The sequence below is a fragment of the Heterodontus francisci genome, unplaced genomic scaffold, assembly GCF_036365525.1.
Source record: "Heterodontus francisci isolate sHetFra1 unplaced genomic scaffold, sHetFra1.hap1 HAP1_SCAFFOLD_596, whole genome shotgun sequence".
Lineage (NCBI taxonomy): Eukaryota > Metazoa > Chordata > Chondrichthyes > Heterodontiformes > Heterodontidae > Heterodontus > Heterodontus francisci.
In genome coordinates this window covers 337,725-831,797 of record NW_027140726.1, presented here as the reverse complement: position 1 = coordinate 831,797, position 494,073 = coordinate 337,725, and the positions used below count along the sequence as shown (strand labels likewise).

The 494,073-nt window shown below is 50.4% G+C and overlaps 2 protein-coding genes across 2 annotated transcripts in view; one reads left to right on the top strand and one right to left on the bottom strand.

Moving 5' to 3' along the window:
- Positions 1-18,268: 18,268 nt before the first annotated feature.
- Positions 18,269-282,061, top strand: mapk15 (mitogen-activated protein kinase 15; the record flags this gene model as incomplete). The annotated part of the gene is given in 14 exon segments (XM_068025957.1): positions 18,269-18,367; positions 18,516-18,545; positions 19,081-19,171; positions 21,867-21,890; positions 21,893-21,996; positions 41,564-41,727; positions 83,852-83,991; positions 85,039-85,096; positions 85,189-85,326; positions 215,121-215,226; positions 238,415-238,667; positions 257,363-257,511; positions 257,669-257,833; positions 280,834-282,061. Coding segments are annotated over 14 exon segments (1,707 nt in total), but the record flags the coding sequence as incomplete, so codon positions are not given.
- A 207,892-nt stretch (positions 282,062-489,953) lies between these two features.
- Positions 489,954-494,073, bottom strand: part of LOC137360554 (uncharacterized protein DKFZp434B061-like) — a 23,845-nt gene continuing 19,725 nt past the window's right edge. The window contains exon 3 of the mRNA XM_068025956.1: positions 489,954-490,111. Coding sequence (XP_067882057.1) covers positions 489,954-490,111 — 158 coding nt within the window. The remainder of the gene's footprint in view (positions 490,112-494,073) is intronic.

The window sequence follows — 494,073 nt, the reverse complement described above, 5'->3', positions numbered from 1 at the left end:
TGGGGGGGAAAGGGTGAGAGCGGGGGGGGGGAAGGGTGAGAGCGGGGGGGGGAAAGGGTGAGAGCGGGGGGGTAGAGGGGGGAAAAGGGTGAGAGCGGGGGGGGGAAAGGGTGAGAGCGGGGGGGGGAAAGGGTGAGAGCGGGGGGGGAAGGGTGAGAGCGGGGGAGGGAAAGGGTGAGAGCGGGGGGGGGAAAGGGTGAGAGCGGTGGGGGGAAGGGTGAGAGCGGGGGGGGAAAGGGTGAGAGCGGGGGGGGGAAAGGGTGAGAGCGGGGGGGGGAAAGGGTGAGAGCGGGGGGGTAGAGGGGGGAAAAGGGTGAGAGCGGGGGGGGGAAAGGGTGAGAGCGGGGGGGGGGAAAGGGTGAGAGCGGGGGGGGAAAAGTGAGAGCGGGGGGGGGAAAGGGTGAGAGCGGGGGGGGCGAAGGGTGAGAGCGGGGGGGGGGAAAGGGTGAGAGCGGGGGGGGGGAAAGGGTGAGAGCGGGGAGGGTAAGGGTGAGAGCGGGGGGGGAAAGGGTGAGAGCGGGGGGGTAGAGGGGGGGAAAAGGGTGAGAGCGGGGGGGGGAAAGGGTGAGAGCGGGGGGGGTAGATGGGGGAAAGGGTGAGAGCGGGGGGGGTAGAGGGGGGAAAGGGTGAGAGCGGGGGGGGGTAGAGGGGGGAAAAGGGTGAGAGCGGGGGGGTAGAGGGGGGAAAAGGGTGAGAGCGGGGGGGGAAAAGGGTGAGAGCGGGGGGGGAAAAGGGTGAGAGCGGGGGGGAAAAGGGTGAGAGCGGGGGGGGAAAAGGGTGAGAGCGGGGGGGGAAGGGTGAGAGCGGGGGGGGAAAGGGTGAGAGCGGGGGTGTAGAGGGGGGAAAAGGGTGAGAGCGGGGGGGGGGAAAGGGTGAGAGCGGGGGGGCAGAGGGGGGAAAAGGGTGAGAGCGGGGGGGGTAGAGGGGGGAAAAGGGTGAGAGCGGGGGGGGGTAGAGGGGGGGAAAAGGGTGAGAGCGGAGGGGTAGAGGGGGGAAAAGGGTGAGAGCGGAGGGGTAGAGGGGGGAATAGGGTGAGAGCGGGGGGGTAGAGGGGGGAAAGGGGTGAGAGCGGGGGGGTAGAGGGGGAAAGGGGTGAGAGCGGGGGGGTAGAGGGGGAAAAGGGTGAGAGCGGGGGGGTAGAGGGGGAAAGGGGTGAGAGCGGGGGGGTAGAGGGGGAAATGGGTGAGAGCGGGGGGGTAGAGGGGGGAAAGGGGTGAGAGCGGGGGGGGGTAGAGGGGGGAAAAGGGTGAGAGCGGGGGGGTAGAGGGGGGAAAAGGGTGAGAGCGGGGGGGTAGAGGGGGGAAAAGGGTGAGAGCGGGGGGGTAGAGGGGGGAAAAGGGTGAGAGCGGGGGGGGTAGAGGGGGGAAAAGGGTGAGAGCGGGGGGGTAGAGGGAGGAAAAGGGTGAGAGCGGGGGGGTAGAGGGGGGAAAAGGGTGAGAGCGGGGGGGGTAGAGGGGGAAAAGGGTGAGAGCGGGGGGGGTAGAGGGGGAAAGGGGTGAGAGCGGGGGGATAGAGGGGGGAAAAGGGTGAGAGCGGGGGGGTAGAGGGGGGAAAAGGGTGAGAGCGGGGGGGGTAGAGGGGGGAAAAGGGTGAGAGCGGGGGGGTAGAGGGGGGAAAAGGGTTAGAGCGGGGGGGGTAGAGGGGGGAAAAGGGTGAGAGCGGGGGGGGGTAGAGGGGGGCAGAGGGGGGAAAAGGGTGAGAGCGGGGGGGCAGAGGGGGGAAAAGGGTGAGAGCGGGGGGGTAGAGGGGGGAAAAGGGTGAGAGCGGGGGGGGAGAGGGGGAAAAGGGTGAGAGCGGGGGGGGTAGAGGGGGAAAAGGGTGAGAGCGGGGGGGTAGAGGGGGGAAAAGGGTGAGAGCGGGGGGGTAGAGGGGGGAAAAGGGTGAGAGCGGGGGGGTAGAGGGGGAAAAGGGTGAGAGCGGGGGGGGTAGAGGGGGGAAAAGGGTGAGAGCGGGGGGGGTAGAGGGGGGAAAAGGGTGAGAGCCGGGGGTAGAGGGGGGAAAAGGGTGAGAGCGGGGGGGTAGAGGGGGGAAAAGGGTGAGAGCGGGGGGGGGGTAGAGGGGGGAAAAGGGTGAGAGCAGTGGGGTAGAGGGGGGAAAAGGGTGAGAGCGGGGGGGTAGAGGGGGAAAAGGGTGAGAGCGGGGGGGTAGAGGGGGAAAAGGGTGAGAGCGGGGGGGTAGAGGGGGAAAAGGGTGAGAGCGGGGGGGCTGGAGGGAGAAAAGGGTGAGAGTGGGGGGGGCAGAGGGGGGAAAAGGGTGAGAGCGGGGGGGTAGAGGGGGAAAAGGGTGAGAGCGGGGGGGCTGGAGGGAGAAAAGGGTGAGAGTGGGGGGGGTAGAGGGGGGTAGAGGGGGGAAAAGGGTGAGAGCGGGGGGGTAGAGGGGGGAAAAGGGTGAGAGCGGGGTGGTAGAGGGGGGAAAGCGTGAGAGCGGGGGGGGTAGAGGGGGAAAAGGGTGAGAGCGGGGGGGGTAGAGGGGGAAAATGGTGAGTGCGGGGGGGGGTAGAGGGGGAAAGGGGTGAGAGCGGGGGGGTAGAGGGGGAAAGGGGTGAGAGCGGGGGGGTAGAGGGGGAAAGGGGTGAGAGCGGGGGGGTAGAGGGGGAAAGGGGTGAGAGCGGGGGGGGTAGAGGGGGAAAGGGGTGAGAGCGGGGATGGTAGAGGGGGAAAGGGGTGAGAGCGGGGGGGGTAGAGGGGGGAAAAGGGTGAGAGCGGAGGGGTAGGGGGGGAAAAGGGTGAGAGCGGGGGGGTAGAGGGGGAAAAGGGTGAGAGCGGGGGGTTTAGAGGGGGATAAGGGTGAGAGCGGGGGGGGTAGAGGGGGGAAAGGGTGAGAGCGGGGGGGTAGAGGGGCAAAGGGGTGAGAGCGGGGGGGGGAAAGGGTGAGGGGGGGGGGTAGAGTGGCAAAGGGGTGAGAGCGGGGGGGTAGAGGGGGAATGGGGTGAGAACGGGGGGGGTAGAGGGGGGGAAAGGGTGAGAGCGGGGGGGTAGAGGGGGGAAAAGGGTGAGAGCGGGGGAGTGAGTAGAGGGGGGAAAAGGGTGAGAGCGGGGGGGTAGAGGGGGGAAAAGGGTGAGAGCGGGGGGGTAGAGGGGGGAAAAGGGTGAGAGCGGGGGGGGAAGAGGGGGAAAGGGGTGAGAGCGGGGGGGGTAGATGGGGAAAGGGGTGAGAGCGGGGGGGTAGAGGGGGAAAAGGGTGAGAGCGGGGTGGTAGAGGGGGGGAAAGGGTGACAGCGGGGGGGGTAGATGGGGAAAAGGGTGAGAGCGGGGGGGTAGAGGGGGGAAAAGGGTGAGAGCGGGGGGGTAGGGGGGGAAAAGGGTGAGAGCGGGGTGGTAGAGGGGGAAAAGTGTGAGAGCAGTGGGGTAGAGGGGGAAAAGGGTGAGAGCGGGGGGGGGGTAGAGGGGGAAAAGGGTGAGAGCGGGGGGGTAGAGGGGGGAAAAGGGTGAGAGCGGGGGGGTAGAGGGGGAAAAGGGTGAGAGCGGGGGGGTAGAGGGGGAAAAGGGTGAGAGCGGGGGTGGGTTGAGGGGGAAAGGGTGAGAGCGGGGGGGTTAGAGGGGGGAAAGGGTGAGAGCGGGGGGGGGTAGAGGGGCAAAGGGCTGAGAGCGGGGAGGGGGATAGGGTGAGAGCGCGGGGGGGTAGAGGGGCAAAGGGGTGAGAGCGGGGCGGGTAGAGGGGCAAAGGGCTGAGAGCGGGGAGGGGGAAAGGGTGAGAGCGGGGGGGGTGTAGAGGGGCAAAGGGGTGAGAGCGGGGGTGGGAAAGGGGTGAGAGCGGGGGGGTAGAGGGGGAAAGGGGTGAGAGCGGGGTGGGTAGGGGGGAAAAGGGTGAGAGCGGGGGGGTAGAGGGGGGAAAAGGGTGAGAGCGGGGGGTAGAGGGGGAAAAGGGTGAGAGCGGGGGGTAGAGGGGGAAAGGGGTGAGAGCGGGGGGGGGTAGAGGGGGAAAGGGGTGAGAGCGGGGGGGGTAGAGGGGGGAAAAGGGTGAGACGGGGGGGTAGAGGGGGGAAAAGGGTGAGAGCGGGGGGTAGAGGGGGAAAGGGGTGAGAGCGGGGGGGTAGAGGGGGGAAAAGGGTGAGAGCGGGGGGGTATAGGGGGGAAAAGGGTGAGAGCGGGGGGGCAGAGGGGGGAAAAGGGTGAGAGCGGGGGGGTAGAGGGGGAAAAGGGTGAGAGCGGGGGGGTAGAGGGGGGAAAAGGGTGAGAGCGGGAGGGTAGAGGGGGGAAAAGGGTGAGAGCGGGGGGGTAGAGGGTGAAAAGGGTGAGAGCGGGGGGGTAGAGGGGGGAAAAGGGTGAGAGCGGGGGGGTAGACGGGGAAAAGGGTGAGAGCGGGGGGGTAGAGGGGGGAAAAGGGTGAGAGCGGGGGGGTAGAGGGGGGAAAAGGGTGAGAGCGGGGGGGTAGAGGGGGAAAAGGGTGAGAGCGGGGGGGTAGAGGGGGAAAAGGGTAAGAGCGGGGTGGGTAGAGGGGAAAAGGGTGAGAGCGGGGGGGTAGAGGGGGAAAGGGGTGAGAGCGGGGGGGGGTAGAGGGGGGAAAAGGGTGAGAGCGGGGGGGTAGAGGGGGGAAAAGGGTGAGAGCGGGGGGGCAGAGGGGGGAAAAGGGTGAGAGCGGGGGGGTAGAGGGGGAAAAGGGTGAGAGCGGGGGGTAGAGGGGGAAAAGGGTGAGAGCGGAGGGGGTAGAGGGGGAAAAGGGTGAGAGCGGGGGTGTTAGAGGGGGGAAAGGGTGAGAGCGGGGGGGGTAGAGGGGCAAAGGGGTGAGAGCGAGGAGGGGGAAAGGGTGAGAGCGGGGGGGGGGTAGAGGGGCAAAGGGGTGAGAGCCGGGGGGAAGGGGTGAGAGCGGGGGGGGGTAGATGGGGAAAGGGGTGAGAGCGGGGTGGGTAGAGGGGGAAAGGGGTGAGAGCGGGGGGGGGGGGGGGGGAGGGGGGGGGGGAAAAGGGTGAGAGCGGGGGGGTAGAGGGGGGAAAAGGGTGAGAGCGGGGGGTAGAGGGGGAAAGGGGTGAGAGCGGGGGGTAGAGGGGGAAAGGGGTGAGAGCGGGGGGGTAGAGGGGGAAAGGGGTGAGAGCGGGGGGGGGTAGAGGGGGGAAAAGGGTGAGACGGGGGGGTAGAGGGGGGAAAAGGGTGAGAGCGGTGGGGTAGAGGGGGAAAGGGGTGAGAGCGGGGGGGGTAGAGGGGGGAAAAGGGTGAGAGCGGGGGGGTAGAGGGGGGAAAAGGGTGAGAGCGGGGGGGCAGAGGGGGGAAAAGGGTGAGAGCGGGGTGGTAGAGGGGGCAAAAGGGTGAGAGCGGGGGGGTAGAGGGGGAAAAGGGTGAGAGCGGGGGGGGGTAGAGGGGGAAAAGGGTGAGAGCGGGGGGGGTAGAGGGGGGAAAAGGGTGAGACGGGGGGGTAGAGGGGGGAAAAGGGTGAGACGGGGGGGTAGAGGGGGGAAAAGGGTGAGAGCGGGGGGGTAGAGGGGGAAAGGGGTGAGAGCGGGGGAGGTAGAGGGGGGAAAAGGGTGAGAGCGGGGGGGTAGATGGGGGAAAAGGGTGAGAGCGGGGGGGGCAGAGGGGGGAAAAGGGTGAGAGCGGGAGGGTAGAGGGGGGAAAAGGGTGAGAGCGGGGGGGTAGAGGGTGAAAAGGGTGAGAGCGGGGGGGTAGAGGGGGGAAAAGGGTGAGAGCGGGGGGGTAGACGGGGGAAAAGGGTGAGAGCGGGGGGGTAGATGGGGGAAAAGGGTGAGAGCGGGGGGGTAGAGGGGGGAAAAGGGTGAGAGCGGGGGGGGTAGAGGGGGAAAAGGGTGAGAGCGGGGGGGTAGAGGGGGAAAAGGGTGAGAGCGGGGTGGGTAGAGGGGAAAAGGGTGAGAGCGGGGGGGTAGAGGGGGAAAGGGGTGAGAGCGGGGGGGGTAGAGGGGGGAAAGGGTGAGAGCGGGGGGGTAGAGGGGGGAAAAGGGTGAGAGCGGGGGGGCAGAGGGGGGAAAAGGGTGAGAGCGGGGGGGTAGAGGGGGAAAAGGGTGAGAGCGGGGGGTAGAGGGGGAAAAGGGTGAGAGCGGGGGGGGTAGAGGGGGAAAAGGGTGAGAGCGGGGGTGTTAGAGGGGGGAAAGGGTGAGAGCGGGGGGGGTAGAGGGGCAAAGGGGTGAGAGCGAGGAGGGGGAAAGGGTGAGAGCGGGGGGGGTAGAGGGGCAAAGGGGTGAGAGCGGGGGGGGAAGGGGTGAGAGCGGGTGGGGGTAGAGGGGGAAAGGGGTGAGAGCGGGGTGGGTAGAGGGGGAAAGGGGTGAGAGCGGGGGGGGGGTAGGGGGGAAAAGGGTGAGAGCGGGGGGTAGAGGGGGGAAAAGGGTGAGAGCGGGGGGTAGAGGGGGAAAAGGGTGACAGCGGGGGGTAGAGGGGGAAAGGGGTGAGAGCGGGGGGGGTAGAGGGGGAAAGGGGTGAGAGCGGGGGGGGTGGAGGGGCGAAAAGGGTGAGACGGGGGGGTAGAGGGGGGAAAAGGGTGAGAGCGGTGGGGTAGAGGGGGAAAGGGGTGAGAGCGGGGGGGGTAGAGGGGGGAAAAGGGTGAGAGCGGGGGGGTAGAGGGGGGAAAAGGGTGAGAGCGGGGGGGCAGAGGGGGGAAAAGGGTGAGAGCGGGGTGGTAGAGGGGGGAAAAGGGTGAGAGCGGGGGGGTAGAGGGGGGAAACGGGTGAGAGCGGGTGGGGGTAGAGGGGGAAAAGGGTGAGAGCGGGGGGGGTAGAGGGGGGAAAAGGGTGAGAGCGGGGGGGGTAGAGGGGGGAAAAGGGTGAGACGGGGGGGTAGAGGGGGGAAAAGGGTGAGACGGGGGGTAGAGGGGGGAAAAGGGTGAGAGCGGGGGGGTAGAGGGGGAAAGGGGTGAGAGCGGGGGGGGGTAGAGGGGGGAAAAGGGTGAGAGCGGGGGGGTAGATGGGGGAAAAGGGTGAGAGCGGGGGGGGCAGAGGGGGGAAAAGGGTGAGAGCGGGGGGGTAGAGGGGGGAAAAGGGTGAGAGCGGGGGGGTAGAGGGGGGAAAAGGGTGAGAGCGGGGGGGTAGAGGGGGAAAAGGGTGAGAGCGGGGGGGTAGAGGGGGAAAAGGGTGAGAGCGGGGGGGTAGAGGGGGAAAAGGGTGAGAGCGGGGGGGTAGAGGGGGGAAAAGGGTGAGAGCGGGGGGGCAGAGGGGGAAAAGGGTGAGAGCGGGGGGGTAGAGGGGGAAAAGGGTGAGAGCGGGGGGGTAGAGGGGGAAAAGGGTGAGAGCGGGGGGGGTAGAGGGGGAAAAGGGTGAGAGCGGGGGGGTAGAGGGGGGGAAAGGGTGAGAGCGGGGGGGGTAGAGGGGGAAAAGGGTGAGAGCGGGGGGGGTAGAGGGGGAAAAGGGTGAGAGCGGGGGGGTAGAGGGGGGGAAAAGGGTGAGAGCGGGGGGGTATAGGGGGGAAAAGGGTGAGAGCGGGGGGGGTAGAGGGGGGAAAAGGGTGAGAGCAGGGGCGTAGAGGGGGGAAAAGGGTGAGAGCGGGGGGGTAGAGGGGGAAAAGGGTGAGAGCGGGGGGGGTAGAGGGGGAAAAGGCTGAGAGCGGGGGGGTAGAGGGGGAAAAGGGTGAGTGCGGGGGAGGGTAGAGGGGGAAAGGGGTGAGAGCGGGGGGGTAGAGGGGGGAAAGGGTGAGAGCGGGGGGGGGTAGAGGGGGAAAAGGGTGAGAGCGGGGGGGTAGAGGGGGAAAAGGGTGAGTGCGGGGGGGGGTAGAGGGGGAAAGGGGTGAGAGCGGGGGGGTAGAGGGGGAAAGGGGTGAGAGCGGGGGGGGTAGAGGGGGAAAGGGGTGAGAGCGGGGGGGTAGAGGGGGAAAGGGGTGAGAGCGGGGGGGGTAGAGGGGGAAAGGGGTGAGAGCGGGGGGGTAGAGGGGGAAAGAGGTGACAGCGGGGGGCAGGGGGGGTAGAGGGGGAAAGGGGTGAGAGCGGGGGGGGTAGAGGGGGAAAGGGGTGAGAGCGGGGGGGTAGAGGGGGAAAGGGGGAAAGGGGTGAGAGCGGGGGGGTAGAGGGGGAAAGGGTTGAGAGCGGGGGGGTAGAGGGGGAAAGGGGTGAGAGCGGGGGGGTAGAGGGGGAAAGGGGTGAGAGCGGGGGGGTAGAGGGGGAAAGGGGTGAGAGGGGGGGGTAGAGGGGGAAAGGGGTGAGAGCGGGGGGGAAGGGGGAAAGGGGTGAGAGCGTGGGGGGGTAGAAGGGGAAAGGGGTGAGAGCGGGGGGGTAGAGGGGGAAAAGGGTGAGACCGGGGGGGGGTAGAGGGGGAAAAGGGTGAGAGCGGGGGGGTAGAGGGGGGAAAAGGGTGAGAGCGGGGGGGTAGAGGGGGGAAAAGGGTGAGAGCGGGGGGGTAGAGGGGGGGGAAAGGGTGAGAGCGGGGGGGTAGAGGGGGAAAAGGGTGAGAGCGGGGGGGGTCGAGGGGGAAAAGGGTGAGAGCGGGGAGGGTAGAGGGTGGAAAAGGGTGAGAGCGGGGGGTAGAGGGGGGAAAAGGGTGAGAGCGGGGGGGGTTGAGGCGGGAAAAGGGTGAGAGCAGGGGGGTAGAGGGGGGAAAAGGGTGAGAGCGGGGGGGTAGAGGGGGAAAAGGGTGAGAGCGGGAGCGTAGAGGGGGAAAAGGGTGAGAGCGGGGGGGTAGAGGGGGAAAAGGGTGAGAGCGGGGGGGGGTAGAGGGAGAAAAGGGTGAGAGTGGGGGGGGTAGAGGGGGGTAGAGGGGGGAAAAGGGTGAGAGCGGGGGGGGTAGTGGGGGGAAAAGGGTGAGAGCGGTGGGGTAGAGGGGGAAAGGGGTGAGGGGGGGTAGAGGGGGAAAGGGGTGAGCGCGGAGGGGGTAGAGGGGGAAAGGGGTGAGAGCGGGGGGGCAGGGGGGGTAGAGGGGGAAAGGGGTGAGAGCGGGGGGGTAGAGGGGGAAAGGGGTGAGAGCGGGGGGGTAGAGGGGGAAAGGGGTGAGAGCGGGGAGGGTAGAGGGGGGAAAAGGGTGAGAGCGGGGGGGAAGGGGGGGAAAAGGGTGAGAGCGGGGGGGTAGACGGGGAAAAGGGTGAGAGCGGGGGGGGGGAGTAGAGGGGGAAAGGGTGAGAGCGGGGGGGGTAGAGGGGGGAAAGGGTGAGAGCGGGGGGGGTAGAGGGGCAAAGGGGTGAGATCGGGGGGGGGAAAGGGTGAGAGCCGGGGGGGTAGAGGGGCAAAGGGGTGAGAGCGGGGGGGGGAAAGGGCTGGGAGCGGGGGGGGTAGAGGGGGAAAGGGGTGAGAGCGGGGGGGGTAGAGGGGGAAAGGGGTGAGAGCGGGGGGGGTAGAGGGGGGAAAAGGGTGAGAGCGGGGGGGTAGAGGGGGGAAAAGGGTGATAGCGGGGGGGTAGAGGGGGAAAGGGGTGAGAGCGGGGGGGGTAGAGGGGGAAAGGGGTGAGAGCGGGGGGGGTAGAGGGGGGAAAAGGGTGAGAGCGGGGGGGTAGAGGGGGGAAAAGGGTGAGAGCGGGGGGGTAGAGGGGGAAAGGGGTGAGAGCGGGGGGGTAGAGGGGGGAAAAGGGTGAGAGCGGGGGAGTAGAGGGGGGAAAAGGGTGCGAGCGGGGGGGTAGAGGGGGGAAAGGGTGAGAGCGGGGGGGTAGAGGGGGGAAAAGGGTGAGAGCGGGGGTGTAGAGGGGGAAAAGGGTGAGAGCGGGGGGGTAGAGGGGGGAAAAGGGTGAGAGCGGGGGGGTAGAGGGGGAAAAGGGTGAGAGCGGGGGGGTAGAGGGGGAAAAGGGTGAGAGCGGGGGGGGTAGAGGGGGAAAAGGGTGAGGGGGGGGTAGAGGGGGGAAAAGGGTGAGAGCGGGGATGTAGAGGGGGGAAAAGGGTGAGAGCGGGGGGGGTAGAGGGGGAAAAGGGTGAGAGCGGGGGGGGTAGAGGGGGAAAAGGGTGAGAGCGGGGGGGTAGAGGGGGAAAAGGGTGAGAGCGGGGGGGGTAGAGGGGGAAAAGGGTGAGAGCGGGGGGGTAGAGGGGGAAAAGGGTGAGAGCGGGGGGGTAGAGGGGGAAAAGGGTGAGAGCGGGGGGGGGTAGAGGGAGAAAAGGGTGAGAGTGGGGGGGTAGAGGGGGGTAGAGGGGGGAAAAGGGTGAGAGCGGGGGGGTAGAGGGGGGAAAAGGGTGAGAGGGGGGAAAGGGTGAGAGCGGGGGGGGTAGAGGGGGAAAAGGGTGAGAGCGGAGGGGGGTAGAGGAGGGAAAGGGTGAGAGCGGGGGGGGTAGAGGGGGAAAGGGGTGAGAGCGGGGGGGTAGAGGGGGAAAGGGGTGAGAGCGGGGGGGGTAGAGGGGGAAAGGGGTGAGAGCGGGGGGGTAGAGGGGGAAAGGGGTGAGAGCGGGGGGGTAGAGGGGGAAAGGGGTGAGAGCGGGGGGGGTAGAGGGGGAAAGGGGGAAAGCGGTGAGAGCGGGGGGGTAGAGGGGGAAAGGGGTGTGAGCGGGGGGGTAGAGGGGGAAAGGGGTGAGAGCGGGGGGGTAGAGGGGGAAAGGGGTGAGAGCGGGGGGTGTAGAGGGGGAAAGGGGGAAAGGGGTGAGAGCGGGGGGGGGTAGAGGGGGAAAGTGGTGAGAGCGGGGGGGGTAGAAGGGGAAAGGGGTGAGAGCGGGGGGGGTAGAGGGGGAAAGGGGTGAGAGCGGGGGGGTGTAGAGGGGGAAAGGGGTGAGAGCGGGGGGGGGAAAGGGGTGAGAGCGGGGGGGGTAGGGGGGAAAGGGGTGAGAGCGGGGGGGGTAGAGGGGGAAAGGGGTGAGAGCGGGGGGGTAGCGGGGGAAAGGGGTGAGAGCGGGGCGGGTAGAGGGGGAAAGGGGTGAGAGTGGGGGGGGTAGAGGGGGAAAGGGGTGAGAGTGGGGGTGTAGAGGGGGAAAGGGGTGAGAGCGGGGGGGTTGAGGGGGAAAGGGGTGAGAGCGGGGGGGGTAGAGGGGGAAAGGGGTGAGAGCGGGGGGGTGGTAGAGGGGGAAAGGGGTGAGAGCGGGGGGGTAGGGGGGAAAGGGGTGAGAGCGGGGGGGGAAAGGGGTGAGAGCGGGTGGGGTAGAGGGGGAAAGGGGTGAGAGCGGGGGGGTGGTAGAGGGGGAAAGGGGTGAGAGCGGGGGTGGTAGAGGGGGAAAAGGTGAGAGCGGGGAAAGGGGTGAGAGCGGGGGGGTAGAGGGGGAAAGGGGTGAGAGCGGGGGGGGTAGAGGGGGAAAGGGGTGAGAGCGGTGGGGGTAGAGGGGGAAAGGGGTGAGAGCGGGGGGTAGAGGGGGGAAAAGGGTGAGAGCGGGGCGGTAGAGGGGGAAAAGGGTGAGAGCGGGGGGGGTAGAGGGGGAAAAGGGTGAGAGCGGGGGGGTAGAGGGGGAAAGTAGTGAGAGTGGGGGGGTAGAGGGGGAAAGTACTGAGAGCGGGGGGGTAGAGGGGGAAAAGGGTGAGAGCGGGGGGGTAGAGGGGGAAAGTAGTGAGAGCGGGGGGGTAGAGGGGGGAAAAGGGTGACAGCGGGGGGGGTAGAAGGGGAAAAGGGTGAGAGCGGGGGGGGGGTAGAGGGGGAAAAGGGTGACAGCGGGGGGGGTAGAGGGGGAAAAAGGTGAGAGTGGGGGGGTAGAGGGGGAAAAGGGTGAGAGCGGGGGGGGGTAGAGGGGGAAATCAGTGAGAGCGGGGGGGTAGAGGGGGGAAAAGGGTGAGAGCGGGGGGGGTAGAGGGGGAAAAGGGTGAGAGCGGGGGTGGGTAGAGGGGGAAAAGGGTGAGAGCGGTGGGGGGTAGAGGGGGAAAAGGGTGAGAGCGGGGGGGGTAGAGGGGGAAAGTAGTGAGAGCGGGGGGGTAGAGGGGGGAAAAGGGTGAGAGCGGGGGGGGTAGAGGGGGAAAAGGGTGAGAGCGGGGTGGGTAGAGGGGGAAAAGGGTGAGTGCGGGGGGGTAGAGGGTGAAAAGGGTGAGTGCGGGGGGGTAGAGGGGGAAAAGGGTGAGTGCGGGGGGGGTAGAGGGGGAAAGGGGTGAGAGCGGGGGGGGGGGTAGAGGGGGAAAGGGGTGAGAGCGGGGGGGGGGTAGAGGGGGAAAGGGGTGAGAGCGGGGGGGGTAGAGGGGGAAAGGGGTGAGAGCGGGGGGGGTAGAGGGGGAAAGGGGTGAGAGCGGGGGGGGTAGAGGGGGAAAAGGGTGAGAGCGGGGGGGTAGAGGGGGAAAAGGGTGAGAGCGGGGGGGTAGAGGGGGAAAGGGGTGAGAGCGGGGGGGTAGAGGGGGAAAAGGGTGAGTGCGGGGGGGGGTAGAGGGGGAAAAGGGTGAGTGTGGGGGGGGGTAGAGGGGGAAAAGGGTGAGAGCGGGGGGGGGAAAGGGATGAGAGCGGGGGGGGTAGGGGGGAAAGGGGTGAGAGCGGGGGGGGTAGAGGGGGAAAGGGGTGAGAGCGGGGGGGTAGAAGGGGAAAGGGGTGAGAGCGGGGGGGGTAGAGGGGGAAAGGGGTGAGAGCGGGGGGGGTGTAGAGGGGGAAAGGGGTGAGAGCAGGGGGGGGAAAGGGGTGAGAGCGGGGGGGGTAGGGGGGAAAGGGGTGAGAGCGGGGGGGGTAGAGGGGGAAAGGGGTGAGAGCGGGGGGGGTAGAGGGGGAAAGGGGTGAGAGCGGGGGGGGTAGAGGGGGAAAGGGGTGAGAGCGGGGGGGTAGAGGGGGAAAGGGGCGAGAGCGGGGGGGTGTAGAGGGGTAAAGGGGTGAGAGCGGGGGGGGGAAAGGGGTGAGAGCGGGGGGGGGTAGGGGGGAAAGGGGTGAGAGCGGGGGGGGTAGAGGGGGAAAGGGGTGAGAGCGGGGGGGGGTAGAGGGGGAAAGGGGTGAGAGCGGGGGGGTGTAGAGGGGGAAAGGGGTGAGAGCGGGGGGGGGGAAGGGGTGAGAGCGGTGGGGGTATGGGGGAAAGGGGTGAGAGCGGGGGGGGTAGAGGGGGAAAGGGGTGAGAGCGGGGGGGTAGAAGGGGAAAGGGGTGAGAGCGGGGGGGGGGTAGAGGGGGAAAGGGGTGAGAGCGGGGGGGTGTAGAGGGGGAAAGGGGTGAGAGCGGGGGGGGGAAAGGGGTGAGAGCGGGGGGGTTAGGGGGAAAGGGGTGAGAGCGGGGGGGGTGAGAGCGGGGGGGTAGAGGGGGAAAGGGGTGAGAGCGGGGGGGTAGAGGGGGAAAGGGGTGAGAGCGGGGGGGGTAGAGGGGGAAAGGGGTGAGAGTGGGGGGGTTGATGGGGAAAGGGGTGAGAGCGGGGGGGTTGAGGGGGAAAGGGGTGAGAGCGGGGGGGGTAGAGGGGGAAAGGGGTGAGAGCGGGCGGGGTAGAGGGGGAAAGGGGTGAGAGCGGGGGGGGGTAGAGGGGGAAAGGGGTGAGAGCGAGTGGGGTAGAGGGGGAAAGGGGTGAGAGCGGGGGGGTGGTAGAGGGGGAAAGGGGTGAGAGCGGGGGTGGTAGAGGGGGAAAAGGTGAGAGCGGGGAAAGGGGTGAGAGCGGGGGGGTAGAGGGGGAAAGGGGTGAGAGCGGGGGGGGTAGAGGGGGAAAGGGGTGAGAGCGGGGGGGGGTAGAGGGGGAAAGGGGTGAGAGCGGGGGGGTAGAGGGGGAAAGGGGTGAGAGCGGGGGGGTAGAGGGGGAAAGGGGTGAGAGCGGGGGGGTAGAGGGGGAAAGGGGTGAGAGCGGGGGGGTAAAGGGGTGAGAGCTGGTTGGGGTAAAGGGGGAAAGGGGTGAGAGCTGGGGGGGTAAAGGGGGAAAGGGGTGAGAGCTGGGGAGGGTAAGGGGGAAAGGGGTGAGAGTAGAGGGGGAAAGGGGTGAGAGCGGGGGGGTAGAGGGGGAAAAGGGTGAGAGCTGGGGGGGTAAAGGTGGAAAGGGGTGAGAGCTGGGGGGGTAAAGGGGGAAAGGGGTGAGAGCGGGGGGGGTTGAGGGGGAAAGCGGTGAGAGCGGGGGGGGTAAAGGGGTAAAGGGGTGAGAGCTGGGGGGTAAAGGGGGAAAGGGGTGAGAGAGCGGGGGGTAGAGGGGTAAAGGGGTGAGAGCGGGGGGGTAGAGGTAGAAAGGGGTGAGAGCGGGGGGGGTAGAGGGGGAAAGGGGTGAGAGCGGGGGGGGGTAGAGGGGGAAAGGGGTGAGAGCGGGGGGGTAAAGGGGTGAGAGCAGGGGGGGTAGAGGGGGAAAGGGGTGAGAGCGGGGGGTGTAGAGGGGGAAAGGGGTGAGAGCGGGGGGTAGAGGGGGAAAGGGGTGAGAGCGGGTGGTTAGAGGGGGAAAGGGGTGAGAGCGGGGGGGTAGAGAGGGAAAGGGGTGAGAGGGGGAAAGGGGTGAGAGCGGGGGGGGAAAGGGGTGAGAGGGGGAAAGGGGTGAGAGCGGGGGAGGGAAAGGGGTGAGAGCGGGGGGGGGAAGGGTGAGAGGGGGAAAGGGGTGAGAGCGGGGGTGAGAGGGGGAAAGGGGTGAGAGCGGGGGGGGTAGAGGGGGAAAGGGGTGAGAGCGGGGGGGGTAGAGGGGGAAAGGGGTGAGAGCGGGGGGGGTAAAGGGGTGAGAGCAGGGGGATAGAGGGGGAAAGGGGTGAGAGCGGGGGGTGTAGAGGGGGAAAGGGGTGAGAGCGGGAGGTAGAGGGGGAAAGGGGTGAGAGCGGGGGGGGGTAAAGGGGTGAGAGCAGGGGGGGTAGAGGGGGAAAGGGGTGAGAGAGCGGGGGGTAGAGGGGTAAAGGGGTGAGAGCGGGGGGGTAGAGGGGGAAAGGGGTGAGAGCGGGGGGGGGTAGAGGGGGAAAGGGGTGAGAGCGGGGGGGGGGTAGAGGGGGAAAGGGGTGAGAGCGGGGGGGTAAAGGGGTGAGAGCAGGGGGGGTAGAGGGGGAAAGGGGTGAGAGCGGGGGGTGTAGAGGGGGAAAGGGGTGAGAGCGGGGGGTAGAGGGGGAAAGGGGTGAGAGCGGGTGGTTAGAGGGGAAAGGGGTGAGCGGGGGAAAGGGGTGAGAGCGGGGGGGTAGAGAGGGAAAGGGGTGAGAGCGGGAGGGTAGAGGGGGAAAGGGGTGAGAGCGGGGGGGTAGCGGGGGAAAGGGGTGAGAGGGGGAAAGGGGTGAGAGCGGGGGGGGAAAGGGGTGAGAGGGGGAAAGGGGTGAGAGCGGGGGAGGGAAAGGGGTGAGAGCGGGGGGGGGAAGGGTGAGAGGGGGAAAGGGGTGAGAGCGGGGGTGAGAGGGGGAAAGGGGTGAGAGGGGGAAAGGGGTGAGAGCGGGGGGGTAGAGGGGGAAAGGGGTGAGAGCGGAAGGGTAGCGGGGGAAAGGGGTGAGAGCGGGGGGGAAAGGGGTGAGAGCGGGGTGGGTAGAGGGGGAAAGGGGTGAGAGCGGGGGGTTGGAGGAGGAAAGGGGTGAAAGCGGGGGGGTAGAGGGTGAGAGCGGGGGGGGAAAGGGGTGAGAGGGGGGGGCAAAGGGGTGGGTAGAGGGGGAAAGGGGTGGGTAGAGGGGGAAAGGGTGAGAGCTGGGGGGAAAGGGGTGAGAGCGGGGGGGGGAAGGGGTGAGAGCGGTGGGGGGTAGAGGGGGAAAGGGGTGAGAGCGGGGGGGTGGAGGGGGAAAGGGGTGAGAGCGGGGGGGTAGAGGGGGAAAGGGGTGAGAGCGGGGGGGGAAAGGGGTGAGAGCGGGGGGGGAAAAGAGGTGAGAGCGGGGGGGTAAAGGGTGAGAGGGGGGGGGTGGTAGAGAGGGAAAGGGGTGAGAGGGGGAAAGGGGTGAGAGCAGGGGGGGGTAGAAGGGGAAAGGGGTGAGAGCGTGGGGTGGAAAGGGGTGAGAGCGGGGGGGTGGTAGAGGGTGAAAGGGGTGAGAGCGGGGGGGTGAAAGGGGTGAGAGGGGGAAGGGGGGGTGGTAGAGGGGGAAAGGGGTGAGAGTGGGGGGGTGTGGGGGGGAAAGGGGTGAGAGCGGTGAGAGCGAGGGGGGTAGAGGGGGAAAGGGGTGAGAGCGGGGGGGGGTAGAGGGGGAAAGGGGTGAGAGCGGGGGGGTGAGAGGGGGAAAGGGGTGAGAGCGGGAGGGAAAGGGGTGAGAGCGGGGGGGGTAGAGGGGGAAAGGGGTGAGAGCGGGGGGGTAAGGGGTGAGAGCGGGGGGGAAAGGGGTGAGAGGGGGAAAGGGGTGAGAGCGGGGGTGGGAAAGGGGTGAGAGCGGGGGGGAAAGGGGTGAGAGGGGGAAAGGGGTGAGAGCGGGGGGGGAAAGGGGTGAGAGCGGGGGGGGAAAAGAGGTGAGAGCGGGGGGGTAAAGTGTGAGAGGGGGAAAGGGGTGAGAGCGGGGGGTGGTAGAGAGGGAAAGGGGTGAGAGGGGGAAAGGGGTGAGAGCAGGGGGGGGTAGAAGGGGAAAGGGGTGAGAGCGTGGGGGGGAAAGGGGTGAGAGCGGGGGGGTGGTAGAGGGTGAGAGCGGGGGGGTGAAAGGGGTGAGAGGGGGAAGGGGGGGTGGTAGAGGGGGAAAGGGGTGAGAGTGGGGGGGTGTGGGGGGGAAAGGGGTGAGAACGGTGAGAGCGAGGGGGGTAGAGGGGGAAAGGGGTGAGAGCGGGGGGGGGTAGAGGGGGAAAGGGGTGAGAGCGGGGGGGTGAGAGGGGGAAAGGGGTGAGAGCGGGAGGGAAAGGGGTGAGAGCGGGGGGGGTAGAGGGGGAAAGGGGTGAGAGCGGGGGGGAAAGGGGTGAGAGGGGGAAAGGGGTGAGAGCGGGGGTGGGAAAGGGGTGAGAGCGGGGGGGAAAGGGGTGAGAGGGGGAAAGGGGTGAGAGCGGGGGGGGAAAGGGGTGAGAGCGGGGGGGGGAAAGGGTGAGAGGGTGAAAGGGGTGAGAGCGCGAAAGGGGTGAGAGCGGAGGGGAAAAGGGGTGAGAGCGGGGGGGAAAGGGGTGAGAGGGGGAAAGGGGTGAGAGCGGGGGGTGGTCGAGGGGGAAAGTGGTGAGAGCGGGGGGGGGTAGAGGGGGAAAGGGGTGAGAGCGGGGGGGGGAAAGGGGTGAGAGCGGGGGGGTGGTAGAGGGGGAAAGGGGTGAGAGCGGTGGGGGGAAAGGGGTGAAAGGGGTGAGAGCAGGGGGGGAAAGGGGTGAGAGCGGGGGGTGGTAGAGGGGGAAAGGGGTGAGAGCGGGGGGGGGGTGTAGAGGGGGAAAGGGGTGAGAGCGGGAAAGGGTTGAGAGCGGGGGGGAAAGGGGTGAGAGGGGGAAAGGGGTGAGAGCGGGGGGGTTGGAGGGGGAAAGGGGTGAGAGGGTGACAGGGGTGAGAGCGGGGGGGTGGAGGGGGAAAGGGGTGAAAGCGGGGGCGGGTAGGGGGGGAAAGGCGTGAGAGCGGGGGCAGAGGGGGAAAGGGATGAGAGTGGGGGGAGAGAGGGAAAGGGGTGAGAGCGGGGGGAGAGAGGGAAAGGGGTGAGAGCGGGGGGGAGAGAGGTGAGAGCAGAGGGGGAAAGGGGTGAGAGCGGGGAGGAAGAGAGGTGAGAGCAGGGGGGGAAGGGGTGAGAGCTGGGTGGGAAAGGGGTGAGAGCGGGCGGGAAGAGAGGTGAGAGCAGAGGGGGGAAAGGGGTGGTAGCGGGGGGGGAGAGGGGAGAGGGGTGAGAGCGGGGGAGGGGAGAGGGGAGAGGGGTGGGAGCGGGGGGGAAAGGGGTGAGAGCGGGGTGGGGAGAGGGGTGAGAGCGGTGGGGGGGAGAGGGGAAAGGGGTGAGAGTGGGGGGAGAGAGGGAAAGGGGTGAGAGCGGGGGGGAGAGAGGTGAGAGCAGAGGGGAAAGGGGTGAGAGGGGGAAAGGGATAAGAGTGGGGGGAGAGAGGGAAAGGGGTGAGAGCGGGGGGGAGAGAGGTGAGAGCGGGGGGGAGACGGGGAAAGAGATGAGAGTGGGGGGGGAGAGAGGGAAAGGGGTGAGAGTGCGGGGAGAGGGGAAAGTGGAAAATGGTGAGGGCAGGGGGGGAGAGAGGGAAAGGGGTGGGGAGGGGTGAGAGCTGGGGGAAAGCTGTCCTGGTGCGATTTGAATTCATGTCTGCAGATCATTCGTTCAGGCCTCTGCATTGCTGTCCAGTAACAGAACCACCCTGCTACTGTATCCCTACAGCCTCTAAGTCAATGTGGTGCCCCAATTTGAACATAATTCTCCAGCTGAAATCTAACCAATGATTTATAAAGGTTTAGCATAATTTCCATGTTTTTTGGACTCTCTTCCTCTCTTTCTAAAGTTAAGGATCCCATATGCCTTTTTAACAGCCTTCTCAACTTGTCCTGCCATTTTCATAAGATTGTGAACGTACACCCCCAGGTCTCTCTGTTCGTGCACCCCCTTAAAAATTGTACCATTTATTTTGTGTTACCTCTCCTCATTCTACCTACCAGAATGTATCACTTAACATGTCACTGTTTATCTGTAGTATTAATCAATAATTTGAGCAGTCTTTGTATCATCCCATTAATGGGAAGATGATGAGGGGGTGCGGGAGAAGTGAGAAATAGTGGATACATGATATAATAGGTTATCGTGTCCTGTCTAACCCATCCTCAAATATCATTTTAGGCTTATGGAATAGTGTGGAAAGCAATTGATCGACAGACCGGAGAGGTGGTGGCTGTGAAGAAAATATTCGATGCATTCAGAAATCAAACGGATGCACAGGTATCCATGGGGTAGTGTGTTGTCGGGGTGGTGGTTACAGAGCGTGGTGATATCCCAGTGTTGTCTGCTCTCCATTCCCCTGCCCTGGTATCCATTGGTATTTATCCACTACCCGGGAGCTCACTGATATATTTCTGTTATTTTTCAGAGGACGTTTCGTGAAATTTTGTTCCTTCAGGTGAGTTTTGTGTAAAACTCCTTTTATATATTGCTTTTCATATTGCTTGAGAAGATGGACGGCAATGGGGGGAGGGGCGGCGATGGGCGGCTGGGGGGAGGGGTGATGATGTCCCCCAGTAAATGTTAGGACCAAAACAGCCCAGCACTTTAACAGCCCCCCTTCGCTGAACCCCAACCCCACCTACCCGCCCTCTCGCTCAACAACTTGCCTTTTTCCCTGTAACCTTCTCTGGAACCACATGGCATTACCCATTTATATAGTCTGCTCCAACTCCCATCCTTTGTATTTTATTCTCCCTCTCGATTTCCCCTGTGGCAGTTTCCCATTTTACATCCGACTTCCTCATACTTTCTCCTATTCCCTGGGAACAGAACTTCTCCTCAAGGACCCCAGGAATGTGTCCCCTTAAGCAGAGCGTTCCAGCCACTAGCCTATGCCTATATAACCCTCGCTGAGTTGCTGTTCAGATTGCTAGCAGTATTTGCAGTCTCTCTGTAACTGTCCTGCACTAAACTCTCTTTTTACCTCCTAGGAATTTGGACATCACCCCAATATAATTAAACTGCTCAACGTGATCCGAGCAGCAAACGACAGAGACATCTACCTGGTCTTCGAGTACATGGGTAAGGTACAGTACCACAGGCTGTCTCAAGTCAGACTGGGAAAGGGTGAGAGCGGGGCCGGATCAGAGACGGGGAAAGGGTGAGAGCGGGGCCGGATCAGAGACGGGGAAAGAGTGGGAGCTGGGCCGGATCAGAGACTGGGAATGGGTGGGAGCGGGGCCGGATCAGAGACTGGGAAAGGGTGAGAGCTGGGCCGGATCAGAGACAGGGAAAGGGTGGGAGCGGAGCCGGATCAGAGACGGGGAAAGGGTGAGAGCGGGGCCGGATCAGAGACAGGGAAAGGGTGAGAGCGGGGCCGGATCAGAGACAGGGAAAGGGTGAGCTGGGCCGGATCAGAGACAGGGAAAGGGTGAGAGCTGGGCCGGATCAGAGACTGGGAAAGGGTGAGAGCGGGGCTGGATCAGAGACAGGGAAAGGGTGGGAGCTGGGCCGGATCAGAGACTGGGAAAGGGTGAGAGCGGGGCCGGATCAGAGACTGGGAAAGGATGGGAGCTGGGCCGGATCAGAGACTGGGAAAGGGTGAGAGCGGGGCCGGATCAGAGACTGGGAAAGGGTGGGAGCTGGGCCGGATCAGAGACGGGGCAAGGGTGAGAGCGGGGCCGTATCAGAGACGTGGAAAGGGTGAGAGCGGGGCCGTATCAGAGACGTGGAAAGGGTGAGAGCGGGGCCGGATCAGAGACTGGGAAAGGGTGGGAGCTGGGCCGGATCAGAGACTGGGAAAGGGTGGGAGCTGGGCCGGATCAGAGACGGGGCAAGGGTGAGAGCGGGGCCGTATCAGAGACGTGGAAAGGGTGAGAGCGGGGCCGGATCAGAGACTGGGAAAGGGTGGGAGCTGGGCCGGATCAGAGACTGGGAAAGGGTGAGAGCGGGGCCGATCAGAGACTGGGAAAGGGTGAGAGCGGGGCCGGATCAGAGACTGGGAAAGGGTGAGAGCGGGGCTGGATCAGAGACGGGGAAAGGGTGAGAGCGGGGCTGGATCAGAGACTGGGAAAGGGTGTGAGCGGGGCCGGATCAGAGGCAGGGAAAGGGTGGGAGCGGGGCTGGATCAGAAACAGGGAAAGGGTGGGAGCTGGGCTGGATCAGAGACAGGGAAAGGGTGGGAGCTGGGCCGGATCAGAGACAGGGAAAGGGTGGGAGCTGGACCGGATCAGAGGCAGAGAAAGGGTGAGAGCGGGGCCGGATCAGAGACTGGGAAAGGGTGGGAGCGGGGCCGGATCAGAAACAGGGAAAGGGTGGGAGCTGGGCTGGATCAGAGACAGGGAAAGGGTGGGAGCTGGGCCGTATCAGAGACGTGGAAAGGGTGAGAGCGGGGCTGGATCAGAGACGTGGAAAGGGTGAGAGCGGGGCTGGATCAGAGACGTGGAAAGGGTGAGAGCGGGCTGGATCAGAGACGTGGAAAGGGTGAGAGCGGGGCTGGATCAGAGACTGGGAAAGGGTGAGAGCGGGGCTGGATCAGAGACGGGGAAAGGGTGGGAGCGGGGCCGGATCAGAGACAGGGAAAGGGTGAGAGCGGGGCCGGATCAGAGACTGGGAAAGGGTGAGAGCGGGGCTGGATCAGAGACTGGGAAAGGGTGAGAGCGGGGCCGGATCAGAGACTGGGAAAGGGTGAGAGCGAGGCTGGATCAGAGACTGGGAAAGAGTGAGAGCGGGGCAGGATCAGAGACTGGGAAAGGGTGAGAGCGGGGCTGGATCAGAGACTAGGAAAGGTTGAGAGCGGGGCCAGATCTGAGACTGGGAAAGGGTGAGAGCGGGGCCGGATCAGAGACTGGGAAAGGGTGAGAGCGGGGCCAGATCTGAGACCGGGAAAGGGTGAGAGCGGGGCCGGATCAGAGACTGGGAAAGGGTGAGAGCGGGGCCGGATCTGAGACTGGGAAAGGGTGAGAGCGGGGCCGGATCAGAGACTGGGAAAGGGTGAGAGCGGGGCCGGATCAGAGACTGGGAAAGGGTGAGAGCGGGGCCGGATCTGAGACTGGGAAAGGGTGAGAGCGGGGCTGGATCAGAGACTGGGAAAGGGTGAGAGCGGGGCCAGATCTGAGACTGGGAAAGGGTGAGAGCGGGCGGATCAGAGACTGGGAAAGGGTGAGAGCGGGGCCAGATCTGAGACTGGGAAAGGGTGAGAGCGGGGCGGATCAGAGACTGGGAAAGGGTGAGAGCGGGGCCGGATCTGAGACTGGGAAAGGGTGAGAGCGGGGCCGGATCTGAGACTGGGAAAGGGTGAGAGCGGGGCCGGATCTGAGACTGGGAAAGGGTGAGAGCGGGGGCCGGATCAGAGACTGGGAAAGGGTGAGAGCGGGGCCGGATCAGAGACTGGGAAAGGGTGAGAGCGGGGCCGGATCTGAGACTGGGAAAGGGTGAGAGCGGGGCTGGATCAGAGACTGGGAAAGGGTGAGAGCGGGGCTGGATCAGAGACGGGGAAAGGGTGAGAGCGGGGCTGGATCAGAGACTGGGAAAGGGTGAGAGCAGGGATGTAGGTGAGTTGGAGGGGAGCAGGGAGAGCTCTGGTGAGGAGCGGAGGCGGGATAAGTTGGGAGGGATGGTGGAGCTCGGAGGGGAGTGGGCTGGAACGGGGGGGTGGGGCTGAGTGGGGACGGGAGCGGCAGGGGGCGGTGTGGGGTGAATTTGTATGGGATGGGGTGAAGGGTTGGGCTGTAGTATCTGAGAGCTGATGACCCACTCTCTGTGCTGTGTATTGCAGAGACTGATTTACACGCGGTCATAAAGAAGGAAACCTGTTGAAGGATATTCACATCCGCTACATCCTCTATCAACTATTGAAAGCCACCAAGTTTATCCACTCAGGAAATGTCATTCATCGGGATCAGAAGGTAGGATTGTGGAACTCTCAGCTCTTCACACACATGGAACTGGCTCCCTCCCCTCATCTGCCAGTGTGCAGGCTGAGGAGCAGGCCTCTGCTGAACCTCCGTCCCCGTTACACAAATCTACAGGGATTTCCATCAAGTTTACACGACAGAAACAGGCCATTTAGTCCAGCTGCTCCACATGAGCCTCCGCCCATCCTACTTCATCTCACCTTACAACATATCTGTGGTGAATAAGGGTCAGCTACAAGCCCACATAGCCATGTGGGAATATGGAGTGGCTTAATGATGAGGACAGGGCAGTTCATATTCAAGGATACAAAGTGCTCAGAAAAGATAGGGAAGGAAAAAAGGGATGTGGGGTGGCAGTACTGATTAGGGAAGATATTGCTGTGTTGGAAAGAGCGAATGTCCTTGAGGGGGCAGGGACAGAATTAATTTGCTTAGAGTTGCGAAGCAAAAAGGGTATGATCACACTACTGGGGGTATTCTATAAGCCTCCAAAAGTGTGAGAGAGAGAGATAGAGGAGCAAATCTACAGGGAAAGCATGTGCAAGAACTATAGAGTGATGGACTTTAATTAGCCAAATTTAATTACCCAAATTTGGGTAGAAATTAAAAACAAAAAAGGGGGCAATCACTTGGCTGGGAGTGTTCTACAACCCTCCAAACAGTCAGGGAGAGATAGAGGAGCAGATATGGAGGCAAATCTCAGAGAGTGTAAAAATAATAGGGGAATAATAGTAGGAGATTTCAACTTCCCCAATATCTACTGGGATAATCTTAGTGCAAAAGGCTTAAAGGGGGTGGAATTCTTAAAATGCATACAGGAGAGATTTTTGAGCCAGTACGTAGAAAGTCCTACAAGAGAAGGGGCAGTACTGGACCTAATTCTAGGGAATGAAGCTGGACAAGTGGTAGAAGTGTCAGTGGGGAAGCATTTCGGGGATAGTGACTATGACTCTGTAAGATGTAAGGTAGTTATGGAAAAGGACAAAGATGGACCAGAAATAAAGGTACTGAATTGGGGGAAGGCCGATTTCAATATGATAAAACAGGATCTGGCCAAAGTGGACTGGGAGCAGCTACTTGTAGGAAAGTTGACATCAGACCAGTGGGAGTCATTCAAAGAGGAACTAGTTAGGGTTCAGAGCCAACATGTTCCTGTTAAGGTGAAGGGTAGGACCAACAAGTCCAGGGAACCCTGGATATCAAGGGATATAGAGGATTGGATCAGGAAAAAATAGGAGGCTTATGGCAGATCCCAAGCGCTGAAAACAGCGGAGGCACTAGAGGAGTATAGAAAGTGTACTTAAAGTAATTAGGAGAGCGAAGAGGGGGCATGAAAAAACACTGGTGGGCAAGATAAAGGAAAATCCTAAGGCGTTTTATAAGTATATTAAGGGTAAGAGGATAACCAGGGAAAGAGTAGGGCCCATTAGGGACCAACGTGGCAATCTTTGTGTGGAGCCGGAGGACATAGGTGAGGTTTTAAATGATTTATTTTCATCTGTGTTCACTATGGAGAAGGATGAGGGAGGTGTAGACATCAGGGAGGGGGATTGTGATATGCTTGAACAAATTAGCATTGAAAAGGAGGAGGTATTAGCTGTTTTCTTCTTTGGCCTCCTTGTCTCGAGAGACAATGGGTAAGTGCCTAGAGGTGGTTTGTGGAGCAGCGCCTGGAGTGGCTATAAAGGCCAATTCTAGAGTGACAGACTCTTCCACAGGCGCTGCAGATAAAATTGGTTGTCGGGGCTGTTACACTGTTAACACTCTCCTTGTGCTTCTGTCTTTTTTCCTGCCAACTGCTTAGTCTCTTCGACACCCCATCTTTACGGCTGTCTGCCAGCTCTGGCGATCACTGGCAACTGACTCCCACGACTTGTGATCAATGTCACAGGACTTCATGTCGAGTTTGCAGACGTCTTTAAAGCGGAGACATGGACGGCCGGTGGGTCTGATACCAGTGACGAACTCACTGTACAATGTGTCCTCGGGGACCCTGCCATCTTCCATGCGGCTCACATGGCCAAGCCATTTCAAGCGCCACTGGCTCAGTAGGGTGTATATGCTGGGGATGTTGGCCGCCTGGAGAATTTCTGTGTTTGAGATACTGTCCTGCCACCTGATGCCAAGGATTCTCCGGAGGCAGCAAAGATGGAATGAATTGAGACGTCACTCTTGGCTGACATACATTGTCCAGGCCTCGCTGCCGTAGAGCAAGGTACTGAGGACACAGGATTGATACACTCGGACTTTTATGTTCCGTGTCAGTGCGCCATTTTCCCACACTCTCTTGGCCAGTCTGGACACAGCAGTGGAAGCCTTTCCCATGCGCTTGTTGATTTCTGCATCGAGAGACAGTTTACTGGTGATAGTTGAGCCTCGGTAGATGAACTCTTGAACCACTTCCAGAGCGTGGTCGCCGATATTGATGGATGGAGCATTTCTGACGTCCTGTCCCATGGGCGGCATAGTGGCGCAGTGATTAGCACCGCAGCCTCACAGCTCCAGGGACCCGGGTTCGATTCCGGGTACTGCCTGTGTGGAGTTTGCAAGTTCTCCCTGTGTCTGCGTGGGTTTTCTCCGGGTGCTCCGATTTCCTCCCACAAGCCAAAAGACTTGCAGGTTGATAGGTAAATTGGCCATTATAAATTGTCACTAGTATAGGTAGGTGGTAGGGAAATATAGGGACAGGTGGGGATGTTTGGTAGGAATATGGGATTAGTGTAGGATTAGTATAAATGGGTGGTTGATGTTCGGCACAGACTCGGTGGGCCGAAGGGCCTGTTTCAGTGCTGTATCTCTAATCTAATCATAATCATGTTCATTTTCCTGAGGCTGATGGTCAGGCCAAATTCATTGCAGGCAGCTGCAATCCTGTCGATGAGTCTCTGCAGACGCACTTCTGTGTGGGATGTTAATGCAGCATCGTCAGCAAAGAGGAGTTCCCTGATGAGGACCTTCCGTACTTTGGTCTTCGTTCTAAGACGGGCAAGGTTGAACAACCTGCCATCTGATCTTGTGTGGAGGAAAATTCCTTCTTCTGAAGACTTGAACGCATGTGAGAGCAGCAGGAAGAAGAAGATCCCAAACAGTGTAGGTGTGAGAACACAGCCCTGTTTCACGCCACTCAGGATAGGAAAGGGGTCTGATGAGGCGCCGCTATGCTGAATTGTGCCTTTCATATTGTCATGGAATGAGGTGATGATACTCAGTAGCTTTGGTGGACATCCGATCTTTTCTAGTAGTCTGAAGAGACCACGTCTGCTGACGAGGTCAAAGGCTTTGGTGAGATCAATGAAAGCAACGTAGAGGGGCATCTGTTGTTTGCGGCATTATTCCTGTAGCTGGCAAAGGGAGAACAGCATGTCAATGGTGGATCTCTCTGCTCGAAAGCCACACTGTGCCTCAGGGTAGACACGCTCAGCCAGCTTCTGCAGTCTGTTTAAAATGACTCAAGCAAAGACTTTCCCCACGATGCTGAGCAGGGAGATTCCACGGTAGTTGTTGCGGTCACCTTGTTCTTACAGAGGATGATGATATTGGCATTGCGCATGTCCTGGGGTACTGCTCCCTCATCCGAGCACAGGCAAAGCAGTTCATGGAGTGCTGAGCGTATGGCAGGCTTGGCACTCTTGATTATTTCAGGGGTAATGCCGTCCTTCCCAGGGGCTTTTCCGCTGGCTACAGAATCAATGGCATCACTGAGTTCTGATTTTGTTGTCTGTTCGTCCAGCTCATCCATGACTGGCAAAGACTGGACTACATTGAGGGCGGTATCAGTGACAGCATTTTCCCTGGAGTACAGTTCTAGGTAGTGTTCCACCCGGCGGTCCATTTGCTTGCGTTGGTCAGTGATTGTTTCCTCTGATTTAGACTTGAGGGGGGCGATCTTCTTGATGGTTGGCCCAAAAGCTCTCCTAATGCCATCATACATTCCTCTGATGTTTCCGGTGTCAGAGGCCAGCTGAATATGACTGCATAGGTGTTGCCAGTAGTCATTTGCACAGCACCTGGCTGTTCTTTGTGCAGCGCTTCTGACTACTTTAAGTGCTACGGAAAGGGAGTTATCTGTTTTAGCGGGCTTAAAAGTGGATAAATCCTCAGGCCCAGATGAGATGTATCCCAGGCTGTTATGTGAGGCAAGGGAGGAGATAGCAGGGGCTCTGACACAAATTTTCAAATCCTCTCTGGCCACAGGAGAGGTACCAGAGGATTGAAAGACAGCGAATGTGGTATCATTATTCAAGAAGGGTAGCAGGGAATAAACCAGGTAATTACAGGCCGGTGAGTCTAACACCAGTGGTTGGGAAAATATTGGAAAAAATTCTGAGGGACAGGATTAATCTCCGCCTGGAGAGGCAGGGATTAATCAGGGATAGTCAGCATGGCTTTGTCAGGGGGAGATCGTGTCTAACTAACTTGATTGAATTTTTCAAGGAGGTGACTAGATGTGTCGATGAGGGTAAAGCAGTTGATGTAGTCTACATGGATTTCAGTAAAGCTTTTGATAAGGTCCCGCTTGGGAGATTGGTTAAGAAGGTAAGAGCCCATGGGATCCAGGGCAATTTGGCAAATTGGATCCAAAATTGGCTTAGTGGCAGGAGGCAGAGGGTGATGGTCAAGGGTTGTTTTTGTGAGTGGAAGCCTGTGACCAGTGGTGTACCACAGGGATTGGTGCTGGGACCCTTGCTGTTTGTAGTGTACATTAAGGATTTAGACGTGAATGTAGGAGGTATGATCAGTAAGTTCGCAGATGACGCGAAAATTGGTGGTGTCGTAAATAGTGAGGAGGAAAGCCTCAGATTACAGGGAGATATAGATGGGCTGGTAAGATGGGCGGAGCTGTGGCAAATGAAATTTAATCCTGAAAAGTGTGAGGTAATGCATTTCGGGAGGACTAACAGGCCAAGGGAATATACAGTGGATGATTGGACCCTAGGAAGTACAGAAGGTCAGAGGGACCTTGGTGTACTTGTCCATAGATCACTGAAGGCAGCAGCACAGGTAGATAAGGTGGTTAGGAAGGCATATGGGATACTTGCCTTTATTAGCCAAGGCATAGAATATAAGAGCAGGGAGGTTATGGTGGAACTGTATAAAACGCTAGTTAGGCCACAGCTGGAGTACTGTGTACAGTTTTGGTCACCACACTATAGGAAGGATGTGATTGCACTGGAGAGGGTGCAGAGGAGATTCACCAGGATGTTACCTGGGCTGGAGCATTTCAGCTATGAAGAGAGACTGAAAAGGCTAGGGTTGTTTTCCTTGGAGCAGAGAAGGCTGAGGGGGGACATGATTGAGGTATACAAAATTATGAGGGCATTGATAGATTAGATAGGAAGAAACTTTTTCCCTTAGAGGAGGGGTCAAGAACCAGGGGGCATAGATTTAGGATAAGGGGCAGGAGGTTTACAGGGGATTTGAGGAAAAAAAATTTCACCCAGAGGGTGGTTGGAATCTGGAACACACTGCCTGAATGGGTGGTAGAGGCAGGAACCCTCACAACATTTAAGAAGTATTTAGATGAGCACTTGAAACGCCATAGCATACAAGGTTACGCGCCAAGTGCAGGTATACGGGATGAGAATAGTTGGGTGCCGGATGGCCGGCACAGACATGATGGGCCGAAGGGCCTGTTTCTGTGCTGTATAACTCTGACTCTAAATATTGTTTGGGATAGAAAGAATCATAGAAAGTTTAAGACACAGAAAGAGACTACTTGGCCCATCGTATCTGTGCTGGCCGAGAAACGATCCACGTATTCTCATCCCACCTTCCAGCATTTTGTCCGTAGCCCTGCAGATTAAGACACTTGAGGTGCATATCCAGACTCCTTTTGAATGAGTTGAGGGTTTCTGCCTTAACTACCCTTTCAGGCAGTGAGTTCCAGACCCCCACCACCCTCTGGGTGAAAATGTTTTTTCTCATCTCCCCTCTAATTTCTCTACCAATCACTTTGAATCTATGCCCCCTCGTCACTGACCTCTCTGCTAAGGTGAATAGACCCTTCACCTCCACTCTATCCAGGCCCCTCAAGATTTTGTACATTTCAATCAGATCTCCCCTCAGCCTGCTCTGTTCCAAGGAGAACAACCCCAGCGTATCCAATCTTTCCTCATAGCTGTATTTTTCCAGTCCTGGCAACATCCTCGTAAATCTTCTATGTACCCTCTCTGTAATTGTAGAGGTTACAGGATGGGAGAGTAACTAGTCTGAACTAGAATCTGGGCCCAAACTTGTCAAAAGCATGAGGTGTTAGCCAAAGTTCTAATTTTTGCATTCCGTACACCATCAACATTCTATGTTAGCAATCTGTTGAGATTGTAATTATGCTGAAGTTTTTACTTTTCAATTTTGCAATTACATCCTTTCTGTAATGAGGTGACCAGAACTGCACACAGTACTCAAGTTGTGGCCTAACCAATGAGTTATACAGTTCCAGCATAACCCCCCTGCTCTTATATTCTATACCTCGGCTAATAAAGGAAAGGATTCCATATGCCTTCTTAACCACCTTATTGACCTGTCCTGCTACCTTCAGGGATCTGTGGACATTCACTCCAAGGTTCCTCACTTCCTCTACACTTCTCAGTATTTTCCCATTTATCGTGTATTCCTTTGCCTTGTTTGACCTCCCCAAATGCATCACCTCTAACTTCTCCAAGTCGAATTCCATTTGCCACTTTTCTACCCATCTGACCAGACCATCAGTATCATCCTGGAGCCTACAGCTATCCTCCTCCCTATCGAGTTTGTGTCGTCTGCAAACTTCTTGATCATGCCCCCTACATTTACATCCACATTGTTAATACATATCACAAAAAGCAGGGGACCCAGTACTGAGCCCTGCAGAACGCCACTGGAAACAGCACTCCAGTCGCTAAAACACCCATCAACAATTACCCTTTGTTTCCTGCCACTGAGCCAGTTTTGTATCCACCTTGCTGCATTTCCCTGAATCCCGTGAACAAACAAAGAACAGTACAGCACAGGAACAGGCTATTCGGCCCTCCAAGCCTGCGCCGATCTTGATGCCTGCCGAAACTAAAACCTTCTGCACTTCCGGGGACCGTATCCCTCTGTTCCCATCCTATTCATGTATTTGTCAAGATGCCTCTTAAACGTCGCTATCGTATCTGTTTCCACCACCTCCCCCGGCAGCAAGTTCCAGGCACTCACCACCCTCTGTGTAGAAAACTTGCCTCGCACATCCCCTCTAAACTTTGCCCCTCGCACCTTAAACCTATGTACCCTGGGAAAAAGCTTCTGACTATCCACTCTGTCCATGCCACTCATAACTTTGTAAACCTCTATCATGTCGCCCCGCCACCTCCGTCGTTCCAGTGAAAACAATCCGAGTTTTTCCAACCTCTCCTCATAGCTAATACCCTCCAGACCAGGCAACATCCTGGTAAACCTCCTCTGTACCCTCTCCAAAGCCTCCACGTCCTTCTGGTAGTGTGGCGACCAGAATTGCACGCAATATTCTAAGTGTGGCCTAACTAAGGTTCTGTATGCAACATGACTTGCCAATTTTTATACTCTATGCCCCGACCGATGAAGGCAAGCATGCCGTATGCCTTCTTGACTACCTTATCCACCTGCGTTGCCACTTTCAGTGACCTGTGGACCTGTACGCCCAGATCTCTCTGCCTGTCAATACTCCTAAGGGTTCTGCCATTTACTGTATACCTCCCACCTGCATTAGACCTTCAAAAATGCATTACCTCACATTTAGTTTTTTTTAGTTTTTAGTTTTAGAGATACAGCACTGAAACAGGCCCTTCGGCCCACCGTGTCTGTGCCGAACATCAACCACCCATTTATACTAATCCTACACTAATCCCATATTCCTACCAAACATCCCCACCTGTCCCTATATTTCCCTACCACCTACCTATACTAGTGACAATTTATAATGGCCAATTTACCTATCAACCTGCAAGTCTTTTGGCTTGTGGGAGGAAACCGGAGCACCCGGAGAAAACCCACGCAGACACAGGGAGAATTTGCAAACTCCACACAGGCAGTACCCGGAATCGAACCCGGGTCCCTGGAGCTGTGAGGCTGCGGTGCTAACCACTGCACCACTGTGCTGTGTCCAGATTAAACTCCATCTGCCATTTCTCTGCCCAAGTCTGCAACCGATCTATATCCTGCTGTATCCTCTGACAATCCTCATCACTATCCGCAACTCCAGCAACCTTTGTGTCATCCGCAAACTTACCAATCAGACCAGTTACATTTTCCCCCAAATCATTTATATATACTACAAACAGCAAAGGTCCCAGCACTGACCCCTGCGGAACACCACTAGTCACATCCCTCCATTCAGAAAAACACCCATTCACTGATACCCTCTGTCTTCTATGACCGAGCCAGTTCTGTATCCATCTTGCCAGCTCACCTCTGATCCCGTGTGACTTCACCTTTTGTACCAGTCTGCCATGCGGGACCTTGTCAAAGGCTTTACTAAAGTCCATATAGACAACATCCACTGCCCTTCCTTCATCAATCATCTTCGTCACTTCCTCAAAAAACTCAATCAAATTAGTAAGACACGACCTCCCCTTCACAAAACCATGCTGTCTCTCGCTAATAAGTTCGTTTGTTTCCAAATGGGAGTAAATCCTGTCCCGAATAATCCTCTCTAATAATTTCCCTACCACTGACCGAAGGCTCACCGGCCTATAATTTCCTGGATTATCCTTGCCACCCTTCTTAAACAAAGGAACAACATTGGCTATTCTCCAGTCCTCTGGGACCTCACCTGTAGCCAATGAGGATGCAAAGATTTCTGTCAAGGCCCCAGCAATTTCTTCCCTTGCCTCCCTCAGTATTCTAGGTTAGATCCCATCAGGCCCTGGGGACTTAACTACCTTAATGCTTTGCAAGACACCCAACACCTCCTCCTTTTTGATAATGAGATGACTGAGACTATCTACACTCCCTTCCCTAGGCTCATCATCCACCAAGGCCTTCTCTTTGGTGAATACTGATGCAAAGTACTCATTTAGCACCTCGCCCATTTCCTCTGGCTCCACACATAGATTCCCATCTCAGTCCTTGAGTGGGCCAACCCTTTCCCTGGTTACCCTCTTGCTCTTTATATACGTATAAAAAGCCTTGGGATTTTCCTTAATCCTGTTTGCCAATGACTTCTCATGACCCCTTTTAGCCCTCCTAACTCTTTGCTTAAGTTCCTTCCTACTGTCTTTATATTCCTCCAGTGCTTCATCTGTTCCCAGCCTTCCAGCCCTTACGAATGCTTCCTTTTTCTTTTTGACGAGGCTCACAATATCCCGTGTTATCCTAGCTTCCCGAAACTTGCCAAACTTGTCTTTCTTCCTGGTCCTGGATTCTAATCAGCTGACATTTGAAAGACTCCCACATGTCAGATGTTGATTTACCCTCAAATAGCCGCCCCCAATCTAAATTCTTCAGTTCCTGCCTTCTTCTTTCTTTCTTTTGGGCCTCCTTATCTCGAGAGACAATGGATACGCGCCTGGAGGTGGTCAGTGGTTTGTGAAGCAGCGCCTGGAGTGGCTATTAGGCCAATTCTGGAGTGACAGGCTCTTCCACAGGTGCTGCAGAGAAATTTGTTTGTTGGGGCTGTTGCACAGTTGGCTCTCCCCTTGCGCCTCTGTCTTTTTTCCTGCCAACTACTAAGTCTCTTCGACTCGCCACAATTTAGCCCTGTCTTTATGGCTGCCCGCCAGCTCTGGCGAATGCTGGCAACTGACTCCCACGACTTGTGATCAATGTCACACGATTTCATGTCGCGTTTGCAGACGTCTTTATAACGGAGACATGGACGGCCGGTGGGTCTGATACCAGTGGCGAGCTCGCTGTACAATGTGTCTTTGGGGATCCTGCCATCTTCCATGCGGCTCACATGGCCAAGCCATCTCAAGCGCCGCTGACTCAGTAGTGTGTATAAGCTGGGGGTGTTGGCCGCTTCAAGGACTTCTGTGTTGGAGATATAGTCCTGCCACCTGATGCCAAGTATTCTCCGAAGGCAGCGAAGATGGAATGAATTGAGACGTCGCTCTTGGCTGGCATACGTTGTCCAGGCCTCGCTGCCGTAGAGCAAGGTACTGAGGACACAGGCCTGATACACTCGGACTTTTGTGTTCCGTGTCAGTGCGCCATTTTCCCACACTCTCTTGGCCAGTCTGGACATAGCAGTGGAAGCCTTACCCATGCGCTTGTTGATTTCTGCATCTAGAGACAGTTTACTGGTGATAGTTGAGCCTAGGTAGGTGAACTCTTGAACCACTTCCAGAGCGTGGTCGCCAATATTGATGGATGGAGCATTTCTGACATCCTGCCCCATGATGTTCGTTTTCTTGAGGCTGATGGTTAGGCCAAATTCATTGCAGGCAGACGCAAACCTGTCGATGAGACTCTGCAGGCATTCTTCAGTGTGAGATGTTAAAGCAGCATCGTCAGCAAAGAGGAGTTCTCTGATGAGGACTTTCCGTACTTTGGACTTCGCTCTTAGACGGGCAAGGTTGAACAACCTGCCCCCTGATCTTGTGTGGAGGAAAATTCCTTCTTCAGAGGATTTGAACGCATGTGAAAGCAGCAGGGAGAAGAAAATCCCAAAAAGTGTGGGTGCGAGAACACAGCCCTGTTTCACACCACTCAGGATAGGAAAGGGCTCTGATGAGGAGCCACCATGTTGAATTGTGCCTTTCATATTGTCATGGAATGAGGTGATGATACTTAGTAGCTTTGGTGGACATCCGATCTTTTCTAGTAGTCTGAAGAGACCACGTCTGCTGACGAGGTCAAAGGCTTTGGTGAGATCAATGAAAGCAATGTAGAGGGGCATCTGTTGTTCACGGCATTTCTCCTGTATCTGACGAAGGGAGAACAGCATGTCAATAGTCGATCTCTCTGCACGAAAGCCACACTGTGCCTCAGGGTAGACGCGCTCGGCCAGCTTCTGGAGCCTGTTCAGAGCGACTCGAGCAAAGACTTTCCCCACTATGCTGAGCAGGGAGATTCCACGGTAGTTGTTGCAGTCACCGCGGTCACCTTTGTTTTTATAGAGGGTGATGATGTTGGCATCGCGCATGTCCTGGGGTACTGCTCCCTCGTCCCAGCACAGGCATAGCAGTTCATGTAGTGCTGAGAGTATAGCAGGCTTGGCACTCTTGATTACTTCAGGGGTAATGCTGTCCTTCCCAGGGGCTTTTCCACTGGGTAGAGAATCAATGGCATCACTGAGTTCCGATTTGGTTGGCTGTATGTCCAGCTCATCCATGACTGGTAGAGGCTGGGCTGCATTGAGGGCAGTCTCAGTGACAGCATTCTCCCTGGAGTACAGTTCTAGGTAGTGCTCAACCCAGCGGTCCATCTGTTTGCGTTGGTCAGTGATTATGTCCCCTGATTTAGATTTGAGGGGGGTGATCTTCTTGATGGTTGGCCCAAGAGCTCTCTTCATGCCATCATACATTCCTCTGATGTTTCCGGTGTCTGAGGCCAGCTGAATATGACTGCATAGGTGTTGCCAGTAGTCGTTTGCGCAACGCCTAGCTGTTCTTTGTGCAGTACTTCTGGCTGCTTTAAGTGCTGCGGATGTTAAATCGCTGGGGGCTTTCTTGTAGTTCAAAAGTGCAAGTTCCTGCCTAATATTGTTATAATTAGCCTTCCCCCAATTTAGCACCTTCACCCGAGGACTACTCTTATCCTTATCCACAAGTACCTTAAAACTTATGGAATTATGGTCACTGCTCCCGAAATGCTCCCCCACTGAAACTTCGACCATCTGGCCGGGCTCATTCCCCAATACCAGGTCCAGAATGGCTCCATCCCTAGTTGGACTATCTACATACTGTTTCAAGAAGCCCTCCTGGATGCTCCTTACAAATGTTGCCCCATCCAAGCCCCTAGCCCTAAGTGAGTCCCAGTCAATATAGGGGAAGTTAAAATCACCCACCACTACAACCCTGTTACCTTTACATCTTTCCAAAATCTGTCTACATATCTGCTCCTCTACCTCCTGCTGGCTGTTGGGAGGCCTGTAGTAAACCCCCAACATTGTGACTGCACCCTTCCTATTCCTGAGCTCCACCCATATTGCCTCGCTGCATGACCCCTCTGAGGTGTCCTCCCGCAGCACAGCTGTGATATTCTCCTTAACCAGTAATGGATTTTATTTTTTTAACCAGTCTGCCATGTGGGACCTTGTCAAAAGTCTTGCTAAAATCCATGTAGACCACATCAACTGCACTACCCTCATCTATCTTCCTTGTTACTTCTTCAAAAAATTCGACCAAGTTGGTCAAACAAGATTTTCCCTTAACAAATCCATGCTGACTATCCTTGATTAACCTGTGCCTTTCTAAGTGACAGTTTATCCTGTCTCTCAGAATAGATTCCAATAATTGGCCCACTACTGAGGTTAGACTGACTGGTCTGTAATTATTCGGTCTATCCCTCGCTCCCTTTTTAAACAGAGGTACAACATTAGCAGTTCTCCAATCCTCCGGTACCATACTTGTATCTCGTGAAGACTGGAAAATAATGGTCAGACCTTCTGTTATTTCTTCTCTTGCTTCTTTTAACAGCCTAGGATACATTTCATCTGGCCCTGGTGATTTATCAACTTTCAAGGATGCTAATCCCATTAATACATCCTCTCTCCCTATGTTTATTACATCCAATATTTCACATTCCTGCTCCTTAACTACAATAGCTGCATCGTCCCCCTCTTTTGTGAAGACAGACGCAAAGTATTCTTTCAGAACAATACCAACATCTTCCATCCCTACGCATAGGTTACCTTTTTGGTCTTTTATAGGCCCTACTCTCTCCTTAGTTATCCTCTTACTCTTAATGTATTGATAAAACATCTTTGGGTTCACCTTGAATTTGCTTGCCAACATTCTTTCATGCCCTCTCTTTGCTTTCCTAATTTCCTTTTTGATTTCACCCCTCCACTTTAGAGTCATAGAGCCGTACAGCATAGAAACAGGCCCATTGTCCCACCATGTCCTTACCAACCATAATGCCTAACTATACTAATCCCATCTGCCTGCGTTAATTCGATATTACTTTCTATACTGCTCTCAGCCATCTGTAGTATTGAGTTCTCGGTGTCAGACTTAAGCTTCTGTATCTTACCCTGTAGGCTCCTTGACATCCATGTGGCTCCAGATTTGGCCATCTCGCCCTTTTTCTTTGTGGGAACATGTTTATCCTGAACCCCTTGAATCTCCCCTTTGAATGCCTCCCACTGTTCTGACACTGATTTGCTTTCAAGTAGCTGTTTCCAGTCCACTTTCACTAAATCACTCCTCAGTTTAGTAAAATTGGCCTTTCCCCAATTGAGAACTCTAATTCCTGTTTATCTCTGTCCTTTTCCATAATTATGTTAAAACTGACTGAATTATGATCACTATCACCAAAATGCTCTCCCACTGCCACTCCTTCCACCTGCCCATCTTCATTTCCCAAAACTGCTCCCTCTGTTGTTGGACTTCCTACACACTGGGCAAAAAATTTCGCCTGAATACACCTCAAGAATTCTGCTCCTTCAATTCCTTTCACACTAAACTATCCCAGTTAATATTGGGGTAGTTAAAATCCCTTAATATTACTGACCTACTGTTCTTGCACTTCTCAGAGATTTGCCTACATATCTGCTCTTCTATCTCCCTCTGACTATTTGGGAGTGTATAGTACACTCCCAGCAGTGTGAATGCCCCTTTTTGTTCCTTAGCTCAATCCCTATGGCCTCATTTGATGAACCTTCCAACGTATCATCCCTCCTCACAGCTGTAATAGTTTCCTTGACCAAAATTCCGCCTGCCCCTCCTTTCTTCTTCTCCCCCCCTCCTTTTTTCTCCCCCCCCTTCTTTCTTCTTCTTCCCCCACCCCCGAAAACCTTGTAACCAGGAACGTTGGACTGCCATTCCTGTCCCTACTTAAGTCATGTTTCTGTAATAGCTCTGATATCATACTGCCACGTGTCTATCTGTGCCCTCAGCTCTTTTTTTACTATATTTCAATGCAAGGAGTAGATACCCTTGAGCACTGCCAAACTGTTTTTTTTATTTTCTAATCTTTGTTTCCTCTGTGTTCCAGACTCATCCATTAACTTTCTGCCTTCTATTTTCATTTCTTTTGTCCCAGCTGAGTCTACCCTCAGGTCCCCATCCCCCTGCCAAACTAGTTTAAACCCTCCCCAACAGCACTCGTAAAACGTCTCGCAAGGAACTCAGTCCCGGCTCTGTTCAGGTGCAACCCATCCGGCCTCTAGAGGTCCCATCTCCCCCAATGTCGCAGGAATCTAAAGCCCTCTCTCCAGCCATGCATTCATCTGTCTTATCCTTCTATTTGTATACTCGCTTGCGCGTAGCATTGGGAGTATTCCGGAGATGAGGTCCTGCTTGCTAATTTCTTACTTAGCTCCTAAATTCTGACCGCAGGACCACATCTCTCTTTCTGTCTATCTCGTTTGTTCCGATGTGGACCACGACTGCTGGCTATTCACCCTCCCCCTTCAGGATGCTCTGCAGCCGCTCAGTGACATCCTTGACCCTGGCACCAGGGAGGCAACACACCACCCTGGATTCGTGTCTGCGGCCACAGAAATGTCTGTCTGTTCCCCTGACTATTGAATCACCTATCACTATGGCTCTGCCAGTCTTCCCTGTACTCCCCTGTGCAGCTGTGCCACCCGTGGTGCCATGGACTTGGCTCTGGCTGCACTCCCCAGGTGAAGCATCACTTACCTCAGTATTCAGAACTGAATACCTGTTGGAGAGTGAGATGCTCTCAGGGGTCTCCTGCACTATTTGCCTGTTTCTTTTTGACTGCCTGGTGGTCACCCATTCCCTCTCTCCCTGCATACTCTTAATCTGTGGAATGATCACATCTATAAATGCAATCCACTGTAGCTCTCATCCTCATGAATGCACCGCAGTGTCGCCAGCTGCCGCTCAAGTTCCAAAACCCGGAGCTCAAGCTGCTGCAATTGACGACACTTCCTGCACGAATAATGTTAGAGCAGAGGGTAAGGAAGGGGAGGAATTTCTGAAAAGTGTTCTGGAGAACTTCTTTGATCAGTATGTTCTCAGTCCAACTAGAAAGGAAGTATTGCTGGGGAATGAATGGGCCAAGTGTCTGGGGTAATATTTGGGTAAGAGTGATCATCGTAATATAAGGTTTAGGCAAGTAATGCCGAAAAGCAAGGAACTATAGAAGGTAGAACAACTAGATTGGAAAAGGGCTAATTTCATTGGGAGGAGAGAGGATCTAGCCGGGGTAAAATACAGTAAGTTCAAAGGGGAAGTGAAGAGGAAAATAAGACTGGCAAAGCAAGAATATGAGAATAGAATGGCAGTTAACATAAAATTGAACCCAAAAACCACCTTCTGGCATGCTATTACTAAGTGGGTAGTAAGAGGTGGAGTGGGGCCTATTAGGGACAAAGAGGTTGTTATATGCTTAGAGGCACAGGCACATATCAGTATACTTGATGAGTACTTTGTATCGGTGTTTACTGAGGAAGAGGGTGCTGATAAAATATCGGTAGAAGCAGAAATGGCAGAGGTAATGGATGGGGTGAAAATTGATGGGAAGGAGTAACTAGAAAGGCTGGCTATGCTGAGAGCGGCTAAGTCACTTGGCTTGCATCCCAGGTTGCTAAAGGAAATGGGGTGGAGATAGCGGAAGGGCTTGCCATAATCTTTCAATCTTCCCTGGATACTGGGAAAGGTGCCAGAGGATTGGAGAGTGGCAAATGTGACACCCTTATTCAAGAAAGGGTGTAAGGACATTCCTGGCAACCACAGTTTAACATCAGTGGTGGGTAAGGTTTTAGAAACAATAATCAAGGAAAAAAATCAACAGGCACTTGGAACTGTTCAAATTAATTAGGATAGCCAGCACAGATTTGAACAATAATCAAGGGAAGAGTTACTGGACACTTGGAGAGGTTTGAATTAACCAAGGAGAACCAGCACGGATTTGTAAACGGCAGATCGTGCTTGAATAATCTAATTGAATTTTTGGATGAAGTAACAGCGAAGGTTGATGAAGGAAATGCAATGCATGTTGTCCAAATGGATTTTAAGAAAGCGTTTGACAAAGTACCACTTAAAAGGTTGGTTAACAAAATTGACGCTCATGGAATAGGAGGGTCAGTGTCAGCTTGGTTAAAAAATTGGCTTAAGGGCAGAAAACAGCGAGTCATGGTAAATGATTGTTTTTCAGACTGGAGAATGGTGGACAGTGGTATTCCCCAAGGTTCAGTGCCAGGATCACTACTTTTTTGATACATAAATGACTTGAATATTGGAATACAGAGTAAAGTTTCAAAATTTGCCCATGATACCAAACTTGGAGGTGTAACAAATAATGATATAAATCGACTGCAACAAGGCATAGGCTTGCAGAATGGGCAGACAAGTGGCAGATGGAATTTAATACAGAGAAGTCTGACATGATTCATTTTGGCAGCAGGGAAAGGGAGAGGCAATATAGACTTAATGGCACGGTTCTAAAGAGTGTGCATGGACAGAGGGACCTGGGGGCGCATGTGCACAGATCTTTGAAGGAGGCCAGAATAACTGAGAGTGGTTAGTAAAGCATATGGGATCTTGGGATTCATAAATAAAGGTATTGCGTGCAAAAGCAGGGAGGTTATGCTGAACCTTTATAAAGCTCTGGTTAGACCATAACTGGAGTATTGCATCCAGTTCTGGTCACCACACTTTAGGAAGGATGTGAGGGTCCTTGACAGGGTGCAGAGGAGATTTACCAGAATGGTTCAGGGATGGAAGATTTTAATTACAAGGTTAGGTTGGAAAAGCTGGGTTTGTTCTCCCTAGAGCAAAGAAGATTGAGGGGAGATTTAATAGAAATGTACAAGATTATGACAGGTTTAGTTAAGGTAGTGTTACGACCAAGGTGGGAGTAATACACTGTTAATTCAGTCGCACTACTCCACAGGTCACAGCATATTAGTACAGTTTCCCACCTACTGTAAAATAGCCAAATTAATCACTTTATTTATCTGCCAAAAAGGTTTTATAACTCCTTATTCTTCCTTACCCTCATGCACACATACATTCAAAAACCAACGGTTAACCGGTTTTAAAAGGTTGTTTAAGTTGCAACGGTGTCTTAGGAATAATAAAATAATTAGTTGTCACAGTCTGGTAGGATATTTCTGGATTGGTGAGGTGTCCCAGAGTCTCAGTCTCTCCAGGTGAGATTAATGAACAATCTGTGATGAGTAGGCTTTCAAGGCAATTCGTCTGCAGCAGGTGTCACACCGATCTTTCAGCAAAAGGTGTAGCAACGTTTCTACTTAAATTTTAAAGTAGCAGTCGAACAGCAGAAACTTTCTTGAGATTTCAGGATCACCCAAAAACGTACAAGGCAACAGGAATCATTCTTGAGGCAGAGATTTTCCAGAGACTGGAGACAATAGGAATTTTGCTACCTTTTAACATTGCAGGGCTTCCTCTCAGCAAAGGAGCCTTTCTCCACAGAGAGCAACAACTCCACTTTCTCTGGGTCTTTTTCTCTCTCCAGGTAGAACACAGACACAACTCAAATGTAGGATTCCTTTTTTTACTAGAGAGATAAGCCACCTTTTCAGGGAGAGGTCTTTTTCTGGTCTGCAAACACAGGTCTCCAGCAGCAACTGGCTTTTCAACCCAAAAGTGAAACTAAACTTTCAACAACCAAGTCACAAGACAGTCATAAATCTTTCTGGGTGCTTGGATACAAGTTTTACAGCCTGCACTTCAAACACCAAGTGTCAGCATTCAGTGCTCACAGAAAACCCCCTTCTCCTAGTTTTGAAAGGCAAACAGACCTCTTAGTTTTAAATAAAAAACTCTTGTGACAGTAGACAAGAAAAACTGTTCCCATTAGCTGATTGTACAAGGACTAAGGACACAGATTTAAGGTTTTGGGCAAGAAATGCAGGGGGAATGTGAGGAAGAACTTTGTCATGCAGTGAGTGATAATGACCTGGATCCCGCTGCCTATGATGGTGTTGGAAGCGGAGACGACGAATGATTTCAAAAGGAAACTGAATGACAGTTGAGAGAAATATATTTGCAGGGCTACAGGGATAGACTGGAGGAGTGGGAGTGACTCTGGCATGGACTTGATGGGCTGAATGGCCTCCTGTGCTGTAATGACTCTATTTGCTCCAGCCCTCTGTGCTGCTGGACTCCTCACTGCCTGGCGCTGTCGTCTCCCCCGGCCCAGGAGAAACCCCAGAACTGTAGGTGAAAGGATATACAGAGCGGCACAGGCCTCAGGAATTGGTGTTCATAGGAACAGGTGCATAGCATTCAGCCCCTTGGGCCTGTTCCTCCATTCAATCATAGGAATGGTTTTCCACTTGAACCGTGGGGCTATGGGTGGTAGCTTTATGGTTGTCTTACTGGAATAGTAATGCAGAGGCCTAGATAATGATCGTTCAAATCCCACCATGGCAGCTGGACAATTTAAATTCAGTTAATTAAATCTTGATTAAAAAAACAATATCGGCAATGGTGACCATGAAACTACAGGATTGTTGTAAAAGCCCATCTGGTTCACTAATATCCTTTAGGGAAGGAAATCTGCCATCCTTACCTAGTCTGGCCTACATGTGACTCCAGACCAACAGCAATGTGGTTGACTCGACTTCCCTAGCAAGCACTCAGTTGTATTCAAGAAGGCAGCTCACCACCACCTTTTCGAGGGTAATTAGGAATTAGGCAATAAATGCAGGCCTTGCCAGTGACGCCCACATCCCATGAATGAACAATTTTTAAAAAAGGGAGGAAACCATTCAACTGCTTGAGCCTGCTCCACCACTCAATCACACATTTACTGATCGGTATCTCAACTCCAACTACTTGTCTTGGTTTAATAGCCCTTAATACCCTTGACCAACAATAATCTACCAATCTCAGTTTTCAAATTTACATTGACCCCAGCATTTTGGTGGGGGGTTGAAGAGGGTGTGATCCACTACCCTTTGTGTGAAGAACATCAGCCTTGAACATCCGAGCTCTAGTTTACTTGTGGACTCTTTCCCCACCACCAGAGGAAATAGTTTCTCTCTATAAAGACTGGCAACGAGACCCGACTACTTGTCGGATTCGGGTCGGGTCTGTATTCCGAGTCCAGCATTCAGGCTCTGGTCGGGTCGGGCTAGACAGTGCTACTTCTGGGAAGTCATGGGATCAGGCTCACCCATGATTCCCCACAACTCCATCTGCAGGAATAGCCTGCTGCCGGAACAGATGAATGGTATTCAGGTTGGGTTGGGTGCGAAAGAAAAATTAAAGGACTCGGGGCCCGGGTTGCGTTCGGGTTGGCTGTGGTCGGGTCTGGTCCGGGTCAGGATTTATCTCTCTATCTATCCTATGAATTCCTTTAATCCTCTTAAACACCTCGATTAGGTCACCCTTAAATTTTCTAAACTCTATGAAATACTGACGGTGTATATTTCCATGTACAGAGACACTTCTAGAGGTTGCCAACATAATCCCTACTCTGACCCTCTGACTCTAGCTCTGTTCTCACTCTCCAGCCCTCAAACATCCTACTGGACGCGGACTGTTTTGTCAAACTCTGTGACTTTGGTCTGGCTCGCTGCATAAATCAGATCCAAGAGGAGCAGGGGAATGCGGCATTAACAGAGTATGTGGCTACTCGCTGGTATCGAGCACCAGAAATCCTCCTCGCATCTCCCAGGTCAGAGCTTGCAATATTACAGCTGTTGCTAATTAACTGGTGCTGCTTAGTAAAGGATTAGAGAGATGACTGTGGGAGCTCCCAGCAACTAAGGTTTGAGGCTGGAGCATTTCATCTGAACAGGATTAAAAAGAATGGCAGACTCCCATTTCTATATAAAACAAAATACTGCAGTTGCTGGAAATCTGAAATGTAAACCAAAAATACTGAAAATACTCAGCAGGTCAGGCAGCATCTGTGTCGTCAACCTCAACATTAACTCTGTTTCTCTCTCCACAGATGCTGCCAGAGCTGCTGTGTATTTCCAGCATTTTCTGTTTTTATCTCCCATTTTTATAGTGTCTTTCATGTCCTCAGGATGTTCCAAAGTGTTTCACAGCCAAAAAACGTTTTTTGAAGTGTTGTCACTGTTGCAATGTTGAAAATCCGGCAACTAATTTGCATACAGCAAGTTCCAAAAACAGCAGTGTGATAAATGACTATTATCAGTTTTGGTGACACAAAAACAAGAAATGCTGGAAATACTCAGCAGGTCTGGCAGCATCTGTGGAAAGAGAAGCAGAGTTAACGTTTCGGGTCAGTGACCCTTCTTCGGAAATCAGTTTTGGTGATGTTGATTGAGGGATAAATATTGGCCAGGACACTGGGGAGAACTCCCCTGCACTTCTTCGAATAGCACCATGTGTTCTTTTACATCCACCTGAGAGGCCAGACGGGGCCTCGGTTTAATGTCTCAGCCAAAAGACGGCACGTCTGACAGTGTCACACAGGAGGCTGTGTTCCATCCCAGTCTGTGCTGTTAACTGATTTGAACCCCAGAAGTGATACTGCAGTGAGATTCAGTATCCCCAGGTTCCAGCTGGTTGAAGCCAGTGACTGAGTGTGTGAGTGCACGACCAAGGTGGGAGGAGTGCACTGTCTTTCTCCAGTTCCACTTCTCCATGGCTCACAACATTTATTTAAATGTTTACCCAATTCCGATGCGGCCAATTATATACTCTATTTTTATTTTAGAATAAAATACCCCAACCAGGTTTCTTCAATAAACAACAAAATTATTAATTTATTATAAAACAAGGTGCCACATAAAAGGTTATTGCACAAAGTAGGAGCTCATGGTGTAGGGGGTAACATATTAGCGTGGTAGAAGATTGGTTGGCTGGCAGAAAACAAAGAGTACGCATAAATGAGTCCTTTTCTGATTGTTAGGAAGTGACGAGTGGAATCCCACAGGGGTCTGTGCTGGGGCCTCAACATTTTACAATTTATATCAATGACTTAGATGAGGGGAGCAATGGCATGGTAGCTAAATTTGCAGATGACCCAAAGAGAGATGGGATAGTATGTTGCGAAGAGGGCTTAAGGAGGTTACAGACCAACATAGATAGTTCGAGTGAGTGGACATAAATCTGGCAGATGGAGTAAAATGTGGGAAAATGTGAAGTTGTCCAATTTGGCAGGAAGAATAAAAATGCAGAGTATTACTTAAACGGAGAACGACTGCAGAATTCCGAGGTGCAGAGGGATCTAGGTGTTCTAGTGCATGAGTCACAAAAAAGTTAGTATACAGGTAGAGCAGGTAATAAAGAAGGTGAATGAAATGCTATCCTTTATTCGAACAGGACTTGAAAGGGTAGATGCAGGAAGGATGTTCCCGATGGAGGGGAGTCCAGAACCAGGCGTCATAGTCTAAGGATACGGGATAAACCTTTCAAGACTGAGATGAGGAGAAATTTCTTCACCCAGAGAGTGGTGAGCCTGTGGAATTCACTACCACAGAAAGCAGTTGAGGCCAAAACATTGTATGTTTTCAAGAAGGAGTTAGATATAGCTCTTGGGTCTGAAGGGTTCAAAGAATATGGGGGGAAAGTGGGAACAGGTTACTGAGTTGGATGATCAGCCATGATCATAATGAATGGCGGAGCAGGCTCGAAGGTCGAATGGCCTACTCCTGCTCCTATTTTCTATGTTTCTATTACGAGAGGAATTGAAAATAAAAGTAAGGATGTTATGCTTCAGTTATACAGGGCATTAGTGAGATCACATCTCGAATACTGTGTGCAGTTGTAGATGGTACACACTGCTGCCACAGTGCGTCGGTGGTGGAGGGAGTGAATGTTGTAGATGGGGTGCCAATCAGGCGGGCTGCTTTGTCCTGGATGGTGTCGAGCTTCTTGAGTGTTGTTGGAGCTGCACCCATCCAGGCAAGTGGAGAGTATTCCATCACACTCCTGACTTGTGCCTTGTGGACAGGCTTTGGGGAGTCAGGAGGTGAGTTACTCACCTCAGGATTCCTAGCCTCTGACCTGTTCTTGTAGCCACGGTATTTATATGGCTACTCCAGTTCAGTATCTGGTCAATGGTAGCCCCTAGGATGCTGATAGTGGGGGATTCAGTGATGGAAATGCCGTTGAATGTCATGGGGAGATAGTTTGATTCTCTCTTGTTGGAGATGGTCATTGCCTGGCACTTGTGTGGCGCGAATGTTACTTGCCACTTATCAGCCCAAGCCTGGATATTGTCCAGGTCTTGCTGCTTTTCTACACGGACTGCTTCAGTATCTGAGGAGTCACGAATGGTGCTGAACATTGTGCAATCATCAGCGAACATCCCCACTTCTGACCTTATGATTGAAGGAAGGTCATTGATGAAGCAGCTGAAGATGGTTGGGCCCAGGACACGACCCTGAGGAACTCCTGCAGTGCTGTCCTGAAGCTCAGATGATTGACCTCCAACAACCACAACCATCTTCTTTTGTGCTAGGTATGACTCCAACCAGCGGAGTCTTTTCCCCGATTCCCATTGACTCCAGTTTTACTAGGGCTCGTTGAAGTCATACTCGGTCAAATGCTGCCTTGATGTCAAAGGCACTCACTCTCACCTCATCTCTTGAGTTCAGCTCTTTTGTCCATGTTTGAACCAAGGTTGCAACGAGGTCAGGAGCGTCACTGATCAGGTTATTGCTAAGCAGATTAGTCCTGCTTTTTGTGTACAGGACATACCTGGGCAATTTTCCACATTGCCGGGTAGATGCCAGTGTTGTAGCTATACAGGAACAGCTTGGTTAGGGGAGCGGCAAATTCTGGAGCACAGATCTTCAGTATTATTGCCGGTATGTTGTCAGGGTCCATAGTCTTTGCAGTGTCCAGTGCCTTCATAGAGTCATAGAGTTATACAGCACAGAAATAGGCCCTTCGGCCCATCGTGTCCATGCTGGCCATCAAGCAGCTATCTATTCTAATCCCATTTTCCAGCACTTGGCCCGGAGCCTTGTATGCTATGAAATTTCAAACGCTCATCTAATTACTTCTTAAATGTTATGAGGGTTCCTGCCTCCACCACCCCTTCAGACAGTGTGTTCCAGAATCCAACCACCCATTGGGTGAAAACATTTTTTTAAAAAATTTCTTTCATGGGATGTGGGCGACGCTGGCCAGGCCAGCATTTATTGCCCATCCCTAATTGCCCTTGAGAAGGTGGTGGTGAGCTGCGTTCTTGAACCGCTGCAGTCCATGTGGTGTAGGTACACTCACAGTGCTGTTAGGATGGGAGTTCCAGGATTTTGACCCAGTGACAGTGAAGGAACGACGATATAGTTCCAAGTCAGGATGGTGTGTGACTTGGAGGGGAACTTGCAGGTGGTGGTGTTCCCATGTATTTGCTGCCCTTGTCCTTCTAGTTGGTAGAGGTCGCGGGTTTGGAAGGTGCTGTCGAAGGAGCCTTGGTGCATTGCTGCAGTGCATCTTGTAGATGGTACACACTGCTGTCACTGTGCGTCGGTGGTGGAGGGAGTGAATGTTTGTAGATGGGATGCCAATCAAGCAGGCTGCTTTGTCCTGGATGGGGTCGAGCTTCTTGAGTGTTGTTGAAACTGCACCCATCCAGGCAAGTGGAGAGTATTCCATCACACTCCTGACTTGTGCCTTGTACATGGTGGACAGGCTTTGGGGAGTCAGGAGGTGAGTTACTCGCCTCAGGATTCCTAGCCTCTGACCTGCTCTTGTAGCCACGGTATTTATATGGCTATTCCAGTTCAGTTTCTGGTCAATGGTAACCCCAAGGATGTTGATAGTGGGGGATTCAGCGATGGTAATGCTGCTGAATGTCAAAACAGCCTATTAGATACTCTGTCCCCAGAATAAATCACACCAACCAGGTTTTTTTAATAAACAACAAAATTATCCGTTATTATAAACCAAGCCTTTACCATTAATTAAGTAAATATATGTGCGTATTGAAATATTAAAGCCTCATATTATTATCCTAGCCCTCTTGCACATGCACATATATCCAAAAACTGGTTAACCATGAAAAAAAGAGATTTATGTTTACAGCTGTTACAAAGGATCATCGTTTTGAGGGTCTGATGGTACCTTTCTAAAGCCCCTTGTGTCTGTGGATGGTATGCTGAAGACTTTAACTGTATTATCCCCAGATTACTCATAACTTACTGGAAAAATTTTAGACATAAAATTGGAACCTTGACCCGACTGAATCTCAATCGGTAATCCATATCTAGTGAACAACTGGGTTAACTTCTCTACCACTACCTTAGCAGAAATTGTTCTCAAGGTAATGGCTTCTAGGAACCGAGTAGCCATATCCATGATAGTGAGTAACTCTGGATCGACTTGCCGAGCCTTGTTCAGAGAAGACTTATTTAACATTTCATTCAGATTATGCAAATCCCCAAAGAAAGTTTCAGATATTCAGCTGTTTGTGGTGTCCAGTGGAACTTGTTTAGCTGTTGCTCGGGTCACTACACATGAAGGAAAAAAATTCTGGAATATTTTCCTGCAACTGCTGTGTTCTTTGACTTAACTTGGCCTCTCCATGACTACTGGAGAAGCTACTACCTTCACTCTGGCCAAATCATTCCCCAGGAGTAGGACAACTCCGGCTACAGGCAAACTATGGACAACTCCTCTGGTTACCGTTCCAGACATTAGGCCACACTACAGGTGCTGATACAGAGGTAGGGGTATGTACACCCGCTGATACCGTTCTAAAACCTTGGCATTCAGTGCACTCTCTGGTGGAAATGTTATGCCTTTCCCCATCGAAAGAGTTTGGGTTGCTCCTGTATCACTAAGTATAACTGTAGGTTTACCTGCATAACTTGAGGGATAAAGAGTTACTTTTCCTTTTGACAAGAATTCCCTATAACCGTCCGGTATCTTGTTCACATCCCCCGCACTCACAGCGGTTTTTCAACTTGGCCTAACAGCTGCAGTCAGAGCTACAGCCTGATCTGGCGTACTCTCTGTCAGGGCCCCTTTCTCTGCAATGGCCTTGTGCACACCAATGAGTCCCATGGGTTTACCCCGCAACTTCCAGAATTTTGCATGAAGGTGCCCCACCTTGTGACAATGGTAACATTTAGGCTTGTGGACTTCACTTCAACCCTCAGCATCTTCCTTTCTGGCATGAGGAGGAGATCCCGGGATGTTCCCAGCTACGCCTTTCTTTCACCCTCCTACTTTCTATCCTTCTCAGGTTTGTGACAGGGACAGACAAAGGGTTTGGGCTTGTAAACAAGCTCATAATCCTCAGCGATCTCAGCTGCCTGTCTGGCTGTTGAAAGCTTTACACGGGTTCTTACTAACGGAAGGAGTGAAATTTTAAATTCTTCCTGGAGAATTATTTCCCTAAGGGTCTCATACGTGACCTCGACCTTTAGTGCTCGTATCCAGCGATCAAAATTCATTTGCTTTGCCCTTTCAAATTCTGACCAGGCTGATACTGGAGGTTCCGAAAGTTCTGTCAGTAAGCTTCAGGGACTAACTCATAAGCAGTGGGAATAGCCTTCTTTGCCATCTCTTCTTCTCCCTGCTGCTCTCACATACGTTTAAGTCTTCAGAAGAAGGAATTTTCCTCCACATGAGATAAGGTGGCAGGTTGTTTAACCTTGCCCGTCTAAGAGCGAAGACCAAAGTACGGAAGGTCCTCATCAGGGAACTCCTCTTTGCTGATGATGCTGCATTAACATCCCACTCAGAATAGTGTCTGCAGAGACTCATCGACAGGTTTGCGGCTGCCTGCAATGAATTTGGCCTAACCATCAGCCTCAAGAAAACGAACATCATGGGACAGGACGTCAGAAATGCTCCATCCATCAAATTCGGCGACCAGACTCTGGAAGTGGTTCAAGAGTTCACCTACCTAAGCTCAACTATCACCAGTAACCTGTCTCTCGATGCAAAAATCAACAAGTGCATGGGAAAGGCTTCCACTGCTATGTCCAGACTGGCCAAGAGAGTTTGGGAAAATGGTGCACTGACACGGAACACAAAATTCCGAGTGTTTCAAGCTTGTGTCCTCAGTACCTTGCTCTACGGCAGCGAGGCCTGGACAACGTATGTCAGCCAAGAGCGACGTTTCAATTCATTCCATCTTCGCTGCCTCCGGAGAATCCTTGGCATCAGGTGGCAGGACCATCTCTCCAACGCAGAAGTCCTCGAGGCGGCCAACACCCCCAGCATATACACCCTACTGAGCCAGCGGCGCTTGAGATGGCTTGGCCACGTGAGCCACATGGAAGATGGCAGGATCCCCAAGGACACATTGCACAACGAGCTCATCACTGGTATCATGCCTCCACTTTAAAGACATCTGCAAACGCGACATGAAGTCCTGTGACATTGACCACAAGTCATGGGAGTTGCCAGTGATCGCCAGAGCTGGCGGACAGCCATAAAGGCGCGGCTAAAGTGACGAGTCGAAGAGACTTAGCAGTTGGCAGGAAAAAAGACAGAAGTACAAAGAGAGAGCCAACTGTGTAACAGCCCCGACAACCAATTTTTTCTGCAGCGCCTGTAGAAGAGTCTGTCACTCTAGAATTGGCCTTTCTAGCCACTCCAGAATTGGCCTTTCTAGCCACTCCAGGCACTGCTCCACAAACCATTGACCACCTCTAGGCGCTTACCCACTGTCTCTCGAGACAAGGAGGCCAAAGAAGAAGAAATCTGCAGAAGTCTCCTCAGGAAGCATGGCATAAGCTTCATGAGCTCTGCCCATCAACTTGCTTTGCATAAACAGTGTCCAGCTTTCCTTTGGCCACTTCATCTGTCTGGTCATCTTTTCAAAAGAAACTAAATTGCGTCCCTTTCCTCTAACCTTGGGAGGGCTTGCACAAATTTAAACAGCTCTCCACTGGGTCCTGGGCTGCTGTCTGCTCTTTCCTCACCAGAATTTTCACCGGAATCAAGGCCACCCTTTTGTTTTGGTTCCAGCTTTTTAAATTCGAATTCCCTTTCTCGCTCCCTTTCTCTCTTCTGCCTCACTTCTCTTTCCCTTTAAAAATGCTCTCTTTTGCACTTTCCTCACTTTCAAGTTCAAGTTTCTTCATTGCCGATTCTCTTTCCTGTTCAAGCTGCTTCATCTGCAACTGAATTCAAGCTAATTCAACTGAATTATCATCTGAATTGCCTTTTCCTTCTTCCAATTTCAAATGCTGTGCTATTACTTCAAATAGGTCTACTTTCGTAGCCCCTGGTTTTAACTCTAGCTCCAAATTTTCTGCCAATTCCTTTAGCCTAGTCTTGGTTAAGTTTTTCAAATCTCTCAGGGATAAGTCCTCCCTCTCCAGAAAGTTCGTAGCAACTGACAAAGCCATTCCAGTAGTGTAAACTTCACTCTAATGCACAAGAAACCTAGTGTTTTACTTTTCTCCTTTTCATTTCTCATTATCCTTCGAATTGTACATCACTGGCTTTGGGTTATCCAGCACAGAGCTCCCAATTATATGTTATGACCGAGGCGGGAAGAGTGCATTGTCTTTCTCTAATTCCACTTCTCCACGGGTCACAACATATATTTAAATGTTTACTCAGTTACCTGTACGGCCAATTATATGTCCTATTTTTATTTCAGAAATAAAATACACCAACCAGGTTCTTCAATAAACAAAATTATTAATTTATTATAAAGCAAGACACAGAAACAGTAAAAATGCAAAACATTAACACAGCTTGAAATATGAAAGTTCCTTTTTAAAATTAGCCAAGCATAAACACACACACGCACATACACACCGGTTCAAGAGAAAATAAACAAGTTTTCTCTGCAAAGATATTTATACAAACAAGACAAAAACAAACTTTTGCCAAATACTTGTTAATTATTGAAGGAAAAGGAGAAGATATGGAATTATGACAGTTGTCCCTTTATTCTGGCGTCCCAAATACGGGTAGATGGCTGTCACTATGATCTTTTTGGAGCAGTTCTCTTCAGGTGACGTTGAGGATTAGTCTGGCAGGCTTTCCAGGAGAAATGCGGCTTCAGGGGTTTCAGCTATCACACACTGGATTTTGTAGGGTTTCTCAGAGGTGGAGAAAAGATGAGCTGGGTGTTTGAGCAGGCTACAAACCCAACTGACACTAAACAATATTCCAAATCAAAACCCACTCTTGACCACCATAAATCTTGACATGTCACTTCTCTGTAAACCACTCACCCAAGTCACCAAAACTTCTGGTGTTTATTTAACTTAAGACATGTGACATCCAGTAAATGTTGTTTCTAAATAAAGAACTCAAGTCCTTCCAGTGACCTTTTTAAACAAAAAACAAAGTCCAGCATCTATGGAATCACTTCAGTCCCAAATGAATTCATCTCCACAACCTTCAAACATGAGTCCTCAAAAAAAATTTTTTTTAAATAGAAGCTCTTTCATAACAGCACATTGAGTTAACCATGTGATTCGACCTTTGACCCTGGACCTGCCCCACGAGAGACACTAGCTGTCGAGATTAGAACAATCTTTAAACCAATAAAGAGGGCGAGGGTTCAGGCAGAAATCAAAAGAGCCGAAAGTTTAAAGAACGTGAAAAGAGCAAAGTCCAGCTAGTACTAGCGGTGATCAGAAACAAATATAGGAAGTAAGAACAAGATAACTGCTGAAAGTACACTGGAAATGATTAATAAAAACAAGGCGTGCATTAAAAACATCAGGCATAAAGCAGGATTGGGGCGATTGTCCAATTAAAGGTTCTGTACTCTTATTCACCTGACATAAGGATGAAAACAGATTTTTTTAATTTGAGGTGCAGATTCAACTTAAAGGGTATGATGTACTGGCCATCACTCAGACCTGGCTACAGTGGGGTTTTTTTTATTATTTGTTCACGGGATGTGGGCGTCGCTGTCCAGGACAACATTTATTGCCCATCCCTAATTGCCCTTGAGGAAGTGGTGGTGAGCTGCCTTCTTGAACCACTGCAGTCCGTGTGGGGTAGGTACACCCACAGTGCTGTTAGGAAGGGAGTTCTAGGATTTTGACCCAGTGACAGTGAAGGAACAGCAATGTAATAACAAGTTAGGATGGTGTGTGACTTGGAGGGGAACTTGCAGGTGGTGGTGTTCCCATGCATTTGCTGCCCTTGTCCTTCTAGGTGGTAGAGGTTGCAGGTTTGGAAGGTGCTGTTTAAGGAGCCTTGGTGCGTTGCTGCAGTGCATCTTGTAGATGGTACACACTGCTGCCACTGTGCGTCGGTGGTGGAGGGAGTGAATGTTTGTAGATGGGGTGCCAATCAAGCAGGCTGCTTTGCCCTGGATGGTGTTGAGCTTCTTGAGTGTTGTTGGAGCTGCACCCATCCAGGCAAATGGAGAGTATTTCATCACACTCCTGACTTGTGCATTGTAGATGGTGGACAGGCTATAGCAATTCAGGAGGTGAGTTACTTGCCGCAGGATTCGTAGCCTTTGACTTGCTCTTGTAGCCATGGGATTTAGTTACTGGTCAATGGTAACCCCTAGGATGTTGATATTGGGGGAATTCAGTGATCGTAATGCCATTGAATGTCAAGGGGAGATGGTTAGATTCTCTCGTTGAAGATGGTCATTGCCTGGCACTTAGGTGGCAAGTAATATTTGTGCCACACATCAACCCAAGCCTGGATATTGTCCAGGTCTTGCTGCATTTCTACACGGACTGCTTCAGTATCTGAGGAGTCGCGAATGGTGCTGAAGGTTGTGCCATCATCAGCGAACATTCCCACTTCTGACCTTATGATTGAAGGAAGGTCATTGATGAAGCAGCTGAAGATGGTTGGGCCTAGGACACTACCCTGAGGAACTCCTGCAGTGATGTCCTGGAGCTGAGATGATTGATCTCCAACAACCACAACCATCTTCCTTTGTGCTAGGTATGACTCCAGCCAACGGAGGGTTTACCCCCTTATTCCCATTGTCTCCAGTTTTGCTAGGGCTCCTTGATGCCATACTGGGTTAAATGCTGCCTTGATGTCAAGGGCAGTCACTCTCACCTCACCTCTTGAATTCAACTCTTTTGTCCATGTTTGAACCAAGGCTGTAATGAGGTCAGGAGCTGAGTGGCCCTGGCGGAACCCAAACTGAGTGTCAGAGAGCAGGTTTTTGCTCATCAAGTGCCGCTTGATAGCACTGTAGATGACATCTTCCATCACTTTACTGATGATGGAGAGTAGACTGATGGGGCGGTAATTGGCCAGGTTGGATTTGTCCTGCTTTTTGTGTACAGGACATACCTGGGCAATTTTCCACATTGCCGGGTAGATGCCAGTTTTGTAGCTGTACTGGAACAGCTTGGCTAGGGGCGTGGCAAGTTCTGGAGCACAGGTCTTCAGTACTATTGCCGGAATGTTGTCAGGGCCCATAGCCTTCACAGTATCCAGTGCCTTCAGTCGTTTCTTGATATCATGCGGAGTGAATCGAATTGGCTGAAGTCTGGCATCTGTGATGCTGGGGACGTCAGGTGGAGGCCAAGATGGATCATCCACTCAGCACTTCTGGCTGAAGATTGCTGCAAATGCTTCAGCCTCATCTTTTGCACTGCTGTGCTGGGCTCCTCCATCATTGAGGATGGGGATATTTATGGAGCCTCCTCTAGTTAGTTGTTTAATCGTACACCATTATTCACAACTGGACGTGGCAGGACTGCAGAGCTTAGATCTGATCCGTGTGGGATCGCTTAGCTCTGTCTATCGCATGCTGCTTACGCTGTTTGGCATGCACGTAGTCCTGTATTGTAGCTTCACCAGGTTGACGCCTCATTTTGAGGTTTGCCTGGTGCTGCTCCTGGCATGCCCTCCTGCACTCTTCATTGAACCAGGGTTGGTCTGTTGTCTGGATGGTAATAGTAGAGTGGGGGATATGCCGGGCCATGAGATTACAGATTGTGGTTGAGTACAATTCTGCTGCTGCTGATGGCCCACAGCGCCTCATGGATGCCCAGTTTTGCATTGCTAGATCTGTTTGAAATCTATCCCATTTAGCACGGTGATAGTGTCACACAACACGATGGAGGGTATCCTCAATGTTAAGGCGGAACTTTGTCTCTACAAGGACTGTGCGGTGGTCACTCCTACCAATACAGTCATGGACAGATGCATCTGTGGCAGGCAGATTGATGAGGACAAGGGCAAGTACATTTTTCCCTCTTGTTGGTTCCCTTACCACCTGCCGCAGAGCCAGTCTAGCAGCTATGTCCTTTAGGACTCGGAAAGCTTGGTTAGTAGTGGTGCTACCCAGCCACTCTTGGTGATGGACACTGAAGTGTCCCACCCAGAGTATATTCTAATCCCTTGCCACCTCAGTGCTTCCTCCAAGTGGTGTTCAATATGGAGGATTACTTATCAGCTGGGGGTGGGGTGGGGTGGCGGGGGGGCGAGCTGCGTGGGGGTGGGGGGGGGTCAGCAGTCGGCGGTAATCAGTAGGAGGTTCCCTTGCCCATGTTTGACCTGGTGACATGAGATTTCATGGGATCCAGAGACGATATTGAGGACTTCCAGGGTAACTCACTACCAACTGTATACCACTGTGACACAGCCGCCACCCCTGCTGGGCCTGTGTGTCAGTAGGACAGGACATACCCAGGAATGGTGATGGCAGTGTCTGGGATATTGACTAAGGTATGGTTCCGTGATTATGACTATGTCAGGCTGTTGCTTGACTCGTCTGTGGGACAGCTCTCCCAACATTCGCACAGGTCCACAGATGTTAGTAAGGAGGACTTTGCAGGGTCCACAGGGCTCGGTTTGCAGTTGTCGTTTCTGGTGCCTAGGTCGATGCCGGGTGGGCCGTCCGGTTTCATTCCTTATTGACTCAGGGCTCAGAACTGGGTCCCCTGCGTTTTGTGGTAAATATTAACGATTTGGACATAAATGGCGCAGGCATGATCAAGTAGTATGCAGACCACACAAAGATTGGCTGTGTGGTAGATAGTGAGGAGGATAGCTGTAGGAAGATATTGATGGTCTGGTCAGATGGGCAGAAAAGTGGCAAATGGAATTTAACCCGGAGAAGTGTGAGGTGATGCATTTGGGGAGGTCAAACAAGGCAAAGGAATACACAATTAATGGGAAAATACTGAGAAGTGTCGAGGTAGTGAGGGACCTTGGAGTGAATGTCCACAGATCCCTGAAGGTAGCAGGACAGGTCGATAAGGTGGTTAAGAAGGCATATGGAATCCTTTCCTTTATTAGCTGAGGTATAGAATACGAGAGCAGGGAGGTTATGCTGGAACTGTATAAATCATTGGTTAGGCCACAACTTGAGTATTGTGTGCCGTTCTGGTCACCTCGTTACAGAAAGGATGTAATTACACTAGAGAGGGTACAGAGGAGATTTACGAAGATGTTGTCGGGACTGGAAAAATGCAGCTATGAGGAAAGATTGGATAGGCTGGGGTTGTTCTCCTTGGAACATAGAAGGCTGAGGGGAGGTCTGATTGAAATGTGCAAAATTTTCAGGGGTCTCTTTGCCTTAGCAGAGAGGTCAGTGACGAAGGGGCATAGATTTAAAGTGATTGGTCGAAAGATTAGAGGGGAGATGAGGAAAAATGTTTCACCCAGAGGGTGGTGGGGGTCTGGAACTCACTGCCTGAAAGGGTCGTTGAGGCAGAAACCCACAACTCATTCAAAAGGAGTCTGGATATTCACCTCTGGTGCTGTAATCTCAGGGCTATGGACCAAATGCTGGAAGGTGGGATTAGAGTGGGTGGATCATTCTTCGGCTGGCGCAGAGACAATGGGCCAAGTGGCCTCTTTCTGTGCCATAAACCATCTATGATTCTATGACTTTGTAGCAGTTTGATACTGAGTGGTTTGTTAGGCCATTTCAGAGGACATTTAAGAGTCAATCACATTACTGTGAGTCTGGAGTCACCTGTAGGCCAGGCTGGATAAGGACAGCAGATTTCCTTCCCTGAAGGACATTAGTGAACCAGATGGGTTTTTGCAACAATCGACAATGGTTTCATGGCCATCATTAGACTAGCTTTTAATTGCAGATTTTTTTTATTAATTGAATTAAAATTGCACCTTCTGCTGTGGTGGGATTTGAACCCATATCCCCAGAACAATACAGTGGGTCTCTGGGTTACTGGTCAAGTGACAATACCACTGTACCACTGCCTGCCTGATTGAAGAAGGCAGCTCACCATCACCTGTTCAAGGGCAATTTGGGATGGGCAAGAAATTCTGGCCTTGAAAGTGACGCTCACATCCCACGAAAAATGTTTCAAAAGATGGAATTTAATGCTGACAAAGTATGAGGTGATACATTTTGGCAGAAGGAAAAGGGAGAGGCAATATATACTTAATGGCACAGATCTAAAGAGTGTCCAGGAACAGAGGGACCTGGGGGTGCATGTGCATTAATCTTTGAAGGTGGCCGGACATATTGAGAGAGTGTTTAGTGAAGTGTTTGGGGTCTTGGACTTCATAAACAGAGGCATTGAGTAGAAAAGCAGGGAAGTTATGCTGAACTTTTATGAAGCTCTGGTTAGGCCTCAACTGGAGTATTGCATCCAGTTCTGGTCACCACACTTTAGGAAGGATGTGAGGGTCCTTGAGAGACTGCAGAGGAGATTTACCAGAATGGTTCTAAGGATGACAAATTTTAGTTACAAGGTAAGATTGGAAAAACTGTGTTTCTTATTCGAACAAAGGAGAATGAGGGGAGATTTGATAGAAATGTACAAGATTATGACAGGCTTGGATAAGTTAGTCGAAGAAAAACTGTTCCCATTAACTAGTGGTACAAGGACTAAGGGACACAGATTGAAGGTTTTAGGCAAGAGACGCAGGTGGGATGTGAGGAAGAACTTTTTTACGCAACGGGTGGTAATGACCTGGAACTCGCTGCCCACAATGACTTCAAAAGGAAATTGGATGGCCACTTGAAGGAAATAGACTTGCAGGCTATGGGGATCGATTGAGGGAGTGGGACTGACTGAGTAGCTGCATGGAGAGCCATGGACTCAATGGGCTGAATGGTCTCCTCTGCTGTAAATGACTATGACTATATCAGTAAGGATAATCAGGCAGTAGAAACACTATGGATAGAACGGAGGAATAGAAAAGACTGTAAGATTCCAGTGGGATTTTTTGCAGACATCCTGATAGCAGTGATAAAGTAGCAGAATGCATAAACACAGAAAGCTTGTTGCAAAAATAGAGTGTTGTTAATAATGGGAGACTTCAATTTACACATCGATTGTGGGAAGCAGAACAGCTCGAATCTCAAAGGCAGTGAATTTCTTAGAGTGTATTCAGGACAGTTGCTTATTTTCTTGAACCAATAAGAAAACGGGCCATATTAAGATTTAGTAATCTAAATCAGTAAGCACGTGCCATAAATTTGATATTGGGTTGGAGAGGCTTTGAGAGGGAGAAGGGCGAGTCAAGAGCCAAGGTTTTCAATTTAGTTAAGGATGACTTGGAGGATAGGAACATAGGAAATAGGAGCAGGAATAGACCATTCGGCCCCTCAAGCCTGCTCCACCATTCAACGAGATCATGGCTGATCTACCTCAATGCCATTTTCCTTCACTATCCCCATAACCCTTGATATCTTTAATATCTAGAAATCTCTTTCTTGAACATACTCAATGACTGAGCCTCCACAGCCCTTTGGGGTAGAGAATTCCAAAGATTCACCACCCTCCGAGTGGAGACATTTCTCCTCTTCTCAGCCCTAAATAGCCTACCTCTTACTCTGAGACTGTGTCCTCTGTTTCTAGACCTTTGCACCACCCTCCCCCCCCCCCACCCCCACCAGCCAAGGGAAACATCCTTCCTGCATCAACCTTGTCGAGCCCTGTAAGAATCTGGTATGCTTCAATGAGATCACCTATCATTCTTTTTAACTCTGGAGAATATAAGCCCAGTCTCCTCAATCTCTCCTCAGAGGACAATCTTGCCATCCCAGGGATCAGTCTGATGAACATTCATCGCTCTCCCTCTATGGAAGTATACCGTACCTTAGGTAAGGAGACCAAAACTGGGCACACTACTCCAGGTGCAGTCTCACTAAGGCTCTATACAATTGCAGCAAAATTTCTTTATTCCTGTACTCAAATCCTCTTGCAATAAAGGCCAACATGCCATTTGCCTTTCTAATTGAGAGTTGTAGATGCTCCATCGTTGAATACATTTAAGGCTGGGATAGACAGATTTTTGCTCTCAGGGAATCAAGGAATATGGCGAGTAGGTGGGAAAGTGGAATTGAAGCCTAAGATCAGTCATGATCGTATTGAATGGCGGAGCAGGCTCGATGGGCCATATGGTCTACTTCTGCTCCTATTTCTTGTGTTCTTGTGTTAACTTTCAGTGATCTGGAACCAGTGTTCTAGCGAAACGGATAAATAGGGTGGTCTCCAGGACTTTAAACTAGTGAGTCGGGGGGAAGGGAAAGGGAAAACGACAGGGAGTATGATGGTAAATAAAAAGGTAAGCAGCAGGTTAACGTGTGCAGGAGGGTTTAAGTTCAAGGCAGACTATGAAAGAAGCAGAAAGGAAGGATAACTCAGGAGTTATTATTAGAGATGTTGGAAATCATGAGGGTAAGAAAGCTAGCATAAAGGCACTTTACCTGAATGCTCATAGCATTCGTAACAAGGTTGATGAGTTAACGGCACAAATCATCGTGAATGAATATGATTTGGTAGCCATTACGGAGACATGGTTACAGGTTGGTCACGACTGGGAGTTAAATATCCAGGGGTACCCGACTATTCGGAAGGACAGACAGGAAGGTAAGGGAGGTGGTGTAGCTCTGATATTCAAGGACGACATCAGGGCAGTGCTGAGAGATTATATAGGTTCTATGGAGAATGAGGTTGAATCCATTTGGGTGGAAATTAGAAACTCTAAGAAGAAAAAGTAATTGATAGGCGTAGTCTATAGGCCACCAAATAATAACATCACATTGGGGTGGGCAATAAACAAAGAAATAACTAATGCTTGTAAAAATGGTACGGCAATTATCATGGGGGATTTTAATCTACATGTAGATTGGTCGAACCAGCTCAGTCAGGGTAGCCTTGAGGAGGAGTTCGTTGAGTGTATCCGTGATAGTTTTCTTGAACAGTATGTAATGGAACCGACGAGGGAGCAAGCTATCCTAGATCTAGTCCTGTGTAGTGAGACAGGAATAATTAATGACCTCATAGTTAGGGATCCTCTTGGAAGGAGTGATCACAGTATGGTTGAATTTAGAATACAGATGGAGAGTGTGAAGATAAAATCCAATACCAGGGTCCTGCGCTTGAACAAGGGGGACTACAATAGAATGAGGGAGGACTTGGCTAAAGTAGACTGGAAACAAAGATTTTATGGTGGGACAGTTGACGAGCAGTGGAGGACTTTCAAAGCAATTTTTCAAAGTGCTCAGCAAAAGTATATTCCAGTGAAAAGGAAGGACTGGAAGAAAAGGGGTAATCTGCCATGGGTGTCTAAGGAAATAAGGGAGGCTATCAAATTGAAAGAGAAGGCATATAAAGTGGCCAAAAACAGCATGAAACTAGAAGATTGGGAAAACTTTAAAGGTGAACAGAAAGCCACAAAAAGAGCTATAAAGAAAAGTAAGATAGAACATGAGAAAAAACTAGCACAGAATATAAAGACTGATAGCAAAAGTTTCTATAAATATATAAAACGAAAAAGAGTGGCTAAAGTAAACGTTGGTCCTTTAGAGGATGAGAAGGGGAATTTAGTTATGGGATATGATGAAATGGCCGAGGCATTGAACAGGTATTTTGTATCGGTCTTCACAGTGGAGGACATTAATAACATGCCAGTAATTGACAAAGAGACAAACGTAGGTGAGGACCTGGAAACAATCATTATTACGGAAGAGGTAGTGTTGGGCAAGCTAATGGAGCTAAGGATTGATAAGTCTCCTGGCCCTGATGGAATGCATCCCAGGGTACTAAAAGAGATGGCGGGAGAAATAGCAGGTGCACTGGCGGTAATTTTCCAAAATTCGCTGGACTCTGGGGTAGTCCCAGCAGATTGGAAAACAGCAGATGTGACGCCACTGTTTAAAAAGGGAGGTAGACAAAAGATGGGGAATTATAGACCGGTTAGCTTAACCTCTGTAGTGGGGAAGATGCTTGAGTCTATTATCAAGGAAGAAATAGCAGGGCATCTCGATAGAAATTGTCCCGTTGGGCAGACGCAGCATGGGTTCATGAAGGGCAGGTCATGCTTGACAAATCTTTTGGAATTCTATGATGACATTACGAGCAAGGTGGACAATGGGGACCCAGTGGATGTGGTGTACCTAGATTTCCAAAAGACCTTCGACAAGGTGCCGCATAAGAGGCTGCTTCATAAGATAAGGATGCATGGCGTTAGGGGTAAAGTATTAGCATGGATAGAGGATTGGTTGACTAACAGGAAGCAGAGAGTGGGGATAAATGAGTGCTATTCTGGTTGGCAATCAGTCACTAGTGGTGTGCCTCAGGGATCGGTGTTGGGACCGCAATTATTTACAATTTATATAGATGATTTGGAGTTGGGGACTACGTGTAGGGTGTCAAAGTTTGCAGATGGCACTAAGATGAGTGGCAGAGCTAAGTGTGCAGATGACTGTGAAACTTTGCAGAGGAACACAGATACATTGAGTGAGTGGGCAAAGGTCTGGCAGATGGAATACAATGTTAGTAAATGTGAAGTCATTCATTTCGGTAGGAGTAACAGTAAAAAGGATTATTACTTGAATGGTAAAAAGTTGCAGCATGCTGCAATGCAGAGGGACCTGGGTGTCCTTGTGCATGAATCGCAGCAAGTAATTAGGAAGGCAAATGGAATTTTGTCCTTCATTGCTAAAGGGATTGAGTTTAAAAGCAGAGAGGTTATGTTGCAGCTGTATAAGGTACTGGTGAGGCCGCACCTGGAGTACTGTGTGCAGTTTTGGTCTCCTTACTTGAGAAAGGATGTACTGGCACTGGAGAGGGTGCAGAGGAGGTTCACTAGGTTGATTCCGGAGTTGAGGGGGTTGGCTTATGAGGAGAGACTGAGTAGATTGCGATTATATTCATTGGAATTCAGAAGAATGAGGGGGGATCTTATAGAAACATATAAAATTATGAAGGGAATAGATAAGATACAAGTAGAGAGGATGTTTCCACTGGCAGGTGAAGCTAGGACAAGAGGGCATAGCCTCAAGATTAGAGGGAGCAGATTTAGGACTTAATTAAGAAGGAACTTCTTCACCCAGAGGGTTGTTAATCTATGGAATTCCTTGCCCAGTGAAGTAGTTGACGCTTCTTCAGTAAACGTTTTTAAAGCTAAGGTAGATATCTTTTTGAACAATAAAGGAATTAAGGGATACGGTGAGAGCACGGGTAAGTAGATCTGAGTCCACGAAAAGATCAGCCATGATCTTATTGAATGGCGGAGCAGGCTCGAGGGGCTGGACGGCCTACTCCTGCTGCTAGTTCTTATGATCTTATGAATAAGGCCACCCAGGTTCCTTTGGGACATCAACGCTTCCCAATCTCTCATCATTTAAGAAATACTCTGCTTTTCTATTTTACCTACCAAAGTGGATAACTTCACATTTTTCCACATTATATTCCATCTGCCATGTTCTTGCCCACCCACTTAGCCTGTCTAAATCCCCTTGAAGCTTCTTTGCATCCTCCGCACAGCACACATTCCCACCTAATTTTGTGTCATCAGCAAACTTGGAAATATTACATTTGGTCTCCAGATCCAAATCATTGATATAGATGGTGAATAGCTGGGGCCCAAGCACTGATCCTTGCAGTACCCCACTAGTCACAGCCTGTCAACCTCAGAATGGCCTGTTTATTCCTGCTCTCTGTTTTAGAGAGAGAAAGTAACCATAATGGACTGGGCAGAGCTGTGAATGGGTAAAACAACAGAAATCAGAGGGAGGTGTTTAACGAATTTAATAGAATACTAGACCTGTACGTACCCCTAAAGGACAAGAGATCTACTTGTGGAATTAAACCAACTTGACCAACAAGGGAAGTGAGAGAGAGTATCAAACTGAAAGAAAAGGCTTCTACAAAGGCAAAGAATAGTGGAGATTCCACAGACTGGGAGAGATAGAAGGAAGAGCAAAGGGATACAAAGAAAATGGTATAAAGGGAGGATGAGAAAAAGCTTGCAAGGGATATTGAGGCCAAAACTAAAGGTTTTTACAAGTATATAAAAGACCGAGAATGGCTAAGGTGTCGCGGTCCTGTAGTTTTTTTTCTGGAATATGTAGTTTGCCTTTAGGGGTTGCAAGGGATCTGTATTGCTTTAAGAAGCAGCAAGCCTCAGGAGTTATAGGAAGGTGCATTTTCGTTGCTTTAGAAACAGCCATTTGGAGACTGCAATACAAAGGGTGCATTCTCGTTACCATAGATACAGCCACTGGGAGTGAGTCTCATGTGATACATTTGTTACAATTCAATTTTGAACTAGCTTTTAGTTGAAGACAGTTTGTTCTAACAAAACACACAGACAGAGGACACAGCTGTGGTGTCAGCACCTGGAAAAAGAGCTCTCATCCATTTAAACTGAAGAAAGAGGATTTTAGTCTGTTTAGTTATTATCTCTCAAAATTCTAAAAAGAAAATGTCAAGCCAAAACACATCTCTGGTAATTTAAACTGAAGGGAGGGAAGTTAGACTGTGATGATCGTTTATCCCTCAAAAACTCTAAAGTCAGATTGATTCTGCTGAAAGTGTTTGCAAGTCGTTAATTGTTGAAATTCACTGGAGAAGGAAAGCAACAGTCTGTGAGGACTTCAAGCAACATTGGACTGGAAATTTGCAAGGACTCTAATTTTTTCTATTTTAAATGTTGCTTATATCTTCATCGTGTTTAAAAATTTAGTTCTTCTAATTAAAGAGTTAATTTGTTGACTTAAAGACACCTGGTTTGGTTAGCCTCATTTGGGGGTTAATAGATGGTACAATTTGGCTGGGTCTTTCTTTAATTTGGAAAGTTTTAAATGAGTGGAGCGACAGGTTTGAATTATCAGTGCGTTTCTCCCACCACAATCAGAATCGTATATTTTGGTTGGGGGCTTTGACCGGAGCGATCGGTCGTAACAAAGGGTAATCTGGGTCCGTAAAGATGGACACAGGTGATATCGTAATTGGAATTCATTGTATTGTAGACTTAATAAGTAAGTACTTAGTATCAGTCTTCACAGTAGAGAATGAGGATAAAATACCAGAGATACAAGGAAAACTAAAAACAAATCAAGAGGAGGAACTGACTAAATTCAATATATATATTCCATTATCAAAGATTTTATTATAGCAGAGCACTTGGAGAACAGTGGTAGAATTGGACAGAGTCAGCATGGATTTACGAAAGGGAAATCATGCTTCACAAATCTACTAGAATTCTTTGAGGATGTAACTAGTAGAGTTGATGAGGGGGAGCCAGTGGATTTCGTTTATTTGGATTTTCAGAAGGCTTTCGACAAAGTCCCACATAAGAGATTAGCGTGTAAAATTAAAGCGCATGGGATTAGGGGTAGTGTATTGCGATGGATGGATAGAAAATTAGTTGGCAGACAGGAAACAGAGAGTAGGGATAAATGGGTCTTTTTCCGAATGGCAGGCAGTGACTAGTGGGGTACCACAGGGATCGGTGCTAGGACCCCAGCTATTCACAATATACGCTAATGATTCAGATGAGGGAACTAAATGTAATATCTCCAAATTTGCAGATGACAAAAAGTGGGAGGGTGAGTTGTGAGGAGGATGCAGAGAGGCTTCAGGGTGATTTGGACGAGTTGAGTGAGAGGATTAATGCATGACAGATGCTGTATAATGGAGGTTATCCACTTTGGTGGCAAAAACAGGAAGGCAGATTATTATCTGAACAGCTATAAACTGAGAGAGGGGAAGATGCAGCGAGACCTGGGTATGTTGGCCTTCAAAGCGAGAGGATTTGAGTACAGAAACAGGGATGTCTTGCTGTAATTATATGGGGCCTTGGTGAGGCCACACCTGGAATATTGTGTGCAGTTTTGGTCTCCTTATCTGAGTAAGGATGTTGTGGCTATAGAGGGAGTGCAGCGAAGGTTTACCAGACTGATTCCTGGGATGGCGGGACTGACGTATGAGGAGAGATTGAGTTGGTTAGGATTATATTCGCTGGAGTTCAGAAGAGTGAGGGGGGAATCTCATAGAAACCTATAAAATTCTAACAGGACTTGACAGGGTAGATGCAGGAAGGATGTTCCCGATGGTGGTGGCGTCCAGAACCAGGGGTCATAGTCTCAGGATACGGGGTAAACCTTTCAGGACTGAGATGAGGAGAAATTTTTTCACCCAGAGAGTGGTGAGCCTGTGGAACTCCCTACCACAGAAAGCAGTTGAGGTCAAAACATTGTATGTTTTCAAGAAGGAGTTAGATATAGCTCTTGGGTCTAAAGGGATCAAAGGGTATGAGGCGAAAGCGGGAACAGGCTACTGAGTTGGATGATCAGCCATGATCATAATAAATGGTGGAGCAGGCTCGAAGGGCCGAATGGCCGACTCCTGCTCCTAGTTTCTATGTTTCTTAAAAAAAGTGATACAGAAACTGAAGAAACTAATACTTTTAATGCTCGACAAGTCTCCAGGACCAGATGGTCACCACCCCAGAGAATTAAAAGAAGTGGGTGAGGAATGTGTTAGTCATGATCTTCCAAAACACATTCAAGATGCTCCTCAGATACTGAAGCAGTCCGTGTAGAAATGCAGCAAGACAAGGACAATATCCAGGCTTGGGCTGATAAGTGGCAAGTAACATTCGCCTCACACAAGTGCCAGGCAATGACCATCTCCAACAAGAGAGAATCTAACCATCTCCCCTTGACATTCAACGGCATTACCATCGCTGAATCCCCCACTAGCAACATCCTAGGGGCTACCATTGACCAGAAACTGAACTGGAGTAGCCATATAAATACCATGGCTAAAAGAGCATGTCAGAGGCCAGTAATCCTGAGGCGAGTAACTCACCTCCTGACTCCCCAAAGCCTGTCCACCCTCTACAAAGCACAAGTCAGGAGTGTGATGGAATACTCTCCACTTGCCTGGATGGGTGCAGCTCCAACAACACTCAAGAAGCTCGACACCATCCAGAACAAAGCAGCCCGCTTGATTGGCATCCCATCCACAAACATTCACTCCCTTCACCACCGACACACAGTGACAGCAGTGTGTACCATCTACAAGATGCACTGCAGCAATGCACCAAGGCTCCTTAAACAGCACCTTCCAAACCCGCGACCTCTACCAACTAGAATGACAAGGGCAGCAAATACATGGGAACACCACCACCTGCAAATTCCTCTCCAAGTCACACACCATCCTGACTTGGAACTATATCGGCCGTTCCTTCACTGTCACTGGGTCAAAATCCTGGAACTCCCTTCCTAACAGCACTGTGGGTGTACCTACCCCACATGGACTGCAGTGGTTCAAGAAGGCAGCTCATCACCACCTTCTGGAGGGCAATTAGGGATGGGCAATAAATGCTGGCCTGGCCAGTGACACCCACATCCCATGAATGAATTTTAAAAAAATTAGTCTAAGGTCAGTTGTGGGGAAGATTGTTCTGATTGTTCCTGGGATGTGAGCATCATTGGCAAGGCCAGCATTTGTTGCCCATCCCTAATTGCCTTTGAGAAGGTGGTGGTGAGCCACTGCCTTGAACTGGTGCGGGTAGACCCACAGTGCTGTTAGGAAGGGAGTTCCAGGATTTTGATCCAGAAACAGTGAAGGAACAATGATATAGCTCCAAGTCAGGATGTTGTGTGACTTGGAGGGGAACTTGCAGGTGGTGGTGTTCCCATGCATCTGCTGCCCTTGTTCTTCTAGGTGGTGGGTTTGGAAGGTGCTTGGTGAGTTGCTGCAGTGCATCTAGTAGATGGTACACACTGTGCACCAGTGATGGAGGGAGTGAATGTTGAAGGTGGTGGATGGCTTGCCAATCAACAGGGCTGCTTTGTCTCGGATGGTGTCAAGCTTCTTGTGTGTTGTTGAAGCTGCACTCATAGAATCATAGAAAGTTTAAGGCACAGAAAGAGGCCACTTGGCCCATCGTGTCTGAGCAGGTCGAGAAACGAACCCCCAATTCTAATCACACCTTCCAGCTTTTGGTCCTTCGCCTTAAGATTACGGCACTGGAGGTGCATATCCAGACTCCTTTTGAATGAGTTGAGGGTTTCTGCCTCAACTATCCTTTCAGGCAGTGAGTTCCAGACCCCCACCACCCTCTGGGTGAAAAAAATCTTTTCTCATCTTCCCACCAATCACTTTAAATCTATGCTCCCTCGTCACTGACCTCACTGCTAATTTGAATAGGTAATGAGGTGACCAGAACTGTACACAGTATTCAAGTTGTGGCCTAACCAATGAGTTGTACAGTTCCAGCATAACCCCCCTGCTCTTGTATTCTATACCTCGGCTAATAAAGGAAAGGATTCCATATGCCTTCTTAACCACCTTATCGACCTGCCCTGCTACCTTCAGGGATCTGTGGACATTCACTCCCAGGTCCCTCACTCCCTCTACACTTCTCAGTATTTTCCCATTAATCGTGTATTCCTTTGCCTTGTTTGACCTCCGCAAATGCATCACCTCACACTTCTCCGAGTTGTATTCCATTTGCCACTTTTCACCCCATCTGACCAGACCATCAATATAATAAAAGCAAAATACTGCGGATGCTGGAAATCTGAAATAAAAACAAGAAATGCTGGAACCACTCAGCAGGTCTGGCAGCATCTGTGGAAAGAGAAGCAGAGTTAACGCCTCGGGTCAGTGACCCTTCATCGGAACCTGCCGTGGTGGGATTGGAGCCCACGTCCTCAGAGCATTAGCCTGGGATTATTCATCCAGTGACATTACCACTACGCCACCATCTGTCTTCCTTGTAAGTATTTAAAAAAATTTGATCAAGTTGCTCAAACAAGATCTTCCATTAACAAATCCATGCTGACTATCCTTGATTAACCTGTGCCTTTCTAAGCGACCGTTTATCCTGTCTCTCAGAATAGATTCCAATAATTTGCCCACTATTAAGGTTAGACTGACTGGTGTGTAATTATTCAGTCTATCCCTCACTCCCTCTTTGAACAGAGGTACACTTTTTGCAGTTCTCCAATGCTCTGGCACCACGCCTGTATCCAGTCAGAACTGGAAAGTGATGGTCAGACCTTCTGCTATTGCCTTTCTTCCTTCTTTTAACAGCTTAGGGGACATTTCATCCGGCCCTGGTGTTTTATCAGCTTTCAAGGATGCTAATCCCATTAATACTTCCTCTCTCCCTATGTTTATCACATCCAATACTTCACACTCCTCATCCTTACCTACAATATCTGCATTGTCCACCTCCTTTGTGAAGACAGACGCAAAGTATTCATTGAGAACCATACCAACATCTTATTGCCCTACACATAGGTTACCTTTTTAGTCTTTTATGGGCCCTACTCTCCCCTTAGTTGTCCTGTTACTCTTCATGAATTCGTAAAACATCTTTGGGTTCACCTTGATTCTGCTTGAAAAATATTCTTTCATGCCCTTTCTTTGCTCATCCAAGCAAATGGAAAGTATTCCATCACACTCCTGACTTGTGCCTGGTAGATGATGGATAAGCATTGGGAAGTCAGGAGGTGAGTTACTCACCGCAGAATTTGCAGCCACTGACCTACTCTTGTAGCCACAGTATTTATATGGCTGGTCCAGTTCAGTTGCTGCTCAATGGTAACCCCCAGGATGTTGATAGTGGGGGAATTCAGTAATGGTAATGCCATTGAATGTCAAGGGGAGATGATTAGATGGTCATTGCCTGGCACTTATGTGGCGTGATTGTTACTTGCCGCTTTTTTTTTATTCATTCATGAGATGCGGGTGTCACTGGCTAGGTCAGCATTTATTGCCCAACCCTAATTGCCCTCCAGAAGGTGGTGGTGAGCTGCCTTCTTGACCCACTGCAGTCCATGTGGGGTAGGTACACCCACAGTGCTGTTAGGAAGGGAGTTCCAGGATTTTGACCCAGCGACAGTGAAGCAACGGCGATATAGTTCCAAGTCAGGATGGTGTGTGACTTGGATGGGAACTTGCAGGTGGTGATATTCCCATGCATCTGCTGCTCTTGTCATTCAAGGTGGTAGAGGTCGCGGGTTTAGAAGGTGCTGTCGAAGGAGTCTTGGTGAGTTACTGCAGTGCATCTTGTAGATGTTACACACTGCTGCCACTGTGCGTTGGTGGTGGAGGGAGTGAATGTTTACGGATGGTGTGCCAATCAAGCGGGCTGCTTTGTCCTGGATGTTGTCGAGCTTCTTGAGTGTTGTTGGAGCTGCACCAATCTAGGCAAGTGGAGAGTATTCCATCACACTCCTGACTTGTGCCTTGTACAGGGTGGACAGGCTTTGGGGAGTCAGGAGGTGAGTTACCTGCCTCAGGATTCCTAGTCTCTGACCTGCTCTTGTAGCCATGGTATTTATATGGCTACTCCAGTTCAGTTTCTGATCAATGGTAGCCCCTAGGATGTCGATGGTGGTGGATTCAGCGATGGTAATGCCATTGAATGTCAAGGGGAGATGGTTAGATTCTCTGTTGTTGGAGATGGTCATTGCCTGGCACTTGTGTGGCGCAAATGTTACTTGTCATTTATCAGACCAAGCCTGGATATTGTCCAGGTCTTGCTGCATTTCTACACGGACTGCTTCAGTACCTGAGGAGTCGCGAATGGTGCTGAACATTGTGCAATCATCAGCGAACATCCCCACTTCTGACCTTATGGTCGAAGGAAGGTCATTGATGAAGCAGCTGAAGATGTTTGGTCCTAGGACACTACCCTGAGGAACTCCTGCAGTGATGTCTTGGAGCTCAGATGATTGACGTCCAACAACCACAGCCATCTTCCTTTGCGCTAGATATGACTCTACCCAGCAGAGAGTTTTCCCCCTGATTCCCATTGACTCCAGTTTTGCTAGGGCTCCTTGATGCCATACTCGGTCAAATGCTGCCTTGATGTCAAGGGCAGTCACTCTCACCTCACCTCGAGTTCAGCTCTTTTGTCCATGTTTGGACCAAGGCTGTAATGAGGAGCTGAGTGGCCCTGGCAGAACCCAAACTGAGCGTCACTGAGCAGGTTATTGCTAAGCAAGTGCTGCTTGATGGCACTGTTGATGACACCTTCCATCACTTTACTGATGATTGAGAGTAGACTGATGGGGCGGTAATTGGCCGGGTTGGACTTGCCCTGCTTTTTGTGTACAGGACATACCTGGGCAATTTTCCACATTGCCGGGTAGATGCCAGTGTTGTAGCTCTACTGGAACATCTTGGCTAGGGGTGCGGCAAATTCTGGAGCACAGGTCTTCAGTACTATTGCCGGAATATTGTCAGGGCCCATAGATTTTGCAGTATCCAGTGCCTTCAGTCGTTTCTTCATATCTTGTGCAGTGAAACGAATTGGCTGAAGTCTGGCAACTTTGATGCTGGGGACTTCAGGAGGGGACCAAGATGGATCATCAACTTGGCACTTCTGGCTGATGATTGTTGCAAATGCTTCTGCGTTATATTTCGCACTGATGTGCTGGGCTCCCCCATCATTGAGGATGGGGATATTTGTGGAGCCACCTCCTGTAGTTAGTTGTTTAATTGTCCATCACCATTCACGTCTGGATGTGGCAGGACTGCAGAGCTTAGATCTGATCCGTTGGTTATGGGATCGCTTAGCTCTGTCTGTTGCATGCTGCTTTTGCAGTTTGGCACGCAGATAGTCCTGTGTTGTAGCTTCACCAGGTTGTCAGACGAAGCCTGGATCTTGTCCAGGTCTTGCTGCATGCAAGCATGGACTGCTTCAGTGTCTGAGGAGTTGCGAATGGTACGGAACACTGTGCAATCATCAGCGAACATCTAGTTACTAGAATATGTTATTCAGGACAGAGTGGCTGTGCATTTGGACAAATATAAACTGATCAGAATAAGGTAAGGCAGCTTATGTTTTTAAAGGGTAGAACATGTATAACAAACCAAGTTGAATAGTTTAAGGAGGTAACAAATATGGTAGATAAGGGGGTATCTATGGATGTTATTTATATGGACTTCCAGAAGGCATTTCACAGAATCACTGAATAATACAGTGCAGAAGAGGCCTTTCGGCCCATCGAGTCTGCACCGATGCATTAAAACACCTGACCTGTCTACCGAATCCCATTTGCCAGCACTTGGCCCATAGCCTTGAATTTTATGACGTGCCAAGTGCTCATCCAGGTACTATTTAAAGGATGTGAGGCAACCCGCCTCTACCACCCTCCCAGGCAGGGCATTTCAGACCGTCACCACCCTCTGGGTAAAAAAGTTCTTCCTCAAATCCCCCACAGCCAAAAGACTTGCAGGTTGATAGGTAAATTGGCCATTATAAATTGCCCCTAGTATAGGTAGGTGGTAGGGGAATATAGGGACAGGTGAGGATGTGGTAGGAATATGAGATTAGTGTAGGATTAGTATAAATGGGTGGTTAATGGTCGGCACAGACTCGGTGGGCCGAAGGGCCTGTTTCAGTGCTGTATCTCTAAATCAAAAAAAAAATCAAATAAACCTCCTGCCCCTCACTTTAAACTTGTGACCCCTCGTAACTGACCCTTCAACGAAGGGGAACAGCTGCTCCCCATCCACCCTGTCCATGTCCCTCATAATCTTGTACACCTCGATCAGGTCACCCCTCAGTCTTCTCTGCTCCAGCGATAACAACCCAAGCCTTTCCAACCTCACTTCATAGCTTAAATGTTCCATCCCAGGCAACATCCTGGTGAATCGCCTCGGCACCCCCTCCGGTGCAATTACATCCTTTCTATAATGTGGTGACCAGAATTGCACACAGTACTCCAGCTGTGACCTTACCAAAGTTTGATACAACTCCAACATGACCTCTCTGCTTTTGTAATCTATGCCTCGATTGATAAAGGCAAGTGTCCCATATGCCTTTTTCACCACCCTATTAACCTGCCCTTCTGCCTTCAGAGATCTATGGACAAACACGCCAAGGTCCCTTTGTTCCTCGGAACTTCCCAGTGTTAGGCCATTCATTGAATACTTCCGTGTCACATTTCTCCTTCCAAAGTGTATCTCTTCCTTCTTTGGCCTCCTTATCTCGAGAGACAATGGATATGCACCTGGAGGTGGTCAGTGGTTTGTGAAGCCGCGCATGGAGTGGTTATAAAGGCCAATTCTAGAGTGACAGGCTCTTCCACAGGTGCTGCAGAGAAATTTGTTTGTCGGGGCTGTTGCACAGTTGGCTCTCCCCTTGCGCTTCTGTCTTTTTTCCTGCCAACTACTAAGTCTCTTCGACTCGCCACATTTTAGCCCCGTCTTTATGGCTGCCCGCCAGCTCTGGCGAACGCTGGCAACTGACTCCCACGACTTGTGATCAGTGTCACAGGATTTCATGTCGCATTTGCAGACGTCTTTAAAGCGGAGACATGGACGGCCGGTGGGTCTGATACCAGTGGCGAGCTCGCTGTACAATGTGTCTTTGGGGATCCTGCCATCTTCCATGCGGCTCACATGGCCAAGCCATCTCAAGCGCCGCTGACTCAGTAGTGTGTACAAGCTGGGGATGTTGGCCGCCTCGAGGACTTCTGTGTTGGAGATACGGTCCTGCCACCTGATGCCAAGTATTCTCCGGAGGCAGCGAAGATGGAATGAATTGAGACGTCGCTCTTGGCTGACATACGTTGTCCAGGCCTCGCTGCCATAGAGCAAGGTACTGAGGACACAGGCCTGATACACTCGGACTTTTGTGTTCCTTGTCAGTGCGCCATTTTCCCACACTCTTGGCCAGTCTGGACATAGCAGTGGAAGCCTTTCCCATGCGCTTGTTGATTTCTGCATCTAGAGACAGGTTACTGGTGATAGTTGAGCCTAGGTAGGTGAACTCTTGAACCACTTCCAGAGCGTGGTCGCCAATATTGATGGATGGAGCATTTCTGACATCCTGCCCCATGATGTTCGTTTTCTTGAGGCTAATGGTTAGGCCAAATTCATTGCAGGCAGCCGCAAACTTGTCGATGAGACTCTGCAGGCACTCTTCAGTGTGAGATGTAAAAGCAGCATCGTCAGCAAAGAGGAGTTCCCTGATGAGGACTTTCCGTACTTTGGTCTTCGCTCTTAGACGAGCAAGGTTGAACAACCTGCCCCCTGATCTTGTGTGGAGGAAAATTCCTTCTTCAGAGGACTTGAACGCATGTGAAAGCAGCAGGGAGAAGAAAATCCCAAAAAGTGTGGGTGCGAGAACACAGCCCTGTTTCACGCCACTCAGGATAGGAAAGGGCTCTGATGAGGAGCCACCATGTTGAATTGTGTCTTTCATATTGTCCTGGAATGAGGTGATGATACTTAGTAGCTTTGGTGGGCATCCAATCTTTTCTAGTAGTCTGAAGAGACCACGTCTGCTGACGAGGTCAAAGGCTTTGGTGAGATCAATGAAAGCAATGTAGAGGGGCATCTGTTGTTCACGGCATTTCTCCTGTATTTGACGAAGGGAGAACAGCATGTCAACGGTCGATCTCTCTGCACGAAAGCCACACTGTGCCTCAGGGTAGACGCGCTCGGCCAGCTTCTGGAGCCTGTTCAGAGCGACTCGAGCAAAGACATTCCCCACTCTACTGAGCAGGGAGATTCCACGGTAGTTGTTGCAGTCAACGCGGTCATCTTTATTTTTATAGAGGGTGATGATATTGGCATCGCGCATGTCCTGGGGTACTGCTCCCTCGTCCCAACACAGGCATAGCAGTTCATGTAGTGCTGAGAGTATAGCAGGCTTGGCACTCTTGATTATTTCAGGGGTAATGCTGTCCTTCCCAGGGGCTTTTCCACTGGGTAGAGAATCAATGGCATCACTGAGTTCCGATTTTGTTGGCTGTATGTCCAGCTCATCCATGACTGGTAGAGGCTGGGCTGCATTGAGGGCAGTCTCAGTGACAGCATTCTCCATGGAGTACAGTTCTAGGTAGTGCTCAACCCAGCGGTCCATTTGTTTGTGTTGGTCAGTGATTATGTCCCCTGATTTAGATTTGAGGGGGACGATCTTCTTGATGGTTGGCCCAAGAGCTCTCTTCATGCCATCATACGTTCCTCTGATGTTTCCAGTGTCTGAGGCCAGCTGAATATGTCTGCATAGGTGTTGCCAGTAGTCGTTTGCGCAGCGCCTGGCTGTTCTTTGTGCAGTGCTTCTGGCTGCTTTAAGTGCTGCGGATGTTAAATCGCTGGGGCTTTCTTGTAGTTCAACAGTGCAATGCGCTTAGCGGCTATGACAGGTTCCAGCTCTTCATTATGAGATTGAAACCAGTCTGCATTTCTCTTCGCACTTTTGCCGTAGGTGGTCAAAGCTGATTCATAGATGGCGTCTCTGATGTGGGCCCACTTCACGATCACCTCACACTTTTCAGCGTTAAATTCCATCTGCCACTTTTCTGCCCATTTGACCATCCCGTCTATATCTTCCTGTACCCCAAGACACTCAACCTCACTGTTAACCACTCGGCCAATCTTTGTGTCATCTGCGAACTTACTGATCCTACCCCCCACATAGTCATCTGTCATTTATATAAATGACAAACATTAGGGGACCCAGCACAGATCCCTGTGGTACGCCACTGGACACTGGCTTCCAGTCACTAAAACAGCCGTCTGTCATCACTCTCTGTCTCCTACAGCTAAGCCAATTTTGAATCCACCTTGTCAAGTTACCTTGTATCCCATGTGCATTTGCTTTCTTGATAAGTCTCCCATGTGGGATCTTGTCAAAGGCTTTGCTGAAATCCATGTAAACTACATCAACTGCACTCCCCTCGTCTACACACCTGGTCACATGCTCAAAAAATTCAATCAAATTTGTTAGGCATGACCTCCCTCTGACAAAGCCATGCTGACTATTCCGAATCAAATTTTGCCTCTCCAAGTGGAGATAGATTCTCTCCTTCAGAATTTTCTCCAATAGTTTCCCTACCACTGACGCGAGATTCACTGGTCTGTAGTTCCCTGGCTTATCTCTATAACCTTTCTTAAATAGTGGGATCACATTAGCTGTTCTCCAGTCCTCCGGCACCTCCCCCGTGGCCAGAGAGGAATTAAAAATTTGGTTCAGAGCCCCTGCAATCTCCACCTTCACCTCCCACAGCATCCTGGGACACAAATCGTCCGGACCTGGAGATTTGTCCACTTTTAAGCCTGCCAAAACCTCCAATACCTTGTCACTCCCTCTGACAATTTGCTCAAGAACCTCACAGTCTCTCTCTCTAAGTTCCATATCTACATCCTCATTCTCTTGGGTGAAGACAGATGTGAAGTATTCGTTCAACACCCTACCAATGTCCTCTGGCTCCACTCACAGATTTCCCCCTGGGTCCCTAATGGGTCCTACTCTTTCCCTGGTTATCCTCTTCCCATTGATATACTTATAGAATATCTTGGGATTTTCCCTACTTTTACCAGCCAGAGCTTTCTCATATCCCCGCTTTGCTCTCCCAATTGCTTTCTTCAGCTCCATCCTACACTTTCTGTACTCCACTAATGCTTCCATTGATTTGCTCTCCTTGTCTTTGCTAAAAGCTTCTCTTTTCCTTCTCATCGTACCCTGAATGTTTCTGGTCATCCATGGTTCTCTGGACGTGTTGCTCCTACCTGTTACCCGAGAGGGAACATGTTGGGCCTGTACCCTCCCCATTTCCTTTTTGAATGCCCCCCACTGCTCTTCTGTAGATTTCCAGGCAAGTAACTCTTTCCAGTCTACCTTGGCCAGATCCTGCCTTATTTGACTAAAATTCACTCTCCCCCAATCCAAAACCTTTTTTTGCAGTTTGTCTATTTCTTTCTTCATAACAAGCTTAAATTGTACCATGTTGTGGTCGCTATCACCAAAATGCACTCCCACCAACACATCAACCACCTGTCCGGCTTCATTCCCCAGAATTAGGTCCATCACTGCACCCTCCCTTGTTGGATCCTCTACATCTTGAGCTAAAAAGTTCTCCTGTATACATTTTAAGAACTCCACTCCAACTCAGCCCTTAACATGATGACTATCCCAATTAATGTTGGGAAAGTTGAAATCACCTAATATAATTACCCTATTATTTTTACACACCTCTGCGAATTGTGCACATATTTGCTCCTCAATTTTCCGCTGACAATCTGGTGGTCTATAATAAACACCTAGCAAGGTGGCTGTCCCTTTTTTATACCTAAACTCTACCCATAAAGCTTCATTTGATGCCCCCTCCAAGATATCATCTCTCCTTACTGCAGTAACTGACACCTTAAGTAATATTGCAATGCCCCCTCCTCTTTTACCCCCTCCTCTGTCTCGCCTGAAGATTCTGTATCCCGGGATATTGAGCTGCCAATCACCATGTCTCCTTGATGGCTACTATATCACAATTCCATGTGTCAATCCTTGCCCTTAACTCATCCGTTTTACCTGTAATACTCCTGGCATTAAAGTTGAGGCCATCCATCCTGGTCTTACTCCCTTGAAACTTACTTCCGCTGTATTCCCTCTCACTTGTTTGCTTTCCTGTGTTTAGCTGTGTCCCTATTCTGCTAGGAGTCTGCATCCCCTCCCCCTGCCAAATTAGTTTAAACTCCTCCCAACAGCACTAGCAAACCCGCCAGCAAGGATGTTAGTCCCCCTCTGGTTCAGATGTAGACGCTTGTACAGGTCCCACCTTCCCCAGAAATGGTCCCAGTGATCCAGGAATCTAAAACCCTCCCTCCTGCACCAACTCTTAAGCCACGTATTCATCTGTGCTCTTCTCCTATTTCTAAACTCGCTAGCACATGGCACTGGGAGTAATCCAGAGATTACAATCCGAGAGGTCCTGCTTTTTAGTCTACTGCCTAACTCCCTGAATTCTTGTTGCAAGACCTCATCCCTCTTTCTACCTTTGTTATTGGTACCAACATGTACCATGACATCTGCCTTATCACCCTCCCCCTTCAGGATGCCCTGCAGCCGTTCAGTGACATCCTGGACCCTGGCACCAGGGAGGCAACACACCATCCGGGAGTCACGTTGATGGCCACAGTAGCGCCTATCTGTTCCTCTGACTATGGAATCCCCTCTTACTATTGCTCTTCCTCTCTTTCCCTCTTCCTGTGCAGACAGGCTGCTTGTGGTGCCAGAGCTTGGCTCTGTCCACACTCCCTGGAGGAAGCAGACTCATCAGCCTCCAAAATGGAATACCGATTTGCAAGCGGGACCCCAGGGGACTCCCTGAACTACCTGCCTGTTTCTCTTGGACTGCCTGGTGGTCACCCATTCCCTTCCTTCCTCAAGTCCCTTCAGCTGTGGTGTGACCACCTCTCTATATGTGCTATCCACAATGCTCTCAGACTCGCGGATGCTCCACAGTGTTTCCAGCCCCCGTTCCAGCTCTGAAACCCGAGCTTCCAGGAGCTGCAGCTGGACACACTTCCTGCACACATGCTGGTCCCGGGGACTGGAAATGTTCCCGGATTCCCACATGCAGCAAGAGGATCAAACCACGGCTTTAAGCTCTCCTGCCATGACTAAACCCTTTAAATTTAAAACTTTAGAAGACTATTAGGATAAAAAATAAATCAACGAAGTCTTCCTAAAACAATGACTTAGAATTCAACCCAGTTTGAAAAATACCCACCAGGACTTACTCACCAGTCAGCTGTGCTCTGTGGAAATTCTCAGCTCCCCTCACGCTCTTTGAGGGCAGGTAGGAAATGAAAGGAGCTCCTCGCTTCCTCCTCACCGAACTCCCTCAGTCACAAAACTCCCACTTTAGCACTCTAATGCAACCCAAGTCAGCAAACCAGTGCAAGCGAAGTCAGCACTGTAAGATGGCCCACTTTTATACTGACAGACTCTAGCCCCTGAAAACTAGTTTAAGCTAATTCTCTAATTAACAAGGTGCAGCTGCAAGCAGAGCTTGAGTGAACTCTGTTTAAAGCTGGCCGAAAACTCACCTTCTCCAACCCAAACAGCAACAGTTAAGTTAATTTGCTACTTAAAAGACTAGACTTTAGATACAACTAAACCTTTTTTACCCTCAGTCACAAAACTCACACTTCAGCACTCTAATGCAACCCAAGTCAGCACTCCAGTGCAAAACAAAACGTTTGACAAGGTTCCACGTAAGAGACCGGTCACAAAGAATGAGAGCACATGGAACCTATTAGCTTGGGTATGGAATTGGTGAGGAGATAGGAGACAGAGGAATAAGAGGTATGTACTCAAATAGGCAGGATGTGACAAGTGCTGTTCCGCCCTCCCCAGGATCTGTACTCGAGCCACAACTGTTCACTATATTGATAAATGACTTATATCAAGGAATAGAGAGCTGGAGATCCAAGTTCGCTGATGGCACCAAGTTAACGTAGATAAGAGCAGATAGTTGCAAAGGATCATTGATACTGGGCAGGTACAAAAAAAATTAAAAACGCTAATGGAATGTTAGTCTCCATCTGGAGGGCTGCAATACAAAGTGGGTGAAAGTTGCACTTCAGTTGTATATGACTCTGGTTAAACCCCACCTGGAGTAACTGTGTTCAGTTGTACTCAACTCCCCACCTGGAGTAACTGTGTTCAGTTGCACACAGCTCTGGTTAAACCCCACCTGGAGTAACTGTGTTCAGTTGTATATGACTCTGGTTAAACCCCACCTGGAGTAACTGTGTTCAGTTGTAAACAGCTCTGGTTAAACCCCACCTGGAGTAACTGTGTTCAGTTGTACACAGCTCTGGTTAAACCCCACCTGGAGTAACTGTGTTCAGTTGTAAACAGCTCTGGTTAAACCCCACCTGGAGTAACTGTGTTCAGTTGTATACAACTCTGGTTAAACCCCACCTGGAGTCGCTGTGTTCAGTTGTACACAACTCTGGTTAAACCCCACCTGGAGTAACTGTGTTCAGTTGTATACAGCTCTGGTTAAACCCCACCTGGAGTAACTGTGTTCAGTTGTACACAGCACTGGTTAAACCCCACCTGGAGTAACTGTGTTCAGTTGTACACAACTCTGGTTAAACCCCACCTGGAGTCGCTGTGTTCAGTTGTACACAACTCTGGTTAAACCCCACCTGGAGTAACTGTGTTCAGTTGTACACAGCTCTGGTTAAACCCCACCTGGAGTAACTGTGTTCAGTTGTACACAACTCTGGTTAAACCCCACCTGGAGTGACTGTGTTCAGTTGTACACAGCTCTGGTTAAACCCCACCTGGAGTAACTGTGTTCAGTTGTACACAACTCTGGTTAAACCCCACCTGGAGTCGCTGTGTTCAGTTGTACACAACTCTGGTTAAACCCCACCTGGAGTAACTGTGTTCAGTTGTACACAGCTCTGGTTAAACCCCACCTGGAGTAACTGTGTTCAGTTGTACACAACTCTGGTTAAACCCCACCTGGAGTAACTGTGTTCAGTTGTACACAGCTCTGGTTAAACCCCACCTGGAGTAACTGTGTTCAGTTGTACACAACTCTGGTTAAACCCCACCTGGAGTAACTGTGTTCAGTTGTACACAACTCTGGTTAAACCCCACCTGGAGTAACTGTGTTCAGTTGTAAACAGCTCTGGTTAAACCCCACCTGGAGTAACTGTGTTCAGTTGCACACAGCTCTGGTTAAACCCCACCTGGAGTAACTGTGTTCAGTTGTACACAACTCTGGTTAAACCCCACCTGGAGTCGCTGTGTTCAGTTGTACACAACTCTGGTTAAACCCCACCTGGAGTCGCTGTGTTCAGTTGTACACAACTCTGGTTAAACCCCACCTGGAGTAACTGTGTTCAGTTGTACACAACTCTGATTAAACCCCACCTGGAGTAACTGTGTTCAGTTGTACACAACTCTGGTTAAACCCCACCTGGAGTCGCTGTGTTCAGTTGTACACAACTCTGGTTAAACCCCACCTGGAGTAACTGTGTTCAGTTGTAAACAGCTCTGGTTAAACCCCACCTGGAGTCGCTGTGTTCAGTTGTACACAGCTCTGGTTAAACCCCACCTGGAGTAACTGTGTTCAGTTGTACACAACTCTGGTTAAACCCCACCTGGAGTCGCTGTGTTCAGTTGTACACAACTCTGGTTAAACCCCACCTGGAGTAACTGTGTTCAGTTGTAAACAGCTCTGGTTAAACCCCACCTGGAGTCGCTGTGTTCAGTTGTACACAGCTCTGGTTAAACCCCACCTGGAGTGACTGTGTTCAGTTGTACACAACTCTGATTAAACCCCACCTGGAGTCGCTGTGTTCAGTTGTACACAACTCTGGTTGAACCCCACCTGGAGTAACTGTGTTTAGTTGTACACAACTCTGGTTAAACCCCACCTGGAGTAACTGTGTTCAGTTGTAAACAGCTCTGGTTAAACCCCACCAGGAGTGACTGTGTTCAGTTGTAAACAGCTCTGGTTAAACCCCACCTGGAGTAACTGTGTTCAGTTGTATACAGCTCTGGTTAAACCCCACCTGGAGTGACTGTGTTCAGTTGTAAACAGCTCTGGTTAAACCCCACCTGGAGTAACTGTGTTCAGTTGTATACAGCTCTGGTTAAACCCCACCTGGAGTAACTGTGTTCAGTTGTAAACAGCTCTGGTTAAACCCCACCTGGAGTAACTGTGTTCAGTTGTAAACAGCTCTGGTTGAACCCCACCTGGAGTAACTGTGTTCAGTTGTATACAACTCTGGTTAAACCCCACCTGGAGTCGCTGTGTTCAGTTGTAAACAGCTCTGGTTGAACCCCACCTGGAGTAACTGTGTTCAGTTGTACACAACTCTGGTTAAACCCCACCTGGAGTAACTGTGTTCAGTTGTAAACAGCTCTGGTTAAACCCCACCTGGAGTAACTGTGTTCAGTTGTATACAGCTCTGCTTAAACCCCATCTGGAGTAACTGTGTTCAGTTGTACACAACTCTGGTTAAACCCCACCTGGAGTAACTGTGTTCAGTTGTAAACAGCTCTGGTTAAACCCCATCTGGAGTAACTGTGTTCAGTTGTACACAACTCTGGTTAAACCCCACCTGGAGTAACTGTGTTCAGTTGTAAACAGCTCTGGTTAAACCCCACCTGGAGTAACTGTGTTCAGTTGTAAACAGCTCTGGTTAAACCCCACCTGGAGTAACTGTGTTCAGTTGTATACAGCTCTGCTTAAACCCCATCTGGAGTAACTGTGTTCAGTTGTACACAGCTCTGGTTAAACCCCACCTGGAGTAACTGTGTTCAGTTGTACACAACTCTGGTTAAACCCCACCTGGAGTCGCTGTGTTCAGTTGTACACAACTCTGGTTAAACCCCACCTGGAGTAACTGTGTTCAGTTGTAAACAGCTCTGGTTAAACCCCACCTGGAGTCGCTGTGTTCAGTTGTACACAGCTCTGGTTAAACCCCACCTGGAGTGACTGTGTTCAGTTGTACACAACTCTGATTAAACCCCACCTGGAGTCGCTGTGTTCAGTTGTACACAACTCTGGTTGAACCCCACCTGGAGTAACTGTGTTTAGTTGTACACAACTCTGGTTAAACCCCACCTGGAGTAACTGTGTTCAGTTGTAAACAGCTCTGGTTAAACCCCACCAGGAGTGACTGTGTTCAGTTGTAAACAGCTCTGGTTAAACCCCACCTGGAGTAACTGTGTTCAGTTGTATACAGCTCTGGTTAAACCCCACCTGGAGTGACTGTGTTCAGTTGTAAACAGCTCTGGTTAAACCCCACCTGGAGTAACTGTGTTCAGTTGTATACAGCTCTGGTTAAACCCCACCTGGAGTAACTGTGTTCAGTTGTAAACAGCTCTGGTTAAACCCCACCTGGAGTAACTGTGTTCAGTTGTAAACAGCTCTGGTTGAACCCCACCTGGAGTAACTGTGTTCAGTTGTATACAACTCTGGTTAAACCCCACCTGGAGTCGCTGTGTTCAGTTGTAAACAGCTCTGGTTGAACCCCACCTGGAGTAACTGTGTTCAGTTGTACACAACTCTGGTTAAACCCCACCTGGAGTAACTGTGTTCAGTTGTAAACAGCTCTGGTTAAACCCCACCTGGAGTAACTGTGTTCAGTTGTATACAGCTCTGCTTAAACCCCATCTGGAGTAACTGTGTTCAGTTGTACACAACTCTGGTTAAACCCCACCTGGAGTAACTGTGTTCAGTTGTAAACAGCTCTGGTTAAACCCCACCTGGAGTAACTGTGTTCAGTTGTACACAACTCTGGTTAAACCCCACCTGGAGTAACTGTGTTCAGTTGTAAACAGCTCTGGTTAAACCCCACCTGGAGTAACTGTGTTCAGTTGTAAACAGCTCTGGTTAAACCCCACCTGGAGTAACTGTGTTCAGTTGTATACAGCTCTGCTTAAACCCCATCTGGAGTAACTGTGTTCAGTTGTACACAACTCTGGTTAAACCCCACCTGGAGTAACTGTGTTCAGTTGTAAACAGCTCTGGTTAAACCCCACCTGGAGTAACTGTGTTCAGTTGTACACAACTCTGGTTAAACCTCACCTGGAGTAACTGTGTTCAGTTGTGCACAGCTCTGGTTAAACCCCACCTGGAGTAACTGTGTTCAGTTGTAAACAGCTCTGGTTAAACCCCACCTGGAGTAACTGTGTTCAGTTGTACACAACTCTGGTTAAACCCCACCTGGAGTAACTGTGTTCAGTTGTAAACAGCTCTGGTTAAACCCCACCTGGAGTAACTGTGTTCAGTTGTAAACAGCTCTGGTTAAACCCCACCTGGAGTGACTGTGTTCAGTTGTAAACAGCTCTGGTTAAACCCCACCTGGAGTCGCTGTGTTCAGTTGTACACAGCTCTGGTTAAACCCCACCTGGAGTAACTGTGTTCAGTTGTAAACAGCTCTGGTTAAACCCCACCTGGAGTCGCTGTGTTCAGTTGTACACAACTCTGGTTAAACCCCACCTGGAGTAACTGTGTTCAGTTGTACACAACTCAGATTAAACCCCACCTGGAGTAGCTGTGTTCAGTTGTACACAACTCTGGTTAAACCCCACCTGGAGTAACTGTGTTCAGTTGTACACAACTCAGATTAAACCCCACCTGGAGTAGCTGTGTTCAGTTGTACACAGCTCTGGTTAAACCCCACCTGGAGTAACTGTGTTCAGTTTTAAACAGCTCTGGTTAAACCCCACCTGGAGTAGCTGTGTTTAGTTGTACACAACTCTGGTTAAACCCCACCTGGTGTAACTGTGTTCAGTTGGATCAGAAATTTGGCTAGCTGAAAGAAGACAGAGGGTGGTGGTTGATGGCAAATGTTCATCCTGGAGTTTAGTTACTAGTGGTGTACCGCAAGGATCTGTTTTGGGGCCACTGCTGTTTGTCATTTTTGTAAATGCCCTGGAAGAGGGTGTCGAAGGGTGGGTTAGTAAATTTGCGGATGACACTAAGGTCGGTGGCGTTGTGGATAGTGCCGAAGGATGTTGTAGGGTACAGAGGAACATAGATAGGCTGCAGAGCTGGGCTGAGAGATGGCAAATGGAGTTTAATGCGGAGAAGTGTGAGGTGATTCACTTTGGAAGGAGTAACAGGAATGCAGAGTACTGGGCTAATGGGAAGATTCTTGGTAGTGTAGATGAACAGAGAGATCTTGATGTCCAGGTGCATAAATCCCTGAAAGTTGCTACCCAGGTTAATAGGGCTGTTAAGAAGGCATATGGTGTGTTAGCTTTTATTAGTAGGGGGATTGAGTTTCGGAGCCACGAGGTCATGCTGCAGCTGTACAAAACTCTGGTGAGACCGCACCTGGAGTATTGCGTGCAGTTCTGGTCACCACATTATAGGAAGGATGTGGAAGCTTTGGAAAGTGTGCAGAGGAGATTTACTAGGATGTTGCCTGGTATGGAGGGAAGGTCTTACGAGGAAAGGCTGAGGGACTTGAGGTTGTTTTCGTTGGAGAGAAGGAGGAGGAGAGGTGACTTAATAGAGACATATAAGATAATCAGAGGGTTCGATAGGGTGGATAGTGAGAGTCTTTTTCCTCGGATGGTGATGGCAAACACGAGGGGACATAGCTTCAAGTTGAGGGGTGATAGATATCGGACAGATATCAGAGGTAGTTTCTTTACTCAGAGAGTAGTAGGGGCGTGGAACGCCCTGCCTGCAGCAGTAGTAGACTCGCCAACTTTAAGGGCATTTAAGTGGTCATTGGATAGACATATGGATGAAAATGGAATAGTGTAGGTCAGATGGTTTCACAGGTCGGCGCAACATCGAGGGCCGAAGGGCCTGCACTGCGCTGTAATGTTCTAATTCTAATTCTTGTACACAACTCTGGTTAAACCCCACCTGGAGTAACTGTGTTCAGTTGTATACAGCTCTGGTTAAACCCCACCTGGAGTAACTGTGCTCAGTTGTACACAACTCTGGTTAAACCCCACCTGGAGTAACTGTGTTCAGTTGTACACAGCTCTGGTTAAACCCCACCTGGAGTAACTGTGTTCAGTTGTACACAACTCTGGTTAAACCCCACCTGGAGTAACTGTGTTCAGTTGCACACAACTCTGGTTAAACCCCACCTGGAGTAACTGTGTTCAGTTGTACACAGCTCTGGTTAAACCCCATCTGGAGTAACTGTGTTCAGTTGTATACAGCTCTGGTTAAACCCCACCTGGAGTAACTGTGTTCAGTTGTACACAACTCTGGTTAAACCCCACCTGGAGTAACTGTGTTCAGTTGTACACAGCTCTGGTTAAACCCCACCTGGAGTAACTGTGTTCAGTTCTGGAGATCGCACCTCAGGAAGGATATTTTGGCCTTGGAGGGGGAGCTGCACAGATTCACCAGAATGGCAGTTAAATTATCAAGTCAGGTTGAATAAACTAGGCTTGTGTTCCCTTGAGTCTAAATGCCTGCTACCCTACCTGACCCGAACCCAACATGTGTCGGGTTGCTCTTCCGTGTCCGGCTTTTGGGCTCGGATCGGGCCGGGTCTGGGTCGGACCCACACAGTACATATTGCATTTTACTCTGCTGCTAAGTGTCAGAAGTTGAAAAGCCTACCTGAGCTGGGAGTCCAGGACGTCAAGGAGGGAAACTCTGAGTCTACACAGTGAGCATCTCTTTGACATCATTGCGCTCATGCTGCAGCTTCCTGTAGATTTGGAGTAGGAAGGTAGGTAAAGGGTTGGGTTGGGCACGGGAAAAAAATGGAGAGGCTCGGGTCCGATGCGGTCCTGTCGGGTTCGGGTCGGGTTTTTTTTTCCTGATCTGAACAGGCCTTTACTTGAGTCTGGAAGATTAAGGGGTGATCTACTTGAGGTGTTTAACCTGTTTAAAGCATTTGTAAGGGTGGATAAAGAGAAACTATTTCCTCTGGGAGGTGTTGGGGGTTGGGGATGTCCAGAACAAAGGGGCATAGCCTTAAAATTAGAGCTTGGCTATTCAGGGATGTTGTCAGGAAGTACATAACACAAAGGGGAGTGGAAATCTGGAACTCTCTTTCCCCAAAAGCTGTTGATGCTGAGGATCAGTTGAAAATTTCGAAACTGAGATGAGGGTTAGGGTAGGTGGAATTAAGAGACAAATATGCTGTGATCTAATTAAGTGGAAGATTAGACTCAAGGGGCTGATTGGCCTCCTTTTTTAATTCATTCACAAGATGGAAGCATCACTGTCAAGGCCAGCATTTGTTCCCCATCTCCACTTGCCATTGAGAAAGTGTTGGTGAGCTGCCACGTTAAATACAACTGTATAGCTTGCTGGTTCATGTCAGAGGGCAGTTTAAAGTGAACCAGGTTGTTTTGGGTCTGTGATGTGGACATTTATCTGCTGTGTGCTGGTTGCTTTTGGTTTCCATCTATTAAAGATATTCAGACATTCAATGTAACCTGACCTAAGTTAAATGTGTCTTTTTGTACAGATATACCAAAGGCGTAGACATGTGGAGTGTTGGCTGTATTTTAGGAGAGATGCTGCTCGGGAAACCTCTTTTTCCAGGAACTTCCTCGATAAATCAAATTGAAAGAATCATGAGTGTAATTCCAGCACCCTCCAAGGAAGGTACATTCACCATTCAACTGCCTCCTGCCATAATAATAATAGTAATAATAATAGTAGTAATAGTAATAATAATAATAGTAATAATAATAGTAGTAATAGTAATAATAATAATAGTAATAATAATAGTAGTAATAGTAATAATAATAATAGTAATAGTAATACTCAGGGGTTTTGGGGTTAATAGAATCAGAGAAAGTTTGTGGCAGAGAAAGAGGCCGCTTGGCCCATCGTGTCTGGGTGTCAAGGGGGGGCAGTGTCTGGGTGTGGGGGCGGGGTGCAGTGTCTGGGTGTGGGGGGGAGGCGGTGTCTGGGTGTGGGGGCGGGGTGCAGTGTCTGGGTGTGGGGGGGAGGCGGTGTCTGGGTGTGGGGGCGGGGTGCAGTGTCTGGGTGTGGGGGGGGGGCAGTGTCTGGGTGTGGGGGGGGGCAGTGTCTGGGTGTGGGGGGGAGGCGGTGTCTGGGTGTGGGGGCGGGGTGCAGTGTCTGGGTGTGGGGGGGGCAGTGTCTGGGTGCGGGGGATCAGTGTCTGGGTGTGGGGGTGTGGGGGTCAGTGTCTGGGTGTGGGGGTGTGGGGGTCAGTGTCTGGGTGTGGGGACGGGGTGCAGTGTCTGGGTGTGGAGGTGTGGGGGGCAGTGTCTGGGTGTGGGGGGGGGCGGTGTCTGGGTGTGGGGGGGGGCGGTGTCTGGGTGCGGGGGATCAGTGTCTGGGTGTGGGGGTGTGGGGGTCAGTGTCTGGGTGTGGGGGTCAGTGTCTGGGTGTGGGGACGGGGTGCAGTGTCTGGGTGTGGGGGTGTGGGGGGCAGTGTCTGGGTGTGGGGGGGGGGCGGTGTCTGGGTGTGGGGGGGGGCGGTGTCTGGGTGTGGGGGCGGGGTGCAGTGTCTGGGTGTGGGTGGGGCAGTGTCTGGGTGCGGGGGATCAGTGTCTGGGTGCGGTGGGGGTGGGGGGTGCAGTGTCTGGGGGGGTGCCGGTTTCTTATGCTGCCCTATTATTAAGTGTCAGAGGCTGTGGTGGGTACTCTGTGGGTAACTGTGCTTCTTCACTCTCCCCTCAGACGTCCTGTCCATTAACTCTGATTATGGGGCCTCTGTTGTTCAGAAGATATTGACCAGGTGAGTCAGCTGTTCACACACAAGCAATCATCGTAAAAACATGTCATTCAACTACCAGATTTCGTCCAGTGATCTGATCTTTTTGCTCCCAGGCCCAGATCCTCGGTCGATCAGCTGTTGCCCAGTACCACACCACCAGATGCTCTGGACATGCTGAAAAAACTGCTTGTTTTCAACCCAGACCATCGGCTGACTGCTGAGGAGGGCCTCAGACACCCCTACATCAGCAGGTATAAAACAGGGGTCACTGGGACCAAGAATAAACTGCCACAGAATAAACTGAGGGAAGGACCGAGATTTTGGATGCACCGGTTGTAAACTTCCCTAGACTCTGGAAAGGTCCCAGCAGATTGGAAAACCTCAAATTATTCAGGAAAGGAGGGAGACAGAAAACAGGAAACTATAGGCCAGTTAGCCTAAGGCCTGTCATTGGGAAGATGCTGGAATTCATTATTCAGGAAGTAGTAGCAGGACATTTAGAAAATGACAGAACAATCAGGCAGAGTCAACATGGTTTTATAAAAGGGAAATCGTGTTTGACTAATTTATTAGAGTTCTTTGAAGATGTAACAAGCAGGGAGGATAAAGGGGAACCAGTAGATGTAGTGTATTTGGATTTCCAAACGGCATTCAGTAAGGTGCCACATAAAAGGTTAAGACACAAGATATGACCTCATGTTGCAGGTAATATATTAGCATTGATAGAGGATTGGTTAGCTAACAGGAAGCAGAGAATAGGGATAAATTTTCAGGTAGGTAAGCTGTAACTAGTGAAGTTCCGCATGGATCAGTGCTGGGACCTCACCTATTTACAATCTGTATTAATAACTTGGATGAAGGGATCGAGTGTAATGTAGCCAAATTTGCTTATGATACAAAGATAGGTAGGAAAGCAAGTTCTGAGGAGGACACAGTGTCTGCAAAGGGCTATTGATTGGTTGAGTGAGTGGGCAAAAATTTGGCAGGTAGAGTATAATGTGGGAAAATGTCAGGCTGTCCACTTTGGCAGGAAGAGTAGAAAAGCAGAATATTATTTACATAGAGTCGTTTATGGCACAGAAGGAGGCCATTTGGCTCATCGAGTCCATGTTGGCTCTCCACAGAACTACGCAGTCAGTCTCACTCCCTGGTTCGAGCCCTGTAGTCCTGCCATTCTATTTCTCTCAAGTGGCCATCCAACTTCCTCTTGAAGCCAGTGATTGTCTCTGCTTCCACCATACTCGTGGGCAGTAAGTTCCAGGTCATTTCCACCCACTGCTTCCTCATATTCCCTCTGTGTCTTTTGCCCAAAAGTTTCAACTTATGTCCCCCAGTCCTTCTACCATTCCTTAATGGGAACAGTTTTTCCTTGTCTAAGTTATCTAAAGCTGTCATAATCTTGTACACTTCTATTAAATCTCCCCTCAATCTCCTTTGTTCTTAGGAGAACAACCCCAGCTATTCCAACCTAACCTTGAAACTAAAATCCTTAATACCTGGAACATAGCGAGAGGATTCGAGTACAGGAGTAGGGATGTCTTGCTGCAATTATACAAGGCCTTGATGAGACCACGTCTGGAATATTGTGTGCAGTTTTGGTCTCCTGATTTGAGGAAGGATGTTCTTGCTATGGAGGGAGTGCAGCAAAGGTTCACCAGACTGATTCCTGGGATGGCAGGACTGACGTCTGAAGAGAGATTGGGTTGATTAGGTTTGTATTCGCTAGAGTTTAGAAGAATGAGAGGTGATCTCATAGAAACCTATAAAATTCTAACAGGACTGGACAGACGAGATGCAGGAAGGATGTTCCCGATGGCGGTAGAGTCCAGGACCAGGGGTCACAATCTAAGGATAAGGGGTAGGCCATTTAGGACTGAGATGAGAGATTTCTTCACCCAGAGAGTGGTGAACCTGTGGAATTCTCTACCACAGAAAGCAGTTGAGGCCAAATCATTAAATATATTCAAGAAAGAGTTAGATATAGTTCTCAGGGCTAAAGGGATCAAGGGATACGGGGAGAAAGCGGGAACAGGTTACTGAGTTTGGATGATCAGCCATGATCATATTGAATAGCGGAGCAGGCTCGAAGGGCAAAATGGCCTACTCCTGCTCCTGTTTTTCTATGTTTCTATTCTGGTAAATCTCCTCTGCACCCTATCAAGACCCTCACGTTCTTCCTAAAGTGTGGTGAGCAGAACTGCACGCAATACTGTGGTCTAACCAGAGCTTTATAAAGATTTAGCATAACTTCCCTACTTTTGTACTCAATACCCCTACTTATGAATCCCAAGATCCCGTATGGTTTACTAACCACTCTCAATATGTCCTGCCACCTTCAAAAGTGCACGTGCACCCCCAGGTCCCTCTGTTCCTGCACACTCATCGGCACTGTGCCATTAAGTTATATATTGCCTCCCCCTATTATCTTCCACCTCTCTGCCCGTTCTGCTAGCCTATCTATGTCCTGTTGCAGGCAGTTCATATCATCTTCACATACGGAGTAGGCCATTCGGCCCCTCGAGCCTGCTGTGCCATTCCATAAGATCATGGCTGACCTGATTGTGACTCAAGTCCACTTTCCTGCCTACCCCTGATAACCTTTGACTCCCTTGTTTGTCAAGAATCTGTCTACCTTTGCCTTAAAAGTATTCAATGACCCTGCCTCCACTGCTGTCCGGGGAAGAGAGTTCCCCTGACTCACGACCCTCGGCGAAAAAATTTCTGCTCGCTTCTGTTCTAAATGGGAGACCCCTTATTTTTAAACTGTGCCCCCTAGTCAACATCCATGCTGTCAAATCCCCTCAGAATCTTGTATGTTTTAATAAGATCACCTCTCATCCTTCTAAACTTTAATGAATACAGCCCCAACCCGTCCAACCTTTCATAGAACATAGAACATTACAGCGCAGTACAGGCCCTTCGGCCCTCGATGTTGTGCCGACCTGTGAAACCATCTGACCTACACTATTCCATTTTCATCCATATGTCTATCCAATGACCACTTAAATGCCCTTAAAGTTGGTGAGTCTACTACTGTTGCAGGCAGGGCGTTCCACGCCCCTACTACTCTCTGAGTAAAGAAACTACCTCTGACATCTGTCCTATATCTATCACCCCTCAACTTAAAGCTATGTCCCCTCGTGTTTGCCATCACCATCCAAGGAAAAAGACTCTCACTATCCACCCTATCTAACCCTCTGATTATCTTCTATGTCTCTATTAAGTCACCTCTCCTCCTCCTTCTCTCTAACAAAAACAACCTCAAGTCCCTCAGCCTTTCCTCGTAAGACCTTCCCTCCATACCAGGCAACATCCTAGTAAATCTGCTCTGCACCCTTTCCAAAGCTTCCACATCCTTCCTATAATGCGGTGACCAGAACTGCACGCAATACTCCAGGTGCGGCCGCACCAGAGTTTTGTACAGCTGCAGCATGACCTCGTGGCTCCGAAACTCGATCCCCCTACTAATAAAAGCTAACACACCATATGCCTTCTTAACAGCCCTATTAACCTGGGTGGCAACTTTCAGGGATTTATGTACCTGGACACCAAGATCTCTCTGCTCATCTACACTACCAAGAATCTTCCCATTAGCCCAGTACTCTGCATTCCTGTTACTCCTTCCAAAGTGAATCACCTCGCACTTTTCCGCATTAAACTCCATTTGCCATCTCTCAGCCCAGCTCTGCAGCCTACCTATGTCCCTCTGTACCCTACAACATCCTTCGGCACTATCCACAACTCCACCGACCTTCGTGTTATCCACAAATTTACTAACCCACCCTTCTACACCTTCATCCAGGTCATTTATAAAAATGACAAACAGCAGTGGCCCCAAAATAGATCCTTGCGGTACACCACGAGTAACTAAACTCCAGGATGAACATTTGCCATCAACCACTTTCCTCATAAGATAACCCCCTCATCCCAGGAATCAGTCGAGTGAACCTTCTCTGAACTGTTTTTAGTGCAATTAGTGCCTTTCTTAAGTAAGGAGACTGTAGGAATTAATTTGAGGAATTAAGAGGGCTAAAAGGGGTCATGAAATATCTTTAGCAAACAGGGTTAAGGAAAATCCCAAAGCCTTTCATTCATATATAAGGAGCAAGAGGGTAACTAGAGAAAGGATTGGCCCACTCAAGGACAAAGGAGGAAAGTTATGCGTGGAGTCAGAGAAAATGGGTGAGATTCTAAATGAGTACTTTGCATCGGTATTCACCGAGGAGAGGGACATGACGGATGTTGAGGTTAGGGACAGATGTTTAATTACTCTAGGTCAAGTCGGCATAAGGAGGGAGGAAGTGTTGGGTATTCTAAAAGGCATTAAGGTGGACAAGTCCCCAGGTCCGGATGGGATCTATCCCAGGTTACTGAGGGAAGCGAGAGAGGAAATGGCTGGGGCCTTAACAGATATCTTTGCAGCATCCTTAAACACGGGTGAGGTCCCGGAGGACTGGAGAATTGCTAATGTTGTCCCCTTGTTTAAGAAGGGTAGCAGGGAAAATCCAGGTAATTATAGACCGGTGAGCCTGACGTCAGTGTTAGGGATGCTGCTGGAGAAGATACTGAGGGATAGGATCTATTCCCATTTGGAAGAAAATGGGCTTATCAGTGATGGGCAACATGGTTTTGTGTAGGGAAGGTCGTGTCTTACCAACTTAATAGAATTCTTTGAGGAAGTGACAAAGTTGATTGATGAGGGAAGGGCTGTAGATGTCATATACATGGACTTCAGTAAGGCGTTTGATAAGGTTCCCCATGGTAGGCTGATGGAGAAAGTGAAGTCGCATGGTGTCCAGGGTGTACTAGCTAGATGGATAAAGAACTGGCTGGGCAGCAGGAGACAGAGAGTAACAGTGGAAGGGTGTTTCTCAAAATGGAGACGTGTGACCAGTGGTGTTCCACAGGGATCCGTGCTGGGACCACTGTTGTTTGTGATATACATAAATGATTTGGAGGAAAGTATAGGTGGTCTGATTAGCAAGTTTGCAGACGACACTAAGATTGGTGGAGTAGCAGATAGTGAAGGGGACTGTCAGAGAATACAGCAGAATATAGATAGATTGGAGAGTTGGGCAGAGAAATGGCAGATGGAGTTCAATCAGGGCAAATGCGAGGTGATGCATTTTGGAAGATCCAATTCAAGAGTGAACTATACAGTAAATGGAAAAGTCCTGGGGAAAATTGATGTACAGAGAGATTTGGATGTTCAGGTCCATTGTTCCCTGAAGGTGGCAACGCAGGTCAATAGAGTGGTCAAGAAGACATACGGCATGCTTTCCTTCATCGGACGGGGTATTGAGTACAAGGGTTGGCAGGTCATGTTACAGTTGTATAAGACTTTGGTTCGGCCGCATTTGGAATACTGCGTGCAGTTCTGGTCGCCACATTACCAAAAGGATGTGGATGCTTTGGAGAGGGTGCAGAGGAGGTTCACCAGGATGTTGCCTGGTATGGAGGGCGCTAGCTATGAAGAGAGGTTGAGCAGATTAGGATTATTTTCATTAGAAAGACGGAGGTTGAGCGGGGACCTGATTGAGGTGTACAAAATCATGAGAGGTATAGACAGGGTGGATAGCAAGAAGCTTTTTCCCAGAGTGGGGGATTCAATTACTAGGGGTCACGAGTTCAAAGTGAGAGGGGAAAAGTTTAGGGGGTATATGCGTGGAAAGTTCTTTACGCAGAGGGTGGTGGGTGCCTGGACCGCGTTGCCAGCGGAGGTGGTAGACGCGGGCACGATAGCGTCTTTTAAGACGTATCTAGACAGATACATGAATGGGCAGGAAGCAAAGAGATACAGACCCTTAGAAAATAGGCGACATGTTTAGATAGAGGATCTGGATCGGCGCAGGCTTGGAGGGCCGAAGGGCCTGTTCCTGTGCTGTAATTTTCTTTGTTCTTTTGTTCTTTGTACACAATACTCTAGATGTGGTCTCACCAATGCCCTTTACAACTGTAGCAAAGCATCTCCATTTCCATATTCCATTCCCCTTGCAATAAACGATAGCATTGCATTTGCCTTCTTAATCACTTGCTGTACCTGCAGGCTAACTTTTTGTGTTTTGTGTACGAGGACACCCAGATTCCTCTGTGTCTGAGTTCTGCAATCTCTCTCCATTTAAATAATAGTCATGGAGTCGTACAGCATAGAAACAGGCCCTTCGGCCCACCTCGTCCATGCCGACCATAATGCCTATCTATACTAATCCCACCTGCCTGCATTAATTCCATATCCCTCTATGCCTTGCTCATTCAAGTACCTGTCCAGATGCCTCTTTAATGTTGCTACTGTTCCTGCCTCCACCACCTCCTCAGGCAGCTCATTCCAGATACCCACTATTCTTTGTGTGAAATATTTACCCCTTTGATCCCCTTTAAACCTCCTCCCTCTCACCTTAAATCTATGCCCTCTAGTTTTAGTCACCCCTACCATGGGAAACAGACTCTGGCTATCTACCCTTTCTATGCCTCTCATAATTTTATATACTTTTATCATGTCCCCTCTCAGCCTCCTTCGCTCCAGGGAAAACAGACCCAGCCTATCCAATCTCTTTTTATAACTCAAGCCCTCCAAACCAGGCAACATCCTTGTGAATCTTTTCTGCACCCTCTCTTGCTTAATATGTTCTTTTTCTATTCTTCCGGCCAAAGTGGACAAGTTCACACTTTCCCATGTTATACTCCATCTGCCAAATCTTTGCCTACTCACTTAACCTATCTATCTCCCTTTGCAGACACCCTATGTCCTCTTCACAACTTACTCTCCTACCTATCTTTGTGTCATCAGCAAATTTAGCAACCATACATTCTGTCCCTTCATCCAACTGATTGATATAGATTGTAAATAGTTGAGGTCCCTGCAGTGATCCCTGTGGCACTCCACTAGTTACAGCTTGCCAGTCTGAAAACGACTCTCTGTTTCCTTTTAGCTAACCAATCCTCTATCCATGCTAATATGTTACCGCCTATACCATGGGCTCTTACTTTGTTCAGTAACCTTTGATGTGGCACCTTGTCAGATGCCTTCTGGAAATCCAAGTACACCACATCCACAGGTTCACCTTTATCCACGTTGCTTGTTTCACAAAACTATGTTGGCTTTGCCTGATTGCATTGAGGTTTTCTAAATGACCTGCTATAACCTCCTTCATAATAGGTTCCAGCATTTTCCCTATGACAAATGTTAAGCTAACTGGCCTGTAGTTTCCTGCTTTCTGTTTTTCTCCTTTCTTGAATAGTGGAATTATATGGAGAATTGAGGGAAGGTGGGGATGTGGTAGGGAATATGGGATTAATATCGGATTAGTATAAATGGGTGGTTGATGGTCGGCACAGACTCGGTGGGCCGAAGGGCCTGTTTCAGTGCTGTATGCCTCTATAACTCTATATTTGCTATTTTCCAATCTGATGGGACCTTTCCAGAATCTAGTGAGTTTTGGAAAACGAAAACCAATGCATCCACTATCTCGGCAGCAACCTCTTTTAAGATCCTAGGATGAAGTCCATCAGAACCTGGGGACTTGTCAGCTTTTAGTTCTAATAATTTTCTCAGTACCCTTTCTCTGGTGGTAGTAATTGTTTGAAGTTCCTCACACCCTTTCAACTCTTGAATCACAATTATTTCTGGGATGTTATTTGTATCCTCTACAGTTTAGTTTAGTTTAGTTTAGAGATACAGCACTGAAACAGGCCCTTCGGCCCACCGAGTCTATGCCGACCATCAACCACCCATTTATACTAATCCCACACTAATCCCATATTCCTACCACATCCCCACCTGACCCTATATTTCCCTACCACCTACCTATACTAGGGGCAATTTATAATGGCCAATTTACCTACCAACCTGCAAGTCTTTTGGCTTGTGGGAGGAAACCGGAGCACCCGGAGAAAACCCACGCAGACACAGGGAAAACTTGCAAACTCCACACAGGCAGTACCCAGAATTGAACCCGGGTTGCTGGAGCTGTGAGGCTGCGGTGCTAACCACTGCGCCACTGTGTCGCCCACATCAGTGAAGACAGATGTAAAAAATCTGTTCAATTCCTCCGCCATTTCCTTATTTTCCATTATTAATTCCCCAGACTCACTCTCCAGAGCACCAACACTCACTTTACTTACTCTTTTCCTTTTTAAATACCTGTAGAAACTCTTAATATCTATTTTTATATTTCTAGCTAGCTTTCTCTTGAACTCTAATTTCTCTCTCATTACTCTTTTAGTCATTCTTTGCTGTTTTTTTATATTCTGTCCAATCTTCTGACCTGTCACTACTCTTCGCTGAATTGTATGCTTTTTCTTTCAATTTGATACTATCCTTAACATCCTTAGTTAGCCACGGATGGTGTGTCCTTCCCCTAGAGTCTTTCTTTCTCACTAGAATGTAATTTTGCTGAGTGTTATGAAATATCTCCTAAATGTCTGCCACTGCATCTCCACTGACCTATCCTTTAACCTAATTTCCCAGTATACTTTAGCCAGCTCTGTCTTCAAACCCTCATAATTACCCTTATTTGAGTTTAAAACACTAGTCTTAGATTCACTCTCCTCACCCTGAATGTGAGATTCAGTCATGTTGTGATCACTGCTATCTTGGGGTGCCTTTACTCTGAAGTCATTGATTAATCCTGTCTCGTTACACATTACCAGCTCTAGAATAGCCTGCTTCTCTAGTTGGCTCTAGAACTGTCCTGAAAACACTTTATGAACTCATCAATATAAAAACAAAGTGCTGGAATTACTCAGCAGGTCAGGCAGCATCTGTGGAGAGAGAAACAGAGTTAACATTTCAGGTCTGTGACTTTTCATCAGAACTGGCAAAGGTTAGAAAAGAATTAGGTTTTAAGCAAGTGAGGAGGTGGGGGAGGGAGCGCATGGGAAAGAGAACAAAGGGAATGGTGTTTGATAGGGCAGAGGGCAGGAGAGATTAAATAACAAAGCTGTCCTGGGACAAAGGCAAAGAGTGCTAATGCTTGTTGTAAAAGACAAAGCATTAGTCCAGAGAGAGTGTTAATGGCAGAATAATGAGCGGCTCTGACTACATGAAAAACAGGCAGATGGTTAAAAAATAAAATATTAAAAAAGACCAGTCATGTTCTGAGGTTATTGAACTCAATGTTCAGTCCACAAGGTTGTAGGGTGCCGAACTGAAAGATCAGGTGCTGCTCCTCGAGCTTGCATTGATGTTCACTGGAACACTGGAGCAGGCCCAGGATAGCAATATTGGCATGAGAGCAGGGGCGGATGTTGAAATGGCAAACGAACAGAAGCTCGGGGTCAAGCTTACGGACTGAGCGGAGGTGTTCTGCAAAGCGGTCACCCAATCTGCATTTGATCTCCCCAATGTAGAGGGGACCACATTGTGAGCAGTGAATACGGTATACTAACTTTACTACACTTCCTCACACCCTGTTTCCTGCAAGGACTCCATCCCATTCTCCCAGTTTCTCCATCTCCGACGCATCTGTTCTGATGATGTAACCTTCTACAACAGCACTTCTGACATGTCTTCCTTTTTCCTCAACCAAGGAATCCCCCCCACTGTTGTTGACAGGGCGCTCAACCGTGTCCGGCCCAATTCCCGCACCTCTACCCTCACCCCTTCCTCTCCCTCCCAGAACCAAGACAGGGTTCCCCTTGTCCTTGCTTTCCACCACACCAGCCTCCACATCCAAAGGATCATCCTCCACCATTTCCACCACCTCCAGCATGATGTCGCCACCAAACGCATCTTCCCCTCCCTTCCCCTGTCAGCATTCTAAAGGGATTGTTCCCTTCGCGACACCCTGGTCCACTCCTCCATTACCCCTGACACCTTGTCCCCTTCTCACGACACCTTCCCCTGCAATCGCAGGAGGTGTAATACCTGCCCTTTTACCTCCTCTCTCCTCATTATCCAAGGCCCCAAATACTCCTTTCAGGTGAAGCAGCGATTTACTTGTACTTCTTTCAATGTACTTTATTGTATTCACTGCTCACAATGTGATCTCCTCTACATTGGGGAGACCAAATGCAGACTGGGTGACCGCTTTGCGGAACGCCTCTGCTCAGTCCGTTAGCAGGACCTTGAGCTTCCGGTTGCTTGCCATTTCAACACAGCCCCCCACCCCCAACCCCGCTCTCATGCCAACATTTCTGTCTTTGGCCTGCTCCAGTGTTCCAGCGAACATCAACGCAAGCTCGGGGAACAGCAGCTGATCTTTCGATTAGGCACTCTACAGCCTTGCGGACTGAACATTGAGTTCAATAACTTCAGAGCATGACTGGCCTTTTTCCATATTTTAATTTCTTTTAAACATCTGCATGTTTTTCATGTAGTGAGAGCTGTTCATTATTCTGTTATTAACAGAGAGAGGAGCAGATAAATAGAGCCGAAGATTGCGGCCTATCCACTTACCTGCCGGGAGCGGAGAGCCCAGTCCGGGCGTGCCGGAGTTTTGAAAGAAAGAAGAAAAAGTCAACAGTAACGTCACAGGAAAGCTGCAAGGTGATTGATTTGTGAGTAACTGCTGTTAGGGAATAACTCTAAATAGCTGGGTAAGTAAATAAAAGCAAAGAGAAAGGTCTACAGTTTTTTTAAATATAGTAGGTAGTTTTTTTTTAGGGAATCAAGATCCCTACTATAAATAATCTAGCTGTTGGGTAATTTAAGGGGATAAATTAAGGGTCAGTCATGGCAGGGCAGCTCGGCAGCGTGGAGTGCTCCTCCTGTGCAATGTGGGAAGTCAGGATCACTTCCAGTGTCCAGGGTGAACACGTGTGCAGGAAGTGTCTCCAGCTGCAGCTACTCGAAATCCGCGTTTCAGATCTGGAGTGATGGCTGGAAACACTGTGGAGCATCCGTGAGGCTGAGATCATCGTGGATAACACGATAGTACAGGGAGGTGGTCACACCGCAGGTAAAGACTGTTCAGGCAGAAAGGGAATGGGTGACTGCCAGGCAGAGTAGAAGAATTAGGCAGGTAGTGCAGGAGTCTCCTGGGTCCATCTTCCTTTCCAACAAATTTTCTGCTTTGAATACTGTTGGGGGAGTTAGCTTCTCAGGGGAATGCAGCAAGAGCCAAGTCTGTGCACCACAGGTGGCTCAGCTGCACAGGAGGGGGGAAAAGGAGTGGGAGAGCTATAGTGATAGGGGATTCTATCATAAGGGGTACAGATAGGTGTTTCTGCAGCCACAAACGAGACTCCAGGATGGTATGTTGCCTCCCTGGTGCTCGGGTCAAGGATGTCACAGAGCGGCTGCAGGACATTCTGAAAGTGGAGGGTGAACAGTCAGAGGTTGTTCTACACGTTGGTACCAACGACAGAGGTAGAAAGAGGGATGAGGTCTTGCAACAAGAATTTAGGGAGCTAGGTAGCAGATTAAAAAGCAGGACCTCAAAGGTTATAATCTCTGGATTACTCCCGCTGCCACGTGCTAGTGAGTCTAGGAATAGGAGGATAGAGCAGATGAATGCGTGGCTGAGGAGGTGGTGCAGCTTTAGTTGCTTGGATCACTGTTTTTGGCGAAGGTGGGACTGATACAAGTTGGACGGGTTGCACCTGAACCGGAATGGGACCAACATCCATGCTGGGAGGTTTGCTAGTGCTGTTGGGGGAAGTTTAAACTAATTTGGCAGGGGGATGGGATACAGAGTGGAGTTACAGTAGTGGGTGATGCACAGTCAAATATAGAAGAGAAACTGTGTCAGTCTGGAAGGCAGAGCAAATATAGACCTGTTAAGGCACAAGTGAATAATGCAAGGCTGGATTGCATCTATTTTAACGCAAGGATTCTTACTAGTAAGACAGATGAATTGAGGGCATTAACACATGGGAATATGATATTATTGCCATCACAGAAACATGGTTGAGGGAGGGGCAGGACTGGCAGCTCAATATTTCAGGGTATAAAATCTTCAGGTGTGACAGGGGAGGGTGTAAAAGAGGAGATGGTATTGCACTGTTGATCAAGGAGTCAATTACTGCGGTAAGGAGGGACGATATCTTAGAAGGTTCCTCAAATGAGGCCAAATGGGTAGAACTTAAAAACAAAAGGGAGCAATCACTTGGCTGGGAGTGTACTGCAGGCCTCCAAACAGTCAGGGAGAGATAGAGGAGCAGATATGTAGGCAAATCTCAGAGGTGTAAAAATAATAGGGTTATAATAGTAGGAGATTTCAACTTACCGAACATCAACTGGGATAGTCTTAGTGCAAAAGGCTTAAAGGGGGCGGAATTCTTAAAATGCATTTTAATGCTTTTTGAGCCAGTACGTAGAAAGTCCTACAAGAGAAGGGGCAGTACTGGACCTAATCCTAGGGAATGAAGCTGGACAAGTGGTAGAAATGTCAGTGGGGAAGCATTTCGGGGATAGTGACCATAACTCTAAGATTTAAGGTAGTTATGGAAAAGGACAAAGATGGACTGGAAATAAAGGTACTGAATTGGGGGAGGGCTGATGTCAATATGATAAAACAGGATCTGGCCAGAGTGGACTGGGAGCAGCTATTTGTAGGAAAGTCAACATCAGACCAGTGGGAGTCATTCAAAGAGGAAATAGTGAGAGTTCAGAGCCAACATGTTCCCGTTAAGGTGAAGGGTCGGACTAACAAGTTCAGGGAACCGTGGATGTCAAGGGATATGGAGGATTGGATAAGACAAAAAAAGGAGGCTTTTGGCAGATTCGGAGCACTGAAAACAGAGGAGGCACTAGAGGAGTATAGAAAGTGTGGGGGGGGGGGGGGGTACTTAAAAAAAAAGTAATTAGGAGAGCGAAGAGGGGAACATGAAAAAACACTGGCGGGCAAGATAAAGGAAAATCCTAAGGCGTTTTATAAATATATTAAGGGCAAGAGGATAACAAGGAAAGAGTAGGGCCCATTAGGGACCAGAGTGGCAATGTGTGTGTGGAGCCGGAGGACATAGGTGAGGTTTTAAATGATTACTTTTCATCTGTTTTCACTATGGAGAAGGACGATGTAGGTGTAGAGATCAGGGAGGGGGATTGTGATATACTTGAACATATTAGCATTGAAAGGGAGGATGTATTAGCTGTTTTAATGGGCTTAAAAGTAGATAAATCCCCAGGCCCAGCTGAGATGTATCCCAGGCTGTTTGGTGAAACAAGGGAGGAGATAGCAGGAGAGGTACCAGAGGACTGGAGGACAGCAAATGTGGTACCATTAGTCAAGAAGGGTAGCAGGGATAAACCAGGTAATTACAGGCCGGTGAGTCTAACGTCAGTGGTAGGGAAACTATTGGAAAACTTTCTGAGGGACAGGATTCATCTCCACTTGGAGAGGCAGGGATTAATCAGGGATAGTCAGCATGGCTTTGTCAGGGGGAGATCGTGTCTAACTAACTTGATTGAATTTTTCGAGGAGGTGACTAGATGTGTAGATGAGGGTAAAGCAGTTGATGTAGTCTACATGGACTTCAGTAAGGCTTTTGATAAGGACCCGCATGGGAGATTGGTCAAGAAGGTAAGAGCCCAAAGGATCCAGGGAAATTTGGCAAATTGGATCAAAAATTGTCTTAGTGGCAGGAGGCAGAGGGTAATGGTCGAGGATTGTTTTTGCAAGTGGTAGCCTGTGACCAGTGGTGTACCACAGGGATCGGTGCTGGGACCCTTGCTGTTTGCAGTGTACATTAATGATTTAGACGTGAATATAGGAGGTATGATCAATACGTTCGCAGATGACATGCAAATGTGTGGCGTCGTAAATAATAAGGAGGAAAGCCTTAGATTACAGGATGATAAAGATGGGCAGAGCAGTGCCAAATGGAATTTAATCCTGAGAAGTGTGAGGTGATGCATTTTGGGAGGACTAACAAAGCAAGCGAATATACAATGGATGGTAGGACCCTGGGAAGTACAAAGGGTCAGAGGGACCTTGGTGTACTTGTCCATAGATCACTGAAGACAGCAGCACAGGTAGATAAGGTGGATAGGAAGGCAGATGGGATACTTGCCTTTATTAGCTGAGGCTAATATACAACACTCTGGGATGTAGATCACCAGGTCCAGAGGATTTATCCACTTTCAGTCCCATTAATTTCTCCAGTACTACTTTTTAACTAATACTAATTTCTTTCAGTTCTGCATTCTCGCTGATCTCTTGGTTCACTCGTATTCCTGGGAGGTTTTTTGTATCTTCCTCTGTGAAGACAGATGCAAAGTATTTGTTTCGTTTCTCTGCCATTTCCTTATTCCCCATTATAAAGTCTCCTGACACTATTTGTAATGGGCCCACATTTGTCTTTACTAGTCTTTTCCTTTTTACATACCTATAGAAGCGTTTGCAGTCTGTTTTTATGTTTCTCACTAGTTTACTTTTATATTCTATTTTCTGTTTATCAGTTTCTTGTTCCTCCTTTGCTGAATTCTAAAATGCTGCCAATCCTCAAGTTACTACTTTTTTGGAAACTTTCTAAGCCACTTTCTTTGATCTGATACAATCTTTAACTTCTCTTGTTAGCCATGATTAGATCACCTTTCCTGCTAGATTTTTGAACCTTAAAGGAATGTAAATTTGTTGTAAACCATGTATTAATTCTTTAAATTCTAAACATTGCTTGTCTACTGTCATACCTTTTACTGTAGTTAGTTAGAACATTACAGCGCAGTACAGACCCTTCGGCCCTCGATGTTGCGCCGACCTGTGAAACCATCTGACCTACACTATTCCATTTTCATCCATATGTCTATCCAATGACCACTTAAATGCCCTTAAAGTTGGCGAGTCTACTACTGTTGCAGGCAGGGCGTTCCACGCCCCTACTACTCTCTGAGTAAAGAAACTACCTCTGACATCTGTCCTATATCTATCACCCCTCAACTTAAAGCTATGTCCCCTTGTGTTTGCCATCATCATCCAAGGAAAAAGACTCTCACTATCCACCCTATCTAACCCTCTGATTATCTAATATGTCTCTATTAAGTCACCTCTCCTCCTCCTTCTCTCTAACGAAAACAACCTCAAGTCCCTCAGCCTTTCCTCGTAAGACATTCCCTCCATACCAGGCAACATCCTAGTAAATCTCCTCTGCACCCTTTCCAAAGCTTCCACATCCTTCCTATAATGCGGTGACCAGAACTGCACGCAATACTCAAGGTGCGGTCTCACCAGAGTTTTGTAAAGCTGCAGCATGACCTCATGGCTCCGAAACTCGATCCCCCTACTAATAAAAGCTAACACACCATATGCCTTCTTAACAGCCCTATTAACCTGGGTGGCAACTTTCAGGGATTTATGTACCTGGACACCAAGATCTCTCTGCTCATCTACACTACCAAGAATCTTCCCATTAGCCCAGTACTCTGCATTGCTGTTACTCCTTCCAAAGTGAATCACCTCACACTTCTCCGCATTAAACTCCATTTGCCATCTCTCAGCCCAGCTCTGCAGCCTATCTATGTCCCTCTGTACCCTACAACACCCTTCAACACTATCCACAACTCCACCGACCTTCGTGTCATCCGCAAATTTACTAACCCACCCTTCTGCACCCTCTTCCAGGTCATTTATAAAAATGACAAACAGCAGTGGCCCCAAAACAGAACCTTGCGGTACACCACTAGTAACTAAACTCCAGGATGAACATTTGCCATCAACCACCACCCTCTGTCTTCTTTCAGCTAGCCAATTTCTGATCCAAAGCTCTAAATCACCTTCAACCCCATACTTCCGTATTTTCTGCAATAGCCGACCATGGGGAACCTTATCAAACGCCTTACTGAAATCCATATACACCACATCCACGGCTTTACCCTCATCCACCTGTTTGGTCACCTTCTCGAAAAACTCAATAAGGTTTGTGAGGCACGACCTACCTTTCACAAAACCGTGCTGACTATCGCAAATGAACTTATTCTTTTCAAGATGATTATAAATCCTATCTCTTATAACCTTTTCCAACATTTTACCCACAACCGAAGTAAGGCTCACAGGTCTATAATTACCAGGGCTGTCTCTACTCCCCTTCTTGAACAAGGGGACAACATTTGCTATCCTCCAGTCTTCCGGCACTACTCCTGTCAACAATGACGACATAAAGATCAACAACAACGGCTCTGCAATCTCCTCCCTGGCTTCCCAGAGAATCCTAGGATAAATCCCATCTGGCCCAGGGGACTTATCTATTTTCACACTTTCCAAAATTGCTAACACCTCCTCCTTGTGAATCTCAATCCCATCTAGCCTAGTAGGCTGTATCTCAGTAATCTCCTCGACAACATTTTCTTTCTCTACTGTAAATACTGACGAAAAATATTCATTTAACGCTTCCCCTATCTCCTCTGATTCCACACACAACTTCCCACTACTATCCTTGATTGGCCCTAATCTAACTCTAGTCATTATTTTATTCCTGATATACCTATAGAAAGCCTTAGGGTTTTCTTTGATCCTATCCGCCAATGACTTCTCGTGTCCTCTCCTTGCTCTTCTTAGCTCTCCCTTTAGATCCTTCCTGGCTAGCTTGTAACTCTCAAGCGCCCTAACTGAGCCTTCACGTCTCATCCTAACATAAGCCGCCTTCTTCCTCTTGACAAGCGCTTCAACTTCTTTAGTAAACCACGGCTCCCTCGCTCGACAACTTCCTCCCTGCCTGACAGGTACATACTTATCAAGGACACGCATTAGCTGCTCCTTGAATAAGCTCCACATTTCGTTTGTGCCCATCCCCTGCAGTTTCCTTCCCCATCCTACACATCCTAAATCTTGCCTAATCACGTCATAATTTCCTTTCCCCCAGCTATAATTCTTGCCCTGCGGTATATACCTGTCCCTGCCCATCGCTAAGGTAAACCTAACCGAATTGTGATCACTATCACCAAAGTGCTCACCTACATCTAAATCGAACACCTGGCCGGGTTCATTACCCAGTACCAAATCCAATGTGGCATCGCCCCTGGTTGGCCTGTCTACATACTGTGTCAGAAAACCCTCCTGCACACACTGGACAAAAACTGACCCATCTAAAGTACTCGAACTATAGTATTTCCAGTCAATATTTGGAAAGTTAAAGTCCCCCATAACCACTACCCTGTTACTCTCGCTCCTGTCGAGAATCATCTTCGCTATCCTTTCCTCTACATCTCTGGAACTATTCGGAGGTCTATAGAAAACTCCCAACAGGGTGACCTCTCCTCTCCTGTTTCTAACCTCGGCCCATACTACCTCAGTAGACGAGTCCTCAAACGTCCTTTCTGCCGCTGTAATACTTTCCTTGATTAACAATGCCACACCCCCCCCTCTTTTACCCTCTTCTCTGTTCTTACTGAAACATCTAAATCCCGGAACCTGCTACATCCATTCCTGCCCCTGCTCTACCCATGTCTCCGAAATGGCAACTACATCGAGATCCCAGGTACCAACCCATGCTGCAAGCTCACCCACCTTATTCCGGATGCTCCTGGCGTTGAAGTAGACACACTTTAAACCAAGTTCTTGCTTGCCAGTGCCCTCTTGCGTCCCTGTAACCTTATCCCCTACCTCACTACTCTCAACAGCCTGTACACTGGAACTACAATTTAGGTTCCCATTCCCCTGATGATTTAGTTTAAACCCCCCCGAAGAGCAATAACAAATCTCCCCCCCCAGGATATTGGTACCCCTCTGGTTCAGGTGAAGACCATCCTGTTTGTAGAGGTCCCACCTACCCCAGAAAGAGCCCCAATTACCCAGGAAACCAAAACCCTCCCTCCAACACCATCCCTGCAGCCACGTGTTCAACTCCTCTCTCTCCCTATTCCTCTCTTCGCTAGCACGTGGCACGGGCAACAACCCAGAGATAACAACTCTGGTTGTTCTCGCTCTAAGCTTCCACCCTAGCTCCCTGAATCTCTGCCTTAAATCCCCATCTCTCTTCCTACCTATGTCGTTGGTGCCTATGTGGACCACGACTTGGGGGTGCTCCCCCTCCCCCTTAAGGATCCCAAAAACACGATCTACCACAGCCAATTTGCACCTCATACCTTCATAGCTTTTATTCAGATTTAAGACCCTAGTTTCCGATTGAACTGCATCACTTTCAAAATTAATATCAAGTTCTATCATATTATGGTCATTCTTGACGAGAGACTCCTTTACAACGAGATTATTAATTAAACCTTTCTCATCGCACAATCCTACATCTAAAATAGCCCTTTAGTTGGTTCCTCAACAGATGGTTGTCGAAAACCATCTCGTATACAATCCAGGAATTTGTCCTCCACAGCAATAGTGCTAATTAGGTTTACCCAGTCTATATGTAGATTGAGATCCCCCATGATTATTGTATTACCCATGTTACATGCACCTCTAATTTCCTGATGTTTACTGCGCCCTACATTACCACTACTGTTTGGTGGCCAATGAATAAATCCCGCCAATATTTACTGCCCCTTGCTGTTTCTTAACTCCACCCAAGCATTCTACATCTTGATCTTCTGATCTAAGATCCCCTATCACTAATGTACTGATCTCATCCTTTACTAACAGCGCGACCCCACCTCCTTTTCCTTTTTGCATATTCTTCCTAAATGTCGAATACCCTTGAACATTCAGTTCCCAGCCTTTGTCACCCTTCAGCCACATCTCCGTAATAGCAATTAGATCCTACCTGTTTACTTCCATTTGTGCTATCAATTCATGTACTTTGTCGTGAGTGCTGTGTACATTCAGATAGAGTGCCTTTAATTCTGTCTTTTTATTATTTTTGCAAACTCTAGCCTTATCTGCTAGTGTACTGTTAAGTTTGTACACTAGACCCTCCTGCCACACTCAGATTATCAATTCCCTTATTTCTACCTTGCTGTCTTGCCTTGGCCTCTCGCTTCAATTTTTCACATCTTCCCTCACTTGATCCCTCGGCCCTCATTTAAAGCCCTCTCTACCGCCCTAGTTATATGACTCGCCAGAACACTGGTCCTAACATAGGAAGATCTTTGGGTTCCCGTTTATGTTGACTGCCATTTTTATATCCTCTAATTGCCAGCCTTATTTTCTTCTTCACCTCGTCTTTCAACTTATTGTATTCGGCCTGATTCTCACTTGATGAATTCACCTGACATTCATCATACACCCTCTTTTTTTTTTGTTTCATAATAACCTCTATCTCCCTCGCCATCCAAGGAGCCCTGATCTTGGTTCCCTTACCTTTTGCCCTTGTTGGAATGTCCTTGGCCTGCACTTGAAGCATCTCTTCCGATACAGCTCTTCCTGTCAGTCTGGTTCCATTCTATCCAGGCTATATTGCTTCTCATCACATTGAAAATAGCCCTTTTCCATTCTGGACATTCTACCTGATTTTGTTCCTTGCTCTTCTCCATTATGAATCTAAACCTTATGATACAAAGAACAAAGAACAGTGCAGCACAGGAACAGGCCATTCGGCCCTCCAAGCCTGCGCCGGTCTTGATGCCTGCCTAAACTAAAACCTTCTGCACTTCCGGGGACCGTATCCCTCTATTCCCTTCCTATTCATGTATTTGTCAAGATGCCTCTTAAACGTCATTATCATACCTGCTTCCACCACCTCCCCCGGCAACAAGTTCCAGGCACTCACCACCCTCTGTGTAAAGAAGTTGCCTCGCACATCCCCTCTAAACTTTGCCCCTCTCACCTTAAACCTATGTCCCCTAGTAACTGACTCTTCCACCCTGGGAAAAAGCTTCTGACTATCCACTCTGTCCATGCCGCTCATAACTTTGTAAACCTCTATCATGTCGCCCCTCCACCTCCGACGTTCCAGTGAAAACAATCCGAGTTTTTCCAAACTCTCCTCATAGCGAATGCCCTCCAGACCAGGCAACATCCTGGTAAACCTCTTCTGTACCTTCTCCAAAGCCTCCACGTCCTTCTGGTAGGACGATGATCACTCTTACCCAAGTGCTCCTCCACAGACACTTGGTTCACTCGGCCCACCTTATTTCCCAGGACCAGAACCAGCAATGCCTCCTTTCTATTTAGGCTTAGAATATATTGATCATGACGTTCTCCTGAAGACATTTCAGAAATTCCACCCCCTCTTTAGGATTTACTCTAGAATTATCCCAATCGATATTTGGGTCATTAAAGTTCCCCAATATCATCACTCTATAGTTCTTGCACATCTCTCTGATTTCCCTGCAAATTTGCAAATCGGGAGACCTCAGTGTGTGTTCCTGTAATCAGCGGGAGAGCTCAGTGTGTGTTACTATAATCAGTGGGAGAGCTCAGTGTCTGTTACTGTAATCAGCGGGAGAGCTCAGTGTGTGTTACTATAATCAGTGGCAGAGCTCAGTGTCTGTTACTGTAATCAGCGGGAGAGCTCAGTGTCTGTTACTAAAATCAGCGGGAGAGCTCAGTGTGTGTTCCTGTAATCAGCGGGAGAGCTCAGTGTGTGTTACTGTAATCAGCGGGAGAGCTCAGTGTGTGTTACTGTAATCAGTGGGAGAGCTCAGTGTGTGTTACTGTAATCAGTGGAAGAGCTCAGTGTGTGTTACTGTAATCAGTGGGAGAGCTCAGGGTGTGTTACTGTAATCAGCGGGAGAACTCAGTGTGTGTTACTACAATCAGTGGGAGAGCTCAGTGTCTGTTACTGTAATCAGCGGGAGAGCTCAGTGTGTGTTACTATAATCAGCGGGAGAGCTCAGTGTGTGTTACTATAATCAGTGGGAGAGCTCAGTGTGTGTTACTGTAATCAGCGGGAGAGCTCAGTGTCTGTTACTAAAATCAGCGGGAGAGCTCAGTGTGTGTTACTGTAATCAGCGGGAGAGCTCAGTGTGTGTTCCTGTAATCAGCGGGAGAGCTCAGTGTGTGTTACTGTAATCAGCGGGAGAGCTCAGTGTGTGTTCCTGTAATCAGTGGGAGAGCTCAGTGTGTGTTACTGTAATCAGCGGGAGAGCTCAGTGTCTGTTACTGTAATCAGCGGGAGAACTCAGTGTGTGTTACTACAATCAGCGGGAGAGCTCAGTGTGTGTTACTATAATCAGCGGGAGAGTCAGTGTGTGTGACTGTAATCGGGAGAGCTCAGTGTGTGTTACTGTAATCAGTGGGAGAGCTCAGTGTGTGTTACTGTAATCAGTGGGAGAGCTCATGTGTGTGTTACTGTAATCAGTGGAAGAGCTCAGTGTGTGTGACTGTAATCGGGAGACCTCAGTGTGTGTTACTGTAATCAGTGGGAGAGTCAGTGTGTGTTACTGTAATCGGGAGACCTCAGTGTGTGTTACTGTAATCAGTGGGAGAGCTCAGTGTGTGTTACTGTAATCAGCGGGAGAGCTCAGTGTGTATGTTACTGTAATCAGTGGGAGAGCTCAGTGTGTGTTACTGTAATCAGCGGGAGAGCTCAGTGTGTATGTTACTGTAATCGGGAGACCTCAGTGTGTGTTACTGTAATCAGTGGGAGAGCTCAGTGTGTGTTACTGTAATCGGGAGACCTCAGTGTGTGTTACTGTAATCAGTGGGAGAGCTCAGTGTGTGTTAGTGTAATCAGTGGGAGAGCTCAGTGTGTGTTAGTGTAATCAGTGGGAGAGCTCAGTGTGTGTTACTGTAATCAGTGGAAGAGCTCAGTGTCTGTTACTGTAATCAGCGGGAGAGCTCAGTGTGTATGTTACTGTAATCAGTGGGAGAGCTCAGTGTGTGTTACTGTAATCAGCGGGAGAGCTCAGTGTGTGTTACTGTAATCAGCGGGAGAGCTCAGTGTGTGTTACTGTAATCAGCGGGAGAGCTCAGTGTGTGTTACTGTAATCAGCGGGAGAGCTCAGTATATGTTACTGTAATCAGTGGGAGAACTCCGTGTCTGTTACTGTAATCAGTGGGAGAGCTCAGTGTGTGTTACTGTAATCGGGAGAACTCAGTGTGTGTTACTGTAATCAGTGGGAGAGCTCAGTGTCTGTTACTGTAATCAGCGGGAGAGCTCCGTGTCTGTTACTGTAATCAGTGGGAGAGCTCAGTGTGTGTTACTGTAATCAGTGGCAGAGCTCAGTGTCTGTTACAGTAATCGGGAGAGCTCAGTGTATGTTACTGTAATCAGTGGGAGAGCTCAGTGTGTGTTACTGTAATCACCGGGAGAGCTCAGTGTGTGTTACTGTAATCAGCGGGAGAGCTCAGTGTATGTTACTGTAATCAGTGGGAGAGCTCAGTGTCTGTTACTGTAATCAGCGGGAGAGCTCTGTCTGTTAAAGTAATCAGTGGGAGAACTCAGTGTCTGTTACTGTAATCAGTGGGAGTGCTCAGTGTCTGTTACTGTAATCAGCGGGAGAGCTCAGTGTGTGGTACTGTAATCAGCGGGAGAGCTCAGTGTGTGTTAGTGTAATCAGCGGGAGAGCTCAGTGTGTGTTACTGTAATCAGCGGGAGAGCTCAGTGTGTGTTACTGTAATCAGTGGGAGAGCTCAGTGTGTGTTACTGTAATCAGCGGGAGAGCTCAGTGTGTGTTACTGTAATCAGTGGGAGAGCTCAGTGTGTGTTACTGTAATCGGGAGACCTCAGTGTCTGTTACTGTAATCAGTGGGAGAGCTCAGTGTCTGTTACTGTAATCAGTGGGAGAGCTCAGTGTCTCTTACTGTAATCAGTGGGAGAGCTCAGTGTGTGTTCCTGTAATCAGTGGGAGAGCTCAGTGTGTGTTCCTGTAATCAGCGGGAGAGCTTAGTGTGTGTTACTGTAATCGGGAGAGCTCAGTGTCTGTTATTGTAATCAGTGGGAGAGCTCAGTATGTGTTACTGTAATCAGTGGGAGAGCTCAGTGTCTGTTACTGTAATCAGTGGGTGAGCTCAGTGTTACTGTAATCAGTGGGAGAGCTCAGTGTTACTGTAATCAGTGGGAGAGCTCAGTGTTACTGTAATCAGTGGGAGAGCTCAGTGTTACTGTAATCAGTGGGAGAGCTCTGTGTGTTACTGTAATCAGCGGGAGAGCTCAGTGTCTGTTAAAGTAATCAGTTGGAGAGCTCAGTGTCTGTTAAAGTAATCAGTGGGAGAGCTCAGTATGTGTTACTGTAATCAGTGGGAGAGCTCAGTGTCTGTTACTGTAATCAGTGGGAGAGCTCAGTGTTACTGTAATCAGTGGGAGAGCTCAGTGTTACTGTAATCAGTGGGAGAGCTCTGTGTGTTACTGTAATCAGCGGGAGAGCTCAGTGTCTGTTAAAGTAATCAGTTGGAGAGCTCAGTGTCTGTTAAAGTAATCAGTGGGAGAGCTCAGTGTGTGTTACTGTAATCAGCGGGAGAGCTCAGTGTGTGTTACTGTAATCAGTGGGAGAGCTCAGTGTCTGTTACTGTAATCAGTGGGAGAGCTCAGTGTCTGTTACTGTAATCAGTGGGAGAGCTCAGTGTGTGTTACTGTAATCGGGAGAGCTCAGTGTGTGTTACTGTAATCGGGAGAGCTCAGTGTGTGTTACTGTAATCAGCGGGAGAGCTCAATGTGTGTTCCTGTAATCAGCGGGAGAGCTCAGTGTGTGTTACTGTAATCAGTGGGAGAGCTCATGTGTGTGTTACTGTAATCGGGAGAGCTCAGTGTGTGTTACTGTAATCGGGAGAGCTCAGTGTGTGTTACTGTAATCAGCGGGAGAGCTCAGTGTGTGTTACTGTAATCGGGTGAGCTCAGTGTGTTACTGTAATCAGCGGGAGAGCTCAGTGTGTGTTACTGTAATCGGGAGAGCTCAGTGTGTGTTACTGTAATCAGTGGGAGAGCTCTGTGTGTTACTGTAATCAGTGGGAGAGCTCAGTGTCTGTTACTGTCATCAGCGGGAGAGCTCAGTGTATGTTACTGTAATCAGCGGGAGAACTCAGTGTGTGTTACTGTAATCAGTGGGAGAGCTCAGTGTGTGTTACTGTAATCAGTGGGAGAGCTCAGTGTGTGTTACTGTAATCAGTGGGAGAGCTCGTGTGTGTTACTGTAATCAGTGGAAGAGCTCAGTGTGTGTTACTGTAATCAGTGGGAGAGCTCAGTGTGTGTTACTGTAATCAGTGGGAGAGCTCAGTGTGTGTTACTGTAATCAGTGGGAGAGCTCAGTGTCTGTTACTATAATCAGCGGGAGAGCTCAGTGTGTGTGTTACTGTAATCAGCGGGAGAGCTCAGTGTGTATGTTACTGTAATCGGGAGACCTCAGTGTGTGTTACTGTAATCAGTGGGAGAGCTCAGTGTGTGTTACTGTAATCGGGAGACCTCAGTGTGTGTTACTGTAATCAGTGGGAGAGTCAGTGTGTGTTACTGTAATCGGGAGAGCTCAGTGTGTGTTACTGTAATCAGCGGGAGAGCTCAGTGTGTGGTACTGTAATCAGCGGGAGAGCTCAGTGTGTGTTAGTGTAATCAGCGGGAGAGCTCAGTGTGTGTTACTGTAATCAGCGGGAGAGCTCAGTGTGTGTTACTGTAATCAGTGGGAGAGCTCAGTGTGTGTTACTGTAATCAGCGGGAGAGCTCAGTGTGTGTTACTGTAATCAGTGGGAGAGCTCAGTGTGTGTTACTGTAATCGGGAGACCTCAGTGTCTGTTACTGTAATCAGTGGGAGAGCTCAGTGTCTGTTACTGTAATCAGTGGGAGAGCTCAGTGTCTCTTACTGTAATCAGTGGGAGAGCTCAGTGTGTGTTCCTGTAATCAGTGGGAGAGCTCAGTGTGTGTTCCTGTAATCAGCGGGAGAGCTTAGTGTGTGTTACTGTAATCGGGAGAGCTCAGTGTCTGTTATTGTAATCAGTGGGAGAGCTCAGTATGTGTTACTGTAATCAGTGGGAGAGCTCAGTGTCTGTTACTGTAATCAGTGGGTGAGCTCAGTGTTACTGTAATCAGTGGGAGAGCTCAGTGTTACTGTAATCAGTGGGAGAGCTCAGTGTTACTGTAATCAGTGGGAGAGCTCTGTGTGTTACTGTAATCAGCGGGAGAGCTCAGTGTCTGTTAAAGTAATCAGTTGGAGAGCTCAGTGTCTGTTAAAGTAATCAGTGGGAGAGCTCAGTATGTGTTACTGTAATCAGTGGGAGAGCTCAGTGTCTGTTACTGTAATCAGTGGGAGAGCTCAGTGTTACTGTAATCAGTGGGAGAGCTCAGTGTTACTGTAATCAGTGGGAGAGCTCTGTGTGTTACTGTAATCAGCGGGAGAGCTCAGTGTCTGTTAAAGTAATCAGTTGGAGAGCTCAGTGTCTGTTAAAGTAATCAGTGGGAGAGCTCAGTGTGTGTTACTGTAATCAGCGGGAGAGCTCAGTGTGTGTTACTGTAATCAGTGGGAGAGCTCAGTGTCTGTTACTGTAATCAGTGGGAGAGCTCAGTGTCTGTTACTGTAATCAGTGGGAGAGCTCAGTGTGTGTTACTGTAATCGGGAGAGCTCAGTGTGTGTTACTGTAATCGGGAGAGCTCAGTGTGTGTTACTGTAATCAGCGGGAGAGCTCAATGTGTGTTCCTGTAATCAGCGGGAGAGCTCAGTGTGTGTTACTGTAATCAGTGGGAGAGCTCATGTGTGTGTTACTGTAATCGGGAGAGCTCAGTGTGTGTTACTGTAATCGGGAGAGTTCAGTGTGTGTTACTGTAATCAGCGGGAGAGCTCAGTGTGTGTTACTGTAATCGGGTGAGCTCAGTGTGTTACTGTAATCAGCGGGAGAGCTCAGTGTGTGTTACTGTAATCGGGAGAGCTCAGTGTGTGTTACTGTAATCAGTGGGAGAGCTCTGTGTGTTACTGTAATCAGTGGGAGAGCTCAGTGTCTGTTACTGTCATCAGCGGGAGAGCTCAGTGTATGTTACTGTAATCAGTGGGAGAGCTCAGTGTGTGTTACTGTAATCAGTGGGAGAGCTCAGTGTGTGTTACTGTAATCAGTGGGAGAGCTCGTGTGTGTTACTGTAATCAGTGGAAGAGCTCAGTGTGTGTTACTGTAATCAGTGGGAGAGCTCAGTGTGTGTTACTGTAATCAGTGGGAGAGCTCAGTGTGTGTTACTGTAATCAGTGGGAGAGCTCAGTGTCTGTTACTATAATCAGCGGGAGAGTTCAGTGTGTGTTACTGTAATCAGCGGGAGAGCTCAGTGTGTGTTACTGTAATCGGGTGAGCTCAGTGTGTTACTGTAATCAGCGGGAGAGCTCAGTGTGTGTTACTGTAATCGGGAGAGCTCAGTGTGTGTTACTGTAATCAGTGGGAGAGCTCTGTGTGTTACTGTAATCAGTGGGAGAGCTCAGTGTCTGTTACTGTCATCAGCGGGAGAACTCAGTGTGTGTTACTGTAATCAGTGGGAGAGCTCAGTGTGTGTTACTGTAATCAGTGGGAGAGCTCAGTGTGTGTTACTGTAATCAGTGGGAGAGCTCGTGTGTGTTACTGTAATCAGTGGAAGAGCTCAGTGTGTGTTACTGTAATCAGTGGGAGAGCTCAGTGTGTGTTACTGTAATCAGTGGGAGAGCTCAGTGTGTGTTACTGTAATCAGTGGGAGAGCTCAGTGTCTGTTACTATAATCAGCGGGAGAGCTCAGTGTGTGTGTTACTGTAATCAGCGGGAGAGCTCAGTGTGTATGTTACTGTAATCGGGAGACCTCAGTGTGTGTTACTGTAATCAGTGGGAGAGCTCAGTGTGTGTTACTGTAATCGGGAGACCTCAGTGTGTGTTACTGTAATCAGTGGGAGAGTCAGTGTGTGTTACTGTAATCGGGAGAGCTCAGTGTGTGTTACTGTAATCAGTGGGAGAGCTCAGTGTGTGTTACTGTAATCAGTGGGAGAGCTCATGTGTGTGTTACTGTAATCAGTGGAAGAGCTCAGTGTCTGTTACTGTAATCAGTGGGAGAGCTCAGTGTGTGTTACTGTAATCAGTGGGAGAGTCAGTGTGTGTTACTGTAATCAGTGGGAGAGCTCAGTGTGTGTTACTGTAATCGGGAGAGCTCAGTGTGTGTTACTGTAATCAGCGGGAGAGCTCAGTGTGTGTTACTGTAATCAGTGGGAGAGCTCAGTGTGTGTTATTGTAATCGGGAGAGCTCAGTGTGTGTTACTGTAATCAGTGGGAGAGCTCAGTGTGTGTTACTGTAATCGGGAGAGCTCAGTGTGTGTTACTGTAATCAGCGGGAGAGCTCAGTGTGTGTTACTGTAATCAGTGGGAGAGCTCAGTGTGTGTTACTGTAATCAGCGGGAGAGCTCAGTGTGTATGTTACTGTAATCAGTGGGAGAGCTCAGTGTGTGTTACTGTAATCAGCGGGAGAGCTCAGTGTGTATGTTACTGTAATCAGTGGGAGACCTCAGTGTGTGTTACTGTAATCAGTGGGAGAGCTCAGTGTGTGTTACTGTAATCGGGAGACCTCAGTGTGTGTTACTGTAATCAGTGGGAGAGCTCAGTGTGTGTTAGTGTAATCAGTGGGAGAGCTCATGTGTGTGTTACTGTAATCAGTGGAAGAGCTCAGTGTCTGTTACTGTAATCAGCGGGAGAGCTCAGTGTGTATGTTACTGTAATCAGTGGGAGAGCTCAGTGTGTGTTACTGTAATCAGCGGGAGAGCTCAGTGTGTGTTACTGTAATCAGCGGGAGAGCTCAGTGTGTGTTACTGTAATCAGCGGGAGAGCTCAGTGTGTGTTACTGTAATCAGCGGGAGAGCTCAGTATATGTTACTGTAATCAGTGGGAGAACTCAGTGTCTGTTACTGTAATCAGTGGGAGAGCTCAGTGTGTGTTACTGTAATCGGGAGAACTCAGTGTGTGTTACTGTAATCAGTGGGAGAGCTCAGTGTCTGTTACTGTAATCAGCGGGAGAGCTCCGTGTCTGTTACTGTAATCAGTGGGAGAGCTCAGTGTGTGTTACTGTAATCAGTGGCAGAGCTCAGTGTCTGTTACAGTAATCGGGAGAGCTCAGTGTATGTTACTGTAATCAGTGGGAGAGCTCAGTGTGTGTTACTGTAATCAGCGGGAGAGCTCAGTGTGTGTTACTGTAATCAGCGGGAGAGCTCAGTGTATGTTACTGTAATCAGTGGGAGAGCTCAGTGTCTGTTAAAGTAATCAGTGGGAGAACTCAGTGTCTGTTACTGTAATCAGTGGGAGTGCTCAGTGTCTGTTACTGTAATCAGATGGAGAGCTCTGTGTGTTACTGTAATCAGCGGGAGAGCTCAGTGTGTGTTAGTGTAATCAGCGGGAGAGCTCAGTGTGTGTTACTGTAATCAGCGGGAGAGCTCAGTGTGTGTTACTGTAATCAGTGGGAGAGCTCAGTGTGTGTTACTGTAATCAGCGGGAGAGCTCAGTGTGTGTTACTGTAATCAGTGGGAGAGCTCAGTGTGTGTTACTGTAATCGGGAGACCTCAGTGTCTGTTACTGTAATCAGCGGGAGAGCTCAGTGTTTGTTACTGTAATCAGTGGGAGAGCTCAGTGTCTCTTACTGTAATCAGTGGGAGAGCTCAGTGTGTGTTCCTGTAATCAGTGGGAGAGCTCAGTGTGTGTTCCTGTAATCAGCGGGAGAGCTCAGTGTGTGTTACTGTAATCGGGAGAGCTCAGTGTCTGTTATTGTAATCAGTGGGAGAGCTCAGTATGTGTTACTGTAATCAGTGGGAGAGCTCAGTGTCTGTTACTGTAATCAGTGGGAGAGCTCAGTGTTACTGTAATCAGTGGGAGAGCTCAGTGTTACTGTAATCAGTGGGAGAGCTCTGTGTGTTACTGTAATCAGCGGGAGAGCTCAGTGTCTGTTAAAGTAATCAGTGGGAGAGCTCAGTATGTGTTACTGTAATCAGTGGGAGAGCTCAGTGTTACTGTAATCAGTGGGAGAGCTCAGTGTTACTGTAATCAGTGGGAGAGCTCAGTGTTACTGTAATCAGTGGGAGAGCTCTGTGTGTTACTGTAATCAGCGGGAGAGCTCAGTGTCTGTTAAAGTAATCAGTTGGAGAGCTCAGTGTCTGTTAAAGTAATCAGTGGGAGAGCTCAGTGTGTGTTACTATAATCAGTGGGAGAGCTCAGTGTGTGTTACTGTAATCGGGAGAGCTCAGTGTGTGTTACTGTAATCAGCGGGAGAGCTCAGTGTGTGTTACTGTAATCGGGAGAGCTCAGTGTGTGTTACTGTAATCGGGAGAGCTCAGTGTGTGTTACTGTAATCAGTGGGAGAGCTCACTGTGTGTTACTGTAATCGGGAGAGCTCAGTGTGTGTTACTGTAATCAGTGGGAGAGCTCAGTGTGTGTTACTGTAATCGGGAGAGCTCAGTGTGTGTTACTGTAATCGGGAGAGCTCAGTGTGTGTTACTGTAATCAGCGGGAGAGCTCAGTGTGTGTTACTGTAATCAGTGGGAGAGCTCGTGTGTGTTACTGTAATCGGGAGAGCTCAGTGTGTGTTACTGTAATCAGCGGGAGAGCTCAGTGTGTGTTACTGTAATCGGGTGAGCTCAGTGTGTGTTACTGTAATCAGCGGGAGAGCTCAGTGTGTGTTACTGTAATCAGCGGGAGAGCTCAGTGTGTGTTACTGTAATCAGTGGGAGAACTCAGTGTGTGTTACTGTAATCGGGAGAGCTCAGTGTGTGTTACTGTAATCAGTGGGAGAGCTCTGTGTGTTACTGTCATCAGCGGGAGAGCTCAGTGTCTGTTACTGTCATCAGCGGGAGAGCTCAGTGTATGTTACTGTAATCAGCGGGAGAACTCAGTGTGTGTTACTGTAATCAGTGGGAGAGCTCAGTGTGTGTTACTGTAATCAGTGGGAGAGCTCAGTGTGTGTTACTGTAATCAGCGGGAGAGCTCAGTGTGTATGTTACTGTAATCGGGAGACCTCAGTGTGTGTTACTGTAATCAGTGGGAGAGCTCAGTGTGTGTTACTGTAATCGGGAGACCTCAGTGTGTGTTACTGTAATCAGTGGGAGAGTCAGTGTGTGTTACTGTAATCGGGAGACCTCAGTGTGTGTTACTGTAATCAGTGGGAGAGCTCAGTGTGTGTTACTGTAATCAGTGGGAGAGCTCGTGTGTGTTACTGTAATCAGTGGAAGAGCTGTGTCTGTTACTGTAATCAGTGGGAGAGCTCAGTGTGTGTTACTGTAATCAGTGGGAGAGTCAGTGTGTGTTACTGTAATCAGTGGGAGAGCTCAGTGTGTGTTACTGTAATCGGGAGAGCTCAGTGTGTGTTACTGTAATCAGCGGGAGAGCTCAGTGTGTGTTACTGTAATCAGTGGGAGAGCTCAGTGTGTGTTATTGTAATCGGGAGAGCTCAGTGTGTGTTACTGTAATCAGTGGGAGAGCTCAGTGTGTGTTACTGTAATCGGGAGAGCTCAGTGTGTGTTACTGTAATCAGCGGGAGAGCTCAGTGTGTGTTACTGTAATCAGTGGGAGAGCTCATGTGTGTGTTACTGTAATCGGGCGAGCTCAGTGTGTGTTACTGTAATCGGGAGAGCTCAGTGTGTGTTACTGTAATCAGGTGAGCTCAGTGTGTGTTACTGTAATCAGCGGGAGAGCTCAGTGTGTGTTACTGTAATCGGGAGAGCTCAGTGTGTGTTACTGTAATCAGCGGGAGAGCTCAGTGTGTGTTACTGTAATCAGTGGGAGAACTCAGTGTGTGTTACTGTAATCGGGAGAGCTCAGTGTGTGTTACTGTAATCAGTGGGAGAGCTCTGTGTGTTACTGTAATCAGTGGGAGAGCTCAGTGTCTGTTACTGTCATCAGCGGGAGAGCTCAGTGTGTGTTACTGTAATCAGTGGGAGAGCTCAGTGTGTGTTACTGTAATCAGTGGGAGAGCTCAGTGTGTGTTACTGTAATCAGTGGGAGAGCTCATGTGTGTGTTACTGTAATCAGTGGAAGAGCTCAGTGTCTGTTACTGTAATCAGTGGGAGAGCTCAGTGTGTGTTACTGGAATCAGCGGGAGAGCTCAGTGTGTATGTTACTGTAATCAGTGGGAGAGCTCAGTGTGTGTTACTGTAATCAGCGGGAGAGCTCAGTGTGTATGTTACTCTAATCGGGAGACCTCAGTGTGTGTTACTGTAATCGGGAGACCTCAGTGTGTGTTACTGTAATCAGTGGGAGAGTCAGTGTGTGTTACTGTAATCGGGAGACCTCAGTGTGTGTTACTGTAATCAGTGGGAGAGCTCAGTGTGTGTTACTGTAATCAGTGGGAGAGCTCATGTGTGTGTTACTGTAATCAGTGGAAGAGCTCAGTGTCTGTTACTGTAATCAGTGGGAGAGCTCAGTGTGTTACTGTAATCAGTGGGAGAGCTCAGTGTGTGTTACTGTAATCAGCGGGAGAGCTCAGTGTGTATGTTACTGTAATCAGTGGGAGAGCTCAGTGTGTGTTACTGTAATCAGCGGGAGAGCTCAGTGTGTATGTTACTGTAATCGGGAGACCTCAGTGTGTGTTACTGTAATCAGTGGGAGAGCTCAGTGTGTGTTACTGTAATCGGGAGACCTCAGTGTGTGTTACTGTAATCAGTGGGAGAGCTCAGTGTGTGTTAGTGTAATCAGTGGGAGAGCTCAGTGTGTGTTACTGTAATCAGTGGAAGAGCTCAGTGTCTGTTACTGTAATCAGCGGGAGAGCTCAGTGTGTATGTTACTGTAATCAGTGGGAGAGCTCAGTGTGTGTTACTGTAATCAGCGGGAGAGCTCAGTGTGTGTTACTGTAATCAGCGGGAGAGCTCAGTGTGTTACTGTAATCAGCGGGAGAGCTCAGTATATGTTACTGTAATCAGTGGGAGAACTCAGTGTCTGTTACTGTAATCAGTGGGAGAGCTCAGTGTGTGTTACTGTAATAGGGAGAACTCAGTGTGTGTTACTGTAATCAGTGGGAGAGCTCAGTGTCTGTTACTGTAATCAGCGGGAGAGCTCCGTGTCTGTTACTGTAATCAGTGGGAGAGCTCAGTGTGTGTTACTGTAATCAGTGGCAGAGCTCAGTGTCTGTTACAGAAATCGGGAGAGCTCAGTGTATGTTACTGTAATCAGTGGGAGAGCTCAGTGTGTGTTACTGTAATCAGCGGGAGAGCTCAGTGTGTGTTACTGTAATCAGCGGGAGAGCTCAGTGTATGTTACTGTAATCAGTGGGAGAGCTCAGTGTCTGTTACTGTAATCAGCGGGAGAGCTCAGTGTCTGTTAAAGTAATCAGTGGGAGTGCTCAGTGTCTGTTAGTGTAATCAGCGGGGAGCTCAGTGTGTGTTACTGTAATCAGCGGGAGAGCTCAGTGTGTGTTAGTGTAATCAGCGGGAGAGCTCAGTGTGTGTTACTGTAATCAGCGGGAGAGCTCAGTGTGTGTTACTGTAATCAGTGGGAGAGCTCAGTGTGTGTTACTGTAATCAGCGGGAGAGCTCAGTGTGTGTTACTGTAATCAGTGGGAGAGCTCAGTGTGTGTTACTGTAATCGGGAGACCTCAGTGTCTGTTACTGTAATCAGCGGGAGAGCTCAGTGTCTGTTACTGTAATCAGTGGGAGAGCTCAGTGTCTCTTACTGTAATCAGTGGGATAGCTCAGTGTGTGTTCCTGTAATCAGTGGGAGAGCTCAGTGTGTGTTCCTGTAATCAGTGGGAGAGCTCAGTGTGTGTTCCTGTAATCAGCGGGAGAGCTCAGTGTGTGTTACTGTAATCGGGAGAGCTCAGTGTCTGTTATTGTAATCAGTGGGAGAGCTCAGAATGTGTTACTGTAATCAGTGGGAGAGCTCAGTGTCTGTTACTGTAATCAGTGGGAGAGCTCAGTGTTACTGTAATCAGTGGGAGAGCTCAGTGTTACTGTAATCAGTGGGAGAGCTCTGTGTGTTACTGTAATCAGCGGGAGAGCTCAGTGTCTGTTAAAGTAATCAGTTGGAGAGCTCAGTGTCTGTTAAAGTAATCAGTGGGAGAGCTCAGTATGTGTTACTGTAATCAGTGGGAGAGCTCAGTGTCTGTTACTGTAATCTGTGGGAGAGCTCAGTGTTACTGTAATCAGTGGGAGAGCTCAGTGTTACTGTAATCAGTGGGAGAGCTCTGTGTGTTACTGTAATCAGCGGGAGATCTCAGTGTCTGTTAAAGTAATCAGTTGGAGAGCTCAGTGTGTGTTACTATAATCAGTGGGAGAGCTCAGTGTGTGTTACTGTAATCAGTGGGAGAGCTCTGTGTCTGTTACTGTAATCAGTGGGAGAGCTCAGTGTGTGTTACTGTAATCGGGAGAGCTCAGTGTGTGTTACTGTAATCGGGAGAGCTCAGTGTGTGTTACTGTAATCAGCGGGAGAGCTCAGTGTGTGTTACTGTAATCGGGAGAGCTCAGTGTGTGTTACTGTAATCAGTGGGAGAGCTCAGTGTGTGTTACTGTAATCGGGAGAGCTCAGTGTGTGTTACTGTAATCAGCGGGAGAGCTCAGTGTGTGTTACTGTAATCAGTGGGAGAGCTCATGTGTGTGTTACTGTAATCGGGAGAGCTCAGTGTGTGTTACTGTAATCGGGAGAGCTCAGTGTGTGTTACTGTAATCAGCGGGAGAGCTCAGTGTGTGTTACTGTAATCGGGTGAGCTCAGTGTGTGTTACTGTAATCAGCGGGAGAGCTCAGTGTGTGTTACTGTAATCAGCGGGAGAGCTCAGTGTGTGTTACTGTAATCAGTGGGAGAGCTCATGTGTGTGTTACTGTAATCGGGAGAGCTCAGTGTGTGTTACTGTAATCGGGAGAGCTCAGTGTGTGTTACTGTAATCAGCGGGAGAGCTCAGTGTGTGTTACTGTAATCGGGTGAGCTCAGTGTGTGTTACTGTAATCAGCGGGAGAGCTCAGTGTGTGTTACTGTAATCAGTGGGAGAACTCAGTGTGTGTTACTGTAATCGGGAGAGCTCAGTGTGCGTTACTGTAATCAGTGGGAGAGCTCAGTGTCTGTTACTGTAATCAGTGGGAGAGCTCAGTGTTACTGTAATCAGTGGGAGAGCTCAGTGTTACTGTAATCAGTGGGAGAGCTCTGTGTGTTACTGTAATCAGCGGGAGAGCTCAGTGTCTGTTAAAGTAATCAGTTGGAGAGCTCAGTGTCTGTTAAAGTAATCAGTGGGAGAGCTCAGTATGTGTTACTGTAATCAGTGGGAGAGCTCAGTGTCTGTTACTGTAATCTGTGGGAGAGCTCAGTGTTACTGTAATCAGTGGGAGAGCTCAGTGTTACTGTAATCAGTGGGAGAGCTCTGTGTGTTACTGTAATCAGCGGGAGATCTCAGTGTCTGTTAAAGTAATCAGTGGGAGAGCTCAGTGTGTGTTACTGTAATCAGTGGGAGAGCTCAGTGTGTGTTACTGTAATCAGTGGGAGAGCTCTGTGTCTGTTACTGTAATCAGTGGGAGAGCTCAGTGTGTGTTACTGTAATCGGGAGAGCTCAGTGTGTGTTACTGTAATCGGGAGAGCTCAGTGTGTGTTACTGTAATCAGCGGGAGAGCTCAGTGTGTGTTACTGTAATCGGGAGAGCTCAGTGTGTGTTACTGTAATCAGTGGGAGAGCTCAGTGTGTGTTACTGTAATCGGGAGAGCTCAGTGTGTGTTACTGTAATCAGCGGGAGAGCTCAGTGTGTGTTACTGTAATCAGTGGGAGAGCTCATGTATGTGTTACTGTAATCGGGAGAGCTCAGTGTGTGTTACTGTAATCGGGAGAGCTCAGTGTGTGTTACTGTAATCAGCGGGAGAGCTCAGTGTGTGTTACTGTAATCGGGTGAGCTCAGTGTGTGTTACTGTAATCAGCGGGAGAGCTCAGTGTGTGTTACTGTAATCAGCGGGAGAGCTCAGTGTGTGTTACTGTAATCAGTGGGAGAGCTCATGTGTGTGTTACTGTAATCGGGAGAGCTCAGTGTGTGTTACTGTAATCGGGAGAGCTCAGTGTGTGTTACTGTAATCAGCGGGAGAGCTCAGTGTGTGTTACTGTAATCGGGTGAGCTCAGTGTGTGTTACTGTAATCAGCGGGAGAGCTCAGTGTGTGTTACTGTAATCAGTGGGAGAACTCAGTGTGTGTTACTGTAATCGGGAGAGCTCAGTGTGCGTTACTGTAATCAGTGGGAGAGCTCTGTGTGTTACTGTAATCAGTGGGAGAGCTCAGTGTCTGTTACTGTCATCAGCGGGAGAGCTCAGTGTATGTTACTGTAATCAGCGGGAGAACTCAGTGTGTGTTACTGTAATCAGTGGGAGAGCTCAGTGTGTGTTACTGTAATCAGTGGGAGAGCTCATGTGTGTGTTACTGTAATCAGTGGAAGAGCTCAGTGTCTGTTACTGTAATCAGTGGGAGAGCTCAGTGTGTGTTACTGTAATCAGTGGGAGAGCTCAGTGTCTGTTACTATAATCAGCGGGAGAGCTCAGTGTGTATGTTACTGTAATCAGTGGGAGAGCTCAGTGTGTGTTACTGTAATCAGCGGGAGAGCTCAGTGTGTATGTTACTGTAATCGGGAGACCTCAGTGTGTGTTACTGTAATCAGTGGGAGAGCTCAGTGTGTGTTACTGTAATCGGGAGACCTCAGTGTGTGTTACTGTAATCAGTGGGAGAGTCAGTGTGTGTTACTGTAATCGGGAGACCTCAGTGTGTGTTACTGTAATCAGTGGGAGAGCTCAGTGTGTGTTACTGTAATCAGTGGGAGAGCTCATGTGTGTGTTACTGTAATCAGTGGAAGAGCTCAGTGTCTGTTACTGTAATCAGTGGGAGAGCTCAGTGTGTGTTACTGTAATCAGTGGGAGAGTCAGTGTGTGTTACTGTAATCAGTGGGAGAGCTCAGTGTGTGTTACTGTAATCGGGAGAGCTCACTGTGTGTTACTGTAATCAGCGGGAGAGCTCAGTGTGTGTTACTGTAATCAGTGGGAGAGCTCAGTGTGTGTTATTGTAATCGGGAGAGCTCAGTGTGTGTTACTGTAATCAGTGGGAGAGCTCAGTGTGTGTTACTGTAATCAGCGGGAGAGCTCAGTGTGTGTTACTGTAATCAGTGGGAGAGCTCAGTGTGTGTTACTGTAATCAGTGGGAGAGCTCAGTGTGTGTTACTGTAATCAGCGGGAGAGCTCAGTGTGTGTTACTGTAATCAGTGGGAGAGCTCAGTGTGTGTTACTGTAATCGGGAGACCTCAGTGTCTGTTACTGTAATCAGCGGGAGAGCTCAGTGTCTGTTACTGTAATCAGTGGGAGAGCTCAGTGTCTCTTACTGTAATCAGTGGGATAGCTCAGTGTGTGTTCCTGTAATCAGTGGGAGAGCTCAGTGTGTGTTCCTGTAATCAGTGGGAGAGCTCAGTGTGTGTTCCTGTAATCAGCGGGAGAGCTCAGTGTGTGTTACTGTAATCGGGAGAGCTCAGTGTCTGTTATTGTAATCAGTGGGAGAGCTCAGAATGTGTTACTGTAATCAGTGGGAGAGCTCAGTGTCTGTTACTGTAATCAGTGGGAGAGCTCAGTGTTACTGTAATCAGTGGGAGAGCTCAGTGTTACTGTAATCAGTGGGAGAGCTCTGTGTGTTACTGTAATCAGCGGGAGAGCTCAGTGTCTGTTAAAGTAATCAGTTGGAGAGCTCAGTGTCTGTTAAAGTAATCAGTGGGAGAGCTCAGTATGTGTTACTGTAATCAGTGGGAGAGCTCAGTGTCTGTTACTGTAATCTGTGGGAGAGCTCAGTGTTACTGTAATCAGTGGGAGAGCTCAGTGTTACTGTAATCAGTGGGAGAGCTCTGTGTGTTACTGTAATCAGCGGGAGATCTCAGTGTCTGTTAAAGTAATCAGTTGGAGAGCTCAGTGTGTGTTACTATAATCAGTGGGAGAGCTCAGTGTGTGTTACTGTAATCAGTGGGAGAGCTCTGTGTCTGTTACTGTAATCAGTGGGAGAGCTCAGTGTGTGTTACTGTAATCGGGAGAGCTCAGTGTGTGTTACTGTAATCGGGAGAGCTCAGTGTGTGTTACTGTAATCAGCGGGAGAGCTCAGTGTGTGTTACTGTAATCGGGAGAGCTCAGTGTGTGTTACTGTAATCAGTGGGAGAGCTCAGTGTGTGTTACTGTAATCGGGAGAGCTCAGTGTGTGTTACTGTAATCAGCGGGAGAGCTCAGTGTGTGTTACTGTAATCAGTGGGAGAGCTCATGTGTGTGTTACTGTAATCGGGAGAGCTCAGTGTGTGTTACTGTAATCGGGAGAGCTCAGTGTGTGTTACTGTAATCAGCGGGAGAGCTCAGTGTGTGTTACTGTAATCGGGTGAGCTCAGTGTGTGTTACTGTAATCAGCGGGAGAGCTCAGTGTGTGTTACTGTAATCAGCGGGAGAGCTCAGTGTGTGTTACTGTAATCAGTGGGAGAGCTCATGTGTGTGTTACTGTAATCGGGAGAGCTCAGTGTGTGTTACTGTAATCGGGAGAGCTCAGTGTGTGTTACTGTAATCAGCGGGAGAGCTCAGTGTGTGTTACTGTAATCGGGTGAGCTCAGTGTGTGTTACTGTAATCAGCGGGAGAGCTCAGTGTGTGTTACTGTAATCAGTGGGAGAACTCAGTGTGTGTTACTGTAATCGGGAGAGCTCAGTGTGCGTTACTGTAATCAGTGGGAGAGCTCAGTGTCTGTTACTGTAATCAGTGGGAGAGCTCAGTGTTACTGTAATCAGTGGGAGAGCTCAGTGTTACTGTAATCAGTGGGAGAGCTCTGTGTGTTACTGTAATCAGCGGGAGAGCTCAGTGTCTGTTAAAGTAATCAGTTGGAGAGCTCAGTGTCTGTTAAAGTAATCAGTGGGAGAGCTCAGTATGTGTTACTGTAATCAGTGGGAGAGCTCAGTGTCTGTTACTGTAATCTGTGGGAGAGCTCAGTGTTACTGTAATCAGTGGGAGAGCTCAGTGTTACTGTAATCAGTGGGAGAGCTCTGTGTGTTACTGTAATCAGCGGGAGATCTCAGTGTCTGTTAAAGTAATCAGTGGGAGAGCTCAGTGTGTGTTACTGTAATCAGTGGGAGAGCTCAGTGTGTGTTACTGTAATCAGTGGGAGAGCTCTGTGTCTGTTACTGTAATCAGTGGGAGAGCTCAGTGTGTGTTACTGTAATCGGGAGAGCTCAGTGTGTGTTACTGTAATCGGGAGAGCTCAGTGTGTGTTACTGTAATCAGCGGGAGAGCTCAGTGTGTGTTACTGTAATCGGGAGAGCTCAGTGTGTGTTACTGTAATCAGTGGGAGAGCTCAGTGTGTGTTACTGTAATCGGGAGAGCTCAGTGTGTGTTACTGTAATCAGCGGGAGAGCTCAGTGTGTGTTACTGTAATCAGTGGGAGAGCTCATGTATGTGTTACTGTAATCGGGAGAGCTCAGTGTGTGTTACTGTAATCGGGAGAGCTCAGTGTGTGTTACTGTAATCAGCGGGAGAGCTCAGTGTGTGTTACTGTAATCGGGTGAGCTCAGTGTGTGTTACTGTAATCAGCGGGAGAGCTCAGTGTGTGTTACTGTAATCAGCGGGAGAGCTCAGTGTGTGTTACTGTAATCAGTGGGAGAGCTCATGTGTGTGTTACTGTAATCGGGAGAGCTCAGTGTGTGTTACTGTAATCGGGAGAGCTCAGTGTGTGTTACTGTAATCAGCGGGAGAGCTCAGTGTGTGTTACTGTAATCGGGTGAGCTCAGTGTGTGTTACTGTAATCAGCGGGAGAGCTCAGTGTGTGTTACTGTAATCAGTGGGAGAACTCAGTGTGTGTTACTGTAATCGGGAGAGCTCAGTGTGCGTTACTGTAATCAGTGGGAGAGCTCTGTGTGTTACTGTAATCAGTGGGAGAGCTCAGTGTCTGTTACTGTCATCAGCGGGAGAGCTCAGTGTATGTTACTGTAATCAGCGGGAGAACTCAGTGTGTGTTACTGTAATCAGTGGGAGAGCTCAGTGTGTGTTACTGTAATCAGTGGGAGAGCTCATGTGTGTGTTACTGTAATCAGTGGAAGAGCTCAGTGTCTGTTACTGTAATCAGTGGGAGAGCTCAGTGTGTGTTACTGTAATCAGTGGGAGAGCTCAGTGTCTGTTACTATAATCAGCGGGAGAGCTCAGTGTGTATGTTACTGTAATCAGTGGGAGAGCTCAGTGTGTGTTACTGTAATCAGCGGGAGAGCTCAGTGTGTATGTTACTGTAATCGGGAGACCTCAGTGTGTGTTACTGTAATCAGTGGGAGAGCTCAGTGTGTGTTACTGTAATCGGGAGACCTCAGTGTGTGTTACTGTAATCAGTGGGAGAGTCAGTGTGTGTTACTGTAATCGGGAGACCTCAGTGTGTGTTACTGTAATCAGTGGGAGAGCTCAGTGTGTGTTACTGTAATCAGTGGGAGAGCTCATGTGTGTGTTACTGTAATCAGTGGAAGAGCTCAGTGTCTGTTACTGTAATCAGTGGGAGAGCTCAGTGTGTGTTACTGTAATCAGTGGGAGAGTCAGTGTGTGTTACTGTAATCAGTGGGAGAGCTCAGTGTGTGTTACTGTAATCGGGAGAGCTCACTGTGTGTTACTGTAATCAGCGGGAGAGCTCAGTGTGTGTTACTGTAATCAGTGGGAGAGCTCAGTGTGTGTTATTGTAATCGGGAGAGCTCAGTGTGTGTTACTGTAATCAGTGGGAGAGCTCAGTGTGTGTTACTGTAATCAGCGGGAGAGCTCAGTGTGTGTTACTGTAATCAGTGGGAGAGCTCATGTGTGTGTTACTGTAATCGGGCGAGCTCAGTGTGTGTTACTGTAATCGGGAGAGCTCAGTGTGTGTTACTGTAATCAGCGGGAGAGCTCAGTGTGTGTTACTGTAATCAGGTGAGCTCAGTGTGTGTTAGTGTAATCAGCGGGAGAGCTCAGTGTGTGTTACTGTAATCAGCGGGAGAGCTCAGTGTGTGTTACTGTAATCAGTGGGAGAACTCAGTGTGTGTTACTGTAATCGGGAGAGCTCAGTGTGTGTTACTGTAATCAGTGGGAGAGCTCTGTGTGTTACTGTAATCAGTGGGAGAGCTCAGTGTCTGTTACTGTCATCAGCGGGAGAGCTCAGTGTGTGTTACTGTAATCAGTGGGAGAGCTCAGTGTGTGTTACTGTAATCAGTGGGAGAGCTCAGTGTGTGTTACTGTAATCAGTGGGAGAGCTCATGTGTGTGTTACTGTAATCAGTGGAAGAGCTCAGTGTCTGTTACTGTAATCAGTGGGAGAGCTCAGTGTGTGTTACTGTAATCAGCGGGAGAGCTCAGTGTGTATGTTACTGTAATCAGTGGGAGAGCTCAGTGTGTGTTACTGTAATCAGCGGGAGAGCTCAGTGTGTATGTTACTCTAATCGGGAGACCTCAGTGTGTGTTACTGTAATCGGGAGACCTCAGTGTGTGTTACTGTAATCGGGAGACCTCAGTGTGTGTTACTGTAATCAGTGGGAGAGCTCAGTGTGTGTTACTGTAATCAGTGGGAGAGCTCATGTGTGTGTTACTGTAATCAGTGGGAGAGCTCAGTGTCTGTTACTATAATCAGCGGGAGAGCTCAGTGTGTATGTTACTGTAATCAGTGGGAGAGCTCAGTGTGTGTTACTGTAATCAGCGGGAGAGCTCAGTGTGTATGTTACTGTAATCGGGAGACCTCAGTGTGTGTTACTGTAATCAGTGGGAGAGCTCAGTGTGTGTTACTGTAATCGGGAGACCTCAGTGTGTGTTACTGTAATCAGTGGGAGAGCTCAGTGTGTGTTAGTGTAATCAGTGGGAGAGCTCAGTGTGTGTTACTGTAATCAGTGAAAGAGCTCAGTGTCTGTTACTGTAATCAGCGGGAGAGCTCAGTGTGTATGTTACTGTAATCAGTGGGAGAGCTCAGTGTGTGTTACTGTAATCAGCGGGAGAGCTCAGTGTGTGTTACTGTAATCAGCGGGAGAGCTCAGTGTGTGTTACTGTAATCGGGAGAACTCAGTGTGTGTTACTGTAATCAGTGGGAGAGCTCAGTGTCTGTTACTGTAATCAGCGGGAGAGCTCCGTGTCTGTTACTGTAATCAGTGGGAGAGCTCAGTGTGTGTTACTGTAATCAGTGGCAGAGCTCAGTGTCTGTTACAGTAATCGGGAGAGCTCAGTGTATGTTACTGTAATCAGTGGGAGAGCTCAGTGTGTGTTACTGTAATCAGCGGGAGAGCTCAGTGTGTGTTACTGTAATCAGCGGGAGAGCTCAGTGTATGTTACTGTAATCAGTGGGAGAGCTCAGTGTCTGTTACTGTAATCAGCGGGAGAGCTCAGTGTCTGTTAAAGTAATCAGTGGGAGAACTCAGTGTCTGTTACTGTAATCAGTGGGAGTGCTCAGTGTGTGTTACTGTAATCAGCGGGAGAGCTCAGTGTGTGTTACTGTAATCAGCGGGAGAGCTCAGTGTGTGTTAGTGTAATCAGCGGGAGAGCTCAGTGTGTGTTACTGTAATCAGCGGGAGAGCTCAGTGTGTGTTACTGTAATCAGTGGGAGAGTCAGTGTGTGTTACTGTAATCGGGAGACCTCAGTGTGTGTTACTGTAATCAGTGGGAGAGCTCAGTGTGTGTTACTGTAATCAGTGGGAGAGCTCAGTGTGTGTTACTCTAATCGGGAGACCTCAGTGTGTGTTACTGTAATCAGTGGGAGAGCTCAGTGTGTGTTACTGTAATCGGGAGACCTCAGTGTGTGTTACTGTAATCAGTGGGAGAGTCAGTGTGTGTTACTGTAATCGGGAGACCTCAGTGTGTGTTACTGTAATCAGTGGGAGAGCTCAGTGTGTGTTACTGTAATCAGTGGGAGAGCTCATGTGTGTGTTACTGTAATCAGTGGAAGTGCTCAGTGTCTGTTACTGTAATCAGTGGGAGAGCTCAGTGTGTGTTACTGTAATCAGTGGGAGAGCTCAGTGTCTGTTACTATAATCAGCGGGAGAGCTCAGTGTGTATGTTACTGTAATCAGCGGGAGAGCTCAGTGTGTGTTACTGTAATCAGCGGGAGAGCTCAGTGTGTATGTTATTGTAATCGGGAGACCTCAGTGTGTGTTACTGTAATCAGTGGGAGAGCTCAGTGTGTGTTACTGTAATCGGGAGACCTCAGTGTGTGTTACTGTAATCAGTGGAAGAGCTCAGTGTCTGTTACTGTAATCAGCGGGAGAGCTCAGTGTGTATGTTACTGTAATCAGTGGGAGAGCTCAGTGTGTGTTACTGTAATCAGCGGGAGAGCTCAGTGTGTGTTACTGTAATCAGCGGGAGAGCTCAGTGTGTGTTACTGTAATCAGCGGGAGAGCTCAGTGTCTGTTACTGTAATCAGCGGGAGAGCTCAGTATATGTTACTGTAATCAGTGGGAGAACTCAGTGTCTGTTACTGTAATCAGTGGGAGAGCTCAGTGTGTGTTACTGTAATCGGGAGAACTCAGTGTGTGTTACTGTAATCAGTGGGAGAGCTCAGTGTCTGTTACTGTAATCAGCGGGAGAGCTCCGTGTCTGTTACTGTAATCAGTGGGAGAGCTCAGTGTGTGTTACTGTAATCAGCGGGAGAGCTCAGTGTGTGTTACTGTAATCGGGAGAACTCAGTGTGTGTTACTGTAATCAGTGGGAGAGCTCAGTGTCTGTTACTGTAATCAGCGGGAGAGCTCCGTGTCTGTTACTGTAATCAGTGGGAGAGCTCAGTGTGTGTTACTGTAATCAGTGGCAGAGCTCAGTGTCTGTTACAGTAATCGGGAGAGCTCAGTGTATGTTACTGTAATCAGTGGGAGAGCTCAGTGTGTGTTACTGTAATCAGCGGGAGAGCTCAGTGTGTGTTACTGTAATCAGCGGGAGAGCTCAGTGTATGTTACTGTAATCAGTGGGAGAGCTCAGTGTCTGTTACTGTAATCAGCGGGAGAGCTCAGTGTCTGTTAAAGTAATCAGTGGGAGAGCTCAGTGTGTGTTACTGTAATCAGTGGGAGAGCTCAGTGTATGTTACTGTAATCAGTGGGAGAGCTCAGTGTGTGTTACTGTAATCAGCGGGAGAGCTCAGTGTGTGTTACTGTAATCAGCGGGAGAGCTCAGTGTATGTTACTGTAATCAGTGGGAGAGCTCAGTGTCTGTTACTGTAATCAGCGGGAGAGCTCAGTGTCTGTTAAAGTAATCAGTGGGAGAGCTCAGTGTGTGTTACTGTAATCAGCGGGAGAGCTCAGTGTATGTTACTGTAATCAGTGGGAGTGCTCAGTGTCTGTTACTGTAATCAGCGGGAGAGCTCAGTGTGTGTTACTGTAATCAGCGGGAGAGCTCAGTGTGTGTTAGTGTAATCAGCGGGAGAGCTCAGTGTGTGTTACTGTAATCAGCGGGAGAGCTCAGTGTGTGTTACTGTAATCAGTGGGAGAGCTCAGTGTGTGTTACTGTAATCGGGAGACCTCAGTGTGTGTTACTGTAATCAGTGGGAGAGCTCAGTGTGTGTTACTGTAATCAGTGGGAGAGCTCAGTGTGTGTTACTCTAATCGGGAGACCTCAGTGTGTGTTACTGTAATCAGTGGGAGAGCTCAGTGTGTGTTACTGTAATCGGGAGACCTCAGTGTGTGTTACTGTAATCAGTGGGAGAGTCAGTGTGTGTTACTGTAATCGGGAGACCTCAGTGTGTGTTACTGTAATCAGTGGGAGAGCTCAGTGTGTGTTACTGTAATCAGTGGGAGAGCTCATGTGTGTGTTACTGTAATCAGTGGAAGTGCTCAGTGTCTGTTACTGTAATCAGTGGGAGAGCTCAGTGTGTGTTACTGTAATCAGTGGGAGAGCTCAGTGTGTGTTACTGTAATCAGTGGGAGAGCTCATGTGTGTGTTACTGTAATCAGTGGAAGTGCTCAGTGTCTGTTACTGTAATCAGCGGGAGAGCTCAGTGTGTATGTTACTGTAATCGGGAGACCTCAGTGTGTGTTACTGTAATCAGTGGGAGAGCTCAGTGTGTGTTACTGTAATCGGGAGACCTCAGTGTGTGTTACTGTAATCAGTGGGAGAGTCAGTGTGTGTTACTGTAATCGGGAGACCTCAGTGTGTGTTACTGTAATCAGTGGGAGAGCTCAGTGTGTGTTACTGTAATCAGTGGGAGAGCTCATGTGTGTGTTACTGTAATCAGTGGAAGAGCTCAGTGTCTGTTACTGTAATCAGTGGGAGAGCTCAGTGTGTGTTACTGTAATCAGTGGGAGAGTCAGTGTGTGTTACTGTAATCAGTGGGAGAGCTCAGTGTGTGTTACTGTAATCGGGAGAGCTCACTATGTGTTACTGTAATCAGTGGGAGAGCTCAGTGTGTGTTACTGTAATCAGTGGGAGAGCTCAGTGTGTGTTATTGTAATCGGGAGAGCTCAGTGTGTGTTACTGTAATCAGTGGGAGAGCTCAGTGTGTGTTACTGTAATCAGCGGGAGAGCTCAGTGTGTGTTACTGTAATCAGTGGGAGAGCTCATGTGTGTGTTACTGTAATCGGGCGAGCTCAGTGTGTGTTACTGTAATCGGGAGAGCTCAGTGTGTGTTACTGTAATCAGCGGGAGAGCTCAGTGTGTGTTACTGTAATCAGGTGAGCTCAGTGTGTGTTACTGTAATCAGCGGGAGAGCTCAGTGTGTGTTACTGTAATCAGCGGGAGAGCTCAGTGTGTGTTACTGTAATCAGTGGGAGAACTCAGTGTGTGTTACTGTAATCGGGAGAGCTCAGTGTGTGTTACTGTAATCAGTGGGAGAGCTCTGTGTGTTACTGTAATCAGTGGGAGAGCTCAGTGTCTGTTACTGTCATCAGCGGGAGAGCTCAGTGTGTGTTACTGTAATCAGTGGGAGAGCTCAGTGTGTGTTACTGTAATCAGTGGGAGAGCTCAGTGTGTGTTACTGTAATCGGGAGACCTCAGTGTGTGTTACTGTAATCAGTGGGAGAGTCAGTGTGTGTTACTGTAATCGGGAGACCTCAGTGTGTGTTACTGTAATCAGTGGGAGAGCTCAGTGTGTGTTACTGTAATCAGTGGGAGAGCTCATGTGTGTGTTACTGTAATCAGTGGAAGTGCTCAGTGTCTGTTACTGTAATCAGTGGGAGAGCTCAGTGTGTGTTACTGTAATCAGTGGGAGAGCTCAGTGTCTGTTACTATAATCAGCGGGAGAGCTCAGTGTGTATGTTACTGTAATCAGCGGGAGAGCTCAGTGTGTGTTACTGTAATCAGCGGGAGAGCTCAGTGTGTATGTTATTGTAATCGGGAGACCTCAGTGTGTGTTACTGTAATCAGTGGGAGAGCTCAGTGTGTGTTACTGTAATCGGGAGACCTCAGTGTGTGTTACTGTAATCAGTGGAAGAGCTCAGTGTCTGTTACTGTAATCAGCGGGAGAGCTCAGTGTGTATGTTACTGTAATCAGTGGGAGAGCTCAGTGTGTGTTACTGTAATCAGCGGGAGAGCTCAGTGTGTGTTACTGTAATCAGCGGGAGAGCTCAGTGTGTGTTACTGTAATCAGCGGGAGAGCTCAGTGTCTGTTACTGTAATCAGCGGGAGAGCTCAGTATATGTTACTGTAATCAGTGGGAGAACTCAGTGTCTGTTACTGTAATCAGTGGGAGAGCTCAGTGTGTGTTACTGTAATCGGGAGAACTCAGTGTGTGTTACTGTAATCAGTGGGAGAGCTCAGTGTCTGTTACTGTAATCAGCGGGAGAGCTCCGTGTCTGTTACTGTAATCAGTGGGAGAGCTCAGTGTGTGTTACTGTAATCAGCGGGAGAGCTCAGTGTGTGTTACTGTAATCGGGAGAACTCAGTGTGTGTTACTGTAATCAGTGGGAGAGCTCAGTGTCTGTTACTGTAATCAGCGGGAGAGCTCCGTGTCTGTTACTGTAATCAGTGGGAGAGCTCAGTGTGTGTTACTGTAATCAGTGGCAGAGCTCAGTGTCTGTTACAGTAATCGGGAGAGCTCAGTGTATGTTACTGTAATCAGTGGGAGAGCTCAGTGTGTGTTACTGTAATCAGCGGGAGAGCTCAGTGTGTGTTACTGTAATCAGCGGGAGAGCTCAGTGTATGTTACTGTAATCAGTGGGAGAGCTCAGTGTCTGTTACTGTAATCAGCGGGAGAGCTCAGTGTCTGTTAAAGTAATCAGTGGGAGAACTCAGTGTCTGTTACTGTAATCAGCGGGAGAGCTCAGTGTGTGTTACTGTAATCAGCGGGAGAGCTCAGTGTGTGTTAGTGTAATCAGCGGGAGAGCTCAGTGTGTGTTACTGTAATCAGCGGGAGAGCTCAGTGTGTGTTACTGTAATCAGTGGGAGAGTCAGTGTGTGTTACTGTAATCGGGAGACCTCAGTGTGTGTTACTGTAATCAGTGGGAGAGCTCAGTGTGTGTTACTGTAATCAGTGGGAGAGCTCAGTGTGTGTTACTCTAATCGGGAGACCTCAGTGTGTGTTACTGTAATCAGTGGGAGAGCTCAGTGTGTGTTACTGTAATCGGGAGACCTCAGTGTGTGTTACTGTAATCAGTGGGAGAGTCAGTGTGTGTTACTGTAATCGGGAGACCTCAGTGTGTGTTACTGTAATCAGTGGGAGAGCTCAGTGTGTGTTACTGTAATCAGTGGGAGAGCTCATGTGTGTGTTACTGTAATCAGTGGAAGTGCTCAGTGTCTGTTACTGTAATCAGTGGGAGAGCTCAGTGTGTGTTACTGTAATCAGTGGGAGAGCTCAGTGTGTGTTACTGTAATCAGTGGGAGAGCTCATGTGTGTGTTACTGTAATCAGTGGAAGTGCTCAGTGTCTGTTACTGTAATCAGCGGGAGAGCTCAGTGTGTATGTTACTGTAATCGGGAGACCTCAGTGTGTGTTACTGTAATCAGTGGGAGAGCTCAGTGTGTGTTACTGTAATCGGGAGACCTCAGTGTGTGTTACTGTAATCAGTGGGAGAGTCAGTGTGTGTTACTGTAATCGGGAGACCTCAGTGTGTGTTACTGTAATCAGTGGGAGAGCTCAGTGTGTGTTACTGTAATCAGTGGGAGAGCTCATGTGTGTGTTACTGTAATCAGTGGAAGAGCTCAGTGTCTGTTACTGTAATCAGTGGGAGAGCTCAGTGTGTGTTACTGTAATCAGTGGGAGAGTCAGTGTGTGTTACTGTAATCAGTGGGAGAGCTCAGTGTGTGTTACTGTAATCGGGAGAGCTCACTATGTGTTACTGTAATCAGCGGGAGAGCTCAGTGTGTGTTACTGTAATCAGTGGGAGAGCTCAGTGTGTGTTATTGTAATCGGGAGAGCTCAGTGTGTGTTACTGTAATCAGTGGGAGAGCTCAGTGTGTGTTACTGTAATCAGCGGGAGAGCTCAGTGTGTGTTACTGTAATCAGTGGGAGAGCTCATGTGTGTGTTACTGTAATCGGGCGAGCTCAGTGTGTGTTACTGTAATCGGGAGAGCTCAGTGTGTGTTACTGTAATCAGCGGGAGAGCTCAGTGTGTGTTACTGTAATCAGGTGAGCTCAGTGTGTGTTACTGTAATCAGCGGGAGAGCTCAGTGTGTGTTACTGTAATCAGCGGGAGAGCTCAGTGTGTGTTACTGTAATCAGTGGGAGAACTCAGTGTGTGTTACTGTAATCGGGAGAGCTCAGTGTGTGTTACTGTAATCAGTGGGAGAGCTCTGTGTGTTACTGTAATCAGTGGGAGAGCTCAGTGTCTGTTACTGTCATCAGCGGGAGAGCTCAGTGTGTGTTACTGTAATCAGTGGGAGAGCTCAGTGTGTGTTACTGTAATCAGTGGGAGAGCTCAGTGTGTGTTACTGTAATCAGTGGGAGAGCTCATGTGTGTGTTACTGTAATCAGTGGAAGAGCTCAGTGTCTGTTACTGTAATCAGTGGGAGAGCTCAGTGTGTGTTACTGTAATCAGCGGGAGAGCTCAGTGTGTATGTTACTGTAATCAGTGGGAGAGCTCAGTGTGTGTTACTGTAATCAGCGGGAGAGCTCAGTGTGTATGTTACTCTAATCGGGAGACCTCAGTGTGTGTTACTGTAATCGGGAGACCTCAGTGTGTGTTACTGTAATCGGGAGACCTCAGTGTGTGTTACTGTAATCGGGAGACCTCAGTGTGTGTTACTGTAATCAGTGGGAGAGCTCAGTGTGTGTTACTGTAATCAGTGGGAGAGCTCAGTGTGTATGTTACTGTAATCAGTGGGAGAGCTCAGTGTGTGTTACTGTAATCAGCGGGAGAGCTCAGTGTGTATGTTACTGTAATCGGGAGACCTCAGTGTGTGTTACTGTAATCAGTGGGAGAGCTCAGTGAGTGTTACTGTAATCGGGAGACCTCAGTGTGTGTTACTGTAATCAGTGGGAGAGCTCAGTGTGTGTTAGTGTAATCAGTGGGAGAGCTCAGTGTGTGTTACTGTAATCAGTGGAAGAGCTCAGTGTCTGTTACTGTAATCAGCGGGAGAGCTCAGTGTGTATGTTACTGTAATCAGTGGGAGAGCTCAGTGTGTGTTACTGTAATCAGCGGGAGAGCTCAGTGTGTGTTACTGTAATCAGCGGGAGAGCTCAGTGTGTGTTACTGTAATCGGGAGAACTCAGTGTGTGTTACTGTAATCAGTGGGAGAGCTCAGTGTCTGTTACTGTAATCAGCGGGAGAGCTCCGTGTCTGTTACTGTAATCAGTGGGAGAGCTCAGTGTGTGTTACTGTAATCAGTGGCAGAGCTCAGTGTCTGTTACAGTAATCGGGAGAGCTCAGTGTATGTTACTGTAATCAGTGGGAGAGCTCAGTGTGTGTTACTGTAATCAGCGGGAGAGCTCAGTGTGTGTTACTGTAATCAGCGGGAGAGCTCAGTGTATGTTACTGTAATCAGTGGGAGAGCTCAGTGTCTGTTACTGTAATCAGCGGGAGAGCTCAGTGTCTGTTAAAGTAATCAGTGGGAGAACTCAGTGTCTGTTACTGTAATCAGTGGGAGTGCTCAGTGTCTGTTACTGTAATCAGCGGGAGAGCTCAGTGTGTGTTACTGTAATCAGCGGGAGAGCTCAGTGTGTGTTAGTGTAATCAGCGGGAGAGCTCAGTGTGTGTTACTGTAATCAGCGGGAGAGCTCAGTGTGTGTTACTGTAATCAGTGGGAGAGTCAGTGTGTGTTACTGTAATCGGGAGACCTCAGTGTGTGTTACTGTAATCAGTGGGAGAGCTCAGTGTGTGTTACTGTAATCAGTGGGAGAGCTCAGTGTGTGTTACTCTAATCGGGAGACCTCAGTGTGTGTTACTGTAATCAGTGGGAGAGCTCAGTGTGTGTTACTGTAATCGGGAGACCTCAGTGTGTGTTACTGTAATCAGTGGGAGAGTCAGTGTGTGTTACTGTAATCGGGAGACCTCAGTGTGTGTTACTGTAATCAGTGGGAGAGCTCAGTGTGTGTTACTGTAATCAGTGGGAGAGCTCATGTGTGTGTTACTGTAATCAGTGGAAGTGCTCAGTGTCTGTTACTGTAATCAGTGGGAGAGCTCAGTGTGTGTTACTGTAATCAGTGGGAGAGCTCAGTGTCTGTTACTATAATCAGCGGGAGAGCTCAGTGTGTATGTTACTGTAATCAGCGGGAGAGCTCAGTGTGTGTTACTGTAATCAGCGGGAGAGCTCAGTGTGTATGTTATTGTAATCGGGAGACCTCAGTGTGTGTTACTGTAATCAGTGGGAGAGCTCAGTGTGTGTTACTGTAATCGGGAGACCTCAGTGTGTGTTACTGTAATCAGTGGAAGAGCTCAGTGTCTGTTACTGTAATCAGCGGGAGAGCTCAGTGTGTATGTTACTGTAATCAGTGGGAGAGCTCAGTGTGTGTTACTGTAATCAGCGGGAGAGCTCAGTGTGTGTTACTGTAATCAGCGGGAGAGCTCAGTGTGTGTTACTGTAATCAGCGGGAGAGCTCAGTGTCTGTTACTGTAATCAGCGGGAGAGCTCAGTATATGTTACTGTAATCAGTGGGAGAACTCAGTGTCTGTTACTGTAATCAGTGGGAGAGCTCAGTGTGTGTTACTGTAATCGGGAGAACTCAGTGTGTGTTACTGTAATCAGTGGGAGAGCTCAGTGTCTGTTACTGTAATCAGCGGGAGAGCTCCGTGTCTGTTACTGTAATCAGTGGGAGAGCTCAGTGTGTGTTACTGTAATCAGCGGGAGAGCTCAGTGTGTGTTACTGTAATCGGGAGAACTCAGTGTGTGTTACTGTAATCAGTGGGAGAGCTCAGTGTCTGTTACTGTAATCAGCGGGAGAGCTCCGTGTCTGTTACTGTAATCAGTGGGAGAGCTCAGTGTGTGTTACTGTAATCAGTGGCAGAGCTCAGTGTCTGTTACAGTAATCGGGAGAGCTCAGTGTATGTTACTGTAATCAGTGGGAGAGCTCAGTGTGTGTTACTATAATCAGCGGGAGAGCTCAGTGTGTGTTACTGTAATCAGCGGGAGAGCTCAGTGTATGTTACTGTAATCAGTGGGAGAGCTCAGTGTGTGTTACTGTAATCAGCGGGAGAGCTCAGTGTGTATGTTACTCTAATCGGGAGACCTCAGTGTGTGTTACTGTAATCGGGAGACCTCAGTGTGTGTTACTGTAATCGGGAGACCTCAGTGTGTGTTACTGTAATCGGGAGACCTCAGTGTGTGTTACTGTAATCAGTGGGAGAGCTCAGTGTGTGTTACTGTAATCAGTGGGAGAGCTCATGTGTGTGTTACTGTAATCAGTGGGAGAGCTCAGTGTCTGTTACTATAATCAGCGGGAGAGCTCAGTGTGTATGTTACTGTAATCAGTGGGAGAGCTCAGTGTGTGTTACTGTAATCAGCGAGAGAGCTCAGTGTGTATGTTACTGTAATCGGGAGACCTCAGTGTGTGTTACTGTAATCAGTGGGAGAGCTCAGTGAGTGTTACTGTAATCGGGAGACCTCAGTGTGTGTTACTGTAATCAGTGGGAGAGCTCAGTGTGTGTTAGTGTAATCAGTGGGAGAGCTCAGTGTGTGTTACTGTAATCAGTGGAAGAGCTCAGTGTCTGTTACTGTAATCAGCGGGAGAGCTCAGTGTGTATGTTACTGTAATCAGTGGGAGAGCTCAGTGTGTGTTACTGTAATCAGCGGGAGAGCTCAGTGTGTGTTACTGTAATCAGCGGGAGAGCTCTGTGTGTTACTGTAATCGGGAGAACTCAGTGTGTGTTACTGTAATCAGTGGGAGAGCTCAGTGTCTGTTACTGTAATCAGCGGGAGAGCTCCGTGTCTGTTACTGTAATCAGTGGGAGAGCTCAGTGTGTGTTACTGTAATCAGTGGCAGAGCTCAGTGTCTGTTACAGTAATCGGGAGAGCTCAGTGTATGTTACTGTAATCAGTGGGAGAGCTCAGTGTGTGTTACTGTAATCAGCGGGAGAGCTCAGTGTGTGTTACTGTAATCAGCGGGAGAGCTCAGTGTATGTTACTGTAATCAGTGGGAGAGCTCAGTGTCTGTTACTGTAATCAGCGGGAGAGCTCAGTGTCTGTTAAAGTAATCAGTGGGAGAACTCAGTGTCTGTTACTGTAATCAGTGGGAGTGCTCAGTGTCTGTTACTGTAATCAGCGGGAGAGCTCAGTGTGTGTTACTGTAATCAGCGGGAGAGCTCAGTGTGTGTTACTGTAATCAGCGGGAGAGCTCAGTGTGTGTTAGTGTAATCAGCGGGAGAGCTCAGTGTGTGTTACTGTAATCAGCGGGAGAGCTCAGTGTGTGTTACTGTAATCAGTGGGAGAGTCAGTGTGTGTTACTGTAATCGGGAGACCTCAGTGTGTGTTACTGTAATCAGTGGGAGAGCTCAGTGTGTGTTACTGTAATCAGTGGGAGAGCTCAGTGTGTGTTACTCTAATCGGGAGACCTCAGTGTGTGTTACTGTAATCAGTGGGAGAGTCAGTGTGTGTTACTGTAATCGGGAGACCTCAGTGTGTGTTACTGTAATCAGTGGGAGAGCTCAGTGTGTGTTACTGTAATCAGTGGGAGAGCTCATGTGTGTGTTACTGTAATCAGTGGAAGTGCTCAGTGTCTGTTACTGTAATCAGTGGGAGAGCTCAGTGTGTGTTACTGTAATCAGTGGGAGAGCTCAGTGTCTGTTACTATAATCAGCGGGAGAGCTCAGTGTGTATGTTACTGTAATCAGCGGGAGAGCTCAGTGTGTGTTACTGTAATCAGCGGGAGAGCTCAGTGTGTATGTTATTGTAATCGGGAGACCTCAGTGTGTGTTACTGTAATCAGTGGGAGAGCTCAGTGTGTGTTACTGTAATCGGGAGACCTCAGTGTGTGTTACTGTAATCAGTGGAAGAGCTCAGTGTCTGTTACTGTAATCAGCGGGAGAGCTCAGTGTGTATGTTACTGTAATCAGTGGGAGAGCTCAGTGTGTGTTACTGTAATCAGCGGGAGAGCTCAGTGTGTGTTACTGTAATCAGCGGGAGAGCTCAGTGTGTGTTACTGTAATCAGCGGGAGAGCTCAGTGTCTGTTACTGTAATCAGCGGGAGAGCTCAGTATATGTTACTGTAATCAGTGGGAGAACTCAGTGTCTGTTACTGTAATCAGTGGGAGAGCTCAGTGTGTGTTACTGTAATCGGGAGAACTCAGTGTGTGTTACTGTAATCAGTGGGAGAGCTCAGTGTCTGTTACTGTAATCAGCGGGAGAGCTCCGTGTCTGTTACTGTAATCAGTGGGAGAGCTCAGTGTGTGTTACTGTAATCAGCGGGAGAGCTCAGTGTGTGTTACTGTAATCGGGAGAACTCAGTGTGTGTTACTGTAATCAGTGGGAGAGCTCAGTGTCTGTTACTGTAATCAGCGGGAGAGCTCCGTGTCTGTTACTGTAATCAGTGGGAGAGCTCAGTGTGTGTTACTGTAATCAGTGGCAGAGCTCAGTGTCTGTTACAGTAATCGGGAGAGCTCAGTGTATGTTACTGTAATCAGTGGGAGAGCTCAGTGTGTGTTACTATAATCAGCGGGAGAGCTCAGTGTGTGTTACTGTAATCAGCGGGAGAGCTCAGTGTATGTTACTGTAATCAGTGGGAGAGCTCAGTGTCTGTTACTGTAATCAGCGGGAGAGCTCAGTGTCTGTTACTGTAATCAGTGGGAGTGCTCAGTGTGTGTTACTGTAATCAGTGGGAGAGCTCAGTGTGTGTTACTGTAATCAGTGGGAGAGCTCAGTGTCTGTTAAAGTAATCAGTGGGAGAACTCAGTGTGTGTTACTGTAATCAGCGGGAGAGCTCAGTGTGTGTTACTGTAATCAGCGGGAGAGCTCAGTGTGTGTTACTGTAATCAGCGGGAGAGCTCAGTGTGTGTTAGTGTAATCAGCGGGAGAGCTCAGTGTGTGTTACTGTAATCAGCGGGAGAGCTCAGTGTGTGTTACTGTAATCAGTGGGAGAGTCAGTGTGTGTTACTGTAATCGGGAGACCTCAGTGTGTGTTACTGTAATCAGTGGGAGAGCTCAGTGTGTGTTACTGTAATCAGTGGGAGAGCTCAGTGTGTGTTACTCTAATCGGGAGACCTCAGTGTGTGTTACTGTAATCAGTGGGAGAGCTCAGTGTGTGTTACTGTAATCGGGAGACCTCAGTGTGTGTTACTGTAATCAGTGGGAGAGTCAGTGTGTGTTACTGTAATCGGGAGACCTCAGTGTGTGTTACTGTAATCAGTGGGAGAGCTCAGTGTGTGTTACTGTAATCAGTGGGAGAGCTCATGTGTGTGTTACTGTAATCAGTGGAAGTGCTCAGTGTCTGTTACTGTAATCAGTGGGAGAGCTCAGTGTGTGTTACTGTAATCAGTGGGAGAGCTCAGTGTCTGTTACTATAATCAGCGGGAGAGCTCAGTGTGTATGTTACTGTAATCAGCGGGAGAGCTCAGTGTGTGTTACTGTAATCAGCGGGAGAGCTCAGTGTGTATGTTATTGTAATCGGGAGACCTCAGTGTGTGTTACTGTAATCAGTGGGAGAGCTCAGTGTGTGTTACTGTAATCGGGAGACCTCAGTGTGTGTTACTGTAATCAGTGGAAGAGCTCAGTGTCTGTTACTGTAATCAGCGGGAGAGCTCAGTGTGTATGTTACTGTAATCAGCGGGAGAGCTCAGTGTGTGTTACTGTAATCAGCGGGAGAGCTCAGTGTGTGTTACTGTAATCAGCGGGAGAGCTCAGTGTCTGTTACTGTAATCAGCGGGAGAGCTCAGTATATGTTACTGTAATCAGTGGGAGAACTCAGTGTCTGTTACTGTAATCAGTGGGAGAGCTCAGTGTGTGTTACTGTAATCGGGAGAACTCAGTGTGTGTTACTGTAATCAGTGGGAGAGCTCCGTGTCTGTTACTGTAATCAGCGGGAGAGCTCCGTGTCTGTTACTGTAATCAGCGGGAGAGCTCAGTGTGTGTTACTGTAATCAGCGGGAGAGCTCAGTGTGTGTTACTGTAATCGGGAGAACTCAGTGTGTGTTACTGTAATCAGTGGGAGAGCTCAGTGTCTGTTACTGTAATCAGCGGGAGAGCTCCGTGTCTGTTACTGTAATCAGTGGGAGAGCTCAGTGTGTGTTACTGTAATCAGTGGCAGAGCTCAGTGTCTGTTACAGTAATCGGGAGAGCTCAGTGTATGTTACTGTAATCAGTGGGAGAGCTCAGTGTGTGTTACTGTAATCAGCGGGAGAGCTCAGTGTGTGTTACTGTAATCAGCGGGAGAGCTCAGTGTATGTTACTGTAATCAGTGGGAGAGCTCAGTGTCTGTTACTGTAATCAGCGGGAGAGCTCAGTGTCTGTTAAAGTAATCAGTGGGAGAACTCAGTGTCTGTTACTGTAATCAGTGGGAGTGCTCAGTGTCTGTTACTGTAATCAGCGGGAGAGCTCAGTGTGTGTTACTGTAATCAGCGGGAGAGCTCAGTGTGTGTTAGTGTAATCAGCGGGAGAGCTCAGTGTGTGTTAGTGTAATCAGCGGGAGAGCTCAGTGTGTGTTACTGTAATCAGCGGGAGAGCTCAGTGTGTGTTACTGTAATCAGTGGGAGAGTCAGTGTGTGTTACTGTAATCAGTGGGAGAGCTCAGTGTGTGTTACTGTAATCGGGAGAACTCAGTGTGTGTTACTGTAATCAGTGGGAGAGCTCAGTGTCTGTTACTGTAATCAGCGGGAGAGCTCCGTGTGTGTTACTGTAATCAGTGGGAGAGCTCAGTGTGTGTTACTGTAATCAGTGGCAGAGCTCAGTGTCTGTTACAGTAATCGGGAGAGCTCAGTGTATGTTACTGTAATCAGTGGGAGAGCTCAGTGTGTGTTACTGTAATCAGCGGGAGAGCTCAGTGTGTGTTACTGTAATCAGCGGGAGAGCTCAGTGTATGTTACTGTAATCAGTGGGAGAGCTCAGTGTCTGTTACTGTAATCAGCGGGAGAGCTCAGTGTCTGTTAAAGTAATCAGTGGGAGAACTCAGTGTCTGTTACTGTAATCAGTGGGAGTGCTCAGTGTCTGTTACTGTAATCAGCGGGAGAGCTCAGTGTGTGTTACTGTAATCAGCGGGAGAGCTCAGTGTGTGTTACTGTAATCAGTGGGAGAGCTCAGTGTGTGTTACTGTAATCGGGAGACCTCAGTGTCTGTTACTGTAATCAGCGGGAGAGCTCAGTGTCTGTTACTGTAATCAGTGGGAGAGCTCAGTGTCTCTTACTGTAATCAGTGGGAGAGCTCAGTGTGTGTTCCTGTAATCAGCGGGAGAGCTCAGTGTGTGTTACTGTAATCGGGAGAGCTCAGTGTCTGTTATTGTAATCAGTGGGAGAGCTCAGTATGTGTTACTGTAATCAGTGGGAGAGCTCAGTGTCTGTTACTGTAATCAGTGGGAGAGCTCAGTGTCTGTTACTGTAATCAGCGGGAGAGCTCAGTGTCTGTTAAAGTAATCAGTGGGAGAACTCAGTGTCTGTTACTGTAATCAGTGGGAGTGCTCAGTGTCTGTTACTGTAATCAGCGGGAGAGCTCAGTGTGTGTTACTGTAATCGGGAGAGCTCAGTGTCTGTTGTTGTAATCAGTGGGAGAGCTCAGTATGTGTTACTGTAATCAGTGGGAGAGCTCAGTGTCTGTTACTGTAATCAGTGGGAGAGCTCAGTGTTACTGTAATCAGTGGGAGAGCTCAGTATGTGTTACTGTAATCAGTGGGAGAGCTCTGTGTGTTACTGTAATCAGCGGGAGAGCTCAGTGTCTGTTAAAGTAATCAGTTGGAGAGCTCAGTGTCTGTTAAAGTAATCAGTGGGAGAGCTCAGTGTGTGTTACTATAATCAGTGGGAGAGCTCAGTGTGTGTTACTGTAATCAGTGGGAGAGCTCAGTGTCTGTTACTGTAATCAGTGGGAGAGCTCAGTGTCTGTTACTGTAATCAGTGGGAGAGCTCAGTGTGTGTTACTGTAATCAGTGGGAGAGCTCAGTGTGTGTTACTGTAATCAGTGGGAGAGCTCAGTGTGTGTTACTGTAATCGGGAGAGCTCAGTGTGTGTTACTGTAATCAGCGGGAGAGCTCAGTGTGTGTTACTGTAATCAGTGGGAGAGCTCATGTGTGTGTTACTGTAATCGGGAGAGCTCAGTGTGTGCTCCTGTAATCGGGAGAGCTCAGTGTGTGTTACTGTAATCAGTGGGAGAGCTCAGTGTGTGTTACTGTAATCGGGTGAGCTCAGTGTGTGTTACTGTAATCAGCGGGAGAGCTCAGTGTGTGTTACTGTAATCAGTGGGAGAACTCAGTGTGTGTTACTGTAATCGGGAGAGCTCAGTGTGTGTTACTGTAATCAGTGGGAGAGCTCTGTGTGTTACTGTAATCAGTGGGAGAGCTCAGTGTCTGTTACTGTCATCAGCGGGAGAGCTCAGTGTATGTTACTGTAATCAGCGGGAGAGCTCAGTGTGTGTTACTGTAATCAGCGGGAGAGCTCAGTGTCTGTTACTATAATCAGCGGGAGAGCTCAGTGTGTGTTACTGTAATCAGTGGGAGAGCTCAGTGTGTGTTACTGTAATCAGTGGGAGAGCTCAGTGTCTGTTACTGTAATCAGCGGGAGAGCTCAGTGTCTGTTACTGTAATCAGCGGGAGAGCTCAGTGTGTGTTACTGTAATCGGGAGACCTCAGTGTATGTTACTGTAATCAGTGGGAGAGCTCAGTGTGTGTTACTGTAATCAGTGGGAGAGCTCAGTGTGTGTTACTGTAATCAGTGGGAGAGCTCAGTGTGTGTTACTGTATTCAGTGGGAGAGCTCAGTGTGTGTTACTGTAATCAGTGGGAGAGCTCAGTGTGTGTTACTGTAATCAGCGGGAGAGCTCAGTGTGTGTTACTGTAATCAGCGGGAGAGCTCTGTGTATGTTACTGTAATCGGTGGGAGAGCTCAGAGTGTGTTACTGTAATCAGCGGGAGAGCTCAGTGTGTGTTACTGTAATCAGTGGGAGAGCTCAGTGTGTGTTACTGTAATCGGGAGAGCTCAGTGTGTGTTACTGTAATCAGTGGGAGAGCTCTGTGTGTTACTGTAATCAGCGGGAGAGCTCAGTGTATGTTACTGTAATCGGGAGAGCTCAGTGTGTGTTACTGTAATCAGTGGGAGAGCTCTGTGTTACTGTAATCAGTGGGAGAGCTCTGTGTGTTACTGCAATCAGCGGGAGAGCTCAGTGTCTGTTACTGTAATCGGTGGGAGAGCTCAGTGTATGTTACTGTAATCAGTGGGAGAACTCAATGTCTGTTATTGTAATCAGTGGGAGAGCTCAGTGTGTGTTACTGTAATCAGTGGGAGAGCTCAGTGTCTGTTACTGTAATCAGTGGGAGAGCTCAGTGTTACTGTAATCAGTGGGAGAGCTCAGTATGTGTTACTGTAATCAGTGGGAGAGCTCTGTGTGTTACTGTAATCAGCGGGAGAGCTCAGTGTCTGTTAAAGTAATCAGTTGGAGAGCTCAGTGTCTGTTAAAGTAATCAGTGGGAGAGCTCAGTGTGTGTTACTATAATCAGTGGGAGAGCTCAGTGTGTGTTACTGTAATCAGTGGGAGAGCTCAGTGTCTGTTACTGTAATCAGTGGGAGAGCTCAGTGTCTGTTACTGTAATCAGTGGGAGAGCTCAGTGTGTGTTACTGTAATCAGTGGGAGAGCTCAGTGTGTGTTACTGTAATCGGGAGAGCTCAGTGTGTGTTACTGTAATCAGTGGGAGAGCTCAGTGTGTGTTACTGTAATCGGGAGAGCTCAGTGTGTGTTACTGTAATCAGCGGGAGAGCTCAGTGTGTGTTACTGTAATCAGTGGGAGAGCTCATGTGTGTGTTACTGTAATCGGGAGAGCTCAGTGTGTGCTCCTGTAATCGGGAGAGCTCAGTGTGTGTTACTGTAATCAGTGGGAGAGCTCAGTGTGTGTTACTGTAATCGGGTGAGCTCAGTGTGTGTTACTGTAATCAGCGGGAGAGCTCAGTGTGTGTTACTGTAATCAGTGGGAGAACTCAGTGTGTGTTACTGTAATCGGGAGAGCTCAGTGTGTGTTACTGTAATCAGTGGGAGAGCTCTGTGTGTTACTGTAATCAGTGGGAGAGCTCAGTGTCTGTTACTGTCATCAGCGGGAGAGCTCAGTGTATGTTACTGTAATCAGCGGGAGAGCTCAGTGTGTGTTACTGTAATCAGCGGGAGAGCTCAGTGTCTGTTACTATAATCAGCGGGAGAGCTCAGTGTGTGTTACTGTAATCAGTGGGAGAGCTCAGTGTGTGTTACTGTAATCAGTGGGAGAGCTCAGTGTCTGTTACTGTAATCAGCGGGAGAGCTCAGTGTCTGTTACTGTAATCAGCGGGAGAGCTCAGTGTGTGTTACTGTAATCGGGAGACCTCAGTGTATGTTACTGTAATCAGTGGGAGAGCTCAGTGTGTGTTACTGTAATCAGTGGGAGAGCTCAGTGTGTGTTACTGTAATCAGTGGGAGAGCTCAGTGTGTGTTACTGTAATCAGTGGGAGAGCTCAGTGTGTGTTACTGTAATCAGTGGGAGAGCTCAGTGTGTGTTACTGTAATCAGCGGGAGAGCTCAGTGTGTGTTACTGTAATCAGCGGGAGAGCTCTGTGTATGTTACTGTAATCGGTGGGAGAGCTCAGAGTGTGTTACTGTAATCAGCGGGAGAGCTCAGTGTGTGTTACTGTAATCAGTGGGAGAGCTCTGTGTGTTACTGTAATCAGCGGGAGAGCTCAGTGTATGTTACTGTAATCGGGAGAGCTCAGTGTGTGTTACTGTAATCAGTGGGAGAGCTCTGTGTTACTGTAATCAGTGGGAGAGCTCTGTGTGTTACTGCAATCAGCGGGAGAGCTCAGTGTCTGTTACTGTAATCGGTGGGAGAGCTCAGTGTATGTTACTGTAATCAGTGGGAGAACTCAATGTCTGTTATTGTAATCAGTGGGAGAGCTCAGTGTGTGTTACTGTAATCGGGAGAGCTCACTGTGTGTTACTGTAATCAGCGGGAGAGCTCAGTGTGTGTTACTGTAATCAGTTGGAGAGCTCAGTGTGTGTTATTGTAATCGGGAGAGCTCAGTGTGTGTTACTGTAATCAGTGGGAGAGCTCAGTGTGTGTTACTGTAATCAGCGGGAGAGCTCAGTGTGTGTTACTGTAATCAGTGGGAGAGCTCATGTGTGTGTTACTGTAATCGGGCGAGCTCAGTGTGTTACTGTAATCGGGAGAGCTCAGTGTGTGTTACTGTAATCGGGAGACCTCAGTGTGTGTTACTGTAATCAGTGGGAGAGCTCAGTGTGTGTTAGTGTAATCAGTGGGAGAGCTCAGTGTGTGTTACTGTAATCAGTGGAAGAGCTCAGTGTCTGTTACTGTAATCAGCGGGAGAGCTCAGTGTGTATGTTACTGTAATCAGTGGGAGAGCTCAGTGTGTGTTACTGTAATCAGCGGGAGAGCTCAGTGTGTGTTACTGTAATCAGCGGGAGAGCTCAGTGTGTGTTACTGTAATCGGGAGAACTCAGTGTGTGTTACTGTAATCAGTGGGAGAGCTCAGTGTCTGTTACTGTAATCAGCGGGAGAGCTCCGTGTCTGTTACTGTAATCAGTGGGAGAGCTCAGTGTGTGTTACTGTAATCAGTGGCAGAGCTCAGTGTCTGTTACAGTAATCGGGAGAGCTCAGTGTATGTTACTGTAATCAGTGGGAGAGCTCAGTGTGTGTTACTGTAATCAGTGGGAGAGCTCAGTGTCTGTTACTGTAATCAGTGGGAGAGCTCAGTGTCTGTTACTGTAATCAGCGGGAGAGCTCAGTGTCTGTTAAAGTAATCAGTGGGAGAACTCAGTGTCTGTTACTGTAATCAGTGGGAGTGCTCAGTGTCTGTTACTGTAATCAGCGGGAGAGCTCAGTGTGTGTTACTGTAATCAGCGGGAGAGCTCAGTGTGTGTTAGTGTAATCAGCGGGAGAGCTCAGTGTGTGTTACTGTAATCAGCGGGAGAGCTCAGTGTGTGTTACTGTAATCAGTGGGAGAGTCAGTGTGTGTTACTGTAATCGGGAGACCTCAGTGTGTGTTACTGTAATCAGTGGGAGAGCTCAGTGTGTGTTACTGTAATCAGTGGGAGAGCTCAGTGTGTGTTACTCTAATCGGGAGACCTCAGTGTGTGTTACTGTAATCAGTGGGAGAGCTCAGTGTGTGTTACTGTAATCGGGAGACCTCAGTGTGTGTTACTGTAATCAGTGGGAGAGTCAGTGTGTGTTACTGTAATCGGGAGACCTCAGTGTGTGTTACTGTAATCAGTGGGAGAGCTCAGTGTGTGTTACTGTAATCAGTGGGAGAGCTCATGTGTGTGTTACTGTAATCAGTGGAAGTGCTCAGTGTCTGTTACTGTAATCAGTGGGAGAGCTCAGTGTGTGTTACTGTAATCAGTGGGAGAGCTCAGTGTCTGTTACTATAATCAGCGGGAGAGCTCAGTGTGTATGTTACTGTAATCAGCGGGAGAGCTCAGTGTGTGTTACTGTAATCAGCGGGAGAGCTCAGTGTGTATGTTATTGTAATCGGGAGACCTCAGTGTGTGTTACTGTAATCAGTGGGAGAGCTCAGTGTGTGTTACTGTAATCGGGAGACCTCAGTGTGTGTTACTGTAATCAGTGGAAGAGCTCAGTGTCTGTTACTGTAATCAGCGGGAGAGCTCAGTGTGTATGTTACTGTAATCAGTGGGAGAGCTCAGTGTGTGTTACTGTAATCAGCGGGAGAGCTCAGTGTGTGTTACTGTAATCAGCGGGAGAGCTCAGTGTGTGTTACTGTAATCAGCGGGAGAGCTCAGTGTCTGTTACTGTAATCAGCGGGAGAGCTCAGTATATGTTACTGTAATCAGTGGGAGAACTCAGTGTCTGTTACTGTAATCAGCGGGAGAGCTCAGTGTGTGTTACTGTAATCGGGAGAACTCAGTGTGTGTTACTGTAATCAGTGGGAGAGCTCAGTGTCTGTTACTGTAATCAGCGGGAGAGCTCCGTGTCTGTTACTGTAATCAGTGGGAGAGCTCAGTGTGTGTTACTGTAATCAGTGGCAGAGCTCAGTGTCTGTTACAGTAATCGGGAGAGCTCAGTGTATGTTACTGTAATCAGTGGGAGAGCTCAGTGTGTGTTACTGTAATCAGCGGGAGAGCTCAGTGTGTGTTACTGTAATCAGCGGGAGAGCTCAGTGTATGTTACTGTAATCAGTGGGAGAGCTCTGTGTCTGTTACTGTAATCAGCGGGAGAGCTCAGTGTCTGTTAAAGTAATCAGTGGGAGAACTCAGTGTCTGTTACTGTAATCAGTGGGAGTGCTCAGTGTCTGTTACTGTAATCAGCGGGAGAGCTCAGTGTGTGTTACTGTAATCAGCGGGAGAGCTCAGTGTGTGTTACTGTAATCAGTGGGAGAGCTCAGTGTGTGTTACTGTAATCGGGAGACCTCAGTGTCTGTTACTGTAATCAGCGGGAGAGCTCAGTGTCTGTTACTGTAATCAGTGGGAGAGCTCAGTGTCTCTTACTGTAATCAGTGGGAGAGCTCAGTGTGTGTTCCTGTAATCAGCGGGAGAGCTCAGTGTGTGTTACTGTAATCGGGAGAGCTCAGTGTCTGTTATTGTAATCAGTGGGAGAGCTCAGTATGTGTTACTGTAATCAGTGGGAGAGCTCAGTGTCTGTTACTGTAATCAGTGGGAGAGCTCAGTGTTACTGTAATCAGTGGGAGAGCTCAGTATGTGTTACTGTAATCAGTGGGAGAGCTCTGTGTGTTACTGTAATCAGCGGGAGAGCTCAGTGTCTGTTAAAGTAATCAGTTGGAGAGCTCAGTGTCTGTTAAAGTAATCAGTGGGAGAGCTCAGTGTGTGTTACTATAATCAGTGGGAGAGCTCAGTGTGTGTTACTGTAATCAGTGGGAGAGCTCAGTGTCTGTTACTGTAATCAGTGGGAGAGCTCAGTGTCTGTTACTGTAATCAGTGGGAGAGCTCAGTGTGTGTTACTGTAATCAGTGGGAGAGCTCAGTGTGTGTTACTGTAATCGGGAGAGCTCAGTGTGTGTTACTGTAATCAGTGGGAGAGCTCAGTGTGTGTTACTGTAATCGGGAGAGCTCAGTGTGTGTTACTGTAATCAGCGGGAGAGCTCAGTGTGTGTTACTGTAATCAGTGGGAGAGCTCATGTGTGTGTTACTGTAATCGGGAGAGCTCAGTGTGTGCTCCTGTAATCGGGAGAGCTCAGTGTGTGTTACTGTAATCAGTGGGAGAGCTCAGTGTGTGTTACTGTAATCGGGTGAGCTCAGTGTGTGTTACTGTAATCAGCGGGAGAGCTCAGTGTGTGTTACTGTAATCAGTGGGAGAACTCAGTGTGTGTTACTGTAATCGGGAGAGCTCAGTGTGTGTTACTGTAATCAGTGGGAGAGCTCTGTGTGTTACTGTAATCAGTGGGAGAGCTCAGTGTCTGTTACTGTCATCAGCGGGAGAGCTCAGTGTATGTTACTGTAATCAGCGGGAGAGCTCAGTGTGTGTTACTGTAATCAGCGGGAGAGCTCAGTGTCTGTTACTATAATCAGCGGGAGAGCTCAGTGTGTGTTACTGTAATCAGTGGGAGAGCTCAGTGTGTGTTACTGTAATCAGTGGGAGAGCTCAGTGTCTGTTACTGTAATCAGCGGGAGAGCTCAGTGTCTGTTACTGTAATCAGCGGGAGAGCTCAGTGTGTGTTACTGTAATCGGGAGACCTCAGTGTATGTTACTGTAATCAGTGGGAGAGCTCAGTGTGTGTTACTGTAATCAGTGGGAGAGCTCAGTGTGTGTTACTGTAATCAGTGGGAGAGCTCAGTGTGTGTTACTGTATTCAGTGGGAGAGCTCAGTGTGTGTTACTGTAATCAGTGGGAGAGCTCAGTGTGTGTTACTGTAATCAGCGGGAGAGCTCAGTGTGTGTTACTGTAATCAGCGGGAGAGCTCTGTGTATGTTACTGTAATCGGTGGGAGAGCTCAGAGTGTGTTACTGTAATCAGCGGGAGAGCTCAGTGTGTGTTACTGTAATCAGTGGGAGAGCTCAGTGTGTGTTACTGTAATCGGGAGAGCTCAGTGTGTGTTACTGTAATCAGTGGGAGAGCTCTGTGTGTTACTGTAATCAGCGGGAGAGCTCAGTGTATGTTACTGTAATCGGGAGAGCTCAGTGTGTGTTACTGTAATCAGTGGGAGAGCTCTGTGTTACTGTAATCAGTGGGAGAGCTCTGTGTGTTACTGCAATCAGCGGGAGAGCTCAGTGTCTGTTACTGTAATCGGTGGGAGAGCTCAGTGTATGTTACTGTAATCAGTGGGAGAACTCAATGTCTGTTATTGTAATCAGTGGGAGAGCTCAGTGTGTGTTACTGTAATCAGTGGGAGAGCTCAGTGTCTGTTACTGTAATCAGTGGGAGAGCTCAGTGTTACTGTAATCAGTGGGAGAGCTCAGTATGTGTTACTGTAATCAGTGGGAGAGCTCTGTGTGTTACTGTAATCAGCGGGAGAGCTCAGTGTCTGTTAAAGTAATCAGTTGGAGAGCTCAGTGTCTGTTAAAGTAATCAGTGGGAGAGCTCAGTGTGTGTTACTATAATCAGTGGGAGAGCTCAGTGTGTGTTACTGTAATCAGTGGGAGAGCTCAGTGTCTGTTACTGTAATCAGTGGGAGAGCTCAGTGTCTGTTACTGTAATCAGTGGGAGAGCTCAGTGTGTGTTACTGTAATCAGTGGGAGAGCTCAGTGTGTGTTACTGTAATCGGGAGAGCTCAGTGTGTGTTACTGTAATCAGTGGGAGAGCTCAGTGTGTGTTACTGTAATCGGGAGAGCTCAGTGTGTGTTACTGTAATCAGCGGGAGAGCTCAGTGTGTGTTACTGTAATCAGTGGGAGAGCTCATGTGTGTGTTACTGTAATCGGGAGAGCTCAGTGTGTGCTCCTGTAATCGGGAGAGCTCAGTGTGTGTTACTGTAATCAGTGGGAGAGCTGTGTGTGTTACTGTAATCAGTGGGAGAGCTCAGTGTCTGTTACTGTCATCAGCGGGAGACCTCAGTGTGTGTTACTGTAATCAGTGGGGGAGCTCAGTGTGTGTTACTGTAATCGGGAGACCTCAGTGTGTGTTACTGTAATCAGTGGAAGAGCTCAGTGTCTGTTACTGTAATCAGCGGGAGAGCTCAGTGTGTATGTTACTGTAATCAGTGGGAGAGCTCAGTGTGTGTTACTGTAATCAGCGGGAGAGCTCAGTGTGTGTTACTGTAATCAGCGGGAGAGCTCAGTGTGTGTTACTGTAATCAGCGGGAGAGCTCAGTATATGTTACTGTAATCAGTGGGAGAACTCAGTGTCTGTTACTGTAATCAGTGGGAGAGCTCAGTGTGTGTTACTGTAATCGGGAGAACTCAGTGTGTGTTACTGTAATCAGTGGGAGAGCTCAGTGTCTGTTACTGTAATCAGCGGGAGAGCTCCGTGTCTGTTACTGTAATCAGTGGGAGAGCTCAGTGTGTGTTACTGTAATCAGCGGGAGAGCTCAGTGTGTGTTACTGTAATCGGGAGAACTCAGTGTGTGTTACTGTAATCAGTGGGAGAGCTCAGTGTCTGTTACTGTAATCAGCGGGAGAGCTCCGTGTCTGTTACTGTAATCAGTGGGAGAGCTCAGTGTGTGTTACTGTAATCAGTGGCAGAGCTCAGTGTCTGTTACAGTAATCGGGAGAGCTCAGTGTATGTTACTGTAATCAGTGGGAGAGCTCAGTGTGTGTTACTGTAATCAGCGGGAGAGCTCAGTGTGTGTTACTGTAATCAGCGGGAGAGCTCAGTGTATGTTACTGTAATCAGTGGGAGAGCTCAGTGTCTGTTACTGTAATCAGCGGGAGAGCTCAGTGTCTGTTAAAGTAATCAGTGGGAGAACTCAGTGTCTGTTACTGTAATCAGTGGGAGTGCTCAGTGTCTGTTACTGTAATCAGCGGGAGAGCTCAGTGTGTGTTAGTGTAATCAGCGGGAGAGCTCAGTGTGTGTTACTGTAATCAGCGGGAGAGCTCAGTGTGTGTTACTGTAATCAGTGGGAGAGTCAGTGTGTGTTACTGTAATCGGGAGACCTCAGTGTGTGTTACTGTAATCAGCGGGAGAGCTCAGTGTGTGTTACTGTAATCAGCGGGAGAGCTCAGTGTGTGTTAGTGTAATCAGCGGGAGAGCTCAGTGTGTGTTACTGTAATCAGTGGGAGAGCTCAGTGTGTGTTACTGTAATCGGGAGAACTCAGTGTGTGTTACTGTAATCAGTGGGAGAGCTCAGTGTCTGTTACTGTAATCAGCGGGAGAGCTCCGTGTGTGTTACTGTAATCAGTGGGAGAGCTCAGTGTGTGTTACTGTAATCAGTGGCAGAGCTCAGTGTCTGTTACAGTAATCGGGAGAGCTCAGTGTATGTTACTGTAATCAGTGGGAGAGCTCAGTGTGTGTTACTGTAATCAGCGGGAGAGCTCAGTGTGTGTTACTGTAATCAGCGGGAGAGCTCAGTGTATGTTACTGTAATCAGTGGGAGAGCTCAGTGTCTGTTACTGTAATCAGCGGGAGAGCTCAGTGTCTGTTAAAGTAATCAGTGGGAGAACTCAGTGTCTGTTACTGTAATCAGTGGGAGTGCTCAGTGTCTGTTACTGTAATCAGCGGGAGAGCTCAGTGTGTGTTACTGTAATCAGCGGGAGAGCTCAGTGTGTGTTACTGTAATCGGGAGACCTCAGTGTCTGTTACTGTAATCAGCGGGAGAGCTCAGTGTCTGTTACTGTAATCAGCGGGAGAGCTCAGTGTCTCTTACTGTAATCAGTGGGAGAGCTCAGTGTGTGTTCCTGTAATCAGCGGGAGAGCTCAGTGTGTGTTACTGTAATCGGGAGAGATCAGTGTCTGTTATTGTAATCAGTGGGAGAGCTCAGTATGTGTTACTGTAATCAGTGGGAGAGCTCAGTGTCTGTTACTGTAATCAGTGGGAGAGCTCAGTGTTACTGTAATCAGTGGGAGAGCTCAGTATGTGTTACTGTAATCAGTGGGAGAGCTCTGTGTGTTACTGTAATCAGCGGGAGAGCTCAGTGTCTGTTAAAGTAATCAGTTGGAGAGCTCAGTGTCTGTTAAAGTAATCAGTGGGAGAGCTCAGTGTGTGTTACTGTAATCAGTGGGAGAGCTCTGTGTGTTACTGTAATCAGTGGGAGAGCTCAGTGTCTGTTACTGTCATCAGCGGGAGAGCTCAGTGTATGTTACTGTAATCAGCGGGAGAGCTCAGTGTGTGTTACTGTAATCAGCGGGAGAGCTCAGTGTCTGTTACTATAATCAGCGGGAGAGCTCAGTGTGTGTTACTGTAATCAGTGGGAGAGCTCAGTGTGTGTTACTGTAATCAGTGGGAGAGCTCAGTGTCTGTTACTGTAATCAGCGGGAGAGCTCAGTGTCTGTTACTGTAATCAGTGGGAGAGCTCAGTGTGTGTTACTGTAATCAGTGGGAGAGCTCAGTGTGTGTTACTGTAATCAGCGGGAGAGCTCAGTGTGTGTTACTGTAATCGGCGGGAGAGCTCTGTGTATGTTACTGTAATCGGTGGGAGAGCTCAGTGTGTGTTACTGTAATCAGCGGGAGAGCTCAGTGTGTGTTACTGTAATCAGTGGGAGAGCTCAGTGTGTGTTACTGTAATCGGGAGAGCTCAGTGTGTGTTACTGTAATCAGTGGGAGAGCTCTGTGTGTTACTGTAATCAGCGGGAGAGCTCAGTGTATGTTACTGTAATCGGGAGAGCTCAGTGTGTGTTACTGTAATCAGTGGGAGAGCTCTGTGTTACTGTAATCAGTGGGAGAGCTCTGTGTGTTACTGCAATCAGCGGGAGAGCTCAGTGTCTGTTACTGTAATCGGTGGGAGAGCTCAGTGTATGTTACTGTAATCAGTGGGAGAACTCAATGTCTGTTATTGTAATCAGTGGGAGAGCTCAGTGTGTGTTACTGTAATCGGGAGAGCTCACTGTGTGTTACTGTAATCAGCGGGAGAGCTCAGTGTGTGTTACTGTAATCAGTGGGAGAGCTCAGTGTGTGTTACTGTAATCAGTGGGAGAGCTCAGTGTGTGTTACTGTAATCAGTGGGAGAGCTCAGTGTGTGTTACTGTAATCAGCGGGAGAGCTCAGTGTGTGTTACTGTAATCAGTGGGAGAGCTCATGTGTGTGTTACTGTAATCGGGCGAGCTCAGTGTGTTACTGTAATCGGGAGAGCTCAGTGTGTGTTACTGTAATCAGCGGGAGAGCTCAGTGTGTGTTACTGTAATCAGGTGAGCTCAGTGTGTGTTACTGTAATCAGCGGGAGAGCTCAGTGTGTGTTACTGTAATCAGCGGGAGAGCTCAGTGTGTGTTACTGTAATCAGTGGGAGAACTCAGTGTGTGTTACTGTAATCGGGAGAGCTCAGTGTGTGTTACTGTAATCAGTGGGAGAGCTCTGTGTGTTACTGTAATCAGTGGGAGAGCTCAGTGTCTGTTACTGTCATCAGCGGGAGAGCTCAGTGTATGTTACTGTAATCAGCGGGAGAGCTCAGTGTGTGTTACTGTAATCAGTGGGAGAGCTCAGTGTGTGTTACTGTAATCAGTGGGAGAGCTCATGTGTGTGTTACTGTAATCAGTGGAAGAGCTCAGTGTCTGTTACTGTAATCAGTGGGAGAGCTCAGTGTGTGTTACTGTAATCAGCGGGAGAGCTCAGTGTGTATGTTACTGTAATCAGTGGGAGAGCTCAGTGTGTGTTACTGTAATCAGCGGGAGAGCTCAGTGTGTATGTTACTCTAATCGGGAGACCTCAGTGTGTGTTACTGTAAACGGGAGACCTCAGTGTGTGTTACTGTAATCGGGAGACCTCAGTGTGTGTTACTGTAATCAGTGGGAGAGCTCAGTGTGTGTTACTGTAATCAGTGGGAGAGCTCATGTGTGTGTTACTGTAATCAGTGGGAGAGCTCAGTGTCTGTTACTATAATCAGCGGGAGAGCTCAGTGTGTATGTTACTGTAATCAGTGGGAGAGCTCAGTGTGTGTTACTGTAATCAGCGGGAGAGCTCAGTGTGTATGTTACTGTAATCGGGAGACCTCAGTGTGTGTTACTGTAATCAGTGGGAGAGCTCAGTGTGTGTTACTGTAATCGGGAGACCTCAGTGTGTGTTACTGTAATCAGTGGGAGAGCTCAGTGTGTGTTAGTGTAATCAGTGGGAGAGCTCAGTGTGTGTTACTGTAATCAGTGGAAGAGCTCAGTGTCTGTTACTGTAATCAGCGGGAGAGCTCAGTGTGTATGTTACTGTAATCAGTGGGAGAGCTCAGTGTGTGTTACTGTAATCAGCGGGAGAGCTCAGTGTGTGTTACTGTAATCAGCGGGAGAGCTCAGTGTGTGTTACTGTAATCGGGAGAACTCAGTGTGTGTTACTGTAATCAGTGGGAGAGCTCAGTGTCTGTTACTGTAATCAGCGGGAGAGTTCCGTGTCTGTTACTGTAATCAGTGGGAGAGCTCAGTGTGTGTTACTGTAATCAGTGGCAGAGCTCAGTGTCTGTTACAGTAATCGGGAGAGCTCAGTGTATGTTACTGTAATCAGTGGGAGAGCTCAGTGTGTGTTACTGTAATCAGCGGGAGAGCTCAGTGTGTGTTACTGTAATCAGCGGGAGAGCTCAGTGTATGTTACTGTAATCAGTGGGAGAGCTCAGTGTCTGTTACTGTAATCAGCGGGAGAGCTCAGTGTCTGTTAAAGTAATCAGTGGGAGAACTCAGTGTCTGTTACTGTAATCAGTGGGAGTGCTCAGTGTGTGTTACTGTAATCAGCGGGAGAGCTCAGTGTGTGTTACTGTAATCAGCGGGAGAGCTCAGTGTGTGTTAGTGTAATCAGCGGGAGAGCTCAGTGTGTGTTACTGTAATCAGCGGGAGAGCTCAGTGTGTGTTACTGTAATCAGTGGGAGAGTCAGTGTGTGTTACTGTAATCGGGAGACCTCAGTGTGTGTTACTGTAATCAGTGGGAGAGCTCAGTGTGTGTTACTGTAATCAGTGGGAGAGCTCAGTGTGTGTTACTCTAATCGGGAGACCTCAGTGTGTGTTACTGTAATCAGTGGGAGAGCTCAGTGTGTGTTACTGTAATCGGGAGACCTCAGTGTGTGTTACTGTAATCAGTGGGAGAGTCAGTGTGTGTTACTGTAATCGGGAGACCTCAGTGTGTGTTACTGTAATCAGTGGGAGAGCTCAGTGTGTGTTACTGTAATCAGTGGGAGAGCTCATGTGTGTGTTACTGTAATCAGTGGAAGTGCTCAGTGTCTGTTACTGTAATCAGCGGGAGAGCTCAGTGTGTATGTTACTGTAATCAGCGGGAGAGCTCAGTGTGTGTTACTGTAATCAGCGGGAGAGCTCAGTGTGTATGTTATTGTAATCGGGAGACCTCAGTGTGTGTTACTGTAATCAGTGGGAGAGCTCAGTGTGTGTTACTGTAATCGGGAGACCTCAGTGTGTGTTACTGTAATCAGTGGAAGAGCTCAGTGTCTGTTACTGTAATCAGCGGGAGAGCTCAGTGTGTATGTTGCTGTAATCAGTGGGAGAGCTCAGTGTGTGTTACTGTAATCAGCGGGAGAGCTCAGTGTGTGTTACTGTAATCAGCGGGAGAGCTCAGTGTGTGTTACTGTAATCAGCGGGAGAGCTCAGTGTCTGTTACTGTAATCAGCGGGAGAGCTCAGTATATGTTACTGTAATCAGTGGGAGAGCTCAGTATATGTTACTGTAATCAGTGGGAGAACTCAGTGTCTGTTACTGTAATCAGTGGGAGAGCTCAGTGTGTGTTACTGTAATCGGGAGAACTCAGTGTGTGTTACTATAATCAGTGGGAGAGCTCAGTGTCTGTTACTGTAATCAGCGGGAGAGCTCCGTGTCTGTTACTGTAATCAGTGGGAGAGCTCAGTGTGTGTTACTGTAATCAGTGGCAGAGCTCAGTGTCTGTTACAGTAATCGGGAGAGCTCAGTGTATGTTACTGTAATCAGTGGGAGAGCTCAGTGTGTGTTACTGTAATCAGCGGGAGAGCTCAGTGTGTGTTACTGTAATCAGCGGGAGAGCTCAGTGTATGTTACTGTAATCAGTGGGAGAGCTCAGTGTCTGTTACTGTAATCAGCGGGAGAGCTCAGTGTCTGTGAAAGTAATCAGTGGGAGAACTCAGTGTCTGTTACTGTAATCAGTGGGAGTGCTCAGTGTCTGTTACTGTAATCAGCGGGAGAGCTCAGTGTGTGTTACTGTAATCAGCGGGAGAGCTCAGTGTGTGTTAGTGTAATCAGTGGGAGAGCTCAGTGTGTGTTACTGTAATCAGTGGAAGAGCTCAGTGTCTGTTACTGTAATCAGCGGGAGAGCTCAGTGTGTATGTTACTGTAATCAGTGGGAGAGCTCAGTGTGTGTTACTGTAATCAGCGGGAGAGCTCAGTGTGTGTTACTGTAATCAGCGGGAGAGCTCAGTGTGTGTTACTGTAATCGGGAGAACTCAGTGTGTGTTACTGTAATCAGTGGGAGAGCTCAGTGTCTGTTACTGTAATCAGCGGGAGAGTTCCGTGTCTGTTACTGTAATCAGTGGGAGAGCTCAGTGTGTGTTACTGTAATCAGTGGCAGAGCTCAGTGTCTGTTACAGTAATCGGGAGAGCTCAGTGTATGTTACTGTAATCAGTGGGAGAGCTCAGTGTGTGTTACTGTAATCAGCGGGAGAGCTCAGTGTGTGTTACTGTAATCAGCGGGAGAGCTCAGTGTATGTTACTGTAATCAGTGGGAGAGCTCAGTGTCTGTTACTGTAATCAGCGGGAGAGCTCAGTGTCTGTTAAAGTAATCAGTGGGAGAACTCAGTGTCTGTTACTGTAATCAGTGGGAGTGCTCAGTGTGTGTTACTGTAATCAGCGGGAGAGCTCAGTGTGTGTTACTGTAATCAGCGGGAGAGCTCAGTGTGTGTTAGTGTAATCAGCGGGAGAGCTCAGTGTGTGTTACTGTAATCAGCGGGAGAGCTCAGTGTGTGTTACTGTAATCAGTGGGAGAGTCAGTGTGTGTTACTGTAATCGGGAGACCTCAGTGTGTGTTACTGTAATCAGTGGGAGAGCTCAGTGTGTGTTACTGTAATCAGTGGGAGAGCTCAGTGTGTGTTACTCTAATCGGGAGACCTCAGTGTGTGTTACTGTAATCAGTGGGAGAGCTCAGTGTGTGTTACTGTAATCGGGAGACCTCAGTGTGTGTTACTGTAATCAGTGGGAGAGTCAGTGTGTGTTACTGTAATCGGGAGACCTCAGTGTGTGTTACTGTAATCAGTGGGAGAGCTCAGTGTGTGTTACTGTAATCAGTGGGAGAGCTCATGTGTGTGTTACTGTAATCAGTGGAAGTGCTCAGTGTCTGTTACTGTAATCAGCGGGAGAGCTCAGTGTGTATGTTACTGTAATCAGCGGGAGAGCTCAGTGTGTGTTACTGTAATCAGCGGGAGAGCTCAGTGTGTATGTTATTGTAATCGGGAGACCTCAGTGTGTGTTACTGTAATCAGTGGGAGAGCTCAGTGTGTGTTACTGTAATCGGGAGACCTCAGTGTGTGTTACTGTAATCAGTGGAAGAGCTCAGTGTCTGTTACTGTAATCAGCGGGAGAGCTCAGTGTGTATGTTGCTGTAATCAGTGGGAGAGCTCAGTGTGTGTTACTGTAATCAGCGGGAGAGCTCAGTGTGTGTTACTGTAATCAGCGGGAGAGCTCAGTGTGTGTTACTGTAATCAGCGGGAGAGCTCAGTGTCTGTTACTGTAATCAGCGGGAGAGCTCAGTATATGTTACTGTAATCAGTGGGAGAGCTCAGTATATGTTACTGTAATCAGTGGGAGAACTCAGTGTCTGTTACTGTAATCAGTGGGAGAGCTCAGTGTGTGTTACTGTAATCGGGAGAACTCAGTGTGTGTTACTATAATCAGTGGGAGAGCTCAGTGTCTGTTACTGTAATCAGCGGGAGAGCTCCGTGTCTGTTACTGTAATCAGTGGGAGAGCTCAGTGTGTGTTACTGTAATCAGTGGCAGAGCTCAGTGTCTGTTACAGTAATCGGGAGAGCTCAGTGTATGTTACTGTAATCAGTGGGAGAGCTCAGTGTGTGTTACTGTAATCAGCGGGAGAGCTCAGTGTGTGTTACTGTAATCAGCGGGAGAGCTCAGTGTATGTTACTGTAATCAGTGGGAGAGCTCAGTGTCTGTTACTGTAATCAGCGGGAGAGCTCAGTGTCTGTGAAAGTAATCAGTGGGAGAACTCAGTGTCTGTTACTGTAATCAGTGGGAGTGCTCAGTGTCTGTTACTGTAATCAGCGGGAGAGCTCAGTGTGTGTTACTGTAATCAGCGGGAGAGCTCAGTGTGTGTTACTGTAATCAGTGGGAGAGCTCAGTGTGTGTTACTGTAATCGGGAGACCTCAGTGTCTGTTACTGTAATCAGCGGGAGAGCTCAGTGTCTGTTACTGTAATCAGTGGGAGAGCTCAGTGTCTCTTACTGTAATCAGTGGGAGAGCTCAGTGTGTGTTCCTGTAATCAGCGGGAGAGCTCAGTGTGTGTTACTGTAATCGGGAGAGCTCAGTGTCTGTTATTGTAATCAGTGGGAGAGCTCAGTATGTGTTACTGTAATCAGTGGGAGAGCTCAGTGTCTGTTACTGTAATCAGTGGGAGAGCTCAGTGTTACTGTAATCAGTGGGAGAGCTCAGTATGTGTTACTGTAATCAGTGGGAGAGCTCTGTGTGTTACTGTAATCAGCGGGAGAGCTCAGTGTCTGTTAAAGTAATCAGTTGGAGAGCTCAGTGTCTGTTAAAGTAATCAGTGGGAGAGCTCAGTGTGTGTTACTATAATCAGTGGGAGAGCTCAGTGTGTGTTACTGTAATCAGTGGGAGAGCTCAGTGTCTGTTACTGTAATCAGTGGGAGAGCTCAGTGTCTGTTACTGTAATCAGTGGGAGAGCTCAGTGTGTGTTACTGTAATCAGTGGGAGAGCTCAGTGTGTGTTACTGTAATCGGGAGAGCTCAGTGTGTGTTACTGTAATCAGTGGGAGAGCTCAGTGTGTGTTACTGTAATCGGGAGAGCTCAGTGTGTGTTACTGTAATCAGCGGGAGAGCTCAGTGTGTGTTACTGTAATCAGTGGGAGAGCTCATGTGTGTGTTACTGTAATCGGGAGAGCTCAGTGTGTGCTCCTGTAATCGGGAGAGCTCAGTGTGTGTTACTGTAATCAGTGGGAGAGCTCAGTGTGTGTTACTGTAATCGGGTGAGCTCAGTGTGTGTTACTGTAATCAGTGGGAGAACTCAGTGTGTGTTACTGTAATCGGGAGAGCTCAGTGTGTGTTACTGTAATCAGTGGGTGAGCTCTGTGTGTTACTGTCATCAGCGGGAGAGCTCAGTGTATGTTACTGTAATCAGCGGGAGAGCTCAGTGTGTATTACTGTAATCAGCGGGAGAGCTCAGTGTGTGTTACTGTAATCGGGAGACCTCAGTGTATGTTACTGTAATCAGTGGGAGAGCTCAGTGTGTGTTACTGTAATCAGTGGGAGAGCTCAGTGTGTGTTACTGTAATCAGTGGGAGAGCTCAGTGTGTGTTACTGTAATCAGTGGGAGAGCTCAGTGTGTGTTACTGTAATCAGCGGGAGAGCTCAGTGTGTGTTACTGTAATCAGCGGGAGAGCTCTGTGTATGTTACTGTAATCGGCGGGAGAGCTCAGAGTGTGTTACTGTAATCAGCGGGAGAGCTCAGAGTGTGTTACTGTAATCAGCGGGAGAGCTCAGTGTGTGTTACTGTAATCAGTGGGAGAGCTCAGTGTGTGTTACTGTAATCGGGAGAGCTCAGTGTGTGTTACTGTAATCAGTGGGAGAGCTCTGTGTGTTACTGTAATCAGCGGGAGAGCTCAGTGTATGTTACTGTAATCGGGAGAGCTCAGTGTGTGTTACTGTAATCAGTGGGAGAGCTCTGTGTTACTGTAATCAGCGGGAGAGCTCAGTGTCTGTTACTGTAATCAGTGGGAGAGCTCTGTGTGTTACTGCAATCAGCGGGAGAGCTCAGTGTCTGTTACTGTAATCGGTGGGAGAGCTCAGTGTATGTTACTGTAATCAGTGGGAGAACTCAATGTCTGTTATTGTAATCAGTGGGAGAGCTCAGTGTGTGTTACTGTAATCGGGAGACCTCAGTGTGTGTTACTGTAATCAGTGGGAGAACTCAGTGTCTGTTACTGTCATCAGCGGGAGAGCTCAGTGTGTGTTACTGTAATCGGGAGAGCTCAGTGTGTGTTAGTGTAATCAGTGGGAGAGCTCAGTGTGTGTTAGTGTAATCAGTGGGAGACCTCAGTGTGTGTTACTGTAATCAGTGGGAGAGCTCAGTGTCTGATACTGTAATGAGCGGGAGAACTCAGTGTCTGTTACTGTAATCAGTGAGAGAGCTCAGTGTCTGTTACTGTAATCAGCGGGAGAGCTCAGTGTCTGTTACTGTAATCAGTGGGAGAGCTCAGTGTCTGTTACTGTAATCAGCGGGAGAGCTCAGTGTGTGTTACTGTAATCAGTGGGAGAGCTCAGTGTGTGTTACTGTAATCGGGAGACCTCAGTGTGTGTTACTGTAATCAGTGGGAGAGCTCAGTGTGTGTTACTGTAATCAGTGGAAGAGCTCAGTGTGTGTTACTGTAATCATTGGGAGAGCTCAGTGTGTGTTACTGTAATCAGTGGGAGAGCTCAGTGTGTGTTACTGTAATTAGCGGGAGAGCTCAGTGTGTGTTACTGTAATCAGCGAGAGAACTCAGTGTGTGTTACTACAATCAGCGGGAGAGCTCAGTGTGTGTTACTATAATCAGCGGGAGAGTCAGTGTGTGTGACTGTAATCGGGAGACCTCAGTGTGTGTTACTGTAATCAGTGGGAGAGTCAGTGTGTGTTACTGTAATCGGGAGACCTCAGTGTGTGTTACTGTAATCAGTGGGAGAGCTCAGTGTGTGTTACTGTAATCAGTGGGAGAGCTCATGTGTGTGTTACTGTAATCAGTGGGAGAGCTCAGTGTGTGTTACTGTAATCAGCGGGAGAGCTCAGTGTGTATGTTACTGTAATCGGGAGACCTCAGTGTGTGTTAGTGTAATCAGTGGGAGAGCTCAGTGTGTGTTACTGTAATCAGTGGAAGAGCTCAGTGTGTGTTACTGTAATCAGCGGGAGAGCTCAGTGTGTATGTTACTGTAATCAGTGGGAGAACACAGTGTCTGTTACTGTAATCAGTGGGAGAGCTCAGTGTGTGTTACTGTAATCGGGAGAGCTCAGTGTATGTTACTGTAATCAGTGGGAGAGCTCAGTGTCTGTTACTGTAATCAGCGGGAGAGCTCAGTGTGTGTTACTGTAATCAGTGGGAGAGCTCAGTGTGTGTTCCTGTAATCAGCGGGAGAGCTCAGTGTGTGTTACTGTAATCGGGAGAGCTCAGTGTCTGTTATTGTAATCAGTGGGAGAGCTCAGTATGTGTTACTGTAATCAGTGGGAGAGCTCAGTGTCTGTTACTGTAATCAGTGGGAGAGCTCAGTGTTACTGTAATCAGTGGGAGAGCTCAGTGTTACTGTAATCAGTGGGAGAGCTCTGTGTGTTACTGTAATCAGCGGGAGAGCTCAGTGTCTGTTAAAGTAATCAGTTGGAGAGCTCAGTGTCTGTTAAAGTAATCAGTGGGAGAGCTCAGTATGTGTTACTGTAATCAGTGGGAGAGCTCAGTATGTGTTACTGTAATCAGTGGGAGAGCTCAGTGTCTGTTACTGTAATCAGTGGGAGAGCTCAGTGTTACTGTAATCAGTGGGAGAGCTCAGTGTTACTGTAATCAGCGGGAGAGCTCAGTGTCTGTTAAAGTAATCAGTTGGAGAGCTCAGTGTGTGTTACTATAATCAGTGGGAGAGCTCAGTGTGTGTTACTGTAATCAGTGGGAGAGCTCAGTGTCTGTTACTGTAATCAGTGGGAGAGCTCAGTGTGTGTTACTGTAATCGGGAGAGCTCAGTGTGTGTTACTGTAATCGGGAGAGCTCAGTGTGTGTTACTGTAATCAGTGGGAGAGCTCAGTGTGTGTTACTGTAATCAGTGGGAGAGCTCAGTGTGTGTTACTGTAATCAGTGGGAGAGCTCAGTGTGTGTTACTGTAATCGGGAGAGCTCAGTGTGTGTTACTGTAATCAGTGGGAGAGCTCAGTGTGTGTTACTGTAATCGGGAGAGCTCAGTGTGTGTTACTCTAATCAGCGTGAGAGCTCAGTGTGTGTTACTGTAATCAGCGGGAGAGCTCATGTGTGTGTTACTGTAATCGGGAGAGCTCAGTGTGTGTTACTGTAATCAGCGGGAGAGCTCAGTGTGTGTTACTGTAATCGGGTGAGCTCAGTGTGTGTTACTGTAATCAGCGGGAGAGCTCAGTGTGTGTTACTGTAATCGGGAGAGCTCAGTGTGTGTTACTGTAATCAGCGGGAGAGCTCAGTGTCTGTTACTGTAATCAGCGGGAGAACTCAGTGTGTGTTACTGTAATCGGGAGAGCTCAGTGTGTGTTACTGTAATCGGGAGAGCTCAGTGTGTGTTACTGTAATCAGCGGGAGAGCTCAGTGTGTGTTACTGTAATCAGTGGGAGAGCTCAGTGTGTGTTACTGTAATCAGTGGGAGAGCTCAGTGTGTGTTACTGTAATCAGTGGGAGAGCTCATGTGTGTGTTACTGTAATCAGTGGAAGAGCTCAGTGTCTGTTACTGTAATCAGTGGGAGAGCTCAGTGTCTGTTACTGTAATCAGTGGGAGAGCTCAGTGTGTGTTACTGTAATCAGTGGGAGAGCTCAGTGTCTGTTACTATAATCAGCGGGAGAGCTCAGTGTGTATGTTACTGTAATCAGTGGGAGAGCTCAGTGTGTGTTACTGTAATCAGCGGGAGAGCTCAGTGTGTATGTTACTGTAATCGGGAGACCTCAGTGTGTGTTACTGTAATCAGTGGGAGAGCTCAGTGTGTGTTACTGTAATCGGGAGACCTCAGTGTGTGTTACTGTAATCAGTGGGAGAGTCAGTGTGTGTTACTGTAATCGGGAGACCTCAGTGTGTGTTACTGTAATCAGTGGGAGAGCTCAGTGTGTGTTACTGTAATCAGTGGGAGAGCTCATGTGTGTGTTACTGTAATCAGTGGAAGAGCTCAGTGTCTGTTACTGTAATCAGTGGGAGAGCTCAGTGTGTGTTACTGTAATCAGTGGGAGAGTCAGTGTGTGTTACTGTAATCAGTGGGAGAGCTCAGTGTGTGTTATTGTAATCGGGAGAGCTCAGTGTGTGTTACTGTAATCAGCGGGAGAGCTCAGTGTGTGTTACTGTAATCAGTGGGAGAGCTCAGTGTGTGTTATTGTAATCGGGAGAGCTCAGTGTGTGTTACTGTAATCAGTGGGAGAGCTCAGTGTGTGTTACTGTAATCGGGAGAGCTCAGTGTGTGTTACTGTAATCAGCGGGAGAGCTCAGTGTGTGTTACTGTAATCAGTGGGCGAGCTCATGTGTGTGTTACTGTAATTGGGCGAGCTCAGTGTGTGTTACTGTAATCGGGAGAGCTCAGTGTGTGTTACTGTAATCAGCGGGAGAGCTCAGTGTGTGTTACTGTAATCGGGTGAGCTCAGTGTGTGTTACTGTAATCAGCGGGAGAGCTCAGTGTGTGTTACTGTAATCTGGAGAGCTCAGTGTGTGTTACTGTAATCAGCGGGAGAGCTCAGTGTGTGTTACTGTAATCAGTGGGAGAACTCAGTATATGTTACTGTAATCAGTGGGAGAACTCAGTGTCTGTTACTGTAATCAGTGGGAGAGCTCAGTGTGTGTTACTGTAATCGGGAGAACTCAGTGTGTTACTGTAATCAGTGGGAGAGCTCAGTGTCTGTTACTGTAATCAGCGGGAGAGCTCCGTGTCTGTTACTGTAATCAGTGGGAGAGCTCAGTGTGTGTTACTGTAATCAGTGGCAGAGCTCAGTGTGTGTTACTGTAATCAGCGGGAGAGCTCAGTGTGTGTTACTGTAATCAGCGGGAGAGCTCAGTGTATGTTACTGTAATCAGTGGGAGAGCTCAGTGTCTGTTACTGTAATCAGCGGGAGAGCTCAGTGTCTGTTAAAGTAATCAGTGGGAGAACTCAGTGTCTGTTACTGTAATCAGTGGGAGTGCTCAGTGTCTGTTACTGTAATCAGCGGGGAGCTCAGTGTGTGTTACTGTAATCAGCGGGAGAGCACAGTGTGTGTTAGTGTAATCAGCGGGAGAGCTCAGTGTGTGTTACTGTAATCAGCGGGAGAGCTCAGTGTGTGTTACTGTAATCAGTGGGAGAGCTCAGTGTGTGTTACTGTAATCAGCGGGAGAGCTCAGTGTGTGTTACTGTAATCAGTGGGAGAGCTCAGTGTGTGTTACTGTAATCGGGAGAGCTCAGTGTCTGTTACTGTAATCAGCGGGAGAGCTCAGTGTCTGTTACTGTAATCAGTGGGAGAGCTCAGTGTCTCTTACTGTAATCAGTGGGAGAGCTCAGTGTGTGTTCCTGTAATCAGCGGGAGAGCTCAGTGTGTGTTACTGTAATCGGGAGAGCTCAGTGTCTGTTATTGTAATCAGTGGGAGAGCTCAGTATGTGTTACTGTAATCAGTGGGAGAGCTCAGTGTCTGTTACTGTAATCAGTGGGAGAGCTCAGTGTCTGTTACTGTAATCAGTGGGAGAGCTCAGTGTTACTGTAATCAGTGGGAGAGCTCAGTGTTACTGTAATCAGCGGGAGAGCTCAGTGTCTGTTAAAGTAATCAGTTGGAGAGCTCAGTGTCTGTTAAAGTAATCAGTGGGAGAGCTCAGTATGTGTTACTGTAATCAGTGGGAGAGCTCAGTGTCTGTTACTGTAATCAGTGGGAGAGCTCAGTGTTCCTGTAATCAGTGGGAGAGCTCTGTGTGTTACTGTAATCAGCGGGAGATCTCAGTGTCTGTTAAAGTAATCAGTTGGAGAGCTCAGTGTGTGTTACTATAATCAGTGGGAGAGCTCAGTGTGTGTTACTGTAATCAGTGGGAGAGCTCCGTGTCTGTTACTGTAATCAGTGGGAGAGCTCAGTGTGTGTTACTGTAATCGGGAGAGCTCAGTGTGTGTTACTGTAATCGGGAGAGCTCAGTGTGTGTTACTGTAATCAGCGGGAGAGCTCAGTGTGTGTTACTGTAATCAGCGGGAGAGCTCAGTGTGTGTTACTGTAATCGGGAGAGCTCAGTGTGTGTTACTGTAATCAGTGGGAGAGCTCAGTGTGTGTTACTGTAATCGGGAGAGCTCAGTGTGTGTTACTGTAATCGGGAGAGCTCAGTGTGTGTTACTGTAATCAGCGGGAGAGCTCAGTGTGTGTTACTGTAATCAGTGGGAGAGCTCATGTGTGTGTTACTGTAATCGGGAGAGCTCAGTGTGTGTTACTGTAATCGGGAGAGCTCAGTGTGTGTTACTGTAATCAGCGGGAGAGCTCAGTGTGTGTTACTGTAATTGGGTGAGCTCAGTGTGTGATACTGTAATCAGCGGGAGAGCTCAGTGTGTGTTACTGTAATCAGCGGGAGAGCTCAGTGTGTGTTACTGTAATCAGTGGGAGAGCTCATGTGTGTGTTACTGTAATCGGGAGAGCTCAGTGTGTGTTACTGTAATCGGGAGAGCTCAGTGTGTGTTACTGTAATCAGCGGGAGAGCTCAGTGTGTGTTACTGTAATCGGGAGAGCTCAGTGTGTGTTACTGTAATCAGCGGGAGAGCTCAGTGTGTGTTACTGTAATCAGCGGGAGAGCTCAGTGTGTGTTACTGTAATCAGTGGGAGAACTCAGTGTGTGTTACTGTAATCGGGAGAGCTCAGTGTGTGTTACTGTAATTAGCGGGAGAGCTCAGTGTGTGTTACTGTAATCAGCGAGAGAACTCAGTGTGTGTTACTACAATCAGCGGGAGAGCTCAGTGTGTGTTACTATAATCAGCGGGAGAGTCAGTGTGTGTGACTGTAATCGGGAGACCTCAGTGTGTGTTACTGTAATCAGTGGGAGAGTCAGTGTGTGTTACTGTAATCGGGAGACCTCAGTGTGTGTTACTGTAATCAGTGGGAGAGCTCAGTGTGTGTTACTGTAATCAGTGGGAGAGCTCATGTGTGTGTTACTGTAATCAGTGGGAGAGCTCAGTGTGTGTTACTGTAATCAGCGGGAGAGCTCAGTGTGTATGTTACTGTAATCGGGAGACCTCAGTGTGTGTTAGTGTAATCAGTGGGAGAGCTCAGTGTGTGTTACTGTAATCAGTGGAAGAGCTCAGTGTGTGTTACTGTAATCAGCGGGAGAGCTCAGTGTGTATGTTACTGTAATCAGTGGGAGAACACAGTGTCTGTTACTGTAATCAGTGGGAGAGCTCAGTGTGTGTTACTGTAATCGGGAGAGCTCAGTGTATGTTACTGTAATCAGTGGGAGAGCTCAGTGTGTGTTACTGTAATCAGTGGGAGAGCTCAGTGTGTGTTCCTGTAATCAGCGGGAGAGCTCAGTGTGTGTTACTGTAATCGGGAGAGCTCAGTGTCTGTTATTGTAATCAGTGGGAGAGCTCAGTATGTGTTACTGTAATCAGTGGGAGAGCTCAGTGTCTGTTACTGTAATCAGTGGGAGAGCTCAGTGTTACTGTAATCAGTGGGAGAGCTCAGTGTTACTGTAATCAGTGGGAGAGCTCTGTGTGTTACTGTAATCAGCGGGAGAGCTCAGTGTCTGTTAAAGTAATCAGTTGGAGAGCTCAGTGTCTGTTAAAGTAATCAGTGGGAGAGCTCAGTATGTGTTACTGTAATCAGTGGGAGAGCTCAGTATGTGTTACTGTAATCAGTGGGAGAGCTCAGTGTCTGTTACTGTAATCAGTGGGAGAGCTCAGTGTTACTGTAATCAGTGGGAGAGCTCAGTGTTACTGTAATCAGCGGGAGAGCTCAGTGTCTGTTAAAGTAATCAGTTGGAGAGCTCAGTGTGTGTTACTATAATCAGTGGGAGAGCTCAGTGTGTGTTACTGTAATCAGTGGGAGAGCTCAGTGTCTGTTACTGTAATCAGTGGGAGAGCTCAGTGTGTGTTACTGTAATCGGGAGAGCTCAGTGTGTGTTACTGTAATCGGGAGAGCTCAGTGTGTGTTACTGTAATCAGCGGGAGAGCTCAGTGTGTGTTACTGTAATCAGTGGGAGAGCTCAGTGTGTGTTACTGTAATCGGGAGAGCTCAGTGTGTGTTACTCTAATCAGCGTGAGAGCTCAGTGTGTGTTACTGTAATCAGCGGGAGAGCTCATGTGTGTGTTACTGTAATCGGGAGAGCTCAGTGTGTGTTACTGTAATCAGCGGGAGAGCTCAGTGTGTGTTACTGTAATCGGGTGAGCTCAGTGTGTGTTACTGTAATCAGCGGGAGAGCTCAGTGTGTGTTACTGTAATCGGGCGAGCTCAGTGTGTGTTACTGTAATCAGCGGGAGAGCTCAGTGTCTGTTACTGTAATCAGCGGGAGAACTCAGTGTGTGTTACTGTAATCGGGAGAGCTCAGTGTGTGTTACTGTAATCAGCGGGAGAGCTCAGTGTGTGTTACTGTAATCAGTGGGAGAGCTCAGTGTGTGTTACTGTAATCAGTGGGAGAGCTCAGTGTGTGTTACTGTAATCAGTGGGAGAGCTCATGTGTGTGTTACTGTAATCAGTGGAAGAGCTCAGTGTCTGTTACTGTAATCAGTGGGAGAGCTCAGTGTCTGTTACTGTAATCAGTGGGAGAGCTCAGTGTGTGTTACTGTAATCAGTGGGAGAGCTCAGTGTCTGTTACTATAATCAGCGGGAGAGCTCAGTGTGTATGTTACTGTAATCAGTGGGAGAGCTCAGTGTGTGTTACTGTAATCAGCGGGAGAGCTCAGTGTGTATGTTACTGTAATCGGGAGACCTCAGTGTGTGTTACTGTAATCAGTGGGAGAGCTCAGTGTGTGTTACTGTAATCGGGAGACCTCAGTGTGTGTTACTGTAATCAGTGGGAGAGTCAGTGTGTGTTACTGTAATCGGGAGACCTCAGTGTGTGTTACTGTAATCAGTGGGAGAGCTCAGTGTGTGTTACTGTAATCAGTGGGAGAGCTCATGTGTGTGTTACTGTAATCAGTGGAAGAGCTCAGTGTCTGTTACTGTAATCAGTGGGAGAGCTCAGTGTGTGTTACTGTAATCAGTGGGAGAGTCAGTGTGTGTTACTGTAATCAGTGGGAGAGCTCAGTGTGTGTTATTGTAATCGGGAGAGCTCAGTGTGTGTTACTGTAATCAGCGGGAGAGCTCAGTGTGTGTTACTGTAATCAGTGGGAGAGCTCAGTGTGTGTTATTGTAATCGGGAGAGCTCAGTGTGTGTTACTGTAATCAGTGGGAGAGCTCAGTGTGTGTTACTGTAATCGGGAGAGCTCAGTGTGTGTTACTGTAATCAGCGGGAGAGCTCAGTGTGTGTTACTGTAATCAGTGGGCGAGCTCATGTGTGTGTTACTGTAATTGGGCGAGCTCAGTGTGTGTTACTGTAATCGGGAGAGCTCAGTGTGTGTTACTGTAATCAGCGGGAGAGCTCAGTGTGTGTTACTGTAATCGGGTGAGCTCAGTGTGTGTTACTGTAATCAGCGGGAGAGCTCAGTGTGTGTTACTGTAATCTGGAGAGCTCAGTGTGTGTTACTGTAATCAGCGGGAGAGCTCAGTGTGTGTTACTGTAATCAGTGGGAGAACTCAGTATATGTTACTGTAATCAGTGGGAGAACTCAGTGTCTGTTACTGTAATCAGTGGGAGAGCTCAGTGTGTGTTACTGTAATCGGGAGAACTCAGTGTGTTACTGTAATCAGTGGGAGAGCTCAGTGTCTGTTACTGTAATCAGCGGGAGAGCTCCGTGTCTGTTACTGTAATCAGTGGGAGAGCTCAGTGTGTGTTACTGTAATCAGTGGCAGAGCTCAGTGTGTGTTACTGTAATCAGCGGGAGAGCTCAGTGTGTGTTACTGTAATCAGCGGGAGAGCTCAGTGTATGTTACTGTAATCAGTGGGAGAGCTCAGTGTCTGTTACTGTAATCAGCGGGAGAGCTCAGTGTCTGTTAAAGTAATCAGTGGGAGAACTCAGTGTCTGTTACTGTAATCAGTGGGAGTGCTCAGTGTCTGTTACTGTAATCAGCGGGGAGCTCAGTGTGTGTTACTGTAATCAGCGGGAGAGCACAGTGTGTGTTAGTGTAATCAGCGGGAGAGCTCAGTGTGTGTTACTGTAATCAGCGGGAGAGCTCAGTGTGTGTTACTGTAATCAGTGGGAGAGCTCAGTGTGTGTTACTGTAATCAGCGGGAGAGCTCAGTGTGTGTTACTGTAATCAGTGGGAGAGCTCAGTGTGTGTTACTGTAATCGGGAGAGCTCAGTGTCTGTTACTGTAATCAGCGGGAGAGCTCAGTGTCTGTTACTGTAATCAGTGGGAGAGCTCAGTGTCTCTTACTGTAATCAGTGGGAGAGCTCAGTGTGTGTTCCTGTAATCAGCGGGAGAGCTCAGTGTGTGTTACTGTAATCGGGAGAGCTCAGTGTCTGTTATTGTAATCAGTGGGAGAGCTCAGTATGTGTTACTGTAATCAGTGGGAGAGCTCAGTGTCTGTTACTGTAATCAGTGGGAGAGCTCAGTGTCTGTTACTGTAATCAGTGGGAGAGCTCAGTGTTACTGTAATCAGTGGGAGAGCTCAGTGTTACTGTAATCAGCGGGAGAGCTCAGTGTCTGTTAAAGTAATCAGTTGGAGAGCTCAGTGTCTGTTAAAGTAATCAGTGGGAGAGCTCAGTATGTGTTACTGTAATCAGTGGGAGAGCTCAGTGTCTGTTACTGTAATCAGTGGGAGAGCTCAGTGTTCCTGTAATCAGTGGGAGAGCTCTGTGTGTTACTGTAATCAGCGGGAGATCTCAGTGTCTGTTAAAGTAATCAGTTGGAGAGCTCAGTGTGTGTTACTATAATCAGTGGGAGAGCTCAGTGTGTGTTACTGTAATCAGTGGGAGAGCTCCGTGTCTGTTACTGTAATCAGTGGGAGAGCTCAGTGTGTGTTACTGTAATCGGGAGAGCTCAGTGTGTGTTACTGTAATCGGGAGAGCTCAGTGTGTGTTACTGTAATCAGCGGGAGAGCTCAGTGTGTGTTACTGTAATCAGCGGGAGAGCTCAGTGTGTGTTACTGTAATCGGGAGAGCTCAGTGTGTGTTACTGTAATCAGTGGGAGAGCTCAGTGTGTGTTACTGTAATCGGGAGAGCTCGGTGTGTGTTACTGTAATCGGGAGAGCTCAGTGTGTGTTACTGTAATCAGCGGGAGAGCTCAGTGTGTGTTACTGTAATCAGTGGGAGAGCTCATGTGTGTGTTACTGTAATCGGGAGAGCTCAGTGTGTGTTACTGTAATCGGGAGAGCTCAGTGTGTGTTACTGTAATCAGCGGGAGAGCTCAGTGTGTGTTACTGTAATTGGGTGAGCTCAGTGTGTGATACTGTAATCAGCGGGAGAGCTCAGTGTGTGTTACTGTAATCAGCGGGAGAGCTCAGTGTGTGTTACTGTAATCAGTGGGAGAGCTCATGTGTGTGTTACTGTAATCGGGAGAGCTCAGTGTGTGTTACTGTAATCGGGAGAGCTCAGTGTGTGTTACTGTAATCAGCGGGAGAGCTCAGTGTGTGTTACTGTAATCGGGAGAGCTCAGTGTGTGTTACTGTAATCAGCGGGAGAGCTCAGTGTGTGTTACTGTAATCAGCGGGAGAGCTCAGTGTGTGTTACTGTAATCAGTGGGAGAACTCAGTGTGTGTTACTGTAATCGGGAGAGCTCAGTGTGTGTTACTGTAATCAGTGGGAGAGCTCTGTGTGTTACTGTAATCAGTGGGAGAGCTCAGTGTCTGTTACTGTCATCAGCGGGAGAGCTCAGTGTATGTTACTGTAATCAGCGGGAGAACTCAGTGTGTGTTACTGTAATCAGTGGGAGAGCTCAGTGTGTGTTACTGTAATCAGTGGGAGAGCTCATGTGTGTGTTACTGTAATCAGTGGAACAGCTCAGTGTCTGTTACTGTAATCAGTGGGAGAGCTCAGTGTGTGTTACTGTAATCAGTGGGAGAGCTCAGTGTCTGTTACTATAATCAGCGGGAGAGCTCAGTGTGTATGTTACTGTAATCAGTGGGAGAGCTCAGTGTGTGTTACTGTAATCAGCGGGAGAGCTCAGTGTGTATGTTACTGTAATCGGGAGACCTCAGTGTGTGTTACTGTAATCAGTGGGAGAGCTCAGTGTGTGTTACTGTAATCGGGAGACCTCAGTGTGTGTTACTGTAATCAGTGGGAGAGTCAGTGTGTGTTACTGTAATCGGGAGAGCTCAGTGTGTGTTACTGTAATCAGTGGGAGAGCTCATGTGTGTGTTACTGTAATCAGTGGAAGAGCTCAGTGTCTGTTACTGTAATCAGTGGGAGAGCTCAGTGTGTGTTACTGTAATCAGTGGGAGAGTCAGTGTGTGTTACTGTAATCAGTGGGAGAGCTCAGTGTGTGTTACTGTAATCGGGAGAGCTCACTGTGTTACTGTAATCAGCGGGAGAGCTCAGTGTGTGTTACTGTAATCAGTGGGAGAGCTCAGTGTGTGTTATTGTAATCGGGAGAGCTCAGTGTGTGTTACTGTAATCAGTGGGAGAGCTCAGTGTGTGTTACTGTAATCAGCGGGAGAGCTCAGTGTGTGTTACTGTAATGAGTGGGAGAGCTCATGTGTGTGTTACTGTAATCGGGCGAGCTCAGTGTGTGTTACTGTAATCGGGAGAGCTCAGTGTGTGTTACTGTAATCAGCGGGAGAGCTCAGTGTGTGTTACTGTAATCGGGTGAGCTCAGTGTGTGTTACTGTAATCAGCGGGAGAGCTCAGTGTGTGTTACTGTAATCGGGAGAGCTCAGTGTGTGTTACTGTAATCAGCGGGAGAGCTCAGTGTCTGTTACTGTAATCAGCGGGAGAACTCAGTGTGTGTTACTGTAATCGGGAGAGCTCAGTGTGTGTTACTGTAATCAGTGGGAGAGCTCTGTGTGTTACTGTAATCAGTGGGAGAGCTCAGTGTCTGTTACTGTCATCAGCGGGAGAGCTCAGTGTATGTTACTGTAATCAGCGGGAGAGCTCAGTGTGTGTTACTGTAATCAGTGGGAGAGCTCAGTGTGTGTTACTGTAATCAGTGGGAGAGCTCAGTGTGTGTTACTGTAATCAGTGGGAGAGCTCATGTGTGTGTTACTGTAATCAGTGGAAGAGCTCAGTGTCTGTTACTGTAATCAGTGGGAGCGCTCAGTGTGTGTTACTGTAATCAGTGGGAGAGCTCAGTGTCTGTTACTATAATCAGCGGGAGAGCTCAGTGTGTATGTTACTGTAATCAGTGGGAGAGCTCAGTGTGTGTTACTGTAATCGGGAGACCTCTGTGTGTTACTGTAATCAGTGGGAGAGCTCAGTGTGTGTTACTGTAATCGGGAGACCTCAGTGTGTGTTACTGTAATCAGTGGGAGAGTCAGTGTGTGTTACTGTAATCGGGAGACCTCAGTGTGTGTTACTGTAATCAGTGGGAGAGCTCAGTGTGTGTTACTGTAATCAGTGGGAGAGCTCAGTGTGTGTTACTGTAATCAGTGGGAGAGCTCATGTGTGTGTTACTGTAATCAGTGGAAGAGCTCAGTGTCTGTTACTGTAATCAGTGGGAGAGCTCAGTGTGTGTTACTGTAATCAGTGGGAGAGCTCAGTGTGTGTTACTGTAATCAGTGGGAGAGTCAGTGTGTGTTACTGTAATCAGTGGGAGAGCTCAGTGTGTGTTATTGTAATCGGGAGAGCTCAGTGTGTGTTACTGTAATCAGTGGGAGAGCTCAGTGTGTGTTACTGTAATCGGGAGAGCTCAGTGTGTGTTACTGTAATCAGCGGGAGAGCTCAGTGTGTGTTACTGTAATCAGTGGGCGAGCTCATGTGTGTGTTACTGTAATCGGGCGAGCTCAGTGTGTGTTACTGTAATCAGCGGGAGAGCTCAGTGTGTGTTACTGTAATCGGGTGAGCTCAGTGTGTGTTACTGTAATCAGCGGGAGAGCTCAGTGTGTGTTACTGTAATCGGGAGAGCTCAGTGTGTGTTACTGTAATCAGCGGGAGAGCTCAGTGTGTGTTACTGTAATCAGTGGGAGAACTCAGTATATGTTACTGTAATCAGTGGGAGAACTCAGTGTCTGTTACTGTAATCAGTGGGAGAGCTCAGTGTGTGTTACTGTAATCGGGAGAACTCAGTGTGTTACTGTAATCAGTGGGAGAGCTCAGTGTGTGTTACTGTAATCAGCGGGAGAGCTCAGTGTGTGTTACTGTAATCGGGAGAGCTCAGTGTGTGTTACTGTAATCAGCGGGAGAGCTCAGTGTCTGTTAGTGTAATCAGCGGGAGAACTCAGTGTGTGTTACTGTAATCGGGAGAGCTCAGTGTGTGTTACTGTAATCAGCGGGAGAGCTCAGTGTGTGTTACTGTAATCAGTGGGAGAGCTCAGTGTGTGTTACTGTAATCAGTGGGAGAGCTCAGTGTGTGTTACTGTAATCAGTGGGAGAGCTCATGTGTGTGTTACTGTAATCAGTGGAAGAGCTCAGTGTCTGTTACTGTAATCAGTGGGAGAGCTCAGTGTGTGTTACTGTAATCAGTGGGAGAGCTCAGTGTCTGTTACTATAATCAGCGGGAGAGCTCAGTGTGTATGTTACTGTAATCAGTGGGAGAGCTCAGTGTGTGTTACTGTAATCAGCGGGAGAGCTCAGTGTGTATGTTACTGTAATCGGGAGACCTCAGTGTGTGTTACTGTAATCAGTGGGAGAGCTCAGTGTGTGTTACTGTAATCGGGAGACCTCAGTGTGTGTTACTGTAATCAGTGGGAGAGTCAGTGTGTGTTACTGTAATCGGGAGACCTCAGTGTGTGTTACTGTAATCAGTGGGAGAGCTCAGTGTGTGTTACTGTAATCAGTGGGAGAGCTCATGTGTGTGTTACTGTAATCAGTGGAAGAGCTCAGTGTCTGTTACTGTAATCAGTGGGAGAGCTCAGTGTGTGTTACTGTAATCAGTGGGAGAGTCAGTGTGTGTTACTGTAATCAGTGGGAGAGCTCAGTGTGTGTTATTGTAATCGGGAGAGCTCAGTGTGTGTTACTGTAATCAGCGGGAGAGCTCAGTGTGTGTTACTGTAATCAGTGGGAGAGCTCAGTGTGTGTTATTGTAATCGGGAGAGCTCAGTGTGTGTTACTGTAATCAGTGGGAGAGCTCAGTGTGTGTTACTGTAATCGGGAGAGCTCAGTGTGTGTTACTGTAATCAGCGGGAGAGCTCAGTGTGTGTTACTGTAATCAGTGGGCGAGCTCATGTGTGTGTTACTGTAATTGGGCGAGCTCAGTGTGTGTTACTGTAATCGGGAGAGCTCAGTGTGTGTTACTGTAATCAGCGGGAGAGCTCAGTGTGTGTTACTGTAATCGGGTGAGCTCAGTGTGTGTTACTGTAATCAGCGGGAGAGCTCAGTGTGTGTTACTGTAATCTGGAGAGCTCAGTGTGTGTTACTGTAATCAGCGGGAGAGCTCAGTGTGTGTTACTGTAATCAGTGGGAGAACTCAGTATATGTTACTGTAATCAGTGGGAGAACTCAGTGTCTGTTACTGTAATCAGTGGGAGAGCTCAGTGTGTGTTACTGTAATCGGGAGAACTCAGTGTGTTACTGTAATCAGTGGGAGAGCTCAGTGTCTGTTACTGTAATCAGCGGGAGAGCTCCGTGTCTGTTACTGTAATCAGTGGGAGAGCTCAGTGTGTGTTACTGTAATCAGTGGCAGAGCTCAGTGTGTGTTACTGTAATCAGCGGGAGAGCTCAGTGTGTGTTACTGTAATCAGCGGGAGAGCTCAGTGTATGTTACTGTAATCAGTGGGAGAGCTCAGTGTCTGTTACTGTAATCAGCGGGAGAGCTCAGTGTCTGTTAAAGTAATCAGTGGGAGAACTCAGTGTCTGTTACTGTAATCAGTGGGAGTGCTCAGTGTCTGTTACTGTAATCAGCGGGGAGCTCAGTGTGTGTTACTGTAATCAGCGGGAGAGCACAGTGTGTGTTAGTGTAATCAGCGGGAGAGCTCAGTGTGTGTTACTGTAATCAGCGGGAGAGCTCAGTGTGTGTTACTGTAATCAGTGGGAGAGCTCAGTGTGTGTTACTGTAATCAGCGGGAGAGCTCAGTGTGTGTTACTGTAATCAGTGGGAGAGCTCAGTGTGTGTTACTGTAATCGGGAGAGCTCAGTGTCTGTTACTGTAATCAGCGGGAGAGCTCAGTGTCTGTTACTGTAATCAGTGGTAGAGCTCAGTGTCTCTTACTGTAATCAGTGGGAGAGCTCAGTGTGTGTTCCTGTAATCAGCGGGAGAGCTCAGTGTGTGTTACTGTAATCGGGAGAGCTCAGTGTCTGTTATTGTAATCAGTGGGAGAGCTCAGTATGTGTTACTGTAATCAGTGGGAGAGCTCAGTGTCTGTTACTGTAATCAGTGGGAGAGCTCAGTGTCTGTTACTGTAATCAGTGGGAGAGCTCAGTGTTACTGTAATCAGTGGGAGAGCTCAGTGTTACTGTAATCAGCGGGAGAGCTCAGTGTCTGTTAAAGTAATCAGTTGGAGAGCTCAGTGTCTGTTAAAGTAATCAGTGGGAGAGCTCAGTATGTGTTACTGTAATCAGTGGGAGAGCTCAGTGTCTGTTACTGTAATCAGTGGGAGAGCTCAGTGTTCCTGTAATCAGTGGGAGAGCTCTGTGTGTTACTGTAATCAGCGGGAGATCTCAGTGTCTGTTAAAGTAATCAGTTGGAGAGCTCAGTGTGTGTTACTATAATCAGTGGGAGAGCTCAGTGTGTGTTACTGTAATCAGTGGGAGAGCTCCGTGTCTGTTACTGTAATCAGTGGGAGAGCTCAGTGTGTGTTACTGTAATCGGGAGAGCTCAGTGTGTGTTACTGTAATCGGGAGAGCTCAGTGTGTGTTACTGTAATCAGCGGGAGAGCTCAGTGTGTGTTACTGTAATCAGCGGGAGAGCTCAGTGTGTGTTACTGTAATCGGGAGAGCTCAGTGTGTGTTACTGTAATCAGTGGGAGAGCTCAGTGTGTGTTACTGTAATCGGGAGAGCTCAGTGTGTGTTACTGTAATCGGGAGAGCTCAGTGTGTGTTACTGTAATCAGCGGGAGAGCTCAGTGTGTGTTACTGTAATCAGTGGGAGAGCTCATGTGTGTGTTACTGTAATCGGGAGAGCTCAGTGTGTGTTACTGTAATCGGGAGAGCTCAGTGTGTGTTACTGTAATCAGCGGGAGAGCTCAGTGTGTGTTACTGTAATTGGGTGAGCTCAGTGTGTGATACTGTAATCAGCGGGAGAGCTCAGTGTGTGTTACTGTAATCAGCGGGAGAGCTCAGTGTGTGTTACTGTAATCAGTGGGAGAGCTCATGTGTGTGTTACTGTAATCGGGAGAGCTCAGTGTGTGTTACTGTAATCGGGAGAGCTCAGTGTGTGTTACTGTAATCAGCGGGAGAGCTCAGTGTGTGTTACTGTAATCGGGAGAGCTCAGTGTGTGTTACTGTAATCAGCGGGAGAGCTCAGTGTGTGTTACTGTAATCAGCGGGAGAGCTCAGTGTGTGTTACTGTAATCAGTGGGAGAACTCAGTGTGTGTTACTGTAATCGGGAGAGCTCAGTGTGTGTTACTGTAATCAGTGGGAGAGCTCTGTGTGTTACTGTAATCAGTGGGAGAGCTCAGTGTCTGTTACTGTCATCAGCGGGAGAGCTCAGTGTATGTTACTGTAATCAGCGGGAGAACTCAGTGTGTGTTACTGTAATCAGTGGGAGAGCTCAGTGTGTGTTACTGTAATCAGTGGGAGAGCTCATGTGTGTGTTACTGTAATCAGTGGAAGAGCTCAGTGTCTGTTACTGTAATCAGTGGGAGAGCTCAGTGTGTGTTACTGTAATCAGTGGGAGAGCTCAGTGTCTGTTACTATAATCAGCGGGAGAGCTCAGTGTGTATGTTACTGTAATCAGTGGGAGAGCTCAGTGTGTGTTACTGTAATCAGCGGGAGAGCTCAGTGTGTATGTTACTGTAATCGGGAGACCTCAGTGTGTGTTACTGTAATCAGTGGGAGAGCTCAGTGTGTGTTAGTGTAATCGGGAGACCTCAGTGTGTGTTACTGTAATCAGTGGGAGAGTCAGTGTGTGTTACTGTAATCGGGAGACCTCAGTGTGTGTTACTGTAATCAGTGGGAGAGCTCAGTGTGTGTTACTGTAATCAGTGGGAGAGCTCATGTGTGTGTTACTGTAATCAGTGGAAGAGCTCAGTGTCTGTTACTGTAATCAGTGGGAGAGCTCAGTGTGTGTTACTGTAATCAGTGGGAGAGTCAGTGTGTGTTACTGTAATCAGTGGGAGAGCTCAGTGTGTGTTACTGTAATCGGGAGAGCTCACTGTGTTACTGTAATCAGCGGGAGAGCTCAGTGTGTGTTACTGTAATCAGTGGGAGAGCTCAGTGTGTGTTATTGTAATCGGGAGAGCTCAGTGTGTGTTACTGTAATCAGTGGGAGAGCTCAGTGTGTGTTACTGTAATCAGCGGGAGAGCTCAGTGTGTGTTACTGTAATGAGTGGGAGAGCTCATGTGTGTGTTACTGTAATCGGGCGAGCTCAGTGTGTGTTACTGTAATCGGGAGAGCTCAGTGTGTGTTACTGTAATCAGCGGGAGAGCTCAGTGTGTGTTACTGTAATCGGGTGAGCTCAGTGTGTGTTACTGTAATCAGCGGGAGAGCTCAGTGTGTGTTACTGTAATCGGGAGAGCTCAGTGTGTGTTACTGTAATCAGCGGGAGAGCTCAGTGTCTGTTACTGTAATCAGCGGGAGAACTCAGTGTGTGTTACTGTAATCGGGAGAGCTCAGTGTGTGTTACTGTAATCAGTGGGAGAGCTCTGTGTGTTACTGTAATCAGTGGGAGAGCTCAGTGTCTGTTACTGTCATCAGCGGGAGAGCTCAGTGTATGTTACTGTAATCAGTGGGAGAGCTCAGTGTGTGTTACTGTAATCAGTGGGAGAGCTCAGTGTGTGTTACTGTAATCAGTGGGAGAGCTCATGTGTGTGTTACTGTAATCAGTGGAAGAGCTCAGTGTCTGTTACTGTAATCAGTGGGAGAGCTCAGTGTGTGTTACTGTAATCAGTGGGAGAGCTCAGTGTCTGTTACTATAATCAGCGGGAGAGCTCAGTGTGTATGTTACTGTAATCAGTGGGAGAGCTCAGTGTGTGTTACTGTAATCGGGAGACCTCAGTGTGTGTTACTGTAATCAGTGGGAGAGCTCAGTGTGTGTTACTGTAATCGGGAGACCTCAGTGTGTGTTACTGTAATCAGTGGGAGAGTCAGTGTGTGTTACTGTAATCGGGAGACCTCAGTGTGTGTTACTGTAATCAGTGGGAGAGCTCAGTGTGTGTTACTGTAATCAGTGGGAGAGCTCAGTGTGTGTTACTGTAATCAGTGGGAGAGCTCATGTGTGTGTTACTGTAATCAGTGGAAGAGCTCAGTGTCTGTTACTGTAATCAGTGGGAGAGCTCAGTGTGTGTTACTGTAATCAGTGGGAGAGTCAGTGTGTGTTACTGTAATCAGTGGGAGAGCTCAGTGTGTGTTATTGTAATCGGGAGAGCTCAGTGTGTGTTACTGTAATCAGTGGGAGAGCTCAGTGTGTGTTACTGTAATCGGGAGAGCTCAGTGTGTGTTACTGTAATCAGCGGGAGAGCTCAGTGTGTGTTACTGTAATCAGTGGGCGAGCTCATGTGTGTGTTACTGTAATCGGGCGAGCTCAGTGTGTGTTACTGTAATCAGCGGGAGAGCTCAGTGTGTGTTACTGTAATCGGGTGAGCTCAGTGTGTGTTACTGTAATCAGCGGGAGAGCTCAGTGTGTGTTACTGTAATCGGGAGAGCTCAGTGTGTGTTACTGTAATCAGCGGGAGAGCTCAGTGTGTGTTACTGTAATCAGTGGGAGAACTCAGTATATGTTACTGTAATCAGTGGGAGAACTCAGTGTCTGTTACTGTAATCAGTGGGAGAGCTCAGTGTGTGTTACTGTAATCGGGAGAACTCAGTGTGTTACTGTAATCAGTGGGAGAGCTCAGTGTCTGTTACTGTAATCAGCGGGAGAGCTCCGTGTCTGTTACTGTAATCAGTGGGAGAGCTCAGTGTGTGTTACTGTAATCAGTGGCAGAGCTCAGTGTGTGTTACTGTAATCAGCGGGAGAGCTCAGTGTGTGTTACTGTAATCAGCGGGAGAGCTCAGTGTATGTTACTGTAATCAGTGGGAGAGCTCAGTGTCTGTTACTGTAATCAGCGGGAGAGCTCAGTGTCTGTTAAAGTAATCAGTGGGAGAACTCAGTGTCTGTTACTGTAATCAGTGGGAGTGCTCAGTGTCTGTTACTGTAATCAGCGGGGAGCTCAGTGTGTGTTACTGTAATCAGCGGGAGAGCTCAGTGTGTGTTAGTGTAATCAGCGGGAGAGCTCAGTGTGTGTTACTGTAATCAGCGGGAGAGCTCAGTGTGTGTTACTGTAATCAGTGGGAGAGCTCAGTGTGTGTTACTGTAATCAGCGGGAGAGCTCAGTGTGTGTTACTGTAATCAGTGGGAGAGCTCAGTGTGTGTTACTGTAATCGGGAGAGCTCAGTGTCTGTTACTGTAATCAGCGGGAGAGCTCAGTGTCTGTTACTGTAATCAGTGGGAGAGCTCAGTGTCTCTTACTGTAATCAGTGGGAGAGCTCAGTGTGTGTTCCTGTAATCAGTGGGAGAGCTCAGTGTGTGTTCCTGTAATCAGTGGGAGAGCTCAGTGTGTGTTCCTGTAATCAGCGGGAGAGCTCAGTGTGTGTTACTGTAATCGGGAGAGCTCAGTGTCTGTTATTGTAATCAGTGGGAGAGCTCAGTATGTGTTACTGTAATCAGTGGGAGAGCTCAGTGTCTGTTACTGTAATCAGTGGGAGAGCTCAGTGTTACTGTAATCAGTGGGAGAGCTCAGTGTTACTGTAATCAGTGGGAGAGCTCTGTGTGTTACTGTAATCAGCGGGAGAGCTCAGTGTCTGTTAAAGTAATCAGTTGGAGAGCTCAGTGTCTGTTAAAGTAATCAGTGGGAGAGCTCAGTATGTGTTACTGTAATCAGTGGGAGAGCTCAGTGTCTGTTACTGTAATCAGTGGGAGAGCTCAGTGTCTGTTACTGTAATCAGTGGGAGAGCTCAGTGTTACTGTAATCAGTGGTAGAGCTCAGTGTTACTGTAATCAGTGGGAGAGCTCTGTGTGTTACTGTAATCAGCGGGAGATCTCAGTGTCTGTTAAAGTAATCAGTTGGAGAGCTCAGTGTGTGTTACTATAATCAGTGGGAGAGCTCAGTGTGTGTTACTGTAATCAGTGGGAGAGCTCCGTGTCTGTTACTGTAATCAGTGGGAGAGCTCAGTGTGTGTTACTGTAATCGGGAGAGCTCAGTGTGTGTTACTGTAATCGGGAGAGCTCAGTGTGTGTTACTGTAATCAGCGGGAGAGCTCGGTGTGTGTTACTGTAATCGGGAGAGCTCAGTGTGTGTTACTGTAATCAGTGGGAGAGCTCAGTGTGTGTTACTGTAATCGGGAGAGCTCAGTGTGTGTTACTGTAATCAGTGGGAGAGCTCAGTGTGTGTTACTGTAATCGGGAGAGCTCAGTGTGTGTTACTGTAATCAGCGGGAGAGCTCAGTGTGTGTTACTGTAATCAGTGGGAGAGCTCATGTGTGTGTTACTGTAATCGGGAGAGCTCAGTGTGTGTTACTGTAATCGGGAGAGCTCAGTGTGTGTTACTGTAATCTGCGGGAGAGCTCAGTGTGTGTTACTGTAATTGGGTGAGCTCAGTGTGTGTTACTGTAATCAGCGGGAGAGCTCAGTGTGTGTTACTGTAATCAGCGGGAGAGCTCAGTGTGTGTTACTGTAATCAGTGGGAGAGCTCATGTGTGTGTTACTGTAATCGGGAGAGCTCAGTGTGTGTTACTGTAATCGGGAGAGCTCAGTGTGTGTTACTGTAATTGGGTGAGCTCAGTGTGTGTTACTGTAATCAGCGGGAGAGCTCAGTGTGTGTTACTGTAATCAGTGGGAGAACTCAGTGTGTGTTACTGTAATCGGGAGAGCTCAGTGTGTGTTACTGTAATCAGTGGGAGAGCTCAGTGTCTGTTACTGTAATCAGTGGGAGAGCTCAGTGTCTGTTACTATAATCAGCGGGAGAGCTCAGTGTGTATGTTACTGTAATCAGTGGGAGAGCTCAGTGTGTGTTACTGTAATCAGCGGGAGAGCTCAGTGTGTATGTTACTGTAATCGGGAGACCTCAGTGTGTGTTACTGTAATCAGTGGGAGAGCTCAGTGTGTGTTACTGTAATCGGGAGACCTCAGTGTGTGTTACTGTAATCAGTGGGAGAGTCAGTGTGTGTTACTGTAATCGGGAGACCTCAGTGTGTGTTACTGTAATCAGTGGGAGAGCTCAGTGTGTGTTACTGTAATCAGTGGGAGAGCTCATGTGTGTGTTACTGTAATCAGTGGAAGAGCTCAGTGTCTGTTACTGTAATCAGTGGGAGAGCTCAGTGTGTGTTACTGTAATCAGTGGGAGAGTCAGTGTGTGTTACTGTAATCAGTGGGAGAGCTCAGTGTGTGTTACTGTAATCAGCGGGAGAGCTCACTGTGTGTTACTGTAATCAGCGGGAGAGCTCAGTGTGTGTTACTGTAATCAGCGGGAGAGCTCAGTGTGTGTTACTGTAATCAGTGGGAGAACTCTGTGTGTTACTGTAATCGGGAGAGCTCAGTGTGTGTTACTGTAATCAGTGGGAGAGCTCAGTGTCTGTTACTGTAATCAGTGGGAGAGCTCAGTGTCTGTTACTATAATCAGCGGGAGAGCTCAGTGTGTATGTTACTGTAATCAGTGGGAGAGCTCAGTGTGTGTTACTGTAATCAGCGGGAGAGCTCAGTGTGTATGTTACTGTAATCGGGAGACCTCAGTGTGTGTTACTGTAATCAGTGGGAGAGCTCAGTGTGTGTTACTGTAATCGGGAGACCTCAGTGTGTGTTACTGTAATCAGTGGGAGAGTCAGTGTGTGTTACTGTAATCGGGAGACCTCAGTGTGTGTTACTGTAATCAGTGGGAGAGCTCAGTGTGTGTTACTGTAATCAGTGGGAGAGCTCATGTGTGTGTTACTGTAATCAGTGGAAGAGCTCAGTGTCTGTTACTGTAATCAGTGGGAGAGCTCAGTGTGTGTTACTGTAATCAGTGGGAGAGTCAGTGTGTGTTACTGTAATCAGTGGGAGAGCTCAGTGTGTGTTACTGTAATCGGGAGAGCTCACTGTGTGTTACTGTAATCAGCGGGAGAGCTCAGTGTGTGTTACTGTAATCAGCGGGAGAGCTCTGTGTGTTATTGTAATCGGGAGAGCTCAGTGTGTGTTACTGTAATCAGTGGGAGAGCTCAGTGTGTGTTACTGTAATCAGCGGGAGAGCTCAGTGTGTGTTACTGTAATCAGTGGGAGAGCTCATGTGTGTGTTACTGTAATCGGTCGAGCTCAGTGTGTGTTACTGTAATCGGGAGAGCTCAGTGTGTGTTACTGTAATCAGCGGGAGAGCTCAGTGTGTGTTACTGTAATCGGGTGAGCTCAGTGTGTGTTACTGTAATCAGCGGGAGAGCTCAGTGTGTGTTACTGTAATCAGCGGGAGAGCTCAGTGTGTGTTACTGTAATCAGTGGGAGAACTCAGTGTGTGTTACTGTAATCGGGAGAGCTCAGTGTGTGTTACTGTAATCAGTGGGAGAGCTCTGTGTGTTACTGTAATCAGTGGGAGAGCTCAGTGTCTGTTACTGTCATCAGCGGGAGAGCTCAGTGTATGTTACTGTAATCAGCGGGAGAGCTCAGTGTGTGTTACTGTAATCAGTGGGAGAGCTCATGTGTGTGTTACTGTAATCAGTGGAAGAGCTCAGTGTCTGTTACTGTAATCAGTGGGAGAGCTCAGTGTGTGTTACTGTAATCAGCGGGAGAGCTCAGTGTGTATGTTACTGTAATCAGTGGGAGAGCTCAGTGTGTGTTACTGTAATCAGCGGGAGAGCTCAGTGTGTATGTTACTCTAATCGGGAGACCTCAGTGTGTGTTACTGTAATCAGTGGGAGAGCTCAGTGTGTGTTACTGTAATCGGGAGACCTCAGTGTGTGTTACTGTAATCAGTGGGAGAGTCAGTGTGTGTTACTGTAATCGGGAGACCTCAGTGTGTGTTACTGTAATCGGGAGACCTCAGTGTGTGTTACTGTAATCAGTGGGAGAGCTCAGTGTGTGTTACTGTAATCAGTGGGAGAGCTCATGTGTGTGTTACTGTAATCAGTGGGAGAGCTCAGTGTCTGTTACTTTTATCAGCGGGAGAGCTCAGTGTGTATGTTACTGTAATCAGTGGGAGAGCTCAGTGTGTGTTACTGTAATCAGCGGGAGAGCTCAGTGTGTATGTTACTGTAATCGGGAGACCTCAGTGTGTGTTACTGTAATCAGTGGGAGAGCTCAGTGTGTGTTACTGTAATCGGGAGACCTCAGTGTGTGTTAGTGTAATCAGTGGGAGAGCTCAGTGTGTGTTAGTGTAATCAGTGGGAGAGCTCAGTGTGTGTTACTGTAATCAGTGGAAGAGCTCAGTGTCTGTTACTGTAATCAGCGGGAGAGCTCAGTGTGTATGTTACTGTAATCAGTGGGAGAGCTCAGTGTGTGTTACTGTAATCAGCGGGAGAGCTCAGTGTGTGTTACTGTAATCAGCGGGAGAGCTCAGTGTGTGTTACTGTAATCGGGAGAACTCAGTGTGTGTTACTGTAATCAGTGGGAGAGCTCTGTGTGTTACTGTAATCAGTGGCAGAGCTCAGTGTCTGTTACAGTAATCGGGAGAGCTCAGTGTATGTTACTGTAATCAGTGGGAGAGCTCAGTGTGTGTTACTGTAATCAGCGGGAGAGCTCAGTGTGTGTTACTGTAATCAGCGGGAGAGCTCAGTGTATGTTACTGTAATCAGTGGGAGAGCTCAGTGTCTGTTACTGTAATCAGCGGGAGAGCTCAGTGTCTGTTAAAGTAATCAGTGGGAGAACTCAGTGTCTGTTACTGTAATCAGTGGGAGTGCTCAGTGTCTGTTACTGTAATCAGCGGGAGAGCTCAGTGTGTGTTAGTGTAATCAGCGGGAGAGCTCAGTGTGTGTTACTGTAATCAGCGGGAGAGCTCAGTGTGTGTTACTGTAATCAGCGGGAGAGCTCAGTGTGTGTTACTGTAATCAGCGGGAGAGCTCAGTGTGTGTTACTGTAATCAGTGGGAGAGCTCAGTGTGTGTTACTGTAATCGGGAGACCTCAGTGTCTGTTACTGTAATCAGCGGGAGAGCTCAGTGTCTGTTACTGTAATCAGTGGGAGAGCTCAGTGTCTCTTACTGTAATCAGTGGGAGAGCTCAGTGTGTGTTCCTGTAATCAGTGGGAGAGCTCAGTGTGTGTTCCTGTAATCAGCGGGAGAGCTCAGTGTGTGTTACTGTAATCGGGAGAGCTCAGTGTCTGTTATTGTAATCAGTGGGAGAGCTCAGTATGTGTTACTGTAATCAGTGGGGGAGCTCAGTGTCTGTTACTGTAATCAGTGGGAGAGCTCAGTGTTACTGTAATCAGTGGGAGAGCTCAGTGTTACTGTAATCAGTGGGAGAGCTCAGTGTTACTGTAATCAGTGGGAGAGCTCTGTGTGTTACTGTAATCAGCGGGAGAGCTCAGTGTCTGTTAAAGTAATCAGTTGGAGAGCTCAGTGTCTGTTAAAGTAATCAGTGGGAGAGCTCAGTATGTGTTACTGTAATCAGTGGGAGAGCTCAGTGTCTGTTACTGTAATCAGTGGGAGAGCTCAGTGTTACTGTAATCAGTGGGAGAGCTCAGTGTTACTGTAATCAGTGGGAGAGCTCAGTGTTACTGTAATCAGTGGGAGAGCTCTGTGTGTTACTGTAATCAGCGGGAGAGCTCAGTGTCTGTTAAAGTAATCAGTGGGAGAGCTCAGTGTGTGTTACTATAATCAGTGGGAGAGCTCAGTGTGTGTTACTGTAATCAGCGGGAGAGCTCAGTGTGTGTTACTGTAATCAGCGGGAGAGCTCAGTGTGTGTTACTGTAATAGGGAGAGCTCAGTGTGTGTTACTGTAATCAGTGGGAGAGCTCAGTGTGTGTTACTGTAATCGGGAGAGCTCAGTGTGTGTTACTGTAATCAGTGGGAGAGCTCAGTGTGTGTTACTGTAATCAGTGGGAGAGCTCAGTGTGTGTTACTGTAATCGGGAGAGCTCAGTGTGTGTTACTGTAATCAGCGGGAGAGCTCAGTGTGTGTTACTGTAATCAGTGGGAGAGCTCATGTGTGTGTTACTGTAATCGGGAGAGCTCAGTGTGTGTTACTGTAATCGGGAGAGCTCAGTGTGTGTTACTGTAATCAGCGGGAGAGCTCAGTGTGTGTTACTGTAATCGGGTGAGCTCAGTGTGTGTTACTGTAATCAGCGGGAGAGCTCAGTGTGTGTTACTGTAATCAGCGGGAGAGCTCAGTGTGTGTTACTGTAATCAGTGGGAGAGCTCTGTGTTACTGTAATCAGTGGGAGAGCTCAGTGTCTGTTACTGTCATCAGCGGGAGAGCTCAGTGTATGTTACTGTAATCAGCGGGAGAACTCAGTGTGTGTTACTGTAATCAGTGGGAGAGCTCAGTGTGTGTTACTGTAATCAGTGGGAGAGCTCAGTGTGTGTTACTGTAATCAGTGGGAGAGCTCATGTGTGTGTTACTGTAATCAGTGGAAGAGCTCAGTGTCTGTTACTGTAATCAGTGGGAGAGCTCAGTGTGTGTTACTGTAATCAGTGGGAGAGCTCAGTGTCTGTTACTATAATCAGCGGGAGAGCTCAGTGTGTATGTTACTGTAATCAGTGGGAGAGCTCAGTGTGTGTTACTGTAATCAGCGGGAGAGCTCAGTGTGTATGTTACTGTAATCGGGAGACCTCAGTGTGTGTTACTGTAATCAGTGGGAGAGCTCAGTGTGTGTTACTGTAATCGGGAGACCTCAGTGTGTGTTACTGTAATCAGTGGGAGAGTCAGTGTGTGTTACTGTAATCGGGAGACCTCAGTGTGTGTTACTGTAATCAGTGGGAGAGCTCAGTGTGTGTTACTGTAATCAGTGGGAGAGCTCATGTGTGTGTTACTGTAATCAGTGGAAGAGCTCAGTGTCTGTTACTGTAATCAGTGGGAGAGCTCAGTGTGTGTTACTGTAATCAGTGGGAGAGTCAGTGTGTGTTACTGTAATCAGTGGGAGAGCTCAGTGTGTGTTACTGTAATCGGGAGAGCTCAGTGTGTGTTACTGTAATCAGCGGGAGAGCTCAGTGTGTGTTACTGTAATCAGTGGGAGAGCTCAGTGTGTGTTATTGTAATCGGGAGAGCTCAGTGTGTGTTACTGTAATCAGTGGGAGAGCTCAGTGTGTGTTACTGTAATCAGCGGGAGAGCTCAGTGTGTGTTACTGTAATCAGCGGGAGAGCTCAGTGTGTGTTACTGTAATCAGTGGGAGAGCTCATGTGTGTGTTACTGTAATCAGCGGGAGAGCTCAGTGTGTGTTACTGTAATCGGGAGAGCTCTGTGTGTTACTGTAATCAGCGGGAGAGCTCAGTGTGTGTTACTGTAATCAGTGGGAGAACTCAGTGTGTGTTACTGTAATCGGGAGAGCTCAGTGTGTGTTACTGTAATCAGTGGGAGAGCTCTGTGTGTTACTGTAATCAGTGGGAGAGCTCAGTGTCTGTTACTGTCATCAGCGGGAGAGCTCAGTGTATGTTACTGTAATCAGCGGGAGAGCTCAGTGTGTGTTACTGTAATCAGTGGGAGAGTTCAGTGTGTGTTACTGTAATCAGTGGGAGAGCTCATGTGTGTGTTACTGTAATCAGTGGAAGAGCTCAGTGTCTGTTACTGTAATCAGTGGGAGAGCTCAGTGTGTGTTACTGTAATCAGCGGGAGAGCTCAGTGTGTATGTTACTGTAATCAGTGGGAGAGCTCAGTGTGTGTTACTGTAATCAGCGGGAGAGCTCAGTGTGTATGTTACTCTAATCGGGAGACCTCAGTGTGTGTTACTGTAATCAGTGGGAGAGTCAGTGTGTGTTACTGTAATCGGGAGACCTCAGTGTGTGTTACTGTAATCAGTGGGAGAGCTCAGTGTGTGTTACTGTAATCAGTGGGAGAGCTCATGTGTGTGTTACTGTAATCAGTGGGAGAGCTCAGTGTGTGTTACTGTAATCAGTGGGAGAGCTCAGTGTCTGTTACTATAATCAGCGGGAGAGCTCAGTGTGTATGTTACTGTAATCAGTGGGAGAGCTCAGTGTGTGTTACTGTAATCAGCGGGAGAGCTCAGTGTGTATGTTACTGTAATCGGGAGACCTCAGTGTGTGTTACTGTAATCAGTGGGAGAGCTCAGTGTGTGTTACTGTAATCGGGAGACCTCAGTGTGTGTTACTGTAATCAGTGGGAGAGCTCAGTGTGTGTTAGTGTAATCAGTGGGAGAGCTCAGTGTGTGTTACTGTAATCAGTGGAAGAGCTCAGTGTCTGTTACTGTAATCAGCGGGAGAGCTCAGTGTGTATGTTACTGTAATCAGTGGGAGAGCTCAGTGTGTGTTACTGTAATCAGCGGGAGAGCTCAGTGTGTGTTACTGTAATCAGCGGGAGAGCTCAGTGTGTGTTACTGTAATCAGCGGGAGAGCTCAGTGTCTGTTACTGTAATCAGTGGGAGAGCTCAGTGTGTGTTACTGTAATCGGGAGAACTCAGTGTGTGTTACTGTAATCAGCGGGAGAGCTCAGTGTGTGTTACTGTAATCAGCGGGAGAGCTCAGTATATGTTACTGTAATCAGTGGGAGAGCTCAGTGTGTGTTACTGTAATCGGGAGAACTCAGTGTGTGTTACTGTAATCAGTGGGAGAGCTCAGTGTCTGTTACTGTAATCAGCGGGAGAGCTCCGTGTCTGTTACTGTAATCAGTGGGAGAGCTCAGTGTGTGTTACTGTAATCAGTGGCAGATCTCAGTGTCTGTTACAGTAATCGGGAGAGCTCAGTGTATGTTACTGTAATCAGTGGGAGAGCTCAGTGTGTGTTACTGTAATCAGCGGGAGAGCTCAGTGTGTGTTACTGTAATCAGCGGGAGAGCTCAGTGTATGTTACTGTAATCAGTGGGAGAGCTCAGTGTCTGTTACTGTAATCAGCGGGAGAGCTCAGTGTCTGTTAAAGTAATCAGTGGGAGAACTCAGTGTCTGTTACTGTAATCAGTGGGAGTGCTCAGTGTCTGTTACTGTAATCAGCGGGAGAGCTCAGTGTGTGTTACTGTAATCAGCGGGAGAGCTCAGTGTGTGTTACTGTAATCAGTGGGAGAGCTCAGTGTGTGTTACTGTAATCGGGAGACCTCAGTGTCTGTTACTGTAATCAGCGGGAGAGCTCAGTGTCTGTTACTGTAATCAGTGGGAGAGCTCAGTGTCTCTTACTGTAATCAGTGGGAGAGCTCAGTGTGTGTTCCTGTAATCAGCGGGAGAGCTCAGTGTGTGTTACTGTAATCGGGAGAGCTCAGTGTCTGTTATTGTAATCAGTGGGAGAGCTCAGTATGTGTTACTGTAATCAGTGGGAGAGCTCAGTGTCTGTTACTGTAATCAGTGGGAGAGCTCAGTGTTACTGTAATCAGTGGGAGAGCTCAGTATGTGTTATTGTAATCAGTGGGAGAGCTCTGTGTGTTACTGTAATCAGCGGGAGAGCTCAGTGTCTGTTAAAGTAATCAGTTGGAGAGCTCAGTGTCTGTTAAAGTAATCAGTGGGAGAGCTCAGTGTGTGTTACTATAATCAGTGGGAGAGCTCAGTGTGTGTTACTGTAATCAGTGGGAGAGCTCAGTGTCTGTTACTGTAATCAGTGGGAGAGCTCAGTGTCTGTTACTGTAATCAGTGGGAGAGCTCAGTGTCTGTTACTGGAATCAGTGGGAGAGCTCAGTGTGTGTTACTGTAATCGGGAGAGCTCAGTGTGTGTTACTGTAATCAGCGGGAGAGCTCAGTGTGTGTTACTGTAATCAGTGGGAGAGCTCAGTGTGTGTTACTGTAATCGGGAGAGCTCAGTGTGTGTTACTGTAATCAGTGGGAGAGCTCAGTGTGTGTTACTGTAATCGGGAGAGCTCAGTGTGTGTTACTGTAATCAGCGGGAGAGCTCAGTGTGTGTTACTGTAATCAGTGGGAGAGCTCATGTGTGTGTTACTGTAATCGGGAGAGCTCAGTGTGTGTTCCTGTAATCGGGAGAGCTCAGTGTGTGTTACTGTAATCAGTGGGAGAGCTCAGTGTGTGTTACTGTAATCGGGTGAGCTCAGTGTGTGTTACTGTAATCAGCGGGAGAGCTCAGTGTGTGTTACTGTAATCAGTGGGAGAACTCTGTGTGTTACTGTAATCAGTGGGAGAGCTCAGTGTCTGTTACTGTCATCAGCGGGAGAGCTCAGTGTATGTTACTGTAATCAGCGGGAGAGCTCAGTGTGTGTTACTGTAATCAGCGGGAGAGCTCAGTGTCTGTTACTATAATCAGCGGGAGAGCTCAGTGTGTGTTACTGTAATCAGTGGGAGAGCTCAGTGTGTGTTACTGTAATCAGTGGGAGAGCTCAGTGTCTGTTACTGTAATCAGCGGGAGAGCTCAGTGTCTGTTACTGTAATCAGCGGGAGAGCTCAGTGTGTGTTACTGTAATCGGGAGACCTCAGTGTATGTTACTGTAATCAGTGGGAGAGCTCAGTGTGTGTTACTGTAATCAGTGGGAGAGCTCAGTGTGTGTTACTGTATTCAGTGGGAGAGCTCAGTGTGTGTTACTGTAATCAGTGGGAGAGCTCAGTGTGTGTTACTGTAATCGGCGGGAGAGCTCAGAGTGTGTTACTGTAATCAGCGGGAGAGCTCAGTGTGTGTTACTGTAATCAGTGGGAGAGCTCAGTGTGTGTTACTGTAATCGGGAGAGCTCAGTGTGTGTTACTGTAATCAGTGGGAGAGCTCTGTGTGTTACTGTAATCAGCGGGAGAGCTCAGTGTATGTTACTGTAATCGGGAGAGCTCAGTGTGTGTTACTGTAATCAGTGGGAGAGCTCTGTTACTGTAATCAGCGGGAGAGCTCAGTGTCTGTTACTGTAATCAGTGGGAGAGCTCTGTGTGTTACTGTAATCAGCGGGAGAGCTCAGTGTCTGTTACTGTAATCGGTGGGAGAGCTCAGTGTATGTTACTGTAATCAGTGGGAGAACTCAATGTCTGTTATTGTAATCAGTGGGAGAGCTCAGTGTGTGTTACTGTAATCAGTGGGAGAGCTCAGTGTGTGTTACTGTAATCAGTGGGAGAGCTCAGTGTGTGTTACTGTAATCGGGAGACCTCAGTGTGTGTTACTGTAATCAGTGGGAGAACTCAGTGTCTGTTACTGTAATCAGCGGGAGAGCTCAGTGTGTGTTACTGTAATCGGGAGACCTCAGTGTGTGTTACTGTAATCAGTGGAAGAGCTCAGTGTGTGTTAGTGTAATCAGTGGGAGACCTCAGTGTGTGTTACTGTAATCAGTGGGAGAGCTCAGTGTCTGATACTGTAATGAGCGGGAGAACTCAGTGTCTGTTACTGTAATCAGTGGGAGAGCTCAGTGTCTGTTACTGTAATCAGCGGGAGAGCTCAGTGTCTGTTACTGTAATCAGTGGGAGAGCTCAGTGTCTGTTACTGTAATCAGCGGGAGAGCTCAGTGTGTGTTACTGTAATCGGGAGACCTCAGTGTCTGTTACTGTAATCAGCGGGAGAGCTCAGTGTGTGTTACTGTAATCAGTGGGAGAGCTCAGTGTGTGTTACTGTAATCGGGAGACCTCAGTGTGTGTTACTGTAATCAGTGGGAGAGCTCAGTGTGTCTTACTGTAATCAGTGGAAGAGCTCAATGTGTGTTACTGTAATCAGTGGGAGAGCTCAGTGTGTGTTACTGTAATCAGCGGGAGAGCTCAGTGTGTGTTACTGTAATCAGCGGGAGAGCTCAGTGTGTATGTTACTGTAATCGGTGGGAGAGCTCAGAGTGTGTTACTGTAACCAGCGGGAGAGCTCAGTGTGTGTTACTGTAATCAGTGGGAGAGCTCAGTGTGTGTTACTGTAATCGGGAGAGCTCAGTGTGTGTTACTGTAATCAGTGGGAGAGCTCTGTGTGTTACTGTAATCAGCGGGAGAGCTCAGTGTATGTTACTGTAATCGGGAGAGCTCAGTGTGTGTTACTGTAATCAGTGGGAGAGCTCTGTTACTGTAATCAGCGGGAGAGCTCAGTGTCTGTTACTGTAATCAGTGGGAGAGCTCTGTGTGTTACTGTAATCAGCGGGAGAGCTCAGTGTCTGTTACTGTAATCGGTGGGAGAGCTCAGTGTCTGTTACTGTAATCGGTGGGAGAGCTCAGTGTATGTTACTGTAATCAGTGGGAGAACTCAATGTCTGTTATTGTAATCAGTGGGAGAGCTCAGTGTGTGTTACTGTAATCGGGAGACCTCAGTGTGTGTTTCTGTAATCAGTGGGAGAACTCAGTGTCTGTTACTGTAATCAGCGGGAGAGCTCAGTGTGTGTTACTGTAATCGGGAGACCTCAGTGTGTGTTACTGTAATCAGTGGGAGAGCTCAGTGTCTGTTACTGTAATCAGCGGGAGAGCTCCGTGTGTGTTACTGTAATCAGTGGAAGAGCTCACTGTCTGTTACTGTTATCAGCGGGAGAGCTCAGTGTGTGTTACTGTAATCGGGAGAGCTCAGTGTGTGTTAGTGTAATCAGTGGGAGAGCTCAGTGTGTGTTAGTGTAATCAGTGGGAGACCTCAGTGTGTGTTACTGGAATCAGTGGGAGAGCTCAGTGTCTGTTACTGTAATGAGCGGGAGAACTCAGTGTCTGTTACTGTAATCAGTGGGAGAGCTCAGTGTCTGTTACTGTAATCAGCGGGAGAGCTCAGTGTCTGTTACTGTAATCAGTGGGAGAGCTCAGTGTGTGTTACTGTAATCGGGAGAGCTCAGTGTGTGTTACTGTAATCAGTGGGAGAGCTCTGTGTGTTACTGTAATCAGTGGGAGAGCTCAGTGTCTGTTACTGTCATCAGCGGGAGAGCTCAGTGTATGTTACTGTCATCAGCGGGAGAGCTCAGTGTATGTTACTGTAATCAGCGGGAGAGCTCAGTGTGTGTTACTGTAATCAGTGGGAGAGCTCAGTGTGTGTTACTGTAATCAGTGGGAGAGCTCAGTGTGTGTTACTGTAATCAGTGGGAGAGCTCAGTGTGTGTTACTGTAATCAGTGGGAGAGCTCATGTGTGTGTTACTGTAATCAGTGGAAGAGCTCAGTGTCTGTTACTGTAATCAGTGGGAGAGCTCAGTGTGTGTTACTGTAATCAGCGGGAGAGCTCAGTGTGTATGTTACTGTAATCAGTGGGAGAGCTAAGTGTGTGTTACTGTAATCAGCGGGAGAGCTCAGTGTGTATGTTACTCTAATCGGGAGACCTCAGTGTGTGTTACTGTAATCAGTGGGAGAGCTCAGTGTGTGTTACTGTAATCGGGAGACCTCAGTGTGTGTTACTGTAATCAGTGGGAGAGTCAGTGTGTGTTACTGTAATCGGGAGACCTCAGTGTGTGTTACTGTAATCAGTGGGAGAGCTCAGTGTGTGTTACTGTAATCAGTGGGAGAGCTCATGTGTGTGTTACTGTAATCAGTGGAAGAGCTCAGTGTCTGTTACTGTAATCAGTGGGAGAGCTCAGTGTGTGTTACTGTAATAAGTGGGAGAGCTCAGTGTTTGTTACTATAATCAGCGGGAGAGCTCAGTGTGTATGTTACTGTAATCAGCGGGAGAGCTCAGTGTGTGTTACTGTAATCAGCGGGAGAGCTCAGTGTGTATGTTACTGTAATCGGGAGACCTCAGTGTGTGTTACTGTAATCAGTGGGAGAGCTCAGTGTGTGTTACTGTAATCAGTGGGAGAGCTCAGTGTGTGTTACTGTAATCGGGAGACCTCAGTGTGTGTTACTGTAATCAGTGGGAGAGCTCAGTGTGTGTTAGTGTAATCAGTGGGAGAGCTCAGTGTGTGTTTCTGTAATCAGTGGAAGAGCTCAGTGTCTGTTACTGTAATCAGCGGGAGAGCTCAGTGTGTATGTTACTGTAATCAGTGGGAGAGCTCAGTGTGTGTTACTGTAATCAGCGGGAGAGCTCAGTGTGTGTTACTGTAATCAGCGGGAGAGCTCAGTGTGTGTTACTGTAATCAGCGGGAGAGCTCAGTGTCTGTTACTGTAATCAGCGGGAGAGCTCAGTATATGTTACTGTAATCAGTGGGAGAACTCAGTGTCTGTTACTGTAATCAGTGGGAGAGCTCAGTGTGTGTTACTGTAATCGGGAGAACTCAGTGTGTGTTACTGTAATCAGTGGGAGAGCTCAGTGTCTGTTACTGTAATCAGCGGGAGAGCTCAGTGTGTGTGACTGTAATCAGCGGGAGATTTCAGTGTGTGTTACTGTAATCAGTGGGAGAGCTCGTGTGTGTTACTGTAATCGGGAGAGCTCAGTGTGTGCTCCTGTAATCGGGAGAGCTCAGTGTGTGTTACTGTAATCAGCGGGAGAGCTCAGTGTGTGTTACTGTAATCGGGTGAGCTCAGTGTGTGTTACTGTAATCAGTGGGAGAGCTCGTGTGTGTTACTGTAATCGGGAGAGCTCAGTGTGTGCTCCTGTAATCGGGAGAGCTCAGTGTCTGTTACTGTCATCAGCGGGAGAGCTCAGTGTATGTTACTGTAATCAGCGGGAGAGCTCAGTGTCTGTTACTATAATTAGCGGGAGAGCTCAGTGTGTGTTACTGTAATCAGTGGGAGAGCTCAGTGTGTGTTACTGTAATCAGTGGGAGAGCTCAGTGTCTGTTACTGTAATCAGCGCGAGAGCTCAGTGTGTGTTACTGTAATCAGCGGGAGAGCTCAGTGTGTGTTACTGTAATCGGGAGACCTCAGTGTATGTTACTGTAATCAGTGGGAGAGCTCAGTGTGTGTTACTGTAATCAGTGGGAGAGCTCAGTGTGTGTTACTGTAATCAGTGGGAGAGCTCAGTGTGTGTTACTGTAATCAGTGGGAGAGCTCAGTGTGTTACTGTAATCAGTGGGAGAGCTCAGTGTGTGTTACTGTAATCAGCGGGAGAGTTCAGTGTGTGTTACTGTAATCAGCGGGAGAGCTCAGTGTGTATGTTACTGTAATCGGTGGGAGAGCTCAGAGTGTGTTACTGTAATCAGCGGGAGAGCTCAGTGTGTGTTACTGTAATCAGTGGGAGAGCTCAGTGTGTGTTACTGTAATCGGGAGAGCTCAGTGTGTGTTACTGTAATCAGTGGGAGAGCTCTGTGTGTTACTGTAATCAGCGGGAGAGCTCAGTGTATGTTACTGTAATCGGGAGAGCTCAGTGTGTGTTACTGTAATCAGTGGGAGAGCTCTGTTACTGTAATCAGCGGGAGAGCTCAGTGTCTGTTACTGTAATCAGTGGGAGAGCTCTGTGTGTTACTGTAATCAGCGGGAGAGCTCAGTGTCTGTTACTGTAATCGGTGGGAGAGCTCAGTGTCTGTTACTGTAATCGGTGGGAGAGCTCAGTGTATGTTACTGTAATCAGTGGGAGAACTCAGTGTGTGTTACTGTAATCGGGAGACCTCAGTGTGTGTTACTGTAATCAGTGGGAGAACTCAGTGTCTGTTACTGTAATCAGCGGGAGAGCTCAGTGTGTGTTACTGTAATCGGGAGACCTCAGTGTGTGTTACTGTAATCAGTGGGAGAGCTCAGTGTCTGTTACTGTAATCAGCGGGAGAGCTCCGTGTGTGTTACTGTAATCAGTGGAAGAGCTCACTGTCTGTTACTGTAATCAGCGGGAGAGCTCAGTGTGTGTTACTGTAATCGGGAGAGCTCAGTGTGTGTTAGTGTAATCAGTGGGAGAGCTCAGTGTGTGTTAGTGTAATCAGTGGGAGACCTCAGTGTGTGTTACTGTAATCAGTGGGAGAGCTCAGTGTCTGTTACTGTAATGAGCGGGAGAACTCAGTGTCTGTTACTGTAATCAGTGGGAGAGCTCAGTGTCTGTTACTGTAATCAGCGGGAGAGCTCAGTGTCTGTTACTGTAATCAGTGGGAGAGCTCAGTGTCTGTTACTGTAATCAGCGGGAGAGCTCAGTGTGTGTTACTGTAATCAGTGGGAGAGCTCAGTGTGTGTTACTGTAATCGGGAGACCTCAGTGTGTGTTACTGTAATCAGTGGGAGAGCTCAGTGTGTGTTACTGTAATCAGTGGAAGAGCTCAGTGTGTGTTACTGTAATCATTGGGAGAGCTCAGTGTGTGTTACTGTAATCAGTGGGAGAGCTCAGTGTGTGTTACTGTAATCAGCGGGAGAGCTCAGTGTGTGTTACTGTAATCAGCGGGAGAACTCAGTGTGTGTTACTACAATCAGCGGGAGAGCTCAGTGTGTGTTACTATAATCAGCGGGAGAGTCAGTGTGTGTGACTGTAATCGGGAGACCTCAGTGTGTGTTACTGTAATCAGTGGGAGAGTCAGTGTGTGTTACTGTAATCGGGAGACCTCAGTGTGTGTTACTGTAATCAGTGGGAGAGCTCAGTGTGTGTTACTGTAATCAGTGGGAGAGCTCATGTGTGTGTTACTGTAATCAGTGGAAGAGCTCAGTGTCTGTTACTGTAATCAGCGGGAGATCTCAGTGTGTATGTTAGTGTAATCAGTGGGAGAACTCAGTGTCTGTTACTGTAATCAGTGGGAGAGCTCAGTGTGTGTTACTGTAATCAGCGGGAGAGCTCAGTGTGTGTTACTGTAAACAGCGGGAGAGCTCAGTGTATGTTACTGTAATCAGTGGGAGAGCTCAGTGTCTGTTACTGTAATCAGCGGGAGAGCTCAGTGTCTGTTAAAGTAATCAGTGGGAGTGCTCAGTGTCTGTTAGTGTAATCAGCGGGAGAGCTCAGTGTCTGTTAGTGTAATCAGCGGGAGAGCTCAGTGTGTGTTACTGTAATCAGCGGGAGAGCTCAGTGTGTGTTAGTGTAATCAGCGGGAGAGCTCAGTGTGTGTTACTGTAATCAGCGGGAGAGCTCAGTGTGTGTTACTGTCATCAGTGGGAGAGCTCAGTGTGTGTTACTGTAATCAGCGGGAGAGCTCAGTGTGTGTTACTGTAATCAGTGGGAGAGCTCAGTGTCTGTTACTGTAATCGGGAGACCTCAGTGTCTGTTACTGTAATCAGCGGGAGAGCTCAGTGTCTGTTACTGTAATCAGTGGGAGAGCTCAGTGTCTCTTACTGTAATCAGTGGGAGAGCTCAGTGTGTGTTCCTGTAATCAGCGGGAGAGCTCAGTGTGTGTTACTGTAATCGGGAGAGCTCAGTGTCTGTTATTGTAATCAGTGGGAGAGCTCAGTATGTGTTACTGTAATCAGTGGGAGAGCTCAGTGTCTGTTACTGTAATCAGTGGGAGAGCTCAGTGTTACTGTAATCAGTGGGAGAGCTCAGTGTTACTGTAATCAGTGGGAGAGCTCTGTGTGTTACTGTAATCAGCGGGAGAGCTCAGTGTCTGTTAAAGTAATCAGTTGGAGAGCTCAGTGTCTGTTAAAGTAATCAGTGGGAGAGCTCAGTGTGTGTTACTATAATCAGTGGGAGAGCTCAGTGTGTGTTACTGTAATCAGTGGGAGAGCTCAGTGTCTGTTACTGTAATCAGTGGGAGAGCTCAGTGTCTGTTACTGTAATCAGTGGGAGAGCTCAGTGTGTGTTACTGTAATCGGGAGAGCTCAGTGTGTGTTACTGTAATCAGCGGGAGAGCTCAGTGTGTGTTACTGTAATCAGTGGGAGAGCTCAGTGTGTGTTACTGTAATCAGCGGGAGAGCTCAGTGTGTGTTACTGTAATCAGTGGGAGAGCTCAGTGTGTGTTACTGTAATCGGGAGAGCTCAGTGTGTGTTACTGTAATCAGTGGGAGAGCTCAGTGTGTGTTACTGTAATCGGGAGAGCTCTGTCTGTGTTAATGTAATCAGCGGGAGAGCTCAGTGTGTGTCACTGTAATCAGTGGGAGAGCTCATGTGTGTGTTACTGTAATCGGGAGAGCTCATGTGTGTGTTACTGTAATCGGGAGAGCTCAGTGTGTGTTACTGTAATCGGGAGAGCTCAGTGTGTGTTACTGTAATCAGCGGGAGAGCTCAGTGTGTGTTACTGTAATCGGGTGAGCTCAGTGTGTGTTACTGTAATCAGCGGGAGAGCTCAGTGTGTGTTACTGTAATCGGGAGAGCTCAGTGTGTGTTACTGTAATCGGGAGAGCTCAGTGTGTGTTACTGTAATAAGTGGGAGAGCTCTGTGTGTTACTGTAATCAGTGGGAGAGCTCAGTGTCTGTTACTGTCATCAGCGGGAGAGCTCAGTGTATGTTACTGTAATCAGCGGGAGAGCTCAGTGTGTGTTACTGTAATCAGCGGGAGAGCTCAGTGTCTGTTACTATAATCAGCGGGAGAGCTCAGTGTGTGTTACTGTAATCAGTGGGAGAGCTCAGTGTGTGTTACTGTAATCAGTGGGAGAGCTCAGTGTCTGTTACTGTAATCAGCTGGAGAGCTCAGTGTCTGTTACTGTAATCAGCGGGAGAGCTCAGTGTGTGTTACTGGAATCGGGAGACCTCAGTGTATGTTACTGTAATCAGTGGGAGAGCTCTGTGTGTTACTGTAATCAGTGGGAGAGCTCAGTGTGTGTTACTGTAATCAGTGGGAGAGCTCAGTGTGTGTTACTGTAATCAGTGGGAGAGCTCTGTGTGTTACTGTAATCAGCGGGAGAGCTCAGTGTATGTTACTGTAATCGGGAGAGCTCAGTGTGTGTTACTGTAATCAGTGGGAGAGCTCTGTGTTCCTGTAATCAGCGGGAGAGCTCAGTGTCTGTTACTGTAATCGGTGGGAGAGCTCAGTCTGTTACTGTAATCGGTGGGAGAGCTCAGTGTGTGTTACTGTAATCGGGAGACCTCAGTGTGTGTTACTGTAATCAGTGGGAGAACTCAGTGTCTGTTACTGTAATCAGCGGGAGAGCTCAGTGTGTGTTACTGTAATCGGGAGACCTCAGTGTGTGTTACTGTAATCAGTGGGAGAGCTCAGTGTCTGTTACTGTAATCAGCGGGAGAGCTCCGTGTGTGTTACTGTAATCAGTGGAAGAGCTCACTGTCTGTTACTGTAATCAGCGGGAGAGCTCAGTGTGTGTTACTGTAATCGGGAGAGCTCAGTGTGTGTTAGTGTAATCAGTGGGAGAGCTCAGTGTGTGTTAGTGTAATCAGTGGGAGAGCTCAGTGTGTGTTAGTGTAATCAGTGGGAGACCTCAGTGTGTGTTACTGTAATCAGCGGGAGAGCTCAGTGTGTGTTTCTGTAATCAGCGGGAGAACTCAGTGTCTGTTACTGTAATCAGTGGGAGAGCTCAGTGTCTGTTACTGTAATGAGCGGGAGAACTCAGTGTCTGTTAATGTAATCAGTGGGAGAGCTCAGTGTCTGTTACTGTAATCAGCGGGAGAGCTCAGTGTCTGTTACTGTAATCAGTGGGAGAGCTCAGTGTCTGTTACTGTAATCAGCGGGAGAGCTCAGTGTGTGTTACTGTAATCAGTGGGAGAGCTCAGTGTGTGTTACTGTAATCGGGAGAGCTCAGTGTCTGTTACTGTAATCAGTGGGAGAGCTCAGTGTCTGTTACTGTAATCCGTGGGAGAGCTCAGTGTGTGTTCCTGTAATCAGCGGGAGAGCTCAGTGTGTGTTACTGTAATCGGGAGAGCTCAGTGTCTGTTATTGTAATCAGTGGGAGAGCTCAGTATGTGTTACTGTAATCAGTGGGATTGCTCAGTGTCTGTTACTGTAATCAGTGGGAGAGCTCAGTGTTACTGTAATCAGTGGGAGAGCTCTGTGTGTGTTCCTGTAATCAGCGGGAGAGCTCAGTGTGTGTTACTGTAATCGGGAGAGCTCAGTGTCTGTTATTGTAATCAGTGGGAGAGCTCAGTGTCTGTTACTGTAATCAGTGGGATTGCTCAGTGTCTGTTACTGTAATCAGTGGGAGAGCTCAGTGTTACTGTAATCAATGGGAGAGCTCTGTGTGTTACTGTAATCAGCGGGAGAGCTCAGTGTCTGTTAAAGTAATCAGTTGGAGAGCTCAGTGTCTGTTACTGTAATCAGTGGGAGAGCTCAGTGTGTGTTACTGTAATCAGTGGGAGAACTCAGTGTCTGTTACTGTAATCAGTGGGAGAGCTCAGTGTGTGTTACTGTAATCGGGAGAACTCAGTGTGTGTTACTGTAATCAGTGGGAGAGCTCAGTGTGTGTTACTGTAATCAGCGGGAGAGCTCAGTGTGTGTTACTGTAAACAGCGGGAGAGCTCAGTGTATGTTACTGTAATCAGTGGGAGAGCTCAGTGTCTGTTACTGTAATCAGCGGGAGAGCTCAGTGTCTGTTAAAGTAATCAGTGGGAGTGCTCAGTGTCTGTTAGTGTAATCAGCGGGAGAGCTCAGTGTGTGTTACTGTAATCAGCGGGAGAGCTCAGTGTGTGTTAGTGTAATCAGCGGGAGAGCTCAGTGTGTGTTACTGTAATCAGCGGGAGAGCTCAGTGTGTGTTACTGTCATCAGTGGGAGAGCTCAGTGTGTGTTACTGTAATCAGCGGGAGAGCTCAGTGTGTGTTACTGTAATCAGTGGGAGAGCTCAGTGTCTGTTACTGTAATCGGGAGACCTCAGTGTCTGTTACTGTAATCAGCGGGAGAGCTCAGTGTCTGTTACTGTAATCAGTGGGAGAGCTCAGTGTCTCTTACTGTAATCAGTGGGAGAGCTCAGTGTGTGTTCCTGTAATCAGCGGGAGAGCTCAGTGTGTGTTACTGTAATCGGGAGAGCTCAGTGTCTGTTATTGTAATCAGTGGGAGAGCTCAGTATGTGTTACTGTAATCAGTGGGAGTGCTCAGTGTCTGTTACTGTAATCAGTGGGAGAGCTCAGTGTTACTGTAATCAGTGGGAGAGCTCAGTGTTACTGTAATCAGTGGGAGAGCTCTGTGTGTTACTGTAATCAGCGGGAGAGCTCAGTGTCTGTTAAAGTAATCAGTTGGAGAGCTCAGTGTCTGTTAAAGTAATCAGTGGGAGAGCTCAGTGTGTGTTACTATAATCAGTGGGAGAGCTCAGTGTGTGTTACTGTAATCAGTGGGAGAGCTCAGTGTCTGTTACTGTAATCAGTGGGAGAGCTCAGTGTCTGTTACTGTAATCAGTGGGAGAGCTCAGTGTGTGTTACTGTAATCGGGAGAGCTCAGTGTGTGTTACTGTAATCAGCGGGAGAGCTCAGTGTGTGTTACTGTAATCAGCGGGAGAGCTCAGTGTGTGTTACTGTAATCAGTGGGAGAGCTCAGTGTGTGTTACTGTAATCGGGAGAGCTCAGTGTGTGTTACTGTAATCAGTGGGAGAGCTCAGTGTGTGTTACTGTAATCGGGAGAGCTCAGTCTGTGTTAATGTAATCAGCGGGAGAGCTCAGTGTGTGTCACTGTAATCAGTGGGAGAGCTCATGTGTGTGTTACTGTAATCGGGAGAGCTCATGTGTGTGTTACTGTAATCGGGAGAGCTCAGTGTGTGTTACTGTAATCGGGAGAGCTCAGTGTGTGTTACTGTAATCAGCGGGAGAGCTCAGTGTGTGTTACTGTAATCGGGTGAGCTCAGTGTGTGTTACTGTAATCAGCGGGAGAGCTCAGTGTGTGTTACTGTAATCGGGAGAGCTCAGTGTGTGTTACTGTAATCGGGAGAGCTCAGTGTGTGTTACTGTAATAAGTGGGAGAGCTCTGTGTGTTACTGTAATCAGTGGGAGAGCTCAGTGTCTGTTACTGTCATCAGCGGGAGAGCTCAGTGTATGTTACTGTAATCAGCGGGAGAGCTCAGTGTGTGTTACTGTAATCAGCGGGAGAGCTCAGTGTCTGTTACTATAATCAGCGGGAGAGCTCAGTGTGTGTTACTGTAATCAGTGGGAGAGCTCAGTGTGTGTTACTGTAATCAGTGGGAGAGCTCAGTGTCTGTTACTGTAATCAGCTGGAGAGCTCAGTGTCTGTTACTGTAATCAGCGGGAGAGCTCAGTGTGTGTTACTGGAATCGGGAGACCTCAGTGTATGTTACTGTAATCAGTGGGAGAGCTCTGTGTGTTACTGTAATCAGTGGGAGAGCTCAGTGTGTGTTACTGTAATCAGTGGGAGAGCTCAGTGTGTGTTACTGTAATCAGTGGGAGAGCTCTGTGTGTTACTGTAATCAGCGGGAGAGCTCAGTGTATGTTACTGTAATCGGGAGAGCTCAGTGTGTGTTACTGTAATCAGTGGGAGAGCTCTGTGTTCCTGTAATCAGCGGGAGAGCTCAGTGTCTGTTACTGTAATCGGTGGGAGAGCTCAGTCTGTTACTGTAATCGGTGGGAGAGCTCAGTGTGTGTTACTGTAATCGGGAGACCTCAGTGTGTGTTACTGTAATCAGTGGGAGAACTCAGTGTCTGTTACTGTAATCAGCGGGAGAGCTCAGTGTGTGTTACTGTAATCGGGAGACCTCAGTGTGTGTTACTGTAATCAGTGGGAGAGCTCAGTGTCTGTTACTGTAATCAGCGGGAGAGCTCCGTGTGTGTTACTGTAATCAGTGGAAGAGCTCACTGTCTGTTACTGTAATCAGCGGGAGAGCTCAGTGTGTGTTACTGTAATCGGGAGAGCTCAGTGTGTGTTAGTGTAATCAGTGGGAGAGCTCAGTGTGTGTTAGTGTAATCAGTGGGAGAGCTCAGTGTGTGTTAGTGTAATCAGTGGGAGACCTCAGTGTGTGTTACTGTAATCAGCGGGAGAGCTCAGTGTGTGTTACTGTAATCAGCGGGAGAACTCAGTGTCTGTTACTGTAATCAGTGGGAGAGCTCAGTGTCTGTTACTGTAATGAGCGGGAGAACTCAGTGTCTGTTAATGTAATCAGTGGGAGAGCTCAGTGTCTGTTACTGTAATCAGCGGGAGAGCTCAGTGTCTGTTACTGTAATCAGTGGGAGAGCTCAGTGTCTGTTACTGTAATCAGCGGGAGAGCTCAGTGTGTGTTACTGTAATCAGTGGGAGAGCTCAGTGTGTGTTACTGTAATCGGGAGAGCTCAGTGTCTGTTACTGTAATCAGTGGGAGAGCTCAGTGTCTGTTACTGTAATCCGTGGGAGAGCTCAGTGTGTGTTCCTGTAATCAGCGGGAGAGCTCAGTGTGTGTTACTGTAATCGGGAGAGCTCAGTGTCTGTTATTGTAATCAGTGGGAGAGCTCAGTATGTGTTACTGTAATCAGTGGGATTGCTCAGTGTCTGTTACTGTAATCAGTGGGAGAGCTCAGTGTTACTGTAATCAGTGGGAGAGCTCTGTGTGTGTTCCTGTAATCAGCGGGAGAGCTCAGTGTGTGTTACTGTAATCGGGAGAGCTCAGTGTCTGTTATTGTAATCAGTGGGAGAGCTCAGTGTCTGTTACTGTAATCAGTGGGATTGCTCAGTGTCTGTTACTGTAATCAGTGGGAGAGCTCAGTGTTACTGTAATCAATGGGAGAGCTCTGTGTGTTACTGTAATCAGCGGGAGAGCTCAGTGTCTGTTAAAGTAATCAGTTGGAGAGCTCAGTGTCTGTTACTGTAATCAGTGGGAGAGCTCAGTGTGTGTTACTGTAATCAGTGGGAGAGCTCAGTGTGTGTTACTGTAATCAGTGGGAGAGCTCAGTGTGTGTTACTGTAATCAGTGGGAGAGCTCAGTGTGTGTTACTGCAATCAGTGGGAGAGCTCAGTGTCTGTTACTGTAATCAGTGGGAGAGATCAATGTGTGTTACTGTAATCAGCGGGAGAGCTCAGTGTGTGTTACTGTAATCAGCGGGACAGCTCAGTGTGTGTTACTGTAATCAGTGGGACAGCTCAGTGTGTGTTACTGTAATCAGTGGGACAGCTCAGTGTGTGTTACTGTAATCAGTGGGACAGCTCAGTGTGTGTTACTGTAATTAGCGGGAGAGCTCAGTGTGTGTTACTGTCATCAGCGGGAGAGCTCAGTGTGTGTTACTGTAATCAGTGGGACAGCTCAGTGTGTGTTACTGTAATCAGCGGGAGAGCTCAGTGTGTGTTAGTGTAATCAGTGGGAGAGCTCAGTGTGTGTTACTGTAATCAGTGGGAGAGCTCAGTGTCTGTTACTGTAATCAGTGGGAGAGCTCAGTGTGTGTTACTGTAATCAGTGGGAGAGCTCAGTGTGTGTTACTGTAATCAGTGGGAGAGCTCAGTGTCTGTTACTGTAATCAGTGGGAGAGCTCAGTGTGTGTTACTGTAATCAGTGGGAGAGCTGTGTCTGATACTGTAATCAGTGGGAGAGCTCAGTGTGTGTTACTGTAATCAGTGGGAGAGCTCAGTGTGTGTTACTGCAATCAGTGGGAGAGCTCAATGTGTGTTACTGTAATCAGCGGGAGAGCTCAGTGTGTGTGACTGTAATCTGTGGGAGAGCTCAGTGTGTGTTACTGTAATCAGTGGGAGAGCTCAGTGTGTGTGACTGTAATCTGTGGGAGAGCTCAGTGTGTGTTACTGTAATCAGCGGGAGAGCTCAGTGTGTGTTACTGTAATCAGCGGGAGAGCTCAGTGTGTGTTACTGTAATCAGTGGGAGAGCTCAATGTGTGTTACTGTAATCAGCGGGAGAGCTCTGTGTGTTTTACTGTAATCAGTGGGAGAGCTCAGTGTGTGTTACTGTAATCAGTGGGAGAGCTCAGTGTGTGTTAGTGTAATCAGTGGGAGAGCTCAGTGTGTGTTACTGTAATCAGTGGGAGAGCTCAGTGTCTGATACTGTAATCAGTGGGAGAGCTCAGTGTCTGATACTGTAATCAGTGGGAGAGCTCAGTGTCTGTTACTGTAATCAGTGGGAGAGCTCTGTTACTGTAATCAGCGGGAGAGCTCAGTGTCTGTTACTGTAGTCAGCGGGAGAGCTCAGTGTCTGTTACTGTAATCAGCGGGAGAGCTCAGTGTCTGTTACTGTAATCAGCTGGAGAGCTCAGTGTGTGTGTTAATGTAATGATGAGAGCTCAGTGTGTGTGTTAATGTAATGATGAGAGCTCAGTGTGTGTGTTAATGTAATGATGAGAGCTCAGTGTGTGTGTTAGTGTAATGAGGAGAGCTCAGTGTGTGTGTTAGTGTAATGAGGAGAGCTCAGTGTGTGTTACTATAATCAGCGGGAGAGCTCAGTGTGTGTGTTCGTGTAATGAGGAGAGCTCAGTGTGTGTGTTAATGTAATGATGAGAGCTCAGTGTGTGTGTTAGTGTAATGAGGAGAGCTCAGTGTGTGTGTTAGTGTAATGAGGAGAGCTCTGTGTGTGTTCCTGTAATCAGCGGGAGAGCTCAGTGTGTGTTACTGTAATCGGGAGAGCTCAGTGTCTGTTATTGTAATCAGTGGGAGAGCTCAGTGTCTGTTACTGTAATCAGTGGGAGAGCTCAGTGTGTGTTACTGTAATCAGTGGGAGAGCTCAGTGTGTGTTACTGTAATCAGCGGGAGAGCTCAGTGTGTGTTACTGCAATCAGTGGGAGAGCTCAGTGTCTGTTACTGTAATCAGTGGGAGAGATCAATGTGTGTTACTGTAATCAGCGGGAGAGCTCAGTGTGTGTTACTGTAATCAGCGGGACAGCTCAGTGTGTGTTACTGTAATCAGTGGGACAGCTCAGTGTGTGTTACTGTAATCAGTGGGACAGCTCAGTGTGTGTTACTGTAATCAGTGGGACAGCTCAGTGTGTGTTACTGTAATCAGCGGGAGAGCTCAGTGTGTGTTACTGTCATCAGCGGGAGAGCTCAGTGTGTGTTACTGTAATCAGTGGGACAGCTCAGTGTGTGTTACTGTAATCAGCGGGAGAGCTCAGTGTGTGTTAGTGTAATCAGTGGGAGAGCTCAGTGTGTGTTACTGTAATCAGTGGGAGAGCTCAGTGTGTGTTACTGTAATCAGTGGGAGAGCTCAGTGTCTGTTACTGTAATCAGTGGGAGAGCTCAGTGTGTGTTACTGTAATCAGTGGGAGAGCTCAGTGTCTGATACTGTAATCAGTGGGAGAGCTCAGTGTCTGTTACTGTAATCAGTGGGAGAGCTCAGTGTCTGTTACTGTAATCAGCGGGAGAGCTCAGTGTGTGTTACTATAATCAGCGGGAGAGCTCAGTGTGTGTGTTCGTGTAATGAGGAGAGCTCAGTGTGTGTGTTAATGTAATGATGAGAGCTCAGTGTGTGTGTTAGTGTAATGAGGAGAGCTCAGTGTGTGTGTTAGTGTAATGAGGAGAGCTCAGTGTCTGTTACTGTAATCAGTGGGAGAGCTCAGTGTTACTGTAATCAATGGGAGAGCTCTGTGTGTGTTCCTGTAATCAGCGGGAGAGCTCAGTGTGTGTTACTGTAATCGGGAGAGCTCAGTGTCTGTTATTGTAATCAGTGGGAGAGCTCAGTGTCTGTTACTGTAATCAGTGGGAGAGCTCAGTGTGTGTTACTGTAATCAGTGGGAGAGCTCAGTGTGTGTTACTGTAATCAGCGGGAGAGCTCAGTGTGTGTTACTGCAATCAGTGGGAGAGCTCAGTGTCTGTTACTGTAATCAGTGGGAGAGATCAATGTGTGTTACTGTAATCAGCGGGAGAGCTCAGTGTGTGTTACTGTAATCAGCGGGACAGCTCAGTGTGTGTTACTGTAATCAGTGGGACAGCTCAGTGTGTGTTACTGTAATCAGTGGGACAGCTCAGTGTGTGTTACTGTAATCAGCGGGAGAGCTCAGTGTGTGTTACTGTCATCAGCGGGAGAGCTCAGTGTGTGTTACTGTAATCAGTGGGACAGCTCAGTGTGTGTTACTGTAATCAGCGGGAGAGCTCAGTGTGTGTTAGTGTAATCAGTGGGAGAGCTCAGTGTGTGTTACTGTAATCAGTGGGAGAGCTCAGTGTCTGTTACTGTAATCAGTGGGAGAGCTCAGTGTGTGTTACTGTAATCAGTGGGAGAGCTCAGTGTGTGTTACTGTAATCAGCGGGAGAGCTCAGTGTGTGTGACTGTAATCTGTGGGAGAGCTCAGTGTGTGTTACTGTAATCAGTGGGAGAGCTCAGTGTGTGTGACTGTAATCTGTGGGAGAGCTCTGTGTGTTACTGTAATCAGCGGGAGCGCTCAGTGTGTGTTACTGTAATCAGCGGGAGAGCTCAGTGTGTGTTACTGTAATCAGCGGGAGAGCTCAATGTGTGTTACTGTAATCAGCGGGAGAGCTCTGTGTGTTTTACTGTAATCAGTGGGAGAGCTCAGTGTGTGTTACTGTAATCAGTGGGAGAGCTCAGTGTGTGTTACTGTAATCAGTGGGAGAGCTCAGTGTCTGATACTGTAATCAGTGGGAGAGCTCAGTGTCTGATACTGTAATCAGTGGGAGAGCTCAGTGTCTGTTACTGTAATCAGTGGGAGAGCTCTGTGTTACTGTAATCAGCGGGAGAGCTCAGTGTCTGTTACTGTAGTCAGCGGGAGAGCTCAGTGTCTGTTACTGTAATCAGCGGGAGAGCTCAGTGTCTGTTACTGTAATCAGCAGTAGAGCTCAGTGTCTGTTACTGTAATCAGCTGGAGAGCTCAGTGTCTGTTACTGTAATCAGCGGGAGAGCTCAGTGTCTGTTACTGTAATCAGCGGGAGAGCTCAGTGTGTGTTCCTGTAATCAGCGGGAGAGCTCAGTGTGTGTGTTAGTGTAATGAGGAGAGCTCAGTGTGTGTGTTAATGTAATGATGAGAGCTCAGTGTGTGTGTTAGTGTAATGAGGAGAGCTCAGTGTGTGTGTTAGTGTAATGAGGAGAGCTCAGTGTGTGTTACTATAATCAGCGGGAGAGCTCAGTGTGTGTGTTCGTGTAATGAGGAGAGCTCAGTGTGTGTGTTCGTGTAATGAGTAGAGCTCAGTGTGTGTGATCATGTAATGAGGAGAGCTCAGCGTGTGTGTTCGTGTAATGAGGAGAGCTCAGTGTGTGTGTTCATGTAATGAGGAGAGCTCAGTGTGTGCGTTAGTGTAATGAGGAGAGCTCAGAGAGCTCAGTGTGTGTGTTCGTGTAATGAGTAGAGCTCAGTGTGTGTGTTCATGTAATGAGGAGAGCTCAGTGTGTGTGTTAGTGTAATGAGGAGAGCTCAGAGAGCTCAGTGTGTGTGTTCGTGTAATGAGGAGAGCTCAGTGTGTGTGTTCGTGTAATGAGGAGAGCTCAGTGTGTGTGTTAGTGTAATGAGGAGAGCTCAGTGTGTGTGTTTGTGTAATGAGGAGAGCTCAGTGTGTGTGTTCGTGTAATGAGGAGAGCTCAGTGTGTGTGTTAGTGTAATGAGGAGAGCTCAGTGTGTGCATTAGTGTAATGAGGAGAGCTCAGTGTGTGTGTTAGTGTAATGAGGAGAGCTCAGTGTGTGTGTTAGTGTAATGAGGAGAGCTCAGTGTGTGTGTTAGTGTAATGAGGAGAGCTCAGTGTGTGTGTTAGTGTAATGAGGAGAGCTCAGTGTGTGTGTTAGTGTAATGAGGAGAGCTCAGTGTGTGTGTTAGTGTAATGAGGAGAGCTCAGTGTGTGTGTTAGTGTAATGAGGAGAGCTCAGTGTGTGTGTTAGTGTAATGAGGAGAGCTCAGTGTGTGTGTTAGTGTAATGAGGAGAGCTCAGTGTGTGTGTTAGTGTAATGAGGAGAGCTCAGTGTGTGTGTTAGTGTAATGAGGAGAGCTCAGTGTGTGTGTTAGTGTAATGAGGAGAGCTCAGTGTGTGTGTTAGTGTAATGAGGAGAGCTCAGTGTGTGTGTTAGTGTAATGAGGAGAGCTCAGTGTGTGTGTTAGTGTAATGAGGAGAGCTCAGTGTGTGTGTTAGTGTAATGAGGAGAGCTCAGTGTGTGCGTTAGTGTAATGAGGAGAGCTCAGAGAGCTCAGTGTGTGTGTTCGTGTAATGAGGAGAGCTCAGTGTGTGTGTTCGTGTAATGAGTGGAGCTCAGTGTGTGTGTTCATGTAATGAGGAGAGCTCAGTGTGTGCGTTAGTGTAATGAGGAGAGCTCAGAGAGCTCAGTGTGTGTGTTCGTGTAATGAGCAGAGCTCAGTGTGTGTGTTCATGTAATGAGGAGAGCTCAGTGTGTGTGTTAGTGTAATGAGGAGAGCTCAAAGAACAAAGAACAAAGATAATTACAGCACAGGAACAGGCCCTTCGGCCCTCCAAGCTTGCGCCGATCCAGATCCTCTCTCTAAACATGTCGCCTATTTTCTAAGGTTCTGTATCTCTTTTCTTCCTGCCCATTCATGTATCTGTCTAGATACATCTTAAAAGACTCCATCGTGCCCGCATCTACCACCTCCGCTGGCAATGCGTTCCAGGTGCCCACCACCCTCTGCGTAAAGAACTTTCCACGCATATCCCCCCTAAACTTTTCCCCTTTCACTTTGAACTCGTGTCCTCTAGTAATTGAAACCCCCACTCTGGGAAAAAGCCTCTTGCTATCCACCCTGTCTATACCTCTCATGATTTTGTACACCTCAATCAGGTCCCCCCTCAACCTCCGTCTTTCTAATGAAAATAATCCTAATCTGCTCAACCTCTCTTCATAGCTAGCGCCCTCCATACCAGGCAACATCCTGGTGAACCTCCTCTGCACCCTCTCCAAAGCATCCACATCCTTTTGATAATGTGGCGACCAGAACTGTACGCAGTATTCCAAATGTGGCCGAACCAAAGTCCTATACAACTGTAACATGACCTGCCAACTCTTGTACTCAATGCCCCGTCCGATGAAGGAAAGCATGCCGTATGCCTTCTTGACCACTCTATTTACCTGCGTTGCCACCTTCAGGGAACAGTGGACCTGAACACCCAAATCTCTCTGGACATCAATTTTCCCCAGGACTTTTCCATTTACTGTATAGTTCACTCTTGAATTGGATCTTCCAAAATGCATCACCTCGCATTTGCCCTGATTGAACTCCATCTGCCATTTCTCTGCCCAACTCTCCAATCTATCTATATTCTGCTGTATTCTCTGACAGTCCCCTTCACTATCTGCTACTCCACCAATCTTAGTGTCGTCTGCAAATTTGCTAATCAGTCCACCTATACTTTCCTCCAAATCATTTATGTATATCACAAACAACAGTGGTCCCAGCACGGATCCCTGTGGAACACCACTGGTCACACGTCTCCATTTTGAGAAACTCCCTTCTACTGCTACTCTCTGTCTCCTGTTGCCCAGCCAGTTCTTTATCCATCTAGCTAGTACACCTTGGACCCCAAGCGCCTTCACTTTCTCCATCAGCCTGCCATGGGGAACCTTATCAAACGCCTTACTGAAGTCCATGTATATGACATCGACAGCCCTTCCCTCATCAATCAACTTTGTCACTTCCTCAAAGAATTCTATTAAGTTGGTAAGACATGACCTTCCCTGCACAAAACCATGTTGCCTATCACTGATGAGCCCATTTTCTTCCAAATGGGAATAGATCCTATCCCTCAGTATCTTCTCCAGCAGCTTCCCTACCACTGACGTCAGGCTCACCGGTCTATAATTACCTGGATTATCCCTGCTACCCTTCTTAAACAAGGGGACAACATTAGCAATTCTCCAGTCCTCCGGGACCTCACCCGTGTTTAAGGATGCTGCAAAGATATCTGTTAAGGCCCCAGCTATTTCCTCTCTCGCTTCCCTCAGTAACCTGGGATAGATCCCATCCGGACCTGGGGACTTGTCCACCTTAATGCCCGTTAGAATACCCAACACTTCCTCCCTCCTTATGCCGACTTGACCTAGAGTAATCAAACATCTGTTCCTAACCTCAACATCCGTCATGTCCCTCTCCTCGGTGAATACCGATGCAAAGTACTCGTTTAGAATCTCACCCATTTTCTCTGAGTCCAAGCATAACATTCCTCCTTTGTCCTTTAGTGGGCCAATCCTTTCTCTAGTTACCCTCTTTCTCCTTATATATGAATAAAAGGCTTTGGGATTTTCCTTAACCCTGTTTGCTGAAGATATTTCATGACCCCTTTTAGCCCTCTTAATTCCTCGTTTCAGATTGGTCCTACATTCCCGATATTCTTTCAAAGCTTCGTCTTTCATCAGCCGCCTAGACCTTATGTATGCTTCCTTTTTCCTCTTAGCTAGTGTCACAATTTCACCTGTCATCCATGGTTCCCTAATCTTGCCATTTCTATCCCTCATTTTCACAGGAACATGTCTCTCCTGCACGCTAATCAACCTCTCTTTAAAAGCCTCCCACATATCACATGTGGATTTACCTTCAAACAGCTGCTCCCAATCTACATTTCCCAGCTCCTGCCGAATTTTGGTGTAGTTGGCCTTCCCCCAATTTAGCACTCTCCCTTTTGGACCACTCTCGTCTTTGTCCATGAGTATTTTAAAGCTTACGGAATTGTGATCACTATTCCCAAAGTAGTCCCCTACTGAAACTTCAACAACCTGGCCGGACTCATTCCCCAACACCAGGTCCAGTATGGCCCCTTCCCGAGTTGGACTATTTACATACTGCTCTAGATAACCCTCCTGGATGCTCCTTACAAATTCTGCTCCATCTGGACCTCTAACACTAAGTGAATCCCAGTCAATGTTGGGAAAATTAAAATCTCCTATCACCACCACCCTGTTGCTCCTACATCTTTCCATAATCTGTTTACATATTTGTACCTCTATCTCACGCTCGCTGTTGGGAGGCCTGTAGTACAGCCCCAACATTGTTACCGCACCCTTCCTATTTCTGAGTTCTGTCCATATTGCCTCACTGCTCGAGTCCTCCATAGTGCCCTCCTTCAGCACAGCTGTGATATCCTCTTTGACCAGTAATGCAACTCCTCCACCCCTTTTACCTCCCTCTCTATCCCGCCTGAAGCATCGATATCCTGGGATATTTAGTTGCCAATCATGCCCTTCCCTCAACCAAGTCTCAGTAATAGCAATAACATCATACTCCCAGGTACTAATCCAAGCCCTAAGTTCATCTGCCTTACCTACTACACTTCTTGCATTAAAACAAATGCACCTCAGACCACCAGTCCCTTTATATTCATCATCTGCTCCCTGCCTGCTCTTCCCCTTAGTCACACTGACTTCATTATCTAGTTCCTTACAGGCTTTTGTTACTACCTCCTTACTGTCAACTGACCTCAATTTGTTCCCATCCCCCTGCCACATTAGTTTAAACCCTCCCCAACAGCGTTAGCAAAAGCACCTCCAAGGACATTGGTTCCAGTCCGGCCCAGGTGTAGACCGTCCAATTTGTAATAGTCCCACCTCCCCCAGAACCGGTCCCAATGTCCCAAAAATCTGAACCCCTCCTTCCTGCACCATCTCTCAAGCCACGCATTCATCCTGACTATTCTTTCATTTTTACTCTGACTATCACGTGGCACTGGTAGTAATCCTGAGATTACTACCTTTGAGGTCCTACTTTTTAACTTGGCTCCTAACTCCCTAAACTCTGCATGTAGGACCTCATCCCGTTTTTTACCTATATCATTAGTGCCTATGTGCACAATGACAACTGGCTGTTCACCCTCCCCCTTTAGAATGTTCTGCAGCCGATCTGAGACGTCCCTGACCCGTGCACCTGGGAGGCAACATACCATTCGGGAGCCTCGTTTTCGACCACAGAACCGCCTATCTACTCCCCTTACAATTGAATCCCCTACGACTATAGCCCTTCCACTCTTTTTCCCGCCCTTCGGAACAGCAGAGCCAGCCACGGTGCCATGGACCTGGCTACTGCTGCCTTCCCCTGGTGAGCCATCTCCCTCAACAGTATCCAAAACGGTATACTTGTTTTGGAGGGAGATGACCGCAGGGGACTCCTGCGCTGCCTTCCTGCTCTTTCTCTGCCTTTTGGTCACCCATTCCCTTTCTCCCTCAGCAATCCTAATCTGCGGTGTGACCAATTCACTAAACGTGCTATCCACGACCTCCTCAGCATCGCGCATGCTCCAAAGTGAGTCCATCCGCAGCTCGAGAGCCGTCATGCGGTCTAACAAGAGCTGCAGCTGGACACACTTCCTGCACGTGAAGGAGCCAGGGTCATCAGCCATGTCCCTGAGCTCCCACATTGAGCAAGAGGAGCATGATACGGGTCTGAGATCTCCTGCCATTTTTAATCTTAAGTTTAAACTTAGTTAAATGAAAAAGGAACGAAAAGTTTTTACCAATCACAATAAAACCAGAGAAATCGAAAAAGCCTTACCTTATCAACACCCCACCGAGTCCTTTTTTTTGGTTAGAGGAGGAGGGCGGGTGGGAGACACTACAAGTGTGGTGTCTCGGGTTCAGAAACCGCCCAAATATATAGTGTTTTACTTACCCAGCAGCCCCCTGGCCTCCGCCGAAAAACAAAAGGAAATTAAATTTACTTTCAAACGGACTTTCCCAGCTGCTCACTCGCTCACACGCTGCTCCCGAAAAAGCTGCTGCACTGAAAGGCTCAGTGAGTGTTACTATAATCAGCGGGAGAGCTCAGTGTGTGTGTTAGTGTAATGAGGAGAGCTCAGTGTGTGTGTTACTATAATCAGCGGGAGAGCTCAGTGTGTGTGTTAGTGTAATGAGGAGAGCTCAGTGTGTGTGTTCGTGTAATGAGGAGAGCTCAGTGTGTGTGTTCGTGTAATGAGGAGAGCTCAGTGTGTGTGTTCGTGTAATGAGGAGAGCTCAGTGTGTGTGTTAGTGTAATGAGGAGAGCTCAGTGTGTGTGTCAGTGTAATGAGGAGAGCTCAGTGTGTGTGTCAGTGTAATGAGGAGAGCTCAGTGTGTGTGTCAGTGTAATGAGGAGAGCTCAGTGTGTGCATTAGTGTAATGAGGAGAGCTCAGTGTGTGTGTTAGCGTAATCAAGAGAGCTCAGTGTGTGTGTTAGTGTAACGAGGAGAGCTCAGTGTGTGTGTTAGTGTAATGAGGAGAGCTCAGTGTGTGTGTTAGTGTAATGAGGAGAGCTCAGTGTGTGTGTTAGTGTAATGAGGAGAGCTCAGTGTGTGTGTTACTATAATCAGCGGGAGAGCTCAGTGTGTGTGTTAGTGTAATGAGGAGAGCTCAGTGTGTGTGTTCGTGTAATGAGGAGAGCTCAGTGTGTGTGTTCGTGTAATGAGGAGAGCTCAGTGTGTGTGTTAGTGTAATGAGGAGAGCTCAGTGTGTGTGTCAGTGTAATGAGGAGAGCTCAGTGTGTGTGTTAGTGTAATGAGGAGAGCTCAGTGTGTGCATTAGTGTAATGAGGAGAGCTCAGTGTGTGTGTTAGCGTAATCAAGAGAGCTCAGTGTGTGTGTTAGTGTAACGAGGAGAGCTCAGTGTGTGTGTTAGTGTAATGAGGAGAGCTCAGTGTGTGTGTTAGTGTAATGAGGAGAGCTCAGTGTGTGTGTTAGTGTAATGAGGAGAGCTCAGTGTGTGTGTTAGTGTAATGAGGAGAGCTCAGTGTGTGTGTTAGTGTAATGAGGAGAGCTCAGTGTGTGTGTTAGTGTAATGAGGAGAGCTCAGTGTGTGTGTTAGTGTAATGAGGAGAGCTCAGTGTGTGTGTTAGTGTAATGAGGAGAGCTCAGTTTGTGGGTTAGTGCAATGAGGAGAGCTCAGTGTGTGGGTTAGTGCAATGAGGAGAGCTCAGTGTGTGGGTTAGTGTAATCAGGAGAGCTCAGTGTGTGCGTTAGTGTAATCAGGAGAGCTCAGTGTGTGTGTTAGTGGAATGAGGAGAGCTCAGTGTGTGCGTTAGTGTAATGAGGAGAGCTCAGTTTGTGGGTTAGTGCAATGAGGAGAGCTCAGTGTGTGGGTTAGTGCAATGAGGAGAGCTCAGTGTGTGTGTTAGTGTAATGAGGAGACCTCAGTGTGTGTGTTAGTGGAATGAGGAGAGCTCAGTGTGTGTGTTAGTGGAATGAGGAGAGCTCAGTGTGTGCGTTAGTGTAATGAGGAGAGCTCAGTGTGTGTTACTATAATCAGCGGGAGAGCTCAGTGTGTGTGTTAGTGTAATGAGGAGAGCTCAGTGTGTGTGTTAGTGTAATGAGGAGAGCTCAGTGTGTGTGTTAGTGGAATGAGGAGAGCTCAGTGTGTGTGTTAGTGTAATGAGGAGAGCTCAGTGTGTGTGTTAGTGTAATGAGGAGAGCTCAGTTTGTGGGTTAGTGCAATGAGGAGAGCTCAGTGTGTGGGTTAGTGCAATGAGGAGAGCTCAGTGTGTGGGTTAGTGTAATCAGGAGAGCTCAGTGTGTGCGTTAGTGTAATCAGGAGAGCTCAGTGTGTGTGTTAGTGGAATGAGGAGAGCTCAGTGTGTGCGTTAGTGTAATGAGGAGAGCTCAGTTTGTGGGTTAGTGCAATGAGGAGAGCTCAGTGTGTGGGTTAGTGCAATGAGGAGAGCTCAGTGTGTGTGTTAGTGTAATGAGGAGACCTCAGTGTGTGTGTTAGTGGAATGAGGAGAGCTCAGTGTGTGTGTTAGTGGAATGAGGAGAGCTCAGTGTGTGCGTTAGTGTAATGAGGAGAGCTCAGTGTGTGTTACTATAATCAGCGGGAGAGCTCAGTGTGTGTGTTAGTGTAATGAGGAGAGCTCAGTGTGTGTGTTAGTGGAATGAGGAGAGCTCAGTGTGTGTGTTCGTGTAATGAGGAGAGCTCAGTGTGTGTTAGTGTAATGAGGAGAGCTCAGTGTGTGTGTTAGTGTAATGAGGAGAGCTCAGTGTGTGTGTTAGTGTAATGAGGAGAGCTCAGTGTGTGTGTTAGTGTAATGAGGAGAGCTCAGTGTGTGTGTTAGTGTAATGAGGAGAGCTCAGTGTGTGTGTTAGTGTAATGAGGAGAGCTCAGTGTGTGTGTTAGTGTAATGAGGAGAGCTCAGTGTGTGTGTTAGTGGAATGAGGAGAGCTCAGTGTGTGTGTTAGTGTAATGAGGAGAGCTCAGTGTGTGTGTTAGTGTAATGAGGAGAGCTCAGTGTGTGTGTTAGTGTAATGAGGAGAGCTCAGTGTGTGTGTTAGTGTAATGAGGAGAGCTCAGTGTGTGTGTTAGTGTAATGAGGAGAGCTCAGTGTGTGTTAGTGTAATGAGGAGAGCTCAGTGTGTGTGTTAGTGTAATGAGGAGAGCTCAGTGTGTGTGTTAGTGTAATGAGGAGAGCTCAGTGTGTGTGTTAGTGTAATGAGGAGAGCTCAGTGTGTGTGTTAGTGTAATGAGGAGAGCTCAGTGTGTGTGTTAGTGTAATGAGGAGAGCTCAGTGTGTGTGTTCGTGTAATGAGGAGAGCTCAGTGTGTGTGTTAGTGTAATGAGGAGAGCTCAGTGTGTGTGTTAGTGTAATGAGGAGAGCTCAGTGTGTGTGTTAGTGTAATGAGGAGAGCTCAGTGTGTGTGTTAGTGTAATGAGGAGAGCTCAGTGTGTGTGTTAGTGTAATGAGGAGAGCTCAGTGTGTGTGTTAGTGTAATGAGGAGAGCTCAGTGTGTGTGTTAGTGTAATGAGGAGAGCTCAGTGTGTGTGTTAGTGTAATGAGGAGAGCTCAGTGTGTGTTACTATAATCAGCGGGAGAGCTCAGTGTGTGTGTTAGTGTAATGAGGAGAGCTCAGTGTGTGTGTTAGTGTAATGAGGAGAGCTCAGTGTGTGTGTTAGTGGAATGAGGAGAGCTCAGTGTGTGTTACTATAATCAGCGGGAGAGCTCAGTGTGTGTGTTAGTGGAATGAGGAGAGCTCAGTGTGTGTTACTATAATCAGCGGGAGAGCTCAGTGTGTGTGTTAGTGTAATGAGGAGAGCTGTGTGTGTGTTAGTGGAATGAGGAGAGCTCAGTGTGTGTTACTATAATCAGCGGGAGAGCTCAGTGTGTGTGTTAGTGTAATGAGGAGAGCTCAGTGTGTGTGTTAGTGTAATGAGGAGAGCTCAGTGTGTGTTACTATAATCAGCGGGAGAGCTCAGTGTGTGTGTTAGTGTAATGAGGAGAGCTCAGTGTGTGTTACTATAATCAGCGGGAGAGCTCAGTGTGTGTGTTAGTGTAATGAGGAGAGCTCAGTGTGTGTGTTAGTGTAATGAGGAGAGCTGTGTGTGTGTTAGTGGAATGAGGAGAGCTCAGTGTGTGTTACTATAATCAGCGGGAGAGCTCAGTGTGTGTGTTAGTGTAATGAGGAGAGCTCAGTGTGTGTGTTAGTGTAATGAGGAGAGCTCAGTGTGTGTGTTAGTGGAATGAGGAGAGCTCAGTGTGTGTTACTATAATCAGCGGGAGAGCTCAGTGTGTGTGTGTTACTTTAATGTAGGTTCCACAATCCAACGAAGGAACCCGGGCTGGATTATGACATTATCCTTCCTGTGAATGATGACACACAGCTCTCTGTGGGAGAGTATCGGAACAAGCTGTATAAGGTGATGTACGGGCATCATGCCCTCTCCATTACATAATTCAACATTGATGCCTGATCTCACTTCTGGTTCTTTTGACTCTGCCTTAAATCTGTGTCCTGTAGTTATTGTTCCATCTGATAGTTGCTCCTGATTAACTCTGTCAAATTACTTCATGATTTTGAACACTTTTATCAAGTCTTCCTTAACCTTCTCTGCTCCAAGGGGAACAACCCCACCTTCTCTACTCTATCCCGAGAACTGAAGTTCCTCATCCTTGGTACCATTCTAGTAAATCTTCTCTGCACCCTCTCAAATGTCTGAACATCCTTCCTAAAGTATGCTGCTCAGAACTGAACACAATACTCCAGCTGGGACTGAACCTATGATTTATAAAGGGTTTAGCAAAACTTCCTTGCTTTTGTACTCTATTCCTCTATTTATGAATCCCAGGATCCCTGTATGCCTTTTAATAGTCTTCTCAACCTGTCTTGCCACCTTCAAGGATTTGTGTACATAGACCCCCAGGTCCCACGGCTCCTGCACCTGTCTGAAATTATACCATTTATATTGCCTCTCATTCTCCTACCAGAATGCATCTAATCACATTTCTCAGCGTTAAATTTCATCTGCTGTGTCTCTGGCTACGTCCTCAAGACATTTCTAAGTATCCTCCTCACTGTTTATGACATTTCTGAGTTTGGCGTCATCTGCAAACTCTGATGTTATGCTTTGCTTACCCAAGTCTAGATCATTAATATATCAAGAAGAGCAGTGATTCTAACATTGCCCTCAGGGGAACCCCACTGTATACTTTGCTCCAGTCTTATTCACTACTACTCTCTGATATCTATCCCTTAACCAAATATGTATCCATGCTTCCTCTGTACGTTTAATCCAATTGGCTTTAATTTTGCCAAATGCTCTGTTGTTTGGTAATTTATGTGGCCAGAACTGCCACAATTTATACCCTTAGTATCCTCAGCAACCTAGGATGGATCCCATCTGGAACAGGACTTTTCTACTTTGAGCGTTCCCAACCTTTGTACCTCTGTGCTGAGGCCCCAACTTTTTACAATTTATATCAGTGACTTAAAGGAGGGGGGCAATGGCTTGGTAGCTAAATTTGCAGATGACACAAAGGTCGGTAGGAAAGTATGTTGTGAGGAGGGCATAAGGAGGTTGCAGACTGATATAGATATGTTGAGTGAATGGGCAAAAATCTGGCAGATGGAGTATAATGTGGGAAAATGTGAAGTTATTCACTTTGGAAGGAAGAATGAAAAAGCAGAGTATTACTTAAAATGGGAACGACTGCAGAATTCCAAGGTGCAGAGGGATCTAGGTGTTCTAGTGCAGGAGTCACAAAAGGTTAGTATGCAGTTACAGCAAGTAATAAAGAGGGCTAATGGAATGCTATCCTTTATTACCAGAGGACTTGGAAATAAAAGGAAGGATGTTATGCTTCAGTTATACAGGGCATTAGTGAGATCACAACTCGAATACCGTGTGCAGTTTTGGTCTCCTTATTTAAGGAAGGATGTTATTAGCGAGAGGCAGCATGGTTTTGTGAAGGGGAGGTCATGTCTCACTAATTTGATTGAGTTTTTTGAGGAAGTGTCGAAGATGATTGATGAAGGAAGGGCAGTGGATGTTATCTATATGGACTTCAGTAAAGCCTTTGACAAGGTCCCTCATGGCAGACTGATACAAAAGGTGAAGTCACACAGGATCAGAGGTGAGCTGGCAAGATGGATACAGAACTGGCTCTGTCATAGAAGACAGAGGGTAGCAGTGGAAGGGTGCTTTTCTGAATGCAGGGATGTGACTAGTGGTGTTCCGCAGGGATCAGTGCTGGGACCTTTGCTGTTTGTAGTATATATAAATGATTTGGAGGAAAATGTAGCTGGTCTGATTAGTAAGTTTGCGGACGACACAAAGGTTGGTGGAGTTGCGGATAGTGATGAGGATTGTCAGAGGATACAGCAGGATATAGATCGGTTGGAGACTTGGGCGGAGAAATGGCAGATGGAGTTTAATTCGGACAAATGTGAGGTAATGCATTTTGGAAGGTCTAATGCAGGTGGGAAGTATACAGTAAATGGCAGAACCCTTAGGAGTATTGACAGGCAGAGAGATCTGGGCGTACAGGTCCACAGGTCACTGAAAGTGGCAACGCAGGTGGATAAGGTCGTCAAGAAACATATGGCCTGCTTGCTTCATCGGTCGGGGCATAGAATATAAAAATTGGCAAGTCATGATGCAGCTGTACAGAACTTTAGTTAGGCCACACTTAGAATATTGTGTGCAATTCTGGTCGCCACACTAACAGAAGGACGTGGAGGCTTTGGAGAGGGTACAGAGGAGGTTTACCAGGATGTTGCCTGGTCTGGAGGGCATTAGCTATGAGGAGAGGTTGGATAAACTCGGATTGTTTTCACTGGAACGACGGAGGTGGAGGGGCAACATGATAGAGGTTTACAAAGTTATGGGCAGCATGGACAGAGTGGATAGTCAGAAGCTTTTTCCCAGGGTGGAAGAGTCAGTTACTAGGGGACATAGGTTTAAGGTGAGAGGGGCAAAGTTTAGAGGGGATGTGCGAGGCAAGTTCTTTGCACAGAGGGTGGTGAGTGCCTGGAACTTGTTGCCGGGGGAGGTGGTGGAAGCAGGTACCATAGAGACGTTTAAGAGGCATCTTGACAAATACATGAATAGGATGGGAATAGAGGGATACGGACCCCGGAAGTGCAGAAGGTTTTAGTTTAGGCAGGCATCAAGATCGGCGCAGACTTGGAGGACCGAATGGCCTGTTCCTGTGCTGTACTGTTCTTTGTTCTTTGATGTAAATGCGTTGGAGGCGGTTCAGAGGAGATTTACTAGATTGATACCTGGAATGAACAGGTTGTCTTATGAGGAAAGGTTGGACAGACTGGGTTTGTTTTCACTGGAGTTTAGAAGAGTGAGGGGAGACTTGATTGAAGTTTATAAGATCCTGAACGGTCTTGACAAGGTGGATGTGGAGAGGATGTTTCCTCTTGTGGGTGAGTCCAGAACTAGGGGACACTGTTTTAAAATTAGGGGTCGCCCTTTTCGGACAGAGATGAGGAGAAATTTTTTCTCTGAGGGTCGTGCGACTTTGGAACTCTCTGCCTCAGAAGGTGGTGGAGGCGGGGTTTTTGAATATTTTTAAGGCGGAGGTAGATAGATTCTTAAATAAAAGCAAAATACTGCGGATGCTGGAAATCTGAAATAAAAACAAGAAATGCTGGAACCACTCAGCAGGTCTGGCAGCATCTGTGAAAAGAGAAGCAGAGTTAACGTTTCGGGTCAGTGACCCTTCTTCGGAACTGACAAATATTAGAAATGTCACAGGTTATAAGCAAGTGAGGTGGGGGTGGGGCAAGAGAAAGCAAAGGAGAAGGTGTAGATTGGACAAGGCCACATAGCTGACTAAAAGGTCACAGAGCAAAGGCAAACAATATGTTAACGGTGTGTTGAAAGACAAAGCATTAGTACAGATTAGGTGTTAACGGACTGAATATTGAACAGCAGCGAGTGCAAACCTGAAAAAAAACAGTGGATAAGCAAACTGAACAAACTAAGATGAAATAAAATAAATGCAAAAAAAAAGATAGATAGATTCTTGTTAGGCAAGGGAATCAAAGGTTATCGGGAGTAGATGGGAGTGTGGCATTCGAAACACAAACTGATCAGCCATGATCTTATTGAATGATGGAGCAGGCTCAAGGGGCTGAATGGCCTACTCCTGCTCCTAATTCATATGTTTGTATGTTTATAGAATCATTTACAGCACAGAAGGAGGCCATTCGGCCTATTGAGTCCATGCTGACTCTCCGCGGACCAATCTAGTCAGTCCCATTCCCTCACTCGATCCCCAGAGCCCTGTAAATTTATTTCCCTTAAGTACCTATCCAATTTCCTTTTGAAATCATTGATCGTCTTTGCTTCCACTACCCTCATGGGCAGCGAGTTCCAGGTCATTACCACTCACTGTGTAAAAAAAAAAAGTTCTTCCTCGTATTCTCCCTGCATCTCTTGCCCAAAATCTTCAATCTGTGTCCCCTAGTCCTTGTACCATCAGTTAATGGAAACAGTCTTTCCTTGTCTAACTTATCTAAGCCTATCATAATCTTGTACACCTCTATTAAATCTCCCCTCAATCTCCTTTGATCCAAGGAGAACAAACCCAGCTTTTCCAACCTAATCTGGTAACTAAAATCCCTCAAATCATCTCTGCATCTTATCAAGGACCTTCACATCTTTTGTACATGACTGGACTTGAATGGGGCTTAACCAGAGCTTTATAAAGGTTCAACTTAACTTCCCTGCTTTTGTACTCTTTGCCTCTATTTATGAAGCCCAAAATCCCATATGCTTTATGAACCACTCTCTCTATGTCCTGCCACATTCAAAGATGGATGCACAAGCACCCCCAGGTCCTCTGTTCCTCTACACTCTCTAGAATTGTGCCATTAAGTATATATTGCCCCTCCCTATTCTTTCTGCCAAACTGCATCACCTCACACTTGTCAGTATTAAATTCCATCTACCACTTATCTGCCCATTCTGTCCTGTTGCAGGCAGTTTGTATCATCCTCACTGTTTGTCACACCTCCAAGTTTGGTGGTATTGGCAAATTTTGAATTTTTACTCTGTATTCAGAGATCCAAGTCGTTTAAAAAAATAGTGGTACCAGGACGGAACCTTGGGGAACACCACTGACTACCATCTGCCAATCTGAAAGATAACCATTTGCCATAACTCGCTGTTCTCTGTCCTTCAGCCAACTTTGTTACCTAATTGGACAATGACTCTCCGATTCCATGAGCCTCACTGTTGTGAACCAGCATTTTAGGTGGTAATTTATCAAACGTTTTCTTAAAATCCAGATGGACAACATCCACTGCATTCCCTTCATCAACTTCTCTGTTACTTTATCAAAAAATTCAATTAGAATAGTCAAGCACAATCTGCCTTTTACAAATCTGTAAATTAAAAGCAAAATACTGCAGATGCTGGAAATCTGAACTAAAAACAAGAAATGCTGGAAACACTCAACAGGTCTGGCAGCATCTGTGGAGAGAGAAGCAGAGTTAACGTTTCAGGTCGGCATCCACAGATGCTGCCAGACCTGCTGAGTGTTTCAAAGAACAAAGAACAAAGAAAATTACAGCACAGGAACAGGCCCTTCGGCCCTCCAAGCCTGCGCCGATCCAGATCCTCTATCAAAACCTGTCGCCTATTTTTTAAGGGTCTGTATCTCTTTGCTTCCTGCCCATTCATGTATCTGTCTAGATACATCTTAAAAGACGCTATCGTGCCCGCGTCTACCACCTCCGCTGGAAATGCGTTCCAGGCACCCACCACCCTCTGCGTAAAGAACTTTCCACGCATATCCCCCCTAAACTTTTCCCCTCTCACTTTGAACTCGTGACGCCTAGTAATTGAATCCCCCACTCTGGGGAAAAAGCTTCTTGCTATCCACCCTGTCTATACCTCTCATGATTTTGTACACCTCAATCAGGTCCCCCCTCAACCTCCGTCTTTCTAATGAAAATAATCCTAATCTACTCAACCTCTCTTCATAGCTAGCGCCCTCCAAACCAGGCAACATCCTGGTGAACCTCCTCTGCACCCTCTCCAAAGCATCCACATCCTTTTGGTAATGTGGCGACCAGAACTGCACGCAGTATTCCAAATGTGGCCGAACCAAAGTCCTATACAACTGTAACATGACCTGCCAACTCTTGTACTCAATACCCCGTCCGATGAAGTAAAGCATGCCGTATGCCTTCTTGAACACTCTATTGACCTGCGTTGCCACCTTCAGGAAACAATGGACCTGAACACCCAAATCTCTCTGTACATCAATTTTCCCCAGGACTTTTCCATTTACTGTATAGTTCACTCTTGAATTGAATCTTCCAAAATGCATCACCTCGCATTTGCCCTGATTGAACTCCATCTGCCATTTCTCTGCCCAACTCTCCAATCTATCTATATTCTGCTGTATTCTCTGACAGTCCCCTTCACTATCTGCTACTCCACCAATCTTAGTGTCGTCTGCAAACCTGCTGATCAGACCACCTATATTTTCCTCCAAATCATTTATGTATATCACAAACAACAGTGGTCCCAGCCCGGATCCCTGTGGAACACCACTGGTCACACGTCTCCATTTTGAGAAACTCCCTTCCACTACTACTCTCTGACTCCTGTTGCCCAGCCAGTTCTTTATCCATCTAGCTAGTACACCCTGGACCCCATGCGACTTCACTTTCTCCACCAGCCTACCATGGGGAACCTTATCAAACGCCTTACTGAAGTCCATGTATATGACATCTACAGCCCTTCCCTCATCAATCAACTTTGTCACTTCCTCAAAGAATTCTATTAAGTTGGTAAGACATGACCTTCCCTGCACAAAACCATGTTGCCTATCACTGATAAGCTCATTTTCTTCCAAATGGGAATAGATCCTATCCCTCAGTATCTTCTCCAGCAGCTTCCCTACCACTGACGTCAGGCTCACCGGTCTATAATTACCTGGATTTTCCCTGCTACCCTTCTTAAACAAGGGGACAACATTAGCAATTCTCCAGTCCTCCGGGACCTCACCCGTGTTTAAGGATGCTGCAAAGGTATCTGTCAAGGCCCCAGCTATTTCCTCTCTCGCTTCCCTCAGAAACCTGGGATAGATCCCATCCGGACCTGGGGACTTGTCCACCTTAATGCCTTTTAGAATACCCAACACTTCCTCCCTCCTTATGCCGACTTGACCTAGAGTAATCAAACATCTGTCCCTAACCTCAACATCCGTCATGTCCCTCTCCTCGGTGAATACCGATGCAAAGTACTCGTTTAGAATCTCACCCATTTTCTCTGACTCCAAGCATAACATTCCTCCTTTGTCCTTTAGTGGGCCAATCCTTTCTCTAGTTACCCTCTTTCTCCTTATATATGAATAAAAGGCTTTGGGATTTTCCTTAACCCTGTTTGCTAAAGATATTTCATGACCCCTTTTCGCCCTCTTGATTCCTCGTTTTAGATTGGTCCTACATTCCCGATATTCTTTCAAAGCTTCGTCTTTCTTCAGCCTCTTAGACCTTATTTTTATTACAAATCCGTGCTGGCTCTCCTTAGTTAACTTAAACATCATCAAGTGCCTGTTGATTTTCTTTCCTGATTATTGTTTCTAAAACCTTACCCACGGTGATGTTAAACTAATTGGCCTGTAGTTGCCTGTAGATCTAGCAATGTAAAACTGGGCATCCAGGAGGCGCTGTGGGCCATCAATAGCAGCAGTATTCAACCACATTGACCCGGCATATTCCCCACTCTACCAGTACCATCAAGCTGGGGAACCAACCCTTCAATGAAGAGTGCAGGAGAGCATGCCAGGAGCAGCACCAGGCATACCTCAAAATGAGGTGTCAACCTGGTGAAGCTACAACCCAGGACTTACTTGCATGCCAAACTGCAAAAGCAGTATGTGATAGACAGAGCTCAGCGATCCCATAATCAATGGATCAGATCTAAACTCTGCAGTCCTGCCACATCCAGCCATGAATGGTGGTGGACAATTAGACAACTAACTGGAGGAGGTGGCTCCACAAATATCCCCATCCTCAATGATGGGGGAGCCCAGCACATCAGTGCGAAAGATAAGGCTGAAGCATTTGCAACAATCTTCAGCCAGAAGTGCTGAGTGGATGATTCATCTCAGCCTCCTCCTGAAGTCCCCAGCATCACAGATGCCAGATTTCAGCCAATTCGATTCACTCCACGAAACGACTGAAGGCACTGGATACTGCAAAGGCTATGGGCCCTGATAATATTCCGGCAATAGTACTGAAGACTTGTGCTCCAGAACTTGCCACGCCCCTAGCCAAGCTGTTCCAGTACAGCTACAACACTGGCATCTACCCTGCAATGTGGAAAATTGCCCAGGTATATCCTATACACAAAAAGCAGGACAAGTCCAACCCAGCCAATTACCGCCCCATCAGTCTACTTGATCGTCAGTAAAGCGATGGAAGGTGTCATCGACAGTGCCATCAAGCGACACTTGCTTAGCAATAACCTGCTTAGTGACGTTCAGTTTGGGTTCCGCCAGGGCCACTCAGCTCCTGACCTCATTACAGCCTTGGTTTAAACATGGACAAAAGAGCTGAATTCAAGAGGTGAGGTGAGAGTGACTGCCCTTGACATCAAGGCAGCATTTGACCGAGTATGGCATCAAGGAGCCCTAGCAAAACCGGAGTCAATGGGAATCAGGAGGAAAACTCTTTGCTGGTTGGAGTCGTACCTAGTACAAACGAAATGGTTGTGGTTGTTGGAGGTCAATCTTCTGAGCTCCAGGACATCACTGCAGGAGTTCCTCAGGGTAGTGTCCTAGGCCCAACCATCTTCAGCTACTTCGTCAGTGACCTTCCTTCAATCATAAGGTCAGAAGTGGGGATGTTCACTGATGATTGCACAATGTTCAGCACCATTCGTGACTCCTCAAATACTGAAGCAGTCCGTGTAGAAATGCAGCAAGACCTGGACAATATCCAGGCTTGGGCTGATAAGTGGCAAGTAACGTTCACACCACACAAGTGCCAGTCAATGACCATCTCCAACAAGAGAGAATCTAACCATCTCCCCTTGACATTCAATGGAATTACGATCACTGAATCCCCCACTATCAACATCCTGGGGTTACCATTGACCAGAAACTGAACTGGAGTAGCCATATGAATACCATGGCTACAAGAACAGGTCAGAAGCAAGGAATCCTGTGATGAGTCACTCACCTCCTGACTCCCCAAAGCCTGTCCACCATCTATTAGGCACATATCAGGGGTGTGTTGGAATACTGTCCACTTGCCTGGATGGGTGGAGCTCCAACAACACTCGAGAAGCTCAATGCCATCCAGGACAAAGCAGCCCGCTTGATTGGCACCCCATCCACAAACATTCACTCCCTCCACCACCGACGCACAGTGGCAGCAGTGTGTACCATCTACAAGATGCACTGCAGCAATGCACCAAGGCTCCTCAGACAGCACCTTCCAAACCCGGGACCTCTACCACCGAGAAGAACAAGAGCAGCAAATGCATGGGAACACCACCACGTGCAAGTTCCCCTCAAAGTCACACACCATCCTGACTTGGAACTATATCGCCGTTCCTTCACTGTCACTGGGCCAAAATCCTGCAACTCCCTTCCTAACATCACTGTGGGTGTTCCTACCCCACATGGACTGCAGCGGTTCAAGAAGGCAGCTCACCACCACCTTCTCAAGGGCAATTCAGGATGGGCAATAAATGCTGGCCTGGCCAGTGACGCCCACATCCCATGAATGAATTTTTTAAAAATGTTGTGAGGACTTACCTTTCACCTTTTCTTGAATAAGGGTGTCACATTTACCACTCTCCAATCCTCTGGCACCTCCTCGTATCCAGGGAAGATTATGGCAATCCCTTCTGCTATCGCCGTCCCTACTTCTGTTCGCAACCTGGGATGCACGTTATCCGGACCAGGTGATTTATCCAGTCTAAAGCATAGCCTTTCCAGTACCTCCCCACTCTCAATTGTTACCCTATCCATTGCCTATGTTTTCTCCACTTCTACCGATATTTTGTCCAAGTACTCATTATATATTCTAGCCTTGCCCTGCGCCTCTCAGCATATATTACCCTCTTTATCCCTAATAGGCCCCACTCCACCTCCTACTACCCGCTTACTATTTACATGCCAGTAGAAAATCTTTGAATTTACTTTTATTTTGATTGCCATTCTATTTTCGTATTCTCTCTTTGTCAGTCCAATTTTCCTCTTCACCTTCTCTCTCAACTTCTTTCTGAGGGAGAAAGGGAATGGGTGACCAAAAGGCAGAGAAAGAGCAGGAAGGCAGCGCAGGAGTCCCCTGCGGTCATCTCCCTCCAAAACAAGTATACCGTTTTGGATACTGTTGAGGGAGTTGGCTCACCAGGGGAAGGCAGCAGTAGCCAGGTTCATGGCACCGTGGCTGGCTCTGCTGTTCAGAAGGGCGGGAAAAAGAGTGGAAGGGCTATAGTCGTAGGGGATTCGATTGTAAGGGGAGTAGATAGGCGGTTCTGTGGTCGAAAACGAGACTCCCGAATGGTATGTTGCCTCCCAGGTGCACGGGTCAGGGATGTCTCAGATCGGCTGCAGAACATTCTGAAGGGGGAGCATGAACAGCCAGTTGTCGTTGTGCACATAGGCACCAATGATATAGGTAAAAAACGGGATGAGGTCCTACAAGCAGAATTTAGGGAGTTCGGAGCCAAGTTTAAAAAGTAGGACCTCAGAGGTAGTAATCTCAGGATTGCTACCAGTGCCACGTGATAGTCAGAGTAAAAATGAAAGAATAGTCAGGATGAATGCGTGGCTTGAGAGATGGTGCAGGAAGGAGGGGTTCAGATTTTTGGGACATTGGGACCGGTTCTGGGGGAGGTGGGACTATTACAAATTGGACGGTCTACACCTGGGCCGGACTGGAACCAATGTCCTTGGGGGTGCTTTTGCTAACGCTGTTGGGGAGGGTTTAAACTAATGTGGCAGGGGGATGGGAACCAATTGAGGAGGTCAGTTGACAGTGAGGAGGTAGTAACAAAAGCCTGTAAGGAACTAGATAATGAAGTCAGTGTGACTAAGGGGAAGAGCAGGCAGGGAGCAGATGATGAATGTAAAGGGACTGGTGGTCTGAGGTGCATTTGTTTTAATGCAAGAAGTGTAGTAGGTAAGGCAGATGAACTTAGGGCTTGGATTAGTGCCTGGGAGTATGATGCTATTGCTATTACTGAGACTTGCTTGAGGGAAGGGCATGATTGGCAACTAAATATCCCAGGATATCGATGCTTCAGGCGGGATAGAGAGGGAGGTAAAAGGGGTGGAGGAGTTGCATTACTGGTCAAAGAGGATTTAACAGCTGTGCTGAAGGAGGGCACTATGGAGGACTCGAGCAGTGAGGCAATATGGGCAGAACTCAGAAATAGGAAGGGTGCGGTAACAATGTTGGGGCTGTACTACAGGCCTCCAACAGCGAGCGTGAGATAGAGGTACAAATATGTAAACAGATTATGGAAAGATGTAGGAGCAACAGGGTGGTGGTGATAGGAGATTTTAATTTTCCCAACATTGACTGGGATTCACTTAGTGTTAGAGGTCTAGATGGAGCAGAATTTGTAAGGAGCATCCAGGAGGGTTTTCTAGAGCAGTATGTAAATAGTCCAACTCGGGAAGGGGCCATACTGGACCTGGTGTTGGGGAATGAGCCCGGCCAGGTGGTTGAAGTTTCAGTAGGGGACTACTTTGGGAATAGTGATCACAATTCCGTAAGCTTTAAAATACTCATGGACAAAGACGAGAGTGGTCCTCAAGGACGAGTGCTAAATTGGGGGAAGGCCAACTATACCAAAATTCGGCAGGAGCTGGGGAACGTAGATTGGGAGCAGCTGTTTGAAGGTAAATCCACATGTGATATGTGGGAGGCTTTTAAAGAGAGGTTGATTAGCGTGCAGGAGAGACATGTTCCTGTGAAAATGAGGGATAGAAATGGCATGATTAGGGAACCATGGATGACAGGTGAAATTGTGATACTAGCTAAGAGGAAAAAGGAAGCATACATAAGTTCTAGGCGGCTGATGAAAGACGAAGCTTTGAAAGAATATCGGGAATGTAGGACCAATCTGAAACGAGGAATTAAGAGGGCTAAAGGGGGTCATGAAATATCTTTAGCAAACAGGGTTAAAGAAAATCCCAAATCCTTTTATTCATATATAAGGAGAAAGAGGGTAACTAGAGAAAGGATTGGCCCACTAAAGGACAAAGGAGGAATGTTATGCTTGGAGTCAGAGAAAATGGGTGAGATTCTAAACGAGTACTTTGCATCGGTATTCACCGAGGAGAGGGACATGACGGATGTTGAGGTTAGGAACAGATGTTTGATTACTCTAGGTCAAGTCGGCATAAGGAGGGAGGAAGTGTTGGGTATTCTAAAGGGCATTAAGGTGGACAAGTCCCCAGGTCCGGATGGGATCTATCCCAGGTTACTGAGGGAAGCGAGAGAGGAAATAGCTGGGGCCTTAACAGATATCTTTGCAGCATCCTTAAACACGGGTGAGGTCCCGGAGGACTGGAGAATTGCTAATGTTGTCCCCTTGTTTAAGAAGGGTAGCAGGGATAATCCAGGTAATTATAGACCGGTGAGCCTGACGTCAGTGGTAGGGAAGCTGCTGGAGAAGATACTGAGGGATAGGATCTATTCCCATTTGGAAGAAAATGGGCTTATCAGTGATAGGCAACATGGTTTTGTGCAGGGAAGGTCATGTCTTACCAACTTAATAGAATTCTTTGAGGAAGTGACAAAGTTGATTGATGAGGGAAGGGCTGTAGATGTCATATACATGGACTTCAGTAAGGCGTTTGATAAGGTTCCCCATGGCAGGCTGATGGAGAAAGTGAAGGCACATGGGGTCCAAGGTGTACTAGCTGGATGGATAAAGAACTGGCTGGGCAACAGGAGACAGAGAGTAGCAGTAGAAGGGAGTTTCTCAAAATGGAGACGTGTGACCAGTGGTGTTCCACAGGGATCCGTGCTGGGACCACTGTTTGTGATATACATTAATGATTTGGAGGAAAGTATAGGTGGACTGATTAGCAAGTTTGCAGATGACACTGAGATTGGTGGAGTAGCAGATAGTGAAGGGGACTGTCAGAGAATACAGCAGAATATAGATAGATTGGAGAGTTGGGCAGAGAAATGGCAGATGGAGTTCAATCAGGGCAAATGCGAGGTGATGCATTTTGGAAGATCCAATTCAAGAGTGAACTATACAGTAAATGGAAAAGTCCTGGGGAAAATTGATGTCCAGAGAGATTTGGGTGTTCAGGTCCACTGTTCCCTGAAGGTGGCAACGCAGGTCAATAGAGTGGTCAAGAAGGCATACGGCATGCTTTCCTTCATCGGACGGGGTATTGAGTACAAGAGTTGGCAGGTCATGTTACAGTTGTATAGGACTTTGGTTCGGCCACATTTGGAATACTGCGTGCAGTTCTGGTCGCCACATTACCAAAAGGATGTGGATGCTTTGGAGAGGGTGCAGAGGAGGTTCACCAGGATGTTGCCTGGTATGGAGGACGCTAGCTATGAAGAGAGGTTGAGTAGATTAGGATTATTTTCATTAGAAAGACGGAGGTTGAGGGGGGACCTGATTGAGGTGTACAAAATCATGAGAGGTATAGACAGGGTGGATAGCAAGAGGCTTTTTCCCAGAGTGGGGGATTCAATTACTAGAGGACACGAGTTCAAAGTGAAAGGGGAAAAGTTTAGGGGGGATATGCGTGGAAAGTTCTTTATGCAGAGGGTGGTGGGTGCCTGGAACGCGTTGCCAGCGGAGGTGGTAGATGCGGGCACGATGGCGTCTTTTAAGATGTATCTGGACAGATACATGAATGGGCAGGAAGAAAAGAGATACAGACCCTTAGAAAATAGGCGACATGTTTAGATAGAGGATCTGGATCGGTGCAGGCTTGGAGGGCCGAAGGGCCTGTTCCTGTGCTGTAATTTTCTTTGTTCTTTGTTCTTGTATTTGGCCTGGTTCTCACTTGAAGAATTCACCTGGCATGTCATTTATTTCATCATAATCTCTATCTCCCTAGTCCTCTAAGGAGCCCAGTTTTTGGTTCCATTACCTTTCACCCTTGTTGGAATGTGCATAGCTTGTACCTGAAGCGTCTCTTCCTTAAAGAAGAGATTGTTCCATTACATTTTTTTCCTCAGTCTTCTGTTCCGTTCTATCCTGGCTCCCCAAACTCTTTTGCTGGGGAAGCGTCATAGAGTTATACAGCACAGAAACAGGCCCTTTGGCCCATCGTGTCCATGCCGACCATCAAGCACCTATGTATTCTAATCCCATTTTCCAGCACTTGGCCCGTAACCTTGTATGCTATGGCGTTTCAAGTGCTTATCTAAATACTTCTTAAATGTTATGAGGGTTCCTGCCTCTACCACCTCCTTGGGCAGTGTGTTCCAGATTCCAACCACCTCTGGGTGAAAACATTTTTCCTCAAATCCCCTCTAAACCTCCTGCCCCTTAAATCTATGCCCCCTGGTTATTGACCCCTCCGCTAAGGGAAAATGTTTCTTCCCATCTACTCTATCTATGCCTCTCATAATTTTGTATACCTCTATCAGGTCTTCCCTCAGCCTTTCTGCTCTAAGGAAAACAACCCGAGCCTTTTCAGTCTCTCTTCATAGCTGAAATGCCCCAGCCCTGGTGAATCTTCTCTGCATCCTCTCCAGGGCAATCACACCCTTCCTATCGTGTGGTGCCCAGAACTGTACACAGTACTCTAGCTGTGGCCTAACTAGTGTAAACTAGGCATGACTTTTCCACCAGAGAGCACACTGAATGCCAAGGTTTTAGTGATTGGTATTGGTGGGTGTACATACCCGTGCCTGTGTATCGGGTACACCTAGAGTGTGACCTAATGTCTGGAACAGTAACTGTAGGAGTTGTCCAGTTTGCCTGTAGATGGAGTTGACCTACCCCGGCGAATGATTTGGCCGGAGTGAAGTCACGGAAAAACCAAGTGAAGTCAAAGAACACAGCAGTTGCAGGAAAAGGTTCCAGGAACTTTTCCTTCATGTGCAGTGACCTGAGCAACGGCTAAATTAGTTCCACTGTCGAAGCTAAAATTGGCATCACAGACAGATAGCCGAATATCTGAAACTTTCTTTGGGGATTTGGATAATCCGAAGGAAATGTTCAGTAAGTCTTCTCTGATCATGGTTCAGCAAGCAGATCCAAAGTTAAATAAAGTGGCACAGTCAGCTATAACTGAAGCTGAGGCAAAGGGAGTTCCAAAAGGCTACGATATTAAAAAGAGGATTCTGATGAAGTGGAAACCCCCTCACAGACCTGTGAACGTAGACTGGACGGTTGTTCACCAGATAGTGATACCACCCAAGTATCACTGGGAAATATTAACGATCGCCCAGAAATTCCTATGGCGGGACATGCGGGGAGACGGAAGACCCAATCTCTATCAAGTCGACCTTTTTTTTTTTTAGGGCTAGGTCTTTTCAAGGACGTGGTGCAGTTTTGTAAAATGTGCCAGATTGTTCGAAAACTGCAACCTGCCATAAAACTGGTACCTCTAATTCTCATACCAGTTTTTGGGGAGCCATTTAGTCGGGTGTTGGTAGACTGTGTAGGACCTTTACTGAAAACAAAAGCAGAACACCAATATATACTCACGATCATGGATATGGCTACTCAGTTCCCAGAGGCCATTCCCTTGAGAACAATTTCTGCTCGGGTAGTGGGAGAGAAGTTAACCCAGTTCTTCACGAGATATGGATTAACAATTGAGGTTCAGTCAGATCAAGGTTCCAATTTTATGTCTAAAAATTTTCAGCATGTTATGGGTAATTTGGGTATAACACAGTTAAAGTCTCCAGCAAACAAGTATACCATTTTGGATACTGTTGGGGGGGATGGCCTCTCAGGGGAAAGCAACAGCCAGAGCAGTGGCACCATGGCTGGCACTGTTGTTCAGCAGGGAGGGACAAAGCGCAGAAGAGCAATAGTTATAGGGGACTCTATAGTCAGGGGCACAGATAGGCGCTTCTGTGGACATGAAAGAGACTCCAGGATGGTATGTTGCCTCCCTGGTGCCAGGGTCAAGGATGTCTCTGAACGGACAGGGGGCTTTCTGAAGGGGGAGGGTGAACAGCCAGAGGTTGTGGTACACATCAGTACGAACGACATAGGCAGGAAGAGTGACAAGGTCCTGCAGGGAGAGTTTAGGGCGTTAGGTAGAAAGTTAAAAGACAGGACCTCTAGGGTTGTAATCTCGGGATTATTCCCTGTGCCACGTGCCAGTGAGGCTAGAAATAGGAAGATAGTGCAGCTAAACATGTGGCTGAACAGCTGGTGGAGAAGGGAGGGTTTCAGAAATCTGGACCATTGGGATCTCTTCAGGGACAGATGGGACCTGCACAAGAAAGACGGATTGCATCTAAACTGAAGGGGCACAAATATCCTGGCTGCGAGGTTTGCTCGCGTTACTCGGGAGGGTTTAAACTAGTGTGGCAGGGGGGTGGGAACCAGAGCAGTAGAACAGCAAGTGAAATAAATGAGGGAGAACTAGTAAATAAGGCCAGTAAGACTAAGAGGAAGAGCAGGCAGGGAGATGTTGCGGAGCACAGCGGGACTGGTGGTCTGAAGTGCATTTGTTTCAATGCGAGAAGTATAACAGGTAAGGCAGATGAACTTAGAGCTTGGATTAGTACTTGGAACTATGAAGTTGTTGCGATCACAGAGAGTTGGTTGAGAGAAGGACAGGATTGGCAGCTAAATGTTCCGGGATTTAGATGCTTCAGGTGGGACAGAGGGGGATGTAAATGGGGTGGGGGAGTTGCATTCCTGGTTAAGGAGAATATCACAGCTGTACTGCGGGAGGACACCTCAGAGGAGTCATGCAGCGAGGAAATATGGGTGGAGCTGAGGAATAGGAAGGGTGCAGTCATGATATTGGGGGTTTACTACAGGCCTCCCAACAGCCAGCGGGAGGTAGAGGAGCAGATATGTAGACAGATTTTGGAAAGATGTAACGGTAACAGGGTTGTGGTGGTGGGTGATTTTAACTTCCCCAATATTGACTGGGACTCACTTAGTGCTAGGGGCTTGGATGGGGCAGAATTTGTGAGGAGCATCCAGGAGGGCTTCTTGAAACAATATGTAGATAGTCCAACTAGGGACGGGGCCGTACTGGACCTGGTATTGGGGAATGAGTCCGGCCAGGTGGTCGGAGTTTCATTGGGGGAGCATTTCGGGAACAATGACCATAATTCCGTAAGTTTTAAGGTACTTGTGGATAAGGATAAGAGTAGTCCTCGGGTGAAGGTGCTAAATTGGGGGAAGGCTAATTATAACAATATTCGGCAAGAACTGAAGAATTTAGATTGGGGGCAGCTGTTTAAGGGTAAATCAACATCTGACATGTGGGAGTCTTTCAAACATCAGTTGATTAGAATCCAGGACCAGCATGTTCCTGTGAGGAAGAAGGATAAGTTTGGCAAGTTTCGGGAACCTTAGATAACGCGGCATATTGTGAGCCTAGTCAAAAAGAAAAAGGAAGCATTCGTAAGGGCTGGAAGGCTGGGAACAGACGAATCCCTTGAGGAATATAAAGACAGTAGGAAGGAACCTAAGCAAGGATTCAGGAGGGCTAAAAGGGGTCATGAAAAGTCATTGGCAAACAGGATTATGGAGAATCCCAAGGCGTTTTACACGTATATAAAGAGCAAGAGGGTAACCAGGGAAAGGGTTGGCCCACTCAAGGAGAGAGGAAGGAATCTATGTGTGGAGCCAGAGGAAATGGGCGAGGTACTAAATGAGTACTTTGCATCAGTATTCACCAAAGAGAAGGACTTGGTGGATGATGAGCCTAGGGAAGGGAGTGTAGATAGTCTGGGTCATGTTGTTATCAAAAAGGAGGAGGTGTTGGGTGTCTTGCAAAGCATTAAGGTAGATAAGTCCCCAGGGTCTGATGGGATCTACCCCAGAACACTGAGGGAGGCAAGGGAAAAAACTGCTGGGGCCTTGACAGAAATCTTTGTATCCTCATTGTGTCTCACGAACTTGATTGAGTTTTTTGAGGAAGTGATGAAGATGATTGATGAAGGAAGGGCAGTGGATGTTGTCTATATGGACTTCAGTAAAGCCTTTGACAAGGTCCCTCATGGCATACTGGTACAAAAGGTGAAGTCACACGGGATCGGAGGTGAGCTGGCAAGATGGATACAGAACTGGCTCTGTCACAGAAGACAGAGGGTAGCAGTGGAAGGGTGCTTTTCTGAATGGAGGGATGTGACTAGTGGTGTTCCGCAGGGATCAGTGCTGGGACCTTTGCTGTTTGCAGTATATATAAATGATTTGGAGGAAAATGTAGCTGGTCTGATTAGTAAGTTTGCGGACGACACAAAGGTTGGTGGAGTTGCGGATAGTGATGTGGATTGTCAGAGGATACAGCAGGATATAGATCGGTTGGAGACTTGGGCGGAGAAATGGCAGATGGAGTTTAATCCGGACAAATGTGAGGTAATGCATTTTGGAAGGTCTAATGCAGGTGGGAAGTATACAGTAAATGGCAGAACCCTTAGGAGTATTTGACAGGCAGAGAGATCTGGGCGTACAGGTCCACAGGTCACTGAAAGTGGCAACGCTGGTGGATAAGGTAGTCAAAAAGGCATATGGCCTGCTTGCTTCATCGGTCGGGGCATAGAATATAAAAATTGGCAAGTCATGATGCAGCTGTACAGAACCTTAGTTAGGCCACACTTAGAATATTGCGTGCAATTCTGGTCGCCACACTGCCAGAATGACATGGAGGCTTTGGAGAGGGTACAGAAGAGGTTTACCAGGATGTTGCCTGGTCTGGAGGGCATTAGCTATGAGGAGAGGTTGGATAAACTCGGATTGTTTTCACTGGAACGACGGAGGTGGAGGGGCGACATGATAGAGGTTTACAAAGTTATGAGCGGCATGGACAGAGTGGATAGTCAGAAGCTTTTTCCCAGGGTGGAAGAGTCAGTTACTAGGGGACATAGGTTTAAGGTGAGAGGGGCAAAGTTTAGAGGGGGTGTGCGAGGCAAGTTCTTTCCACAGAGGATGGTGAGTGCCTGGAACTTGTTGCCGGGGGAGGTGGTGGAAGCAGGTACGATAGCGACGTTTAAGAGGCATCTTGACAAATACATGAATAGGATGGGAATAGAGGGATTCGGTCCCCGGAAGTGCAGAAGGTTTTAGTTTAGGCAGGCATCAAGATCGGCGCAGGCTTGGAGGGCCGAATGGCCTGTTCCTGTGCTGTACTGTTCTTTGTTCTTTGTTCAAATCACCCACAGACACAAGGAACTTTAAAAAGGTACCATCTGACCCTAAAAACAATGATCAGGGTATACTGTCATGAATAACCCCTGATTGGAAGAAAGGGTTGGAATTTCTTTTGTTTGCCACTGGGGATTCACCTAATCAATCTATTGGTGTTCGTCCTTTTAAATTCGTTTACGGACATGAGATAAGAGGTCCTCTAAAATTAAGTAAAGAAAGGTTTTTAGAACAGAGGGACGAAACTTCTGTGTTAGATTATTTTTCCTTGTTCCGGGAGCTACTCATGAGAGCCTTCAAAGTGGCTCAGGAACATCTTGAAGCTTCCCAAACAACCATGAAGAAATGGGCAGACAAGCATGCCAAGACCCGAACATTTCAACCAGGGTATGAAGTGTTAATATTACTGCCTTCACTGGGTGAACCAGCATGGTTCAGTGGACTATATAGAGTAGTCAAAAGAATTGGTATGGTAAATTACACCCAAGGTCGTTGGAAAAAGAATCGGCTGTGTCATATCAATATGGGATTAGAATAGTTGGGTGCTGGATGGCCGGCACAGACACAATGGGCCGAAGGGCCTGTTTCTGTGCTGTATGACTCTATATCAATATGTTGAAACAATATCACCGGGAGGAGGATAAGCAAGCACGGGTATGTTTTGTATTCATTCATGGGATGTGGGCGTCACTGGCTAGGCCAGCATTTATTACCCATCCCTAATTGACCTTGAGAAGGTGGTGGTGAGCTGCCGTCTTCAACCGCTGCAGTCCATTTGGGGTAGGTAGACCCACAGTGCTGTTAGGAAGGGAGTTCCAGTGACCCGTCTCTGTATACCCGGATGCCAGACCAAAAGGGACAACTGACCTTCTATATCTTTTTTTTTCATCAAGCATTAGCAAGTAATTGGCCAAAGTATTCTTTTTCTGTAACAGACCTCTGCAGAGAGAATTTCTGTATTTTTTTCTGTGTGCGCGCGAATTTAAAAAGGTAACTTTCATATTTCAATTGTGTTAATGCTTTGCTTCATTACTGGATAAGTCTTGTTTGATAATAAATTGATAATTTTGTTGTTTATTAAAGAAACCAGGTTGGCGTATTTTATTCTGGAATAAAGAGTAGAATTTATGATCGACTTCATCGGTAACTGGGTAAACATTTAAATATATGTTGCGCCCTATGGCGAAGTAGAACTAGAGAAAAACAGTGCACTCCTCCCACCTTGGTCGTAACACTACAGAATACCCCCAGTAGTGTGATCATACTCTTTTTGCTCCTCAACTCTAACCAAATGGATTCTGTCTTTGCCCCTTCAAGGACATCCCCTCTTTCCAACACGACAATGTCTTCCCTAATCACTACTGACACCCCACCTCCCTTTTTTCCTTCTCTATCTTTTCTGAACACTTTATATCCTGGTATATTAAGTGCCCAGTCCTCAGCTTTTTTAAGCCACGTTTCTGTTATTGCTTCTGCATCACAGTCCCGTGCAGTTATTGTGTTTGTAGCTCACCAACCTTATTCACCATACTTTGTGCGTTCCTCATAGTCCTTCTTAGTTTGCTCCTATCTAATATGGTATTACTTCCTTCTCTCGTACTCTCTTACACAAGAGTGGTCCTAAAGGAAGAGTGCTAAATTGGGGGAAGGCCAACTATACCAGAATTCGGCAGGAGCTGGGGAATGTAGATTGGGAGCAGCTGTTTGAAGGTAAATCCACATTTGATATGTGGGAGGCTTTTAAAGAGAGGTTGATTAGCGTGCAGGAGAGACATGTTCCTGTGAAAATGAGGGATAGAAATGGCAAGATTAGGGAACCATGGATGACAGGTGAAATTGTGAGACTAGCTAAGAGGAAAAAGGAAGCATACATAAGGTCGAGGAGGCTGATGAAAGACGAAGCTTTGAAAGAATATCGGGAATGTAGGACCAATCTGAAACGAGGAATTAAGAGGGCTAAAAGAGGTCATGAAATATCGTTAGCAAACAGGGTTAAGGAAAATCCCAAAGCCTTTTATTCATATACAAGGAGCAAGAGGGTAACTAGAGAAAGGATTGGCCCACTCAAGGACAAAGGAGGAAAGTTATGTGTGGAGTCAGAGAAAATGGGTGAGATTCTAAACGAGTACTTTGCATCTGTATTCACTGAGGAGAGGGACATGACGGATGTTGAGGTTAAGGACAGATGTTTGATTACTCTAGGTCAAGTCGGCATAAGGAGGGAGGAAGTGTTGGGTATTCTAAAGGGCATTAAGGTGGACAAGTCCCCAGGTCCGGATGGGATCTATCCCAGGTTACTGAGGGAAGCGAGAGAGGAAATAGCTGGGGCCTTAACAGATATCTTTGCAGCATCCTTAAACACGGGTGAGGTCCCGGAGGACTGGAGAATTGCTAATGTTGTCCCCTTGTTTAAGAAGGGTAGCAGGGATAATCCAGGTAATTATAGACCGGTGAGCCTGACGTCAGTGGTAGGGAAGCTGCTGGAGAAGATACTGAGGGATAGGATCTATTCCCATTTGGAAGAAAATGAGCTTATCAGTGATGGGCAACATGGCTTTGTGCAGGGAAGGTCATGTCTTACCAACTTAATAGAATTCTTTGAGGAAGTGACAAAGTTGATTGATGAGGGAAGGGCTGTGGATGTAATATACATGGACTTCAGTAAGGCGTTTGATAAGGTTCCCCATGGTAGGCTGATGGAGCAAGTGAAGTCGCATGGGGTCCAGGGTGTACTAGCAAGATGGATAAAGAACTGGCTGGGCAACAGGAGACAGAGAGTAGCAATGGAAGGGAATTTCTCAAAATGGAGACGTGTGACCAGTGGTGTTCCACAGGGATCCGTGCTGGGACCACTGTTGTTTGTGATATACATAAATGATTTGGAGGAAAGTATAGGTGGTCTGATTAGCAAGTTTGCAGACGACACTAAGATTGGTGGAGTAGCAGATAGTGAAGGGGACTGTCAGAGAATACAGCAGAATATAGATAGATTGGAGAGTTGGGCAGAGAAATGGCAGATGGAGTTCAATCAGGGCAAATGCGAGGTGATGCATTTTGGAAGATCCAATTCAAGAGTGAACTATACAGTAAATGGAAAAGTCCTGGGGAAAATTGATGTACAGAGAGATTTGGGTGTTCAGGTCCATTGTTCCCTGAAGGTGGTAACGCAGGTCAATAGAGTGGTCAAGAAGGCATACGGCATGCTTTACTTCATCGGACGGGGTATTGAGTACAAGGGTTGGCAGGTCATGTTACAGTTGTATAAGACTTTGGTTCGGCCACATTTGGAATACTGCGTGCAGTTCTGGTCGCCACATTACCAAAAGGATGTAGATGCTTTGCAGAGGGTGCAGAGGAGGTTCACCAGGATGTTGCCTGGTATGGAGGGCGCTAGCTATGAAGAGAGGTTGAGTAGATTAGGATTATTTTCATTAGAAAGACGGAGGTTGAGGGGGGACCTGATTGAGGTGTACAAAATCATGAGAGGTATAGACAGGGTGGATAGCAAGAAGCTTTTTCCCAGAGTGGGGAATTCAATTACTAGGGGTCACGAGTTCAAAGTGAGAGGGGAAAAGTTTAGGGGGGATATGCGTGGAAAGTTCTTTACGCAGAGGGTGGTGGGTGCCTGGAACGCGTTGCCAGCGGAGGTGGTAGACGCGGGCACGATAGCGTCTTTTAAGATGTTTCTAGACAGATCCATGAATGGGCAGGAAGCAAAGAGATACAGACCCTTAGAAAATAGGCGACATGTTTAGATAGAAGATCTGGATCGGCGCCGGCTTGGAGGGCCGAAGGGCCTGTTCCTGTGCTGTAATTTTCTTTGTTCTTTGGTTTTTTTATGCCGCTTATTCCATCACTTCTAGATAAAGGTGCCCATCCTCCTGCCAATTTAGTTTAAACCCTCATCTCCACCCACACTTGTGAATCTCCCCGTGAGGACATTGGTCCCAGTCCTGTTGCGGTGTAACCTGTCCGTTTAGAATAGGTGCCTCCTGCCCCAGAACTGGTCCCAATGCTGGAAGCATTTATTTTTATCTGATCCAATATCTGTTGCCTCCTCTGTTATTGCAACATTGGCAACATTCTCTTCTTCAGTGAAATCAGATGCAAGATAGCTATTTCATTACCTCAGCCCTGCCCTCTGCCTCCACAGGAAGATCCATTTCGCACTCCACGCTCTGGACTCTTGGCCGGCGGCTGGGCTGGGCTGGGATGGTGGGTCCGTCTATGGAGACCGCGAGTGCACTGTACAGATGATTAATTTTTTTTGCTTTCTCTTGTTCAGATGATTCTGGAGCGAAAGATGAATGGTCGACTCCAGAGGCGTTTGCTGAAGGGACCAGAGCCAATGGACCCGTCGACAGACCCTGAGCAGAAAGGAGCAACTCCAGCCAGTCCCAAGACTCCAAGCATATCTGTCACAGAGGGAGCTGTTCAGCCTGTTCTACACGGGGAAAGAGTGCTCAGCCGACACACTGCAAATCTCAGCTCGTATAACCCAATAACTCACAACACACTATCATATGGAGCCCCCCAGCGTGAGTACCAGGGGTCAAAGGCTTCTCCCAGCCTTAGCTATTACTCTTATGCTGTATAAACTACCATGGCACTCTCCTGCACACTTACACTTGAATCAATCCTGCTACTTGTTCAGCCTGGCCAGTGCTTTCTCGTTGCATCAGAAATGGGAGGGATCAGACACGGGTGAAATATGAGACAGACTAAGATAGGATTGGAGTGTATGTGCAGAAATCACAAAACGTGGTACATAAAACACAAGTCGCTGCATGGGATTTTAGTGCAGAACAAGCTGAAAGAAAGAGGAATTTATTCTTCATTTCATGGGATGTCGGTGTCGCTGGGAGAACCATTGTATTGCTCATTTATTGCCCATCCCTAATTGCCATTGCACTGAGTGGCTTGCTAGGCCATTTCAGAGGGCAGTTAAGAGTCGACCACATTGCTGTGGGTCTGGAGTTACATGTCGGCCAGACCAGGTAGGGACAGCAGATTTCCTTCCCTAAAGGACATAAGTGAACCAGATGGGTTTTTACAACAATCGATGGTTTCATGGCACCATTCCTGAGACTAGCTTTCAATTCCAGATCTTTATTGATTAATTGAATTTATTAATTAATTGTATTTAAATTCCACCAGCTGCCTTGGTGGTATTTGAACCAATGTCCTCAAACCATTAACCTAGGCCTCTGGATTACTAGTCCAGTGACATTACCACTCTGCCATTGTTTCTTAATATTACTGAATACATTGTATTCAGGAAAGGTAGGGAAGAAAGTAAAGGAGCGCTGAGCAAAGATGCTGTTCAAGTACTGGAAAGAGGTGGTATAATTCAGGGTTCAAAGAACAGCAGCAACTAAGATTCATGTGGTATCTTTAACCTCGTTAAATATCCCAAGGTGCTTCACAGGATCAAACATTTGGCACTGAGCCCACATAGGGAGATAATAAGGCAGATGACCAAAGCTTTTTTTTATACGTTCTTGGGATGTGGGCGTTGCTGGCTAGGCCAGCATTTATTTACCATCCCTAATTGCCCTTGAGAAGGTGGTGAGCTGCCTTCTTGAACCACTGTAGTCTTTGTGGTGTCAGTAAACCCACAGTGCTGTTAAGAAGGGAGTTCCAGTATTATGACCCAGTGACAGTGAAGGAACAGCAATATAGTTCCAAGTCAGGATTGTGTGTGACTTGGAGGGGAACTTGCAGGTGGTGATGTTACCATGCATGGTACGCACTGCTGCCACTGTGCCTCAGTGGTGGCGTGAATGTTGAAGGTGGTGAATGGGGTGCCAATGAAGTGGGCTGCTTTGTCCTGGATGGTGTCGAGCTTCTTGAATGTTGTTGGAACTGCACCCATCCAGGCAAGTGGAGAGTATTCCATCACACTCCTGACTTGTTCCTTATAGATCGTGGACAGGCATTTGGGAGTCAGGTGAGTTACTCGCTGCAGAATTCCCTGCCTCTGACCTACTCTTGTAGCCACATTAGTTATGTGGCTGCTCCAGTTCAGCTTCTGGTCAATGGTAACCCCCAGGACGTTTATAGTGGAGGATTCAGCGATGGTAACACCATTCAATGTCAACGGGAGATGGTTAGATTCTCTTTTGTTGAAGGTGGTCATTGCCTGGCATTTGTGTGCATGAGGGGAGATAGTAGAGAAACTAGAAAAGATGCAAATTTCAAAAGATACAAGAACTATGATCATGGGCTTTCAATTATCCTCCTATTAAACTGAGATAGTTACACTATAAAGGGAAACCTGGAGAGAAAATTCCTGAAATGTGTACAGAGAACTTTCTTGATCAGTATGTTTCCAGCCCAATCAGGAAGGAAGCACTGCTGGGTCTAGTTATGGGAAATGAACTGGGGAAAGTGGAGCATTTTGGAAACAGTGAGGCGGCACAGTGGATAGCACCGCAGCCTCACAGCTCCAGCGACCCGGGTTCAATTCTGGGTACTGCCTGTGCGGAATTTACAAGTTCTCCCTGTGACTGCGTGGGTTTTTGCCGGGTGCTCCGGTTTCCTCCCACAGCCAAAGACTTGCAGGTTGATAGGTAAATTGGCCATTATAAATTGCCCCTAGTATAGGTAGGTGGTAGGGGAATTGAGGGAAGGTGGGGATGTTTGGTAGGAATATGGGATTAATGTAGGATTAGTATAAATGGGTGGTTGATGGTCAGCACAGACTCGGTTGGCCGACGGGCCTGTTTCAGTGCTGTATCTCTAAAAAAAAAATTGAATTATAGAATGGCTGACTACTGTGCTGTAACCACTTGGCCCATCATGTCCATGATGCCACCTCCCGTGATCCCCGCCCTTGCCTTTTTCCCCCCCGCCCTTGCCTTTTTCCCCCCCGCCCTTGCCTTTTTCCCCCCCGCCCTTGCCTTTTTCCCCCCCGCCCTTGCCTTTTTCCCCCCCGCCCTTGCCTTTTTCCCCCCCCGCCCTTGCCTTTTTCCCCCCCGCCCTTGCCTTTTTCCCCCCCCGCCCTTGCCTTTTTCCCCCCCCGCCCTTGCCTTTTTCCCCCCCCGCCCTTGCCTTTTCCCCCCCCCGCCCTTGCCTTTTTCCCCCCCCGCCCTTGCCTTTTTCCCCCCCCGCCCTTGCCTTTTTCCCCCCCCGCCCTTGCCTTTTTCCCCCCCCGCCCTTGCCTTTTTCCCCCCCCGCCCTTGCCTTTTTCCCCCCCCGCCCTTGCCTTTTTCCCCCCCCGCCCTTGCCTTTTTCCCCCCCCGCCCTTGCCTTTTTCCCCCCCGCCCTTGCCTTTTCCCCCTTCTAATTACACTAGAGAGGGTACAGAAGAGATTTACGAGGATGTTGCCAGGACTGGAAAAATACAGCTATGAGTAAAGATTGGATAGGCTGGGGTTGTTCTCCTTGGAACAGAGAAGGCTGAGGGGAGATCTGATTGAAATATACAAAATTGCGAGGGGCCTGGATAGAGTGGAGGTGAAGGGTCTGTTCACCTTAGCAGAGAGGTCAGGGATGAGGGGGCATAGATTTAAAGTGATTGGTAGAAAGATTAGTGGGGGGATGAGGAAAGGTTTTTTCACCCAGAGTGTGGTGGGGTCTGGAACTCACTATCTGAGAAAATAATAGAGGCAGAAACCCTCAACTCCTTTAAAAGGTATCTGGATATGCACCTCAAGTGCAGTAACCTGTAGGGCTGTGCACCAAATGCTGGAAGGTGGGATTAGAATGGGTGGCTAGTTTCTCGGCTGGAGCAGACACAATGGGCTAAGTGGCCTCTTTTTGTGGCGTGAGCTTTCTATGATTCTATGGTAACTTATCAACTTTAAGTATTGCCAGCCTTTCTAGTACTTGCTCTATTAATTTTTAGCCCATCCAGTGTCTCAACTACCTCCTCTTTCACCATCATCTGGGCAGCATCTTCTTCCTTGGTAAGGAGAGATGCAAAGTGCTCATTTAGTACCTCAGCCATGCCGCTGCCTCCAAGCCTAAATCCCCTTTTAGGTCCCTAATTGGCCTCATTCCTGCTTTTACCAGCCTTTTACTATTTAATGCCTATGGAAGACTTTTGGATTTCCTTTTATGTTTGCTATTAGTCTCCTCTTGTACTCTCTCTTTGCTTCTCTTATTATATTTTTCACTTCCCATCTGAACTTTCTATATTCAGCCTGGTTCTCATTTGTATTATCAACCTGACATCTGTCATATGCACCCTTTTTCTGCTTTATCTTACTCTTTCTTTCATCATCCTGGGAGCTCTGGCTTTGTTTGCCCTACTTTTTCCCCCCATCATGGCAATGTACCTCAACTGTACCCAAACTATCTCTTCTTTAAAAGCAACCCATTGTCTCATTACAGTTTGCCTGCCAATCTTTGGATCTGGCTCAGCTAAATGGAATCATTCTCCCCTCATTGAAGATGGCACCCCCCCACCCCCAATTAACTAATCTTTCTCTGGATTACACCTTGACCTTTTCCATAGCGAACCTAAGCCTTATGATACTATGATCACTGTCCCCTAAATGACACTTAAATCACTTGACCCACCTCATTCCCCAGAACCAGTTTTATGGCTCCTGAGATGATGAGGGAGAAAGCGAATACACCCTCTTTTTTTGCTTCATTATGGTGAATTCTTCAAGTGAGAAGCAGGCCAAATACAATAAGTTGAGAAGGGAAGTAAAGAGGAAAATAAGACTGGCAAAGAGAGAATATGAGAGTAGAGTAGCAGTCAACATAAAAGGGAACCCAAAACTCAGCATGTAAATAGTAAGCGGTTAGTAAGAGATGGAGTGGAGCCTGTTAGGGACAAAGATAAATGCTCAGAAGCACAAGGCAAGGCGAGAATATTTAATGAGTACTTTATCGTTGTTTACTAAGGAAGAGGATGCTGACAAAATATCGGCAGAAGTGGAGATGGTAGAGGTAATGGATGGGGTGAAAATTGATAGGAACGCTGTACTGGAAAGGCTGGCTATGCTCAGAGTGAATAATAAAAGCAAAATACTGAGGATGCTGGAAATCTGAAATAAAAACAAAGTGCTGGAAATACTCAGCAGGTCTGGCATCATCTGTGGAGAGAGAAACAGCGTTAAGGTTTCAGGTCTGTGAAACTTAACTGGCAAAGGTGAGAAATGTAATAGGTTTTAAGCAAGTAAAACAGGGGTGGGGGGAAGGAGAACAAAAAGGAAGGTGTGTGATAGGCAGAGGGCAGGAAATATTAACTGACAAGGCGGTCATGGGGCAAAGGCAAATGGTGTGGTGAAAGACAGTGCATTAGTGCAGAGAGAGGGTTCTTTTCTTTTGGGCCTCCTTATCTCGAGAGACAATGGATACGCGCCTGGAGGTGGTCAGTGGTTTGTGAAGCAGCGCCTGGAGTGGCTATAAAGGCCAATTCTGGAGTAACAGGCTCTTCCACAGGTGCTGCAGAGAAATTTGTTTGTTGGGGCTGTTGCACAGTTGGCTCTCCCCTTGCGCCTCTGTCTTTTTTCCTGCCAACTACTAAGTCTCTTCGACTCGCCACAATTTAGCCCTGTCTTTATGGCTGCCCGCCAGCTCTGGCGAATGCCAGCAGAGAGAGGGTTAATGACAGAATAATGACCAGCTCTGTCCAAAAGCACAAACCTGTAAAAAAAAAAGTTTAAGGCAGGCACATGGGAAAAAAAAAGGTAAAATAAAATAATAATAAAAAAGGGCCAGTCATGCTCTGAAATTATTGAACTCAATGTTCAGTCCGGAAGGGTGCAGAGTGCCTAATCGGAAGATCAGGTGCTGCTCCTCGAGCTTATGTTGATGTTCACTGGAACACTGCAGCAGGCCGAGGACAGAAATGTGGGCATGGGAGCAGGTTGGTGAATTGAAATGGCAAACAACCGGAAGCTCGGGGCCTTTCTTACGGACTGAGCAGAGGCGTTCCACAAAGCTGTGTTTGGTCACCCCAGTGTAGAGGCATTGTGAGCAGCGAATATAGTATACTAAATTGAAAAAAGTACAAGTAAATCGCTGCTTCACCTGGAAGGAGTGTTTGGGACATTGGATAGTGAGGAGAGAGGAGGTAAAAGGGCAGGTATTACACCTCCTGCGATTGAGTGCATAAGTCACCTGGTCGGGATGGCTTGCAGCCAGGTTGCTGAAGGAAGTGGGGATGGAGATCGTGGAAGGGCTTTCCATAATCTTTCAATCTTCCCTGGAGATGGGGGAGGTGCCAGAGGATTGGAGAGTGGGAAATGTGATAACCTTATTCAGACATTTCTAGCAACTACAAGCCAGTCAGTTTAACATCAGTGGTGGGTAAGGTTTTAGAAACAATAATCAGGAAAAAAAAGCTACAGGGTCTTGGACAGGGTACAGCTACAGGGTCCTGAAGAAGGGTCACTGTCCTAAAACGTTAACTCTGCTTCTCTCTCTACAGAAGGGGTGGCACAGTGGTTAGCACTGCAGCCTCACAGCTCCAGGGACCCGGGTTCAGTTCTGGGTACTGCCTGTGCGGAGTTTGCAAGTTCTCCCTGTGACCGCGTGGGTTTTCGCCGGGTGCTCCGGTTTCCTCCCACAGCCAAAGACTTGCAGGTTGATAGGTAAATTGGCTATTATAAAATTGCCCTGAGTGTAGGTAGGTGGTAGGGAATATGGGATTACTGTAGGGTTAGTATAAAATGGGTGGTTGTTGGTCGGCACGGACATCGGTGGGCCGAAGGGCCTGTTTCAGGGCTGTATCTCCAAATAAATAAAAGATGCTGCCAGCCCTGCTGAGTATTTCCAGCATTTCTTGTTTTTATTTCCGATTTACAGCATCTGCAGTATTTTGCTTTTATTATAAAATTAATTAAGGATAGCCAGCACGGATTTATAAAAAGTAGATCATGCTTGACTAACCTAATTGAATTTTTTGGTGAAGTAGCAGAGAAGGTTGATGAAGGGAAAACAATAGATGTTGTCTGTATGGATTTTATAAGAACATAGGAACAGGAGTAGGCCATTCAGCCCCTCGAGCCTGTCCCACCATTCAATGAGATCATGGCTGATCCGCGGCCTAACTCCATATACCTGCCTTTGGCCCATATCCCTTAATGTCTTTGCTTAACAAAAATCTATCTCAGATTTAAAATTAACAACTGTTCTAGCTTCAACTGCTGTTTGTGGGAGAGTGTTCCAAACCTCTACCACCCTTTGTGTGAAGAAGTGCTTCCTAACATCTCTCCTGAACGGTCTGGTCCTAATTTTTAGACTATGCCCCCTAGTTTTAGAATGTCCAACCAGTGGAAATAGTTTATCTTTATCTAGCCTGTCCTTTCCTGTTAATATCTTGAAGACTTCGATCAGATCACCCCTTAACCTTCTAAATTCCAGCGAAAACAGGCCTAATTTGTGTAATCTCTCCTCGTAACTTAACCCCTGTAGTCCAGGTATCATTCTTGTAAACCTACGTTGCACTCCCTCCAAGGCCAATATATCCTTCCTAAGGTGTGGTGCCCAGAACTGCTCACAGTACTCCAAGTGGGGTCTAACCAGGGTTTTGTACAGCTGCAGCATAACCTCTGTGTCTTTATACTCCAATCCTCTAGATATAAAGGCCAGCATTCCATTAGTCTTTTTGATTATTTTCTGCACTTGCTCGTGGCATTTTAAAGATCTATGCACCTGAACCCCCAAGTCTCCTTGGTCATCCACTGTACTTAACCTCTTCCCATTTAGAAAGTATCCTGCTCTATCCTCTTTTGGTCCAAAATGGATAACCTCACACTTGCCCGCATTGAAATCCATCTGCCACAGTTTTGCCCATTCACCTGGTCTGGCAATATCTCCTTGCAATTTTATGCTATCATCTAGACTGTCTACAATGCCGCCTAACTTTGTATCATCAGCAAATTTGGATATATGATTTACTATGCCATCATCCAAGTCGTTAATGAATAATGTGAATAATTGAGGCCCCAACACAGATCCCTGCGGGTCACCACTAGTTACATCCTGCCAATCAGAGTACTTACCCATTATCCCCACTCTCTGTCACCTACTACTCAACCAACTTTCTAACCATGTCAATAATTTGCCCTCAACTCCATGGGCTTCTACCTTAGTTAACAGTCTCTTATGTGGGACTTTATCAAATGCCTTCTGGAAGTCCATATAAATAACATCTATAGCCATTCCCCTGTCCACTACCTTAGTCACCTCTTCAAAAAATTCAATGAGATTTGTCAGGCATGACCTTCCCGTCATGAATCCATGCTGGCTGTCCCTGATTAACTGAATTTTTTCTCGGTGTTCAGTCACCCTATCCTTGATTATAGACTCCAGCAACTTGCCCACCACAGATGTCAGGCTAACTGGTCTGTAATTTCCTTGGTTCCCCCTTTCACCCTTCTTAAAAAGTGGAGTGACATGTGCAACTTTCCAATCCAGAGGGACCACTCCTGAATCAAGGGAACTCGGAAAGACTATAGTTAGGGCATCTACAATGTGCTCCCCTACTTCCTTCAACACCCTCGGATGGAAACCATCAGGTCCTGGGGATTTCTCACTCTTTAATTCCATTAATTTCCTTGTCACTGATGTTTTTATTTATTTATTCGTTTGTTTTACTTACAAAGAACAGTACAGCACAGGAACAGACCATTTGGCCCTCCAAGCCTGCGCCGATCTTGATGCCTGCCTAAACTAAAACCTTCTGCACTTCCGGGGCCCGTATCCCTCTATTCCCTTCCTTTTCATGTATTTGTCAAGATGTGTCTTAAACGTAGCTATCGTATCTGCTTCCACCACCTCCCCCGGCAGCAAGTTCCAGGCACTCACCACCCTCTGTGTAAAAAAACTTGCCTCGCACATCCCCTCTAAACTTGGCCCCTCGCACCTTAAACCTATGTCCCCTAGTAACTGACTCTTCCACCCTGGGGAAAAGCTTCTGACTATCCACTCTGTCCATGCCACTCATAACTTTGTAAACCTCTATCATGTCGCCCCTCCACCTCCGTCGTTCCAGTGAAAACAATACGAGTTTTTCCAACCTATCCTCATAGCTAATGCCCTCCAGACCAGGCAACATCCTGGTAAACCTCCTCTGTACCCTCTCCAAAGCCTCCACGTCCTTCTGGTAGTGTGGCGACCAGAATTGCACGCAATATTCTAAGTGTGGCCTAACTAAGGTTCTGTACAGCTGCAACATGACTTGCCAATTTTTATACTCTATGCCTCGACCGATGAAGGCAAGCATGCCGTATGCTTTCTTGACTACCTTATCCACCTGCGTTACCACTTTCAGTGACCTGTGGACCTGTACGCCCAGATCTCTCTGCCTGTCAATCCTCCTAAGGGTTCTGCCATTTATTGTATACTTCCCACCTGCATTAGACCTTCCAAAATGCATTACCTTACATTTGTCCAGATTAAACTCCATCTGCCATTTCTCCGCCCAAGTCTCCAACCGATCTATATCCTGCTGTATCCTCTGACAATCCTCATCATTATCCGCAACTCCACCAACCTTTGTGTCATCCGCAAACTTACTAATCAGACCAGCTACATTTCCTCCAAATCATTTATATATACTACAAACAGCAAAGGTCCCAGCACTGATCCCTGTGGAACACCACTAGTCACATCCCTCCATTCAGAAAAACACCCATCCACTGATACCCTCTGTCTTCTATGACTGAGCCAGTTCTGTATCCATCTTGCCAGCTCACCTCCGATCCCGTGTGACTTCACCTTTTGTATCGGTCTGCCATGCGGGACCTTGTCAAAGGCTTTACTAAAGTCCATATAGATAACATCCACTGCCCTTCCTTCATCAATCATCTTCATCACTTCCTCAAAAAACTCAATCAAATTAGTAATACACGACCTCCCCTTCACAAAACCATGCTGTCTCTCGCTAATAAGTTCGTTTGATTCCAAATGGAAGTAAATCCTGTCCCGAATAATCCTCTCTAATAATTTCCCTACCACTGACCGAAGGCTCACCGGCCTATAATTTCCTGGATTATCCTTGCCACCCTTCTTAAACAAAGGAACAACATTGGCTATTCTCCAGTCCTCTGGGACCTCACCTGTAGCCAATGAGGATGCAAAGATTTCTGTCAAGGCCCCAGCAATTTCTTCCCTTGCCTCCCTCAGTATTCTAGGGTAGATCCCATCAGGCCCTGGGGACTTATCTACCTTAATGCTTTGCAAGACACCCAACACCTCCTCCTTTTTGATAATGAGATGACTGAGACTATCTGCACTCCCTTCTCTCGGCTCATCCACTAAGTCCTTCTCTTTGGTGAATAATATAATTTGGGCGGCACAGTGGTTAGCACCACAGCCTCACAGCTCCAGCGACCTGGATTCAATTCTGGGTACTGCCTGTGTGGAGTTTGCAAGTTCTCCCTGTGAACCGTGTGGGTTTTCGCCGGATGCTCCGGTTTCCTCCCACAACCAAAGCCTTGAAGGTTGATAGGTAAATTGGCCGTTATAAATTGCCCCCAGTATAGGGTAGGTGGGGATGTGGTAGGAATATGGGATTAGTGCAAGATTATTATAAATGGGTGGTTGATGGTCGGCACAGACTCGGTGGGCCGAAGGGCCTGTTTCAGTGCTGTATCTCTGAATAAATAAAAAAATAAATACTGATGCAAAGTACTCATTTAGTACCTCGCCCATTTCCTCTGGCTCCACACATAGATTCCCTCCTCTGTCCTTGAGTGGGCCAACCCTTTCCCTGGTTACCCTCTTGCTCTTTATATATGTATAAAAAGCCTTGGGATTCTCCTTAATCCTGTTTGCCAATGACTTTTCATGACCCCTTTTCACCCTCCTGACTCCTTGCCTAAGTTCCATCCTACTTTCTTTATATTTCTCAAGGGCTTCGTCTGTTCCCAGCCTTCCAGCCGTTACGAATGCTTCCTTTTTCTTTTTGACTAGACTCACCATCCAGCTCTCCTGGATGCTCCTCACAAATTCTGCCCCATCCAAGCCCCTAGCACTAAGTGAGTCCCAGTCAATATCGGGGAAGTTAAAATCACCCACCACTACAACCCTGTTACCTTTACATCTTTCCAAAATCTGTCTACATATCTGCTCCTCTACCTCCCGCTGGCTGTTGGGAGGCCTGTAGTAAACACCCAATATCGTGACTGCACCCTTCCTATTCCTGAGCTCTACCCATATTGCCTCGCTGCATGACCCCTCCGAGGTGTCCTCCCGCAGTTCAGCTGTGATAATCTCCTTAACCAGGAATGCAACTCCCCCACCCCTTTTACATCCCCCTCTATCCCGCCTGAAGCTTCTAAAGCCTGGAACATTTAGCTGCCAATCCTCCTTCCCTCAACCAAGTCTCTGTAATAGCAACAACATCATAGTTCCAAGTACTAATCCAAGCTCTAAGTTCATCTGCCTTACCTGTTATCTTTCTCGCATTGAAACAAATGCACTTCAGACCACCAGTCCCGCTGTGCTCAGCAACATCTCCCTGCCTCCTCTCAGTCTTACTGGCCTTATTTACTAATTCCCCCTCAGTCATTTCACCTGCTGTCCTACTGCTCTGGTTCCCACCCCACTGCCACACTAGTTTAAACCCTCCCGAGTGACGCTAGCAAATCTCAGCCAGGATATTAGTGCCCCTCCAGTTTAGTTGCAACCCATCCTTCTTGTACAGGTCCCATCTGTCCCTGAAGAGATTCCAATGGTCCAGATATCTGAAACCCTCCCTCCTACACCAGCTGTTCAGCCACGCGTTTAGCTGCACTATCTTCCTATTTCTAGCCTCACTGGCACGTGGCACAGGGAGTAATCCCGAGATTACAACCCTAGAGGTCCTGTCTTTTAACTTTCTACCTAACTCCCTAAACTCCTCCTGCAGGATCTCATCACTCTTCCTGCCTATGTCGTTGGTACAGATGTGTACCACAACCTCTGGCTGTTCACCCTCCCCCTTCAGAATGCTCCCTGTCCGTTCAGAGACATCTTTGACCCTGGTACCAGGGAGGCAACATACCATCCTGGAGTCTCTTTCACGTCCACAGAAGCGCCTATTTGTGCCCCTGACTATAGAGTCCCCTATAACTATTGCTCTTCTGCGCTTTGTCCCTCCCTGCTGAACAACAGTGCCAGCCGTGGTGCCACTGCTCTGGCTGCTGCTGTTTTCCCCTGATAGGCCATCCCCCCCAACAGTATCCAAAACGGTATACTTGTTAGAGAGGGGGATAGCCACAGGGGATTCCTGCACTGACTGCCTGCCCCTTCTAGCAGTCACCCATCTATCTGCCTGCACCTTGGGTGTAACCACGTCTCTAAAACTCCTGTCTATGACACTCTCTGCCACCTGCATGCTCCTAAGTGCATCCAGTTGCTGCTCCAACTGATCCATGCGGTCTGTGAGGAGCTGCAACTGGATACACTTCCTGCAGATGTAGTCGTCCGGAACGCTGGAAGCATCACGGACCTCCCACATCTCACAGGTGAAGCACTTTACCCCTCTAACTGACATTTCTAGCACTAATTAATAAATGAATTTATAATAAATGCTTATGAAATCCTTACTAAGTTAAGGTACAATTAACTATATCGTCCCTAGTGCCAGATTTCTGCTATAAATATTAAAAGCTAAATACAGTAATCTCCTCCCTCCGATTTAGTTACTCCACTACTTATTAGTTAATTAGGGTTAATTAGTTTATCTGTTCTTTATTTTTTCTCCTGCTCTTTTCTGTCTGTATTTACATTTACGTATCGTGTATGCATGCTAGCGTGGGCGCAGCTTGTATCCATAGGCGTTAACCAAATTAGAGTTTAAGTTTTAATAAATTTCACTTTTCTTCTTTAAACCTGAAAAACTTGGTGTGCTCATTTCTTTGCCATATAATTGGAAAGCGGTGAACAAGGATTCACCAAGGGGGAGCTCAAAACACAGTGTGTTTAAAAATTAAATCCTGCTACAATAAGACCAGGTGAAGGCTGAGGGGGAATCCTCGACACATTTCTCACCTGGTTGTAACAGAAATTTGGGTGCCGGCGTCTGGAATTTTATCCACAGACAAACGAGACAAATTGGAAGTGGGAAGCCAAATTGTTCCCAGTCTAAAAAGAGCAAGATTAATACAGATTTTCTTGTGGTTGTGTGTGATTGAATACTAACATGTCTGCAACTAAAACTAGTCGCTCTCCAAGCCAGCGTGAAGTAACTTGGGATAAGTTAGAAGCACTGTCTGGGGAGGAGTTGAGGAAAATGGCTGAGCAGTGTGGGAACACTGTATGTGGCAAGGTGAGGAAGTCTGAACTCCTCAGGGAGGCGGCCCACCATTTTTCCTTTGAATCTGAAGAAGCGGAAGCAGTGTTAGAAGCAGACCCAGACAGGGTATTGCTAGCAAAGATACAATTGGAACAGAGGAAACGTGAAGAAAATGAAAGGCAGGAGAGAGAAAGAGAAAGACAGGAGAATGAACGAGAGAGAGAGAGGAGAGAGAGAAAGAATATTCCAGAAAGAATGCGAAGAGCTAGCGTTGAAGCAGCTTGAGTTAACTAGGAGACGACAGAGTAACCCCAGTGAAAGCATGGCCAATATGGAGGAGCAGAATTCAGAGCTGAATACAAAATTGCTTAAGCTCGCTCAATTAGTTCCAAAATTCAATGAGTGAAATGTGGAAGTGTTTTTTGTGTCTTTTGAGAAACTGGCAAGGCAACTAAAATGGCCAGCTGAGACCTGGTCTCTTTTACTACAAAGCAAGCTAACTGGAAAAGCCCATGAGGTTTATTCCCTGTTGCCAGATGGGAGTTCATCAAATTATGAACTGACCAAAAATGCTATCCTTGGGGCATATGAATTCGTACCCGAAGCCTATCGCCAAAAGTTTAGAACCCTCAAAAAGCAAGCCAATCAAACTTATCTGGAGTTTAAAAGAAGTAAGCAGCTGGCTTTTGACCAGAGGCTGAGGGCTTTAAAAATACAGCTCAGCTATGAGACTCTCACAGAAGTAATCCTGTTAGAGGAATTTAAAAACACTCTCCCACTCTCAATAAAAACCCAAGTAGAGGAGCAGCGGGTTCAGGGAGCCCAGCAAGCGACCATTCTGGCCAATGAATTTGCTTTAATTTATAAGTTGTTTCCCAGGGGAGAACCTTTCTCAATCACCCTCACAAATCCGAAAAGGACAAAGGGTGGGAAGGTGATCTCCGCCCTGGCAGCCTGGGAGAGAAAGGAAAGCAGGAGACACAGGGGGCACTTCTCCGGCCAAAGCGTGAGCAAGCGTGAGACCTGGAGACCTGTGTGCTTCCATTGTAATAAAGCAGGGCATTTAAAAGCTGACTGCTGGAAATTAAAGGGGAAACCGCTAGAGTTAATCAGGGCACACCCGCTCAGTGAAGACGGGGACCTAATGCAAAGCACAGCAGAACAAGCTGTGGCTTTAACTGCAGTAAGTGTGCAACCCAGGAAGCTTACTACGGCCAGTACAGGAAAAGTTAATAGGATTCCTGAAGGTTATCAGGGTTTTGTTTCTGAAGGGAAAGTAACCCCATATCCCTCAAGTGGGGCAAGCAAGCCCATAGTAAAAAGGGACACAGGGGCCACTAGATCCCTTTTACTGGAAAAAGGCCTGACCTTTCCCGCAGAGAGTGCAGTGAACACCAGAATGGTGGTGAATGGTATTGGAGGGCAGTGTATACCTGTACCTGTACACCGGGTGCACCTGGAGTGCAATCTAGTTTCGGGACTGGTGACTGTAGGGATTGTCCCTAGTTTGCCTGTGGACGGAGTTGACCTGCTCCTAGGTAATGATCTGGCGACGGTGAAGGTGGTAGCACCTCCCCCACCACCACCCCCCCCCCCAGTGTAGTGAAAGAAAGACCGCAGATGGTCAGAGAGACAGGGCAGTGCCAGGAGACGGTCCCCTGTAGAGTCCCTGAATGTGTAGTGGATCAGGCTATGATCAAACCAGCTTCCCCAGAGGAGACTGCATTGGCACTGCAGGCAGATGACCATGAGGTCTGACTGTCTGAGACTTTCTTCGGAAAGTTAGGAGACCCAGGGAATTAATTAAATGGATTTTCCCTAGCTGAGGCTCAGTGAGCTGACCCAGTATTGTGAGAGTTAGCACAGGCTGCCCAGTCTGAAAGTGAATCAGAGGGAGTCCCTGATTGCTACTATTTAAAGAATGAGGTACTGATGAGGAAATGGAGTTCTCCTCACAGACCTGACAGCAAGGAGTGGACAGTAATTCACCAGTTAGTGGTGCCACAGAGGTACCGGAGAGAAATATTAAGAAGGGCCCATGAGACTACAGTGACTGTACATGCCGATATACGAAAGACCAGAGCCCGCATAAGACAGCAGTTTGACTGGCCAAAACTCCACAAAGATGTGGTGCAGTACTGCAGGAGTTGCCACATGTGCCAGGTTGAGGGGAAACCCCAACCTACAGGGAAATCTGCACCCCTCAAGTCCTGTATCGGTGTTAGGAGGACCCTCCAGCAGAGGGCTGGTGAACTGTAAGGGACCCCTGCTGAGAACAAAAGGGGACAGACAGGCATACATCTGGCAAAGGTTTGGAAAGAGAAGGGGAAAAAGTGACCTAGAGGGCAGGTTAAAGGAATCCCATCTGGTCAGCCAACCCCAAAAAACTTGAAAAGTTAGACCCCACATCCTCCTAAGTAAATGCAGACTCTAGAAGCACCCAACCAGAGTTCTAACAGCATTTACAGGAACCTTCAGAGACAAAGAGAGCCCTCTAGGGGGCACAGAAACCGTGCCTCACCTAGTCGAAGTGCCACAGAAGAGGCCAGTCAAGTCTGCACACATACCTGCAGGTAGGAGTGTTCCAGAGAACAAAGGAGAGATTAACAAAGACTGCTCCCGCACAGTCAGTGGAAAAGGGAACTACCCATCCCCTGAAGTCAAAAGTCTTTGCATGACTCAGAGTTCAGAACAGACCCGTCCACTCTTAACTCTCCTGGAAAAAAAATGACCTCAACAGGAACAAAACCCTCGGCAGTCATGGCAATGGGCAAACTGAAGAAAAGCTTCCCCAAAGAACCACATGGCTATTGGGATTAAAGCAGCATTGGCAGCCAGAAAAGATCATTTTAATGGGCTTTAAGATTGATGGATGAATGGAGATGAATGAGAGAAATGCATGGTTTTTATTTCCGTATCTTTTATTTCTCTCAAACCTTATAATGCAATGCACAGTTTTTTTTAAAATCGCATTTCATTTCCCTGGGTGTGGAAGTGTCATGCAGGCCCCCACCTAGTCATAGAGTTATACAGCACAGAAGCAGGCCCTTTGGCCCATCGTGTCCATGTCGGCCATCAAGCACCTATCCTAATCCCATTTTCCAGCACTTGGCCCGTAACCTTGTATGCTATGGCGTTTCAAGTGCTCACCTGACAAGAATGAGACACACATTTTGCCACATGAACATTAAAACTTAAAATTGCTGCTAGGAAGAAAAGAGGGCCAATTATAAGGAATTGCCAGGCCCGTGGCAGGAAAGACCTTCTTTGCGTAGTTACAGACGGTGTTGGAACAAAGGACCCAGTCCCTGCTTCTCCAATACACAGAAGACCTGGTCAGACCAGTTTAGTCACATGACTAACTCGCTGTTTGAATTTGAACTTGCCACAGAGTTTTAAAACTCAAAGCTCTTTGCTCCTGGACTGAGAACATCTCTCTCCTGTCTGCTCCCATCTCTTTCTCACTGAAGTAAAGATGCATTGAACACACATGAAACCCAAGAGAGAAAAGTCTCCACAGTGAACAAGGTTTAAGAACAATACTGGGCCCCAAGGAAAAGCAAGAATTACCTACAATAGGACTACAGTGAGTTCAAAGCACAGTAACAAGAAACTCTTCTGATATTGTCTCAAACCTCTCTATTTTTTCTCCTCTTTTCTGTCTCTATTTACATTTACGTATCACGTATGCATGCTAGCGTGGGCGCAGCTTGTATCCGCAGACGTTAACCGAATTAGAGTTTAAGTTTAATAAATTTCACTTTTCTTCTTTAAACCTAAGAAAACCTGGTGTGCTCATTTCTTTGCCTTATAATTGGAAAGCGGTGAACAAGGATTCACCAAGGGGGAGCTCAAAACACACTATGTTTAAAAATTAAATCCTGTTACAATAAGACCAGGTGAAGGCTGAGAGGGAACCCTAGACACCTTTCTCACCTGGTTATAACAAGAGCCATTGAGTACAAAAGCAGAGAGGTTATGCTGAACCTTTATAAAGCTCTGGTTAGGCCCCAACTGGAGTATTGCATCCAGCTTTAATCATCACACTTTAGGAAGGATGTGAGGGTCCTTGAGAGGGTGCAGAGGAGATTTACCAGAATGGTTCCAGGGATGATGGAACTTAGCTACAAGGTTAGGTTGGAGAAACTGTGGTTGTTCTCCTTAGAGCAAGGGAGATTTGATAGAGGTGTGGAAATTTCTGACAGGTTTAGATAGGGTAGACAAAGAAAAGCTGTTCCCACAAGGACTAGGGGACACAGATTGAAGGTTTTGGGAAAGAGATGCAGAGGGAATATGAGGAAGAACTTGCAGTGGGTGGTAATGACTTGGAACTCTCTGCCTTCAAGAGTTGTGAAACAGAGACAATGAGTTATTTCAAACGGAAATTGATGGGCATTTGAGGGAAAGAAACTTGCAGGTCTAAGGGGATAGAGCAGGGAATGGGACTGACTGGATTGCTTGAAGGACAGCCAGCATGGACTCAATGGGCCAAATGGCGGCCTTGTGTGCCATAATGACTCTCTGAGTCGAAGAAATTAGTTAAACATGATTTGCCATAAACAAATCCGTGCTGCCTTTCTTTAATTAGTCCACATTTGTCCAAGTGACTGTTGATTTTTGTCCCCGGAATATTGCTTCCAAAAGCTTTCTCATCACCAAAGTTAAACTGATTGGCCTGCAGTTTCTGGGTTTATCTTTACACCCTTTTTTGAACAAAGGTGTAATAATTGCAATTCTCCAGTCCTCTGACACCACCCCTGTATCTAAGGAGGATTGGAAGATTATGGCCAATGCCTCCGCAATTTCCACCCTTATTTCCCTCAGTATTCCCTGATGTATCTTATCTGGTCCAGGTGACTTATCAACCTTTAAGTGGAGACAGTCTTTCCAGCACTTCCTCGCTCAATTTTTAGTCCGACTACCTCCTCTTTCACTATGACTTTGAACAAAGAACAAAGAAAATTACAGCACAGGAACAGGCCCTTCGGCCCTCCAAGCCTACGCCGATCCAAATCCTCTATCTAAACCTGTCGCCTATTTTCTAAGGGTCTGTATCTCTTTACTTCCTGCCCATTCATGTATCTGTCTAGATGCATCTTAAAAGACGCTATCGTGCCCGCGTCTACCACCTCCGCTGGCAACGCGTTCCAGGCACCCACCACCCTCTGCGTAAAGAACTTTCCACGGATATCCCCCCCTAAACTTTTCCCCTTTCACTTTGAACTCGTGTCCCCTTGTAATTGAATCCCCCACTCTGGGAAAAAGCTTCTTGCTATCCACCCTGTCTATACCTCTCATGATTTTGTACACCTCAATCAGGTCCCCCCTCAACCTCCGTCTTTCTAATGAAAATAATCCTAATCTACTCAACCTCTCTTCATAGCTAGCGCCCTCCATACCATTGGCACATCTTCCTTAGTAAAGACAAATGCAAAGTAGTCGCTTAGTACCTCAGAAATGCCTCCTGGCTCCATGCATAAATTGCTATTTGGCCCCACTCCTCCTTTTACTACCCTTTTACTATTTGTATGCCTGTAAAAAAAACTTTTGGATTCCCTTTTGCATTGGCTGCCAGTCTCTTTGCTTCTCATCTTTTTTCACTTCCCCTTTATCCTGGTTCTCACTTGCATTATTAACCTGATATTTGTCAAATGTACTTATTTTCTGATTCATCTTACTTTCAATCTCGTTTGTCATCCGTGGAGCTCTGGCTTTGTTTGTCCTACCTTTCCCCCCTCGTGGGAATGTACCATCTCCTCTTTACAGGCAGCCCATTGTTCAATTACAATTTTGCCTGCCAATCCTTGATTCCAATTTACCAGGGCCAGATCCATTCTCACCCCATTGAAATTGGCTATCTCTCTCTCTGTCACACGCGCTCACTCTCTCTTGCACGCTCACTCTGTCACACTCTCTCGTTCGCTGTTGCATGCTTGCTTGCTTTTGCACTGCCATGTAGTCTCACTCGCTCCCTCAGTCTCGCCCACACGCTGCTTTGCTCTCCTGTGCTCATTCTTGCACGTTCACTCTCCGTTTCAATCTCTACAGATGATGTGATCAGGAAGAGACAGATCTACATTCCCAGTGCGTTCCATCACCACCGGGGATTCCCAGTAAACAGAGTGGATGAAGCTCAAGAAGCACAGGATCTTTTAAGTACCCAGCAGCAGAGTGTTGAGGCTCAGCAGACAACGACCGTGAGTATCTGTCCCCCCACTTCCTCCTCATCCTCCACTCTCCATTTCCTGCTTTGCTCCCCTTCTCCATGTGCCTACACTACCCTCTCTGTTCCCAATATAGTTAGCAGAGTTGGAGTTGAGGCCATTTACCTTGTATTCTGCTCTGCCATGCCAGGATCCACAGGCACTACGAAACCCAGAGACACATGACATCAAGTCAGCACCTGTCAGCAGGGCCCGTCTTGTTTCCCACCATCACCAGACCACCCTCAACAACATCCTGACCAGGAAGGAAACTGGACATCGAGGAATGGGAATGACCATCTCCTGTGCTCCGTTGGTGAGTATCGCAGGACATGAAAGCAGGCAATTGCAGGACAGGGTCAATTGTCTACCAATCCAAAACTGATCCCACTGCCCCACTCTCTCCCCATAGCCCTGTATCAATCCTCAAACTAATCCCACTGCCCCGCTCTCTCCCCATAGCCCTGTATCAATCCCCAAACTAATCCCAATGCCCCACTCTCTCCCCATAGCCCTGTATCAGTCCCCAAACTAATCCCACTGCCCCACTCTCTCCCCACATAGCCCTGTATCAATCCCAAATTAATCCCAATGCTCTGCTCTCTCCCCACATAGCCCTGTATCAATCCCAAATTAATCCCAATGCTCTGCTCTCTCCCCACATAGCCCTGTATCAATCCCCAAACTAATCCCACTGCCCCGCTCTCTCCCCGTAGCCCTGTATCAATCCCCAAACTAATCCCAATGCCCCACTCTCTCCCCATATAGCCCTGTATCAATCCCCAAACTAATCCCAATGCCCCACTCTCTCCCCACATAGCCCTGTATCAATCCTCAAACTAATCCCAATGCCCCACTCTCTCCACATAGCCCTGTATCAATCCCCAAACTAATCCCAATGCGACACTCTCTCCCCATAGTCCTGCATCAATCTCAAACTAATCCCACTGCCCCGCTCTCTCCCCACATAGCCCTGTATCAATTCCCAAACTAATCCCACTGCCCCACTCTCTCCCCATATAGCCCTGTATCAATCCCCAAACTAATCCCAATGCCCCACTCTCTCTCCACATAGCCCTGTATCAATCCTCAAACTAATCCCAATGCCCCACTCTCTCCACATAGCCCTGTATCAATCCCCAAACTAATCCCAATGCGACACTCTCTCCCCATAGCCCTGCATCAATCTCAAACTAATCCCACTGCCCCGCTCTCTCCCCACATAGCCCTGTATCAATTCCCAAACTAATCCCACTGCTCCCCTCTCTCCCCATAGCCTTGTATCAAACCCAAACTAACCCCACTGCCTCTCCCTAGCCCTGTATCTATCCCAACTAATCCCATTGCCTAACTCAACTGAGAGGCAATCTGGCGAAAGTAGACTGGATACAGCTATTGGAAGGAAAATCTGTGGCAAATCAGTGGGAGGCATTCAAAAGCGAGATTCTACAGGCACAGTGTAGGCATGTCCCCACAAAGATAAAGGGTGGTACTGCCAAATCTAAAGCCCCCTGGCTATCTGGAGGCTTACAGGCTGTGCTGAAGCAGAAAAAGAAAGCTTATGATGATCACAAAATTCTTAATACTTTAGAAAGCTTAGAGAAGTATAGAACGTGCAAAGACGAGAGTGGTCCTAAAGGAAGAGTGCTAAATTGGGGGAAGGCCAACTATACCAAAATTCGGCAGGAGCTGGGAAATGTAGATTGGGAGCAGCTGTTTGAAGGTAAATCCACATGTGATATGTGGGAGGCTTTTAAAGAGAGGTTGATTAGCGTGCAGGAGAGACATGTTCCTGTGAAAATGAGGGATAGAAATGGCAAGATTAGGGAACCATGGATGACAGGTGAAATTGTGAGACTAGCTAAGAGGAAAAAGGAAGCATACATAAGGTCTAGGCGGCTGATGAAAGACGAAGCTTTGAAAGAATATCGGGAATGTAGGACCAATCTGAAACGAGGAATTAAGAGGGCTAAAAGGGGTCATGAAATATCTTTAGCAAACAGGGTTAAGGAAAATCCCAAAGCCTTTTATTCATATATAAGGAGAAAGAGGGTAACTAGAGAAAGGATTGACCCACTAAAGGACAAAGGAGGAATGTTATGCTTGGACTCAGAGAAAATGGGTGAGATTCTAAACGAGTACTTTGCATCGGTATTCACCGAGGAGAGGGACATGACGGATGTTGAGGTTAGGAACAGATGTTTGATTACTCTAGGTCAAGTCGGCATAAGGAGGGAGGAAGTGTTGGGTATTCTAAAGGGCATTAAGGTGGACAAGTCCCCAGGTCCGGATGGGATCTATCCCAGGTTACTGAGGGAAGCGAGAGAGGAAATAGCTGGGGCCTTAACAGATATCTTTGCAGCATCCTTAAACACGGGTGAGGTCCCGGAGGACTGGAGAATTGCTAATGTTGTCCCCTTGTTTAAGAAGGGTAGCAGGGATAATCCAGGTAATTATAGACCGGTGAGCCTGACGTCAGTGGTAGGGAAGCTGCTGGAGAAGATACTGAGGGATAGGATCTATTCCCATTTGGAAGAAAATGGGCTCATCAGTGATAGGCAACATGGTTTTGTGCAGGGAAGGTCATGTCTTACCAACTTAATAGAATTCTTTGAGGAAGTGACAAAGTTGATTGATGAGGGAAGGGCTGTCGATGTCATATACATGGACTTCAGTAAGGCGTTTGATAAGGTTCCCCATGGCAGGCTGATGGAGAAAGTGAAGGCGCTTGGGGTCCAAGGTGTACTAGCTCGATGGATAAAGAACTGGCTGGGCAACAGGAGACAGAGAGTAGCAGTAGAAGGGAGTTTCTCAAAATGGAGACGTGTGACCAGTGGTGTTCCACAGGGATCCGTGCTGGGACCACTGTTGTTTGTGATATACATTAGTGATTTGGAGGAAAGTATAGGTGGACTGATTAGCAAGTTTGCAGACGACACTAAGATTGGTGGAGTAGCAGATAGTGAAGGGGACTGTCAGAGAATACAGCAGAATATAGATAGATTGGAGAGTTGGGCAGAGAAATGGCAGATGGAGTTCAATCAGGGCAAATGCGAGGTGATGCATTTTGGAAGATCCAATTCAAGAGTGAACTATACAGTAAATGGAAAAGTCCTGGGGAAAATTGATGTCCAGAGAGATTTGGGTGTTCAGGTCCACTGTTCCCTGAAGGTGGCAACACAGGTAAATAGAGTGGTCAAGAAGGCATACGGCATGCTTTCCTTCATCGGACGGGACATTGAGTACAAGAGTTGGCAGGTCATGTTACAGTTGTATAGGACTTTGGTTCGGCCACATTTGGAATACTGCGTACAGTTCTGGTCGCCACATTATCAAAAGGATGTGGATGCTTTGGAGAGGGTGCAGAGGAGGTTCACCAGGATGTTGCCTGGTATGGAGGGTGCTAGCTATGAAGAGAGGTTGAGTAGATTAGGATTATTTTCATTAGAAAGACGGAGGTTGAGGGGGGACCTGATTGAGGTGTACAAAATCATGAGAGGTATAGACAGGGTGGATAGCAAGAGGCTTTTTCCCAGAGTGGGGGTTTCAATTACTAGAGGACACGAGTTCAAAGTGAAAGGGGAAAAGTTTAGGGGGGATATGCGTGGAAAGTTCTTTACGCAGAGGGTGGTGGGCACCTGGAACGCATTGCCAGCGGAGGTGGTAGATGCGGGCACGATGGCGTCTTTTAAGATGTATCTAGACAGATACATGAATGGGCAGGAAGAAAAGAGATACAGAACCTTAGAAAATAGGCGACATGTTTAGAGAGAGGATCTGGATCGGCGCAGGCTTGGAGGGCCGAAGGGCCTGTTCCTGTGCTGTAATTATCTTTGTTCTTTGTTCTTTGTGCAGGGGTGAAGTAAAATAGGAAATTAGAAAAGCAAAGAGAGGACATGAAAAATTATTGGCAGGTAAAATCAAGGAAAACCCAAAGATGTTTTATCAGTACATTAGGAGCAAGAGGATAACTAAGGAAAGGGTAGGGCCTATCAAGATGTACAACGGAACTTGCACGTGGATGCAGATGATGTGGACAGGGTTCTTGATGAGTTTTTTGCCTCTGTCTTCACCAAGGAGAGGGATGATGCAGACATTGTAGTAAAGGAGGAGTGTGAAATATTAGATCCAATAAGCATAATGAGAGAGGAATTACTAGAGGGTCTGACATCCTTGAAAGTGGATAAATCACCAGGGCCGGATGGATTGTATCCCAGGTTGTTAAAGGAAGCCAGGGAGGAAATAGTGGATGCTCTGAGGATCATCTTCAAATCCTCACTGGATATGGGCGAGGTACCAGAGGATTGGAGGTCTACGAAAGTTATACCATTGTTTAAAAAGGGTGCGAGGGATAGGCCAAATAGTTATAGGCTGGTCAGTCTGACCTCGGTGGTGGGTAAATTATTAGAATCTATTCTGAGGGGCAGGATAAACTGTCACTTAGAAAGGCAAGGATTAATCAGGGATAGTCAGCATGGATTTGTTAAGGGAAGGTCGTGTCTTACTAACTTAATTGAATTTTTTGAGGAAGTAACAGGGAGGATTGTTGAGGGTAGTGCAGTGGATGTGGTCTACATGGATTTTAGTAAGGCATTTGACAAGGTCCCACATGACAGACTGGTCAGTAAAATGAAAGTCCTTGGGATACAGGGGAATGTGCAGATGGGTTTCAAAATTGGCTCAGGGACAGGAAACAAAGGGTAATGGGCGACAGGTGTTTTTGTGAATGGAAAGCTGTTTCCAGTGGTGTTCTACAGGGCTCAGTGTTGGATCCCTTGCTGTTGGCGGTATATATTAATGATTTAGACTTAAATGTGGGAGGCATGATTGGGAAATGTGCTGATGACACAAAAATTGGCCGTTTAGTTGACAGTGAAGAGGATAGCTGTAGACTCCAGAATGATATCAATGGTTTGGTTGAGTGGGCAGAAAAGTGGCAAATGGAATTCAATCCAGAGAAGGGTGAGGTAATGCACTTGGGGAGGGCAGATAAAGCGAGGGAATACACAATAAACAGGAGGATATTGAGAGGGATAGAAGAAGTGAGAGACCTTGGAGTGCATGTCCACAGGTCCCTAAAGGTGGCAGGACAGGTAGATAGAGTGGGGAAGAAGGCACATGGAATGCTTTCCTTTATTGGCCGAGGTATAGAATACAAAAGCAGGGATGTAATGCTGGAACTGTATAAAACACTGGTTAGGCCACAGCTGGAGTATTGTGTACAGTTCTGGTCACCACACAGAGGAGATTTACAAGAATGTTGCCAGGGCTTGAAAGTTGCAGATATGAGGAAAGATTGGATCAGCTAGGGTTGTTTTCTTAGAACAGAGGAGGCTGAGGGGTGATTTAATTGAGGTGTACAAAATTATGAGGGGCCTAGATAGAATAGACAAGAAGGACCTGTTTCCCCGAGCAGAGAGGTCAATTACGAGGGAGCACAGATTTAAGGTGATGGGTAGAAGGATTAGAGGGGACATGAGGAAAAACTTTTTCACCCAGAGGGTGGTGGGTGTCTGGAATTCACTGCCAGGAATGATGGAGGCAGAAACCCTCAATTCATTTAAAAGGTACCTGGACATGCACCTGAAGTGCTGTAACCGGCAAGGCTACGGACCAGTTGCTGGAAGATGGGATTAGATAGGGCAGCTAGTTTTTTTTTTCAGCCAGCACGGACACGATGGGCTGAATGGCCTCCTTCGGTGCTGCAATTTTTCAATGGTTCCATTGGTCTACTTTCTCCCACTAGCCCAGTATCTATCCCAAACTAATCCTACTGCTGCGCTCTCTCCCCATATTAAAATTCTAAAATGAAAGTTCAGGACTATGGGGAGAGAACAGGGTAGTGTGGTTAAAATTCTATCATATTATAGCCACTCTTTCCTGAAGGCTTCTTTACAACAAGATTATTAGTTAGCCCTTTTTCATTGTACAATACTCGATCTAAAATAGCCTGTTCCCTAGTTGGTTCCTCAACGTGCTGCTCTAGAAAACCACCTCGCATACATTCTAAGAATTCGTCCTCCATAACATTAGTACGAATTAGATTTACCCAGTATATACGTAGATTGAATTCCCCCATGATTACTGTATTACCCTTGTTACACCACCTCTAATTTCCAGATTTATATTGTAATTTACATTACCACTGCTGTTTGGCCTATAAACAACTCCCACCAATGTTTTCTGCCCCTTGCTGTTTCTTAGTTCCGTCTATCAAAATTCTGTAGACTCTGGAATGGTTCCTGCAGATTGGAAAGTGGTAATTGTAACCCCACTATTTAAGAAGAGTGGAAGAGAGAAAACGGAGAACTACAGACCTGTTAGTCTCGTATCACTCGTAGGGAAAATGCTACAATCTATAATAAATGATCTATAATAAATAACAGGACTCTTAGAAAATAATGGCAGGATTGGGCAGAGGCAATATGGATTTCTATAAAGAAAATCATGTTTAACAAACCTATTGGAGTTTTTGAGGATGTAACTAACAGAATAGATGATGGAGAACCAGTGGATGTGGTATATTTAGATTTTCAGAAAGCTTTTGATAAGGTCCCACACAAGCGGTTAGTAAACAGAATTAGAGCGCATGGGATTAGGGGGAATATACTGGCATGGATTGAGAATTGGTTAATGGACAGAAAACAGAGAGTTGGAATAAATGGGTCCTTTTCAGATTGGTAGGCTGTGACTAGTGGGGTAGTGATCAGTGCTTGGGCCCCAGCTATTCACAATCTATATTAATGATTTGGATGTGGGGATTAAATGTAATATTTCCAAGTTTGCAGATGACACAAAACGAGGTTGAGTTGTGAGGAGGATGCAAAGCCACTTCAAGGGAATTTGGAGAGGCTGAGCAAGTGGGTAAAAATTTGGCAGATGGAATACAATTTGGAGAAATGTGAGGTTGTCCACTTTGGTTGGAAAAACAGAAATACAGAGCATTTCTTAAATGGTGAGAGGCTGGGAAATGTTGAATTTCAAAGGGACTTGGGTGTCCTTGTTCATGTAATATGCTGGTACAACAAGCAATTAAGAAGGCAAATGATATGTTGGCTTTATTACAAGAGAATTTGAATATAGGAATAAAGATGTCTTAGTGCAATTATAGAGAGCCTTGGTGAGTATTGTGTGCAGTTTTGGTCTCCTTACCTAAGGAAAGATATACTTGCAATAGAAGGAGTGCAACAAAGGTTCATCAAACTAATTCCTGGGATGAGAGGATCGTCCTGTGAGGAAAGATTAAACAGACTGGGCCTTTATTCTCTGGAGTTTAGAAGAATGAAAAGTGATCTCATTCAAGCATACAACATTCTTACAGGGCTGGTCAGGGTAGATGCAGGAAGGATGTTTCCAGGGTAGTCCAGAACCAGGTACACAGTCTCAGAATAAGGGGCAGCCCATTTCAGACTGAGTTGACGGGGAATTCTTCACTCAGCGGGTGGTTAATCTTTGGAATTCTCTGCCCTAGAGGGCTTTGGAGGCTCAGTCGTTGAATATGTTCAGGACTGAGATCGATAGATTTTTATTTAGAGATACAGCACTGAAACAGGCCCACCGAGACTGTGCCCACCAACAACCACCCATTTATACGAATCCTACATTAATCCCATATTCCTACCACATCCCCACAATTCTCCAACCACCAACCTACACGAGGGGCAATTTATAATGGCCAATTTACCTATCAACCTGCAAGTCTTTGGCTGTGGGAGGAAACTGGAGCACCCAGCGAAAACCCACGCGGTCACAGGGAGAACTTGCAAACTCCGAACAGGCAGCACCCAGAACTGAACCCAGGTCGCTGTGAGGCTGCAGTGCTAACCACTGCGCCGCCCGTATTAAAAACATCAAGGGATACGGGGATAGTGCAGGAAAATGGTGTTGAAGTTGAAGATCAGTCAGGATCTCATTGAATGCTGAGGCGGGGTCGAAGGGCTGAATGGCCTACTCCTGCTCCTATTTCGTATGTTCTTATAGACTTATGTTCTGACATTTATGCCCTTATGTATCAATCCCAAACTAATCCCACTGCCCCACTCTCTCCCCATAGCCCTGTATCAATCCCAAACTAATCCTACTGCCCTGCTCTCTCCCCATAGCCCTGTATCAATCCCAAACTAATCCTACTGCCCCGCTCTCTCCCCATAGCCCTGTATCAATCCCAAACTAATCCCACTGCCCCACTCTCTCCCCATAGCCCTGTATCAATCCCAAACTAATCCCACTGCCCCACTCTCTCCCCATAGCCCTGTATCAATCCCAAACTAATCCTACTGCCCCGCTCTCTCCCCATAGTCCTGTATCAATCTCAAACTAATCCCACTGCCCCACTCTCTCCCCATAGCCCTGTATCAATCCCAAACTAATCCCAATGCCCCAATCTCTCCCCATAGCCCTGTATCAATCCCAAACTAATCCCACTGCCCCACTGTCTCCTCATGGCCCTGTATCAATCCCCAAACTAATCCCACTGCCCCGCTCTCTCCCCATAGCCCTGTATTAATCCCAAACTAATCTCACTGCCCCGCTCTCTCCTCATGGCCCTCTATCAATCCCCAAACTAATCCCACTGCCCCACTCTCTCCCCATAGCCCTGTATCAATCCCAAACTAATCTCACTGCCCCGCGCTCTCCCCATAGCCCTGTATCAATCCCAAACTAATCTCACTGCCCCGCTCTCTCCTCATGGCCCTGTATCAATCCCCAAACTAATCCCACTGCCCCACTCTCTCCCCATAGCCCTGTATCAATCCCAAACTAATCTCACTGCCCCGCGCTCTCCCCATAGCCCTGTATCAATCCCAAACTAATCTCACTGCCCCGCGCTCTCCCCATAGCCCTGTATCAATCCCAAACTAATCTCACTGCCCCACTCTCTCCCCATAGCCCTGTATCAATCCCCAAACTAATCCCACTGCCCCACTCTCTCCCCATAGCCCTGTATCAATCCCCAAACTAATCCCACTGCCCCGCTCTCTCCTCATTGCTCTTATCAATCCCAAACTAATCGCACTACCCGCTCTCTCCCCATAGCCCTGTATCAATCCCCAAACTAATCCCACTGCCCCGCTCTCTCCCCATAGCCCTGTATTAATCCCCAAACTAATCCCAATGCCCCAATCTCTCCCCATAGCCCTGTATCAATTCCAAACTAATCCCACTGCCCCGCTCTCTCCCCATAGCCCTGTATCAATCCCAAACTAATCCCACTGCCCCGCTCTCTCCCCATAGCCCTGTATCAATCCCAAACTAATCCCAATGCCCCAATCTCTCCCCATAGCCCTGTATCAATTCCAAACTAATCCCACTGCCCCGCTCTCTCCCCATAGCCCTGTATTAATCCCCAAACTAATCCCAATGCCCCAATCTCTCCCCATAGCCCTGTATCAATCCCAAACTAATCCCACTGCCCCACTCTCTCCCCATAGCCCTGTATCAATCCCAAACTAATCCCACTGCCCCACTCTCTCCCCATAGCCCTGTATCAATCCCAAACTAATCCTACTGCCCCGCTCTCTCCCCATAGTCCTGTATCAATCTCAAACTAATCCCACTGCCCCACTCTCTCCCCATAGCCCTTTATCAATCCCAAACTAATCCCACTGCCCCACTCTCTCCCCAACGCCCTGTATCAATCCCCAAACTAATCCCACTGTCCCGCTCTATCCCCATAGCCCTGTATCAATCCCAAAGTAATCCCACTGCCCCACTCTCTCCCCATAGCCCGGTATCAATCCCAAACTAATCCCAATGCCCCAATCTCTCCCCATAGCCCTGTATCAATCCCAAACTAATCCCACTGCCCCACTGTCTCCTCATGGCCCTGTATCAATCCCCAAACTAATCCCACTGTCCCGCTCTATCCCCATAGCCCTGTATCAATCCCAAAGTAATCCCACTGCCCCACTCTCTCCCCATAGCCCTGTATCAATCCCAAACTAATCCCAATGCCCCAATTTCTCCCCATAGCCCTGTATCAATCCCAAACTAATCTCACTGACCCGCTCTCTCCTCATGGCCCTGTATCAATCCCAAACTAATCCCAATGCCCCAATCTCTCCCCATAGCCCTGTATCAATCCCAAACTAATCCTACTGCCCCACTCTCTCCCCTTCATCATGTGGTTGACTCTTAAAATGCCCTCTGAAATGGCCTAGCAAGCCACTCAGTTCAAGGGCAAATTAGGATGGGCAATAAATGCTGGCTTAGCCGGCGTCGCCCGCAACCAGTGAAAGAATATTTTTTAAAATCCCAAACTAATCTCACTGCCCCGCTCTCTCCCCATATCCCTATATCAAACCCAAACTAATTCTGTACTTCAGAGGGAACAGTCCCAGTGTCTCCAGTCCCTCCTCATAACTTTCCTATCCCTGACATCACCCTGGTGAATCTACACTGTCTGCTCTCTGTGGATTTAATATTCTTTAAAGAATGGATCTAAGTCTCTAACTTTTGCTGATGGATATCGATGAATCTGTGTTTTAACTGCATTCAGAGAACAATGTTAAAAGACTTCCTACCACAGGTTTATGAGGTTTGCTGAAGTTGCTTAGGGTCCTTAATAACTGTCTAATAATTAGACAAGCCAAAACATTTAAATCATTCCACACAACATCAAAAAAAGAAATGAAAGCACTGGAGACAGCAAAGGTTACAGACAGCAACAACATCCGGGTTTTGTCGGTGAAGGCCTCTGTTCCAGAACTAGCCGGCTTCCTAGCAAGCTGTTCCAGTACACTACAAGTTTAGTTTTAGTTTAGAGATACAGCACTGAAACAGGCCCTTCGGCCCACCGAGTCTGTGCCAACCATCAACCACCCATTTATACTAATCCTACACTAATTCCATATTCTTACCACATCCCAACCTGTCCCTATATTTCCCTACCACCTACCTATACTAGTGGCAATTTGTAATGGCCAATTTACCTATCAACCTGCAAGTCTTTGGCATGTAGAAGGAAACCGGAGCACCCGGAGGAAACCCATGCAGACACAGGGAGAGCTTGCAAACTCCACACAGGCAGTACCCAGAATTGAACCCAGGTCGCTGGAGCTGTGAGGCTGCGGTGCTAACCACTGCGCCACTGTGCCGCCCCTAACACTAACATCTACCCATCATTGTGGAAAATTGGCCAGGTATGTACTGTCCACAAAAGCAGGGCAAATTCAATCTGGCCAATTACCACCCCATCCGTCTATTCTTGAATATCAGCAAAATAATGGAAGGAGTCATCAAGCACTTGCTCAACAATAACCCACTCACTGACGCTCAGTTTGGATCCCGTCAAGGCTACTCAGCTCCTGACCTCATTACAGCCTTGGTCCAAATGTGGACAAAAGAACTGAATTCAAGAGGTGAGTTGAGAATGACTGTCCTTGACATCAAGGCAGCATTTGACCGAGTATGGCATCAAGGAGCCCTAGCAAAACTGAGGTCAATGAGAATCAGGGGGAAAACCCTCTGCTGGTTGGATTCATACCAAGCGCAAAGGAAGATGGTTGTGGTTGTTGGACGTCAATCATCTCAGCTCCAGGACATCACTGCAGGAGTTCCTCAGGGTAGTGTCCTAGGCCCAACCATCTTCAGCTGCTTCATCAATGACCTTCCCTCCATCATAAGGTCAGAAGTGGGGATGTTCGCTGATGATTGCACAATGTTCAGCACCATTCGCAGCTCCTCAGATACTGAAGCAGTCCGTGCCCACATTTAGCAAGACCTGGACAACATTCAGCTTGGGCTGCTAAGTGGCAAGTAAGATAGGTTAAGTGAGTGGGCAAAGATCTGGTAAATGGAGTACAATGTAGGAAAATGTAAAATTATCCATTTGGCAGGAAGAATAAAAAATGCATATTATCGAAATGGTGAGAGATTGCAGAGCTCTGAGATGCAGAGGGATCTGGGTGACCTCGTACATGAATCACAAAAGGTTAGTATGCAGGTAGAGCAAGTAATTAGGAAAGCTGATAGAATGTAATCGTTTATTGCGAGGGGAACTGAATACAAAAGTAGGGAGGTTATGCTTCAGTTATACAGGGTATTGGTGAGACAACATCTGGGGTACTGTGGACAGGACTGGTCTCATTTAAGGAAGGATATAAATGAGTTGGAAGCAGTTCAGAGAAGGTTTACTAGACTAATACCTGGAATGGGTGGGTTATCTTATGAGGAAAGGTTGGACAGGCTAGGCTTGTATCCGCTGGAGTTTAGAAGAATAATTGTGGGTGGCGCAGTGGTTAGCACCGTAGCCTCACAGCTCCAGCGACCCGGGTTCAATTCTGGGTACTGCCTGTGTGGAGTTTGCAAGTTCTCCCTGTGTCTGCGTGGGTTTCCGCCGGGTGCTCCGGTTTCCTCCCACAGCCAAAAGACTTGCAGGTTGATAGGTGAATTGGCCATTATAAATTGCCACTAGTATAGGTAGGTGGTAGGGGAATATAGGGACAGGTGAGGATGTGGTAGGAATATGGGGTTAGTATAAATGGGTGGTTAATGGTCGGCACAGACTCGGTGGGCCGAAAGGCCTGTTTCAGTGCTGTATCTCTAAATCTAAATCTAAATAAGAGGCAACTTGATTGAAACATATAAGATTCTGAGGAACTTGACAGGACGAACATACAAATTAGGAGCAGAGGTAGGCCATTCGGCCCCTCGAGCCTTCTCCGCCATTTAATAAGATCATGGCTGATCTGTTTGTGTCTCGAATTCCACACTCCCATCTACCCCTGATAACCTTTGATTCCCTTGCCCACCTATCTATCTCCACCTTAAATATATTCAATGATCCCACCTCCACCACCTTCTGAGGCAGAGAGTTCCAAAGTCACACAACCCTCTGAGAAAACATTTCTCCTCATCTCTGTCCTAAAAGGGTGCCCCCTAGTTCTGGACTCACCCACAAGAGGAAACATCCTTTCCATATCCACCTTGTCAAGACGGTTCAGGATCTTATAAACTTCAATCAAGTCTCCCCTCACTCTTCTAAACTCCAGTGAAAACAAGTGCAGTCTTTTCTCATAAGACATCCTGCTCATTCCATGTATCAATCTAGTAAATATCTTCTGAACCACCTCCAAAGCTTTTACATTCTTCCTTAAATAAGGAGACCAAAACTGCACACAGTATTCGAGATGTGGTCTCACCAATGTCCTGTATAACTGAAGCATAACATCCTTTTATTTTCAATTCCCCTGGTAATAAAGGATAGCATTCCATTAGCCGCCTTTATTACTTTACTAACTTATACTAACTTTTTGTGATTCATGCATAAGAACGCCTAGATCCCTCTGCACCTCGGATTCTGCAGTTGTTCTCCGTTTTTATTCTTCCTGCCAAAGAACAAAGAACAGTACAGCACAGGAACAGGCCATTTGGCCCTCCAAGCCTGCGCCAATCTTGATGCCTGTCTAAACTAAAGTGAACAACTTCACATTTTCCCACATTATACTCCATCTGCCAGATTTTTGCCCACTCACTCAACCTATCTATATCGGTCTGCAACCTCCTTATGTCCTCTTCACAACATACTTTCCTACTGATCTTTGTGTCATCTGTAAATTTAGCTACCATGCTATCACTCCCCTCATCTAAGTCATTGATATAAATTGTAAAAAGTAAAGGCCCCAGCACAGACCCCTGCGGGACTCCAGTCGTCACATCCTGCCAATCAGAAAAGGACCCATTTTTGCATACTCTCTGTTTTCTGCCAGCCAGCCAATCTTCTGTCCATGCTAATATGTTACCCCCTACACCATGAGCTCCTACTTTGCGCAATAACCTTTTATGTGGCACCTTGTCAAATGCCTTCTGGAAATCCAAGTACAGTATGTCAACGGGCTTCCTTTTATCCACAGCGCATGTGACTCCTTCAAAGAACTCCAGTGATAGGCAACATGGTTTTGTGCAGGGAAGGTCATGTCTTACCAACTTAATAGAATTCTTTGAGGAAGTGACAAAGTTGATTGATGAGGGAAGGGCTGTCGATGTCATATTCTTGGACTTCAGTAAGGCGTTTGATAAGGTTCCCCATGGCAGGCTGATGGAGAAAGTGAAGGCGCTTGGGGTCCAAGGTGTACTAGCTAGATGGATAAAGAACTGGCTGGGCAACAGGAGACAGAGAGTAGCAGTAGAAGGGAGTTTCTCAAAATGGAGACGTGTGACCAGTGGTGTTCCACAGGGATCCGTGCTGGGACCACTGTTGTTTGTGATATACATTAATGATTTGGAGGAAAGTATAGGTGGACTGATTAGCAAATTTGCAGACGACACTAAGATTGGTGGAGTAGCAGATAGTGAAGGGGACTGTCAGAGAATACAGCAGAATATAGATAGATTGGAGAGTTGGGCAGAGAAATGGCAGATGGAGTTCAATCAGGGCAAATGCGAGGTGATGCATTTTGGAAGATCCAATTCAAGAGTGAACTATACAGTAAATGGAAAAGTCCTGGGGAAAATTGATGTCCAGAGAGATTTGGGTGTTCAGGTCCACTGTTCCCTGAAGGTGGCAACGCAGGTAAATAGAGTGGTCAAGAAGGCATACGGCATGCTTTCCTTCATCGGATGGGGCATTGAGTACAAGAGTTGGCAGGTCATGTTACAGTTGTATAGGACTTTGGTTCGGCCACATTTGGAATACTGCGTACAGTTCTGGTCGCCACATTATCAAAAGGATGTGGATGCTTTGGAGAGGGTGCAGAGGAGGTTCACCAGGATGTTGCCTGGTATGGAGGGCGCTAGCTATGAAGAGAGGTTGAGCAGATTAGGATTATTTTCATTAGAAAGACGGAGGTTGAGGGGGGACCTGATTGAGGTGTACAAAATCATGAGAGGTATAGACAGGGTGGATAGCAAGAGGCTTTTTCCCAGAGTGGGGGTTTCAATTACTAGAGGACACGAGTTCAAAGTGAAAGGGGAAAAGTTTAGGGGGGATATGCGTGGAAAGTTCTTTACGCAGAGGGTGGTGGGCACCTGGAACGCATTGCCAGCGGAGGTGGTAGATGCGGGCACGATGGAGTCTTTTAAGATGTATCTAGACAGATACATGAATGGGCAGGAAGAAAAGAGATACAGAACCTTAGAAAATAGGCGACATGTTTAGAGAGAGGATCTGGATCGGCGCAGGTTTGGAGGGCCGAAGGGCCTGTTCCTGTGCTGTAATTATCTTTGTTCTTTGTTCTTTTTCCAATAAATTGGTTAAACATGATTTCCCTTTCACAAAACCATGCTGACTATTCCCGATAACCTTGAGTTTTTCTAAGTGCCCAGCTATAGCCTCCTTAATGATCGATTCTAACACCTTCCCCATGACAGACGTCAAGCTAACTGGCCTATAGTTACCTGTTTTATGCCTCCCCCCTTCTTGAATAGAGGGGTTATATTTGCTACTTTCCAGTCTAATGGAACCTTTCCAGAATATAGAGAATTCTGAAAAATTAACACCAACACATCTACTACCTCATTAGACATCTCTTTTAAGACCCTAGGATGAAGTCCCAGGCTGGATGTGGAAAGGATGTTTCCCCTTGTGGGAGAATCTAGAACTAGGGGTCACTGTTCAAAAATAAGGAGTCACCTATTTAAGACAGAGATGAGGAGAAATGTTTTCTTTCATTCGTTTGTGGAATGTGGGTGTCACTGGCTAGACCAGCATTTATTTCCCATCCCTAATTGCCCTTGAACTGCGTGGCTTGCTAGGTAACTTCAGAGGGCAGTTAAGAGTCAACCACATTGCTGTGGGTCTGGAGTCACATGTGGGCAGCAGATTTCAAAGAACAGTACAGCACAGGAACAGGCCATTCGGTCCTCCATGCCTGCCTAAACTAAAACCTTGTGCACTTCCGGGGACCGTATAGCCTCACAGCTCCAGGGACCCAGGTTCAATTCTGGGTACTGCCTGTGCGGAGTTCGCAAGTTGATTAGATTAGAGATACAGCACTGAAACAGGCCCTTCGGCCCACCGAGTCTGTGCCGAACATCAACCACCCATTTATACTAATCCTACACTAATCCCATATTTCTACCAAACATCCCCACCTGTCCCTATATTTCCCTACCACCTACCTATACTAGTGACAATTTATAATGGCCAATTTACCTATGACTGCGTGGGTTTTCGCCGGGTGCTCCGGTTTCGTCCCACAGCCAAAGACTTGCAGGTGATAGGTAAATTGGCCGTTGTAAATTGCCCCTAGTGTAGGTAGGTGGTAGGGAATATGGGGTGAGTATAAATGGGTGGTTGTTGGTCGGCACAGACTCGGTGGGCCGAAGGGCCTGTTTCAGTGCTGTATCTCTAAATAAAATAAATAAAAATAAAATATTCCCATCCTATTCATGTATTTGTCAAGATGCCTCTTAAATGTCGCTATCGTACCTGCTTCCACCACCTCCCCCGGCAGCAAGTTCCAGGCACTCACCACCCTCTGTGTAAAGAATTTGCCTCGCACATCCCCTCTAAACTTTGCCCCTCTCACCTTAAACCTATGTCACCTAGTAACTGACTCTTCCACCCTGGGAAAAAGCTTCTGACTATCCACTCTGTCCATGCCGCTCATAACTTTGTAAATCTCTATCAAGTCGCCCCTCCACCTCCGTCGTTCCAGTGAAAACAATCCGAGTTTATCCAACCTCTCCTCATAGCTAATGCCCTCCAGACCAGGCAACATCCTGGTAAACCTCTTCTGTACCCTCTCCAAAGCCTCCATGTCATTCTGGCAGTGTGGCGACCAGAATTGCACGCAATATTCTAAGTGTGGCCTAACTAAGGTTCGGTACAGCTGCAGCATGACTTGCCAATTTTTATACTCTATGACCCGACCGATAAAGGCAAGCATGCTGTATGCCTTCTTGACTACCTTATCCACCTGCGTTGCCACTTTCAGTGACCTGTGGACCTGTACGCCCAGATCTCTCTGCCTGTCAATACTCCTAAAGGTCCTGCCATTTACTGTATACTTCCCACCTGCATTAGACCTTCCAAAATGCATTACCTCACATTTGTCCATTTTAAACTCCATCTGCCATTTCTCCGCCCAAGTCTCCAACCGATCTATATCCTGCTGTATCCTCTGACAATCCTCATCACTATCCGCAACTCCACCAACCTTTGTGTTGTCCGCAAACTTACTAATCAGACCAGCTACATTTTCCTCCAAATCATTTATATATACTACAAACAGCAAAGGTCCCAGCACTGATCCCTGCGGAACACCACTAGTCACATCCCTCCATTCAGAAAAGCACCCTTCCACTGCTACCCTCTGTCTTCTATGACAGAGCCAGTTCTGTATATATTTTGCCAGCTCACCTCTGATCCCGTGTGACTTTACCTTTTGTATCAATCTGCCATGAGGGACCTTGTCAAAGGCTTTACTAAAGTCCATACAGACAACATCCACTGCCCTTCCTTCATCAATCATCTTTGTCACTTCCTCAAAAAACTCAATCAAATTAGTGAGACATGACCTCCCCTTCACAAAACCATGCTGCCTCTCGCTAATAAGTTCATTTGTTTCCAAATGGGAGTAAATCCTGTCCCGAAGAATCCTCTCTAATAATTTCCCTACCACTGACGTTAGGCTCACCGGCCTATAATTTCCTGGATTATCCTTGCTACCCTTCTTAAACAAAGGAACAACATTAGCTATTCTCCAGTCCTCTGGGACCTCACCTGTAGCCAATGAGGATGCAAAGATTTCTGTCAAGGCCCCAGCAATTTCTTCCCTTGCCTCGCTCAGTATTCTGGGGTAGATCCCATCAGGCCCTGGGGACTTATCTACCTTAATGCTTTGCAAGACACCCAACACCTCCTCCTTTTTGATAATTAGATGGCTGAGACTATCTACACTCCCTTCCCTAGGCTCATCATCCACCAAGTCCTTCTCTTTGGTAAATACTGATGCAAAGTACTCATTTAGTACCTCGTCCATTTCCTCTGGCTCCACACGTAGATTCCCTTCTCTGTCCTTGAGTGGGCCAACCCTTTCCCTAGTTACCCTTTTGCTCTTTATATACATATAAAAAGCCTTGGGATTTTATTTAATCCTGTTTGCCAATGACTTTTCATGACCCCTTTTATCCCTCCTGACTCCTTGCTTAAGTTCCTTCCTACTGTCTTTATATTCCTCAAGGGATTCGTCTGTTCCTAGCCTTCCAGCCCTTATGAATGCTTCCTTTTTCTTTTTGACTAGGCTCACAATATCCCGCGTTATCCAAGATTCCCGAAACTTTCCAAACTTATCCTTCTTCCTCACAGGAACATGCTGGCCCTGGATTCTAATCAACTGACGTTTGAAAGACTCCCACATGTCAGATGTTGATTTACCCTCAAACAGCCGCCCCCAATCTAAATTCTTCAGTTCCTGCCTAATATTGTTATAATTAGCCTTCCCCCAATTTAGCACCTTCACCCGAGGACTACTCTTATCCTTATCCACAAGTACCTTAAAACTTATGGAATTATGGTCACTGTTCCCAAAATGCTCCCCTACTGAAACTTCGACCACCTGGCCGGGCTCATTCCCCAATACCAGGTCCAGTACGGCCTCATCCCTAGTTGGACTATCTACATATTGTTTCAAGAAGCCCTCCTGGATGCTCCTTACAAATTCTGCCCCATCCAAGCCCCTAGCACTAAGTGAGTCCCAGTCAATATTGGGGAAGTTAAAATCACCCACCACTACAACCCTGTTACCTTTACATCTTTCCAAAATCTGTCTACATATCTGCTCCTCTACCTCCCGCTGGCTGTTGGGAGGCCTGTAGTAAACCCCCAACATCGTGACTGCGCCCTTCCTATTCCTGAGCTCTACCCATATTGCCTCGCTGCTCGACCCCTCCGAGGTGTCCTCCCGCAGTACAGCTGTGATATTCTCCTTAACAAGTAATGCAACTCCCCCACCCCTTTTACATTCCCCTCAATCCCGCCTGAAGCTTCTAATGCCTGGAACATTTAGCTGCCAATCCTGTCCTTCCCTCAACCAAGTCTCTGTAATAGCAACAACATCATAGTTCCAAGTACTAATCCAAGCTCTAAGTTCATCTGCCTTACCTGTTATACTTCTCGCATTGAAACAAATGCACTTCAGACCACCAGTCCCGCTGTGCTCCGCAACATCTCCCTGCCTGCTCTGCCTCTCAGTCTTACTGACCTTATTTACTAATTCCCCCTCATTTATTTCACTTGCTGTCCTACTGCTCTGGTTCCCACCCCCCTGCCACACTAGTTTAAACCCTCCCGAGTGACGCTAGCAAACCTCGCAGCCAGGATATTTGTGCCCCTCCAGTTTAGATGCAACCCGTCCTTCTTGTACAGGTCCCATCTGTCCCTGAAGAGATCCCAATGGTCCAAATATCTGAAACCCTCCCTTCTACACCAGCTGTTCAGCCACGGTTTAAACTGCACTGTCCTCCTGTTTCTAGCCTCACTGGCACGTGGCACAGGGAGTAATCCCGAGATTACAACCCTAGAGGTCCTGTCTTTTAACTTTCTACCTAACTCCCTAAACTCCCCCTGCAGGACCTCGTCACTCTTCCTGCCTATTTCCTTCCCTAAAAGACATCAGTGAACCAGATGGGTTTTTGCAACAATTGACAATGGTTTCATGGCCACTATTAGACTCGCTTTTTAATTCCAGATTTGTTAATTGAATTCAAATTCCACCATCTGCCGTGGTGGGATTTGAACCCTTTTCCCCAGAGCATTAGCCTGGGCCTCTGGATTACTCATCCAGTGACATTATCGCTATGCCCGCCTCCCCCATAAAGGGTCGTGAGTCTTTGGAACTCACTTCCTGAAAAGGTGGTGGAAGCAGAGTCTTTGTATATTTTTAAGGCAGAAGTAGATAAATTCTTGATAAGCAAGCGGGTGGCGGCATGGAAGGAATGTGGAGTTGAGGTTACAATTCGATCAGCCATGATTTTGTTGAGTGGCGGAGCAGGCTCGAGGGGCCGAGTGGCCTACTCCTGCTCCTAATTCGTATGTTCATACGTTTCGATGCTCTGTCCCTTCCTGTCACACTCTTGTTCTCATTACCCATATCAGCACTGTGCACAATTGTCTTGTCCTTACTCTTTAACTTTCTAAATTGCCCCTCACTTGAACCTTCCCCCACACCACCCAATTATTTAGTTTAAAGCCCTCTCTACAGCCTGAGATATTTGATGTGGTCCTAGTGTGGTTCAAGTGAAGTTGTCCTAACAGAACATCTCCCTCTTTCCCCAGTACTGGTGCCAGTGCCCCATTTCTCCCACAACAATCTTTGAGCCATGTATTCAACTTTGATCTTACTGACTCTGTGCCAATTTGCTTGTGGCTCATGTAGTAATCCAGAGATTATTTTCTTTGTGGTTCTGCTTTTTAATTTCGCCCCTAACTGCTCATAATCCCAAAGCAGAACCTCTTTCTTAGTCCTACCTATGTTTTGGTACCCACATGCACCACGACAACTGAATTTTTTCCCCTTTCACTCCAAGTTTCTCTCCAGCCCCAAGGAGATTTCCTTAAGCCTGGCACTGGGCAGGCTGCACAGCCTCTGGGACTCACGCTCTCAGCTGCAGAGAACAGCATCTATCCCCCTAACTATACTGTCCCCTACTTACTACTACATTCCTTTTCACTCCCCCCACTTGAATGGCCCCCTGTACCACGGTGTTGTGGTCAGTTTGCTCTTTCACCCTGCAGTCCCTGTTCTCGCCCAACAGGCTGCAAGAACCTCTCACCTGTTAACAATTGCAGGGGCTGAGGCTCTTCCATTGCTACCGTTTGGATTCCCATACCTGCCTCACTTATACTTACATCCGCCTATCCAAATCTGAAATACTTCATCTAAGGGGTGTGACTGCCTCCTGGAACAAAGTGTCCAGGTAACTTTCCCCTCCCTGATCATTGCAGTGTCTGAAGCTCGGACTCCAGCTCATCAACTCTGAGCTGAAGTTCCTCAAGCTGAACACAGCTGAGAGTCTGTGGCATTCACTGCTAGGGATTGTGGTTGAATGTGATAGATTGGGGGAACGTTACTTAAAGGATTGACAGTGGATAGGCAATGACGAGCATTTAAAGAGCGTATGGATGAATTACAACAATTGTTCATTCCTGTCTGGCGCAAAAATAAAACAGGAAGGGTGGCTCAACCATGGCTTACAAAAGAAATTAGGGATAGTATTAGATCCAAGGAGGAGAAATATAAAATGGCCAGAACAAGCAGCAAACCTGAGGATTGGGAGCAGTTTAGAATTCAGCAAAGGAGGACAAAGGGATTGATTAAGAAGAGGAAACTAGAGTATGAGAGTAAGCTTGCAGAGAACATAAAAACTGACTGTAAAAGCTTCTACAGATATGTGAAGAGAAAAAGATTAGTGAAAACAAATGTGGGTCCCTTACAATCAGAAACGGGGAAATTTATAACGGGGAACGAAGAAATGGCAGACCAATTAAATACATACTTTGGTTCTGTCTTCACAAAGGAGAACACAAATAACCTCCCAGAAATGTTGGGGAACATACGAAGAAGGAGGAACTATATGAAATCAGAATTAGTAGGGAAATGGTATTAGGGAAATTGATGGGATTGAAGGCCGATAAATCCCCAGGGCCTGATAATCTACATCCCAGAGTACTGAAGGAAGTGGCCCGAGAAATAGTAGATGCATTGCTGGTCATTTTTCAAAATTCTATAGACTCTGGAACAGTTCCAATGGATTGGAGGGTAGTTAATGTAACCCCAATATTTAAAAAGGAGGTAGAGAGAGCACAGGGAATTATAGACCAGTTAACCTGACATCCGTCAAGGGGAAAATGCTAGAGTCCATTATAAAAGATGTAATAGAGCACTTGGAAAACAGTGACAGGATCGGACAAAGTCAACATGGATTTACGAAAGGGAAATCATGCTCGACAAATCTACTGGAATTTTTTGAGGATGTAACTAGTAGAATAAATAAGGGAGAACCAGTGAATGTGGTATATTTGGACTTTCAGAAGTCTTTCGATAAGGTCCCACCTAAGAGATGAGCATGCAAAATTAAAGCACATGGGATTGGGGGTCAGTTACTGACATGGATAGAGAACTGGTTGGCAGACAGGAAACAAAGAGTAGGAATAAACAGGTCTTTCTCCGAGTGGCAGGCAGTGACTAGTGGGGTACTGCAGGGATCAGTGCTGGGACCCCAGATATTCACAATTTATATTAATGATGTAGACGAGGGAATTAAATGTAATATATAAAAGTTTGCAGATGACACAAAGCTGTGAGGAGTATGCAGAGAAGCTCCAGTGTGATTTGGACAGGTTGAGTGAGTGGGAAAATACATGGCAGATGCAGTATAATGTGGATAAATGTGAGGTTATCCACTTTGGTGGCAAAAACAGAAAGGCAGATTATTATCTGAACGGCAATAGATTAGAAAGGGGGAGGTGCAGCGAGACCTGGGTGTTCTCGTACACCAGTCGCTGAAAGTAAGAATGCAGGTGCAGCAGGCAGTTAAGAAGGCAAACGATATGTAGGCCTTCATAGCGAGAGGATTCGAGTACAGGAGCAAGGATGTCTTGCTGCAATTATACAGGGCCTTGGTGAGACCACATCTGGAATATTGTGTGCAGTTTTGGTCTCCTTATCAGAGGAAGGATGTTCTTGCTATGGAGGGAGTGCAGCGAAAGTTCACCAGACTGATTCCTGGGATGGTAGGACTGACGTATGAAGAGAGATTGGGTTGATTAGGCTTGTATTTGCTCGAGTTCAGAAGAATGAGAGGTGATCTCATAGAAACCTATAAAATTCTAACAGGACTGAACAGACTAGATGCAGGAAGGATGTTCCCGATGGCGGGGGAGTCCAGGACTAGGGGTCACAGTCTAAGGATAAAGGGGTAAGGCATTTAGGACGGAGATGAGAGATTTCTTCACCCAGAGAGTGGTGAGCCTGTGGAATTCACTACCACAGAAAGCAGCTGAGGCCAAATCATTAAATATATTCAAGAGAGAGTTAGATATAGTTCATAGGGCTAATTGGATCAAGTGATACGGGGAGAAAGCGGGAACAGGGTACTGAGTTTGGATGATCAGCCATGATCATATTGAATAGCGGAGCATGCTCGAAGGGCTGAGCGACCAGGGTCAGTGATAATTAAAGGTCATTAAACTGAAGCATTAACTCTGTTTCTCTCTCCACAGATGCTGCCTGGCCTGCTGAGTATTTCCAACACTTTTGTTTTTATTATGGGTCTGTCCTGTATTATTGTGGAGTGAACAGCATGGATTGATGGGTCCTGGGTCTGTACTGTGTCTTGTCCTTGGAAGGTTTCACTTGTTTTCCTGTTTTCTAGAACCCGAGGCCACAGTCACAAGCCCGAGAGATACGTCCCGTTAAGAAAATGTTCCAGACAACATCAAACATGGAAGGAGCAGGGAATCCGAAAGCTGCCTGGGGCAGCTACTCTCAGACCTACGGGGTCATCAGTCAAACTGGGCTGGAAAACCTACGCCACCTTCAAATACAAAACAAGCCGTAGCTGCATGTGACAGTGCAGGAATTCTATGAGGACATACAGAGCCTGTGCAGGAATTGCACAGGACTGCTTTCAAATACCATCCACTCTGTTACCTATGGCTGTACAATTTGATCTGTGGTACTTGGGAAAGTGCCAAAATGTTTTGTACGTCGGTATCTAATATGTGAAAAATTATTTTTTAATGTGATCTATTAATTCTATGCAATCAACTCTGTAGACAAACTGTTAACTTGCTCCCCTGATGCATGTCCTACACAGACCGAGCCTAACTGGTGCCCTCTCTCCACCGCACCCCCCTCCTGTTGTAAACTGCAGACTTTGATGCACATACTGCACAGTTCCACTCTGACTGGTGCCATCTGGTAAAGACTGGCTACCCGACCCGAACCCGACCAAACCCGACTCCGTGTCGGGTTCGAGCCCGGTCGGGTCTGTGTTCTGCATCCAGCATTCGTGCTTGAGTCGGGTCGGGCTGGATTGCACTGTTTTGTTTCGTATTGTTTTCGTTTTAATCTACGATTTTTTAAATGTTTCAACAAGATGTTTGTTATTTTCGGGTCGGGTCGGGCATTTAAAAAAGTTAAAGGACTCGGGCTCGGATTGGGTTCAGGTTTGCTGTTGTTGGGTCAGGTTGGGCCCGGGTCAGGTTTGAATTTTATACCTGAGCCAGGCTTTACCCTTTGGCACGTGCTGTATTTTGATTTCTCCTGTGACAGTGCCCTCGGGATGGGAGCTGGGCCTTCCACCCCAGGGGGTCCTGCTGTCAGCACGGGGGCTGTGGATTTATTGGGAATCTCCTGCTTCCCAGAGTTCATGTGTTGCTGAGTTCAGTTCTTACCTTGGATCATTCATGATCTGTCCATTCCGTCTCTCCCAGATCCTTACTCACTGTTTCCTGTTTGAAATTCCCTTGTTCCTTGTAAACATTTGTTGTTTGTGGAATGTTTGATTCGTGAGGACCAATCACTTGTCAAAATGAAGTTCTGCGTGTGTGCCTGAACATTGCACGGCTGATGTGTTATTTTCCAAATGTTTACCAAAAGAGATGACAAATTTACCTACTCCGTGTTTGATTGAATGCAGACACTCAGTGATTCGCTTCTTACACATGGCTACACAGATCCTGCACCATCCAGGTCAGAGCACTATGGTATAACAGCCCCCTGATGCATTTATCACGTCACCGAGACAGCATCAGGGTGGGGAGTAGGGAGCACCCGACAGTACTGCCACACTGACACTGCAGCACTCCCTCAGTACTGCCACACTGACACTGCAGCACTCCCTCAGTACTACCACACTGACACTGCAGCGCTCCCTCAGTACTGCCACACTAACACTGCAGCACTCAGTCAGTACTGTCACACTGACACTGCAGCACTCCTTCAGTACGACCACACTGCCACTGCAGCGCTCCCTCAGTACTGCCACACTAACACTGCAGCACTCACTCAGTACTGCCACACTGACACTGCAGCACTCCCTCAGTACTGTCACACTGACACTGCAGCACTCCCTCAGCACTGCCACACTGACACTGCAGCACTCACTCAGTACTGTCACACTGACACTGCAGCACTCCCTCAGTACTGACACTGCAGCACTCACTCAGTACTGTCACACTGACACTGCAGCACTCCCTCAGTACTGCCACACTGACACTGCACCACTCACTCAGTACCTCCACACTGACACTGCAGCACTCCCTCAGTACTGTCACACTGACACTGCAGCACTCCCTCAGTACTGTCACACTGACACTGCAGCACTCCCTCAGTACTGCCACACTGACACTGCAGCACTCACTCAGTACTGTCACACTGACACTGCAGCACTCCCTCAGTACTGCCACACTGACACTGCAGCACTCACTCAGTACTGCCACACTGACACTGCAGCACTCACTCAGTACTGCCACACTGACACTGCAGCACTCACTCTACTGCCACACTGACACTGCAGCACTCCCTCAGTACTGTCACACTGACACTGCAGCACTCCCTCAGTACTGCCACACTGACACTGCAGCACTCCCTCAGTACTGCCACACTGACACTGCAGCACTCCCTCAGTACTGCCACACTGACACTGCAGCACTCACTCAGTACTGCCACACTGACACTGCAGCACTCCCTCAGTACTGTCACACTGACACTGCAGCACTCCCTCAGTACTGCCACACTGACACTGCAGCACTCCCTCAGTACTGTCACACTGACACTGCAGCACTCACTCAGTACTGCCACACTGACACTGCAGCGCTCCCTCAGTACTGTCACACTGACACTGCAGCACTCCCTCAGTACCTCCACACTGACACTACAGCACTCACTCTACTGCCACACTGACACTGCAGCACTCACTCAGTACTGTCACACTGACACTGCAGCACTCACTCAGTACTGCCACACTGACACTGCAGCACTCACTCAGTACTGCCACACTGACACTGCAGCACTCACTCAGTACTGTCACACTGACACTGCAGCACTCCCTCAGTACTGCCACACTGACACTGCAGCACTCCCTCAGTACTGTCACACTGACACTGCAGCACTCACTCAGTACTGCCACACTGACACTGCAGCGCTCCCTCAGTACTGTCACACTGACACTGCAGCACTCCCTCAGTACCTCCACACTGACACTGCAGCACTCACTCTACTGCCAGACTGACACTGCAGCACTCCCTCAGTACTGTCACACTGACACTGCAGCACTCCCTCAGTACTGCCACACTGACACTGCAGCACTCACTCAGTACTGCAACACTGACACTGCAGCACTCACTCAGTACTGCCACACTGACACTGCAGCACTTACTCAGTACTGCCACACTGACACTGCAGCACTCACTCAGTACTGCCACACTGACACTGCAGCACTCACTCAGTATTGCCACACTGACACTGCAGCACTCACTCAGTATTGCCACACTGACACTGCAGCACTCCCTCAGTACTGCCACACTGACACTGCAGCACTCCCTCAGTACTGCCACACTGACACTGCAGCACTCCCTCAGTACTGCCAGACTGACACTGCAGCACTCACTCAGTACTGTCACACTGACACTGCAGCACTCACTCACTACTGTCAAACTGACACTGCAGCACTCACCCAGTACTGTCACACTGACACTGCAACACTCACTCAGTACTGCCACACTGACACTGCAGCACTCCCTCAGTATTGCCACACTGACACTGCAGCACTCACTCAGTACTGTCACACTGACACTGCAGCACTCACCCAGTACTGTCACACTGACACTGCAACACTCACTCAGTACCTCCACACTGACACTGCAGCACTCACTCAGTACTGTCACACTGACACTGCAGCACTCACTCAGTACTGCCACACTGACACTGCAGCACTCACTCAGTACTGCCACACTGACACTGCAGCACTCCCTCAGTACTGCCACACTGACACTGCAGCACTCACTCAGTACTGCCACACTGACACTGCAGCACTCACTCAGTACTGCCACACTGACACTGCAGCACTCCCTCAGTACTGCCACACTGACACTGCAGCACTCACTCAGTACTGTCACACTGACACTGCAGCACTCACTCAGTACCTCCACACTGACACTGCAGCACTCCCTCAGTACTGTCACACTGACACTGCAGCACTCACTCAGTACTGCCACACTGACACTGCAGCACTCAGTCAGTACTGCCACACTGACACTGCAGCACTCACTCAGTACTGCCACACTGACACTGCAACACTCACTCAGTACCTCCACACTGACACTGCAGCACTCACTCAGTACCTCCACACTGACACTGCAGCACTCACTCAGTCCCTCCACACTGACACTGCAGCACTCACTCAGTACCTCCACACTGACACTGCAGCACTCACTCAGTACTGCCACACTGACACTGCAGCACTCACTCAGTACCTCCACACTGACACTGCAGCACTCACTCAGTACTGCCACACTGACACTGCAGCACTCACTCAGTACTGTCACACTGACACTGCAGCACTCACTCAGTACTGCCACACTGACACTGCAACACTCACTCAGTACTGCCACACTGACACTGCAGCACTCACTCAGTACTGCCACACTGACACTGCAGCACTCCCTCAGTACTGCCACACTGACACTGCAGCACTCACTCAGTACCTCCACACTGACACTGCAGCACACACTCAGTACCTCCACACTGACACTGCAGCACTCACTCAGTACCTCCACACTGACACTGCAGCACACACTCAGTACCTCCACACTGACACTGCAGCACTCACTCAGTACCTCCACACTGACACTGCAGCACTCACTCAGTACTGCCACACTGACACTGCAGCACACACTCAGTACCTCCACACTGACACTGCAGCACTCACTCAGTACCTCCACACTGACACTGCAGCACTCACTCAGTAGCTCGACACTGACACTGCAGCACTCACTCAGTACCTCCACACTGACACTGCAGCACTCACTCAGTACTGCCACACTGACACTGCAGCACTCACTCAGTACTGTCACACTGACACTGCAGCACTCACTCAGTATTGCCACACTGACACTGCAGCACTCACTCAGCACCTCCACACTGACACTGCAACACTCACTCAGTACTTCCACACTGACACTGCAGCACTCACTCAGTACTGTCACACTGACACTGCAGCACTCCCTCAGCACTGCCACACTGACACTGCAGCGCTCCCTCAGTACTGTCACACTGACACTGCAGCACTCCCTCAGCACTGCCACACTGACACTGCAGCACTCCCTCAGTACTGCCACACTGACACTGCAGCACTCACTCAGTACTGTCACACTGACACTGCAGCACTCACTCAGTACTGTCACACTGACACTGCAGCGCTCCCTCAGTACTGCCACACTGACACTGCAGCACTCACTCAGTACTGTCACACTGACACTGCAGCGCTCCCTCAGTACTGCCACACGGACACTGCAGCACTCACCCAGTACTGTCACACTGACACTGCAACACTCACTCAGTACTGCCACACTGACACTGCAGCACTCCCTCAGTATTGCCACACTGGCACTGCAGCACTCACTCAGTACTGTCACACTGACACTGCAGCACTCACCCAGTACTGTCACACTGACACTGCAACACTCACTCAGTACCTCCACACTGACACTGCAGCACTCACTCAGTACTGTCACACTGACACTGCAGCACTCACTCAGTACTGCCACACTGACACTGCAGCACTCACTCAGTACTGCCACACTGACACTGCAGCACTCCCTCAGTACTGCCACACTGACACTGCAGCACTCACTCAGTACTGCCACACTGACACTGCAGCACTCACTCAGTACTGCCACACTGACACTGCAGCACTCCCTCAGTACTGCCACACTGACACTGCAGCACTCACTCAGTACTGTCACACTGACACTGCAGCACTCCCTCAGTACTGCCACACTGACACTGCAGCACTCACTCAGTACCTCCACACTGACACTGCAGCACTCCCTCAGTACTGTCACACTGACACTGCAGCACTCACTCAGTACTGCCACACTGACACTGCAGCACTCAGTCAGTACTGCCACACTGACACTGCAGCACTCACTCAGTACTGCCACACTGACACTGCAACACTCACTCAGTACCTCCACACTGACACTGCAGCACTCACTCAGTACCTCCACACTGACACTGCAGCACTCAGTCCCTCCACACTGACACTGCAGCACTCACTCAGTACCTCCACACTGACACTGCAGCACTCACTCAGTACTGCCACACTGACACTGCAGCACTCACTCAGTACCTCCACACTGACACTGCAGCACTCACTCAGTACTGCCACACTGACACTGCAGCACTCACTCAGTACTGTCACACTGACACTGCAGCACTCACTCAGTACTGCCACACTGACACTGCAACACTCACTCAGTACTGCCACACTGACACTGCAGCACTCACTCAGGACTGCCACACTGACACTGCAGCACTACCTCAGTACTGCCACACTGACACTGCAGCACTCACTCAGTACCTCCACACTGACACTGCAGCACACACTCAGTACCTCCACACTGACACTGCAGCACTCACTCAGTACCTCCACACTGACACTGCAGCACACACTCAGTACCTCCACACTGACACTGCAGCACTCACTCAGTACCTCCACACTGACACTGCAGCACTCACTCAGTACTGCCACACTGACACTGCAGCACACACTCAGTACCTCCACACTGACACTGCAGCACTCACTCAGTACCTCCACACTGACACTGCAGCACTCACTCAGTAGCTCGACACTGACACTGCAGCACTCACTCAGTACCTCCACACTGACACTGCAGCACTCACTCAGTACTGCCACACTGACACTGCAGCACTCACTCAGTACTGCCACACTGACACTGCAGCACTCCCTCAGTACTGCCACACTGACACAGCAGCACTCACTCAGTACTGTCACACTGACACTGCAGCACTCCCTCAGTACTGCCACACTGACACTGCAGCACTCACTCAGTACCTCCACACTGACACTGCAGCACTCCCTCAGTACTGTCACACTGACACTGCAGCACTCACTCAGTACTGCCACACTGACACTGCAGCACTCAGTCAGTACTGCCACACTGACACTGCAGCACTCACTCAGTACTGCCACACTGACACTGCAACACTCACTCAGTACCTCCACACTGACACTGCAGCACTCACTCAGTACCTCCACACTGACACTGCAGCACTCACTCAGTCCCTCCACACTGACACTGCAGCACTCACTCAGTACCTCCACACTGACACTGCAGCACTCACTCAGTACTGCCACACTGACACTGCAGCACTCACTCAGTACCTCCACACTGACACTGCAGCACTCACTCAGTACTGCCACACTGACACTGCAGCACTCACTCAGTACTGTCACACTGACACTGCAGCACTCACTCAGTACTGCCACACTGACACTGCAACACTCACTCAGTACTGCCACACTGACACTGCAGCACTCACTCAGTACTGCCACACTGACACTGCAGCACTACCTCAGTACTGCCACACTGACACTGCAGCACTCACTCAGTACCTCCACACTGACACTGCAGCACACACTCAGTACCTCCACACTGACACTGCAGCACTCACTCAGTACCTCCACACTGACACTGCAGCACACACTCAGTACCTCCACACTGACACTGCAGCACTCACTCAGTACCTCCACACTGACACTGCAGCACTCACTCAGTACTGCCACACTGACACTGCAGCACTCACTCAGTACCTCCACACTGACACTGCAGCACTCACTCAGTACCTCCACACTGACACTGCAGCACTCACTCAGTAGCTCGACACTGACACTGCAGCACTCACTCAGTACCTCCACACTGACACTGCAGCACTCACTCAGTACTGCCACACTGACACTACAGCACTCACTCAGTACTGTCACACTGACACTGCAGCACTCACTCAGTATTGCCACACTGACACTGCAGCACTCACTCAGCACCTCCACACTGACACTGCAACACTCACTCAGTACTGCCACACTGACACTGCAGCACTCACTCAGTACTGTCACACTGACACTGCAGCACTCCCTCAGCACTGCCACACTGACACTGCAGCGCTCCCTCAGTACTGTCACACTGACACTGCAGCACTCCCTCAGCACTGCCACACTGACACTGCAGCACTCCCTGAGTACCTCCACACTGACACTGCAGCACTCACTCAGTACCTCCACACTGACACTGCAGCACTCACTCAGTCCCTCCACACTGACACTGCAGCACTCACTCAGTACCTCCACACTGACACTGCAGCACTCACTCAGTACTGCCACACTGACACTGCAGCACTCACTCAGTACCTCCACACTGACACTGCAGCACTCACTCAGTACTGCCACACTGACACTGCAGCACTCACTCAGTACTGTCACACTGACACTGCAGCACTCACTCAGTACTGCCACACTGACACTGCAACACTCACTCAGTACTGCCACACTGACACTGCAGCACTCACTCAGTACTGCCACACTGACACTGCAGCACTACCTCAGTACTGCCACACTGACACTGCAGCACTCACTCAGTACCTCCACACTGACACTGCAGCACACACTCAGTACCTCCACACTGACACTGCAGCACTCACTCAGTCCCTCCACACTGACACTGCAGCACACACTCAGTACCTCCACACTGACACTGCAGCACTCACTCAGTACCTCCACACTGACACTGCAGCACTCACTCAGTACTGCCACACTGACACTGCAGCACACACTCAGTACCTCCACACTGACACTGCAGCACTCACTCAGTACCTCCACACTGACACTGCAGCACTCACTCAGTAGCTCGACACTGACACTGCAGCACTCACTCAGTACCTCCACACTGACACTGCAGCACTCACTCAGTACTGCCACACTGACACTGCAGCACTCACTCAGTACTGCCACACTGACACTGCAGCACTCCCTCAGTACTGCCACACTGACACTGCAGCACTCACTCAGTACTGTCACACTGACACTGCAGCACTCCCTCAGTACTGCCACACTGACACTGCAGCACTCACTCAGTACCTCCACACTGACACTGCAGCACTCCCTCAGTACTGTCACACTGACACTGCAGCACTCACTCAGTACTGCCACACTGACACTGCAGCACTCAGTCAGTACTGCCACACTGACACTGCAGCACTCACTCAGTACTGCCACACTGACACTGCAACACTCACTCAGTCCCTCCACACTGACACTGCAGCACTCACTCAGTACCTCCACACTGACACTGCAGCACTCACTCAGTACTGCCACACTGACACTGCAGCACTCACTCAGTACCTCCACACTGACACTGCAGCACTCACTCAGTACTGCCACACTGACACTGCAGCACTCACTCAGTACCTCCACACTGACACTGCAGCACTCACTCAGTACTGCCACACTGACACTGCAGCACTCACTCAGTACTGTCACACTGACACTGCAGCACTCACTCAGTACTGCCACACTGACACTGCAACACTCACTCAGTACTGCCACACTGACACTGCAGCACTCACTCAGTACTGCCACACTGACACTGCAGCACTACCTCAGTACTGCCACACTGACACTGCAGCACTCACTCAGTACCTCCACACTGACACTGCAGCACACACTCAGTACCTCCACACTGACACTGCAGCACTCACTCAGTACCTCCACACTGACACTGCAGCACACACTCAGTACCTCCACACTGACACTGCAGCACTCACTCAGTACCTCCACACTGACACTGCAGCACTCACTCAGTACTGCCACACTGACACTGCAGCACACACTCAGTACCTCCACACTGACACTGCAGCACTCACTCAGTACCTCCACACTGACACTGCAGCACTCACTCAGTAGCTCGACACTGACACTGCAGCACTCACTCAGTACCTCCACACTGACACTGCAGCACTCACTCAGTACTGCCACACTGACACTGCAGCACTCACTCAGTACTGTCACACTGACACTGCAGCACTCACTCAGTATTGCCACACTGACACTGCAGCACTCACTCAGCACCTCCACACTGACACTGCAACACTCACTCAGTACTGCCACACTGACACTGCAGCACTCACTCAGTACTGTCACACTGACACTGCAGCACTCCCTCAGCACTGCCACACTGACACTGCAGCGCTCCCTCAGTACTGTCACACTGACACTGCAGCACTCCCTCAGCACTGCCACACTGACACTGCAGCACTCCCTCAGTACTGCCACACTGACACTGCAGCACTCACTCAGTACTGTCACACTGACACTGCAGCACTCACTAAGTACTGTCACACTGACACTGCAGCGCTCCCTCAGTACTGCCACACTGACACTGCAGCACTCACTCAGTACTGTCACACTGACACTGCAGCGCTCCCTCAGTACTGCCACACTGACACTGCAGCGCTCACTCAGTACTGCCACACTGACACTGCAGCACTCCCTCAGTACTGCCACACTGACACTGCAGCACTCACTCAGTACTGCCACACTGACACTGCAGCGCTCCCTCAGTACTGCCACACTGACACTGCAGCACTCACTCAGTACCTCCACACTGACACTGCTGCACTCACTCAGTACCTCCACACTGACACTGCAACACTCACTCAGCACCTCCACACTGACACTGCAGCACTCACTCAGTACCTCCACAATGACACTGCAGCACTCACTCAGTACCTCCACACTGACACTGCAGCACTCACTCAGTACTGCCACACTGCCACTGCAGCACTCACTCAGTACCTCCACACTGACACTGCAGCACACACTCAGTACTGCCACACTGACACTGCAGCACTCACTCAGTACTGCCATACTGACACTGCAGCAAACACTCAGTACCTCCACACTGACACTGCAGCACTCACTCAGTACCTCCACACTGACACTGCAGCACTCACTCAGTACCTCCACACTGACACTGCAGCACACACTCAGTACCTCCACACTGACACTGCAGCACACACTCAGTACCTCCACACTGACACTGCAGCACTCACTCAGTACCTCCACACTGACACTGCAGCACTCACTCAGTACCTCCACACTGACACTGCAGCACTCACTCAGTACCTCCACACTGACACTGCAGCACTCACTCAGTACCTCCACACTGACACTGCAACACTCACTCAGTATTGCCACACTGACACTGCAGCACTCACTCAGTACCTCCACACTGACACTGCAACACTCACTCAGTACTGCCACACTGACACTGCAGCACTCACTCAGTACTGTCACACTGACACTGCAGCACTCACTCAGTACTGTCACACTGACACTGCAGCGCTCCCTCAGTACTGCCACACTGACACTGCAGCACTCACTCACTACTGCCACACTGACACTGCAGCACTCCCTCAGTACTGCCACTCTGACACTGCAGCACTCCCTCAGTACTGCCACACTGACACTGCAGCGCTCCCTCAGTACTGCCACACTGACACTGCAGCACTCACTCAGTACTGCCACACTGACACTGCAGCACTCACTCAGTACTGCCACACTGACACTGCAGCACTCACTCAGTACTGCCACACTGACACTGCAGCACTCACTCAGTACTGCCACACTGACACTGCAGCACTCCCTCAGTACTGTCACACTGACACTGCAGCACTCACTCAGTACTGCCACACTGACACTGCAGCACTCCCTCAGTACTGCCACTCTGACACTGCAGCACTCCCTCAGTACTGCCACACTGACACTGCAGCACTCACTCACTACTGCCACACTGACACTGCAGCACTCCCTCAGTATTGCCACACTGACACTGCAGCACTCACACAGTACTGCCACACTGACACTGCAGCACTCACTCAGTACTGTCACACTGACACTGCAACACTCCCTCAGTATTGCCACACTGACACTGCAGCACTCACTCAGTACTGTCACACTGACACTGCAGCACTCACCCAGTACTGTCACACTGACACTGCAACACTCACTCAGTACCTCCACACTGACACTGCAGCACTCACTCAGTACTGTCACACTGACACTGCAGCACTCACTCAGTACTGCCACACTGACACTGCAACACTCACTCAGTACTGCCACACTGACACTGCAGCACTCCCTCAGTACTGCCACACTGACACTGCAGCACTCACTCAGTACTGCAACACTGACACTGCAGCACTCCCTCAGTACTGCCACACTGACACGGCAGCACTCACTCAGTACTGCCTTACTGACACTGCAGCACTCACTCAGTACTGCCACACTGACACTGCAGCACTCACTCAGTACTGTCACACTGACACTGCAGCACTCCCTCAGTACTGCCACACTGACACTGCAGCACTCACTCAGTACCTCCACACTGACACTGCAGCACTCCCTCAGTACTGTCACACTGACACTGCAGCACTCACTCAGTACTGCCACACTGACACTGCAGCACTCCCTCAGTACTGTCACACTGACACTGCAGCACTCACTCAGTACTGCCACACTGACACTGCAGCACTCCCTCAGTACTGCCACTCTGACACTGCAGCACTCCCTCAGTACTGCCACACTGACACTGCAGCGCTCCCTCAGTACTGCCACACTGACACTGCAGCACTCACTCACTACTGCCACACTGACACTGCAGCACTCCCTCAGTATTGCCACACTGACACTGCAGCACTCACACAGTACTGCCACACTGACACTGCAGCACTCACTCAGTACTGCCACACTGACACTGCAGCACTCCCTCAGTACTGCCACTCTGACACTGCAGCACTCCCTCAGTACTGCCACACTGACACTGCAGCGCTCCCTCAGTACTGCCACACTGACACTGCAGCACTCACTCACTACTGCCACACTGACACTGCAGCACTCCCTCAGTATTGCCACACTGACACTGCAGCACTCACACAGTACTGCCACACTGACACTGCAGCACTCACTCAGTACTGTCACACTGACACTGCAACACTCCCTCAGTATTGCCACACTGACACTGCAGCACTCACTCAGTACTGTCACACTGACACTGCAGCACTCACCCAGTACTGTCACACTGACACTGCAACACTCACTCAGTACCTCCACACTGACACTGCAGCACTCACTCAGTACCGTCACACTGACACTGCAGCACTCACTCAGTACTGCCACACTGACACTGCAACACTCACTCAGTACTGCCACACTGACACTGCAGCACTCCCTCAGTACTGCCACACTGACACTGCAGCACTCACTCAGTACTGCAACACTGACACTGCAGCACTCCCTCAGTACTGCCACACTGACACGGCAGCACTCACTCAGTACTGCCTTACTGACACTGCAGCACTCACTCAGTACTGCCACACTGACACTGCAGCACTCACTCAGTACTGTCACACTGACACTGCAGCACTCCCTCAGTACTGCCACACTGACACTGCAGCACTCACTCAGTACCTCCACACTGACACTGCAGCACTCCCTCAGTACTGTCACACTGACACTGCAGCACTCACTCAGTACTGCCACACTGACACTGCAGCACTCCCTCAGTACTGTCACACTGACACTGCAGCACTCACTCAGTACTGCCACACTGACACTGCAGCACTCCCTCAGTACTGCCACTCTGACACTGCAGCACTCCCTCAGTACTGCCACACTGACACTGCAGCGCTCCCTCAGTACTGCCACACTGACACTGCAGCACTCACTCACTACTGCCACACTGACACTGCAGCACTCCCTCAGTATTGCCACACTGACACTGCAGCACTCACACAGTACTGCCACACTGACACTGCAGCACTCACTCAGTACTGTCACACTGACACTGCAACACTCCCTCAGTATTGCCACACTGACACTGCAGCACTCACTCAGTACTGTCACACTGACACTGCAGCACTCACCCAGTACTGTCACACTGACACTGCAACACTCACTCAGTACCTCCACATTGACACTGCAGCACTCACTCAGTACTGTCACACTGACACTGCAGCACTCACTCAGTACTGCCACACTGACACTGCAACACTCACTCAGTACTGCCACACTGACACTGCAGCACTCCCTCAGTACTGCCACACTGACACTGCAGCACTCACTCAGTACTGCAACACTGACACTGCAGCACTCCCTCAGTACTGCCACACTGACACTGCAGCACTCACTCAGTACTGCCTTACTGACACTGCAGCACTCACTCAGTACTGCCACACTGACACTGCAGCGCTCACTCAGTACTGTCACACTGACACTGCAGCACTCACTCAGTACTGCCACACTGACACTGCAGCGCTCACTCAGTACTGTCACACTGACACGGCAGCACTCACTCAGTACTGCCACACTGACACTGCAGCACTCCCTCAGTACTGTCACACTGACACTGCAGCACTCCCTCAGCACTGCCACACTGACACTGCCGCGCTCCCTCAGCACTGCCACACTGACACTGCAGCGCTCCCTCAGTACTGTCACACTGACACTGCAGCACTCCCTCAGCACTGCCACACTGACACTGCAGCACTCCCTCAGTACTGCCACACTGACACTGCAACACTCACTCAGTACTGCCACACTGACACTGCAGCACTCCCTCAGCACTGCCACACTGACACTGCAGCACTCCCTCAGTACTGCCACACTGACACTGCAGCACTCCCTCAGTACTGCCACACTGACACTGCAGCACTCACTCCGTACTGCCACACTGACACTGCATCACTCCCTCAGTACTGCCACACTGACACTGCAGCACTCCCTCTGTACTGCCACACTGACACTGCAACACTCCTTCAGTACTGCCAACCTGACACTGCAGCACTCCCTCAGTACTGCCACACTGACACTGCAGCACTCACTCAGTACTCACACTGACACTGCAGCACTCCCTCAGTACTGCCACACTGACACTGCAGCACTCACTCAGTACTGCCTTACTGACAATGCAGCACTCACTCAGTACTGCCACACTGACACTGCAGCGCTCACTCAGTACTGTCACACTGACACTGCAGCACTCACTCAGTACTGCCACACTGACACTGCAGCGCTCACTCAGTCCTGTCACACTGACACTGCAGCACTCACTCAGTACTGCCACACTGACACTGCAGCACTCCCTCAGTACTGTCACACTGACACTGCAGCACTCACTCACTACTGCCAGACTGACACTGCAGCACTCCCTCAGTATTGCCACACTGACACTGCAACACTCCCTCAGTATTGCCACACTGACACTGCAGCGCTCACTCAGTACTGTCACACTGACACTGCAACACTCCCTCAGTATTGCCACACTGACACTGCAGCGCTCACTCAGTCCTGTCACACTGACACTGCAACACTCCCTCAGTATTGCCACACTGACACTGCAGCACTCACTCAGTACTGTCACACTGACACTGCAGCACTCACCCAGTACTGTCACACTGACACTGCAACACTCACTCAGTACCTCCACACTGACACTGCAGCACTCACTCAGTACTGTCACTCTGACACTGCAGCACTCACACAGTACTGCCACACTGACACTGCAGCACTCACTCAGTACTGTCACACTGACACTGCAACACTCCCTCAGTATTGCCACACTGACACTGCAGCACTCACTCAGTACTGTCACACTGACACTGCAGCACTCACCCAGTACTGTCACACTGACACTGCAACACTCACTCAGTACCTCCACACTGACACTGCAGCACTCACTCAGTACTGTCACACTGACACTGCAGCACTCACTCAGTACTGCCACACTGACACTGCAACATTCACTCAGTACTGCCACACTGACACTGCAGCACTCCCTCAGTACTGCCACACTGACACTGCAGCACTCACTCAGTACTGCAACACTGACACTGCAGCACTCCCTCAGTACTGTCACACTGACACTGCAGCACTCACTCAGTACTGCCACACAGACACTGCAACACTCACTCAGTACTGCCACACTGACACTGCAGCACTCCCTCAGTACTGCCACACTGACACTGCAGCACTCACTCAGTACTGCCACACTGACACTGCAGCACTCACTCAGTACTGTCACACTGACACTGCAGCACTCACTCAGTACTGCCACACTGACACTGCAGCACTCACTCAGTACTGCCACACTGACACTGCAGCACTCACTCAGTACTGCCACACTGACACTGCAGCACTCCCTCAGTACTGTCACACTGACACTGCAGCACTCCCTCAGCACTGCCACACTGACACTGCAGCGCTCCCTCAGCACTGCCACACTGACACTGCAGCGCTCCCTCTGTACTGTCACACTGACACTGCAGCACTCACTCAGTACTGCCACACTGACACTGCAGCACTCACTCAGTACTGTCACACTGACACTGCAGCACTCACTCAGTACTGTCACACTGACACTGCAGCGCTCCCTCAGCACTGCCACACTGACACTGCAGCGCTCCCTCAGTACTGTCACACTGACACTGCAGCGCTCCCTCAGCACTGCCACACTGACACTGCAGCGCTCCCTCAGTACTGCCACACTGACACTGCAACACTCACTCAGTACTGTCACACGGACACTGCAGCACTCACTCAGTACTGCCACACTGACACTGCAGCACTCCCTCAGTACTGCCACACTGACACTGCAACACTCACTCAGTACTGCCACACTGACACTGCAGCATTCACTCAGTACTGCCACACTGACACTGCAGCACTCCCTCAGTACTGCCACACTGACACTGCAGCACTCACTCAGTACTGCCACACTGACAGTGCAGCACTCACTCAGTACTGCCACACTGACAGTGCAGCACTCACTCAGTACTGACACACTGACACTGCAGCACTCACTCAGTACTGCCACACTGACACTGCAGCACTCACTCAGTACTGCCACGCTGACAGTGCAGCACTCACTCAGTACTGCCACACTGACACTGCAGCACTCACTCAGTACCTCCACACTGACACTGCAGCACTCACTCAGTACCTCCACACTGACACTGCAACACTCACTCAGTACCTCCACACTGACACTGCAGCACTCACTCAGTACCTCCACACTGACACTGCAGCACTCACTCAGTACCTCCACACTGACACTGCAGCACTCACTCAGTACCTCCACACTGACACTGCAGCACTCACTCAGTCCCTCCACACTGACACTGCAGCACTCACTCAGTACCTCCACACTGACACTGCAGCAATCACTCTACCTCCACACTGACACTGCAGCACTCCCTCAGTACCTCCACACTGACACTGCAGCACTCACTCAGTACTGCCACACTGACACTGCAACACTCACTCAGTACTGCCACACTGACACTGCAGCACTCCCTCAGTACTGCCACACTGACACTGCAGCACTCACTCAGTACTGCAACACTGACACTGCAGCACTCCCTCAGTACTGTCACACTGACACTGCAGCACTCACTCAGTACTGCCACACTGACACTGCAACACTTACTCAGTACTGCCACACTGACACTGCAGCACTCCCTCAGTACTGCCACACTGACACTGCAGCACTCACTCAGTACTGCCACACTGACACTGCAGCACTCACTCAGTACTGTCACACTGACACTGCAGCACTCACTCAGTACTGCCACACTGACACTGCAGCACTCACTCAGTATTGCCACACTGACACTGCAGCACTCACTCAGTACCTCCACACTGACACTGCAGCACTCACTCAGTACTGCCACACTGACACTGCAGCACTCCCTCAGTACTGTCACACTGACACTGCAGCACTCCCTCAGCACTGCCACACTGACACTGCAGCGCTCCCTCAGCACTGCCACACTGACACTGCAGCGCTCCCTCAGTGCTGTCACACTGACACTGCAGCACTCACTCAGTACTGCCACACTGACACTGCAGCACTCACTCAGTACTGTCACACTGACACTGCAGCACTCACTCAGTACTGCCACACTGACACTGCAGCACTCACTCAGTACTGCCACACTGACACTGCAGCACTCCCTCAGTACTGTCACACTGACACTGCAGCACTCCCTCAGCACTGCCACACTGACACTGCAGCGCTCCCTCAGCACTGCCACATTGACACTGCAGCGCTCCCTCAGTACTGTCACACTGACACTGCAGCACTCACTCAGTACTGTCACACTGACACTGCAGCACTCACTCAGTACTGTCACACTGACACTGCAGCACTCACTCAGTACTGCCACACTGACACTGCAACACTCACTCAGTACTGCCACACTGACACTGCAGGACTCCCTCAGCACTGCCACACTGACACTGCAGCGCTCCCTCAGCACTGCCACACTGACACTGCAGCGCTCCCTCAGTACTGTCACACTGACACTGCAGCACTCACTCAGTACTGCCACATTGACACTGCAGCACTCACTCAGTACTGTCACACTGACACTGCAGCACTCACTCAGTACTGTCACACTGACACTGCAGCACTCACTCAGTACTGCCACACTGACACTGCAACACTCACTCAGTACTGCCACACTGACACTGCAGGACTCCCTCAGTACTGCCACACTGACACTGCAGCACTCACTCAGTACTGTCACACTGACACTGCAGCACTCACTCAGTACTGCCACACTGACACTGCAGCACTCACTCAGTACTGCCACACTGACACTGCAGCACTCCCTCAGTACTGTCACACTGACACTGCAGCACTCCCTCAGCACTGCCACACTGACACTGCAGCGCACCCTCAGCACTGCCACACTGACACTGCAGTGCTCCCTCAGTACTGTCACACTGACACTGCAGCACTCCCTCAGCACTGCCACACTGACACTGCAGCACTCCCTCAGTACTGCCACACTGACACTGCAACACTCACTCAGTACTGTCACACTGACACTGCAGCACACACTCAGTACTGCCACACTGACACTGCAGCACTCCCTCAGTACTGCCACACTGACACTGCAACACTCACTCAGTACTGCCACACTGACACTGCAGCACTCACTCAGTACTGCCACACTGACACTGCAGCACTCCCTCAGTACTGCCACACTGACACTGCAGCACTCACTCAGTACTGCCACACTGACAGTGCAGCACTCACTCAGTACTGCCACACTGACAGTGCAGCACTCACTCAGTACTGACACACTGACACTGCAGCACTCACTCAGTACTGCCACACTGACACTGCAGCACTCACTCAGTACTGCCACGCTGACAGTGCAGCACTCACTCAGTACTGCCACACTGACATTGCAACACTTCTTCAGTACTGCCAACCTGACACTGCAGCACTCCCTCAGTACTGCCACACTGACACTGCAGCACTCACTCAGTACTGTCACACTGACACTGCAGCACTCCCTCAGTACTGCGACACTGACACTGCAGCACTCACTCAGTACCTCCACACTGACACTGCAGCACTCACTCAGTACCTCCACACTGACACTGCAACACTCACTCAGTACCTCCACACTGACACTGCAGCACTCACTCAGTACCTCCACACTGACACTGCAGCACTCACTCAGTACCTCCACACTGACACTGCAGCACTCACTCAGTACCTCCACACTGACACTGCAGCACTCACTCAGTACCTCCACACTGACACTGCAACACTCACTCAGTACCTCCACACTGACACTGCAGCACTCACTCAGTACCTCCACACTGACACTGCAACACTCACTCAGTACCTCCACACTGACACTGCAGCACTCACTCAGTACCTCCACACTGACACTGCAGCACTCACTCAGTACCTCCACACTGACACTGCAGCACTCACTCAGTACCTCCACACTGACACTGCAGCACTCACTCAGTCCCTCCACACTGACACTGCAGCACTCACTCAGTACTGCCACACTGACACTGCAGCACTCACTCAGTACTGCCACACTGACACTGCAGCACTCCCTCAGTACTGCCACACTGACACTGCAGCACTCCCTCAGTACTGCCACACTGACACTGCAGCACTCCCTCAGTACTGTCACACTGACACTGCAGCACTCACTCAGTACCTCCACACTGACACTGCAGCACTCACTCAGTCCCTCCACACTGACACTGCAGCACTCACTCAGTACTGCCACACTGACACTGCAGCACTCACTCAGTACTGCCACACTGACACTGCAGCACTCACTCAGTACTGCCACACTGACACTGCAGCACTCCCTCAGTACTGTCACACTGACACTGCAGCACTCCCTCAGCACTGCCACACTGACACTGCAGCGCTCCCTCAGCACTGCCACACTGACACTGCAGCGCTCCCTCAGTACTGTCACACTGACACTGCAGCACTCACTCAGTACTGCCACACTGACACTGTAGCACTCACTCAGTACTGTCACACTGACACTGCAGCACTCACTCAGTACTGTCACACTGACACTGCAGCACTCACTCAGTACTGCCACACTGACACTGCAACACTCACTCAGTACTGCCACACTGACACTGCAGCACTCCCTCAGTACTGCCACACTGACACTGCAGCACTCACTCAGTACTGTCACACTGACACTGCAGCACTCACTCAGTACTGCCACACTGACACTGCAGCACTCACTCAGTACTGCCACACTGACACTGCAGCACTCCCTCAGTACTGTCACACTGACACTGCAGCACTCCCTCAGCACTGCCACACTGACACTGCAGCGCACCCTCAGCACTGCCACACTGACACTGCAGTGCTCCCTCAGTACTGTCACACTGACACTGCAGCACTCCCTCAGCACTGCCACACTGACACTGCAGCACTCCCTCAGTACTGCCACACTGACACTGCAGCACTCACTCAGTACTGTCACACTGACACTGCAGCACACACTCAGTACTGCCACACTGACACTGCAGCACTCCCTCAGTACTGCCACACTGACACTGCAACACTCACTCAGTACTGCCACACTGACACTGCAGCACTCACTCAGTACTGCCACACTGACACTGCAGCACTCCCTCAGTACTGCCACACTGACACTGCAGCACTCACTCAGTACTGCCACACTGACAGTGCAGCACTCACTCAGTACTGCCACACTGACAGTGCAGCACTCACTCAGTACTGACACACTGACACTGCAGCACTCACTCAGTACTGCCACACTGACACTGCAGCACTCACTCAGTACTGCCACGCTGACAGTGCAGCACTCACTCAGTACTGCCACACTGACACTGCAGCACTCACTCAGTACCTCCACACTGACACTGCAGCACTCACTCAGTACCTCCACACTGACACTGCAACACTCACTCAGTACCTCCACACTGACACTGCAGCACTCACTCAGTACCACCACACTGACACTGCAGCACTCACTCAGTACCTCCACACTGACACTGCAGCACTCACTCAGTCCCTCCACACTGACACTGCAGCACTCACTCAGTACTGCCACACTGACACTGCAGCACTCACTCAGTACTGCCACACTGACACTGCAGCACTCACTCAGTACTGCCACACTGACACTGCAGCACTCCCTCAGTACTGCCACACTGACACTGCAGCACTCCCTCAGTACTGTCACACTGACACTGCAGCACTCACTCAGTACCTCCACACTGACACTGCAGCACTCACTCAGTCCCTCCACACTGACACTGCAGCACTCACTCAGTACTGCCACACTGACACTGCAGCACTCACTCAGTACTGCCACACTGACACTGCAGCACTCACTCAGTACTGCCACACTGACACTGCAGCACTCACTCAGTACTGCCACACTGACACTGCAGCACTCCCTCAGTACTGTCACACTGACACTGCAGCACTCACTCAGTACTGCCACTCTGACACTGCAGCACTCACTCACTACTGCCACACTGACACTGCAGCACTCACTCACTACTGCCACACTGACACTGCAGCACTCCCTCAGTATTGCCACACTGACACTGCAGCACTCACACAGTACTGCCACACTGACACTGCAGCACTCACTCAGTACTGTCACACTGACACTGCAGCACTCACTCAGTACTGCCACACTGACACTGCAACACTCACTCAGTACTGCCACACTGACACTGCAGCACTCACTCAGTACTGTCACACTGACACTGCAGCACTCACCCATTACTGTCACACTGACACTGCAACACTCACTCAGTATCTCCAGACTGACACTGCAGCACTCACTCAGTACTGTCACACTGACACTGCAGCACTCACTCAGTACTGCCACACTGACACTGCAACACTCACTCAGTACAGCCACACTGACACTGCAGCACTCCCTCAGTACTGCCACACTGACACTGCAGCACTCACTCAGTACTGCAACACTGACACTGCAGCACTCCCTCAGTACTGTCACACTGACACTGCAGCACTCACTCAGTACTGCCACACAGACACTGCAACACTCACTCAGTACTGCCACACTGACACTGCAGCACTCCCTCAGTACTGCCACACTGACACTGCAGCACTCACTCAGTACTGCCACACTGACACTGCAGCACTCACTCAGTACTGTCACACTGACACTGCAGCACTCACTCAGTACTGCCACACTGACACTGCAGCACTCACTCAGTACTGCCACACTGACACTGCAGCACTCCCTCAGTACTGTCACACTGACACTGCAGCACTCCCTCAGCACTGCCATACTGACACTGCAGCGCTCCCTCAGCACTGCCACACTGACACTGCAGCGCTCCCTCAGCACTGCCACACTGACACTGCAGCGCTCCCTCAGTGCTGTCACACTGACACTGCAGCACTCACTCAGTACTGCCACACTGACACTGCAGCACTCACTCAGTACTGTCACACTGACACTGCAGCACTCACTCAGTACTGCCACACTGACACTGCAGCACTCACTCAGTACTGCCACACTGACACTGCAGCACTCCCTCAGTACTGTCACATTGACACTGCAGCACTCCCTCAGCACTGCCACACTGACACTGCAGCGCTCCCTCAGCACTGCCACACTGACACTGCAGCGCTCCCTCAGTACTGTCACACTGACACTGCAGCACTCACTCAGTACTGCCACACTGACACTGCAGCACTCACTCAGTACTGTCACACTGACACTGCAGCACTCACTCAGTACTGTCACACTGACACTGCAACACTCACTCAGTACTGCCACACTGACACTGCAGCACTCCCTCAGTACTGCCACACTGACACTGCAGCACTCCCTCAGTACTGCCACACTGACACTGCAGCACTCACTCAGTACTGTCACACTGACACTGCAGCACTCACTCAGTACTGCCACACTGACACTGCAGCACTCCCTCAGTACTGCCACACTGACACTGCAACACTCACTCAGTACTGTCACACTGACACTGCAGCACACACTCAGTACTGCCACACTGACACTGCAACACTCACTCAGTACTGCCACACTGACACTGCAGCACTCACTCAGTACTGCCACACTGACACTGCAGCACTCCCTCAGTACTGCCACACTGACACTGCAGCACTCACTCAGTACTGCCACACTGACAGTGCAGCACTCACTCAGTACTGCCACACTGACACTGCAACACTCACTCAGTACTGCCACACTGACACTGCAGCACTCACTCAGTACTGCCACACTGACACTGCAGCACTCCCTCAGTACTGCCACACTGACACTGCAACACTCACTCAGTACTGCCACACTGACACTGCAGCACTCACTCAGTACTGCCACACTGACACTGCAGCACTCCCTCAGTACTGCCACACTGACACTGCAGCACTCACTCAGTACTGCCACACTGACAGTGCAGCACTCACTCAGTACTGCCACACTGACAGTGCAGCACTCACTCAGTACTGACACACTGACACTGCAGCACTCACTCAGTACTGCCACACTGACACTGCAGCACTCACTCAGTACTGCCACGCTGACAGTGCAGCACTCACTCAGTACTGCCACACTGACACTGCAGCACTCACTCAGTACCTCCACACTGACACTGCAGCACTCACTCAGTACCTCCACACTGACACTGCAACACTCACTCAGTACCTCCACACTGACACTGCAGCACTCACTCAGTACCTCCACACTGACACTGCAGCACTCACTCAGTCCCTCCACACTGACACTGCAGCACTCACTCAGTACTGCCACACTGACACTGCAGCACTCACTCAGTACTGCCACACTGACACTGCAGCACTCCCTCAGTACTGCCACACTGACACTGCAGCACTCCCTCAGTACTGTCACACTGACACTGCAGCACTCACTCAGTACCTCCACACTGACACTGCAGCACTCACTCAGTCCCTCCACACTGACACTGCAGCACTCACTCAGTACTGCCACACTGACACTGCAGCACTCACTCAGTACTGCCACACTGACACTGCAGCACTCCCTCAGTACTGCCACACTGACACTGCAGCACTCCCTCAGTACTGTCACACTGACACTGCAGCACTCACTCAGTACCTCCACACTGACACTGCAGCACTCACTCAGTCCCTCCACACTGACACTGCAGCACTCACTCAGTACTGCCACACTGACACTGCAGCACTCACTCAGTACTGCCACACTGACACTGCAGCACTCCCTCAGTACTGTCACACTGACACTGCAGCACTCACTCAGTACTGCCACTCTGACACTGCAGCACTCCCTCAGTACTGCCACACTGACACTGCAGCGCTCCCTCAGTACTGCCACACTGACACTGCAGCACTCACTCACTACTGCCACACTGACACTGCAGCACTCCCTCAGTATTGCCACACTGACACTGCAGCACTCACACAGTACTGCCACACTGACACTGCAGCACTCCCTCAGTACTGCCACACTGACACTGCAGCACTCACTCAGTACTGTCACACTGACACTGCAGCACTCACTCAGTACTGCCACACTGACACTGCAGCACTCCCTCAGTACTGCCACACTGACACTGCAACACTCACTCAGTACTGTCACACTGACACTGCAGCACACACTCAGTACTGCCACACTGACACTGCAGCACTCCCTCAGTACTGTCACACTGACACTGCAGCACTCACTCAGTACTGCCACTCTGACACTGCAGCACTCCCTCAGTACTGCCACACTGACACTGCAGCGCTCCCTCAGTACTGCCACACTGACACTGCAGCACTCACTCACTACTGCCACACTGACACTGCAGCACTCCCTCAGTATTGCCACACTGACACTGCAGCACTCACACAGTACTGCCACACTGACACTGCAGCTCTCACTCAGTACTGTCACACTGACACTGCAACACTCCCTCAGTATTGCCACACTGACACTGCAGCACTCACTCAGTACTGTCACACTGACACTGCAGCACTCACCCAGTACTGTCACACTGACACTGCAATACTCACTCAGTACCTCCACACTGACACTGCAGCGCTCACTCAGTACTGTCACACTGACACTGCAGCACTCACTCTGGACTGCCACACTGACACTGCAACACTCACTCAGTACTGCCACACTGACACTGCAGCACTCCCTCAGTACTGCCACACTGAAACTGCAGCACTCACTCAGTACTGCAACACTGACACTGCAGCACTCCCTCAGTACTGTCACACTGACACTGCAGCACTCACTCAGTACTGCCACACAGACACTGCAACACTCACTCAGTACTGCCACACTGACACTGCAGCACTCCCTCAGTACTGCCACACTGACACTGCAGCACTCACTCAGTACTGCCACACTGACACTGCAGCACTCACTCAGTACTGTCACACTGACACTGCAGCACTCACTCAGTACTGCCACACTGACACTGCAGCACTCACTCAGTACTGCCACACTGACACTGCAGCACTCCCTCAGTACTGTCACACTGACACTGCAGCACTCCCTCAGCACTGCCACACTGACACTGCAGCGCTCCCTCAGCACTGCCACACTGACACTGCAGCGCTCCCTCAGTACTGTCACACTGACACTGCAGCACTCACTCAGTACTGCCACACTGACACTGCAGCACTCACTCAGTACTGTCACACTGACACTGCAGCACTCACTCAGTACTGCCACACTGACACTGCAACACTCACTCAGTACTGCCACACTGACACTGCAGCACTCCCTCAGTACTGCCACACTGACACTGCAGCACTCCCTCAGCACTGCCACACTGACACTGCAGCGCTCCCTCAGTACTGTCACACTGACACTGCAGCACTCACTCAGTACTGCCACACTGACACTGCAGCACTCACTCAGTACTGTCACACTGACACTGCAGCACTCACTCAGTACTGCCACACTGACACTGCAACACTCACTCAGTACTGCCACACTGACACTGCAGCACTCCCTCAGTACTGCCACACTGACACTGCAGCACTCACTCAGTACTGCCACACTGACACTGCAGCACTCACTCAGTACTGCCACACTGACACTGCAGCACTCACTCAGTACTGCCACACTGACACTGCAGCACTCCCTCAGTACTGTCACACTGACACTGCAGCACTCACTCAGTACTGCCACACTGACACTGCAGCACTCCCTCAGTACTGCCACTCTGACACTGCAGCACTCCCTCAGTACTGCCACACTGACACTGCAGCGCTCCCTCAGTACTGCCACACTGACACTGCAGCACTCACTCACTACTGCCACACTGACACTGCAGCACTCCCTCAGTATTGCCACACTGACACTGCAGCACTCACACAGTACTGCCACACTGACACTGCAGCACTCACTCAGTACTGTCACACTGACACTGCAGCACTCCCTCAGTACTGTCACACTGACACTGCAGCACTCACTCAGTACTGCCACACAGACACTGCAACACTCACTCAGTACTGCCACACTGACACTTCAGCACTCCCTCAGTACTGCCACACTGACACTGCAGCACTCACTCAGTACTGCCACAATGACACTGCAGCACTCACTCAGTACTGTCACACTGACACTGCAGCACTCACTCAGTACTGCCACACTGACACTGCAGCACTCACTCAGTACTGCCACACTGACACTGCAGCACTCCCTCAGTACTGTCACACTGACACTGCAGCACTCCCTCAGCACTGCCACACTGACACTGCAGCGCTCCCTCAGCACTGCCACACTGACACTGCAGCGCTCCCTCAGTACTGTCACACTGACACTGCAGCACTCACTCAGTACTGCCACACTGACACTGCAGCACTCACTCAGTACTGTCACACTGACACTGCAGCACTCACTCAGTACTGCCACACTGACACTGCAACACTCACTCAGTACTGCCACACTGACACTGCAGCACTCCCTCAGTACTGCCACACTGACACTGCAGCACTCACTCAGTACTGTCACACTGACACTGCAGCACTCACTCAGTACTGCCACACTGACAATGCAGCACTCACTCAGTACTGCCACACTGACACTGCAGCACTCACTCAGTACTGTCACACTGACACTGCAGCACTCCCTCAGCACTGCCACACTGACACTGCAGCGCTCCCTCAGCACTGCCACACTGACACTGCAGTGCTCCCTCAGTACTGTCACACTGACACTGCAGCACTCCCTCAGCACTGCCACACTGACACTGCAGCACTCCCTCAGTACTGCCACACTGACACTGCAACACTCACTCAGTACTGTCACACTGACACTGCAGCACTCCCTCAGTACTGCCACACTGAAACTGCAGCACTCACTCAGTACTGCAACACTGACACTGCAGCACTCCCTCAGTACTGTCACACTGACACTGCAGCACTCACTCAGTACTGCCACACAGACACTGCAACACTCACTCAGTACTGCCACACTGACACTGCAGCACTCCCTCAGTACTGCCACACTGACACTGCAGCACTCACTCAGTACTGCCACACTGACACTGCAGCACTCACTCAGTACTGTCACACTGACACTGCAGCACTCACTCAGTACTGCCACACTGACACTGCAGCACTCACTCAGTACTGCCACACTGACACTGCAGCACTCCCTCAGTACTGTCACACTGACACTGCAGCACTCCCTCAGCACTGCCACACTGACACTGCAGCGCTCCCTCAGCACTGCCACACTGACACTGCAGCGCTCCCTCAGTACTGTCACACTGACACTGCAGCACTCACTCAGTACTGCCACACTGACACTGCAGCACTCACTCAGTACTGTCACACTGACACTGCAGCACTCACTCAGTACTGCCACACTGACACTGCAACACTCACTCAGTACTGCCACACTGACACTGCAGCACTCCCTCAGTACTGCCACACTGACACTGCAGCACTCCCTCAGCACTGCCACACTGACACTGCAGCGCTCCCTCAGTACTGTCACACTGACACTGCAGCACTCACTCAGTACTGCCACACTGACACTGCAGCACTCACTCAGTACTGTCACACTGACACTGCAGCACTCACTCAGTACTGCCACACTGACACTGCAACACTCACTCAGTACTGCCACACTGACACTGCAGCACTCCCTCAGTACTGCCACACTGACACTGCAGCACTCACTCAGTACTGCCACACTGACACTGCAGCACTCACTCAGTACTGCCACACTGACACTGCAGCACTCACTCAGTACTGCCACACTGACACTGCAGCACTCCCTCAGTACTGTCACACTGACACTGCAGCACTCACTCAGTACTGCCACACTGACACTGCAGCACTCCCTCAGTACTGCCACTCTGACACTGCAGCACTCCCTCAGTACTGCCACACTGACACTGCAGCGCTCCCTCAGTACTGCCACACTGACACTGCAGCACTCACTCACTACTGCCACACTGACACTGCAGCACTCCCTCAGTATTGCCACACTGACACTGCAGCACTCACACAGTACTGCCACACTGACACTGCAGCACTCACTCAGTACTGTCACACTGACACTGCAGCACTCCCTCAGTACTGTCACACTGACACTGCAGCACTCACTCAGTACTGCCACACAGACACTGCAACACTCACTCAGTACTGCCACACTGACACTTCAGCACTCCCTCAGTACTGCCACACTGACACTGCAGCACTCACTCAGTACTGCCACACTGACACTGCAGCACTCACTCAGTACTGTCACACTGACACTGCAGCACTCACTCAGTACTGCCACACTGACACTGCAGCACTCACTCAGTACTGCCACACTGACACTGCAGCACTCCCTCAGTACTGTCACACTGACACTGCAGCACTCCCTCAGCACTGCCACACTGACACTGCAGCGCTCCCTCAGCACTGCCACACTGACACTGCAGCGCTCCCTCAGTACTGTCACACTGACACTGCAGCACTCACTCAGTACTGCCACACTGACACTGCAGCACTCACTCAGTACTGTCACACTGACACTGCAGCACTCACTCAGTACTGCCACACTGACACTGCAACACTCACTCAGTACTGCCACACTGACACTGCAGCACTCCCTCAGTACTGCCACACTGACACTGCAGCACTCACTCAGTACTGTCACACTGACACTGCAGCACTCACTCAGTACTGCCACACTGACAATGCAGCACTCACTCAGTACTGCCACACTGACACTGCAGCACTCACTCAGTACTGTCACACTGACACTGCAGCACTCCCTCAGCACTGCCACACTGACACTGCAGCGCTCCCTCAGCACTGCCACACTGACACTGCAGTGCTCCCTCAGTACTGTCACACTGACACTGCAGCACTCCCTCAGCACTGCCACACTGACACTGCAGCACTCCCTCAGTACTGCCACACTGACACTGCAACACTCACTCAGTACTGTCACACTGACACTGCAGCACTCCCTCAGTACTGCCACACTGACACTGCAACACTCACTCAGTACTGCCACACTGACACTGCAGCACTCACTCAGTACTGCCACACTGACACTGCAGCACTCCCTCAGTACTGCCACACTGACACTGCAGCACTCACTCAGTACTGTCACACTGACACTGCAACACTCACTCAGTACTGCCACACTGACAGTGCAGCACTCACTCAGTACTGACACACTGACACTGCAGCACTCACTCAGTACTGCCACACTGACACTGCAGCACTCACTCAGTACTGCCACGCTGACAGTGCAGCACTCACTCAGTACTGCCACACTGACACTGCAGCACTCCCTCAGTACTGTCACACTGACACTGCAGCACTCCCTCAGCACTGCCACACTGACACTGCAGCGCTCCCTCAGCACTGCCACACTGACACTGCAGCGCTCCCTCAGTACTGTCACACTGACACTGCAGCACTCACTCAGTACTGCCACACTGACACTGCAGCACTCACTCAGTACTGTCACACTGACACTGCAGCACTCACTCAGTACTGCCACACTGACACTGCAACACTCACTCAGTACTGCCACACTGACACTGCAGCACTCCCTCAGTACTGCCACACTGACACTGCAGCACTCCCTCAGCACTGCCACACTGACACTGCAGCGCTCCCTCAGTACTGTCACACTGACACTGCAGCACTCACTCAGTACTGCCACACTGACACTGCAGCACTCACTCAGTACTGTCACACTGACACTGCAGCACTCACTCAGTACTGCCACACTGACACTGCAACACTCACTCAGTACTGCCACACTGACACTGCAGCACTCCCTCAGTACTGCCACACTGACACTGCAGCACTCACTCAGTACTGCCACACTGACACTGCAGCACTCACTCAGTACTGCCACACTGACACTGCAGCACTCACTCAGTACTGCCACACTGACACTGCAGCACTCCCTCAGTACTGTCACACTGACACTGCAGCACTCACTCAGTACTGCCACACTGACACTGCAGCACTCCCTCAGTACTGCCACTCTGACACTGCAGCACTCCCTCAGTACTGCCACACTGACACTGCAGCGCTCCCTCAGTACTGCCACACTGACACTGCAGCACTCACTCACTACTGCCACACTGACACTGCAGCACTCCCTCAGTATTGCCACACTGACACTGCAGCACTCACACAGTACTGCCACACTGACACTGCAGCACTCACTCAGTACTGTCACACTGACACTGCAGCACTCCCTCAGTACTGTCACACTGACACTGCAGCACTCACTCAGTACTGCCACACAGACACTGCAACACACACTCAGTACTGCCACACTGACACTTCAGCACTCCCTCAGTACTGCCACACTGACACTGCAGCACTCACTCAGTACTGCCACACTGACACTGCAGCACTCACTCAGTACTGTCACACTGACACTGCAGCACTCACTCAGTACTGCCACACTGACACTGCAGCACTCACTCAGTACTGCCACACTGACACTGCAGCACTCCCTCAGTACTGTCACACTGACACTGCAGCACTCCCTCAGCACTGCCACACTGACACTGCAGCGCTCCCTCAGCACTGCCACACTGACACTGCAGCGCTCCCTCAGTACTGTCACACTGACACTGCAGCACTCACTCAGTACTGCCACACTGACACTGCAGCACTCACTCAGTACTGTCACACTGACACTGCAGCACTCACTCAGTACTGCCACACTGACACTGCAACACTCACTCAGTACTGCCACACTGACACTGCAGCACTCCCTCAGTACTGCCACACTGACACTGCAGCACTCACTCAGCACTGTCACACTGACACTGCAGCACTCACTCAGTACTGCCACACTGACAATGCAGCACTCACTCAGTACTGCCACACTGACACTGCAGCACTCACTCAGTACTGTCACACTGACACTGCAGCACTCCCTCAGCACTGCCACACTGACACTGCAGCGCTCCCTCAGCACTGCCACACTGACACTGCAGTGCTCCCTCAGTACTGTCACACTGACACTGCAGCACTCCCTCAGCACTGCCACACTGACACTGCAGCACTCCCTCAGTACTGCCACACTGACACTGCAACACTCACTCAGTACTGTCACACTGACACTGCAGCACTCCCTCAGTACTGCCACACTGAAACTGCAGCACTCACTCAGTACTGCAACACTGACACTGCAGCACTCCCTCAGTACTGTCACACTGACACTGCAGCACTCACTCAGTACTGCCACACAGACACTGCAACACTCACTCAGTACTGCCACACTGACACTGCAGCACTCCCTCAGTACTGCCACACTGACACTGCAGCACTCACTCAGTACTGCCACACTGACACTGCAGCACTCACTCAGTACTGTCACACTGACACTGCAGCACTCACTCAGTACTGCCACACTGACACTGCAGCACTCACTCAGTACTGCCACACTGACACTGCAGCACTCCCTCAGTACTGTCACACTGACACTGCAGCACTCCCTCAGCACTGCCACACTGACACTGCAGCGCTCCCTCAGCACTGCCACACTGACACTGCAGCGCTCCCTCAGTACTGTCACACTGACACTGCAGCACTCACTCAGTACTGCCACACTGACACTGCAGCACTCACTCAGTACTGTCACACTGACACTGCAGCACTCACTCAGTACTGCCACACTGACACTGCAACACTCACTCAGTACTGCCACACTGACACTGCAGCACTCCCTCAGTACTGCCACACTGACACTGCAGCACTCCCTCAGCACTGCCACACTGACACTGCAGCGCTCCCTCAGTACTGTCACACTGACACTGCAGCACTCACTCAGTACTGCCACACTGACACTGCAGCACTCACTCAGTACTGTCACACTGACACTGCAGCACTCACTCAGTACTGCCACACTGACACTGCAACACTCACTCAGTACTGCCACACTGACACTGCAGCACTCCCTCAGTACTGCCACACTGACACTGCAGCACTCACTCAGTACTGCCACACTGACACTGCAGCACTCACTCAGTACTGCCACACTGACACTGCAGCACTCACTCAGTACTGCCACACTGACACTGCAGCACTCCCTCAGTACTGTCACACTGACACTGCAGCACTCACTCAGTACTGCCACACTGACACTGCAGCACTCCCTCAGTACTGCCACACTGACACTGCAGCACTCACACAGTACTGCCACACTGACACTGCAGCACTCACTCAGTACTGTCACACTGACACTGCAGCACTCCCTCAGTACTGTCACACTGACACTGCAGCACTCACTCAGTACTGCCACACAGACACTGCAACACTCACTCAGTACTGCCACACTGACACTTCAGCACTCCCTCAGTACTGCCACACTGACACTGCAGCACTCACTCAGTACTGCCACACTGACACTGCAGCACTCACTCAGTACTGTCACACTGACACTGCAGCACTCACTCAGTACTGCCACACTGACACTGCAGCACTCACTCAGTACTGCCACACTGACACTGCAGCACTCCCTCAGTACTGTCACACTGACACTGCAGCACTCCCTCAGCACTGCCACACTGACACTGCAGCGCTCCCTCAGCACTGCCACACTGACACTGCAGCGCTCCCTCAGTACTGTCACACTGACACTGCAGCACTCACTCAGTACTGCCACACTGACACTGCAGCACTCACTCAGTACTGTCACACTGACACTGCAGCACTCACTCAGTACTGCCACACTGACACTGCAACACTCACTCAGTACTGCCACACTGACACTGCAGCACTCCCTCAGTACTGCCACACTGACACTGCAGCACTCACTCAGTACTGTCACACTGACACTGCAGCACTCACTCAGTACTGCCACACTGACAATGCAGCACTCACTCAGTACTGCCACACTGACACTGCAGCACTCACTCAGTACTGTCACACTGACACTGCAGCACTCCCTCAGCACTGCCACACTGACACTGCAGCGCTCCCTCAGCACTGCCACACTGACACTGCAGTGCTCCCTCAGTACTGTCACACTGACACTGCAGCACTCCCTCAGCACTGCCACACTGACACTGCAGCACTCCCTCAGTACTGCCACACTGACACTGCAACACTCACTCAGTACTGTCACACTGACACTGCAGCACTCCCTCAGTACTGCCACACTGACACTGCAACACTCACTCAGTACTGCCACACTGACACTGCAGCACTCACTCAGTACTGCCACACTGACACTGCAGCACTCCCTCAGTACTGCCACACTGACACTGCAGCACTCACTCAGTACTGTCACACTGACACTGCAACACTCACAGTACTGCCACACTGACAGTGCAGCACTCACTCAGTACTGACACACTGACACTGCAGCACTCACTCAGTACTGCCACACTGACACTGCAGCACTCACTCAGTACTGCCACGCTGACAGTGCAGCACTCACTCAGTACTGCCACACTGACACTGCAGCACTCCCTCAGTACTGTCACACTGACACTGCAGCACTCCCTCAGCACTGCCACACTGACACTGCAGCGCTCCCTCAGCACTGCCACACTGACACTGCAGCGCTCCCTCAGTACTGTCACACTGACACTGCAGCACTCACTCAGTACTGCCACACTGACACTGCAGCACTCACTCAGTACTGTCACACTGACACTGCAGCACTCACTCAGTACTGCCACACTGACACTGCAACACTCACTCAGTACTGCCACACTGACACTGCAGCACTCCCTCAGTACTGCCACACTGACACTGCAGCACTCCCTCAGCACTGCCACACTGACACTGCAGCGCTCCCTCAGTACTGTCACACTGACACTGCAGCACTCACTCAGTACTGCCACACTGACACTGCAGCACTCACTCAGTACTGTCACACTGACACTGCAGCACTCACTCAGTACTGCCACACTGACACTGCAACACTCACTCAGTACTGCCACACTGACACTGCAGCACTCCCTCAGTACTGCCACACTGACACTGCAGCACTCACTCAGTACTGCCACACTGACACTGCAGCACACACTCAGTACTGCCACACTGACACTGCAGCACTCACTCAGTACTGCCACACTGACACTGCAGCACTCCCTCAGTACTGTCACACTGACACTGCAGCACTCACTCAGTACTGCCACACTGACACTGCAGCACTCCCTCAGTACTGCCACTCTGACACTGCAGCACTCCCTCAGTACTGCCACACTGACACTGCAGCGCTCCCTCAGTACTGCCACACTGACACTGCAGCACTCACTCACTACTGCCACACTGACACTGCAGCACTCCCTCAGTATTGCCACACTGACACTGCAGCACTCACACAGTACTGCCACACTGACACTGCAGCACTCACTCAGTACTGTCACACTGACACTGCAGCACTCCCTCAGTACTGTCACACTGACACTGCAGCACTCACTCAGTACTGCCACACAGACACTGCAACACTCACTCAGTACTGCCACACTGACACTTCAGCACTCCCTCAGTACTGCCACACTGACACTGCAGCACTCACTCAGTACTGCCACACTGACACTGCAGCACTCACTCAGTACTGTCACACTGACACTGCAGCACTCACTCAGTACTGCCACACTGACACTGCAGCACTCTCTCAGTACTGCCACACTGACACTGCAGCACTCCCTCAGTACTGTCACACTGACACTGCAGCACTCCCTCAGCACTGCCACACTGACACTGCAGCGCTCCCTCAGCACTGCCACACTGACACTGCAGCGCTCCCTCAGTACTGTCACACTGACACTGCAGCACTCACTCAGTACTGCCACACTGACACTGCAGCACTCACTCAGTACTGTCACACTGACACTGCAGCACTCATTCAGTACTGCCACACTGACACTGCAACACTCACTCAGTACTGCCACACTGACACTGCAGCACTCCCTCAGTACTGCCACACTGACACTGCAGCGCTCACTCAGTACTGTCACACTGACACTGCAGCACTCACTCAGTACTGCCACACTGACACTGCAGCACTCACTCAGTACTGCCACACTGACACTGCAGCACTCACTCAGTACTGTCACACTGACACTGCAGCACTCCCTCAGCACTGCCACACTGACACTGCAGCGCTCCCTCAGCACTGCCACACTGACACTGCAGTGCTCCCTCAGTACTGTCACACTGACACTGCAGCACTCCCTCAGCACTGCCACACTGACACTGCAGCACTCCCTCAGTACTGCCACACTGACACTGCAACACTCACTCAGTACTGTCACACTGACACTGCAGCACTCACTCAGTACTGCCACACTGACACTGCAGCACTCCCTCAGTACTGCCACACTGACACTGCAACACTCACTCAGTACTGCCACACTGACACTGCAGCACTCACTCAGTACTGCCACACTGACACTGCAGCACTCCCTCAGTACTGCCACACTGACACTGCAGCACTCACTCAGTACTGCCACACTGACAGTGCAGCACTCACTCAGTACTGCCACACTGACAGTGCAGCACTCACTCAGTACTGACACACTGACACTGCAGCACTCACTCAGTACTGCCACACAGACACTGCAGCACTCACTCAGTACTGCCACGCTGACAGTGCAGCACTCACTCAGTACTGCCACATTGACACTGCAGCACTCACTCAGTACCTCCACACTGACACTGCAGCACTCACTCAGTACCTCCACACTGACACTGCAACACTCACTCAGTACCTCCACACTGACACTGCAGCACTCACTCAGTACCTCCACACTGACACTGCAGCACTCACTCAGTACCTCCACACTGACACTGCAGCACTCACTCAGTACCTCCACACTGACACTGCAGCACTCACTCAGTCCCTCCACACTGACACTGCAGCACTCACTCAGTACCTCCACACTGACACTGCAGCAATCAATCAGTACCTCCACACTGACACTGCAGCACTCACTCAGTACCTCCACACTGACACTGCAGCACAGACTCAGTACTGCCACACTGACACTGCAACACTCACTCAGTACTGCCACACTGACACTGCAACACTCACTCAGTACTGCCACACTGACACTGCAGCACTCCCTCAGTACTGCCACACTGACACTGCAGCACTCACTCAGTACTGCAACACTGACACTGCAGCACTCCCTCAGTACTATCACACTGACACTGCAGCACTCACTCAGTACTGCCACACTGACACTGCAGCACTCACTCAGTACTGTCACACTGACACTGCAGCACTCACTCAGTACTGCCACACTGACACTGCAACACTTACTCAGTACTGCCACACTGACACTGCAGCACTCACTCAGTACTGCCACACTGACACTGCAGCACTCCCTCAGTACTGTCACACTGACACTGCAGCACTCACTCAGTACTGCCACACTGACACTGCAACACTAACTCAGTACTGCCACACTGACACTGCAGCACTCACTCAGTACTGCCACACTGACACTGCAGCACTCCCTCAGTACTGCCACACTGACACTGCAGCACTCACTCAGTACTGCCACACTGACACTGCAGCACTCCCTCAGTACTGCCACACTGACACTGCAGCACTCACTCAGTACTGCCACACTGACACTGCAGCACTCACTCAGTACTGTCACACTGACACTGCAGCACTCACTCAGTATTGCCACACTGACACTGCAGCACTCACTCAGTACCTCCACACTGAAACTGCAGCACTCACTCAGTACTGCCACACTGACACTGCAGCACTCCCTCAGTACTGTCACACTGACACTGCAGCACTCCCTCAGCACTGCCACACTGACACTGCAGCGCTCCCTCAGCACTGCCACACTGACACTGCAGCGCTCCCTCAGTGCAGTCACACTGACACTGCAGCACTCACTCAGTACTGCCACATTGACACTGCAGCACTCACTCAGTACTGTCACACTGACACTGCAGCACTCACTCAGTACTGCCACACTGACACTGCAGCACTCACTCAGTACTGCCACACTGACACTGCAACACTCCCTCAGTACTGTCACACTGACACTGCAGCACTCCCTCAGCACTGCCACACTGACACTGCAGCGCTCCCTCAGCACTGCCACACTGACACTGCAGCGCTCCCTCAGTACTGTCACACTGACACTGCAGCACTCACTCAGTACTGCCACACTGACACTGCAGCACTCACTCAGTACTGTCACACTGACACTGCAGCACTCACTCAGTACTGTCACACTGACAATGCAGCACTCACTCAGTACTGCCACACTGACACTGCAACACTCACTCAGTACTGCCACACTGACACTGCAGCACTCCCTCAGTACTGCCACACTGACACTGCAGCACTCACTCAGTACTGTCACACTGACACTGCAGCACTCACTCAGTACTGCCACACTGACACTGCAGCACTCACTCAGTACTGCCACACTGACACTGCAGCTCTCCCTCAGTACTGTCACACTGACACTGCAGCACTCCCTCAGCACTGCCACACTGACACTGCAGCGCACCCTCAGCACTGCCACACTGACACTGCAGTGCTCCCTCAGTACTGTCACACTGACACTGCAGCACTCCCTCAGCACTGCCACACTGACACTGCAGCACTCCCTCAGTACTGCCACACTGACACTGCAACACTCACTCAGTACTGTCACACTGACACTGCAGCACACACTCAGTACTGCCACACTGACACTGCAGCACTCCCTCAGTACTGCCACACTGACACTGCAACACTCACTCAGTACTGCCACACTGACACTGCAGCACTCACTCAGTACTGCCACACTGACACTGCAGCACTCCCTCAGTACTGCCACACTGACACTGCAGCACTCACTCAGTACTGCCACACTGACAGTGCAGCACTCACTCAGTACTGCCACACTGACAGTGCAGCACTCACTCAGTACTGCCACACTGACAGTGCAGCACTCACTCAGTACTGCCACACTGACACTGCAGCACTCACTCAGTACTGCCACGCTGACAGTGCAGCACTCACTCAGTACTGCCACACTGACACTGCAGCACTCACTCAGTACCTCCACACTGACACTGCAGCACTCACTCAGTACCTCCACACTGACACTGCAACACTCACTCAGTACCTCCACACTGACACTGCAGCACTCACTCAGTACCTCCACACTGACACTGCAGCACTCACTCAGTACTGCCACACTGACACTGCAGCACTCCCTCAGCACTGCCACGCTGACACTGCAGCACTCACTCAGTACCTCCACACTGACACTGCAGCACTCACTCAGTCCCTCCACACTGACACTGCAGCACTCACTCAGTACTGCCACACTGACACTGCAGCACTCACTCAGTACTGCCACACTGACACTGCAGCACTCACTCAGTACTGCCACACTGACACTGCAGCACTCCCTCAGTACTGCCACACTGACACTGCAGCACTCCCTCAGTACTGTCACACTGACACTGCAGCACTCACTCAGTACCTCCACACTGACACTGCAGCGCTCCCTCAGTACTGCCACACTGACACTGCAGCACTCACTCACTACTGCCACACTGACACTGCAGCACTCCCTCAGTATTGCCACACTGACACTGCAGCACTCACACAGTACTGCCACACTGACACTGCAGCACTCACTCAGTACTGTCACACTGACACTGCAACACTCCCTCAGTATTGCCACACTGACACTGCAGCACTCACTCAGTACAGTCACACTGACACTGCAGCACTCACCCAGTACTGTCACACTGACACTGCAACACTCACTCAGTACCTCCACACTGACACTGCAGCACTCACTCAGTACTGTCACACTGACACTGCAGCACTCACTCAGTACTGCCACACTGACACTGCAACACTCACTCAGTACTGCCACACTGACACTGCAGCACTCCCTCAGTACTGCCACACTGACACTGCAGCACTCACTCAGTACTGCAACACTGACACTGCAGCACTCCCTCAGTACTGTCACACTGACACTGCAGCACTCACTCAGTACTGCCACACAGACACTGCAACACTCACTCAGTACTGCCACACTGACACTGCAGCACTCCCTCAGTACTGCCACACTGACACTGCAGCACTCACTCAGTACTGCCACACTGACACTGCAGCACTCACTCAGTACTGTCACACTGACACTGCAGCACTCACTCAGTACTGCCACACTGACACTGCAGCACTCACTCAGTACTGCCACACTGACACTGCAGCACTCCCTCAGTACTGTCACACTGACACTGCAGCACTCCCTCAGCACTGCCACACTGACACTGCAGCGCTCCCTCAGCACTGCCACACTGACACTGCAGCGCTCCCTCAGCACTGCCACACTGACACTGCAGCGCTCCCTCAGTGCTGTCACACTGACACTGCAGCACTCACTCAGTACTGCCACACTGACACTGCAGCACTCACTCAGTAGTGTCACACTGACACTGCAGCACTCACTCAGTACTGCCACACTGACACTGCAGCACTCCCTCAGTACTGTCACACTGACACTGCAGCACTCCCTCAGCACTGCCACACTGACACTGCAGCGCTCCCTCAGCACTGCCACACTGACACTGCAGCGCTCCCTCAGTACTGTCACACTGACACTGCAGCACTCACTCAGTACTGCCACACTGACACTGCAGCACTCACTCAGTACTGTCACACTGACACTGCAGCACTCACTCAGTACTGTCACACTGACACTGCAGCACTCACTCAGTACCTCCAAACTGACACTGCAACACTCACTCAGTACCTCCACACTGACACTGCAGCACTCACTCAGTACCTCCACACTGACACTGCAGCACTCACTCAGTACCTCCACACTGACACTGCAGCACTCACTCAGTCCCTCCACACTGACACTGCAGCACTCACTCAGTACTGTCACACTGACACTGCAGCACTCACTCAGTACTGCCACACTGACACTGCAGCACTCCCTCAGTACTGCCACACTGACACTGCAGCACTCCCTCAGTACTGTCACACTGACACTGCAGCACTCACTCAGTACCTCCACACTGACACTGCAGCACTCACTCAGTCCCTCCACACTGACACTGCAGCACTCACTCAGTACCTCCACACTGACACTGCAGCACTCACTCAGTACCTCCACACTGACACTGCAGCACTCACTCAGTCCCTCCACACTGACACTGCAGCACTCACTCAGTACTGCCACACTGACACTGCAGCACTCACTCAGTACTGCCACACTGACACTGCAGCACTCACTCAGTACTGCCACACTGACACTGCAGCACTCCCTCAGTACTGCCACACTGACACTGCAGCACTCCCTCAGCACTGCCACACTGACACTGCAGCACTCACTCAGTACTGCCACTCTGACACTGCAGCACTCCCTCAGTACTGTCACACTGACACTGCAGCACTCACTCAGTACCTCCACACTGACACTGCAGCACTCACTCAGTCCCTCCACACTGACACTGCAGCACTCACTCAGTACTGCCACACTGACACTGCAGCACTCACTCAGTACTGCCACACTGACACTGCAGCACTCCCTCAGTACTGTCACACTGACACTGCAGCACTCACTCAGTACTGCCACTCTGACACTGCAGCACTCCCTCAGTACTGCCACACTGACACTGCAGCGCTCCCTCAGTACTGCCACACTGACACTGCAGCACTCAGTCACTACTGCCACACTGACACTGCAGCACTCCCTCAGTATTGCCACACTGACACTGCAGCACTCACACAGTACTGCCACACTGACACTGCAGCACTCACTCAGTACTGTCACACTGACACTGCAACACTCCCTCAGTATTGCCACACTGACACTGCAGCACTCACTCAGTACTGTCACACTGACACTGCAGCACTCACCCAGTACTGTCACACTGACACTGCAACACTCACTCAGTACCTCCACACTGACACTGCAGCACTCACTCAGTACTGTCACACTGACACTGCTGCACTCACTCAGTACTGCCAGACTGACACTGCAACACTCACTCAGTACTGCCACACTGACACTGCAGCACTCCCTCAGTACTGCCACACTGACACTGCAGCACTCACTCAGTACTGCAACACTGACACTGCAGCACTCCCTCAGTACTGTCACACTGACACTGCAGCACTCACTCAGTACTGCCACACAGACACTGCAACACTCACTCAGTACTGCCACACTGACACTGCAGCACTCCCTCAGTACTGCCACACTGACACTGCAGCACTCACTCAGTACTGCCACACTGACACTGCAGCACTCACTCAGTACTGTCACACTGACACTGCAGCACTCACTCAGTACTGCCACACTGACACTGCAGCACTCACTCAGTACTGCCACACTGACACTGCAGCAGTCACTCAGTACTGCCACACTGACACTGCAGCACTCCCTCAGTACTGTCACACTGACACTGCAGCACTCCCTCAGCACTGCCACACTGACACTGCAGCGCTCCCTCAGCACTGCCACACTGACACTGCAGCGCTCCCTCAGCACTGCCACACTGACACTGCAGCGCTCCCTCAGTGCTGTCACACTGACACTGCAGCACTCACTCAGTACTGCCACACTGACACTGCAGCACTCACTCAGTAGTGTCACACTGACACTGCAGCACTCACTCAGTACTGCCACACTGACACTGCAGCACTCACTCAGTACTGCCACACTGACACTGCAGCACTCCCTCAGTACTGTCACACTGACACTGCAGCACTCCCTCAGCACTGCCACACTGACACTGCAGCGCTCCCTCAGCACTGCCACACTGACACTGCAGCGCTCCCTCAGTACTGTCACACTGACACTGCAGCACTCACTCAGTACTGCCACACTGACACTGCAGCACTCACTCAGTACTGTCACACTGACACTGCAGCACTCACTCAGTACTGTCACACTGACACTGCAGCACTCACTCAGTACTGCCACACAGACACTGCAACACTCACTCAGTACTGCCACACTGACACTGCAGCACTCCCTCAGTACTGCCACACTGACACTGCAGCACTCACTCAGTACTGTCACACTGACACTGCAGCACTCACTCAGTACTGCCACACTGACACTGCAGCACTCACTCAGTACTGCCACACTGACACTGCAGCACTCCCTCAGTACTGTCACACTGACACTGCAGCACTCCCTCAGCACTGCCACACTGACACTGCAGCGCACCCTCAGCACTGCCACACTGACACTGCAGCACTCCCTCAGTACTGTCACACTGACACTGCAGCACTCATTCAGTACTGTCACACTGACACTGCAGCACTCACTCAGTACTGCCACACTGACACTGCAACACTCACTCAGTACTGCCACACTGACACTGCAGCACTCCCTCAGTACTGCCACACTGACACTGCAGCACTCACTCAGTACTGTCACACTGACACTGCAGCACTCACTCAGTCCCTCCACACTGACACTGCAGCAGTCACTCAGTACCTCCACACTGACACTGCAGCACTCACTCAGTACCTCCACACTGACACTGCAGCACTCACTCAGTCCCTCCACACTGACACTGCAGCACTCACTCAGTACTGCCACACTGACACTGCAGCACTCACTCAGTACTGCCACACTGACACTGCAGCACTCACTCAGTACTGCCACACTGACACTGCAGCACTCCCTCAGTACTGCCACACTGACACTGCAGCACTCCCTCAGCACTGCCACACTGACACTGCAGCACTCACTCAGTACTGCCACTCTGACACTGCAGCACTCCCTCAGTACTGTCACACTGACACTGCAGCACTCACTCAGTACCTCCACACTGACACTGCAGCACTCACTCAGTCCCTCCACACTGACACTGCAGCACTCACTCAGTACTGCCACACTGACACTGCAGCACTCACTCAGTACTGCCACACTGACACTGCAGCACTCCCTCAGTACTGCCACACTGACACTGCAGCGCTCACTCAGTACTGTCACACTGACACTGCAGCACTCCCTCAGTATTGCCACACTGACACTGCAGCACTCACACAGTACTGCCACACTGACACTGCAGCACTCACTCAGTACTGTCACACTGACACTGCAACACTCCCTCAGTATTGCCACACTGACACTGCAGCACTCACTCAGTACTGTCACACTGACACTGCAACACTCCCTCAGTATTGCCACACTGACACTGCAGCACTCACTCAGTACTGTCACACTGACACTGCAGCACTCACTCAGTACTGCCAGACTGACACTGCAACACTCACTCAGTACTGCCACACTGACACTGCAGCACTCCCTCAGTACTGCCACACTGACACTGCAGCACTCACTCAGTACTGCAACACTGACACTGCAGCACTCCCTCAGTACTGTCACACTGACACTGCAGCACTCACTCAGTACTGCCACACAGACACTGCAACACTCACTCAGTACTGCCACACTGACACTGCAGCACTCCCTCAGTACTGCCACACTGACACTGCAGCACTCACTCAGTACTGCCACACTGACACTGCAGCACTCACTCAGTACTGTCACACTGACACTGCAGCACTCACTCAGTACTGCCACACTGACACTGCAGCACTCACTCAGTACTGCCACACTGACACTGCAGCAGTCACTCAGTACTGCCACACTGACACTGCAGCACTCCCTCAGTACTGCCACACTGACACTGCAGCACTCCCTCAGTACTGTCACACTGACACTGCAGCACTCACTCAGTACCTCCACACTGACACTGCAGCACTCACTCAGTCCCTCCACACTGACACTGCAGCACTCACTCAGTACCTCCACACTGACACTGCAGCACTCACTCAGTACCTCCACACTGACACTGCAGCACTCACTCAGTCCCTCCACACTGACACTGCAGCACTCACTCAGTACTGCCACACTGACACTGCAGCACTCACTCAGTACTGCCACACTGACACTGCAGCACTCACTCAGTACTGCCACACTGACACTGCAGCACTCCCTCAGTACTGCCACACTGACACTGCAGCACTCCCTCAGCACTGCCACACTGACACTGCAGCACTCACTCAGTACTGCCACTCTGACACTGCAGCACTCCCTCAGTACTGTCACACTGACACTGCAGCACTCACTCAGTACCTCCACACTGACACTGCAGCACTCACTCAGTCCCTCCACACTGACACTGCAGCACTCACTCAGTACTGCCACACTGACACTGCAGCACTCACTCAGTACTGCCACACTGACACTGCAGCACTCCCTCAGTACTGTCACACTGACACTGCAGCACTCACTCAGTACTGCCACTCTGACACTGCAGCACTCCCTCAGTACTGCCACACTGACACTGCAGCGCTCCCTCAGTACTGCCACACTGACACTGCAGCACTCAGTCACTACTGCCACACTGACACTGCAGCACTCCCTCAGTATTGCCACACTGACACTGCAGCACTCACACAGTACTGCCACACTGACACTGCAGCACTCACTCAGTACTGTCACACTGACACTGCAACACTCCCTCAGTATTGCCACACTGACACTGCAGCACTCACTCAGTACTGTCACACTGACACTGCAGCACTCACCCAGTACTGTCACACTGACACTGCAACACTCACTCAGTACCTCCACACTGACACTGCAGCACTCACTCAGTACTGTCACACTGACACTGCTGCACTCACTCAGTACTGCCAGACTGACACTGCAACACTCACTCAGTACTGCCACACTGACACTGCAGCACTCCCTCAGTACTGCCACACTGACACTGCAGCACTCACTCAGTACTGCAACACTGACACTGCAGCACTCCCTCAGTACTGTCACACTGACACTGCAGCACTCACTCAGTACTGCCACACAGACACTGCAACACTCACTCAGTACTGCCACACTGACACTGCAGCACTCCCTCAGTACTGCCACACTGACACTGCAGCACTCACTCAGTACTGCCACACTGACACTGCAGCACTCACTCAGTACTGTCACACTGACACTGCAGCACTCACTCAGTACTGCCACACTGACACTGCAGCACTCACTCAGTACTGCCACACTGACACTGCAGCAGTCACTCAGTACTGCCACACTGACACTGCAGCACTCCCTCAGTACTGTCACACTGACACTGCAGCACTCCCTCAGCACTGCCACACTGACACTGCAGCGCTCCCTCAGCACTGCCACACTGACACTGCAGCGCTCCCTCAGCACTGCCACACTGACACTGCAGCGCTCCCTCAGTGCTGTCACACTGACACTGCAGCACTCACTCAGTACTGCCACACTGACACTGCAGCACTCACTCAGTAGTGTCACACTGACACTGCAGCACTCACTCAGTACTGCCACACTGACACTGCAGCACTCACTCAGTACTGCCACACTGACACTGCAGCACTCCCTCAGTACTGTCACACTGACACTGCAGCACTCCCTCAGCACTGCCACACTGACACTGCAGCGCTCCCTCAGCACTGCCACACTGACACTGCAGCGCTCCCTCAGTACTGTCACACTGACACTGCAGCACTCACTCAGTACTGCCACACTGACACTGCAGCACTCACTCAGTACTGTCACACTGACACTGCAGCACTCACTCAGTACTGTCACACTGACACTGCAGCACTCACTCAGTACTGCCACACAGACACTGCAACACTCACTCAGTACTGCCACACTGACACTGCAGCACTCCCTCAGTACTGCCACACTGACACTGCAGCACTCACTCAGTACTGTCACACTGACACTGCAGCACTCACTCAGTACTGCCACACTGACACTGCAGCACTCACTCAGTACTGCCACACTGACACTGCAGCACTCCCTCAGTACTGTCACACTGACACTGCAGCACTCCCTCAGCACTGCCACACTGACACTGCAGCGCACCCTCAGCACTGCCACACTGACACTGCAGCACTCCCTCAGTACTGTCACACTGACACTGCAGCACTCATTCAGTACTGTCACACTGACACTGCAGCACTCACTCAGTACTGCCACACTGACACTGCAACACTCACTCAGTACTGCCACACTGACACTGCAGCACTCCCTCAGTACTGCCACACTGACACTGCAGCACTCACTCAGTACTGTCACACTGACACTGCAGCACTCACTCAGTCCCTCCACACTGACACTGCAGCACTCACTCAGTACCTCCACACTGACACTGCAGCACTCACTCAGTACTGTCACACTGACACTGCAGCACTCACTCAGTACTGCCAGACTGACACTGCAGCACTCACTCAGTCCCTCCACACTGACACTGCAGCACTCACTCAGTACTGCCACACTGACACTGCAGCACTCACTCAGTACTGCCACACTGACACTGCAGCACTCACTCAGTACTGCCACACTGACACTGCAGCACTCCCTCAGTACTGCCACACTGACACTGCAGCACTCCCTCAGCACTGCCACACTGACACTGCAGCACTCACTCAGTACTGCCACTCTGACACTGCAGCACTCCCTCAGTACTGTCACACTGACACTGCAGCACTCACTCAGTACCTCCACACTGACACTGCAGCACTCACTCAGTCCCTCCACACTGACACTGCAGCACTCACTCAGTACTGCCACACTGACACTGCAGCACTCACTCAGTACTGCCACACTGACACTGCAGCACTCCCTCAGTACTGCCACACTGACACTGCAGCGCTCACTCAGTACTGTCACACTGACACTGCAGCACTCCCTCAGTATTGCCACACTGACACTGCAGCACTCACACAGTACTGCCACACTGACACTGCAGCACTCACTCAGTACTGTCACACTGACACTGCAACACTCCCTCAGTATTGCCACACTGACACTGCAGCACTCACTCAGTACTGTCACACTGACACTGCAGCACTCACCCAGTACTGTCACACTGACACTGCAACACTCACTCAGTACCTCCACACTGACACTGCAGCACTCACTCAGTACTGTCACACTGACACTGCAGCACTCACTCAGTACTGCCAGACTGACACTGCAACACTCACTCAGTACTGCCACACTGACACTGCAGCACTCCCTCAGTACTGCCACACTGACACTGCAGCACTCACTCAGTACTGCAACACTGACACTGCAGCACTCCCTCAGTACTGTCACACTGACACTGCAGCACTCACTCAGTACTGCCACACAGACACTGCAACACTCACTCAGTACTGCCACACTGACACTGCAGCACTCCCTCAGTACTGCCACACTGACACTGCAGCACTCACTCAGTACTGCCACACTGACACTGCAGCACTCACTCAGTACTGTCACACTGACACTGCAGCACTCACTCAGTACTGCCACACTGACACTGCAGCACTCACTCAGTACTGCCACACTGACACTGCAGCAGTCACTCAGTACTGCCACACTGACACTGCAGCACTCCCTCAGTACTGTCACACTGACACTGCAGCACTCCCTCAGCACTGCCACACTGACACTGCAGCGCTCCCTCAGCACTGCCACACTGACACTGCAGCGCTCCCTCAGCACTGCCACACTGACACTGCAGCGCTCCCTCAGTGCTGTCACACTGACACTGCAGCACTCACTCAGTACTGCCACACTGACACTGCAGCACTCACTCAGTAGTGTCACACTGACACTGCAGCACTCACTCAGTACTGCCACACTGACACTGCAGCACTCACTCAGTACTGCCACACTGACACTGCAGCACTCCCTCAGTACTGTCACACTGACACTGCAGCACTCCCTCAGCACTGCCACACTGACACTGCAGCGCTCCCTCAGCACTGCCACACTGACACTGCAGCGCTCCCTCAGTACTGTCACACTGACACTGCAGCACTCACTCAGTACTGCCACACTGACACTGCAGCACTCACTCAGTACTGTCACACTGACACTGCAGCACTCACTCAGTACTGTCACACTGACACTGCAGCACTCACTCAGTACTGCCACACAGACACTGCAACACTCACTCAGTACTGCCACACTGACACTGCAGCACTCCCTCAGTACTGCCACACTGACACTGCAGCACTCACTCAGTACTGTCACACTGACACTGCAGCACTCACTCAGTACTGCCACACTGACACTGCAGCACTCACTCAGAACTGCCACACTGACACTGCAGCACTCCCTCAGTACTGTCACACTGACACTGCAGCACTCCCTCAGCACTGCCACACTGACACTGCAGCGCACCCTCAGCACTGCCACACTGACACTGCAGCACTCCCTCAGTACTGTCACACTGACACTGCAGCACTCATTCAGTACTGTCACACTGACACTGCAGCACTCACTCAGTACTGCCACACTGACACTGCAACACTCACTCAGTACTGCCACACTGACACTGCAGCACTCCCTCAGTACTGCCACACTGACACTGCAGCACTCACTCAGTACTGTCACACTGACACTGCAGCACTCACTCAGTACTGTCACACTGACACTGCAGCACTCACTCAGTACTGCCACACTGACAGTGCAGCACTCACTCAGTACTGACACACTGACACTGCAGCACTCACTCAGTACTGCCACACTGACACTGCAGCACTCACTCAGTACTGCCACACTGACACTGCAGCACTCCCTCAGTACTGCCACACTGACACTGCAGCACTCACTCAGTACTGCCACACTGACAGTGCAGCACTCACTCAGTACTGCCACACTGACAGTGCAGCACTCACTCAGTACTGACACACTGACACTGCAGCACTCACTCAGTACTGCCACACTGACACTGCAGCACTCACTCAGTACTGCCACGCTGACAGTGCAGCACTCACTCAGTACTGCCACACTGACACTGCAGCACTCACTCAGTACCTCCACACTGACACTGCAGCACTCACTCAGTACCGCCACACTGACACTGCAACACTCACTCAGTACCTCCACACTGACACTGCAGCACTCACTCAGTACCTCCACACTCGCACTGCAGCACTCACTCAGTCCCTCCACACTGACACTGCAGCACTCACTCAGTACTGCCACACTGACACTGCAGCACTCACTCAGTACTGCCACACTGACACTGCAGCACTCACTCAGTACTGCCACACTGACACTGCAGCACTCCCTCAGTACTGCCACACTGACACTGCAGCACTCCCTCAGTACTGTCACACTGACACTGCAGCACTCACTCAGTACCTCCACACTGACACTGCAGCACTCACTCAGTCCCTCCACACTGACACTGCAGCACTCACTCAGTACTGCCACACTGACACTGCAGCACTCACTCAGTACTGCCACACTGACACTGCAGCACTCACTCAGTACTGCCACACTGACACTGCAGCACTCCCTCAGTACTGTCACACTGACACTGCAGCACTCACTCAGTACTGCCACTCTGACACTGCAGCACTCCCTCAGTACTGCCACACTGACACTGCAGTGCTCCCTCAGTACTGCCACACTGACACTGCAGCACTCACTCACTACTGCCACACTGACACTGCAGCACTCCCTCAGTATTGCCACACTGACACTGCAGCACTCACACAGTACTGCCACACTGACACTGCAGCACTCACTCAGTACTGTCACACTGACACTGCAACACTCCCTCAGTATTGCCACACTGACACTGCAGCACTCACTCAGTACTGTCACACTGACACTGCAGCACTCACCCAGTACTGTCACACTGACACTGCAACACTCACTCAGTACCTCCACACTGACACTGCAGCACTCACTCAGTACTGTCACACTGACACTGCAGCACTCACTCAGTACTGCCACACTGACACTGCAGCACTCCCTCAGTACTGCCACACTGACACTGCAGCACTCACTCAGTACTGCAACACTGACACTGCAGCACTCCCTCAGTACTGTCACACTGACACTGCAGCACTCACTCAGTACTGCCACACAGACACTGCAACACTCACTCAGTACTGCCACACTGACACTGCAGCACTCCCTCAGGACTGCCACACTGACACTGCAGCACTCACTCAGTACTGCCACACTGACACTGCAGCACTCACTCAGTACTGTCACACTGACACTGCAGCACTCACTCAGTACTGCCACACTGAAACTGCAGCACTCACTCAGTACTGCCACACTGACACTGCAGCACTCCCTCAGTACTGTCACACTGACACTGCAGCACTCCCTCAGCACTGCCACACTGACACTGCAGCGCTCCCTCAGCACTGCCACACTGACACTGCAGCGCTCCCTCAGTACTGTCACACTGACACTGCATCACTCACTCAGTACTGCCACACTGACACTGCAGCACTCACTCAGTACTGTCACACTGACACTGCAGCACTCACTCAGTACTGCCACACTGACACTGCAGCACTCCCTCAGTACTGCCACACTGACACTGCAGCACTCACTCAGTACTGCCACACTGACACTGCAGCACTCACTCAGTACTGCCACACTGACACTGCAGCACTCACTCAGTACTGTCACACTGACACTGCAGCACTCACTCAGTACTGCCACACTGACACTGCAGCACTCACTCAGTACTGCCACACTGACACTGCAGCAGTCACTCAGTACTGCCACACTGACACTGCAGCACTCACTCAGTACTGCCACACTGACACTGCAACACTCACTCAGTACTGCCACACTGACACTGCAGCACTCCCTCAGTACTGCCACACTGACACTGCAGCACTCCCTCAGTACTGCCACACTGACACTGCAGCACTCACTCAGTACTGTCACACTGACACTGCAGCACTCACTCAGTCCCTCCACACTGACACTGCAGCACTCACTCAGTACCTCCACACTGACACTGCAGCACTCACTCAGTCCCTCCACACTGACACTGCAGCACTCACTCAGTCCCTCCACACTGACACTGCAGCACTCACTCAGTACTGCCACACTGACACTGCAGCACTCACTCAGTACTGCCACACTGACACTGCAGCACTCACTCAGTACTGCCACACTGACACTGCAGCACTCCCTCAGTACTGCCACACTGACACTGCAGCACTCCCTCAGCACTGCCACACTGACACTGCAGCACTCACTCAGTACTGCCACTCTGACACTGCAGCACTCCCTCAGTACTGTCACACTGACACTGCAGCACTCACTCAGTACCTCCACACTGACACTGCAGCACTCACTCAGTCCCTCCACACTGACACTGCAGCACTCACTCAGTACTGCCACACTGACACTGCAGCACTCACTCAGTACTGCCACACTGACACTGCAGCACTCCCTCAGTACTGCCACACTGACACTGCAGCGCTCACTCAGTACTGTCACACTGACACTGCAGCACTCCCTCAGTATTGCCACACTGACACTGCAGCACTCACACAGTACTGCCACACTGACACTGCAGCACTCACTCAGTACTGTCACACTGACACTGCAACACTCCCTCAGTATTGCCACACTGACACTGCAGCACTCACTCAGTACTGTCACACTGACACTGCAGCACTCACCCAGTACTGTCACACTGACACTGCAACACTCACTCAGTACCTCCACACTGACACTGCAGCACTCACTCAGTACTGTCACACTGACACTGCAGCACTCACTCAGTACTGCCAGACTGACACTGCAACACTCACTCAGTACTGCCACACTGACACTGCAGCACTCCCTCAGTACTGCCACACTGACACTGCAGCACTCACTCAGTACTGCAACACTGACACTGCAGCACTCCCTCAGTACTGTCACACTGACACTGCAGCACTCACTCAGTACTGCCACACAGACACTGCAACACTCACTCAGTACTGCCACACTGACACTGCAGCACTCCCTCAGTACTGCCACACTGACACTGCAGCACTCACTCAGTACTGCCACACTGACACTGCAGCACTCACTCAGTACTGTCACACTGACACTGCAGCACTCACTCAGTACTGCCACACTGACACTGCAGCACTCACTCAGTACTGCCACACTGACACTGCAGCAGTCACTCAGTACTGCCACACTGACACTGCAGCACTCCCTCAGTACTGTCACACTGACACTGCAGCACTCCCTCAGCACTGCCACACTGACACTGCAGCGCTCCCTCAGCACTGCCACACTGACACTGCAGCGCTCCCTCAGCACTGCCACACTGGACACTGCAGCGCTCCCTCAGTGCTGTCACACTGACACTGCAGCACTCACTCAGTACTGCCACACTGACACTGCAGCACTCACTCAGTAGTGTCACACTGACACTGCAGCACTCACTCAGTACTGCCACACTGACACTGCAGCACTCACTCAGTACTGCCACACTGACACTGCAGCACTCCCTCAGTACTGTCACACTGACACTGCAGCACTCCCTCAGCACTGCCACACTGACACTGCAGCGCTCCCTCAGCACTGCCACACTGACACTGCAGCGCTCCCTCAGTACTGTCACACTGACACTGCAGCACTCACTCAGTACTGCCACACTGACACTGCAGCACTCACTCAGTACTGTCACACTGACACTGCAGCACTCACTCAGTACTGTCACACTGACACTGCAGCACTCACTCAGTACTGCCACACAGACACTGCAACACTCACTCAGTACTGCCACACTGACACTGCAGCACTCCCTCAGTACTGCCACACTGACACTGCAGCACTCACTCAGTACTGTCACACTGACACTGCAGCACTCACTCAGTACTGCCACACTGACACTGCAGCACTCACTCAGAACTGCCACACTGACACTGCAGCACTCCCTCAGTACTGTCACACTGACACTGCAGCACTCCCTCAGCACTGCCACACTGACACTGCAGCGCACCCTCAGCACTGCCACACTGACACTGCAGCACTCCCTCAGTACTGTCACACTGACACTGCAGCACTCATTCAGTACTGTCACACTGACACTGCAGCACTCACTCAGTACTGCCACACTGACACTGCAACACTCACTCAGTACTGCCACACTGACACTGCAGCACTCCCTCAGTACTGCCACACTGACACTGCAACACTCACTCAGTACTGCCACACTGACACTGCAGCACTCCCTCAGTACTGCCACACTGACACTGCAGCACTCACTCAGTACTGTCACACTGACACTGCAGCACTCACTCAGTACTGTCACACTGACACTGCAGCACTCACTCAGTACTGCCACACTGACAGTGCAGCACTCACTCAGTACTGACACACTGACACTGCAGCACTCACTCAGTACTGCCACACTGACACTGCAGCACTCACTCAGTACTGCCACACTGACACTGCAGCACTCCCTCAGTACTGCCACACTGACACTGCAGCACTCACTCAGTACTGCCACACTGACAGTGCAGCACTCACTCAGTACTGCCACACTGACAGTGCAGCACTCACTCAGTACTGACACACTGACACTGCAGCACTCACTCAGTACTGCCACACTGACACTGCAGCACTCACTCAGTACTGCCACGCTGACAGTGCAGCACTCACTCAGTACTGCCACACTGACACTGCAGCACTCACTCAGTACCTCCACACTGACACTGCAGCACTCACTCAGTACCGCCACACTGACACTGCAACACTCACTCAGTACCTCCACACTGACACTGCAGCACTCACTCAGTACCTCCACACTCGCACTGCAGCACTCACTCAGTCCCTCCACACTGACACTGCAGCACTCACTCAGTACTGCCACACTGACACTGCAGCACTCACTCAGTACTGCCACACTGACACTGCAGCACTCACTCAGTACTGCCACACTGACACTGCAGCACTCCCTCAGTACTGCCACACTGACACTGCAGCACTCCCTCAGTACTGTCACACTGACACTGCAGCACTCACTCAGTACCTCCACACTGACACTGCAGCACTCACTCAGTCCCTCCACACTGACACTGCAGCACTCACTCAGTACTGCCACACTGACACTGCAGCACTCACTCAGTACTGCCACACTGACACTGCAGCACTCACTCAGTACTGCCACACTGACACTGCAGCACTCCCTCAGTACTGTCACACTGACACTGCAGCACTCACTCAGTACTGCCACTCTGACACTGCAGCACTCCCTCAGTACTGCCACACTGACACTGCAGTGCTCCCTCAGTACTGCCACACTGACACTGCAGCACTCACTCACTACTGCCACACTGACACTGCAGCACTCCCTCAGTATTGCCACACTGACACTGCAGCACTCACACAGTACTGCCACACTGACACTGCAGCACTCACTCAGTACTGTCACACTGACACTGCAACACTCCCTCAGTATTGCCACACTGACACTGCAGCACTCACTCAGTACTGTCACACTGACACTGCAGCACTCACCCAGTACTGTCACACTGACACTGCAACACTCACTCAGTACCTCCACACTGACACTGCAGCACTCACTCAGTACTGTCACACTGACACTGCAGCACTCACTCAGTACTGCCACACTGACACTGCAACACTCACTCAGTACTGCCACACTGACACTGCAGCACTCCCTCAGTACTGCCACACTGACACTGCAGCACTCACTCAGTACTGCAACACTGACACTGCAGCACTCCCTCAGTACTGTCACACTGACACTGCAGCACTCACTCAGTACTGCCACACAGACACTGCAACACTCACTCAGTACTGCCACACTGACACTGCAGCACTCCCTCAGGACTGCCACACTGACACTGCAGCACTCACTCAGTACTGCCACACTGACACTGCAGCACTCACTCAGTACTGTCACACTGACACTGCAGCACTCACTCAGTACTGCCACACTGACACTGCAGCACTCACTCAGTACTGCCACACTGACACTGCAGCACTCCCTCAGTACTGTCACACTGACACTGCAGCACTCCCTCAGCACTGCCACACTGACACTGCAGCGCTCCCTCAGCACTGCCACACTGACACTGCAGCGCTCCCTCAGTACTGTCACACTGACACTGCATCACTCACTCAGTACTGCCACACTGACACTGCAGCACTCACTCAGTACTGTCACACTGACACTGCAGCACTCACTCAGTACTGCCACACTGACACTGCAGCACTCCCTCAGTACTGCCACACTGACACTGCAGCACTCACTCAGTACTGCCACACTGACACTGCAGCACTCACTCAGTACTGTCACACTGACACTGCAGCACTCACTCAGTACTGCCACACTGACACTGCAGCACTCACTCAGTACTGCCACACTGACACTGCAGCAGTCACTCAGTACTGCCACACTGACACTGCAGCACTCCCTCAGTACTGTCACACTGACACTGCAGCACTCCCTCAGCACTGCCACACTGACACTGCAGCGCTCCCTCAGCACTGCCACACTGACACTGCAGCGCTCCCTCAGCACTGCCACACTGACACTGCAGCGCTCCCTCAGCGCTGTCACACTGACACTGCAGCACTCACTCAGTACTGCCACACTGACACTGCAGCACTCACTCAGTAGTGTCACACTGACACTGCAGCACTCACTCAGTACTGCCACACTGACACTGCAGCACTCACTCAGTACTGCCACACTGACACTGCAGCACTCCCTCAGTACTGTCACACTGACACTGCAGCACTCCCTCAGCACTGCCACACTGACACTGCAGCGCTCCCTCAGCACTGCCACACTGACACTGCAGCGCTCCCTCAGTACTGTCACACTGACACTGCAGCACTCACTCAGTACTGCCACACTGACACTGCAGCACTCACTCAGTACTGTCACACTGACACTGCAGCACTCACTCAGTACTGTCACACTGACACTGCAGCACTCACTCAGTACTGCCACACAGACACTGCAACACTCACTCAGTACTGCCACACTGACACTGCATCACTCACTCAGTACTGCCACACTGACACTGCAGCACTCACTCAGTACTGTCACACTGACACTGCAGCACTCACTCAGTACTGCCACACTGACACTGCAGCACTCCCTCAGTACTGCCACACTGACACTGCAGCACTCACTCAGTACTGCCACACTGACACTGCAGCACTCACTCAGTACTGTCACACTGACACTGCAGCACGCACTCAGTGCTGCCACACTGACACTGCAGCACTCACTCAGTACTGCCACACTGACACTGCAGCAGTCACTCAGCACTGCCACACTGACACTGCAGCACTCCCTCAGTACTGTCACACTGACACTGCAGCACTCCCTCAGCACTGCCACACTGACACTGCAGCGCTCCCTCAGCACTGCCACACTGACACTGCAGCGCTCCCTCAGCGCTGCCACACTGACACTGCAGCGCTCCCTCAGCGCTGTCACACTGACACTGCAGCACTCACTCAGTACTGCCACACTGACACTGCAGCACTCACTCAGTAGTGTCACACTGACACTGCAGCACTCACTCAGTACTGCCACACTGACACTGCAGCACTCACTCAGTACTGCCACACTGACACTGCAGCACTCCCTCAGTACTGTCACACTGACACTGCAGCACTCCCTCAGCACTGCCACACTGACACTGCAGCGCTCCCTCAGCACTGCCACACTGACACTGCAGCGCTCCCTCAGTACTGTCACACTGACACTGCAGCACTCACTCAGTACTGCCACACTGACACTGCAGCAATCACTCAGTACTGTCACACTGACACTGCAGCACTCACTCAGTACTGTCACACTGACACTGCAGCACTCACTCAGTACTGCCACACAGACACTGCAACACTCACTCAGTACTGCCACACTGACACTGCAGCACTCCCTCAGTACTGCCACACTGACACTGCAGCACTCACTCAGTACTGTCACACTGACACTGCAGCACTCACTCAGTACTGCCACACTGACACTGCAGCACTCACTCAGTACTGCCACACTGACACTGCAGCACTCCCTCAGTACTGTCACACTGACACTGCAGCACTCCCTCAGCACTGCCACACTGACACTGCAGCGCACCCTCACCACTGCCACACTGACACTGCAGCACTCCCTCAGTACTGTCACACTGACACTGCAGCACTCACTCAGTACTGTCACACTGACACTGCAGCACTCACTCAGTACTGCCACACTGACACTGCAACACTCACTCAGTACTGCCACACTGACACTGCAGCACTCCCTCAGTACTGCCACACTGACACTGCAGCACTCACTCAGTACTGTCACACTGACACTGCAGCACTCACTCAGTACTGTCACACTGACACTGCAGCACTCACTCAGTACTGCCACACTGACAGTGCAGCACTCACTCAGTACTGACACACTGACACTGCAGCACTCACTCAGTACTGCCACACTGACACTGCAGCACTCACTCAGGACTGCCACACTGACACTGCAGCACTCACTCAGTACTGCCACACTGACACTGCAGCACTCACTCAGTACTGCCACACTGACAGTGCAGCACTCACTCAGTACTGCCACACTGACAGTGCAGCACTCACTCAGTACTGACACACTGACACTGCAGCACTCACTCAGTACTGCCACACTGACACTGCAGCACTCACTCAGTACTGCCACGCTGACAGTGCAGCACTCACTCAGTACTGCCACACTGACACTGCAGCACTCACTCAGTACCTCCACACTGACACTGCAGCACTCACTCAGTACCTCCACACTGACACTGCAACACTCACTCAGTACCTCCACACTGACACTGCAGCACTCACTCAGTACCTCCACACTGACACTGCAGCACTCACTCAGTCCCTCCACACTGACACTGCAGCACTCACTCAGTACTGCCACACTGACACTGCAGCACTCACTCAGTACTGCCACACTGACACTGCAGCACTCCCTCAGTACTGCCACACTGACACTGCAGCACTCCCTCAGTACTGCCACACTGACACTGCAGCACTCCCTCAGTACTGTCACACTGACACTGCAGCACTCACTCAGTACCTCCACACTGACACTGCAGCACTCACTCAGTCCCTCCACACTGACACTGCAGCACTCACTCAGTACTGCCACACTGACACTGCAGCACTCACTCAGTACTGCCACACTGACACTGCAGCACTCACTCAGTACTGCCACACTGACACTGCAGCACTCCCTCAGTACTGTCACACTGACACTGCAGCACTCACTCAGTACTGCCACTCTGACACTGCAGCACTCCCTCAGTACTGCCACACTGACACTGCAGCGCTCCCTCAGTACTGCCACACTGACACTGCAGCACTCACTCACTACTGCCACACTGACACTGCAGCACTCCCTCAGTATTGCCACACTGACACTGCAGCACTCACACAGTACTGCCACACTGACACTGCAGCACTCACTCAGTACTGTCACACTGACACTGCAACACTCCCTCAGTATTGCCACACTGACACTGCAGCACTCACTCAGTACTGTCACACTGACACTGCAGCACTCACCCAGTACTGTCACACTGACACTGCAACACTCACTCAGTACCTCCACACTGACACTGCAGCACTCACTCAGTACTGTCACACTGACACTGCAGCACTCACTCAGTACTGCCACACTGACACTGCAACACTCACTCAGTACTGCCACACTGACACTGCAGCACTCCCTCAGTACTGCCACACTGACACTGCAGCACTCACTCAGTACTGCAACACTGACACTGCAGCACTCCCTCAGTACTGTCACACTGACACTGCAGCACTCACTCAGTACTGCCACACAGACACTGCAACACTCACTCAGTACTGCCACACTGACACTGCAGCACTCCCTCAGGACTGCCACACTGACACTGCAGCACTCACTCAGTACTGCCACACTGACACTGCAGCACTCACTCAGTACTGTCACACTGACACTGCAGCACTCACTCAGTACTGCCACACTGACACTGCAGCACTCACTCAGTACTGCCACACTGACACTGCAGCACTCCCTCAGTACTGTCACACTGACACTGCAGCACTCCCTCAGCACTGCCACACTGACACTGCAGCGCTCCCTCAGCACTGCCACACTGACACTGCAGCGCTCCCTCAGTACTGTCACACTGACACTGCAGCACTCACTCAGTACTGCCACACTGACACTGCAGCACTCACTCAGTACTGTCACACTGACACTGCAGCACTCACTCAGTACTGCCACACTGACACTGCAACACTCACTCAGTCCCTCCACACTGACACTGCAGCACTCCCTCAGTACTGCCACACTGACACTGCAGCACTCACTCAGTACTGTCACACTGACACTGCAGCACTCACTCAGTACTGTCACACTGACACTGCAGCACTCACTCAGTACTGCCACACTGACACTGCAGCACTCACTCAGTACTGCCACACTGACAATGCAGCACTACCTCCGTACTGACACACTGACACTGCAGCGCTCCCTCAGCACTGCCACACTGACACTGCAGTGCTCCCTCAGTACTGTCACACTGACACTGCAGCACTCCCTCAGCACTGCCACACTGACACTGCAGCACTCCCTCAGTTCTGCCACACTGACACTGCAACACTCACTCAGTACTGTCACACTGACACTGCAGCACTCCCTCAGTACTGCCACACTGACACTGCAACACTCACTCAGTACTGCCACACTGACACTGCAGCACTCACTCAGTACTGCCACACTGACACTGCAGCACTCCCTCAGTACTGCCACACTGACACTGCAGCACTCACTCAGTACTGCCACACTGACAGTGCAGCACTCACTCAGTACTGCCACACTGACAGTGCAGCACTCACTCAGTACTGACACACTGACACTGCAGCACTCACTCAGTACTGCCACACTGACACTGCAGCACTCACTCAGTACTGCCACGCTGACAGTGCAGCACTCACTCAGTACTGCCACACTGACACTGCAGCACTCACTCAGTACCTCCACACTGACACTGCAGCACTCACTCAGTACCTCCACACTGACACTGCAACACTCACTCAGTACCTCCACACTGACACTGCAGCACTCACTCAGTACCTCCACACTGACACTGCAGCACTCACTCAGTACCTCCACACTGACACTGCAGCACTCACTCAGTACCTCCACACTGACACTGCAACACTCAATCAGTCCCTCCACACTGACACTGCAGCACTCACTCAGTATTGCCACACTGACACTGCAGCACTCACTCAGTACCTCCACACTGACACTGCAGCAATCACTCAGTACCTCCACACTGACACTGCAGCACTCACTCAGTACCTCCACACTGACACTGCAGCACTCACTCAGTACTGCCACACTGACACTGCAACACTCACTCAGTACTGCCACACTGACACTGCAGCACTCCCTCAGTACTGCCACACTGACACTGCAGCACTCACTCAGTACTGCAACACTGACACTGCAGCACTCCCTCAGTACTGTCACACTGACACTGCAGCACTCACTCAGTACTGCCACACTGACACTGCAACACTTACTCAGTACTGCCACACTGACACTGCAGCACTCCCTCAGTACTGCCACACTGACACTGCAGCACTCACTCAGTACTGCCACACTGACACTGCAGCACTCACTCAGTACTGTCACACTGACACTGCAGCACTCACTCAGTACTGCCACACTGACACTGCAGCACTCACTCAGTATTGCCACACTGACACTGCAGCACTCACTCAGTACCTCCACACTGACACTGCAGCACTCACTCAGTACTGCCACACTGACACTGCAGCACTCCCTCAGTACTGTCACACTGACACTGCAGCACTCCCTCAGCACTGCCACACTGACACTGCAGCGCTCCCTCAGCACTGCCACACTGACACTGCAGCGCTCCCTCAGTGCTGTCACACTGACACTGCAGCGCTCACTCAGTACTGCCACACTGACACTGCAGCACTCACACAGTACTGTCACACTGACACTGCAGCACTCACTCAGTACTGCCACACTGACACTGCAGCACTCACTCAGTACTGCCACACTGACACTGCAGCACTCACTCAGTACTGTCACACTGACACTGCAGCACTCCCTCAGCACTGCCACACTGACACTGCAGCACTCACTCAGTACTGTCACACTGACACTGCAGCACTCACTCAGTACTGCCACACTGACACTGCAGCACTCACTCAGTACTGCCACACTGACACTGCAGCACTCCCTCAGTACTGCCACACTGACACTGCAGCACTCACTCAGTACTGCCACACTGACAGTGCAGCACTCACTCAGTACTGCCACACTGACAGTGCAGCACTCACTCAGTACTGCCACACTGACACTGCAGCACTCACTCAGTACTGCCACACTGACACTGCAGCACTCCCTCAGTACTGTCACACTGACACTGCAGCACTCCCTCAGCACTGCCACACTGACACTGCAGCGCTCCCTCAGCACTGCCACACTGACACTGCAGCGCTCCCTCAGTACTGTCACACTGACACTGCAGCACTCACTCAGTACTGCCACACTGACACTGCAGCACTCACTCAGTACTGTCACACTGACACTGCAGCACTCACTCAGTACTGTCACACTGACACTGCAGCACTCACTCAGTACTGCCACACAGACACTGCAACACTCACTCAGTACTGCCACACTGACACTGCATCACTCACTCAGTACTGCCACACTGACACTGCAGCACTCACTCAGTACTGTCACACTGACACTGCAGCACTCACTCAGTACTGCCACACTGACACTGCAGCACTCCCTCAGTACTGCCACACTGACACTGCAGCACTCACTCAGTACTGCCACACTGACACTGCAGCACTCACTCAGTACTGTCACACTGACACTGCAGCACGCACTCAGTGCTGCCACACTGACACTGCAGCACTCACTCAGTACTGCCACACTGACACTGCAGCAGTCACTCAGCACTGCCACACTGACACTGCAGCACTCCCTCAGTACTGTCACACTGACACTGCAGCACTCCCTCAGCACTGCCACACTGACACTGCAGCGCTCCCTCAGCACTGCCACACTGACACTGCAGCGCTCCCTCAGCGCTGCCACACTGACACTGCAGCGCTCCCTCAGCGCTGTCACACTGACACTGCAGCACTCACTCAGTACTGCCACACTGACACTGCAGCACTCACTCAGTAGTGTCACACTGACACTGCAGCACTCACTCAGTACTGCCACACTGACACTGCAGCACTCACTCAGTACTGCCACACTGACACTGCAGCACTCCCTCAGTACTGTCACACTGACACTGCAGCACTCCCTCAGCACTGCCACACTGACACTGCAGCGCTCCCTCAGCACTGCCACACTGACACTGCAGCGCTCCCTCAGTACTGTCACACTGACACTGCAGCACTCACTCAGTACTGCCACACTGACACTGCAGCAATCACTCAGTACTGTCACACTGACACTGCAGCACTCACTCAGTACTGTCACACTGACACTGCAGCACTCACTCAGTACTGCCACACAGACACTGCAACACTCACTCAGTACTGCCACACTGACACTGCAGCACTCCCTCAGTACTGCCACACTGACACTGCAGCACTCACTCAGTACTGTCACACTGACACTGCAGCACTCACTCAGTACTGCCACACTGACACTGCAGCACTCACTCAGTACTGCCACACTGACACTGCAGCACTCCCTCAGTACTGTCACACTGACACTGCAGCACTCCCTCAGCACTGCCACACTGACACTGCAGCGCACCCTCACCACTGCCACACTGACACTGCAGCACTCCCTCAGTACTGTCACACTGACACTGCAGCACTCACTCAGTACTGTCACACTGACACTGCAGCACTCACTCAGTACTGCCACACTGACACTGCAACACTCACTCAGTACTGCCACACTGACACTGCAGCACTCCCTCAGTACTGCCACACTGACACTGCAGCACTCACTCAGTACTGTCACACTGACACTGCAGCACTCACTCAGTACTGTCACACTGACACTGCAGCACTCACTCAGTACTGCCACACTGACAGTGCAGCACTCACTCAGTACTGACACACTGACACTGCAGCACTCACTCAGTACTGCCACACTGACACTGCAGCACTCACTCAGGACTGCCACACTGACACTGCAGCACTCACTCAGTACTGCCACACTGACACTGCAGCACTCACTCAGTACTGCCACACTGACAGTGCAGCACTCACTCAGTACTGCCACACTGACAGTGCAGCACTCACTCAGTACTGACACACTGACACTGCAGCACTCACTCAGTACTGCCACACTGACACTGCAGCACTCACTCAGTACTGCCACGATGACAGTGCAGCACTCACTCAGTACTGCCACACTGACACTGCAGCACTCACTCAGTACCTCCACACTGACACTGCAGCACTCACTCAGTACCTCCACACTGACACTGCAACACTCACTCAGTACCTCCACACTGACACTGCAGCACTCACTCAGTACCTCCACACTGACACTGCAGCACTCACTCAGTCCCTCCACACTGACACTGCAGCACTCACTCAGTACTGCCACACTGACACTGCAGCACTCACTCAGTACTGCCACACTGACACTGCAGCACTCCCTCAGTACTGCCACACTGACACTGCAGCACTCCCTCAGTACTGCCACACTGACACTGCAGCACTCCCTCAGTACTGTCACACTGACACTGCAGCACTCACTCAGTACCTCCACACTGACACTGCAGCACTCACTCAGTCCCTCCACACTGACACTGCAGCACTCACTCAGTACTGCCACACTGACACTGCAGCACTCACTCAGTACTGCCACACTGACACTGCAGCACTCACTCAGTACTGCCACACTGACACTGCAGCACTCCCTCAGTACTGTCACACTGACACTGCAGCACTCACTCAGTACTGCCACTCTGACACTGCAGCACTCCCTCAGTACTGCCACACTGACACTGCAGCGCTCCCTCAGTACTGCCACACTGACACTGCAGCACTCACTCACTACTGCCACACTGACACTGCAGCACTCCCTCAGTATTGCCACACTGACACTGCAGCACTCACACAGTACTGTCACACTGACACTGCAGCACTCACTCAGTACTGTCACACTGACACTGCAACACTCCCTCAGTATTGCCACACTGACACTGCAGCACTCACTCAGTACTGTCACACTGACACTGCAGCACTCACCCAGTACTGTCACACTGACACTGCAACACTCACTCAGTACCTCCACACTGACACTGCAGCACTCACTCAGTACTGTCACACTGACACTGCAGCACTCACTCAGTACTGCCACACTGACACTGCAACACTCACTCAGTACTGCCACACTGACACTGCAGCACTCCCTCAGTACTGCCACACTGACACTGCAGCACTCACTCAGTACTGCAACACTGACACTGCAGCACTCCCTCAGTACTGTCACACTGACACTGCAGCACTCACTCAGTACTGCCACACAGACACTGCAACACTCACTCAGTACTGCCACACTGACACTGCAGCACTCCCTCAGGACTGCCACACTGACACTGCAGCACTCACTCAGTACTGCCACACTGACACTGCAGCACTCACTCAGTACTGTCACACTGACACTGCAGCACTCACTCAGTACTGCCACACTGACACTGCAGCACTCACTCAGTACTGCCACACTGACACTGCAGCACTCCCTCAGTACTGTCACACTGACACTGCAGCACTCCCTCAGCACTGCCACACTGACACTGCAGCGCTCCCTCAGCACTGCCACACTGACACTGCAGCGCTCCCTCAGTACTGTCACACTGACACTGCAGCACTCACTCAGTACTGCCACACTGACACTGCAGCACTCACTCAGTACTGTCACACTGACACTGCAGCACTCACTCAGTACTGCCACACTGACACTGCAACACTCACTCAGTCCCTCCACACTGACACTGCAGCACTCCCTCAGAACTGCCACACTGACACTGCAGCACTCACTCAGTACTGTCACACTGACACTGCAGCACTCACTCAGTACTGTCACATTGACACTGCAGCACTCACTCAGTACTGCCACACTGACACTGCAGCACTCACTCAGTACTGCCACACTGACAATGCAGCACTACCTCCGTACTGACACACTGACACTGCAGCGCTCCCTCAGCACTGCCACACTGACACTGCAGTGCTCCCTCAGTACTGTCACACTGACACTGCAGCACTCCCTCAGCACTGCCACACTGACACTGCAGCACTCCCTCAGTTCTGCCACACTGACACTGCAACACTCACTCAGTACTGTCACACTGACACTGCAGCACTCCCTCAGTACTGCCACACTGACACTGCAACACTCACTCAGTACTGCCACACTGACACTGCAGCACTCACTCAGTACTGCCACACTGACACTGCAGCACTCCCTCAGTACTGCCACACTGACACTGCAGCACTCACTCAGTACTGCCACACTGACAGTGCAGCACTCACTCAGTACTGCCACACTGACAGTGCAGCACTCACTCAGTACTGACACACTGACACTGCAGCACTCACTCAGTACTGCCACACTGACACTGCAGCACTCACTCAGTACTGCCACGCTGACAGTGCAGCACTCACTCAGTACTGCCACACTGACACTGCAGCACTCACTCAGTACCTCCACACTGACACTGCAGCACTCACTCAGTACCTCCACACTGACACTGCAACACTCACTCAGTACCTCCACACTGACACTGCAGCACTCACTCAGTACCTCCACACTGACACTGCAGCACTCACTCAGTACCTCCACACTGACACTGCAGCACTCACTCAGTACCTCCACACTGACACTGCAACACTCAATCAGTCCCTCCACACTGACACTGCAGCACTCACTCAGTATTGCCACACTGACACTGCAGCACTCACTCAGTACCTCCACACTGACACTGCAGCAATCACTCAGTACCTCCACACTGACACTGCAGCACTCACTCAGTACCTCCACACTGACACTGCAGCACTCACTCAGTACTGCCACACTGACACTGCAACACTCACTCAGTACTGCCACACTGACACTGCAGCACTCCCTCAGTACTGCCACACTGACACTGCAGCACTCACTCAGTACTGCAACACTGACACTGCAGCACTCCCTCAGTACTGTCACACTGACACTGCAGCACTCACTCAGTACTGCCACACTGACACTGCAACACTTACTCAGTACTGCCACACTGACACTGCAGCACTCCCTCAGTACTGCCACACTGACACTGCAGCACTCACTCAGTACTGCCACACTGACACTGCAGCACTCACTCAGTACTGTCACACTGACACTGCAGCACTCACTCAGTACTGCCACACTGACACTGCAGCACTCACTCAGTATTGCCACACTGACACTGCAGCACTCACTCAGTACCTCCACACTGACACTGCAGCACTCACTCAGTACTGCCACACTGACACTGCAGCACTCCCTCAGTACTGTCACACTGACACTGCAGCACTCCCTCAGCACTGCCACACTGACACTGCAGCGCTCCCTCAGCACTGCCACACTGACACTGCAGCGCTCCCTCAGTGCTGTCACACTGACACTGCAGCGCTCACTCAGTACTGCCACACTGACACTGCAGCACTCACTCAGTACTGTCACACTGACACTGCAGCACTCACTCAGTACTGCCACACTGACACTGCAGCACTCACTCAGTACTGCCACACTGACACTGCAGCACTCACTCAGTACTGTCACACTGACACTGCAGCACTCCCTCAGCACTGCCACACTGACACTGCAGCACTCACTCAGTACTGTCACACTGACACTGCAGCACTCACTCAGTACTGCCACACTGACACTGCAGCACTCACTCAGTACTGCCACACTGACACTGCAGCACTCCCTCAGTACTGTCACACTGACACTGCAGCACTCCCTCAGTACTGCCACACTGACACTGCAGCACTCACTCAGTACTGTCACACTGACACTGCAGCACTCACTCAGTACTGTCACACTGACACTGCAGCACTCACTCAGTACTGCCACACTGACACTGCAACACTCACTCAGTACATGCCACACTGACACTGCAGCACTCCCTCAGTACTGCCACACTGACACTGCAGCACTCACTCAGTACTGTCACACTGACACTGCAGCACTCACTCAGTACTGCCACACTGACACTGCAGCACTCACTCAGTACTGCCACACTGACACTGCAGCACTCCCTCAGTACTGTCACACTGACACTGCAGCACTCCCTCAGCACTGCCACACTGACACTGCAGCGCACCCTCAGCACTGCCACACTGACACTGCAGCACTCCCTCAGTACTGTCACACTGACACTGCAGCACTCACTCAGTACTGTCACACTGACACTGCAGCACTCACTCAGTACTGCCACACTGACACTGCAACACTTACTCAGTACTGCCACACTGACACTGCAGCACTCCCTCAGTACTGCCACACTGACACTGCAGCACTCCCTCAGTACTGCCACACTGACACTGCAGCACTCACTCAGTACTGTCACACTGACACTGCAGCACTCACTCAGTACTGCCACACTGACACTGCAGCACTCACTCAGTACTGCCACACTGACACTGCAGCACTCCCTCAGTACTGTCACACTGACACTGCAGCACTCCCTCAGCACTGCCACACTGACACTGCAGCGCACCCTCAGCACTGCCACACTGACACTGCAGCACTCCCTCAGTACTGTCACACTGACACTGCAGCACTCACTCAGTACTGTCACACTGACACTGCAGCAATCACTCAGTACTGCCACACTGACACTGCAGCACTCACTCAGTACTGCCACACTGACACTGCAGCACTCCCTCAGTACTGTCACACTGACACTGCAGCACTCCCTCAGCACTGCCACACTGACACTGCAGCGCACCCTCAGCACTGCCACACTGACACTGCAGCACTCCCTCAGTACTGCCACACTGACACTGCAACACTCACTCAGTACTGTCACACTGACACTGCAGCACACACTCAGTACTGCCACACTGACACTGCAGCACTCCCTCAGTACTGCCACACTGACACTGCAACACTCACTCAGTACTGCCACACTGACACTGCAGCACTCACTCAGTACTGCCACACTGACACTGCAGCACTCCCTCAGTACTGCCACACTGACACTGCAGCACTCACTCAGTACTGCCACACTGACAGTGCAGCACTCACTCAGTACTGCCACACTGACAGTGCAGCACTCACTCAGTACTGACACACTGACACTGCAGCACTCACTCAGTACTGCCACACTGACACTGCAGCACTCCCTCAGTACTGCCACACTGACACTGCAACACTCACTCAGTACTGCCACACTGACACTGCAGCACTCACTCAGTACTGCCACACTGACACTGCAGCACTCCCTCAGTACTGCCACACTGACACTGCAGCACTCACTCAGTAAAACCACACTGACAGTGCAGCACTCACTCAGTACTGCCACACTGACAGTGCAGCACTCACTCAGTACTGACACACTGACACTGCAGCACTCACTCAGTACTGCCACACTGACACTGCAGCACTCACTCAGTACTGCCACACTGACACTGCAGCACTCCCTCAGTACTGCCACACTGACACTGCAGCACTCACTCAGTACTGCCACACTGACAGTGCAGCACTCACTCAGTACTGCCACACTGACAGTGCAGCACTCACTCAGTACTGACACACTGACACTGCAGCACTCACTCAGTACTGCCACACTGACACTGCAGCACTCACTCAGTACTGCCACGCTGACACTGCAGCACTCACTCAGTACCTCCACACTGACACTGCAGCACTCCCTCAGCACTGCCACACTGACACTGCAGCACTCCCTCAGTTCTGCCACACTGACACTGCAACACTCACTCAGTACTGTCACACTGACACTGCAGCACTCCCTCAGTACTGCCACACTGACACTGCAACACTCACTCAGTACTGCCACACTGACACTGCAGCACTCACTCAGTACTGCCACACTGACACTGCAGCACTCCCTCAGTACTGCCACACTGACACTGCAGCACTCACTCAGTACTGCCACACTGACAGTGCAGCACTCACTCAGTACTGCCACACTGACAGTGCAGCACTCACTCAGTACTGACACACTGACACTGCAGCACTCACTCAGTACTGCCACACTGACACTGCAGCACTCACTCAGTACTGCCACGCTGACAGTGCAGCACTCACTCAGTACTGCCACACTGACACTGCAGCACTCACTCAGTACCTCCACACTGACACTGCAGCACTCACTCAGTACCTCCACACTGACACTGCAACACTCACTCAGTACCTCCACACTGACACTGCAGCACTCACTCAGTACCTCCACACTGACACTGCAGCACTCACTCAGTACCTCCACACTGACACTGCAGCACTCACTCAGTACCTCCACACTGACACTGCAACACTCAATCAGTCCCTCCACACTGACACTGCAGCACTCACTCAGTATTGCCACACTGACACTGCAGCACTCACTCAGTACCTCCACACTGACACTGCAGCAATCACTCAGTACCTCCACACTGACACTGCAGCACTCACTCAGTACCTCCACACTGACACTGCAGCACTCACTCAGTACTGCCACACTGACACTGCAACACTCACTCAGTACTGCCACACTGACACTGCAGCACTCCCTCAGTACTGCCACACTGACACTGCAGCACTCACTCAGTACTGCAACACTGACACTGCAGCACTCCCTCAGTACTGTCACACTGACACTGCAGCACTCACTCAGTACTGCCACACTGACACTGCAACACTTACTCAGTACTGCCACACTGACACTGCAGCACTCCCTCAGTACTGCCACACTGACACTGCAGCACTCACTCAGTACTGCCACACTGACACTGCAGCACTCACTCAGTACTGTCACACTGACACTGCAGCACTCACTCAGTACTGCCACACTGACACTGCAGCACTCACTCAGTATTGCCACACTGACACTGCAGCACTCACTCAGTACCTCCACACTGACACTGCAGCACTCACTCAGTACTGCCACACTGACACTGCAGCACTCCCTCAGTACTGTCACACTGACACTGCAGCACTCCCTCAGCACTGCCACACTGACACTGCAGCGCTCCCTCAGCACTGCCACACTGACACTGCAGCGCTCCCTCAGTGCTGTCACACTGACACTGCAGCGCTCACTCAGTACTGCCACACTGACACTGCAGCACTCACTCAGTACTGTCACACTGACACTGCAGCACTCACTCAGTACTGCCACACTGACACTGCAGCACTCACTCAGTACTGCCACACTGACACTGCAGCACTCACTCAGTACTGTCACACTGACACTGCAGCACTCCCTCAGCACTGCCACACTGACACTGCAGCACTCACTCAGTACTGTCACACTGACACTGCAGCACTCACTCAGTACTGCCACACTGACACTGCAGCACTCACTCAGTACTGCCACACTGACACTGCAGCACTCCCTCAGTACTGTCACACTGACACTGCAGCACTCCCTCAGTACTGCCACACTGACACTGCAGCACTCACTCAGTACTGTCACACTGACACTGCAGCACTCACTCAGTACTGTCACACTGACACTGCAGCACTCACTCAGTACTGCCACACTGACACTGCAACACTCACTCAGTACATGCCACACTGACACTGCAGCACTCCCTCAGTACTGCCACACTGACACTGCAGCACTCACTCAGTACTGTCACACTGACACTGCAGCACTCACTCAGTACTGCCACACTGACACTGCAGCACTCACTCAGTACTGCCACACTGACACTGCAGCACTCCCTCAGTACTGTCACACTGACACTGCAGCACTCCCTCAGCACTGCCACACTGACACTGCAGCGCACCCTCAGCACTGCCACACTGACACTGCAGCACTCCCTCAGTACTGTCACACTGACACTGCAGCACTCACTCAGTACTGTCACACTGACACTGCAGCACTCACTCAGTACTGCCACACTGACACTGCAACACTTACTCAGTACTGCCACACTGACACTGCAGCACTCCCTCAGTACTGCCACACTGACACTGCAGCACTCCCTCAGTACTGCCACACTGACACTGCAGCACTCACTCAGTACTGTCACACTGACACTGCAGCACTCACTCAGTACTGCCACACTGACACTGCAGCACTCACTCAGTACTGCCACACTGACACTGCAGCACTCCCTCAGTACTGTCACACTGACACTGCAGCACTCCCTCAGCACTGCCACACTGACACTGCAGCGCACCCTCAGCACTGCCACACTGACACTGCAGCACTCCCTCAGTACTGTCACACTGACACTGCAGCACTCACTCAGTACTGTCACACTGACACTGCAGCAATCACTCAGTACTGCCACACTGACACTGCAGCACTCACTCAGTACTGCCACACTGACACTGCAGCACTCCCTCAGTACTGTCACACTGACACTGCAGCACTCCCTCAGCACTGCCACACTGACACTGCAGCGCACCCTCAGCACTGCCACACTGACACTGCAGCACTCCCTCAGTACTGCCACACTGACACTGCAACACTCACTCAGTACTGTCACACTGACACTGCAGCACACACTCAGTACTGCCACACTGACACTGCAGCACTCCCTCAGTACTGCCACACTGACACTGCAACACTCACTCAGTACTGCCACACTGACACTGCAGCACTCACTCAGTACTGCCACACTGACACTGCAGCACTCCCTCAGTACTGCCACACTGACACTGCAGCACTCACTCAGTACTGCCACACTGACAGTGCAGCACTCACTCAGTACTGCCACACTGACAGTGCAGCACTCACTCAGTACTGACACACTGACACTGCAGCACTCACTCAGTACTGCCACACTGACACTGCAGCACTCCCTCAGTACTGCCACACTGACACTGCAACACTCACTCAGTACTGCCACACTGACACTGCAGCACTCACTCAGTACTGCCACACTGACACTGCAGCACTCCCTCAGTACTGCCACACTGACACTGCAGCACTCACTCAGTAAAACCACACTGACAGTGCAGCACTCACTCAGTACTGCCACACTGACAGTGCAGCACTCACTCAGTACTGACACACTGACACTGCAGCACTCACTCAGTACTGCCACACTGACACTGCAGCACTCACTCAGTACTGCCACACTGACACTGCAGCACTCCCTCAGTACTGCCACACTGACACTGCAGCACTCACTCAGTACTGCCACACTGACAGTGCAGCACTCACTCAGTACTGCCACACTGACAGTGCAGCACTCACTCAGTACTGACACACTGACACTGCAGCACTCACTCAGTACTGCCACACTGACACTGCAGCACTCACTCAGTACTGCCACGCTGACACTGCAGCACTCACTCAGTACCTCCACACTGACACTGCAGCACTCACTCAGTACCTCCACACTGACACTGCAACACTCACTCAGTACCTCCACACTGACACTGCAGCACTCACTCAGTACCTCCACACTGACACTGCAGCACTCACTCAGTCCCTCCACACTGACACTGCAGCACTCACTCAGTACTGCCACACTGACACTGCAGCACTCACTCAGTACTGCCACACTGACACTGCAGCACTCACTCAGTACTGCCACACTGACACTGCAGCACTCCCTCAGTACTGCCACACTGACACTGCAGCACTCCCTCAGTACCGTCACACTGACACTGCAGCACTCACTCAGTACCTCCACACTGACACTGCAGCACTCACTCAGTCCCTCCACACTGACACTGCAGCACTCACTCAGTACTGCCACACTGACACTGCAGCACTCACTCAGTACTGCCACACTGACACTGCAGCACTCACTCAGTACTGCCACACTGACACTGCAGCACTCACTCAGTACTGCCACACTGACACTGCAGCACTCCCTCAGTACTGTCACACTGACACTGCAGCACTCACTCAGTACTGCCACTCTGACACTGCAGCACTCCCTCAGTACTGCCACACTGACACTGCAGCGCTCCCTCAGTACTGCCACACTGACACTGCAGCACTCACTCACTACTGCCACACTGACACTGCAGCACTCCCTCAGTATTGCCACACTGACACTGCAGCACTCACACAGTACTGCCACACTGACACTGCAGCACTCACTCAGTACTGTCACACTGACACTGCAACACTCACTCAGTATTGCCACACTGACACTGCAGCACTCACTCAGTACTGTCACACTGACACTGCAGCACTCACCCAGTACTGTCACACTGACACTGCAACACTCACTCAGTACCTCCACACTGACACTGCAGCACTCACTCAGTACTGTCACACTGACACTGCAGCACTCACTCAGTACTGCCACACTGACACTGCAACACTCACTCAGTACTGCCACACTGACACTGCAGCACTCCCTCAGTACTGCCACACTGACACTGCAGCACTCACTCAGTACTGCAACACTGACACTGCAGCACTCCCTCAGTACTGCCACACTGACACTGCAGCACTCACTCAGTACTGTCACACTGACACTGCAGCACTCACTCAGTACTGCCACACTGACACTGCAGCACTCACTCAGTACTGCCACACTGACACAGCAGCACTCCCTCAGTACTGTCACACTGACACTGCAGCACTCCCTCAGCACTGCCACACTGACACTGCAGCGCTCCCTCAGCACTGCCACACTGACACTGCAGTGCTCCCTCAGTACTGTCACACTGACACTGCAGCACTCCCTCAGCACTGCCACACTGACACTGCAGCACTCCCTCAGTACTGCCACACTGACACTGCAACACTCACTCAGTACTGTCACACTGACACTGCAGCACTCCCTCAGTACTGCCACACTGACACTGCAACACTCACTCAGAACTGCCACACTGACACTGCAGCACTCACTCAGTACTGCCACACTGACACTGCAGCACTCACTCAGTACTGCCACACTGACAGTGCAGCACTCACTCAGTACCTCCACACTGACACTGCAGCACTCACTCAGTACCTCCACACTGACACTGCAGCACTCACTCAGTACCTCCACACTGACACTGCAACACTCACTCAGTCCCTCCACACTGACACTGCAGCACTCACTCAGTATTGCCACACTGACACTGCAGCACTCACTCAGTACCTCCACACTGACACTGCAGCAATCACTCAGTACCTCCACACTGACACTGCAGCACTCACTCAGTACCTCCACACTGACACTGCAGCACTCACTCAGTACTGCCACACTGACACTGCAACACTCACTCAGTACTGCCACACTGACACTGCAGCACTCCCTCAGTACTGCCACACTGACACTGCAGCACTCACTCAGTACTGCAACACTGACACTGCAGCACTCCCTCAGTACTGTCACACTGACACTGCAGCACTCACTCAGTACTGCCACACTGACACTGCAGCACTCCCTCAGTACTGCCACACTGACACTGCAGCACTCACTCAGTACTGCCACACTGACACTGCAGCACTCACTCAGTACTGTCACACTGACACTGCAGCACTCACTCAGTACTGCCACACTGACACTGCAGCACTCACTCAGTACTGCCACGCTGACAGTGCAGCACTCACTCAGTACTGCCACACTGACACTGCAGCACTCACTCAGTACCTCCACACTGACACTGCAGCACTCACTCAGTACCTCCACACTGACACTGCAACACTCACTCAGTACCTCCACACTGACACTGCAGCACTCACTCAGTACTGCCACACTGACACTGCAGCACTCCCTCAGTACTGTCACACTGACACTGCAGCACTCCCTCAGCACTGCCACACTGACACTGCAGCGCACCCTCAGCACTGCCACACTGACACTGCAGCACTCCCTCAGTACTGTCACACTGACACTGCAGCACTCACTCAGTACTGTCACACTGACACTGCAGCACTCACTCAGTACTGCCACACTGACACTGCAGCACTCACTCAGTACTGCCACACTGACACTGCAGCACTCCCTCAGTACTGTCACACTGACACTGCAGCACTCCCTCAGCACTGCCACACTGACACTGCAGCGCACCCTCAGCACTGCCACACTGACACTGCAGCACTCCCTCAGTACTGCCACACTGACACTGCAACACTCACTCAGTACTGTCACACTGACACTGCAGCACACACTCAGTACTGCCACACTGACACTGCAGCACTCCCTCAGTACTGCCACACTGACACTGCAACACTCACTCAGTACTGCCACACTGACACTGCAGCACTCACTCAGTACTGCCACACTGACACTGCAGCACTCCCTCAGTACTGCCACACTGACACTGCAGCACTCACTCAGTGCTGCCACACTGACAGTGCAGCACTCACTCAGTACTGCCACACTGACAGTGCAGCACTCACTCAGTACTGACACACTGACACTGCAGCACTCACTCAGTACTGCCACACTGACACTGCAGCACTCACTCAGTACTGCCACGCTGACAGTGCAGCACTCACTCAGTACTGCCACACTGACACTGCAGCACTCACTCAGTACCTCCACACTGACACTGCAGCACTCACTCAGTACCTCCACACTGACACTGCAACACTCACTCAGTACCTCCACACTGACACTGCAGCACTCACTCAGTACCTCCACACTGACACTGCAGCACTCACTCAGTACCTCCACACTGACACTGCAGCACTCACTCAGTACCTCCACACTGACACTGCAACACTCACTCAGTCCCTCCACACTGACACTGCAGCACTCACTCAGTATTGCCACACTGACACTGCAGCACTCACTCAGTACCTCCACACTGACACTGCAGCAATCACTCAGTACCTCCACACTGACACTGCAGCACTCACTCAGTACTGCCACACTGACACTGCAACACTCACTCAGTACTGCCACACTGACACTGCAGCACTCCCTCAGTACTGCCACACTGACACTGCAGCACTCACTCAGTACTGCAACACTGACACTGCAGCACTCCCTCAGTACTGTCACACTGACACTGCAGCACTCTCTCAGTACTGCCACACTGACACTGCAACACTTACTCAGTACTGCCACACTGACACTGCAGCACTCCCTCAGTACTGCCACACTGACACTGCAGCACTCACTCAGTACTGCCACACTGACACTGCAGCACTCACTCAGTACTGTCACACTGACACTGCAGCACTCACTCAGTACTGCCACACTGACACTGCAGCACTCACTCAGTATTGCCACACTGACACTGCAGCACTCACTCAGTACCTCCACACTGACACTGCAGCACTCACTCAGTACTGCCACACTGACACTGCAGCACTCCCTCAGCACTGTCACACTGACACTGCAGCACTCCCTCAGCACTGCCACACTGACACTGCAGCGCTCCATCAGCACTGCCACACTGACACTGCAGCGCTCCCTCAGTACTGCCACACTGACACTGCAACACTTACTCAGTACTGCCACACTGACACTGCAGCACTCCCTCAGTACTGCCACACTGACACTGCAGCACTCACTCAGTACTGCCACACTGACACTGCAGCACTCACTCAGTACTGTCACACTGACACTGCAGCACTCACTCAGTACTGCCACACTGACACTGCAGCACTCACTCAGTATTGCCACACTGACACTGCAGCACTCACTCAGTACCTCCACACTGACACTGCAGCACTCACTCAGTACTGCCACACTGACACTGCAGCACTCCCTCAGTACTGTCACACTGACACTGCAGCACTCCCTCAGCACTGCCACACTGACACTGCAGCGCTCCATCAGCACTGCCACACTGACACTGCAGCGCTCCCTCAGTGCTGTCACACTGACACTGCAGCGCTCACTCAGTACTGCCACACTGACACTGCAGCACTCACTCAGTACTGTCACACTGACACTGCAGCACTCACTCAGTACTGCCACACTGACACTGCAGCACTCACTCAGTACTGCCACACTGACACTGCAGCACTCCCTCAGTACTGTCACACTGACACTGCAGCACTCCCTCAGCACTGCCACACTGACACTGCAGCGCTCCATCAGCACTGCCACACTGACACTGCAGCACTCCCTCAGTACTGTCACACTGACACTGCAGCACTCCCTCAGCACTGCCACACTGACACTGCAGCACTCACTCAGTACTGTCACACTGACACTGCAGCACTCACTCAGTACTGCCACACTGACACTGCAGCACTCACTCAGTACTGCCACACTGACACTGCAGCACTCCCTCAGTACTGTCAGACTGACACTGCAGCACTCCCTCAGCACTGCCACACTGACACTGCAGCGTTCCCTCAGCACTGCCACAATGACACTGCAGTGCTCCCTCAGTACTGTCACACTGACACTGCAGCACTCCCTCAGCACTGCCACACTGACACTGCAGCACTCCCTCAGTACTGCCACACTGACACTGCAACACTCACTCAGTACTGCCACACTGACACTGCAGCACTCACTCAGTACTGCCACACTGACACTGCAACACTCACTCAGTACTGTCACACTGACACTGCAGCACTCACTCAGTACTGTCACACTGACACTGCACCACTCACTCAGTACTGTCACACTGACACGGCAGCACTCACTCAGTATTGCCACACTGACACTGCAGCACTCACTCAGTACTGCCACACTGACAGTGCAACACTCACTCAGTACTGTCACACTGACAGTGCAGCACTCCCTCAGTACTGCCACACTGACACTGCAGCACTCACTCAGTACCTCCACACTGACACTGCAGCACTCACTCAGTACTGCCACACTGACACTGCAGCACTCACTCAGTACTGCCACGCTGACAGTGCAGCACTCACTCAGTACTGCCACACTGACACTGCAGCACTCACTCAGTACCTCCACACTGACACTGCAACACTCACTCAGTACCTCCACACTGACACTGCAGCACTCACTCAGTACCTCCACACTGACACTGCAGCACTCACTCAGTACCTCCACACTGACACTGCAACACTCACTCAGTCCCTCCACACTGACACTGCAGCACTCACTCAGTATTGCCACACTGACACTGCAGCACTCACTCAGTACCTCCACACTGACACTGCAGCAATCACTCAGTACCTCCACATTGACACTGCAGCACTCACTCAGTACCTCCACACTGACACTGCAGCACTCACTCAGTACTGCCACACTGACACTGCAACACTCACTCAGTACTGCCACACTGACACTGCAGCACTCCCTCAGTACTGCCACACTGACACTGCAGCACTCACTCAGTACTGCAACACTGACACTGCAGCACTCCCTCAGTACTGTCACACTGACACTGCAGCACTCACTCAGTACTGCCACACTGACACTGCAACACTTACTCAGTACTGCCACACTGACACTGCAGCACTCCCTCAGTACTGCCACACTGACACTGCAGCACTCACTCAGTACTGCCACACTGACACTGCAGCACTCACTCAGTACTGTCACACTGACACTGCAGCACTCACTCAGTACTGCCACACTGACACTGCAGCACTCACTCAGTATTGCCACACTGACACTGCAGCACTCACTCAGTACCTCCACACTGACACTGCAGCACTCACTCAGTACTGCCACACTGACACTGCAGCACTCCCTCAGTACTGTCCACACTGACACTGCAGCACTCCCTCAGCACTGCCACACTGACACTGCAGCGCTCCCTCAGCACTGCCACACTGACACTGCAGCGCTCCCTCAGTGCTGTCACACTGACACTGCAGCGCTCACTCAGTACTGCCACACTGACACTGCAGCACTCACTCAGTACTGTCACACTGACACTGCAGCACTCACTCAGTACTGCCACACTGACACTGCAGCACTCACTCAGTACTGCCACACTGACACCGCAGCACTCCCTCAGTACTGTCACACTGACACTGCAGCACTCCCTCAGCACTGCCACACTGACACTGCAGCACTCACTCAGTACTGTCACATTGACACTGCAGCACACACTCAGTACTGCCACACTGACACTGCAGCACTCACTCAGTACTGCCACACTGACACTGCAGCACTCCCTCAGTACTGTCACACTGACACTGCAGCACTCCCTCAGCACTGCCACACTGACACTGCAGCGTTCCCTCAGCACTGCCACAATGACACTGCAGTGCTCCCTCAGTACTGTCACACTGACACTGCAGCACTCCCTCAGCACTGCCACACTGACACTGCAGCACTCCCTCAGTACTGCCACACTGACACTGCAACACTCACTCAGTACTGCCACACTGACACTGCAGCACTCACTCAGTACTGCCACACTGACACTGCAGCACTCACTCAGTACTGCCACACTGACACTGCAGCACTCACTCAGTACTGCCACACTGACAGTGCAGCACTCACTCAGTACTGCCACACTGACAGTGCAGCACTCACTCAGTACTGACACACTGACACTGCAGCACTCACTCAGTACCTCCACACTGACACTGCAGCACTCACTCAGTACCTCCACACTGAAACTGCAACACTCACTCAGTACCTCCACACTGACACTGCAGCACTCACTCAGTACCTCCACACTGACACTGCAGCACTCACTCAGTACCTCCACACTGACACTGCAGCACTCACTCAGTCCCTCCACACTGACACTGCAGCACTCACTCAGTATTGCCACACTGACACTGCAGCACTCACTCAGTACCTCCACACTGACACTGCAGCAATCACTCAGTACCTCCACACTGACACTGCAGCACTCACTCAGTACCTCCACACTGACACTGCAACACTCACTCAGTCCCTCCACACTGACACTGCAGCACTCACTCAGTATTGCCACACTGACACTGCAGCACTCACTCAGTACCTCCACACTGACACTGCAGCAATCACTCAGTACCTCCACACTGACACTGCAGCACTCACTCAGTACCTCCACACTGACACTGCAGCACTCACTCAGTACTGCCACACTGACACTGCAACACTCCCTCAGTACTGTCACACTGACACTGCAGCACTCACTCAGTACTGCCACACTGACACTGCAACACTTACTCAGTACTGCCACACTGACACTGCAGCACTCCCTCAGTACTGCCACACTGACACTGCAGCACTCACTCAGTACTGCCACACTGACACTGCAGCACTCACTCAGTACTGTCACACTGACACTGCAGCACTCACTCAGTACTGCCACACTGACACTGCAGCACTCACTCAGTATTGCCACACTGACACTGCAGCACTCACTCAGTACCTCCACACTGACACTGCAGCTCTCACTCAGTACTGCCACACTGACACTGCAGCACTCACTCAGTACCTCCACACTGACACTGCAGCACTCACTCAGTACTGCCACACTGACACTGCAGCACTCCCTCAGTACTGTCACACTGACACTGCAGCACTCCCTCAGCACTGCCACACTGACACTGCAGCGCTCCCTCAGCACTGCCACACTGACACTGCAGCGCTCCCTCAGTGCTGTCACACTGACACTGCAGCGCTCACTCAGTACTGCCACACTGACACTGCAGCACTCACTCAGTACTGTCACACTGACACTGCAGCACTCACTCAGTACTGCCACACTGACACTGCAGCACTCACTCAGTACTGCCACACTGACACTGCAGCACTCCCTCAGTACTGTCACACTGACACTGCAGCACTCCCTCAGCACTGCCACACTGACACTGCAGCACTCACTCAGTACTGTCACACTGACACTGCAGCACTCACTCAGTACTGCCACACTGACACTGCAGCACTCACTCAGTACTGCCACACTGACACTGCAGCACTCCCTCAGTACTGTCACACTGACACTGCAGCACTCCCTCAGCACTGCCACACTGACACTGCAGCGTTCCCTCAGCACTGCCACAATGACACTGCAGTGCTCCCTCAGTACTGTCACACTGACACTGCAGCACTCCCTCAGCACTGCCACACTGACACTGCAGCACTCCCTCAGTACTGCCACACTGACACTGCAACACTCACTCAGTACTGCCACACTGACACTGCAGCACTCACTCAGTACTGCCACACTGACACTGCAACACTCACTCAGTACCTCCACACTGACACTGCAGCACTCACTCAGTACTGCCACACTGACACTGCAGCACTCACTCAGTACTGCCACGCTGACAGTGCAGCACTCACTCAGTACTGCCACACTGACACTGCAGCACTCACTCAGTACTGCCACACTGACACTGCAGCGCTCCCTCAGTACTGCCACACTGACACTGCAGCACTCACTCAGTACTGCCACACTGACACTGCAGCACTCCCTCAGTACTGCCACACTGACACTGCAGCACTCACTCAGTACTGCCACACTGACACTGCAGCACTCCCTCAGTACTGCCACACTGACATTGCAACACTTCTTCAGTACTGCCAACCTGACACTGCAGCACTCCCTCAGTACTGCCACACTGACACTGCAGCACTCACTCAGTACTGTCACACTGACACTGCAGCACTCCCTCAGTACTGCCACACTGACACTGCAGCACTCACTCAGTACGGCCTTACTGACACTGCAGCACTCACTCAGTACTGCCACACTGACACTGCAGCGCTCACTCAGCACTGTCACACTGACACTGCAGCGCTCACTCAGTACTGTCACACTGACACTGCAGCACTCACTCAGTACTGTCACACTGACACTGCAGCACTCCCTCAGCACTGCCACACTGACACTGCAGCACTCCCTCAGTACTGCCACACTGACACTGCAGCACTCACTCAGTACTGCCACACTGACACTGCAGCGCTCACTCAGCACTGTCACACTGACACTGCAGCACTCACTCAGTACTGCCACACTGACACTGCAGCGCTCACTCAGTACTGTCACACTGACACTGCAGCACTCACTCAGTACTGCCACACTGACACTGCAGCACTCCCTCAGTACTGTCACACTGACACTGCAGCACTCCCTCAGCACTGCCACACTGACACTGCAGCACTCCCTCAGTACTGCCACACTGACACTGCAGCACTCACTCAGTACTGCCACACTGACACTGCAGCACTCCCTCAGTACTGCCACACTGACACTGCAGCACTCACTCAGAACTGTCACACTGACACTGCAGCACTCCCTCAGTACTGTCACACTGACACTGCAGCACTCCCTCAGCACTGCCACACTGACACTGCAGCACTCCCTCAGTACTGCCACACTGACACTGCCGCGCTCCCTCAGCACTGCCACACTGACACTGCAGCGCTCCCTCAGTACTGTCACACTGACACTGCAGCACTCCTTCAGCACTGCCACACTGACACTGCAGCACTCCCTCAGTACTGCCACACTGACACTGCAACACTCACTCAGTACTGCCACACTGACACTGCAGCACTCACTCAGTACTGTCACACTGACACTGCAGCACTCACTCAGTACCGCCACACTGACACTGCAGCACTCCCTCAGTACTGCCACACTGACACTGCAACACTCACTCAGTACTGCCACACTGACACTGCAGCACTCACTCAGTACTGCCACACTGACACTGCAGCACTCCCTCAGTACTGCCACACTGACACTGCAGCACTCACTCAGTATGGCCACACTGACACTGCAGCACTCACTCAGTACTGTCACACTGACACTGCAGCACTCACTCAGTACCTCCACAATGACACTGCAGCACACACTCAGTACTGCCACACTGACACTGCAGCAAACACTCAGTACCTCCACACTGACACTGCAGCACACACTCAGGACCTCCACACTGACACTGCAGCACTCACTCAGTACCTCCACACTGACACTGCAGCACTCACTCAGGACCTCCACACTGACACTGCAGCACTCACTCAGTACCTCCACACTGACACTGCAGCACTCACTCAGTACCTCCACACTGACACTGCAACACTCACTCAGTATTGCCACACTGACACTGCAGCACTCACTCAGTACCTCCACACTGACACTGCAACACTCCCTCAGTACTGTCACACTGACACTGCAGCACTCACTCAGTACTGTCACACTGACACTGCAGCGCTCCCTCAGTACTGCCACACTGACACTGCAGCACTCACTCAGTACTGCCACACTGACACTGCAGCGCTCCCTCAGTACTGCCACACTGACACTGCAGCACTCACTCAGTACTGCCACACTGACACTGCAGCACTCACTCAGTACCTCCACACTGACACTGCAGCACTCACTCAGTACCTCCACACTGACACTGCAGCACACACTCAGGACCTCCACACTGACACTGCAGCACTCACTCAGTACCTCCACACTGACACTGCAGCACTCACTCAGTACCTCCACACTGACACTGCAGCACTCACTCAGTACCTCCACACTGACACTGCAGCACTCACTCAGTACCTCCACACTGACACTGCAGCACTCACTCAGTCCCTCCACACTGACACTGCAGCACTCACTCAGTATTGCCACACTGACACTGCAGCACTCACTCAGTACCTCCACACTGACACTGCAGCAATCACTCAGTACCTCCACACTGACACTGCAGCACTCACTCAGTACCTCCACACTGACACTGCAACACTCACTCAGTCCCTCCACACTGACACTGCAGCACTCACTCAGTATTGCCACACTGACACTGCAGCACTCACTCAGTACCTCCACACTGACACTGCAGCAATGACTCAGTACCTCCACACTGACACTGCAGCACTCACTCAGTACCTCCACACTGACACTGCAGCACTCACTCAGTACTGCCACACTGACACTGCAACACTCACTCAGTACTGCCACACTGACACTGCAGCACTCCCTCAGCACTGCCACACTGACACTGCAGCACTCACTCAGTACTGCAACACTGACACTGCAGCACTCCCTCAGTACTGTCACACTGACACTGCAGCACTCACTCAGTACTGCCACACTGACACTGCAACACTTACTCAGTACTGCCACACTGACACTGCAGCACTCCCTCAGTACTGCCACACTGACACTGCAGCACTCACTCAGTACTGCCACACTGACACTGCAGCACTCACTCAGTACTGTCACACTGACACTGCAGCACTCACTCAGTACTGCCACACTGACACTGCAGCACTCACTCAGTATTGCCACACTGACACTGCAGCACTCACTCAGTACCTCCACACTGACACTGCAGCACTCACTCAGTACTGCCACACTGACACTGCAGCACTCCCTCAGTACTGTCACACTGACACTGCAGCACTCCTTCAGCACTGCCACACTGACACTGCAGCGCTCCCTCAGTGCTGTCACACTGACACTGCAGCGCTCACTCAGTACTGCCACACTGACACTGCAGCACTCACTCAGTACTGTCACACTGACACTGCAGCACTCACTCAGTACTGCCACACTGACACTGCAGCACTCACTCAGTACTGCCACACTGACACTGCAGCACTCCCTCAGTACTGTCACACTGACACTGCAGCACTCCCTCAGCACTGCCACACTGACACTGCAGCACTCACTCAGTACTGTCACACTGACACTGCAGCACTCACTCAGTACTGCCACACTGACACTGCAGCACTCACTCAGTACTGCCACACTGACACTTCAGCACTCCCTCAGTACTGTCACACTGACACTGCAGCACTCCCTCAGCACTGCCACACTGACACTGCAGCGTTCCCTCAGCACTGCCACAATGACACTGCAGTGCTCCCTCAGTACTGTCACACTGACACTGCAGCACTCCCTCAGCACTGCCACACTGACACTGCAGCACTCCCTCAGTACTGCCACACTGACACTGCAACACTCACTCAGTACTGCCACACTGACACTGCAGCACTCACTCAGTACTGCCACACTGACAGTGCAGCACTCACTCAGTACTGCCACACTGACAGTGCAGCACTCACTCAGTACTGACACACTGACACTGCAGCACTCACTCAGTACCTCCACACTGACACTGCAGCACTCACTCAGTACCTCCACACTGAAACTGCAACACTCACTCAGTACCTCCACACTGACACTGCAGCACTCACTCAGTACCTCCACACTGACACTGCAGCACTCACTCAGTACCTCCACACTGACACTGCAGCACTCACTCAGTCCCTCCACACTGACACTGCAGCACTCACTCAGTACCTCCACACTGACACTGCAGCACTCACTCAGTACTGCCACACTGACACTGCAGCACTCCCTCAGTACTGCCACACTGACACTGCAGCACTCACTCAGTACTGCAACACTGACACTGCAGCACTCCCTCAGTACTGTCACACTGACACTGCAGCACTCACTCAGTACTGCCACACTGACACTGCAACACTTACTCAGTACTGCCACACTGACACTGCAGCACTCCCTCAGTACTGCCACACTGACACTGCAGCACTCACTCAGTCCTGCCACACTGACACTGCAGCACTCACTCAGTACTGTCACACTGACACTGCAGCACTCAATCAGTACTGCCACACTGACACTGCAGCACTCACTCAGTATTGCCACACTGACACTGCAGCACTCACTCAGTACCTCCACACTGACACTGCAGCACTCACTCAGTACTGCCACACTGACACTGCAGCACTCCCTCAGTACTGTCACACTGACACTGCAGCACTCCCTCAGCACTGCCACACTGACACTGCAGCGCTCCCTCAGCACTGCCACACTGACACTGCAGCGCTCCCTCAGTGCTGTCACACTGACACTGCAGCACTCACTCAGTACTGCCACACTGACACTGCAGCACTCACTCAGTACTGTCACACTGACACTGCAGCACTCACTCAGTACTGCCACACTGACACTGCAGCACTCACTCAGTACTGCCACACTGACACTGCAGCACTCCCTCAGTACTGTCACACTGACACTGCAGCACTCCCTCAGCACTGCCACACTGACACTGCAGCGCACCCTCAACACTGCCACACTGACACTGCAGCGCTCCCTCAGTACTGTCACACTGACACTGCAGCACTACCTCAGCACTGCCACACTGACACTGCAACACTCACTCAGTACTGTCACACTGACACTGCAGCACTCACTCAGTACTGCCACACTGACACTGCAGCACTCACTCAGTACTGCCACACTGACACTGCAGCACTCACTCAGTACTGCCACACTGACACTGCAGCACTCACTCAGTACTGCCACACTGACACTGCAGCACTCCCTCAGTACTGCCACACTGACACTGCAGCACTCACTCAGTACTGCCACACTGACAGTGCAGCACTGACTCAGTACTGACACACTGACACTGCAGCACTCACTCAGTACTGCCACACTGACACTGCAGCACTCACTCAGTACCTCCACACTGACACTGCAGCACTCACTCAGTAGCTCGACACTGACACTGCAGCACTCACTCAGTACCTCCACACTGACACTGCAGCACTCACTCAGTACTGCCACACTGACACTGCAGCACTCACTCAGTACCGTCACACTGACACTGCCGCACTCACTCAGTATTGCCACACTGACACTGCAGCACTCACTCAGCACCTCCACACTGACACTGCAACACTCACTCAGTACTGCCACACTGACACTGCAGCACTCACTCAGTACTGTCACACTGACACTGCAGCACTCACTCAGTACTGTCACACTGACACTGCAGCACTCACTCAGTATTGCCACACTGACACTGCAGCACTCACTCAGCACCTCCACACTGACACTGCAACACTCACTCAGTACTGCCACACTGACACTGCAGCACTCACTCAGAACTGTCACACTGACACTGCAGCGCTCCCTCAGCACTGCCACACTGACACTGCAGCGCTCCCTCAGTACTGTCACACTGACACTGCAGCACTCCCTCAGCACTGCCACACTGACAATGCAGCGCTCCCTCAGTACTGTCACACTGACACTGCAGCACTCCCTCAGTACTGCCACACTGACACTGCAGCACTCCCTCAGTACTGCCACACTGACACTGCAGCACTCGCTCAGTACTGTCACACTGACACTGCAGCGCTCCCTCAGTACTGCCACACTGACACTGCAGCACTCACTCAGTACTGCCACACTGAAACAGCAGCACTCACTCAGTACTGCCACACTGACACTGCAGCACTCCCTCAGTACTGCCACACTGACACTGCAGCACTCACTCAGTACTGCCACACTGACACTGCAGCGCTCCCTCAGTACTGCCACACTGACACTGCAGCACTCACTCAGTACTGCCACACTGACACTGCAGCACTCCCTCAGTACTGCCACACTGACACTGCAGCACTCACTCAGTACTGCCACACTGACACTGCAGCACTCCCTCAGTACTGCCACACTGACATTGCAGCACTCACTCAGTACTGCCACACTGACACTGCAGCACTCCCTCAGTACTGCCACACTGACATTGCAACACTTCTTCAGTACTGCCAACCTGACACTGCAGCACTCCCTCAGTACTGCCACACTGACACTGCAGCACTCACTCAGTACTGTCACACTGACACTGCAGCACTCCCTCAGTACTGCCACACTGACACTGCAGCACTCACTCAGTACGGCCTTACTGACACTGCAGCACTCACTCAGTACTGCCACACTGACACTGCAGCGCTCACTCAGCACTGTCACATTGACACTGCAGCACTCACTCAGTACTGCCACACTGACACTGCAGCGCTCACTCAGTACTGTCACACTGACACTGCAGCACTCACTCAGTACTGCCACACTGACACTGCAGCACTCCCTCAGTACTGTCACACTGACACTGCAGCACTCCCTCAGCACTGCCACACTGACACTGCAGCACTCCCTCAGTACTGCCACACTGACACTGCAGCACTCACTCAGTACTGCCACACTGACACTGCAGCCCTCACTCAGCACTGTCACACTGACACTGCAGCACTCACTCAGTACTGCCACACTGACACTGCAGCGCTCACTCAGTACTGTCACACTGACACTGCAGCACTCACTCAGTACTGCCACACTGACACTGCAGCACTCCCTCAGTACTGTCACACTGACACTGCAGCACTCCCTCAGCACTGCCACACTGACACTGCAGCACTCCCTCAGTACTGCCACACTGACACTGCAGCACTCACTCAGTACTGCCACACTGACACTGCAGCACTCCCTCAGTACTGCCACACTGACACTGCAGCACTCACTCAGAACTGTCACACTGACACTGCAGCACTCCCTCAGTACTGTCACACTGACACTGCAGCACTCCCTCAGCACTGCCACACTGACACTGCAGCACTCCCTCAGTACTGCCACACTGACACTGCCGCGCTCCCTCAGCACTGCCACACTGACACTGCAGCGCTCCCTCAGTACTGTCACACTGACACTGCAGCACTCCCTCAGCACTGCCACACTGACACTGCAGCACTCCCTCAGTACTGCCACACTGACACTGCAACACTCACTCAGTACTGCCACACTGACACTGCAGCACTCACTCAGTACTGTCACACTGACACTGCAGCACTCACTCAGTACCGCCACACTGACACTGCAGCACTCCCTCAGTACTGCCACACTGACACTGCAACACTCACTCAGTACTGCCACACTGACACTGCAGCACTCACTCAGTACTGCCACACTGACACTGCAGCACTCCCTCAGTACTGCCACACTGACACTGCAGCACTCACTCAGTACCTCCACACTGACACTGCAGCACACACTCAGGACCTCCACACTGACACTGCAGCACTCACTCAGTACCTCCACACTGACACTGCAGCACTCACTCAGGACCTCCACACTGACACTGCAGCACTCACTCAGTACCTCCACACTGACACTGCAGCACTCACTCAGTACCTCCACACTGACACTGCAACACTCACTCAGTATTGCCACACTGACACTGCAGCACTCACTCAGTACCTCCACACTGACACTGCAACACTCCCTCAGTACTGTCACACTGACACTGCAGCACTCACTCAGTACTGTCACACTGACACTGCAGCGCTCCCTCAGTACTGCCACACTGACACTGCAGCACTCACTCAGTACTGCCACACTGACACTGCAGCGCTCCCTCAGTACTGCCACACTGACACTGCAGCACTCACTCAGTACTGCCACACTGACACTGCAGCACTCACTCAGTACCTCCACACTGACACTGCAGCACTCACTCAGTACCTCCACACTGACACTGCAGCACACACTCAGGACCTCCACACTGACACTGCAGCACTCACTCAGTACCTCCACACTGACACTGCAGCACTCACTCAGGACCTCCACACTGACACTGCAGCACTCACTCAGTACCTCCACACTGACACTGCAGCACTCACTCAGTACCTCCACACTGACACTGCAACACTCACTCAGTATTGCCACACTGACACTGCAGCACTCACTCAGTACCTCCACACTGACACTGCAACACTCCCTCAGTACTGTCACACTGACACTGCAGCAATCCCTCAGTACTGCCACACTGACACTGCAGCACTCACTCAGTACTGCCACACTGACACTGCAGCACTCACTCAGTACTGCCACACTGACACTGCAACACTCCCTCAGTACTGTCACACTGACACTGCAGCACTCCCTCAGTACTGCCACACTGACACTGCAGCACTCACTCAGTACCTCCACACTGACACTGCAGCACTCACTCAGTACCTCCACACTGAAACTGCAACACTCACTCAGTACCTCCACACTGACACTGCAGCACTCACTCAGTACCTCCACACTGACACTGCAGCACTCACTCAGTACCTCCACACTGACACTGCAGCACTCACTCAGTCCCTCCACACTGACACTGCAGCACTCACTCAGTATTGCCACACTGACACTGCAGCACTCACTCAGTACCTCCACACTGACACTGCAGCAATCACTCAGTACCTCCACACTGACACTGCAGCAATCACTCAGTACCTCCACACTGACACTGCAGCACTCACTCAGTACTGCCACACTGACACTGCAACACTCACTCAGTACTGCCACACTGACACTGCAGCACTCCCTCAGTACTGCCACACTGACACTGCAGCACTCACTCAGTACTGCAACACTGACACTGCAGCACTCCCTCAGTACTGTCACACTGACACTGCAGCACTCACTCAGTACTGCCACACTGACACTGCAACACTTACTCAGTACTGCCACACTGACACTGCAGCACTCCCTCAGTACTGCCACACTGACACTGCAGCACTCACTCAGTCCTGCCACACTGACACTGCAGCACTCACTCAGTACTGTCACACTGACACTGCAGCACTCAATCAGTACTGCCACACTGACACTGCAGCACTCACTCAGTATTGCCACACTGACACTGCAGCACTCACTCAGTACCTCCACACTGACACTGCAGCACTCACTCAGTACTGCCACACTGACACTGCAGCACTCCCTCAGTACTGTCACACTGACACTGCAGCACTCCCTCAGCACTGCCACACTGACACTGCAGCGCTCCCTCAGCACTGCCACACTGACACTGCAGCGCTCCCTCAGTGCTGTCACACTGACACTGCAGCACTCACTCAGTACTGCCACACTGACACTGCAGCACTCACTCAGTACTGTCACACTGACACTGCAGCACTCACTCAGTACTGCCACACTGACACTGCAGCACTCACTCAGTACTGCCACACTGACACTGCAGCACTCCCTCAGTACTGTCACACTGACACTGCAGCACTCCCTCAGCACTGCCACACTGACACTGCAGCGCACCCTCAACACTGCCACACTGACACTGCAGCGCTCCCTCAGTACTGTCACACTGACACTGCAGCACTACCTCAGCACTGCCACACTGACACTGCAACACTCACTCAGTACTGTCACACTGACACTGCAGCACTCACTCAGTACTGCCACACTGACACTGCAGCACTCCCTCAGTACTGCCACACTGACACTGCAACACTCACTCAGTACTGCCACACTGACACTGCAGCACTCACTCAGTACTGCCACACTGACACTGCAGCACTCCCTCAGTACTGCCACACTGACACTGCAGCACTCACTCAGTATTGCCACACTGACAGTGCAGCACTGACTCAGTACTGACACACTGACACTGCAGCACTCACTCAGTACTGCCACACTGACACTGCAGCACTCACTCAGTACCTCCACACTGACACTGCAGCACTCACTCAGTAGCTCGACACTGACACTGCAGCACTCACTCAGTACCTCCACACTGACACTGCAGCACTCACTCAGTACTGCCACACTGACACTGCAGCACTCACTCAGTACCGTCACACTGACACTGCAGCACTCACTCAGTATTGCCACACTGACACTGCAGCACTCACTCAGCACCTCCACACTGACACTGCAACACTCACTCAGTACTGCCACACTGACACTGCAGCACTCACTCAGTACTGTCACACTGACACTGCAGCACTCACTCAGTATTGCCACACTGACACTGCAGCACTCACTCAGCACCTCCACACTGACACTGCAACACTCACTCAGTACTGCCACACTGACACTGCAGCACTCACTCAGAGCTGTCACACTGACACTGCAGCGCTCCCTCAGCACTGCCACACTGACACTGCAGCGCTCCCTCAGTACTGTCACACTGACACTGCAGCACTCCCTCAGCACTGCCACACTGACAATGCAGCGCTCCCTCAGTACTGTCACACTGACACTGCAGCACTCCCTCAGTACTGCCACACTGACACTGCAGCACTCCCTCAGTACTGCCACACTGACACTGCAGCACTCGCTCAGTACTGTCACACTGACACTGCAGCGCTCCCTCAGTACTGCCACACTGACACTGCAGCACTCACTCAGTACTGCCACACTGAAACAGCAGCACTCACTCAGTACTGCCACACTGACACTGCAGCACTCCCTCAGTACTGCCACACTGACACTGCAGCACTCACTCAGTACTGCCACACTGACACTGCAGCGCTCCCTCAGTACTGCCACACTGACACTGCAGCACTCACTCAGTACTGCCACACTGACACTGCAGCACTCCCTCAGTACTGCCACACTGACACTGCAGCACTCACTCAGTACTGCCACACTGACACTGCAGCACTCCCTCAGTACTGCCACACTGACATTGCAGCACTCACTCAGTACTGCCACACTGACACTGCAGCACTCCCTCAGTACTGCCACACTGACATTGCAACACTTCTTCAGTACTGCCAACCTGACACTGCAGCACTCCCTCAGTACTGCCACACTGACACTGCAGCACTCACTCAGTACTGTCACACTGACACTGCAGCACTCCCTCAGTACTGCCACACTGACACTGCAGCACTCACTCAGTACGGCCTTACTGACACTGCAGCACTCACTCAGTACTGCCACATTGACACTGCAGCACTCACTCAGTACTGCCACACTGACACTGCAGCGCTCACTCAGTACTGTCACACTGACACTGCAGCACTCACTCAGTACTGCCACACTGACACTGCAGCACTCCCTCAGTACTGTCACACTGACACTGCAGCACTCCCTCAGCACTGCCACACTGACACTGCAGCACTCCCTCAGTACTGCCACACTGACACTGCAGCACTCACTCAGTACTGCCACACTGACACTGCAGCGCTCACTCAGCACTGTCACACTGACACTGCAGCACTCACTCAGTACTGCCACACTGACACTGCAGCGCTCACTCAGTACTGTCACACTGACACTGCAGCACTCACTCAGTACTGCCACACTGACACTGCAGCACTCCCTCAGTACTGTCACACTGACACTGCAGCACTCCCTCAGCACTGCCACACTGACACTGCAGCACTCCCTCAGTACTGCCACACTGACACTGCAGCACTCACTCAGTACTGCCACACTGACACTGCAGCACTCCCTCAGTACTGCCACACTGACACTGCAGCACTCACTCAGAACTGTCACACTGACACTGCAGCACTCCCTCAGTACTGTCACACTGACACTGCAGCACTCCCTCAGCACTGCCACACTGACACTGCAGCACTCCCTCAGTACTGCCACACTGACACTGCCGCGCTCCCTCAGCACTGCCACACTGACACTGCAGCGCTCCCTCAGTACTGTCACACTGACACTGCAGCACTCCCTCAGCACTGCCACACTGACACTGCAGCACTCCCTCAGTACTGCCACACTGACACTGCAACACTCACTCAGTACTGCCACACTGACACTGCAGCACTCACTCAGTACTGTCACACTGACACTGCAGCACTCACTCAGTACCGCCACACTGACACTGCAGCACTCCCTCAGTACTGCCACACTGACACTGCAACACTCACTCAGTACTGCCACACTGACACTGCAGCACTCACTCAGTACTGCCACACTGACACTGCAGCACTCCCTCAGTACTGCCACACTGACACTGCAGCACTCACTCAGTATGGCCACACTGACACTGCAGCACTCACTCAGTACTTCCACACTGACACTGCAGCACTCACTCAGTACCTCCACACTGACACTGCAGCACACACTCAGTACTGCCACACTGACAGTGCAGCAAACACTCAGTACCTCCACACTGACACTGCAGCACACACTCAGGACCTCCACACTGACACTGCAGCACTCACTCAGTACCTCCACACTGACACTGCAGCACTCACTCAGGACCTCCACACTGACACTGCAGCACTCACTCAGTACCTCCACACTGACACTGCAGCACTCACTCAGTACCTCCACACTGACACTGCAACACTCACTCAGTATTGCCACACTGACACTGCAGCACTCACTCAGTACCTCCACACTGACACTGCAACACTCCCTCAGTACTGTCACACTGACACTGCAGCACTCACTCAGTACTGTCACACTGACACTGCAGCGCTCCCTCAGTACTGCCACACTGACACTGCAGCACTCACTCAGTACTGCCACACTGACACTGCAGCGCTCCCTCAGTACTGCCACACTGACACTGCAGCACTCACTCAGTACTGCCACACTGACACTGCAGCACTCACTCAGTACCTCCACACTGACACTGCAGCACTCACTCAGTACCTCCACACTGACACTGCAGCACACACTCAGGACCTCCACACTGACACTGCAGCACTCACTCAGTACCTCCACACTGACACTGCAGCACTCACTCAGGACCTCCACACTGACACTGCAGCACTCACTCAGTACCTCCACACTGACACTGCAGCACTCACTCAGTACCTCCACACTGACACTGCAACACTCACTCAGTATTGCCACACTGACACTGCAGCACTCACTCAGTACCTCCACACTGACACTGCAACACTCCCTCAGTACTGTCACACTGACACTGCAGCACTCCCTCAGTACTGCCACACTGACACTGCAGCACTCACTCAGTACTGCCACACTGACACTGCAGCGCTCCCTCAGTACTGCCACACTGACACTGCAGCACTCACTCAGTACTGCCACACTGACACTGCAGCACTCCCTCAGTACTGCCACACTGACACTGCAGCACTCACTCAGTACTGCCACACTGACACTGCAGCACTCACTCAGTACTGCCACACTGACACTGCAGCACTCCCTCAGTACTGCCACACTGACACTGCAACACTCACTCAGTACTGCCACACTGACACTGCAGCACTCACTCAGTACTGTCACACTGACACTGCAGCACTCACTCAGTACCGCCACACTGACACTGCAGCACTCCCTCAGTACTGCCACACTGACACTGCAACACTCACTCAGTACTGCCACACTGACACTGCAGCACTCACTCAGTACTGCCACACTGACACTGCAGCACTCCCTCAGTACTGCCACACTGACACTGCAGCACTCACTCAGTATGGCCACACTGACACTGCAGCACTCACTCAGTACTTCCACACTGACACTGCAGCACTCACTCAGTACCTCCACACTGACACTGCAGCACACACTCAGTACTGCCACACTGACAGTGCAGCAAACACTCAGTACCTCCACACTGACACTGCAGCACACACTCAGGACCTCCACACTGACACTGCAGCACTCACTCAGTACCTCCACACTGACACTGCAGCACTCACTCAGGACCTCCACACTGACACTGCAGCACTCACTCAGTACCTCCACACTGACACTGCAGCACTCACTCAGTACCTCCACACTGACACTGCAACACTCACTCAGTATTGCCACACTGACACTGCAGCACTCACTCAGTACCTCCACACTGACACTGCAACACTCCCTCAGTACTGTCACACTGACACTGCAGCACTCACTCAGTACTGTCACACTGACACTGCAGCGCTCCCTCAGTACTGCCACACTGACACTGCAGCACTCACTCAGTACTGCCACACTGACACTGCAGCGCTCCCTCAGTACTGCCACACTGACACTGCAGCACTCACTCAGTACTGCCACACTGACACTGCAGCACTCACTCAGTACCTCCACACTGACACTGCAGCACTCACTCAGTACCTCCACACTGACACTGCAGCACACACTCAGGACCTCCACACTGACACTGCAGCACTCACTCAGTACCTCCACACTGACACTGCAGCACTCACTCAGGACCTCCACACTGACACTGCAGCACTCACTCAGTACCTCCACACTGACACTGCAGCACTCACTCAGTACCTCCACACTGACACTGCAACACTCACTCAGTATTGCCACACTGACACTGCAGCACTCACTCAGTACCTCCACACTGACACTGCAACACTCCCTCAGTACTGTCACACTGACACTGCAGCACTCCCTCAGTACTGCCACACTGACACTGCAGCACTCACTCAGTACTGCCACACTGACACTGCAGCGCTCCCTCAGTACTGCCACACTGACACTGCAGCACTCACTCAGTACTGCCACACTGACACTGCAGCACTCCCTCAGTACTGCCACACTGACACTGCAGCACTCACTCAGTACTGCCACACTGACACTGCAGCACTCACTCAGTACTGCCACACTGACACTGCAGCACTCACTCAGTACTGCCACACTGACACTGCAGCACTCCCTCAGTACTGTCACACTGACACTGCAGCACTCACTCAGCACTGCCACACTGACACTGCAGCGCTCCCTCAGTACTGTCACACTGACACTGCAGCACTCCCTCAGCACTGCCACACTGACACTGCAGCACTCCCTCAGTACTGCCACACTGACACTGCAACACTCACTCAGTACTGCCACACTGACACTGCAGCACTCACTCAGTACTGTCACACTGACACTGCAGCACTCACTCAGTACCGCCACACTGACACTGCAGCACTCCCTCAGTACTGCCACACTGACACTGCAACACTCACTCAGTACTGCCACACTGACACTGCAGCACTCACTCAGTACTGCCACACTGACACTGCAGCACTCCCTCAGTACTGCCACACTGACACTGCAGCACTCACTCAGTATGGCCACACTGACACTGCAGCACTCACTCAGTACTTCCACACTGACACTGCAGCACTCACTCAGTACCTCCACACTGACACTGCAGCACACACTCAGTACTGCCACACTGACACTGCAGCAAACACTCAGTACCTCCACACTGACACTGCAGCACACACTCAGGACCTCCACACTGACACTGCAGCACTCACTCAGTACCTCCACACTGACACTGCAGCACTCACTCAGGACCTCCACACTGACACTGCAGCACTCACTCAGTACCTCCACACTGACACTGCAGCACTCACTCAGTACCTCCACACTGACACTGCAACACTCACTCAGTATTGCCACACTGACACTGCAGCACTCACTCAGTACCTCCACACTGACACTGCAACACTCCCTCAGTACTGTCACACTGACACTGCAGCACTCACTCAGTACTGTCACACTGACACTGCAGCGCTCCCTCAGTACTGCCACACTGACACTGCAGCACTCACTCAGTACTGCCACACTGACACTGCAGCGCTCCCTCAGTACTGCCACACTGACACTGCAGCACTCACTCAGTACTGCCACACTGACACTGCAGCACTCACTCAGTACCTCCACACTGACACTGCAGCACTCACTCAGTACCTCCACACTGACACTGCAGCACTCACTCAGGACCTCCACACTGACACTGCAGCACTCACTCAGGACCTCCACACTGACACTGCAGCACTCACTCAGTGCCTCCACACTGACACTGCAGCACTCACTCAGTACCTCCACACTGACACTGCAACACTCACTCAGTATTGCCACACTGACACTGCAGCACTCACTCAGTACCTCCACACTGACACTGCAACACTCCCTCAGTACTGTCACACTGACACTGCAGCACTCACTCAGTACTGTCACACTGACACTGCAGCGCTCCCTCAGTACTGCCACACTGACAGTGCAGCACTCACTCAGTACTGCCACACTGACACTGCAGCGCTCCCTCAGTACTGCCACACTGACACTGCAGCACTCACTCAGTACTGCCACACTGACACTGCAGCACTCACTCAGTACCTCCACACTGACACTGCAGCACTCACTCAGTACCTCCACACTGACACTGCAGCACTCACTCAGGACCTCCACACTGACACTGCAGCACTCACTCAGTACCTCCACACTGACACTGCAGCACTCACTCAGTACCTCCACACTGACACTGCAACACTCACTCAGTATTGCCACACTGACACTGCAGCACTCACTCAGTACCTCCACACTGACACTGCAACACTCCCTCAGTACTGTCACACTGACACTGCAGCACTCCCTCAGTACTGCCACACTGACACTGCAGCACTCACTCAGTACTGCCACACTGACACTGCAGCGCTCCCTCAGTACTGCCACACTGACACTGCAGCACTCACTCAGTACTGCCACACTGACACTGCAGCGCTCCCTCAGTACTGCCACACTGACACTGCAGCACTCACTCAGTACTGCCACACTGACACTGCAGCACTCACTCAGTACTGCCACACTGACACTGCAGCACTCACTCAGTACTGCCACACTGACACTGCAGCACTCCCTCAGTACTGTCACACTGACACTGCAGCACTCACTCAGTACTGCCACACTGACACTGCAGCACTCCCTCAGTACTGCCACTCTGACACTGCAGCACACAATCAGCACTGTCACACTGACACTGCAGCACTCACTCAGTACTGCCACACTGACACTGCAGCACTCACTCAGTACTGCCACACTGACACTGCAGCACTCCCTCAGTACTGCCACACTGACACTGCAGCACTCCCTCAGTACTGCCACACTGACACTGCAGCACTCACTCACTACTGCCACACTGACACTGCAGCACTCACTCAGTACTGCCACACTGACACTGCAGCACTCCCTCAGTATTGCCACACTGACACTGCAGCACTCACACAGTACTGCCACACTGACAATACAGCACTCAGTCAGTACCTCCACAATGACACTGCAGCACTCACTCAGTACCTCCACACTGACACTGCAGCACTCACTCAGTACTGCCACACTAACACTGCAGCACTCACTCAGTACCTCCACACTGACACTGCAGCACTCACTCAGTACCTCCACACTGACACTGCAGCACACACTCAGTACTGCCACACTGACACTGCAGCAAACACTCAGTACCTCCACACTGACACTGCAGCACTCACTCAGTACCTCCACACTGACACTGCAGCACTCACTCAGTACCTCCACACTGACACTGCAGCACTCACTCAGTACCTCCACACTGACACTGCAGCACTCACTCAGTACCTCCACACTGACACTGCAGCACTCACTCAGGACCTCCACACTGACACTGCAGCACTCACTCAGTACCTCCACACTGACACTGCAGCACTCACTCAGTACCTCCACACTGACACTGCAACACTCACTCAGTATTGCCACACTGACACTGCAGCACTCACTCAGTACCTCCACACTGACACTGCAGCACTCACTCAGGACCTCCACACTGACACTGCAGCACTCACTCAGTACCTCCACACTGACACTGCAGCACTCACTCAGTACTGCCACACTGACACTGCAACACTCACTCAGTACTGCCACACTGACACTGCAGCACTCACTCAGTACTGTCACACTGACACTGCAGCACTCACTCAGTACTGTCACACTGACACTGCAGCACTCCCTCAGTACTGCCACACTGACACTGCAGCGCTCCCTCAGTACTGCCACACTGACACTGCAGCACTCACTCAGTACTGCCACACTGACACTGCAGCACTCCCTCAGTACTGCCACACTGACACTGCAGCACTCCCTCAGTACTGCCACACTGACACTGCAGCACTCACTCAGTACTGCCACACTGACACTGCAGCACTCACTCAGTACTGCCACACTGACATTGCAGCACTCACTCAGTACTGCCACACTGACACTGCAGCACTCACTCAGTACTGCCACACTGACACTGCAGCACTCCCTCAGTACTGTCACACTGACACTGCAGCACTCACTCAGTACTGCCACACTGACACTGCAGCACTCCCTCAGTACTGCCACTCTGACACTGCAGCACTCCCTCAGTACTGCCACACTGACACTGCAGCGCTCCCTCAGTACTGCCACACTGACACTGCAGCACTCACTCACTACTGCCACACTGACACTGCAGCAATCACTCAGTACTGCCACACTGACACTGCAGCACTCCCTCAATATTGCCACAGTGACACTGCAGCACTCACACAGTACTGCCACACTGACACTGCAGCACTCACTCAGTACTGTCACACTGACACTGCAACACTCCCTCAGTATTGCCACACTGACACTGCAGCACTCACTCAGTACTGTCACACTGACACTGCAGCACTCACCCAGTACTGTCACACTGACACTGCAACACTCACTCAGTACCTCCACACTGACACTGCAGCACTCACTCAGTACTGTCACACTGACACTGCAACACTCACTCAGTACTGCCACACTGACACTGCAGCACTCCCTCAGTACTGCCACACTGACACTGCAGCACTCACTCAGTACTGCCACACTGACACTGCAGCACTCACTCAGTACTGTCACACTGACACTGCAGCACTCACTCAGTACAGCCACACTGACACTGCAGCACTCACTCAGTACTGCCACACTGACACTGCAGCACTCCCTCAGTACTGTCACACTGACACTGCAGCGCTCCCTCAGCACTGCCACACTGACACTGCAGCGCTCCCTCAGTACTGTCACACTGACACTGCAGCGCTCCCTCAGTACTGCCACACTGACACTGCAGCACTCCCTCAGTACTGCCACACTGACACTGCAGCACTCACTCAGTACTGCCACACTGACATTGCAGCACTCACTCAGTACTGCCACACTGACACTGCAGCACTCCCTCAGTACTGTCACACTGACACTGCAGCACTCACTCAGTACTGCCACACTGACACTGCAGCACTCCCTCAGTACTGCCACTCTGACACTGCAGCACTCCCTCAGTACTGCCACACTGACACTGCAGCGCTCCCTCAGTACTGCCACACTGACACTGCAGCACTCACTCACTACTGCCACACTGACACTGCAGCACTCACTCAGTACTGCCACACTGACACTGCAGCACTCCCTCAATATTGCCACACTGACACTGCAGCACTCACACAGTACTGCCACACTGACACTGCAGCACTCACTCAGTACTGTCACACTGACACTGCAACACTCCCTCAGTATTGCCACACTGACACTGCAGCACTCACTCAGTACTGTCACACTGACACTGCAGCACTCACCCAGTACTGTCACACTGACACTGCAACACTCACTCAGTACCTCCACACTGACACTGCAGCACTCACTCAGTACTGTCACACTGACATTGCAGCACTCCCTCAGTACTGCCACACTGACACTGCAGCACTCACTCAGTACTGTCACACTGACACTGCAACACTCACTCAGTACTGCAACACTGACACTGCAGCACTCCCTCAGTACTGTCACACTGACACTGCAACACTCACTCAGTACTGCCACACTGACACTGCAGCACTCCCTCAGTACTGCCACACTGACACTGCAGCACTCACTCAGTACTGCCACACTGACACTGCAGCACTCACTCAGTACTGTCACACTGACACTGCAGCACTCACTCAGTACTGCCACACTGACACTGCAGCACTCACTCAGTACTGCCACACTGACACTGCAGCACTCCCTCAGTGCTGTCACACTGACACTGCAGCGCTCCCTCAGCACTGCCACACTGACACTGCAGCGCTCCCTCAGTACTGTCACACTGACACTGCAGCGCTCCCTCAGTACTGCCACACTGACACTGCAGCACTCACTCAGTACTGTCACACTGACACTGCAGCACTCACTCAGTACTGCCACACTGACACTGCAACACTCACTCAGTACTGCCACACTGACACTGCATCACTCCCTCAGTACTGCCACACTGACACTGCAGCATTCACTCAGTACTGTCACACTGACACTGCAGCAATCACTCAGTACTGCCACACTGACACTGCAGCACTCCCTCAGTACTGCCACACTGACACTGCAGCACTCCCTCAGTACTGTCACACTGACACTGCAGCACTCCCTCAGCACTGCCACACTGACACTGCAGCGCTCCCTCAGCACTGCCACACTGACACTGCAGCGCTCCCTCAGCACTGCCACAATGACACTGCAGCACTACCTCAGCACTGCCACACTGACACTGCAGCACTCCCTCAGCACTGCCACACTGACACTGCAGCACTCCCTCAGCACTGCCACACTGACACTGCAGTGCTCCCTCAGTACTGCCACACTGACACTGCAGCACTCCCTCAGTACTGTCACACTGACACTGCAGCACTGACTCAGTACTGCCACACTGACACTGCAGCACTCCCTCAGTACTGCCACTCTGACACTGCAGCACTCCCTCAGTACTGCCACACTGACACTGCAGCACTCACTCACTACTGCCACACTGACACTGCAGCACTCACTCAGTACTGCCACACTGACAGTGCAGCACTCCCTCAGTACTGCCACACTGACACTGCAGCGCTCCCTCAGTACTGCCACACTGACACTGCAGCACTCACTCACTACTGCCACACTGACACTGCAGCACTCACTCAGTACTGCCACACTGACACTGCAGCACTCCCTCAATATTGCCACACTGACACTGCAGCACTCACACAGTACTGCCACACTGACACTGCAGCACTCACTCAGTACTGTCACACTGACACTGCAACACTCCCTCAGTATTGCCACACTGACACTGCAGCACTCACTCAGTACTGTCACACTGACACTGCAGCACTCACCCAGTACTGTCACACTGACACTGCAACACTCACTCAGTACCTCCACACTGACACTGCAGCACTCACTCAGTACTGTCACACTGACATTGCAGCACTCCCTCAGTACTGCCACACTGACACTGCAGCACTCACTCAGTACTGCAACACTGACACTGCAGCACTCCCTCAGTACTGTCACACTGACACTGCAACACTCACTCAGTACTGCCACACTGACACTGCAGCACTCCCTCAGTACTGCCACACTGACACTGCAGCACTCACTCAGTACTGCCACACTGACACTGCAGCACTCACTCAGTACTGTCACACTGACACTGCAGCACTCACTCAGTACTGCCACACTGACACTGCAGCACTCACTCAGTACTGCCACACTGACACTGCAGCACTCAATCAGTGCTGTCACACTGACACTGCAGCGCTCCCTCAGCACTGCCACACTGACACTGCAGCGCTCCCTCAGTACTGTCCACACTGACACTGCAGCGCTCCCTCAGTACTGCCACACTGACACTGCAGCACTCACTCAGTACTGTCACACTGACACTGCAGCACTCACTCAGTACTGCCACACTGACACTGCAACACTCACTCAGTACTGCCACACTGACACTGCATCACTCCCTCAGTACTGCCACACTGACACTGCAGCATTCACTCAGTACTGTCACACTGACACTGCAGCAATCACTCAGTACTGCCACACTGACACTGCAGCACTCCCTCAGTACTGCCACACTGACACTGCAGCACTCCCTCAGTACTGTCACACTGACACTGCAGCACTCCCTCAGCACTGCCACACTGACACTGCAGCGCTCCCTCAGCACTGCCACACTGACACTGCAGCGCTCCCTCAGCACTGCCACACTGACACTGCAGCACTACCTCAGCACTGCCACACTGACACTGCAGCACTCCCTCAGCACTGCCACACTGACACTGCAGCACTCCCTCAGCACTGCCACACTGACACTGCAGTGCTCCCTCAGTACTGTCACACTGACACTGCAGCACTACCTCAGCACTGCCACACTGACACTGCAGCACTACCTCAGCACTGCCACACTGACACTGCAGCACTCCCTCAGTACTGCCACACTGACACTGCAACACTCATTCAGTACTGTCACACTGACACTGCAGCACTCACTCAGTACTGCCACACTGACACTGCAGCACTCCCTCAGTACTGCCACACTGACACTGCAACACTCACTCAGTACTGCCACACTGACACTGCAGCACTCACTCAGTGCTGCCACACTGACACTGCAGCACTCCCTCAGTACTGCCACACTGACACTGCAGCACTCACTCAGTACTGCCACACTGACAGTGCAGCACTCACTCAGTACTGCCACACTGACACTGCAGCACTCACTCAATACTGCCACGCTGACAGTGCAGCACTCACTCAGTACTGCCACACTGACACTGCAGCACTCACTCAGTACCTCCACACTGACACTGCAGCACTCACTCAGTACCTCCACACTGACACTGCAACACTCACTCAGTACCTCCACACTGACACTGCAGCACTCACTCAGTACCTCCACACTGACACTGCAGCACTCACTCAGTACCTCCACACTGACACTGAAGCACTCACTCAGTCCCTCCACACTGACACTGCAGCACTCACTCAGTACTGTCCACACTGACACTGCAGCACTCACTCAGTACCTCCACACTGATATTGCAGCAATCACTCAGTACCTCCACACTGACACTGCAGCACTCACTCAGTACTGCCACACTGACACTGCAACACTCACTCAGTACTGCCACACTGACACTGCAGCACTCCCTCAGTACTGCCACACTGACACTGCAGCATTCACTCAGTACTGTCACACTGACACTGCAGCAATCACTCAGTACTGCCACACTGACACTGCAGCACTCCCTCAGTACTGCCACACTGACACTGCAGCACTCCCTCAGTACTGTCACACTGACACTGCAGCACTCCCTCAGCACTGCCACACTGACACTGCAGCGCTCCCTCAGCACTGCCACACTGACACTGCAGCGCTCCCTCAGCACTGCCACACTGACACTGCAGCACTACCTCAGCACTGCCACACTGACACTGCAGCACTCCCTCAGCACTGCCACACTGACACTGCAGCACTCCCTCAGCACTGCCACACTGACACTGCAGTGCTCCCTCAGTACTGTCACACTGACACTGCAGCACTACCTCAGCACTGCCACACTGACACTGCAGCACTACCTCAGCACTGCCACACTGACACTGCAGCACTCCCTCAGTACTGCCACACTGACACTGCAACACTCATTCAGTACTGTCACACTGACACTGCAGCACTCACTCAGTACTGCCACACTGACACTGCAGCACTCCCTCAGTACTGCCACACTGACACTGCAACACTCACTCAGTACTGCCACACTGACACTGCAGCACTCACTCAGTGCTGCCACACTGACACTGCAGCACTCCCTCAGTACTGCCACACTGACACTGCAGCACTCACTCAGTACTGCCACACTGACAGTGCAGCACTCACTCAGTACTGCCACACTGACACTGCAGCACTCACTCAATACTGCCACGCTGACAGTGCAGCACTCACTCAGTACTGCCACACTGACACTGCAGCACTCACTCAGTACCTCCACACTGACACTGCAGCACTCACTCAGTACCTCCACACTGACACTGCAACACTCACTCAGTACCTCCACACTGACACTGCAGCACTCACTCAGTACCTCCACACTGACACTGCAGCACTCACTCAGTACCTCCACACTGACACTGAAGCACTCACTCAGTCCCTCCACACTGACACTGCAGCACTCACTCAGTATTGCCACACTGACACTGCAGCACTCACTCAGTACCTCCACACTGATATTGCAGCAATCACTCAGTACCTCCACACTGACACTGCAGCACTCACTCAGTACTGCCACACTGACACTGCAGCACTCACTCAGTACTGCCACACTGACACTGCAGCACTCACTCAGTACTGCCACACTGACACTGCAGCACTCACTCAGTACTGCCACACTGACACTGCAGCACTCACTCAGTACTGCCACACTGACACTGCAGCACTCACTCAGTACTGCCACACTGACACTGCAGCACTCACTCAATACTGCCACGCTGACAGTGCAGCACTCACTCAGTACTGCCACACTGACACTGCAGCACTCACTCAGTACCTCCACACTGACACTGCAGCACTCACTCAGTACCTCCACACTGACACTGCAACACTCACTCAGTACCTCCACACTGACACTGCAGCACTCACTCAGTACCTCCACACTGACACTGCAGCACTCACTCAGTACCTCCACACTGACACTGAAGCACTCACTCAGTCCCTCCACACTGACACTGCAGCACTCACTCAGTATTGCCACACTGACACTGCAGCACTCACTCAGTACCTCCACACTGATATTGCAGCAATCACTCAGTACCTCCACACTGACACTGCAGCACTCACTCAGTACTGCCACACTGACACTGCAGCACTCACTCAGTACTGCCACACTGACACTGCAGCACTCACTCAGTACTGCCACACTGACACTGCAGCACTCACTCAGTACTGCCACACTGACACTGCAGCACTCACTCAGTACTGCCACACTGACACTGCAGCACTCACTCAGTACCTCCACACTGATACTGCAGCAATCACTCAGTACCTCCACACTGACACTGCAGCAATCACTCAGTACTGCCACACTGACACTGCAGCACTCACTCAGTACTGCCACACTGACACTGCAGCACTCACTCAGTACTGCCACACTGACACTGCAGCACTCCCTCAGTACTGCCACTCTGACACTGCAGCACTCCCTCAGTACTGCCACACTGACACTGCAGCGCTCCCTCAGTACTGCCGCACTGACACTGCAACACTCACTCAGTACCTCCACACTGACACTGCAGCACTCACTCAGTACTGTCACACTGACACTGCAGCACTCCCTCAGTACTGCCACACTGACACTGCAGCACTCACTCAGTACTGCAACACTGACACTGCAGCACTCCCTCAGTACTGTCACACTGACACTGCAACACTCACTCAGTACTGCCACACTGACACTGCAGCACTCCCTCAGTACTGCCACACTGACACTGCAGCACTCATTCAGTACTGCCACACTGACACTGCAGCACTCACTCAGTACTGTCACACTGACACTGCAGCACTCACTCAGTACTGCCACACTGACACTGCAGCACTCACTCAGTACTGCCACACTGACACTGCAGCACTCCCTCAGTACTGTCACACTGACACTGCAGCGCTCCCTCAGTACTGTCACACTGACACTGCAGCGCTCCCTCAGTACTGCCACACTGACACTGCAGCACTCACTCAGTACTGTCACACTGACACTGCAGCACTCACTCAGTACTGCCACACTGACACTGCAACACTCACTCAGTACTGCCACACTGACACTGCATCACTCCCTCAGTACTGCCACACTGACACTGCAGCATTCACTCAGTACTGTCACACTGACACTGCAGCAATCACTCAGTACTGCCACACTGACACTGCAGCACTCCCTCAGTACTGCCACACTGACACTGCAGCACTCCCTCAGTACTGTCACACTGACACTGCAGCACTCACTCAGTACTGTCACACTGACACTGCAGCGCTCCCTCAGCACTGCCACACTGACACTGCAGCACTACCTCAGCACTGCCACACTGACACTGCAGCACTCCCTCAGCACTGCCACACTGACACTGCAGCACTCCCTCAGCACGGCCACACTGACACTGCAGTGCTCCCTCAGTACTGTCACACTGACACTGCAGCACTACCTCAGCACTGCCACACTGACACTGCAGCACTACCTCAGCACTGCCACACTGACACTGCAGCACTCCCTCAGTACTGCCACACTGACACTGCAACACTCATTCAGTACTGTCACACTGACACTGCAGCACTCACTCAGTACTGCCACACTGACACTGCAGCACTCCCTCAGTACTGCCACACTGACACTGCAACACTCACTCAGTACTGCCACACTGACACTGCAGCACTCACTCAGTGCTGCCACACTGACACTGCAGCACTCCCTCAGTACTGCCACACTGACAGTGCAGCACTCACTCAGTACTGCCACACTGACAGTGCCACACTCACTCAGTACTGCCACACTGACACTGCAGCACTCACTCAATACTGCCACGCTGACAGTGCAGCACTCACTCAGTACTGCCACACTGACACTGCAGCACTCACTCAGTACCTCCACACTGACACTGCAGCACTCACTCAGTACCTCCACACTGACACTGCAACACTCACTCAGTACCTCCACACTGACACTGCAGCACTCACTCAGTACCTCCACACTGACACTGCAGCACTCACTCAGTACCTCCACACTGACACTGAAGCATTCACTCAGTCCCTCCACACTGACACTGCAGCACTCACTCAGTATTGCCACACTGACACTGCAGCACTCACTCAGTACCTCCACACTGATATTGCAGCAATCACTCAGTACCTCCACACTGACACTGCAGCACTCACTCAGTACTGCCACACTGACACTGCAGCACTCACTCAGTACTGCCACACTGACACTGCAGCACTCACTCAGTACTGCCACACTGACACTGCAGCACTCACTCAGTACTGCCACACTGACACTGCAGCACTCACTCAGTACTGCCACACTGACACTGCAGCACTCACTCAGTACCTCCACACTGATACTGCAGCAATCACTCAGTACCTCCACACTGACACTGCAGCACTCACTCAGTACTGCCACACTGACACTGCAGCACTCACTCAGTACTGCCACACTGACACTGCAGCACTCATTCAGTACTGCCACACTGACACTGCAGCACTTCCTCAGTACTGCCACTCTGACACTGCAGCACTCCCTCAGTACTGCCACACTGACACTGCAGCGCTCCCTCAGTACTGCCACACTGACACTGCAGCACTCACTCACTACTGCCACACTGACACTGCAGTACTCACTCAGTACTGCCACACTGACACTGCAGCACTCACTCAGTACTGCCACACTGACACTGCAGCACTCACTCACTACTGCCACACTGACACTGCAGCACTCACTCAGTACTGCCACACTGACACTGCAGCACTCCCTCAATATTGCCACACTGACACTGCAGCACTCACACAGAACTGCCACACTGACACTGCAGCACTCACTCAGTACTGCCACACTGACACTGCAGCACTCACTCACTACTGCCACACTGACACTGCAGCACTCCCTCAGTACTGCCACACTGACACTGCAGCGCTCCCTCAGTACTGCCACACTGACACTGCAGCACTCACTCACTACTGCCACACTGACACTGCAGCACTCACTCAGTACTGCCACACTGACACTGCAGCACTCCCTCAGTATTGCCACACTGACACTGCAGCACTCACACAGAACTGCCACACTGACACTGCAGCACTCACTCAGTACTGTCACACTGACACTGCAACACTCCCTCAGTACTGCCACACTGACACTGCAGCACTCACTCAGTACTGTCACACTGACACTGCAACACTCACTCAGTACCTCCACACTGACACTGCAGCACTCACTCAGTACTGTCACACTGACACTGCAGCACTCACTCAGTACTGCCACACTGACACTGCAACACTCACTCAGTACTGCCACACTGACACTGCAGCACTCCCTCAGTACTGCCACACTGACACTGCAGCACTCACTCAGTACTGCCACACTGACACTGCAGCACTCACTCAGTACTGCCACACTGACACTGCAGCACTCCCTCAGTACTGTCACACTGACACTGCAGCACTCACTCAGTACTGCCACACAGACAATGCAACACTCACTCAGTACTGCCACACTGACACTGCAGCACTCCCTCAGTACTGCCACACTGACACTGAAGCACTCACTCAGTACTGTCACACTGACACTGCAGCACTCACTCAGTACTGTCACACTGACACTGCAGCACTCACTCAGTACTGTCACACTGACTCTGCAGCACTCACTCAGTACTGCCACACTGACACTGCAGCACTCACTCAGTACTGCCACACTGACACTGCAGCACTCCCTCAGTACTGTCACACTGACACTGCAGCACTCCCTCAGCACTGCCACACTGACACTGCAGCGCTCCCTCAGCACTGCCACACTGACACTGCAGCACTCACTCAGTACTGCCACACTGACACTGCAGCACTCACTCAGTACTGTCACACTGACACTGCAGCGCTCCCTCAGTACTGCCACACTGACACTGCAGCACTCACTCAGTACTGCCACACTGACACTGCAACACTCACTCAGTACTGCGACACTGACACTGCAGCACTCCCTCAGTACTGCCACACTGACACTGCAGCACTCACTCAGTACTGCCACACTGATACTGCAACACTCACTCAGTACTGTCACACTGACACTGCAGCACTCACTCAGTACCTCCACACTGACACTGCAGCAATCACTCAGTACCTCCACACTGACACTGCAGCACGCACTCAGTACCTCCACACTGACACTGCAGCACTCACTCAGTACTGCCACACTGGCACTGTAACACTCACTCAGTACTGCCACACTGACACTGCAGCACTCCCTCAGTACTGCCACACTGACACTGCAGCACTCACTCAGTACTGCAACACTGACACTGCAGCACTCCCTCAGTACTGTCACACTGACACTGCAGCACTCACTCAGTACTGCCACACTGACACTGCAAAACTTACTCAGTACTGCCACACTGACACTGCAGCACTCCCTCAGTACTGCCACACTGACACTGCAGCACTCACTCAGTACTGCCACACTGACACTGCAGCACTCACTCAGTACTGTCACACTGACAGTGCAGCACTCACTCAGTACTGCCACACTGACACTGCAGCACTCACTCAGTATTGCCACACTGACACTGCAGCACTCACTCAGTACCTCCACACTGACACTGCAGCACTCACTCAGTACTGCCACACTGACACTGCAGCACTCCCTCAGTACTGTCACACTGACACTGCAGCACTCCCTCAGCACTGCCACACTGACACTGCAGCGCTCCCTCAGCACTGCCACACTGACACTGCAGCGCTCCCTCAGTGCTGTCACACTGACACTGCAGCGCTCACTCAGTACTGCCACACTGACACTGCAGCACTCACTCAGTACTGTCAAACTGACACTGCAGCACTCACTCAGTACTGCCACACTGACACTGCAGCACTCACTCAGTACTGCCACACTGACACTGCAGCACTCACTCAGTACTGCCACACTGACACTGCAGCACTCACTCAGTACTGCCACACTGACACTGCAGCACTCACTCAGTACTGCCACACTGACACTGCAGCACTCACTCAGTACTGCCACACTGACACTGCAGCACTCACTCAGTACCTCCACACTGATACTGCAGCAATCACTCAGTACCTCCACACTGACACTGCAGCAATCACTCAGTACTGCCACACTGACACTGCAGCACTCACTCAGTACTGCCACACTGACACTGCAGCACTCACTCAGTACTGCCACACTGACACTGCAGCACTCCCTCAGTACTGCCACTCTGACACTGCAGCACTCCCTCAGTACTGCCACACTGACACTGCAGCGCTCCCTCAGTACTGCCGCACTGACACTGCAACACTCACTCAGTACCTCCACACTGACACTGCAGCACTCACTCAGTACTGTCACACTGACACTGCAGCACTCCCTCAGTACTGCCACACTGACACTGCAGCACTCACTCAGTACTGCAACACTGACACTGCAGCACTCCCTCAGTACTGTCACACTGACACTGCAACACTCACTCAGTACTGCCACACTGACACTGCAGCACTCCCTCAGTACTGCCACACTGACACTGCAGCACTCATTCAGTACTGCCACACTGACACTGCAGCACTCACTCAGTACTGTCACACTGACACTGCAGCACTCACTCAGTACTGCCACACTGACACTGCAGCACTCACTCAGTACTGCCACACTGACACTGCAGCACTCCCTCAGTACTGTCACACTGACACTGCAGCGCTCCCTCAGCACTGCCACACTGACACTGCAGCGCTCCCTCAGTACTGTCACACTGACACTGCAGCGCTCCCTCAGTACTGCCACACTGACACTGCAGCACTCACTCAGTACTGTCACACTGACACTGCAGCACTCACTCAGTACTGCCACACTGACACTGCAACACTCATTCAGTACTGCCACACTGACACTGCATCACTCCCTCAGTACTGCCACACTGACACTGCAGCATTCACTCAGTACTGTCACACTGACACTGCAGCAATCACTCAGTACTGCCACACTGACACTGCAGCACTCCCTCAGTACTGCCACACTGACACTGCAGCACTCCCTCAGTACTGTCACACTGACACTGCAGCACTCACTCAGTACTGTCACACTGACACTGCAGCGCTCCCTCAGCACTGCCACACTGACACTGCAGCACTACCTCAGCACTGCCACACTGACACTGCAGCACTCCCTCAGCACTGCCACACTGACACTGCAGCACTCCCTCAGCACGGCCACACTGACACTGCAGTGCTCCCTCAGTACTGTCACACTGACACTGCAGCACTACCTCAGCACTGCCACACTGACACTGCAGCACTACCTCAGCACTGCCACACTGACACTGCAGCACTCCCTCAGTACTGCCACACTGACACTGCAACACTCATTCAGTACTGTCACACTGACACTGCAGCACTCACTCAGTACTGCCACACTGACACTGCAGCACTCCCTCAGTACTGCCACACTGACACTGCAACACTCACTCAGTACTGCCACACTGACACTGCAGCACTCACTCAGTGCTGCCACACTGACACTGCAGCACTCCCTCAGTACTGCCACACTGACAGTGCAGCACTCACTCAGTACTGCCACACTGACAGTGCAGCACTCACTCAGTACTGCCACACTGACACTGCAGCACTCACTCAATACTGCCACGCTGACAGTGCAGCACTCACTCAGTACTGCCACACTGACACTGCAGCACTCACTCAGTACCTCCACACTGACACTGCAGCACTCACTCAGTACCTCCACACTGACACTGCAACACTCACTCAGTACCTCCACACTGACACTGCAGCACTCACTCAGTACCTCCACACTGACACTGAAGCATTCACTCAGTCCCTCCACACTGACACTGCAGCACTCCCTCAGCACTGCCACACTGACACTGCAGCGCTCCCTCAGCACTGCCACACTGACACTGCAGCACTCACTCAGTACTGCCACACTGACACTGCAGCACTCACTCAGTACTGTCACACTGACACTGCAGCGCTCCCTCAGTACTGCCACACTGACACTGCAGCACTCACTCAGTACTGCCACACTGACACTGCAACACTCACTCAGTACTGCGACACTGACACTGCAGCACTCCCTCAGTACTGCCACACTGACACTGCAGCACTCACTCAGTACTGCCACACTGATACTGCAACACTCACTCAGTACTGTCACACTGACACTGCAGCACTCACTCAGTACCTCCACACTGACACTGCAGCAATCACTCAGTACCTCCACACTGACACTGCAGCACGCACTCAGTACCTCCACACTGACACTGCAGCACTCACTCAGTACTGCCACACTGGCACTGTAACACTCACTCAGTACTGCCACACTGACACTGCAGCACTCCCTCAGTACTGCCACACTGACACTGCAGCACTCACTCAGTACTGCAACACTGACACTGCAGCACTCCCTCAGTACTGTCACACTGACACTGCAGCACTCACTCAGTACTGCCACACTGACACTGCAAAACTTACTCAGTACTGCCACACTGACACTGCAGCACTCCCTCAGTACTGCCACACTGACACTGCAGCACTCACTCAGTACTGCCACACTGACACTGCAGCACTCACTCAGTACTGTCACACTGACAGTGCAGCACTCACTCAGTACTGCCACACTGACACTGCAGCACTCACTCAGTATTGCCACACTGACACTGCAGCACTCACTCAGTACCTCCACACTGACACTGCAGCACTCACTCAGTACTGCCACACTGACACTGCAGCACTCCCTCAGTACTGTCACACTGACACTGCAGCACTCCCTCAGCACTGCCACACTGACACTGCAGCGCTCCCTCAGCACTGCCACACTGACACTGCAGCGCTCCCTCAGTGCTGTCACACTGACACTGCAGCGCTCACTCAGTACTGCCACACTGACACTGCAGCACTCACTCAGTACTGTCAAACTGACACTGCAGCACTCACTCAGTACTGCCACACTGACACTGCAGCACTCACTCAGTACTGCCACACTGACACTGCAGCACTCACTCAGTACTGCCACACTGACACTGCAGCACTCACTCAGTACTGCCACACTGACACTGCAGCACTCACTCAGTACTGCCACACTGACACTGCAGCACTCCCTCAGTACTGCCACTCTGACACTGCAGCACTCCCTCAGTACTGCCACACTGACACTGCAGCGCTCCCTCAGTACTGCCGCACTGACACTGCAACACTCACTCAGTACCTCCACACTGACACTGCAGCACTCACTCAGTACTGTCACACTGACACTGCAGCACTCCCTCAGTACTGCCACACTGACACTGCAGCACTCACACAGTACTGCAACACTGACACTGCAGCACTCCCTCAGTACTGTCACACTGACACTGCAACACTCACTCAGTACTGCCACACTGACACTGCAGCACTCCCTCAGTACTGCCACACTGACACTGCAGCACTCATTCAGTACTGCCACACTGACACTGCAGCACTCACTCAGTACTGTCACACTGACACTGCAGCACTCACTCAGTACTGCCACACTGACACTGCAGCACTCACTCAGTACTGCCACACTGACACTGCAGCACTCCCTCAGTACTGTCACACTGACACTGCAGCGCTCCCTCAGTACTGTCACACTGACACTGCAGCGCTCCCTCAGTACTGCCACACTGACACTGCAGCACTCACTCAGTACTGTCACACTGACACTGCAGCACTCACTCAGTACTGCCACACTGACACTGCAACACTCACTCAGTACTGCCACACTGACACTGCATCACTCCCTCAGTACTGCCACACTGACACTGCAGCATTCACTCAGTACTGTCACACTGACACTGCAGCAATCACTCAGTACTGCCACACTGACACTGCAGCACTCCCTCAGTACTGCCACACTGACACTGCAGCACTCCCTCAGTACTGTCACACTGACACTGCAGCACTCACTCAGTACTGTCACACTGACACTGCAGCGCTCCCTCAGCACTGCCACACTGACACTGCAGCACTACCTCAGCACTGCCACACTGACACTGCAGCACTCCCTCAGCACTGCCACACTGACACTGCAGCACTCCCTCAGCACGGCCACACTGACACTGCAGTGCTCCCTCAGTACTGTCACACTGACACTGCAGCACTACCTCAGCACTGCCACACTGACACTGCAGCACTACCTCAGCACTGCCACACTGACACTGCAGCACTCCCTCAGTACTGCCACACTGACACTGCAACACTCATTCAGTACTGTCACACTGACACTGCAGCACTCACTCAGTACTGCCACACTGACACTGCAGCACTCCCTCAGTACTGCCACACTGACACTGCAACACTCACTCAGTACTGCCACACTGACACTGCAGCACTCACTCAGTGCTGCCACACTGACACTGCAGCACTCCCTCAGTACTGCCACACTGACAGTGCAGCACTCACTCAGTACTGCCACACTGACAGTGCAGCACTCACTCAATACTGCCACGCTGACAGTGCAGCACTCACTCAGTACTGCCACACTGACACTGCAGCACTCACTCAGTACCTCCACACTGACACTGCAGCACTCACTCAGTACCTCCACACTGACACTGCAACACTCACTCAGTACCTCCACACTGACACTGCAGCACTCACTCAGTACCTCCACACTGACACTGCAGCACTCACTCAGTACCTCCACACTGACACTGAAGCATTCACTCAGTCCCTCCACACTGACACTGCAGCACTCACTCAGTATTGCCACACTGACACTGCAGCACTCACTCAGTACCTCCACACTGATATTGCAGCAATCACTCAGTACCTCCACACTGACACTGCAGCACTCACTCAGTACTGCCACACTGACACTGCAGCACTCACTCAGTACTGCCACACTGACACTGCAGCACTCACTCAGTACTGCCACACTGACACTGCAGCACTCACTCAGTACTGCCACACTGACACTGCAGCACTCACTCAGTACTGCCACACTGACACTGCAGCACTCACTCAGTACCTCCACACTGATACTGCAGCAATCACTCAGTACCTCCACACTGACACTGCAGCACTCACTCAGTACTGCCACACTGACACTGCAGCACTCACTCAGTACTGCCACACTGACACTGCAGCACTCATTCAGTACTGCCACACTGACACTGCAGCACTTCCTCAGTACTGCCACTCTGACACTGCAGCACTCCCTCAGTACTGCCACACTGACACTGCAGCGCTCCCTCAGTACTGCCACACTGACACTGCAGCACTCACTCACTACTGCCACACTGACACTGCAGTACTCACTCAGTACTGCCACACTGACACTGCAGCACTCACTCAGTACTGCCACACTGACACTGCAGCACTCACTCACTACTGCCACACTGACACTGCAGCACTCACTCAGTACTGCCACACTGACACTGCAGCACTCCCTCAGTATTGCCACACTGACACTGCAGCACTCACACAGAACTGCCACACTGACACTGCAGCACTCACTCAGTACTGCCACACTGACACTGCAGCACTCACTCACTACTGCCACACTGACACTGCAGCACTCCCTCAGTACTGCCACACTGACACTGCAGCGCTCCCTCAGTACTGCCACACTGACACTGCAGCACTCACTCACTACTGCCACACTGACACTGCAGCACTCACTCAGTACTGCCACACTGACACTGCAGCACTCCCTCAGTATTGCCACACTGACACTGCAGCACTCACACAGAACTGCCACACTGACACTGCAGCACTCACTCAGTACTGTCACACTGACACTGCAACACTCCCTCAGTACTGCCACACTGACACTGCAGCACTCACTCAGTACTGTCACACTGACACTGCAACACTCACTCAGTACCTCCACACTGACACTGCAGCACTCACTCAGTACTGTCACACTGACACTGCAGCACTCACTCAGTACTGCCACACTGACACTGCAACACTCACTCAGTACTGCCACACTGACACTGCAGCACTCCCTCAGTACTGCCACACTGACACTGCAGCACTCACTCAGTACTGCCACACTGACACTGCAGCACTCACTCAGTACTGCCACACTGACACTGCAGCACTCCCTCAGTACTGTCACACTGACACTGCAGCACTCACTCAGTACTGCCACACAGACAATGCAACACTCACTCAGTACTGCCACACTGACACTGCAGCACTCCCTCAGTACTGCCACACTGACACTGAAGCACTCACTCAGTACTGTCACACTGACACTGCAGCACTCACTCAGTACTGTCACACTGACACTGCAGCACTCACTCAGTACTGTCACACTGACTCTGCAGCACTCACTCAGTACTGCCACACTGACACTGCAGCACTCACTCAGTACTGCCACACTGACACTGCAGCACTCCCTCAGTACTGTCACACTGACACTGCAGCACTCCCTCAGCACTGCCACACTGACACTGCAGCGCTCCCTCAGCACTGCCACACTGACACTGCAGCACTCACTCAGTACTGCCACACTGACACTGCAGCACTCACTCAGTACTGTCACACTGACACTGCAGCGCTCCCTCAGTACTGCCACACTGACACTGCAGCACTCACTCAGTACTGCCACACTGACACTGCAACACTCACTCAGTACTGCCACACTGACACTGCAACACTCACTCAGTACTGCGACACTGACACTGCAGCACTCCCTCAGTACTGCCACACTGACACTGCAGCACTCACTCAGTACTGCCACACTGATACTGCAACACTCACTCAGTACTGTCACACTGACACTGCAGCACTCACTCAGTACCTCCACACTGACACTGCAGCAATCACTCAGTACCTCCACACTGACACTGCAGCACGCACTCAGTACCTCCACACTGACACTGCAGCACTCACTCAGTACTGCCACACTGGCACTGTAACACTCACTCAGTACTGCCACACTGACACTGCAGCACTCCCTCAGTACTGCCACACTGACACTGCAGCACTCACTCAGTACTGCAACACTGACACTGCAGCACTCCCTCAGTACTGTCACACTGACACTGCAGCACTCACTCAGTACTGCCACACTGACACTGCAAAACTTACTCAGTACTGCCACACTGACACTGCAGCACTCCCTCAGTACTGCCACACTGACACTGCAGCACTCACTCAGTACTGCCACACTGACACTGCAGCACTCACTCAGTACTGTCACACTGACAGTGCAGCACTCACTCAGTACTGCCACACTGACACTGCAGCACTCACTCAGTATTGCCACACTGACACTGCAGCACTCACTCAGTACCTCCACACTGACACTGCAGCACTCACTCAGTACTGCCACACTGACACTGCAGCACTCCCTCAGTACTGTCACACTGACACTGCAGCACTCCCTCAGCACTGCCACACTGACACTGCAGCGCTCCCTCAGCACTGCCACACTGACACTGCAGCGCTCCCTCAGTGCTGTCACACTGACACTGCAGCGCTCACTCAGTACTGCCACACTGACACTGCAGCACTCACTCAGTACTGTCAAACTGACACTGCAGCACTCACTCAGTACTGCCACACTGACACTGCAGCACTCACTCAGTACTGCCACACTGACACTGCAGCACTCACTCAGTACTGCCACACTGACACTGCAGCACTCACTCAGTACTGCCACACTGACACTGCAGCACTCACTCAGTACCTCCACACTGATACTGCAGCAATCACTCAGTACCTCCACACTGACACTGCAGCAATCACTCAGTACTGCCACACTGACACTGCAGCACTCACTCAGTACTGCCACACTGACACTGCAGCACTCACTCAGTACTGCCACACTGACACTGCAGCACTCCCTCAGTACTGCCACTCTGACACTGCAGCACTCCCTCAGTACTGCCACACTGACACTGCAGCGCTCCCTCAGTACTGCCGCACTGACACTGCAACACTCACTCAGTACCTCCACACTGACACTGCAGCACTCACTCAGTACTGTCACACTGACACTGCAGCACTCCCTCAGTACTGCCACACTGACACTGCAGCACTCACTCAGTACTGCAACACTGACACTGCAGCACTCCCTCAGTACTGTCACACTGACACTGCAACACTCACTCAGTACTGCCACACTGACACTGCAGCACTCCCTCAGTACTGCCACACTGACACTGCAGCACTCATTCAGTACTGCCACACTGACACTGCAGCACTCACTCAGTACTGTCACACTGACACTGCAGCACTCACTCAGTACTGCCACACTGACACTGCAGCACTCACTCAGTACTGCCACACTGACACTGCAGCACTCCCTCAGTACTGTCACACTGACACTGCAGCGCTCCCTCAGCACTGCCACACTGACACTGCAGCGCTCCCTCAGTACTGTCACACTGACACTGCAGCGCTCCCTCAGTACTGCCACACTGACACTGCAGCACTCACTCAGTACTGTCACACTGACACTGCAGCACTCACTCAGTACTGCCACACTGACACTGCAACACTCACTCAGTACTGCCACACTGACACTGCATCACTCCCTCAGTACTGCCACACTGACACTGCAGCATTCACTCAGTACTGTCACACTGACACTGCAGCAATCACTCAGTACTGCCACACTGACACTGCAGCACTCCCTCAGTACTGCCACACTGACACTGCAGCACTCCCTCAGTACTGTCACACTGACACTGCAGCACTCACTCAGTACTGTCACACTGACACTGCAGCGCTCCCTCAGCACTGCCACACTGACACTGCAGCACTACCTCAGCACTGCCACACTGACACTGCAGCACTCCCTCAGCACTGCCACACTGACACTGCAGCACTCCCTCAGCACGGCCACACTGACACTGCAGTGCTCCCTCAGTACTGTCACACTGACACTGCAGCACTACCTCAGCACTGCCACACTGACACTGCAGCACTACCTCAGCACTGCCACACTGACACTGCAGCACTCCCTCAGTACTGCCACACTGACACTGCAACACTCATTCAGTACTGTCACACTGACACTGCAGCACTCACTCAGTACTGCCACACTGACACTGCAGCACTCCCTCAGTACTGCCACACTGACACTGCAACACTCACTCAGTACTGCCACACTGACACTGCAGCACTCATTCAGTGCTGCCACACTGACACTGCAGCACTCCCTCAGTACTGCCACACTGACAGTGCAGCACTCACTCAGTACTGCCACACTGACAGTGCAGCACTCACTCAGTACTGCCACACTGACACTGCAGCACTCACTCAATACTGCCACGCTGACAGTGCAGCACTCACTCAGTACTGCCACACTGACACTGCAGCACTCACTCAGTACCTCCACACTGACACTGCAGCACTCACTCAGTACCTCCACACTGACACTGCAACACTCACTCAGTACCTCCACACTGACACTGCAGCACTCACTCAGTACCTCCACACTGACACTGAAGCATTCACTCAGTCCCTCCACACTGACACTGCAGCACTCCCTCAGCACTGCCACACTGACACTGCAGCGCTCCCTCAGCACTGCCACACTGACACTGCAGCACTCACTCAGTACTGCCACACTGACACTGCAGCACTCACTCAGTACTGTCACACTGACACTGCAGCGCTCCCTCAGTACTGCCACACTGACACTGCAGCACTCACTCAGTACTGCCACACTGACACTGCAACACTCACTCAGTACTGCGACACTGACACTGCAGCACTCCCTCAGTACTGCCACACTGACACTGCAGCACTCACTCAGTACTGCCACACTGATACTGCAACACTCACTCAGTACTGTCACACTGACACTGCAGCACTCACTCAGTACCTCCACACTGACACTGCAGCAATCACTCAGTACCTCCACACTGACACTGCAGCACGCACTCAGTACCTCCACACTGACACTGCAGCACTCACTCAGTACTGCCACACTGGCACTGTAACACTCACTCAGTACTGCCACACTGACACTGCAGCACTCCCTCAGTACTGCCACACTGACACTGCAGCACTCACTCAGTACTGCAACACTGACACTGCAGCACTCCCTCAGTACTGTCACACTGACACTGCAGCACTCACTCAGTACTGCCACACTGACACTGCAAAACTTACTCAGTACTGCCACACTGACACTGCAGCACTCCCTCAGTACTGCCACACTGACACTGCTGCACTCACTCAGTACTGCCACACTGACACTGCAGCACTCACTCAGTACTGTCACACTGACAGTGCAGCACTCACTCAGTACTGCCACACTGACACTGCAGCACTCACTCAGTATTGCCACACTGACACTGCAGCACTCACTCAGTACCTCCACACTGACACTGCAGCACTCACTCAGTACTGCCACACTGACACTGCAGCACTCCCTCAGTACTGTCACACTGACACTGCAGCACTCCCTCAGCACTGCCACACTGACACTGCAGCGCTCCCTCAGCACTGCCACACTGACACTGCAGCGCTCCCTCAGTGCTGTCACACTGACACTGCAGCGCTCACTCAGTACTGCCACACTGACACTGCAGCACTCACTCAGTACTGTCAAACTGACACTGCAGCACTCACTCAGTACTGCCACACTGACACTGCAGCACTCACTCAGTACTGCCACACTGACACTGCAGCACTCACTCAGTACTGCCACACTGACACTGCAGCACTCACTCAGTACTGCCACACTGACACTGCAGCACTCACTCAGTACTGCCACACTGACACTGCAGCACTCACTCAGTACCTCCACACTGATACTGCAGCAATCACTCAGTACCTCCACACTGACACTGCAGCAATCACTCAGTACTGCCACACTGACACTGCAGCACTCACTCAGTACTGCCACACTGACACTGCAGCACTCACTCAGTACTGCCACACTGACACTGCAGCACTCCCTCAGTACTGCCACTCTGACACTGCAGCACTCCCTCAGTACTGCCACACTGACACTGCAGCGCTCCCTCAGTACTGCCGCACTGACACTGCAACACTCACTCAGTACCTCCACACTGACACTGCAGCACTCACTCAGTACTGTCACACTGACACTGCAGCACTCCCTCAGTACTGCCACACTGACACTGCAGCACTCATTCAGTACTGCCACACTGACACTGCAGCACTCACTCAGTACTGTCACACTGACACTGCAGCACTCACTCAGTACTGCCACACTGACACTGCAGCACTCACTCAGTACTGCCACACTGACACTGCAGCACTCCCTCAGTACTGTCACACTGACACTGCAGCGCTCCCTCAGCACTGCCACACTGACACTGCAGCGCTCCCTCAGTACTGTCACACTGACACTGCAGCGCTCCCTCAGTACTGCCACACTGACACTGCAGCACTCACTCAGTACTGTCACACTGACACTGCAGCACTCACTCAGTACTGCCACACTGACACTGCAACACTCACTCAGTACTGCCACACTGACACTGCATCACTCCCTCAGTACTGCCACACTGACACTGCAGCATTCACTCAGTACTGTCACACTGACACTGCAGCAATCACTCAGTACTGCCACACTGACACTGCAGCACTCCCTCAGTACTGCCACACTGACACTGCAGCACTCCCTCAGTACTGTCACACTGACACTGCAGCACTCACTCAGTACTGTCACACTGACACTGCAGCGCTCCCTCAGCACTGCCACACTGACACTGCAGCACTACCTCAGCACTGCCACACTGACACTGCTGCACTCCCTCAGCACTGCCACACTGACACTGCAGCACTCCCTCAGCACGGCCACACTGACACTGCAGTGCTCCCTCAGTACTGTCACACTGACACTGCAGCACTACCTCAGCACTGCCACACTGACACTGCAGCACTACCTCAGCACTGCCACACTGACACTGCAGCACTCCCTCAGTACTGCCACACTGACACTGCAACACTCATTCAGTACTGTCACACTGACACTGCAGCACTCACTCAGTACTGCCACACTGACACTGCAGCACTCCCTCAGTACTGCCACACTGACACTGCAACACTCACTCAGTACTGCCACACTGACACTGCAGCACTCACTCAGTGCTGCCACACTGACACTGCAGCACTCCCTCAGTACTGCCACACTGACAGTGCAGCACTCACTCAGTACTGCCACACTGACAGTGCAGCACTCACTCAGTACTGCCACACTGACACTGCAGCACTCACTCAATACTGCCACGCTGACAGTGCAGCACTCACTCAGTACTGCCACACTGACACTGCAGCACTCACTCAGTACCTCCACACTGACACTGCAGCACTCACTCAGTACCTCCACACTGACACTGCAACACTCACTCAGTACCTCCACACTGACACTGCAGCACTCACTCAGTACCTCCACACTGACACTGCAGCACTCACTCAGTACCTCCACACTGACACTGAAGCATTCACTCAGTCCCTCCACACTGACACTGCAGCACTCACTCAGTATTGCCACACTGACACTGCAGCACTCACTCAGTACCTCCACACTGATATTGCAGCAATCACTCAGTACCTCCACACTGACACTGCAGCACTCACTCAGTACTGCCACACTGACACTGCAGCACTCACTCAGTACTGCCACACTGACACTGCAGCACTCACTCAGTACTGCCACACTGACACTGCAGCACTCACTCAGTACTGCCACACTGACACTGCAGCACTCACTCAGTACTGCCACACTGACACTGCAGCACTCACTCAGTACCTCCACACTGATACTGCAGCAATCACTCAGTACCTCCACACTGACACTGCAGCACTCACTCAGTACTGCCACACTGACACTGCAGCACTCACTCAGTACTGCCACACTGACACTGCAGCACTCATTCAGTACTGCCACACTGACACTGCAGCACTTCCTCAGTACTGCCACTCTGACACTGCAGCACTCCCTCAGTACTGCCACACTGACACTGCAGCGCTCCCTCAGTACTGCCACACTGACACTGCAGCACTCACTCACTACTGCCACACTGACACTGCAGTACTCACTCAGTACTGCCACACTGACACTGCAGCACTCACTCAGTACTGCCACACTGACACTGCAGCACTCACTCACTACTGCCACACTGACACTGCAGCACTCACTCAGTACTGCCACACTGACACTGCAGCACTCCCTCAGTATTGCCACACTGACACTGCAGCACTCACACAGAACTGCCACACTGACACTGCAGCACTCACTCAGTACTGCCACACTGACACTGCAGCACTCCCTCAGTACTGCCACACTGACACTGCAGCACTCACTCAGTACTGCCACACTGACACTGCAGCACTCACTCACTACTGCCACACTGACACTGCAACACTCCCTCAGTACTGCCACACTGACACTGCAGCACTCACTCAGTACTGTCACACTGACACTGCAACACTCACTCAGTACCTCCACACTGACACTGCAGCACTCACTCAGTACTGTCACACTGACACTGCAGCACTCACTCAGTACTGCCACACTGACACTGCAACACTCACTCAGTACTGCCACACTGACACTGCAGCACTCCCTCAGTACTGCCACACTGACACTGCAGCACTCACTCAGTACTGCCACACTGACACTGCAGCACTCACTCAGTACTGCCACACTGACACTGCAGCACTCCCTCAGTACTGTCACACTGACACTGCAGCACTCACTCAGTACTGCCACACAGACAATGCAACACTCACTCAGTACTGCCACACTGACACTGCAGCACTCCCTCAGTACTGCCACACTGACACTGAAGCACTCACTCAGTACTGTCACACTGACACTGCAGCACTCACTCAGTACTGTCACACTGACACTGCAGCACTCACTCAGTACTGTCACACTGACTCTGCAGCACTCACTCAGTACTGCCACACTGACACTGCAGCACTCACTCAGTACTGCCACACTGACACTGCAGCACTCCCTCAGTACTGTCACACTGACACTGCAGCACTCCCTCAGCACTGCCACACTGACACTGCAGCGCTCCCTCAGCACTGCCACACTGACACTGCAGCACTCACTCAGTACTGCCACACTGACACTGCAGCACTCACTCAGTACTGTCACACTGACACTGCAGCGCTCCCTCAGTACTGCCACACTGACACTGCAGCACTCACTCAGTACTGCCACACTGACACTGCAGCACTCACTCAGTACTGCCACACTGACACTGCAACACTCACTCAGTACTGCGACACTGACACTGCAGCACTCCCTCAGTACTGCCACACTGACACTGCAGCACTCACTCAGTACTGCCACACTGATACTGCAACACTCACTCAGTACTGTCACACTGACACTGCAGCACTCACTCAGTACCTCCACACTGACACTGCAGCAATCACTCAGTACCTCCACACTGACACTGCAGCACGCACTCAGTACCTCCACACTGACACTGCAGCACTCACTCAGTACTGCCACACTGGCACTGTAACACTCACTCAGTACTGCCACACTGACACTGCAGCACTCCCTCAGTACTGCCACACTGACACTGCAGCACTCACTCAGTACTGCAACACTGACACTGCAGCACTCCCTCAGTACTGTCACACTGACACTGCAGCACTCACTCAGTACTGCCACACTGACACTGCAAAACTTACTCAGTACTGCCACACTGACACTGCAGCACTCCCTCAGTACTGCCACACTGACACTGCAGCACTCACTCAGTACTGCCACACTGACACTGCAGCACTCACTCAGTACTGTCACACTGACAGTGCAGCACTCACTCAGTACTGCCACACTGACACTGCAGCACTCACTCAGTATTGCCACACTGACACTGCAGCACTCACTCAGTACCTCCACACTGACACTGCAGCACTCACTCAGTACTGCCACACTGACACTGCAGCACTCCCTCAGTACTGTCACACTGACACTGCAGCACTCCCTCAGCACTGCCACACTGACACTGCAGCGCTCCCTCAGCACTGCCACACTGACACTGCAGCGCTCCCTCAGTGCTGTCACACTGACACTGCAGCGCTCACTCAGTACTGCCACACTGACACTGCAGCACTCACTCAGTACTGTCAAACTGACACTGCAGCACTCACTCAGTACTGCCACACTGACACTGCAGCACTCACTCAGTACTGCCACACTGACACTGCAGCACTCCCTCAGTACTGTCACACTGACACTGCAGCACTCCCTCAGCACTGCCACACTGACACTGCAGCACTCACTCAGTACTGTCACACTGACACTGCAGCACTCACTCAGTACTGCCACACTGACACTGCAGCACTCACTCAGTACTGCCACACTGACACTGCAGCGCTCCCTCAGTACTGCCACACTGACACTGCAGCACTCCCTCAGTACTGCCACACTGACACTGCAGCACTCACTCAGTACTGTCACACTGACACTGCAGCACTCACTCAGTACTGTCACACTGACACTGCAGCACTCACTCAGTACTGCCACACTGACACTGCAACACTCACTCAGTACTGCCACACTGACACTGCAGCACTCCCTCAGTACTGCCACACTGACACTGCAGCACTCACTCAGTACTGTCACACTGACACTGCAGCGCTCACTCAGTACTGCCACACTGACACTGCAGCACTCACTCAGTACTGCCACACTGACACTGCAGCACTCCCTCAGTACTGTCACACTGACACTGCAGCACTCCCTCAGCACTGCCACACTGACACTGCAGCGCACCCTCAGCACTGCCACACTGACACTGCAGCACTCCCTCAGTACTGTCACACTGACACTGCAGCACTCACTCAGTACTGTCACACTGACACTGCAGCACTCACTCAGTACTGCCACACTGACACTGCAACACTCACTCAGTACTGCCACACTGACACTGCAGCACTCCCTCAGTACTGCCACACTGACACTGCAGCACTCACTCAGTACTGTCACACTGACACTGCAGCACTCACTCAGTACTGCCACACTGACACTGCAGCACTCACTCAGTACTGCCACACTGACACTGCAGCACTCCCTCAGTACTGTCACACTGAAACTGCAGCACTCCCTCAGCACTGCCACACTGACACTGCAGCACTCACTCAGTACTGTCACACTGACACTGCAGCACTCACTCAGTACTGCCACACTGACACTGCAGCACTCACTCAGTATTGCCACACTGACACTGCAGCACTCACTCAGTACCTCCACACTGACACTGCAGCACTCACTCAGTACTGCCACACTGACACTGCAGCACTCCCTCAGTACTGTCACACTGACACTGCAGCACTCCCTCAGCACTGCCACACTGACACTGCAGCGCTCCCTCAGCACTGCCACACTGACACTGCAGCGCTCCCTCAGTGCTGTCACACTGACACTGCAGCGCTCACTCAGTACTGCCACACTGACACTGCAGCACTCACTCAGTACTGTCAAACTGACACTGCAGCACTCACTCAGTACTGCCACACTGACACTGCAGCACTCACTCAGTACTGCCACACTGACACTGCAGCACTCCCTCAGTACTGTCACACTGACACTGCAGCACTCCCTCAGCACTGCCACACTGACACTGCAGCACTCACTCAGTACTGTCACACTGACACTGCAGCACTCACTCAGTACTGCCACACTGACACTGCAGCACTCACTCAGTACTGCCACACTGACACTGCAGCGCTCCCTCAGTACTGCCACACTGACACTGCAGCACTCCCTCAGTACTGCCACACTGACACTGCAGCACTCACTCAGTACTGTCACACTGACACTGCAGCACTCACTCAGTACTGTCACACTGACACTGCAGCACTCACTCAGTACTGCCACACTGACACTGCAACACTCACTCAGTACTGCCACACTGACACTGCAGCACTCCCTCAGTACTGCCACACTGACACTGCAGCACTCACTCAGTACTGTCACACTGACACTGCAGCGCTCACTCAGTACTGCCACACTGACACTGCAGCACTCACTCAGTACTGCCACACTGACACTGCAGCACTCCCTCAGTACTGTCACACTGACACTGCAGCACTCCCTCAGCACTGCCACACTGACACTGCAGCGCACCCTCAGCACTGCCACACTGACACTGCAGCACTCCCTCAGTACTGTCACACTGACACTGCAGCACTCACTCAGTACTGTCACACTGACACTGCAGCACTCACTCAGTACTGCCACACTGACACTGCAACACTCACTCAGTACTGCCACACTGACACTGCAGCACTCCCTCAGTACTGCCACACTGACACTGCAGCACTCACTCAGTACTGCCACACTGACACTGCAGCACTCACTCAGTACTGCCACACTGACACTGCAGCACTCCCTCAGTACTGTCACACTGACACTGCAGCACTCCCTCAGCACTGCCACACTGACACTGCAGCGCACCCTCAGCACTGCCACACTGACACTGCAGCACTCCCTCAGTACTGTCACACTGACACTGCAGCACTCACTCAGTACTGTCACACTGACACTGCAGCACTCACTCAGTACTGCCACACTGACACTGCAGCACTCACTCAGTACTGCCACACTGACACTGCAGCACTCCCTCAGTACTGTCACACTGACACTGCAGCACTCCCTCAGCACTGCCACACTGACACTGCAGCGCACCCTCAGCACTGCCACACTGACACTGCAGCACTCCCTCAGTACTGCCACACTGACACTGCAACACTGACTCAGTACTGTCACACTGACACTGCAGCACACACTCAGTACTGCCACACTGACACTGCAGCACTCCCTCAGTACTGCCACACTGACACTGCAACACTCACTCAGTACTGCCACACTGACACTGCAGCACTCACTCAGTACTGCCACACTGACACTGCAGCACTCCCTCAGTACTGCCACACTGACACTGCAGCACTCACTCAGTACTGCCACACTGACAGTGCAGCACTCACTCAGTACTGCCACACTGACAGTGCAGCACTCACTCAGTACTGACACACTGACACTGCAGCACTCACTCAGTACTGCCACACTGACACTGCAGCACTCACTCAGTACTGCCACACTGACACTGCAGCACTCCCTCAGTACTGCCACACTGACACTGCAGCACTCACTCAGTACTGCCACACTGACAGTGCAGCACTCACTCAGTACTGCCACACTGACAGTGCAGCACTCACTCAGTACTGACACACTGACACTGCAGCACTCACTCAGTACTGCCACACTGACACTGCAGCACTCACTCAGTACTGCCACGCTGACAGTGCAGCACTCACTCAGTACTGCCACACTGACACTGCAGCACTCACTCAGTACCTCCACACTGACACTGCAGCACTCACTCAGTACCTCCACACTGACACTGCAACACTCACTCAGTACCTCCACACTGACACTGCAGCACTCACTCAGTACCTCCACACTGACACTGCAGCACTCACTCAGTCCCTCCACACTGACACTGCAGCACTCACTCAGTACTGCCACACTGACACTGCAGCACTCACTCAGTACTGCCACACTGACACTGCAGCACTCACTCAGTACTGCCACACTGACACTGCAGCACTCCCTCAGTACTGCCACACTGACACTGCAGCACTCCCTCAGTACTGTCACACTGACACTGCAGCACTCACTCAGTACCTCCACACTGACACTGCAGCACTCACTCAGTCCCTCCACACTGACACTGCAGCACTCACTCAGTACTGCCACACTGACACTGCAGCACTCACTCAGTACTGCCACACTGACACTGCAGCACTCACTCAGTACTGCCACACTGACACTGCAGCACTCCCTCAGTACTGTCACACTGACACTGCAGCAATCACTCAGTACTGCCACTCTGACACTGCAGCACTCCCTCAGTACTGCCACACTGACACTGCAGCGCTCCCTCAGTACTGCCACACTGACACTGCAGCACTCACTCACTACTGCCACACTGACACTGCAGCACTCCCTCAGTATTGCCACACTGACACTGCAGCACTCACACAGTACTGCCACACTGACACTGCAGCACTCACTCAGTACTGTCACACTGACACTGCAACACTCCCTCAGTATTGCCACACTGACACTGCAGCACTCACTCAGTACTGTCACACTGACACTGCAGCACTCACCCAGTACTGTCACACTGACACTGCAACACTCACTCAATACCTCCACACTGACACTGCAGCACTCACTCAGTACTGTCACACTGACACTGCAGCACTCACTCAGTACTGCCACACTGACACTGCAACACTCACTCAGTACTGCCACACTGACACTGCAGCACTCCCTCAGTACTGCCACACTGACACTGCAGCACTCACTCAGTACTGCAACACTGACACTGCAGCACTCCCTCAGTACTGTCACACTGACACTGCAGCACTCACTCGGTACTGCCACACAGACACTGCAACACTCACTCAGTACTGCCACACTGACACTGCAGCACTCCCTCAGGTCTGCCACACTGACACTGCAGCACTCACTCAGTACTGCCACACTGACACTGCAGCACTCACTCAGTACTGTCACACTGACACTGCAGCACTCACTCAGTACTGCCACACTGACACTGCAGCACTCACTCAGTACTGCCACACTGACACTGCAGCACTCCCTCAGTACTGTCACACTGACACTGCAGCACTCCCTCAGCACTGCCACACTGACACTGCAGCGCTCCCTCAGCACTGCCACACTGACACTGCAGCGCTCCCTCAGTACTGTCACACTGACACTGCAGCACTCACTCAGTACTGCCACACTGACACTGCAGCACTCACTCAGTACTGTCACACTGACACAGCAGCACTCACTCAGTACTGCCACACTGACACTGCAACACTCACTCAGAACTGCCACACTGACACTGCAGCACTCAGTCAGTACTGCCACACTGACACTGCAGCACTCACTCAGTACTGTCACACTGACACTGCAGCACTCACTCAGTACTGCCACACTGACACTGCAGCACTCACTCAGTACTGCCACACTGACACTGCAGCACTCCCTCAGTACTGTCACACTGACACTGCAGCACTCCCTCAGCACTGCCACACTGACACTGCAGCGCTCCCTCAGCACTGCCACACTGACACTGCAGTGCTCCCTCAGTACTGTCACACTGACACTGCAGCACTCCCTCAGCACTGCCACACTGACACTGCAGCACTCCCTCAGTACTGCCACACTGACACTGCAACACTCACTCAGTACTGTCACACTGACACTGCAGCACTCCCTCAGTACTGCCACACTGACACTGCAACACTCACTCAGTACTGCCACACTGACACTGCAGCACTCACTCAGTACTGCCACACTGACACTGCAGCACTCCCTCAGTACTGCCACACTGACACTGCAGCACTCACTCAGTACTGCCACACTGACAGTGCAGCACTCACTCAGTACTGCCACACTGACAGTGCAGCACTCACTCAGTACTGACACACTGACACTGCAGCACTCACTCAGTACTGCCACACTGACACTGCAGCACTCACTCAGTACTGCCACGCTGACAGTGCAGCACTCACTCAGTACTGCCACACTGACACTGCAGCACTCACTCAGTACCTCCACACTGATACTGCAGCACTCACTCAGTACCTCCACACTGACACTGCAACACTCACTCAGTACCTCCACACTGACACTGCAGCACTCACTCAGTACCTCCACACTGACACTGCAGCACTCACTCAGTACCTCCACACTGACACTGCAGCACTCACTCAGTACCTCCACACTGACACTGCAACACTCACTCAGTCCCTCCACACTGATACTGCAGCACTCACTCAGTATTGCCACACTGACACTGCAGCACTCACTCAGTACCTCCACACTGACACTGCACCAATCACTCAGTACCTCCTCACTGACACTGCAGCACTCACTCAGTACCTCCACACTGACACTGCAGCACTCACTCAGTACTGCCACACTGACACTGCAACACTCACTCAGTACTGCCACACTGACACTGCAGCACTCACTCAGTACTGCAACACTGACACTGCAGCACTCCCTCAATACTGTCACACTGACACTGCAGCACTCACTCAGTACTGCCACACTGACACTGCAACACTTACTCAGTACTGCCACACTGACACTGCAGCACTCCCTCAGTACTGCCACACTGACACTGCAGCACTCACTCAGTACTGCCACACTGACACTGCAGCACTCACTCAGTACTGTCACACTGACACTGCAGCACTCACTCAGTACTGCCACACTGACACTGCAGCACTCACTCAGTATTGCCACACTGACACTGCAGCACTCACTCAGTACCTCCACACTGACACTGCAGCACTCACTCAGTACTGCAACACTGACACTGCAGCACTCCCTCAGTACTGTCACACTGACACTGCAGCACTCCCTCAGCACTGCCACACTGACACTGCAGCGCTCCCTCAGCACTGCCACACTGACACTGCAGCGCTCCCTCAGTGCTGTCACACTGACACTGCAGCGCTCACTCAGTACTGCCACACTGACACTGCAGCACTCACTCAGTACTGTCACACTGACACTGCAGCACTCACTCAGTACTGCCACACTGACACTGCAGCACTCACTCAGTACTGCCACACTGACACTGCAGCACTCCCTCAGTACTGTCACACTGACACTGCAGCACTCCCTCAGCACTGCCACACTGACACTGCAGCACTCACTCAGTACTGTCACACTGACACTGCAGCACTCACTCAGTACTGCCACACTGACACTGCAGCACTCACTCAGTACTGCCACACTGACACTGCAGCACTCCCTCAGTACTGTCACACTGACACTGCAGCACTCCCTCAGCACTGCCACACTGACACTGCAGCGTTCCCTCAGCACTGCCACAATGACACTGCAGTGCTCCCTCAGTACTGTCACACTGACACTGCAGCACTCCCTCAGCACTGCCACACTGACACTGCAGCACTCCCTCAGTACTGCCACACTGACACTGCAACACTCACTCAGTACTGCCACACTGACACTGCAGCACTCACTCAGTACTGCCACACTGACACTGCAGCACTCACTCAGTACTGCCACACTGACAGTGCAGCACTCACTCAGTACTGCCACACTGACACTGCAGCACTCACTCAGTACCTCCACACTGACACTGCAGCACTCACTCAGTCCCTCCACACTGACACTGCAGCACTCACTCAGTATTGCCACACTGACACTGCAGCACTCACTCAGTACCTCCACACTGACACTGCAGCAATCACTCAGTACCTCCACACTGACACTGCAGCACTCACTCAGTACCTCCACACTGACACTGCAGCACTCACTCAGTACTGCCACACTGACACTGCAACACTCACTCAGTACTGCCACACTGACACTGCAGCACTCCCTCAGTACTGCCACACTGACACTGCAGCACTCTCTCAGTACTGCAACACTGACACTGCAGCACTCCCTCAGTACTGTCACACTGACACTGCAGCACTCACTCAGTACTGCCACACTGACACTGCAACACTTACTCAGTATTGCCACACTGACACTGCAGCACTCCCTCAGTACTGCCACACTGACACTGCAGCACTCACTCAGTCCTGCCACACTGACACTGCAGCACTCACTCAGTACTGTCACACTGACACTGCAGCACTCACTCAGTACTGCCACACTGACACTGCAGCACTCACTCAGTATTGCCACACTGACACTGCAGCACTCACTCAGTACCTCCACACTGACACTGCAGCACTCACTCAGTACTGCCACACTGACACTGCAGCACTCCCTCAGTACTGTCACACTGACACTGCAGCACTCCCTCAGCACTGCCACACTGACACTGCAGCGCTCCCTCAGCACTGCCACACTGACACTGCAGCGCTCCCTCAGTGCTGTCACACTGACACTGCAGCACTCACTCAGTACTGCCAGACTGACACTGCAGCACTCACTCAGTACTGTCACACTGACACTGCAGCACTCACTCAGTACTGCCACACTGACACTGCAGCACTCACTCAGTACTGCCACACTGACACAGCAGCACTCCCTCAGTACTGTCACACTGACACTGCAGCACTCCCTCAGCACTGCCACACTGACACTGCAGCGCACCCTCAACACTGCCACACTGACACTGCAGCGCTCCCTCAGTACTGTCACACTGACACTGCAGCACTACCTCAGCACTGCCACACTGACACTGCAACACTCACTCAGTACTGTCACACTGACACTGCAGCACTCACTCAGTACTGCCACACTGACACTGCAGCACTCCCTCAGTACTGCCACACTGACACTGCAACACTCACTCAGTACTGCCACACTGACACTGCAGCACTCACTCAGTACTGCCACACTGACACTGCAGCACTCCCTCAGTACTGCCACACTGACACTGCAGCACTCACTCAGTACTGCCACACTGACACTGCAGCACTCACTCAGTACCTCCACACTGACACTGCAGCACTCACTCAGTAGCTCGACACTGACACTGCAGCACTCACTCAGTACCTCCACACTGACACTGCAGCACTCACTCAGTACTGCCACACTGACACTGCAGCACTCACTCAGTACCGTCACACTGACACTGCAGCACTCACTCAGTATTGCCACACTGACACTGCAGCACTCACTCAGCACCTCCACACTGACACTGCAACACTCACTCAGTACTGCCACACTGACACTGCAGCACTCACTCAGTACTGTCACACTGACACTGCAGCACTCACTCAGTATTGCCACACTGACACTGCAGCACTCACTCAGCACCTCCACACTGACACTGCAACACTCACTCAGTACTGCCACACTGACACTGCAGCACTCACTCAGTACTGTCACACTGACACTGCAGCGCTCCCTCAGCACTGCCACACTGACACTGCAGCGCTCCCTCAGTACTGTCACACTGACAATGCAGCGCTCCCTCAGCACTGCCACACTGACACTGCAGCACTCCCTCAGCACTGCCACACTGACAATGCAGCGCTCCCTCAGTACTGTCACACTGACACTGCAGCACTCCCTCAGTACTGCCACACTGACACTGCAGCACTCCCTCAGTACTGCCACACTGACACTGCAGCACTCGCTCAGTACTGTCACACTGACACTGCAGCGCTCCCTCAGTACTGCCACACTGACACTGCAGCACTCACTCAGTACTGCCACACTGAAACAGCAGCACTCACTCAGTACTGCCACACTGACACTGCAGCACTCCCTCAGTACTGCCACACTGACACTGCAGCACTCACTCAGTACTGCCACACTGACACTGCAGCGCTCCCTCAGTACTGCCACACTGACACTGCAGCACTCACTCAGTACTGCCACACTGACACTGCAGCACTCCCTCAGTACTGCCACACTGACACTGCAGCACTCACTCAGTACTGCCACACTGACACTGCAGCACTCCCTCAGTACTGCCACACTGACACTGCAGCACTCACTCAGTACTGCCACACTGACACTGCAGCACTCCCTCAGTACTGCCACACTGACATTGCAACACTTCTTCAGTACTGCCAACCTGACACTGCAGCACTCCCTCAGTACTGCCACACTGACACTGCAGCACTCACTCAGTACTGTCACACTGACACTGCAGCACTCCCTCAGTACTGCCACACTGACACTGCAGCACTCACTCAGTACTGCCTTACTGACACTGCAGCACTCACTCAGTACTGCCACACTGACACTGCAGCGCTCACTCAGCACTGTCACACTGACACTGCAGCACTCACTCAGTACTGCCACACTGACACTGCAGCGCTCACTCAGTACTGTCACACTGACACTGCAGCACTCACTCAGTACTGCCACACTGACACTGCAGCACTCCCTCAGTACTGTCACACTGACACTGCAGCACTCCCTCAGCACTGCCACACTGACACTGCAGCACTCCCTCAGTACTGCCACACTGACACTGCAGCACTCACTCAGTACTGCCACACTGACACTGCAGCGTTCACTCAGCACTGTCACACTGACACTGCAGCACTCCCTCAGTTCTGCCACACTGACACTGCAGCACTCCCTCAGTACTGCCACACTGACACTGCAGCACTCACTCAGTACTGCCACACTGACACTGCACCACTCACTCAGTACCTCCAGACTGACACTGCAGCACTCACTCAGTACTGCCACACTGACACTGCAGCACTCACTCAGTACTGCCACACTGACACTGCACCACTCACTCAGTACTGTCACACTGACACGGCAGCACTCACTCAGTATTGCCACACTGACACTGCAGCACTCACTCAGTACTGCCACACTGACAGTGCAACACTCACTCAGTACTGTCACACTGACAGTGCAGCACTCCCTCAGTACTGCCACATTGACACTGCAGCACTCACTCAGTACTGCCACACTGACACTGCAGCACTCCCTCAGTACTGCCACACTGACACTGCAGCACTTACTCAGTACTGTCACACTGACACTGCAGCACTCACTCAGTACTGCCACACTGACACTGCAGCACTCACTCAGTACTGCCACACTGACACTGCAGCACTCACTCAGTATTGCCACACTGAAACTGCACCACTCCCTCAGTACTGCCACACTGACACTGCAGCACTCACTCAAACCTGCCACACTGATACTGCAGCACTCACTCAGTACTGCCACACTGATACTGCAGCACTCACTCAGTACTGTCACACTGACACGGCAGCACTCACTCAGTATTGCCACACTGACACTGCAGCACTCACTCAGTACTGCCACACTGACAGTGCAACACTCACTCAGTACTGTCACACTGACAGTGCAGCACTCCCTCAGTACTGCCACATTGACACTGCAGCACTCACTCAGTACTGCCACACTGACACTGCAGCACTCCCTCAGTACTGCCACACTGACACTGCAGCACTTACTCAGTACTGTCACACTGACACTGCAGCACTCACTCAGTACTGCCACACTGACACTGCAGCACTCACTCAGTACTGCCACACTGACACTGCAGCACTCACTCAGTATTGCCACACTGACACTGCACCACTCCCTCAGTACTGCCACACTGACACTGCAGCACTCACTCAGTACTGCCACACTGATACTGCAGCACTCACTCAGTATTGCCACACTGACACTGCACCACTCCCTCAGTACTGCCACACTGACACTGCAGCACTCACTCAGTATTGCCACACTGACACTGCACCACTCCCTCAGTACTGCCACACTGATACTGCAGCACTCACTCAGTATTGCCACACTGACACTGCACCACTCCCTCAGTACTGCCACACTGACACTGCAGCACTCACTCAGTACTGTCACACTGACACTGCAGCACTCACTCAGTACTGCCACACTGACACTGCACCACTCCCTCAGTACTGCCACACTGACACTGCAGCACTCACTCAGTACTGCCACACTGACAGTGCAGCACTCACTCAGTACTGTCACACTGACACTGCAGCACTCACTCAGTACTGCCACACTGACACTGCAGCACTCACTCAGTACTGTCACACTGACACTGCAGCACTCACTCAGTACTGCCACACTGACACTGCAGCACTCACTCAGTACCTCCACACTGACACTGCAGCACTCACTCAGTACTGCCACACTGACACTGCAGCATTCCCTCAGTACTGCCACATTGACACTGCAGCACTCCCTCAGTACTGCCACACTGACACTGCAGCACTCCCTCAGTACTGCCACACTGACACTGCAGCACTTACTCAGTACTGTCACACTGATACTGCTGCACTCACTCAGTATTGCCACACTGACACTGCAGCACTCCCTCAGTACTGCCACACTGACACTGCAGCACTCACTCAGTACTGCCACACTGACACTGCAGCACTCACTCAGTACTGCCACACTGACACTGCAGCACTCACTCAGTACTGCCACACTGACACTGCACCACTCCCTCAGTACTGCCACACTGACACTGCACCACTCCCTCAGTACTGCCACACTGACACTGCAGCACTCACTCAGTACTGCCACACTGACACTGCAGCACTCACTCAGTACCTCCACACTGACACTGCAGCACTCCCTCAGTATTGCCACACTGACAGTGCAGCACTCACTCAGTACTGCCACACTGACACTGCAGCACTCACTCAGTACTGCCACACTGACACTGCAGCACTCACTCAGTACTGCCACACTGACACTGCAGCACTCACTCAGTACTGCCACACTGACAGTGCAGCACTCCCTCAGTACTGCCACACTGACACTGCAGCACTCACTCAGTACTGCCACACTGACACTGCAGCACTCATTCAGTACTGTCACACTGACACTGCAGCGCTCACTCAGTACCTCCACACTGACACTGCACCACTCACTCAGTATTGCCACACTGACACTGCAGCACTCACTCAGTACTGCCACACTGACAGTGCAGCACTCACTCAGTACTGTCACACTGACACTGCAGCACTCACTCAGTACTGCCACACTGACACTGCAGCACTCACTCAGTACTGCCACACTGACACTGCAGCACTCACTCAGTACCTCCACACTGACACTGCAGCACTCACTCAGTACTGTCACACTGACACTGCAGCGCTCCCTCAGTACTGCCACACTGACACTGCAGCACTCACTCAGTACTGTCACACTGACACTGCAGCGCTCCCTCAGTACTGCCACACTGACACTGCAGCACTCACTCAGTACTGTCACACTGACACTGCAGCACTCCCTCAGTACTGACACACTGACACTGCAGCACTCACTCAGTACTGCCACACTGACACTGCAGCACTCACTCAGTACTGCCACACTGACACTGCAGCACTCACTCAGTACCTCCACACTGACACTGCAGCACTCATTCAGTACTGTCACACTGACACTGCAGCACTCCCTCAGTACTGTCACACTGACACTGCTGCACTCACTCAGTACCTCCACACTGACACTGCAGCACTCACTCAGTACTGTCACACTGACACTGCAGCACTCACTCAGTACTGCCACACTGACACTGCAGCACTCACTCAGTACTGTCACACTGACACTGCAGCACTCCCTCAGTACTGCCACACTGACACTGCAGCACTCACTCAGTACTGTCACACTGACACTGCAGCACTCCCTCAGTACTGTCACACTGACACTGCAGCACTCACTCAGTACTGCCACACTGACACTGCAGCACTCACTCAGTACTGCCACACTGACACTGCAGCACTCCCTCAGTACTGCCACACTGACACTGCAGCACTCACTCAGTACTGCCACACTGACACTGCAGCACTCACTCAGTACTGCCACACTGACACTGCACCACTCACTCAGTACTGTCACACTGACACGGCAGCACTCACTCAGTATTGCCACACTGACACTGCAGCACTCACTCAGTACTGCCACACTGACAGTGCAACACTCACTCAGTACTGTCACACTGACAGTGCAGCACTCCCTCAGTACTGCCACACTGACACTGCAGCACTCACTCAGTACTGCCACACTGACACTGCAGCACTCACTCAGTACTGCCACACTGACACTGCACCACTCACTCAGTACTGTCACACTGACACGGCAGCACTCACTCAGTACTGTCACACTAACACTGCAGCGCTCCCTCAGTACTGCCACACTGACACTGCAGCACTCACTCAGTACTGTCACACTGACACTGCAGCACTCCCTCAGTACTGACACACTGACACTGCAGCACTCACTCAGTACTGCCACACTGACACTGCAGCACTCACTCAGTACTGCCACACTGACACTGCAGCACTCACTCAGTACCTCCACACTGACACTGCAGCACTCACTCAGTACTGCCACACTGACACTGCAGCACTCACTCAGTACTGTCACACTGACACTGCAGCACTCCCTCAGTACTGCCACACTGACACTGCAGCACTCACTCAGTACTGCCACACTGACACTGCAACACTCCCTCAGTACTGCCACACCGACAGTGCAGCACTCACTCAGTACTGCCACACTGACACTGCACCACTCACTCAGTACTGTCACACTGACACGGCAGCACTCACTCAGTACTGCCACACTGACACTGCAGCACTCACTCAGTACTGCCAAACTGACAGTGCAACACTCACTCAGTACTGTCACACTGACAGTGCAGCACTCCCTCAGTACTGCCACACTGACACTGCAGCATTCCCTCAGTACTGCCACATTGACACTGCAGCACTCACTCAGTACTGCCACACTGACACTGCAGCACTCCCTCAGTACTGCCACACTGACACTGCAGCACTTACTCAGTACTGTCACACTGATACTGCTGCACTCACTCAGTATTGCCACACTGACACTGCAGCACTCACTCAGTACTGCCACACTGACACTGCACCACTCCCTCAGTACTGCCACACTGACACTGCAGCACTCACTCAGTACTGCCATACTGACACTGCAGCACTCACTCAGTACTGCCACACTGACACTGCAGCACTCACTCAGTACTGCCACACTGACACTGCACCACTCCCTCAGTACTGCCACACTGACACTGCAGCACTCACTCAGTACTGCCACACTGACACTGCAGCACTCACTCAGTACTGCCACACTGACAGTGCAGCACTCACTCAGTACTGCCACACTGACACTGCAGCACTCACTCAGTACTGCCACACTGACACTGCAGCACTCCCTCAGTACTGCCACACTGACACTGCAGCACTCACTCAGTATTGCCACACTGACACTGCAGCACTCTCTCAGTACTGTCACACTGACACTGCAGCACTCACTCAGTACTGCCACACTGACACTGCAACACTCACTCAGTACTGCTACACTGACACTGCAGCACTCATTCAGTACTGTCACACTGACACTGCAGCGCTCACTCAGTACCTCCACACTGACACTGCACCACTCACTCAGTATTGCCACACTGACACGGCAGCACTCACTCAGTACTGCCACACTGACAGTGCAGCACTCACTCAGTACTGTCACACTGACACTGCAGCACTCACTCAGTACTGCCACACTGACACTGCAGCACTCACTCAGTACTGCCACACTGACACTGCAGCACTCACTCAGTACCTCCACACTGACACTGCAGCACTCACTCAGTACTGTCACACTGACACTGCAGCGCTCCCTCAGTACTGCCACACTGACACTGCAGCACTCACTCAGTACTGTCACACTGACACTGCAGCGCTCCCTCATTACTGCCACACTGACACTGCAGCACTCACTCAGTACTGCCACACTGACACTGCAGCACTCACTCAGTACCTCCACACTGACACTGCAGCACTCATTCAGTACTGTCACACTGACACTGCAGCACTCCCTCAGTACTGTCACACTGACACTGCTGCACTCACTCAGTACCTCCACACTGACACTGCAGCACTCACTCAGTACTGTCACACTGACACTGCAGCACTCACTCAGTACTGCCACACTGACACTGCAGCACTCACTCAGTACTGTCACACTGACACTGCAGCACTCCCTCAGTACTGCCACACTGACACTGCAGCACTCACTCAGTACTGTCACACTGACACTGCAGCACTCCCTCAGTACTGTCACACTGACACTGCAGCACTCACTCAGTACTGCCACACTGACACTGCAGCACTCACTCAGTACTGCCACACTGACACTGCAGCACTCCCTCAGTACTGCCACACTGACACTGCAGCACTCACTCAGTACTGCCACACTGACACTGCAGCACTCACTCAGTACTGCCACACTGACACTGCACCACTCACTCAGTACTGTCACACTGACACGGCAGCACTCACTCAGTATTGCCACACTGACACTGCAGCACTCACTCAGTACTGCCACACTGACAGTGCAACACTCACTCAGTACTGTCACACTGACAGTGCAGCACTCCCTCAGTACTGCCACACTGACACTGCAGCACTCACTCAGTACTGCCACACTGACACTGCAGCACTCACTCAGTACTGCCACACTGACACTGCAGCACTCACTCAGTACTGCCACACTGACACTGCAGCACTCACTCAGTACTGCCACACTGACACTGCACCACTCACTCAGTACTGTCACACTGACACGGCAGCACTCACTCAGTATTGCCACACTGACACTGCAGCACTCCCTCAGTACTGCCACACTGACAGTGCAACACTCACTCAGTACTGTCACACTGACAGTGCAGCACTCCCTCAGTACTGCCACACTGACCCTGCAGCACTCACTCAGTACTGCCACACTGACACTGCAGCACTCACTCAGTACTGCCACACTGACACTGCAGCACTCCCTCAGTACTGCCACACTGACACTGCAGCACTCACTCAGTATTGCCACACTGACACTGCAGCACTCACTCAGTACTGTCACACTGACACTGCAGCACTCACTCAGTACTGCCACACTGACACTGCAACACTCACTCAGTACTGCTACACTGACACTGCAGCACTCATTCAGTACTGTCACACTGACACTGCAGCGCTCACTCAGTACCTCCACACTGACACTGCACCACTCACTCAGTATTGCCACACTGACACTGCAGCACTCACTCAGTACTGCCACACTGACAGTGCAGCACTCACTCAGTACTGCCACACTGACACTGCAGCACTCCCTCAGTACTGTCACACTGACACTGCAGCACTCACTCAGTACTGCCACACTGACACTGCAGCACTCCCTCAGTACTGCCACACTGACACTGCAGCACTCACTCAGTACTGCCACACTGACACTGCAGCACTCACTCAGTACTGCCACACTGACACTGCACCACTCACTCAGTACTGTCACACTGACACTGCAGCACTCACTCAGTACTGCCACACTGACACTGCAGCACTCACTCAGTACTGCCACACTGACACTGCAGCACTCACTCAGTACCTCCACACTGACACTGCAGCACTCACTCAGTACTGCCACACTGACACTGCAGCACTCACTCAGTACCTCCACACTGACACTGCAGCACTCATTCAGTACTGTCACACTGACACTGCAGCACTCCCTCAGTACTGTCACACTGACACTGCTGCACTCACTCAGTACCTCCACACTGACACTGCAGCACTCACTCAGTACTGTCACACTGACACTGCAGCACTCACTCAGTACTGCCACACTGACACTGCAGCACTCACTCAGTACTGTCACACTGACACTGCAGCACTCCCTCAGTACTGCCACACTGACACTGCAGCACTCACTCAGTACTGTCACACTGACACTGCAGCACTCCCTCAGTACTGTCACACTGACACTGCAGCACTCACTCAGTACTGCCACACTGACACTGCAGCACTCACTCAGTACTGCCACACTGACACTGCAGCACTCCCTCAGTACTGCCACACTGACACTGCAGCACTCACTCAGTACTGCCACACTGACACTGCAGCACTCACTCAGTACTGCCACACTGACACTGCACCACTCACTCAGTACTGTCACACTGACACGGCAGCACTCACTCAGTATTGCCACACTGACACTGCAGCACTCACTCAGTACTGCCACACTGACAGTGCAACACTCACTCAGTACTGTCACACTGACAGTGCAGCACTCCCTCAGTACTGCCACACTGACACTGCAGCACTCACTCAGTACTGCCACACTGACACTGCAGCACTCACTCAGTACTGCCACACTGACACTGCAGCACTCACTCAGTACTGCCACACTGACACTGCAGCACTCACTCAGTACTGCCACACTGACACTGCACCACTCACTCAGTACTGTCACACTGACACGGCAGCACTCACTCAGTATTGCCACACTGACACTGCAGCACTCACTCAGTACTGCCACACTGACAGTGCAACACTCACTCAGTACTGTCACACTGACAGTGCAGCACTCCCTCAGTACTGCCACACTGACACTGCAGCACTCACTCAGTACTGCCACACTGACACTGCAGCACTCACTCAGTACTGCCACACTGACACTGCACCACTCACTCAGTACTGCCACACTGACACTGCAGCACTCACTCAGTACTGCCACACTGACACTGCAGCACTCACTCAGTACTGCCACACTGACAGTGCAGCACTCACTCAGTACTGCCACACTGACACTGCAGCACTCACTCAGTACTGCCACACTGACACTGCAGCACTCCCTCAGTACTGCCACACTGACACTGCAGCACTCACTCAGTATTGCCACACTGACACTGCAGCACTCACTCAGTACTGTCACACTGACACTGCAGCACTCACTCAGTACTGCCACACTGACACTGCAACACTCACTCAGTACTGCTACACTGACACTGCAGCACTCATTCAGTACTGTCACACTGACACTGCAGCGCTCACTCTGTACCTCCACACTGACACTGCACCACTCACTCAGTATTGCCACACTGACACTGCAGCACTCACTCAGTACTGCCACACTGACAGTGCAGCACTCACTCAGTACTGTCACACTGACACTGCAGCACTCACTCAGTACTGCCACACTGACACTGCAGCACTCCCTCAGTACTGCCACACTGACACTGCAGCACTCACTCAGTACTGCCACACTGACACTGCAGCACTCACTCAGTACTGCCACACTGACACTGCACCACTCACTCAGTACTGTCACACTGACACTGCAGCACTCACTCAGTACTGCCACACTGACACTGCAGCACTCACTCAGTACTGCCACACTGACACTGCAGCACTCACTCAGTACCTCCACACTGACACTGCAGCACTCACTCAGTACTGCCACACTGACACTGCAGCACTCACTCAGTACTGTCACACTGACACTGCAGCACTCACTCAGTACTGCCACACTGACACTGCAGCACTCACTCAGCACTGCCACACTGACACTGCAGCACTCACTCAGTACTGTCACACTGACACTGCAGCACTCACTCAGTACTGCCACACTGACACTGCAGCACTCACTCAGTACTGCCACACTGACACTGCAGCACTCCCTCAGTACTGCCACACTGACACTGCAGCACTCCCTCAGTACTGCCACACTGACACTGCAGCACTCTCTCAGTACTGCCACACTGACACTGCAGCACTCACTCAGTACTGCCACACTGACACTGCACCACTCACTCAGTACTGTCACACTGACACGGCAGCACTCACTCAGTACTGCCACACTGACACTGCAGCACTCACTCAGTACTGCCACACTGACAGTGCAACACTCACTCAGTACTGTCACACTGACAGTGCAGCACTCCCTCAGTACTGCCACACTGACACTGCAGCACTCCCTCAGTACTGCCACATTGACACTGCAGCACTCACTCAGTACTGCCACACTGACACTGCAGCACTCCCTCAGTACTGCCACACTGACACTGCAGCACTTACTCAGTACTGTCACACTGACACTGCAGCACTCCCTCAGTACTGCCACACTGACACTGCAGCACTTACTCAGTACTGTCACACTGATACTGCAGCACTCACTCAGTACTGCCACACTGACACTGCAGCACTCACTCAGTACTGCCACACTGACACTGCAGCACTTACTCAGTACTGTCACACTGATACTGCAGCACTCACTCAGTATTGCCACACTGACACTGCAGCACTCACTCAGTACTGCCACACTGACACTGCAGCACTTACTCAGTACTGTCACACTGATACTGCAGCACTCACTCAGTACTGCCACACTGACACTGCAGCACTCACTCAGTACTGCCACACTGACACTGCACCACTCCCTCAGTACTGCCACACTGACACTGCACCACTCCCTCAGTACTGCCACACTGACACTGCAGCACTCACTCAGTACTGCCACACTGACACTGCAGCACTCACTCAGTACCTCCACACTGACACTGCAGCACTCCCTCAGTATTGCCACACTGACAGTGCAGCACTCACTCAGTACTGCCACACTGACACTGCAGCACTCACTCAGTACTGCCACACTGACAGTGCAGCACTCACTCAGTACTGCCACACTGACACTGCAGCACTCACTCAGTACTGCCACACTGACAGTGCAGCACTCACTCAGTACTGCCACACTGACACTGCAGCACTCACTCAGTACTGCCACACTGACAGTGCAGCACTCACTCAGTACTGCCACACTGACACTGCAGCACTCACTCAGTATTGCCACACTGACACTGCAGCACTCACTCAGTATTGCCACACTGACACTGCAGCACTCACTCAGTACTGTCACACTGACACTGCAGCACTCACTCAGTACTGCCACACTGACAGTGCAGCACTCACTCAGTACTGCCACACTGACAGTGCAGCACTCACTCAGTACTGCCACACTGACAGTGCAGCACTCACTCAGTATTGCCACACTGACACTGCAGCACTCACTCAGTATTGCCACACTGACACTGCAGCACTCACTCAGTACTGTCACACTGACACTGCAGCACTCACTCAGTACTGCCACACTGACAGTGCAGCACTCACTCAGTACTGCCACACTGACAGTGCAGCACTCGCTCAGTATTGCCACACTGACACTGCAGCACTCACTCAGTACTGCCACACTGACACTGCAGCACTCACTCAGTACTGCCACACTGACACTGCAGCACTCACACAGTACTGCCACACTGACACTGCAGCGCTCACTCAGTACTGTCACACTGACACTGCAGCGCTCCCTCAGTACTGCCACACTGACACTGCAGCACTCACTCAGTACTGTCACACTGACACTGCAGCGCTCCCTCAGTACTGCCACACTGACACTGCAGCGCTCCCTCAGTACTGCCACACTGACACTGCAGCACTCACTCAGTACTGTCACACTGACACTGCAGCACTCCCTCAGTACTGACACACTGACACTGCAGCACTCACTCAGTACTGCCACACTGACACTGCAGCACTCACTCAGTACCTCCACACTGACACTGCAGCACTCACTCAGTACTGCCACACTGACACTGCAGCACTCACTCAGTACTGTCACACTGACACTGCAGCACTCACTCAGTACTGCCACACTGACACTGCAGCACTCACTCAGTACTGCCACACTGACACTGCAGCACTCACTCAGTACTGCCACACTGACACTGCAGCACTCACTCAGTACCTCCACACTGACACTGCAGCACTCATTCAGTACTGTCACACTGACACTGCAGCACTCCCTCAGTACTGTCACACTGACACTGCTGCACTCACTCAGTACCTCCACACTGACACTGCAGCACTCACTCAGTACTGTCACACTGACACTGCAGCACTCACTCAGTACTGCCACACTGACACTGCAGCACTCACTCAGTACTGTCACACTGACACTGCAGCACTCCCTCAGTACTGCCACACTGACACTGCAGCACTCACTCAGTACTGTCACACTGACACTGCAGCACTCCCTCAGTACTGTCACACTGACACTGCAGCACTCACTCAGTACTGCCACACTGACACTGCAGCACTCACTCAGTACTGCCACACTGACACTGCAGCACTCCCTCAGTACTGCCACACTGACACTGCAGCACTCACTCAGTACTGCCACACTGACACTGCAGCACTCACTCAGTACTGCCACACTGACACTGCACCACTCACTCAGTACTGTCACACTGACACGGCAGCACTCACTCAGTATTGCCACACTGACACTGCAGCACTCACTCAGTACTGCCACACTGACAGTGCAACACTCACTCAGTACTGTCACACTGACAGTGCAGCACTCCCTCAGTACTGCCACACTGACACTGCAGCACTCACTCAGTACTGCCACACTGACACTGCAGCACTCACTCAGTACTGCCACACTGACACTGCAGCACTCACTCAGTACTGCCACACTGACACTGCAGCACTCACTCAGTACTGCCACACTGACACTGCACCACTCACTCAGTACTGTCACACTGACACGGCAGCACTCACTCAGTATTGCCACACTGACACTGCAGCACTCACTCAGTACTGCCACACTGACAGTGCAACACTCACTCAGTACTGTCACACTGACAGTGCAGCACTCCCTCAGTACTGCCACACTGACCCTGCAGCACTCACTCAGTACTGCCACACTGACACTGCAGCACTCACTCAGTACTGCCACACTGACACTGCACCACTCACTCAGTACTGCCACACTGACACTGCAGCACTCACTCAGTACTGCCACACTGACAGTGCAGCACTCCCTCAGTACTGCCACACTGACAGTGCAGCACTCACTCAGTACTGCCACACTGACACTGCAGCACTCACTCAGTACTGCCACACTGACACTGCAGCACTCCCTCAGTACTGCCACACTGACACTGCAGCACTCACTCAGTATTGCCACACTGACACTGCAGCACTCACTCAGTACTGTCACACTGACACTGCAGCACTCACTCAGTACTGCCACACTGACACTGCAACACTCACTCAGTACTGCTACACTGACACTGCAGCACTCATTCAGTACTGTCACACTGACACTGCAGCGCTCACTCAGTACCTCCACACTGACACTGCACCACTCACTCAGTATTGCCACACTGACACTGCAGCACTCACTCAGTACTGCCACACTGACAGTGCAGCACTCACTCAGTACTGTCACACTGACACTGCAGCACTCACTCAGTACTGCCACACTGACACTGCAGCACTCCCTCAGTACTGCCACACTGACACTGCAGCACTCACTCAGTACTGCCACACTGACACTGCAGCACTCACTCAGTACTGTCACACTGACACTGCAGCACTCACTCAGTACTGCCACACTGACACTGCAGCACTCCCTCAGTACTGCCACACTGACACTGCAGCACTCACTCAGTACTGCCACACTGACACTGCAGCACTCACTCAGTACTGTCACACTGACACTGCAGCGCTCCCTCAGTACTGCCACACTGACACTGCAGCGCTCCCTCAGTACTGCCACACTGACACTGCAGCACTCACTCAGTACTGTCACACTGACACTGCAGCACTCCCTCAGTACTGACACACTGACACTGCAGCACTCACTCAGTACTGCCACACTGACACTGCAGCACTCACTCAGTACCTCCACACTGACACTGCAGCACTCACTCAGTACTGCCACACTGACACTGCAGCACTCACTCAGTACTGTCACACTGACACTGCAGCACTCACTCAGTACTGCCACACTGACACTGCAGCACTCACTCAGTACTGCCACACTGACACTGCAGCACTCACTCAGTACTGCCACACTGACACTGCAGCACTCACTCAGTACCTCCACACTGACACTGCAGCACTCATTCAGTACTGTCACACTGACACTGCAGCACTCCCTCAGTACTGTCACACTGACACTGCTGCACTCACTCAGTACCTCCACACTGACACTGCAGCACTCACTCAGTACTGTCACACTGACACTGCAGCACTCACTCAGTACTGCCACACTGACACTGCAGCACTCACTCAGTACTGTCACACTGACACTGCAGCACTCCCTCAGTACTGCCACACTGACACTGCAGCACTCACTCAGTACTGTCACACTGACACTGCAGCACTCCCTCAGTACTGTCACACTGACACTGCAGCACTCACTCAGTACTGCCACACTGACACTGCAGCACTCACTCAGTACTGCCACACTGACACTGCAGCACTCCCTCAGTACTGCCACACTGACACTGCAGCACTCACTCAGTACTGCCACACTGACACTGCAGCACTCACTCAGTACTGCCACACTGACACTGCACCACTCACTCAGTACTGTCACACTGACACGGCAGCACTCACTCAGTATTGCCACACTGACACTGCAGCACTCACTCAGTACTGCCACACTGACAGTGCAACACTCACTCAGTACTGTCACACTGACAGTGCAGCACTCCCTCAGTACTGCCACACTGACACTGCAGCACTCACTCAGTACTGCCACACTGACACTGCAGCACTCACTCAGTACTGCCACACTGACACTGCAGCACTCACTCAGTACTGCCACACTGACACTGCAGCACTCACTCAGTACTGCCACACTGACACTGCACCACTCACTCAGTACTGTCACACTGACACGGCAGCACTCACTCAGTATTGCCACACTGACACTGCAGCACTCACTCAGTACTGCCACACTGACAGTGCAACACTCACTCAGTACTGTCACACTGACAGTGCAGCACTCCCTCAGTACTGCCACACTGACCCTGCAGCACTCACTCAGTACTGCCACACTGACACTGCAGCACTCACTCAGTACTGCCACACTGACACTGCACCACTCACTCAGTACTGCCACACTGACACTGCAGCACTCACTCAGTACTGCCACACTGACAGTGCAGCACTCCCTCAGTACTGCCACACTGACAGTGCAGCACTCACTCAGTACTGCCACACTGACACTGCAGCACTCACTCAGTACTGCCACACTGACACTGCAGCACTCCCTCAGTACTGCCACACTGACACTGCAGCACTCACTCAGTATTGCCACACTGACACTGCAGCACTCACTCAGTACTGTCACACTGACACTGCAGCACTCACTCAGTACTGCCACACTGACACTGCAACACTCACTCAGTACTGCTACACTGACACTGCAGCACTCATTCAGTACTGTCACACTGACACTGCAGCGCTCACTCAGTACCTCCACACTGACACTGCACCACTCACTCAGTATTGCCACACTGACACTGCAGCACTCACTCAGTACTGCCACACTGACAGTGCAGCACTCACTCAGTACTGTCACACTGACACTGCAGCACTCACTCAGTACTGCCACACTGACACTGCAGCACTCCCTCAGTACTGCCACACTGACACTGCAGCACTCACTCAGTACTGCCACACTGACACTGCAGCACTCACTCAGTACTGCCACACTGACACTGCACCACTCACTCAGTACTGTCACACTGACACTGCAGCACTCACTCAGTACTGCCACACTGACACTGCAGCACTCACTCAGTACTGCCACACTGACACTGCAGCACTCACTCAGTACCTCCACACTGACACTGCAGCACTCACTCAGTACTGCCACACTGACACTGCAGCACTCACTCAGTACCTCCACACTGACACTGCAGCACTCATTCAGTACTGTCACACTGACACTGCAGCACTCCCTCAGTACTGTCACACTGACACTGCTGCACTCACTCAGTACCTCCACACTGACACTGCAGCACTCACTCAGTACTGTCACACTGACACTGCAGCACTCACTCAGTACTGTCACACTGACACTGCAGCACTCCCTCAGTACTGCCACACTGACACTGCAGCACTCACTCAGTACTGTCACACTGACACTGCAGCACTCCCTCAGTACTGTCACACTGACACTGCAGCACTCACTCAGTACTGCCACACTGACACTGCAGCACTCCCTCAGTACTGCCACACTGACACTGCAGCACTCCCTCAGTACTGCCACACTGACACTGCAGCACTCACTCAGTACTGCCACACTGACACTGCAGCACTCACTCAGTACTGCCACACTGACACTGCACCACTCACTCAGTACTGTCAAACTGACACGGCAGCACTCACTCAGTATTGCCACACTGACACTGCAGCACTCACTCAGTACTGCCACACTGACAGTGCAACACTCACTCAGTACTGTCACACTGACAGTGCAGCACTCCCTCAGTACTGCCACACTGACACTGCAGCACTCACTCAGTACTGCCACACTGACACTGCAGCACTCACTCAGTACTGCCACACTGACACTGCAGCACTCACTCAGTACTGCCACACTGACACTGCAGCACTCACTCAGTACTGCCACACTGACACTGCACCACTCACTCAGTACTGTCACACTGACACGGCAGCACTCACTCAGTATTGCCACACTGACACTGCAGCACTCACTCAGTACTGCCACACTGACAGTGCAACACTCACTCAGTACTGTCACACTGACACTGCAGCACTCACTCAGTACTGCCACACTGACAGTGCAGCACTCACTCAGTACTGCCACACTGACACTGCAGCACTCACTCAGTACTGCCACACTGACACTGCAGCACTCCCTCAGTACTGCCACACTGACACTGCAGCACTCACTCAGTATTGCCACACTGACACTGCAGCACTCACTCAGTACTGTCACAATGACACTGCAGCACTCACTCAGTACTGCCACACTGACACTGCAACACTCACTCAGTACTGCTACACTGACACTGCAGCACTCATTCAGTACTGTCACACTGACACTGCAGCGCTCACTCAGTACCTCCACACTGACACTGCACCACTCACTCAGTATTGCCACACTGACACTGCAGCACTCACTCAGTACTGCCACACTGACAGTGCAGCACTCACTCAGTACTGTCACACTGACACTGCAGCACTCACTCAGTACTGCCACACTGACACTGCAGCACTCCCTCAGTACTGCCACACTGACACTGCAGCACTCACTCAGTACTGCCACACTGACACTGCAGCACTCACTCAGTACTGCCACACTGACACTGCACCACTCACTCAGTACTGTCACACTGACACTGCAGCACTCACTCAGTACTGCCACACTGACACTGCAGCACTCACTCAGTACTGCCACACTGACACTGCAGCACTCACTCAGTACCTCCACACTGACACTGCAGCACTCACTCAGTACTGCCACACTGACACTGCAGCACTCACTCAGTACTGTCACACTGACACTGCAGCACTCACTCAGTACTGCCACACTGACACTGCAGCACTCACTCAGCACTGCCACACTGACACTGCAGCACTCACTCAGTACTGTCACACTGACACTGCAGCACTCACTCAGTACTGCCACACTGACACTGCAGCACTCACTCAGTACTGCCACACTGACACTGCACCACTCCCTCAGTACTGCCACACTGACACTGCAGCACTCCCTCAGTACTGCCACACTGACACTGCAGCACTCTCTCAGTACTGCCACACTGACACTGCAGCACTCACTCAGTACTGCCACACTGACACTGCACCACTCACTCAGTACTGTCACACTGACACGGCAGCACTCACTCAGTACTGCCACACTGACACTGCAGCACTCACTCAGTACTGCCACACTGACAGTGCAACACTCACTCAGTACTGTCACACTGACAGTGCAGCACTCCCTCAGTACTGCCACACTGACACTGCAGCACTCCCTCAGTACTGCCACATTGACACTGCAGCACTCACTCAGTACTGCCACACTGACACTGCAGCACTCCCTCAGTACTGCCACACTGACACTGCAGCACTTACTCAGTACTGTCACACTGACACTGCAGCACTCCCTCAGTACTGCCACACTGACACTGCAGCACTTACTCAGTACTGTCACACTGATACTGCAGCACTCACTCAGTACTGCCACACTGACACTGCAGCACTCACTCAGTACTGCCACACTGACACTGCAGCACTTACTCAGTACTGTCACACTGATACTGCAGCACTCACTCAGTATTGCCACACTGACACTGCAGCACTCACTCAGTACTGCCACACTGACACTGCAGCACTTACTCAGTACTGTCACACTGATACTGCAGCACTCACTCAGTACTGCCACACTGACACTGCAGTACTCACTCAGTACTGCCACTCTGACACTGCACCACTCCCTCAGTACTGCCACACTGACACTGCACCACTCCCTCAGTACTGCCACACTGACACTGCAGCACTCACTCAGTACTGCCACACTGACACTGCAGCACTCACTCAGTACCTCCACACTGACACTGCAGCACTCCCTCAGTATTGCCACACTGACAGTGCAGCACTCACTCAGTACTGCCACACTGACACTGCAGCACTCACTCAGTACTGCCACACTGACAGTGCAGCACTCACTCAGTACTGCCACACTGACACTGCAGCACTCACTCAGTACTGCCACACTGACAGTGCAGCACTCACTCAGTACTGCCACACTGACACTGCAGCACTCACTCAGTACTGCCACACTGACAGTGCAGCACTCACTCAGTACTGCCACACTGACACTGCAGCACTCACTCAGTATTGCCACACTGACACTGCAGCACTCACTCAGTATTGCCACACTGACACTGCAGCACTCACTCAGTACTGTCACACTGACACTGCAGCACTCACTCAGTACTGCCACACTGACAGTGCAGCACTCACTCAGTACTGCCACACTGACAGTGCAGCACTCACTCAGTACTGCCACACTGACAGTGCAGCACTCACTCAGTATTGCCACACTGACACTGCAGCACTCACTCAGTATTGCCACACTGACACTGCAGCACTCACTCAGTACTGTCACACTGACACTGCAGCACTCACTCAGTACTGCCACACTGACACTGCAGCGCTCCCTCAGTACTGCCACACTGACACTGCAGCACTCACTCAGTACTGTCACACTGACACTGCAGCACTCACTCAGTACTGCCACACTGACACTGCAGCACTCACTCAGTACTGTCACACTGACACTGCAGCACTCACTCAGTACTGCCACACTGACACTGCAGCACTCACTCAGTACTGCCACACTGACACTGCAGCACTCACTCAGTACCTCCACACTGACACTGCAGCACTCATTCAGTACTGTCACACTGACACTGCAGCACTCCCTCAGTACTGTCACACTGACACTGCTGCACTCACTCAGTACCTCCACACTGACACTGCAGCACTCACTCAGTACTGTCACACTGACACTGCAGCACTCACTCAGTACTGCCACACTGACACTGCAGCACTCACTCAGTACTGTCACACTGACACTGCAGCACTCCCTCAGTACTGCCACACTGACACTGCAGCACTCACTCAGTACTGTCACACTGACACTGCAGCACTCCCTCAGTACTGTCACACTGACACTGCAGCACTCACTCAGTACTGCCACACTGACACTGCAGCACTCACTCAGTACTGCCACACTGACACTGCAGCACTCCCTCAGTACTGCCACACTGACACTGCAGCACTCACTCAGTACTGCCACACTGACACTGCAGCACTCACTCAGTACTGCCACACTGACACTGCACCACTCACTCAGTACTGTCACACTGACACGGCAGCACTCACTCAGTATTGCCACACTGACACTGCAGCACTCACTCAGTACTGCCACACTGACAGTGCAACACTCACTCAGTACTGTCACACTGACAGTGCAGCACTCCCTCAGTACTGCCACACTGACACTGCAGCACTCACTCAGTACTGCCACACTGACACTGCAGCACTCACTCAGTACTGCCACACTGACACTGCAGCACTCACTCAGTACTGCCACACTGACACTGCAGCACTCACTCAGTACTGCCACACTGACACTGCACCACTCACTCAGTACTGTCACACTGACACGGCAGCACTCACTCAGTATTGCCACACTGACACTGCAGCACTCACTCAGTACTGCCACACTGACAGTGCAACACTCACTCAGTACTGTCACACTGACAGTGCAGCACTCCCTCAGTACTGCCACACTGACCCTGCAGCACTCACTCAGTACTGCCACACTGACACTGCAGCACTCACTCAGTACTGCCACACTGACACTGCACCACTCACTCAGTACTGCCACACTGACACTGCAGCACTCACTCAGTACTGCCACACTGACACTGCAGCACTCACTCAGTACTGCCACACTGACAGTGCAGCACTCACTCAGTACTGCCACACTGACACTGCAGCACTCACTCAGTACTGCCACACTGACATTGCAGCACTCCCTCAGTACTGCCACACTGACACTGCAGCACTCACTCAGTATTGCCACACTGACACTGCAGCACTCACTCAGTACTGTCACACTGACACTGCAGCACTCACTCAGTACTGCCACACTGACACTGCAACACTCACTCAGTACTGCTACACTGACACTGCAGCACTCATTCAGTACTGTCACACTGACACTGCAGCGCTCACTCAGTACCTCCACACTGACACTGCACCACTCACTCAGTATTGCCACACTGACACTGCAGCACTCACTCAGTACTGCCACACTGACATTGCAGCACTCACTCAGTACTGTCACACTGACACTGCAGCACTCACTCAGTACTGCCACACTGACACTGCAGCACTCCCTCAGTACTGCCACACTGACACTGCAGCACTCACTCAGTACTGCCACACTGACACTGCAGCACTCACTCAGTACTGCCACACTGACACTGCACCACTCACTCAGTACTGTCACACTGACACTGCAGCACTCACTCAGTACTGCCACACTGACACTGCAGCACTCACTCAGTACTGCCACACTGACACTGCAGCACTCACTCAGTACCTCCACACTGACACTGCAGCACTCATTCAGTACTGTCACACTGACACTGCAGCACTCCCTCAGTACTGTCACACTGACACTGCTGCACTCACTCAGTACCTCCACACTGACACTGCAGCACTCACTCAGTACTGTCACACTGACACTGCAGCACTCACTCAGTACTGCCACACTGACACTGCAGCACTCACTCAGTACTGTCACACTGACACTGCAGCACTCCCTCAGTACTGCCACACTGACACTGCAGCACTCACTCAGTACTGTCACACTGACACTGCAGCACTCCCTCAGTACTGTCACACTGACACTGCAGCACTCACTCAGTACTGCCACACTGACACTGCAGCACTCACTCAGTACTGCCACACTGACACTGCAGCACTCCCTCAGTACTGCCACACTGACACTGCAGCACTCACTCAGTACTGCCACACTGACACTGCAGCACTCACTCAGTACTGCCACACTGACACTGCACCACTCACTCAGTACTGTCACACTGACACGGCAGCACTCACTCAGTATTGCCACACTGACACTGCAGCACTCACTCAGTACTGCCACACTGACAGTGCAACACTCACTCAGTACTGTCACACTGACAGTGCAGCACTCCCTCAGTACTGCCACACTGACACTGCAGCACTCACTCAGTACTGCCACACTGACACTGCAGCACTCACTCAGTACTGCCACACTGACACTGCAGCACTCACTCAGTACTGCCACACTGACACTGCAGCACTCACTCAGTACTGCCACACTGACACTGCACCACTCACTCAGTACTGTCACACTGACACGGCAGCACTCACTCAGTATTGCCACACTGACACGGCAGCACTCACTCAGTATTGCCACACTGACACTGCAGCACTCACTCAGTACTGCCACACTGACAGTGCAACACTCACTCAGTACTGTCACACTGACAGTGCAGCACTCCCTCAGTACTGCCACACTGACACTGCAGCACTCACTCAGTACTGCCACACTGACACTGCAGCACTCACTCAGTACTGCCACACTGACACTGCACCACTCACTCAGTACTGCCACACTGACACTGCAGCACTCACTCAGTACTGCCACACTGACACTGCAGCACTCACTCAGTACTGCCACACTGACAGTGCAGCACTCACTCAGTACTGCCACACTGACACTGCAGCACTCACTCAGTACTGCCACACTGACACTGCAGCACTCCCTCAGTACTGCCACACTGACACTGCAGCACTCACTCAGTATTGCCACACTGACACTGCAGCACTCACTCAGTACTGTCACACTGACACTGCAGCACTCACTCAGTACTGCCACACTGACACTGCAACACTCACTCAGTACTGCTACACTGACACTGCAGCACTCATTCAGTACTGTCACACTGACACTGCAGCGCTCACTCAGTACCTCCACACTGACACTGCACCACTCACTCAGTATTGCCACACTGACACTGCAGCACTCACTCAGTACTGCCACACTGACAGTGCAGCACTCACTCAGTACTGTCACACTGACACTGCAGCACTCACTCAGTACTGCCACACTGACACTGCAGCACTCCCTCAGTACTGCCACACTGACACTGCAGCACTCACTCAGTACTGCCACACTGACACTGCAGCACTCACTCAGTACTGCCACACTGACACTGCACCACTCACTCAGTACTGTCACACTGACACTGCAGCACTCACTCAGTACTGCCACACTGACACTGCAGCACTCACTCAGTACTGCCACACTGACACTGCAGCACTCACTCAGTACCTCCACACTGACACTGCAGCACTCACTCAGTACTGCCACACTGACACTGCAGCACTCACTCAGTACTGTCACACTGACACTGCAGCACTCACTCAGTACTGCCACACTGACACTGCAGCACTCACTCAGCACTGCCACACTGACACTGCAGCACTCACTCAGTACTGTCACACTGACACTGCAGCACTCACTCAGTACTGCCACACTGACACTGCAGCACTCACTCAGTACTGCCACACTGACACTGCAGCACTCCCTCAGTACTGCCACACTGACACTGCAGCACTCCCTCAGTACTGCCACACTGACACTGCAGCACTCCCTCAGTACTGCCACACTGACACTGCAGCACTCACTCAGTACTGCCACACTGACACTGCAGCACTCACTCAGTACTGCCACACTGACACTGCACCACTCACTCAGTACTGTCACACTGACACGGCAGCACTCACTCAGTACTGCCACACTGACACTGCAGCACTCACTCAGTACTGCCACACTGACAGTGCAACACTCACTCAGTACTGTCACACTGACAGTGCAGCACTCCCTCAGTACTGCCACACTGACACTGCAGCACTCCCTCAGTACTGCCACATTGACACTGCAGCACTCACTCAGTACTGCCACACTGACACTGCAGCACTCCCTCAGTACTGCCACACTGACACTGCAGCACTTACTCAGTACTGTCACACTGACACTGCAGCACTCCCTCAGTACTGCCACACTGACACTGCAGCACTTACTCACTACTCTCACACTGATACTGCAGCACTCACTCAGTACTGCCACACTGACACTGCAGCACTCACTCAGTACTGCCACACTGACACTGCAGCACTTACTCAGTACTGTCACACTGATACTGCAGCACTCACTCAGTATTGCCACACTGACACTGCAGCACTCACTCAGTACTGCCACACTGACACTGCAGCACTTACTCAGTACTGTCACACTGATACTGCAGCACTCACTCAGTACTGCCACACTGACACTGCAGCACTCACTCAGTACTGCCACACTGACACTGCACCACTCCCTCAGTACTGCCACACTGACACTGCACCACTCCCTCAGTACTGCCACACTGACACTGCAGCACTCACTCAGTACTGCCACACTGACACTGCAGCACTCACTCAGTACCTCCACACTGACACTGCAGCACTCCCTCAGTATTGCCACACTGACAGTGCAGCACTCACTCAGTACTGCCACACTGACACTGCAGCACTCACTCAGTACTGCCACACTGACAGTGCAGCACTCACTCAGTACTGCCACACTGACACTGCAGCACTCACTCAGTACTGCCACACTGACAGTGCAGCACTCACTCAGTACTGCCACACTGACACTGCAGCACTCACTCAGTACTGCCACACTGACAGTGCAGCACTCACTCAGTACTGCCACACTGACACTGCAGCACTCACTCAGTATTGCCACACTGACACTGCAGCACTCACTCAGTATTGCCACACTGACACTGCAGCACTCACTCAGTACTGTCACACTGACACTGCAGCACTCACTCAGTACTGCCACACTGACAGTGCAGCACTCACTCAGTACTGCCACACTGACAGTGCAGCACTCACTCAGTACTGCCACACTGACAGTGCAGCACTCACTCAGTATTGCCACACTGACACTGCAGCACTCACTCAGTATTGCCACACTGACACTGCAGCACTCACTCAGTACTGTCACACTGACACTGCAGCACTCACTCAGTACTGCCACACTGACAGTGCAGCACTCACTCAGTACTGCCACACTGACAGTGCAGCACTCGCTCAGTATTGCCACACTGACACTGCAGCACTCACTCAGTACTGCCACACTGACACTGCAGCACTCACTCAGTACTGCCACACTGACACTGCAGCACTCACACAGTACTGCCACACTGACACTGCAGCGCTCACTCAGTACTGTCACACTGACACTGCAACGCTCCCTCAGTACTGCCACACTGACACTGCAGCACTCACTCAGTACTGTCACACTGACACTGCAGCGCTCCCTCAGTACTGCCACACTGACACTGCAGCGCTCCCTCAGTACTGCCACACTGACACTGCAGCACTCACTCAGTACTGTCACACTGACACTGCAGCACTCCCTCAGTACTGACACACTGACACTGCAGCACTCACTCAGTACTGCCACACTGACACTGCAGCACTCACTCAGTACTGCCACACTGACACTGCTGCACTCACTCAGTACCTCCACACTGACACTGCAGCACTCACTCAGTACTGTCACACTGACACTGCAGCACTCACTCAGTACTGCCACACTGACACTGCAGCACTCACTCAGTACTGTCACACTGACACTGCAGCACTCCCTCAGTACTGCCACACTGACACTGCAGCACTCCCTCAGTACTGTCACACTGACACTGCAGCACTCCCTCAGTACTGCCACACTGACACTGCAGCACTCACTCAGTATTGCCACACTGACACTGCAGCACTCACTCAGTACTGCCACACTGACACTGCAGCACTCCCTTAGTACTGCCACACCGACAGTGCAGCACTCACTCAGTACTGCCACACTGACACTGCAGCACTCACTCAGTATTGCCACACTGACACTGCAGCACTCACTCAGTACTGCCACACTGACACTGCAGCACTCCCTTAGTACTGCCACACCGACAGTGCAGCACTCACTCAGTACTGTCACACTGACACTGCAGCACTCACTCAGTACTGCCACACTGACACTGCAGCACTCCCTCAGCACTGCCACACTGACACTGCAGCACTCACTCAGTACTGTCACACTGACACTGCAGCACTCACTCAGTACTGCCACACTGACACTGCAGCACTCACTCAGTACTGCCACACTGACACTGCGGCATTCCCTCAGTACTGCCACACTGACACTGCAGCACTCCCTCAGTACTGTCACACTGACACTGCAGCACTCCCTCAGTACTGTCACACTGACACTGCAGCACTCCCTCAGTACTGCCACACTGACACTGCAGCACTCACTCAGTACTGCCACACTGACACTGCAGCACTCACTCAGTACTGCCACACTGACACTGCAGCACTCACTCAGTACTGCCACACTGACACTGCAGCACTCACTCAGTACTATCACACTGACACTGCAGCACTCACTCAGTACTGCCACACTGACACTGCAGCACTCCCTCAGTACTGTCACACTGACACTGCAGCACTCACTCAGTACTGCCCCTCTAATGGTGCAGTTCTCCCTCAGTGCTGCCCCTCCAATGGTGCAGTGCTCCCTCAGTATTGCCCCTCTAATGGCGCCGTGCTCCCTCAGTACTGCCCCTCCAATGGTGCAGTGCTCCCTCAACAATGCCCCTCCAATGGTGCAGTGCTCCCTCAGTATTGCCCCTCCAATGGTGCAGTGCTCCCTCAGCGCTGCCCCTCCAGTGGTGCAGTGCTCCCTCAGTACTGCCCCTTCAATGGTGCAGTGCTCCCTCAGCACTGCCCCTCCAATGGTGCAGTGCTCCCTCAACACTGCCCCTCCAATGGTGCAGTGCTCCCTCAGCACTGTCCCTCTAATGGTGCAGTGCTCCCTCAGCACTGCCCCTCTAATGGCGCAGTGCTCCCTCAGTCTTGCCCCTCCAATGATGCAGTGCTCCCTCAGCACTGCCCCTCTAATGGTGCAGTGCTCCCTCAGTACTGCCCCTCCAATGATGCAGTGCTCCCTCAGCACTGCCCCTCTAATGGCGCAGTGCTCCCTCAGTCTTGCCCCTCCAATGGTGCAGTGCTCCCTCAGCACTGCCCCTCCAATGATGCAGTGCTCCCTCAGCACTGCCCCTCTAATGGCGCAGTGCTCCCTCAGCACTGCCCCTCCAATGGTGCAGTGCTCCCTCAGCACTGCCGGTCCAATGGTGCAGTGCTCCCTCAGTACTGCCTCCAATGGTGCAGTGCTCCCTCAACACTGCCCCTCCAATGGTGCAGTGCTCCCTCAACACTGCCCCTCCAATGGTGCAGCGTGAAAGAGTGAAAATGCACTCAGTATGTTCAGCAGACACAGCAGCATCGTGGGAAACATCTGGCCTGACATCTGGGAGGTCACAAGGTACACGGTGCGCGGATAGGATTCGCCTCGAGAATCGGCAAAACCGCACAATAGAACAACAACAATGAGTGAGTGTCAACCACTCTGGTTAGGCTGTGCAGCTGTGTAAAACACTAGTCAGGCCACAGCTGGAGTACTGTGTACAGTTCTGGGCACCACACTATAGGAAGGATGTGATTGCACTGGAGAGGGTGCAGAGGAGATTCACCAGGATGTTGCCTGGGCTGGAGCATTTCAGTTATGAAGAGGGACTGGATAGGTTAGGGTTATTTTCCTTAGAGCAGAGAAGCCTGAGGGGGGACCTGATTTGAGGTTTACAAAATTATGAGGGGCAATGATAGGGTAGATAGGAAGAAGCGTTTTCCCTTAGTGGAGGGGTCAATAACCAGGAACACACTGCCTGAAGAGGTGGTAGAGGCAGAAACACACAACATTTAAGAAGTATTTAGATGAGCACTTGAAATGCCATATCATATAAGGCTATGGGCCAAGTGCTGGAAAATGGGATTCGAATAGTTAGGCTTCTTCCCTGGCACAGACACAGTGGGCCAAAGGGCCTGTTTCTGTGCTGCATAACTCTATGACTCCACCAGGGTTAGGTGGACCTCAGGGGAATCTGGGTTTTTAGTCATGATGGAATCGGTACCCCAATGAGGCCCAGAGGACTCACTCACCAAAACAGTCATGGAAAAGTGAAAGAAAGTCAATGAGAAAATGGTAAAAGATGGGTGGGATCCGGTGTCTGAACCAATCAAAGAGAAGGAGTGGAGGCAAGGACAGAAAAAGGATAAAGATGATAAGGCAGTTATCGGAGTAGTTAACAGGTATCTCGGGTACTCAAAGTCATCCCGTGCAAAGGCTAAAGAACTTGACTTCAGGTGCAAGGACCTGTGAATCTAAGTGTGATAATTTGAAGAACCAGTTTGAGGATTAGGAACAAAGGGGGATGATCCGGTGGATGAGGCAGAACAATGGACACAGGGGTCCACTTGTACGCAGGCCTTGCTGAAAGCAGATTGGCTGATGACATATCAGCGACAGCGCAAGAGAGATGAGGCTGAGAAAATAAAACTCAAGTAGGAATATAAAGTGAGTAAAAGAAAATGACTGTGTCTTTCATTCGAGTCTGAATGGGTGTTGGGAGCTTCGATGAATGAATGTCCTTGTCTGTGTAGCTTGTGTTCTGTCGAGCTAACAGTTATTAACACTGTCGTCTGGATTTAATGGTGAAAGCATGAGTCTGATGCTTGTTATATATTTTTGTGGGACCCATTACAGGTGTCATGCTAGGCCCCCACCTGCCACAAATGAGGCACAATAATTTTGTCATGAACATTGATTATAAAATTATATATTGATTATAAAATGTTGCTGGAGTGAGAAATGACTTGTGAAACAGATCAGCCGTGGCTGGAAAAGATATTTGCATATTAACAGAGGGTGATTGGAAGGACAAAGGACCATTCCGTGACACATTCAACCCACAATTGACCTTGACCACCAGGTATTGTGTATAAGAGAAACATTCAAGACTGCGAAGATGATACAATCCAGGACTGGTTAGACCAGCTGGTCACATGACTAACTGGCTGCTCCAAGGTTTTTTGAACTGGCGACAGAGAGTTTGAACTGAGAGAGTGTCTGTTTGCTCCTGGACTGAGAAGATCTCTCCTGCCTGCGCCCATCTCTTTCTCACAAGTCTCTGAATCCACTGAAGACACATGAACACCGAGAGAGAAAAGTCTCCTAGAATGAGCAAGGTTTGAGAAGAATACTGGGCCCCAACTGAAAGCAAGATCTACCTACAATCAAGGACTCTACAGTGAGCTCAAAGAACCGTAACAAAAACTCTTTAGGTATTGCCTCAAACTTTTCCAATTTATTTTTCTTCTGCTCTTTTCTGTCTCTATTTGCATGTGTGTATTGCATATGCATGCTAGCGTGGGCGTGTCGTGTATCCACTGAAACATACAAACATAGAAAATAGGAGCAGGAGTAGTCCATTCGGCCCTTCGGGCCTGCCCCGCCATTCAAAAAAGATCATGGCTGATTGTCTAATTCAGTACCCTGTTCCCGCTTTCTCCCCATATCCCTTGATCCCTTTGGCATTAAGAAATATATCTTTCTCCTTCTTGAATATATTTAATGACTTGGCCTCCACTGCCTTCTGTGGTAGAGAATTCCACAGGTTCACCACCCTCTGAATGAAGAAATTTCTCCTCACCTTGGTTCTAAATGGCATACCCCATATCCTGAGACAGTGATCCCTGGTTCTGGACTCCCCAGCCATCGGGAACATCCTCCCTGCATCTAGCCTGTCTAGTCCTGGTAGAATTTTATTATTAGAATTTTATAGGTTTCTATGCGATTCCCCTCTCATTCTTCTAAACTCTAGTGAATATAGGCCCTCCATGACAAGAACGTCCTTCCTCAGATAAGGAGACCAAAACTGCACACATACTCCAGATGTGGTCTCACCAAGGCCCTGTATAACTGCAGTAAGACATCCTTGCTCCTGTACTCAAATCCTCTTGCAATGAAGGCCAACATACCATTTGCCTTCCTAACTGCTTGCTGCACCTGAATGCTTGCTTTCAGCGACTGGTGTACAAGGACACCCAGGTCTCGTTGCACCTCCCCATTTCCCAATCTATCACCATTCAGATAATAATCTGCCTTTCTGTTTTTACAACCAAAGTTGATAACCTCACATTTATCCATGTTATACTGCATCTGCCATGCATTTACCCACTCACCCAACTTATCCAAATCACATTGGAGCCTCTTTGCATCTTCCTCACAGCTCACAGTCCCCCCCAGCTTTGTGTTGTCTGCAAACTTGGAAATGTTACATTTAGTTCCCTCACCCAAGTCATTAATATATATTGTGAATAGCTGGGGCCCAAGCACTGCTCCCTTCAGTATCCCACTAGTCACTGCCTGCCACCCGGAAAAAGATCCGTTTAATCCTACTCTTTGTTTCCTATCTGTCAACCAATTCTCAATCCATGCCAGTATATTACCCCCAATCCCATGTGCTTTAATTTTGCACACTAACCTCTTATGTGAGACCTTATCAAAAGCCTTCCGAAAATCCAAATACACCACATCCACTGGTTCTCCCTTATCTATTCTACTCGTTACATCCTCAAAAACTCCAGTAGATTTGTTAAGCATGATTTCCGTTTCGTAAACCCATACTGACTTTGTCCAGTCCCATTTATGCTTTCCAGGTGTTCTGCTATCACATCCTTTATAATAGACTCTAGCATTTTCCCCACTACTGATGTAAGGCTCACTGGTCTGTAATTCCCTGTTTTTTCTCTCCCTCCTTTTTTAAATAGTGGGGTTACATTTGCTACCCTCCAAACTGTAGGAACTGCTCCAGAGTCTATAGAATTTTGGAAGATGACACCAATGCATCCACTATTTCCAGGGCCACTTCCTTTAGTACTCTGGGATGTAGATTATTAGGCCCTGGGGACTTGTCAGCCTTTAACCCATTAATTTCCCGAGCACTATTTTTTACTAATACTGATTTCCTTCAGTTCCTCCCTCTCATTAGACCCTTGGTTCCCCAACATTTCTAGGACGTTATTTGTGTCCTCGTTTGTGAAGACAGAACCAAAGTATGTGTTTAATTGTTCTGCCATTTCTTTGTTCCCCATTATAATTCCCCCGCTTCTGACTGTAATGAACCTACATTTGTCTTCACTAATCTTTTTCTCTTCACATATTTATAGAAGCTTTTACAGTTAGTTTTTATGTTCCCCGCAAGTTTACTCTCATACTCTATTTTCCCCCACTTAATCAACCTCTTTGTCCTCCTTTGCTGAATTCTAAACTGCTCCCAATCCTCAGACTTGCTGCTTTTTCTGGCAATTATACATGCCTCCTCTTTGGATCTAATATATTCCTAATTTCTTTTGTAAGCCATGGTTGAGCCATCTTTCCGCCTTTGTTTTTGTGCCAGACAGGAATGAATAATTGTTGTAATTCATGCCCACGTTCTTGAAATATTATCCATTGCCTGTCCACCGTCAACCCTTTTAGTAAAGTTCCTCAATCTACCATAGCCAAATCGCGCCCCATACCTTCGTAGTTTCCTTTATTTAGATTCAGGACCCTAGTTTCGGATTCAACTACTTCACTCTCCATTTTAATGAAACATTCTATCATGTTAGGGTCGCTCCTCCCCAAGGGACCCCGCACAACAAGATTGTTAATTAATACTTTCTCATTGCACAATACCCAGTCTAGGATAGCCTGTTCTCTAGTTGGTTCCTCAACATATTGGTCCAGGAAATCCTGCTCCGCAGTATTATTGCTAATTTGGTTTGACCAATCTATATGTAGATTAAAGTCACCCATGATTACAGTTGTACCCTTATTGCATGCATCTCTAATTTCCTGTTTAATGCCATCCCTTACATCTCCACTACTGTTTGGGGGCCTATAGACAACCCCCCACCAACATTTTCTACCACTTGGTGTTTCTTAGCTCCACCCATACATATTCCACATCATGATTTTCCGAGCCAATATCCTTCCTCACTATTGCATTGACTTCCTCCTTTGCTAACAACACTACTCCACCTCCTTTCCCTTTTTGCCTGTCCTTCCTAAATATTGAATACCCCTGGATGTTCAGTTCCCATCCTTGGTCACCCTGCAGCCATGTGTCCATAATCGCAACTATATCATAACCGTTTAGATCTATTTATGCTGTTAATTAATCTACCTTATAACACGTCCAGCTTGTACTGGTCCTACTTTCCCCAGAACCGGTCCCAATGTCCCAGGAATCTGAATCCTTCCCCCTACACCATTTCTCGAGCCACGTATTCATCTAATATATCCTGCTATTTCTGCTCTTGCTAGCACGTGGCACTGGTAGTAATCCTGAGATTATTACCTTTGAGGTCCTACTTTTTAATTTACGTCCTAACTCCCTATATTCAGCTTGTAGGACCTCATTCCTTTTTTTAACTATGTCCTTGGTACTGATATATACCACGACAGCTGGCTGCTCGCCTTCCACCTTCAGAATGCCCTGCAACCGCTCAGAGGCATCCTTGACCATAGCACCAGGGAGGCAACATACCATCCTGGAGTCTCTTTTGTAGCCGCAGAAACGCCTGTCTGTTCCCATTACGATTGAATCCCCATCACTATAGCTCTGCCACTCTTCTTCCTCGCCTCCTGTGCAGCAGAGCCACGCATGGTGCCATGAACTTGACTCTTGCTGCTTTCCCCTGAGCCATCTCCCCCGACAGTATCCAAAGTCGTATATCTGTTATAGAGGGGGATGACCACAGGAGACTCCTGCACTACCTGCCTTTCTCTTCTCTGTCTGGTGGTCACCCATTCCCTTCTTGCATTTGCAGCATTTACCTGCAGTGTGACCACCTCGCTAAACGTGTTATTCACGACGTCCTCAGCATCGCGGATGCTCCACAGTGAATCCACCCGCAGCTCCAGCTCCGTAATGTGGGTAGTCAGTAGCTGCAGATGGATACACTTCCTGCACACATGGTCGTCAGGGACACTGGAAGCGTCCCTGATTTCCCACATAGCACAGGAGGAGCATATCACGGGGCTGAGCTCTGCTGTCATGACTTACCCTTAGATTAATTAGCTACTCCCTTAATTTAAAAATACTAATTACGCTAGGGGTCTTGTTCTCCTCCAAACACTACCCATTATAATCTAAAGTCCTTACCTTTACTTTTCGGTGGGCATCAACTGAATTAGAGTCTAAGTCTAATAAATTTCAATCTTTCTTCTTCAAACCGAAGAAAACTTATTTGTGCTGGTTTCTTTGCCTCATAATTGGAAAGTGGTGAAAAAGGATCCACCAAATGGGAGTTTTAAACATATCAACATACAAATTAAGAGCAGGAGTAGACCACTCAACCTCTCGAGCCTGCTCCACCATTCAATCAGTTCACGGCTGAACTGATTACTCCACATTTCCACCTACCCCTGATAACCTTTCACCTCCTTGCTTATCAAGAATCTATCTACCTCTGACTTAAAAATATTCAAAGATTCTGCTTCCACCATCTTTTGAGGAAGAGAATTCTGAAGACTCACGACCCTCAGAGAGAAATAATTTCTCCTCATCTCTGTCTTAAATGGGCGACCCCTTATTTTTAAATAGTGACCCCCTGCAGCAATTTCAGGACAGAGATGTGAGCATGAGAACTCTCATAAACATCAACACCAGCTCGAGGAACAGCATCTCATTTACTGATTAGGCACACTACAGCCTGCCAGACTGAACACTGAGTTCAATCATTTCAGAGCATGACGGGCCCCCCATTTTACTTTTATTTTTTAGTTATTTTTTCTTTTTTATTTGTTTATTTTATTTTAGTTTGTTTAGTTCTTATATCTGTCAGTTCTGATGAAGAGTCACTGACCTGAAATGTTAACTCTGCTTCTCTCTCCACAGATGCTGCCAGACATAGAACATAGAACAGTACAGCACAGTACAGGCCCTTCGGCCCACGATGTTGTGCCGAACCTTTAACCTACTCTAAGATCAAACTACCTACCTACCCTTGATTCTACTATCATCCATGTACCTATCCAAGAGTCGCTTAAATGTCCCTAATGTATCTGCTTCTACTACCACCGCTGGCAGTGCATTCCACGCACCCACCACTCTCTGTGTAAAGAACCTACTGAGTATTTCCAGCATTTCTTGTTATTATTTCAGATTTCCAGCATCTGCAGTATTTTTCTTTTATTTTGTTCAATTCATCTGCCATCTCCTTATTATCCATTATTAATTCCCCAGACTCACTTTCTATAGGATCAACGCTTACTTTGTTAATTCTTTTCTTTTTTAAATATCTATAGAAACTCTTACTATCTGTCTTTATATTTCTAGCTAGCTTTCTCTCATACTCTAATTTTACATTCTTTATCAATCTTTTAGTCATTCTTTGCTGTTTTTTATATTCTGTCCAATCTTCTGACCTGCCTCCCATCTTTGTGCAATTATAGACTTTTTCTTTAAGTTTGATACTATCTTTAACGGTTTTCGTTAACCACGGATGGCAGGTCCCACCCTTGGAATTTTTCTTTCTTGTTGAAATGTATCTATTCTGTGTATTCTGAAATATCCCCTTAAATGTCTGCCACTGCATCTCTATTGACCTATCGCTTAACCTGATTTGTCAGTTCACTTTAGCTAGCTCTGCTTTCATGCCCTCATAATTGCCCTTATTTAAGTTTAAAATACTAGACTTGAACCCACGCTTCTGTCCCTCAAACTAAATATGAAATTCAATCATATTATGATCACTGCTACCTAGGGGTGCCTTAACTATGTGGTCATTAATTAATCCTATCTCGTTGCACAATACCAGGTCTAATATAGCCTGCTCTCTGGTGGCTCCAGAACATATTGTTCCAAGAAATTATCCCAAAAACATTCTATGTACTCCTCATCTAGGCTACCTCTGCCCAACTGATTTTTCCAGTCTTTATGTAGGTTAAAATCCCCCATAATTATCACTGTACCGTCTGACAAGCTGCCATTATTTCTTCCTTTATACCCTGTCCTACAGTGTGGTCAATGTTAGGTGGCCTGTACACCACTCCCACAAGTGACTTCTTGCCTTTATGATTTCTCATCTCTACCCAAACTGCTTCTACATCCTGGTCTCCCAAACTTGGTCTCTCTATTGCGCAAATACCATCATTAATTAACAGAGCTACCCCTCCAACTTTTCCTAGCTCCTGTCCTTCCTAAATGCCATGTATCCTTCAATATCAGGTCCCAGTCTATGTCGTCCTGCAGCCATGTCTCTGTAATGGCTATCAGATCGTACTTATTTATTTCTATTTACGCTCTCAGTTCATCTGTTTTGTTTCAATGCTATGTGCATTCAGATACAGAGCCTTGAGTTGTGTCCTTTTATTATTTTTGTAACCTCTAGTCTTATCTGTTGATTTACTCTTAGATTTGTACGCTCTGTCCCTTCCTGTCACAGTCTATTGATCATTTCCCATATTAATACCTTTCTCTCTTGCCTTGTCTCTACTCCTTGATTTACCATATCTTCCCAAATTTGAAGCCCATGGAGTTGAGGGCAAATTATTGACATGGTTAGGAAGTTGGTTGAGTAGTAGGCGACAGAGAGTGGGGATAATGGGTAAGTACTCCGATTGGCAGGATGTAACTAGTGGTGTCCCGCAGGGATCTGTGTTGGGGCCTCAATTATTCACATTATTCATTAACGACTTGGATGATGTCATAGTAAATCATATATCCAAATTTGCTGATGATACAAAGTTAGGCGGCATTGTAGACAGTCTAGATGATAGCATAAAATTGCAAAGAGATATCTACAGACTAGGTGAATGGGCAAAACTGTGGCAGATGGATTTCAATGTGGGCAAGTGTGAAGTTATCCATTTTGGACCAAAAGAGGATAGAGCAGGGTACTTTCTAAATGGGAAGAGGTTAAGTACAGTGAATGTCCAAAGAGACTTGGGGGTTTCAGGTGCATAGATCTTTAAAATGCCTCGAGCAAGTGCAGAAAATAATCAAAAAGGCTAATGGAATGCTAGCCTTTATATCCAGAGGATTGGAGTATAAAGACACAGAGGTTATGCTGCAGCTGTTCAAAACCCTGGTTGGACCCCACTTGGAGTACTGTGAGCAGTTCTGGGCACCACACCTTAGGAAGGATATATTGGCCTTGGAGGGAGTGTAACGTAGGTTTACAAGAATGATACCTGGACAACAGGGGTTAAGTTACGAGGAGAGATTACACAAATTAGGCCTGTTTTCGCTGGAATTTAGACGGTTAAGGGGTGATCTGATTGAAGTCTTCAAGATATTAACAGGAAAAGACAGGCTAGAGAAAGATAAACTATTTCCACTGGTTAGAGATTCTAAAACTAGGGGACATAGTCTAAAAATTAGGACCAGACCGTTCAGGAGAGATTTTAATTTAGAGATACAGTAATGAAACAGGCCCTTCGGCCCACCGAGTCTGTGCTGACCATCAACCACCCATTTATACTAATCCTACACTAATCCCATATTCCTACCACATCCCCACCTGTCCCTATATTTCCCTACCACCTACCTATACTAGGGGCAATTGCTAATGGCCAATTTACCTACCAACCTGCAAGTCTTTTGGTGGTGGGAGGAAACCGGAGCACCCGGAGAAAACCCACGCAGTCACAGGGAGAACTTGCAAACTCCACACAGGCAGTACCCAGAATTGAACCCGGGTCGCTGGAGCTGTGAGGCTGCGGTGCTAACCACTGCGCCACTGTGCCGCCCCTGCGCCAGATGTTAGGAAGCACTTCTTCACGCAAAGGGTGGTAGAGGTTTGGAACTCTCTCCCACAAACAGCAGTTGAAGCTGGAACAGTTGTTAATTTCAAATCGGAGATAGATTTTTGTTAAGCAAAGATATTAAGGGATATGGGCCAAAGGCAGGTATATGGAGTTAGGCCGCGGATCAGCCATGATCTCATTGAATGGCGGGACAGTCTCCAGGGGATGAATGGCCTACTCCTGTTCCTATCTTCTTATGTTCCTACGTTCCTCGCCCCCACTATTCAGTTTAAAACCCTCTCTACTTCCCTAGTTATGCAGCTCGCTAGAACACCGGCCCCAGCACGGTTCAGGTGTAGACTGTCCCAATGGTACAGCCACCACTTTCCCCAGTACTGGTGCCAGTGCCCCACGAACCAGAACCCACTTCTACCACACCAGTCTTTGAGCCATACATTAATTTCTCTAATCTTATTTGCCCTCTGCCAATTTACACGTGGCTCTGGTAATAATCCAGAGATGATTACCTTTGAGGTTCTGCTTCTTAATTTGGTGCCTAGTTCCTCATACTGACTATGCAGAACCTCTTTCCTTGTCCTGGCTATGTTGTTGGTACCTACATGGACCAAGATGACTGGATCCTCCCCCTCCCACTGTAAGTTCCTCTCCAGCCCTGAGCAGATGTCCTGAACCCTGGCACCGGGCAGGCAACACAGCCTTCTGGACTCTTACTCTTTGCGACAGAGAACAGTGTCAATTCCCCTAACTATACTGTCCCCTACTACATTCCTTTTCTCTCTCCACTTGAATGGTCAGGTTGCTCATCCACCCTGCAGCCCCCACTCTTATCCAAACAAGCTGAAAGAACCTTAGATCTGTTGGACAATCGCAAAGGCTGAGGCACCGGTGTGTTTAAAATTAAACCCTATTATGGTAAGACCAGATGAAGACCAAGAGGGAACCCGAGACACCTTCCTCACCTTCCTCACCTGGTCGTAACAAAGGAATCTATATTTCTAAGTTGTTTGGAATTAAGGAAGTGTGAATGTGATTAGTGAGAGTGTGCCTATGTCAATTTAGTATTACGTAAAGTTTAAATGAGGATCTGCAAGAACTTGAACCCTGATGATGTGCAGGCAGCCCAACCCCGACAGGACCTCCTAAAGGGGGGAAAGGAGCACAGGAAAGCCTCGAGTGGGCAAGGGAACATGATGGGGCTTACAGGGCCTTGAAATGGGTCCTGCTCTCAGCCCCGGAACTGGGATTGTCCGACTCAAAGCACCTCTTTCACATTTACTGCAGCCGTGAGGGACAGTTTTACTGTGCCGTGGTCACCCAGGAGTACAGGGATAAACAGCGGCCAATAGCATACTACTGTACAAGACAGAACTCAGTAGCTACCAGATTACCACAATGTGTAGTGACGTTACACTGTGCAACATGGGCAGTCAGGACTAGTGAGCCTGTGATAATGCTAGGAGACATAGTCCTACATACCTGACACACCCTGGTAAACCTACTGAATACGGGAAAACTGAGAACAGTCTCCAATGTCCGAACGGTGACATGAGAGGCTGTCCTGCTACCTAGAGACAAGTCCATTAAGATTGTATGGGACACAGGAGCGAACCCCGCTGAGGGTTTGATCTCGGAAGGGGAGTCCCACGAATGTGCCGAAAAGGATCTGTACGAGACCCCAGGAGCAATAGGGGAGGAGCCACTTAAGGAGGCAGACCTGGACCTGTTTGTAGACGGATCCAGGAGGAGTGTGGACGGCAGCCCAAGGACCGAGTGGGTGGTTGTAGGAGGGAGCAGAGAACTGATACTAGTGAGACGGTTAGACGGGACCAAATCCGCCCAAATGGCAGACTTGGTCAATTTCACGGAGGCCCTGAGATACGCAGAAGAAAGTAAACATGTACACTGACAGTAGGTATGCCTTCAGGGTAGTACATGATTATATGGGGCCTTGGGAGAGACGGGACTTTAATACCTGATCGGGTCAGCCTATTAAACACGAGCAGATAATATGGAATCTTACTGAAGCAGTCAGGTTACTGAAGCAGTCAGGTTACTGAAGCAGTCAGGTTACTGAAGCAGTCAGGTTACTGAAGCAGTCAGGTTACTGAAGCAGTCAGGTTACTGAAGCAGGCGTCAGTTATTAAGGTAAAATTCACCAGAAGGTAGTTAATGAAATCCAGCAGGGGAGCCGAAGACAAGGAGGCAAAGAATTCGACTGACTCCGAGCTGAAGGTAAATGCTGCACTAAACAACACGGAAGACAATGCCATCAGCATGTCACGTCTACACGCCAAGACGCTGGAGGCGGAGAAGGTGATGTGGGAGAGCAAGGGGGCGGTGCCCGGGCCAGACGGTATCTGGTGGTTTGATCAGAGGGTGGTGGTGCTGGAACGTGTCCACAGAATGTTACTTAATCTGCACCATTGCCCAGTCTGACGGGAAGGGAATCTATGATGTACTCCCTTGTTCCTTGTTCGGGATTGGTGGTGGCCGGGACTGCGGCAAGACACAGTAAATACTGCCAGCAGTGCATGACGGGAAGCTACTCAAGGTCAGGCTGTCACACCAGCCGAAGGCCGAGGGGTCCCTGGGGGAATGTGCAGATAGACTTTATGGAACCCCTACCACTGAGGAGGGGGAAAACACATTGGTACTCACAGATCAATTCACAAGGTGGGTGGAGGCCTTCCCAATCCTGGACTGTACTGACACTACTGTGGCATGAATAATGGTCAAGGAGGTTATCCCCAGGTGGGGAGTCCCAGTGCAACTGGTCTCTGACCATGGGGAGCCACTTCATGAGAAGGATCATTACGGAAACCTGTAAACTGTTAGGGATCAAGCAGAGATTCCACATACCTTACCACCCCCAGAGCTCGGGAATGTTGGAGTGTATGAACAGGGCCCTAAAGACAGCCCTCGCCAAAGCTATCAAGGAGACTGGGTAGACATAGGCTGACCTGCTGCCGACGGTCCTGATGAAGTTGCGAGCAACCCCCAATCGGACTAGAGGACTTACCCACGATGAGTTAATGACCGAGACTATCATCATGGCGGGACAGGACTTGGGACCGTTGAGGAATAGGGCGCAGAGATCAGTGAGGGAACTCGAAACAATTTCAAGATCTTAGGCAGGAAGCTAGAGATCAGCAGCAGGCAAAGGATCAGGAGTGAGAGCTGGAGATGTGGGACATGCCTGGGGTAGGGGACATGGTAATGGTTAAGGAGCTACCCCAGAGGTCAGGGTTTGCCCCACGTTGGATGAGACCAAACCCAATAACTATGACCAGAGACACCTGTTCATGCGTGAAAATGAAAGGCAAAGACCGCTGGAAACATTGAGCCCAGTTGAAACACGCTAACGCCTGGGGGCACGCAGAGCGCCCCGTAATCTTTGTTTTTACAGGATGTGGGCCCCAACACTTCTGATAACCGCCTGCAGCTGCCAACGGGTCAACAGGGAATGACAGTAACACCATTGCCCAGACTGTCAGAGAGGCTGAACACCCTCCGGACAGAGCTAGAGGGGATGGTCAAGTGGGATTACCAGCTGCAGGAGGAGCTACAAGACATCCGGGAGGATGTAGATCACACTCTTAGCACAGACCCCCGGTGTCAACAAATTTGCAATGGGGGTTAAATGTAAATATCCACTCCTGGATCAGGCTAGTCTCCCATGCCCTGGTGGTTGTACAACTTGTCTTGTCCCTAGTATGGGCAATCCTGGCTTGTCAGTCATCCAGATGGGAGAGAAGGAGGCAGAAACGTAAAGGCACTGTTGATGAGTATAAAGAATTGTGAAGAGATCAAGAAATTCAAAGCCTTAAAATAATTTAAAGTAGCAAATGCAAAGTCGTGGACCGTCCGATCCAGCTGCCAGGCCAGCGGCATGGGGCAGGCAGTCCAGAGCAGTGACCAGCGGCATGGGGCAGGCAGTCCAGAGCAGTGACCAGTGGCATGGGGCAGGCAGTCCAGAGCAGTGACCAGCGGCATGGGGCAGGCAGTCCAGAGCAGTGACCAGCGGCATGGGGCAGGCAGTCCAGAGCAGTGACCAGCGGCATGGGGCAGGCAGTCCAGAGCAGAGACCAGCGGCATGGGGCAGGCAGTCCAGAGCGGTGGCCAGCGGCATGGGGCAGGCAGTCCAGAGCAGTGACCAGCGGCATGGGGCAGGCAGTCCAGAGCAGTGACCAGCGGCATGGGGCAGGCAGTCCAGAGTAGTGACCAGCGGCATGGGGCAGGCAGTCCAGAGTAGTGACCAGCGGCATGGGGCAGGCAGTCCAGAGCAGTGACCAGCGGCATGGGGCAGGCAGTCCAGAGTAGTGACCAGCGGCATGGGGCAGGCAGTCCAGAGCAATGACCAGCGGCATGGGGCAGGCAGTCCAGAGCAATGACCAGCGGCATGGGGCAGGCAGTCCAGAGTAGTGACCAGCGGCATGGGGCAGGCAGTCCAGAGTAGTGACCAGCGGCATGGGGCAGGCAGTCCAGAGTAGTGACCAGCGGCATGGGGCAGGCAGTCCAGAGCAGTGACCAGCGGCATGGGGCAGGCAGTCCAGAGTAGTGGCCAGCGGCATGGGGCAGGCAGTCCAGAGCAGTGACCAGCGGCATGGGGCAGGCAGTCCAGAGTAGTGACCAGCGGCGTGGGGCAGGCAGTCCAGAGCAGTGGTAGATAGTTAGTGTGGCCATCTTGAGCAGGTAGTCACCAAGGGCCAACAGGGGGGATTGAAAGAGTGAAAATACACTCAGTATATTCGGCAGACACAGCAGCATTGTGAGTATTGCGAACACTGCAGCATTGTGGGTAATGTGTACGTGTCTGCCAACACGTTGTGCTCCTTTTATCAGCTCTGGTGTCTGTAAGATTTATTGGGAAGGAGCTGCAATCCCCTGGAGAACACAAGTCTGCAAGGAAAGCATTCATCAGGGCTGGAAGGCTAGGAACAGACGAAGCACTTGAGGAATATAAAGACAGTAGGAAGGAACTTAAGCAAGGATTCAGGAGGGCTAAAAGGGGTCATGAAAAGTCATTGGCAAACAGGATTAAGGAGAATCCCAAGGCTTTTTATATGTATATAAAGAGCAAGAGGGTAACCAGGGACAGGGTTGGCCCACTCAAGGACAGAGGAGGGAATCTATGCGTGGAGCCAGAGGAAATGGGCGAGGTACTAAATGAGTACTTTGCATCAGTATTCACCAAGGAGAAGGACTTGGTGGATGATGAGTCAAGGGAAGGGAGTGTAGATAGTCTCAGTCATCTCATTATCAAAAAGGAGGAGGTGTTGGGCGTCTTGCAAAGCATTAAGGTAGATAAGTCCCCAGGGCCTGATGGGATCTACCCCAGAATACTGAGGGAGGCAAGGGAGGAAATTGCTGGGGCCTTGACTGAAATCTTTGTATCCTCATTGGCTACAGGTGAGGTCCCAGAGGACTGGAGAATAGCCAATGTTGTTCCTTTGTTTAAGAAGGGTGGTAAGGATAATCCAGGAAATTATAGGCCGGTGAGCCTTACGTCAGTGGTAGGGAAATTATTGGCAACGCAGGTGGATAAGGTAGTCAAGAAGGCAGACGGCATGCTTGCCTTCATCGGTTGGGGCATAGAGTATAAAAATTGGCAAGTCATGCTGCAGCTCGACAGAACCTTAGTTAGGCCACACTTAGAATATTGCGTGCAATTCTGGTCGCCACACTACCAGAAGGATGTGGAGGCTTTGGAGAGGGTACAGAGGAAATTTACCAGGATGTTGCCTGGTCTGGAGGGCTTTAGCTATGAGGAGCGGTTGGATAAACTCGGATTGTTTTCACTGGAACGACAGAGGTAGAGGGGCGACATGATAGAAGTTTACAAAGTTATGAGCGGCATGGACAGAGTGGATAGTCAGAAGCTTTTTCCCAGGGTGGAAGAGTCAGTTACTAGGGGACATAGGTTTAAGGTGAGAGGGGCAAAGTTTAGAGGGGATGTGCGAGGCAAGTTCTTTACACAGAGTGTGGTGAGTGCCTGGAACTTGCTGCCAGGGGGAGGTGGTGGAAGCAGGTACGATAGCGACGTTTAAGAGACATCTTGACAAATACATGAATAGGAAGGGAATAGAGGGATACGGTTCCCGGAAGTGCAGAAGGTTTTAGTTCAGGCAGGCATCAAGATCGGCGCAGGCTTGGAGGGCCGAATGGCCTGTTGCTGTGCTGTATTGTTCTTTGTTCTTAAAAATAAACGGCACTGTGTTAACCTCTATCAGACAGTATAGAGAGTCATTAATGATTTTAATTGATTCACACAACACAGCACTCCCTCAGTACTGACCGTCTGACAGTGCAGCACTCCCTCAGTACTGAACCTCCGACAGTGCGGCACTCCCACAGTACTGACCGTCCGACAGTGCAGCACTCCCTCAGTACTGACCCTCCGACAGCGCAGCACACCCTCAGTGCTGCCCCTCCAACCGTGCGGTGCTCACTCAGTACTGACCCTCCGACAGTGCAGCACTCCCTCAGTACTGACCCTCCGACAGTGCGGCACTCCCTCAGTACTGACCCTCCGACAGTGCGGCACTCCCTCAGTACTGACCCTCCGACAGTGCGGCACTCCCACAGTACTGACCCTCCGACAGTGCGGCACTCCCTCAGTACTGACCCTCCGACAGTGCGGCACTCCCACAGTACTGACCTTCCGACAATGCGGCACTCCCTTAGTACTGACCCTCTGACAGTGCAGCACTCCCTCAGTACTGACCCTCCGACAGTGCGGCACTCCCACAGTACTGACCCTCCGACAGTGCGGTACTCCCTCAGTACTGACCCTCTGACAGTGCAGCACTCCCTTAGTACTGACCCTCTGACAGTGCGGCACTCCCTCAGTACTGACCCTCCGACAGTGCGGCACTCCCACAGTACTGACCCTCCGACAGTGCGGCACTCCCTCAGTACTGACCCTCCGACAGTGCGGCACTCCCACAGTACTGACCCTCCGACAGTGCGGCACTCCCTCAGTACTGACCCTCTGACAGTGCAGCACTCCCTTAGTACTGACCCTCTGACAGTGCGGCACTCCCACAGTACTGACCTTCCGACAATGCGGCACTCCCTCAGTACTGACCCTCCGACAGTGCGGCACTCCCTCAGTACTGACCCTCCGACAGTGCGGCACTCCCACAGTACTGACCCTCCGACAGTGCGGCACTCCCTCAGTACTGACCCTCTGACAGTGCAGCACTCCCTCAGTACTGACTCTCTGACAGTGCAGCGCTCCCTCAGCCTACGTTTATGTATTGAGGTCCTGAAGTAGAGTTTGGAATCTTCCACTTTCTGGTTCGATCCTCAATCTCTGGAACCTGATGGAAATCAGTGTGGACCTTGAGGGTGCTGTGAGGATGCTGTGAGCTTTGGCTTGAGTGAGTTTTCAGAAGTGAAAAAAGGAGGTGAAGGAGGATTCGGGGCAGGTCCATGGTCAAGTGTTAGGCTGTGACAGATCAAACTTATTTATTTTACTTTAAAAACTAAATTCTTCCTTGACTGAAAACTTTGAGTCGCATCTTTGTAACAAAACCTCCCACATTGAAATCCAACCAGAATCAGATTCGATTGATGGAAGAAAGGATCCAATTAGCGTAGAATCTGATTGCTATCGATCGGGGTGTTGGAGAGTTGAATCTGGTTTACGTTAGAGTGTTATGTCAGCAAAATCTTGACTTTGCTCCTTGATATCTCAGCAAGTAATAATTGGCCAATCTTTATCAGCACAAGAAAACTATATCTGATTCTGTCAATTCCGTAATGTATTCACCAACTTCTCTGCACCATATTCACTCTAATCAATGGCTGAGAGATCTCGGAACTGCAATGAGCAAAAAACCTCCAGCACCAGAACAGAACTGTAAAAATCTGTGGGGAACACTGAGTGAGGAATCTTACTGAAGGGACCAGGAGTTATTGTGTTTGTCACTGACCTTTAACACTTGGGACCTGGGGTCAGATTTAGCCCAGGTGAAAACGCAGTTAAAACCCACCTGTGACCCATCTGTTGTTCACTAGCTAATGCCTCGTTCTTGGCTCAGTGTCCATTTTTTTCAGAGATTCTGCTTGTGTTTGGGATGTTTTTTCTACATTAAAGCCACTGTACGAATTGTTGAAAACAAGAATGAGAATTTTAAAATAGAGCCATTGTCAAACTGGGAGGCAGTGTAAGGCAGTTTACAAAGGAGTGATGGGTAAATAGTACTTGGTGTGAGTTAGGACATGGGCTGTAGGCTGTTAGATGAGTTCAAGTTTATGGAGGCTGGAATGTGGGAGGCCGACCAGGAGAGTGTTGGAATAGTCAAGTCTAGAGGTATTTAAGAAAGGAAGAAAAGAGAACTTTGGGAACTATAGGTCAGTTAGCCTGACATCAGTAGTAGGCAAAATGCTAGAATCTATTATTAGTGACATGGTAATAGAACACTGAGAAAATCATAATACGAAGAAGCAGAGTAAATACGGATATTAGAAAGGGAAATCGTATTTGACAAACATGTTAAGAGTTTTATGAGGATGTAACTAGTAGGATGGATAAGGGGGACCCAGTAGATGTAGCGTATTTGGGTTTTCAAAAAGCATTTGATAATGTGACACACAAGAGGTTATTACAGAATATCATGGGATTGGGACAATATATTAGCAAGGATTGCGAATTAGTTAATGGACAGAAAACAGACAGTAGAAATAAACGGGATATTTTCAAGTTGGCAGCATTATGACGGTGCCTCTATATTTTATGTTAGGATTTTTTTGAAGACTCATATTTTAGAATTATGGACATTGTTTTATTTGGAAAAACTGTAAAGGATTCCATATATATTTTTTCACTAAGGTCATCGGAAGGTCTTTTGGACTTGGTTTGTAAACAACCATTACTGGAAGGCACCTGTCTTCAGATAAATACCCAGCAGGGGCTTTTTGAATTGGAGAAGATGTTTACAGAGAAGTGACAGATCAAGATTTATAGGGGTCAGGAGGCTTGACTCTTGAGATATTGTTTTTGGTTTCACTTTGGAAAGTGTGCTTGGGGTGTCAACTGTTTTGAAGCGAGTTGGAGAAAAATAGCCAAGACAGCAGTCAGCATTAGCAACTGTCTTTCATCTCTTTGAGAACTTCCTAAGAATCAAGTGTAAGAAATAGAGAAATTGATGCTGCATTCCTCCTGAAAGACCTGCCAGAAACCCCTGTTGCCACATTTCTTCTGGAAAAGCCTGCCAAACTGATCTTTAATGTTGCCTGAAAGAACAGTTCTTTCCCAGTGACAGCCGTCTACGTGTATTTGGGATGCCTAACCAAAAAAGAGCCAACTGACATCTTTCCATATCTTCTCTTTTCTCTTCAGAATTAGCAAGTATTTGGCCAAAGTATTCTTTTTTGTCTTTTTTTTTTGTAACAGAGCTGTAAATAACAGTGTGTGTGTATGTGAGGGGCTAGGGTAAAAGGGAACTTTCATATTTCAGTCTGTGTTAATGTTTGCTTTGTTACTGGTTAAGTCTTGTTCTATAATAAACTGCTAATTTTATGTATTAAGGATACCTGGTTGGTGTATTTTATTCTGGGATAAAGAGTAGAGTCTGTGGTTGGCCGTATCAGTAACTGGGTAAACATTTAAATATATGTTGTGACCAGTAGAGAAGTGGAACTCGAGAAGACAGTGCACTCCTCCCACCTCAGTCAGAACAACAGGCTGTAACTAGCAAGGTATCAGAAGGATCAGTACTTGGGCCTCAGCTATTTCCAAACTATATTCATGACTTCGATGAGGAGACTGGGTGAAATGTATCCAAGTCTGTGGACAATATGAAATTAGGTGGGAAATAAGCAGTGAGGTCGAAAGGAAGCTGCAGAGGGATATAGACAGGATGGGTGAGTGGGCAAGATCAAAGCAGATGGAATAAAACATGGTGAAGTTATTCACTTCGGTAGGAAAAATGTTTACATGTGTGAGAAGGCAAAGGGCAGGAGATTAAATGACAAAGATATCACGGAAAAAAGGCACAGCCAATTTCCCAGTGATGTTGTCAATGAAAATGAGGAAATGGCAAACATGCTGAATAATTCCTTTGATTCAGTATTTACAGTAGAGGAAGAGGTTAACATGTCGGAAATCCCAAAGAAACTAACATTGAGTCAGTGACTCAACAAAATTAATTTAATCAAAATAAAGTAATGAAGAAAATATCTGCATTAAAGAGTTTAAATTCCCAGAGCCAGTTGGTTTTTATCCTAGGATTTGAAAGGAAGTAGGTGAAAATTTATAGGCAGGATATACTGGAAAGGCTGGCCAAGCTTAGAGTGGATAAGTCACCTGGTCCGTATGGTTTGCATCCCAGGTTGCTAAAGGAAGTTTGTATGGAGATAATGGAAAGGCTTGTCATAATCTTCCAATCTTCTCTGGATACGGGGGAGGTGCCAGAGGATTGGAGAGTGGCAAATGTGAGCCCTTATTCAAGAAAGGGTGTAAGAACAGTCCCAACAACTACAGACCGGTTAGTTTAACATCAGTGGAGGGCAAGGATTTAGAAACAATAATCAGAGAAAAAATCAACAGGCACCTTGGTGAGATGTGAGTTAATTTATGAGAATCAGTACGGATTTGTAAAAGGCTGATTGTGTTTGACAAATCTAATTTTTTTTTGAAGAAGTAGCAGAGAAGTTTGATGAAGGGAATGCGGTGGATGTTGTCTATATGGATTTTAAGAAAGCGTTTGATAAGGTAGCACAATAAAAGGCTTGCTAACAAAATTGAGGCTCATGAAATAGCAGGGTCAGTGTCCAATTGGATAAAAAAATTGGCTTAAGGACAGAAAACAGCGAGTTGTGGTAAATGATTGTTTTTCAGACTGTAGGATGGTAACAGTGATGTTCCCCAAAGGTTAGTGCTGGGACCACTGTTTTTTTTGATATATATATAAATGATTTGGATATTAGAATACAGAGTAGAAATCTGCCGATGATACTAAACTTGGAGGTGTGACAAACAGTGAGGATGATACCAACCAACGACAACAGGACATAGTCTCGCAGAATGGGCAGAGAGTTAACAGATGGAATTTAATACTGACAAGTGTGAGGTGATGCATTTTAGCAGAAGGAATAGGGAGAGGCAATATATACTTAATGACACAGTTCTAAAGAGTTTGCAGGAACAGAGGGACCTGGGGTTCATGTGCATTGATCTTTGAAGGTGGCAGGATATATTGAGAGAGTGGTTAGTAAAGTATATGAGATCTTGGGCTTCATAAATAGAGGCAGTGAGTAGAAAAGCAGGGAAGTTCTGCTGAACCTTTATAAAGCTCTGGTTAGGCTCGACTGGAGTATTGTGTCCAGTTCTCATCACCACACTTTAGGAAGGATGTGAGGGTCCTTGAGAGAATACAGAGGAGATTTACCAGAATGGTTCCAGGGATGAGGGATTTCAGTTACAAGGTTAGGTTGGAGAAGCTGGGGTTGTTCTCCCTGGAGCAAATGAGATTGAGGGGAGATTTGATAGAGGTGTACAAGATTATGAAGAAAAGCTGTTCCTGTTAACTGATGATACAAGGACTAGGGGACACAGATTGATCGTTTATGGGTAAGAGAGACAGGTTTTTATTCAGTGATTGGTAATGACCTGGAACTCGCTGCCTCGGAGTGTGATGGAAGTGGAGACGATCAATGATTTCAAAAGGAAATTACATAGGCACTTGAGGGAAATAAACTTGCAGGGCTGTAAGGAGAATACAGGGGAATGGGACTGACTGGATTGCTGTACAGAGAGCTAGCATGGACTCAATGGGCTGAATGCCCTCCTTCTGTGCCCTAATGAGTCTATCACTATGACTTTCCACATGCTCTAACTATAACCTTCTTTAGTTCTGTTAATTAAGGAATTGTTCCTTTAGATTGGAAAATTGTGTATGTCATTCCACTATTTAAGAAAGATGTGAGAGGTGAACCAGGGAATTATAGTCAGCCTAATATCTGTTGTTGGGAAATTACTGGAGTCTATAATTAAGGATAGGGTGACTGAACACCTTGTAAATTTTCAGCTGCTGAGAGAGAGTCTGCATGGATTTGTAAAACAAAAGCAAAATACTGAAGATGCTGAATTTGAAAAGGGTAAGTCGTGCCTGAGGAACCTGATTGAGTCAATTAGTGGCCAGTGAATTTACGGATGTTATTTATGTGGACTTTCAGAAAACATTTGATAACGTCCTTGATTAGAGACTGTTAGCTAAATTTGAAGCTCATGGAATTCAGCACAAATTATTGACCGGTTTAGGAAATTCACTGAACAGCAGGAGACAGAGGGGAGGAAGAATAGCAGGTACTCTAACTGGCAGGATGTGAGCTGTGGTGAGCAGCAGAGTTCTGTGTTGGTGTCTCAGATATTCACCGTATTTATTAATGACGTAGTGATGGGATAGAAAGCCACATTTCCAAATTTACCAATGACACACAGCTGGACAGCATTGGAAGCAGTATAGATTAAAATTACAAAGAGCTATTGATAGATTAAATGAATAAACAAAACTGTGGCAAATGGATTTCAATGTAGGCAAATGTGAGGTTATAACACTTCAGACTTAAAAAAGATCAAACAGGATACCTTCTAAATGGTGAAAAGCTAGAAACAGTGAAGGTTCAAAGAGGTTTGGGGAGTGGGAGCGAGTCCAGGTACACAGACCATTAAAATGTCATTAACAGGTACAGAAAATAATTAAACAGGCTAATGGAATGCTGGCCTTCATAAAAGCATAGAAACATTAATGTCATGAAGAAGGCCATTCAGCCCATTGTGTCTGTACCAGCCTAAGAAGAGCTATACAGTCTAATGCCACCTTCCAGCTCTTGGTCTGTAGCCCTGTAGGTTACAGCACCTCAAGTACCTATCCCAGTGTTTATCAATGTGATGATTGTTTCTGTCTCGACCACTCTTTCAGGCAGTGAGTTCCAGATTCCCAGCACCCTCTGGGTGAAAAACCTTCTCCTCAACTCCCCTCTAATCCTTCTACTAATTACTTTAAATCTCTGTCTCCTAGTTACTGACCTCTCTGCTAAGGGGAATAGGTCCTTCCTATCCACTCTATCTAGGCCTCTCAAAATGTTATACACCTCAATTAAATCTCCTCTCAGCCTTCTGTGTTCCAAAGAAAACAACCCCAGCCTATCCAGTCTTTCTTCATTGTTACAATTCTTCATTCCTGGCAACATCTTTGTAAATTTCCGCTGTACCCTCTCTAGTGTGAGCACATCCTTCCTGTAATGCAGTAACCAGAACCGTACACAATACTCTCGCTGCGGCTCAACTAGTGTTCTATACAGTTCTAGCAAAACCTCCTTGCTATTATACTTCATGCTTGGCCATTAAAGAAAAGTATCCCATCTGCCTATATCTAGAGGACTCGAGTACAACGGGGTAAAAGTTATGCTTCAGCTATATAAAGCCCTGGTTAGACCATACCTGGAGTTACTGGGAGCAGTTCTGAGCACCACACCTCAGGAAGGAGATACTAACCTTGGAGGGAGTGCTGTGTAAATTTACCAGAATGTTACCCAGACTCCACCGGTTAAATTACAAAGAGAGATTATGCAAAGTAGGGTTCTATTCCCTGGAATTTAGAAGGTTAAGGGGAGATTTGATTGACATTTTCAAGATATTAAGGGGAACAGACAGGGTAGCTAGACAGAGAAACTATTTCCATAATATAAAAGCAAAATGCTGCAGATGCTGGAAATCTGAAATAAAAACAGAAAGTGCTGGAAATACTCAGCAGGTCTGACAGCATCTGTGGAGAGAGAAACAGAGTTAACGTTTCAGGTCTTTAACCTTTCATCAGAACTGGCAAAGGTTGGAAATGTAATAGGTTTTAAACAAGTAAAGCGGGGGTTGGGGACCAGTGGTGGGGGGGAGGGGGGGGGGGAAGAGAACAAAAGGGAAGATGTGTGATAGGAGAGAGGGCCGGAGAGATTAACTGACAAGGTAATGGGACAAAGGTAAAGAGAGTGTGTTAATGGTCTGGTGAAAGACAATGCATTAGTGCAGAGTGAGTGTTAATGACAGAATAATGAACAGCCCTAGCCAAAAGCACAAACATGAAAAAAACAGTAAGCAGTCACACAGTAAAAAAAGATGGAACAAAATAAACTAAAAATAAAAAAGGGCCAGTCATGCTCTGAAATTATTGAACACAATGTTCAGTCCAATAGGCTAATAGGAAAAATAAGGTGCTGTTCCTCGAGCTTGCATGAATATTGACTGGAACACTGCAGGAGGAACTATTCCTGCTGGTTTGGGAGTTTAGAACTAGGGGGAATAGCCTAGAAATTAGGAACCTTTCAGGAGTGAAATTAGGAAACAGTTCCACACACAAAGGGTGGGAGAAGTTTGGAACTCTATTCCACAAATAGCGATCAATGCTGGATCTATTGGTAATTTTAAGTCTGAGATTGATTTTTCTGAACGAAGGGTATTAAGGGATATTGGGGTAAAGGCAGGGACATGGAGTCAGGTCACAGAGGAGCCATGACCTCATTGAATGGCAGAACAGGCTTGAGGGGCTGAATGGCCTCCTCCAGTTGTTATGTTCTTATGGACTGAGGTCTTTTTTACCCTTTGCTGATCTCATATTTGTACTTCTGTTCTTTGTCACTTCTTGTCTGAGCTAGGAAACCTTCCATTAGTGTCACGGTGCAAATTACAGAAAGTCTGCCTGAATCATAGCAGAACCAATGTTTAGCTTTCCACAAAGGAATCTTGTATCTCACTAATCAGATCAATTGGACATGGGAGAGGAACAGAATGCACACATGTTATAAACAGTGGGAGCTACTGGACAGGACACTTACAACTAACTCACAGCCTTTAGCAGCTACTGTTCACAGTCTTTGTACACAACACTCACACCCGTGGTCTGTCTTTTCCAGGCCAAGTTCTCTAGCTTCTGAAATCATGTCAAGAAACCTATGTTGGCGATGTGCTGTTGGATGAGTCTCTAGCTTGCGATGAAGGGAGAGAGTGAGTGAATGGTCAGTTCAGAGACATGTGAGGGAGCTGGGACCACAGGTGAAATATAATTAGTCTGCAGACATATCTTGTTAGTTTGGATAGAATGGATCCATGATTCTCAATATAGAGACAAGCAGCACAAACCATTCGTTAGGTGATTTTCAACATGTTTACACTATACAGAGGACCTAGAACAAAGAACAAAGAACAGCACAGGAACAGGCCATTCGGCCATCCAAGCCTGCACCGATCTTGATGCCTATCTGAACTAAAACCTTCTGCACTTCCGGGGACCGTATCCCTCTATTCCCATCCTATTCATATATTTGTCAAGATGCCTCTTAAACGTCGCTATCGTACCTGCTTCCACCACCTCCCCTGGTAGCAAGTTCCAGGCACACACCACCCTCTGAGTAAAAAACTTGCTTTGCACATCCCCTCTAAACTTTGCCCCTCTCACCTTAAACCTATGTCCCCTAGTAACTGACTCTTCCACCCTGGGAAAAAGCTTCTGACTATCCACTCTGTAAATGCCGCTTATAACTTTGTAAACCTCTATTATGTCGCCCCTCCACCTCCGTCGTTCCAGTGAAAACAATCCGAGTTTATCCAACCTCTCCTCATAGCTAATGCCCTCCAGACCAGGCAACATCCTGGTAAACCTCTTCTGTACCCTCTCCAAAGCCTCCACGTCCTTCTGGTAGTGTGGCGACCAGAATTGCACGCAATATTCTAAGTGTGGCCTAACTAAAGTTCTGTACAGCTGCAGCATGACTTGCCAATTTTTATACTCTATGCCCCGACCGATGAAGGCAAGCATGCTGTATGCCTTCTTGACGACCTTATCCACCTGCATTGCCACTTTCAGTGACCTGTGGACCTGTACGCCCAGTTCTCTCTGCCTGTCAATACTCCTAAGGGTTCTGCCATTTACTGTATATTTCCCACCTGCATTAGACCTTCCAAAATGCATTACCTCACATTTGTCCATTTTAAACTCCATCTGCCATTTCTCCGTCCAAGTCTCCAACCGATCTATATCCTGCTGTATCCTCTGACAATCCTCATCACTATCCGCAACTCCACCAACCTTTGTGTCATCCGCAAACTTACTAATCAGACCAGCTACATTTTCCTCCAAATCATTTATATATACTGCAAACAGCAAAGGTCCCAGCACTGATCCCTGCGGAACACCACTAGTCACATCCCTCCATTCAGAAAAGCACCCTTCCACTGTTACCCTCTGTCTTCTGTGACTGAGCCAGTTCTGTATCCATCTTGCCAGCTCACCTCTGATCCCATGTGACTTCACCTTTTGTATCAGTCTGCCATGTGGGACCTTGTCAAAGGCTTTACTGAAGTCCATATAGATAACATCCACTGCCCTTCCTTCATCAATCATCTTCGTCACTTCCTCAAAAAACTCAATCAAGTTAGTGAGACACAACCTCCCCTTCACAAAACCATGCTGTCTCTCGCTAATAAGTTTGTTTGTTTCCAAATGGGAGTAAATCCTGTCCCGAAGAATCCTCTCTAATAATTTCCCTACCACTGACGTAAGGCTCACCGGCCTGTAATTTCCTGGATTATCATTGCTACCCTTCTTAAATCACCGAAGAACTGTCACTGACCCGAAACGTTAACTCTGCTTCTCTTTCCACAGATGCTGCCAGACCTGCTGAGTGATTCCAGCATTTCTTGTTTTTGTCCCACGTCAGATGTTGATTTACCCTCAAACAGCCTCCCCCAATCTAAATTCTTCAGTTCCTGCCTAATCTTGTTATAATTAGCCTTCCCCCAATTTAGCACCTTCACCCGAGGACTACTCTTATCCTTATCCACAAGTACCTTAAAACTTATGGAATTATGGTCACTGTTCCCGAAATGCTCCCCTACTGAAACTTCGACCACCTGGCCGGGCCCATTCCCCAATACCAGGTCCAGTACGGCACCATCCCTAGTTGGACTATCTACATACTGTTTCAAGAAGCCCTCCTGGATGCTCCTTACAAATTCTTCCCCATCCAAGCCCCTAGCACTAAGTGAGTCCCAGTCAAAATAGGGGAAGTTAAAATCACCCACCACTACAACCCTTTGTGTCATCTGCAAACTTCTTGATCATGCCCCCTACATTCATGTCCAAATCGTTAATATACACCACGAAAAGCAGGGGACCCAGTACTGAGCCCTGCGGAACGCCACTGGAAACAGCCCTCCAGTCGCTAAAACACCCATCAACAATTACCCTTTGTTTCCTGCCACTGAGCCAATTTTGTATCCACCTTGCTGCATTTCCCTGGATCCCATGGGATTTTATTTTTGAACCAGTCTGCCATGTGGGATCTTGTCAAAAGCCTTGCTAAAATACATGTAGACCACATCAACTGCACTACCCTCATCTATCTTCCTTGTTACTTCTTCAAAAACTTTGATCAAGTTGGTCAAACAAGATCCTCCCTTAACAAATCCATGCTGACTATCCTTGATTAACCTCTGCCTTTCTAAGTGACAGTTTATCCTGTCTCTCAGAATATATTCCAATAATTTGCCTACTACTGAGGTTAGACTGACTGGCCTGTAATTATTCAGTCTATCCTTTGCTCCCTTTTTAAACAGAGGTACAACATTAGCAATTCTCCAATCCTCCGGCACCACACCTGTATCCAGTGAGGACTGGAAAATGATGGTCAGACCCTCTACTATTTCCTCTGTTGCTTCTTTTAACAGCCTGGGTTACATTTCGTCCGGCCCTGGTGATTTACACCCCACCCCTGTGCCCCAAATCGATAATCTACCCCTCGGGGTACACCTCACCTCCTGCCCCGCCAATTAACAATTTGCCCCCTTTCGGGTGCAGCTCACTCCCTGCGCCCCCCCCCCCCCCAATCGATGATCTACCCCACCGAGGGATACAACTCACTCCCTGACCTTGCAGGATTCTAAAATCACTCCATGTGTTTCTGAAGCTCCTGTTTCTCGGTTGGAATTGCACACTGAATGGCACATTGAAATGCACACTGAATTGCACACTGAATTGCACACTGAAATGCACACTGAAATGTACACTGAATGGCACATTGAAATGCACACTGAAATGTACACTGAATTGCACACTGAAAACGCACATTGAATTGCACGCTGAATTGCACGCTGAAATGCACACTGAAAATGCACATTGAAATGCACGCTGAATTGCACACTGAATTGCACGCTGAAATGCACACTGAATTGCACACTGAAAATGCACATTGAAATGCACACTGAAAATGCACATTGAAATGCACACTGAATTGCACACTGAAAATGCACATTGAAATGCACGCTGAAATGCACACTGAATTGCACACTGAAATGCACACTGAATTGCACGCTGAAATTCACGCTGAAATGTACACTGAATTGCACACTGAAAATGCACATTGAAATGCACACTGAAAATGCACATTGAAATGCACACTGAATTGCACACTGAAAATGCACATTGAAATGCACGCTGAATTGCACGCTGAATTGCACGCTGAAATGCACACTGAATTGCACATTGAAATGCACACTGAAATGCACACTGAATTGCACGCTGAAATGTACACTGAATTGCACACTGAAAATGCACATTGAAATGCACACTGAATTGCACACTGCTGAGCCCCGGGAACTGCTGGCCCTCTAATTGAACCGGCAGCGTTGGGAGTCCGGGCCGTTAGTGGGAGGTGGTCAAATAAAAGGTTGCCTCTGGGAAATAGCTTTCCTGGTCTGGCTCCGGGCAAGTGCCGGCTCGGAAACACCATTTGGCCCCAACACCACCATCCTGAAACTTGTGGAAAAATCCAGCCCTCACTCACTCAAACATTCACTTACTCTCTCTGACTTTCTCACTGTCACATTATCTCTCTCATTCAAATTTCCTTTCACTCTCACTCTTGAGGGAAATCAAGGGAGAGAGAAACAGGGAGAGGGACTTTGCGGAGAGAAACTGAGGGACGGGAAATCGAGGGAGAGAAACTGACAGACAGGAAGGAATCAGAGAGAGAAACCGAGTCTTTCTATTCATTCATGGGATGTGGGCGTCGTTGGCCAGACCAGCATTTATTGCCCATCCTTAATTGCCCTTTGAGAAGGTGGTGGTGAGCTGCCTTCTTGAACCGCTGCAGTCCATTTGGGGTAGGTACACCAACAGTGCTGTTAGGAAGGGAGTTCCAGGATTTTGACCCAGCGACAGTGAAGGAACAGCGATATAGTTCCAAGTCAGGATGGTGTGTGACTTGGAGGGGAACTTGCAGGTGGCGGTGTTCCCATATATTTGCTGCCCTTGTCCTTCTAGTTGGTAGAGGTCGGAGGTTTGGAAGGTGCTGTTTAAGGAGCCTTGGTGCATTGCTGCAGTGCATCTTGTAGATGGTACACACTGCTGTCACTGTGTGTCGGTGGTGAAGGGAGTGAATGTTTGTAGATGGGGTGCCAATCAAGCGGGCTGCTTTGTCCTGGATGGTGTCGAGCTTCTTGAGTGTTGTTGGAGCTGCACCCATCCAGGCAAGTGGAGAGTATTCCATCACACTCCTGACTTGTGCCTTGTAGATGGTGGACAGACTTTGGGGAGTCAGGAGGTGAGTTACTCGCCTCAGGATTCCTAGCCTCTGACCTGCTCTTGTAACCACAGTATTTATATGGCTACTCCAGTTCAGTTTCTGGTCAATGGTAGCCCCGAGGATGTTGATAGTGGGGGATTCAGCAATGGTAATACTGTTGAATGTCAAGGGGAGATGGTTAGATTCTCTCTTTTTGGAGATGGTCATTGCCTGGCACTTGTGTGGCGCGAATGTTACTTGCCACTTATCAGCCCAAGCCTGGATATTGTCCAGATCTTGCTGCATTTCTACATGGACTGCTTCAGTATTTGAGGAGTCGTGAATGGTGCTGAACATTGTGCAATCATCAGCGAACATCCCCACTTCTGACCTTATAATTGAAGGAAGGTCATTGATGAAGCAGCTGAAGATGGTTGGGCCTAGGACACTGGGGAAAACCAAGGAAGAGGGAATTGAGGGAGGGGAACTGAGGGAAGGGAAACTGAGGGAGGGGAGCCGAGGGAGAGGGAAACCGAGACGGGGAAAATGAAGGAGAGGGAAACTGAGAGTGGGGAAATTGGGGGAGGTGGAACTGAGGGAGGGGAAATTGAGGGGAGGGAACCTGAGGGAGAGAGAAAAACTAAGGGAAGGGGAACTGAGGGAGGAGAAGTGATTTTCAGAGGGGGAACCAGAGGTAGGAGGAGCTTTGATTCCCCCAGTAACTAATGTTAACTCAGTGAAATTGCACTGATAACTAATAGTAAATACTGGTAACACACTGATTACCCTCATAACCAACAGTATCACAATAAATCACTGCGAGTGTGTCTGTAACTGGTGCTCTCTCCATTCTGATCAAAGCAGGAGAGGAGGAATGAAGGAAATGGGATTGAAGAGATACAGGAACAGCCTGGACAATGTGATTGTGAGTAATTGCTGGAGCAGAGGGTAAGTAACAACATGGACTGGTTGGGCTGATTGGCCTCTTTCTGTGTCGTATGTTCTGTGTAAGAATACAAGTTTTAAAAAATGGAGAGGAAAACATCCATTTGCCATTCTGTCTATTGATCGTATTGGTGTTTTGGGATCTAGCTGTGTGTCAATGAGCTGCGGTTTATGTCTCGACAGGAGTGAGGACAATGAGAACAGAGGGGTCTTGACAGGGTGGATGTTTCCCCTTGTGGGAGAATCTAGAACTAGGGGTCAATGTTTAAAAATAAGGGGTCGCCCATTTAAGAGAGAGATGAGGAGAAATCTTTCCCTCAGAGGGTTGGAGAGATGAGGAGAAATCTTTCCCTCAGAGGGTTGGAGAGATGAGGAGAAATCTTTCCCTCAGAGGGTTGTGAGTCTTCAGAACTCACTTCCTCAAAAGGTGGTGGAAGCAGAGTCTTTGAATATTTTTTAGACAGAGGTAGATAGATTCTTGATAAGGAAAGGGGGTGAAAGGTTATCGGGGGTAGGTGGGAATGTGGAGTAATCAGTTCAGCAATGAAATTATTGAATGGCGGAGCAGGCTCGAGGGGCCGAGTGGCCTACTCCTGCTCCTAATTCATATGTTCATATGTTCCAAAGCACATTATTATTTGTTTGAGCTGCTCTGAGCTGTTTCGGAGGCTGTGATAAGAATTTGTTTAATCTCCTCAGTTCACAAGTCAGAATTTGCCTGGATTAATTTGGAAGTTTTGTTTAACTGCAGGTGATGGGAGAATTTTCCGGAAGGGCTGCTCAGGATGAAATGTCACTGTACACAAAGCAAAACACTATGATACACAACCTGGCCTAAATAGCTCTGCAGTATGTGGGAGACAGGCTACAGAACCTGCAGTTAGATTTGTGTCAGGCTGTTGAGGAATGAGACACCACTCCATGCAATCTCCAGAACACAATTACATGAGGCCTGTGCTTGTGTTTGTGAACCAGGCGGAGTCTGATAGATGGAAGATAAGGAGAGGATGTGTCCACAGTGAGACAGTAGAGACTGGAACGACCCACAGACAGAGTGACACGTAATCAGACAGAGTAGAACATCAGCTCAGAGACACTGGATGATACGTGAAATGGAATAAAATCACCATGGAAGCAGAGATTGGCCACAAGACACTGTTCACAGGTAAAGGTGAGTACATCAGTGTCAATCAGTCTGCATTGTGTGTATTTAATATCCCACCCAGTCTAATCCCACTCTCCCCCTCACTCCCCACACCCTTTAATATCCCACCCAGTCTAATCCCACTCTCCCCCTCACTCCCCACACCCTTTAATATCCCACCCAGTCTAATCCCACTCTCCCCCTCACTCCTGAGGGAGAATTCTGTTATCCACCATCCTGATGAGGGTTGCCAACCCTCCAGAACTGGGCTGGAGTCTTCAGGAATTAAGGATATTTGTAAATGTCACTACCATGAGGAACCAATCTGAAAAATAATGGGGACATTCAAACGTCTGTTTTTATCACTTCCTTTGAACTAATTTACTTATCAATTTTAAATGTATTGGTGACGTGGAACAGGCTGTTTAACTGGGTGTGGCCGGGTAAAATCTCCTGGAATCATTCCGAGCAGAGTTGGCAACCTGTCCCCTGATTAACTTTACTCTGTACCTAACCCATTTCTTTTTGAAGGTGCATTTATACCCCAGGTCCCTTATATTTTTGTTGAGGGGGCCTTCATTCCTCAGGCCCCTTTTATATGTATTTTTAATAAATAACTTTATTAAAAACGGGTAAAAAAACCAAAACTTAAATTAAAATGCCATTCCCCGTGTGGATGATGCACTCCAGCCCCTGCGGTGCCCACCAGTGGCAGAAGGCCTCAAGCGTACTGGCGGACACCACAGGCTCCTTCTCCAGGGACACTGCGAGGGCTGCGAGGTCGCAGTGCTGCTGGGGTCAAAGTGCGGGCTTTGGTGTATGTTGGGCATCGTTGAGGAGGGTGAGTATTGACCAGGTAAGGCTTAGTTATTTCTTTGTTCCCAATTTCTTTCTTTCTTTCTTTTAAGCCAGAAGTAATGCGAGGGGTGGAAATGGCAGTCAGTGGGGTAGTATGCTCCTCTGGTGAAATGTGGGAGATCAGGGAGAAGTCAAATGTCCCTGACGACTACGTTTGCAGGAAGTGTGTCCAGTTGCAGTTCCTTTCAGTTCGCATGGATTGGTTGGAGCGGCAGTTGGACTCACTGAGGACCATACAGGAGTCAGAAAGTATCATAGATAGGAGTTTCAGGGAGGTGGTCACACCGCAGGTTCAGCCAGATAGATGGGTGACCACCAGGAGGGGCAGGCAGGTAGTGCAGGAGTCCCCTGTGGCTATTCCCCTCAATAACAAGTGTGCTGTTTTGGATACTGTTTGGGGGGGGATGACCTCTCAGGGGAAAACAGCAACAGCAGCAGCCAGGTCAATGGCACCACGACTGGCTCTGTTGTACTGCAGGGAAGGTCAAAGTGTAGGCGAGCGGTAGTGATAGGGGACTCTATAGTCAGGGGCACAGATAGGCGTTTCTGTGGCCGTGAGCGAGAATCCAGGATGGTATGTTGCCTCCCTGGTGCCAGGGTCAAGGATGTCTCAGAGCGGCTGCAGGACATTCTGAAAGGGGAGGGTGAGCAGCCAGAGGTCGTGATCCATATTGGTACTAACGACATAGGCAGGAAGAGAGATGAGGTCCTGCAAAGTGAATACAGGGAGTTAGGCAGAAGGTTAAAAAGCAGGACCTCTAGGGTTGTAATCTCAGGATTACTCCCTGTGCCATGTGCTACTGGGGGGGTAGGAATAGGAGGATAAGGCAAATGAATGCGTGGCTGAAGAGCTGGTGTAGGCGGGAGGGTTTAGCTACTTGGATCATTGGGATCTCTTCTGGTGCAGAGGTGACCTGTACAAGAAGGATGGGTTGCATCTGAACTGGAAGGGGACCAATATCCTTGCGGGGAGGTTTGCTAGTACAACTCGGGAGGGTTTAAACTAGTCTTGCAGGGTGGTGGGACCCAAAGTAGTAGTCTCTCCGATGAGATAGTTGAGGCAAATGTAGAGGTTAAAGCAAGCAAGTCCAGTAGGCAGGCCGGGCAGGGGCAGGACAGGGAGTGTGGAAGGTCTGGTCGGCTAAACTGCATTTACTTTAATACAAGAAGCCTTACAGGTAAGGCAGATGAACTCAGAGCACGGATCGGTACATGGGATTGTGATATTATAGCTATTACGGAAACGTGGTTGAGGGATGGGCAGGACTGGCAGCTCAATGTTCCGGGGTACCAATCCTTCCAGCGTGACAGAGGTGGAGGTAAGAGAGGAGGGGGAGTTGCACTATTGATTAGGGAGGACATCACGGCAGTACTTAGAGAGGATATCCCGGGAGGAACATCCAGCGAGGCCATATGGGTAGAACTTAGAAATAAGAAAGGGGTGATCACTTTGATGGGATTATACTATAGGCCCACCAATAGTCAGAGAGAAGTGGAGGAGTATATATGTAGGGAAATCACAGATAGGTGTATGAATTATAGGGTTGTAATAGTAGGTGATTTTAACTTCTCTAATATTGACTGGGACTGCCTTGGTGCTAAGGGATCAGATGGGGAAGAATTTGTTAAGTGTGTCCAGGATAGTTTTCTGAAGCAGTATGTGGATGGCCCTACTAGAGAAGGGGCTACACTCGACCTCCTCTTAGGAATTGAGGCTGGGCAGGTGGTTGATATGTCAATGGGGGAGCACTTTAGGACCAGTGACCATAACTCTATTAGCTTCAAGATAGTTATGGAAAAGGATAGGACTGGTTCTCAGGTTGAAGTCCTAAACTGGGGGAAGGCTAATTTCGATGGCGTCAGACAGGAACTCTCAAACGTTGAATGGGAGAGGCTGTTTACAGGTAAAGGGGTGTCTGGCAAGTGGGAGGCTTTTAAAAGTGAGATAGGAAGAGTTCAGGGCCGGCATGTTCCTGTTAGATGGAAGGGCAAGGCTGGCAAGTTTAGGGAACCTTGGTTGACGAGGGATATTGAGGGTCTGGTCAGGACAAAGAAGGAGGCATATGTCAGGTATAGGCAGCTGGGATCGAGCGAGTCCCTCGAGGAGTAAAGGGGATGTAGGAGTACACTTAAGAAGGAAATTAGGAGGGTGAAAAGGGGCCATGAGATTTCCCTGGCAGATAAGATAAAGGAGAATCCTAAAAGATTCTATAAGTATATTAAGAGTAAAAGGGTAGCTAGGGAGAGAGTAGGTCCCCTTAAGGATCAGTGTGGTAATCTATGTGTGGAGTCACGGGAAATGGGCGAGGTCTTAAATGAATATTTCTCGTCTGTATTTACCGTGGAGAAGGTCATGGAAGCTAGTGAGTTCAAGGAAGGGAACACCGATATCCTGGAGCATATCAACATTACAAAGGAGGAGGTGTTGGAGGTTTTGAAGCGCATTAAAGTGGATAAATCCCCAGGGCCTGACCAGGTGTATCCTAGGATGCTATGGGAAGCAAGGGAGGAGATTGCTGGGGTCCTGGCAGAGATTTTTGTATCATCGTTAGCCACGGGTGAGGTACCGGAAGACTGGAGGATAGCTAATGTTGTGCCTTTATTTAAGAAGGGCAGCAGGGATAAGCCAGGGAACTACAGGCTGGTGAGCCTTACATCAGTGGTGGGAAAGTTATTGGAAGGGATTCTGAGAGACAGGATTTATGTGCATCTGGGAAGGCATGGTCTGATAGACAAGTGTGAAGTGATGCATTTTGGAAAGTTAAACCAGGGCTGGACATATACAGTGAATGGCAGGGCCCTGGGGAGTGTTGTTGAGCAGAGAGACCTTGGGGTGCAAGTACATAGTTCCCTGAAAGTGGCAACACAGGTAGACAGGGTGGTGAAGAAGGCGTATGGCATGCTTGCCTTCATCGGCCGAGGCATTGAGTACAAGAGTTGGGACGTCATGTTACAGTTGTACATAACGTTGGTTAGGCCGCATTTGGAGTACTGTGTGCAGTTCTGGTCGCCACACTACAGGAAAGATGTGATTAAGCTAGAGAGGGTGCAGAAAAGATTCACAAGGATGTTGCTTGGTTTGGAGGGCTTGAGTTATAAAGAGAGATTGGATAGACTGGGTCTGTTTTCCCTGGAGCAAAGGAGGCTGAGAGGGGACATGATAGAGGTATATAAAATTATGAGAGGCATAGATAGGGTAGATAGCCAGAGTCTGTTTCCCATGGTAGGGGTGACTAAAACTAGAGGGCATAGATTTAAGGTGAGAGGGAGGACGTTTAAAGGGGATCAAAGGGGTAAGTTTTTCACACAAAGAATAGTGGGTATCTGGAATGAGCTGCCTGAGGAGGTGGTGGAGGCAGGAACAGTAGCGACATTTAAGAGGCATCTGGACAGGTACTTGAATGAGCAAGTCATAGAGGGATATGGAATTAATGCAGGCAGGTGGGATTAGTATAGACAGGCATTATGGTCAGCATGGACGCGGTGGGCCGAAGGGCCTGTTTCTATGCTGTACTACTCTATGACACCCGGGCGCGAACGTAACCATGGAAGAGGGGCAGGCAATCAGGGAGGACGGACCCCCCGACGGCCCGCAGCCTGGACCTGTGAATTGCCACCTTGGCTAGGCCCAGGAGCAGACCGACAAGGAGATCCTTCTCCCGGTCCACGCCCCTCCGCACCGGGTGCACAAAGATCAGGAGCATGGGACTGAAGTGCAGCCAAAACCTAAGGAAGAGCCCCCTTAAATATTCAAAGAGGGGCTGCAACTTCGCACACACCATATATACGTGAAACACGGAACCATCCAGGTCACAGAAATTACAAGCAGCCTGGGAGTCAGTGAACCTACTTAAAAGTCTACTACACGGGACTGCTCTGTGCAACACCCTCCACCCCAGGTCCCCAATGTAAAGGGGGAAGACTCCCGCGTAGAGAGACCTCCGTCGGGGTTTCCCCTCGCCACCAGATGGCAACTCGGACCGCCAAGGCGTGTCCAGCCGGCTGACGAGGGCGAGGAAGTGGAGAGTGTGCAGAAGCAGCCCGTACAGGAAACCCCTCTGCACTGTGTGGAATGGCACGGAGGGTATTTCCAAGAGGCGGCTCAGATTGTGCGGGACCGGCTCCCGAAGAGGGTTTCGGGGCCTGGGTCTGAAGGGCAGTTCCAGCCGAATGGAGGTCAACTTGGCTGGGAGCGCTCCACACTCCCAACTCCCCTTGTCACCCGCAGTGAGGGGCATCCTGGCAGTTTCGGCTCCTCCTCCGCCCGTTGGTCCGTCCCCAGAGCCGAGGCCCTCTACTCCGCAAGTAGGGGAGAGCCTGACTGGAGGCCACCATGTTCAAGAATCTGGTAAAAGACAGGCAACTCCCTCAGACAGGAGCAGCTAACGGACTCTGCTGGGAGCTGCGTGTCGTATTGAAGGCAGTGCCCGGCGGGAAAAATACGTCGCCAGCGCACACCATCTGGGAGGACGCTCAATGTACAGGTATCTCTGCAGGGTCCGAAGGTGGAGAGTCGCAGCCTGGGTGCGGACGCACACCAGCGACTGGCCGCCCTCCTCGATCGGGAGACTCAGGACCGTGGCAGAGACCCAGTGAATGATTCCATGCAGATGGTGTATAATTGGCTGGACATGGGGCATCCCTGACACATTCCTCTCCCAAAGTGAAGGGGCACCATCAAGGACCCTTTAACTTTAATCAGACACTCTGTGGCGGCGTACAAAAGTTGGACCCGGGCCACAAAATGCGGCTAAATTCTGAACGCACACAGATTCCTGAAAAGATATTTGTGATCCACCCTATCAAACGCCTTCTCCTGATCGAGGGAGAGAAAGGCGACCGACTGACCAGTCCTCTGGGAAAGATGGATCAGGTCCCGGGCCAATTCATCTAAGGGATGTGACTGTCTCCTGCAACAGTGTCCAGGTAACTCTCCCTCCCTGATGTGTCGCAGCTTGGACTCCAGCTCATCAACTCTGAGCCGAAGTTCCTCGAGCAGCCAACACTTGCTGACGTGGTCACTGTGGATCACACGGGCGTCCACCAGCTCCCACATACTACAGCTGCAACACATTGCCTACCCAGCCATCTCTATTCTATTTAATTCATTAATTTGGATCTCAGTATTTTACAAAAAAAATAATTATTTAAGTGTACTGTTAACCTGTAATGGCGTCTCCTGATTTAAATCACTTGATCAAAACAAAAAGAGACTTAGATTTAGATATACAGCACTGAAACAGGCCCTTCGGCCCACCGAGTCTGTGCTGACCATCAACCACCCATTTGTACTAATCCTACACCAATTCCACATTCCTACCACATCCCCACCTGTCCCTATATTTCCCTACCACCTACCTATACTCGGGGCAATTTATAATGGCCAATTTACCTATCAACCTGCAAGTCTTTGGCATGTGGGAGGAAACCAGAGCACCCGGAGGAAACCCACGCAGACACAGGGAGAACTTGCAAACTCCACGCAGACAGTACCCAGAATTAAACCTGGGTCACTGGAGCCGTGAGGCTGCGGTGCTAACCACTGCGCCGCCCACGGGGGAAAGACCCACCAATCACTTACCAGCTCTCCTGTGACGCCACACTTCGATTTTTGTTGGTCAAGCAGGTCCACTGAACAGAACAGAGCGTTCTCTCCACCGCCTCTGGTCTCAGGCCTCCGCTCTTTTATCTCCCGGCTCCTCTCGCCTGTTCCCGCTCTCGGGTCTCGGCTCTTTTATCTCCCGGCTCCTCTCGCCTGTTCCCGCTCTCGGGTCTCCGCTCTGTTATCTCCCGGCTCCTCTCGCCTGTTCCCACTCTCGGGTCTCGGCTCTGTTATCTCCTGGCTCCTCTCGCCTGTTCCCGCTCTCGGGTCTCGGCTCTGTTATCTCCCGGCTCCTCTCGCCTGTTCCCACTCTCGGGTCTCCGCTCTGTTATCTCCCGGCTCCTCTCGCCTGTTCCCACTCTCAGGTCTCCGCTCTGTTATCTCCCGACTCCTCTCGCCTGTTCCCGCTCTCGCGTCTCGGCTCTGTTATCTCCCGGCTCCTCTCGCCTGTTCCCGCTCTCGCGTCTCGGCTCTGTTATCTCCCGGCTCCTCTCGCCTGTTCCCTCTCTCGGGTCTCCGCTCTGTTATCTCCCGGCTCCTCTCGCCTGTTCCCGCTCTCGGGTCTCCGCTCTGTTATCTCCCGGCTCCTCTCGCCTGTTCCCGCTCTCGGGTCTCGGCTCTGTTATCTCCTGGCTCCTCTCGCCTGTTCCCGCTCTCGGGTCTCCGCTCTGTTATCTCCCGGCTCCTCTCGCCTGTTCCCGCTCTCGGGTCTCCGCTCTGTTATCTCCCGGCTCCTCTCGCCTGTTCCCGCTCTCGGGTCTCGGCTCTGTTATTTCCCGGCTCCTCTCGCCTGTTCCCGCTCTCGCATCTCGGCTCTGTTATCTCCCGGCTCCTCTCGCCTGTTCCCGCTCTCGGGTCTGTTATCTCCCGGGTCCTCTCGCCTGTTCCCGCTCTCGGGTCTCCGCTCTGTTATCTCCCGGCTCCTCTTGCCTGTTCCCGCTCTCGGGTCTCCGCTCTGTTATCTCCCGGCTCCTCTCGCCTGTTCCCGCTCTCGGGTCTCCACTCTGTTATCTCCCGGCTCCTCTCGCCTGTTCCCGCTCTCGGGTCTCCGCTCTGTTATCTCCCGGCTCCTCTCGCCTGTTCCCGCTCTCGGGTCTCGGCTCTGTTATCTCCCGTCTCCTCTCGCCTGTTCCCGCTCTCGGGTCTCCGCTCTGTTATCTCCCGGCTCCTCACGCCTGTTCCCGCTCTCGGGTCTCGGGTCTGTTATCTCCCGGCTCCTCTCGCCTGTTCCCGCTCTCGCGTCTTGGCTCTGTTATCTCCCGGCTCCTCTCGCCTGTTCCCGCTCTCGGGTCTCGGCTCTGTTATCTCCCGGCTCCTCTCGCCTGTTCCCGCTCTCGGGTCTCGGCTCTGTTATCTCCTGGCTCCGCTCGCCTGTTCCCGCTCTCGGGTCTCGGCTCTGTTATCTCCCGGCTCCTCTCGCCTGTTCCCGCTCTCGGGTCTCGGCTCTGTTATCTCCTGGCTCCGCTCACCTGTTCCCGCTCTCGGGTCTCGGCTCTGTTATCTCCCGGCTCCTCTCGCCTGTTCCCGCTCTCGCGTCTTGGCTCTGTTATCTCCCGGCTCCTCTCGCCTGTTTTCGCTCTGTTATCTCCTGGCTCCGCTCGCCTGTTCCCGCTCTCGGGTCTCGGCTCTGTTATCTCCTGGCTCCGCTCGCCTGTTCCCGCTCTCAGGTCTCGGCTCTGTTATCTCCCGGCTCCTCTCGCCTGTTCCCGCTCTCGGGTCTCGGCTCTGTTATCTCCCGGCTCCTCTCGCCTGTTCCCGCTCTCGGGTCTCCGCTCTGTTATCTCCCGGCTCCTCTCGCCTGTTCCCGCTCTCGGGTCTCGGCTCTGTTATCTCCCGTCTCCTCTCGCCTGTTCCCGCTCTCGGGTCTCCGCTCTGTTATCTCCCGGCTCCTCACGCCTGTTCCCGCTCTCGGGTCTCGGGTCTGTTATCTCCCGGCTCCTCTCGCCTGTTCCCGCTCTCGCGTCTTGGCTCTGTTATCTCCCGGCTCCTCTCGCCTGTTCCCGCTCTCGGGTCTCGGCTCTGTTATCTCCCGGCTCCTCTCGCCTGTTCCCGCTCTCGGGTCTCGGCTCTGTTATCTCCTGGCTCCGCTCGCCTGTTCCCGCTCTCGGGTCTCGGCTCTGTTATCTCCCGGCTCCTCTCGCCTGTTCCCGCTCTCGGGTCTCGGCTCTGTTATCTCCTGGCTCCGCTCACCTGTTCCCGCTCTCGGGTCTCGGCTCTGTTATCTCCCGGCTCCTCTCGCCTGTTCCCGCTCTCGCGTCTTGGCTCTGTTATCTCCCGGCTCCTCTCGCCTGTTTTCGCTCTGTTATCTCCTGGCTCCGCTCGCCTGTTCCCGCTCTCGGGTCTCGGCTCTGTTATCTCCTGGCTCCGCTCGCCTGTTCCCGCTCTCAGGTCTCGGCTCTGTTATCTCCCGGCTCCTCTCGCCTGTTCCCGCTCTCGGGTCTCGGCTCTGTTATCTCCTGGCTCCGCTCGCCTGTTCCCGCTCTCGGGTCTCGGCTCTGTTATCTCCCGGCTCCTCTCGCCTGTTCCCGCTCTCGGGTCTCCGCTCTGTTATCTCCCGGCTCCTCTCGCCTGTTCCCGCTCTCGGGTCTCGGCTCTGTTATCTCCTGGCTCCTCTCGCCTGTTCCCGCTCTCGGGTCTCGGCTCTGTTATTTCCCGGCTCCTCTCGCCTGTTCCCGCTCTCGCATCTTGGCTCTGTTATCTCCCGGCTCCTCTCGCCTGTTCCCGCTCTCGGGTCTGTTATCTCCCGGGTCCTCTCGCCTGTTCCCGCTCTCGGGTCTCCGCTCTGTTATCTCCCGGCTCCTCTTGCCTGTTCCCGCTCTCGGGTCTCGGCTCTGTTATCTCCCGGCTCCTCTCGCCTGTTCCCGCTCTCGGGTCTCCGCTCTGTTATCTCCCGGCTCCTCTCGCCTGTTCCCGCTCTCGGGTCTCGGCTCTGTTATTTCCCGGCTCCTCTCGCCTGTTCCCGCTCTCGGGTCTCCGCTCTGTTATCTCCCGTCTCCTCTCGCCTGTTCCCGCTCTCGGGTCTCCGCTCTGTTATCTCCCGGCTCCTCACGCCTGTTCCCGCTCTCGGGTCTCGGGTCTGTTATCTCCCGGCTCCTCTCGCCTGTTCCCGCTCTCGCGTCTTGGCTCTGTTATCTCCCGGCTCCTCTCGTCTGTTCCCGCTCTCGGGTCTCCGCTCTGTTATCTGCCGGCTCCTCTCGCCTGTTCCCGCTCTCGGGTCTCCGCTCTGTTATCTCCCGGCTCCTCTCGCCTGTTCCCGCTCTCGGGTCTCCGCTCTGTTATCTGCCGGCTCCTCTCGCCTGTTCCCGCTCTCGGGTCTCCGCTCTGTTATCTCCCGGCTCCTCTCGCCTGTTCCCGCTCTCGGGTCTCGGCTCTGTTATCTCCTGGCTCCGCTCGCCTGTTCCCGCTCTCGGGTCTCGGCTCTGTTATCTCCCGGCTCCTCTCGCCTGTTCCCGCTCTCGGGTCTCGGCTCTGTTATCTCCTGGCTCCGCTCGCCTGTTCCCGCTCTCGCGTCTTGGCTCTGTTATCTCCCGGCTCCTCTCGCCTGTTCCCGCTCTCGGGTCTCCGCTCTGTTATCTGCCGGCTCCTCTCGCCTGTTCCCGCTCTCGGGTCTCCGCTGTGTTATCTCCCGGCTCCTCTTGCCTGTTCCCGCTCTCGGGTCTCGGCTCTGTTATCTCCCGGCTCCTCTCGCCTGTTCCCGCTCTCGGGTCTCGGCTCTGTTATCTCCTGGCTCCGCTCGCCTGTTCCCGCTCTCGGGTCTCGGCTCTGTTATCTCCCGGCTCCTCTCGCCTGTTCCCGCTCTCGGGTCTCGGCTCTGTTATCTCCTGGCTCCGCTCGCCTGTTCCCGCTCTCGGGTCTCGGCTCTGTTATCTCCCGGCTCCTCTCGCCTGTTCCCGCTCTCGCGTCTTGGCTCTGTTATCTCCCGGCTCCTCTCGCCTGTTTTCGCTCTGTTATCTCCTGGCTCCGCTCGCCTGTTCCCGCTCTCGGGTCTCGGCTCTGTTATCTCCCGGCTCCTCTCGCCTGTTCCCGCTCTCGGGTCTCGGCTCTGTTATCTCCTGGCTCCGCTCGCCTGTTCCCGCTCTCGGGTCTCGGCTCTGTTATCTCCCGGCTCCTCTCGCCTGTTCCCGCTCTCGGGTCTCGGCTCCGTTATCTCCTGGCTCCGCTCGCCTGTTCCCGCTCTCGGGTCTCGGCTCTGTTATCTCCCGGCTCCTCTCGCCTGTTCCCGCTCTCGCGTCTTGGCTCTGTTATCTCCCGGCTCCTCTCGCCTGTTTTCGCTCTGTTATCTCCTGGCTCATCTCGCCTGTTCCCGCTCTCGGGTCTCGGCTCTGTTATCTCCCGGCTCCTCTCGCCTGTTCCCACTCTCAGGTCTCCGCTCTGTTATCTCCCGGCTCCTCTCGCCTGTTCCCACTCTCAGGTCTCCGCTCTGTTATCTCCCGACTCCTCTCGCCTGTTCCCGCTCTCGCGTCTCGGCTCTGTTATCTCCCGGCTCCTCTCGCCTGTTCCCGCTCTCGCGTCTCGGCTCTGTTATCTCCCGGCTCCTCTCGCCTGTTCCCGCTCTCGGGTCTCCGCTCTGTTATCTCCCGGCTCCTCTCGCCTGTTCCCTCTCTCGGGTCTCCGCTCTGTTATCTCCCGGCTCCTCTCGCCTGTTCCCGCTCTCGGGTCTCCGCTCTGTTATCTCCCGGCTCCTCTCGCCTGTTCCCGCTCTCGCGTCTCGGCTCTGTTATCTCCCGGCTCCTCTCGCTGGTTCCCGCTCTCGGGCATCCGCTCTTTTTTGCAGGTCTTCTTAATCCTTGAAAAAAACAGCAGTTCCACTGTAAATGCAGCTCTCCGCACTCTACAGTCACCGCTTTGCAGATACTCCATTCTGCTGTCTTCTCTCCAGTTGCAGGTGCAGCTGCTCCCCCTGATTGCAGGCAAGAAGTGCTTCCCAAATTGCCCATCCAATCCTGTTTTCTCCCCCGTTTTTTTCTTGCTTTCAGGAATACCATAACACTGCTGTAGCACCCTATTCAGTGCTCAGACACATTAGCAGGGGAAAGTCGAGGGAGCTTTAATGTGTATCTAACTCCATTTTTTATTTTTTTTTATTTTTTAGAGGGAGCCTTTATACCCCAGGCCCCTTTTATATTTTTCATGTCAAGGGGACCTGTATTCCTCAGGCCCCCTTTATATACATTTTTATATTAAAAAAAAAACTCAAATTAAAATGCCATTCTCGGCGTCGACGATGCACTCCAGTCCCTGCGGTGCCCACCGGTCGCGGAAGGCCCCAAGCGTACCGGCGGACCCCGCATGCTCCTTCTCCAGCGACACCCGGGCGCGAACGTAACCGCGGAAGAGGGGCTGGCAATCGGGGAGGACGGACCCCCCGACGGCCCGCAGCCTGGACCTGTGAATTGCCACCTTGGCCAGGCCCAGGAGCAGACCGACGAGGAGATCCTCCTCCCGGCCCACGGCCCTCCGCACCGGGTGCCCAATGATCAGGACCGTGGGACTGAAGTGCAGCCAGAACCTGAGGAACAAAGAACAAAGAACAGTACAGCTAAGGAACAGGCCATTCGGCCCTCCAAGCCTGCGCCGATCTTGATGCCTGCCTAAACTAAAACCTTCTGCACTTCCGGGTACCGTATCCCTCTATTCCCATCCTATTCATGTATTTGTCAAGATGCCTCTTAAACGTCTCTATGGTACCTGCTTCCACCACTTCCCCCGGCAGCAAGTTCCAGGCACTCACCACCCTCTGTGTAAAGAACTTGCCTCGCACATCCCCTCTAAACTTTGCCCCTCACACCTTAAACCTATGTCCCCTAGTAACTGACTCTTCCACCCTGGGAAAAAGCTTCTGACTATCCACTCTGTCCATGACGCTCATAACTTTGAGCAGCCCCTTCAAATGCTCAAAGAGGGGCTGCAACCTCACACACTCCGTATATATGTGAAACACAGACTTGTCCAGGCCGCAGAAAGTATAGGCGGCCTGGGAGTCCGTGAACCTACTTAAAAATCTATTGCACGGGACTGACCGATTGGAATGGCACGGAGGGCATTTCGAGAGGCAGCTCGGGTCCAGCGCCCCAGCCGAGCGGTGACTTTCGTCTCCAACTCCTGCGAGTTTGCCGGCCAGGCTTCCTCAGCGGGGCTAAGGTGAACTCCCAGATAGAGGAGGTGCGTGGTGCTCCACTCAAAAGGTGTCATCTCCTCCGGCAGGGAGTCCACCCGCCACTGACCCACCAGGAGTCCGGAACATTTCTCCCAATTGATCCTCACGGAGGACGCGGCAGAAAAGGTCTGCTGGCAGACGTGCATCCTCCGCATGTCAACGGGATCTGTGACCGCGAGGAGAACATCGTCGGCGTAAGCCGAGAGGACGACCCGCATGGCCGGCTCGCGCAGAGCCAATCCCGTCAACCTCCTGCGAAGCAGGCACAGGAAGGACTCCACGCAGATGGTATACAATTGGCCAGACATGGGGCATCCGTGACGCACTCCTGTCCCAAAGCGAAGGGGCACCGTCAAGGACCCATTAACCTTGACTAGACACTCTGCGGCAGCGTATAAAAATTGGACCCAGGCCACGAAATGTGAAAGTGCACCTGGCCCTCCACTCCCCCAGCAACCCATTGAGGAACACATTAAAACGGCGCCTCTCAACCAGTTTCACGTCCGCGCGCTTGCCCGCTATCTTAAGGGCGGCACGGACGGACTGGATGATCAGCGCCAGATTCGACCAACGGTCGAGGGCCAGCTGAACTTTATTGCGGCAACCCCTGCAAGCCGCGAGGAAATCCCGGAGTTCCGCCTAGGGGATGAGAGGAGATTCGGTGGGAGGCACGAGGGACTCCACCACCTCACTGGCGATGGAATCAAGATCATCCTCCGTGCCCCGCACCGAATCCCCATCCTCCTCCGGGTCGTCACCGCCAGCGGCCGACACATCTACCACACACTGTGGGGCGGACGTCCCGGCCGCGCCAGCTGGTCCCGCCTCCGTCACGATCCCACCCCCAGGATCGATGGCGGAGGAGTCCTCTCTGGGTTCTATTGTGAAACTGGAGCCTGTAGGCACCAACGGTTCAGGACCCCCCTCCACCTCTGTCCCAGGCCAATGAGTGGTCCAGGGGAGACAGAAGTTCTGGACTCCGGGAAACCAGCCGGAGCCGAGACTGGAGGCGGAGGGAGGAGGCTATCTCCCGCTCCGCCAGCACCCACAGGCCCAGCAGATGGGGCAGCATTCTCAGTTATAACTGGGTCGTGTGTCTCCTGGTTGGTGGTGAACTCCAGCTGGGAGGCCCGACCCTCTGGGGCCTCGCCCTCCCCTTCATTCAGGACACCCAACCCAGTAGCAGTGGCAGAATGGGCGGCGTCCCCAAGCTCCCCCACCACAAGCAGGGCCCCACTTACTCCTTCAGGAGGGTCCTCAAGTACCGGGGCCTTCCCCTCCCCTCCATCCTGAGGAATAGAGTGCTCCTGCCCGGACTTTGCAGCCTTGGTGGTGGCGGTAGGGGAAACCTGGGGACCTGAAACAGGAGACAGCTCCCCTCCAACAGATGGGCCCTGCGCCTCAGGGCCCCTTGTTACCTCTGTGGAGGGGTGCCTTCTCCTCTTTTTCCCAGTTGTGTGCGGAGGCTCAGAGACCTCCATATCATCAGAGGCCTCCACCTCCACACTCTCCTTTTTTTTATTCACCCTGGGCCTGAGCCCAGCCCTGGGGCAAGTTGACTTCCCGAGATCGGGCCTTGGGCTGAGCTCAGGCTCGGGTAGTGTCACGGTGTCCAGGGGACGCGCCTCTCGATGTTTATTTCTCCTCCGCGCCTTCCTTCCACTTGGATGGTCACCCCCCTCCCTGCCGGAGGCCGTGAAAACCACAGCCTCCGGTACCGACTGAATGGTATCTGGTGGTGGTGTAGGGGGGGTGGGAGGAGGTGCAGCATCGCCACCCTGGGCCGCCGAGTTGGAGTTGGCAGCCGGGAGGTTGGGGCAGTTCTTACGAACATGCCCCACCCCCTTACAGACATGGCACTGCACCCCGTCCAAGGTCCAGAAGACGCGGTAGGCCGTCCCCTGGAATTCTACATTGAAGTGGCCCTCTGTCACCTCCTCCGGCGCCAGCTGCATGAATAACTGGCGGCGGAAGGAGTACACGTGTCGGAGGCTGTTCTCCCGAAGACCGAGCGGGACTGGGGTGAGCCCCGTCTTTACCTCCCCCAGATGGTGCAGGTGGGGAAGGAGGAGCTCACCAGGAATGAATGGTGGGACATTGGATAGAATGAGCCTTTGCGCAGTGGCCTCCAGGGGGTCCACTGGCAGAAAGGTCCCGCCCACGGTGAGCCCCTTGCTCAGAGCCAGGGACACCGCCCGCTCGGTCTTCAGGAAAAACACTGCCTTCCCGTACATTTTAGAGGCTGTAACAATGGCCGAAGGGCCGACAACCTCGGCCATTGCTTTCACGCATGCCTCTATAGTCATGTTCGGGTGGACGTAGCTCTTGACCCCATGCTTCGATGTTAATAAAGCAAACGGTGACGGGGCAACAGGTGCAGCTGCAGCAGCCGCAGCAGCATATGAACGGGAAGGCCCCGCCACCGGCGAAGAGGGGCTTGCCATGGGGTCTAAGAGCTACGTCCACCCCCAAGAAACAAAACAAATTTACACAATTTTTTAAAAAAGCAAACTTTAAACAAGGTGGAGTGGGAGTAGAGGAGGATGGCGTAGGATGGTAAAGGAAAAGGGGAGGATAGGTGATTGAGGCGACTGAGTGGAGGAAGGGAGAGAAAGGCTGAAAAGGATGTTTGTTCCAACTGCCAGTTGGAGCACCTTTATCACAATTAGTCCAAAATTGTTTGTTGTCTTCCAGTTGGGGGAGGCTTCTTCGCCCGGGACGGCTGGAGCCGCCCGGTACTCTCCTCTTCTGATTTTAACAAGACAGTCTTCACCCAGGCAACTCCAGCTGTCCCGAGCAGTCAGTTGGGGTGGGGAGGGAGCTCCCTGTGTGCAAACACCAATACAAACACAGGGGCCCCTACTGGATTTGGCTGCCCCACCCCTGAGTCTTCAGGCCTCTTCTCCCTCCCCCAAACAGTTTAAACTTAATAGTCTTTCAGGTGCCCTGACACCCACCTCTCCAGAAAAATTGCAGCCTTCCTTGATGGTTTCCCTCCACTCTGTATTCACCTTTCTCCAGTCTCTCTCCCCAGTTGCTGCAGTTTCCAGTCTCCACTCTCCACTCTGCAGTTGCTGCAGCACAGGTGCAGCTGCTCCCCCTGATTGCTGGCAGGAAGTGCTCCAAATTGACCAGCCAATCCCCGTTTTTTTTTAGAAACTCCTCCAACTGACTGACTGCAGCAGTCAGCAGCACCTTGTTGCTGCAATCAGCACTCAGCACCTGCAATCAGGCAGCAGCCAACCCCGTTTTTTTTTTTTTTTGAGGCGCAGCTTTTCCTCCCTCTGCCGCAGCTCCTGGTTCTCCCGCTCCAGCCTCAGTAGCTGGTTCGTCGTCACTTCATGTACCTCATAACTGAGAGGCTTCTGAGTAACTGTAAAACAGCACAGTGTGAGCTGTACCTGTCCTGGGAGTGTTTGATGGGGACAGTGTAGAGGGAGCTTTACTCTGTATCTAACCCCCGTACTGTACCTGTCCTGGGAGTGTTTGATGGTGACAGTGTAGAGGGAGCTTTACTCTGTATCTAACCCCCGTTTTTTTTTTTTTTTCTTTTTTTATTTTTCACATCGAGGGGGCCTTTATCCCTCAGGCCCCCTTTATGTACATATTTACAGTTTTAAAATAACTTTATTAAAACAGATAAATAAACAAAAAACTCAAATTAAAATGCCATTCTCGGCGTCGACGATGCACTCCAGTCCCTGCGGTGCCCACCGGTCGCGGAAGGCCTCAAGCGTACCGGCGGACACCGCATGCTCCTTTTCCAGGGACACCCGGGCGCGAACGTAACCGCGGAAGAGGGGCAGGCAATCGGGGAGGACGGAACCCCCGACGGCCCGCAACCTGGACCTGTGAATTGCCACCTTGGCCAGGCCCAGGAGCAGACCGACGAGGAGATCCTCCCCCCGGCCCAAGCCCCTCCGCACCGGGTGCCCAAAGATCAGGAGCGTGGGACTGAAGTGCAGCCAGAATTTGAGGAGCAGCCCCTTCAGATACTCAAATAGGGGCTGCAACCTCGCACACTCCGTATAAATGTGGAACACGGACTCGTCCAGGCCGCAGAAAGTACAGCTGGCCTGGGAGTCCGTGAACCTACTTAAAAGCCTATTGCACGGGACTGCTCTGTGCAGCACCCTCCACCCCAGGTCCCCGATGTAAAGGGGGAAGACTCCCGCGTAGAGAGACCTCCATCGGGGTTTCCCCTCGCCGCCAGATGGCAACGCAGACCGCCAGGGCGTGTCCGGCCAGCTGACGAGGGCGTGGAAGTGGAGAGTGTGCAGGAGCAGCCCGTACAGGAAACCCCTCCGCGCCGATTGGAATGGCACGGAGGGCATTTCCGAGAGGCGGCTCGGGTTGTGCGGGACCGGCTCCCGAGGAGGGTTTCGGGGCCTGGGTCCGATGAGCAGTTCCGGCCGAGCGGGGGTCAGCTCGGCCGGGATCGCTCCGCACTCCCGAGCCCCCTCGCCACCCGCAGTGAGGGGCGTCCCGGGGGTTTCGGCTACTCCTCCGCCCGCCGGACCGTCCCCGGAGTCGGCCGCCCGGACAGCCGAGGCGCTCTCCTCCGCCGGCGGGGGAGCGCCCTGACTGGAGGCGACCATGTTCCAGACTCGGAAAAGATCCCGGTAAAAGACAGGCAACTCCCTCAGAGAGGCGCTGCTAACGGACTCCACCGGGAGCTGCGTGTCGTCTTGAAGGCAGTGACACTGGCGGAAAAAATACGTCGCCAGCGCACACCATCTGGGAGGACGCTCGACGTACAGGTATCTCTGCAGGGTCCGAAGGCGGAGAGTCGCAGCCTGGGTGTGGACGCACACCAGCGACTGACCGCCCTCCTCGATCGGGAGACTCAGGACCGCGGCAGAGACCCAGTGTTTCCTCTTGCCCCAGAAGAAATCGACGAGTTTTTTCTGGATCTTGGTGGCAAATACAGGGGGCGGGGCCAAAGTGACCAACCGGTACCACAGCATGGAGGCCACCAGTTGGTTTATGACCAGCGCTCGGCCCCTGTAGGAAAGCACTCGGAGCAGTCCTGTCCAGCGCCCCAGCCGAGCGGTGACTTTCGCCTCCAACTCCTGCCAGTTTGCCGGCCAGGCTTCCTCAGCGGGGCTAAGGTGGACTCCCAGATAGAGGAGGTGCGTGGTGCTCCACGCAAAAGGTGTCATCTCCTCCGGCAGGGAGTCCACCCGCCACTGACCAACCAGGAGTCCGGAACATTTCTCCCAATTGATCCTCGCGGAGGACGCGGCAGAAAAGGTCTGCTGGCAGTCGCGCATCCTCCGCAAGTCAATGGGATCTGTGATTGCGAGGAGCACGTCGTCGGCATAAGCCGAGAGGACGACCCGCATGGCCGGCTCGCGCAGAGCCAATCCCGTCAACCTCCTGCGAAGCAGGCACAGGAAGGGCTCCACGCAGATGGTATACAATTGGCCGGACATGGGGCACCCCTGACGCACTCCTCTCCCAAATCGAAGGGGCGCCGTCAAGGACCCGTTAACTTTGACTAGACACTCTGCGGCGGCGTATAAAAGTCGGACCCGGGCCACGAAATGCGGCCCGAGTCCGAAAGCGCGCAGAGTCCCGAAAAGGTAATCGTGATCCACCCTGTCGAACGCCTTCTCCTGATCGAGGGAGAGAAAGGCGACCGACTGACCAGTCCTCTGGGAAAGATGGATCAGGTCCCGGACCAGGTGGATGTTGTCCTGGATGGACCGGCCCGGGACCGTGTAGGACTGGTCGGGGTGGATCATGTGGGCCAGCACGGAGCCCAGGCGGGTAGACATAGCCCGGGCAAAGATCTTATAATCCGTGCTGAGGAGGGAGACCGGACGCCAGTTTTTAAGCAGGCGGAGATCGCCCCTCTTCGGCAGCAGGACGATGACCGCCCTGCGCCACGAGAGGGGCATCTCCCCGGTCGCCAGGCTTTCCCCCAGGACCCGCGCGTAATCGTCCCCCAGGACGTCCCAGAACGCCCTGAGGAACTCCACGGTCAACCCATCCAGCCCTGGGGATTTGCCCCTCGAGAGCTGGTGGAGGGCGCCAGTCAGCTCCGCCAACGTGAGCGGAGCCTCCAATCCTTCGGCGCCCTCCGGGCTGACCTGCGGCAGGTCCTCCCACAAAACTCTGCGCGCCTCCTCGCTGGACGGATCCGGAGAGAACAATGCACTGTAATAAGTACGGACCAGGAGGCCCATTCCCTCCGGATCCGTGATGGAGGATCCGTCGTCGGCCAGCAGCTCGACGAGCTGCTTACGGACCCCCCGCCATTTTTCCAGCGAGTAGAAGAAGGGAGAGGCGCGGTCCAAATCTTCCAGGATCTGGATCCGCGACCTCACGTACGCGCCTCGGGACCCTATGAGCTGCAGGTCCCTCAGCGCGCCCTTCTTCTCTTTGTACGCCTGCCACAGGGCCGGGTCCGCGACGGCATGACCGAGGCGGGATTCCAAGTCGAGCACCTCCCTCTCAAGGCGCCCGATCTCGGCTTCCCGCCTCTTGGTCGACCCCTTCGCGTACTCCTGACAGAAGACACGGATGTGAGTCTTGCCCACATCCCACCATAGCCTCAAGGAGGGGAAGCCCCCCTGCTTCCTTCTCCAGTCGGCCCAGAATCGACAGAACGAGTCCCGAAATCGCACGTCCTCCAGCAGCCGGTTGTTAAAGTGCCAGTACGCGGACCCCGCCCGCGTGCGGAGCGGAGTGAACTCCGCCCACACCAGGCAGTGGTCCGAGCACGGCACCAGCCGCATGGAGGCCGCCGAAACGCGGGAGACGTACGCCTGCGAAATGTAGAGGCGGTCGATTCGCGACCCCCCTCCTCCAGACCTCCACGTGAAGGCGCTGGAGTCGGGATGGAGATTCCGCCAGACGTCCACCAAGTTAAGGGAGCTGATCAGTCCCCTCAACTTCTCCACCGACGCTTGGCCGCGCTGGGGACCGGAGTGATCCCCCACCTCGAGGGTGCAGTTAAAATCCCCCCCGAGGATGATGCACTCGCCGCTATCGATGGAGCTCAAGAGAGCAGACACTTCTTCAAAGAAGCGCGCTTGCAACGCGCCGGGCCTGGGCGCGTACACGTTCACAAAGTGGAGCGGCACGCTACCCAGGCGAACGGCGAGGTGGAGCAAGCGGCCCGGCACTAGCTCCTTGACCCCCAAGATCTCCGGCTGAAAAGTCGGGGCTAACAAGATAGCCACCCCACTAGAAATAGGGGTGAGGTGACTCATGTAGACCCCACCCTGCCACTCCAGGAGCCAGGTGGCTTCGTCTCCCGGAACGGTGTGGGTTTCCTGCAGAAAGCGCACCGCGTATCTCCCTTCCCTAAGGACTGAGAGATTGTGA